The sequence below is a fragment of the Choloepus didactylus genome, chromosome 10 (assembly GCF_015220235.1).
Source record: "Choloepus didactylus isolate mChoDid1 chromosome 10, mChoDid1.pri, whole genome shotgun sequence".
Taxonomy (NCBI): Eukaryota; Metazoa; Chordata; class Mammalia; order Pilosa; family Megalonychidae; genus Choloepus; species Choloepus didactylus.
This window is the reverse complement of record NC_051316.1, coordinates 90047007-90537986: the sequence shown is the minus strand read 5'-3', so window position 1 is coordinate 90537986 and position 490980 is coordinate 90047007. Positions and strand designations below refer to the sequence as shown.

Genomic DNA, 490980 nt, shown 5'->3' with positions numbered 1-490980 from the left:
AGCATGGGCTGGATGTAAGGGTTAACATGGTCCAGTGTAGGCAGACAGGTGTGGACTCCAGTCCCGACCTTGCCACTTACTAACTGACCTTGGGCAAGTGACTTTACCTCTCTGAGCCAGTTTCCTCATCTGTAAATGGGGATGATATTAATAACACAATAGGGCTCATGTCCTTGGGTGGTTGTGAAGATGCAGTGAGATAAACCCCAGAGCACAGGGATTGGCACATAGCCAGGGCTCCTAAAAGTTGGCTGCTGTTGCTATTATTACCAGCACTATCGGAATCACTGCTCCCACCACTCCCACCACTGTCACCACCATCATTACCTCCCCCAGTGCCACCACCACCATTATTAGCTCCACTTCCACCCCATTGCCATTATTACCTCCACCAGCACCAGAACCACTGCCACCACCACCAGCACCACCATTACCTCCAGCAGCACCACCAGCACCACTTTTACACTGAGGCCCTGATTCACCCTCTTGCACCCTGACCCACTCTCCCCTCAGACCAAATCTGGGCCAGATCTGTTCAGGCTCTTAAGCAGTGTTTGAGGAGTTAAAACTCCCTGTCCTGCTCACAGGGCTCAGCTGCTAATTCCTTGATTACCAAGCTCTGAAGCCATCCCAGCTCAGGCCCACCCCACGGGGCCTGATTACAAAGCAGGTGCCTATTTTCTGCCCAGATCCGCTTCTGGCACCCCACATGCCCCTCCACCCCCTCCCCACTGTTTTCCCCCCTCCCGTGCATGATGACGTCAGAGCTGGAGCACTCACAAAGGAGCAAGTCAGAATAAACTGAAGGATTTGACTGCACCCAGCCCGAGGCAGTTCTGTGGAAAGTTCCATCAGATCTAAACTGCCCAGACCAAAGTGGGCTGGGAGGTGGCTCCTCCAGCCCCCCGGGAGCCCACCCAGAATCTCTGTCGGGAAAGGTAGTTCCTACCTGCAGGCCCCAAGAGAGGCAGATCTGCGACCCATGGACGAGCCTCTGCCCTCCTGCCTGGGACTGGCCACCTGGGCTGCCCACCCAGACCTTTATGGGAGTGGGGAGCTCTTGAACCCCAAGAAGGAAGAAAGGAGTGAGCCGTGGTTGTGTGCTCTGGAAGTTCAAAGCACCGGGACTCTGCCCTCAAGCAAAGGACCCACTGGACAGGCTTCCTCTGTGCTCTTGGTGTGGGGAGTGGGTGTGAGGGTCTTGGCTCTCCCCTGGAAGGCAGCAGTTGAGACCTTGCCCAGGCACTTTCTTTTGGCTGATGTGCCTGGCAGGTTGGGCTCGAGCCAGAGAGGAAAGAGCAAGAAGCCTGCGTCCAGGACCAATTCTGCTGCCCACGTGGCTGCATGCCCTGGGACGAGTGGCTGCCTTTTCTGAAATGGGAATCTCCAACTCCCGGAATCTTACAACCACAGAGTTTCAGGGCCAGAGGATCAGAGAATCATGAAATCACAGGCCGTCTAGGATGTTTGAGAGAATTTTAAAGAGAGAGATAACAAATGGCAAAGGAATTTGAAAATGCTTCCCAAATGTGAGGACACTGATTTCCCGGTGCCGTCTTGCATGGTGGGTGTGGGGAGTCTGGTAGGGGGTGGAAACACAAAGGGGGCTGGAGAGACATCAAGAAGCTGACAGCCACCTGTTTCTTCTTGAGTGAGAACCCAGAGACCTGAAATGCCACTTCAGATGTCCCCAAGCTCTTCTCCACCATCCCGTGCTAACTTCTGTCCCCACTGCTGGATCCCCACTAGCCTGGGGTTCTGCTGTGACCCAGAGGACCCCCTACCCTGAGTTACACTTTCCCTGTCAGTGGGGTGTCTGCGTTCCATCAATGGCTTGCAAAATCTTTTTTAACTGCAATGCTGTTTAAGCGAGATCTTTACAGAAGCTCATTGTCTAACATAAGAGTAGTTCTGTTTGGAGAGGGGTTGCTGATGGGCCCAGGGCCCCTTGCTGGCCTCCCAATTTCTTCCCTCAGTGCTTCTTGCCTTCAGTGCCCCCAAAATCACTCTATGGAATCTGAAAGTGCATAGTGCATTTTTAAACCATTGGCTTGGATAGATGCTCTGTGGCTGAGACATTCCAAACTTCTGCATATTGGAAAATCATCGATTCTAAGACAACAGTTTGAGGTCCTCAGATTCCAAGTGAGCCTGGGCTCCCCGCCAGCCTAACCAGAGATTCTGTTCCTGTCATGAACAGCTGAGCCTTGGGCCCCTAGAAGTCAGCTCGGGGGAGATGACTAGGGTACAGGAGGGACCGTTGAGGGAGCTTTTGGCTCAGTTCCTGGGGCAGAGATGAGAGAAGGGGTGGTTTGGGGCTGGCGTGTCTGCTCTGTGGAAGGGCTGTTCTGAGGGTGGACCTTGGGACACTTGGGGCCTGGTAATGCTGCTTTGGGGTCTGGGTGACCAGGGCCTGGCCCAAAGTAGGTGCTCAACAAATAGCGGTCTAGTAAATGGCATCGAGTCGGGGGTGGCCTGTCCCATATGTGGCCTGCACCCCGGTTGCTAGGTGGAGTGGGCAGTCCTGAAAGGACGGGGGCACCCTGGGCACCGGGAGGGTCAGCCAGGCTTACGTCTGGGGTCAGGGGCCCAGACTGGAATCAAGTAGTCACCCAAGAGCTGTCCAGGTGCCTCTGTGCTGAGTGTCCTGAGGTAGAGAGACCCAGTGCTGGGGGAGCTCCCCCGGGGTCTGACCTGGTCATGGAAGGTTCCCCGAGCAAGTGAGGAGGGACTGTGAGATGGGAAGTGCTAACAGGTGCTAACAGTGAGGCGGGCAGGGGAGACTGTGCTGGGGTGGAGGTGGGGTGAAGACAAGGGGATGGGCATGTGGTGTGAGGCTGAAGGGCAGAAGGACGTGAGCCCGGGGGCTGCACACCCTGGCAGGGATTGGGTCTCCATCCCAAAAGAAACCCTGGAGGGCTTACACAGGGGCCTGGTGCCTCGGGAAGCTCACTCTGATTGTGACCAGACAAGGACCAAGGGGCTGGGCAGGGGGCTGCACGGAGCCAGGAGAGGTGGTGGGGGTGGTGGGGAGTTGGCAGAGACAGGATATCCTTGGGAGGGATGGTTGCTGCTGTGCTCAAAACAGGGGATAGAGAGCGGCCATCAAGGATGACCTCTTGGCTGGCGGCTGTGTGGGCGTTTCCACGGATGGGGTGCCAGCCACATCAGCAGGGAACCCCGGGCAAGGCCCAGGCTTGAGAGGTGGAGCTAAAGCTCTGCATTGGCTGAATGGGGTTTGGGGAGGCTTTGAAACACCCCACGGGAAGTCAAGGAGGCAGTTAGACACTGAGGCCCGGGATTTGGCAGCAGCTGCACTACAGGGACATGGTCATGTGTCATCTCTGGGGTTACAAGGGTGATAGAGACCGGGAGGGACAGGGACAGGGATGGGGATGGGCAGTGAGTCCGAGGGACTCGAGGATTCCAGGTCGCTGTGCTGGGCACTGGCCACATGCACTGGGGGCACGTGTGGCATGGTCCAGAGAAAGCTCCACTGTTGAGTGGCCGGTAGACAATAACGGCTTGTGGGGCCCTTGTGAGAAACCCTTGGGGACCCCCAGAAATACCTGGGGCAGGTTTGAGAGTAGCCTGTGCCCCAAAGTAGTGTAAATGGGGGGCCCCTGCTCAGCGCAATGAGTGTCTTCTATCTACTATGACTTCTCCAGAACTCGTGATCCTCCCAAGATGCCTTGATTCTAAGAATTTTTGAGTGCTGATTCTCAAACAATGAAATCAGAGTTAGTGAATTGGGGTGCCTCTTTCCCCAAAGTCTGCTGGGTGACCATCCCTGCATGTCACTCCTCACCAGAGGCCCCTCAAGCCCCTCTGCTGGGGATATCTCCAGCTTGCCTCCACCCCCACTCCCCCGGAGCAGAGACCCCTAATACAGGCCACGGATCAGAGGGATGGAAGGAGAAGGAGGCAGAAGTGGGGAGCCCTAAGCAGGCTTCCACGTTTGTCCCACAGAGGAGGGGCTTCTTGGGATGGGGCCAGGCAGCCGGAGTCTTGGCCCGGCTCACGTGGCTCGTCAGACATCCTCCTAATATTAATAATGAAAGGGCAGCTCCCTCGGAGATGGCAGGCCCCGTGCTTGGCTCTGCCAGGAGCTTGGAATGCCAAGTCATCCCGGGGATGTCACCGCAGACAGACGCGGGAGCCGCTGCTATGGGCTGGGGCGGCTCTGGCAGCAGCCTGCCTACACCCCCAGGGGGCTGTCTGGGATGTCTTTAAAGAAGCTTTGTTAAGTCCCATTAAATATGCATGGGCCCCAGTTAAACTTTAATGTCCCACTTTGAGGTATCACATTTTTCACCTCCTCCTGGGACATGGGAGAGTTGAGCCACAGAGAGCCTAGTTTGACACTGGAGGCCCAGGCAGGCGCTGGGGCTGCAGAGAGCCAGGCTGTGTGCCCCTCAGCCAGTGCCAGTGTGGCCCTGGACAAAGCTGCCCGTGTGACGGGATGATGCCCCAAACCTCCTGCCACTCAGTTGCCCCCAGGCCTGAGATCTCCCCTCGTAGAGTCGCTCCACTGGGCTAAGCAGTGGTTGGCAAGCTTCTTCTGGAAAGGGCCAGACAGTGAATATATTAGGCTTCTCGGGCCACATACCAGTCTCTGTCACATATTCATTTTTGTTTTCTTTTTACAGTCCTTTAAAAATGTGGAATCTCTAATTTGTTCATAGGCTGAACAAAAGCAGACTGCAGGCCCGATTTGGCCTGAGGGCCGCAGTTTGCCAGCCCTTGGGCTCTGACACTGTGCCTGAGAACGGGGAGTAAAGGGGCTTTGGACTCAGGCAGACCTGGGCCAGGAGTGGCAGTATTTCAAGTATATTTAAAGAAACCTGCACACCTCTGCTTCGAGGAGTCAGAACAGGTGCCGGCCGTGAACAACGCACGGCTAAAGCTCACCCTGCCTGGGCCCCTCCTGGCTCTGCTGCCCAAGGCTCGGTCATTTTGGGAACCTCACGTCTCCTGGCTGTGGCTTTCTTTCTGTAAAATGGATACACAAGCAGGGCCTCAAAAGACTATTGTGAAAAAATGCCTGTGTAGAGTGGAGTGAGAAGCTTCAGGGCTCTGTCCTCCCACAGAAGCTTTGCAAAACCAGCAAGAACTGGCAGAAATGTCTTTCTCAAAGCTCCAGAAAAGAGTTAAAGGACTTCAGTAACAGGGCAAGTGCCAAATCAAGGAAGAGGTTGCTTAAAAGAGGTTGGATCTCTTGGCACCATTGGTGCCCCCCCTCCCTCACCCCTCCCCCGCTGGGCGCGGGCCTGGCCCAGGCTCCCGGTGCAGATCCCTGGCCCTGGTTCCAGAGGGAGCAGAGTAACCCTTGTGCACATACTGGGAGCATGTACGTGTGGCCCAATCTGTCTGTGGTGGTCTGAGGGACTCGCCTTCCCAGAACTAGTCCCGTATGTGGAAGGGCACAGAGCTCTTCTACAGAATACTGTGGGAGAGAAGTCAAGGGACTTCCTGACTTGTGGGGCAAGGGGCTGCTGGTTATAGGACATACAGTGCAATGCCCAGGACCATGAGGAAACTGTTTCCTAGGGAAGAGGGGTCATTTGTAACTGGGTCAGTGAGGGAATTCCTAGAGCCACATACACCTGCCCAAGACAATACACATCCACAGAAAGGACCAGGGAGCCCTTATCCTTTGGCCTGGAGCTGTTCTCTAACTTTATTGTGTGGATAAGCCCTGGAGAGCCCTCTCACAGATCAATCTCCAAAGGTTGGGAAAGGTGTTTCCTTTTTTCCTTCCTTTTAAAAATTTGTTAGCTCCTGGTGTTCAAGAAAAGCTCTGTCATAACACTAGCTGGATACAAGCTTAAGGAACAGATGCCTGAAAGTCTAAATTAAAATATCAAAATGGCCAGGTTTCAACAATAGATTACAAAACATAAAAAGAAACAGAAAGTGAGGGCTGAGGCAAAGGAGAAGATTAAAGCGTTAGGAACCACCCGTGAGATGGATCAGACTTGGGACATTCCAGGCAAAGACTTAAGAAAAATGGTCCTAAATATGCTCAGAAAGCTAAAGGGAAACATGGACAAAGAGCTAAAGGAAATCTGGAAAATAATAAGTGAACACAAAGAGAATATCAATAGAGAGGTGGAAATTATGAAAAGGAACCAAACAGAGCCGAAGACCATGATAAAAGAAATTAAAAATTCCCTAGAGGGGTTCAACAGCAGATTAGAGCTGGCAGAAGAAAGAATCAATGAACTGGAAGATAAGACAATTGAAATCATCCAGTGTGAGGAGCAGAAAGAAGAAAGAATGAAGCAAAGTGAACAAAGCCCAAGGAACCTGTGGGAGAGCATCAAGCATGCCAGTATACACATTGTGGGAGTCCCGGAAGGAGAAGAAAGAGAAAGGACCAGAGAGAAGATTCAAAGAAATAGTGACTGAAAACTTCCCAAATTTAATGAAAGACTCGAATATACACATCTGATGCTCAATGAGCTCCAAACAGGATAACCCCAAACAGACCCACATTGTGCCATGTTATAATCAAACTGTCAAATGCCAAAGATAAAGAGAAAATTCTGAAAGCCACAAGAGAAAAACAACCTGTCATTTACAAGGGAGCATCAATAAGATTAAGGGCTGGTTTCTCATCAGAAACCATGGAGGCAAGGAGACATACTTTAAGTGCTGAAAACAAACAAACAAAAAAACACCAACTAAGAATTCTATATCTGGCAAAACTGTCTTTCAAAAATGAAAGATTAAGACATTCCCAGATAAACAGAAGCTGAGAGAGTTCATTACCACTAGACCGACTCTACAAGAAATGCTAAAGGGAGTTCTGCAGGTTGAAAGAAAAGGACATTAGAAAATTGACTGAAGCCACGTGAAGAAATAAGGATTTCTAGTAAGGGAAACAACATGAGTAAATATAAATGCCAGTGCTATTGTATTTGTGGTTTGTAACTCCACTTTTTGTGTGCTACAGGATCTAAAAGGCAAATGCATACAATGTAATGATGAATCAGTGGTTTTGGACTCCATGTATAAACATGCAATTTGAGGCGACAGAGGGGTATAGCAACATAGTGTGTATATACTATTGAAGTAGAGTTGGTATAGATTTAGGACATTAAATTTAAGCCCCATGGTAACCACAAAGAAAATGTCAAAGAATATGCAACCTCAGTGAGGTAGAAATTCGAGTGCATATTACCAGTGGAGGGAGGGAGGTGCAATGCAGAGTTAATGCAAAATAAGTGTAGGGTTTGTTTGGGGTGAAGGGAAAATTCTAGTAATGGATGGTGGTGAAGGTACTGCAAGATTGTGAATGCAATCAACCCCATTGAATGATATGTTTGGGAGGGGTTGGAATGGGATAATTTATGTTGAATATATGTTTCCACAATTGAAAAAAAGAAAACCTAAAGAGATAATGACAATTAAATGCAATACCGATACTGGATGAGATCTAAGGATGGAGGAGAAAGGGCTCAAAAGGACATTATTAGAACATAAGAAAAAATCGGAATAAACAAATATAAACTTTATATCAATGTTAATTTCTTGAACTTAATGCACTGAAGGTAATTATGTAAGTGAATATCCTTGTTTGTAGGAAATGTAAATGGAAGCATTATGCATTCAAGGAGTATGATGTAGTCAACCTGCTCTCAAATGTTCAGGAAATGATAGATAGATAGATACATACATTCATAGATACATAGATGATAGATAGATGCATAGATGATAGAATGATACAGCTAAGGTGGCAAAATGTTAAAATTGGTAGATCTGGGTATCTGGGGGGTGGGGTATGTTGGAATTCTCTGTATAGGATTTGTATTATTTTTGCAACTCTCTGTAATTTTGAAATTATTTCAAAATAAAATGTTAAAAGAAAAAGACTTGTGAGAATTAAGTGAGATGAGGTGGAGAAGCCCCTACCCAGAGCAAGCCAGGACTTCAGACCGGCTGCCCACCAGAACCCCCCCAGGTCCTTAAAGATCCCCTAGAGATGGCTTTGCTGACGGCATCAGAATCCGCTGCGTGAGACCCAGGATTCTGGGCTTTGAAACCATCCCTGGGTGATTCTGTTGTACATCCGGCATTGGACACGGTCCTGCTGGGCGGTAGGAACCTGAAGGAATGGACTCAGGAAGGGTAGATTTTGAAGAGGAAGCTCATGAGGCTGGAGTTAAAGGTAGGACAATGAATGGGACGCTTTATCTAAAACCCTCTGTTCTGTTGAGCCCCAGGGGCAGGCGGGAAAGGCCGGGGCACCAGACACTGTGCACAGCTTGAGAGTGGCTGAGTGGCCCCTGGCAGATTAGATGCTGCCCCCTAAGCCAGGAGGCCAGGAAGCCAGTGTTCTGCAGAGAAGGGGCGAGCAAGTGGAATCCCTACTCTGTCAGAGATACGGTGACAATTCGCAGATGCCAGAGGAGGGCAAGACCTCTGGCCCCATAAGGAAGCAGGACCCTGAGACCAAGCTCTGGAGGAGCCACTGAAGTGGCCCCATCTGGGCATGCCTATGAGAGAGGGCACACGGGCACACGGTGGAAAGTGGGGCTGGGTGTGGTAGCCTGGCCGGACCAGAAGGCAACCAAGAGCCAGGCTCACGTGCCAGGTTCAATCCCACTCTGCTCTTGCTCGCCCAGCCATTGACCTGAGCCATTAAAAGGCTCTCCCTTCTGAGGTGGCAAAGATTAAAGGAGCCAGGGTATGTGCCTGCATGTGGTGAGTGTCCAGTAACTGCCACCGGATTGTGGTTGGAGTAACGGCCACCATGGTGCTGTCTAGGTGTAGTTCTGACCCAGCGGTGCCAGGCAGGCCCCCAGGAGAACGAGAGCCCCCGCCTCCCAGCCCAGCCTCGGTCACTCAGCCTCGAGGCTCGTTGGCCTGCAGGAATGCGAGGAGAGCAGAGGCTGAGTGTGGTTTCCAAGCTTGGAGCAGGAGGCCTGGGGCCGGGAACACTCAGAACAGTCCTGTGGAGAACAGTGTAAGGAATGGGTGACACCTAATTTTTTTGTAATTCAAAATTTATCAATAGTCTTCTTCAGCCAGGCGTTGTACCAGACATGTTCTGGAAGTGCAAGAGTGAGTGAGTGAGTTAGTGAGTGAATGACTCTGACCCCTCCCGAGGGGACATCCGCCCAGCCCTATCAAAGGTCTACCTGCCTTCGGCTTTCAGGAGCACAGACTGGGGTGTCACAAACACGTTTGAAAAGTTGATGAAACAGAAAGCCTGTGTCCAAGTCCCATCTCTGGGAAGGGCAGTTATATGATCCTGGGCAAATCACTTTGTCCGTGTCAGCCTCTAATTTCTCATCTGGAAAATGGGGATTCTCTGTGTCTAATTCGCTGATGGTTATTGGGTCTTCAGGTGAACCTGGTACGCTGGAAGCTTCCAGAAAGGGTAGCTACTGTGGGACTCATGGTCACTGTGGTTTTCACTATTATTGCTCCTCACCTCATTTAACCCTCACAACCACCCTCAGAGAGGGGAATTGGGACCCCGTTTTACAGATGCATGTCCTGAGGCTGGAGAGGTGGAGGGTTTGCCCGTCGGGGGAGGTGGCACAGCTGGAGGTGGCAGCCCTGTTGCTCGGGCCCCTCGCAGCCCCCTGATCTTAGGCACTGCTGTTGGCCAGCCAGGACCCAGGTATTCTGTGTCCTGAGTACCATGACATGGTGTGACTCACACACTCCCCGGCCCCACACTCAGGGGCCTGTGGACTAAGGACAGCGCCTGGTGAGCTGGGAGTGAGGGTGGGTCTGGCACTCACAGCTTTGCCCGCACTCCCTGGGGAGGCCGCTGAGGGTCTCAGACCCCTGTGGCTCTCCCTTCCGGCCCCTTCCATCACTAACCCACGCTCCCTCTGGGTCCCTGGTTTTCTCCCATTCTCAGAGCGTCCCTCGGCATCTCTGCCTCTCCGTGCCTGTGTGCCTCTGTTTCTGTGTGCGTGTGTGGATGGCTCTTTCTTGCTCTCTCTCACATTCTGTCTGTGTTTCGTGTGTGTCTGTTTGTCTCTCCGTGGCCTGTCTCTGTGTCTGACTCTCTCTCTCTTTTTCCCTCCTTCTCTGTGTGTTTCTGCCTGTCTCTCTCTCTGCCTCTGTTGTGTCTGTCTGGATGAGTTTGTTTGTCCATCTGTCTGTCTTTCTCTTTCCCTCTTCCTCTCCTTCCCTGGAATATCGATAGGCCTGGCTTATTAAGCCCCATTATTTCTCAGAACATTTGCCTGTACACAGTCTTGGCAGATGGGCTGGGGCCTCAGCCAGCGCCTCGGGCTACTCAGGCCATGCAGCCCATGGGGGCCCAGCGGAGGGGGATGCCCGGTCCAGCCACACACTCTGCATTTGGGCAGACACCAGCCCTGCCTGCCCTGAGGTCTCAGCTGTGGGGCAGCCGGGGCCTGAGACGGCACTGGGCAGAGCCAGTTCCTGCCCTCTGGTTGGACGGCCTCGCGTAGGAGGGAGGGTGTGGTGGGAGGGTGGCCAGGGTTACACTTACGGATTGCCCGGGTCTGAACCCCCTCATGGCTACGATGTGTGCAAGAGGGATTAATCTGGTTGTGTGGGCACTTGGGGTAAACTGAGGCACCAGAGTGTCAGGTACCTGGAAGCAACCACAGCACAGCGTAGGGACAGCCTTTTGTGCCAGTGCAGCTGCCCACACCTGGCTCAGGCCGTGGAGGGAAGGGTGGGTTCCCTGCCTCCTGCAGCCTTTCAGCAGAGCTTGCACATGTCACCCGAGTATCCCATGGCTGTTTAAAGGATAATCCCTCCATCAGGCCTGGGAGGGTGGGGGAAATACCTGTAAGCATTGCTGTCTTTTGGTGGGGAGGGTTGAACTGAGGGTCTCAGAGTGACTGACTATGTCTTCTAAAGCCAAGGAAGGGGTGGAATAAACGCCGGGCTAGAAGCTGACAGCGCAGGCCCTGCCACCTCCCCAGGCAGCACAGCACGGAAGAGCAGATGGTGTCCCTGCTCTGACTCACCCCCACCAAGACAAAGCCCACACCTGTTCCTGGGGCCCTAGGGGGCTGCCCACGCCCACCTCTCCACCCCCTCGCTCGTCTCCCCCGCCCCAGGTACCAGCTACCCTGTCCTTCTTCAGCTCCCTAAACACAGGCACTCCCCATCTTGCTCAGCACCTTCGCACAAACGTTCCCTGTGCCTGGGACCCTCTCCCCCTGCCCCTCGCCATCCTGCTCAAATTCTTCAAAAAAATTGAAGAGGACAGAAAACTACCCATTCTATGAAGCCAACATCACCCTAATACCAAAATCAGACAAAGATTCTACAAAAATAGATTATAGACCAATCTCTTTAATGAATATAGATGCAAAAATTCTCCACAAAATACTCGCAAATCGAAGCCAGCAGCACATTAAAAGAATTATACACCACGACCAAGTGGGGTTTATTCCAGGTGTGTCAGCCGCTAATCCAACTGGTCCTGCAGGTCTCAGGCCATCTTCCCTGGCACCTTCCACCCCAGCCTGGGCTGGCTCGGACACCTCCTCTCTGTGCTCAGGCCTGGGCTTCCCATAGCACTGTCTGCTTTCCTGTCTGCTCGCCATCACGCATCTGTGTGCTTCCCCATAGCATCCCCCCGCCCCCAGCTCTGTCTGGCCCAGGGTGGGCACTTGTTGAAGAAGCAGTGAAATCGCCCTTACAGCGCCTTGCAGGAGATCTGCCTCCACGGTGCTTCCCCAGGGGGCCAAGCTCTCAGACCCCCCTTCCGCAGGCCATCCAATGCCCCTTGGCCACGCGGCCCACCCCGCCTGGCACCAATGTGCAGCGCTTGCTCCGGGCTCTGCCTTGGGGAGGGGGCAGGGCGCGGGAGACCAGAACTGTGACTTCCACCACCCCGGGGGTGCGGCGGAGCCTGGCATGAGGCGGGCGGCACAGGGGCCCTCCTATGGGGCCCCGGAGCGAGGGCAGCAGGCCACAGACCCCAGCGATTACAGCTGCTCCTGTGCCCCCCGATTGCACTGGCACCTCTCCAACCTCCAGGGATGCCTGGTCATGCATAGTTAATGAAGGCAAAAGGGCCACAGGTTTGGAAACATGGAAAGGATTTTAATATAAAACACTGCACTGAAGGTCTAGATGCCAAGCCCCTCCCTGATTGAACACAGGGGGAAGAGAGAATGTTTTCTAGTGGCCTGGACGCCACCAGTCACCCCACACAGCCAGCTCCAGGTGGCTGCCAGCCTCGGGGAACCCCAGGCCACTTCTCCCAAGGTGAGGACATCCGGGCTCTCAGGTGGGAGAATCTCAAGCACTGCTGCTGAGGCACCTTGGACAGGTGCATCCGCCCTGAGGATCTTCCAGAACACCCCCTTATCAAGGCCCCTTCAGTTCCTCTGACTGCCTCTGTCAGGGAGAAAGTCTCCATTGGGGGCCAACTGTCTTTTTGTGTTTTTTTTTTTAATTGCGGTAACATGCATGCAACATAACATTTCCCATTTTAGCCACCTTCAAGCATGTATCTCAGTGGCATTAATTGCATTCACAATGTTGTGCTACCATCACCACCATCCATTATCAAATTTTTCTATCACCCCAAACAGAAATTCTGGACCCAATAAGCATTGACTTCCCTTTCCCCATCCCACCCCATCACCTGTAATCAACTTTCTGTTTCTGTGAATTTTCTTATTCTAGTTATTCCATATAAGTGAAATCATACACAATAGCTGCCCTTTTGTGTCTGGCTTATTTCACTCACTATGATATCTTCAAAGTTCATCCATGTTGTTGCATGTATCAGAACTTCTCCTTTATAAGGGTGAATAATATTCCACTGCGTGGATATGCCACATTTTGTTTATTCATTTGCTGAGGGACACTTGGATTGTTTCCCCCTTTTTGCCATTGTGAACAGCAGTGCGATGAACACTTTTTCTCTCTTTGAGTCCTGCTTTCAATTCTTTGGGGTATGTACTAGAAGTGGGCTTGCTGAGTCATTTGGTAATAATTCTGTGTTTAACTTTTTGAGAATTGCCAAACTGTTTTTTACAATGGCCGTGGCCCTAACCCGTCTTTAACACCCAGTGAATCTCTTACTCAGCATGTCCTGAGAGCCAGGCTGGGTGGCTGATGCCCTAACAGTAGCAGCTGCAGTTACTTGGAGGTGGGGACTATTACTGTACCCTCTAGAGAGAGGAAAACCGAGCTTTCCTCCAAGACATTCAGTGACTTGTCCAAGATCACACAGCTGGTAAGTGGGGCAGGAACCAAAATGTCTCTGGCTCCAAAGTCCAAAGTCTTTACCACCCATGACACTGCACCAGTGTGGGACACATGCTCAAGGGCTCGAGGCCTGATTCCTGGAAGGGCACAAGGTTTCCTGAGCACAGGGACGCTGGGTGCAGCCAGGCCTGCATGTGGAGGGATGAGTTCACACATCATGGCTTGTCCATGAGGGGCATGGCTTGGGCGTGGGCCACAGGAGAAGGGAGGCAGGTCTGTGCCCTGGCTGGGACAGGCAGAGAAACTCAAATATATCTTCATTGACTAGTGACTACTCATGGTGTCAACCAAGGCAAAGGCTTCATTCACTCATTCACTGACTATCTAGTAAATGCCTCCTTTGTGCCAGGCACTGGGCTAGGTCCTAGGGACACACCGTGGAGCTTACCCTCTAGTGGGAAGCTTAAGCCTGGGGCTGCATGGAGCTCTATGGGGGAGATGGACATGATCAAGCAAATATAGCATAGCTCAATACAGGAGGGCCAGGGGCAAGGGCAGAGACTGGAGCATCTGGTGAGGGTGTGAGGGAAGGTTGAGCTCACACACACACACATGCACACACATGCACACACATATGCATGCACATGCATGCTTGTCTGTTCCTGGGCCCCAACTCTGGGTTCTGGGGCTTCTGAGTACCCTCGCACTTATCGCTCAGCACTGCTGTGGCCTCTTAGGTATCTGAGATGAGGCCTGAAGGAGGTGTAGGAGTGAGCCAGGCTACGATTGCAGGGAAGAGCATTCCAAGCAGAGGGAACAGCATGTGTAAAGACCCTGCAGTTGGACGAGTGTGCTGGCTTTGAGGAAGTAAAAGAAGGCAGTGTGGCCGGAGCATCTGAGTGATGAGAGCAAGGTGGAGGGGCCAGCAGCGGCCAGAGCAGGCAGGGGCTTAGACTCTCCTCGGGGCACTGGGGAGCCATGGGTGGGCTTGGAACCATAGGGGTGGTGCAAGCAGACTCATGTTTTGGAGAATGGATTTGTGAGGAGCAGGAGGTGGGGAGGAGTCCTCAGTAAGGCCGGGACAGCCACTCCAAAGCCCAGAGGACCAGAGCATCTAAGACTGAGCAGATGGAGGTGAGCAGAGAGGTCTGAGAGAAGCCTGTGATGTGGCTCAAAAGGACTTGGTGACAGATAGGCCTTTCGAAAAACCAATTTTCCTCAAGGTTGGAAGAAAGGCAGTGTGGGGTGGCGGTTAAGGGACTGGATCCAAGTCGCAGCTGCCTTACTTCAGGCAGTGTGACCTTGGGCAAGTCTCTTCCACTCTCTGAGCCTCACCGTTTGTTTATCTGTAAAATGCCATATCAGCATGATGGGCTGGGTAACAACCTTGGAACCTCAGTGGTTTAAAACCACAAAGGTTTATTCTTCACTCTCTCCACACTTCCATCCCACATTAGCAACAGGAGCCAGGCGAACCCGAGCTCTGCCATGGGAGAAGCAGCAGAGCCTGGGGGCCCCCCACCAACATTTAAGTGCTCTGGCCCACATCCCACCCACCCACCCCTTATTTCATTGGCCAGAGCAAGTCACATGGCCCTGCCTAACTTCCAGAGGGTGGGAGGTGAGAGCCTCCCCCTGCCTGGTAAGAGAGGGGTGGAGCTGACCACCAAAGTGGGCTCAATGGATCCCACTTCCTAGGGTTATTGTGAGGATCCGAGATGCTGTAGGTGAGGTTGACTAATACATAGTTGATGCTCAAAACAGGGTAGACGTGATTATTACACAGGCACATTGCTGGACCCACCTGCCCTCCCTGGTCCTCCATTTCTCCATCCCTCAAATGAGGAGTTTGATACCTCAATCACCCGGCTAGATTCATGGGCTGACCGTTACATCATTTATAGAATCACTTTGTTTAAATCAACTCACTCTTTTGTTTGTTGGCTTTGCCACCCAAGAAGAAGGGCCCTAATTCAGGAGTGTCTAACTGTTCCTTCATGCTCAAAGAATTCTCCAAGTTTGCAGAGCCACTTGTGTATATGTACATCTACCGCTGCTCTCGCTCTACCCCAGCCGAGCATCCCATTGCGTAAATAATACATGAGAGACTCTGTACTATATTTTCTGTGATGAGACCATGTATTGGAGCATGATGCAATACATGGTATGATAAAAGCATGCAATATGTGATCGTGTCATTTTGGCATCCAGAACATGCCTCTTGGCTTCCAAGCAGAGATCTGCCACCCAGAGGGAGCCAAGGGTCTGAGTGAGGAGCGAGCGCCAGCTCCTGGGAGAGGCGCGTGGGCCAGTGGTTAAGAGTCCAGGCACTGGTGTCAACAGGGCCGGCTTTGAATCCTGGCCCTGCCACCTGCTGGGGTATGACTTAGAGCGAAAGCAAATAAAATGGTGGAGACTTTTGGTGTCTGGCCCAGGTCCCCTTGAGTCCCCTTTCCTGGCACCATTACGCAACTCCAGCTATTTTGCAGCCCTTGGCTGGTGCACAGTTACAAAAGCCCAGCTCCTGGCCTCCTCAGGATGCGACTAACGCCGAGGTTCAGTCCATGCTGCAGAACCCCTCGTGGGCTCAGGCCGAGCCTGAACTCCACCTGAAACGTCACCCTCGATGGGCTTCTTCCGCTCCCTGTCCTGTTTCCCTGACTCCCTCACCCTTGAAATCCTTGACTCAGCTCTGCTTCTGGGAAAAACCCCACCAAAGACAGCAGGTGACTTTGCCTCCCTGAGCCTCACTGCTCACATCTGTGAAATGGATATAACATCCCCTAGGGCATGCAATTAGTGCAGAGGGCCTCAGCATAGGGTCTGCCTACATAGTAAGTGCTCAGTAAATGACATCTTTTTATTCTGTTTTATTTAATTTTTTATTAGAGAAGTTGTGGGTTTACAGAACAATCATGCATGAAATACAGGGTTCCCATATACCACCTTATTATTAGCACCTTGCATTGGTGTGGTACATTTGTTACAAGACACAAAATAGGCTGTTGGAATTCTGATTGGTATTGCCTTGAATCTCTAGATCAATTTGGGTAGAAGTGACATCTTAATGACGTTTAGCTTTCCAATCCATGAACACAGAATGTCCTTCCATTTATTTAGGATGAACTCTTTTAATTTAATGTGGAACTCATGTTAATATTATCAGTAATGATACTGACTGTTCTAGTTTGCTAATGCTGCCGGAATGCAAACACCAGAAATGGATTGGCTTTTAGAAAGGGGGCTTATTTGGTTACAAAGTTACAGTCTTAAGGCCATAAAGTGTCCAAAGTAAGTCATTGACAATCGGGTACCTTCATTGGAGGATGGCCATGGGTGTCCAGAAAACCTCTGTTAGCTGGGAAGGGAAGTGCTGGCGTCTGCTCCAGAGTTCTGGTTTCAAAATGGCTTTCTCCCAGGACGTTCCTCTCTAGGCTGCAGTTCCTCAAAAATGTCACTCAGTTGATCTTGGGGCATTTTTCCTCTCTCAGCTTCTCTGGAGCAAAAGTCTGCTTTCAAATGTCTCTCATCTGCAGCTCCTCTCTCAGCTCCTGTGCATTCTTCAAAGTGTCCCTCTTGGCTGTAGCAAGCTCGCTCCTTTTGCCTGAGCTTCTATAGTGCCCCAGTAAACTAATCAAGGCCCAGGCTGAATGGGCAGGGCCACACCTCCATGGAAATTATCCAGTGAAAGATCTCGCCCACAGTTGAGTGAGCATATCTCCAGGGAAACATCCAATCAAAAGTCTCCAACCCAATCAACACCAATACGTTTCCTGCCCACAGAAGACTGCATCAAAGATAATGGTGTTTTGGGGGACATAATACATCCAAACCAGCACACTGATCGAAGGGCGATGGGGCTGTCCCATGTCTCCCGTACAGTGGTAAGGAAGAGGAAACTTCAGAAAACTTCTGGACCTCCCACCCACCCCATCCTGCCCACCCCTCCCATCAGAGAAGCCCTCTCTTGGTCCGGGGGCTGGTTCTTGGCACAGCTTCCTCAGCACTCAGGTCATGGTTGGTGCCTTGAGGACGGTCAGTTAGGGGACCAGGTTTGGCCTCTGACACTGTCGCCTTCCTGGAGATGTGGCCTAGGTCACGCAGGAGCCTGAGTGAGAGCGTGTGGATGTTTTCTGCAAAGCCATCCCCACTACAGGGAGAATCAGGTTGTCTCTCCACCCAGAAGGCAGAGCTGATGGACTGACTGGCAGAGGAAGGAGCAACAGGCAGAGGCATCCTGGACCCCGCCCCAGGCCCCCCACCTCAGCCAGAGAAGACCCAGCTGGCTGGGCAGCCCAGGGCAAGTCACCTCACCTCGCTGGGCCTCGGTGCCCATGACTATAAAAGAGGAGTAACATGAATGAATAATGGATCAATACAAGAATGTACTCCTGGCTGAGGGCAGGGCATGGCCCAGCTCACCTTCTGTAACTCCTTTGGAGTCTAAGAGAAATAAGTTTACAATTCTGTGAGCTGGCTAAAAATAGAACAACAAAAAAGACAAAGAAGGAAACTACTCTCCCTTTCACCCCGAAGTTCTTTGGGTGGGCATCTCTGTTAGGCTGGGGTTAAGCTGCGTTTAGGTGACCCTGCCCCGTCCATGACAACCACAACTGCTGCCATCCAGGAGACCTAAGGGCCTTTTGTCATCTTGTTTCACCTACCCAGGAGGTCGGTACTGTTTCCCCATTACTGATGAGCAAAAGGAAACGACTTGCCCACGGCCACCACCCTGTAAGTCCAAGGGACTCAGGGCTGACCAGGCCTGAGCTCTACCCTCTTGGAAGCCTCTCTCAGACCCCTCTCCCAGCCACAGACCTACATTCAGTCTGTCCCAGATTTTCACACTCTGCCCCTGGCCCTGGCAGCGTTTTCTGACCTGCATATTTTCCCCATGGGATCCAGGCCATCGGCAAGAGCCCCCCACCAGCCCCCTTGGCCACCTTGCAAACCTGCGGGTGAGGTTTCCTGCAGGAAAGGCTCCTCAAAGCTGCCTTTGGCTTTTAGAAGTCAGCAGCGCGAGGAAGGAGGGCATTGGCTGTAGTCTGTGTCTCCTCTTCTCCTTCCTGCCTCTCCTGCTGCACCTTTCATCACAGGAAAAAAAAATCCATGATAAGATGACTAAACCATCAACTCATCAGAGTTACCAAGACAACCTCCCCTTCCCACTACTGCTGGGAAAGGGAGAGGTGATGCAGGGGTACCCCCCCCCCCCACTCTGCTCCCGCCCTCCCCACAGCCTCCACCCTCCCCTTGGATCACGGGTCACGTAGGAGAGGCCTGGGCTGGGGCCAGCAGAGGGGCTGGTTGCTGGGGGGCAGGGGGTGTCCGCTGTAGGTCTGTCAGCCTGGGTTTGCAAGCTGTGGCTTTCGCATGTGAGATTCTGCCTTCACGGTGGATTTGAGTCTTTCAGGTTCCCAGTGGCGAGATAATTGAGGAGGGGAGTGACGGAGAGATGGAACAGAATCCTCTCCACTGTGGAAAAAGCTCAGTCATGGCTGCCTCCTCCAGCCTCATCTGGCCTAAGCCTGCATTTGGGAGCCCAGGGCCCTGGGGAAGGACAGGAGAAGGGCCAGGACAAGGGGCTGAGGACTCAAACCAACCTGGGAGCAAACCTCGGCTCTGCTGTTTCTAAGCTGCGTGACTTCAGGCAAGTTACTTAACCTCTCTGAGCAGGTACCAATACTGCCTTCGTGGGGCTGCCGTGAAGATCAAACAATACTGTGTATAGGCACCTAGTAAGTGCTCAGTCAATAAAAGCTGCTCTTATGAACGCCAGAAGCCCAGGAGGAAGCTGACCCAGGGAAGGGGACTAACATTTATGCAGAGCTCACTGGGTGCCACGTCTGGGGCAGGGCCCTGCTCATTACTTACACCTGCTCTGCGCAGGAGGCAGCTCTAAGACCTATGATAGTGGTTTGTAACCAGTGGTCTCCAAGAGAGCAAGCAACTTGCCCAGATGCCCACAGCAGGGTGGGCGAGGTGGGAGGGATCTCCTCCGGGCCCCTGGGCCCCTGGGCCACTGTGATCCCTAGCTCATCCCCTGGCCGGTCTCCTTCTTTGAACTGCCCCGACTTGGCCTTGGCATCCACTGGGGAAGCAAAGCCATTCCTGCCCCCTGGTGGCAGCCCAGCTGGAAGCAGCGGCAGCCAGATGCAGGCCCCGCAATGGGCAAAAGCGGGGAGCCTGGGCCTCCCCGTCGCCATGTGGCCCTCGGAGCACCCCGAGCTCCTCACAGCCACCCCTGCTCTGGGCCTCTTCCTGGGTGGTGGCCATGCTGTCCTTCCCTGCACCCCACCCCCCACCTTGTCCTTGATGGGACCTCAGAACTGTGACCACAGCCTCAGACAAAAGCCCTGGGAGATGCACAGAATCCAATCACCAGTCATTAAATGTCCTGCATTGTGTCAGCCCTAACTAAGAGGACGGATATGAAAAGAGTGCAGCGCAGAATGAAGCAGTAAACCGATTAGCTGAATCCAATCAAGCCGAGGAGGACCCGCTTGTGGGGTGCGGGCAGCCATGCGCAGACAGGAGAATGAGGGGTGAGGGCCCTGGCGGGCTGGCAGCTGTCCCTCTTGACGGCACTGATGCCCCAATGGCCACGAGGTTGTTGGTGAGAATGTGGGCGCCCCAGCCAGGGCAAGGCTGGGCATTGAGACATTCTGCTGCTGAGAAGGTAGCCCCCAAATTACTGGATTTGCAACACTGTTTCCATGGTCAGTAAACGTCTTTCCGTCACAAGAAAATTCAGAATTATGGACATGTTTAAGAGAATCAAAACAATAATATTAATATTAATATTCTCGAGTGTGTGCATGTCGAGAGGTTTAAGTACTTGTACTGGTTAGGAGAAGGTTGCTGATTAAAGTACTAGGTCAGCCTTGTGCTTCTCATTTAAAATGTGAAATTGAGCACTTGGTTTAGACTTGGGATTTTAAGTCGAACTCTTAGGAAGTTTGTAAACAGAACTGGAATTCACCACATTTATAAGTCTAGTTTATTCGTGTACAAAAGACGTATTTAAATCTGTAGAGAAGCTGCTTTCTTTGACAATTGAAGTACTTAAAAAGGAAACTGAATATATTCAATTTATTTATGCAGCTTAAAATGTTTAAAGGAGTTTTGATTAACTAGTTTTGTAAGGGGCACCAATAGCTACTTAAAAGGGATGGCTCAAATTTGCTAGATTTATAAATGGAATAGTAAGATATGTAAAGTGAACTTGAAAGCTGAAGAAAGAAAGTCATTTTTGAATGTGTAACATTCATGAATCAAACGTTAATTTTTAAAATCAAAGTCATCATCTGAGTAATCTTTTCTGTGCATAAAACCACCCCAGGGAACATCAAACCATTCACACTGACACATCCCTCTGCCCCTAATGAAAACGTGTCCCTCCTGGGTCCGACCCCGGCGTATCCCCTCCAAGAGGAGAACCTGGGGTGACGGACGCCGGCGGTCGTGGGGTTATGATTAATGGCTAATGACTGGCCTTGGTGGGGAACAGTTGGGTCTTTCATCAGAGCCTCCTGAAGGCAACCCACGGGTCTCTAGGAGAGGGACTCTGCCAGGAGCCTTTAGTTAACTCTCCATTCAAGCAGGGAAATATTCATTGAGCTTTAACAGCATATCCAAGACATTTTAAAGTGCTGAACAAGGCAGCAAAAGCTAACACTGCTATGGTGCTTGTTACGGCTTTTATGTATCAACTCATCTAATCCTCGTAAGTACCCTACGCGTAGAGATGGCGGTACCTCCATTTCACAGGTGAGGAAACCGAGGCACAGAGCTGGAGAGTGGCAGAGCTGACACTTGACCTATGTTCCTGATCCCTTTTCTACCCTCCAGCCTCCCACTTAACCCTGACACCACCTCTGTGAATGGGACACTATTGTCCCCATTCTGTAGATCAGTCGACTGAGGCCCCGGGAGTCTAGAACCTCACCTGAGGCTGCCCAGCCAGTGCTGGTCAGAGGAGGAACAGACACCCAGGAGCTTTGTCCCTGCTGCCACCTGTGGAGCTGAAGCCCAGTGGGGGAGATGGACCTATAGCCGCGGCCGCTGTTTTGCAGGCAAATGACAGGGGCTCGGAGCATCTGTGTAGCGGGTGACCTGGCCTGGTACGGGGTCAGGGGAGGTGTGCCCGAGGAGGCGGTGCTTGATCCAGGACCTGAAGGTTGATCCTGCCGGGCCAAGCGGGTATGGATGCGTCTCCTAGGAAAGGGACCAGGGCAGAGTGTGCCAGCAGAGGAACAGCCTGTGTGAATCCCGAGGCAGGAGGACGCTGGGGGAGACCAGGAGGGTGCAGGGGGAGAGCGGCAGAGGCAGGCTGGACGGAGTGCAGGGCCCAGGCTGGGGAGTACCTCGAAGGTATATCATGGCTTTGGACTTTCTCCTGAGAACAGCTGGAGGTTACTGAAGGGTTTTGAGCATGGAAAAGACATGATCGGATTTGCCTATGTAATTGATCCCTCCCCAGAGGGCAGTAGGACAGATCTGAGTAGGGCTGCCATAGGTGTCCAGGAGAGCGGACAGGCTGGTGGCATGGAGACCGAGAGAGGTGGGTGCCTTGGAGAGTTGTTTAGGAGCAGGGCAGGCAGGGTTTGTGTGAAGGTGGGGCATCAAGGAGAGCCCCCTGGCCTGCCGCCCCAGATCCCCATCTGAGGGCTTTGCTCTGGACAGCAGTGCAGCGTGGCAGGCTCCCTGTGGGACACGGAACCCACGGGCAGCCCGCTGGGGCCAACTGGGTCCCCAGCAGAGGCTGAAGCAACCTGGTGTCAGTCACAGCCCCGAGCCTGGCCCGAGCTGCCCCCGCAGCGACCTGGACTGCGAAACCTGTCCCAGAGGAGCTCAAGTAATTCGGTCTCTGTGTTTACTCCTGCAGTGAGTGCCTCTGAATCTTTCATCTTGACTGCTGACTGTATCAAAATTCCCGTGGTAATTGGATCAGGTGCAGTATTTTCCATGAGGATATTAAATCACGCCTTCTGCCCGCGTCCAGAATGATCCTTTTCAGAATATAAAGATGCAGAAGATGGCATTACCCAAGGTATTTTTCCTTCTTTAACCCCCCGCCCCCACCTCTTAATCATGACAGCTCTTTATTTGTTGCCAAATAAATTGGGTCATCCACCCTCCCCCCACTTATTAGCCAGGGGAAGGGAACAAGGAAGGGGTCAGGGGGTATGTGATGACAGAGCCGAGTTTGCCACTGCCCGCCCAGGCGCAGGACTGTTCCACCTCCGGGGGACCCACGGGTGCCCGCAGAGTCCCCTGTGGAAGACAACAGCCCAGCCAGCCCCTCTCAACCCCCAGCCTCCCCGTGGGGCCCCTCGGCCTGGGTGGGTGCCCCAGGCAGCCAGCCCCATCCCCGTGGCCAGATTCAAGATGGGAGATTTTGAGCGTCTATAAAACACTGCAGGCTGGAGAGAGGCTCGGGGATGGGAGGGAGTGGGAAAGAAACTCAGAGACATCTAGGTGTAAAAAAACAAAATAGAGAATATTAAGGTCACATCAGACAGGGCACGTCAAAAAGGCTCTGTTAAAATGCTGAGTTCCCTGACGCTAATTTACTTTCAATTGTTCAACCAATATCGATTGAGCCTCTCCTATGTACCAGGCCCCGTTCTAGGCCCTGGGAAGGAAGAGTGAGCAAAACAAAGATCTCTGCCCTGGGGAGCTGACATCTGAGAAGGAGGAAGTGGATAAACATTCTGCTGGTATGTCAGGCTGTGGAAGGTTCTGGGGAGCACGAGGCAGGGAAGGCAGGGAGGCGTGGAGTGGGGGCCCAGGCTGCTCACTGAGCAGGTGATGTCTGAGCAGAGCCAGAAAGCAGGGCGGAGCATCCGGCCAATGGGCGGGAGGAAGGCAGGAGGTCCTGGGGACAGCAAGGAAGCAAAGGCGGAGGGAGCAGAGAGAGCGAGCAGGAGAGCTCAGGAAAATGAGGCCAACCCAGCGGAGCCCCTCAGCAGGGTTTGGAGCAGATGAGGCTGTAACCTAACAAGAGGACCCCTCAGACCACTGTGCGGGATGGACTGCAGGGGCGAGGGCCGGCGCAGGGGCTTCCAGTGGGCATCGACACAGTTGTCTAGGTCAGAGTCCATGGAGGGAAACAGATGGAAACCACAGAGAGGTCTCAGTGCTCAGCCACCTGAATGGTTAAAAGTAAAAAGACAGACACCACCAAGTGTTGGCGAGATATGGAGCCCCTGGAACTCTCACGCCTTGCTGTGGGAGTATAAACAGATACGGCCACTTTGAAGGACTATTGGGCACTTTCTTATAAAGCTAAACATATAGCCTATGACCCAACAATTCCACTCCCAGGTGAACACCCAAGAGAAATAAGTATTTGTATTCTCAAGAAGACTCACACAGGAATGTTTATAGCAGTTTTAATCACAAGGGCCAAAAATTAGAAGCAACCCACATGTCCATCAACAGGACAGGGGGTAAACACATTGTGGTATGTTCACGCCATAGCATGCTGCCCAGCAATGAACAAGAGTGAACCCCTCATACACACGAGGACATGGATGAATCTCACACACATTCACATCAAGCAAACAGAAAACAGATATGAAATGATATATTATGTGATTCCATTTATCTGAAACCCTAGAACCTGCAGGGTGACATATGGTGACACAAAACAGAATAGAGGCTTCCTTTGGAATTGTGGTAAAGATGGGGGAGGGTGCATGGGGGAACTTTCTGGGTGATAAATGTTCTTTGCTATATACTCATAATTTCTGCATTTTACTGAACGTGGAGTATACCTTTTTAAAAAGTGATACATAGAGAGACAGGTGGTGGCCTGCTAGGTGGGCAGGTAGGGGACAGAGGGCCTGGAGAGGGGCCTGGGACTGGGGCGAAGGGCTGGGCACCCGGCTCACTGCATCAGAGCCTGAGTGGGGACCCTCCCTGCACTGTGACACCAGCTACCACCTCGCCCTTCCCCTTGGGCCTGGCCCCTCTCTTTGGGTGAAGGCAGCCTGGATGAACAGATGCCTGCTTCTGTGGCGGCAGGTGGCCCGAGGAAGTTGTTATTTATTTTTGGGACCCAGCCTATGTGTCTATTTGGGGAGGGGCTGGCAGCGAGCACCGCGGGACCAGACTCCTGATTATAACTTCACGACAGGCACTGGCTGTCCGAGAGGTGCTGATATTTATGGAATAAATACGGTGCGATTTATGGCGGTACCTCCCTCCGATGTCCCATCTGATATGCAATTCAATTTCTTTTATTGTCTTTGGGCTTTTGCCATGGAAGAGAATGCATAAATAAATAAATACATGGGCAAATGGCAGCCAGCAGGCCAGGCCAGGGCTGCCAGCCCGCCGTCTCCAGTCCCATGTTAGGTCCATCTATCACACATTATGAAGCCCGAGCCTGTCCCCCGGCTGGGATGGGGAGCAGACGTGCCGGTCACTCCCCATTATTTAGGGGTCTCCATTGACAGACTTCCCTGCCTACCCTCTGCCTGTCACTGGGCTGTGGCATCCCTACTTGGGATGGAGTCTGGGCCACTCTGCCGCTTGCTTGTGCAGACCCCTGAGGCCTCCCTCTGCCCGCGCCCCAGGAGGGAGGTGTCTCGGCTCTTCCGTGGGTAGAGAACCCCACAGGCTCCTGACACCTGCCCCTTGCCCAGCTCTCCCATGGGAAGCTCCTGCATGCCTTCCTGCTTCCGTGCCAAGTGGCTGAGCCAATGGTTCTGCTTTGGAGTAAGACCATGTCTTTAAGAGCAAGCATTGACACCTCCAATCTCTGGGATCCTAGGTAAGTCACCCCATCCATGAGCCTCAGTTTTGTGGTTTAGATCATTATGTACCCCAGAAAATCATGTTCTTAAGCTAACCCATTCTGTGCATGTAAACCTATTGTAAGTAGGGCCTTTTTGGGGGGTGGGGGGGTTAGCCTTAATTTTATTTTTTCAAAGAAAATACTTTTGTATGACATCCATTATTTTCCTCGACACTCATTTTTCAGTGAGGAAACCAGCTCCAAGCTAAGATTTCAACTAAAATTTCAACTAAACACTGAAATAGAATCCAATTTAGATGCTGCATTAATTCAGTACACCTAATTAACTCGGTTCTGCTTTTTTTTTCTTTAATTCAGTTTTATTGAGATATATTCACATACCATCCAGTCATCCATGGTGTACAATCATCTGTTCACAGTACCATCATATAGTTGTGCATTCATCACCCCAATCTATTTTTGAATATTATCCTTACACCAGAAAGAAACAGAATAAGAATAAAAAATAAAAATAAAAAAGAACACCCAAATCATCCCCTCCTCATCCCACCCTATTTTTCATTTTGTTTTTGTCCCCATTTATCTACTAATCCATCCATACATTGGATAAAGGGAGTGCGACAGCAGGGTTTTCACAATCACACTGTCACCCCTTGTAAGCTACATTGTTATACAATCGTCTTCAAGAGTCAAGGCTACTGGGTTGGGGTTTGATAGTTTCAGGTGTTTACTTCTAGCTATTCCAGTTAAGTAGAGCCTTTTGATGAGGTCACTTCAGTTAAGCATGACCCACGGTGGGTCTTCATCTTCTTACTGGAGTCCTTTATAAACGGGATGAATGTGGTGGTGGTGGGGCGGGGGAGAAAGCCATGGAAGCAAGAATCTGAAAGCAGCGAAACCCAGAAGAGAAGGGAGAGACCAGCAGACGCTGCTGTGCCTTGATATGGACATTTTCACAGCTTCAAAACTGTAAGCTTGTAAGTTAATACATTCCCATAGTTAAAGCCAACTCACTTCATGGTATCTGCTTAGAGCAGCCTAGCAAACTAAAACGCTCGGCTTCCTCATCTTGAGAATGGGGTTAGCAGCCGTTATCCCAGGGTTGCTGAGAGGGAGAGGGGCGGCCCTGCATGCAATGCGGGGTGCAGGGCAGCACCCCCACCCCACCCCCAGCGAATGTTTACCGAGCACTTTCTGGGCAAGGTGCTGGGTGCAGTGGAGACCAGCTGACAGCGTCCCTGCCTTCAGCCAGCCCCAGCCTGGGGATTACAGAAGGGCACAGTGGCTGGGGCCTGGGGTTTTCCCTGCTGAGGGACAGGACCCCAGCCTGTAGGAAGAGCACAGCTGCGGAGTCCTGGGGCTGGATTCGAGGCTGCTCTCCACACTCTGTGTCCCTGCCCCCATCTCATGCAGACTCCTGCCCTCCATGAGTCCAGTGGCCTGCAGCCTCCCTACTCTGACCTTCTTGGGCACTGTCCCAGAGACATTCCACAAACCACCCTCTGTCCTCGAGTCCTCCACCCCCAGATCCCCGGATGCTCCCACCTGCTGTGTCTCCCCCATCCCAAGAGTGTTCCCTGGACAACTGGTGACTGGCTCCCCCCACCCAGTGGGCTCTCAGCCTGGCATGGCTCCCAGCCTGGGTCAGAATGCAGGGCTCAGTAGGCTTCACTCCTCCCTCACTTCCCACCTGCTGTTCCAGGTCCAACCTTCTGTTCCTCTCTCACTCACACCAAGGCTTCCTCTGGCCGGGTCCCTCTTCACCCCAGAGCTCTTGGGTCCCCACCACCTTCAGGTTAGTGTTGTGGCCACACACAGCCCAGGTTCTTGCTTTCTCCCCGAACTGGTCCAAATTCAAAGGTCTAACAGCTCCCAACACAAAGACACGGCAATGCATGAAAGGTTATTTGCAAAAAATATCCCCCTTGTAAAGAAGAATGACAGAGAAATCATCCCTGCTCAGTGGGGAGTGGGGGGAGCAGGTCCGACAGACAAGAAGGCAAGTCTCAGCTGAGACCTGAACAGGGAGGAGGAGGCAGACAGAAGGCGCGAGAGGGTGCTCCAGGCAGAGGGAACAGCGTGAGGAGGTGCTCCAGGCTCACGCAGGAGGCCTGCTGTGGACCCTGCGAAGTCTGGTTTGTCCTGGAAATTGGGGGGTGGGGGAGAGGCAGGGCAGGGAGGCTGATAAAAGAATCAAAGAAATCTGAGTTCATATCCTGCCTCTAACACTTCCCAGCCACGTAACCTCAGGCAAGTCGCTTGGCTACCCCATGCCTCAGTTTCCCCATCTGTAGCATGGGGCTAATACTCTCTCCCTAATAAATTGTCTTGAGGATAAATCTGGATGATTCTGTACATGAGATGCTCTGTTAGGGCCTGGCCTAATGGGGGTAGGCGGGGCGGTGGTGAGGGATTCCCAGGTTCAGCAGCCACCTCCAACTCCTAACCAGGGCAGCCAACAAGGATGTTCTCCAACCCAGGCCATCCCTCCTTCCCTCCACCACATGCCCCTGGTGGCCCAGCTGCTACCCCCGGTGTGGGGGTTCCACTATATCTGCCACCCCGGTCCTCTGGGTGTTCCCCACAGCAGCCCCCTGCCCTCCTGGGGGAGGCATATATTTGCAGCATTATGATTTTATTTTCTAGGCTCCCTTTGCCTTGGCCTTTGGCATTGGCCCCAGCAGGCAGCATAAATTTCCCACGGCCTATGCAAAGCCCATTAGTGCGTGTGCAAGGAATGCTAATCGGCTCTGCCGGGTCCCAGGCTGAGAATCCCGCCTTTCCCTGACATTTGTAAAGTTCACGTTTTCAAAATAAAGCCACATGAAGGGCGAGGTGCACTCATAGATCACTCTTCCTTTCTTGGGCTTTCCAGCTCCTTTCTTGCCCTTGGCCTTCACCCCCCTTAAGGGCCAGCGGGATCCTGGGGGAGGAACCCAACTAGAGCCCAGCCTCGCTGACAAGTTTCTCTCTCCCTGCCTCCCATCTCCCTCCCTCCCTCCCTCCCTTCCTTCCTTCCTTCCTTCCCTCCCTCCTGCTCTGCCTCCCTCCCTCTCTCCCTTTCTCCCTTCTCTACTTCCTATGAACACTCACTAATTCACTCATTCATTCATTCCACATTATTTTTGACCACCTGGTATATACCATGCTTGGGGGTATGTCAGAGACCCAGCAGGGAACTGCAAGGTTCTTGTCCTCTGGAACTGACCGTCTAGTGGGCAAGAGGAACATGAAACTACTCCCACGAAAGCACTTAATGATGAGCCTTGGAAGCACACTGAAGGGGGAGTCAAGAGAGATGTTGCAGGGGGTGGGGCATCAGGGAGGGCTTCCTTGAGGAAGCGGGGTATGCGGAGGTAGCCCAGTGAGAAGAGGTGGAAAAGCATTTCAGGCATTTCAGGTGAAAAGGTCCTAGATAAGAAGGAACCTGGCAGGCCAGAGCATCTGCAAGAGGCTGGTGAGGCCTGAGCTCTGGGATCTTAGGAGTTGAGGACCAAGAGGTCACTTTTACCCCAGGGCCATGGGGGCTCCTGCAGGGTCATGCCAGGCCCTAGGTGGGCAAATGCATGATTCAGAAAGCTCCGCGGCCTTCCAAGAGGAGGCACATTGCAGGGGCGTGAGCTGAGGTGCAGAGAAGAGATGGGGCTGCCAGGTGACCTGTCAGACAAGTGGCCGTGGGACCAGGCCTGAGGGCAGCCCTGAGGGAGGCTGCAAAGGAGGTGACCCCAGCCTCGGACACTGAGGGGCGGCTAGGGGTACAGACAGGGCTCCGGCTCCGGCTTGGGGCTCCCAACACGGTCCCAGAAGCACACTCGGAGCTGGGATTTAAGAACCCCCGGGGCAGCTGGAGTGAGGTTGTTGCCTTTCTTGTGCCTTCCTCTCCCTCACCCGGGATCCACTGGTGACTTATAATCGCTGTTTCCTTGTGCTCCACAGGTAGAGCTCAGAAGCAAAATGACTGTTTAAGGAGAGCATCTCTGCAGCGAAAAATGCTGTGGAGGGCCAGTGACCACGTTGATCCTGTCACTCTGCTGGGGTCTCTGCACCCGGCTCCACTGCTTTGCACCCCGTGGATCCTGTATCGCCATTCATTGAGTCCACAGGTGCAGAAGGTGTTGGGGGCAGAGAACACAGCTGCAAACGAGGCTGACGGAGCCCCCTCCTCAGGGAGCTCACGGTCTGATGGGGGAGACAGACCACAGGTAAACAAGCAAGTGGAAAAGATGTCATGTCAGGTGTGATGAGGGTCAGGGAGGAAAACAAGGCAAGGTGTGGGTGTAGGAAGGTCAGAGTAGGAGGGCCTGGGAAGGCCTCTCCTAATAAGGACATTGGGGCAGAGAGTGATGCAGAGATCTGTGGAGGGGGCTCCAGGCGAAGAAAATGCGACTGCAAAAGCACTGCTGCACCCCGGGGGTTGGAAAGCAGGCCTGTGGCCAGAGCAGGGTGGGCCGGGCGGAGGGGGTGTCAGTGTGCTCAGAGAAACCCGGAGGGAGTGATCCAGTAGTGCCTCCCAGTGTGGGAGCCAGGACCACAGAGCTGGGGCAGAAGCATCTTGAGGGGAACCCACAAAGGAGAGGCCCTCCCTTTATGCATGCATTCATCCATTCACACTTTCATTCATTCATTCATTCACTTTAATTCTTGCATTCCTGCTTTCATCCATTCATTCCCTCACCATTCATTTACCCATCATCCGTCCATATTCACTCACTCTTCAATTATTATTCATTCATCATCCATATAGACATCATTCACACATTCATCATTCATTCATTCATCCTATTGTTCATTTGCTAGGTATTTTATAGCACTCATTCTGTGGCCTGCCCAGGAGAGGAGTCAGACCCCTCCCCCCCTACCCTCAAGGGATCCCAAGCCTGGGGGGAGAGGAGGTAAAGGCAAGAAAACTCACGGTGGGGAAGCTGAGCTACTGAATCTATTCACAGGGAAGGTTCCTTGCCCCACCTCCCCTCTCCCATTCCAGGGGCCTCCCGGCTGTGCCTGGCTGTAGGCAGCATGTGGGTATGTATCAGCTGAGTGTGGGCAGCGTCTGGGCCCGGCCACCAATCATTTCCTGTTCATTCTTTGGGGGGTGCTGGCCTGAGGGGAGCCGCCCTAGACCCTGGGTGCCTAGAAAGGTGGCAGCCAGAACTAGCAGGGGCCAGAGGCTGGTCTAGAACTGAAGCCCCTCCCTGGGGAACAGCCTGGAGCCCTGGAAGTAGTCTAGGGCTAGAGGGAGGTCACCCTAGACAGGCCTCAGAGGCCATTTGTGCTACTGTTTATAGTACATTGGGAATTCTGAGGCCCAGAGAGGGGAAGGGACTTGCCCAGGGACACATGGCAAAGGAGGAGCCAAGCCAGGAGGAGAGTGGTCTCCTGGTCACCTCCCCCAGATGATCCCTGGAGTTTACAGCTTCAGCATTTAAAATTGACCTTGTCTTCCCCTGACCTGGTTCTTGGCCAGTGACCCCTGTCTCAGGGATGGCACTACTCCCCATCCAGGTGCCCAAGCCAGAGACTGGGGTGCCACTCTCATCTTCCCATGTCCACTGGTGATCTTCCGATGAAGCTTGCTCACTTCTCTCCCTGCCTGGCCCCCATCACTATTTCCTGCTCAAAACCATCTCCCTGCAGCCCATTTTCCCTGAAGCAGCCAGGAAGAGCTTTCCAAAATCAACCCTGCTCGGGGTCACTCCTCTGTTGAAAACCTTCCCTCAGCTCCCCAGGTCCCCAGGGGAAGTCCAGGCTTTTCAGCAGGGCACAAGGGGACTTGGCGTTTGGGCCCTTGCCCACCCCACCAACTTCTCCCCTCTCCTACCCCATGATGCCTCTTCTCAGACTCCACTCTCCAGCTACACTGGGCTTCCTTCAATTCCTCATCCTCTTGCCTCTGAGCCTTTCACATGCTGCTCCCTCTGCCTGGAATGCTCTTCCCCATCCTCTTTCTCTGGCTACCCCCTACCCCTTCAGGTCTCAGCCAAGACCCTACCTCCTCCAGGAAGCCTTCCTTGACCTCTTCAGCCTGGTTTAGGCACCTCCTGTGCTGGCGCTTACCCTGATAACCCCATGTTTTAATTACTGGTTCATTATCTGGGGTCCCCAACTGCAGGGACAATTTTGTCAGCATTCATCACTTTGTCCCCAGTGCCCAGCCCAGGGCCTGGCATGTGGGTTCAGAAAATGTCTGTCCAGTGAATGAATGAATGAATGAATCACACAATGAATGGACAGCCTCTTACCTCATTCCCAGCCTGGCTTATGGCCCCTGAACCACCTAGAAGGGGGCACTCCTTATCCTCCTGGGCCCCCCTCTAGGGCAGAATCATCCCAGGGCCTGAGGTCGCAGTAGAGGGGGGTTGGAATGGTTGCTGGACTGAGTGATAACATGCCCGAGACCATCCATGTCCCTCATCCTGTCTGGACTTGTTAATTGTGGAGAGATGCATCCTCCTTAAGGGTAACAGCTGAAGGTCCCTGTCAGCTCCCATCAGCATGAGCCCTCCCTCTTCACCCTGCCTCCCGTCTCACCTTGCAGTCACCACTGAGCTGTCACCTCCTCAGAGAAGCCCCCCATGATTGCCTGAACTAAACTTGCCCCCTTCCCCAGTTCATCTCTATCCTGACCCCTTGTTTATTTCCTCTGTGGTTCCTACCACAATCAGTCACTATCTAATTCATCGGTTTCTTTTCTGGGTCACTGTCTGTCTCCCTTATTCTCTAGGGAGACCCATGAGGTAACAGACTATTTATCCTCTGCATCACAGCAGCCCTTGTGCCCAGCACAGAGCAGACCCAGAGTAGGTGCTCCTGAAAGGAGTGAATGGTTGAATGAACAAATGAATGAATGAATGAATGAGATGAGATGAGATGAGAATAAAGTGGAAAAGAGCACAGGTGGTGGGGCCAGGTACACCAGAGTCTGACTCTGGCTCTGTCACTGACTAGCAGGGTGGTCTTTGGCAAGGGCTGCTTCTGGCTGAGCCTCAGTTTCTCTGCCTGCAAGATGGGGAGAATAATAATAATACTTACCTGTGCAGGTGGCACACTCAGCCGGGCTCAGCCCCCAGGAAGCCTGCAGGACAGCTACCTTGTCCTTGCTCAAAGGTGCAGGATGGTGTCCCAGAGCGTGACCCCACAGAGCAGAGACAGGCTCACGCCTGGCGGGAAGGACCTGGAGAACTGGGGTTTAGCCAGCCACTGAATGTCTTCTTCCCACGGTTCCTCACTCACCCTCTGCAGACCCCCAGTTCTTACCTCCCACACTCAGAGTCTATCCACCGAGGAGATGGTGCCTCCCCACTTAACAGAAGGGAAGACCAAGGCCCCAGCATGCAGTTAGAGAGCACAGACTTAAGGCCTAGAAACTGGACAGGGCGTCATCAGGGACCCCCCCAGACCAACACTCTTGCTGTCCAGATGGAGAAACCGAGGCACCCCAAAAGGGTAGGGCTCTAGCCTCAGTGAGTCTGAGACTGGGCCCAGCCCAGGGCTCCTTCCAAGGCTCCAGGGAACAGGGCCTCAAGGCTTGGGGGGCTGCTTTCCCCTTGTGCTAATACCCCCCAACTCTGGGTTCCAGGAAGGCTACGGAGCCCTCAGGTGGGATCAGCAGGGCCCTGGCCTGCTCTGCCCAGGTTTAATTAAGGACCTTTCATCTCTGTCCTGAAGGAATCTGCTATCTTCTATCTTCTTAATTAATGCTCATTAAGTAAATCAGAGCAACAGGGTTTTTCTCCCTCTTTTCTTGCCTGGAAGGTTTTAACACTTGGTGGGTGAGCTTCAGAGAGGGGATCCCACCACCTTGACTTGTTGCCCCAAGTGGGAAGGCCAGGCTTCTGAAGGGACTCCCCAGATCCTCAGCGAGGGCACATCCTTGTGAGCCACACAGGCCTGGTTCCCCCTCCTAGCCTCACCACCTCCATGCTGGCCCCCTGGACTCCACCCTCTTCATCTTCCTAAAGGAATCTCTGACTAGGGCACTCTGCTGCTCAAGAACCACACCACAGCTTGGACAACAGGCAGATGCCTCACCTTGACTAAAACCCAAGCCCTGCCTGCTGGGTTTCTGCCCCCTCGCTAGCCTCGTTGCCCTTGCTCCTTCTCACAACCCAGCTTCCCATGTCCCTGTTCTGGACTCACAGTCGTCTCCCCAGCTGTGCCCCTTCTGCTCCCCACCCCCTACAAGGCCCATTTGAATACCACTCCTCTCCTCCTGAGCATTAGCTTTCTCTGCTGGTGCTGGGGCAGATGGGAGCTCCCTGGAGCCCTGTCACAGGGCCTGCCCTGTGAAAGTGCTAAAGGAGGGATCCAGACAGAGGTGTTCCCAGTAGAGGCATGGCTGGCAGGTCCGTGACAAGCTCCATAGATGCGTGGCCACTTACCAACTCCAGAGCCCCTGTGCCAGTGTGGCTGTCATATGGGCATGCAGAGAGAGGACTTGGGTGGGGCTGCCCCTCTTGGGAGAAAGGTGTGGGGACTGCCCCCCAGGTACCCGGAGGTTTGGGGGTGTGGGATCAGGCCTCAAAGCTCCAGGGTGCAGGGAAACCAAGGTTGTGTGGCTTGTGGCTTGGGTGGTATTCTGGTTTGCTAATGCTGCAAAACACCAGAATTGGATTGGCTTTGATAAAGGGGGTTTATTTGGTTACAAAATTACAGTCTTAAGGCCATAAAAATGTCCAAAATTATGGCATCAACAATAGGGTACCTTCACTGAAGGATGGCCGATTGCATCCGGAAAACCTCTGTTAGCTGGAAAGGCACATGGCTGGCATCTGCTTGCTCCCAGGTTGCATTTCAAAATGGCGTTCTGCAAAATGTCAGCATCAGTTTTCAACGGCTGTCTTCAAAATGTCTCTCAGCTGCAACTGCTCCGAGGTCCTTCTGCTTGTGAGCTTTCAAAGGGCTCCAGTAAACTAATCAATACCCATGCTGAATGGGCGGGGCCACAACTCCATGGAAATAATCCAATCAGAGTAATCACCTACAGCTGGGTGGGTCACATCTCCATGGAAACAACCTAATCCAAAGGTTCCAACCTAATCAACACTAATACATCTGCCCCTACAAGACTGCATCAAAGAACATGGCATTTTGGGGGACACAGTACATCCAAACTAGCACAGGTGGTCTACAAAGATACAGTTTCTGGTTGTGTGTGTGCAGAGGGGGCCCATGGTTGAGGATGACAGATGCTTTTGCTAGGTTTATGGTAGCTCCTGCTGGGAGGTGACACTTGGAGTCTTTTCTTGATAGAGGTGGCAACGTTCAGCTTGTTGCCAAGTGTCCCAAATGGTAACTTCCACAAATCTCCTGGCTTGTTCTGAGTTCCTTAGATAATTGATTCCAGCAGTTATGAAAGTGTTTATTGCCCCTTCATCATGCAGAATTTGGAAGTCATCCTGAGAATTTATGGTGCACAGACACCTCCATCTCCAGGGGGTCACATTTTGCTTCTGTGGTTCCGTGGACCCCAGCCCCTCCCTGACCCCTATCCCGGAAGGAGCTGACCCCAGAGATGGGAGAGACCTGATCATGCTCTGCCAAGAACAGGTCCTCAGCACACCACTTCCTCTCACCGGGCCTCAGTTTCCCCATTTGTACAACCAGTGCCCTGGACCCAATGACCTTTATAGGCCCATCTTCTTAGATCCCAGGGCAGACATAAGAAGGGGCTGCTTAGTTGCAAACTACTTACCAGAGAGAAGAACCATAACACACCCATCCCCACTTATCCCCACCCCTGCCCACTGTGTCCTATCCCCTCTGCTTTGGTTGTCAGAACACAGTGGTCAGTGATGAGGCTGAGAGGTCAGTGTCCCCGGCCAGCCCTGGGAAGGCCTTCCCTGTGCTAGGCCTGTGTGGACAAAGGCTGAGGGGTCTTCCAGGGGAAATCCGGGGAACGCCTTGGCAGAAGGAGGCAGATGCACAGGGCCAGGAGCTGGGGGCGGGGGGTCTCTCCCCATCTCCCAGTAGAGGCTGGCATTGTATCTGCTCCTACCAGCGCCCCCCCACCCCTCCACCACTGCCCTCCCTCGTCCCCTGGCCTGCAGCCTTGGAGAAAGCTTAAGCCACTGGGCAAGTGTGGCCTGAGCCCTGGGACCTTGGCTATGGTCTCCACTGTGTGTTCTTGGTGGTCACTCCCTGTCGCTGTGAGGCCTCCTCTGGGATCCCCAGAGACATGGTCGCTCCACACACAGCACTGTGGGGCCGCAGGTGGCTGTAGGAAAGGGCCGGGAGTCCCCAGGCAGAGGCCCTGCATTCTTGGAGCACAAGACGGACCAGTGCTCGACAGGCTTAGGGAAGGCGGCTCCTGGGGAAAGGGTTTGACTCGTCTCTTCCCCACTCCGCGCAGGCACTGCCCAAGGTGACCTTGGCCACCAGGGGGCGAGAGATACAGTCCCCGTATCGTGACCAACATCGCCCCCTGGCGGTTGGTCCCCGGTGGACAGGAAGAGCGGGGCCTTGGCACAGGGAGGGGAGCCAGGAGAAGCAGGAGGAAAGAGCAAGCAGGTGGGGCAGAGACGCTGGGTGAAGTGACAGGCAGGACGGTCCCGCATGGGCATGGCCACAGCTGGGAGAGGTTGGGGTCCTCTCTCTTTTGATTACTTCATCTAGCTAAAGATTTGTCTATTTTATTGATCTTTTCAGAGAACCAACTTTTGGTTTTGTTGATTTTCTCTATTTTAAAAAGCTCTTTATTTATCTCCACTTTAATCTTTGTTATCTACTTTCTTCTGCTCACTTTGGGTTTAGCTTGTTCTTTCTCTCCAATATTGAGCTTAGGTTAGGTGAGATCTTTCTCCTCCTCCTCCTCCTTTTTAAATTAGAGAACTTGCAGGTTTACAGAAAAAACATGCATCAAATACTGGGTTCCCATATCCCACCCTGTTATTAACACCTGGCACTGATGTGATAACTTTGTTGCAATTGATGAAAGCACTTTTCTATAATTGTACTATTAATTATAGTCCATGGTTTAACTTGGGGTTCTCTGTTTGTGTTGTGCAGTCTTTCTTCTTGTTTTTATTTATGTATTCATTTTTATTAGAGAAGTTGTAGCTTTACAGAAAAACCATATAAAAATTACTGCATTCCCATATACCCCTTATTGTTGACACTTTGCATTAGTGTGGTACCTTTGTTACAAGTGACAGAATATTAAAATTGTACTATTAACTATAGTCCATAGTTTACATTAGGTGTATTTTTCCCCATATACCACCCTATCATTAATACCTTGTATTAATGTGGTACATTTGTTACAATTCACAGAAGAATATTTTTTATACTTGTACTGCTAACTGTAATCCATTGTTTACAATAGGATTCACTGTTATACCATCCTGTTTTATCTTTTAATTTTTATTTTAGTGACATACATATAACATAAAATTTCCTGTTTCAACCACATTCACATATATAATCCAGTACTGTTAATTACACTCACAATAATGTGCTACCATCACCACCATCTATATCTGAAACTTTATAATCAATCTAAATAGAAATTCTGTAAAAATTAAGCATTAACTCTCCATTCTCTACCCCCAACCCAGCCCATGATAACCTATATTCTAGTTTCTGACTCTGTGAGTTTGCTTATTCAAATTATTTCATATCAGTGAGATCATACAATATTTGTCCTTTTGTGTCTGGCTTATTTCACTCAGCATAACGTCTTCAAGGTTCATCAATGTTGGCACATGTATTACGACTTCATTCATTTTTACAACTGAATAATATTCCATTGTATGTATATCACATTTTGTTTATTCATTCTTCGGTTGATGGACATTTAGGTTGCTTCCATTTTTTTGGCAATTGTGAATAATGCTGCTATGAACATCAGAGTGCAAATATCTAAGTCCCTGCCTTCACTTCTTTGGAGGTAAATACCTGGTAGAGGAATTGCTGGGTCATATGGTAATTCTATACTTAACTTTCTGAGGAACTGCCAAACTATCTCCCACAGTGGCTAAAGCATTTTACATTCCCACCAGCAATGAATGAGTGTTCCTATTTCTCCACATTCTCTCCAAAACTTGTAACTTTGTTTTTTTCTAGTAGTAGCCATTCTAGTAGGTATGAAATGGTAGCTTAATGTGGTTTTGATTTGCATTTCCCTAATATCTAGTGATATTGAACATCTTTTCACGTGCTTTGTAGCCTTTTGTATATCCTGTTTGGAGAAATATATATTCAAGTCTTTTGCCCATTTTTAAATTGGGCTGTTTGTCTTTTTGTTGTTGAGTTGTAGGATTTCTTCGTATCTTCTGGATATTAGACCCGTTAGATATGTGGTTTCCAAATATCTTCTCTCATTGAGTAGGCTGTCTTTTCACTTTCATAATAAAGTCCTTTGAAGAACAGAAGTACTTGGTTTTGATGAGGTCCCATTTATGTAATTTTTTTTGTTGCTATGCTTTGGGCGTAAAGTCTAAGATACCATTGCCTACCACAAGAAACTGAAGATGCTTCCCACATTTTCTTCTAGGAGTTTTGTAGTCCTGGTTCTTATATTTAGGTCTTTGATCTATTTTGAGTTATTTTTTGTATAGGGTGTGAGACAGGGGGTCCTCTTCATTCTTTTGCATGTGGATATCCAGTTCTCCTAACACCATCTGTTGAAGAGACTATTTCCCAATTCAGTGGAGTTGGCAGCCTTGCCAAAAATCAATTGGCCATAGATGTGAGGGTCTATTTCTGAACTCTCAATTTGTTTCCTTTGGTCAATATATCCATCCTTGTGCCAGTACCATACTGTTTTGACCACTGTAACTTTCTAATAAGCTTTAAAGTCAGGAAGTATGAGTCCTACAACTATATTCTTTTTTCAAGATGTTTTTGGCTATTGGGGGCCCTTACCCTTCCAAATAAATTTGGTAATTGGCTTTTCCATTTCTGCAAGGTAGAGTATTGGAATTTTGATTGAGATTGCATTGAATCTGTAAATCATCTTGCGTAGAATTGACACCTTAACAATAGTTAGTCTTCCAATCCATGAACATGGGATGCCCTTCCATTTATTTAGGTCTTCCTTGATTTCTTTGAGCAATGTTTTGTAGTTTTCTTGTATAGTCCTTTCCATCCTTGGTTAGATTTATACTAGATATTTGATTATTTTATTAGCTATCATAGATGGAACTTTTTTCTTGACTCCTTCCTCAGCTTGCTCATTACTAGCATATATAAACACTACTGATTTTTTGCGTATTGATCTTTTACCCCACTACCTTTCTGAATACGTTTATTAGCTCAAGTAGCTTTGTTGTTGACTCTTTTGAACTTTCTACATATAGGATCATGTCATCTACAAATAGTGAAAGTTTTACTTCTTCCTTTCCAATTTGGATGCTTTTTATTTCTTTTCCTTGCCTAACTGCTCTGGCTAGAACTTCCAGCACAATGTTGAATAACAGCGGTGACAGTGGGCATCCTTGTCTTGTTCCTGATCTTAGACAGAAAGCTTTCAGTCTTTCACCATTGAGTATGATGTTAATTGTGGGCTTTTCATATATGCCGTTTATCATTTGAGGAAATTTCCTTCTATTCCAATTTTTCTAAGTGTTTTTATGAAAATAGAATGCTGGATTTTGTCAAATGCCTTTTCTGTGTCAAGTGAAATGATCTGTGGTTTTTACCCTTCATTTTGTTGATATGATGTATTACATTAATTAATTTTCTTATGTTGAACCATCTTTGCATACCTGGGATAAAACAGACTTGATCATGGTATATTATTCTTTTACTATGCTGTTGGATTTGATTTGCAAGTATTTTGTTGAGAATTTTGCATCTCTATTCACCAAAGAAACTGGTCTAATTTTCTTATCTTTCAGTATCTTTATCTGGCTTTGCTATTAAAGTGATGTTGGCCTCATGGAACGAGTTATGTAGTGTTCCCTATTGTTCAGTTTTTGGGAAGAGTTTGAGCAGGGTTGGTATTAATTTTTCTTGAAATGAGTAGTGCAATTCACCTGTGAAGCCATCTGTCTGGTCCTGGGATTTTCATTGCTAGGTTTTTGATGACTAATTCAATCTCTTTACTTGTAATTGGTCTGTTGAGATCTTCTATTTCTTCTAGAGTCAGTGTAGGTTGTTCATGTGTTTCTAGGAAGTTGTCCTTTTCATCTAGGTTGCTTAATTTGTTGGCATACAGTTGTTCATAGTCTTCTCCTACGATCCTTTTTATTTCTGTGGGGCCAGTAGTACTGTCCCCACTCTCATTTCTGATTTTATTTATTTGCATCTCCTCTCTTTTTTCCTTTGTCAGTTTAGCTAAGGGTTAGCCAATTTGATTGGTCTTTTCAAAGAATCAACTTTTGATTTTGTTAATGCTCTCTATTGTCTTTTTATTCACAATATCATTTCTTTCTGTTCTAATCTTTGTTATTTCTTTCCTTCTGCTTGATTTGGCTTTAGCTTGCTGTTCTTTTTGTAGTTCCTCCAGGTGTGCAGTTAGGTCTTTGATTTTAGGTCTTTCTTCTTTTTTCATGTAAGGGTTTAGGGCTGTACATTTCCCTCTCACCACTGCCTTTGCTGCATCCCATAAGTTTTATATGTTGTGTTCTCATTTTCATTCATCTCAAGATACTAACTGATTTCCCTTGCAATTTCTTCTTTGACTCACTGATTAAGAGTGTGTTACTTAACTTCCATGTATTTGTGGATTTTTCAGTTCTCTGCCTGTTATTGATTTCCAGCTTCATTCCATTATAGTCAGAGAAGATGTTTTGTATAATTTCAATCTTTTTAAATTTATTGAAGCTTGCTTTGTTACCCAACACGTGGTCTATCCTGAAGAATTATCCATGTGAACTTGAGAAGAATGTATATTCTGCTGTTTTGGGGTGCAATGTTCTGTCAGTTACTTCTAGTTCATTTATCATATTATTCAGGCTTTCTGTTTCCTTATTGATCTTCTATCTAGATGTTCTATCCATCATTGATGTGGTATATTGCAATCTTCTACTGTTCATGTAGAACTATCTATTTCTCCCTTCATATGTGTCAATATTTGCTTCATGTATTTTTGGGTTCTGCTGTCATATTTATAATTATTATTTATAATTATTTATAATTATTACATCTTCTTTTTGAATTGACCCCTTTATCAGTATATAACGACCTTCTTTGACCCTAGTAACAGTTTTTCTTAACTTAAAGTCTATTTTATATGATATTAGTATAGCAACCTCAGCTCTCTTTTGGTTACTATTTCTGTGATATATATTTTTTCCATCCCTTCACTTTTAACCTACTTATGTCTTTGAATTTAAGGTGAATCTCTCATAAACAACATATAGTTGGGTTGTGCTTTTTTTAAAATCTACTCTGCCAGTCTCTGCTTTTTGACTGAAGAGTTTAATTCATTTAAGGTTTAAATAACTACTGATAATGCAGTATTTTCTTCTGCCATTTTGCTATTTTGTCTTTTTAAGTCTTAAACCCTTTATGACCTTCAATTCTTCTGTTAATGTCTACTTCCATATTTGTGTATTTATTTTTGTATTGTACCATTTTGAGTCCCTTCTCACTTCTTTCAGAATACAATTTTCATATATTTTCTTTGTGGTTACCTTGGAGTTAAAATTTAACACCCTAAATCTCTAACAATCATACTTGATTTGATACCAACTTATATGCAATAGCATTCACATACACTGTTCCTATACCCCTCGATCTCCCCACCATTTTTTATATTTATTACAAATGATATCTTTGTACATTGTATGTCCAAAACCATCGCTGTGCCATTACTTTTTATGCATTTGCATTTTAGCACTTTTACCAGAGGTCTCTACTTCTTTATGCCACTTTGATCCACTGTCTAGTTTCCTTCCCTTCCAGTCTGAAGAACTCCCTTTAACACTATCGTAGGGCAGGTCTAGTGGTGATGAACTCCCTCAGCTTTTGTTTATCTGGGAATGTCTTGATCTCTCCATTTTTGAAAGAAAGTGTTGCTGGACATAAAATTCTTGGGTGGCAACTGTTTTCTTTCAGTACTTTAAATATTTCATACTACTGCCTTCTTGTCTCTGTGGTTTCTGATGAGAAGTCAGCACTTAATCTTATTCAGAGTCCCTTGTACATAATTTGTTAATTTTCTCTTGCAGCTTTCAGAACAATCTCCTTGTTCTTGGCATTGGAAATTTTGACTACTATGCGTGTAGGCATGGTTCTCTTTGAGTTTATCTTGTTTGGGGTTTGTTGGGCTTGTTCATGTTCATGAACTTTTATTAAATTTGGGAAGTCTTCTGCCATTATTTCTTTGAATATTCCTTCTGCATGCTCATGACTTTTATTAAATTTGGGAAGTCTTCTGCCATTATTTCTTTGAATATTCCTTCTGCCTCATTTTAGTTTCCTTGGCTTTTCAAGCAAATACCATGCGATGGTTTGGCTTAAACAATGGGTCTTTAATGGCTCATGGTTTTGAGCATAGGGAAAAGTCAAAAGCCAGGTATCATCAAGGTGATGTTTTCCTCCCAAAGACTAGCATTCTGAGGCTGGCTGCTGCTGATATTTGGTCCAGGGCTTCTCTGCCAGATAGCAATGCACACGGCAGCCTCTCCTGACCCCTCCCTTCTAGTCTGGGATCCATTGAATTTCAGCTTCTTGCTTCCCATGGCTTTCTCTCCATCTGTCTGAGTTTCATTCAGTTTATAAAGGACTCCAGTAATAGGATTAAGACCCATCTTGGGGCACACGTTAACTGAAATAACCACATCAAAAGTTCCTACGACAATGAGTTCACCCCCCCAGGTATTGATTAAGTTTAAGAACATGTTTTCTGGGATACATACAGCTCCAAGCCACTACATGCCCCTTTCTCTTTCTTCTCCTTCTGGGACTCCCATAATGCATATATTGATATGCTTGATAGTGTCCCACAGGTCTCTTAGGTTCTGTTCACTATATTTTTGTTGTTGTTGTTCTGCTCCTCAGCCTGAATTATTTCAGTTGTCTTGTCTTTGAGATCACTGATTCTTTCTTCTGCTACCTCCAATCTGTTGTTGAAACCATCTAGGGAATTTTTCCTCTCAATCATTGTGTTCCTCAGCTCCAGTATTTCTGTTTGCTTCCTACTGAGAGTCTAAAAGAGATTCCCATGTGGTTCATTCATTATTTCCTCATAACCTTTAGTTCTTTCTTTCTGTTTTCCTTAATCCCTTGAGCACAGTGAGGATCAATTTTTTTGAAAGTCTCTGTTAAGTAAGTCCAAAGTATGGTCCTCTTCACTGATGGTTTCTGGATTTTTTTTACCAATGTTTTTTGTACTTTATCTTGTACCAGCAATCTTATTAAGTTCTTACTAATTATAATAGTCTTTCAGTAGAATTTCTTAGATTTTCTAGATGTAGCTTCAGATAAATATAAGGTATAAATAACTATACCTTTGTGTTTTTCTTGTCTTATTATATTAGCTAGAAGTTCCCAAACAACATTAGATAACAATGGTGATATCATAATCCAATTCTACTTGGATATAGTTTGTAATCTCCATTCTATTCCACAGATCTTTTCTGTAGCTCTTTCCAGAACCATATTGTTAACCCCCTCTCCACCACAATTAATCTTGTTTTCCAAAAATGTCTTGATTACTTTCCCCACATTTTGTTTCTGACTTTAATGGAAGTACTTTTAGAATTTCACTGTTTAATAGGTTGTTTGCTGAGAAACAGTCTTTAGTATGTTTAGAAAGTTCATTTCTATCTTCCTTAGAGTTTTTCTGGGAATGGCTGCTAAATTTTATGAAATGCTTTATTCAGCCACTGTTGATATGAGCATATGGTGTTTCTCCTTTGAGTTATTCATTTTAATGAATGGACAGCAAAAAGGAGCATCTACCTTGAGGAGGAGCAGGGAAGGCCTCTGAGGAGGTGATATTTGGGCTGAGACCAGGTACTCTTGACACAAGTATCAGGTTAGAATCTCTTTGCCTGGAGAGCAGAGAGAAGTGTGCAGCAGGAGCACTTTGCAACGTTAGCAGAGATGTGAAAATGTGAAGAACCACCCCACAAACCTGTCTACTAGCGTGTGCTTTCTTACTAGGAGGAGATGCACAGACAGTAAAAAACTAAGCCCTCCTAAGAATCTTCATGTCCCCTTTTATCTCGGGACTTGAAAGGCACTGATAAGCAGTGTCTTATAATGGCACTCACCACTTAAGGAGCAACCACTGGAGCCTCACAACTACAAACCCCATTTTACAGATGAGGAAACTGAGACCCAACGACACGCAGGTCCCTCAGCAGAGCCGGGTTGAGAAGACCGCTCGGGCCGACGACAAAGCCGGGCACTCCCGGGCACGTCCGCCAGGTGGGGCAAGCGCTCAGGGACTGCGCGGTCGGGGAGGTGGAGGGGTGCTGCCCGCCGTGGGTCCCTCCTAAGCCAGCCGTGGGTCCCGCCCGCCGGGGAGAGGCGGATCCTGACGCCCTGCGCCTCCTCCGCACCCATCCTAGCAGAGCAGGGCAGTTGGAGTCCTGTGCGCACAGCTGTCGGTGTCCTCGGCCATGGTGGCTGCCGCGCTCCTGCTCGGCCTGGCGCTCCTGGCGCCGCGGGGGGCCAGGGCGGGCACGGGTGCATGTTACGACGGCTCCGGGCGCGCTCAGCGATGCGTGCCGGAGTTCGAGAACGCGGCGTTCGGCCGGCGCGCTGAGGCTTCGCACACGTGCGGCAGCCCACCCGAAGACTTCTGTACGCACCTGGGGGCGCCCGGCGCCGCGGCGCAGTGCCAGCGCTGCGACGCCGCGGACCCCAGGCGCCACCACAACGCCTCTTACCTCACCGACTTCCACAACCAAGACGAGAGCACCTGGTGGCAGAGCCCCACCATGGCCTTCGGCGTGCAGTACCCCACTTCGGTCAACATCACTCTCCGCCTGGGTAAGAGCGGGCTCGGGCGCAGCCAGCGCGTCCCGGTCCCCACTCTATCCCGAGCTGGAGGCCGAGGCTGCAGCTGCTGCATGCCCTGGTTGGGAGACAGGACTGAGATGTGGAGTCTCTAGGAACAGCACCTATGGCCCCCCTAGCAGCCAGCAGGATAGACTGAAGGGTACACCTTGGAGCTGGGAGGGTCCTGGCAGGCTTCTGGGAGCCCTCTGCACAGAGATAAATCGGGGTGCAATTACAATGCCCTGTAATGGTTTTTCATTCTAGACCCAGAACTGCTGGGGGAAAAAGGGAGATGAACCGCCAGGGACTGAACTAGTCCGCCCTCTAGGGCAGGATCTCATAATGTTGGGTTTTCCTCGTCACTTCAGGGGCTCATTGAGCCCCCAGACTGTGTTTAGTCCTTGGTTGTTTTCCTGGGGAGAGGCACCCAAGCATTCATCACTGGGAAGACTTTAGGCCCCTGGGCAAGTGGGCCGTGTATCATCCTGCTGTTGGTTAGATGGGCAGGATGACATGTCCTCTCCGTCTGCCCGTGTCTCCCCTCCACCCAACCCTGTGCCAAGGGGCAGGAGCCCTGAGAGCCCCAGGAATCAGAATCCAGAGCTCTTCTCTCTGGTCCCATCCCCCCAGTTCTGGGAACTGGCATGTCCCCTGCCCCCAAGCCCAGCCAGGCCAGCCTCTTCCTGGGGCGCCTCCTGGGGCCCCTGCCTTGTGCTCAGCCCTTTCAGGGAGGGAGGGTTTTCGCACGTCCACACTCAACTGCAGTGGCAAAATCTGCCCCACCCCCCAAAGCACTGAAAATCAAAAGATTATTATAACTCAGTTTGGCTGCTAAACCTGACCTCCAGCTACCCCATGGGGGGTGGGGGTGGTTAATGAACTATATGGTGTAATCACTGCATCATCTTTCTAAAAGCTGAAAAATTCTGAATTCCTAAGCACATCTAGATCCAATGAGTTTGGTTAAGGGGTTATGCTACCGTATCCCTATTTTACAGACGAGAACATTGAGCTGAAAGATATTTAGTGTTTTGCCCAAAGACACATAGCTACTAAATGACCATCTGTTATGAATCCTTGTGCCTCAAGGTCAGAGTACAAACTCCCTGACATGAACCCCACTCCCCATCAACAGAGTCAGCTCTTCCTGGCCCCTGGTGACTGCACCATGGGGAGGGTCGGGAAATGACATTGGGGTCGGGAAGGGGGCATCAACCCCTCATCGAAACAGGCAGGAGGTGGCAGAGCATTGTCCCCCACCCAGCAAAGCTCATTTCCCAGGCTGTCATCACCTTGTCTTGGCCTCTCTGGACCAGTAGGTAGGCTTCTGGATGGGATGGGGTCTCTACCCACCTGGGGGCTACAGGAAGCTGGGGAGGGGAAGTGTTGGGAAAGAGACTGGGGTTGCTGGCTGGATGGGGCTGGCAGGACCCCAAGGCCACAGGGGAAGGAATCTGGAACAAGGTTGGGGGTTGGAGGGAGACACATTGCTCCATGACAGAGGAAGCGGGTTTGACTGATGTCAGTGGGACCCAGGGCCAGGTGGGAAAGGGGCTCAGCCCAGGCACAAAGTGGGGTGGGAGTCCAGTGGTTTGGATTTTTGGACTTTTCTTATTTACTGAGTGCTTATTGTGTGGTTTGTCTGGGTGACCTCACTGAACCTGCCTAGAACCTTTGGAGGCAGGGTGTTTTCATCCCTCCGTAAGCAAGGAAACTGAGGCTCAGAGAGGCCACCCCCTGTAAGTGGTGGAGCCAAGATTTCACCCTCAGCAAGCCTCACCCTGAGCCAGTGTCCTTTCCATTATGTTACACAGCACCAGGCATGTAGGAGGGGCTTCAGAAGCGTTTGTACAGTGAATGAAGAATGAATGAATGAATGAATGAATGATAAGTGACCATGTCACCACCTCTGCCCCATGTTTCTAGGCCCAGCTCAGGGTTCTATTTTGTCTGCTCTGGGGGGCAGAATAGGATAGAAATCATGAAACTGGGACATTGGATTCAGGCCCAGCTCAGCCACTCACTGGGCAAGCAACTTTGCCTGTCTGTGCCTCAGTTTCCTCACCTGAAAAATGGGGCTAAGAGTCGCCACCTCCCAGAGTGGTTGTACAGATTCCTTGAGCTCAGGCCTACCAAGTACTCTCAGGAGCCCTGACGGTTCTCATGCTGATAAACATGGCTCTGCTGAGAATGGCTGGGAGCTGCAGCTCCCCTGCTGGGTGGGCTCCATCTAAGAATCGAGAAATGTTCAGTCCAGCCAGCCCAGCCAACCTGACTCCCAAAAGACACGCCAGCCCTGGGACCCTTTTATGCATGAGGGACGCTGGAATCCCGCAGCAGCCCCAGATTCGGTTCATTTTTGGTTTCTTGTGACCTTGTATTGATCCAAGCTGAGCCATGGATTGCAGAATACTGGGGGAAGGTTGTCAGGGTTACCCCAGAATCCCCTCTGCTATGCCATTGTACCCCGATGATGGGACTCTTGTCCCCAGTGGAGCCCTGACAGTCAGACAAGGGGGGCTGGGAGCCTTTCCTCCCAGTCCTCAAGCCACCTCTGCTGGCTCTGCCCTGCATTACCCCCTACTCCTTGAAGGCTTGTGGGAGGGGACAGTGGCTCTTGGCTCTGGCCCAGGTCCCTTGAAGAGAGTGCAGTGAAGGGCAGGGGAGGGAGAGGCAGCTAGTCAGCCAGGGTGGAGGTTGCTGCTTTCCCAGCCCCCTGTGAGCTCTGGGACATCTGTTCTAAATCCTTGCGTCTCTAAGCTGAGCCTTCCTGTCTGGGATGAAAGGCAGCAGTGGGGTCTGGCAGCTTCTAGCCCTCCACTGAGATCCAAGGAAGCAGGACAGGCTGGGGCCTTGTGGTGATGGGGGTGGGTCGTGGGAAGAGGCGATGGTCATCAGGGGTAACGGGCACTACTCAGGCGTGCTCACCACGTGCTAAGAACTCCGCTGATTCTGACCACAACTGGCACCATTCATTCATTTTTTCTTTCTATGTCAATATGGAAAAATCTTTAAAATATAATGAAATGAAGAAGCAATTGTAAAACTACATATTCAGTAAAACTAATATTAATCATTATCATTATATTAATTATAATTACATCTGAAAGTATAAATGAATTTACAATTAACTATACAATTAATTTATATTGATTTTTAAACCTAAAAACTTTATATTGTTAAGGGAGACTTGCATATGTAGGAAGATAAAATTGCACTCATCAATTTCAGGATAATGGTTTACTGGGGGCAGGGGTGGGCAGTGAGATGGGGAAGGTTCCAATTCGATGCATGATAAATATTTTTTTTGTTAAAGAAGTTGTAGGTTTAGAGAAAATTCATGTATCAAATGCAGAGTTCCATGTACAGTACCGCCCTATTATTAACATCTTACTCAGTGTGATACATTTGTTACAGTTCATAAAAGAACATTTTTATAATTGTACTATTATAGTCCATCATTTACAATAGGGTTCACTGTGTTGTACAGTCCTATGTTTTTTGTTTTTAATTTTTATTCTAGTAACATATATACTAAAGTTTCCTTTTTAACCACATTCAAATATTTAATTCAGTGCTGTTAATATGTTCACAATGTTGTGCTGCCATCACCACCATCCATTTCCAAAACTTTTCTCTCAACCCAAATAGAAACTCTGTACAATTTAAGCATCAACTCCCATTCCCTATCCCTGCTCCTGCCACTGGTTGCAGTTCATTCTTTTATACATAGATGGGGAAACTGAGGCCTGAGGGTCATATGGCCAATAAATGGTGGAAACCCCGGGACTCTCCCCCTAACTATGCTTCACTTGGGAATGAGGAGAAGCCAGTTTAGACTGGTCCATGTGATTCGAGTGTGGTCCTGGAAAGAACCCAGTTGGAGCCTCAGTTTTTTGGTGTTATGGGAGGAATCTCTCCTTCCAGCTTGCACGCTTTCTTGGATTCATGAAAATCTCGAACTGAGAAAGACCCTTGAGACCGCAGGCAGATAAGTTCTGAGCCCCTTAGCAGAGGGCAAAGCTGCAAAGATCCAGGTGCATTGACTCCTGCCTCCCTCTGCTCCCCAACCCCAGGTTCCTGAGCTCTGTGTGCAGAGTTCATTTCTTCATGTATTCATTCATTCACCCCCTCGCTATTTACTGAGCCTCAGCTGCCCCGGCCACAGGGATGTGGCTGTGAGCAAGACCCACGCACGGTCCCTGCTCTCGTGGATCCACAGTCCACCAGGAAGACAGACTGTACCAAGGAATTACCTGAAGGAGGGTTTATGCTCTGGGAACATATACTGGCATCAGCGAGCCTTATGGGGTGGGGGTGGGGGACAGGAAGGGCTTCACTGAGATCTGAAGGATGGTGGGAGTTGACAGCAGGGGCGGGGCGGGGGCGACACTGTGGGCAGCGGGAACAGCACGTGAGGAGGCAGGAGGCAGCACGGGGTGTTCTTGGAGTGAGTGCAGGGAATGAGCTTGACCCTGGCAGAGCCTGGACATCAGGAGGACCCTGCCGGCCCAAGTTGCCGCAGAGCAGCCGGGTCTCCTGTGCTTGGCTCCGTTGCATCTTCCTGTCGAGTGTGTGGCCATGTTTGCCTTGGCCAGGGCCAGCGCTGGGGGCCAAGTGCTCCTTCCTTCTCCCTGGGGTTCCAGCGGGAACGCTGGGCCCAGACAGGCCAGGGGGTCAAGGCTGTGGCCCTGATTAGCCTGCACTCACAGAAGCAGCCCCCACACCCCCTGGGCCCAGCTGGCCTTGGCCACCTCTCCACTCTCTGGGCCTCCCAGGACTGACCCAGGAGTTGCAGGGTTGGGAAGTCCTAAAGCCCGGGAGGGCTGTAGGCAGTAGTCCAGATCTGCAAGGGGGAGCTCGGCCTCTTATCAGCTTCCCCAGGCTCCAGATCATCCCTGTTCCCACCTCCCATGCTGGCTGCAGCCAGCTGCCCTTCAGCAGGGCTATAGTGACCACGTTTGTTCTTTCCTTGTGGCTTCCACCCAGGATACTTTCTCTTCCCACCTGGCTAACCCATAGCTCCTTCCCTAAACAAAATAGTTAAGCTCCTATTAAGTGCCAGTCCCTGTGCCCAACCCTGGGGATGCAGCATGGACAAGTACCTGCTGGCCCACTCAGCTTGGAGGGGCCCACCTCCAGGAAGCTCCCACTCCTCCAAGAGTGGGCATAGGCCCCGCCCATGCACTCTTGCAGCCCCTTGCCCTCTCCCCGTCACATTCTGGATCATGCTGCATGGAGACTTTTGGTTTGCTTATGTCCATCATAAGCTCTGAGCCGCCATAGGGAAAGCCTGTTTTCACAGCTGTACCCCAGCACCCAGCACAGGGCCTGCTGCACTGTGGGTGCTCGGTAAATGTTGGTCCAGTGAATGAATGGAACAACAGCTAAAAATTAGTTGTGTGCATGCTACATGCCTGGAACTGTTCCAAGTGCTTTGCAAGTATGTACTTATGTAGCCCTGTTATTTTTTATGCCCATTCTACAAATGGGGAAACTGAGACACCATGTTCAAATCACTTGCCAAGCTAACACAAGGGAGGTTAGGTCTTTTGCCACAGAGCCAGTAAGTGGTAGAGCTGGGATGTGAACCCAGCACATCATGGCTATACTGTATTTTCTCACTGGGAGCCAGGAAACAAGTAAATGAATGAATGAATGACTCAGCCTACTGAAACTCCCCCAGCCCTCCAGGCACATCTCATACTTTTCAGCTGTGATGTTCACAGCTGCCCTAACCTTTACCCTCTTCCTCTGAGCCTTCTGTTTGTGCCCTAGTCATGCTCGCGCTATGCTCCAGCCACTTCACCCACCTTCTTTCTTCTCTTTATCTCTGGCAATACCTCTGCCAGGCACGCTGGTGCTCCGTCTCATACCCCTGGCCTTTGCCTGTTGGAATCATGGCTGACAGTGGAGACTGCACCTGCTCCCCTTGCCTAGACCATCTCCCACCTGAACCCTTGACCTGGTGTTCAAACAGCCTCCTAAATGTCAACCCTTAGATGTCACATGAGGGCCTCAAACTTATGGTCCAAAAGTACAGCCATGCTTTTCCAAAGAGGATGAACAAATGGCCAAAAAGCATATAGAAAGATGCTCAATATTGTTAGCCATCAGGGAAATGCAAATCAAACCCACAATGAGATACTACTTTATACCCACAAGGATGGCTATTATTTTTAAAAAATGAAAAATAACTGTTGGAGAGGATGCAGAGAAATTGGAACCCTTGTGCATTTTTTGTGGGAATGTAAAATGGTGCAGCTGCTGTGGAAAACAGTTCGGTGGTTCCTCAAAAATTTATACATAGAATTACTGTATGACCTGGCAATTCCACTTCTCAGTATATACCCAAAGAAATTGAAAACAGGGATCAAACAGATACATGTAGAGCAATGTTCATAGCTGTGTGATTCACAATCTCCAAAAGATGGAAACAGTTCAAGTGTCCGTCAACAGATGAATGGGTAAACAAAATGTGGTACATATACAATAGAATATCATTCTGTTGTAAGAAGGAATGAGGTTCTGAAACATGCTGCAGCATGGATAAACCTTGAAAACATGCTGAGTGAAATAAACATGACCTAGAAGGACAAACACGGTATTATTCCATTTCTATGAAATGTCTAGAAATAACAAATTCATGGACAGAGAGTAGATGAGAATTTATTAGGGGATGGGGGAATGGAGGAAAGGGGAGTCACCGGGAGAAAAAAAAAGTAAAGGCATCTTCCTCCTTCTTCTTTCCATGCACTGAAACCAGAAACTGGGTGTCAACCAGATTTTTCCCTCTCTTCAACCCTTCGGCTCCAGCACTCGCCAGATCATTTGCTCGTTCTTTGAAGTATTCTTTGCGTTCTTCCTCCTCTACGTCATTCCCGCTCAATCCCTAATCCGAGCCCTGGTTTACTGCAACGGTCTTGAATGCCTGCCACTTCTCTTTATAAACTTGTGACTTCAGTCACATCGCAGCTTAGACTGGAACTCAGATCCTTCTTAACACAGAGCTCTCGGCAGTAATCAATCTGATGAAACTTATTTGCTTTCCCCAGGTTAAACAATGGTCTTGATGGTCTTGATTTATCTGTGGGGCTCAGACTCTTGGTCTAAAGATGGAAAACCTCTGGCAAGCCTAACTCAGGTTCAGCCAGGCTCTCACTGGGCCCAGAATTGCCAAGAGCTAAGATCGGAAAGGAAGAGTAGGAATGATGGGTGGCTAGACAAGAGGGCTGAGGGCCTGCCAAGACCTTCTCCCGCCCAGGCTGGTTCTGAGGCCTACAGTGGGCAGGGCCACCTCGCCCACACATTCCCCTGCTTCCCTCCCTTCCCTGCCCCCTCCAGCTCCACCCCCTAGGCTCCCCAGATGGCTCCAATTAAAAGACTTTGTTTTATTTCATTTTCCCAAAATAAGCCTCTCCTAGTTCTGTTTGGTCAGTGCCGGATGTGGGCCGGCTTGGTTTTACGACTGGCCCCAGTGTCGTTTCTGATGGGCTTTATGTCCCAGCTGGTTGGAGAGGACATGACTTGGTGCTTGGCTTGGGTGGGAACCAGGTCATGGATGAACGCTGGAGGTGGATGAGACTCTGCAGTCTCCCTTTCCTCAGCAGCCGCTTGTCCCAGGGGATACACAGAGTCCTGAACTGGACAGTGGACTGGTTTGGGGCAGTGACTTTGGGGCAGAAAGCCTGCGGTTGAATAGAGACTTGACTGTTTTCTGCATGACACTGGGCAAGTCCCTTCTCTTCTCTGAGCCTCAGTCTCCTCATTAGTCAGATGCACAATGATGGAACTGTTTGGGGATCTCAACGATGCTGTGCATGTAAACCTCTTAGCAAGGGGCCTGAAACACAGTAGGTGCTCACTAAATGTTAGTTATTGTTAAACAGAAACTCATTTGCAGATCATGACTTGTCGGGCACCTTTGTCATCAGCCATATTGTCAGGCCTTACAAATCATGCTTCCTCTTTACTCGCTCATCTGGCAGGCATTTATTAAGCACCAACTGTGTGTCAGGCACAGTGCTCAGCTCTAAGAATTCACAGCCCCAGCCCCAAGGGAATCACAGTCAGTGGGACGATGGGCAGGTCTTTACAGTACAGGGTCAAGAGACCCAGGGAGACTTCCACAAGCTGAGGCTGCAGGGATGAGTAGCAGTTGAGTGGGGAAAGTGAGAGAAGGCACTTTGGGATGGAATGGCTAACAGCAGAGCTGTGGCCTCTTTGTAGTGGAGCCTGTGGTTCGATCTAGCTGGAGCACAGAGAAGGAGGAGGGGGCAATGGCGAGGAGTGAAGCTGGGCATGTGGCTGGCCCATTAAATCAGGGGATGTGTGTGGGAGCCAGCCAGGTAGGAGTAGGGAAAAGTGTTCTAGGCAAGAGAGAACAGTGTATTGGGTGGCCCAGAGGTGAAGCAGTGGCATGCTCCCAGGCAGTGCCAGCTGCAGTCAACAGTTGCAGATGACGTTTTGACCCAGCTTTCCTGACAGGAGCCCCATTGGCCTCTGGAGCTTGCATGGGTCTGGGTTGGGGCTGCAAATAGAATACTTGTCACTGTTTAGAAGCTCTTGTGGCTGTTTCCTTCTCCAGCCTTCCGTGTGCCTTCCATAGAAACCGTTTCATAACAAAGTGGGGACTGAATTGCCTACTTGGCCCTTCTAATTAACTCTTGTAACCAAAAGTCCCTGCCGTGTCTCTATGATGTTCCTGCGTCTTTTCTCATCTCCTGGCTCAGCAAGGAAGAGGAAAAGCCACTTCCTAGCGTGTGATGTTGCTCGTTTGCATGAAATCGCAGCCACGGCTTTGTTCCCATAGCAGTTCTAGCTGCTAACTACCTTTCAGCGGGCGCCAAGCCTCCCTCCCGCGAGGTGTCTGGCTGCTAGATGTTTATCGACGAGTCTGCACAGGTCCACCTCTGCTGCCTCCCGCTCAGCATCCTTGAATGGACGCACATCTGGGGAGGCCGCTGCCTTGTTTGGAGGCCTGCCCAAAGTGGAGCAGACGCCACGCAGCTCCCCGACACCCGCTCATCTGCTACACATGCTTTCTTTTACACGTGCTTCCTTTTAAAAGGGACTTGGGGTTACAGTGCCAAGTTGGGCTACAACTTAACTTTGAAAAACATCTTAGAATAGGGCAAGGCAGTAGCTTCTTAAAAATAAAAAAGTTTTTTCTCCAGTTTTTAAATTAAAACAAGCTTCATGGGAGAAATTTTGGAAAATGTGGAAGAATTGAAAAGGGGAAAAAAAGTTACTCCAAGTCCTACACCCTCAGGACAACCACACTTGTCAGTTTGCTGTCTTCCTCTTTGGCCTGTTCTTTGGGGATTTGAAAATATAAATGGATGCTTCTGCATGTATCTTTCTTTTCACTCAGCCTTTTGACTTAAGCTTTCCCCACATTTGACAAATTCCTTGTCAGCCTTTTCAGTGGCTGCACACACAAGTGCATTTATAGCCTACAGTTCACTGAGCTATTCCCTCCAATTTTTCACTACTATTAAAAACACCTTGATGAACATCTTCATGCATTTAGGCCTGTTTCCTTGTTTGAATTCCCAAAAGTGGGATTCCTCTGCCAAAGGCCAAGAGTATCTTTATGGCTCTTCATCTACATCATCACACTACCTTTCCAAAGGGCCAAGATTTTTTTTATTGATAACAGTTCGATTGAGATATAATAAATATACCATCCAATTCACCCATTTAAAGTATACAGTTCTGTGGTGTTTAGTATATTCACAGAGTTTTGCAACCATCACCATAATCAATTTTAGAACCTTTACATCACCCCCAAAAGAAACCTCGTATTTGTTAGTAGTCACTCCCCATTCTTCTGCCCCCAGCCACTGGCAACCACTTATCTACTTCCTGTCTCTATGGATTTGCCCTTTCTGGACATTTCATATAAATGGAATAACACAATATGTGGTCTTTTGTGACTGGCTTCTTACACTCAGCATAATGTTCTCTAGGTTCATCCAAGTTGTAGCATGTATCAGTACTTCATTCTTTTTAAGGGTGGATAATATTCCATTGTAGGGAAATACCACTTTTTGTTTATCCGTTCATCAGTTGACGGACGTTAGGGTTGTTTCTGCTTTTTGGCTACCATAAATAATGCTGCTATGAACATTTGTGTACATTTTTGGGAGGACATATACTTTCATTTCTCTTAGGTATATACCTAGGAGTGGAATTGCTGGATCATACGGTAACTATGTTTAGCGATTTGAGGAACTGCCAGACTGTTTCCAAAGTGACTGAGCTAACTTTGTATGAGGGTTCTGATTTCTCCACATCCTCACCAGTGCTGGTATCATCTGTCTTTTTTATTAAAACCACCCTAGTGGGTGCAAAATAATATCTCATTATGGTTTTGATTTGCATTTCCCTGATGACTAATGATGATGAGCAGCTTTTCATGTGTTTATTGGCCGTTTGTATATCTTCTTTGGAGAAATGTCTATTCAGAGCCTTTGCCCATTTTTAATTGAGTTATTTGTCTTTTTGTTATTGTTATTAGAGTTCTTTATATATTCTAGATAAAAGTCCCTTATCAGATATACGATTTGCAATTATTTTCATTTCATTTTCATATCATTTTATTTTCATTTGCAAAAGATGGGTTGTCTTTTCATTTCCTTGACACTATCCTTTGAAGCATAAAATATATTTTTTTCTCTTGATGAAGTCCAGTTTGTCTGTTTATTCTTTTGTTACTTGTGCTTTTGGTGTCACATCTAAGAAGACTTTGCCTAACCCAAGGTAACGAAGATTTATGCCTAAATTTTCTTCTAAGATTTTTATCTATCTTTTTAGATAAGTCCACAATGTTTAAGCAGATTAAAGTGATTTTTCCTCAATGCGTAAGGGAGATTGTTTGCAAAAAGTGGAAGAGGTGGCAGCAGTGTGGGATGCTTCCTGGGGTACCTGGAAGCAGGGAAGGGAGTGCCAAAGGGGAGAAAGCAGATGTCATGAAGGGGGTAGATGTGCTGTTTGGGAACGTGGGTCTGCTTCTTGTGGTAGAACTTACCAGAAGGGCTCCTTCCATCATCATTCATGTGCACATCTATTTTCCGTGAGCACTGTGAGTACCTGCTGGGTGCCAGTCACTTTGCTAGGCACTGGGTTGGCAAAGATTAAAAAAGAAAAACCAGTTGCTGCCTTGAGGAGCTCCGTCCAGCCAGGGATGCAGGCTGAGGAGCAGGTCATTACCGTGTGAGGAGGTGAATGAGGAGAGTGGAGCTACCCCAGGTGTGGTGTTGTATGGAGGGGGTCACCTCACCTGGCTTGGGGAGGACACGGGGTAGGGAGTTGGCCAAAGGAAAGCTACCGCAGGGAGGGGACCTAAGGTGGAGGCGAGCCAGGGGCCTGGGTGGTGGTATTTCAGGCAATTGCCTTTTAACATTAACCCTTTATTCTTATTATCAAGATCATACATGCACTTAGTTGAAAAGTCAAACCCTTCTGCAGAGCGTTCTGGAAGGCAGCAGTCCCCTCCCCACCCCACCCCCAGTCTTCCTCCCCCATGCCTGCTTCCCAGAAACAGCCGCTTTTGACTCTGAGCTGTCCCTGTTCGCCGTTCCTTCACATGTCCCGGGGGACGCTGTACTGCCATGTCTTGGTGTTTCTGTTCCTAGCTGTTGCTTGTTGACATCCCATGAGGGAAGATGAGGACTCAGGGATGTCCCACATCGCCCCCTCCCTCCACAGGTACCCTTCCCACCCCACCCCCAACCGCCCGGTATGGTTCCGAGGAATTGTACCAGCTCTGGATTCACTGTTGACTGCAGTGGGCGCCCTGGGGCACGAGCTGGGAGGTGAGGAGAGCAGGGAGAGGAGGCTGGAGTGTTCCCAAGGGCAGTGAGAGGAGATGTTAGAGACCAAGAAACGACAGGCAGCAGGGAGCCAAGGCCAGGTTCTAAGAAGGGGAGTAACAGCTTCAGAGTTGTGTTCTAGAAGGGTCCCTCTGGCTGCTGTGGGCAGGGGGCAAGGCTGGAGGCCGGAGGAGTCGGGTGCAGATGGGGGATGGCGGCAGCCTGGGTAGAGTGAGGCAGGGCAGGTGCTGAGAGCATGGAGTGTGAGGTGCCTGTGGGTCTCCGGAAGCCCAATGGGCTCGAGCTCTGCAGAGATACTGGGGCTCAAGATCCTCAATGGGTGTCATCAGCATCTGTGGAGGGGTACAGGGAAGAGGTCGGGCCTAAAGCCAAGGGGGAGGGGAGACCGTCACTAGGGGATGGGGAGGGAGAGGAGGGGACCCAGGGAGGGCAGGGAAGAGGCACCAGGAGCCAGACAGGGTAGGGGGCTGCATTGGTGGTGGAAATGGTCAGAAGCTCAGGAATGAGGCCAGGTTGGGTCCCCTGGCTGTGGCTGTGAGGGGCTATTAGTGAGGTGGCTTTGCATAGGCAATTTCCATAGAACTGCAGTGTGTTGGGGGTTGAATTGGGATAGGAGGCTGTGGGGACAGCAGATAGACACCTCTCTTGAGAAATTTCGATCAGAAGCAGAGGAGAGAAGTTAGAGGGAAACTGGAGGAAGCATGGGGTCCAGAAAGGATTTTCTTAGGATTAGGGGGACTTGAAAAGGGGCTGTCTAACAGAGCAGGGGTCTGGAGTCACTGGGATGGAAAGAGGCCAAAGGTCCAGGTGGAAGGGTTAGCTTTGTTGGGGTATAGCAAAAGAAATAACCTTCTAAGGATAGACTGGAATTCTTTAGGATGTGGCGGTCTCCCCGTTTCAGGAGCAATTTGAGCAAAAAGAGCTGGCTACCTGTCAGAGGTGTTATACCGCAGATACCTGTGCAGGGAGGGAAAGGGAGACTGGCCTAGATAAGGGATGGCAAATACCTGGGAAGCATGCACAATTGTCCTCTCCTATGCTGTGACAAGCATCACACATTGATCACGACACTCCCAGAACAATGCTCCAGACAGCCTCTAGTAACCCATCCGTATTAGCTTGTGCAATGCAATCTTTCTGCTCTTCCTGAACCAGGATTCTGACTCTCCTTTCTCTTCTGTAAAATGGGTCCCTTTCTTCCTGGCTGTAGGGAAGGCTTATGAGATCACCTACGTGCGGCTGAAGTTCCACACCAGTCGTCCTGAGAGCTTCGCCATCTACAAGCGCAGCCACGCGGGTGGCCCGTGGGAGCCCTACCAGTACTACAGCGCGTCCTGCAAGAAGACCTACGGGCAGCCCGAGGGCCACTACCTGCGCCCCGGCGAGGACGAGCGCGTGGCCTTCTGCACCTCCGAGTTCAGTGACATCTCCCCGCTGAGCGGGGGCAACGTGGCCTTCTCCACCCTGGAGGGCCGGCCCAGCGCCTACAACTTCGAGGAGAGCGCTGTGCTGCAGGTCAGAGAGCAGCGGGTTTTGCAAGGGCTGGGACCAGGCTGCGGGAGGGATGCCCGGGTCAGGGTGACTGCAGGAAAGTCTAAGTGGCAGGGCAACAAGGGGCCCTTTTCCAACTTCAAGCAATAGAAGCCTCTGTCACGTGGATGCCCGATGATGAAATAGATGGGAGTCGAGCAGCATTGTCCCTTCCCTTGTTCCCTGAGTAGCACCTTGCGGCTCCCAGGAGCCCCATGACAACTGCCAACTAAGCTGACCCCTTCCTGATACGGATGGGGAGACCGAGGCCTGGAGAGGGAAGGGGTTTGCCAGGAGAACACATGATCTGGAGGAAGGGGCAGCCGGTGTCCTTTCTGGAGCTCCTTACCTTTAGGGCTCGCTTCCTCTCTCTGTGAAATGATAGCAGTGCCTGCCTTGTGTGTCTCTGAGGGCTTTTATGAGGAGAACATGGAAAATGTGAAAAGAACAAGAGCTTTGGAGTCATAGAGTCCTGGGCTCGGTGCTGGAAGGCAGAGCTGTCCAACACAACTTTCTGTGATGATGGAAATGGTCCATAGCTACATCATCCAATACAGTAGCCACTGGTCATGTGTGGCTCTTGAGCACCGTGATTGAGGAAATGAATGTTTCATTTTATTTCATTTTAATTAACTTTGATTTAAATAGCCATGTGTGTCTGGCGGTTGCCACGCTGGACTGTGCAGCTGAGGGATAGCAGCAGGGTACACCCGAGGGGTTGCTCACTCCAGGCTTTGAAGATAAGAGTTGACAGCAGCTCCCTGGTCTCCTCCTTAGGGCAAAGAGGGCAGTGGGCCTGCATCTGTGTCCTTTGATGCAGGGTCCCCAGTCCCACCACGTGTCAGCATAGCCTCCCTGCACGTCCACATTTGTCAAGAACCATCATCTACAGCCATGGTGGCCTGTTTGATGTGACTGGGTGTGCTTGGGGAGCGGGGGCCCTCTGGTTCATTTCCCTGCAGTCACGTAGGCTGCTGCCCAATAAAATGGTCATCCTCCCACACAACATTCAAAGCGCCGCCTCTGTCTATCTGAGGGGGCTGGGGTTAGAAACTGTCTGTTTCCAGAGGGGACCTGAGGCCTCAGAAAGAAGTTGTGTCCTGGACAGCTGCACATCATAAGTCACAGCATCCCATCTCCAGACCCCCAGGCCCTGCTTGTCCCATTAAAAAATGCTCACGTCATCTCCACGATTTTGTTTAAAATTACAGTTTCTTCTCCATAGGATCTAAGCTCCACAGATTAGGAGATCTAAAAGCCATAGATTAGGAGATCTAAGTGCCATAGATTAGGAGATCTAAGAACCATAGATTAGGAGATCTAAGAGCTATAGATTAGGAGATCTAAATGCTATAGATGAGGAAACGTCAGCTGAAGGCAGATGAAGAGTGGTCAAGCCGAGGTCAAGCACAAAGGGCCTGGCCCCCAGTCTGGCCTTTGTGCGGCTAAAACCTCTCAGAGAGGCTTATGCTGAGGCCCTTGGTAGCGAGACCCTTCTGACTTGGTGCCTCCTATGACCTGGACATTGTCCCTGATAGAGAAGAAACCTTTGCAGAAATGTTCCTAGGCAGAAGCCAAGGTCAGAGAAGGACAAAGAAAGGCAAGGCCAGCCTTCCACCTCTCTCTCCTCATCCTTCCTCCAGATGCATTGGGGTGGCTCTTCCTCAGAGGACATAGAGCATTTCTAGGGGGGAGGCTTGAGGGAAACAAGAGATGTGTCCATGCAGCTGCGGGGTCTCAGGTTCCTCTGTCCTCCACGGATGGGCCGAGCACCTTGGGGAGAAGGCCCACTTGGCCAACCCAGGATCAGGCCTCCAGAGCTGAGTGCCAGCCTCAGTGGCTCAGACCTGCCTCTCCATGGTGCTGGGTGGGACAGAATCACTGCTCCTTGGAACTGGAGCTCTCTGCCTCCTGCTTCTCCATCACACATGTTCTGGATCCAGGGATCTGTTCAAAATAAACTCCAAAACCCACTTGTAGTTTAGCTGAGGCCCTTGCAAGTGGCAAAAGCCAGTTTTTTTTTTTTTTTTTTTGCTTGTGTGCAGCAGGGCTTTGGTTTGCCCTAAAATGACCTCTTTAAGGCATCAGGGAGTGCATCCTACAATTTGGGCTAAGGGAACAAATTCCTCTTCTTTCTCCCGGCTCCCATCCTAGTGTCTCAGGAAGATTTTGATCCTGTGCCTTCACTACCATTGTCCTTGTGGACTGATGGAGCAGGCCATAGGCCAGAAAGTGGATGCAGGAACCTAGAGGAGGGGTTCCTGCCCAGCTCTGCCACTAATGCGCTAGGAGGCCTTTGGCAGGTCCCTGTCCTCTGGTATGATGAGGGCGCTGGGGTAGACATTGGAAGGCAGGTTAGCCTAGTGGTTAAAGCCTGGGCCTGGAGTCAGAGAGAGTCACATCCCAGCCCTGCCATGTACCAGCTGTGCAACTTGGAGCAGACTACTTAGTCTCCTCACCTGTAAAATGGGGATAATAATAGTACCTGCCTCATAGGGTTGTTATGAGGAGTCAATGAGGTAGTGACAACATGTCTGAGCTGTGTGTGATCACACGATCTGTGCCAGCTGCTCCTGCTGCTGTTGAGCCTTCCAGCTCTGACATCCAATTGTTGGAGTTCTCTAGGGGGCACTTTTCCTGGAGAAAGAACAGAAGATCAGGGCCTTCAGCTGTGGACTGCTGGATTTCCCCACTCTGGGCCTTAGAGCTTTGCTCCTCAGCTGGCCCAGGGACCAGCAGCTTCAGCATTACCTGGGCCCTTGTTAGAAATGCAGGTTCTCAGGCCCTGCGCCAGACCTCTGCATCAGACTAAATGCACACTAACATTTGGGAAGCACAGCCTTTGGTGATTCGGGTCATGATGGGGACCTGAAAACTCAAGCACAAACTCAGCTCAGTGCTGAGATTCCCAATTAAGTTTTCTGGGCCTGGACCCCTCCTCCTCCCTAAAGGATCCTCAGACAGAGGCCCCGGGTCCCAGGCAGTGGGCTCGAGAGTTTCTGAATTCCAGGGGAGCTAGAGAGGCCCTGCTGGCCTGAGTCATGCTGGGGAGAGAAGGCAGACTTTTCTGTAATGATGGGCCTGATTGCTAAACCAGAGGCTCCTGGGCTGAATTAAAATGATTAAAATTCTGCTGGAGCTACCTCTCATTATAACAGCAGGCAGATGAAAATGTCAGCCTTCACGTGGGCTCTCCTTCACTTCCCCACCAAACACTTCCATGGGGAAACTGTTCACTCGGTGATGAGCAAGTATTTATCGAGTGCCTGCTACGTGCCAGGCTGAGGCTAAGAGCTGGGGATGCGAGAGAACGAGGAGCCCCAGTGCCAGTTTTCCTGGGGCTTACATCCCGGTGGGAGAGACGGCAGCTGGGGCAGCTGGCTTGTCTGTGGGGCCTGATCCTCAGCACACGAGCAGCCTAGAAACCTGGGGCCTGCCCCAAGGGAGGCCCAGCTGAGCAGGGGAGAGGGGTGCTGGGACACATCCTCCCTCGGCTGACCCCTAGAATGGGGTTCAGGAGCTGCTGAAGTCAAGTGACCTGCATGAACAGGTTGTAGGTGGGCTGCTCTGCCTCTGTCCCCCCCAGCAACACCTCCATTCCTTCCTGATTCTGTGCCAGACCCTGTTCCTGGCTGCTTACCTTCACCACCGTGCTCCTCCAGACACCCTCGTGGGGCCAGCACTGTTCCTAGACCCATTTCACGGATGGGGAAATGGAGGCTCTGAGACATTCAGCAACTTCCCCAAAGTCGCACAGCCTAAGTGGCCCAGAACCCAGGTTGGCATGACCCCAAAGCACAGGCTCCTTATTTCTGCAGTGTTCTTGGGCTCTCTCAGGGCTGGGCCTGTCCCTGTGTCCCAGGAGCCCCCGAAGGGCAGCCAGGCAGACCTGCCAGCAGAGTGGGCCGGGAGCAGATACTCAGAAACCTGCTGGTGGTATCCTTTTCCCCCTCCCCTGCACCTCCAGGAGTGGGTCACCAGCACAGAGCTCCTCATTTCCCTGGACCGGCTCAACACATTTGGGGACGACATCTTCAAGGACCCCAAGGTGCTCCAGTCCTACTACTATGCTGTGTCCGACTTCACTGTGGGCGGCAGGTAGGCGGAAGGCTGGGAGCTGGGGCCCAGAGGGGAGTGGGGGGAAAGCAGGACTCCAGAACCCTGGAGTCCCCTGGTGGTTACGTTGAGGGGCCAAGGAGCCAGTCCCGGTGCCCCGGGGAGAGGAACGGAGCCAGGACTCTGGGCCACTGGCCTGGACTTCGCAGCCTTCACGGCCTCGCTCTGTCCCCCTTCCTGCTGCCTCTCCCCAGGATCAGTTGTGTTTCCACCGCAGTGACTGCTCGCCTGTGGCTGGATTCCCAGGCCTTTGCACCTGCTGTTCCCTCTGGCTGGAGGTTTCTTCCCCCTCTTTCTCATGTGGGAAATGTCACCTCCCTGCCCCAGAGACAGCTGCTCCCCTACCTGGACTCCGGTCCGACATTCTCTTACATCCAGTCACTGCACATTGTAGTTTGTCTGTTTAAGCATCTTCCTCTCCAAAAAGCAGAGGCCACCCAGAAGACAGAGGCCTTGTCTTTCTCATCCCTACTCCCTGGGGCCTCTCTCGCACGTGGCTGCCCTGCCCTGGGTGCTCGAGAAGAGTTGTGGAATGGGTGAAGGCCCAAACTATGGTCTTCACCATAAAGTCTGTTGGGCTCCTTCTTTAAAAGGAAGGATAAGTGCATGGGGGAGCAGGCAGGAGAGACGGAGGAGGCCCTACCCTGGCCAGGCACGGGGCTGGGAGCCGGAAAGACAGTGGTTGGGTGGGGGGGAGGGGGGAGGTCCTTCAAGGAGCAGGCAAGTCCGTGACACCAGTGAGGGGCTGTGAGTGGCCTGGGAGCCCAGCAGAGGGGCACCTGGTCAGATCCTGCGGGTATCAGGGAAGGCTTCGGGACTTCCTCCCATGACTTTGGGAAACTGGGTGACGTTGGGGCGGGAGGGAGCCAGCTGGCCCTGTTGGTCCGTGTGGACAGCTCAGGGTGGGAGGGGGCAGTGGGCCACGGTCATGAGGCTGCTGCAGGTCGTGAGGCAGCACCCCAGCCTGGGAGGGTGGTGGTGACATGGGGAGGGCAAGACAGAGTCGAGAGCTGCTGGGGGCTCGGTCTTCCTCCCGAATGCCCTCCCTCCTTCCCCCAGCCCACCATCTCCATCTCTCCTCTGAGGCTTGCGTCCCACCCCTTCCAAAGAGCCTCCCCTGCCACTACACCTGGGCAGAATTCTTCATCCTTGGCACCTCAAGGCGTTTCTCTCGGCCATGCCTCCTTGCCTGTCTTCCATTCTTGTTCCGTCTGTCCCCACTTTGTCCGAAAGACAGTCCCGTTCGAGCAAACCCTGGTGCTGTCCATCTTTGCACCCTCCCTGGGTGGCAGGGTGGGGCTGGAAGCGTCTTCTTTACCAAAAAGGGCAGTTGGGAACCCCCTTGCCAACGGCGGCTTCCCCAGGTCTGCAGGGCCCTGGTGTCCCACCTTCCTTGTCCTCTTCTTGTCCCCTGGGGATGTGGATTGAATCTATCCCCTCAGCATTTTTTTAAAAATATCTTTATTAGAGTAGCTGTAGGTTTACAGAAAAATCATGGAAAGTATGGAGTTCCCAAATACCTCCCCCCCACACATGCAATTTTCCCTGTTATTAATACTTTGCATTAGTGTGGTCTCTGTTAGGATTGATGAAACATTATTATTATAATTATATTATGAACTATAGTCCACAGTGGACAGTAGGGTTGAAATCTGTGTTGTACTGTTCTATTCCAGTAACATATACAACCTAAAATTAATCATTCAAGCCACTTTCAAGTATACAGTTCAGAGGTGTTAAACGCCTTCACAGGGCCGGGCCCTCTGGGGTTTGGAGAGCTCACTGGCCCTCAGGAACCTCTTCTTGGAACTAAAGGAAAAGCTTTTCCTCCTTCTCAGTTGCTTCTCAGCTGCTTCTCAGCAGGGCTCTGCTGTCAGGGCCTGACGTGTCTCCTGGGGTGCAGGAGGCCAGGGAGCATCCCAAGGGGAGACCGAGGATGGTGTCCCAGTGCCAGATGCTTCCCCTTGAGAGCTGCCAGCCACGGGTCATCTGTCTCTGGTGGACAACCTCCTGATGCACCCAAGTGGCTCCAAACCAGCTTGGTGGGCAAGGATTCAGCCTGGGCAGGGAGTGTGGGTCTGGGATGGGGAAGAGGAAGAAGGAGGAGGTGGGCTGGAGTGTGACCTTTGACCTGAGGAGCCTCGTGTCCACTCTCCCACCCTACCCCCCAGCCCAGTGCTGCCAGAGCCTCTGACTGGGCTTGACTGCTTGTCTGACTTCTGAGCCAACCCTCCCACCCCCAGCATCTCTCCAGGCTGTCACAGGCTGACCAGCCACGGGTCAGGGAGTGGGGGCTCTGCCTGGTGACCGCCCCTCAGCCACACTTGGCAGCAGTCGGGAAATTCACTTTGCTCAGAGTCGTTGCCCGCACAGGGGATGCTCATGTCACTCTCCCCTGAGACCCTGGTCCCAGCCAGCCCTGCCCTGACCTCCCTCTGTGACCTCAAGCAAGCCACTCACTTGCGCGCTGTCCCTGGCAGGCCCCAGCTCAGGGTAGCAGCCCATGTGAATTTTATTCCAGAAATGCCTATGCACAAGGAGGGCTGAGTTATTCTTCTGAGTGAGTCTCACCCCAGACTCGCCCATGCCTCAGGTAGCACCAAGGCCCTCGCCTCCCTGGGTCTGACCCAGAGCAGATCACCCCAAAGCTCCCTGAGCCCCCGGCTGCCAGGGGTCCAGCCTCCCAGGGCCCCAGGCAGCCACTCCCACCGGGTCCTAAAGCCTGCCAGGCACCACGAGGATCCAGGGACTCCTGTGGAACTCTGCCCCGGCACCCCTCCCAAGGCCCTTCCTCCCTCCCTGCACCTCTGGGAATGAGAGCCCCACGGTGGCTGCCACCGGAACTTCTCCTTTCCCAGTCAGGGAAAGGCCTGCCTGTCTTCTTGGAGTTGTGACAGAGAACAAGCCTGCCCCTCGCTGCTGCCCCCCGTCATGTTCTTCCTCCAAATCGCCAGTGTTTATAGGGTCGTTGTGCCTGCCACTCCCCATGCTAAGCCATGAGTTCTTTGAACCTTCACAGCCACCCTTTGTTCTTATCCCCATTTTACAGCTAAGAGAATGGAGGCTCAGAGAGCCACAGCCAGGAGGGGCATCACCAGTCCCCTTTGCCCAGGTCACACGCCGCTTGTGCTCCCGGTGCCTGCAGGCCCTGGGGTCCCGAGACAGGGAGACAGATGTGTTCCTGCCCTGGTCTCGTGAGGGTGGCAGATGCTAATTGGCACATCTCCCTGCAAAAATGTAGGCACGCCCCAGGACGACCAGGACAGGGAGGCAAAGGACAGGGGCGTGTGCTGCCGATGTCGGGGAGACTGCTCCAAGACTGCCTCCTGCAGGAGGCGAGAGGTGGGAGGATTAGCTTATGCAAAGGTCTGGGGCTCGAGGGGCCAGGAGAAGGCCGGTGTGGCTGCAGTGGGGGTTATGGGGCCGGAGGGGGGAGGACGAGGCTGGGAGAGTGTCAGGGCCGTGGGGGCCACAGACCAAGTCTGTGCTTTACCCACAATCAGTGGGAAGCTGTTGAAGGATTTGACCAGGGCAGCAACAGGGTCAGATTTTTAGAACACCCCAAGCCTCATCTGTGTGGGAAGGGATACGAGACGTGAGAGAATGAGCCAAATGTCAGTAGGCTATTGCGGGCATCAAGATGAGAGATGAGGGCAAGATGGGACCAGGCAGCAGCGGCAGGGTGAGGCAAAGTGCATGATCTGCAAGCTAGTTAGGACAGAAAATCAACTTGACTGGTAAGTGATGGGCCATAGGGGTAAGAAGCACTGGCTTCCATAATTGAGGGACACTTGGGTGATGTTCAGTGAGATGGGGAAGGCTGGGAAGGGAAGCCCCGGGCCCAACTGCCTGCACTTTGGGGTGTTTGCACCCTCCAGGATCTTGGGAATGAAGCGGGTGGGGTAGGGGAGCGATGGAGAGGATCTCACTGTCCAGGTCAAACTTCCTGGGGGGGCTTGCCAAGGAGGGTGGATGGTGGTGAGCTCCAGAGCCTGCTGTTGGGGGGCTTCAGGCCAGGGAACATCTGGGTCCCAACTGCTGGAGTCGGACCACCCTCAGACCAGCAGCTGGCTGGGAAGGCTGCTCACGGGTGGGGCACAGGTGGCCTCAGCAGCCTAATGATGGCCCCACAATGGCCCCAGGATGGGCTACAGGAATTTTGTTCTGCTTCCCCTGGACCCAAGAGCTTAACAGGCGAGGGAGGAGGTGTTTGGAGGTGTTTGCAGCAGCCCCTTGGGACATGGGTGGTCCTCGGTCACTGCCCTGGTGGACACCGTCTCCTGCCTGTCCCATCTCACCCCTGCCAGAAATGCCCTCTCTGGGCTCCCACTGGAGGCCTGGTGAGGAAGTGAGGCCTGCACCCTTTCCAAGTTGAGTCCCTAAATTATAGAAAACACTGTGGGTCCTGGCATGGTCCCCAATTCTCCAGCACCCGCCGAGGACAGCGTGGAACGTGGCTCATGGGGAGCTACCAAGTGGCCACAGAGAAGTATCCTGGAGCTCAGGCTCTGCGTGGAGTCGGAGAGAATAGGCTTCAGATTCTGTGGGCCTGAGCCTCAGTTTCCTCACCTGTGAAGTGGGGATAGTGCCATCCCTTCTGCCTCGGTTGTGTGGTCCAGTGAGGAGATGTGAGCTGACTGCTCAGCCCAGGACCGGGCACAGAGGAAGGCTGAGGGCCGGGAGCCATGGCCGTCACCAGGTGGCTCGGCTGGCCTCTCAGGATGGGCAGTGCTGCGTGGGGTCAGGCTGAGCCAAGCACCCTGAGTGCCCCCGGATCCACCTGTCTCCTGTGGGGGGCTGGGTGAGGTGGGCCCACGGGCCCGGGGACTGCCCGCAGAGGCTCCGTCTGTCAGGGTTTTGGGCTGAGTTGGGGGCGGTCTCCCATAGAGGCAACCTCTTTCTCCTTTTCCCTGTGGCTGCCGGGCCCCTCCCTCCACTCTGGAGGCTGATATGCTCTCTTCTGGGGTCCCTCTCAGTCCCTAGGTGGGGCTCCTCACAGGCAGAAACCTTCCGTGGCAGCCTCGCCAACCCCACCCCCCTTAGCAGCTGGTGGTTTGGGGGCAATCTCTTGGTGCCTCAGTTTCCTCACAGGATAAGTGGGGATAATAAGGAGCTTGTGAATAGGAAGTGGGTTCATACCTGTGCAGTTTAAGGACAGTCTCTCGTGTGGTCACTTCCCCAGTGCACCTAGTAGGAGTTCAGTAAAGTGCACAATTGAAGTGTGAAGTCAGGCTCACACCTGCAGGGGCCACTGGGCTATTAGTCCCTTGTGCACCCAGTGCCCGCCTCACAGTCTCTGGTTCCCCCTCCCTGATGTCCTTCCCCAGGTGCAAATGCAATGGCCATGCCAGCGAGTGTGGCCCCAGCGAGGAGGGCCAGCTGGTCTGCCGGTGCCAGCACAACACCACGGGCACGGACTGTGAGCGCTGCCTGCCCTTCTTCCAGGACCGCCCGTGGGCTCGCAGCACGGCCGAGGCCGCCAACGAGTGTGTGCGTGAGTGTCCCCGGCCTCGGAGCCTGGAGGCTGCGGTACAGGCCGGAAACCAGCTCCCCGGAGACCTCGCCATGGGGGCTGCTCCTGGGTGGGCCTGGCTGCCAGCTGGGGTCTCTGAGCCCCTTTGCCATCGCAGGGATGAGAGGGAGCTGAGGGAGAGCCAGAGGGACCCTTCTGTCTCCGTCCTCCCCGCTTCCCACCGCAGACCAAGTCCACCCAGTGGAGACGCCAGAGTGGGAGGGCTGGGAAGGCCTCCATGACTTGTTCCTTTGGTTTAACTGTCCAACCCCAGCTGCTAATCAAAGCCATGTGGCCCCAGGTCCAAGGGGGGTGCTGAACTGCCCACCCTGGCCTTTCCAGGGCCCCCAGGTTGTCTTTTGGCATCCCAGCTCCTGTGTGATGTGGTTTTGACCCTCTAACCTCAGAGACACGCTGGGAAAAGGTGCCGGTGTATCTTCTCCAAAGATGGGGGGCCACAGGGGTAGCCACCGCCTTCTCTCCCCAGCCTGGCATGCCTGCCTCCTCAGCTTCCTGCTTCCCGCCCGAGCCCTGCCCTGTCAGCTGAAGCAGTCATCTGGTTTACTTTAGGTTCTCCCGTGTCACAAGCCCTGGGTCCTGGCTGTCACTGCTGCTGGAGAGGGGGAGCAGCTTCATGGGGAGGTGCCCCGACAGCTGGGCCCTGGGCTGTGCTGGCCTCACAGGCGGGAGGGGACAGCCTGTTCCTCGGGACGGGGCCCTGTCTACTGGAGCTGCCTCAGGGCTGCCTTGGCCCTAATGGGTTCCTGCTGCCCTCACTGGCCTGCCTCCACCGGGGAGCCCTCCCAGGGCCGAGGGAGCCGTGTGGGCTGGTTCGCCCGGGCCGAGCCTGTGGCTGTCTCTGGGCCAAAGATAAAAGGCCAGACTGCTTTTCCTGCCACATCCTCCTCCCTGTGGTCACATCGCTGTCCTCCTTCGCCCAGCCTGGAAGCTGAGGCCTCTTGTTTGACCTCTTGCCCCCATCACTCCTCCTGGCCTCCCAGCCCCTGAGCCACTGGATCCTGCCTCATGAACATGCTTCCACTCCATCTGCTTTGTCTCCTTCTGGGCAGCCAGTGCCTCAGTCCAGACCCCATCACCTACCTCTCCTCTGGGGTCCTGGAGCTCCCTGTTCCCTGCTCTCCCCACCTCCAGGCCTCCTCTGCTCATGGCTCCAAAGTGCAAAATTGATTATGTCCATCCCCTGCTTAAACCCTCCTGTAGAGATCCCCCTTGCTCAACGTGAAGCCCTCTCGCCCCAGCTGCCCAGCCTCCCTGGACCTCTCTGAGCTCACAACTCATCTGCTCTCCCCACTGCCCTGTCAGCTGCCTGCTGGCCCTGCACCACCTACCCACCCACACGGCACGATGCCCCACCCTCTCCCCGCCCCACCACATGACCCGCTGGCACAGCACGGCTTGCTGCCGACCTCATGATATGCCACCCCCATACTGGTCACTGCACCCACGTGGTCAAGTCCTGTTTCTTGGATGGTGCCACACTTTATCCTCTGGGCTTTCACCTCCTGTCCAGGACACACTTCCTTCTCCACACCTCCTTTGCTTAGCCAACTCCTTCTGCACATCCTTCAGATTCAGCTTAGCTGTGACTTCCTCCCAGAAGGCTTATCACGTTACCCAGGACAGCCATAGGGACCCCTTTGGGGCTTTCAGCTCACAAGGCTCCTGTACTTCTCCTATCATAGTGCTTCATCCATGGGTTTTTTACTTCCTTGCTCTGTCTGGTCTCCATCAAACTGTAGTCCATGTGGGTGCAGGACCTGGTCTGTATCGTTCACTGGGACGTCCCCCTGGGCTCACCCTGGGACCTAGTACAGAGTTGATCCATAGAATATAGTTTTTAAAATGAACTAATGAAGGAGCATGAGTGACCTGGGGCTTTTGAAGCACTGCAGACCAGATTCACGCAGTTGCTGTGGTGTGGAGGGCCGGCAGGAGATTTTGCAGCGAGCACATGGCAGCGCTAGAAAGTGGCCAGATGGTGACCCACGATCAGATGACCCGCATCCTGGGATGGTCCTGTTTGGTCGGTAGGATCCATCAGTGGCACACTTTTGCTCTTATGAGTGTCCTGTTTTGGATGATCAATTGGCTGGTCTCCACACCTTTGATCAAGCTGGGCCTGAACCCCATCCAGGACAGTGCTCTCACCTCTTCCTCAAGCTGCCTGCCCGTTCCATACAGAGGAGGCAGCTGACATGCACTCCCCTCCTACCACGTGCCAGGGGCTATTTTAAGCATCCCCCACCCAAGGCACCACTCACACACACCCTCCCCTGCCTCCCCAACAGCCTGCAACTGCAGCGGCCACTCCGAAGAGTGCACGTTTGACCGGGAGCTCTACCGCAGCACGGGTCACGGCGGACACTGCCGCAACTGCCGCAGCCACACAGGCGGGCCGCACTGCGAGCGCTGCCAGGAGCTCTTCTTCCGCTGGGACCGACGGACACCGTGCCAGCCCTGTGACTGCCACCCAGCAGGTCGATGGTCTGCCCCCCACAGCCCCCCAGCCCCATGCTCACCCCACCCCAGCCCATGCTACCCTGTGTCCTTCCTCCACCAGGCTCCCTGCACCTCCAGTGTGACGACTCGGGCATCTGTGCCTGCAAACCCACGGTGACAGGCTGGAAGTGTGACCGCTGCCTGCCTGGGTTCCACTCGCTCAGCGAGGGTGGTTGCAGGTGAGGTGGGGAGGATGAGCAGGGTGCGGGCAGCCCAGCTTGGGCATGCAGGAGCCGGGCAAGTAGCCCTTGGCCTTGGAATTGAACAGAATGATGAGAAGCAGGAAGAAAGTGACACCTGGCCCCTCCCTTCCTCCCTTCCTTTCTCTATTCAACATTTTCCTATTCAGCAGCTACTATGCCCCAATCCCAGGTAAAGATTGGAGACACCCAGCTCCTACTTTCAGGGAGCTCAGAGTCTGGGGAGGCAAAGAGACACACACAGATGATTACAGGATTAGAGGTGCTGAGTCCTGTGGGAGCCCAGCCTGGTCTTGGGGCTTGAAGGCAGGCTTCCTGTAAGAGGTGTTGAGTTCTAGGGAGAGAAGGGAGGGGCAGGTGTTCCAGGCAGGGGGCAGCCCACATGCAAAGGCTCAGAAGTGAGTGCAAGGTAAAGCACAGTATGGCTGAGCATGGAGCGCCGGGCAGGAGAGTGTGCAGAGGAAACTGGGTCCCCTGCGGCCTCGAGGCCTCAGAAAGAACTGTAGGCTGATGTGAAGCAGGAGGGCAGCAAGGTCAAAGGTGGAACAGAGGATGCAGGGGTAACACCTGGCAGCCTGGACTAGGGTTTGCCCGTGGAGAGGGAGAGAACTGTACAGATTCCAGAGAACCTCGGAAGGCAGAATTGGTAGGTCGTGGTCCCCACAGGGCCAAAGAGGAAGAAGGGATCGAGGCTGACCCCAGGGCTCTGCTTTGGGCACCTGGGGGTGGGCATTCACAGCGAGTGGAGCATGCTGAGAGTAGCCGGGGCAGGGAGAGGCTGAGTGCAGTCTGGGAGGTGCTGAGTCTGCAGTGCCCATGGGACAACCAAGGGGAGAGAGGTAGGCAGGGGCTACTGAGGTCTGGACCTGAGAAGAGGACTCTAATGGGAATACTTTTACCATCACTTGGTGGAGAAATGCACAGTGGCAAAAAGAAACACAAAGGCTATTATAAATTCAAAAGCGCTTTCAAATGAATTTGGCTTTGATTAATTGCAACAGTCTCATGTATTTGAAAGGCAGTGGGGAGTCTCAGATCTCTTGCAAAATATTTGTTGGTTCTGGGCACAAATTAGCCATTGGACAGGGACCTGACTGCTTCCTCTGGGCCTCTCTGCCTCTGGGCCTTTGCATGCACCACTCCTCCTATCCCAGAGGTTTCTCCCCCTTCCCATCCAAGCCTCTCCCAGCCTGTATCTAACAGACTCCTCCTGATTCTTCATTTCTGAGCGGAGGCACCACTCCCCCAGGAAGTCATCCCTCCATTTGCCCCTTGCCCCCACCTCCAAGCTAGGTCAAAATGCCCCTCCTTGGTGCTGCCACAGCCTTCTTTACATTCCCTCCCATTGCACCTATCACAGTGCAGTGTGTGCTTGTTTACCTCTGTGTTTCCTGTGGACTGTGGGCTTCGTGAGGGAAAGAACCCATATCTTGTCAGATGTGGGAGTGGGGGTGGGTGGAAGCTTGGATAAATGGCTTGGTGGGTGGGTGGATAGATGGATGGATGGATGAATGGATGGATGGATGAGTGGGTTGGTGGATGAATGAAAGGATGCATCATTGGGTATGTAAGTCTGTAGATGGATGGATTGATGAATAGAAAAATGGAAGGATGAATAGACGGGTGGGCGGAAGGATGCACAGATGGATGAGTGGATGGATGATGGATGGACAGAAGGAAGGATGCATAGGATGGATGAGTGGGTGGGTGGGATGATGGACAGCTGTGTGTTGGGGGGTAGGCCACTTCCTTGGCAAGATGGGAACCGCATAGCCAGCTAGAGGGCAGACTCTTGGGCAGGGAACAGGGAAGGGGAGACAGATTTCTTCAAAGAGGATGGACTGTTCCTATTCTTGAGCTGCTCGTTGGACACTGTCTCCCTTGTCCTATGTCTGGCAGACCCTGCACCTGCAATCCTGCTGGCAGCCTGGGTACCTGTGACCCCCGCAGTGGGCGCTGCCCCTGCAAAGAGAATGTGGAAGGCAACCTGTGTGACAGGTGGGTGAGCTGTTCTGATAACAAGCCTGCTGGACGTGGCCTCAGGGGTCACTGACAAGGCATGAAGGCCAAGGGGTGGGCGGGGGTGGGGTGGGGAGAGGGGGCATGGTCCTCATGGACGTAGGCTTCCCCATCACCCTGCACCCATCCCGGAGTACCGTGGAGCTGCCATTCAGGAAGTTATTACGAGGTTTTATGACACTGCTTATACTCTGACCTAGCAGCACTAAAGGTACGTAAGCCATGAAAATACATTTTTTTTTCCAGCTCTGAATCCTGAAAAGAAAACTGGAAAGGACAGGAGAAATCTAATCTAATTCAGGGATAGCCAATGCAGGGACCTCATACCACACCCTCCCATTTCACGCCCATGGCAGACATCACCAATGGAACACAGCAGGCTTCACGCTGAGCCCTACTGCAGCCGCAGAATCCTTCTCAGTGCCCTGCTCCAGGAAGTCCCTACAGGTTGAGCTGGGATTCAAGCCTGTTAGCCACCCTGGCAGCCCTATCATGTTACAAATGGTGCATCTGAAACTCAGCGAGGCAAGGGACTTTTCCAAGGTTACACAGCCCTTAAATCTCCTCTTTCAAGCATTCAGAAGCCAGCCTCCTCGCTCCAGCAGGGAGACTGGTGAACAAACTTGGCTTTACCTCTGTGGGCACACACCTCCCCTTCCTGGCTTTGTCTCCGATGGCTGAAGTCCTGACACACCCAGAGCAGGGATGGCTGGCCCCCTTGGGTGAAGCACCTGACGTTAGTCCATGTGGTCACACCTGTTCAGCCAGAGCCGAGTGACTGCTCCCTGGCCTTGACTCACCTTGGCCAGCACCGGGCTGCCCTCTCGTTTTGTCCAGGTGTGGCCTGTAGGCCCCTGGGGAGGGAGGCCCCAGAGACACCTCAAGTGAGGAGGCAAAGTGGAGTTGGGGAACCAGGTCCGACCTGAGAGTCTGGAGACCCGAGTGCTCCCAGCGGTTCCATCCCGACTGCCTTGTGACCTTGAACAGGTGCCCCCTCAGAGCCTGAGTTTGCACATTTGTGAAATGAGAGGGCGTGAGATGCTGATCTGTGCTGGCTGGTCATTGGGTCATCGGGCAGCTTCTTATGAATCAGGTTCCTCCACAAGGGCCTGCTCAACCCGAGCCTTGCAGGGTGGAAACCAGGAATCTATATTTGTAAAACATTTCCCCAGGGCTCCTTGGAAAAAATGGCTGATTCTAGGGCTGGGACAGGGAAAATACAAGGTGACCCTGGATTATCTGGTAGTGCCAGAAAGTAAGGAAGTGCTGAAAAACAAAACCCACCCAAACAAATAAACCAAAAAAACCAAGCCAGTATGGGCATGTCAGAAGGATACAGCCCGAAAGAGCTCCCAGCCCTGCAACAACTTGAACAATGAAATAAATAACAAGAGTAGTGGATTATAACCCAGAGAATAAAATAAATGTCTGTGAGTCTATAGCGATATAAATAGATGATTGAATAAATGAATAAACAGGGACGAAGGGACAAATGCTCCTTACAGAAGAATTCCAAATAATAAATGTAGGAGGAATGAGGGAAATAGAAAACCACTGTCAGAAGCCTGCAGTAATAATTGCTGCAGGCAAGACCCCCTGATAGATGCTGAAATTAGTGGGTGAAACTTAAAGGAGAAACAGAATATTTGCATAGCCTCAGTAGCACCCTCAAAGTATTTATTAATTACTGTTGTGGCTTCAACATATACCCATGAATTCTTTGATACTCCCCCCTCCAGAGATGGAGTCTAGTCCCCCACCTCTTGAGTGAGGGCTGGTTTTCGTGACTTGCTTCTAACACTAGAATACGGAAGTTTTATGGTGCAGAAACCTGGTAGACACCATCTGTGATGGTTTAAAGCTGTATGGACCCCAGAAAAGTATGTTCTTAAAGTCCATTCCTGTGGGTGTGGACCCATTGTAAGTAGGATCTTTTGGTGAGTAGGTTCTTAAGAGGTGACCCACCTCCTTCAGGATGGCTCTTAGTCCTCTCACTGGGGTACTTTCAAGAAAATGAAATTCAGACACAGAGAAAGCCACAGAAGCAAGAAGCTGAAAGCAATGAAAACCCGAGGAGAAGGGAGAGACCTGCAGACACCACCCTGTGCCTTGTCATGTGGCAGAGGAGTCTAGGATCGCCGGCAGCCAGTCTTCAGGAAGAAGGTGTCAACTTGATGACGCCTGGATTTGGACATTTTCACGGCCCCAGAAATGTGATCTTGTAAGCTAATAAATTCCCATTACTAAAAGCCAACCCATTTTATGGTACCTGCTTTCAGCAGCCTAGCAAACTTGAACACCACCTTAACCAAGCAACCAAGATAAACATCAGGTGGGTGTCGTGGACCCCGCAGAGCTGATGAGGAGGGCACTTCACCTCCATGTATTGCTCCCCAAACCCACAACCCCCTAACCATGAGAAGAACATCAGCAAGCCCACATGGAGGAGCATTCTACAAAATCCCTGACCAGTTCTCTTCAAAAGTGTCAGGGTCATGAAAGGAAAAGACAGAAACTGTCAGAGATTGGAGGAGACAATGGAGACACGAGGCCTGGATACAATGCCGCATCCTGCAACAGAAGAAGGATGGAATGGGAAACAGAGGAGAAATCCAAATCAAGTCTGGAATTTAGTTATTAGCATTGTGCCAATGTTAGTTTCTTAGTTTTGATGAATGCACCACAGTAATAATGTCAGATGTTAACATTAGGGGAAGCTAGGTAGAGAGCTTAAGTGGGGGCTCAGCGTTGTCTTTGCAATGCTTCTGGAAATCTCAAATTATTCAAAACAAAACAAAAAGCATCCCTGGTGATTCTGGACTTGCGTTAGAGTAGCTGAGACCACCTAAACCTACCAGTCGGACCCCCACACCAGCCAGCCCAATTCATCTGGCCCCATGGCCACGCCCTGCCTCCCTTCCAGGTGCCGCCCAGGGACGTTTAACCTGCAGCCCCACAATCCGGCCGGCTGCAGCAGCTGCTTCTGCTACGGCCACTCCAAGGTGTGTGCAGCCGCTGCCCAATTCCGGGAGTACCACATCCTCTCCAACTTCTGCCAGGGTAAGACGCGCCCCCTCCAGCCACCTCAGAGGGGTCTACTCCCCACCCTGGTGGCATGGGTGGGTGTGGAAAGGAGGGGCAGCCTTGGGCCACATCTGAGCCCCAGGTGTCTCCCACACCGCCACAGAGCTGCAAAGACTCAGAAGTGAGAAGTAGCTCCTCTGCCCTTCAGCTGGCCCCAGCACCAGCTGCCCCTTGGCTCCTACTTGGTCCTTGCCTTTTTCTCAGCTCCAGCAGCGTTTGTATTTGTGGGTCGGGTTGGGGGGCTGGGTACTTGGCATTCTTTGGATCCTGTAGGGAAATTTCCAATCACCCTGTCAAGATTAGCCTCCCTTGGTATATCCATTTATTATGCGCCTGCTGTATGCCAGGCATTGTGCTCTGTTCTTTACTTGGATGGAGCTTTTTCATGGAGACCTGGTAGGTGGGTATTGTTATTCCCATTTTACAGATGAGACAACTGAGGCCTAGAAAAGGGAAGTAACTTGCCTGAGGTTACATAACTCAGTCATTGACTCCTGGGTCCATTGGCTCCTGGGTTTTGGTGTTAATCACCTTCACCCTAAGGTCCAGACATGTTGTAATGTCCTGGGTCCCAGACTCTAGGGTGGCTCAGCCACAACTTTGGAGACTTGGCAGTGAGACTGTGGTGCAGGAAAGTGGCCAAGCTCTGAGCTCTGTGTTGAATCATAGCCTGCCGTGGACTTCACAAGGGGCCCTGGAAGTGACATGCCCCAGATGTCCCCAAAGAAGCCGTTTCCTGGCCTCTCCCTCAGGGGTGGAACAGAATGTCATCCCTGGCTAGAAACTGAGGACACTGGCTCTGGGACTCCTCAGATGCTGGGTCAGTGCGCCCTCTGCTGGACGTTGTGCAGAAAACAGGACTGATTGGGGCTGGGATTCTGGCGGCATGGTCCTGAGAGCGTGGAGTCTAGGATGCAGCACCAGACGGGACTCATTTTATGAACCACTAGAGTATTATTATCTGTTCTCACTTTGAGCCAGGCCCTGAGTTTGGTGCTTCACTCACATCATCTCATTTTTATCTTATAATCCCTCTCAGCCAGGAATTCTCAGACTTTTTGATCTCAAGATCCCTTTACACCCTTGAAATGGTTTATTTCTGTGGATTACTTACATGGGTATTTGGTGTATTAGAAATTAAAACAGTAATTTAAAAAATATTTTATTAATGCATTTAAAAATATGAATAGTAAACCTATTTCTTTATGACATAACCTGCTTCTATGAAAAATATGTTTTTCAAAACAACTTCAAAAGAAGAGTGGCATTTGTTTTACATTTTTTACAATATCTTTAAGAGGGCTTAATAGACATCAGCTGATTCTCATTTGACTTCTGCATGGTCTGTGTGGTATCGCACGCCTTGCAGCTTCTGGAAAATGCCACTGTACACTTGTGAGACACAATGAAAAATTCAAGTAACATCTTAGTGTAATAAGAAAATGATTTTGACCTCATGGACCCCCCTGTAAAGTTCTCTGGGATCTTCCAGGATGCCTGGACCACGTTTTGAGAACTGCTTACCCTGGGCCATACCAGAGAGGTTAAGTAACTTGCGGAAGGCCACACAGCTAGCAAGTGGCAGCACCTGGCCTAGCACCCAGGAGCCCCAGGCCTCCCTTTCTGACCTCTTTCCTCTTTTCTTACCCTCACTCCTCACCCCTCGGTGCCCCAGGTGTTTGGCGATCACTACATTCTGCTGCTGCCACTGGGGAGTGTCCACCTGAGGTCATTTGCTCTGTGCCAGCCTATGCTGGGTGTACTGCCGTGGCCAGAGGGAAGTGGACTGAACTGGGACGGGGGACAGAAGGCCTGGGTTCTGATCTTGTTTCGGCCATTTCTTAACCAGGTGGCCTCCCTGGGTACAGTGGGGCAAATGACACATGCCCCTCAAATGATGGGTGTGGGGAGGCCACAGGAAATTGCTCTCGGAAGATGAGGTCTAGTCCAGTTTGTTGGAGATGGCCATGAAATCCCAACAGCCCACATTGGGGTCTTCGGCTGTGCCACCCGTGTGGTGCTCAAAAGCAAGTCTAGAGGCCTTGCTTCGCCCCAGGCAGAGTCAGATCTCTGAGATTCCTAGAGCCTCCTGGGGTCCCCTCCCATTCTAAGACCCCTGTCCTGGCTCTGAGAGGGGGAATCCAAGCTGCCTGGTCATGGGTCGTGCATTTGCTACCACCAGCTGTTCCCTGTGCCCACAGGCCCCGTCTCTGAACGCAGTCACACCCTGCCCCCCCCCACCCCCCACCCCACCCTGGGCCCCATTGTTCCAGGCTGGGCCTCTGGGAGCCATCGTTGGGACCCGTGAAAGGGTGGGAGGGGAGGTGGGGGGCCCTGTCAGCCCTGTCCAGTCACCCTCTGCTGCCTTACACAAGACGGGGCGTGTGTGTCTGTTTGCTGCCCAGGATCTGGGGGCTGGCGAGCCAGAAGCGTGGGGGGCCCAGAGCACCCAGCACGGTGGACCGTGAGTGGCATCCTCCTGAACCTGAAAGACGAGGAGGAGTTTTCAGCACCAGGTACTGCCAGCCGCGGGCCAGGCAGAACTGCCCTGGGATAGTCTCCTGCTGTCACCACAGATCACCCCAAACGTGATGGCGTAAGACAACACAAAGGCATGATCTCACAGCCCTAGGGTCAGCAGACCCCGGTCTCACTGGGCCAAAATCAAGGTGTGGGCAGGGCAGCTTTCCTTCCAGAAGGGAAGTGAGATAGGGAATGGGGCAGAGCTAGTGAGGGGGCTGTTAATTAGCCGGTTGCTACTGAAGGCAGCTGGGGCACAGTCCCACCGCGGTCCCTCAGACTGTGGAGAACTCCCCTGAGAATCTTCTCCCTGTGGAGGGAGGATGCTGGGGCATTTGTCCCCCAGCTCACAGGGCTGGCTGGTGACCGTGCACAGGTGAGCAGCTCCTTTGGCCCAAGAACACACCTGAGCAGGGGGAAACCTTTGGCCCGCTCAGCAGCAGCCCACCAAAACTGTGGTGGGGCCGGCTACAGAATTCCTGAGGCTCAGTGCAGAATTAAAATGTGGAGCCCCCTTGTTCAAAACATAGGGGGAAAATGCTGTTGAAGTCATTAAAATATAAAAATTTTTTCCTTTCTTCAGCAGTCTCACTCTCGATTTGCCATGGTTGGTTTTTTTTTTTTTGCTGTTGGATGTCATTCTAAGTAAAGAAAAATGCAAAATTCAAATTAGCATGAATTTTACTGTTCATCTTTATATTGTGCAATGCTGATGCAAATTTAAGAACATTCATTCACAGGCAGAATCACCAAAATAATACAGTGTGGGTTTTTTTGCAGCTCATACATGGTTATGTATTTTGTTCTTACCAGAAGGGTGGCAATGCTGCACAAAACTTACTCAGTGGTCCCTTTTTCACTTCTTGATACACATCCATTCTACCAACTCCCTCTGCCTTTGGCTTATTCATGAGTAAGGAAGGACTGAAAGGAGAAGGAACACTGGGTTGCCGTATCATTTCCTTCTATGCCATTATGTTCAGCATGGGTGATTGGCTAATGCGGGAAACTAACAGGAGTAAGAAAGGATATGATCACATTCCTTGGTTACTCCTATTTCTTAGCATATTTCTGTGTTCAGAGCAAGTTTCCATTCAAATAGAAAGCGTGACCTCTTGGGGCTGTTGGCACCCCACTTAACAGTCATGGTTGTCATCTGCTTACCTTGCACCCCCCTTCAAGTCTCACTAAACTCTCATGCATCGTGGGACCCCGGAATTCTGAGCTCATGGGGCATCACGAGCTCTACAAGGGAATGGGGAGGCAAGGAAGCAAAGGAACAGTGGGCCTGTAGATTGCATGTAAATTCTCTGCTCACCTACATGCTCCATTGTGCCATCAGACTTTACTTACAAAGCAGAGGTTCAAAGGTAAAATGACTAGGAATGTCAAGATGGTGACATCAGAGCATTAAACCAAGTGGGGGCGAGTCACGAGTCCATGGAGCCGGGGTGGGCTGAAGGGTGGGTGGGACACCCACAGCCTCCGCTGTGCAGGGAGCGTGTTGTTTTCTGTTTTACCTTGCTTGGATGTTTAATTGCCAGCAAAATCAATATAGATTTTTAAAATAATTAAATCAAGAATGTTAAAAAGCCCTCTTCTCCTGTCTCCAGAGAAGTTCCTGGGAGACCAGCGGTTCAGCTATGGGCAGCCCCTCATGCTGACCTTCCGAGTGCCCCCCGGGGTGTCCTCTCTCCCCGTGCAGCTTAGACTGGAAGGGGCAGGCTTGGCCTTGACTCTGCAGCACTCCAACCTGTCCAGCCCTCTGGATGCCGGGCAGCAGGGGAAGCTGCACCTCTGGTTCCGGTAAGTGTCTCCCCCTGTCCCGAGAGGTGGGGGTGATGGTGGTCAGAGTGGTCTCTGAGGGCCACAAACTTCAGCTTCCCCTTGTGCTCTGGGGGGGCTGCTGCTCATTCCCCAGGCCCCCGCCCTCCCTGCCCCTGCTCTCAGGTTCTTGTTTGACTCTGTCTCCCTGGCAGGTTGCAGGAGGCCTCTGAGGACTCGAAACCCCCGCTGTCCCCCTTCCACTTCCAGCGGCTCCTTGCCAATGTGACTGCTCTGCACATCCGGACCGGCCGCCGCAGCCCCAGCCCTTCGGGTCAGTAGTGGCAACGACACCTCCCAAGAACCAAGCGCTCATCAGCCGACCCGGGCGGGGCTCCTTCGGGGTGATCTTGTGGAAGCCTCAAGCAGGGTGGTTGGTTATTGCCCCCATTTTATCAAGGAGGAATCTGGGGCTCAGAGAGGACGGGTTGTTTGTGCAAAGTCGTGTAACCACTAAGGGCACAGGTGAGGACAGGTGAGGGTCCTGAGGATGGATGGTTCTGAGGAGCAGGACTTTGGCCAGCGAGGCAGCCAGGAACCGCTGGATACAGTCACTGCACCATCGCAGAATCCCCATTGCCAGGGGGATGGATCCTTGAGGTGTCCCTCTGTCCACGCTGATTGCAGGGAATGGACCCGAGTTCCCCACGAGGATCGGGCCCCCTGCTGGTGATCTGGCGGTAGCACACCTAAGCCGCTTGGAGAGCAGGTCCCATTTCCTAAGCCTTCCTAGAGAGAGGGCTAAGGCATCGCACGTCTTTGACGGTTATTTGTCACCACCTCTACCCTGGTCGTGTAGTGATTCTGTTTCCCTTATTGACATGTTTGTCCTCTGACCTGTTCCTGGTACCTGTCTCCTTCCACAGTGCACTTTCTCCTCTCCATGGGCTCTCCCTATCCTTCTCCTTCCCACCCCACACCAGTACGTGCCTGGACCACGGATTCTCAGCCTTGCCAGACCCAGCACCCCCTTTTTAGAACAGATATTTTATTTATAATGCCCATGTTACTCTCTCGAAACAAAGTTCACGGGTAGTATAACTTGCCTACACACAACTTTTTAAAAATCAATGTAAGATCCTAACTGTAAGACACACAATAAATAAAAGGGAAGTGAATTATTTTTTAAAAATGAATTCCAGAAGCCAGTTCTCAGGCAACGCCACACTGGAAGACATAGAAAGTGGTCATAGCTCCCCACACTGTAATGAGTAAGTTTAGATTCAGGAGAAGTTTAGAAGCCAGTTACAGGCTGAGAGCAGATTTATGCAGACACGGAGGAGTGGATGGGTTATGCTAGACTAAGAACCAAGATTAGGATCGGCAATACACAGGCAGGCTTGTTAAAGGAGGGCACCAGGACCAGCTACAGACAGACAGGGGGACAGTGAGGGGGGGCGGGATAGCATTGCCACCTGATCAGCATGGCGCTTTGAAAAGCTTTACTTAATCTCGAGTTTCACTGCTCTGTGAGATGGAAAACGCTCGGCAGATAACCGTTCTTTTGTGGATGAAGCTGTAAAACCAAGTTTCCAGCATTCAGTTGAATAGGGTTGACCCTTACTCTTTATATTTATCATTTTGAAATCTAACTGGGAGTATTTGCGGGATCCCTACAAAAGCAGATGAGACGAGGCACAATGATGGTGACGGAAACCCCACCAGCCTCACCACAGGGATGTACTTTTCCAAGTGGTGGACGACTGTTGAGAAATTTCTGATCAAAATCAAGTATAGTGTTTTCTGGTGGCACATGGTATGTGTATTCCTGGGCAATTCTGTATACATTTAAAGCATTCAAACATACCTTGTAGTTTTGTGTAAAATGGAGTTAGATTCTAGGCTCAGATATTTACAAAAGGGTATCTCCTCCCGCATCAGCATTGGCAGGACTGAGAAAGTCACATGGGCCTGTTTCTGCATAGATCAGGATGTTTAGCATCCCTGGCCCCCACCTCCCAATCATCGCAACAGCCAAAACACCCAATATTTTCTTCCTAGGGGGGTGATTTACTTTCTTTTGAGAACCACTGGCTTAGATACTTGAGCTTTCCCTGGGGCCTAAGTCCAACCCAAGGCCACTGCAGTCCCAGTTCCTTCTTCCTTTGCTGTGACCCTGTGTGCTCCTTCTTTGCAGCTGAGATTTAGTTGCTTTTAACCCCCTCATCCTTGTTGTGCTTATGTCACATAATTTTGAATTGTTTCCTGGTCATTGTGAATGATACATTGTGGAAGCTCTGGCTAAACTCTACAGTAAACTCTGTTGCCACTGCAGTAGGCAGCAGGAAAAATCTCTGTTCAATTCTTTTAGCCTTAGCCGGGCTGCCTGGAGTCTGCTTCACGTGTGTGGTTCAGGAATCAGCCAGAGATTTGGGCAGAGTTTAGATACACAGGGTTTGGGGCGCCCCTTCTCTTGCTCCCTCCTTTCTGCTATCTCTCCCCTAACTTTCTAGCTGCTGTGGTCACCCAATCTCTGTTCTCTGGTTTTTGAAGCTAGGAAGACTGTGGGTGTCTATGGAAGTTTCACCCACCCAGCATGATGCAGACTGGAGCCTTCCCTCGGGGTAAAAGTCATTCAGCTGGGCAGCTCACCCAGCGCTGTTTCTTTCTTCTGTGGGCCAGCCCTCCTCCGCCATCTGCCTGCTTCTGGTTACTCTCCAGGGTTTACAGACAGTTGTTTTTCTATTTTGTCTAGAGGTTAAAGTTGTTGTCTGTGGGAAAGGGGGTCTGATGGGAGCGCCTCCTCTATTACTGGAAACAGAACCTTCCAGTTTATATTCCTACATCCACAAGTGTGAGCTCCCCACGCCCTCATCCTTCACTGAAATTGATCTTTAAAATGTTCACCAGTGCGAGGATTGTGTTTGGTATCACGTTCGTTTTAATTTACATATCATTGATTACCGGCAAGAGAGAACATATTTCCATAAGATTCTCAGCCGCGTCTGTTTCTTTGTTTCTTGTTCTCAAAATTGCCGATTTGTCTCTTTGCCCTTTATTTGGCTGGGTTTTTTTTTCCCATCATAATCGACTCATTGGCTGCCTTTATATATGTGGGCCAATGACCCTTTGCTGGATACATGTGTGAACAGGAAGGTCTTGGGGGAAAGCTTGTGCATGTAACCCTCCTGCTCTCTGTCTCCTCTCTGCAGGCCAAGTGTTCCTGACCGAGGTCCGGCTCACGTCGGCCCGGCGGGGGCTTTCCCCACCAGCCTCCTGGGTGGAGACTTGCTCTTGTCCCCAGGGGTACACAGGCCAGTTCTGTGAATCCTGCGCTCCAGGGTACAAGAGGGAGACAGCACTGGGGGGTCCCTACGCCAACTGCGTCCCGTGCACCTGCAATCAGCATGGCACCTGCGACCCCAACACAGGTGAGCCTCCCCGGCACCCCCCGCCCGAGGCCACCTGAGCAAGGTGAGTACTGACCTGAACCAGGAGGTGTTTGCGAAGCCATGGGGAGGCATCTTGTATTTTAATAAAGGTAGTAGCTAGAATGCATTTAAGTATCAGGCTCCGTTCCAAGGACTTTGTATGCAGGATCTCAAATTCTCACGCAACCATATGGTGTAACCTCATTATTATTATAATTATGAAGCTCTCAAAGGTCAAGAAACTTGCCTAAATTGAGCCAGCTAAGAGTATAAAAGCCAAGCTTGATGGGTCCTTGCTGTGTGCATACTAATTGCTCGTCCCGCAGCTTCCCACTGAATCTTCACTCTGGCTCTCCCTGTTTCACGGATGCTGCCCAGGAGCATCAGGTTAGAGCCTTAGTCCGGCTGCTCTGCAGGCTGTGCGTCCACCTGCCCACACTCTCTCTGAGCTGGCCCTCCCAGAAAGGACAGGAAAAGACCTTGTGGGATCCTGCCATGCAGAGAAGTTGTAAGAAAGGGCAAAGGCATTAGCATGATGGGTGATGGCCGGCAGGAGGGCACTCGTGGGGTCCACACAGGTGACAGCAGCGCATAATAGAGTCTGCACAGAGCCAGAGATGGGTTGTCCCTCCACTTAGTGGCTTGTAGTCTTGGAAAGGCTCTTTCTTCCCTGAGCCTGCTTCCCCTTGCGTAAAAGAGAAATATATATATATAGCGAGTGAGAGAGAGACAGTCTAGTATACTATAATAATAGTATATATACTGTTTATGCTGTCAAGATGAGGCCACATAGAGGTTGGGAGCCTGGGCTCTGGACACAGACAGACCTTGTTTGCACCAAAGCTCAGCCATAGCTCACTGGGCCAGCCTTAGGGTCTTTACCTGGAAAATGCAGACCATGAAATACACTGTTTTATGGGACCATTGGGAAGTCCACATTGACTGAAGCATGGGGCAGTGCCTGGTGCATGTGTGAGTGATCCCTAAAAACATTACTAATAAAACAATGTTCCTGAGTTCCTCCTTTGAACCCTGCAAAGAACCCTGGGGTTCCAGGACCATAACTGTCCCATTTTACACATGCGAGAGGTTAGACTCAGGGAGCCCCCCGGCCCCGGCCAGTAGGTGGTAGAGCTGCCCCTCTCGCAAGTCTGTGGGCTCGGAGACCAGCTGTTCGCTACCAGCTGTTACTGTCACCCCCGTCTGTGGCTGAGGAAACCCAGGTTTCTGCAGGTGTGGGATTCTCCGCTTTCCCGCTCTGCCCGCCATGTCTGGGGTGTCCTGGGCTCGGGCGATTGGTGACCTGGTGTTTGCCTTGCTCCTCAGGGATCTGCTTGTGCAACCACCACACCGAGGGCCCATCCTGTGAGCGCTGCTCGCCGGGTTTCTATGGCAACCCCTTTGCCGGCCACGCCAACGACTGCCAGCCCTGCCCGTGCCCCGGACAATCGGCCTGCACCACCATCCCAGAGAGCACGGAGGTGGTGTGTACCCACTGCCCGCCGGGTCAGAGAGGTGAGTGGCTTGTACCTGGAGCCTGCCCCAGGGGAAGGCCAAGCCCCGTTGCCCAGACTCTGGGGGTGGGGTCCTGTGTTTAGTGAGTGGCACGTGGGGAGGGCCCAGCTTAGGGGTTGCGGGCCTGACCTCCGTGGTCACTTGAGTCCCATAGCCTGATAGCCAGGGCCCCCAGGCCACTGTGGGTTCTAGGCAGAACTTGGGCCATTGAGCGCATCCAACTGTGAGCTTTTGTTCTCGGGGACACCGATGGGGCCTGAACAACAAACCATGACCTGGTGGTCCTCCTCCCTGGCCGTGCATCAGAACCAAGTCATTAAAATAACCATGACAGGTCCCCAGCCCCATAGAGCCTGATTTAGTAGCTTGAGATGGAGCCCAGGAATCTGTATTCCTAGCAAGTATTCTGGGTGATTCGGATACAGTTTGGTTGAAAACCTTTGATTAAATTTTCAGCTTTTAAAAAAAATGTCATCAGGTCATGTGTAAAACAGAATTTCCTACCCGTTCCCCAGGCCTCTCCCTAGTCGTCATGCCTGCTCCAGGACACGGGACATCATAGACCTCTGATTTTACACTTTGTGCCTTTGGTTGCATCAGAACAACCCATTAAATTGGTCCTATCCATGCCCTGCTTCCCTCAGGACTGCTCTGGAAGCAGCTCCCTGGGCCTGGGCAACTGGCCCCAGAGCAGGGAGCCCAAGAACTGAGGGAGCCAGGTCCCACACCGGGTTCCTGCACCTCACCCTGCCATCACGCTGCCCCTCCATTTTCCGTAGTCGTCCCCACATTTTCTGGCTCCCCAACTGTGGCTTGTCCTGGTCTGCTGGCCTGAGGGGAGCCTGCTTGATGAGAGGTGCATGGTTAGGGAAGTTCAGCTAGACCTAGGTGAGGCTGGCTTTGGGGGGAGCAGGGTGCAACTGCACACAGAGGGAACTATCCCTGAGAGGGTTGCCTGGGGCAAGCTTTAGATCTGGAGCCCTCTGCCAGTCCCTGTCTCCATCCACACTGGTGGGCTTTGGGACTCATAGGAGACTAGCACACCCGGAGCTCACCTGGACAATGACTCAGGACAACTCCTGATCTCCACCTGTCCCAGTAGAACACCTGCCCCCCATCTTGAGCCTCCAGCAGCTCTTCCCAGTGACCTCCAGGACTGCCTCCTGCGTGCAAGGTGTTTCCTGATTCCAAGTGAATGGCCATTTCACTGTGAGGCCCCCACTCCCAACCCTTCACCACCAGCTTCAATCTCTCCCTGCCCTAACTTCATTTCAACTTGAAAATCTGAAGGTTAAGGACAAGCCTCTACCTGGAACCCTATTCAGACTTCTCTTTTCTGTTTTCTTTTCTCTTCTTAATATTCCCTCTGTCCCTTTTCAAGTTTGCGCTTGGTAACATGAACTTGATTTCAGCTGGACTGATGAGTTGTGAGGACACAGGAGCCCACAATTTTTTTTTCACAATGACAGTAGCTATTGTTTAAAATATAAAATTAGTATGTACTCATTGTAACAATTGGAAAAACCTGTAGAAGTGTAACGAGGAATGTGAAAATGTGTGTGAGCAAGAAGACAACTTAAGTAGCCCATCCTCCTCGCCCACCCTGCCGCCAGGGACCGCTGCTACTGTTCGATGCCTCCAGACGTGTTTCACACAGGTGTACACAGAGAGACGTGTGTGTTTACAGAGAGTGGGTTCCCGGTGCACGAAGCACATGGTACGAGTGTGCTCTTTTATGCCCAGCTGTGTCCAGAGTGGACCTCCCAGGCTACAACCCCCCCAGATGCTTCCTCACACACCTTCCAGGCTGGAAGGTGAGGCAGCAAACCTTGTTTGAACCCAGGCAGCAGGGCAGGAGTCTGAAATGAACAGCCCAAAGGAAGGTGAGAAACCCTGAGAAGAAGAAAAGGGGAAGTGCCAAGAACTGCAAACCAAAAAGCAACCCCAGCTATGAGGGGGAGATGAGGGAGGTGAGGGAGAGGATGATGAGAAGGAGGGTGATGATGACAGTGAAGACGGTGACAATAAAGATGATGAAGACGAAGAACATGATGATAACACTCGAGATACTGAATGAAGAGGATGGTGATGAAAATAATAGTGATGAGGATGGTGATGACAATGATGATGAATAGGTGACAGCCATCACTACTGAGCGCTCTGGATATATCAGGCACTAGGCTAAATGCATTGCACAAATTACATCACCAAATCCTCTCAACTCACTGTGAGGCAGCTGCCGTTACTGTCCTTGCTTTGCAGATGAAGAGCCTGAGTTCAGAGGGGTGCCATGGCTTGTCCAAGATCACACAGCTGACTAATGGCCAAGCTGGGAGCTGGCCCAGGTCAGCCAGAGTCTGCACCTCCACGAGGAGACCTGGGGTTCACGCCCACACTCCCCTCTTGTGGGCACAGCAGCCCAGAGTTCCTCACGCCTCCTCCCTCCACTCCTTCCTTCTCCTTTCCCCAGGACGGCACTGTGAGCTCTGCGATGATGGCTTTTTTGGAGACCCTCTGGGGCTCTCTGGGAGCCCCCAGCCCTGCCGCCCATGCCAATGCAGTGGGAACGTGGACCCCAACGCCATGGGCAATTGTGACCCCATATCTGGCCACTGCCTGCAGTGCCTCTACAACACGACGGGAGCCCACTGCGAGCGCTGTCAGGAAGGTTTCTACGGGAGTGCACTGGCCCCTCGGCCCGCAGACAAGTGCAAGCGTGAGTACCCACCTCCCGGGGGCTCGGGGTGGGGTGCAGCAGGCACCTTCTCCTCTGCCCTGGCCCGGGACCCAGCCAGGGTGAGTGAGGTATCCGCCAGAACCAGCTTGCCCCCTCCGGGTTCCTTACCTTCTCTGTCTCCTCGTCTAGAAGGTGTAAGGGGGCGCTGTCCTCCCAGGTTGCTTGCCACCTTGAAATCTTATAAACTGTGGTCTTGTGATTTTTTTTTTTCCTGCCTGATAATTTAGCACTTGTCTTATGCTCCTCAGTCAATGCATAAAGACTGTCCAAGACAGCAGCACTCTTCATATTTGGTCGTGTCCTTAGGCTTCTCATCAGGCTGAGATGCCCTCCCTCGCCCAGCCCATCCCTTCCGCCTGGCTTAACACCACCCCTGGGCCTGCCTCTCAGAGAGCCACAGAAACTGTCAGCCCTCCGGAGGCTCCCACAAGTCCTGCAGGAGAGCAACTCCGCATCTGCCCCAAAAGTATCAGCCTCTTGAACCCTTTTCCACGTAGCACCCCACTGGCACCTTGTTTTATAGAAGCCCCCTCAGGGAACACTGCTCTGCCCTAGAGCTAGGTGCTGCCCTTGTGATTTGTGGGAGAGCAGGATCCTATGGCCCAAAGCCATGGCTACAGAGGGTGACACCCCTGGCCGAGTTGGGGCTGCAGACAAGAAGGGTATCTGGAGCCTCTGACCTTCTCTCCTGCCTGTGAGAGCTCAGGGCAGGTTGAGAAGGGCCATGCACTGCCATGACTGTTACCTGTTATGGGCCATCTCTGCAAGGACTTAGCACGTGGGCTGAGATTTGAGTTCTGCCCTATAGCCTTTATTCCAGAAAGGACTTGGGAGATGGGTAGGGGAGTCTGGGCTGAATGGGACTCATCTCTGTCAGCTCCCTCATCTTCTCGGCCTCAAATGCACCCCCAAAGGTTGAGCTGATGGTCTGCATTGTTCCCCAATACCCTCTTCTGCTCCCACCCCAGCCTGCAGCTGCCATCCAGGGGGTTCAGTCAGTGAGCAGAGACCCTGTGACCCAGTGACCGGCCAGTGCTCCTGCCTGTCCCACGTGACCGGGCGGGACTGCAGCCGCTGCAGCCCCGGCTTCTACAACCTCCAGCCCAGGAAGGGTTGCCAGAGGTAGGTGGGGTGAGGCCGTGGGTGTCCCTGCAGCTGGGTCTCTAAGCAGGACAAGAAGAAGGTGCCACGTAGCCTCTAGGGAGGGGCCTGGCTTGGTATGTATTGACCCAGGCCCCCCAGGTCCACTGTGACCTTCATCATAGGTGGACAAAGACACAGTCCCTTGAGGTCAGACTCACAGCTCTGCCAGCCTGGGATGCAGGCCAAGAGCAGCCCTGTGGGATGCCCAGGTGGGCAGGTGGCTTCTCACCTTCTCTGATTCCCTTCTCAGCAACACCCATCACTGGGATGACCTTTTCTGACCACAGCAGCACCTTAAACAAGTGTCTTTAGGGAGATTGAAGGTCTCCAGGGAAAGCTGAGTGAAGCAAACAGGTTTGTCCCCATGGAACATCTTAGAGCCTTTAATATGCTAATTGGCATAGTAACTTTCTACAAGAGGAGTATAGTCTCCAAGACGTATTTGTTCATAGACCCCTGTTCTCCCCCACAAAGCATCTTTGTGAGGCTTGTGTTCCCCAGAACATGGCTTGAGGAAAGCTGCTTCACATGCATAGCCCTGAAAATGGGGCCTTGTCAGTGGAGGGTTGTCATCTGGAAGCCACTGGCCAGCTGCAGTTCTCCAGGCTGGCCGCAGACTCGGTTCCTTTACTTCTTGCAGCTGCAAGTGCCACCCGCTGGGTGCCCGGAAGAACCAGTGCCACCCCAAGACCGGGCAGTGCCCCTGCCACCCAGGCGTCGAGGGCCAGGCCTGTGATCGATGCCAGCTGGGTTTCTTCGGCTTCTCCGCCAAGGGCTGCCGTGGTAAGGGAGCTGGGTCCTTCCTGGGCTGCCCTTGCCCCAGAGGGCAGGAGTGACAGTTGCCTGGAGGGTGGGGCTTGAAGGTTTCTGAGCCAAGAGGACCACAGTGGAGGTGGCTGTGCAGCAGGAGAGAGAAAGGTTAGACTCAGGGCAGGTTTCCTGAGAGCAGCCAAGAACACGTGGAGCGAGTGAGCAAAGGAAGTCGTAGAGATCCAAGGCCTTGGAAGAATGGTCATCATCTTCATGCTGGCCTGGGAATCAAATCCCAGACTCCACTGCTAAGTTCCTATGTGCCTGGGACCATCACATCACCCCTTTGGGCCTCAGTTTCCTCGTTTGTACAGTTGAACTAGTTCAGTGTTTCTTAAACCTGGCTGGTCCTCAGATTTCCACCACCCATCCCACGGGGTACATTTAAATAAGTTAGGTTCTCAGTCATCACCTCTGACCTTCTGAATTTGAATTTCCCAGGAGGGGCCCATGAATCTATTTGAGGCTACCCAGGGATTTAGAGGAGCAATGTGGAGGCTCAGAGAGTCTGTGGGGATGCCGGCTGGGCCTCTGCAAACCCCAGGGGTTCTGGCGTGGGGAAAGGTCTAGGACAGCCCAGCACCCTCCCGACCCCTCCAGCCTGCAGGTGCTCCCCACTGGGCGCCGCCTCGGTCCAGTGCCACGAGAACAGCACGTGTGTGTGTAAGCCAGGCTTTGTGGGCTACAAGTGTGACCGCTGCCAAAACAACTTCTTCCTCACGGCTGGTGGCACACACTGCCAGGAGTGCCCGGTCTGTTACGCCCTGGTGAAGGAAGAGGTGAGCTTGCATGGCCCAGACCCCTTCCAGGCCCCCTCCAGGTCTGGCTCCTTTGCCCATTCATTCCACACACAGTGACAGAGCTGCCCGAGAGCACCAGCTCTGTGCCAGCTCATCCAAAGCCCTGTTCTGTCCAGTTCCACAACCCTTTCCCCAAAATCAGTGGGGACAGGTGTGTTTGAGTATTCAGAATGCATGGTATTGTAGAAGGTACGCTAAATGTTAGGTAACACTCCAAGGGTGTCTGAGCCAGCCTCCACACCCCCAGCAAATCCATTGATATTTCTGCAGGAAAACAGATGAATGTTCACACCAAAGTGGTAAATAAAGACCTCAGGTATCCTGTTTCTGAACAGTTTTCCAAATATGTTCAGGTCAGATTTTTACCATCAAATAAAGAATGGAAAGCCCTGCGGATTTCAGAACATTTTAAACTGTGTAATCAAGGAGAAGGCTCGGAAACCTGTGGCCCCTGCCTCTTAGGGTTGTTAAGAGTTGTACATGAGCTGGTGCTTGGCAGACGTTCACTCTGTGGGGCTCTTGGCAAGTGCTCTATGATTAGAACAGTGCTAGGAGGCGTTTCATAGCACACTCAGTCTGCAAATATCCACGGAGCACCTGCTATGTGTCAAATCCTGGAAACACAGGGAATAGGACAGAAATCCTCGGAGAATTCTGTTCCCATCACTCAGTCGCTCACTCGGTAGGACAGATGGGTCCTGCTGAATGTCAGCAGGTGCTGTGAGCGTGAGAAGGGAAGGGACAGCTGTGACAGGATGGGCAGGGGTGGTTCTCAGAGGCCTGATGTGTCCTTAGATTTGAATCCCAGGATAGGATTTGGAGGAGGGAACCCACGGGGAAAGCAGGCCAGGCAGAGGTCAGGGAAGGTGTCTGGCAGGATTTCCAGGCCACCAGCCTCACATGCCCTTCCTTCTCTGTCCCCTCCAGGCTGCCAAGCTGAAGGCCAGGCTGACGCTGATGGAGGGGTGGCTGCAGGGGTCCGACTGTGGCTGGCCCTGGGGACCCCTGTATGTGCTCCAGGGAGAGGCCCCACGGGGGGACGTCCACCAAGGCCCCCATCTGCTGCAAGGTATGGAGGGAAAGTGAGATGGATGACTGGGAGGCAGGGGAGGGCTGGCTGGTCAGACAACCCTGGGAAGCCCTTCAGTCTCTTCTTGTCTGGATGCTTTGAGGGCCCTGGGCCTGATGGGCCCAGCAGGAGATCCCGCTCGCTCGGGAAGCCCACCTGACCTCCCTGACCAGGGGGGCCCCTCCAGTGGTCCAGCCCTGTCGTCCCACGGGCCTCTCCTGAAATGACCTTAACCCACTTGTACCTGTAGCCTTATTAACGTGAGTTTTTGACTATCGCATCCATCCCCACGCCCCTCTGCCCTACCCAGACTGTAAGCTCAGTGAGGACAGGGGCTGGGTTCATTCGTTTATTCACCCAGTCAGCAAATAATTGTCAAAGCTCTGTTCAGGTGACCAGGATGAGTCCACGCTGTCTGATTGTTGGTTGTTTTGCTCACTGCCATATCCCCAGCACAGTCCTGGCACATAGAGAATAAATGCGTAAATAAGAAAAAAAGAACAGGAATTTTGCCCCAGGGCACTGAACTTTAGAGTATACAAAAGTGAACTGATTATTTTGTGAAACTTTACATTTATAAGCACCGGCACTCCTTTAGCAACCAGTCACAGGTGAGCTGAGCACCTGTTGGCAAGAACAGTTATCGAAAGAGGAGCAGATTCCAGTCAAAACGCTGTATGTGAACCATATTGCAAATGACAAAGCATACTCGAGGTGGCATTTTACTGCTGTCCCAGGTTCTGGAATTGTTTGTGGTGGCCCTGGAAGGCCTGGATTCCTTCCAGGCCCTTGTCTGTGGCTGATTTACAGCAGGACCTTGGGTTGTGATTTGCCTTCTCTGGGCCTTGGCTTCTGCACCTATAAAGTGGGAGGGGTTCTTCTTTGGTGCTCAGTGCTGGCGATGGAGTCCGGCTGTGCCCCATGAAGAGTGGTGGGCACATGTGGGGGCTCCCAGGGATGGGGGTTTTAGTGTGAAACCTTGACCCTTCTGTGATCCATGGGCTGGGGCTTTCTGCAGCAGCCCGGGCAGCTTTCCTGCAGCAGATGATGGACCTGGAGGGTGCTGTGAAGGCTGCCAGGGAGCAGCTGTGGGTGCTGAGCAGGAATGCCCGCTGTGACCAGGCTGGAGCCGAGAAGACCTGCATCCAGCTGGCAGACCTTGCAGTGGTGCTGGAGTCCTCCGAAGAGGAGATTCTGCATGCAGCCACTGTTCTCTCCTCTCTGGTACCTCAGGGCTGGGCTCCCTCTACCACGGAGCTGGGGCAGCGGAGGGGCCTCTGGACCGGGTGGTGGGAGACGAGGTCCTTTCTCCGGCCCTGCCGATGACCTTGTGACCTTGAGCATGCCTCTCCCCTTTCCTGGGGCTCCGGTTTTCTCATCTGCAAAATGGGTGTCATCAGCGCCTCTCCCCATGTTGAGGCATTGAGATAATGTTTGCAAAGAACAAGGTGCATTCCAAGTTGTCAACAATTGCTCAGTAAGTGGCAGGTGTCATATCCGTCTGCCTTCCAGGACTCCGCTCTCTGGATGCCGACTTTGTGGCTGGCTTCATGCATTTATAAAACTATTATTCTTCTGCCCAGAGCAGTGTGGCCTTCAGGGAGGGGCCATCAATTTCCTCCTCTTTTCCCTTTTTCTCTAAAGGTAATTCCTCAGGAAGCACCCAGCCAGCCCGCCAACTGGAGCCATCTGGCCACGGAGGCCCGTGTGCTGGCCAGGAGGTGAGGCCCAAGCCCCGGGGGAGTGATGAGGTTAGGTCCACACAGTGTCCCAGGGAGCGGGAGTCCTTCTCCTGGAGGGTGCTGGGGTCGGGGTCCCCATCCTGGGAGTTGAGATCAGATGAGTACAAGAGCTGCCAGGTAGGAGGGGAAATGTCACCAGCCATGGGAAGGAGAGGTGTGCCTGGGGGAACGATGCCAAGGCGCAAGCCTTGGGTCGACTCAAGGGATCTGACAGTATCCACTGCCTTTTATTTTCCTCCCATAACTGTTTTATCGAGATATAATTCACATGCCCTACAATGCACCCATTTAAAGTGTACAAATCGTGGTTTTTAGTATATTCACCAAGTTGTGCAACCATCCCCACTATCAGTTTTGGAACATTTTCATCACCACCAAAAAAAACCCCATACCCGTTAGCAGCCACCCCCCATTTTCCCCCAATACCTTCAGCCCAGTCCCTGGCAATCATTTTCTGTTCCCCATAGATTTACCTATTCTGTACCTTTCATATAAATGGAATCAGACAATATGTGGTCTTTTGTGACTGGCTGCTTTCACTTAGCATACTGTTTTCAAGCTTCGTCTATGCTGAAGCATGAATCACTGCTTCATTCCTTGTTATAGCCAGATAATATTCCATTGTATGAATATACCACATTTTGTTTATCCATTCATCAGTTGATGGGCATTTGGGTTGCTTCAACCACTGCCTTTTAAGAAGTGGCTCAAGACCCTAAAAACACAGGTCTGCAGTGATTGTCCCCTTTCGCTCTACTCTAGGGACCCTAGACTTGTATATATGAGGAAACAGGCTCAGAGAAGTTAAGTGACTTGTTTAAGGACACACAGCTTGGAAATGATAGAGCCAGGATTCAAACCTAAGCTGTCTTAACCACTCTTCTGTGATGTCTTTATTAGGGTGACCATATAACTTATTGTCCAAAGTGGGATGCTTTTACCTGTGGAAAAGGCCCTATTAATCATTCTGTGAGGACAACAGGCATAACTATTTGAGGAGGGGTGTGTGGCCCACTTCCTATCAAGCCTTCCCTGTGTGTCAGGCAGACAAGGGAGTCCCTTGCCCTCGTGGCCACATTCTGGTTGGGCCCGCAGGAGGCCCATGTGGTAGGGGGTGCAGGTTTGGGCCCAGGGCCCCCCGTTGTGTGAGTTCCTGGCAATGGTCCGGTGGATATTCCCATACAGCCACAGAGACACTGCCACCAAGATTGAGGCCACTGTGCGGAGGGCCCTGCTTGCCTCCAACACCAGTTACACGCTCCTCTGGAGTCTGGCTGAGGGCAGAGTGGCTATGGAGACCCAGCAGGAACTGGAGGACAGGTGAGCCCTCCCCGGGTGGGGGCAGGAGCTTGGGGATGGCCTCTGGGAGCTGACAGGGCCTGGCTGGGGGCTGCTGCCTCCAGAACTGGCTTCCTCCCCCTTAGTCCAGCTGCTCTTTGTGGTTGACTGGGATATTTGGGGTCTGCGTCTCACTCAGGGTGGGACGCTGGGGCCTTGAGCCTACTTGGTGAGTCATGGGAAGCCCCATCATGCCTGGGGGATGCAGCTCAGTCTCTGGAGAGGTGGGACGAGAACCAGAACCCAAGCAGGACCCAGAGCAGTGACTCGCTCTCCCCCTGCAGCACAGGTCCACAGAGCAACCCTTCTCAGCTTTTCCCTGGCACCAGCTTCCTTCTTTGCTTCTGTAGACCTGCTTGCTCTGCTTCTCTGCTCTGGTGTCCCCTCATATTCCTCTCAGATTAAAGTTCAGCAGAAACCCACCGATGTTTCTGAGTTGACATTCCTAGTTGAGCAAATCTGATTGGCCCATCTTGGACCAGGTGTCCAGCCCTGAGCCAATCAGCATGGTGGGTGAGGTCACATGACCCAGCCTCAGTCGTGGCTCTCTGGGAAGGGCTGAGGGTAGGAAGGAAGCCAGGGTGGCTCCCGTGATGGGGCAGGGAGGAGGGCTGGGCAGGGCAGGGTGTGGAGAGCTGGCAGGACAGAGAACCCATTGTAGTTGGTCGAGTACAGAACTGTAGGTCATCAGGGCTGAAGGGGCCCAGTCCACGTGTCTCCACTTACCCGGCGAGCGTGACCTGCCCAAGGTCACACAGCAAGGGCGTGGCTGAGCCAAGACCAGGGCCTTTCCACAACCCCATGCAACCCCCCCCCCCCCATTTCCCTACTCGTGTTTCAGCCAGTGGTGCCAAACATTTGCAAAACTTGGCATTCCTGAGTGGAAATGAACCGTGGACCCTTTCATAGAAGTGTGATTGATTGCCTTGAGTGAAGAAACAAGCACTTGGTTCCTTCACTGCCTCTCCCATTCACTTGAAAACTGAACAGTGGTGGTCAGTTTCCAAGGTCAGCTGCTGGCTACCAACCTGTGGAGCATGAACAATTGGGAGATGCCTTTGCAAAGCAGGGACTCAAGGCAGGGGCTGGAACAGCGATGGAGAGGGACTGTCCTATGCCCTGCTCTGTGGGCCATCCTGGCCTCTGTCTCCTTCCAGGTACCAGGAGGCCCAGAAAGCCCAGAAGGCACTGGACATGGCTGTGGCAGAGGTGGTGCCCAAAGCTGAGAGGGTGCTGGCCGCCGTGCAGCAAGTCAGCACAGATGGAGCCCCACGCCTGGCCCTGCTGCCTGCCCCTGGAATGCTGGTCAGCTCGGCCTCCTCGGAGCTCTGCGTGGGGGGTGGAGGGGTTCAGAATCCATCACCTGGAGAAACCAGTGAGGTCCAGCCAGAAGCAGAGGATGTGGTTTATTTTTAACTATATAGCAGTTGATTAAAATGAGATAATCTACCCACAGGGCTCAGCGGAGTACCTGGCTCAGAGTCGGAGCCAGGGACTTTGTCGTTGATAATAATTATTGAGACAGGGTTCTCGTCTCCATTGTAGTGACATTAGCAATGCCACCAGCACTATGTGGCAGAGTCTGACAGACCTGGGATCAGATCCCAGCTCTGCCCACCCCAGCTCTGTGCCCTTGTTCAAGTGCCTTTCCTTCCCTGAGCCTTGGCTGCTCCGCCTGTCAGGTGGAGTGTACCCCTTCAATTATTTTAGGGCTGCATCTGCATGGTGGGTAGGGGTGAGGGGTTTGTGAGTAATGCACCCAGCTGGGCTCTGGCCCAGGGTGGCTCTGTCCCTCTATGTCCGTCACTCTATACTCAGCCCCTCTGGCCATGAGACCCCTCCAGGATAACTCAGGCCCATCAGCCCTTCTCAGTAATCCTGAAATCCCAGAACTTTGGAATCCCAAAAAGAATAAGTTTGATGCAAATGCATTTGGGGCAAAATCAGATCCTGACTGACTGGCATGAGGCTAATTTATTCATGGTCTTTGCTTACTCTACTGCATGTGAAGAGTAATATGCAAATGTTAACCTGTGTGATCCCAGGTGCTGCCCCAGATCCCACTGTGGGTGTTAGAGAATGTGCAGCACCTGCACTGTTCTGCTTTCAAAAATCCAGAAAGTTCTAGACTCTGGCCCCAAGGTTTCAGATAAGGGATGGTGGACCTGGATAAGGAGCCTCACTTTGCTAATGAGGGAAACGGCAGGTTGGGGAGGTTAGCCAAATTTCCCAAGGTGACAGAGCTGGAAATTGGTGGGGCTGGAATCTGAGCCTAAGTAACAGGCTCCACAGCCTGGCTCCCTGCCCCTGGCCCCTCTGCCCCTGCCATCCCTGCCCCTGAGGCTTCCAACATGTCTGGGGCCCACTGGGTTTTCAGGGGGGATGAGGTGTGGATTCTGGGCTGGCAGCCCAGCAGGGCCTCTTGCCTTATGGACCTTCCCACAAAGCCCTGCCTAAGCCGAGTTTCCCTGCTGTCTTAGGAGCCCCTGGCCAGGGACCTGCGCCTAAAAGTGCAGACCCTGGAGAGGACGGTTTCATCCAGAGAGCGCGTGGCCACCGAGGCTGCCCGAGCCCTCCAGGCCACCGCCCAGGTGGTGCTGCAGAAGACGGAGCCCCTCACACAGGTGAGTCCTTCCAAGCAGGTGATCTAGGGTTGGTGTTTACAGAGAGGGGAGAAGGCAGGAAGTAGCTCTTTTCATCCCTCCAGGGCCTCCCCAAAACTTCAGACAATCTCAGGGGCAGCGGGATCCAAGGCAGAAGTCAAGGTGTGAGAGGAGAGGGATGGGCAGGTAGATGGATGACAGACAGCACCAGGAGCGCCCAGGGCCACGCCCTACTCTTATTCAGTAGCAGTTGCAACCGAATGGTTCTTGTTTGTTCATTCATTCGTTCATTCATCGCAAGTATAGGCAGTGCCTGCTTTAAGCTGTCATTGGGGCTCATGGGGCTAAAACACCAGTCTGTATCCTTAACGATATTTACCATCCAGGAGGGGAGGCAGATATTAAATATGCAGGGAATCCAAGGAGAATTATGCCTAGCCCAATGGTTTCCAACCCATTAGTTATACAGACCCCTTTTAAAACATTCGTTATTTTTAAACTTCTCATTTGGAACTAGTTTCAGATTTAAAAAAAAAAAAAGCTGCAAAAAGAGCATCAAGAATTCCCATAGACCCTTCACACAGATTCTGCTTCTGTTAACATTTTGCCTAACCACAGCACAAGGATCAGAATCAGGAAATTAGCATGATATAATTAGTGTATAGACCATATTCAGATCACACAAGTTGCCTCAGGAATGTCCTTTTTTTTCTGGTCCAGGACCACACACTGCATTTAGGCTTTAGACTTTTTTTTTTTTTTTTTTTTTTAATCATCATTTTATTGAGATATATTCACATACCACGCAGTCATACAAAACAAATTGTACTTTTGATTGTTTACAGTACCATTACATAGTTGTACATTCATCACCTAAATCAATCCCTGACACCTTCATTAGCACACACACAAAAATAACAAGAATAATAATTAGAGTGAAAAAGAGCAATTGAAGTAAAAAAGAACACTGGGTACCTTTATCTGTTTGTTTGCTTCCCCTACTTTTCTACACATCCATCCATAAACTAGACAAAGTGGAGTTTGGTCCTTATGGCATTCCCAATCCCACTGTCACCCCTCATAAGCTACATTTTTATACAACTGTCTTCGAGATTCATGGGTTCTGGGTTGTAGTTTAATAGTTTCAGGTATCCACCACCAGCTACCCCAATTCTTTAGAACCTAAAAAAGGTTGTCTAAAGTGTGCGTAAGAGTGCCCACCAGAGTAATCTCTCGGCTCGTTTTGGAATCTCTCTGCCACTGAAGCTTATTTCATTTCCTTTCACATCCCCCTTCTGGTCAAGAAGATGTTCTCCATCCCACGATGCCGGGTCTACATTCCTCCCCGGGAGTCATATTCCACGCCGCCAGGGAGATTCACTCCCCTGGGTGTCTGATCCCACGTAGCGGGGAGGGCAGTGATTTCACCTTTCAAGTTGGCTTAGCCAGAGAGAGAGGGCCACATCTGAGCAACAAAGAGGCATCCAGGAGGAGACTCCCAGGCACAAATACAGGGAGGCCTAGCCTCTCCTTTGCAGCAACCGTCTTCCCAAGGGTAAAACTTATGGTAGAGGGCTCAACCCATCAAACCACCAGTCCCCTATGTCTGTGGTCATGTTAGCAACCATGGAGGTGGGGTAGGCCAATACCCCTGCATTCTCCACAGGCTCCTCAAGGGGGCACTACATCTTTTTTTTTTTTTTCCTTGTTTGTCTTTTTTCTTTTCTTTTTTTTTTTTTTAACTTTCCCTTCTTTTTTCAAATCAACTGTATGAAAAAAAAAGTTAAAAAGAAAACAAACATACAATAAAAGAACATTTCAAAGAGACCATAGCAAGGGAGTAAGAAAAAGACAACTAACCTAAGATAACTGCTTAACTTCCAACATGTTCCTACTTTACCCCAAGAAAGTTACATAATATAGCAACATTTCAGTGAACTTGTTCCTACTACATCCATCAGAAATTAACAGACCATAGTCATTTCTGGGCATCCCCAGAACGTTAAATAGCTTATCTGTTCTTCTTGGATTATTGTTCCCCCTTCCTTAATTGCTCTCTACTGCTAGTTCCCCTACATTCTACATTATAAACCATTTGTTTTACATTTTTCAAAGTTCACATTAGTGGTAGCATATAATATCTCTCTTTTTGTGCCTGGCTTATTTCGCTCAGCATTATGTCTTCAAGGTTCATCCATGTTGTCATATGTTTCACCAGATCGTTCCTTCTTACTGCCGCGTAGTATTCCATCGTGTGTATATACCACATTTTATTTATCCACTCATCTGTTGAAGGACACCTGGGTCGCCTCCATCTCTTGGCAATTGTGAATAATGCTGCTATGAACATTGGTGTGCAGATATCTGTTCGTGTCACTGCTTTCCGATCTTCCGGGTATATACCGAGAAGTGCAATCGCTGGATCGAATGGTAGCTCTATATCTAGTTTTCTAAGGAACTGCCAGACTGACTTCCAGAGTGGCTGAACCATTATACAGTCCCACCAACAATGAATAAGAGTTCCAATTTCTCCACATCCCCTCCAGCATTTGTAGTTTCCTGTTTGTTTAATGGCAGCCATTCTAACCGGTGTTAGATGGTATCTCATTGTGGTCTTAATTTGCATCTCTCTAATAGCTAGTGAAGCTGAACATTTTTTCATGTGTTTCTTGGCCATTTGTATTTCCTCTTCAGAGAACTGTCTTTTCATATCTTTTGCCCATTTTATAATTGGGCTGTCTGTACTATTGTCATTGAGTTGTAGGATTTCTTTGTATATGCAAGATATCAGTCTTTTGTCAGATACATGGTTTCCAAAAATTTTTTCCCATTGAGTTGGCTGCCTCTTTACCTTTTTGAGAAATTCCCCTGAGGTGCAGAAACTTCTAAGCTTGAGGAGTTCCCATTTATCCATTTTCTCTTTTGTTGCTTGTGCTTTGGGTGTAAAGTCTAGGAAGTGGCCTCCTAATACAAGGTCTTGAAGATGTTTTCCTACATTATCTTCTAGGAGTTTTATGGTACTTTCTTTTATATTGAGATCTTTGGTCCATTTTGAGTTAATTTTTGTGTAGGGGGTGAGGTAGGGGTCCTCTTTCATTCTTTTGGATATGGATATCCAACTCTCCCAGCCCCATTTGTTGAAAAGACCATTATGGCTCAGTTCGGTGACTTTGGGGGCCTTATCAAAGATCAGTCGGCCATAGATCTGAGGGTCTATCTCTGAATTCTCAATTCGATTCCATTGATCTATATGTCTATCTTTGTGCCAGTACCATGCTGTTTTGGCAACTGTGGCTTTATAATAAGCTTCAAAGTCAGGGAGTGTAAGTCCTCCCACTTCGTTTTTCTTTTTTAGAGTGTCTTTAGCAATTCGAGGCATCTTCCCTTTCCAAATAAATTTGATAACTAGCTTTTCCAAGTCTGCAAAGTAGGTTGTTGGAATTTTGATTGGGATTGCATTGAATCTGTAGATGAGTTTGGGTAGAATTGACATCTTAATGACATTTAGCCTTCCTATCCATGAACATGGAATATTTTTCCATCTTTTAAGGTCCCCTTCTATTTCTTTTAGTAGAGTTATGTAGTTTTCTTTGTATAGGTCTTTTACATCTTTGGTTAAGTTTATTCCTAGGTACTTGATTTTTTTAGTTGCTATTGAAAATGGTATCTTTTTCTTGAGTGTCTCTTCAGTTTGTTCATTTCTAGCATATAGAAACATTACTGACTTATGTGCATTAATCTTGTATCCCGCTACTTTGCTAAATTTGTTTATTAGCTCTAGTAGGTGTATCGTTGATTTTTCAGGGTTTTCTAGATATAAGATCATATCATCTGCAAACAATGACAGTTTTACTTCTTCTTTCCAATTTGGATGCCTTTTATTTCTTTGTCTTGCCGGATTGCCCTGGCTAGCACTTCCAGCACAATGTTGAATAACAGTGGTGACAGCGGGCATCCTTGTCTTGTTCCTGATCTTAGAGGGAAGGCTTTCAGTCTCTCACCATTGAGTACTATGCTGGCTGTGGGTTTTTCATATATGCTCTTTATCATGATGAGGAAGTTTCCTTCAATTCCTACCTTTTGAAGTGTTTTTATCAAAAAGGGATGTTGGATTTTGTCAAATGCTTTTTCAGCATCTATTGAGATGATCAATTGATTTTTCCCTTTCGAGTTTTTAATGTGTTGTAATACATTGATTGTTTTTCTTATGTTGAACCATCCTTGCATGCCTGGAATGAACCCCACTTGGTCATGGTGTATGATTTTTTTAATGTGTCTTTGGATTCGATTTGCAAGTATTTTGTTGAGGATTTTTGCATCTATATTCATTAGGGAGATTGGCCGGTAGTTTTCCTTTTTTGTAGCATCTTTGCCTGGTTTTGGTATTAGATTGATGTTAGCTTCATAAAATGAGTTAGGTAGTGTTCCATTTTTTTCAATGTTTTGAAAGAGTTTGAGTAAGATTGGTGTCAGTTCTTTCTGGAAAGTTTGGTAGAATTCCCCTGTGAAGCCATCTGGCCCTGGGCATTTATTTGTGGGAAGATTTTTGATGACTGATTGGATCTCTTTGCTTGTGATGGGTTGGTTGAGGTCTTCTATTTCTTCTCTGGTCAGTCTAGGTTGTTCATATGTTTCCAGGAAATTGTCCATTTCTTCTACATTATTCAGTTTGTTGCCATACAGTTGTTCATAATATCCTCTTATAATTTTTTTAATTTCTTCAGGATCTGCAGTTATGTCACCTTTTTCATTCATTATTTTGTTTATATGGGTCTTCTCTCTTTTTGATTTTGTCAGTCTAGCTAGGGGCTTGTCAATCTTGTTGATCTTCTCAAAGAACCAACTTTTGGTGATATTTATCCTTTCTATTGTTTTTTTGTTCTCTATGTCATTTATTTCTGCTTTAATCCTTGTTATTTCTTTTCTTGTACTTGGTTTAGGATTGGTTTGCTGTTCATTTTCTAGCTTCTTCAGTTGATCCATTAGTTCTTTGATTTTGGCTCTTTCTTCCTTTTTAATATATGCGTTTAGTGCTATAAATTTCCCCCTTAGCACTGCTTTTGCTGCATCCCATAGGTTTTGGTATGTTGTGTTCTCATTTTCATTCGTCTCTATATATTTAGCAATTTCTCTTGCTATTTCTTCTTTAACCCACTGATTGTTTAGGAGTGTGTTGTTTAACCTCCAGGTATTTGTGAATTTTCTAAGTCTCTGATGGTTATTGACTTCTAATTGTATTCCATTGTGGTCAGAGAATGTGCTTTGAATAATTTCAATCTTTTTAAATTTATTGAGGCTTGTTTTATGTCCCAGCATATGATCTATTCTGGAGAAAGTTCCGTGAGCACTAGAAAAGTATGTGTATCCTGGTGATTTGGGATGTAATGTCCTGTAGATGTCTGTTAAATCTAATTCATTTATCAGATTGTTTAGGTTTTCAGTTTCCTTATTGGTCTTCTGTCTGGTTGATCTATCTATAGGAGAGAGTGATGTGTTGAAGTCTCCCACAATTATTGTGGAAACATCAATTGCTTCCTTTAGTTTTGCCAATGTTTCTCTCATGTATTTTGTGGCACCTTGATTGGGTGCATAGACATTTACGATTGTTATTTCTTCTTGCTGAATTGCCCCTTTTATTAGTATGTAGTGGCCTTCTTTGTCTCTCAAAACATCCCTGCATTTGAAGTCTATTTTATCTGAGATTAATATTGCTACACCTGCTTTCTTTTGGCTGTAGCTTGCATGAAATATTTTTTTCCATCCTTTCACTTTCAGTTTCTTTGTGTCCCTGTGTCTAAGATGAGTCTCTTGTATGCATCATATTGATGGTTCATTTTTTTTGATCCATTCTGCGAATCTATATCTTTTAATTGGGGAGTTTAATCCATTTACATTCAACGTTAAAACCGTGAAGGCATTTCTTGAATCGGCCATCTTATCCTTTGGATTATGTTTGCCATATTTTTCCCTCTCTCTATTAATATCCTTTATTGTACCCATACCGAATCTCTTTAGTACTGAACCTTTCTCCAAGTCTCTCTGTCCTGTCTTTGTTTCTCTGTCTGTAGGGCTCCCTTTAGTATCTCCAGTAGGGCAGGTCTCTTGTTAGCAAATTCTCTCAGCATTTGTTTGTCTGTGAAAAATTTAAGCTCTCCCTCAAATTTGAAGGAGAGCTTTGCTGGATAAAGTATTCTTGGCTGGAAATTCCTCTCACTCAGAATTTTAAATATATCGTGCCACTGCCTTCTCGCCTCCATGGTGGCTGCTGAGTAGTCACTACTTAGTCTTATGCTGTTTCCTTTGTATGTGGTGAATTGCTTTTCTCTTGCTGCTTTCAGAACTTGCTCCTTCTCTTCTGTGTTTGACAGTGTGATCAGTATATGTCTCGGAGTGGGTTTTTTTGGATTTATTCTATTTGGAGTTCGCTGAGCATTTATGATTTGTGTATTTATGTTGTTTAGAAGATTTGGGAAGTTTTCCCCAACAATTTCTTTGAATACTCTTCCTAGACCTTTACCCTTTTCTTCCCCTTCTGGGACACCAATGAGTCTTATATTCGGACGTTTCATATTATCTATCATATCCCTGAGGTCCATTTCGAGTTTTTCAATTTTTTTCCCCATTCTTTCTTTTATGCTTTCATTTTCCATTCTGTCATCTTCCAGGTCACTGATTCGTTGTTCAACTTCCTCTAGTCTTGTACTATGAGTGTCCAGAATCTTTTTAATTTGGTCAACAGTTTCTTTAATTTCCATAAGATCATCCATTTTTTTATTTAGTCTTGCAATGTCTTCTTTATGCTCTTCTAGGGTCTTCTTGATTTCCTTCATATCCCGTACTAGGGTCTCATTGTTCATCTTTAGTTCTTTGAGTAGCTGCTCTAGGTGTGTCTCTTCTGGTCTTTTGATTTGGGTGCTTGGGCTTGGGTTATCCATATCGTCTGGTTTTTTCATATGCTTTATAATTTTCTGTTGTTTTTGGCCTCGTGGCATTTGCTGACCTTGATAGGGTTCTTTTAGGGTTTGTAGACCAGTTGAAGTCCTTATCTCTAATTTATCAGATCTACAGCTTCGTGGAGTACACTTTCTCTAACTAACCAGCAGGTGGCGTCCACAAGCCACCTGTTCTCCACAAGCCAGATCTCCCCTGCTTAGCCTTTTTGGTGAGTGGGGGAGTGAGTCTTGTGGGGCCCAATTGGTGTCCCAAGCTTGCGTGTGTAGTTGGTGTTGCCTGCCCTGTTGTGGGGCGTGTTTCTGGGCAGTCGGGGAGGGGGGGTGGCCCTAACAATCAAATCTCCCTGATGATCCTAGAGTTTTAAAGCTACTGCAATAGTCTAATCCTTCAGTTCAGTCCTGCCACAGTTTGTCTCTGCCACTGACCCACAAGTCTTTGGTATTGGCGTATGGCTCCTGAGACTTGCAAGTGGGCCCCTCTTCCAGGCTGTGCACCCCGGGTCCTCTGTTGAGGGATGACTGTGCTATGTCACAGGTGAGTGCCGTCCCCCCAGGGCGGTTCTGGGCTGCTGGGCTGTGTTGGGAGGCTCCCAGTCTGCTCAAATGACGGCTGAATGGGGCTCTGTTAATTCACACTGCTCCCCCTTCCCAGCTCTGGGACATTCAGCTGAGGTTGCAGGGAAGGCTAATGTCCACGCCCAGTTTTGTGGTGTGTGCCTGTTATTTGAAGCACTTCCGTCACACTGGGTTGTCTGGGGCAGCTCTGGGCTATGGGGCTGGCGATGGGCAGGAGTGTTTCCTGTCCACCAGGATGGTGGCTGTGAGTGGACACCCCCCTTTTCTTGGGAAGTTGTGTTGTTTAGTGAATTTTCTCAGCCACTGGATTATTGCCTTTTGTCTCAGAGCTCTCTTAGTTCTGCTCTTGACTTGATGTGCCCAAATTGCAATTCTTTGAAGCTTTCTGTATTGAGCTTCTTAGAGTAATTGTTTTAGAAAAAGAAAAAAGGATTTAAAAAAAAAAAAAAAACGGCCCTCCTCAGAGATCTAATGGGTTATTGAAATGCTAATAGACAAAGCAACCAGGGCCATTAAGGAAAGGTGCACAGGGCAGAGAGATCAGCCTTGCTTCGGGATTTGCATATGCGCCTCAAGGCCTGATCTCCGCCCTTCCCCTTTCTGTGTTCACCAGAACTCCAAAAATCCTCTGCTTTTATTTTGGAGTTTTTCGTGTTGTTTTTTTTCTATGCCTGTCTCCTCTCTGCTGGGCTGGCTGCTCTCAGAGTCTCTGGTGTCTGGTCTCAGTCTATCTATGGTTGGAGTTTGAATCAGTAGAATGAGTTTCCGATAAGAGCAGCCACTGCAATTCTCCCTTCTCCTTCCTGGAGCTGACAGCCCCTCCTCCCCCGGGACTGAGCCTGGCAGGGAGGGGCGCGGGTCCCCTGGCCACAAAAACTTACAGATTTCGCTGATCTCAGCAGTTCCACGTTTTCATGAGTGTTGTATGAAGTATGCCCAAAGACAGATTGCTCTGTGGTGTCCAGTCCACGCAGTTCCTGGCTTTTTACCTACTTTCCTGGAGGAGTAACTAAAACATACAGCTCACCAGTCTGCCATCTTGCCCCGCCTCCTCAGGCTTTAGACTTTTTTAATCTGGGACAGTTCTTCGGTCTTTCTTTGTCTTTTGTGACCTTAACACTTTTGAAGAGTGCTGGTTGGTTCTTTGGTAGAATGCCCCTCAATTTGGGTCTGTCTGATGTTCCTTCATAATTAAGTTCAGATTATACATTTTTTGCCAACTCCCCCCACCCCACACACACACACACAAACACACACAGAAGTGATGCTGTGCCCCTCTCAGCATTCTGTTGGGAGGCTCATGATGCTGACACATCTTAGTACTGGTGATGCCAACTCGGATCACCTGGTGGAGGTGGGGACAGCCAGGGCTCCCCACTGTCAAGTTACTGTTTTCCCTTTTGTAAGTAAGAAGTATCTTGTGGGAAGGTACTTTGGGACTATGTGAAGCATAGTGTTCCTCATTATACTTTTACACACTAATTGTAGCATTCGTTGATTTTTGCCTGTAACCAGTATGCTGGTGCTTGCCAAATGGGTAATTTCTACTATCATTCTCTCTACACTTATTGGTTGGAATTCTACTATAAGGAAGAACTTTCTCTTCTCCCCCACTTATATGTATATCTAACTCATTATATCAGTAAAGACTCATTATTATTATTATTATTATTCTATGGGTTATAATCTATTACTGTCATTATTTATTTTCTTGCTCAAATTATTCCGTGTTTGGCCATTGGGAGTCCCTTCAAGTTAGCCCTTGTGTATTTTTGACGTATCCGCATACTTTTTTGAGTACTTCCTTACTTTCTGGTACCATGAGATGTTCCAGGCTTAGTGTGTACTTTCCCTGTACCATCCTTGGAATCAGCCATTTCTCCAAGGGGTGATAGTTTCTTTTATTGCAGAATTTTATTTAGAAACCAAGATCTGGGCATTTAGTGTCCTTGCTAGCACTAGTGAGTCACTGCATCCAGGTCCTCTCAGTGGACAGAGGTAGAATGTGTATGTGTGTGTGCATGTGCGTGTGCGCGTACGTATACACATAAGCATCTATATCTATTTTTGTCTCTCTCCATCTGTGTATATATTAAAAACTACAAGTGCACACAGATACCTCCAATTCCAGTCCAACATTCTAGCTCTTCCCCCTTCCTCATTTGTAATTCCTTTCTCCACAGTATATTTATTTATTTGCTCAATCCTAGAATACTCTTAATGGCAGCATTGCTAATCCATACCCCTGTAAAAAGTAAACCTTCTACCTATACAATTCCAGTGTACTTAGGGTAGTCCCCCCCACCCCCACTTTAGGAGGGTGGATCTGTTTGTTATTCATTTGTAATGCAGTCAGATTCACTTATTTCTGTTTGTGTTGTATTTTGGTTCCCCCCTCGTCAATTTTAATTTGTTTTAATAAGTGAAGTATTACCTGATTCTAAAAATCAGAGCCATACAAATAGGCCTATTCTGAGGGATCAAAGACCCCTTTTTAATGAGAGCCCCAAGGTCCTTTCTCCAACAGTTGCTACTCCCTTGGTATTTAGTGGTTCAAATCATTCCCAATGGAATTAAGCTACTCTGAGTTCAATTTCGTTTTTAAACAAAATTGTATTTATTCATGATAAATAGTACCTACGTATATTTGAAAACAGTAATAGCCATATATGGAAGTCATATAATTTATTTGAAATTTTTGGTGCAATGTGGATTTGAGGACCCTGTGTAATAATTTGAAGACCCTGTAAAATACCAATAGCGTGGGCTTCGGAGTCTGGCAGACCTAGGTTGACACCTCCACGCTGTCATTTATTAGCTGCTTGACCTGGACAGGTCACTTCCTCGCTCTGAGCCTCCGTCGTCTGTCTTTAAAGAGGAAATGAAAATGGCTCCCAGATAAGTCATCGGGTGAGGAGTGAGACCGTGTCTGAAGAGCTGGGCCCAGTGCCTGACACACGCTGGGGGTCCTGTGCTGTGTCAGGCCCCCAGGCAGTCACCCCCCTCATCTGGTGCCATACCTGGGGTCCTTCAGGTGCTCTCAGCCCCCCACCCTGCCCCCACCTTCCTCCTGTCCTCCTTCTCCGCCTGCTGAGTATTCAGATGAGGCAGACACAAGGGCTCCCCTTGCAGGCTCATCATTTGATTCTTTAAATATTTGCTCCACCGTGTTTATGGGTAGTGGGGGAGAAAGTCATCTAATAGACAGACTCACTATTTCCCGTCCACTGCCTTAGTCATAGGCAGCGTTCTGAAAATAAATTTGTAGTATACAGTTTTCCTTTGGTTCTTATGCTCCAGTTTTCCTCTGAGCTTTTCTGGAACAGGTAACTTATTCGGAGACCTGGTCAAGGGTTTAGCATTTGTATACCAGAATAAATCCAGTGTTCCTGGGAAATGGTATAATTTCAGCATCAGGGTTTTGGGGATGCCTTGGGACCCTGTAGGTGTTGGTTCGGGGCCCCCCTGACCTGCCTCCCGCAGCGCACCTGCAGTGCCGCCTGCCCACCTCCTTTCTTCTCCTCCCCACAGCTGCACGAGAAGGCCAGAGTTGCCCTCACCCGGGCTTCCTCATCCGTCCAAGCTGCCTCAGTGACCGTTGCAGGAGCCAGGACCCTGCTGGCCGACCTGAAAGGTGGGAGTGTCCTGTTGAGCCACAGGTGCCCATGACAGCCACCCAGACTCTCACCTTAGCCAGGGCAGGCTGGTTGTGGGGGACAGAAGTCCAGTCATGGGGGCTTCAGTCAAGCCAACCATTCTCTCCACCCCTCAGGCCTTCTGCTGTGGCTGCTCCTCTCTCCCTGTCTCCCACTCACTTAGTACTGACCCACACGGCCACTCCATCCCCCTCCAATGTCAGCAGAGCACAGTGCAGAGCCTCATGGGATCACACGGGAAGGGAATCTCTGATGCTGTCAGCTGTCCACCCTGGCTCAGCCCACTGTGGCCAGTCAGGTCACCTAGTACACATATGGCTGTTGGTCCAGTGTTTGTCTGGGGCTGCAGGGAGAGAGAGGACGTTTCTCTTTAGAATGGGGTATGGGTTGATGCCTGTCAAGTTCTCCTGTGAGCTTTGGGAAAATGAGGCCAAGTGTCCCCCATTTTACAGATGAGTAGACTGAGGAAAGGAATTGATGTATATCCCCAGGTCAGAGCTGAGCCCCTGGAGTAGAAATCAGCTGGTATTACAGTTCTCTGCCTTGGCGAACCCCTGTGTTATGGGCTTCTGAGTCCTCTTTGCTCCTGAGAGAAGCCCCTCCCCCCTTCTTTGTGGCCTTGTTTCAAAGGGCTGGGTAAGGCAGGAAAACACCCTGAGCTCCAGACGCCTCTTGGGATCTGAAACTGGAAGTCAGGCCTCTGCTGTCACCTTGGCTCTGCAGTCCCCCTCCCCCTGACTCCCCACCCCTGCCCCACCTGCCAGTGACGTAGCTCCAGCAGAGGACCCAGGCCCCTGGGGCAGAGGGTGGGCTGCTCGGTGCCTCCTATTTGCCAGTTTTCTTGGTGGTCTGAAGTCCTGGTCACCCAATGGGTAAGGGGCTTCTGAAGAGAAACCTGGGACCATGGGCAGTCGTGTCTCTAGAGTACTGTTTAGGAAAATATGAATTCAATGACATAGAGTGATGGGATATTGGGATTTTAGAACCTTAGAATTATAAGGGGTCTGAAAGTTATCTTCTGCAATCCCCACACCAGCCAGGGCCTCATCCACCCTGGCTCGTCTACATCCAGTGATAGGGTGTTTGCTGTCTCACAAGGTGTCATCTTCCCATTGTTGGGTGGCTCTGAGAATGAGAAAGTTCTTGTGTTGTACTGAACAGAAATTTGCCTCCCTGGTGCTGCCCGCAAATCCACATGAGGTCTATCTAACTTCAGCCCTCTAACCTCAAGCTCTTTTTCTCATTCCCACCTCATTTCAGAGATACCCCTCTTACCACCAGTTGGCCTGTGCTCAGTTGGTGTTCAGGATAAAAGGAAAATTCATTGAATGAAAAGAAGAGCAGCCTTTTCTAGAGTGTGGCCTGGGCCCCCCCAGCCTGTGATATGTTCTGCCAAGAGAAGCTTGTGTTCAAATGAATTTGGGAAATGCCACATGATATAGTGTCCTCTTGCAGCCTCACAGTGCATATCTTAGCATGTTAAAAACTGAAAAGTTCTGCAATAAGGAAACCTGTTTCCCTTTATTTAAACTTAATTGACATGTCCCGCTAACATTTATTTACACAGTGTAGAATTAGGGTTCCGCAGAATGCGCTTTAAGAAACACCAATTTTGTGTACAAAAAAGCAAAGTAGATCTAATTTTGGATTATCTTCATAGAATAATTATGTAATTTTGATCTGAATATTAGAAGGCTTGATTCTTTTTAAAATTTGACTTTGTCAAATGTACCTATAGCATTTCCCTTTTCTTCTTGGCTGCTAGGAAGCTCAGAAGTAAATAGCATTTTTGGTCCCCATAATGTCATTGTCCTAATTCTCTGGCATTTCTCATTCCTCCTTTTTCCTTCTTCATCCTTCAGTTATAAAAGGCTCTTGGTTTTTCAGTTTAATGTCCAATTGTTGATTTACCTATCATGATAAGCTGCCTCAAATATGTTTTAGAAATAGGTGGTACATAAAAATAAAGAGCTGAATGGAGCTGGCTGTGGACTGTACTGTGGCTCCCCACCTCCAGCATTGACCCAAGCATTGACCACCATGTAATTTTGTGGTGTTAGAAAGTATTATACTCTGCACAAATCTTTAAATTCACTGAGCAGGATGTCCTACTTATTTGTATCCCTGGAGAAACCTGAAAAGGTCATAAACAGATCTCATGCCTCTCGAACCCCCACTCACATGGTCTGAGGGTCTGGAGCTGGTCAGGCAGCTGCTGGTGACTGCTTGGCAGGCTCTTTAAGGCATGAGCCTGGGTCCCCTAACACGGCTTTCACCGGCTTTACAGGAATGAAGCCCCAGCTTCCTCGGCCTGAGGACCAGGCTGCACTGAGGAGGAAGGCAGCCATCATCCAGGACAGGCTCTTTGCAGACACAAAGAAGAAGACCACAAAGGCAGAGAGGATGCTGGGAAACACAGCATCTGTCTCCTCCAGGGCCAAGGAGGAGGGCAGAGATGCAGAGCTGTTGGCCACAGACAGTGCCAAGGTCAGAGCTGCAGACACGGTGGCAGCAGCTTCCCTGCCTTCTGGGACTATGGGAGGGTGTCCTTTGGGGCTGGCTCTGCAGATCTGCCCTTGGTATACCTATGTCCGATGCTGAATAGTCCGCCATTGCTCAGTGTCCAGTGGGTCCCAGGCTCTGAACACAGGAGTTTCACATGGGGGCTCTTGTTGATTCTCTGTGAAATATATGTTGTTGCTGTCTCATGTTACAGATGAAGATACCAAGGCCAGTAACTTAAGTTTCTGAACTTAAATCTCATCACTGGGACTTGCACCTAGTTCTATTTGGCTTGACTGCCTAGACCTCTAAGCTTTTCCTTTTTAAATTGAAGCCAAATTCTAACCGCTGTGTGTCTCCTCGGTGCTGTTGCTGGCTTTGTGGTTCAGGCCTCCATAAACTACTTTCACGGCTGTCTAGAGAAAGTTCTGGATTTGAAGTGGGTGTCCCCAGCTTTGATACCTGGTCCTGCCTCTTGGATCTTGACCAGCCCCTCCTTCTTCTGCACCTCTGTTTCCCCATATGTATTTTAGTTAGGGTTTCTGATCTGCAGACCAATGGGTAGTATCTGGCAACACGCTTAGTACTCAGCACCTAGCTGGCACCTGGTACGTACGTGTTGGTTAAATGAATGAATGAACAATGAATGAATAGTGAAAAAGTAATGAAGGAAACAGATGGCTGCACTGGCATTATTGCCTAAGAGCGTATTTACCTCCAAAAGGACTTATTCTTCTCACCCTCCCCTCCCTGCCAATGCTGCCCACCCTGTAGCTCGCCAAGGCTTTGCTGCGGGAGGGGCAGCAGGAACACCGCCTTGCCCGCCGGCTCGCCAGCCAGACACAGGTGATGCTCCGACAGGCCTCCCAGCAGGTGCTCATCTCCAAAACACGCAGACGGGAGCTGGAGGAAGCCGAGCAGGTATGTTTCCCAAAGCCTCCACCCTAGTTCCTCCTGCCCACTGGCACCCAGAGGGAGCCACTCAAGCTCTCTTCCTTCTCCCTGGAAGCTCCGTGCTGGGCTGAGTGAGTTGGAATGGCAGATCCGGGAGTCACGCCTCTCCCTGGAGACGGACATCAAGGCATTGTCGGGACTACTTGCCAAGCTGGGTAAGGAGACTCTGAGGCCGGGCCCTGGGCCCTGGGGGCCCCTCCACGATATTCTGCGAGGATCTTCCCTGGTTCTGGGGAAGATTCCATCTTGTCCTCATCTCCACGATTTCCTCCCGTCCACCCTTGTGGTTCGTCACAAACATTTGTAACTGCCTCAGGTCCTCTGGGGGAGGCAGGGTTGGTGTTCCGGTTTGCTAATGTTGCTGTTTTGCAAAAGACCAGAAATGGATAGGCTTTTATAAAGGGGGTTTATTTGGTTACAAAGTTACAGTCTTAAGGCCATCAAGGGTCCAAGGTAAGGCATCAACAATCGGGTACCTTCACTGGAGGATGGCCAATGGTGTCTGGGAAACCTCTGTTAGCTGGGAAGGCACGAGGCTGGCATCCACTTGCTTCCAGGTTGTGTTTCAAAATGGTGTTCTCCAAAATGTTACTCTTAGGGCGTTTTGTCCTCTCTTAGCTGCAGCTCCTCTTTATAGCCCCATCTGTAAAATGGAAGTAATGATGGGATGATTTAGAAAGTGCTCATCACTGTGCTTGGTATGTGGTGAGAGACTCAGTAAGCAGCTGCTCTAATGAAGCAGGAAGAACTTGGTACGGACCTTGACAAGGAGACATTTTGGATGAAGGGGATGGCACTGCCCAGGCGTGGAGGCCCCGGAGGTCCTGTGTGTTGTAGGAGCAGCAGGTGTGGTGGGTGGGTGGAACTGTACAGCATGCACATTTGTCTTGGTTTTCTAGGGTTGTGGTAACAAAGTAACACAAATGGATGGCTTAAAACATCAGAAATTTATCATCTCATAGTTCTGAAGGCTAGAAGGGCCCTGCTCCCTCTGAAACCTGTAGGGGAGAACCTTTCCTTGCGTCTCATAGTTTCTGGTGTTTGCAATAATCCTTGATGTCCTTGGCCTGCATCTGCCTCCATCTTCGCATGGCCTTCTCCCCTTTGTCTGTCTACATCTCTTTTCCCCTTCTTAAGGGCCCATCCTACTCCAGTATGACCTCATCTTAACCAATTCCATGTGAAACGACCCTATTTCTAATCGCCATCACATTCTTGGGAATGGGGTTTAGGACTTGAACATATTTTTTGGGGGGTGGACACAATTCAACCCATAATGTTCAAGTTTCATTAGTAATAAGAAGAGGAAGAATCACCATGTTCTGCACTGTGTCTGGACACCAGGCACACGCTAAGGTATTCACATACACGATCTCACAGAATTCTCACAATAGACTTTTGTGGTGAGGACAGTTCTCTTGTTCAAATGTTGCAGGAAGAAACCGAGGCCCAGAGAGTGTAAATTCTGTGCCCAGGGGCACCCAGCCAGTAAGTGGTGAAGCTGTGGTTCACACGCAGGGCTGCCTGGCTCAAGGTGCACGCTCGTAGCCACAAGGCCCTTGGCACGGTGCCCAGCGTGGAGCAATAATAGTAATAAAACAGAAAAAGTTAGCAGTGGCCCAGTGCCACCCAGCTGGAAATTTGGAGTCTGCACATGAGTCCAGTGGGATCCAAGACCTGGCCCTCCTCTACCTCCGCATACTGCCTTCTTGGTAACCCACCAGCTGTTGTTTTGCCATTGTCATCATTCAGCATTCATCTGTTCGTTCAGCATGCTCCTGTGTCTGACCTGGGGATGTGGGAGTGGCCCCTGCCCTGGCAGCCCCGACCCATGGCAGGTAGTGCAGTGGCTGTAACCCGATTCTGACAGTCCTCAAAGGCCAGGCCGTTTGGGTTTCCCTGTGGACAGTAGGGCCTCTCGAGGTCTTTGTTGAGAGCAGGACTTGCCCAGGAGCAGCAGAGCCTCAGCTTCCCTCTGCCTCTTCTTGTCCCCTGGCTTGGCTCCTGCAGCTGCCTCCTCAGACCCAGCTTTCATTGCCCAAGAAATTCAGGACCTTCGGGAGCCCTGGGGCCTGGCAGGATCAAGTGGGGTTAGAAGCCGCTTGGAGTTTCCCCAGCCCAGCACTCTCCCCCTCGCTGAGCTCTGTCCTTCTGTTGACTGTGGTACTTCATGACAAGATGATGAGGGCCAGGGTGGGAGGCCTGGATTCCATGCCTCTGCTCTCACCCACCGACACCCAGCCCCTGTGGAGCAGAGAACCTGACCCCACCCCCTTGTTTTTCACTTGGAGGGGCACATGGAAAACTTTAACCCCAGGAGAGAAAGCTAATAGCTACAGGGCCAAGACTAGAACCCAGCTGCCTGGTTCCAGGCCTGCAGTCCTGTCCCCATCTGCCTCTCCAGTTCTCCTTCTGAAGCCAACTGTGGGAGCAGAGACCCTTCTGCTCTCCTCGGCGACCTCCCATGTCCCAGCACACAGGTGGTGTCTGTAGTGTGCACCATTGGTGAACTGACACAGCATGTTCAAGCCAGCAGAAATCATAGAGACCTCTCATACACACACCGCTTTGCAGATGAGGAAATGGGTGCTCAGAGAGGACTCATCCAAGGTCTTCTTTAACAATAATAATAATAAAAACAGAAAAAGTTAGCAGTGGCCCAGTGCCACCCAGCTGGAAAGTTGCAGAGTCTGCACATGAGCCCAGTGGGATACCAAGACCAGACCCTCCTCTACCTCCGCACACTGCCTACTTGGTTCTGGGCTCTCTCTGGTAGATCTTGGTCAGTTAGAATTCCAGAAGGTTCAAGCTGGGAAGTCTTGGCTGGGGGGGGGGGGGCGTGAATGGATTCCTGGGCCTGTAGGGAAGACAGACCATGCTGAAACCGTTTGTGCCCCTCTGCAGGGTCACTGGAGACCCATCAAGCTCCATCCCAGGCTCTGAATGAAACCCAGAGAGCATTGGAACACATCAGGCTTCGACTCGGCCCGCCGGGGGCCCTGCAGGGGAAACTGAGAATGTTAGAGCAGGAGTCTGAGCAGCAGGAGCTGCAGATCCAGGACTTTGAGAATGACCTTGCCGAGATCCGCGCTGACAAGCAGAACTTGGAGACCATTCTGCACAGCCTGCCCAAGAGCTGTGCCAGCTGGCGGTGAGGGGCTCCTAGACCCCCAGCGCATATGCCCCCAACTTCCCCTAGCTGTGCACTCTGCCCAGGGCATGTACACACACCCCATGGAGGCACCCACACAGGCACACCCACCAGAAGCCTGCTGCTGTGTACCCTCCTCTGTGTGAATACTCATATACCTTCCTGAGTCTGTGTCTGGATCCACCTCCTTGCCAGCAGGGTGTGCCCATACAAACAAGTGTATGAAAACACAGTTTACCCAGGCAGCTGTTGCATGCACATCCCCATCAGTGAGCACTCCCACCCCTATACATGCATAAGCTGGACACCCCCAGGGTCAATAACATGTACATACCTGCACATGTGCATGTTGTGGGTACATGTCTATGTGTATGATACACACGTGTACAAATCCATCCATGCATACATACACATTACCACCAGACCACAAGTATTTATTGAGAGCCAACTGTGTGGTACACACCCTCTGGATGAGTTACACTGTTGTTCTGTTAAATACCTATGATGCTAATTTATACACTCTTGCTCCAGAAAGAAGGAGGGACCCAAGCAGGGTTGGCACTGGGAAGCTGAGAGGGACCATCCGCAGACATCTGACATGGGTGGAGGCCCTCATGGTGAGGCTGCTCTAGGCCCTGGGTTCAGCAAGTAGCAGAGTCCCTAGCTCAGAGCTGCCTTCTGTCATCCTGTAGCTCCCCCCTCCACAACACACACACTCATCACCCACCACACATACCCACTAGCTCTGCCCACCTGAAGGACCGGACAGGTCAAGAAATGCAAGATCCTAGGCGATTTCTCAGCAGTGGAACCTGATGCCCAGGGACTCCTACTGGGCTGACCAGGGGCATGGCCCACCCCTGGCAGGATTATCGTTTGTTTCATTGGATGCTTCATTCTCAGGATCTGGGTCTGGACCAGACTCACTGAAGGAATTGCCCTGCCCTGGGCCTGGGTGCCCCTTTCCGCTTTGGCTTGCTCAAAGAGCCAGGGCTTCAGGAGTCCAAGGGGGCCTGGGTCAGAAGGGCTTACACAGGCTGCCAGGACATCTCCTCTGTGACCCTGCCGACCCCAGTTGGCCTTTGACTGATTAACACTTTCCTAACGGGACCTGCCCCCAACCTGCCACGAGGGAGGCTGCCAGGGGGCTGGTCAGTCCTGGCTGTCCTTCCCCAGGGATGCCCGGGTCGTCAGCCCCCTTGCAGCCTCTGCCTGAGATTCCCCCACATTTCCTCTTGGCACTTCCTCCTCCCCTTTCCAGGGAGACACCAGGCTGTGTGGGCTTTGGGGGAGGATGGGTGCCTCAGCAGGCCCAGCCCACTCCCACAGCTCTTTCTGCCCTCAAGCTGTGCCCCATCCCCCAAAGCATGTCTGGGACTAGAGGGGGCAGCGCAGAGCTCTTTTTCTTTCTTTTTTTTTTTTTTATGTGAAATAAAAGAACCCTTTACAGAACTAGGTGATGTGTCTTTGATCTTCCCAGGCTGGTTGGCAGAAGGGCCCTAGTGTGGGTGCTGACACGTGGCCCTGGCTGTGCACTCACGCTTGCACCCATGCAGAGCCCGAGAGGTGAGTGCTCACGACCACACCTGGAGTGGCCCAGTGAGCAGCTGGGGGAGATGTGCCATGATCCCTCTTGGTCTCAGCAGTAGTTGGAAGTTGGCAAAGCTGAGCTCACCAGCTTTGCCAGTGAATTACCTGGTGGACCTTGCTTGGTCCACCCGCCCTCTCCTCTCTGCACCCGGGGGTTTAGTCGAAGTCTGGAGGCTGGGTGAGTCTGGAGGGTGGGGAATAGTAGGGCCTCAGCTGACCTGTGGTTCAGGCTGGAGATGTTGATGCAGGAAACAGTGAACTCAAACCAAGTGTCAACTTTGAGAGCTGTCCTCCTAAAAGGGACCCTCTAGGAAATCAAAGTCAATAAGGCCCTCCTCTGCTGAGTCAGAGGCATCCTTAAAAACGGTGTCAGAAAGATATTTTTAATTTATACTCTGGCTCTTTGGAGGAAATCAATATGTAGTTTTCTGGGACTTTTTTTTTTTTTAATTCGAACCTCTTCATTTAGCTTTTCTGTATTTTTTCTCCCTAGTCTTCTAGAGAGCAAAGAAAAAATATTTTGTTTGTATTTTTATTGATTCAATCACTCTGAGCAAAAAATAAACAACTAAATACAGTAGAGTAGCTTTAATGACAAAAACAAAAAATAAAACAAACAAAAAAAAAACAAACCAAGTGTCAGACATGGATGAACCTTGAAGACATCACATTGGGTGAAATAAGCCAGACCAAAAAAGACAAATAGTGTATGATCTCATGTATATGAAGTAATTAGAATATGCAAACTCATACAGTCAGAAATTACAATACAGGTTACCAGGGGCAAGGGTGGGGGTAAGGAAGGGGAAGTTAATGCTTCATTGGTACAGATTTTCTGTTTGGGATGATGGAGCAAATGTTTTGGTAATAGATGGTACTGATGGTTGTGCAACACTGTGAATGTAACTAACAGCACTAAATTGTGTACTTGAAGTGGTTAAAATGAGAAATTTTAGATTGCATATGTTATCACAGTAAAAGTTATTTCTCCTCTCCTCTGCAAGAAAGGGCCTCCAGCAAGTCCCTGGTGGCACAGCGAGGGGCTGGTAAGGACACTAGTGAGGAGGGAAGGAGGGCTTCATGGAGGAGGAGGAGGAGGGGAGCTAGGGTGGATCTGGAGGCTGGGAAGACAGAGGGCTGCAGGGTGGGGGCCTGGCCTGCCGGCAGCACAGAATCACACTGGGACCCCAGGGCAGGAACTGAGCCCCAAGGACCAGAGCTGGTTTAAGCAGGAAAAGGGAGTCTGTTGAGAAGACACGGGAGGGTCTCCTGGAACCTGGGGCAGGAAAGGCTTCTGGGTCTCCTTGGAGAGTTTCTGGGGGCTGGAGCCCTGCCGGAACAGGGTAGCTTCTCTCTCCCCTCCTAACACCTCTCTCCTTGGTCTCTGCTCCTGTTTCTCTCTCCATGTTCACTTCATTTTTTTTTTCTCTCTGAGAGCAGCCTTTTTTGCTTTTCTGTGCATTAGATTGAAGAGGAGACCCCACAACCCTAACCCCCAACCCACAATGACCCTTAGTTCCCCATTTTTCTTACTCATTTGTCCATGCACTGGATAAAGGGAATGTGAGCCACAAGGTTTTCACAATCACAGTGTCACAGCATATAAGCTACATAGTTATGCAATCAACTTCAAGACTCAAGATTACTGGGTTACAGTTCAACAGTTTCAGGTATTTCCTTCTAGCTATTCCAATACACTAAATACTAAAAAGGGTTATCTATATGGCTCATAAGAATGCCCTCCCGAGTGACCTCTCAACTCTATTTGAAATGTCTCAGCCACTGAAACTTTATTTTGTTTCATTTTGCTTCCCCCTTTTGGTCCAGAAGATTTTCTCTATCCCACGATGCCGGATCCAGGCTCTTCCCCGGGAGTCATGTCCCATGTTGCCAGAGAGATTTACATCCCTGGGAGTCATGTCCCCCATAGTGGGGAGAAAGTGAGTCCACCTGCCGTGTGGGCTTAGAGAGAGAGGTCACATCTGAGCAACAAAGAGGGTCTCTGGGGGAGACTCTAAGGCACAATTATAAGCAGGCTTAGCCTCTCCTTTGCAATTATAAGCTTCATAAGGGCAAGCCCCAAGATTGAGGGCTCATCCTACTAAATTGTTAGTCCTCAATGTTTGTGAGAATATCAGTAATAACCCAGGTGGGAAAGTCCAACATTTCTGCCTTTTTCCCCAGTTCCTCAAGGGGGCCCCGCAAATATACTTTTATTCTCTGCCCAAATTACTTTGGGATGTATTGGGATTTCACTCTAACCTGTACAAACCTACCAAATCTCACCTCCTATTCAAAGTTCCATGTAATTATGGTGTTTGAATAAACTGATCGTACAAGTTAAATTATTTAGTGTGCTGCAAGAAATATAGATCCTGCACCAAATAAACATCTTTTCCCCCGGTCTCATACAGAAGTTGAAGTTTTAAACCACAGTCAGTATCGACCTTTACCCTTTGACCTGATTTGCTTTAGTCCTAACCAGATCTGCTTCATTCCTATCTCTAATTGAAGTCTGAACTCTTTTTCAGTTTAAGAGTTGGTGTAAGAGGTAATTCTGACATTCATAGCTGTCGAGCTCTAGTTCTGAGTTTCAGGTGTCACACAAATACCGAAAATTCCAGAGACTGACCAGGTTATAGACAAAGAGCTCAGCATCTCAGAATTTAGAGATAACCATCACAACTCAGGAATAGATGTGACTACTGTAAGAGCCTACAATCTGGGGACCATTACAATAAGCATTCCCCTGATAGGCTATGCTCTAAGATTCAATTCTCAGAGTTTACACATTATAGTTAGTCCATCTTAGTGAGGCATTATAATGTTTGTCTTTTCGTTTCTGGTGTACTTCACTCAAAATGCTGTCCTCAAGATCCATTCACCTAGTTGCATGTCTCGTAGCTTCATTCTTTCTTGCAGCTGCTCAATATTGTATGCATACCCCACAGTTCACCATTCTGCTCATCAGTCGATGTACCTTTAGGCCACCTCCATCCATTGCAAATCGTGAATACTGCCACCATAAACACCAGTGTGCAAATGTCCATTTGTGTCCCTGCTCTCAGATCCTCCAAGTATATACCCAATAATGAAGTTGCAGGACTTTATGGCACCCACATACTTAGCTTCTTGTAGAACCACCACACTGTCCTCCAGATAAGTTACACCATTCTACTTTGAGATGGGGATTCTTAAGACCTTTTATCCCCACCACCCCAACTCTAGTTTCTTGGCCATCAAGGGCACACAGCAGTTCTAGTGCCTGTCCTTGGCGTAAAACCTTTATCTGCTCAAGCTGTAGGGCTCAGCCAAGCCCAGTCCCAGCATCCCTGATGGGTGGAGCACAGGCTTCCTCTCCGGTCTATAGTGACATATCTCAGGCCTGACATGTCTTGACTCTTGCGGTCTGATCATGCCTGGTCTATGCAGTCACTCTCGGGCCCCAGGGGTGAGGCCACTGCTGGGTGCAATATGGCAGCTGTTGAACATCTGGTTAGCAATGCAGCCCAGCAGCTGAGCGGTGGAAGGTGGGGCAACCCCTGTCCTGCAGAATGGCTGACTTGGGGCTGACCAGGTCACTGCCTTACGAGGGACCTGTTCTAAGTTGGCCCCCTGTTTGGTCTCCAGCTGGAACATCTCTTATCAATCAGGGGCTGTAACTCTAAGCCCTTTCCCCTCCAACCTTCAACATTTTACCATCTGCTTAAACCACCCTGAAATAACAAAAGTTGTCACAGCTCCTGCTTGGATTCCAGGCACTGGTGGAGGGCTTCATCTGTGGGAATTCACTGAGCCTCACGCTAAGTCCAGAGGGCAGGAGCTCTTGTTTCCTCAGTTTTGTAGATGAGGAAACTGAAGCTCAGACAGGTCAAGTGCCTTGCCCAAGGTCATATAGCTTGGGTGAATCCAAACCCTAGGGATGAATGGGCATTGGAGAGTAAACTAGCAAGAGGACCCTCACTGTGCTGGAGAAGAGGGGTCAGCCCCTCTGAAATGCCGCCCTGGTGTTACCCACCTAGGCCATCCCATTCTGTCCTCTCCCATGGCAATTCCCTCCCTTGGGGCCGCCTGGCAACTCCCTCCCCAGGAGCACCCACAGTAAAAAAAAAAAAAAAAAAAAAAAAACTAACTGGTCCCGGGACCCAGGGGTCAAAACAGAGACAAGTCTGTGGGAAAGGATCCTGGATTTAAATCCCCAAAGAGGAGGAAGCTCTGTGTGTGTGGTGGGACCATTACTAGAGAGCAGGTGTCCTGTTTGCCCAGGATGGTCCTTGTCTTTGCCTGTGGCCCCAGCATAATTATTAAGAGTGCCGCCTTTCACAGATGTCCTGATTTGGACAATAGAATACATAATGGACCCTTAGGAGTCCCCAGTTCCTGCACCCAGATCCCCACTCTTCCTGGATGTTAGAGGCTTGGTTCATATCCTTGGTGGTACCCCAGGCTTCAACTTTCTGACTTCTCTGTAGAATGGGGATGATGTGTCCTATTTCAGAGAGTTTTCAGTATTAAATGATGTACCAAATGTGTCCTATACTGTTTGGCAAAGTGCCTGGCACAAAGGAGTGTTCAATGAATTGTTTTTAACAGAACATTAATTCATTCTAATTGACTGAAAGTGTCACTGATGTCATGGTTGCAGTTTGCATTTTCTCAAAGAAAACTAAAAGTGTACACATTTTTATTTCAAGAGGAAAAAATAAAGATTGAGAACCGCATGTTTCCCTTCTAAAAGTTCACATTGTGCAAAACGCTATCATCACCACCGTCCTCGTTGTCTTAAATAATGTTTGTTGAGCCCTTACTCCCTCCCGGGCATGGCGAGTTCCCCGATTTGATCGTCAAAACGCCCCCAGGAAGTGGGTACTAAGATAGTCCCCGTTTCATTTAAGAGAAAATCGTGGCTCGGAGGGGGGAAGTGACTTGTCCCAGGTCCCTGGGATTCCGTCCCGAGGTGCGGAGAGGGAGGGGTGGAGGCCGGGTCCCCGCGGGCCGGCTGGAGCGCTGTGCATTTTCCGGGTCCTCCAGCAGAGGGGCTTGCGGGCGGCCTCGGCGTCCCGCATAATAGGCGCTTTGATGCCTGCGGCCCCGGAGGCAGCACAGAGGGGAGGGGAGGGGAGGGGAGGGAGGAGGTGTGTCCGGCTCCGGCCGCCCCGCGCGGTCCCTCCGCCCCTAGGTCCCGCCACCACACACAGCCGGAGCTCGGACCAGGCGCCTGGCCCTCCTCCTCGCCCTTCGTCGCCCCTGTCGCCACCGCGAAGCCGGGAGCCGGCGGGAACCCAGCTCATCATGTCGGTCGCGCTCAGCAACAGGTTCCAAGGTAGACGCCGCTGTCTCTCGCTGTCCCGCGTCCCCGGCACCCGCCGAGCGCGCGGTGGCCCTGCCCCGCGCCCTCGCCCGCTGTTTCCCGCCCCCGGACACCTAGGCGTCCCGGGCGGACCGCGGGGTCCGCAGCGCGCGGGAACCCGGCGAGGGCCGGGGGCGCGCTGTCCCGGGAGGCCCCAGCTTCCCGGCCCGCCTCTTTGTTTCCTCCAGGAGGGAAGGCGTTCGGCTTGCTCAAAGCCCGGCAGGAGAGGAGGCTGGCGGAGATCAACCGGGTAAGCGCGCGGCGCCCGCCTTCACTTTTAAGCCCTGCAGCCGCGGGCAGCTTCGCGAGTGGCTGGAGCCTGCGCGACGCTCCGGGCGTGGAACCTGCCGGCTCGCGTCCTCTGCTCCAGCGCCCTGCGGGTCCCAGCTCCGTCCGCGAGGCTGGGCCTGGAGCAAATACACTGCATCCCTTTCCTCCCGCGGCCCCCCGTTCCCCGCCCCCTCCCCCCACCCCGCGGACTTCCCCCGGTTTCTTCCCCCCACTCCCGCCTCTTCGTCTCCGGCACAGGTAGGTTCCCCCACCCCCCAGCTCAGGTCCGGGCATCTCGGGTTGCAAGTAGTTACTCTCAAAGGAGGGAGGTGGGGCCGGCCGTGGGCTCCCCGGACACCGACTTGGGACGAGCCCACAGAGATTTGACGCTGGAAGGGACCCCCGAGGTCTCTGAACAAAGCCGGGTTTTACAGCCGGGCGAGGGAAAAGAGGCCCAGAGAGGCAAGGTGGTTGCATGGAGATAGCACAGCAAGTCCGTGACAGACGGCTGTTAGAACCCAGGGCTCCGCACCCCCAGGCCAGTGCTCTCTCCACTGTAGCACATAGGCTCCTGGTGGAAACAGCCTCCTGCCAACCCCCATAGCCCACACATCTGTTTTTTCATCCCAGTTTTTAGGAGAGGTTCCCTCAGGAGGTCGATTAGGTCTTGTTAGTGTTGGAAGGGATCGCTGGCCCTGGTGGGTTTGTTTGAAGAAGTCCTTCTGGCTGTTGCCAGGCACACAATGGGTGCTCCACAATCGTTTGCTTAATGACCATGGAGATTCTAGCAGAAAAAGTAAAGTGGTGGGGCCTGCCTGGATTGGCCCAGCCTCAAAGGCAGCCACCAGTTGGTGGCTTTAGAGTTCCACAGACCTGAGCTTGGAGCTGGTCTCCATCATTTACCACTTCTGTGTTCCTCAGCCAGGGGCCTCTCGCTGAGAAGCCCGGTTTCCGCCACTGGGATTGAGGATGACAGTACCTTTCTCTGAGGGTTGCTGAGAATGCTAAACGAGAGAAGGCATGTATCATGCTGGGTACAGTGCCCGGCACGTGGGAAGACCTCTGCTGATGGTGTTAGAACTATTTCCTTGGACAGTGATGTCTCCCAGTTTCCTTCGTACCTGGCTGCTGAGGCAGGCCCACTGAAGTAAGGCTGGCATTCCCCCTGCTGCCTCCCTTGGCCCCTGGGCACCCAGAGCCTGAGCTTGGCTCTGAGCCCCAAAGCGGGAAGCTGGAGCGGTCAGCAGAGCTCTGTGGAGGCTGTGCTGAGGTGGGTCCAGGACATGGGGCAGGGTTGTAGAATTTCCTCTTGCCAGGGGCTTGCAGTCTTGAGTTCCTCCCTGATTTTCTTGGACTGCCTAGAACAAGACAGCTGGTCTGTTTTCCTTCCGCTGGCTGCAGGGGTCCCGTGGAGTGCTCTGGGGACGCCAGGGTTCCTCCAGGTAATCTTTTGCTCCCTCACTGCCATCCTCTTGGTGCCATCTTGAGGACAGCTGTAAGGTGGGCTGGACATCTAAGGCGGTCTAGGCTTGCTGGGCTTCCTCCCGGTTCACTCTGTGGTCTTGGCTGTTCTTGCCCTCTGGACAGGAGCCTGGGACCCTGACCTTATACAGCCCCCTGGGCCACTTGGCTGGGCGGTTTCCGAGCTGGCTGAATGCACCCACAGCCAGTGGGACCTGGAGCCAGAGACAGCTGGAGATGGGGATGAGGTGACCATAGTTGCACAGGCCAGAAGAGCTGAGTGTGTGTAGGACTTTCTGGGCCAATCCTGCCCTTGGGGAGGCAGAGAGGGGGTGGCTGTGGGGGGGGGCTACAGGGTTGTTTTGAGAAGTGGACTGGCTCGGCTCAGTACGGGGAGGAGCTGTGGCTCTCAGAGTCTGATCTGAACAGTACCTTTGGTTTAGGGAAACTGAGGGAACCCGATCAGAGTGGAGGCTGTGGACTAACCGCATCAGGACACCAGGGCCCAGAGAGGGCAAGCAGCTGGCCCAAGGCCACACAGGAGCCAGTGATACAGCTTGCAACTGAATGTCCTTTCCCCTCCCTGTGATACTGCTCTGAGAACAGCCATGGGAGCCCAGGCTGCCCAAGGGCTGGTGGGGCCCAGGGTCTGGGCCCTTGGAAGAAGGAGGCTCTAGGATCGAACCAGACCACTTCCCATCCCAGGTGTGGTCAGTGTGGCCCTACCAGAGTTTAGAGTCATGAATAGAGTCAGGGCAACTCACCAGCTCTGTGACCTTGGACTAGCCACGTCACCTCTCTGAACTCCCTTTCAAAAAAAAAAAAAAAATAATTGTCATTGGGTTGTCGTGATTTTTCAGGGAAATGCCTATATCAAGCACCTAGGAGAGTTGCCTGCTGTTGTGATGATCGTTTATTTATTGGAAGCTTAAAGGTGCGGGGAGTGGAAGCCTGGGGTCTGAGATTTGCCTTGGCTCAGCTTGGGCCAGATCCTTTAATCTGGCAGAGCCTTAGTCTTCCCCCACCTGAAATGGGAGCAGTGACCCCTGCCCTGGCCCCGCTCAGATTTCCTACAACAAGCAGCACTTGGCAGAGTCTGGAGGAGTTGCTCTGTTCGAGGCCCTGAGTCTGCTTCCCCCATGGCCTTGGCCACAGAGTCCCTGGAGTAGGCAGTTTTCAGAAGGGACTATGTTGGCAGCCAGTGACCTGGGTGGAAGCAGGACCATTGCTCTTGGGACAGGACTTCAAGGCTCGCTCCCTGACAGGTGGTCGCATGGGGGGCTGCTGCGCCCGGCAGCTTAGGCACTTGGCTGGCAGCTCTGGGGGCTTCTCTGGGACAGTACCCCAGTTCCCTTTGGGGCCTTTCTCCTCCCTAGCGGCAGGCCATAGGGCAGCAGGGCTTTAGCTATTGTTATTATAAGGGATTCAAGAGTAAAAATAGAAGGAGACTTAGAGGATCTGGTGGAGGAAGGGAAGAGGGTGGAGCTGTATGAAAATGCATGCTTTTTTTGGTTTCTTTGGTGTTTGCTATTATTTTCTGAGCAGCTACATGATGGGCATGATCTCATTCAATCCCCACTCTAGCCCTATCAAATAGGTACTATTTTTCAGCAAACAAGCAAAAAAGATTCAGCAGGTTTGAGGAAATTGCTTGAGCTTGAACAGCTACAATTCAAACCCAGCCCGTTCTCTGTTCCAACCTCTAAGCTTGACTGGGTCTCCTCTGTGAGTGCCCCCCCCCACCCCTGCGCACCGCTTGCATGCCCTGTGTGTGTGTTTGTGTGTGTCTCTGTGTGTGTGTGTTTGTGTGTGTCTCTGTATGTGTGTGTTCGTGCGCATTATCAGCGCTACTGGAGCGGTCAGGCCCGGCACGCGCCTCCCACATCCCCCACATAGCTGACATTCCCCGCGCCCTGATGGCATGGTGGGTGACCCTGGGACAGCCAGGCCTGGCCTTATATGGCAATGGGAGACATTTTCTCCAGCTTCCCACAGAGAAGGAGAGAAGCGATGGGGCTGGGTAGACTGCCCCTCAGAGAGCCCCTGCGTTGGGGACTGAGCAGGAGGGGCCCAGACGATGGTGAGGGTTACAGCTTGAATGGCCAGAGGCCGGGCTCTTGAACAAAATCCTGTGAGCAGTGCCCAGCACTTGACATGCTCATCTCACTGAAGCCTCTCAACATCCTGCTCATCTAGAGAGATCCCCAGTGACCTGCAAACTTCTTCATGGGACAAGGGTTATTATGACTCCCATTCTAGAGGTGAGGAAACTGGGACACGGATAGGTGAAGTCATGCCCAAGGTCACCCAGCCAGGAAATGGCAGAGACGGAATTCAAACCAGATCTTTCTGACTCCACACCCTGCCTGTGGCCTGTCCTGGGCCTTGTAGCCGTGGTCTAGCTGTGACACAGCCCTCGCTTGCTTACGTGAATAAGGATCTCTGGCTACTCTCCCAGCATCCCAGCCTCCTGGGTCAAAGGAAGGACACTCACCATTCCCTGTGGCATTTAGGTGCCAAATGGTTATTTTGGAACCCATGTGCCATCTTTCCTGGGAAGAGAGCTGGGCACAGCAGTCGGGTATGTCCCCTGCTCTTCACCCAGCAATAGGGGACTGCTGAGATCTGACCCAAGCCATTATGCAGGTGTCCCTCTTTTCCTGTGTACCTGCCAGTACCACTCTGTCTGTGCCCAGGTAAATGTGCTCAGTTGGCATCACTGGGCACCCGTTTCTCTTGCTCTTACTTAATATATTATAAGGGAGATGGTGATAAGCAGCCATGTGAGCCTCCGAGGATTCGGTGTCCCCACAGGTCTGGCCAGGGGTGACCTTGGTGTGGCCCTGTCACAGGAAGCAGGAGATGGAATTTCTGCAGAGTCTGCTTCATTTGTGTAGTTGGTGGGGCGTTTTTCTTTAGCTGCCCTGTCTGTTGGCGAGAACACAGTGTCCAGACGAGGCCCCAGAGCTGTGGTGGGGAATGTGAGCCTGCTGTCCTTAACGTGGGTGCATGTTACAGGCTCCTGCTACACACCAGGCACCAGGCTGGGCATTTGTGGCTTGGTCCTGGCCCTTTAAGAGCTTACAGGCTGCGTCAGAGGCCTCACAGCCGGGCATTGAGGTTCTCACCTAGGGCTTGAGCCACCAGCTCCTTGCATGGCCTCCAAGATGGTGATATCTGTCTGCCTCAAAATTCTGCTGCAGCTGATACATAAAGGCAAGCCAGGAGAGCCAGGAGCAAGCCTCCATCAGCAGGTGCTGGAGGTACCAACCCGGAAAGAGAGTCAAGTCGGGGAGCAGCAGCAGGTGGCAGGAACCTGGAGGCCGGGGGCACAGCAGGGGCCACCCATCTCTGATGGACCTCCCCCTTGTCTGGGAACTTTTGGAAGTAGCCCTTCCTGGGCATGAGCACTTGGACAGAGCTTCTGGGGGAATTTGGATGTGCATCAGAGGTTGTAGATGACCAAGAGAGCCACCAGCAAGCAGGTGCATCTGTGGGCGCAGTGCCCTGGGACTGAGATGGGAATGCTCTGTCCTGTGCCCGTGTGGGAGGCCCATCGCTGCGAGGTTAGCCAGGAGTTCAGGAACCACAGTGAAGCTTGCCCTTGATGAGGGATGGCCAGAGGGTCAAGCCTCACCAGGAGGACTTGTGGCACAATGTGGGGCAGAGAGAGTTGTGGGTGGGTCTCTTCCATGTCCTTCACCTGCACATATTTGTCTCTTGGTGTGACTTGGTTTGGGTGATCTGAATAGATAATGATCATTGCTAACATTCAGTAAGTGTGCTAGGAACCAGACTCTTGATATATTAGCCCTTCGAATCCTCACAACAACCCAATGAGGAGGTTCTATCATGATGATCCCATTTTAGAGATGAGAAAACAGGCCCAGAGTGATAATGCAAGTTGCTCAGGGTAATAGGGCTAGTAAGTGGTTGAGCTGGGATGTGAACCAAGGCAGTCTGAGTCAGCCCCTTTCCCCCAATCCTTCCGCCCAGCCCTCCATTCTGCACGTTCTGTGCCCAGGATGTTTACGTGGGGCTTCCAGCCACTGTGGCTTTAGGCAAGAACTTTATTCCCTGGAGCCTTGGTTTCCTCAGCTATTAAACAAGGAGGGCAGGCGGGATGCTCTGAGGACTCCCTTCCAGGTTCTGTGACTGGGCGGATGTCTTAGCAGCTCTGCCACCTTCCCAAGCCTCATCCACAGACACTCTGACCCTCGAGGACTGCCTGCAGGGCTCAAGACTTCTTGTTTTCCACGTGCAGGCTCCTGCATTTCCTGGCTCTTTGCCAGGTACTGACCAGGCCACCGAGACCAGACTTGTCTTTCTGTGATTCAATAGTCGCTCTCTTCTCAGAGCTCAGGGGCACCTCCTACATGGGGGAACCCCAGCAGCAGTTTCTTCAGCTGGAAAAACTTGTCTTTTGGGATGGTGGGTTGGAGGAGGAGAGGGAGGTAGGACATAAGAGTAAACCATCACCTCCCCTTCCCAGGGGGCTATAGAGTGGGTCCCAGACCTCTGGAACACCCTCCTTGCTACATCTGCCCAAAAGGAAAGGTAACTCCCAGTATTGACTTTCTTTGCCCAGAAATCTGTGGCCAGGCTATTAGTCTGGGGCAGGGAGGGAGCTGGGATGGTGAAAAGGGAGCAGACCTTGAATTGTTAAGGCTTTGTGGTCTTCAGCAAGTTGAACAACCTTTCTGGGCCTCAGTTGTCCCACCTGTGAGATGGGGATACCCAGAAAGGGGAAAGAGAAATCATTACTGGCCTAAGTCGGGGATGGGGAGAGTGCTTTTCCTTCCTAATTTATGTAATAGTTGAAGGTCTGATCATACTGATATAAATGTTAAAAAAAAATAATAAATAGGTAACATCTATTTGGTATTTATTAAGTAGCAGGCACTGTATTAAGCACTTTACATATATTTACTTATACACTGTAGTTCTCAGGACAATCCTGTGAAGTTGATAGGATATTTTTGTCCTTTCTCGTTTGCACGTGAGGAAACTGAAGCACAGGCAAATGAAGTAATTTTCACATGGCTACTAAGTGGATTTGAACTCAGGCAGTCTGGCTCCAGTGTGCCCTCTTTTTGCTTCTTTTGTTTTTCTTCCAAGCATCTGGGGTGACTTCTACCTCTGTTTCCTCCTTCAGTGGACCCAGGGCCTGGGCAGCCGGGGTTCCTGGAGTCTGGCTGTGCCCCAAGCTGGGCATGGGTGTGCAGGGAGGATCCCTGCAGGGAGGATGCTGCAGGCTGTGCATGAGCAGGAACCAAGAATCCAAAGCTTGGAGGTGGGGGCTGGCAGCTGAGCCAATGCAACTCTAGTTTCTGCTGCCTGCCAGCCTCCTCCTGCCACCCACACTCCCTGCCAAGGGCAGGGTCAGCACAGCTGCCCTAAACCCAGGGCCTGAGAGGGCTGCTTACCCACGCATGAATGGGTCAGCTGCTTCTCCCTCCCCTGCTTACCAGTGGCTCGAGCATTTGTCATTTTTGGCTTTGAGGAAGAATGTGAGTTCAATCGCCGGGTTCCCTCCAGTGTCTGTGACACTCGTGCTTGCATCTTGGCAAAACTGCCTGACCATTTCAGGGGTGAGTTTGGAGAAAGTAACTCTGGGCTGTATGGGGGGCTGAACAAGCAGGCTTCTTCATTCGTTCAACCAATGTTTATTCAGTACCTACTATATGCTGGACCCTGCCAGGTGCTAGGCAAGCTGTGGGACACTAGATGGTAAATCTAGAACCTGTGCCTGAGAACGTGCCTCCTCCAGCATCTTCCTAGCACTCACTTCCTCGAGTTATTTCTACACCTCGGCTCCGTGCTGGAACGTTCAGGAGCAGCATCTGCTGTGGGATTCAGTCCCAGCTTGGCTACTTTCTAGCTGTGCTTCTTTGGGCAAGCTTTTATCTTCCCTGTCTCAAGTCATTGTCTTATCCCCATTTATTGAGTGGCTGCTATGTGGAGCTACATTCTAGCAGGCGGACGTAGACAATGGACAATCAGCTTTATAAGTAATGACATTGCAAATTACATTAGGAGGGGATTCATCCTATGGGGAAAAAAGGAAAAGCAGAGCACGGTAAGGTGATTGAAGGGGTTTGGGGAGGTGGGATTGGCCTCATTGAGCAAAGGCTTGAAGGAAGCGAGGGAGAGAATCACACAGATATTTGGAGGAAGAGTGCTGTAGGCCCGGAGCACTGATAGAGCCAAGATCCTAAAATAGGAGCCTGCCTGGCATGTGGGAGGCACAGGAAGGAGGCCAGGGTGGCTGGGACACCCACTTTAGGGATGGGGTGGAAAAGGGAGACACAAATAAAATAGTATGTTAGAGGGTGATAATGCAAAGGAGAAAATTGGCTTCATTGGTGAAATGGCAATAATCCTAGACACCCCCTGCTGTGATGACTCATTGGGGAAACCACTGTGAGAGCCTGGCCTATGGGAGCCCTTATTAGCCACTCCTGCAGTTGATCCTGCTGTTGCCGACCCTTGCTCTCAGTCGCTGCCTGGTTGTTTTGTGTTCGTGTGTGATTCATCCCTAAGGCCAGGGACCCTGTCCTTCTCTTTGAACCCCGGCTGCCTGCAGAGTAGATCCATAGGGGTGGGTGGTACAGGCTTCCATACAGCTTCAGGGCTGGTGCAGGATTTCTGGGACACCCGAACGTTGGAGCTGGGAGGGGCTCTCCAAATCCCTTTCCAGAGGTTTCCAGATGCAGGGCCTTGCCTGGGGCTCCGCGCCTCCCCCCAGAGTGTTTCCGGTTTCTTGGTTAAATGAAGGGAGCATAGCGAGTTGAACCTAAGCTAAATGGATTTGATTTTAAATTCTGAGATATGTACTTCCTACTTCTATGAAATGTCCTTTTCTGAACTCATGGCAATAGTCAATGGTAATTGTTTAAAAAGTCTGTACTTGGCAAAATAAAAACTTGGCAGCCCTATATTACCACCCCACTCTTACCTCCACCCCCACTTTTGGGGAAATGTTTCTTGTGTGCAGTACCCCAAAGTCTGGAAACCACTGACCCAATTTGTCCCTTCTTTGGACAGATACGGTATCTGTGGCCCCAGGAGGTGTTTGGTTTGCTCAGGGTCACAGACGAGTTAATTGTCCTACTTTGGGTCAGAGAATGGGGAAGGAGGTGGAGCAGTGGAGAAGGCTACGAGAGGGCCAGGAAGCCCTGGACAAAGCCAGCCTGGAGGAGGGCAGCCTCTGAGGCCGCAGAAGGATCCAGCTCCAGTGGGTAGAAGCAGGGCCATGCCCCCCGTGAGGCAGTGGCTGACCCAGCTGCACCCCTGGGCCCTGGGGCTGCAGCTGCAGGAGGACATGGGCCCTGAAGTCCAAGAGACCCAGGTTCCAAACCAACCCTGCCACTTCCACGGCTGTCTGGGGACCCTACACATGTTATTGAACTGCTCGTTCTCATGTTCTCACCTATAAAATCGGAGTAGTAGCAGTGGTGAGGATTTAATCATTCATTAACACAGTACCTGTCACAGTCGATCTTTTACCAAAAGCAAGGTGGCAGTCAGATTTCCCGCCACCAGTGAGGGAAGCCACATGGGAATGTGAGTTTCTCCTATTCTGTCAAAGGGTGTTGAGTGAATCTGCTTCATATTTATAGCCATACCCATAGCTAATTGATAGCTGATGTGCTGAGCTCACTGCTAAGTGCTCCCAGTGGATCATCCCCATGGGGGGCAGGTATCCAAGGTGGTGGGTACTATTGTGTCCATTTCACAGCTAGTAAGTGTAGGACTGAGATAAGCCTAGATTGTTTAATGGTTATTTAGGTTCTTGTCGTCTCCCTATTCTGCTTGAAGCTTTTTGGGCAATTACAACAAAAGGCTGGGCAGTGCCAAGAAAGGTAGTCAATTCCCTGTCCTAGGAGATATCTAAGTATAGACTTGGTCACCATTTAGTGGGATATGGTAGATGGAGTTTAGAAACAGATAACATTTAACATTCTTTTAAACATGGACTCTGTAATTTTAGGATAGGGACCTTATCTTTTTCACCTTGGTCTCACCCTCTCCCTTGCTGCTTCACACAGTGCAGTGAACACTGTAGTCCCTCAAAAAAATGTCAAATGAATGATGGAGAAGTGATGCCCATGTCCGGTCTGTTCAGTATCAAAGAGAGGAAGGTCCAGAGAAGAGGGAGTTTGCAGGATGGGATGGGAATACAGCCTCTGCTTCCCCCTTTGAATACAGGTTCTAGGGCTGCTTGAAGATGAGCAACAAGGCGTGTGGGATACCTGGTGCTGTGCTGGTGCAGAGCAGGTGCCCATTATGGGTAACTTTTTGTTTTAAGGCTGGACACTTGGATGAATGCCTATGATCTGCCCATCTTTAAGTGTTGGAGTTAAGGGTGCAGACTCTAAATGAGATGGAGCCAAGTTGAAGTTCTGTCTGTGTGAGCCTCTGTTTCCTCATCTGTAAAATGGGTGTAATAATAGTAGCTACCTCTTGGAGCTACTGGGAGATTAGAAAAGAGAATGTGGGCAAGGTGCTGAGCACAATTCTTCATCCTGGAGGCTCCTATTAGTGGCCCCCAGACCCTGCCCATGTGGTTCTCTCCAAGCATCTGAGAAGAAGGAGGGTCAGGGATTGAAGCCCCATTTTACAGGTAAGGAAAGAGGTGAGAGGGTAAGTGACCTCCCAAACATTGCACAGTCATTTTCTGGCTAGTGCAGAGACTAATAATGACAGCTACTGTTACACATACTACATCACCAAGTCTTACATGAACATCTTATTTGAATCTCTTACACACCCAGGAAGGAGCTATAATAATTATCCTCATTTGGCAGATAAGATGACAGAGGTACAGAGGGGTGAGTTGATTGGCTCAGGATCTCATACTAAAAAGCTAATGATGGAACCAGGTGGCTTGTCTTTGGAGCTCACAGCTTCACGGATCCTGGAGCAAGAGTGCTCAGGGAAGAGGCCTAGGTCCCCACACCCTTAATTCAGTTGCTGATTAAAGGGTTCTTAGTCTTCTGGAACAAACCTTGGGTCCCACCCCAAGCTGCTGGGCAGAACTTCCTCCCCACAGGGTGGACTGGGCAGATCTGCCTCCGAGGGTTGACAGGCAGCCAGGACAAACACTGGAGCCTCCTGCCTGGCCCGGCCAAGTCCGGCCACCCGGTAGAGAGGAGGCACCCGGGCTACTGTTGGTGAGTTCTGCCCACTGACCCCTCATTCAGTACTGCCCTCTCGCCTCTCTAGGAGTTTCTTTGTGACCAGAAGTACAGCGATGAAGAGAACCTGCCAGAAAAGCTCGCAGCCTTCAAGGGTAAGCTGGAGCTGGCTGTCCTGCCATCCCAGGAGAGCTGGGTTGGCCTCTCTGCCCCACACAACATGACACTACCCCTTATTCTCACAAGGCTGGGCTGCAGCCCTATGTCATCCAGAACGCCTCTTCCTGGCTGGCTGCAAAACAGGGGTCCCCTGCAAGGTGGAGGCAGGCCCCTTCCCCTGCGGGCCCCAGCCCGCCCCTGCCTCTCTTTCTCCCCTGGTTGCCTGGCAAGGCCCAGGTTGGCTCCTGTCCGCCGCTGCCCAGGCCCGGCTCGCTCCGGAGGCCCCAGCACACAATCAGCCCTTTGTGAGCCGCCCTTGTCTCTCCCCCTCCACGGTGGAGCGTCTCGGGAGCCCCTGTGGAGAATGGACGTTTGTGTCACCACAGTAGGGCAGGGGGGCAGAGTTTCTGCCCATTGAATCCCGGCAGCACGGGATGAAAAGAAAACAGGGTCCGGGAGCCGCATGGGGAGAGGGGCGGCATAAAGGTCTCTCTGTTTGGGGCCCTGGCACTTGGTTCTCAGCCAGTGGCCCAAAAGGAGAGGAGCCATGCACATAAGGAGTGGGGGTGGGGGACAGACCCACCTTTCCTGGCCAGGCAGAGGGAGCCTTGGGCTTGCTAGAGGACCCATGATGGACATCCCTGAGACCAGATCTCTCCTCTAACGTCTTGGCAATGTGGGCATCCTTCCTGCTCCAAGGCAAAGGACCTGCCAGGTGCTCCTCAAATAGCTCACAGCTTAGTTGGGAGGCAAGACATCTATGGCATGTGTTGAGCATCAACCAGGGGTGATTGTTAGTTCCCTGAATTGCCCCAACACACCCAGGAGGTAGATTGTGTGATTGCTAAGTTACAGATGGCTCAGAGAGGTAGGGTCATTTGCCTAAAGTCACACAGCCTCACCCATGGCAGAGTTGGGATTTGAACCCATGTAAGTCTAAATCCAAAGTCCCTGCTTTTAACCCTTCTTTATGCTGTGAAACTTTTTATATTAAAAAAGAAAAGAAATAGAAAAAAAGATACCTCATCCCTGCCCCCATCCCAGCCACCTAGAGGAGAGCTGTGCAAAAGAGGAGCAGGCTATTCCCCTCTCTCTTGATACTGGTGGGGTCACTCTTCAGAGGCGGCTCTCAAAGGAGGGATGGTGGTTCTGGGGTGTCTAATAACCACTCTCTTGTCTTGATAGGGGTATAGGACTGTGTTGGTCCAGATGGACTGGAGCCACAGGAAGGGGCTCTGGAAGGAAAGGGACTGTAGTAGTCTTCAAATCATTCACACATTTGATCTCCAGATGGGCACTTACTAGGTCCCAGGCTCCATTCCAGTCCTGGGGATACAGCAGTGAACACAAGAAGGTCCCTGCCCAAAGGAGCTTGTGTTCTGGTGGAGGAAGCAGATGGTAAACAGAGCAAGGAAATAGAAAGTATATCAGATGGTAGTAAGCACTTTGGTGAGAAGTGAACCAGGTACGGAGGTCAGGAGTGCTCGGAATGGGGAGGGGGTGCCTCTTTAGAAAAGGTGGCGGGGAGTGTTGAAGGGGGTGTCCATCGATGATGGGAATACCTGGGATGTGCATTCCAAGCAGAGGGCCAACAGGTGCAAAGCCCCAAGCAGGAGCAGGTGCGGAGTGTGCCGGGAACTGCAAGGCCCCTGCGTGGACTGGAGGGGATGATGGGAGAGGCGCCCAAGAGGGGGAGGGCAGACGTGCCTGAGGATCACGGGAGGCCTCGCAGGCCACTCTCAGGACTTTGACTTTCTCACCCTGGCTGCATAGTGCAGAATAGACCATGTGGGACCACCTGCTCTTCCGTGGAATGGGTGTCTTGCCCACACAGACACACACTGCCCTTGCTGGAAAATACTGAGCTCATGCCTCTGTGTTGTCCTCCCTTGCTATCAGAGGCTTCCCTGACTCCTTGGCCAGGGATTTTTAACTTTGTAGTAATCTGTAGGTGAGGTTTGCCGGGAGGGTGTGCATACCCTGGAAAATGTATGTACTATTTTGTGGGCAAGGGCAGGTCCAGGAGCATTTCTCCCGACAGAGTCTCAGTGGTGTCCATGATGCCCCAAAAGGTTCATGACCACAGTGGCTCTTAAATCAGTTCCCTCCCCTGGCTGCCCATCAGAATCACCCGGGACACCTTGAAAATTCATTGATACCTGGTCCCACTCTGCCCTTCCCAAGCCTTCTCACTCCGAATCTCCAGGGCCTGGAACCTATGTAGTCACTTCCCAGCCAATTTGGGTGCAGACTACACTGGTGGAGACCCAGATGGAAGCTGCTGGATGACCCTCCTTGTACGAGAGTCAGACTTGCCCCCTTGATGCCTTTACTTCACAGCGCCTGTGTGAGTGTGGGGAGGGGGGTACCAGAGGCCACGGCTGAGCCAACAGCCTTCATGTCATCTGCACCCTTGTGGAGTCAGGGTGACGGTGTGAACTCCCCAAGGACCCTACCGGTCTCCCTCAAGGGAAGTCACTGGGTCCCTGCAGGGAATGACCCTGCTTCATAACTAACACAAGTGTTTGCTCTGTGCTTTCCAGAGAAGTATATGGAGTTTGACCTGAACAATGAAGGCGAGATTGGTGAGTGAGGTCTTGAGGAATGTGTCTAGGGGGTGTCAGGTGTGGGTAGAGTGTGGGAGGGTCTGGAGAGCCCCATTGACTCACCTGTGTGGGTGGGGGGCATGGGGCCATCTGTGAGTGTGACAAACACATGCTGAAGCTCCCTGATGTGCCACAGGCCAGCCAAACCAGACTTGAGCCCTTCTGCCTTCTGCCCTGGTCCCCTGCACATTCCTCTCTAGGCTGTTGCCTCTCAGGTCCCCCCATGTTTCCCTGCCCAGCCTGCAGCCTCCCGCCCCAGGTGCATCAGACACTCAGGTTAGAGGGCGCCGGGCCCTGTCCAGAACTGGAGACACTCAGGCCACCCCAGTGTGGACAGGCAGTTGACCCCTGACCCAGAAGATGTCACTTCCCTTGTCTCCAAGCATGCCCTTCCATTTGTATGGTGCCCTAGAGTTGACAGGGTGCTTTCCCCTCCAACAGACCCATATAACATCCTGCTGTCCAGGCACTGGGGGTGACAGAGGCTGCTATAACAAATAACTACCACAGACTGGCTGGTTTAAACAACAGGAACTTGACATCTCACAGTTTTGGTAGCTAGAGGTGCAACATCACGGTGTTGGCAGGACCATGCATTCTCTGAACTCTGTCGTATCCTGGTGGCAGCTTGCCGGCAGTCCATACTCAAGCTCTGCCTGTCACATGGCTGTATTTCTCTCTGTCTGTCTCCTACTGACTGTGTCCAAATTTCCTCTGCTTACAAGAACACCAGTCATACTGGATTAAGGCCCACCCTAATTGTTTGGCCTCATCGTAACTAATCACATCTTCAAAGACCCTATTTACAAATGGGTTCACATCCGCAGGACTGGGGGTTAGGACTTGAACATTTCTTTGGGGGAGACGTGATTCAATCCTTAACACTTCTGTTCTGATTTTCACCAATATCTCTGTGATGTGGTCAGGGATGGTTTAGTTATCCCCATTTTACAGATAAGGAAACTGAGACTCAGGCGAAATAACTTGTTAAGTGGCAGATTCAGGGCCCAGATCCCAGCCTTTGGTTTCTTGAGTGGATTCTCCATCCTCTGTTTCACCCTGTACTTCCAGTGTCACTTCTGCCACCACTGTTTCTACTTCCCTTTTCCCTCTGCCCTCCCTCTTTTCTTTTCCCTTTTGAGAGTTTTAATCCTTTTTTTTTTTTAAGAAAAAAAAAATTTTCTGATTATCCAATGAATACATTTTCATTATAAAAAGACAAAAACAAATCACCCACAATCCCATATCCCAGAAATAGCAGCTATAAACATTTCAGTTGATATCCTTCCACTCATTTCTAATCACAAATCTTCAAATGCTATTTTATAAATCATTTAAGAACCTCCTTTTTAAAACTTACATTGTAAGTATTGTAACATATTATTACCTTTCTTCTGAAATATAATTAATGGCAACATAATGTTCCACTGTAGGAATGTTCTATAATTTATTTGTCCGCCTTGGTATTCAGCATTTAGATGTTTTCCAGTTTTAACTATTATTGATAATTCTGTGAAGAACATCTTTGTACATGAATCTTTGTCCACATCACTAATTATTTCTTTAGAGTGAATCCCAGGAATTAGATATTCTGGGTCAAAGACTTTTGAAGCTTCTTGCCAATTTGCCTTCTAGAAAGGTCGTGCCAACTTAGAGTCTGGCCAGCAGCAAGTTCTTCCTGAAGAACGCTGCCTGGCTTTCTTGGAAATGTCGTGGACATCCTGGCACCTAGGGGTCTGGCACCAGTCCTGCCTGCCCTGCCTCTCTGGTGGGTGCTGGCTGCACCGCTCTCCACAGCCCTAAGAGCAGCCCCCACCCCCACCCCCAATCCCACCATCCCTTGCTGATCCATTGTTCACTGAAGAACAATCTGAAGGAAATTGCCTCAGATCTTGGCGGGAGCAGGGAGCTGAGAGGCGGCAACTCCTGGGGTGTAGTGAGTTTTAGGTGCCTCCCTTGTTTTTCTTGAATTTTGTTATTTTGTCAGTTTTCCTGCCCTGCAGGATACTTTTGACCCCCTCTCCCTTCCAGCCCAGGTGGAGCCCTAGGACTGTAGTGGGGGAAATGGCAGGTGGGGAGAAGCTGCTGTACCACTGCCCTGGGGAGTGGCTTTCAGCGCCTGGGGTCAGGCTGACTTCCTCAGCCCACCTCGCTGGGCAGTGACTTCTCGGGTAACAGGAGGCAATGGGCACAAGGCTCGCCATAACCACAGAGAGCAGCAGAGATAACAAAGTAAAAAACTAATGGCTCCTGTGACTAAGCCCCTGCTCCCATGCATTGTCTCTCTGAACGACCACGTCAACCCATTTTATAAATGACGGGAGTAGGGATTCAGAGAGGTTAAGTGATTTGCCCCCCATACCACATCCAGGAATGGCAGAGCTAGATTCCAACCCAGGTCTGACTCTAGAAGCCCACGCCTTAAACGCTAGCCAATACTTCTTCCAAAGAGAGCAATGCATATGTGATGGGCTCATTCTCCCTGAAGGAGAAATACAATATGCAGTCACTGGCTGCAGAGGCCAGGGAGGGGATCTCCCAGCCTAGCTTCTCAGGGCAGGGTTGGGGGGCAGTCCCAGAGTGGAGCTTTCCCCAGCTTTCCCACTCAGTCCCAGCAGTCTGGCTGCGCTTAATGCACCTACCTTTCCTCTTCTGGCAGACCTGATGTCTTTAAAGAGGATGATGGAGAAGCTTGGGGTCCCCAAGACCCACCTGGAGATGAAGAAGATGATCTCAGAGGTGACAGGTGGGGTCAGCGACACCATCTCCTACCGAGACTTTGTGAATATGATGCTGGGGAAACGGTCAGCTGTTCTTAAGCTGTGAGTACCTCCCTTGTCTTTCCTGCTAACTTCGAAAGCAAAGTCATTCTGTGTCTAGAGGCCCCAGGCTTGGGGCACCTCCGCCGTTCTTCATTTTGTGACCTGCCAGGCAAGGTACATAGTCTTGCTGGACTTCAGTGTCTTTATCTCTCAGATGAAAGTTAGATGGGATCACACATGAAAGCAGCAACTGAAATCATGATGATGATGATGAGCCTACCATTGAAACTTTCAGAGCCTCAGGTTCCTCATTTATAAAGTGACTCTAATACCCCAGGGAGTTGTCTTGAGCATAATATAGACTTAAGACCTGGCTCTCAAGGGAGGTAGAGTTCAAACCTTGAAGCTGTCACCTGTGACTGATATGATCCTGGGCAAGTTACCTTAGGTCTCCCAGCTTGGTTTCTTCATCTGTAAAATAGGGAGCCTAGTAAATATCCTCCACGAAGTTTTGTCCTGAAGGTTAATGAGGTAACACATATGAAGCTTTCAACCCAGTGCCTGACTAAAGATAAATACCTAAGAAACGGTAGCCAAACTTGCACATGGGAGGTACTTTCCCATGAAGAGGAACAGAGAAATTCCCTGAAGAAGTCTCATAATCATTTGTTAGAGCTGAAAAGGACACTCACTTGGCTTTTATGAAATCAATTGCATTTTTTTTTTTTGAGGCCTGAGGCTTGAGGAGGCAAATGAACCTGCTCATGAGCCCACAGTTCAGTCTGGCCAGAGCTTTTAGTGTGGGGTGGGTTGGGGCAAGGGGCGTGGTGGGAAAAACCACCGGGGTCAGATCACAGCCAGGTAGTAGCAATGACAGTGAAAATGCTCTCAAAATGAAACCTAATGTTTTGTGAAGGTTTACTATATCGGGCGTTAGTCTAAACTTTGACTCTACATTTATCATTTATTAATTCAGCAAATATTTATTGAGCACCAGGAATTGTTCTAGTCCCTGGCCTCATGGGAGTTACATTCTAGTGACAGGAGACAGAGGGCAGTAATAATAATAATAATAATAATAATAAATCGATTGTGATGGTGTACCACAAAGAAAGGGTCTCACTGAACAGGTAACATCTGACCAGGGCCCTGAGCAAGGGAGGTACGAGCTGTGTGAAGATCTGGGAGAAAAGCAATCCAGGCAGAGGACACTGCAAGTGCAAAGGCCCTGAGGCAGGATGGTGCTTATAAGCTCAAGGAACAGCATGGAGGCCAGTGTGGCTGGAGTGCAGTGAGCAAGGGCATGAGGCCACAGAGGTGGGTGGGTGCCAGGTCATGTGGGGCCTTGGAGGCCATGGTCGGACTTAGGATTTTTTAATAGTGAGGGATGCCAGTAGAGGATTCTGAGCTGGGGGTTGGCTTTTGAAGGGCCCTCTCTGGCTGCTGCAGGGGTGAGAGTAGAAGTAGGGAGTCCTGTAGGAGGCTCGTGTGCTCGTCCAGATGAGAGGTGAGGCCACTTGGCCTGGAGAGGCTGCAGTAGACATGGACAGGAACCGTTTGAACTGGGATTGACTTGGGAGGTAGAGCTGGAAGGATTTGCTTTTAAGGCCTGGATTGAGGTGTAAAGGAAAATGCGGGGTCAGATGATTCTAAGGTCTGGGGTCTGAGGAACTGGTGAGTGATGATGCCTCTTGCTGAGAGGGAGGAATAGGTGGGGAAGGGGGGAATTAAGAATTCAGTTTTAGATGTGTTAAATTGAAAATGTCCATTAGACAGTCAAAGGGAGAAGTGGAGGAGGGAGCTGGATATGCAAGTCTGGAATCAGAGATAAGACATTTGCAGACTTTCCGACTTAGGTGCAATTTAAAGCCAAAGGGTTGGAAGAGACCACCCAGGGAGAGCCTACAGATGGTGCAGAGCAGAGGGTAAGGGCACTGACCCTTAGAACAGCTCCAGGAGGTAAGCACTTTTGGCATCCCCACCTATAGGTGGAAAAGCTGAGGATCAGAGAGGTTGAGTGTCTTGCTTGAGTCACCCACTGGGATATAGTGGGGCTGGACTGGAATTCTCTCGGAACCCCTACCCTGTGCTCCCAGACTTTACTCTAAGAGCAGTGGGGAGGTTTGTGAAGATTTGAAGGGTTTTTGAAGAGTTTCACATAGGGCATTGGCAGGGTCAGGTTTGTATTTACAAACTCTCTCTTGAGCAGAGCCACAGCCCAGCCGTGCTCCACCCATGCCAGGCAGTGTGTGCAAGGGAAGGGGCATGGCCTAGAAGTCAGAGAGGTCTGGTGTCTCATCCTGCCTCTGCCTTGGACTACTTGTGTGATTCTGAGAAGTCACAGCAAGACCTTGCACCTCAGTTTTCTCCTCTGCAAAATGGGACTAGTGGCACCTTCCATGTAGCCGCTGCCCTGGGCTTCCTTCCGTGAGGATTCTAGTGGAAAACGACTGCAAATGCATTCTGTTGAGGACCCTGCAGACCTGAGAGCTGGGATGATCTTTTCCTGGATGGGAGGAGTCCTAATCTTCTTTTGTTTTGTTTTTTTCTCATCCTCCAACCAGAGTCATGATGTTTGAAGGAAAAGCCAACGAGAGCAGCCCCAAGCCAGCTGGTCCCCCTCCAGAGAGAGACATTGCCAGTCTGCCCTGAGGACCCCTGCTGGACCTGGACCTGCCCTGCCCTACCCTTTCCAGCTGCCCCACCCCTGTTCCTCCCCCCAGATCTCCCTGGCCTTCTTGACTCATTGTGATTTGTCTTGTTTGTTTGGTCGTTGTGGGTTGGTTGGTTTGTTTTTTATGGGACAGAATCAGCGATCTTTTTGTAAAGCACAAATTATCTGCCTTAAAGGGGCTTTGATGGGGGGGATCCTGAGCCTTCTCTCCCCTCTCCTGTGCAGAAGGGCTGACATCCAACCCAAAATTGTAAGGGATGGGGACAGGGCAGTGATGCTGGGAGCCTTTGTTCCCCATCTTTGGAGCTGGCACTCTCTGTCTTTCCAGGTCTCTGAGCCAACCCCAGGCTTGCTGGCCTGGCATTGGTGAGGATCCCAGTTCACTTTCCGAAGGCCCTGGAGAAGGGACAAAGCTGCAGGCCCTCATTAGGGTTCCTTCAGACAGCCCTGTGGTTACAGTGTTCTTAGGTTAGCCTGACCTCTAGGACACTGGCCTCTCAGTGCCCCATCATCCCAGCCGATCTCCCCTCAGTCTGTGCCTCTTCTCATCCTCAGTGAGGGTCCTCAAAGAGGTGATGGAAGGAGTGAAGGAGAGGGGTTTGGCAGTTTGAGCCCTTTGAAGAAGGTACCAGAAAGAACCCCTCTGGCCTTGCCCCCAAGCAGTAGCCACACTTATATCAACAGCTTTGGGGGAGGGTGCAGCATCACTGGCCCTTGCTGGGGCAGGAAAGGGCTTCAGAAAGAGAAGTGAGGCCAGGGGCTTTGGGGGAGGGGGTCAGCTCAGCCTAATCCCACCTTTGAGGGAGGATGCTATATAGGATAAGAGAATGAACAATAAAATACTCATGGCAAAAAGTCTGCCCCACAACTAAGCCAAGAGCTGAGAAATTGAAGGTTGCTTTTCTGATCTCAAATCTGCTTGAAACTTGACTACTTCCCTGATTTGCCTTCCCACCCTACTCACACCATTCATTTACTCATTCATTCACTCATTCATCCAACAGATATTTATTGACCACCTATTATAAGCTTTAAGTCCTCCCATTTTATCCTGACATGCTGTGTTCACTGTCTCTCTAACTCCTCTCTCTTTCCAAATCACCCAAAACCTTGAGCTTGGAAATTCGATTAGGGGCGTCTGTGTCCTGTTTTATGGACTCACAGGATTTAAGAATCCAACTCATCTTGTAGTTAGCTGAGCCAGTCCTCTTGTTTCACAAGTGAGTAAACTGTGGCGGTCCATAAGGACTAAGTGCCTTGCCCCAAGTCAGGGAGTTAATTTGGAGATGGTCTCCTGATTCCCTGCCTGTGCCTCATGTCTGCCTCAGTTAGGGAAGAAAACAAGGGAAGGGGCAGGTAGGGGTGGTCTCCTAGGTCAATGCTTGGGTAAGGCTTCTCTTCTCTGAAGGCCCTATGTGAGGACTAACACTCCCCAGCACCTCAGAGTCAGCGTCAGAGTTTGCATAAAGACCAGATTGGCCTCTGCAGTTCTGCATTCTGCGGAGCTTCCTGGCCGAGTCTTGGAGAACTGCTTCTCAGAACTCACACAGATAAGTGTCAGACTTGTCCCCTTCTGGGCTGAGCAAGTGCTTCAGCCTTGACCCCTCTTGTGTCCTGGAGTCCTTTACTCCTTCCTGTGCAGGACTTAGACATACTCATTCATTTAACATGTTTATTAAGTACCTGCTATGGGCCAAGAACTGAGAATCCAGCAGTGAAATAGGATGGACTCACAGAAGTTAGAGTTTAGAGTCAGACGCAGATGATGATGAATAAGATGATGTTAGGCAAGGGGTGAGGGTGGGAAATAGAGGGGTGGCTGCCCTGTAATAGTGGGGTGCCTAGCCAGGCCTAAGACTGGGCAAGAGTCTTGGAGAAGCCTTTGCAAAACCTTAAGTGGAAAGATCTGGGGGCTGTTGGAGGTTGGACTCCTTGCAGGCTCCTAAGTGACGATAATCAAGGGTCCAAGGTGCTGCCCCCACACCTTGAGGGGGTAAAGCATGTGGAGGTTTGAGAAATGGCCAGGTTGGATTAGTCTGCTGGTCTCAACCAGTTTAGGAGCAAGACTATTTGGTCATGACTGGCTGATCTTCAGCCTAAGAAACTGCTTCAAATGCATAGGCCTAGTTGAATATTAAACCCCAGCAAAACATTTGTCCCTGTAAATGTAAAATCCTACTCCCCACATACTCCCTGGCTTTTTCTGTTTCCCATGAGATCATTAGATTAGTAACTGCCTGTCCTCACCCTTCCCACTACCTCTCCTCTCTGGGACAGGCTGGGACCTTTGAACAAGGTAAAGCCTCCCTTGACTACCCATTATATTCAGTGTTCCTGTTCCTTACTCAGAGAGGAAGATAGAAACAACCTGACTTATTTCAGTGGGTTCCATAGATTACACGACCATAGGAAGCCTCCTTATGGAAGGAGAGCAAGCAGGTGTGTCCCTGGCTCCTGGAAAGGGTGGGAAAGAGGGTTCTCTTATTGGATGGGGGATATCCTGGGAAACCTCACCAGTTCCTTTACCACTTCTTTGAACCCAATCCTTGAGGGGAGAGGGTCTCAAGAGTGGTCCCTGGGAAAGGGGATCTGTATGTATTCCAGGTTGTGGCTATTAGCTCTAGGACTCTTACTTCTCTTGGTAAGGGCTCAGCTTGAGACCTCAGCTGTCTTATTTCTAAAAGACCAAATCTAACTGTAATGTAACCAGCAACTTGGGGACTGCCAATTATGGTTTAGTCTCTATGACTCAAAAGGAAGGAGTTTGTCGGGCAAATTCAAGCGGATGAAGTATGTGTGCGTGTGTGCATGTGAGTGTGTGTGGTGTGGGAATATCATTTCTACAGATTGGGAATAAACCAGACAAACTTATCAACGTCTTGACTGGTGTGTTTTGGGGACGCTTCCTGAGCTCGGCAAATTCACATCGAATGAATGTGTCCTACATGCCAGGCTATGTTAAGCTCTGAATTTCATTTACTTCTGAGGACAAGGCCATGAGATAAGGTCAATTATTGTTATCCTTGATTTACAAATGAGAAGCAGGCTCACAGTAAAAACAGTTAAGTGGCAGAACATACTCCCTGGGGAGTGTGGGCTCCAAGTTAAGAATAGCTGTCCTAGAGCATTTATAATGTAATTCCACTACAGAAACTTCTATATAGGTCTATGTAATGATTATCAGCATATCCAGATAATCTGAACTCTAATCCTGCCTCCACCATTTTCTGACTGAGGGTCACTGGGGAATTTTCTTATCTTCCTTGTGTTTCAGTTACCTCATCAGTTAAATGGCAATAATAATCCCTAGGGGGCTAGGATGTCTCAAGCATTAGATGAGGTAACTCATCGGAAGTGTTTTGTACAAAACTCGGAACAAATTCTTTTGTGACCAGAAGTGGTTATGGCTCTTGCTCTTGAAATGATTACCTTTAAAGGAGTAAACAAAGCTGGTATTTGGTGCCCTTTAACTGCCGCTTCCAGCCTCTACCCCTAGACACGTAAGGGTCTTCCGTGGGGAGTCGCACCCCACCCACTTCCCGAACCTCTGGCCTCTCCGCCCCGTCCCCGCCTACCAAGTTTCTCAAGCGCCGTCCCTTGAAAATAGTTCCTGGAATAGTTCCCTGGAAGTAAAGTTCCTAACTGATCATTCTGAGTCAGGAACAATAACCACCTACATCCAAGGATTATTGGGAAATTTCAACGGAACAATGAGCGTAAAGCATTTAAACCTAAGTGGTGGAATGAATGAAACCAACACGAAGCTAGGCCGCTCAGCCCGCGAGCGCCGGGGATAGGCTCGGAAGCTCCAGGCCTTCGACACACGGTCCACGAGGCCACGCCCCCTGCTCGAGCCGGCCATTGGGCGGGATCCGCCAGGAAAGCGCGCGCGACTCCTCAGCCTGCCTTGAGCACATCCCTAACTGGGTTGCGTGACATCATCAAAGCGCGCCGGAAACACGAGATCTTCGGCGCGCCGCTACCGCTGAAGGGAGGAAGTTGGCTTCGAGCGTCCGGGGAGGTGGGCTTACGGCCGCAGGAGGCAGCGGTTGCTGCTTGGACAAAGTGAGCACGGCGCGATGGGAGACGAGATGGATGCGATGATCCCCGAGCGGGAGATGAAGGTGAGAGACTGGCTGGGGCTTCCTCCTTTACTTAGTCCTGGTATTGCCTTGGAGTCCCGTTGCTCGGCGGGTTGCCCCGCTTCCTGCTTGAACATTTTACCGCTTTCGGAGTTCTCATCGGCGTGTCCTGGAGTACTCGACCGTGCTGCTTGCGTGGTAGCTCCGTTGAATGCAGTTTGCCGTCCCTTGTTGGTCTTGTTCACTCCTCTTGAGTTATCCTACCTACTTTCATATGGTAGTCACAGTAGTGGTAGAAACTACTGCTTATTAAGCGTTTACTGTGTACCAGGCACTGTGGTAACCATTATCTCCCTGAACCTTGGCAGCATCCCTACGAAGAAATTGTTAATATCCCTGTTTTACAGAGTAGCAGATCGAGTCCCAGTAAGTAACTTTTCCAAAGTCACATTTGACGAGGAGGCTGAAATCCATGTTTATTTTTATTTTTCACTCTCATTGTGCTACTTCTGTAGGGTGGTCCAAACTTGCCTAGTACATAGCTAGGGAAGATCACTTAACCTATGAAACCTTTAGTTAACTGGAATAGGAGGATTATTTTAGCACCAGAAGTCAGCTTACAGTCAGCTGACTATGGGGAGGAGCAAATGGTCCAACTGATGGTAAAGTAGGAGTCGGTATAGCTACCAGGATGGTTGTATTTGATATTTCTTAAAAATGTTCTGACAGAATGAGGGTACAGAGAATGATCTACTTTTTAAATAAGAAACAGCTAAAAAGGAGTAAGTTGCAGGAAGAGTTCAAGCGTTTGTGTGAACAAATCACTGAAATGAATTTAGAGGATAGTAATTCCTTATTTTTAGAGTAGTGACTCCTTTATCTTTTTGAAAATCACTGCTGTAGTGAGCTACTCAAGGGAAATGTTTGTATTCCTCATATGGTGGGACGGAAGAAAAGTTTTAGAACAACTGACTTACAAGATGACAGTCTCCCTTTGAGTTACTGATTACAACAGAAAGGAGATCTCCTGTGCCTCTTAAACCCACTGACGCACTACACCCATGTGACCAACACCCAAATATGGTATTTTGGATTATCACAATGAGAATTACAAAAAAGTCTAATAATTTTATTCTGCTGTATTCTGTGAGTATGGTCTCACTTGGAAGGCTGTGTGAATTTCTGCTCACAATACTTAGTTGAAATTAAAGAAGAGTATTTCAATTGATCTTTCAGCAAGTATGTATTATATATCTAATCCAAGGAGATTAGCATGTGGGGTGTGGTAGGGGTCCTGTATGAAACAAATGGAGAATCTAATGTTAAAAAAATGAAGACTGAGAAAGGCTTTCTTTAGTTTTTACAATTTTGGATTGTAAGCATAAAGTGGATTCACATTGTTTTTTTTGACTTATAGATAAGTTTAGAATTGAAGAGAAAAATAAACCATATGGAGTACAGTTTAACATAGCAACCGGTACACCTTGTTGGTAGTGCACTTGTGTTGTGAGGTGAGGCTGCCGAGGTGGACTGGTCAAGCCACAACTGACCTTATAGATTGTGTTAAGGATTTTAGACTTATGTTTTAGATGTTCTTATAACATCTTGGTTTTGCTTAAAGGTCTTGAACTCTAAGAGATTGTCCATATCCTTTTTTGTATGGAATTTTGTTTAGCATTTTATATAAATAAGGCAATTCTTGGGATTTGGTTGTCCTTCTTGGATGTTATTTTAATATATATTTGTTGAGTACTGCACTAAAAATTAGAGCTTACACTGTAGCTTTCAATATTTAACCAATTATTAAGCACTATTCTGGGTCATGAGGCAATACATACTTAACCCAAAATACGACAAGATTATGAACAACAAAATGTAGTTTGTGCAGTGATTTAGACAGTAAATATCGTAGGAATTAAGAAAAAGAAAAGATCAACATAAACCAGATTAGTCAAGGAAGTCTTCATGAAAGAAGGCTTTTTTGTTTTTTGTTCTCTTTATTTCATTCAATGAATATTAATAAGCACTTACAATGCCAGCCACTCTGATAAGTATAGGAAGTGTAAAGATTGCTAATACACACAGTTCTTGGCCTCAGGGGATTATATATTTTTGTTGTACTGGAATTAGGTCTTTTGGAATATAATGACAGGCATGATGTTATTTCCTTTTTGGCCCTGAATTGGTCTTGTTTTTATACCTCACAATAGGATTTTCAGTTTAGAGCACTGAAGAAAGTGAGAATCTTTGACTCCCCTGAGGAGTTGCCCAAGGGACGCTCTAGTCTGCTTGCTGTGTCCAATAAGTATGGTTTGGTTTTTGCTGGTGGTGCCAGTGGACTGCAGATTTTTCCTACTAAAAATCTTCTTATTCAAAATAAACCTGGAGATGATCCTAATAAAATTGGTAAGTTACCTGATTTATGTTGCATAATAGAGGAGTGTGGTGGAGTGCTAATGTTGTTTCCCTCTCAAGAAGTCATTCTAATATTGAAATTGAACTGCTATTAGTCCTAAAGTTGACCCCAAGGAAGAATAAGTTCCAGGTGGAATGCTGAAAAGCTTTTCTGGATGTTCTCTTTGGTCCTTTGTATTACTCTTCTGATGAGTAGTTCCTTCAAGCTTAGAGGGAGGAAGAACTTTCCATTATGCTGTGCTTGTAGTTTTGCTCAGTTGAACTCATGTTTTCGCTCTCTAGAAGGGTTTTGTTGTGTGGCTTTTTAGTTGGTACAACAGTACCATCCAAACAAATGGGAATGTGTAGTATTTGGAGCATTGTTGCAAAAATATGGGCATAGGACATTATTTTCAACAAGGGTAACAACCAAAGTCAGTTTCCCTAGGTTGTGTGAGGAAGAGTCCCAGGAATACTTAATGCATCATTTTACCTCTCTATGAAAGTTAAGATGTATCTGCGTAACTAGGTATCAGGTAGGGGTGTGGGGGTGTGTATGTGTGTTTATTTAGAGGCAAAAATAATTTCACATGGAGGATAAAAGGAGTTGTGGCTCAGTGCTTAATACATGCTAATTTCTCCTTTGTCTTTTTTTATGTTTTCATAGTTGATAAAGTCCAAAGCTTGCTAGTTCCTATGAAATTCCCTATACATCACCTGGCCCTGAGCTGTGATAACCTCACACTCTCCGTGTGCATGATGTCCAGTGAATATGGTTCCATTATCGCTTTTTTTGATGTTCGCACATTTTCAAATGAGGTAAGCTACTGGAAAACCCTAGTGTCAACATGGGGACCTAAGAAGATTTCCTGGTATTGCCTCATAACTAGGTTGGCCCTTGATGCCTTTTTCAGATTAAAATACAGTCACACTTTGAGATATTGTGGGTTTGGTTCCATACTACCGCAATAAAGCAAATATTGTAATAAAGCGAGTCACATGAATTTTTTGGTTTCCCAGTACATATAAAAGTTATGTTTATACTGTAGTCTAGCAAGTGTGCAGTAGCATTATGTCTAAAAAAATGTACACACCTTAATTAAAATGTGTCACAGAGATGCAGTGTGCACTTGCTGTTGGAAAAAATGGTGCTCCTAGACTTGTTTGATGCAAGGCTGCCACAGACCTTCAATTTGTAGAAACACAATATCTGTAAAGTGCAATAAAATGAGATATGCCTGTATGGGTAAAACTATCCTTAGAATTATGGAATCACAGATCATTGAGAAGGAAGAGCCTTTAAGAGATTATTTCATAACACTATCTGCTCCAAGGTATTACCATTTCTCATTTACACATGAGGCAATCAAAGCCAAGGGAGGCTTAGATGACTTGCAGAAAGTCATAGAATTAATAGATAATGGCAAAAATTCCAACATCCTAGGTCTCTGGCCCCCTAAGGTAGTATTTTTCCATTCCAAGCAGTTTAATGGTAATAGTCAATTATATTGAGAGTTTATACAGTGTTCCAGGCCTTGTACTAAGTGCTTTTACGCCTACTCCTCATTCATGTCTCCCACAGCCTTATGAAGTGAATAGTTATCTTCAGTTTATAGATAGAGAAACAGGCTCAAAGAGTTTAAGTAACTGCCCAAGGTCCCAATACTGTTAAGAATTAGAGCCAAGATTTTAAATCTAGTGTCTGCTATTTATTAGCTGTTTTGAATTTGTGTATTCCCTTGCTGGGAGTCCCTCCTAAGTGTGCTAGAATAATTGATTGCCATTTTCAAAGTAATGTTGAAATTTTCTGTAGCAAATAGATTGTTGTATAGAACTAAATCTTTTTCATGGTTGTGGAGAAAAGCAAACTATGATTTGAGAAAACTTGCATACCTAATAATTTCCTTGAATATTTAGTGTCTCTGTGTATTTAGTAATTCATTTTTGTTTCTGTGCGTTTGTTTTAAAAGGCTAAACAACAGAAACGCCCATTTGCCTATCATAAACTTTTGAAAGATGCAGGAGGCATGGTGATCGATATGAAGTGGAATCCCACTGTTCCCACCATGGTGGCAGTTTGTCTGGCTGATGGCAGTATAGCTGTCTTACATGTCACAGAAACAGTGAAAGTGTGTGCAACTCTTCCTTCCACAGTAGCTGTAACATCTGGTGGGTAATAAAGGCTTTCACTATGTAACATACAGTAATGTAGTCTACTTAAAAATTAATTTCTGGGAATACAAGTGGGCTGGTTTTCTTTTTTTTTTTCTTTTTAGTAGAAATGGAAAGAGTGTTCTTATATTTCCATAGTCAGTGTCCTTGAACCAAACAGAATTACATGATTTAGCCTGTGTGTGCTAAGTTTTTCTGGGGAAAGAAATATTTTGGTACAGCTGGTTTTGAGCTGTATTTTTGAAAATAATTGTTTCTGCATCTAAAAGGGTCATACTCTGAAAGGCATTTGTACCTTTGGCAGAAAAACATAAGAAATATCAACTAGTAGAATGATTTCTTGGTATTTGAAAACCTCTGTTCTCCTTGTCTTATCTAAAGGCTGCAGAGCTTTCTATACTTTCCACCTTTCTGGGCAGTACTTCACTGAAAAAGTCAATTGAATGGCCCAGTGCTAAACCATAATTTTCTTGCATTATTAAGATGATTTTATTTTATTTTTTCACTTTGCCAAATAGGAATGATCCTACAGCCTTTCGTGGACTGACAGAAGGAATGAGAAGTGATAACTGTGTAGCTATTTTATAACAGATCTCATTGGTCTGTTCCATTTTCTTCAGTTTTTAATTGGTAGCATTCTTTTCTTTGTTCAGTGTGCTGGAGCCCCAAAGGAAAGCAGCTGGCAGTGGGAAAACAGAATGGAACTGTGGTCCAGTATCTTCCGGTAAATTCTTGCCTTAGATTTAAGAACTTTTCTTACTAAATTTACCCACTGTTTTGGGGCGTGGAGGCGGTGGTGATTTGGAGGCATCTTTTTTGTTTTTTCCATTAAAAAGTACTTGATAATCGTAACAAATTCATCTTTCTTTCTATCCTCTATTCTTCCTTCTAGAGGCATTCCCCATGTTCTAGTCAGTGGGTAGCCTTTCAGACTTTCTGGATGCTTATACAAATAGTTCATGCGTAGAAGCATGAGTTTTGTTTTTTTTTTTTAATGTAAAAATGTGATCATATTCTGTGCACTGATTCCCAACTTAACATCTCTAATCTATTCCATAAAAATAGGGCCTGAGGGGAAAAGGAGTTAAGTGAAAAGGCTATTACCATAATGCCAAATCACTCTGAGTAAAAGCACGGTGTTATTTGTTTCTCTAATAAACTCCATCCTAAAGGTTCAATTTCTCTAAATATAGGGAACAACAAAAAAGAATTCTCCCATTATTGCATGTGTGCTCTATCATCTTCTCCTTGTGCTTTTCTTGAGATAAGATTTGCAAATATTCTTCAATATGAATTGCCTCACAAAGAGCATATACACGTGCAAGCCTGAGCACGAAGGAGGGGTTCACTAGGCAGCATTGAAGCCTGTGCTGTTGTGCATTCCTCCTTGAGAGACTGTTCTCTGGGTGGTGGGTGGAATGGTGAATGTGGTGGTATAGATTTGCATTTAAGGTTTTGTTTCTTACTTGTTATTGCAAGTTATTACAATTGTTAACGTTATGTGAAATTTGGTATATATTCTTTTAGGGCATTATCCTGTAAAAAGATAATGCAGTTAGTTAGATTATATTGGCTTGCTGTTTACCCTTTTTTTTTAAAAAAAACATACTGGGTCCTTTTTCAACTCAGTACATACAGAGCCACTTCATTCTTTTTTACTGGCTGTGTTGTAATCCATTGAGTGGATTTACCACAATTTACTTATGTATTTCATTATTGATGGCCATCTATATTGGTATCAATGCTTTTGCTTACTATAAACTGTTACATTGAACATCCTCATTCCCTACATTTGAACATGTTCTTGTGACTATTTTTATAGGATGATAGGGTCCTAGAAGTAGACAGCCACTCGTCTCTCTATCTGTTCAGTTTCTGCTGGCTAGAGAGATGAAACATAGGTGGCTGCTAAGGAAATGTGTAGTATTTGACAGTTTCATTTGTATAGGGATTGTTTCATTTGACACTTTTTTCTCAAATCTCTTTCAGACTTTGCAGGAAAAAAAAATCATTCCTTGTCCTCCATTTTATGAGTCAGATCATCCTGTCAGAGGTAACACATCAGCTTTTCTTACTGGACTGAAAAGAGGTGTTGTCTATATAATCTGACTAGTTGTTTGTTACAGAAATTTCAAATCATGTGACGAGTCATTACCTACATACCTGCTCAGGGAAGTGTTGATGCTTCCTTCAGGAATATTCTCATTATCTCATTTAGCAAATTAAATCAGTTTAATGATAATCCTCTGGTAGATACCTGTGTCTCGTGGTAAATTCTGTGAAATGGGTCCCTACATTTATTAGAATTCTTCATAATTTGCCCTGATTATAATCCATCAGAAAAAAAATACCACTTTGGAATGAATTTGGGATTCTCAAGTCTTTGTGAATTATACTTAGTCAATGAAATCTGGACTTCTTTTAAAACTATAGTATTTTGTTATTTTATCTGTAGGATGTTAATTATATAATATACAGTGGCTGTTCCAAACATAAGATGTTTTCTGCTGCATCTGGTTGGTTACCTACTTATTAAAATGGGTGTCTTTCAGTTCTGGATGTGCTATGGATTGGTACATATGTCTTCACCATAGTATATGCCGCTGCAGATGGGACCCTGGAAACTTCTCCTGATGTAGTGATGGCTCTACTACCTGTATGTATATGGAAGAAACGTCTTTGTTCTTTGAGAATTATAGAAGTCTTCTAATAAAGTTTGAGTCTTAGGTTTTGATTTCCTTTACTTATTGGTGTGATGGTGTAGTTTCAGGTAAGGTTTCGGTACTGCACTGTGGGCCTGGGGACCCTGATTGTGGTCCATTTATATTATATTCTATTAAATTATGAGTTGAAAAATTGTAAAATTTGTTTTTGCTTACTCGGTAAACTGTGAGTCTTGGTAGATGTTAACCTGATTTTAAAAAAATTTAGAAAAGCAAGAAAATACCTGATTTTAAAAATTCTTTCACTCATTTATTCATCAAATATTTATACTAGGAACTGTTTTGAAGATGAGAATACAGTGGTGACCAAGACAAAATCCTTGCTTTTTCTGGATCTTACATGCTGATGAATGCAGTAGTCAATAAATAAGTATAGGATCAACGAGTGATAAGTGTGATGGAAAAAAATTAAGCAGTGTAAGGGATAGATGATTGGGATGCCATTTTAGATTGGGTGTTCAAGGATGGCCTCTCTGAGGAAGAAACATTTGAGCAGAGACCTGAATGAAGTGAGGGAATGAATCATTTTGAAGATAGGGAGAAAAATGTTAACAGCAAGTTCTATAAAAAATGTTACTAAATTGAGATCTGTAACTGTAGGATTAAAGAAAAATTGCACATGATATTTTTTTCTCAATCTGTTCTTTGCAGAAAAAAGAAGAAAAGCACCCGGAGGTATTTATGAACTTCATGGAACCCTGCTACAGCAGCTGCATAGAGAGACAGCATCATTACTATCTCAGTTACATTGAGGAATGGTGAGTGTAGAACCCAAGAATTTGAGATTTCTGCTTTCTCTGTCAGATACACAGGAGTCACTTTTTTCCGCTTTGAATTTTTTTCTGTAAGAGGAAAATAGAGGCTTGAGATGCCCTGAACATATTTTCAGCTGATGCTAGATATTGCCTTCTTAACTACTACCTCTACTTCTTCACTCTTAAATTATTTAGATTTAATATGTACTAATCTTAAAAATCCAATTTTCTTAAAAAACTCTGTGATGGGGTTTGATATTTAAGGAACATGATAAAAGTTTCCTGCAGAGAGCAAGTCAATTTGAAAGGTAGATTACTTGAAGCAAAACTTCTGTTTCTATAACTAGATTATTCTGCTTATATGGTGGTGTATTTATTGTGAATTCTGACTTGATTCTGTTGTGTCTTTCCTTTGTCTTCAAGTGGATAGGCAGTTGGCTGATTCTCCAGTGCTTTGTCATATGGACAAAGAAATTAAGCTTTACATCTAAAAATTTCTCATTTTTCTTCAGCCATTTAGAAAACCTTACCTTCTCCTTGACATCTGGAGAATATCCTCCTAGATATTACCACAGACCCAAATCAGGTTGGAACTGTTGCTGTGTTTGAATTTAATGGTCTTCTGATATTATTCTTTGAAGGGATTTGGTGCTGGCAGCATCTGCAGCTTCAACAGAAGTTAGTATCCTTGCTCGACAAAGTGATCAGGTAAAATTTCTCCTTTTTGTCACTTTTATGTGATACTTTTCTTAGGAAGATTTTGGAGGAAATTAACTATGTGGTTAAAAATTTAAATGAGGGTCACATCCCTTTTAATGAGTTTCTGGATGACAGCAAAGCTTGAATGACAGAGTATCTTAGACTAAACAAACACCTTAGATATTGCATTGGACAAACATGGGTATCAGATTTAGCAGTTCCTTCAGTGCTGGCCACAAATACCCTTCTTTTCTTTTAGGATCTATCCATGGTCTAGGGAAGCATGCTGTGTAATCAACCTCCAATAGGAGTATACCTCGATGTATAGTAGGATTTATCTGCCTTGTTCTGTTTTACTGTCTTTATTTTCTTCCTGTTATTTGAAACTGCCCCTTCTATACTATTAACTATAATCAGCCTTTGATTATGGAAGACAGACATGCAGATAGTGGTAAATTGTGACTCAATCAGAAAGAAAAATGCACCTTTGCACGTAAGCACCCACTTGTCTTCTTTCACTTCATCTTCCTTGCAGTGAAGAGGTGGACTGAGGTAGTGGTCATAAGATTATGTGGATTATGCAGAGAGACTGCAGGGGAGACAAGAGGAAAGGGAGAACATTTCTTTTTTTTAAAACCCTGCCTTGAGTTTAAAAATGTTTTATACACCCTTAGAAATAAGAAATAAATACTTCCTCACCCCATACACAAATACCTGATCCTCTTCAACTTTTCTAACCTCTATCCATCGTTCTCAGTGGCAGGGTGTCCCACCATAAGTGGCATGGCTTTCATAGTGTCTGGGGTGGGCCACTTTGGGGACATAGGCCCGAGTTCAGCAGTCTGATGTGCTATTCTCAAAATACCTATCTTGGATTGACTTCAGTAACAATTTTTTAATAGCACAAATATATTTTATGTATTCACACATTAAAAATATACTTTTATTTTGAACTTTTATCAAATTTTTATTTTTATCAAATAATTTCAGTTTATGCTTTAAAAGTCAAAGAATCATTCCAGCCCCACCCCTTCCTGCTCTAGTTCTGTTCTCTAGCAGGGACTGCTTTTAACTTGTAAATGTTTTCTTTTAATGGTACCTCCTTATCCCTAAATAATTATGTTTCTCACTAGTTATTGATGATTAATTTTAGAACTTGTTGCTTGCTATGGTAAAGGAGGATTTAGCCCATATATGGCCCCAAATCCCCCTTCCTCTCTCTCAGAGTTATAGCACTGTTTTAATTTATTCTACTCGCTACCTTTGTAACTTTAATATTTTTGTACTTTTATTTACTGTGGTATCACCATATACTGTATCTCTTGATCTTCTGCTTTGTGAGAGGAATATCTTAGCATCCTCACCCTTTCCTTTAGCATATCTCCCCATTCCCACCTTCCAGCTGTTTTCATCTGGGTCATTTCCAGTATCAAAATTGATACTGTTTGCATTCTGTTCTATAGTGATTATTAAGTTTCTTTGTCTTGTCTAGGGATTGTTTTTAAAAGTTGAAATCAGTTTTATTATATTATTATGAATATGTGAATATTATTCACTCCATAGCTAAATTGTACAATATGATTTGTGTTCCCTTTCTGGACAGCTTTTTTTTCCCCCCCTCTCTGTTACGTATTGAGTACTGTTCCTCTTTGATTCATGCTACCCAGTTTTGGTCAACACAAACTTAGACAAAAATCTTCGTGATTTTTAAAAACTCAGTAATCGCTTGTTGGAAGGAACAGAGCCCACCCAGACAAGCCCAAGCAAAAGTGGAGTTTATTGGAAAGATCTAGAGATTTCTCAAGGAATGCAGGGCCAGGAAGACTGACCAGGCTAAGGAACTGACACCAGGAACTAGAAAAACAGGAACTAAGGTTATCTTCTGTCTCAATCAGTGGATGAGTGAGCACAGGGCATCTGGCCCAGCTTTTTAGACTTTTCTGTTCAAGAATCCAGGAGAGATCAACCAGAGTTCCTAGTTCCAGTCCCAAATTTCTAAGAGCATGTACTGACTAGGCTTAGTACAGCTATTAGATTTGTCCTCCTTGGTCAGGAATATACTCTAGCTATGGTGGGGGGAGGTACCTCAACGAGTGTTCACTGTCATGATTATTCACAAGCAAGGGACTTGGTACATTAGGAACAGATAGAGAGGTTAATTTGGAACATTGACCTCTCGCTTGCTGAAGTACTCTTGGCTTTTAGACCATATTCTCAGATTTTAGAGCCTTACAATCAATGTGTAAATCCAAACCAAGTGAGTCTTCTTTTTACTTATTGCCTATTTCATTGATGCTAGGAAGAACCAATACAAAACTCTAACCAACATAGCATTTTCTTCTTCTTTTCAGGTTAATTGGGAGTGTTGGCTACTGGAAGATTCTAGTCGAGCTGAACTGCCTGTTACGGATAAGAGTGATGACTCCTTGCCCATGGGAGTTGCCATAGATTATACTAACCAAATGGAAATTGCCATCAGTAAGTGTAGCCAGCTGTTTCATGCAGAAATATTCTTTCTAATACTGGTTGATATTTAAAAGCCAGTTACATGCTCATGACAGTTATATGCTCGTGACAGAGTATACTCTTCTGGGCACCTTTAACTTCTGAACACTTCTATTTGTACTTCTACTTGAACAGTAGAGTATGTTGTGATAACACTAAACTTATTTGAATGGATACTCATTGATGAGAACAAGGCCAGACACACTGCTCTGTGTGTGTGTGTTTGTGTGTGTGTGTGTGTGTGAGAGAGAGAGAGAGAGAGAGAGAGAGAGAGAGAGAGAGAGAGAGAGAGACAGAGCTTTAGACTCTGATTGATATATAGAATGTGTTTTAGACAGACAAAAAAGATATACCTGGAACTTGGAGCAGAGACTTTTCAAATCACACGTACCTTTTCATCCTGGAATTGACACTGATCTAGAAACAGAAATCTTTTGAATTCTGAAGACTCCCAGCATTTTATTATGAAATTTTCAAACATGCAGAAAGATTGAAAGAATTGTACACTGAACATCTATATGGTCACTACCTAGATTCTGCCATTAACATTTATATTTACTTTATTGTGTCTGTCTCTGTCCATCAATTGAGGTTTTCTTCCCCATTATCGTGAAGCAGTACATTCTTAGTTAAGTATTTTTGAAAAGCATAGATAAGTATAAAGATGCCAACCCTGAATCTCCAAGCCTGAGTGAGGTATTCTTTCTTTGTGCTTCTATTACACCCTCCAGCTAACCCATTATGCACTCTTTTGTGATGGTAAGTTTTCTTGTCTGTGTCTCCCCATTAGACTCATATCCTGCAGGGCAGGGTCTCTCTCCTTTTCACTACTCTGTCCTCGGCACCTACCATAGTTCCTGTTGCATAACAGGCACTGAAAACGTATTTGTTAACCCAAAGAAGAAACTAAAAGGTTTAATCATACAGTTACAGCAGTGGTTCTCAAACTTTATTATTCAGTAGAATCATATAGAGGTTATTAAGAATGCAGATTCCTGGACACCAGCGATTCAGACTCAGTACTTCTGGGGTTGGGCCCAGGAATCTTCATTTTTAATAAACACGTTGATGCTTCTGATGGTGATTTGCAACCCATACTTTGTGAATCAACAGGTTAGATGGCCACTGTGAATGTTTTAGAGTACTTCACTTCTCAATTGTGTTTGAATACTCTAATCATTTATCTTTACAGTTATAATTAGGAAAATAGTTTACCTTGCAACAAATATATAAAATAAAAGTTTTTTCTGTTGTTGCTACATTAAGGTATTTTTCCATCAAACTGCTTCATTAATTGCATTTCAATATTATGCCCTGGGTTTTTATTAAAGGATACTGAAGAACCAGAACCTATGTATTATATCTGTGCTACTTAAGCTGTAGAAATGCTGTCAATGAAATAAATTCCTCTGTTATTAAAAGTTTCTTATTTATAGCCCCATGTGAGAAATTTCTTTTGAAATTTGGTGCCTGGAAAAGCTTTGCATCACTTGAGACCACTGATATTTTCTAAAGATGAGAATTGTGGAACTTATTTCCCTTTTTACTTTGGTTTCCAGGAAACTTAGAGCCAAATTTAAAGGTCTGTTTTAGCAACTGTATATTCTACATTTCTCAGGTCTTCAGTTTCAGTGATTCATTTTTTTTTTAACTGGTGCTGATTCTGCTATTACCACATTTTTAAAAATGTGTTCTCGCTGTAAGCCATCTGATCATTTTGTGGAATGAGGTATGTTATACATAAAAACGAGGAAAAGTAAAGGGGAAGTAAAAAAAATGCTACCATCGTTCTTTTGTTTTCCTTTTTCTTTCTTTCTTTTTTTTTTTTTTGTATTTTTACTACCATTGTTTTGAAGTCAAATAATACAACTTTTAAATGTTTTACTTTTCTCCCAGAGTGGAAAACACTTGTTCCCATAGCATCATGTATTTCCTAATTTGCTGTATCCTGTGAAACAGAATTACATCACACCACACTACCAACAGAAACATAATAAGTAAAAGTCAAAATTTCCTTGCAGTTCTTTTGTACCCAGAATGTATCCCAACAGCATATTGTGTGCAAAAGTCGTTTTTATTTTCTATGTGGCTTGTTATCAATTCCATGTATAGTTTGGTTCATTTGTTTCTGTTTGTATTTGGTTTCGGTTGGTTTTTTTTTTTTAACTCTGACTTTTGTTTTGGTTCTTGAATGTGTAAAATGTTTACAAATGGTTAAAAATCAAAATTCTATGGAACTGTATACTCAGAGAAGTCCCCATCCTACCCCTGTTCTTTCTACTCCATTTCAACCCTCCTCCTCATATAGGTATTTAATTAATTTAATTAAATATTTTAATTATTTTCTGGTTTATCCTTCCTTTGCTTTTTTTTTCAGAATGTACACACATTTATTCTCCTCTTTCTCCTTTTTCTTGTACAAAAGTTAACATTCTATACATGTACCTTTTTAAAAATTGTGGTATAATATACATAACATAAAAACCATTTTAACCATTTTGACAAGTTTTTTGACATTAAGTATATTGACAATACTATATAACTTTCACCATGAACTATTTCTAGACTATTTTCATCATCCCAAACCAAAACTCATACTCATTTAGCAATCACTCCCCATTCCCTCCTCCCCCTACTCATAGTCTTAAATGAATTTGCTTATTGTAGGTATTTCATAGCAGAGAAATCATACAATATTTATCCTTTTGTGTCGGGCTTATTTTGCTCAATATATCTTCAAGGTTCATCCATGTTGTGGCATGTAGAAATCCTTTGCTTCTTTTTACAGCTGAATGATACTCCACTGTATGTATATATGATATTTTGTTTGTCCGTTCATCTGTTGATGGGCACTAGCGTTGCTTCCATCTTTTGGCTATTGTAGATAATTCTGCTACGAACATAGGTGTGCAAATATCTGTCCGAGTCCCTGCTTTAAATTCTTTTGGGTTTACCTAGGAGTGGAATTGCTGGGTCATGTGGTAATTCCATGTTTGACTTTCTGAGAATCTCCCAAATTGTTTTCCATAGTGGAAACCAATTTTACTTCCCACCAACAATGTATGAGGGTTCCTGTTTCTCCACCAACACTTAATTTTCTGTTTTTTTTTCAGTAATAGTCATTGCAGTTGGAGGGTGGTGGTGGTCGTGGTGGTATCTTGTTTTGATTTTCATTTTTCTAATGGCTAATTATGTTGAGCACCTTATCATATGCTTATTGGCCATTTGTGTATCTTTGGTGAAATGGCTGTTTAGATCCTTTGCTCATTTTTTAGATTGGGTGTTTGTATTTTTGTTGTTGAATTGTAGAAATTCTTTTTATATTCTGGATATTAAACCCTTATGAGATACATGGTTTCTAGTATTACCTCCCATTTTGTAGGTTGTCTTTTCACTTTCCTGTCTTTTCTTAATCTTTTTTCAGGGTTTATCATTTGTCTTTTGCTTTTGCTTTTGGTGTTTCTTGCCATGCAATGGTGTTTGTTTCTAGTCAAATTTATTTGTTAGATTACATCAAAACTCTTAAACATTTGTTGTAACATTTTCTCATTACTTGGAAATCTGTAGAAAAATGGTTTTCTCTCTGTGTCAAGATCAGTGACAAATAGAGGAGAGAAATAATCTTTACTTGAGTTGTATGTTTTTTTATCAAGTGTCATGTTTTTGTGTGATGGTTCTTAAGAAGTTTCATTCCACGTCTCCAACTTACCTTACCTTATGCATAGTCTACCTCTACCTCATAGCTCGTGTTTGGGTCAAAACATTCTTATGATTCAACTGTGAATGAATATAAAGTAGTTTGACTCAGTTTTTTTGTATTCTGCTGTTTGCTTTCTAGAGAGTTTTTCTCATTTCTCTGCTAAACCAACCACTGCCTAGAAATTCCTGTCTTGGTCAGGGGAATTCTGAACCTAGCTCCTGAGCACTGAAACACTCGTAATATCTGAGGGAGCTTTGGAAGAGTCAGATCTACCACAAGATTGAAATAGTTTCCATGTGGGCATAGCAGTACGGTAGCAATCTGATAATGGCAGTCGCTCTCTTTAAATAAGTGTTGCACAAAAGACTATTCAGATCTGAATCAGAACAAACTGATGTAAGCTGCTACTGAGATGAGTCCATCAACCCCTCTTCTTGTTCTTTTCCTCCCAGGACCTGGGTTGGTTCTTGCCCTTTATCATTTTTTTTTTTTTTTTTCTTTTTTAACAGGTGATGAAAAGACTCTTCCTCCTGCTCCAGTTCTTATGTTACTTTCAACAGATGGTGTGCTTTGTCCGTTTTATATGATAAATCAAAATCCTGGGATTAGGTCCCTCATCAGGACCCCAGAGCAGCTCTCATTAGAAGGAGAACGACAACCTAAGTCATCAGGTACATGCCTTTCCCTGCTTTGGAAGAAAGAAAATATTGGCTTGTATAGGAGTGTTGCCAAGGATGAAAACTCTGTAAGAACACATAGTGGTAATCATTAGCTGACCCATCTATCTTAATGAGGCACGGAATAATCTTTTCCTTGAGAACACATGCACAGATTCGCTTTTCCTCAACCACAAAACTTGACTCTCTAGCTGTTACTTTAGAGAAAAAGGAAGAACAACCAAGTGTTTCCATCAGGTTATTTACCAACAGTGTTCTATTTTAAGAACCTACAGTACATGATCTGAATCCTAAAGACATTGTGTTTAATCATGGGGGATTAGTTAAATAAATGATTGCGTCCATTTATACATACATATACATGATTGTATATATTTATATGTACAATACATGATTTATACAGTGAAATGCCATGCAACTATTAAAAATGTTATATTTATTGATAAGGAAAGTTAGTACTCTTCTTTTTCTAGTTCCTTTAGGTATGAAGTTAGGTTGTTGATTGGTGAGTTTTCTTTTTTTTTAATGCTGGCATTTATAGCTATGAATTTCCCTCGAGCACTGCTTTCGCAGCATCCCATAAGTTTTGGTATGTTGTAATTTTTTTTTTTGCCTCTAAAGATTTTCTAATTTCCCATGTGAGTTCTTTCACCCATTGTTTAATTTTCACGTATTTGTAAACTTTCCAGTTCTCCATTTTTTTTATTGATTTAGCTTCATTCCTTTTTGGTTCTAGAAGATACTTAATTTTATAATTTATTAAGATTTAATTTTGGCCTAACATATGGTCTATCTTGGAGAATGATCTGTATGCACATGTGAAAATTATATATTCTGTTTTTGTTGGGTGGAGTGTTCTATATATGTTCATTAGGTCTAATTGGTTTATATTGTTGTTCAAGACCTCTATTTCCTTATTGATCTGTTTAGATGTTCTTTCAGTTATTGAAAGTAGTGAATTGAAGTCTCTGGCTATTGTAAAACTTTCTGTTTCTCCCTTCATTTCTGTGAATTTTTGATTCATATATTTTGGGGCTCTGTTGTTAGGTGTATATATGTTATAATTGTTGTATCTTGTTCGATTGTACCTTTTATCAGTATATAATATTCTACTTTATATACTTTGAAAGGTATATAATAGAATATTATATACCTTTCTTGACTTAAAGTCTATTTTATTTGATAATTCAGCCACTCCGGCTCTCTTTTGATTACTGATTGCTCTGTGAATATCTTTTTCCACCCTTTTTCTTTCAACTTCTTTTTTTGCTGTGTATTTAAAGTGAGTTTCATAGGTAGCTTGTAGATAGATCATGTTTTTTCGTCCCATCTGCCAGTTGCCTTTAAACTCCCCATTAAGGAGAGTTTAATCCATTGATATTTGGTGTGATAACTGAGAAGGAAGGATTTATTTCTTCTATTTAGCTTTTATGCTTTTTATTTGTCTTGTATATGTTCTTTTTTCTCAATTTCTCCATTACTCTCTCTTTTTTTGTATTTCGTTGATTTTTCTCATGTCCCATTTTAATTCTATTCTTTGCTTCTCTCTCTGTGATTTAGTTATTTTCTTAGCGGTTACCTTTGCAATTACCGTTAACATGTTAAACTGTTACTGACCTAGTACAATTAGTACCAACCCGGTTTCAGGAGTATGTAAATAATGTGTGTGTGTGTGTGTATCCCCCTTTATATTCTTATTTTTAGAGATTACTTCTTTATGCATTTTATGCTCATTAACAAAAATTTTAATTATTGTTTTGCATATTTGCCTCCGAGGTCACACAGGGGAGTAAAGCAGTTACAAATCAAAAGTACAGTAGTACAGGATTATATATTTACTTATGTAAATGTATGAGTTACTGTCTAGTGGCATTTTATTTCAGCCTGAAGTACTCCCTTTAGCATTTCTTGTAGGGCAAGTCTTCTGGTAGTAAACTCCCTCAGCTTTTGTTTATCTGTTAAAGTCTAAATTTCTCCTTTGTTTTTGAAGGATAATTTGTTCATAAATAAAATTCTTCATTTACAGTTTTTTTTCTTAAGGGCTTTAAATATGTCATCCCTCTGTCTCCTGACCTCCATGGTTTCTGATGAGAAATCCACTGTTAACCTTATTGGGGATCCCTTATAAGTGACAAGTTGCTTCTCTCTTGCTTCCTTCAAAATTCTCTGTCATGGATTTTGAGAATTTCACTATAATGTGTGTTGGTAAAGACCTCTTTATGTCTATCTTGCTTGGAGTTCATTGAGCTTCTAGATGTGTATATTCATGTCTTTCATCATGACAACGGTCAGTTTTGACCGTTAGTTCTTCAAATACTTTTTTACTGCCCATTTATTTCTTTCTTGTTCTTCTGGGGCTTCAGTGATGTGTAAGTTGATACACTTTATGTTGTCCCGCAAGATCCTCAGGCTCTGTCCGTTTTTCTTCATTCATTTTTCTTTTTCTGTATCGCACTGGATAATTTCAATTTTCTGGTCTTCAAGCTCGCTGATCCTTGTTTCTACCTCAAATATGGTGTTTAATCCTTTTAGTAGTTTTTCATTTTATTTATCATAATTTTCAGCTCCAGAATTTCTAGTTGGTTCCTTTTTATAATTTATATATTTTTGTTTTGTTTAGATAGTGTTTTTTACAAATTTCCTTTAGTTATTTGTCTATGGATTGCTTTAGGTCATGAAGATATTTAAGGCAATTGATTTAGCATCTTCAACTAATAATTCCAATGTATGAGCTTCCTTGGGGATACTTTTTATTCTGTGAGTGGGCCATACTTTCATATTTGTGTGTTTTGTAATTTTTTGATGAGAATGGGACATTCTGATTATTATGTGGTTGCAACTCTGAAAATCTAGTTCTCCTACTTCTGTGGGATTGCTGAGTTTTGCTATAGCCATTAGCAAATCAAAAGTTTTTGCTCCCACAAGGAGAATGGAAAGAGAAGATAGAAATAAAGAAAGAGAAAAAAGAGATACTGCCTCCTTAAGAGCCCTCTTTTAGTTTTGCCTGCCAGGGAGTTTAAACAATGTTCATGTTCAGTGCCAGCCCCTCAGGAATCTCAAGTAGCTGATCACAAGCAGCAATCAGCAGTCAGACCACACCTCCCCGGATTTTAATGGGCTAGGTCCCTATATCCCACCCTAGCAACAGCGAGCTGCACAAAGAACCCAGACTGCACAATTGTCTGTCATGCAGTTGGTGGCTACGACAGGTGAAATTCACTGATACTGACCACACATTACCAGCCTCTTCATCCAGCTCTTTGCAAGTTTTCCACTAGACTGCAAAGTTCCCAAGTAGTTGATTTAATCATTTCCTGCCAGTTCATAGTTGTTTTGGTAGTAGGACAAATTCCTGAAACTTCTGATTCTGCATTCTTTCCACAGTCATCTCCCCAATATTTTTAAGCATCTCTCTACATGGTTTTAATCATAATATGTACACCATTGGTATGCTGGTTTTCAATGTAAATTGTAAGCACTTTTTAGTTTCTGATGTAATCCTCATGATTCATTTAAAAGAATGGCTGCCTAATATTCAGTTGAATAATTTTTACCATTTAGGTTATGTTAAATGCCTGTGTTTATATCTTTTTCATTTTTTTAGGTTATTTTCATAGTTTTTATTCTTAGAAATGAGATTACTGGGTCTGGCTTTTTTGTGTGTGTAAATTAATATTTGTATAAGCTCTTATTTATTTTGTCTGTTTTTTTTTTCTTGGCTAAGATATTTTAAAATAAATTTCAGATATCAGGTTATTTTAACCCATATGCTTTCAGTGTACATCTCTAAAAATTATGGACATTTTCTTACATATTCACAGTGTCATTATCACACCTAACAACATTAGTAAAAATTCCTTAATATCATCTAGGAGTTAGTCCACAATCACATTTCCCTGATTTTCTCAAAAATGCTTTTTACTGTTGAGTTTTTCAAATCAGGAATGTTTTAGTTTTTTTAAACAGTTGTTTAATGGTGTATCTGAAGACTTTATTGTCAGTTAACACATAAGTCAGATCTCTTTGTTCTGATTATTCAGTGAACCATCCCCTTCTTTACTGACATGCTGTCCAAGTAGCAGTCTAGAATACACTGATGGGCATGGCTGAGAAATAATAGGGAGGCCTAGGATTGAAAAAGAGCCAATGATCAGGGCAGGGCTGCTACCCAGCATAGGCAAGAGCCTGGGACCTGAAACATGATAGTAGCTATTCCAGGACAATACCATATTTCACATATATTAGGAATATTTTGGTAAACCTGAGGGAAGGTTAGGATTGTCAGTGAAAGAATAATATTATTTCTCTCTCTAGGACCTTCTTGGAACCTTTTGTTGTAATTTATTATTATTATTATTATTTTCTTTCATTCATTCATCATTTATAAAGCAGATATTATTGGGTTATCCACCTTGTCCCAGGCAGTGCTCTAGGCAAAAAATCCCTGCCCTCAAGGAGTATACATTCTATGTATAGAATTAGATGATAAACAAGATGAAAATAAGTAAAATGTGTAGTATATATTAGATCATTTTCAGTGTTGTGGAGAAAAATACAGTGTAGAAGAGGGTTAGAGAATGTTGATAGAGTGGGTTGTCATTTTTTAAAAAGTGTGGCCAGGGATTGCCTTAATGAGGAGGTCACATATTGAGTTAATACTTGAAGGAGGTGACGGACTGAGCCATGCAGATGTCTAGGGAAGAGCATTCTAGGCAAAGGAACAACAGGGTAAAGGGCTCAGCCAGGAATCTACCTGTCAGTTTGAGAAATCATGAGGAGGCCAGTGTGGCCTTGGAGTAGTTTAGGGAGAAAGGAGTAGCAGGTGAGGACTGGAAGGTGGTGGAGGCCATTGTAAAAGATTTTTGCTTTTTTTTTTTTTTAATTCAGTTTTATTGAGATGTAGTCACATACCATCCAATCGTCCATGGTGTACAATCAGCTGTTCACAGTACCATCATACAGCTGTGCATTCACCACCCCAATCTATTTTTGAACATTTTCCTTACACCAGAAAGAATCAGAATAAAAATAAAAAATAAAAATAAAAAAAGAACACCCAAGTCACCCCCCTTATCCCACCCTATTTTTCATTTAGGTTTTGTCCCCGCTTTTCTATTCTTCCATCCATACACTGGATAAAGGGAGTGCAATCCACAAGGTTTTCACACACTGTCACCCCTTGTAAGCCACATTTTCATACAATCGTCTTCAGGAGTCAAGGCTACTGGGTTGGAGTTTGGTAGTTTCAGGTATTTACCTCTAGCTGTTCCAATATATTAAAACCTAAAAAGTGTTATCTGTATACTGCATAAGAATGTCCACCAGCATGTCCTCTCAACTCCATTTGAAATCTCTCAGCCACTGAAGCTTTATTTTGTTTCATTTTGCATCCCCCTTTTGGTCAAGAAGATGTTCTCAATCCCACAATGCTGGGTCCAGATTCATCCCCAGGAGTCATATCCCTGGGACTCAGGTCCCATGTAGTGGGGAGGGCAGCGAGATCACCCGCCAAGGTAGTTTAGCTAGAGAGACAGGGCCACATCTGAGCAACAAAGAGGCACTCAGGGGGACTCTTACACACAGTTATAAGCAGGTTTAGCCTCTCCTTTGCAGTAACAAGCTTCATAGGGGCCAGCCCCAAAACAGAGGGCTCAACACATCAAGCCGTCAGTCCCCAATGTTTGTGAGAACATCAGCAACAAGACAGATGAGGAAGTCCAACACCTCTGCATTCTCCCCCAGCTCTTCAGGGGGGCCTACTGGGTTCATTTTTCATGACTTGTAAGACACAGTGCCCAGATTTTTTTTAAAAAAAGCTGTGCTGAATTAGATAACCAATAGTAATAAAAAGTACCAAATTCATTATACCTTTCCAGACATTGAGATAATATATATTTAGATTTGATGGTTTATAGAACACAATAAAAATATACCTCATTTAAGTTTCATTTCTTTGGTTAGTGAGATTAAATATATATTGTTTTGTTAATTAGGTTCCTATCTATAATAGTCTTGAAATTTTTTATCTTAATTTGTATGTTTTGTTTTTTAATAAAACATTATCTGTCTTTTATTGCAGACTTTTGGTTCATTCCCTTTTAATTATTTTATACCTAAGGAAACTATTTTTTACACAGTCACATCTTAGTCTTTTGTGATTTTTTTTTTTTTTGGTCACTTTATCAAGTTTTTATAGAGTTAGGGAACTAAATATATCCTCCTTTGTTTTGAAATATATGTATTTGTATACTTTTGTATGTGTACATCTTTAATTCATCTGGAGTTATTTTTAGTAAGTATTATGGGGTGGGAGTCTGAATAAAAACTTTTTCCTGATAATGAAATATTGTTTTGTGATGCCATAGTAACATTGAGAAATGTATTTTTTGCTGTATTATTTAGTTGGGTACCCAGGAAGTCCTGTTTAGTCAGTTTCCCCTTTCCTTTTCCCCTCAAAGTTTTATATATCTTAACAGAATATTTGCTGTGGAAATTCCAAGATCAACTCTGTTCAGTTTTTTCTTTCTATTTTTTGCCTCTTGAACTAGGACCATTTCTGCTTCATTTTACCATAAACCATTTTCCATTTGCTTACTGTTACAGTGTTAACTTTTTCCTTCCTTTTTTTCTCCATTTGTTTCATTGCAGGAAGTACTCCCACTACCCCCACTTCCTCTCAAGCCCCACAAAAACTTGATGCTTCAGCAGCTACAGCTCCTGCCTCTATTCCATCTTCATCTTCATCACCTGCTGTTCCCACCTCCACCTTCTCTTTGCCTTCCACTGTTGGAGCCCCTGCTGTGTTTTCCTTTGGCTCTTCATCCTTGAAATCATCTGGTTCTGTCACTGGGGAGCTCCCTCCATATTCCAGTGCATCAGAGAATTCCAAATCTGCCCTGGGCTCTGGCACATCTACTTTTGCTTTTGCTCCTCCTTCTAAAGCCCCTCTTGCCCCCACCCCTGCAGCATCTCCCATGGTACCATCAACGGTTTCCTTTTCCTTTGGATCATCGGGTTTTAAACCTCCTTTGGAAAGCACACCAATGCCAAGTGTGTCCACTCCAAACATAGGAATGAAGTCCTCCTTCCCACCTTCAGCCTCTGCAGTCAAAGTCAACCTTAGCGAAAAGTAAGTAACTTTTAAGAAAGTGTGGTTCTTCTTTTGGATGGTTAGAAATGTCACATGTTATTCACTGGACATACAGTCACTATGAGTAGAAATACTGCATAGGTTTTTTCTTTTTTCCAAAGTAATACCTGCAAATGGTAAAAATTCAAACATTGTATAGGTTTGCCTTTTGTCAGTTGAGTGTAGAAGGATTTCTTAGAATTTAATTTTTTTTTGTTAGGGATTTATGTTTAAATATTTTTTTCACTTTTTCAGATTACGAATGAAGGAGATACTTCTTACTTTAAAAATGAAGCAGTACAGAATATACATTCTGGAAGGGAAATGAATTCCTTGTAGTCTTTTTTTTTTCCCCCTGTGTCACCCTTGACTCTCTCTAATCTATTTGCACAGACAATAAAGTGATCTTGTGACATCAGGTCACTCTTCTGCTTAACAGTCTCCAAAGGCTTCTGTTTGTTCTTTGAGTGCAATCCTAACTTATTAGCATGGTATTCCTGTTTCCTTCAGATCTGGGTCTAGCCTACTCGTTTCTTATTTATTTACTTCTTTATCCATTTATTAGGTTCTTCCCAGTAGAATGTGAGCTTTGTGAGGGAAGTACTCCCTTATTCCTTGTAACTCTTACCAAGATAATCATTGACTGTAAATATTACTTTTTCCCTCAATGTCTATATTAATATCTGTTGTTGCTGTATTGGTAGTGCTGGTTGCTGCTGCTGTCGTCATTGTTATTGTTAATGTTAAATCAGCACTCAGAGCCACTTTGTTCTAACTATTGTATAGTATTCCGTTTTATGGCTGCACCATAGTTTATTTGACCACTTATTTAAAGCTGGATATTTAGATGGTTTCCAGAATTTTGCTCTTTAGGTGAAATTTTACATTCCCATTAGTCTGTAAGCATCCCAAAGATGGTGACCTACTTTCCTCTGCCTTTTTCACTTCCCGGAGGAAGTGATTTTTATCCCCTAAACAAGTGCTTGGTAATTTCCTTGACTAAAGGGGAAAGCACTAAACTGTCCTAAGCATAATTGGATTCCACTCCCTTTTTTTAGAAACTTAGCTTAATAGTATAGAAAATAAATATTTCGTATCATGGTGAAATTAGTTTAATCTTCATGTTAAGTGTTTATTTGGTATTTTACTTGAATAATTCATTCCTAAATAAGTGGATGATAAAATAAATGTCTCCTTGCAACTTTCACCTTTTGTAAGAAATAGCTAAACATTTATATTTCATAAAGGCAAAATAGTATGGATAATAACTTGGCCTATGATGACATTTTTCATGCCTAGTGTGAAAGAATCTTAAAGCAGGTAGTTCTGATAAATTTGGGCTGCCATTTTCAGGTTTACTGTTGTGACTACTGCTGCTTCTGTTAATAGCTCACAGAGCACACCTTCGATGATGCCATTCTCTTCTACCTCCAAGACAGCTCCTCCATCCCTCTCAGCATCATCCAGTTCCATGTCATTAAAGTCTGCAGTTTCTCCCTTGGTATCAGGTATGATTTTAAGCAACAAAGTTTTAGAGCTCAGTCCCTCATCCTCCTATTAATACAAAGTCAATAAAATCCTAGCTAACATAGTTGGCCAAGATTATTTTTTCTTGCTCCCTGTATCTCACATATTAATGTGTTAAGATTTTTGTGCTCTGAATTGAATATTCCTCATGGAGATAAATATACTTGATTTAAAGAAGGTATCTTGTGGTTGGTTCTTTATCTCCATGTAGAGCCTGTCCTGCATGAAAGGCAGTTATAGAACAATTCGTTAAGGTGTATAAAAGAAAAAGATCGTGCAGTGACTATTATGCTTATTGTTTCTGGTGACTATTCAGATTTTCACACAGTCTCAAATCTACTGTAAGCTATAAGACTATCAAATAAAGATGAATGGAAATAATAATTAATGACAAGTTCAAGTACAATGTAAAACTCCATGTGCAGATGGACCTAGCCTTTTTTTTTTTTAATTTCAAACTTATGGGAAAGTTGCAAAAATTGTGTAGTTAATACCTTTTACCTAATTTCAGCAGTTGCTAACATTTTGCACATTTGCTTTATCTCATCCTTCTTTTAGGTAAATATTTTTCTCAAACCTTGAGTGTTAATTGCAGACATCATGAAACATTTCACCTATTAATACTTGGGTTAATGTCTCCTAAAAACAAGAACACACAATACAATATCACACTCAGGAAATTTAAGAAAAATCTAATATATAGCTCCTATTCAAATTTCTGCAATTGTCCCAACAGTGGCTATTTTTCTCCAATCTTAGATCCAGTCAGAGGTCACAGTTTTTTTAGTTTTTGTCTCTTTACTCTGCTTTAATTTCAAATAGTTCCCTAACTTCTTTTCTCTTTCTTCATACTGACATTTTTGAAGAGGTCCGGCTAGTAGTTTTGTGGACTGCCCCTCAATTTGGATTTGATTGCTTCTACATGATTAGATTCAGGTTAAGCATTTTTGACAGTAATACCACGTAGATGACGTTCTGGTTTGCTAATGCTGCCGGAATGCAAAACACCAGAAATGGATTGGCTTTTATAAAGGGGGTTTATTTGGTTACACAGTTACAGTCTGAAGGCCATAAGTCATCAACAATTGGGTACCTTCACTGGAGGATGGCCAATGGTGTTGTGTCCAGAAAACCTCTGTTAGCCAAGAAGGCACATGGCTGGCGTCTGCTCCAGAGTTCTGGTTTCAAAATGGCTTTCTCTCAGAACATTCCTCTCTAGGCTGTGGTGCCTCAAAAATGTCACTCTTAGTGGCTCTTGGGGTATTTTTCCTCTCTTGGCTTCTCCGGAGTGAAAGTCTGCTTTCAATGGCGATCCTCAAACTGTCTGTCAGCTGCAGCTATTCTCTCAGCTCCTGTGCATTCTTCAAAGTGGCCGTCTTGGCTGTAGCAACCTTGTTCCTGTCTAAGTTTATATAGTCCTCCAGTAAACTAATCAAGGCCCATGTTGAATGGGTGGGACCATACCTCCAAGGAAACTATCCAATCAGAGTTATCACCCACAGTTGGGTGGGTCACATCTCCATGGAAACACTCAAAGAATTACAAGTTAATTAACACTGATACATCTGCCCACACAAGATTACATCAAAGATAATGGCATTTTGGGGGACATAATACATTCTAACTGGCACAGATGATGTGCATCCCATTATGGGATGTTGTCCTAATATAAGTGATCACCTGGTTCAATCACATGGTTAAGGTGGTATCTACCATATCTGTCTCAGAGTTTAAGTTGGTTATTTTCATAAATGCCAGTGATAATACCTAGCAGGCGTTTTTGGATAGCCGTTTGGTGTTTGTGTGTCATGAATAGTTTTATAATTTTATTTTGGTAAATATTGAGCAAGCATTGACCTGTGAAAGTCCTGAAATCTTCTCTCCTCAACAGTTGCTCAGAAGAAAGGGCTTCCCAAGCCAACTCGTTCCAGGGCCCATGGTTTTCATCAGACTCTGAAAGACATCTGTCTATGACACCCACCCACCCCTACCCCCAATTAAGAAGCATTGCCTTAGTCTTTTCACATCTATTTACTATTTGGTTGACAGGTCTTGAACTATAATGCACATATTTTCTCCTTTCACTGCTCCCATCCAAATTTCCCTACCCTGTTGCCATTATTTAATTCTTAAAATTTAGAGGGTCCTGTGATATTGGATCTCAATCACCAGTGCACACTACAGTTGTTGGCAGATGCATTCCCTAATAATTTAATCATACTCTCGGTGGATGAGGCTTGGATGTTGGTTTTTGAAATGTGTGTTTTCTAAAAGCTCCCTAAGTGATTCTAATGTGTAACAGGGCAAGATGTTCTAGAGGCTTCCAAGGAGGGTGAACTCAAAGGGTGAGTTCTTACAAGGTGATGGGGTTATTGTTCTGTTCAAGTTATTTTTATACATTATTCTCTAGTCCCCAGAGGCAACAAGAGCCCCGTGTAGAGAAAAGATGGGTCTAATGGCCGGGTTTCTGGGCCCTTCACACAGATACAAATATCCATTGTCAAAGGCATGCCTGTTTTATCTGCTTTATCAAGGATTTTATATGTAAAAATCTAATCCATGCTTTTCAGTTCTCTTGGAGAAGAGGCTTACACAGAGACAGATATGGTTCTTGGCAACAAAGATCATAAAAGGGAGACCAGGAGCAATCAGTAATTTGTTTTCTTAGATTTAGAGTAAGGACATTTGTGATGGGAGAAGTAATGGGAATAAATACTGTCTGTTTTAACTGACTTCTTACTCTAGCAGGGCGATCTGCTCAGGGCAGTCCAAGTCCAGTGTCCTCAATGGTACAGAAATCGCCCAGGATTACCCCTCCAGCAGCAAAGTCAAGTTCTCCCCAGGTATGTTTAAATTCATCTTACAGTGCTCATGTTTATTAATTTACTACCCCAAGCATAAATGTTTGTAAAATGTGTTTTCACATTTCAAATTCAGATCTTTGAAATAGTTTAGGATTATGTGATAAGAAATACCAGTGTGATGTTTGAATATTTGTAATGTGTACTCTAATTTTTTTTTTAGTTTTTGTTTTAGTAACATATGTATGACCTAAAATTTCCTCTTTTAACTATACATAGTTCAGTCGTGTTAATTACATTCACAATGTTGTGCTGCCGTCATCATTCTCCATTACCAAAACTTTTCCATCACCCCCAGAAATTCTATACCAATTATGCTTTAAGTCCCCATTCTTTACCCCTTACCCGGTCCCTGGTAACCTATATTCTAATTACCGACTCAGTGAATTTGCCTATTCTAATTATTTCATATCGTGAGGTCATACAATATTTGTCCTTTTGTGTCTGGCTTATTTTACTCAACATAAAGTCTTCAAGGTTCATCCACATTGTCATGTTTATCAGAATTTCATTTGTTTTCTGGCTGCGTAATATTCCATTGCATCTATATACCTCATTTTGCTTATCCATCTTTTGATGGATGCTTGGGTTGCTTCTGTCTTTTGGCAGTTGTGAATAATGTCGCTGTGAACATTGGTGTGCAGATATTGTAATGTGTTCCCTTAAATACCATTTATCTCAACCCCAGAGTTTTGGTATAGCTTTCTCTGCTGGTTCCTGAACTTATTTAGTTCAGTTTGTTCTATTCTGTTTGTGTCTGAAAGGGCTATTAGCATCAAACTTTTTTCCCTCGTTTCCTAAATAACCAAGAAATCTGTCCAGTGCCCTCATTTTCTCTGTGTTCCCATGTCATCTCAGTTTTTGTTTTATTTATTTTAATTTTTATTGACATATATGACATATAGAAAAAAGTGCCCCTATGATGAGCATGCAACTTGATGAATTGTCACCACCTAAGCACACCTTGTTAGCCAACACCCAGATCAAGAAACAGAACAGTACCAAGACCCCAGAATTCCTTCTCTTGTTCCTTCTAGCCACTACCCTCACCAAAAGATAACCACTGTGTTGGTTTCTAACTGAATAGACTAGTTTAGCCTGTTTGTACTGTTTGTTTTATGGGGTCATAAAGTATGTATGCTTGTATCTGGCTGTTTTTGCTTGACATTGTTTGTCAGATTTCTATATATCATTGTTGCTGTAGAGAATTCCATTGTGTGACTATACAATAATTATTCATTTTACTCTTGACGGGCGTTTTAAGCCATTATGAATAGTGCTGCTATAAACCTTTTAGTTAAGTCTTTCAGTGAACATGTATGGGTTTCTGTTGAGCCTATACCTAAGAGTGCAATTGCTGGGTATGCATATACCCGTATAGAATATGTGTGTGTGCTCTTTAGTAGACTCACACCTGTAGTATGTGAGAGTTCTAGCTGTTCCACATTCCTACCAATCTTTTGTTGTTGTATTTTATGAATTTAATTAGTATTTTTTGGTGACCTGCAAAATTGAGCATTTTTTTTCATATGATTATTGACTATTTAGACATCATTTATGAAATGTCTCTTTTCAAGTCTTGCCCATTTTCTGTTGGGTTGTCTTTTTTTATTGATTTATAAGAGTTCTTTATATATTCTGGATATTAATCCCTTGTTGGGTGTGTGTGTGTGTGTAAAATACTTTCTTAGTGAAATGTGTTTTCGTTCTCTTTGTGGTTTCTTTTGATAAATACATGTTCTTAATTTTAATACAGTTAAGTGTATCTATGTTTTTCTTTTGTGATTACTTCTTTTTGAGACCTGTTTTACAAATGTTTCTTCCTTCAAGGTCAAAAAGGTTTTCTTTTGTTTTTCTCTAAAAGGTTTATTTTACTTTCATATTTAGATCTGAAATCCATTATCGTTTATTTTTATGGTTTAACTTAAATTTTGTGTCACTTTGCTACCTAATTACTTGAGTGCCTTGAGAATAATAGGCATGTCTTTTCCTTCTGTCTCTTCGCCTAACCAGCAACAACCCTGCCCCCCTGCTCCCCCTCTTCCCCATCATTCTGGGCTCATACATAATAAATTCCCAGTTAACATTTCTAGCTTTTGGCATAATGCATGCCACATGATATTTGTTACATAAGTGTCTGCTGCCTTTTTTTTTTTTTTTAACTTTTTATTTTGAAATACGTTCAAAATTACAGGACAGTTAGAAAAATAATACAAACCTCATACTAAGAACTCCAACCACCTACCACCTACTCTACCATACATGCCAAATCCATTATTTATAACATTTTGAAATTTCCTGTATCGTTCCATCCATCCATACATGCATACATCTATTTATCATTCCATTTTTTGACACTTATGTGCAGTTTGTATACATCATGCTCCCTAAACAAACCCAATACTGCCATGTACATTTCCTGTGAATAAGGATATTCACCCATGTAACCATCCTAAGTACAGTTACCAAGTTAAAGAAATTTAACATTGATACAAAGCTTCCAGTCTATGTTCCAGTTTTTTCGTGTGTTCCAGTAATATCCCTTGGAGCCATGCTAGATCCTGTCCAGGATAATGTTTTGCATTAATTATCATTTTTCTCTTTAGTTGCTCTTTCTTTTTTTTGAATTGTGGGAATATGTATACAATATTTACTCCCATTTCAACTACTCCCAAGACTCCCATTCAGTGGGATTGATCACATTCACAGTATTATAGTATGCCTTCCACCTTCCATTAGTAAAACTTTCCCAACTCCCCAAACAGAAACCCTATACCCATTATGCATTAACTCCTCGTTCCCCTTGCCCTCCACCCCTGGCAACCTGTACTCTGATTTCTGTCTCTGTGAGCTTCCATAGTCTCCAGTATTGACTTCAGTTATCATGGGGCTTAAATTTAATATCTTAAATCTATAACAACCTCATTTGCTTTGATACCAACTTAATTTCAATAGTATAAATAAACTATGTTCCTATACCCCATGTCCTCCTACCTTTATGTAATTCTCTTCACAGATTACATGTTTATGCATTATGAGTCCAAAATCACTGATTTATCATTACACTTTTTACATCTGCCTTTTAGAGCTTGTAGAAAGTAAAAAATGGACTCACAAACCAAAAGTACTATAGTACTGCCATTTATGTCTACTCATGTTGTTACCCGCACCAGAGATCTTTATTGCTTCATGCAGCCTCGACCTATTGTCTGTTGTCATTTCCTTTCAACCTGCAGAACTCTCTTTAGCATCTATTGTAGGGCTGGTCTAATGGTGACAAACTCCCTCAGCTTTTGTTTATCTGGGAATGTCTTAATCTTTCCCTCCTTTTTTTTTTTTTTTTTTCTTAACAACAGATGTGTATTTTTAAAAAATTTTTTATTGTGAAATACATACAGAAAAGTGATAAATTTTAAAATACAGCTTAACAACTAGTTATGGAGCAAATTTCAAAGTATACTATGAGTTACAGTTCTACAATTTCAGGTATTTCCTTCTGGCTGTTCTAAGATACTTGAAACTAAAAAGAAATATCTATATAATGATTCAGTAGTCATAATCATTTGCTAAATCCTAACTTTTCTGTTACAGCTCTTCCCTCTCATTTGATCATTTTCTCAGTCTTCAGGGATATTTGGGCAATAACCATTCTAACCTGAAAAGGGGTCTCAGCATCATATGCGGTAGGGGTTGCAACTGGTTGATACTCTGGGAGAGAGTGGTAACTCTTAAGTTTCAGGGCTTATATGGCATAGGAACAATCTGGACGTTTTAAGTTTCTGGAAAATAAACTTAATAAGTAAAACTTTTATAGAGTCTTAGATAGAGCTCTGGGTTTTCTTGAGGGTTTTTAGGAATGCTGTTGGTTGGGGCTTGACATACCATGGCAATTGGTAGTATCTGGCTGAAGCTTGCATGAGAGTAATCTCCAGAATGACCTCTCAACTCTATTTGAAATCTCTTAGCCACCAAAACCTTATTTTGTTTCATTTCTTTTCCCCCTTTTGGTCCATGATGCCAGGGCAAGGCTCATCCCTGGGAGTCATGTCCCACATTGCCAGGGCAACTTACAGCCCTCAAAGTCATGACCCACATAGCGGGGAAGGTAATGAGTTTATTTGCAGAGTTTGGCTTAGAGCCACATTTGAGCAACAAAACAGGTTCTCTGAGGGTGACTCTTAGGCATGTTTATAAGTAGGCTTAGCATCACCATTACAGAAAAATAACAAATAAAACATAAAATAACACATAAAAGAAAACCCAAAACACCCCATATCTCTCTCTCCCCCGCCAGTTCCCAATTATATAACTCAAGTACTGGTGTGGTACTAGTAAGGTATTACTGTTAAATATAGTTCTTAGATTGCAATAGGTAATTTTTCCCATACACCACTCTCTTATTAACTTTTTATACAAGTATCATACATTTGAAATTGTTAATGAAAGAACTTATTTATATTTATAGTGTTAATCGGTGAGATACATGACTTTAGATAACCCCTTTCAATCATATTCACCTTCAATAAGTACTATTTCTATATTCCCAATAACAAATTACCATCACCTGTATCCATTCCCAAACATTTAAGATCAACCTCATTAACAAATCTGTACACAATAGGTAACTACTTCCCCTTCTCTGCTTCTGTCCATCTCTAGGTCCCCTATATTCTGTATTTTAAGACTGAGTTTACATTTTCTAGGTGGTTCATATTAGTGAAACTGTACATTATCTGTCCTTTTGTTTCTGGCTTATTTCACTCAGCATTATGTCGTGAAGGTTTGTTCATTTTGTCACATATATCAGGACCCCATTCCTTCTTACTGCTGCATAATATTCCACCATATGTATATACCACATTTTGTTTATCCACTCATCTGTTGATGGACACTTGGATTGTTTCCATCTTTTGGCAATTGTGAATAATGCTGCTATGTACATTGGTGTGCAAATGTCTGTTCTTGTCACTGCTTTCAGCTCTTCTGGGTAATACGGAATAGCGGAATTACCAGGTCATGGGGCAACTCGATATTTAGTTTTCTAAGGAATTGCCGAACTGTCTTCCACGAGGCTATATCGGTTTACATTCCCACCAGCAGTGAATAAGTGTTCCATTTTCTTCCCATCCTCTCCAACATTTGTGGTTTCCTGATTAATAGCAGCCATCTTATAGGTGTGAGATGATATCTCATTGTGGTTTTGATTTGCATTTCCCTAGTAGCTAATAAAGAAGAACATCTTTTCATGTACTTTTTAGTCTTTTGTATTTCCTCTTCTTATTCTCATTTTTGAAAAACAGTTTTGCCAGATATAGAATTCTTAGTTGGCCAATTTTTGCTTTTAGCACTTGATGTCATCCCACTGCTTTCTTGCCTCCATGGTTATTGATGAGAAATTGGCATTTAATCTTACCGAATCTTCTTGTATGTGACATGTTGCGTCTCTCTTGAGACTCTTGGAATTCTTTCTTTATCTTTGGCATTCAACAGTTTGATTGTAATATTGTGGGTCTGTTTAGGTTTATCCTATTTGGAATTTGTTAGCATCTTAGATATGTATATTCATGTCTTTTGTTAAATTTAGGATGTTTTTCAGACATTATTTCTTTGAATATTCTGTCTGCCCCTTTCTCTCTTTTCCTTCTGGATTCTTAACAATGTGTATATTGCTGTACTTGATGGTGAACCACAGGTTCATCAGGCCCTGTTCACTTTTCGCCATTCTTTATTCCTTCTGGTCCTCAGAATGGATGATTTTCAGTTATCTCATCTTCACGTTCTCTGATCCTTTTTTCTGCCAGCTCCAATTTGCTGTTGAACTCCTCTAGGGAGTTTTTGATTTCTCTTATCATAATAAGAGAAACCAAACTCTGTTTGGTTCCTTTTCATAATTTCCATCTCTCTATTGATATTCTCTTTGTGTTTAGCTGTTGTTTACCTGATTTCCTTTCTTTCTTTGTCCATGTTTTCCTTTAGCTCTTTGAGCATATTTGGGACCATTTAAAACAATTCTTAAGTCTGGTATGTCCCAGGTCTGGTCCTCCTTACTGATGATTTCTGATGCTTTAATCTTCCCCTTTGCCTGGGCCATTGCTTCCTGTTTCTTTGTATGGTTTGAAACCTTTTTTGAAACCTGGACATTTTGATAGTCTAATGTGTGATCGCTGGAATTTAGACTTTGAGACATCTGTTCCTTAAGCTGTATCCACCTAGTGTTATGACAGAGCCTTCTTTGAATGCCGGGAGCTTACACACAAAAAAGAAGACGACAAAGAAAACACCTTTTGTAGTTTTTGCATATTGACCTGTGTGAGCTCTCCTTCAGGGATTATCCATACAGTAAGTTTAGAGGAGCCCCAGGCCAAAGCGTAGGGGCTTCCCTGATCCTTAACTGAAATTCTTTCATTTACATGGTTTTGAATGTCCTTTCTTCCCTGGGAACAGATTCCTCACAGTCCCAGGCACTGTACTGTATGTCCTACAGTCAGCAACCCCTTGCCCCAGCAGTACAATTTGATTGCTTTCCTACAGTATTCTGTAGGAGAGCTCAGTGAGCTGCCTTCTGTACCCAGAGCAAGTTCTAGCACAAGTCCCTCAGGCCACCACCAGACAGACTGGGCCAGACGTATATCATCCCAGTATGTGCAGTATGGTTATGTTCCCTCCAGAACCAGAACCAGAGATCTTCACTGGGAGCACAGGCTGGCTCTGCAACAAGCTTGTGGCAGATGGCAGAAGGTCCAGCTAGTGTACCACGAGATCTTACTGCTTTTATGTAGCCTTTTTCTTGATTCAGCACTCACCCTGTTACTGTATTCTTTAACTCTTTTCATTGAAAGAGTTCTTGCCAGTTCTAGCTGGTTGTTCTAATGTTTGATGTTTTAGTGACTGCTTATGCAGCCTAAAAACCTCTCAAATGTTAATTATTGTGTATATCAAATGGTCTAAAAGGAATCTCAAGTTGTAACATCTCTAAAACAGATTTTCTCCCAGAACCTATTCCTTTTGTACTGTTCCCATCTCAGTAAGTAGCACTACCAAATCAGGTATTTAGTCAAGCCCAGAAGCCATCCTGGGTTCTTCTCCTTCCTTTAATAGAACCTCCTTCCAATCCAGCCTAGCACAAAGTCTTGTCACTTCTACTCTCTGAAGTATCATGTCATAAATCCACGTCTGTCTGCCCTGTTAATATCATATTTCACGCCATCATCTGTCACATAGGTAGCCCTCTGACTGCTCTCCCTAATTCTGCGACTGTCTCTCACTGTCATCCATGCTACATACAGCAGCAGTGTGTTCTTTTAAAAACAAATCAATTAGTAGTTTAAATTCTTCTAAAACCCAGTAACTTTCCAACACTTAGAATAAAATCCAGACTCAGTGTGGCCTTATACAACCTGCTTCTGCCTACCTCTCTTGACTCCATCCATTTCACACACTGTTCTCTCCAGCTCACACACTGACTTCACCATGGCTACATTTACTTTCTATTTGTCTTGAACATGCCAAGGTCTTTGCTGCCTTGGATTCTTTGCCATTGCTTTTCTTGCTGCCTAGGAGATTGCTTCCCTCACATCTTTTCATAGCTTTCTCCCTTACCTCATCTGGTCTCAGTTCACATGGTACCCCTCAGTGAGGACTTTCTTGGCCATCTCATTTGAAATTGTATTCCCTTTTATTTTTTATGTTTTCTTGTGTATTTCTTTTCATATCACTTATCACCAGCTGAAAATAGCTGACTTGTTATCTGTCTTGCCCCAATAGAAGGTAAGTTCCATGATAGTAGAGACCTTATCTATCTTTTTCACCTCTACCTCCACTGTCTAGAATGTGGATACCAAGTAGGTACTTAATAAATACGTGTTCAAAAGAATGAGTTATAGAACAATGACTATATAATGCGAGCACCCTTGACAGGCACTGATCAAATGCTTCAGGAAACCATAATTTGTAGTGTAGGATGCATTTTTAAACTTTTTGCCTTCTATTACAGGCAAAATCACTTCAACCTACTGTTCCAGAAAAGCAGGGACATCAGTGGAAAGAGTCAGATCCTGTGATGGCTGGAATTGGGGAGGAGGTAAATTTGTATCCCACGGATTTTTTTCTAAAGTAGCTCTGACAATGGACAGATGTCTCTGAGTGCAGACTCTTGATAACCACATTATTCTAGCATTAAAGCTTGGCCTGTCCCAAGAGTTTATGCTCTTATTAAGTAAGCCCAATAGCAGTGACATTACTACTCTACTGTTGAGAATGAGTAGTTTCCTTATTTGTGGATTCTACAGATTGCACACTTTCAAAAGGAGTTGGAAGAGCTGAAAAACCGAACTTCCAAAGCCTGTTTCCAAGTGGGCACTTCTGAGGAGATGAAGATGCTACGAACAGAATCGGATGACTTGCACACCTTTCTTTTGGAGATTAGAGAGACGACAGAGGTTTGTTTTTATTGACATTTATCCTAAGTTGAATTGCATTTCTAAAAAATTTGCTCCTAGAACTCCATGATATTTACAGTTTATCTCTTCAAGGGCCACCCATGTTGTTTTTCATGTGAATAAGTAGTTTACCTGGGAATGCCTGATTTCAAATGCTGCCTTTGGCACTTAATATATTATATGACCTTAGGTAAAATAAACTAGGTATTCCTTGCTTTAGTTTTCTCATCTGTGAAATGAGGTTATAGTTTCTGTCCCTTTGGCACATGCTAGGTGTTCCATAAAAGTTTATTATAGTTGCTAATTTAAAGTTAATTATCTTATACATTCTTAGGTTAAAAAGGCAGAATACTTAAGAGCATATACAGTACAAAAATGTTAAATACTTAGTTAATAATATCATTTACTGTAGTGGTAGTTACCATTGGTGATGTGCCAGGTGCTCTTCCAAACACTTTACCTGTATTATCTAATTGAATCCTCAGCTCCCATGTGTGACAGGTACTATTACTATCTCCATTTTGCAAGTGAGGAAACTGAGGCTTAGAAGTAATGTAATTTGACTGAAGTCACCCATTTAGTGAGTGGTAGTGCCAGCCTCCCAATTCAGACTGTCTGAGTCCAGAACTCTGGTCTTTGTTTTTTAAGCATTTTTTATTGTCAAATATATATACAGAAAAGTGATGACTTTCAAAGTGCAATTTAACAAGCAGTTATAAAGCAAATTTAAAAGAATGTTATAGGTTACAGTTCGACGATTTCAATTATTTCCTTCTAGCTGTTCTAATATGCTAGAGACTAACAAAAATATATGTATATTTTTATAGAGATTCCATATTAGTAATCCTTTCTTAAATTCTATCTTGCATTGACTTTATTTTCAAAAGCAATTATTAATGCAAATATAGACTAGAAAATGAATGGATGACCTTGGAGATGAAAAATAGAAAAAAAAACACCACCTCTTTATAAGAAAGCCAACTACACACTTTTACCTTATGTTTCCCAGAGGAAAATAATTACACCATCTATTCATGTAACATGCTCTGCAACCAGGGTCTTACAGAACCAGAGTCTTAAGAGTCAGAACTGTCTTACAGGAGACTCTTCCTGCTGAGGCAGCAAAATTCTCTACAGTTTACCTAAATTGTACCATTCAGCCTCTTCTTAAATTTGTGCAATGGCAGGAAACTCTTCTTCACAAATCTTTCCATTTTATTTCTGGTCTTTAGAATGCCTTTCCTTACATTTGGAGTTTGCCATCTTGTGAACTTCCTGTAAAGATTGAGACCACATGAAAAATCTTTAAGTATACGAGCCATCTACCATGTCCTCATCCTCAGTATTTCTCTCCAATAAACTAAATATCTTCAGACCTTTCCCTTTTCTATAGTCATGGTTTCCATTCCTTTTCCATCCTGTGATACTTCCTCTACATATTAAAATGTATCAACATTCTTCTAAATGTGTCTCATGCAAATGGGAACAGAATGTGCAGAATTCTGGTCTTAAATAACATACTGGGGAAGAGAAAAGTTCTCCTGGGCATTAGCAGTGATTGTCATCAGGAAGTAAGATTATGGGTACTCTCAATATGATTCTGGTTTCTGTTTCCTATTATTAGAGAATATATATAATAAGGAAGAAAACATTTTTTAAAAAAAGAACATTGGTATTTTTTTTCCCCAAGTAGTGAAATTCTTTTTTTGCTTCACTACTAGGTATATTCAAGTGTTGATAATGAGAAATGCTTGAGAAACACCACATTTCCTTGATCCAGAAAGATTGTTTTTCTTCTTGGAAATGCAACCTTCTATTTCAATAGAGTCTTGTGCCTTTTCCAGTCTCTTCACGGAGATATAAGTACCCTGAAAAACAACTTTACTTGAGGGCTTTGCTGGTGTTGAAGAAGCCAAAGAACAAAATGAAAGAAATCGTGATTCTGGATATCTGCATTTACTTTATAAAAGACCACTGGATCCCAAGAGTGAAGCTCAGCTCCAGGTAGGAGACTATCCATAGAGTGACATTTAAAATCAAACTCATGTAAAACTTAATATGGGTTTGGATAAATACCTTTACAAAGTTGTGCATTTCCTACTATAATTACACAACTTACATGCTTAACTGTAGCAAAAAAACAGGCACATTTTCCCACTTAATGTTATTTTTAAATGTATTTTTATATTGTGGTAAAATATACATAGCATAAAAATCATTTTAACCATTTTTATAGGTACAGTTCAGTGATATTAAGTACATTGACAATGTTGTGTAACATCTACCACTATTTCCAGACCATTTTCATCATCTCAGCTGGAAATTTGTCTCCATTCCCTTGCTTCCCTGCCCCTGGTAACCACTCTTCTGTCTCTATGAATTTGCTTATTCTGACTATTTCATGTAAGACAAAATCATACAATATTTGTCCTTTGGTGTCTGGCTTATTTCACTCAACATGATGTCTGAAAGTTTCATCCATATTGTAAGGTGCTCCAGCACTTCATTTTTTTTATAGCTGAATAATATTCCATTGTCTGGATAGATCATATTTTGTTTCTCCTTTCGTCTGTTGATGGACACTTGGGTTGCTTCCACCTTTTGGCTATTTTGAATAATTCTGCTATGAACATTGATACACATCAAGTTCCTGCTTTCAGTTCTTTTGGATAGATACCTAGAGGTGGCATTGCCAGGTCATAAGGTAATTCTCTGTTCAGCTTTCTAAGTAAATACCAAACTGTTTTCAATAGCTACTGAATCATTTTATATTCCCACTGACAGTGTCTAAGAATTCCTGTTTCCTTTGCATACCTGCCAAAACTTGTTGTTTTCCATTTTAAAATAATAGCCATCCTAGTAGGTGTGAAGTGATATTTCATTGTAGTTTTAATTTGTTTTTCTCTAATGGCTAATGACGTTGAGCATCTTTTCATGTACTTATTGGCCAATGGTTTGTTTTTGAAGAAATATTATTCAAATCCTAGGCCCATTTTTTGAATTAGGTTGTTTGTCTTTTTGTTGTTAGTTCTAGAGGTTCTTTATATATTTTGTATATTAAACCCTTACGAGATATATGGTTTCCATGTATTTTCTCCCATTCCATAGGTTGTCTTTCTTGATAATTCCTTTGATGAACAAAAACTTTCAAATTTGATTAAGTCCAGTTTATCTATTTTTCCTTTAGTTACTCATGCTTTAGATGTAAAATGTAAGAATCAATTGCCTACAAAAGATTCTAAAGCTATTTCCCTGTTTCCTTCTAAGAGTTTTAAAGTATTAGCCTTTATAGTGAGATAGTTGATCCATTTTGAGTTAAGTTTTGTATATGATGAGAGATAGGGGCTCAAATGCATTCTTTTCCTTGTTGTTTTCCAGTTGTCCCAGTACAGTTTATAAATTCTTCTTTAAATGTTTGGTAGAATTCAGTAGTGAAGCCATCTGTTCCTGGATGATTCTTTGTAGAGAGGTTTTTGATTACTGATTAAGTATCTTTATTTGTTATAGCTCTGTTGGGATTTTTTATTTCTTGTTGAGTCAGTTTATGTAAGTCATACATTTCTAGGAATTTGTTCCTAGATTGCTACTTAAGTTATCTAATTGTTGGCATACAATTGTTCTCAGTATTGTCTTATAATCCTTTTTATTTCTGTAAGGTCTGTAGTGCTGTCCCCACTTTTGTCCCTGATGTTAGTTACTTGTGTCTTCCTTTTTATCTTTGTCATCTGGCTAAAGGTTGTGGATTTTATTGGTCTTTTCAAAACCAATTTTGGTTATATTGAATCTTATTTCTTTGCTACTCTCTATTTATATCACTGCTCTTAATGTCATTATTTCCTTCCTTCTGCTATCTTCAGCTTTAGTCCCTGTGAGCACTACCTTTGCTGTATCCCATAACTTTTGGTATGTTGTGTTTTTCTCTAAGTTCATTTGTCTCTAAGTATGTTCTAATTTCTTTTGTGATTTATTCCTTGATCCATTGGTTGTTTAAAAGTATGTTGTTTAATTACCACATATTTGTAACTTTTCCAGTTACTGCTTCTGTTATTGATTTCTAGCTTCATTCCTTTGTGGTCTAAGAAGATATTTTATATGAAATAAATCCTTTAAAATTTATTGAGGGGTTCAGTGTTTTAGGGGTTCTTTTTAACTTTTAATTTTCTTTGTATACTAATTTTTATTCTTATTTGGAGTAATGAAAATGTTTAAAACTTGATTATGGTGATGAATGCGAAACTATGTTGCCTGTGAACAACTGATTGTTAACTTTGGATGACTGTATGGTATACAACTGTATCTCAATAAAATTTCAGGAAAATAAATTAATAAATGTTCATCAGAAGGGAGGTGGGGGTGTGGGAGGGAAGGAATGCTTTTGTCAGATTAATAATATTTAAATCTAATATACTGAATCTTCTTAATATGTACACTGTAAATATCTGGTTCATTTGGCACTACCGTAAGTTTTGTTTTTATACAATGCTCTTATTATAGAAAAAAAAAATTTGATTTCTGAGCTAACATATGGTCTGTCCTCGAGAATGATCAATGTACACTTGAGAAGAATGTATATTCTGTTTTGGGTGACGTATGGTAAATACATCTGCTCATCTGCCAGGTCTAGTAGGTTTGTACAGTTGTTCAAGTCTTCTGTTTCTTATTGATCTCCTGTCTATATAATATATCCATTATTGAAAATGGTGTATTGAAGTCTCATTATTGTAGAACTATTTATTTCCTCCTTAAATTCTGTCAGTTTTTGCCACATATATTTTGGGGCTTTTTTGTTAGGTGCATATATGTTTATAATTACTAGATCTTGATGAATTGGATCTTTTAACAATATACAATGTCCTTTGTCTCATGTAAACTTTTTTTGACTTGAAGTATGTATTTTTTGACAATAATATATTCACTCTGGCTCTTTTGATGACTATTTGCATAGGATATCTTTTTCCATCTTTTTCTTTCTACCTCTGTGTGTTTGTATCTAAAGTTAGTCTCTTGTAGGCAGAATATAGATGGGTCATGTTTTTTCATCCCATCTACTGGTGTTTGCCCTTTTTTTTTTTTTTTTTAAATTAGAGAAGTCACGAGTTTACAGAACAATCATGCATTGAATATTCCATATACCACCCTGTTATTAACATCTTGCATTGTTATGCTACATTATCTTTTTTTTTTTATTAAATTCAGTTTTATTGAAATACATTGACACACCATGCAATCATCCATGATATACAATCCACTGTCCACAGTATGATAACATAGTTATGCGTTCATCACCACAATCTATCTCTGAACATTTTCCTTACATCAGAAAGAACCACAACAAGAATAAAAAATAAAAATGAAAAAAGAACACCCAAATCATCCCCCCATCCCACCCCGTTTGTCCTTTAGTTTTTATCCCCATTCCTCCACTCATCCATACACTAGATAAAGGGGGTGTGATCCACAAGGTCTTCACAATCACATTGTCACCCCTTGTAATCTACATTATTATGTAATTGTCTTCAGGAGTCCAGACTGCTGGGTTGGAGTTTGGTAGTTTCAGGTATTTACTTCTAGCTATTCGAATACATTAAAGCCTAAGAGGTGTTATCTATATAGTGCATAAGAATGTCCACCAGAGTGACCTCTCAACTCCATTTGGAATCTCTCAGCCACTGAAACTATTTCGTCTCATTTTGCATCCCCCTTTTGGTCAAGAAGATACTCTCAGTCCCATGATGCCGGGTCCACATTCATCCCCGGGAGTCATACTCTGTGTTACCAGGGAGATTTACACCCCTGGGAGTCGGGTCCCACGTAGGGGGGAGGGCAGCGAATTCACCTGTTGAGATGGCTCAGTTAAAGAGAGGGCACATCTGAGCAACAAAGAGGTACTCAGGGGAGACTCTTAGGCACCATTACATATAAGTTTAGACTCTCCTTTGTGATAATGAGCTACATAAGGGCAAGTCCCATGCTCTGGGGCTTCTATGCTACATTGTCTTTTAATAGAGTTTAGTCTGTTTGACATTTAAGGTATTAACTGAGAAAGATGGATTTATTCTGCCATGTAGCTATTTTTCTGGATATCTTGTGTGTGTTTTGTTCCTCCATTATTCCATTAGTGTCTTTTTTTATATTTAGTTAATTTTTTGTAGTGTGCCCTTTTTATTCCCTTCCTCCTTTTTCGCTATGATTTTTAGTTATTTTCTGGCTGGTTAATTTTGTGATTAAAATAAATAATTAAAGTAATAATTACCTTGTTTGAATAGTACCAGCTTTGTTTCAAAAGTATGTAAATGTTTTACTCCTATGCATCTCTGTCCCTCTACCTTTGTAATGGTATTAGCTCAGATTATATCTTCATACATTATATGCCCATATCATAGATATAAATTGTTGTTTTACACATTTGCCTCTAAGATTTATAGGGGATAAACAAGCAGTTACAAACCAAAAGTACAATAATACAGAATTTTATATTTACCTGTGTAGATACCTTTACCAGCATTCTTTTTTTTTTTGCAATTTTATTGAGATATATTCACATACCATACAATCATCCCCCTTTTTTCTGCTCGTTATCCATATACTGGATAAAGGGAGTGTGAGCCACAAGGTCTTCACAGTCACGCAATCACACCGTTTAAGCTGTATAGTAATATGATCATCTTCAAGAATCAAGGATACTGGATTGTAATTCCACCGTTTCAGGTATTTCCTTCTAGCTATTCTACTACACTAAAACTAAAAAGGGATACCTATACAATGCATAAGAATAACCTCCAGAATGACCCTCTCAACTCCGTTGAGACACTCAGCCACTGAAACTTTATTTTGTTTCATTTTTCTTCCCCCTTTTGGTCAGGAAGTTTTTTTCAATCCCATGATGCTGGGTCCAGGCTCATTCCCGGATGTCGTGTCCCACATTGCCAGGGAGATTTACACCCCTGGGAGTCATGTCCACGTAGGGGGAAGGAAGGGCTGTGAGTTTACCAGCCACATGGGCTTAGAGAGAGACTACATCTGAGCAAGAAAAGAGGCTCTCTGGTGGTGAATCTTAGGCACCATTATAAGTAGACTTATCCTCTCCTTTGCAGTAACAGGCTTCATAAAGGCAAGCCCCAAGATCAAGGACTTGGTCTATTACAATGGTAGCCCCCCAATGCTTGCAAGAATATCAGTTACATATTTGTTCTACGTGCCCTGTCACCTCTTGCTCTGTAGCCATACTAAGAGAAAGCATACAGCTTTTGGGGACACTTCTTGTTCAAAGGGGATTAATTTTCTTTTCTGATGGTGTTAAGATAATAACTAACATTTATTGAGTACTTTATGTACAAAGGCCTGTTTGTAACAGTTTTTCATGAGTATTTCACTCATTTATTCCCTGCATTATAGAGGAGGAAATTGAAGTACAAAAGATACTGAAATTATCCAAGTTTACCAGTAATAGATGCTGGATCCTTGAACCTGGATAATCTGACATCAGAGCCTGTACTGTTAACTACTATGCTATTATTTATAGCACAATCCCTACGTTTGGATATTTGGCAGTGGGAAAGATGAGCATATAAATGTCATGTGGGATATGTTGCTATGTGACCACAGATGAGGGAGAGCCGCTAAGTCACGTAAAAGAAGTATTTGCAATAGACCTTAAAAGAAGAGGTGATTTTGCTGCAGGACAAAATTTCAAGGGCATTCCATGTAAAAGAAACAGTGTCAGCTAATGCACAGTGATAGTATCACATCTGAAGTGTTCAAAGAAAAGGGCATTCCTTTACTCAATGAATATTTAGTTGAAATTTATATGTGGTGTTCAGGTTACTGCTATTTCCCTTGAATCAGCGTTGCTTCTTTTAAATGACAATTTTCTTTTTCAATTTGGATATATACCCCTATCCAAGAATAATTTTGAAAATATATTTAAACCACAGTACCTTTATTTAAATGTAAAGAACTTTTTTCAGGTGTTTTGTGTATATAGTTAACTGAATGTTTCATCTTTATTCTAATTTTTGAGAGCCGCGTTGCATATCTTCAATGTTAACAGTGGCCCAAAATTTAAAGAAAAGTGTTCTAGACCTAAAATAAGTTAAAATCGTAAGATTTAGGTAATGGTAAATTCACCTTATAGTGCTAATATATTCTTTGCTTTAGGGAAGGAAATGAATGTTTCCTAACTGGTGAGATGACTTTACTATATTCTGTACCTATAAAGAGATAGGCTTAGGATTATTTTCAGCACTGTATTGTAATATACATTTGTCAGTAAGAGTTAATTCATGAATAGGAGAGCAAACACTAAATGGATGTACAGTCTGATTACCAGAGTGCTGTGGAAAATTACCAGACAGGTGTTGAGGTACTTTACAGGAGCTGAAAATGAGAACTAAGCAAGAATATTTACTCCCAAGAGGCCCTAGACAGACACACCCATTCTATTTCCCTTTTCTTTGTACTAACTCTCTGTCACACAATAAAAGTTGATTTTTCTAAAATTGTTTCTCATTTTATGTAAAATTTTAATAATCATATTAGAAACTATTGTTTTTCCTTGTTCTCAATCCAAAATTATTCAAAATTATTTTGACTATTTGATATAGAAGCAACTGGAAAAATGAATGATTTGTCTTTTAATTTTATTCTTATAGGAAATTCGGCGTCTTCATCAGTATGTGAAATTTGCTGTCCAAGATGTGAATGATGTTCTAGACTTGGAGTGGGATCGACATCTGGAACAAAAGAAAAAACAAAAGTGAGCTCATTCTCTTGTACACCAAGGGTTGGAGTAGATTTACTATAGCCTTTTTCTTTTCTTTTGAATGGTATATTTTATGATTTTACTTTTTTTTTTTTTTAACAGATTAGGACAAATTGTTTTTTAAAAAATTTTATTTTTAATTGTGCTAAAATATATATAGCATACAAATCATTTTAACCATTTAAGTGGACAATTCTGTGACATTAACTACATTGACAACACTGTGTAACTTTCACCACTGTCTATTGCCAGACTATTTTCATCATCCAAAACAGAACTCTCGTCTATTTATCAATGTCCCCATTACCCTCTTGCCCAACCCCTGGTAATCACTCTTCTATTTTCTGTCTATGAATTTGCTTGTTTCTAAGTATTTTGTATCAGAGAAATCATACAATATTGTCCTTTGTGTCTGGCCTCTTCCACTTAGCATGATGTTTTCAAGGTTCATCCATGTTGTTGCATATACCAGCACTTCAGTTCTTTCTATGGTTCAATAATATTCCATTGTGGTATGTATGTATACCCACATTATGCTTATCCATTCATTGGTTGATGGACACTTGGGTTGCCTCTACCTTTTAGCTATTGTGAGTAATGCTGTGATGAATGCTGGTTTACAAATATCTGTCTAAATGCTTGCTTTCAATTCCATTTGGTATATTCCTAGGAGTGGAATTGCTGGGTTTTATAGTAATTCTTTTGTTTAAACTCTGAGGATCCACCAAACTGTTTTCGCAGTGGCTGCACCATTTTACATTCCCAGCAACAATATAAAAGTGTTCTTATTCTCCACATCCCTTGCCAACACTTATTCTTTTATTTATTTAATTTTTAAGTAAAAGCCATCCTAGTGGATTATGAAATGTTATCTCTTTGTAGTTTTCATTAGCATTTCTATATTAGTTAATAATGTGTTGAGCATGTTTTCATATGCTTATTGGACATTGGAGTATTTCTTCAGAGATATGTCTGTTTTAAAAACCTTGGCCCATTTTTTTTTTAAATTCGGTTTATTGAAATATATTCACGTACCATACAATCAGCCATGGTATACAATCAACTGTTCACAGTACGATTATATAGTTATGCATTCATCACCACAGTCTAATTTCTGAACATTTTCCTACATCAGAAAGAATCAGAATAAGAATAAAAAAGAAAAGTGAGAAAAGAACACCCAAACCACCCCCCCATCCCACCCTATTGTCATTTAGTTTTTGTCCCCACTTTTCTACCCATCCATCCACACCACTAGACAAAGAGAGTGTGATCCACAAGGCCTTCACAATCACACTGTCACCCCTTGTATCTGCATTATTATACAATCATCTTCAGGAGTCCAACTACTGGGTTGGAGTTTGGTAGTTTCAGGTATTTTACTTTCTAGCTATTCCAATACAATAAACCTAAGAGGTGTTCTCTATATAGTGCATAAGAATGTCCACCAGAGTGACCTCTCAACTCCATTCGAAATCTCTCAGCCACTGAAAGTATTTCGTCTCATTTTGCATCCCCCTTTGGTCAAGAAGATATTCTCATCCCATGACACAAGGTCCAGACTCATCCCCGAGAGTCATATCCTGCGTTTGTCAGGGAGATTCTCACCCCTGGGAGTCGGGTCCCACGTAGGGAGGAGGGCAGTGAGTTCACCTGCCGAGGTGGTTTCAGTTAGAGAGACAGAGGTTGGCCCATTTTTAACTGGGTTTTGTCTTTTTGTTGTTGAGTTGTATGAGTTCTTTGTATTTTCTGAATATTAAATCCTTATCAGATATATAGTTTCCAAATTTTTCTCCCAGTCCATAGGTTGTCTTTCACTTGTGGATAGTGGTCTTTTATGAACAAATGTTTTTGATTTTGGTGAAATCCATTTATCTAGTTTTTGGTGTTGTTGCTGTGTTTTTGATGTAACATCTAAATTCCTGTTTCCTACTCCCGAGTCCCTAAAGATATTCTCTTATTTTTCTTGTAAGGGTTCTATAGGTAATAGCCCTTATATTTCGGTTGTTGATCATTTGAATTAACTTGTGTATATGGTGAGAGGTAGAGTTCCATTCATTCTTATGCATAAGTTCTGAAATCACAAAGTATATCTCTCCGTTTGTAAGATTGTTTTGCTATCAGGGTCCCTGCAATTCCATATGAATTTGAGGATCAGTTTTTCATATCTGTAAAAAAAAAAAGGCTGCTGAAATTTGATAGGAAAGCATTGAATTTGTAGATCATTTTAGTAGCCTGTTGACATCTTAATATTTTGTCTTCCAATCCATGAAAAGTTGTCTTTCTATTTAGGTCTTTAATTTTTTTCTGTAATGTTTTGTAGATTTCAGTGTACAAGTCTTGCACCTTGTTGGTTAAATTTACTACTAGGTATTTTATTCTTTTAGATGGTGGTGTAATTGGAATTGTTTTCTTGATTTCCTTTTCAGATTGTTCATTACTGGTATATAAAAACCCAACTGATTTTTGCATGTTTATCCTATAAACTGCAATTTTGCTGAATTTTTTTATTAGTTCTAGTAGATTTCTTTTGGAGTCTTTGGGATTTTCTATATAGGATCATGTCATCTGTGATTAAGGATAGTTGTACTTCCTTTCCAATTAATATACCTTTTATTCCTAGTTCCAGCCTGATTACCCTGGCTAGATATTGATCTGCAATTTTCTTTGCTTGTGTTTTTATCTGACTTTGATATCAGTATACTGCTGGCCTCATAGAATGAGGAATTGTTCTCCTTTTCCATTTTTAAAAGTGTTTGAGAAGGATTGGGGTTAATTGTTCTTTAAATGTTTTGGAGAATTCAGTACTGATGCTATCCTGTCCTGGATTTTTCTTTGTTTTGAGGTTTTTTTTATTACTGATTTAATCTTTTTACTTGTTGTAGGTCTTTTGAGCTTTTCTATTTCTTCTTACTTAAGATTAGGTAACTTATATGTTTCTAGGAATTTGTCCATTCCATCAAGGTGTTCTGATTTATTGGCATATGGCATATGTTGGCATAATAGGATCCTCTCATTATCCTTTTAATTTCTATGGTGTGTGTAGTGATGTCTCCCCTCTCTTTCCCGATTTTAGTTATTGTGTCCTCTGCCTCTTTTTCTTTGTTGGTCTGGCTAAAGGTTTGTCAGTTTTATTGATCTCTAAAAAAAAAATCAACGTTAGGTTTTGTTGATTCTCTCTTTTGTTTTTCTATTCTCTATTTCACTTTTCTCTGCTCTTGTCTTTACTGTTTCTTTCCTTCTACTAAGTATGGGTTTAGTTTGCTCTTCTTGTTCTAGTTACTTTAGGTGTAAAGTTAGCTTGTTGATTTTTGATCTTTATTTTTTAATCCGTGCATTTATAAATGTAAATTTTCCTCTAATCATTGCCTTCTCTGCATCCCATAAGTTTTGTTGTATTGTTTTCATTGTTGTTCATCTCAACATATTTTCTAATTTCTCTTGTGATTTCTTCTTTGACCCCCTGGACATTTAATGCTGTGTGATTTAATTTCCCAATATTTAAAAATTTTCCAGTTTTCCTTCCATTGATTTCTAGCTTTATTCCATTTTGGTGCAAGCAGAAACTTTGTATGATTTTGGTTTTTTAAAATTTATTGAGATTTAAATTGTGGCCTTACATATGGTCTATCCTCGCAAATGATCCATGCGCAGTTGAGAAGAATGTATATTCTGCTGTTGTTTGTGGAGTGTTCTAGATACATCCATTAGGTCTGTTTGGTGTATAATATTGTTCAGGTACTCTATTTCCTTATTGATCTTTTGTTTAGATATTTTTTCAAATACTGAAAATGGTGTATTGAAGTCTCCAACTATTATTGTAGAACAATCTGTTTTTCCCTTCAAATCTTTCAATTTTTGCTTTTTATATTTTGGAAGTCTGTCATGAGGTGCATATATGTTTGTCATCATTATATCTTGTTTGATTGAACCTTTTTTCAATGTATCTTTCTTTGTCTTTTGTAATCTTTATGACTTAAAGTCTGTTTTGTCTGACAATGATATATGTAGCCATTTTAGCGCCCTCTCTCTCTGTCTCTGTCTCTCTCTCTCTTTCTTTTTAATTCAATTTTATTGACATATATTCACATACCATATAGTCATCCAAAGTGTACAATCACATATTCACAGCACCATCATATAGTTGTGCATTCATCACCACACTCAATTTTTCAATATTTTCATTACTCCAAAAATAAAAAAATAAAATAAGAATAAAAACAGGAGGAAAAAAGAACACTCCAGACACCGTTATTCATTATTCACACACACACACCCCATTATTCATCTAATTTTTGTCCTCATTTTTCTCATGTGTCCATACACTGGATAAAGGGAAGGTTTTCACAGTCACACTGTCCACCGTGTAAGCTATAGTTATACAATTATCTTCAAGAATCAAGGCTACTGCATTGCAGTTCAACTGTTTCAGTTATTTCCTTCTAAGGCTAAGATAGGTCTGAGTGACAAAGCAATGAATCAAGTGGGGGAGATAATTCTCTAATGGGCATATTTCCATATTCCCAAGAAAAGGGGGGGTGCAGCCTAGATCAAGTGTCAGCTCTACTTCAGAGAACTTAGACCCATTGGGCTGGAAAACAGAAACAGGCTGAGTCAACCATGCCCCTGGCAGAGACAGAGGCTGCAGAGAATTAGAGGCACCACATCTTTTTACTTCAGTGGGGAGCTGTGGGCTAAGTGCTACCTGCTGGACGGGATAGTAAAAGCACAGAGTCTAGAGGCCTCACAGGAGAGTTTGACAAACTTCTGGGACTCATTATCAGGGGAACTTGATATGGATTACACCCTCTATCCTAGACCTGGGCCTGGTTGGACTGGGAAAATCTGATTGGGGTCAATTATATCTAGTTCTTTTCTTCTTTTAATCATTTTTATTATGGAATATAACATATATACAAAGAAGCGATAATTTTCCAAGTGCAATTTAACAAGTACTTGAGAGCAACTTTCAAAAAATGTTATAAGTTACAGTTCCACAGTTTCAGTTTTTTCCTTGTTGTAAAATATATACACAAATAGCTGATAACTTTCAAAGTATAATTTAACAAGTAGATAAGTAGGAAATTTCCAAGAATGTTATGGGTAACAGTACCATAGTTTCAGTTATTTCTTTATTGTGAAATATAACATATATACAAAAGTGTGATAACTTTCAAATATCTATAGAGCAAATTTCAAAGAATGCTGTGGGTTACATTTCCATCATTTCAGATCTTTCCTTCTAGCTGTTCTAATATCCTGGCAATTAAGAAAAAGAAAATTATATGGAGATTCAGTGTTCATAATCCTTTGTTAATTTCTATCTTGTCTGTTGCTACCCTTCCTCTAGTTTAATCACTTTCCCGATCTTCAGGGATGCCTAGACAGTGACCACCCTAACTTGTTCATGTTGAAAAATGGTGTCCAAATGGGAAAGGGGACACATCTGGTTGATGTTCTTGAAGAGGTGATTGCCTTTATATGTTGGGACTTAGCTGGCATAGGAGCTTTCTGGAGGATTTAAGTTTCTGAAGAATAAACTCAGTGAGTGAAACTTTTATAGAGTCTCAGATAGAGACCTTGGTATTCTCTAGGGTTTTCAGGACTACTGTTGACTTGGGGTTATCATACTGTGGCCATTTGGCATATCTAGCAGAAGCTTGCATAGGAATAACCTCCAGGACAGCCTCTTGACTCTATTTGAAATCTCTTAGCCACTGAAACCTTATTTTGTTGTCTTTCTTTTCCCCATTTTGATCAAAAGGCATTCTTAGTCCCTCAATGCCAGGGTCAGGCTCATTCCCAGAATCCGTGTCCCATGTCACCAGGGAGACTCATTCATCTGAGGGATCCTGTCCCACATTGTGGGGAGGGTGATGAATTTATTTGCAGAGTTGATATTAGAAAGAGAAAGTTCACATTTGAACAACAAAAGAGGTTCTCTGGAGGTGACTCCTAGGCATAATTACAGGTGTGCTTAGCCTCCCCTTCACAACCATAAGTTTCACAACGGCAAATCTCAAGATCGAGGGCTTGACTTATAAAGTAGGAGTTTCCTAATTTCACATAGCCTATGTTGTGTCCATGATAATCAATCAGTATCTCACATTATCATCACTTAGCTGTATAATCCTCATCACCCTCCATTGTAAACAATTCTCCTGAACACCCCATAGCTCTTTTCAGCCCCAAATTATTTGTCCCTAGTATTTGTGTGGTACTAGTAAGGTATTCCTATTAATTATAGTCCCTAGTATACAGCAGGTAGATTTTTCCCATATACCATTCTGTTGTCAACTCTCTGTACCAGTGTCATACCTTAGAAGTACATTATGCAAGCACCTGTCTATATTTGTAGTGCTGGTCTGTGGGATACATGCCTTTAAACAACCCCTTTCAAACCTGTTTGCCTTCAATGCAACTCTGATACTTATAATCCCATTAATAAAAAATCATTACCCCCATACATTCCCGTACCTTTGAATTCACCCTCATTAACATATCTGAACATATTAGGTTATCATTCCCCCTTCACTAACTTCTATCACTATATCCCCAATACTCTACATTATAAGACATTGATTTTACATTTTTCAGGGAGTTCATAGTAGGGGTAACATACAGTCTCCTTTTGTGTCTGACTTAATTTCTTAGCATTATATCTTCAAGGTTCATCTATGTTGCCATATGTTTCAGAACCTTGTTTCTTCTTGCTACTACATAGTATTCCATCGTATGTATATACCACATTTTCTTTATTCACTGGTCTGTTGAAGGATGTTTGGATTGTTTCAGTCTCTTGGCAATTGTGAACAATGCTGCTGTGAGCATTGGTGTGCAAATGTGTGTTCATGTCACTGTTTTCAGATCTTCTGGGTATATATCAAGAAGTGGAATTGCCGGATCGTTTTCTGAGAAAATACCTAGTTTTCTGAGAAACTGCCAAACAGTCTTCCACAGTGGCTGTTCCATTATACATTCCCACCAGCAATGAGTAAGAGTTCCAGTTTCTTCACATCTTCTCCAGCATTTTTTGTTTCCTTTTTGTTTAATGGCAGCCATTCTTATTAGTTTGAGATGGTATCTAATTGTGGTTTTGATTTGCATTTCCCTAAAAGCTAGTAAAGATGAACTTTTTTTTCATGTGTTTTTAGCCATTTGTATTTCCTCTTCAGAAAAATGCCTTTTCATGTCTTTTGCCCATTTTATAATTAGGCTCTTTGTACTATTGTTGTTGAGTTGTAGGATTTCTTTATATATGCAGGGTATCAGTCCCTTTGCAGATACATGGTTTCCAATATTTCTCTTATTGAGTTGCCTGCCTCTTCACCTTTTTGACAAAGTCTTGAGGCACAGAAGTTTTGATTTTGAGGCGTTCCTATTTATCTATTCTTTCTTTCGTTGCTTGTGCTTTGGGTGTAAGGTCTATGAAGCTGCTTCCTATTATAAGGTCTTGAAGATGTTTCCCTATATTATCTTCCCAGAGTTTTATTGTGCTTTCTCTTATATTGAGGTCTTTGATCCACTTTGAGTTAATTTTTGTATAGGGTGTGAGGTAGGGGTCCTCTTTCATTCTTTTGAATATGTATATCTAGTTCTCCCAGCCCCGTTTGTTGAAGAGACTATTCTGTCCCAGTTCAGTGGATTTGGGGGCCTTCTCAAAAATTAGTCAACCATACATCTGGGGATTTATTTCCAAACTCTCAGTTTGATTCCATTAATCAATATGTCTATCTTTGTGCTGATACCATGCTGTTTTTACCACTATGGCTTTATAGTAGGCTTCAAAGTTTGGAAGTGTAAGTCCTCCCACTTTGTTCTTCTTTTTCAGAATGTTTTTGGCAATTTGAGGCCCCTCTCTCTTCCAAATAAATTTGATAACTAGCTTTTCCAAGTCTGCAAAGTAGGTTGTTGGAATTTTGATTAGAATTGTGTTGAATCTGTATATCAATTTGTGTAGAACTGACATCTTAATGACGTTTAGGCTTCCTATCCATGAACGCGGAATATCTTTCCACCTAGTTAGGTCCCCTTTGATTTCTTTTAGTAACAATTTGTGATTTTCTGTGTAGAGGTCATTTACATCCTTGGTCAAATTTATTCCTAGGTACTTACTTGATTTTTTTAGTTGCTATTGTGAATGGAATTTTTTTTTTTTTTTCCTCTTCAGTTAGGTCATTACTAGTCTATAGGAACATGACTGACTTAAGTACAGTAATCTTGTTATCTCGCCACTGTGCTGAATTTGTTTATTAGCCCAAGTAGCTTTGTCGTTGATTTCTCAGGATTTTCCAAATATAAGATCATATCATCTGCAAATAATGACAGTTTTCCTTCTTCCTTTCTGGTTTGGATACCTTTTATTTCTTTGCCTTGGCAAATTGCTCTGGCTAGAACTTCTAGCACAATGTTGAATAATAGTGGTGACAGTGGGCATCCTTGTCTCATTCCTGATCTTAGGGGGAAGGCTTTCAGTCTCTCACTGTTGAGTACTAAGCTGGCTATGGGTTTTTCATATATGCCCTTTATTATTGAGGAAGTGTCCTTCAATTCCTACCTTTTGAAGAGGTGTTTTTATCAAAAAAGGATGCTGAATTTTGTCAAATGCTTTTTCAACATCTATTGAGATGATAATTTGATTTTTCCCTTTTGATTTGTTAATGTGTTATATTACATTGATGGATTTTCTTATATTGCACCACCCTTCCCTGCCAGGAATGAACCCCACTTGATTGTGGGGTATAATTCTTTTAATGTGCCTTTGGATTCAATTTGAAGGTATTTTCCTGAGAATTTTTGCATCTATATTCATTAGGGAGATTGGCCTATAGTTTTCTTTTCTTTCTTTCTTTTTTTTTTTTTTGTAGTTCTTTATTTGGTTTTGATATCAGAGTGATATTAGCTTCTTAAAATGAGTTAGGTAGTTGTTCCGGTTATGCGAAATATCAGAAATGGATTGGCTTTTATAAAGGGGATTTATTTGGTTATAAATTTAGAGTCTGAAGGCCATGAAAATGTCCACATTAAGGCACCAACATGAGTATACCTTCAACAAAGGAAGGCCGATGGCGTCTGGAAAACCTCTGTTAGCTGGGAAAGCATGTGGCTGTCGTCTGCTGATCCCAGGTTGTGTTCCAGCTCCTCTCTCAGCTCTTGTACATTCTTCAAAATATTGCTCGTGAGGCTTTTTTCCTCTCTTAGCTTCTCCAGAGCAAAGTGTCAGCAAAAGTCTGCTTTCAAAGCGTATCTCCAAAATGTCTGTCTTGAAGCTGCAGCTGCTCTGAGGTCCTTCTGTTTATGAGCTCTTTTATAGGAATCTAGTGATTAAATCAAGACCCACCCTGAATGGGTGGGCCCATTCCTCCATGGAAATAATCCAGTCAAACATTTCGCTCATGGTTGATTTGATTCACATCTCCATGGAATCACTCAGTCAGACGATTCCAACCTAATTAACACTAATACGTCTGCCCCCACAAGATTGCATTAAAGAAAATGGCGTTTTGGGGGACATAATACATTCGAACTGGCACCGTAGTTTTCCTTTGTCTTCAATTTTTTGAAAGAGTTTGAGCAGTAATGGTGTCAATTCTTTTTGGAAGGTTTGGTAAAATTCCCCTGTGAAGCCTTCTGGCCCTGGGCTTTTATTTGTAGGTAGATTTTTAATGAATGATTGTGTATCTTCACTTGTGATTGGTTTGTTGAGGTCTTCTGTGTCTTCTTGGGTCAGTCTAGGTTGTTCATATGTTTCCAGGAAATTGTCCATTTCCTCTAAATTATCTAGTTTGTTGGCATCCAGTTGTTCATAATATCCCCTTCATAATTTTTTTTTTAGTTTCTTCGTGATCCGAGGTAATTATCCTGCTCTCATTTCCGATTATGTCTATTTGGGTATTCTCTCTTTTTGACTTTGTCAGTCAACTAAGGGTCTGTCTATCTTGTTTATCTTCTCAAAGAACCAACTTTTGGCTTTATTTATTCTCTCTAGTGTTTTTTTGATTCTCCAGCTCATTTATTTCTGCTTTAATCTTTGTCAATTCTTTTCTTCTACTTTCTTTAGGGTTAGTTTGCTGGTCATTCTCTAGCCCGTCAGTTGTTTAGGTCTTTGGTTTTAGCTCTTTCTTGCTTTTTGATATATGCATTTAGAGTTATAAATTTCCTTTCAGCACTTCCTTCGCTGCATCCCATAGATTTTGATGTGTTTGTTTCTTTTCATTCGTCTCTAGATATTTACTAGTTCTCTTGCAATTTCTTTGACCCACTGATTGTTTAGGAGTGTGTTGTTTAACCTCCATATATTTGTGAAAGATCTGGTTCTTTGGTGGTTATTGATTTCTAGTTGCATTCTATTATGGTTAGAGAATGTGCTTTGAATAATTTCCATCTGTTTATTTATTAAGACTTGTTTTGTGCCCCAGCATATGATCTATCCTGGAGAATATTTCATGGGTGCTAGAGAAGAATGTATATCCTGGTATTTAACAGATCTGTGTATGTCTGTTAAGTGTAATTCATTTATCGAATTGTTTAGGTTCACAATTTCCGTATTCATCCTCTGTCTAGTTTTCTATCTATAGAAGAGAGTGGTGTATTGAAGTCTCGCACTATATTGTAGACGTGTCGATTGCTTCCTTCAATTTAGCCAGTTTTTGTCTCACGTGTTTTGTAGCTTCTTGATTGTGTGCATATATATTTATGATTGTTATTCTTCTTGGTGAATTGCCCCTTCTGTTAATATAGTGTCCTTCTTGTCTCTTATGACATCTTTGCATTTAAAGTCTATTTGTCCAATATTAGTATAACTACCCCAGCTTTCTTTTTATTGCACTTGGTGTGGAATATTTTTTCCATCCTTTCACTTTCAGTCTCTTTGTGTCTCAGGGTCCAAGATGAGTCTCTTGTAAACAGCATATTGATGTGTCATATTTTTTAATCCATTCTACCAGTCCATATCTTTTAATTGGGGAGTTTAATCCATCCACATTCATAGTTATTGCTGCAAAGGGAGTTCTTGAATCAGCCATCTTATCATTTGGTTTTAGTTGTCAGATCTATTTTCCCCTCTCTCCTTTTTCCTTTGAGGTACCCTACTAATACTCTTAGTTCTGTGCCCTTCTCCAGGCCTCTCTCTCCTTTCTTTCTTTCTCAGCCAGTAGAGCTCCCTTTAGTATTCTTGCAGGGCCAGTCTCTTTTTAACAAATTCTCTCAGGATTTTGTTGTCTGTGAAAATTTTAAACTCTCCCTCAACTTTGAAGGAGAGCGTTGCTGGATAAAGAATTCTTGGCTGACAGATTTTCTGTTTCAGAATCTTAAATATGTCTATACTGCCTTCTCACCTCCATGGTGCCTAGTCTTATGTGGTTTCCCTTGTATGTGTTGAATCGTTTGTCTCTTGTTGCTTTTAGAACTTTCTCCTTCTCTTCAGCATTGGACAATCTGATCAGTATATGTCTTGGAATGCGTTTATTTGGATTTATTCTATTTGGCTTTCATTGGGCATCTTTGATTTGGATATTTCTGTAGTTTATAAGGGTTGGGAAGTTTTCCCCAACTATGTCTTGAAACACTCTTTCTACCCTTTACTCTTCTCTTCACTTTCTGGGACACCAACAATTCTTATGTTTGTGTGCTTCATGTTGTCCATCATTTCCCTGAGATGCATTTCAAATTTTTCAGTTTCTTTTTGGGATTTACTCTGTGTTTGCATTCAATTGTTTGTCCTCTAGTTCACTTATTTTTTTTCTTCTGCCTCTTCAAATCTGCTGTTGTGTCTCTAGAATATTTATAATTTTATAAACAGTATCTTTTATTTACGTAAGATCTGCTATTTTTTAATTTACTCTTTCAGATTCTTCTTTATGCTCTTCTAGAGTCTTCTTCATGTCTTTATGCCTTTAGCCATCTCATTGAAGTTGTTTTGGAGATTTGCATGTACTTCTTTAATTAATTTAATGGCTCAAATTTTGTGTCTCTTCCGGCTTTTTAATTTGTTCATTTGGTTTTTCCATATTTTCTTGTTTCTTCGGGTGCTTTATGATTTTTGGCTTCAGGGCTTTTGCTTGTCTTGGTAAGATTATTTTTGGAATTGCAGGATTATTTGAGCATTTATTTATGATTTGGCAGAGAGCTTCAGCTTCCTGTTGTGCAATTTCTCTGTCCTCCCAGCAGATGGTGCTCTTGAGCCACTTCTTACTCTCAAGCCAGCCTTCCCCCAGCTTCCCCTGTGCACTATGCGGGGTCCAGACTGAATGGGGATCCGATCAGTGCACCAGTTCTCTGTGTGCACTGGGGACTGCCTGCATTGGGAGTACAGTGTGGGCCCTGTGCAGTTAGGCAGGGAATACAATCAAGGGCGCTCTCCAGCTCAAACATGCCATACTCCCTAACTGCTGTGCTCCCTTGAGCCTTTGTGTGTGGGAGAGGCTCCTGGTGCTTCCATGTGGCGCCCTCCCCTATCCCTTCTTCTGTCCCTTGCACACCCTGGACTTCCGTGGAGGAAAATTAAATATGGTCTATATTCGTCAGCTACCTCCTGGGTTCCCTCATAGGAGCTCCCTGCCATGTGACTGTGGAGGATTATATCCCCAGTTAATTGTTAAGTTTTGTGCACAGGAGTGGAGAGCTGTTGCTCACTCTCTTGCTCGGCCAAACAAACTGCATCCCTTTAGGCGCAGTCTCTCCACCTTTCCATCCACATCCATATCTGTCTCTCTTTTGATACTGTGTCCAATGAATATCTTTTTCCACCCTTTTACTTTCAGCCTCTATGTGTATTTTTCTTTAAGATGGGTCATTGTTTTTCATCCCTTCTGCCAATTTCTGCCTTTTAATAGGGGATTTTAATGGATTGGCATTTATCACAATAACTGGGAAAAAAGGATTTAATTCTGCCATTAGACTTTTGTTTTTTGATCCTGTTACTCCATTGCTGCCTTTTTAAAATCATTATTTAGTTGCTTTTTTGAGGTGATCATTTCGATTCCCTTCTTTCTTTTTCTCTGTGTTTTTTAGTTATTTTCTTTGTGGTTAACTTTATAACTACAATTAACTTCTTAAACTAATGATCTAGATCCAGTAGTACCAATCTAGTTTCAGTAGTACAGAAATGCTCTACTCGATATATCTTCAACCCTTCCCTTTATATTGTTATAATCTCAGATTCTATCTTTATATTCTGTATGGCCATTTATACAGAATTTCAATGTTATTTTACAAATTTGCCTGTTAAGCCATATAGGGGGAATAAAAGCAGTTAAAAATCAAAGGTAAAATAATATAGGATTTTATATGTAGTTACTTTTACCAGTGTTCTTTATTTTTTCTTATGGCTTTGGGTTGCTGTCTAGTGGCCTTTTATTTCAGTCTGAAGTACTCCCTTTAGCATTTCTTTTTGTGCTAGTCTTCTGGAAGTGAACTCCCTCAGCTTTTGTGTGTCTCTAAATGTCTTGATTTCTCCCTCGTTTTTATAGGATGATTTTGCCAGATACAGAATTCTTGTTTGACATTTTTTTTTCCTTTAAGGGCTCTTAATCTGTCATCCCTCTGTCTTCTGGCTTCCATGGTTTCTGATGAGAAAGCTGCTGTTAGTGTTATTGGGAATCCCTTGTCTGTGACAAGTTGCTTCTTTCTTATGCTTTCTAAATTCTCTGTCTTTGGATTTTAACAATTTCGCTATAATTTGTGTTGGTGTAGATCTCTTAAAGTCTATCCTGGTTTGAGTTCACTGAGCTTCTTTGATGTGTGTCATCAAGTCCTTCATCAGATTTGGGGAGTTTTAGTCTGTTATTTCCTCAAATACTTTTGTGCCCATTTCTCTCTTCATTCTAAGACTCCATGGATATGTATGTTGGTACACTGGATGGTGTCCCATAGGTCCCTCAATTCTTTTTCTTTTTCTTTTTTTTTTCTTCATTTTTTCCCCTTCTTTTCCTACCAGATAATTTCAATTGTCTTGTCTTTATGTTTGCTGATTCTTTTTTCTGCCTCTCTATTGTTGGAGCCCTTTAGTATGTTTTTTTATTTGAATTACTATACTTTGCAGCTTCAAATTTTCTTTTTATTATTTTTATCTCTCTATGTTTTTCAGACAGCGTTTTCCTAATTTCCTTTAGTTCTTTGTATATGAATTTTTTATGTCGTGGACAAATTTAAGTTGATTTAACACCTTTGACTAATAGTTCCAATATTGAGCTTTCTCAGTGATTGTTTCTCACAAATTCTGTTTTTCCTACGAGTTGACTGTGGTTTCCTTTTTCTTGTGTGTTTCAGAATTTTTTGTTGAGAATTTCACGTTCTGAGTATTATGTTGTTACAAGTCTGGAAAGCTAGTTCTCCCAGTCCTCTGAGATTGCTCTGTTTCTGTCGTCGTCGTTGTTGAGGGTCGAGGGTACCGATTTGTGATTTTCCCAGTTTTTGCTCCCAAACAGTGAATAGGAAGAGAAAAGAGAAAAAGAGAAATAAAAATAGGTCCTTCCTCTTTAAATTTTTCAGCCACTTTTACCTGTGGAGTAGTTTCAATAAAGGCCATCCTAAGAGTCAGGCCCCCAGCAATCTGAAGTAGCTGATCCAAAGCAGTGATCAGCCATCAGACCACACATATTCAGATTTTCACGGAGTAGGTTCTTGCAGCCCACCCTGAATCCCAGGTTGTAGTCCCACTGCTTGCCTGCCTGGCATTTGGGGGATGGAGGATGGCAGCTGCCATTTTGAGGGTGAAATTCACCAATATTTCCTGCATTTTACCAGTGTCTTTCTCCATCTCTTCCCTGAATACTGTGAAGTGTTCTGCTAGACTCCAGAGTTCCAAAATATTTGATGAAGTCAGTTCCTGCCAGTTCAATGGTTGTTTGGTGGAATAACCAAATCCTGGAGCTTCCTACTCTTCCATCTTCCCACAATCTATTAGCACTATTGCCTTTTAAAAAGACAGCTTAGCAGCATGTATAAAAACTCTTCAAATGTTCATTCTTTTTCGCAGTCGTTCTACTTGTAGAAATTTGTTTTATAAAAACACTAATAATTGCTCACAACGATTTTAGAGAAAAGAATGTACATCACACAATAGTTCATGATAGTGAAAAATGGGATTCAAATTAATTATGCAGAAGTAGAGGAGTAGGTAAGTAGATGTGAAGATAAAACAGCATCCTGAGTAGTCTCGAGGTAGAATGTAAATGTAGAAAAGAGACCAGAAGAAAATCTATCAAAATACAAGCAGTTATATTTGGGAGATGAGAGTAAGGAGAATTTTTCTTTTAATAGTTTTCTGAATATTCCAGATTTTCTTTTTGAGTAAACATTTCTAATTAGCATGGATAAGTAAAAGGATGAGAGAAATGATAGCAAAGGTAAGGAAAAATCTTTTAGCTTAGTCTTGTATTGGTAGATATTTGGTTTTAGACCATGTATTTTTTTCTGGAAGGAATAAGTTGTACATAATGATAGCAGTGAGGTTCTCACAGTTAAGTTGGAAAACAAATCAGTTCTCAGAATGTTAAATCTCAGAAACATCTACACTTGATTAATAAAATTAGCCCTCTAAAGAAAGAAACCATGAAGTATCTATTAACTTCTCTGTAGAGCTATGGATGGCATCAAAGAACTTTTAAGTGGGGCAACTGGGTGTGATGTCAGAAGCAGGATTAGAATGCTATTGTAATTTAATAAGCAGAATCTAGTAAATTATACCTTGTGGAGAAAGGCTTCATGCCCAGTCTGGGGAACCTAATCCTGGAATAGAAATAGGAAGATAGAGATATGCATCGACCCTTCACAGACACTGTCCAAGGGGGAGATTTTATAGCTTATTGACTGGAACACTCAGCCCTTTGGGCATTTAGCCCCTGTTAAGAGATTTCACTGTTCACTCTTCTGGTTCTGAGTTCATGTTTGACCATATGTGTTGCCTCTCCACAAGGGAGTGAATGCACTGATCTGCCAGCATGAACATTCTGCTCTGCTTTACAGTTGTATTTCTCTTTATTAATTAACAAATTGGTTTTATTACTTTTTTTTAATGCATGATGCTTTCAGGGAAACCAAGTTTCTTCTCCTTTTTGACAACCATGTGTATCTCCTACTTAACATGCTTTCCTGAGTTCCCTTTCAAATTCTTAAATCTATACAATTTTCTGTTTAGATAGCCCTTCTCTGTTTTTGGCCCTTCTCTAAATATTATTGTGTGCCTTACTGTAATGCCTATTTTTAGAAGTTTATGTTGAACTACCTGTTTATCAGAGGCATTCACTCAGCTGGTTCTAGACACCTCAAGGAGTTAATGGGGGAGAAGAAATAAAGCCAGAACTTTCCCTTTAGCCTAAGCATTTGTATTCCATGATTAGTGTTGAGACAGAATACATATCTTCACATAAAATACCAAGGAGAACTGTTGATTGTGACTGCCTTACGACCACTCATTTTATTTGTATAGTTTTCTCTTTTAATTTTTTCCAAATTAATCTAGTCAGAAAAAAATTTTTAAAAATCAAATAATACTCAGGAATTTATAATGAGAACCCAAAGCCCCTGACCCTGGGTCTGTCTACTCTTAGACCTCTGTCCCAGTGGCAATTGCTGTTATTCCTGTCTTGATTTAGTTCTTTTGGGTGGGGTACACCACCCTCCCCCATGCTCCATCATGTGCTTATTCCACTGTTTCTTGAGAGCAGTCTGAAGAAACAACTGATTCCCATAAATTTCCATTGAACCTCTGCTTTTTTTCTTTTTATTAAACATAATTTATGTACAGAGAAGTAAACAGGATAATATCCTAAATATATAGTTGAATAAATCCCCCCCCTTTTTTGTTTGTTTTTGCAGTTATTTTATAATTTTATTTGTTAATCAGCTGTTAGTTTTCATTTACCTTGATTGTCTAGGATTTTGAAAGTGGTGGCAGGTACGTAGGTAATCAATGTATAGAGATTTTTTCATGACTCTTCATCCTTGTGTTTTTCGGACAACTATACATGGATGCAGTATGGGACATTCCTTATTCCTTTGGCCCAGACATCTTTGTTGAGCCTGGTATCAGTGTGCATATTTGGCGTTCCCATCTCCTTCATGGCGAATTTCCAGATCTCTGAGTGCCTTGGGAGGAAAATTCTTGAAGCCCACTCTATGGATGCTCTTGTAAATGTTGATGGTGTACTCCTTGATCATCACCTCATTGGTGGCAGAATGACCATTCTTCTTCAAGCCACCTTCTTTCTCTGGAGTTTTACCGGGCTGATTTTTGCTTTCTTTTGCTACAGGCCTGTTTTTGTGTATTCTAGGCTTCTCTTTCCTCATTAGGTTTTATTATTAGTCTTTCATCCCCTTATATCTCCTAGTAATTTCTTGAAGCTTCTTTTTCACTAGTGGTTCCCATTTTCATTCTTTTCGTTGTTAAAGAGGTAGTCTTCTTTATATGTGTAAGTGCACATGTGTGTGTGAGATGACTTGAACTGTTCCTGTTAAATTGTTTTCTCATTACTATTAACAGGCGCCTTCTTGTGCCAGAGCGAGAGACACTGTTTAACACTCTAGCCAACAACCGGGAAATCATAAACCAACAGAGGAAAAGGTTGAATCACCTGGTGGACAGTCTCCAGCAACTCCGTCTTTATAACCAAACTTCCCAATGGAGACTTCCCTCAGCTCTTCCTTCCCAGAGCAGCGCTCACAGGTCTGCAAGGAGAATGGGCCCTGTTAACGCCTCTTGCACTCAATAAATATGGTTGAATGAATGAATAAATATTTGGGGAGTAATGAGGGGTATTTTTTAGCAGTTCACATACGGGTTTGAAACCAAGTTTGCCGTCTGCCACGTGTGTAATCCTAGTCACATTCCTTGCTCTCTCTGACGCTTTATTTATTTGCCTAAAAATTGAGAATGACAATTCCTGCCACATGGGATTGGTGGAGTTAAATTAAGTCTGTAACACACCTAAAAATAGTGCTCAATAGATGATAGCAGATACCACAATAGTATTGTTCTTAGAAATTAGCCAGTAGGGTTAGGTTGACTTACTTGTCACAAAGCCCAAATTTGTTGTTTTCCTTGACTGAAAACTTTCAGACCCTGGTAGTTAGGCAGCTTATCCCCGAAGTTGCCAAGGTGGTTATCAGTGTTTCATTTGGTGTGGGGCTGATGTTTAATATTGAGGTTGCTGTCTCTTCCCTTTTGGATTGATAACATTAATTGATGAAGTCATATGTTTCTTTATTGGGGGTGCTCTCAACTCTTGCATTTATATTTAAAAGGATAGCACACTCCCCCCTCCCCTCAGATTTCTCAGATCATTGTTTATATGTAACACTATCCTGTTTCAGTTTTGACAGTGACCTTGAAAGTCTGCGCAATGCTTTGTTGAAAACCACCATAGAATCTCACTCCGAACCCTTGCCCAAAATACCAGGTAAAAACATTCTTCCACATCTTTTGGCTCACTTTGTTCTCTTCCATCTACTAAGTCTTAAGCATTTATGGGTTCATGAATTTCTTGCAGCTAAACTGTCTCCCGTGAAACAGGCACAACTGAGAAACTTCTTGGCAAAGAGGAAGACCCCACCAGTAAGATCCACTGCTCCAGGTAAAGAGAAGTAGTCCTGAAATGTTTAACATGTGTGGGGTAGGGGTATGTGTTTTCCTTTTGGTTCTTAGTAGGGGACAAAGAAAATATCCCCAGAATTTGTAGTCTGGGTATTAGAGTAAGAAGCAGTTTATATGTGTTCAATGAAGCAGGCTTAAGACTGTTGTTTTGGCCTTTTAAACTGTTTTCTGTAGTCGCTAGATTCTATGGCAGTGATTCCTAAGGGTTTTGGGGGCGGGGGCTGGGCCCACTCCTGGTATCTTAACCTCTGCTTTAGCCAGAGAAGCCTTACTTTTCTGCTTTGTAGGGGTTTTTTGATTAAGATTTAATTTTAGAAAAAGCCACCTTAGGAAAAAAGAATAAACACTATTGATTGGATAATGATGGCTCAAAATACTTAATGGGAAAAGGCCATAGAACTGATGAAAAATTCTTTTTTTGCCATATAATTATCTACTTAACTGCCTCAATTTTATTTTATTAAAAATTTGTTATTCAGTATCTAGCAGGTTTCTGCTCAGACTAAAAGATTCATTGACCTCTTACAAATTCAAAGCTGCATGAGCAGAACCATGTCTAAAACCCTTTTTAAGATTCATGCATCTTGTGTGATCTTTGACAAGAATTGCAGGTATTGTACCCACATTTTAAAGATATTGAAGGTTCTGTGGATGCAATGATTGCCCCTGCTAGTTCTGTTATTATTCTTTTGGTGGGTCTTTATGTTGTTCATTTGGAGAGTTAGGGGCAAAAGACACATGATATAGCACTTGTATTTTTAATAAATACAACTTAAACTCTCCAGTAAATATTAGTCCTTAAAAGGGACTTGAAGAAGCTACTCAGAGTTACTGGAAAGTTTCTTTGTATCTAATGAGATATTCTGGTAATTTCCTAGTTTTGTCTCTTTGATTCAATAGAAATATTTCAAAGTGGTATGTGACCACTTGATGCAGCATCTGGATTTCTCTGTAATAAATCCCTTTGCCAAACGCAAGAGTTTCAGATTTTCTACTGGTAAGACTGAAGCAAATGGGTGAATTAAACTATCCTGATATAGGAGGATTTTCCTATAGGAAATGTTGTTCAGTCTTGATGAAAGTGTCAATGCAGGAACTCGACTCCTGGGAGGGTTATGGTGTCCCCGCACAGGACCTGCTGACCACTTCTGGCCAGTACTGTTGGCATTATTTGAGGAGGCAGGAAGGAAGTCTGCCTTCTAATCTATTTGAGCAGGTAGCTGAGCCAAGAGATGTTGGACGATTAAAAGAGACACTAGGAGGGCGGGGCAAGATGGCAGACTGGTGAGCTGTATGTTTTAGTTACTCCTCCAGGAAAGTAGGTAAAAAGCCAGGAACTGCGTGGACTGGACACCACAGAGCAATCTGTCTTTGGGCATACTTCATACAACACTCATGAAAACGTGGAACTGCTGAGATCAGCGAAATCTGTAAGTTTTTGCGGCCAGGGGACCCGCGCCCCTCCCTGCCAGGCTCAGTCCCGGGGGAGGAGGGGCTGTCAGCTCCAGGAAGGAGAAGGGAGAATTGCAGTGGCTGCTCTTATCGGAAACTCATTCTACTGATTCAAACTCCAACCATAGATAGACTGAGACAAGACACCAGAGACTCTGAGAGCAGCCAGCCCAGCAGAGAGGAGACAGGCATAGAAAAAAAACAACACGAAAAACTCCAAAATAAAAGCAGAGGATTTTTGGAGTTCTGGTGAACACAGAAAGGGGAAGGGCGGAGATCAGGCCTTGAGGCGCATATGCAAATCCCGAAGCAAGGCTGATCTCTCTGCCCTGTGCACCTTTCCTTAATGGCCCTGGTTGCTTCGTCTATTAGCATTTCAATAACCCATTAGATCTCTGAGGAGGGCCGTTTTTTTTTTTTTTTTTTTTTTAAATCCTTTTTGCTTTTTCTAAAACAATTACTCTAAGAAGCTCAATACAGAAAGCTTCAAAGAATTGAAATTTGGGCATGTCAAATCAAGAGCAGAACTAAGAGAGCTCTGAGACAAAAGGCAATAATCCAGTGGCTGAGAAAATTCACTAAACAACACAACTTCCCAAGAAAAGGGGGGTGTCCGCTCACAGCCACCATCCTGGTGGACAGGAAACACTCCTGCCCATCGCCAGCCCCATAGCCCAGAGCTGCCCCAGACAACCCAGTGTGACGGAAGTGCTTCAAATAACAGGCACACACCACAAAACTGGGCGTGGACATTAGCCTTCCCTGCAACCTCAGCTGAATGTCCCAGAGCTGGGAAGGGGGAGCAGTGTGAATTAACAGAGCCTCATTCAGCCATCATTTGAGCAGACTGGGAGCCTCCCAACACAGCCCAGCAGCCCAGAACTGCCCTGGGGGGACGGCACTCACCTGTGACATAGCACAGTCATCCCTCAACAGAGGACCCGGGGTGCACAGCCTGGAAGAGGGGCCCACTTGCAAGTCTCAGGAGCCATACGCCAATACCAAAGACTTGTGGGTCAGTGGCAGAGACAAACTGTGGCAGGACTGAACTGAAGGATTAGACTATTGCAGTAGCTTTAAAACTCTAGGATCATCAGGGAGATTTGATTGTTAGGGCCACCCCCCCTCCCGGACTGCCCAGAAACACGCCCCACATACAGGGCAGGCAACACCAACTACACACGCAAGCTTGGTAAACCAATTGGGCCCCCACAAGACTCACTCCCCCACTCACCAAAAAGGCTAAGCAGGGGAGATCTGGCTTGTGGAGAACAGGTGGCTCGTGGACGCCACCTGCTGGTTAGTTAGAGAAAGTGTACTCCACGAAGCTGTAGATCTGATAAATTAGAGATAAGGACTTCAACTGGTCTACAAACCCTAAAAGAACCCTATCAAGTTCAGCAAATGCCACGAGGCCAAAAACAACAGAAAATTATAAAGCATATGAAAAAACCAGACGATATGGATAACCCAAGCCCAAGCACCCAAATCAAAAGACCAGAAGAGACACACCTAGAGCAGCTACTCAAAGAACTAAAGATGAACAATGAGACCATAGTACGGGATATGAAGGAAATCAAGAAGACCCTAGAAGAGCATAAAGAAGACATTGCAAGACTAAATAAAAAAATGGATGATCTTATGGAAATTAAAGAAACTGTTGACCAAATTAAAAAGATTCTGGACACTCATAGTACAAGACTAGAGGAAGTTGAACAACGAATCAGTGACCTGGAAGATGACAGAATGGAAAATGAAAGCATAAAAGAAAGAATGGGGAAAAAAATTGAAAAACTCGAAATGGACCTCAGGGATATGATAGATAATATGAAACGTCCGAATATAAGACTCATTGGTGTCCCCGAAGGGGAAGAAAAGGGTAAAGGTCTAGGAAGAGTATTCAAAGAAATTGTTGGGGAAAACTTCCCAAATCTTCTAAACAACATAAATACACAAATCATAAATGCTCAGCGAACTCCAAATAGAATAAATCCAAAAAAACCCACTCCGAGACATATACTGATCACACTGTCAAACATAGAAGAGAAGGAGCAAGTTCTGAAAGCAGCAAGAGAAAAGCAATTCACCACATACAAAGGAAACAGCATAAGACTAAGTAGTGACTACTCAGCAGCCACCATGGAGGCGAGAAGGCAATGGCACGATATATTTAAAATTCTGAGTGAGAGGAATTTCCAGCCAAGAATACTTTATCCAGCAAAGCTCTCCTTCAAATTTGAGGGAGAGCTTAAATTTTTCACAGACAAACAAATGCTGAGAGAATTTGCTAACAAGAGACCTGCCCTACTGGAGATACTAAAGGGAGCCCTACAGACAGAGAAACAAAGACAGGACAGAGAGACCTGGAGAAAGGTTCAGTACTAAAGAGATTCGGTATGGGTACAATAAAGGATATTAATAGAGAGAGGGAAAAATATGGCAAACATAATCCAAAGGATAAAATGGCCGATTCAAGAAATGCCTTCACGGTTTTAACGTTGAATGTAAATGGATTAAACTCCCCAATTAAAAGATATAGATTCGCAGAATGGATCAAAAAAAATGAACCATCAATATGTTGCATACAAGAGACTCATCTTAGACACAGGGACACAAAGAAACTGAAAGTGAAAGGATGGAAAAAAATATTTCATGCAAGCTACAGCCAAAAGAAAGCAGGTGTAGCAATATTAATCTCAGATAAAATAGACTTCAAATGCAGGGATGTTTTGAGAGACAAAGAAGGCCACTACATACTAATAAAAGGGGCAATTCAGCAAGAAGAAATAACAATCGTAAATGTCTATGCACCCAATCAAGGTGCCACAAAATACATGAGAGAAACATTGGCAAAACTAAAGGAAGCAATTGATGTTTCCACAATAATTGTGGGAGACTTCAACACATCACTCTCTCCTATAGATAGATCAACCAGACAGAAGACCAATAAGGAAATTGAAAACCTAAACAATCTGATAAATGAATTAGATTTAACAGACATCTACAGGACATTACATCCCAAATCACCAGGATACACATACTTTTCTAGTGCTCACGGAACTTTCTCCAGAATAGATCATATGCTGGAACATAAAACAAGCCTCAATAAATTTAAAAAGATTGAAATTATTCAAAGCACATTCTCTGACCACAATGGAATACAATTAGAAGTCAATAACCATCAGAGACTTAGAAAATTCACAAATACCTGGAGGTTAAACAACACACTCCTAAACAATCAGTGGGTTAAAGAAGAAATAGCAAGAGAAATTGCTAAATATATAGAGACGAATGAAAATGAGAACACAACATACCAAAACCTATGGGATGCAGCAAAAGCAGTGCTAAGGGGGAAATTTATAGCACTAAACGCATATATTAAAAAGGAAGAAAGAGCCAAAATCAAAGAACTAATGGATCAACTGAAGAAGCTAGAAAATGAACAGCAAACCAAACCTAAACCAAGTACAAGAAAAGAAATAACAAGGATTAAAGCAGAAATGAATGACATAGAGAACAAAAAAACAATAGACAGGATAAATATCACCAAAAGTTGGTTCTTTGAGAAGATCAACAAGATTGACAAGCCCCTAGCTAGACTGACAAAATCAAAAAGAGAGAAGATCCATATAAACAAAATAATGAATGAAAAAGGTGACATAACTGCAGATCCTGAAGAAATTAAAAAAATTATAAGAGGATACTATGAACAACTGTATGGCAACAAACTGGATAATGTAGAAGAAATGGACAATTTCCTGGAAACATATGAACAACCTAGACTGACCAGAGAAGAAATAGAAGACCTCAACCAACCCATCACAAGCAAAGAGATCCAATCAGTCATCAAAAATCTTCCCACAAATAAATGCCCAGGGCCAGATGGCTTCACAGGGGAATTCTACCAAACTTTCCAGAAAGAACTGACACCAATCTTATTCAAACTCTTTCAAAACATTGAAGAAAATGGAACACTACCTAACTCATTTTATGAAGCTAACATCAATCTAATACCAAAACCAGGCAAAGATGCTACAAAAAAGGAAAACTACCGGCCAATCTCCCTAATGAATATAGATGCAAAAATCCTCAACAAAATACTTGCAAATCGAATCCAAAGACACATTAAAAAAATCATACACCATGACCAAGTGGGGTTCATTCCAGGCATGCAAGGATGGTTCAACATAAGAAAAACAATCAATGTATTACAACACATTAAAAACTCGAAAGGGAAAAATCAATTGATCATCTCAATAGATGCTGAAAAAGCATTTGACAAAATCCAACATCCCTTTTTGATAAAAACACTTCAAAAGGTAGGAATTGAAGGAAACTTCCTCAACATGATAAAGAGCATATATGAAAAACCCACAGCCAGCATAGTACTCAATGGTGAGAGACTGAAAGCCTTCCCTCTAAGATCAGGAACAAGACAAGGATGCCCGCTGTCACCACTGTTATTCAACATTGTGCTGGAAGTGCTAGCCAGGGCAATCCGGCAAGACAAAGAAATAAAAGGCATCCAAATTGGAAAAGAAGAAGTAAAACTGTCATTGTTTGCAGATGATATGATCTTATATCTAGAAAACCCTGAGAAATCGACGATACACCTACTAGAGCTAATAAACAAATTTAGCAAAGTAGCGGGATACAAGATTAATGCACATAAGTCAGTAATGTTTCTATATGCTAGAAATGAACAAACTGAAGAGACACTCAAGAAAAAGATACCATTTTCAATAGCAACTAAAAAAATCAAGTACCTAGGAATAAACTTAACCAAAGATGTAAAAGACCTATACAAAGAAAACTACATAACTCTACTAAAAGAAATAGAGGGGGACCTTAAAAGATGGAAAAATATTCCATGTTCATGGATAGGAAGGCTAAATGTCATTACGATGTCAATTCTACCCAAATTCATCTACAGATTCAATGCAATCCCAATCAAAATTCCAACAACCTACTTTGCAGACTTGGAAAAGCTAGTTATCAAATTTATTTGGAAAGGGAAGATGCCTCAAATTGCTAAAGACACTCTAAAAGAGAAAAACGAAGTGGGAGGACTTACACTCCCTGACTTTGAAGCTTATTATAAAGCCACAGTTGCCAAAACAGCATGGTACTGGCACAAAGATAGACATATAGATCAATGGAATCGAATTGAGAATTCAGAGATAGACCCTCAGATCTATGGCCGACTGATCTTTGATAAGGCCCCCAAAGTCACCGAACTGAGCCATAATGGTCTTTTCAACAAATGGGGCTGGAAGAGTTGGATATCCATATCCAAAAGAATGAAAGAGGACCCCTACCTCACCCCCTACACAAAAATTAACTCAAAATGGACCAAAGATCTCAATATAAAAGAAAGTACCATAAAACTCCTAGAAGATAATGTAGGAAAACATCTTCAAGACCTTGTATTAGGAGGCCACTTCCTAGACTTTACATCCAAAGCACAAGCAACAAAAGAGAAAATAGATAAATGGGAACTCCTCAAGCTTATGAGTTTCTGCACCTCAAAGGAATTTCTCAAAAAGGTAAAGAGGCAGCCAACTCAATGGGAAAAAATTTTTGGAAACCATGTATCTGACAAAAGACTGATATCTTGCATATACAAAGAAATCCTACAACTCAATGACAATAGTACAGACAGCCCAATTATAAAATGGGCAAAAGATATGAAAAGACAGTTCTCTGAAGAGGAAATACAAATGGCCAAGAAACACATGAAAAAATGTTCAGCTTCACTAGCTATTAGAGAGATGCAAATTAAGACCACAATGAGATACCATCTAACACCGGTTAGAATGGCTGCCATTAAACAAACAGGAAACTACAAATGCTGGAGGGGATGTGGAGAAATTGGAACTCTTATTCATTGTTGGTGGGACTGTATAATGGTTCAGCCACTCTGGAAGACAGTCTGGCAGTTCCTTAGAAAACTAGATATAGAGCTACCATTCGATCCAGCGATTGCACTTCTTGGTATATACCCGGAAGATCGGAAAGCAGTGACACGAACAGATATCTGCACGCCAATGTTCATAGCAGCACTATTCACAATTGCCAAGAGATGGAAACAACCCAAATGTCCTTCAACAGATGAGTGGATAAATAAAATGTGGTATATACACACGATGGAATAGTACACGGCAGTAAGAAGGAACGATCTGGTGAAACATATGACAACATGGATGAACCTTGAAGACATAATGCTGAGCGAAATAAGCCAGGCACAAAAAGAGAAATATTATATGCTACCACTAATGTGAACTTTGAAAAATGTAAAACAAATGGTTTATAATGTAGAATGTAGGGGAACTAGCAGTAGAGAGCAATTAAGGAAGGGGGAACAATAATCCAAGAAGAACAGATAAGCTATTTAACGTTCTGGGGATGCCCAGAAATGACTATGATCTGTTAATTTCTGATGGATGTAGTAGGAACAAGTTCACTGAAATGTTGCTATATTATGTAACTTTCTTGGGGTAAAGTAGGAACATGTTGGAAGTTAAGCAGTTATCTTAGGTTAGTTGTCTTTTTCTTACTCCCTTGTTATGGTCTCTTTGAAATGTTCTTTTATTGTATGTTTGTTTTCTTTTTAACTTTTTTTTTCATACAGTTGATTTGAAAAAAGAAGGGAAAGTTAAAAAAAAAAAAAAAAGAAAAAAGACAAACAAGGGAAAAAAAAAAAAAAAGTTGTTGTGCCCCCTTGAGGAGCCTGTGGAGAGTGCAGGGGTGTTCGCCTGCCCCACCTCCATGGTTGCTGGCATGACCACAGACATAGGGGACTGGTGGTTTGATGGGTTGAGCCCTCTACCATAGGTTTTACCCTTGGGAAGACGGTTGCTGCAAAGGAGAGGCTAGGCCTCCCTGTATTTGTGCCTAAGAGTCTCCTCCTGAATGCCTCTTTGTTGCTCAGATGTGGCCCTCTCTCTCTGGCTAAGCCAACTTGAAAGGTGAAATCACTGCCCTCCCCCCTACGTGGGGTCAGACACCCAGGGAAGTGAATCTCCCTGGCAACGTGGAATATGACTCCCGGGGAGGAATGTAGACCCGGCATCGTGGGATGGAGAACATCTTCTTGACCAAAAGGGGGATGTGAAAGGAAATGAAATAAGCTTCAGTGGCAGAGAGATTCCAAAACGAGCCGAGAGATCACTCTGGTGGGCACTCTTACGCACACTTTAGACAACCTTTTTTAGGTTCTAAAGAATTGGGGTAGCTGGTGGTGGATACCTGAAACTATTAAACTACAACCCAGAACCCATGAATCTCGAAGACAGTTGTATAAAAATGTAGCTTATGAGGGGTGACAATGGGATTGGGAATGCCATAAGGACCAAACTCCACTTTGTCTAGTTTATGGATGGATGTGTAGAAAAGTAGGGGAAGCAAACAAACAGACAAAGGTACCTAGTGTTCTTTTTTACTTCAATTGCTCTTTTTCACTCTAATTATTATTCTCGTTATTTTTGTGTGTGTGCTAATGAAGGTGTCAGGGATTGATTTAGGTGATGAATGTACAACTATGTAATGGTACTGTAAACAATCGAAAGTACAATTTGTTTTGTATGACTGCGTAGTATGTGAATATATCTCAATAAAATGATGATTAAAAAAAAAAAAAGAGAGACACTAGGATTCTTGGTTAAAATGAGGACTTCATTTGGGAACCAAAAACCTTAACAAATAATCTCTTGGACATTGAGCCACATATTTTCCCCAAAAAGTATGCATCTTTTCCAGAAAAATCTTGGTGGGTGTTATGTTTCTCAGGAGTGAACTTAGATGAATATGTGGAATGTTGTTTAATGGCCTGTTGTACTAGAAATCTGAAGACCTGCAGCAGATTTAAAATTCCAACTCTTGTTGGAATTTTTTGATTCAGTTTTATTGAGATATATTCACATATCATACAGTCATCCATGGTATACAATTAACTGTTCACAGTACCATCATATAGTTGTGCATTCATCATCCCAATCTATTTTTTTAACATTTTCCTTGTACCAGAAAAAGCAAGAATCAGAATAAAAAATAAAAGTAAAAAAGAGCACCCAAATCATCCCCACCCCCACCCTATTTTTCACCCAGTTTTTGTCCCCATTTTTCTACTCATCCATCCAAACACTGGATAAAGGGAGTGTGGTCCACGAAGCTTTCACAATCACACTGTCACCCCTTGTAAGCTACATTGCCATACAATCGTCTTCAAGAGTCAAGGCTACTGGGTTGCAGTTTGATCGTTTCAGGTATTTACTTCTAGCTATTCCGATGCATTAAAACCTAAAAAGGGTTATCTATATAGTGTGTAAGAATGCTCACCAGAGTGACCTCTCGACTGCATATGGAATCTCTCAGCCACTGAAGCTTTATTTTGTTTCATTTTGCATCCCCCTTTTGGTCAAGAAGATGTTCTCAATCCCACATTGTCGGGTCCAGATTCATCCTTGAGAGTCATATCCTGCGTTGCCAGGAGATTTACACCCCTGGGAGTCAGGTCCCACTTAGGGGGGAGGGCAGTGAGTTCACCTGCTGAGTTGGCTTAGCTAGAGAGAGAGGGCCACATCTGAGCAACAAAGAGGCACTTGGGGAGATTCTCAGGCACAACTACAAGCAGGCTTAGCCTCTCCTTTGCGGTAATGAGCTTCATAAGGGCAAGTCCCAAGATAGAGGGCTTGGCACACCAAATTGCCAGTCCTCAGTGTTTGTGAGAACGTAAGCATCTTGTTAAAGCTCTTTTAAAAAGATTGTAAAATTATCAAAATGCATATGAATCAAGTTTTAATATATTGTATGATGGGTAGATGAAGCTGTCCATGTACCATTTCTTTCTTTGAATTCTTAGGGACGGTTTTGGCAGTGCAGGAACTCTGTAACATTAACAAATTCAATAAAAAGTAAATATATGGGAAAAAAATTTGTTATTAACAATTTCAAGCACAACTCTGCTTTGCTCATATTTGCCTTTGAAATTTTGTTTTTGATTAAAATTGTTTTTTTTTTTTTTAATACCAGTAGCAAATGCCTCTTGGTAATTAAACTAGCTAAAAGAAATTTAATTTTACTGTACCATGATTAATTAATTTTTCTGTAATCATAAAGAGCTAGATTAGGTAAGTAACTGTCAATAGACAAGTAAAGTTTTTAATCAGTTTTTTCCTTATCTAAAGAATACATTCTCTTGGTAGATAATTGAGAAAGTATGGAAAAGTATAAAGAAAAATAAAAATTACTCTTATCACTCAGCGCTGATATAGCATCATCAGTGTTGTTTTGGTTTACTCACTTCCAAACTTTTTTCTTTGCATATGTAAATTTGACTTTTGTGAAAATAATATTGAGCTGATAACATTTAAAGTTTTGTGTCCTGATTTTTTTAAATAAATAATTCATGGTCTTTCTATTTTTTAATATTGTTTGGAAACATGCCTTTTAATGACTGCCCAGTATTTCCTTGTGTTAGAAGACCGTAATTTACTTATACATTCTTTGTTAAGTTTTAATCTTGTTACCAAGATTTTACTCAGAACATCCTTGTTCACAAATGTTTAACTGTGTCTCTGATTATACCTTTATGACAGATTCCTTAGAAGTGAGATTTATGTAATGTATTTATTTATTCATTCAACAAATATGAGTGCCTACTTTGTTCCAAACTGTTAAATAGAGACATGGTCCTGGATCACATGAAACTTAAATTTTAGTTAAGGGAGGAACACAGATACTGAACAGATAGCTACAAATTATACTTATTTAATATTGTGATACATGCTGTGAATAGTAACTCAGTGTAGAAAAATTTTTAACTTTTAAAATCATGAACTATAACACACATACAGTAAAGTGCGCAAAACAAAAATGTACATCTGTGTAACCTCTACCCAGGTTAAGAAATAGAATATTGCCAACTTCCTAAAAGTCTCTCTGTGTATCTGCAGTCTTCCCTCCACCCCAAAGGTACCACTGTATGGACTTATATGATAGTTATGCCTTTGCTTTTTTATTATTAATTTTTTGTTATTTTTTTCAATTTGTTATTTTGAAAAATTTCAAACCTCTAGAAAAGTTGCAAGAATAATAAACACCTACTTCACTTCACCCATATTTACCAGTCATTAATGTTGGCCACAATTACCTTTTCTTTCTCTTTCTCTCTCCCTCCACACACACAGTGTTAACTTCTTTTGCTGAATTATTTGAGAGTAAGTTATAGACAGGACCCTTTACTCTTAAATATTTCAGCATGTATCCTTTAAGAACAAGGATTTTTTCACACAATCATAATGCAGTTATAGTCAGGAAATTTAACATCAACAGAATACTGTTTTATAATACAGTCTATAATTTTGCCAGCTGTCCCAATTATGTCCTATGTGGCAACTTTTTTTTTAAATCTAGGCTCTAATCCAAGATTATACATTGTATCAAGTTGTCATTCTCTTCAGTCTTTATCTTTGCTTTCCTTTACAAGATATATTACTGAAGCATGCAGCCCCCATATGATAATTTAGTTTTGCCTGTTTTTTTGATGTTTGCATATTATGTAAGTCCGTTCATGTAGCTTTCTCTTGTTCCACATTAGATTTGTAAGTTTCATCCATGTTATTTCTTGTTACTGTTTATTCATTTTTTTGTTTTGTTTTGTTTTTTTGTTACTTTTGTTGTTTTTGTTCATTTTTTTTATATTGGTGTAAAGTACTCCATTGTATGACTACTACATTTATTTATCCACTTTCCTATTGGTGGACATTTCCTGTTTCCAGATTTTAACTATTATAAAGAATGTTCTGAGCATCCCTGTGCATGTCTCTTGGGGTATATGTGCATCCCTTTCATTTGGATGTAGCTAGGATTAGAATTGTTGGCTCATACTCTCTCTATATGCCACAGTTTTCCAAACTGGTTGTACCAATTTAGATTTTTACCATTGATATATGAATGTTACAGTTGTTCCACATTCTTAACCATTTTGATATCTTCTTCTCTGAAGTGCCTGATTAAGTGTCTTACTCATTTTTCTGCTGGATGATCTGTATTACTGATTTGTAAACATTTTTATAAATTCTGGATACTAGCCCTTTTTTTGGGTACATGGATTGTAGATATTCATTTTGTTGCTTCTTTACTCTCTGAATGATGTCTTTGGTGAACAGAAGTTCTTAATTTTAATGTGGTCAGATTTATCATCCTTTACTTTTTTTTAAATTCAATTTTATTGAGATTGTTCACATAACATACAGTCATTCAAAGTACACAATTTCCCACGGTACCATCACAGCTGTGCGTCCATCACTACAATTAATTTTTTTTTCAAATTTTTAGAAAATTCTCATTACTCCAGAAAAGAAATAAAAACAAAAAGAAAACTTAAATCCTCCCATATCCCTAACCACCCCCCCCCCACTACTGACTCATAGTATTGGTATAGTACATTTGTTACTGTTGATGAAAGAATGTTAAAATAGTAACTGTAGTACATAGTTTGCAATAGGTATATTTTTCCCTATATACCCCTCTATTATTAACTTCTAGTTACAGTGTAATACATTTGTTCTAGTTCATGAAAGAGATTTCTAATATTTGTATAGTTAATCACAGACATTGTCCACCACAAGATTCACTGTTTTATACATTCCCATATTTTAACCTCCAACTTTCCTTCTGGTGACATACGTGACTCTAAGCTTCCCCTTTCCACCACATTCACACACCATTCCGCACTGTTAGTTATTCTTACAATAATGTGCTACTGTCACCTCTGTCCATTTCCAAACACTTAAGTTCAACTTAGTTAAACATTCTGCTCGTAATAAGCAACTGCCCCCCATTCTTTAGCCTTGTTCTATATCCTGGTAACTTATACTTCATGTGTATAAGTTTACGTATTATAATTAGTTCATATCAGTGAGAACATACAATATTTGACCTTATGTGTCTGACTTATTTCATTCAATATAGTGCCCTCAAGGTTTCTTCATCAACCCATTTTTTTAAGATGGTTTTGTTCACCCACCATGCATTCTGTCCTAAGTAAACAATCAATAGTTCCCTATATAATCACGTATTTATGCATTCACCACCATCACCACTATCTGTATAAGGATATCTTCATTTCTTCTACAAAGAACGAGGAAGAGTCATTGAAGTTAGAGAGACAGAAAGAAAAAGAAAGAAAAAAAACGACAGCTGAAAAGCAACAAAAGGAAAGATAGAATTAAACTAAAATACAATAAAAGAGTCAGACAACATCACCAATGCCTAGAATCCCACACCCCTCCCTTTTATCCCCCTCTTATAGGCATTTGGCTTTGGTATATTGCCTTTGTTACGGTAAAGGGAGTATAAAACAATATTTCTGTTAACTGTAGTCTCCAGTTTGCATTGATTGTATTTTTTACCCCAATACCATCCCATTTTTAACACCTTGCAAGTTGACATTCATTTGTTCTCCCCCATTTAAAAACATATTTGTACATTTTATCACAATTGTTGAGCACTCTAGGTTTCATTAAGTTTTATAGTCCCAGTCTTTATTTTCCTTCTTTCCTTCTGGTGTCCGACATGCCCTTAACCTTCTTCTTTCAACCATACTCACAGTCATCTTTATTCAGTGTACTTACATTGTAGTGCTACCATCACAATCACACTGTCAACCCTTGTAAGCTACACTGTTATACAATCATCTTCAAGAGTCAAGGCTACTGGGTTGCAGTGTGATAGTTTCAGGTATTTACTTCTGGCTACTCCAATACATTAAAACCTAAAATGGGGTTATCTATGTAGTGTGTAAGAGTGCCCACCAGACTGACTTCTCGACTCCATTTGGAATCTCTCAGCCACTGAAACTTTATTTTGTTTTATTTCGCATCCCCCTTTTGGTCAAGAAGATGTTTTCAGTCCCACGATGTTGGGTCCAGATTCATCCTTGGAAGTCATATCCTGCGTGCCAGGGAGATTTACACCCCTGGGAGTCAGGTCCCACGTAGAGGAGAGGTCAGTGAGCTCACCTGCCAAGTTGGCTTAGCTAAAGAGAGAGAGAGAGGGCCACATCTGAGCAACAAAGAGACACTCAGGGGGAGACTTTTAGGCACAATTATAAGCAGTTTTAGCCTCTCTTTTGCAGTAACATAAGCTCATTTATTTTAATGTGTCTGTAGCCATTTCTTGGACTTTCTGTGTAAACGATTATATCACCTATGGATCCTAACAATTTTGTCTGTCTCTTTCTAGTCCTTATCTTTTATTTATTTTTCTTACCTTATTTCACTGGCTTGGTCCTCCAGTGCAGTGCCCAATAAAAATGGTGAAGGGGCATCCTTGCCTTGATCTCAAAGGGAACACTTTCAGTAGTTCACCATGACATGTGAGGTTTGCTTTTGTTTTCTATAGGTAACCTTTATCAGATTGTGAAAGTTACCTTTTATTCCTAGTTTGCTAAGGAATTTTATCTTGAGTGGATATTGGATTTTATCAAATACTTATTTCATCTACTGAAATGATTATATGATTTCTCTCCTTTTTCTTCTCTTAATGTGGTTTGACTTTCCTAATTAATTATTCCCTTAAGCAGAATAAAATTCTTTAAATTTCAGTGGCACCGCTCCCTAATGCCAGGAAGATTGCTGCATTAGTATATGCTTCATTCGTATCGTGAAAAATAAAATCTTGCAAAGAAATGTGTCTATAGGACAAACAGGACAATAAACATTAGCAAATAATTCTAAATATGTTGGGGAGGATAGAGGGCTAGGTTTTTTTTGTTTGTTTTTTGTTTTTCCAGTATACAGGAAGTAACATGCATTCTGAAATTCATGGTAGAAAGTAACATGGGTTAAAGCCTTACTTTGTAATTTTAAAGGAAAAATTTGAGAAAAGAACAAGGAGGGCCATGGTTCAGTGGTTTGCTTGTTTACACCCCTGTCATCTGATTTTAAAGAATCATTAGATTTATCTGGAAATGTTTACGACACTCAGGACTGAGGACATTCTGTTTTCAGTTTGCATTAGGACTACTCTTTGAAGAGTATTGTTGGGGAGTGACAGCAATGGTGTGACTGCTTACCCTACTGTGGAACTTGTCTGTTACTTTTCTGACCTTATTCTACCTGTGAAAACTTCCAGTGAGGGCTCCAAGTTTCCTGATTTTACGTCAGCACTCATTCTGTCTCTCACTTTCTTCAGATTTTTTTATTTGACAGTCAAATGTTCCTGTCCTACACAGCTTGGTTTTTCAAAGCCCCATTGGAGCAAAGACCCAGAACCATATTTGTTCATGCATAACAAGTTACTTCTAACCAAAATAAGGAATAATTAAATTATTTTACAAATCAGATATTTCTCTATGTATAGTGAAAATTACATGATTTTTGGACTTACTTTGAGTTGTCTAAATTGTGTTTTGTTTTGGGCTTTGTAGCCAGTCTCTCTCGGTCAGCCTTCCTGTCTCAGAGATATTATGAAGACTTGGATGAAGTCAGCTCAACATCATCTATTTCTCAGTCTTTGGAGGGTGAAGATGCACGGGTGTCATGTAAAGATGAGGATGCAGTGATCCAAGTCCCTAGGCACGCCCCTGTGGTTCGCACTCCTTCCATCCAACCTAGTCTCTTGCCCCAGGCAACTCCTTTTGCCAAATCTCATCTGATTCATGGTTCTTCACCTAGTGTGACAGGAACTTCAAGTAAGTAAAGAATGCAAAAGGGAACTATCTTTTCTTTCCCCTATTAGGTTTCTAAGTAATGAAGGAACTAAAATGGAGTTTTGTATTGTCACACCAGTAAGGTTGTTGGTTCCAGCCCATTTCTGCTAAGCTTTCAAAAATTAGAAAACTAATTCAAAAGAACTGTATTCCTCTTGAAAGAGGTTGGTAGGATGTGGTAGGAAGAAAAGACTGCATGATAACACTTAACAGCTTTAGTGTTGAGTCCAGCTTGTTTTGTTTGTTTGTTTTTTAATGGATCTTTCAGGAGTAAATGAAGGAGGCTTTTAATTTGTCTAAGTATAAAGCAACATCCACACCCATGCCTTTCAAATCCTAGCTTATTTTGATCTTACTTGTAGCCATATTCTGCCTTAAAACTCATGAGCTTCAATGCTCATTCACTGAAATAGACCTGTATCATGCTCTCAGACCTTCAGTTCAGAGTGTCAGGACTTTTCATTGCAGATAATTTGTAGCAGAGAACAAATATATATGAATGTGAGGTACTGGAATGTGATTAGATTTTATGAGAGGAGAGCAAAGAACCGATCTGTGTTGGCATAAATGCCATGTTTTGATCATTATCAGAGGAAATGATTATGCAAAGTATTTTAGCTAATAGGAGGGCAGGCAAATTGCCTGTGGCATCTTTGAAAGTTATGGATGTCAGCCTGTGAGTTTACTAGTACTTTTCTATTGTAATGCTTAAGAAATTTTTAATTTTAATATTTTCTCTACACCATAACATAGAGAATTTATCATTTTAACTTTTGTATATTCCTCTTCTCACCTACTCTCTCGCTTAATTTTTCTTTTCCCTTTAGTGTCTACATCTGGTAGCAAAATTATTCCTCAAGGAGCTGATAGCACAATGCTTGCAACAAAAACCGTGAAACATGGAGCACCTAATCCTTCCCACACTATCTCAGCTCCCCAGGCAGCTGCTGCTGCTGCAGCACTGAGACGGCAGATGGCCAGTCAGGTACCAGGTAAAAACTGCAGCCCCTCACCTTTGCAGAAATTGATTATGAGCTGAGTTATAGGCCAGGACAGCAGGTAACAAGAAACAACTAGCTTGCTTTGTTACTCTTCAGAAGAGAAGACTGTTACGATAGCCCTTTACCCTTTCTGGGGGGAGTTCTCATAAGACAGGGACTAGGTCTGAAACGTTTTCCTTTTAAGGTGAGATGTTAAATCTGTCATATTCAATTAGATGGGAAAATCACTGGTTTTTTGTTTTGTTTTATTTTTTGTTTGATGAATTGATGATCCCTACTTTTGAATATTGATGATCCCTACTTTTTTTTTTTAATTCAGTTTTTTTGAAATATATGCACATACTATATAATCATCCATGGTGTACAATCAGCTGTTCACAGTACCATCTTATAGCTGTGCACAATTACCCCTATCTATTTTTGAACATTTTCCTTACACCAGAAAGAATCAGAATCAGAATAAATAATAAAAATTTTAAAAAGAGCACCCAAATCACCCCTCCCCGCATCCCACCCTATTTTTCATTTAGGTTTTGTCCCCATTTTTCTACTCATCTATCCATACACTGGGTAAAGGGAGTGCGATCCACAGGGTTTTCACAGTCACACCGTCACCCCTTGTAAGCTACATTGTTATACAATCATCTTCAAAAGTCAAGGCTGCTGGGTTGGAGTTTGGTAGTTTCAGGTATTTACCTCTAGCTATTCCGATATATTAAAACCTAAAAAGTGTTATCTATATAGTGCGTAATAACGTCCACCAGAGTGACCTCTTGACTCCATTTGAAATCTCTCAGCCACTGAAGCTTTATTTTGTTTCATTTTGCATCCCCCTTTTGGTCAAGAAGATGTTCTCAATCCCATGATGCTGGGTCCAGATTCATCCCCAGGAGTCATAGCCTGTGTTACCAGGGAGATTTACACCCCTGGGAGTCATCATGTCCCACGTAGGTGGGGGAGGGCAGCGAGATCACCCGCCAAGGTGGCTTAGTTAGAGAGAGAGGGTCACATCTGAGCAACAAAGAGGTACTCGGGGAGACTCTTAGGCACAATTATAAGCAGGTTTAGCCTCTCCTTGTAGCAACAAGCTTCATAGGGGCCAGCCCCAAGACAGAGGGCTCAGCACATGAAGCCATCAGTCCCCAATGATTGTGAGAAAAGATGATCCCTACTTTTGAATAATATTTGTTTTGAGCCCTGAAACTAATCTTTGCAATTAGATTATATAATAACATTGGAATTATCTCTTATGTAGTATCTTAGGGATTCCAATAGCCCTATGAGGTGGGTATTATTATGCCTGTTCAGCTTTTAGTAACCTAAGGATCGGAGATGTGAAGTACTCTGCACAAGGATACCTGACTAATAGGTAACAGAACCCCAACTCCAACCCTGGGCTCCTTCTACTGTAGTACAGCTTTTTCTTAAGATTGCAAATCTAGTGTTTACAGATGGAAACTCTAATAAGCTGACTAGCACTAGCATTTGTTCAATGGTTTGTGGTTATCCCAAATTTTCTACATTAGGAGTTAACGATCTTGGTAGTTGACCTCAAGGACTTCAGTTATCACTAGTTCCGTTTGTGCAAATTAGTAGTTCTCATCTGGAGATGATTTTGTGTACTCCCCTTCCTCTCTACTCCCTACCCCCTGCCCCTGGGAACATTTGAGCAAGTCTGAAGACATTTTTGGTTGTCACAATTGGGGGGTGCTACTGGCATTTAGTGGATGAAGGCCTGGAATCCCACAAAAAATCTTAGAATGCACAGGACGATGCAGGCTAAAATGTAAATAGTGCCAAGGGTGAAAAACACAGAATTAGCCAAATATTTTAGTTCTAGCTGAATAAAATTTTTACTCTTATTACTGCTTAGAACATATATCAATTTAGACAGTTCTTATTAAAAGACATGTTGGTTTGACTTAAACTAAATGAATGATACCATTATGCAACAAAATAAATCAAAAGATTTCCAAGAAAAGTTAAATATTAAAACTTTTTTTAAGGCATTTAAAATATATATTGATGAGCATAAACAAGATAACTTTTTAAGGTATCTTCGAGCCTTATGAAAATAAATTCTTTTGGGTTCTCTTTAAATATTACTTGGACCAAGCAGAATCCTTGCATTGTGCTGAATAGGCCCAAAATAAAGCTGAATGAGTTGATTTTTGTAAACTTAAATATGCTAGGACTTAGGATTTTTCCACTGTCAGCAAGAGGTGGTATGATCTCTGTTACCATCTTAGAAGCAAAAATTTCAAAGCTGTAGACACCTTTGAATATGGAGGATGAGATATATGCATTTGTAGGCAAGATATCTCTGGTTGCCTCTCTGAAGGAGGGAATAAAAGAGAACTACCATAGATCCACCATTCTAACTGGGGAGACAGGGTTCAACTTTCCAAGGAAAAGTAGAAGGGATCCAAGAGCTTTGCTCAGGCTTTCTTAATTGTTCACTTTAAATTATCATTAAGTCTTTGGGAATACAATTTTAAATTATAGAACGTACACGAAGAGAAGTAAAAGCTGCATAGCCTAAGATAGAGAACTAGATGTCACATCCATCTCTGTTGCCATTCCTTAATTTAGGCTTCTTGGCCTGTTTTCCCATTCTTGTCCAAGTTCCCTTTTCCAGATTTCATCATTCTGTCTCTCTGTCTTACTATGCATGAACTCCTTAAGAGAAGAAACTTTAATATTTTAGACATCTTTTATATTCCCAGCACCTGGTACAGAGCCTGGCCCATAAGCCCATATAAAAGGCAGAATGAATGAATGAATGGCAAAAATCCTGAGTATGAAAGCTCCTAATCCTATAGCTCTTGCTGCCCTTTTCCAGGACAAGCCATCAACATGGTACATATCTTAGTTGTGCTCTAGAAAAGCTGGGCAGGGAATTCTTTCCCCCTACATTAGTACATTTGATTAAATTGAATGAAGCCTCATTCCATGATCCTTGTTAATGGATTAGGCTAGGCATGCCGTTGAACCCAGGACTGGAGAACTACTTAGCGTAGATTTCCATTACGTAATAGGTTGCGATCGTGAGTTCACATCCTTGTTATTCATTTATATTTGGCTTTTACTTGAATTAATATATCTCTCTTCTCTCTATTTAAATAGCTGTAAGTACTTTGACTGAATCAACTTTGAAGAATGTCCCTCAAGTAGTAAATGTACAGGAATTGAAGAATAATCCTACAACCCCCCCCTGCAGTGATGGGGTATGTTACTATTTTTCCTTTTTTTTAAACCCATAAATTATTTTGTAATAGGTTTGAATTGCCTGTAGGGTGCACCATTGCTACTATCACAGGGGGAGTGTTTTTCCTACAGAAGCCTTATGTTATAAAAGGGATGTACAGCCAATCCGGTGTACACAGTTGGGTTTTCAGGAGATTTTCCTCTTCAACCTACCAGTAACAGTTGCTGTATAACTTTTAAAGTCTGCCTTAAGTTTGCTGTTTGCTATGTGTAAGTCTGCATGTGGCACACAGTAGGGTTATTAAGTCAGGTGTATCATTTTATTTTATTTTATTTTATTTATTTATTTTTAAATGCTCTTGAGGTTCTGGAGTTGATGCTTTAGGACTAATGCAGACTATTGATTCTGAAAAGTCTGGTGATCTTGAGGTTGACAGTCCCCTCCCTCACTTCTCTCCAGGCGTTTCTGATCATTCAAATTTCTTTTGCCTTTTGTATGAAAACAGTCTTTTAAAAGACACCACTTCCATTAGGAAACCACCAACGTTTCTTTTTTCCACCATTTTGAGGGCTAGATCATTGAAAAAGGAGCTCATTTTTATTTAATACAAATCTGTATTTGGAATTCAAGGTCCTGCCTCCCTCCCAGTACACTCTGTATAGCGTATAGCACAGTTTACAGAATATGCCTATGCCCTGTTTTGCTCTGCACATTTTGAAACCATGACCCATTTAGTCCAACCAACCTCCCCTGTGGCATAGGAAAGAGTTGAGTGACATTTCCTCAACTTGGATGTGTCTATTCCAGGAACTTTTTATTTCTTTCAGAGCCATAATAGCCAAAACACAAGTCTGCCAACTTTACTGTCTTGATAATGCCTTGGAGCCTTGGTATGCTGTTTTAACCAAGATGGTATTTGTGGTTGCAGTAAACTTTCAAGGGAAAGAACTATGCCTTAGAGAGTTTGGGGGTTGCACCCGGATTCCTAGTGTAGGGAAGGCAAGGAGAAGCCACTGAAAGAGTATTACATAAGATGGGAAAATCTGGCATATGGTAAAAGAAATACAGTCTGGTATTTCTGAGATCTTTAGTCATTAGCCGTGTACGAAAAGTACCTCCTGGTGATTTCACTTTCTTTTCTCAAGCTTTGTTTCCCTCAGATGGTTTACCTGAACTGATGTTTGATAAGGGCTTTATTAGAGCAACCATTCCAAGTTTGTTCTTTTTTCTGACTTAGGAAGAACAGACCAAAAAGTAAAAAAGGAATCTTAAGAAATTTTCTCTTCCTCTCCTCACAGAATTGGACTTGTGTACAAAATTTTAACTTGTGCGCCCAGCATGGTGCCTGGAATATAGTTCCTTTATTTTTTTTTAAACACAGCTTTTCTTTTTTTTACTTTATCAAAAAAATTTAAAAAAAACACAATTAAAACAAAAGAGTAACAAAAATTAACAACTGTTGAATAATAGATAATTCTACTCTAAACACAGTTGATAAATGAAAATTGGTATTTACCACCCCTTCCCATAAAAAAAGATTGGGAGGGGAATAATTCATTGTAAAGTTATTTACTTTCAGATTCTTTTAAGCAACAGTTTTCTAAGTGTTTTTTAAGTATTTAGTTTTACATTTAGCTTTTTCTGAGTGTGGTACGGAAGATTTGTTATAGGATGAGCTTACATATTTCTGCCATTGGGGTATCTTATGTTCATTGGCTTCATCTATTATCTTTATTGACTAACTGTCTGTTTCAAGGTAGAGGATTTATCTGGAGCAAATACATGGCTATTCAGACTCCTCTCCAGTGCTCAATCCCTTGATTCTGCAGATTCTTGTGGAGCACCCATTGTGAGCTTGAGACTGCCCTAGGTATCAAGGATACAGTAGTGTAGAAGACATCTGAGTCCTTGCTTCCAAACACTTTTACTTTAGTAAGAATATGGCCACTAAACTACCAATTAAACAAACAGTTATTTAATTTCAGTGTAGTAAGTTCAAAGAAGGGGAGATGCAGGGTGCTAAGAAAGCATATAACAGGGTAATCGGATTAAGTCTGGGGTTGGGATGGAGGTTAGCAAGGAAAAGATAGACTTGAACAATGACCAGAAGTAGTGGGCAAAGTGGAGAAAAGGGTGTTTTGGACAGAGAGCGCAGAATATGTGAAAGCCTAAACCTGGGAAAGGACAGAACATGTTTGAAGTGATGTTGAAAGAGGCCTTCCTGGTGGGAAGGAAACCAAGTATAAAGAAGTGAAGCCAAATGAATTTATAAGAGGTGGGGACTTTGTCCTGTTTTTCATTTGTTTTTACCCACATACCAGACACATCATTCCTTTCAGGAATTTTGTTGTTCATTTATTTATTCATGCTTTAAATAAATATTTCACAAGCATTTACTGTGTACAACACACTGTTATAGGTACTGCAGATAAAGCAGTGAACAAAACAGATTTTTTAAAAACCCTGCCCCTAGTCATGGAGAGAGAATTAATAAATGTAATAAATTGCCAAATATATAGTATATTAGACAGTCATAGGTGCTATGGAGAAAATGGAAGTAGGAAAGTGTTTTAAGGAATGTTTTCTGAGTGTGAGCTGCAATTTTAAAAGGGTGGCCAGGAAAGGCCTCCGCAGGAATGTGACATCTGAGTAAAGGCTGAAAGGAAGTAAGAGAGCAGGGAAGAAAGCTCCAGGCATAGGGACTGAAGCAGGAGCATGTCTGGCAGTTCCATATTGAGCCAGGAGGCCATTTGTTGCTGAAGCAGAGTGAGCAAGGGGGAGAGATTGGGAGATGAGGCCAGGATGGGGGTTGGGGGGTGGGGGAGGAACCACATTATATCTAATAAGCCATGGTCAGGACATGACTGAACATTGGATGTTTTTGAACAGTTGACTAACGTGATCTGATTTATGTTTGTTCTTAACTTTAACAGTTAAAACTTTTTTTAATTGAGGTATAATTTAATTGAGTAAAATTTACCATTTCAGTGTACAGGCTTTAAAGTTTTGATAAAAGCACACAGTTATATATGATGTGTTATGGTTTTAGCAGGATGATTCTGACTCTTGTATTGAGAATAAATCAAACGGGCTACCATAGAAAAAGGTAGAAGCAGGGAGAACAGTTAGAAAGCTTTTGCAATAATATTATGGGAGATGATGGCATGGACTGGAAAGGTAGCAGTGGATATGGTGGGAAGTGGTTACATTTCAGATTTTTTTCTTAGGAAAATGAGAGTGAACAGACTAGAGAATGTAGTATAATTGCTGTGCTACATTAATGAATCACTTCGGGGGTGAGATTAGACAGTTTGATAGCAAGTTTTTTTCAAGACACGTTCGGCTGGGTTGGCGGGGCGGGTCACGGAGTAGGCAGTTGGATTTAACCAGTGTTGTTGTACAGCCAAGTGTGTTTGAGAAAATGAGGGGCAAGAGCAAGAGAGCTAGAAAATAGAAGGTGGCGATTGGAGAATAGAATGTCTCACTAGTATGAACTAACTATAATGAGCAGACTCTGAGAGTTAAGTTTGAGAACACAGGTTATCAGGAGGTGGAAGGAGGGTGGATATTAGGCAACTGATGCTTAAGGAGTACAGAAAGTTAACTGAGATTGTAAAGGTTCAGAAATGGATAGCTCAGTGCTGTGTGATGATAGCACAATACTGTAAGTATAATGAACAAAGCTGAGTGTGAGTATGGTCAGAAGAGGAAGGCTAGGGGCATGTATGGCACCAGAAGGAAAGATAGACGATAAAAGCTGTGATTGTATAATTTAGAAAAACCTAGAGTGGACAATGATGGTGACTAATTGTACAAATATAAGAAAGTTTTTACATGAGCGAGAACAAATGTATGTCACCATTGCAGAGTGTTAAAAATGAGATGGTATATGGAAAAAATACAATTAATGCAAACTAGGGTCTGTAGTTAACAGTGACACTGTAATATTCTTTCATTAATCATAACAAAAGCAATATACCAAAGCTAAATGTCAATAAAAGGGGGATATAAAGGAGGGGTATGGAATTTTTTTTCCTTCTTTCTTTTCTTCTTTCCTTTTTTTTTTTTTTCTTTTTTTGTGGAAGAAATGGAAATGTTCTCATATAGATTATGATGGTGAATACATAACTATGTGATTATAATAGGAGCCATTGATTCTATACTTAAGATGGATTGTATGGTGTATGAATAAATAAAACTGTTTAAAAAATAAAGAGAAAGATACAAGTGCTGGAGAAGATGTGGAGAGAGAAGTATACCTATTCAATGTTGGTAGGGAAGAAGAATGGTGCAGCCCCTCTGGAGGGTGGTGTGGCAGTTCCACAGGAGTCTTAAGTATAGGGTTGCCATATAATCATGCAATCCTGTACTAGGTATATACTCAGAAGAACTGAAAGCATGCATAAGAATAGACATTTGCACACTGGTGTTTTTGGTGGCATTATTCACGATTGCCAATGGATGGAGGTGGTCCAGTGGTCCATCAGTTGATGAATGGAAGGGTGAACTGTAGTGTATACATACAATAGAATATTGTGTGTGACTGCAGAAAGGAATGAAGTCATGAGACATGCAACAAGGTATATAAACATTGAGGACATTATATTGAGTGAAATAAGCCAGAAATGAAAGAACAAATATTGTATTGGACTCACTAATATAAACTAACTATAATGAGCAAACTCTGAAAATTAAATTCAAGAGCATAGGTTTTCAGAAGATAGAAAGTGGGTAGAGACTGGGCAATCAATGATTAAGGAGTACAGAATGTTGTTCAGTAAGGCTCATTGTAAAGGTTTGGAAATGAATAGTGCAATACTGTAAGTGTAATTAACAAACTGGTATGTGAGTATGGTTGAAAGAGGAAGGCTAGAGTCATGTGTATCACCAGAAGAAAAGCTAGAGGATGAAAACAGGGACTGTATAACTTAGCAAAATCCAGAGTAGACGATAATTGTGGTTAATTGTATAAATATAAGAGAGTATTTACATGAACTAGAACAAACGTATATCACTCACAAGTTGTTAATAATACGATATTATATAGAAAAAATACAATTAATGTAAACTAAGATGTATAGTTAACAGTAATATTGTAATATTCTTTCATTATTGGCAATGAAGGTACTATACCAAAGCTAAATGTCAAAAATAGGGGAATATAAAGGGTATGGGACTTTTTCTTCAGGAGAAATGAGAATGTTCTCATATTGACTGTAGTGGTGAATGCATAACTATGTGATTATACCAAGAGCCATTGATTGTACACTTAGTATGGTGTGTGAAAAAAACTGTTCAAAAAAAAGAGAGAGAAAGAGAAGCAAGGCAAGCATTAAATTATATTCTAATTAACATAACCCTGGTAAATGTGTAAAGGTTAGACAGGATCAAACTTCTGCTATGGTTGGTGACTGATGACCTCAATATAAGTCAATGGTCAAATGTTTTTAATTTTGAAAATAGCTTCATTTAGAAAATGCTTATAAGAAAACTAGGGCCTAAATTTAAGCTCTTAAAACAGTCACATTTATTCCTGAGTTTTAACTGTTTTAAGTTCTGAGTTGCTATACTCTTTGTGTATAACCTGGTATTTCCGTGGAACTTTGGGTATCTGTGTGACACCTGAGATTCGGAGTTAGAGTTCTGCAGCCCTGAAAGTTAGCATTACTGTATAGACAACTGTTAAAGAAGCTGAAAAAGAGATCAGACTTCAACAGAGATATGAATGAAGCTGATCTGGTTAGGACTAAGGTAAATCAGAATACAGGTTAAAAGATGATATTGTCTGTATTTTAAAACTTCAACTTCTGTGTGAAACCAAAGGAAGAGATGTTTATTTTGTCCAAAATTTTAATTTTCTGTAGCACACTATCTAACTTACTCTGTATGGTCAGTTTATTTAAACAGCCTAATTACATGGAACCTAGAATAGGGAATGAGTTCTTCTTATATTGTACAGGTTAGTGTAATACTGTGATATATTCCAGAGTAATTTGGGCAGAAAATAAAAGGTATTTGCAGAGTCCCTTGAGGGACTGGAATAAAAATGTGGAACTATTAAACTTCCCCACTTGAGGAATCCCTGATATTCTCCCAAGCATTAGGGATTCCCAATTTAATAAGCCAAGCCCCGAATCTTGAGACTTGCCCTTATGGAACTTACTTGTGTAATGGCGAAGCTAAGCCTACTTATAAACACACCTAAGAGTCACCCCCAGAGAACCTCTTTTGTTGCTAAGATGTGGCCTGCCCCTCCCTCCCTCCCTCCCTCTTTCTCAGCCAAACTCGGCAAATAAACTCACTACCCTACCCCCTACATGGGACATGACTTCCAGGGGTGTAAGTCTCCCTGACAACGTGGGACATGACTCCCAGGGATGAGCCTAGCCCTGGCATTGTGGGATTGACAACGTCTTCTGGAAAAGAAATAAAACAAAATAAGGTTTCAACAGCTAAGAGATTTCAAGTAGAGTGTGAAAGTACCAGAGGTTACTTTTATGGAAGCTTCAGCCAGATATTGCATATTGGCACACTATGCCCAACCCCAACCAACAGTATTCCTAAAAAACCCTAAAGAATACTCTGGGCTCTGTCTAGGACTCTATAAAAGTTTTCCTTATTAAGTTTATCTTTTCAGAAACTTAAAGCCTCCAGATTGTTCCTATGCCAGATAACGCCTGAAACCCAGAAGTACCAATCTCTCCAAGAACACCAGTTTCATTTCCCTACTCAATAATGTTGACACCCTTTTTCAGCATGAAGAACTTAGAATAGTCATTGCCCAGATATCCCTGAAGATTGACAGAATGATCAAATGAGAGGGAAGAGTTGTAACTGAGAAGTTAGGATTTAACAAATGATTGTGACTACTGAGTCATTGTGTAATTATTTCTTTTTAGTTTCTAGTGTTATTAGAATAACCAAAAGGAAATAACACAGTAGCCTTGATCTTTGATAACAATTGTATAACTGTTTATCTTTTCATCTCATGACCCTGTGATTGTAAAAACCTTGTGACTACTGGAACCTAAGATGATGGCTAGGTGAGACAGGGCAAAAAAACACCTCTGTGAAAAATACTAGATAAAAACCAGAAAGGGACCCAGAACACCACTTCCAAAGTAGCACCAACCAGACAAGATCTGCTAAATCCACAGGGAACGTGCATTTGGTGAAACCAGGAGCCTGCATTCTGAAATGAGTGAGTGAGTCAGCTGAAAGTCCCGGACATGCTGTGGTGTGGGAAAGCAGTGGGTTGGCGTTTGGAGATGGACTAGTTCTTTGAAAAAAAAAAAAAAAAGAAGCCTGGGAGCAGCTGCAGATACAACAGGAGCGGGCTGGGCTAACGCCTCAGTGTCTGGCATGGAGGATACCCCTTCCTACACTTCCACTGCTCATTGTCTCAGGCCCAGGGGAGCAAAGGGGAGCCAAATGGAGAAAAAAAATGCATGACTTGCAGCCATCTCACCAGTGGGCAGAGGCACTCCTGCCCGGGGATGAACGCACAGCACAGAGCCGCACCAAGTCTTTCCCGCAGCACTGCTCACATGCCACAATATCGGCCGTGGACAGTGGCCTTTAATACACCCACAGCTGATTGTCCCGGAGCTGGGAGTGGGGAGCTGTGTGGAAAGGGGGAAGTTAATGAGTCCCGTTCCACCATCTTTGAAGAGGGCTGGGAACGCCCCTGCACAGCCCGGCGTCCCAGGGCTTCCCTGGAGGCCGGCACGCACTTGTGACGTGGCACCGCCCTCCCTCCCTCAGCAGAGGTCCTGGAAGAGCACAGCAGAGGGGGGAACCTCTCGGAAATCCCAGGGAACCTACACCAATACCAAGGACTTTTGGGTCAGCGGCAGAGAACAGCCTTAAATCTCTGGGAACACCTGGGAGGTTTGATTATTAAAGCTGCCCTTCCTTCCTAACCGCTCAGACACATGCCCCTCATTCAGGGTGGGCAGCACCGATGTCACACCCAAATTAAGTGCACCAGTTGGACCCCACAAGAATCAGATCCCCACACACAACAAAGTTGGGGAGAACTGACTTGAGGGGAATAGGTGACTCACGGACGCCATCTGCTGGCTTGTTAGGGAAAGTGTACGCCACCAAGCTGCAGTTCTGACGAATTAAAGATCAAGTAAAGCAAATGCCAAGAGGCCAAAAACAACAGAAAATCTTAAAACATATGATAAAACCAGACAATATGGAGAACCCAAACCCAAACACCCAAATCAAAAGATCAGAAGACACACAGTATTTGGCGCAATTACAAAGAACTACAGACAGGCAATGAGAGCATGGCACGGGATATAAAGGACATGAAGAAGAGCATGGCACAGGATATAAAAGACATAAAGAAGACCCTAGAAGAGCATAAAGAAGATATTGCAAGAGTAAATAAAAAAATAGAAGATCTTATGGAAATTAAAGAAACCGTAGGCCAAATTAAAAAGACTCTGGATACTCATAATACAAGATTAGAGGAAGTTGAACAACAACTCAGCCTCCTCGAGGACCACAGAACAGAAAATGAAGGAACAAAAGAAAGAATGGGGAAAAAAATCCAAAAAATCAAAATGGATCTCAGGGATACGATAAATAAAATAAAACATCCAAATTTAAGACTCATTGGTGTCCCAGAAGGGGAAGAGAAGGATAAAGGTCTAGAAAGAGTATTCAAAGAAATTGTTGGGGAAAACTTACCAAACTCTCTACACAATATAAATACACAAAGCATAAATGCCTGGCGAACTCCAAATAGAATAAATCCAAATAAACCCACTCCGAGACATATTCTCATCAGACTGTCAAATACTGAAGAGAAGGAGCAAGTTCTGAAAGCAGCAAGAGAAAGGCAATTCACCATATACAAAGGAAACAACATAAGACTAAGTTGTGACTACTCAGCGGCCACCATGGAGGCGAGAAGGCAGCGGCATGACATATTTAAAATTCTGAGAGAGAAAAATTTCCAACCAAGAACACTTTATCCAGCAAAACTCTCTGTCAAATTTGAGGGAGAGCTTAAATTTTTCACAAACAAATGCTGAGAGATTTTGCTAATAAAAGACCTACTTCAGATACTAAAGGGAGCCCTACCAACAGAGAAACAAAGAAAGGAGAGAGAGAGAGAATTTTAACAGACATATATAGAATATTATATCCCAGGTCACTGGGACACACATTCTTCTCTAATGATCACGGATCTTTCTCCAGAATGGACTGTATGCTGGGACATAAAAACAAGCCTCAATAAAATTAAAAAAAAAAAAAAAAATGAATGAATGAATTTGTTCAAAGCACATTCTCTGACCACAATGGAATACAAATAGAAGTCAATAACCATCAGAGACTTGGAGAATTCACAAACACTGGGAGAATAAAAATGAGGGGGAGATGAAAACATTCCTGGATAATCAAAATCTGACGGACTTTATCACCAGTAATCAGTCCTATAAGAAATGCTGAAGGGAGTTGAGCAGGCTGAAAGGAAGGGATACTAAACAATTGACTGAAACTACATGAAGAAATAAAGATTTCTAGTAAAGATCACATGGTAAATATAAATACCAATACTACTGTATTGTTGATTTATAACTCCACTATTTACTTCCTACAGGATCTAAAATACATGAACAGTAATGATAAATCAGTGGTCTTGGACTCAAGGTAAAATATGTAACTTTTGACAAGAACTACATAAAGGTGGGGGAATGATGGAGTATAGGAACATAGTTTATGTGTCCTATTGAAGTTAAGTTGGTATCAAAGAAAAACAAGATTGTTATAAATTTAAGATGTTAAATTTAAGCCCCACGGTAAACACAAAGAAAGTATCAGAGAATATGACCATAGAGATGAAAAGTAGAGTAGGGGTTCTGAGAAGTGGGGGAAGGGGCAATGGGGAGTTAAGAAATGAGAGTAGGGTTTTTGTTTGGGGTGAAGGGAAACTTCTAGAAATGAATGGTGGGAAGGTGATAGCATTGCAACATTCTAAATGTGATTAATCCCACTAATGGAATGCTAGGGAGGGGGTGGAATGGGAAGATTTAGGCTATATATATGTTTCCACAATTGAAAAAAAAAGACAGTCTAAATAGATGACAATTAAATGCCAAGGATGATCCTGGATGGGCTCTGAGGATGGAGGAGAGGAGGCTCAAAGGGACACATGAGACACACACACACACACACAAAAAGGAAATCTAGAATGTAAGCTTTGTATCAATGTTGAATTTCTTGAACTTCTTAGCTGTGCTTAATGAGATTGCATAAAAGAATGTTCTTGTCCGTGGGAGAGGTATATGTGAATTATATTGTTTGTTCAAAGATATGTGCAGCTTGCTCTCATATGTTCAGAGGACAGAGCAATAGATGATGGATGATAGATAGGGAGGGAGGGAGGGAGGAAGGGAGAGAGGGAGGGCAAGAAAGAGACTGTGGTGTGACAGGATCTTAAAGGTGATGGATCAGGGTATCGGGGGAGGGGGGTTGGGATATGATGGAGTTCTATGTATGGGGTTTGGACTGTTTTTGCAACTGTTCCTGTAAGATTGAATTTATTTCAAAATAAAATTTATTAAATTAAAAATAAAATAAAATAACCTTGTTACTGACCCCCCCCCTTTATTCAGTGTATGCTTAGATGTTTAATAAAATAAAGACATACATGGGAAAAAAAAGTATGAAATTGAGATTATGAAGGGGGTGCATTTGTTGGTGACCTTGTAGCTGAGGTAAAGTGGAGTACAGTCATTACAGAAGAGCAGGTCTAGGAGTCTGAGCAACTGGGCATTAGAAAGAGTAACTGTGTGAATACTGCAACCCCCAAGAATTAGACAGGAGTTGTGTTGGAAAGAGTGACTATGGTAGTTCACGTTGAGCTTTTACAATCCTTTTCATTTGCAGGTTAATACTGATGAATTTACATAAATTTGTGCTTTTATTATCCAGAATTTAGCAGGTTATGTTAAGTTACATCCCAAAGCTTTTGTTTGGTTCTGTAGCATTCTTTTTATCATGAAGTATCATTCAGCATTGTTTCCTTTGTTTTGGTTTTGTAATTTCTTCCCCCCCCCCAACATTTTATTATGAAAAATTTCAAAAATACAGAAAACTTGAAAGAATTATACAGTGTCCACCCATATACCCATCCCATAGATACCACAATTCAACATTTTGTTATATTTGCTTTGTCACTTTTCTGTCCATTTATGTATTCATTCCTTTATCCATCCACCAGTACGACTTATTTTTTGCTACATTTCAAAATAAGTTACAAGCTTATTTTGCGTGAAGGACACTTTACCCCTAAAACTTAAGCAAGAATATCATTAACAAGAGTAATATTTGCTAGTGTTTTTTTTTAACATAATTTCATTGAGATATATTCACACACCATACAATCCATCCAAAGTATACAATCAGTAGTCCACAGTATCATCACATAGTTGTGCATTCATCACCATGATCAATTTTAAAACATTTGCATTACTCCAGAAAAAGAAATGAAAAGAAAAAAGAAAGCCCAAACATCCCATACTCCTTATCCGCCGTCCCCCCACCCCCTTTATTGACCCCTAGTATTACACTCTACCCAGTAGTAAGACTTACAATTAAGGTAGGTTAACCAACACAGTGTAGTATTGTCAGAGATAGATATATAGGTCAGTGGAACAAAATAAAACATCCAGAAGTAGATCCATACATACATACACGGGCAGCTGCCTTTTTTTCCCCCTCATATAGCTGTACAATCATTCTCATCAAAAATGAGGGCTACTGGATTACAGCTCAGCAATTTCCAGTATTTCCTTCTTTGCTAGTGTTTTGAGGTAAAATTTATAAAGTGAAATGCAGAAATCCTAAATGACCGTTTGCTGAGTTTTCACAAATGCATACACCCATGTAACCCAAACCTCTATTATGACATAGAACAATTCCACCATTGCAGAAAGTTCCTTTCATATCCTTTCTTATTAAATGCAAGCTTCCACACAGAGACAACTGTTTTGATTTTTTCCGCCATAGATGTGTTTTGCCTGTTCTAGAATAATGAATGGAATCATCTCATTTGCATGTGTTCTTTCTTTTAATGTATATATTTAAAAAGCAGTTTTTTTAGATACATTCATATACCATACAATCCATCCAAAGTATACAGTCGATGGCTTTTAGCATATTCACTGAGTTGTGCATTTATCACTATGATCAATTTTAGATCATTTTCTTTACCCCAAAAAGAAAAAAAACATACCCCTTAGCAGTCACCTCTCAATCCCTCTTTTCTTCCCAAGCCCTATGTAACCGCTAATCTTTTTCTATCTCTTTAGATTCATTTATATTTAAATTTTATTTAAATGGAGTCATACAATATGAGTACTTTGTGTCTAGTTTCTTTCACCTAGCATAATGTTTGGTTTTTTTTTGAATTAGAGAAGTTGTAGGTTTACCAAAAAGTCATGTAAAAAGTACAGAGTTCCCACATACTCCCCATTGTTGGATTTTGCATTACTGTGGTACCTTTGTTACAGCTGATGAAAGAATATTAAAATTGTATTTTTAACTGTAATCCATAATTTACATTAGGTGTATTTTTCCCATATAACCCCCTATTTTTAAAACCTTGTATTAGTGTGATAAATTTGTTATAATTCATGAAAGAATATTATTATACTCTAACTGTTAACTCCAGTCTGTTGTCCACAAGAGGGTTCACTGTTGTACAATCCCATGTTTTATCTAACTTTCATTCTAGTAACATGTATGACATTCACATACATAATTCAGCACTGTTAATCACACTCACAATGAGGTGTTACCATCACCACCAACCATTTCTAAATAGAAATTCTGAACAAATTAAGGACCAGTTCCCCATTCTTTATCCCCAGTCTATCCCCTGGTAACCTGTATTCTAGATTCTAACTCTTCAAGTTTGTTTATTATAATTAGTTCATATCAGTGAGATCATACAATATTTTTCCTTTTATGTCTGGCATATTTCACTCAGCATAATGTCTTCGAAGTTCATCCATGTTGATTGCATGCATCAGGGCATCATTCCTTTTTAAAGCTGAATAATATTCCACCGCATGTGTATACCACATTTTTTTTAAACATTCATTGGTTAATGGACACTTGGGTTGCTTCCATCTTTTGACAGTTATGAAAAATGCCACTAGGAACATCGGTGTGCAAATATCTGTTCAAGTTCCTGCTTTCAGTTCTTCTGGGTATATACCTAGTAGCAGGATTGCTGGGTCATATGGTTTAATTCTATATTTAGTTTCCTGAGTAACTGCCAAACTGTCTTCCATAGCGACTGTACCATTTTACATTCCCACCAGCAGTGAATGAGTGTTATTTCTCCACACCCTCTCCAACACTTGTAATTTTCTGTTTTCTTAATAGTAACCGTTCTGGTAGGTATGAAATGATATCTCATTGTGGTTTTGATTTGCATTTCCCCAGTAACTAGTGATGTTGAGCATCTTTTCACGTGCTTTTTAGCCATTTGTATATCCTCTTTGGAGAAATGTCTATTCAAGTCTTTTGCCTATTTTTAAATTAGGCTGTTTATCTTTTTATTGTTGAATTGTAGGATTTCTTTATATATTCTGGATTTTAAACCTTTATCAGATATGTTTCCAAATATTTTCTCCCATTGATTAGGTTATGTTTTCACTTTCATGAGGGGGTCCTATTTATTTTTTCTTTCGTTGCTTACGCTTTGGGTGTAAAGTCTAAAAAACTATTGCCTAAGACAAGATCCTAAAGATGCTTCCCTACATTTTCTTCTTGTTTATAGTTATGGCTCTTACATTTGGTCTTTGATCCATTTTGAATTAATTTTTATATGTGGTTTTTCATGATCAGTCTGCTAGAGGCTTATTAGTTTTATTGATCTCAGAGAACCAGCTTTTGGTTTCATTGATTTATTTTTTCTATTCTTTTTCTACTTGATCTTTATATTTCCTTTTTCTGCTTGCTTTGGTTTTACCTGCTCTTATTTTTCTTGGTAATTTTCTTGGTAATTTCTCTTTATTTTCCACCTTAAGAGGTGGAAACTAAGGTCATTGATTTGAGACCATTCTTTTCTAATATAATGGTTTAGTGCTGTAGACTTCCCTCTTTAAGACTGCTTTGGCTACATCCCACAGATACTGATTTCATTTTCATGCAGTTCAAAATACTCTTAAATTTATCATTTCTTTTTATACCGATGGATTATTTAGAAATGTTATTTAGTTTCTAATATTTTTGGATTTTCCAGATAATCTTTCTGTTATTGACTTTTAATTTAATTCCATTGTGGTCAGAGAACATACTTTGAACAACTGGGATTCTTTAGACTTATTGACTCTTATTTTATGGACCATATCAGGGGTTAGCAAACTTTTTCTTAAAGGACCGTTTGGTAAATATTTTAGGCTTACAAGCAATATTATTTTTATAACAGCTTTTCAGCTCTGCTATTGTAGCCTGAATACAGCAACAGATAATATGTGAACTAATGGCCATGGCTGGGTTCTAATAAAATTTTATTTAAAAAGACAGATGACTGGCCCTTGATCTGAAGTTTGCCCATCTTTGGCCTAGAATATCATCCATCTTGGCAAGTGTTCTTGTCACTTGAAAAGAATATTTATTCTGCTGCAGTTGAGTGGAGTGCTTTATTAATGTCTGTTAGGTGAAGGTGTTTGATAGTGTTGTTCAAATCTTTTATATTCTTAATGATTTTCTGTCTGCTTTTCTATTGATATTAATATAGTGGCATTGACATTTTTATTGTAGTTCCAGGTTTGTTTTCCATGTGGTCCTATCAGTTCTCACTTCATGTATGTTGAAGTTCTGTTATTGGTTGTTCAAATGTTTAGAATTTTTTTTTATGTTTTCTTGATGAAACTCCTGTATCATTATGAAATGATTTTCTTAATCCTTGGTAGTATTCTTTGCTCTGACATCTAATATTTCCAATATTAATATAGCAACTGCAGCTTCCTTTGATTAGTTCTAGTATGTATAACTTTCTCCGTACTTTTACTTTGAATCTATTTTGGCTATTCATTTAAAGTGGGTTTCTTGTAGGTGATATATAGTTATGTTTTGCTTTTTTAATCCAGTCTCACAGTCTAAGACTTTTAATTTGTGTGCATAGATCATTTATATTTAATGTAATTATTAATATGTTTTGGTTAAATCTGCCATATTGTTATTTGTTTTCTACTTTTCCTATCTCTTCTGTGTTTTGTTTTTCTTTTTTTTCTGTCTTCTTTTGGATTATTTTTCATGATTCAGTTTTTATCTTTTGTTGGCTTCTTAGTTATAACTCTTTGTTATTTAAGTGGTCAAGTTAGGGTTTTTAGTATACATCTTTAATGTATCATAATCTCATCAAATAATATTTTATCACTTAAAGTATAGTATAAGAGTCTTATGTGGTATTCTTCCTTCTCATCTTTGTGTTACTTTTTATCATATATTTTACTTCTACCTATGTTATTAATCCCATGATACATTGTTATTATTTTTGCTTTAAACAGTTGGTTATCTTTTAAATAGATTTAAATAAGAAGAAAAACATCTTTACCCTTATAGTTACTATTTCTAGTGTTCTTCATTCCTTTGTTTAGTCTCAGGTCTCCATCTGGTGCAGATCTACTGGTAATGAATTCTTTCAGTGTTTTTATGTCTCCAGAAATCTTTGTCATCTTTGATTTTGAAAGATATTTTCACTAGGTAAAGAATTCTTGGTTGACATTTTTTCCTTTTACTTGTTTAAAGATATTGCTCCACTTTAAAAAAATAACAACAGTAGGGGAGAGTTGTAGAAAGATGGCATAGTAGAAAGCTTTAGGGATTGGTCCCTCCATCAAAACATTGCTATTGAATTGGCATGATCTGAATCAGCTATTTTAGAGCTCTGGAGTCTAGTGGAACACTTGACGTATCCAGGGAACAGTTGGACAAAGAGGCTGGTATATTCTGGTAAATATCAGGGAATTTCAGGTACCATGCATTGGCTGCCATCCCCCATCCTCCGCCTCATTGTACGCACTAGTGGGAGTTGTAGCCTGAGTTCCTGGGACAGTTTGGTGTGTGCCAAGGGGGCGCTATAAGGACCTGGTCCTTCAGTATTTGTGGTGACTGGTCTGACCACTGATCACTGCTTTTGATTAACTACTTCAGATCTCTGGGAAGCTGTCACTGATGGTGGCCATTGTTCCAACCCACTCAGACAAAAGCAACAGAAGAGTCTTAAAGAGGCAGTACCCCATTTTTCCTTTTTTCTCTTTCTGTTCTCCATTTAGAAGCAAAAATTATTTGGAAAGGACAGTTTAGTATCTGCAGCCCTCAGCAACAGAAACAGATTAGCAATCTCAGTGGAGAGAATTAGATTTACAGCATTACAGCAACGTAATACTCAGAATGCCAGTTCTCCACAAAAGATTACAAAATGTACAAAGAAACAGGAAAATTTGACCCATTCAGAAAAAAAAAAGAATTTGACAGAAACCATCCCTGTAAAAGCTCATACATTAGAACTGTTATTCAATGACTTTAAATCAACTGTCTTGAATATATACAGTGAGCTAAAGGAATCATATACAAAGAACTAAAGGAAATTAGGAAAATACCTGAACAAAATAAAGAGATAGGAATTATAAAAAGAAATCAGACAGAAATTTGGGGGCTGAAATGTAAAGTAACTGAAATAAAACTCAGTAGAGGTGTACCGGTTTGTATGTATTATGTGTCCCAGAAAAAGCCATGTTCTTTGATGCAGTCTTGTGGAGGCAGATGTATTAGAGTTGATTAAGTTGGAAACTTCGGATTAGGTTGTTTTCATAGAGATGTGACCCACCCAACTGTAGGTGATAACTCTGATTAGATAATTTCCATGGAGGCTTGGCCCCATCCATTCAGCACGAGCCTTGATTAGTTTACTAGAGCCCTATATAAGAGCTCAGACAGAAGGCACTTGCTGCAGCTGAGACAGACATTTTGAAGACGGCCATTGAAAGCTGATATTTTGAGAACGCCATTTTGAAGTGCAACCTGGGAGCAAGCATACGCCAGCCACATGCCTTCCCAGCTAACAGAGGTCTTCCAGATGCCAATGGCCTTTCTCCCGTGAAGGTACCCTATTGTTAATGCCTTACCTTGGACACTTAACTGCCTTAAGACTGTGACTTTGTACCCAAATAAACCCTCTTTATAAAAGCCAATCCATTTCTGGTGTTTTGCAAAACAGCAGCATTAGCAAACTGGATCAAGAGGACACCACCAGAGAGATTGGGCCAGACATACATGCTCCAAGTACCCTGTTCCTCAGGGAAGTCACTCAGGTGCTAAGCAGAAACCACCCTGGAAAAGCCAGAGGAAAGAGTGAGGTGGATGGATCTGAGAAAATGGAATGAAAACCTCAGGAAAGCAGAAGATTGGTAGAAGAAATTTGCAATGTACAAAACAGACAAGGGATTGATATCCATAGAAGATTAGAAACTCATGCAAAGCAACAAGAAAAAGCAGAAAACCCAACAGAAAAAATATGCAAAGAATATGAAAAGACAGTCACAAGAGGGGAAACCCAAATGGTTAACAAATCTCTGAAAATATACTTCTTATCACTAATATTCGGAGAAATGCAAAATAGAATGAGGTATCAGTTTACGCCCATCAGATTGGCAAAAATTAAGGTGTCATGGTTAATGAGCATGTGGGGAAATAGGAACCTTTATGCACTGCTGGTGGAAATATAAATTGGTATAGTCATATTGGTGAGCAATTTGATAGTACTTAATAAAATTAAATGAGAGTAAAAAAAAAAACTCAGTAAAGGGATTTAGTAGTAGATTTGGCAGGTGGAATAAACGATCAGTGAACTTGAAAACAAGGCAATTGAAGTTATCCAATGTTAAGAAGCAGAAGCTAAAAATAATGAGAAAGGAACAGAGCCTGAGGGACCATGGGACATTATCAAGTTTCTAACATACACATCGATGGCATCCCAGAAGGACAAAAAAGAGAGAGAAAAGGGCAGAAAAAGTATTTGAAAACATAATGGCCTAAAACTTCCCCATTTTGATGAGAGACATGAATATGTACACATCCAGGAAGCTCAATGAACTCCAAGCAGGGTAAAACCAAAGAAATCTACACCAAGACACATTATAACAAAATTGTCAAACTCCAAAAACAAAGAATTTTGGAAGCAGCAAGAGAGAAGTGGCTCGTCACATACAAGGGATTTCCATTAGGAATCCCTTTCTCGTCAGGAAGCATGGAAGCAAGAACACATTGGACTGGCATATTCCATACCCTTAAAGAAATAAAATGCCAACTAAGAATTCTATACCTGACAAAACCATCCTTCAGAAAGGAGTAGTTAAGACATTTACAGAGAAATAGAAACTGAAGGAGCTCATTACCAGAAGACATGCCCTACGAGAAATGCTAAAAGGAATCATTCAGGCTTAAATAAAAGGGTACCTAAGCTACTGTGAGTTGCTACACAGTAACTCAAAGCCATAAGAAGAAATAAAGAACATTGATAATGATAACTGTATAGATTAAATATAAAATCCTGTGTTGTTGTACTTACGGTTTTTAACTGCTTTTACCCCTTCACAAAGGCAAATTTGTAAAACAGTGTTTAAAATATATGTTTACAGGTATTCCGTTTGTAAAGATGTAATCTGAGACTAACAATTTAAAGTAGGGATGGAGATATAGAGGAATAGAATGTTTTTTTATGACTGAAACTAGGTTGGTACTAGTTGAACCAGGTTGTTATTAGTTTAAGATGTTGATGATAATTACAAAAGTAACCACTAAGAAAATAACTAAAATATAATATGGAGAAAAGAAAAAGGAAGGAATGAAAATGGTACACTACAAAAAATCAACTGCATGCAAAAAAGGCAGTAATGTTGTAATTCAGGAAAAAAAATATATACAAGACATACAGAAAACAAATAACTAAAGGCAAAAATAAATCCTTCATTACCTATTATTACCTTAGGTCAATGGTTTAAGCTGTATTGAAAGGCAGATATTGTCATATTGGATTAAAAAATAATTCTTCTGTATGATGTCCACAGGAGACCTATTGTAGATAGAAAGACACAAAAAGTTTGAAATTTAAAGAGTGCTAAAAGGTACTCAGTGCAAACAGTAATCAAAAGAGAGCCAGAGTGGTTGTATTATTGTCATATAAAATAGATTTTAAGACAAAAAGGTTCTGCCACATTTTTTACAGGAGTGAAAAAGAGTGGAAAAGCTGGTACTGAAATTCATCTGGAATTGCAGTGAGCCCCAAATAGCCAAAATAATCTTGAAAAAAAGAACAGAGTTGGAGGACTCACACTTCCTGATTTCAAAATTTACTACAAAGCTGCAGTAATAAAATCACATGGTACCAGCATAAGGATAGACATACAGACCGTTGGTTTAAATTGAGAGTCCAGAAATAAACCCCAACATCTATGGCCACTTGGTTTTTGACAAGGGCATCAAGTCCACTCAGTGGGAAAAGAAAAGTGTCTTCAACAAATGGTTCTGGGACAACTGGAAATCCACATGCAAAATAATTCGTTTAGACCCTTTACCTTTCACCATATACAAAAATTAATTAAAAATGACTCAGTGACCTAAATATAATAGTAAATATCATAAAACCTTTAAAAGAAAACATAGGGAAATATCTTCAGGGACTTATATTCAATGGGTTCTTTCGATTTTGCACCAAAAGCACAAGCAACAAAAGAAAAATATAGGTACAGTGGATTTCACCAAAAATAAAAGCTTTTGTGCATCAAAGGACATTATCAAGAATGAGAAAAACCTACAGAAAGGGAAAAAGTATTTTGAAACCATGTATCTGATCAGAGTTTATATCCAGACTATAAAGGACTCCTACAGCTCAACAACAAAAAGGTGAACAATCCAATTAATTGAACAGACATTTCTCCAAAGAAGATACACAAATGACCAATAGCACATGAAAAGATGCTCAACACTTTTAGTCATTAGAGAAATGCAGATCAAAACTACAATGAAATACTACTTCATACCCACTGGGATGGCTACTATTAAAAAAATAAAGAAAGAAATATTGGTGAGGGTATGGGGAAATAGGTACATTCGTGCATTGTTGGTGGGAATGTGAAACGGTATAGCTGCTGTGGAGGCAGTTTGGAGTTAAACATAAATTACCCATATGACCCAGTAATTCCATTCCTAATTGTGTACCCAAAAGAATTGAAAGTGGGGACTGGAACAGATATTTGCACACCAATGTGCATCACCGCATTATTCACAACAGCCAAAAGGTGGAAGCAACCCAAGTGTCCATCAGCAGATGAATGGAGAAACAAAATGTGTTACATCCATATTATTCAGCTGTAAAAAGGAATGAAGTGCTGGTACATACTAGCTACAACATGAGTGAACCTTGAAAACATTTAGTTGTTTGAAATAAGCCTGACACAGAAGGGCAAGTATTGCATGGTTTCTTTCATATGAAACACTTAGAATAAGCAAATTCATAGCGACAGGAAGCAGAATAGTGGTTTCCAGACATGGCGATAGGGGGAAATGGGAAGTGATTGCTTAATGGGTATAAGTTTTGTTTTGGTATGATGAAAATATTCTGGAAATAGATACTTGTGAAAGTTATGCAATATCATCAATGTACTTATTGTCACAGAATCATTCGTTTAAAAATGGTTAAAATGATTTTTATATTATGTATATTAACCACAATTTTAATAAATAATAAATAAAAACTGTAGTAATGACCATAAACTTTTTTTAAAAAGCTTAACCTTTTTTAAAATCATAAATGTTCATTGTAGATTTTATGAAAAATGCTGATGGTTAAAAAAGAAGAAAATTAAAATCATCTTTAATCATGCTACAAATACATAATATACTATTTACATGTTTTTTGGTTTTGTTTTGTTTTTTACTATGTTGACACCTTGCATTGGTATGGTACATTTGTTTATGTGTTTTTTTAATCCTTTTTTCTGTGGAAATTTAGCTTTTTAAAGTATAATTTGAATTATGCTGCTTTTGCAACCTTCTTTTTTCAGCTTCATCATGAAACTTAATTGTTAGCGTTTTCCAAGTCATTAACAATTTTTCTAACAATTTTATTTTCATATTTAATACATTTCTTTTCAGAGCTCTAAGGCAGTTCCAACTTAAATTACTTATTTGGTACCTAGACATTCATGTGGGAGCTGCAGTTTGATTTAGCAGACTTTTGGTTGATATTTTGGATGATGACTCTTCAAAGACACAAAATTTATCAATGGGAGAAAATAATTGTCAAATCTGATCTTCATTGACAGACCAAAGATTCCAAGACGAACTGATAGATTTTGTTTTCTATATCTTCTACTGTTTTCTTAGTTTTTCCCTCTTTAATTTTTTTTATTTCCTCATTGCTCTTATGTTCTCTTGTCTCCTTACTTGCCTCACCTTTAAATTATTTTTTTAAAAATTCGTTGTTCATTAAATATTTATCTTTAGTAGTTTTCACAATTGTATGCATTATAACTACAATATATAAAGATATGTAAAGATATTGTGGTGGTGATTAGATTTACCACGGTTATACACAAGCAGATCTCTCATTTTTTAAACCCTTTATAATGTTGAAGAAATAGGTGAAAGAACGAGTAGTTCACCCCTTTTACAACAGTAGAGTGAATATTTACATGTCTAAAATTCATTAAAGTTTAAAGGACTGCTATGAAAGGGCCTAGGTGACATTTTAATGCTTCAGAAGCTTAACAATTCAATTTTGTAATTGTGTGTAAAATACAAGTCCTATAAATGTATATGCATTTGTCTGTTTATCCAAGCACATAGTACCAAGGTGTGGCAAAAGACAGAAAAACAGGACTTGCATGTTTTCAAGGCAGTCTTTGAAATAGGTTTGTTGTAGCATTTCTTCTTGTTTGATATTTTCATCTTCCTTTGTGTATTATTTTTTTTCCCAGGTTGGTCTGGGTGATGGAGAATCAGAGAACTTAAATTCCACTGAAATTGTGTTTCTCCAAGAACTTAATTTTACTGCCTTAGTGATCTTATTTTCATTCTGTTCTTCATTTTTAAAGCAGCAGCTCTAGTATCAGCCAGTAATGGAAATGTCTTTTGTAGATTTGTACAGTAAGTATATATCCCTTTGGTACCTGCTGCAGTGCCATTTTCTGCTTGCAATGTCTGATCCTTTGAATTTTTTTTTTTTTTCCAGTTGTAGGACAGAGCATGTCAAGATAAATTTCTGATAGTGTCTTTCAGGTCTGTAGGACTAGAAAGTAGAATAAAGTCATCCATAATATAGTAATTCTCAATTTCCATCTTCTTGTACATTTTTAGCTGTTGATTTCCATTGTTTTGGTTCATGATCATACACAAATCTTTGAACATGTTTATTTGGTAGTGTACTGTTATTTTTTAGTTTTCTCTCTTGGTTCATGGTGGATATTGCTTAGATCAAATTTGGTCAGTTGGTTTCTCAGCTGATTGCATTTAACAGCATTTCTCTGAACAGTTGTTACCTGGCCCGGTGCGTAGGTACTGTGAACGCTAATCTTGTGTGTTTGGAGACTTTGATCACCCATGAGATATATAGCATTATCATAAGTAAATAGAACAGTAATTATACTGGATCTAATTCATGCATGATTTAATTTACTGTGAAGTCATAACTAAATTTGGGGTGTGAAAAAAGTTCTAAAAATTGGATAGTTTAATTGCTGCTTTAATTTTATTTCTAGTTTCTTCTTTGTTTGTCTTTGAGAAAGTATAAAAGATTTTCATGTCCCTTGTGATTCTCATGAGCTCTAAGCAAGTCTGCTGTGTCCGCCCAGGGATTTCTTGGGTTCTAGCAGTCTCACTCACACATTCCTTTTCTCTGTTGGAGATTCAGCAGAGGTGAGTGGGGAGTGCTCTGTCTACCTGTGAACCTGCTTGGTCTTGGGGGAGCAGTGATGTGTTTCCTCAGTAGAAAAATAAAGGGCATTTATTTCATTGCAAATAAATCCATTTTTCTTCTCTCTCAATGTGATAAATTCTGATTGGGGAGGTTCCTACGTTATTCTATAGAGAATCCTGACTTGCTTGTAAGGATTGTTAAGTCAGAAAATTTTCTTCTATGAGGCATGAACATAGCTTTGTCATTCCTCTTCCCATGTTAATTTTTTGATAGAAAAATATTATTCCTTCTTAGAGCCAGGGGAAGTGCTGAAAAACAAGAAATCCTATATCCTCTGCCACTATAAATACCAGTGAAAGCAACTTCCGACTGAGGAACTTCGGATAGATAAACTGACTGAAAAATTGCCCCCAGGAGCCAAGAATAGAGCTTTGTGATTGCAATAATAGGTGATTGATGAGGTTCTGTTCCCATACATTGACACTAAGAAATTATTGAAATGACAGTTTCCTGATACAGTGTTCAGGGTTGCCCATGTGACACTTTATATATTGTTAATAAATGATGCTGAGAGTTCTTTCAGCAAATAGTGGATATGCTTTTCATATTGTAGCAAAGGTGCAGGTAGGATGTCAGAAACAGAACAGTGGTACACTTGAATCTCTTATATACTTTCCTGGCGAGCACAGGGTTCTGTCTCCTACTGGAGCTCTTAGGGTAGCTGCTGTAAGAAGTTGAGGTCTCTTCTTTGGAAACCATCTTTGAGCCATATATGGCAGCAGATCACATACATCTTATAAGTCCTGTTAGACATTTTTTCATGCGTGAAAAAGAGAATCTGGACTTCCCCCCCACATGAACTGAAACTGCAGCATAAAGGGCTTACTCTCTGTGTAAGAAAAAATATCTACTACTGAATGGTAATAATTTTCTTCTTAGTAATTTTTTACTTAGGATTAAAGGAAGGAAATAAGTTTTTAAGATCACTGCTTTACTTTTATGCAAAAGACCCAGATATAATTTAAATAATTTATTCTTCAGTCAGGAAAATGTCATAGGGGTTTGGTTGGGTCCCAGATCTGTATTTTACCCAAAATTGGTATCATTTATTGGACAGGAAGTTGACTCAAGGATGAATGTGGTTTTCACCCAGCCTCGCCTTTCTCTGAGTATATGTTTTGTGTGTTTTTTAGTTCCTCAGTGCCATTCTCTACAGCCAAAACACCTCACCCAGGGTTGACCCCAGTGGCTTCTAACCAAGCCAAGCAGGTAACTTACTGATTTTTACTGTGTCGTGGAGTGTCTGTCTGACTGAAGACGATACTGTTTTAAGTCCTGATAAATGAACTGTAAGTTTGACAAAGATCTGTGATCCTTTCCTCACAATTTATTCTGGTTTTGACATTGTTAACCAGAATAGGTCAGTTAGGACCTGATATTACCTTCATAGGCTGTTTGGCATTCTGCGTTTAGTACTCTGGGTCATTCTGATACCTTACATTTGTATAAGGTATTTTTATTTACTGTTTACTTTCACTTACCAGCATCTTAATTGATTGGTACTACAACCATGTGCAATAGATAGGACCGATGTTCAGAATTGTTTCACTAATAAAGGAACCTAGGTTCAATTGACTAATGCAGGATCACATGATTAATAAGTGGTGAAACAAGAGCTGGACCCTTGGTCTTCTAACTTCCTTTTGTCCACTGCTTTTTTCACTGTACTGTACAGTCTTAGTCTCTGGGAGATAAGTTATCTTGCTTTCTTTTTCAGAGCTCGCATATTTTTTAGTGGTATTTGTTATGTCTAGTTACAGGCTTTTGCCTGACAAATATTGTTTCATACAAAAACAGATTATGTTGTGAACAGTTAAACAACCCAGAAGAAAATAATAGAGGAGATGGCTGAAAGGTATATCAAGCTACCTTTAAAACTTTTACAAGAAAACCTGGCTTTTCTGCCACTATTATATCTATCTCTGAGTGAAGAAACTTTAAATCATGTTTGATATTGAACATGAGAACTTGCCTATTGTCTGTGCTCAAACATGACTGTATCCCTTAGTTTGCCATAATTTGGCAATTAAGCATTTAGTATTCAGGCATTTTGTTCACTGTAGAATGAGAATAAAAGAAGGTTGACTGGAGATGGATCTGTCATACAGTTTTGCTTTTTAACCTTATTGTAAATTCATTTAGAGCCAGAGCCATTTTCAATCATATACTTATTCATTCATCTACCAAATATTCAAGTGCCTTTTATGCACCACTCACTGTGCTAGGCTCTAGGAAAATAGTCATGATGTAAACTGGCATGACTGTCTTCTAGGAACTTGTAGAATTTCATATTCTCATCCTCTAGTACAATCTTACACATGGTATTTTAAAATATTGACTTAAATTGGAAATTTTTTTTGTACTTAAGCTAAAGTTGTTGGTGTTCACTTATTTTAAATTTTATTATCATTTTACATGTTTCTTTATTTCAAAGGATGGTTAGTGGTTTAACATAAATGTTTTCCTGTTTTGTTATAGGGGTCCCTAATAAATTCCCTAAAGCCATCTGGGCCCATACCAGCATCCAGTAACTTGTCATCTGGTGACAAAGCTTCAGGTCAGTTTGCATTTTTTGTTTTTCAGTGAAAATAAAGGTGAAAGAACCGCTGTCTAATAGAGTTTATTGTTCTAAATCACAGAGGCAGTTGACATAGAAAATAAAGAGATCATATTAGATGAAGAATCTCCTGGGAATTCATGAGCCCTTCAACAGCTATATAGACTTCTGAAATTTGAGTTAAGTTTGTAAACTTCAGAGCAGGAGAAAACCTTCCTCTAAATGCTTTTCTTAAAAAGTAGCAATAATACTGTCTTCTCCTAACCTGGTAGACAAACAGTGTTTAGAAAAAAAGTGTGCCAGAATGTTGAAATCTAAATCTCTTATTTCTTCTATTAAAAGGAATAAAAAAATTCTCTTGGTTCACAGTAACAATTGATTCAAAAGCCAGGAAAATAACAGAAAGTTAAATGGATCTCTTACATTGTAAGATTTCAGAATAGATGTAAATAAATCAATATTATAAGATTTTGTCACTTCATATACTTCTCCCCAACACACACTCAAACATACCTATTCTTAATTAACTACAATTAGTTTTTGTAGTCACTCTAGATGTTTAACCAGACATCTGCATTGCCCAAGCCAACTTAAAGCTTAAGAATGCTTTTATTGAAGTCTGGCTCATTTTTTATATTCCACCTTATTTGGCTTATATTACCATCTGCTTCAAGGGTCTTGTGCCATCTGCAATCCTGTGTCTTCTCCATAGTCTCAATTCTGGCTTTTGTTTTGATTCATGCTTTCAAGTGGGTCTTCAAGCAAATTCTGTTAGAGACCCTGAACTTCACACATTAGCAGCTTATTTTCTGTAATCTCTACACAATCACCAATCATACATAAAAGCTTTCTGATTAGATCTTAGGTTTATCTTAAGTAAATATTCCCTGCACTCAGAAGAAAAGCATTCATTGTGTAAGCCAAAGATGTATTCTAGGGTACAGATTAATACAGTACAATAGTTGTTCTTATAGAAACCTGACCTGAAAAGGATATATACAGCACTTTTCCACTGGGGCCTAAAGCTTTGTGGTAAAAGGAAAAGTCTAGTGGAATTCCCGGAGACTTTTGAATCATTTAGGACTCAATTTAAGAAATTTGCTTCCATTTCTGGCTATTTTAGAAAAAGGTTTTGAAGGATCATGTATCCTAACTTCTTTCAAGGATTTCATTGGAGTGGTTTTTTTTTCTCTTTCTCTTGAAGTTCGAAGTATCTTGAAGTAAATCAAGGATATCCAAGGGACTGATTCATGCATGTCCTTTACTTCTGTTTTCACTTGCTGAATAATCAAGATTTAGAAAAGGACTTTGTGTTGGTAGAGAAGTTTCCCTGAATAATATCATTTAAGAATTTTTAAAATCTTTTTTTAAAAAAGCATTTCTGAAACCTCTATAGAATTGTTCTCTATTCAGTGGAAATTATGTAATTTTTTTCTGATTATAAAACTATTTCATGGCCACAAAAACTTTTATGTTATAGAAATATCTAATGTAAGAGGTGACAACTGCCCTATAAATTCTGTATTCCAGAGATAACAACCCTTAACAGTTTGATGTATCTCTCTTGAGGTTACTTCATTTGTTGTTTTTTAAACAAAATAGGCATATCCTATACGTACTGATTTGTAACCTGCCATTTCCCCATGTCCCAAACCCCACTCTGTTCATCTTTTAAGGTCTGATACAGGTCTACCTCTTTCATTTTAAAGGCTGCCTAGGACTTCATTGTATACTTGCACTATGTTAAATATTACCAATCCCCTTCTGTTTCTGTTTTTTCAAGATGATAAGCAATGTAGCAATGTAGTTTTTATTAGTACCCACCCCATACTAATTTAAAGAGAAGGCACTTTTTATTGTTGTTTGATTTATTTGATTTTATTTCATTTGGGGTTTGTGTGTGTTTTTTATGTAGTTCTCCCATTTCCTGTCCCCGCCTTTTTAAAGTAGAACAGTGGGAAAAAGATTGAAGACTACACCCTAACCTATCAATAAATAGTTACAGTGAAATTGTGGAGAGGATGGGTTGCACATTAACATTCTACACTTCGGTTTATTACAGCAGTCATGTGTTAATGCTGTAATTTTAAAAATAAAAAAGAGAACTATTTGTTAAGTACAGAAAATCTATGGAAAGTATATAGAGAAGCATATAGAGAAAGCCTAGTAGCCATGCGGTTGCTACTCAGAGATATTTAGCATATTATTCTATTTATTTTGGAATATTTTCTTATAGAATATATTAATTTTCAATCATTATAAAGCTACTGTATGTAAAGTTTTATATTCTCATATTTTTTTGCTTAGCCTCACATTGGACATTGGAATCATTTTCCCATACCATTAAAACCTAGGAGAATAGGCTTTTAAAACTTTAAATTTAAACTGTACTAGAATTATTTTGATATGTTTTCTGGAAAGGAGAGTATGGCATGCCATAGTTTGAAATTAGCATCAGAGCAGCTTCAGAGACCTAGAGGATGAGTTAGGCAAAGTGCTCGCTCCCCTTGGACCCTGACTTGTCATAAAAGGTGTATGCAGTCTTCAAAGCTGAAGTTACATATCTAAAATTACAGACTATAAGGGTGTTTCTAACTCACTTTTGTAATGTTCTTACTTATTTCCATAATTTCAGGATCAGGAGCACCCAAGATAGAAACAGCTGTGACGTCTACCCCATCTGTTGTTGGACAGTTCAACAAGCCTCTCTCATTTTCTCCTTCAGGGTCAGTAATGAATTTAAGTTTTGTGGCAGATCACCAGCAATCTTATTATAGATAGCTCCCCCAAATCTTATAATCAGGAGGCATATTTATATGCTTTTTAAATTGCATGAATCCAAATTTCTTGTCGCTGCGATAATACATCTGATGATAGTGGCAGTAGCTCAGTGCTCTAATATAAATCTATTTCCCCTTCATTCATACATGACTTATTACATGTTTGTTTTGTTCTTTAACATAAGTCTCATTTTCTTTAGGTGGGGGGCCTTGTTAAATTCTATTGTTGATCTAGTTTGTCACACTATTTTCATTCTGACACCATTTGGGGACTAGATGTGACGTTTGAATTGGTTTTATTGCATTTAAGTTTCAATATACTAAACTTCTTAGGGGAGGTAATGAAAATAGCCATTTGAATTTTGAGGTTTTGTAGAGATGTAGGGGGGGGATCTGTTTCTGTTTCATTTTTTTAAAAATAATGGTGGCTATATATATAATGTTTGTTAAGAGTAATTTTTAAAAATGAAAGAATCTTCTAAAAACCTCATTTCAAGGTGAGCTTTTATTAACTTTGGAGTACCTTTTCTCTGAAGATAAATTTCCCTGGATGCTAAAGCAGGCTGGTACAAGCACCTGCGTTGAAACCTGTGAAATTTCCTGAGTGTTCTCTTCCCTACAGTGATAGAGTTAAACTGTGTAGCTAAAATCAAAACTTGTCAAAAGATTTTTTGCCATCAAAGTATTACGCATTCAGTTCCATTAGAAAAGCTTTTTATGTTCTTTCAGTTTATGCTTTTTTTTTTTATTGTGATCACATTGACCATAATCTCTTTTCCCTGATACTGTTTCTTGAGTGTCCCTTTACCTAACATGTTGGGAGAAATGAGGGTGTTAGCAAAGAACTTGAGGGAGAAAATTATATATTATGTGCATTTTTCATTATTTGTAAAAGTCATTATGCTTTATACTTCCCAAAGGTAGTTTGGAGCAAAATTTAAAGGGTAGGTCAATGCCAAAAATGATTGCATCCTTTACAAATGTTAATAATTAATTTTTACATTTGTGAAATAAAGTATAATAAAATGTTTAAAACCTCTTCTAGGTGGTCTTTATCCAGTCAAGGAAGGCAATGATGGGTAAAAATTATAAATCCTTACAATTCTTAAATTGTATTTAATTTTAAATTACTATTGAGCTTTTATCACAGTGAATAGCTTATTCCAGTTCACAGTTGTGCTGAGTTTTCTTCTTTGGCTCTGGCATCTTTACATAGTGTGAAGAAAAATGTATAGAAGAGAGGAGCTGATAAAGAGAGCTGGAAATGTTTCTGAACCAAATTTTTCCAGCTTAAAATTAAGAGTACTGTCAAAGTGGCAGAGACAGTGGCTTCTATTTCATGTCCATCATCCGTCTCAGGCCTTCTCAACTCCTACCCTCTTCTTACCTCATCCTCAAATTGCCTCTCCCTGCTTAGAGATCTTGGAGCAGGTTTACTGCTTCAGAAATACATGCTTTTACTCTGTTGTTTATCTTCTAGATTTTAAATTTCTCAAGGACAGATTGTATGAGTTACAAAAAAAGAGGACTAAAAAGACAACATTATGCCTTAGGTCTGTTCCTTTTTAATGTCTCTTTTCTCACTTCCCAGGACTGGCTTTAATTTGGGGATAATCATGACAACACCGTCTTCTAATTTTACTGCTGCACAAGGTACAGTCTCTGCATTGCATAGCTTTACTTTTGTGTTTCCCTTACACAAGTACACGTTATATTTGTTGACATTTCACTTGCTGCTGAATCTTAGTTATATTATCTGTAATAAGTTGGGTGTTGAGATTGTGCATTAAAAATATGCTCAGTTTAAGAATCTGATATGAAGGATTTCTGGCTATTTTTATAATTACAAATAAGGAAAGGATTTGCTTCTGGAAAGTCAAAGCTTTGCGTTAACGTCAATGTTAATGTGTGAATTAAAATTTCTTTCTCCATTTTTTTCATCTGTACTTTAAAATTTTATCAATTTATAGGGTGATTCTATAGGGCAGGATAGACCTAGCACAAGACCTAATTCATCTTTTTTCTCGTTTAACATTTCAGTAAACACACTGGTTGTTCCCATGCATGCTTTTATGAATTCATCAACTAGCATGTTTTTAACATTTTAGAAGACTTTCAGGACCTGTAAAGAAACTACATATTTTTCAAGTGCCTTCCAGAAAAACATTATTTTTCTTTTATTTAGAAAGAAAATGCTTTTATCATAAAAGTAATGTGTTCTTCTTGAGGAAAATATTGACATGTAAAAAAGCATGAAGGAATTAAAAGTCGTACTTTGTTACCCTAGTGATAACTATTGCAATTCCGTGATTATCTGCTTCTCAGGTTTTTGTCTTCTACTTTTTTTCATTGAATGATGAAATCTCTTGAGAATTCGCAACAATCCTGATAATTTTCCAGTATTATTGAAAATGTCATTTTTAATGGCTACATGATTTCTGTCTTGTGGATATGGCACAATTTAACAAATCATCTGTTGGACCTTTCAGTTATTTCCAGGTTTTCTCTATAATAAATAACACAGTGGTCATCTTTCATTTATTCACTCAACAGATATTTTTTGAGCACATTCTGTGTACCAAGCAAAGTGGCAGAAGTTTCTTAATAAGTTATTTAAAGGGATATTAGGGAGTTGAAAGCATGGCAGACTTCCTAAAACCTGATCTGAGTCTGTCCCTTAAAGAGTTGTTGATTTTATTTCTTTTTCTCTAGAACAGTAATTCTTAACCTTTTTTTTTTCTTTTTTAAACATCTGCCCACTTCGATGTGGCAGAATATCCTCAGGCAAATCTCCTAACCAGTCTCACTTTATAGAGGACAAACAGCTCGATAAAAAAGATTGAAGAGGAACAAGATAATCATCAAAAATCATAAATAAAATAAAGTAGTAATAAAATAGAATAGTAATTCTGTAAACATTCTAATTAATACAAGAATAGATAACTATCCAAAACCATAAATGACTCAATAAACCAGTGATGCAAAAGGGTCTCTAAAAATTGTACTCAGGCAATAGGAGCTTGGTGATGTCCCCAAAAAGCCATACTTCTTAAAACAATATGGAGTTTTAAATATCAATAAAAACTTAGAATAGGCTAATTTTAGTTCATAAATATCAAAATTTATTCATTTATTGAGCACTTACTATATAGCCAGGCGTTGTCAAGAATTCTGTACCTATTTGTCATTTAATCTTTGTAACAATTCTATGAGGTAATTACTATTATTTCTGTTTTCCAAATGGGAAAACTGAGGTCCAAGAAGTAAAATAACTTTTCCAGAATCACACAGTTCCTGGCAGAACTCCTGGCTCCAGAGCCCATGTTCTTGACTAGGCTATTCTGCCTCTGTAAAATGTCTTACTTAGTAGAGTACCAGTAAGCAACCCTAATTATACATAAAAAATGATTGTGGAATGACACTTTTTTCCCATTTGGAAAAAAAAAAAAACAATGGAAGAAGTTCAATTTTGGATCAATTCCTGGTCTATCAGGAGGACTTCTGGTAGGCCATAGGCTAGCACTGTGCTAATGATGTTGTTGAAGAAGGCACACACACACAGTGAGTGGGAAGTAAGGGAAAGTGCCTCTTTATTTCTGTTTTACAATAATTGTGTTAATTTCATGTATTCTAGACATCCAGTATTTGTTCTGACTTAATGATCATAAAAACAGTATTCGTTCCCTTTGATCTCAGTGAGATGATTAGGCAGAGCGTAATGTTCCTATGAAGAAACATTCCTTATATCCTCTCTCCTCCAAAAAAAATGCTAGTAGAATAAGCTAGTCCTGACTCCATAAAGGGAAGATAGAAACTTTGGTTTAGAAACAGAGTCAGTGGAAATGTGATAGGACATATTTTGGTATATCCTACCCATTTCCTAATTTTTTTTTTTTGCTAGGGGTGACGCCCTCCACTAAAGAGTCAAGCCAGCTTGATGCATTCTCGTTTGGTGGGGGAGGCAAACCTTTTTATGAGACCATTCCTGAAAGCACACCTTCTTCAGGAATCACATCAACATCAAACACCACTGGAGCTGCCGTTGCTTCTTCAGGAGAGTCTGTTCCATCTAATAGCAGAACTGTGGCACCTTCTGGAATCGCTCTTTCCACCACCTCTGGCAAGCTGGAAACTCCTCCTTCAAAGTTGGGAGAGCTTCTGTTTCAAAGTTCTTTGGCTGGAGAGACCCTAGGAAGTTTTTCAGGACTGCGGGTTGGCCAAGCAGATGATTCTACAAAGTCAGCCAATAAAGCTTCATCCACAAGCGTAACTAGTGGACAGCCAACCAGAACTTCAACTGGACCATCAGGGTTTAGTTTTACTGGCCCTCCAGTTTTAGGGAAGCATGTGGAGCCCCCTGTGACCTCCTCTATAACCTCCACCACAGTGGCTCCACTGCCAGCAGCAAGCACAAGCACAAGCAGTTCCTCAACTGGTGCTTTTGGCAGTCTTCCACTCACCAGTGCAGGATCTTCCTCACTAATCAATTTCGGCGGGACTTCTCTTAGTGGTAGCAAAACTAGTTTTTCATTTGGAAGCCAACAGACCAGTAGTGCAGTGCCCCCCTCTGTCCCACCATCAACTACCACTGCTACTCCTCTTTCTACATCATTCCCCACATTGTCATTTGGTAGCCTCCTGAGTTCAGCATCAGCTCCCACTCTGCCTGTGTCCTCTGGGAAAAGCACAGAGGAGGCCACATCATCAACTTTGCCTGAAAAGCCAGGCAACAATGAGGTCTCAGCATCAACATCCTCACTGCTAGGGCAGCAACACTCAGCCCAGATTCCTCAGTCTCCTCTGCAAACTTCTGACTCTGTTAAAAAAGAACCTCCTCTTGCCCAGCCTGCAGTCAGCAATGCTGGCACTGCAGCATCTGGTGCCAGTCTCATAGCACCTTCTGCAGATCCCACTCCAGCAATCACTGGGGTGCCTGGGCAAACTGTGATCACAGCAACTACAATCACAAGTGTAGCTCCCTTGGCTGTGGAAACATCAAGTCCCCTTACAATCCCCAGCACTGTATCCAGTATTGCTCCAAGCCCTGCTACAGAGACAGCAGTGTTTGGGACTGTCACTTCTGGCCCTTCTGTCTTTACTCAGCCACCTGCTGCTAGTTCTAGTTCAGCTTTCAGCCAGCTCACCAACAACACGGCCACTGCTTCCTCTACTACCCCCATGTTCGGGCAAGTGGCAGCCAGCACTGCACCAAGTCTGTTTGGGCAGCAGACAGGCAGCTTAGCCAGCACAACTACTGCCACACCACAAGTCAGCAGCACAGGGTTTGGCAGTCCAGCTTTTGGCACCTCACCAACAGGGGTCTTTGGGCAAACAACCTTTGGACAGACCCCCGCCTTTGGGCAGTCTACAAGCGGCTCTGCAAGCAACTTTTCCTTTAGTCAGCCTGGGTTCAGTTCTGTGCCTGCTTTTGGTCAGTCAGTTTCCTCCACCTCCACATCTACCAGTGGGAATGTCTTTGGCGCCTCCTCAAGTACCAGTAGCTCTAGCTCCTTCTCATTTGGACAGTCTTCTGCCAACACAGGAGGGGGGCTATTTGGCCAAAGCACTTCAGCTTTTGGTCAGAATCCAAGCTTTGGACAGGGAGGCTCTATGTTTGGTAGTACTTCAGCCACCACCACAACAGCAGCATCCTCTGGGTTTAGCTTTTGTCAAGCTTCAGGTAAGAAATTATGGAAGATTGTTTTTACTTTATACCCTCCTGTATTATTTGACACATTTGCAGCAAGCCTGTATTACTGTTACAATTAAAAGAAAAGAAAACAATTAAGAATCTCTGTAGTCTGTAAAATCAAGGAGGAGTTTGGAGCACTTGCAGCCTCATTTCTTTGGCCTAATTGGATGGATCTGCCATAGCTCACTGTAGCGCCAATTTTGCATCTCAGCAAATTCTCCTTTCTGCTAGCCACTAGAATGCCAGTTTCATGGGGGTAAAAACAAGTATCTTTAGTTTAAGGTCCATGGCAAGTAATTTAATGACTCTTATATATGTAAAATTTTAATTTGGAAGGAATGTTGGACAAAATGTCATTATGTCCAAAACTTTCAAGGCTAGAGGAATTAGTGTTATGGTAATGGTGGAGCCAGAACAAGAATCCAGGTCTCCTGATTTTAGTCCATTGCCTGCCAGTATTTGCTTGCTGGAAGGGCAGATAATGACCTTTGTAGAGCTGGACTTTTTCCTTTTTTCAATGTGATAATTTTTTTTTTAAAGCCTTTTAAATTTTACTATTTTTTAAAGTAAAATTTAGTCCTTTGCTATTGTGAAGTCCAGTTTTGGCAGCTTCTTTTATTTCTAAAATCATCAGTAGACAAGACAAATTGAAAATCTTTTTTAAGTTTTGCTTTCTGATAGTTATCTTATGAAAGGCAAATCTTTAGCAATTAAGCTGTGGTGGGAAAAACAAGGATCAATGGTCCTTAGTAGGCAAGATTATAAGTAACTGCTAATTAATTCATTCCTTCCTTCAGTGATAAATTATTTGAAAACGGTTTAAAGTTTATTAGAAAGGAAATGTTTTCCTTCCTTCCTTCAACAGATGTTTGTTAAACTCTTTCTAAGTTCCAATGTTATGTTAATTTATGAGGACAGTGGTAAAAAGACAGACATAGTTTTGAGATCCATCTCATTCCCTGAAGAGGCTAGTGAACCAATTTGAATGATAAGAACTGTTACTTGGCCAAGAGAATGGGTGAGGAGAAGGCCTTTGTGGGTCTTGAAAGAAAGTAGAATATACAATACGATCTCTATAGTACATTCTTTATTCTGCCATCAAGACTTGGAGAGATTCTCCTACATAGACATTATCATACTATTTCAACACAATTCAGAACTCCTGAAGAAATCATTCGTTTAGTAAGTGTGTGGAGTCTACTCCAACCCTGGTTAAGGAATTGAGACTTGCCGAAGCTCACCTACTTAGATCTATTTCCAGAAATGGAAATCGAACTTCTCTCTTCTGACTCCTTGTCCAGGGCTCTTTTGTTATAATCCATAGTTCTTCCTAATTTTCTCAGGTCCTGTTCAGTACACCACTTCATCCATGTTATCTCACCTGGAAGAAAGATAAAACCGTGAATGAATCTGGTGTTTGAAATTCAGAGGAAACCAGGGAGTAGAAATATTCAGGTCTTCAATGGAAAGAATTCTTGATGGCTTAAAGTCTGGGGAGAAGCCATTTGTGCTTTGGTAGGGGAAAAGGATTCAGTCCTTAGGACTTTGACATTTTTACTATTATAGAGTGCTAGCAATGAAAAAAGATCTTCAAATTATTTGCTCAAAAGTTTCTCCATTTCCTGGAAGGGGAGAAAGATTTTATTCATAAGTTTATTTATTATGGGGTTTCTGAGCACTCCTGAATGCCATTAAAAAGAAATAAAAAACTTTGATGTTGTAAAAGACTCATCCAAATTCATACTGTTTCCTTTATATTTTACAGGTTTTGGGTCTAGCAATACTGGTTCTGTTTTTGGTCAAGCAGCCAGTACTGGTGGAACTGTCTTTGGCCAGGTGAATATCTGTTTGTTTGTCTTCATTCATGTATTAAACTAACCCACTTTTCTCCTAAAAAAATATTATCTGTCCACCTGTATGTCCAACACCCAGCAAAGAACCATTTGTGGTTTTTAAGCTCTACCTTCCATAACTCCCTCAAGGATGTAGAAATCTTATCCTCTGATTTGAGAATCACTAGAATTTTGATCCTTTTGAAAGTTCTGGAAGAATGCACTTTAAAGGCACATTGCCTGATTTCTATCAATTTTCTGCCCATTCTGCTAGGTGAGGGGTTGGGAAACTACAGTAGGGTCCTTGAACTAAGAATGTTTTTTACATTTTTAAGTGGTTGTTTCAAAGAAGGAGAATATGCCATAGAGAACATATATGACCTACAAAGCTGAAAATATTTACTATCTGGCCCTCTACAGAAAAAGTTTGCAAACCCCTGTGCTAAGCTGTGTGTAGTCCAGGGACGACTTTGGTGAACTGAGTTATTTCAGTTTATACAGCTAGCAGTAATCTATGTGCCAGGCATAGTTCTAAGTGCTTTATGCAAATTAACTCATGTAATCCTCATAACACCTATATGAAGTTAAGTGCTTTTATTATCCCATTTGACTGATGAGGACACTGGGGGCCCAGAGAGGTTTAAAACTCTTATTTCACATACCAGCTACTATTAGAGCGTAGTAATCTCATAAAGATTCTTTCTAAGAGAAGTACTCTGATGTATCAGAAGTGATTGTGACTTTCTGATGGTGGAATTGGTATTAGTCCAGCAGTTAATAAAGTGGTAGGCATATTATCTCTTATTCATCTTCAGGAGACTTAATTGTCTCCTTTCTCCTTTAAGCTGTGCTATGCCCTAGTCAGTGCTCTCTGTTAAAATGAGAATTGAAACCTGATTCCCAGTTTCTGGTAATAGCAAACAGTCATTCAAGCCAAAAAAGAAAAGAACTACAAATGTCAGATAAAACATAAAAACCATATATTTTTTAAAACACTGATAGGCTAACAAAGTATATTACCAAGTGAGCTTAAAAGAAAAAAAGGAACCTAGAGAGGTATTGGAGTACAGAAGCCAATTTTGCCCTTAGGGCATATCCTAATCTATAAAAAATTGAATTTTCTATTTAGTAACCTTCAAAGGGCAAGAGGACAGAAATCACTAATTAAGATATGCACAAAGTGAGGAGTCTAAAAGTGACCCTCCCCACAATGAGCTGGGACTCCAAATGGTTCTACTTTCAGGCTGGGAATGTGACCTGACTTGGTCCTAGAATGGTGGTGCCTCCAGATACCTGGCAGAAGCAGCACACAACCACTCTGAAGAATACTTTTTCAAATTATTCTCACAAATAATTTTTATAGGGCATTGATTCCCAAAGCTAAGTTAGACACAAAGAACTATGAGCAAGAGCCAGAATAAATATCAGAAACAGATTGTAAAAACATCCTAGACTATAAAACAACTATGTTTTGCATGTTTAAAAGAAATAAAAGACAACTTGAAAATATCAATAAGTAATAGGAAATTACAAAAAGTGTCATAGCAGCTTTGGGAAGAAACCAAGGAGAAATTCTAAAAAAATGCAAACCCAGCAGATGGATTCAACAGCTGATTAGACCCAGTTGAAAAGAGCAGTAATGTACCATAACAGGGAACAGCAATCTTTTTTTGTAAAGGGGCGAGAGACTAAATATTTTAAGCTTTGCGGGCTTCGTGTGGTTTCTGTTACAACTACTTAACTCTGCCTTTTGTAGCACAAAAGCAGCCCTAGAAAATGCATAAATGAATGAGTAGGATTTTGTTTCAATTTACAAAATCTTTATTTACAAAATCAGGCAGTAGGCTGGATTTAGCCCATGGCCATTGTTTGCCTACTCTTAAACTAGAAGGTAAAAAATGCATCATGGAGAGCAAAATGATGAAAAATACATAAGTGAGAGAGAAAATCCTAGAAGAAGAGAAGTTCTAACATACATTTAATCAGAGTCCCAGAAGAAGAGAGAATTATGGCAATATTAGAAGTGAAAAATACAGAAATTTTCAAAACTGTAGAAAACAGTATTCTACTGATTCAAAAAGCCCAGTAAATAAATGCCAGACAGAATCTGTAAAAGGAAAGTAATAGTGAAATTGCTAACAACAGAGATTAAAATGTTAAAAGCAGCCAGAGAAAAAAGACAGGTTACCTTCAAAGGAACAATGGTTGGACTGACAGCTGACTTCTCAGCAATGACAATGAAAGCCAAAAGTCAGTGTCTATCTGCCTAGAATTTCTAAACCCAGCAGAAAATATCTTTACTGAATGAAGTGAAATCAAGACATTTTTCGGATAAACAGATGCTGACAGAATTCATGTCTAGCAGACCTGAAGGAAGGTCTAAAGTGTATTTTTTGGGAAGAAGGAAAATGGCACCATAAGGAAGATTTGAGACACAAGAAGGATTGAAAATTTTTTTAAGTGATAGATACATGGGTAAATTAAAATGAGCAATTGCCATTCAACATTTTTTAATGACCATAATAATAGTAATATATTTGGAGGATTAAAAATAAAAGACATAAAAATAATATAGATTGGAAATTGGGAAAAGTGATGTAAAGTGTTCTAAGATTATGAATTGTTTGGGAAGACGGTATTAATTAATTTTAGACTTTGGAAGTTTAGTGTACATCTTAGAATTTTCTGGGAAACAACTAAAAGAATAGAAACCAAATATATGACATCCAAACTAATAGAGGGAAAAAATGGAATAATAAAAAAATTAAAAAGAAGGTAGCAGAGAGGAACAACATAAGATAGGCAGGACAAATAGCTCAAAATAAGATGACAAATTTAAACTTTAATGTATGAATTATTACATTAAATTTAAATGGACTAAATGTTCCAAAACAGATAAAGATTGTTAGGTTGGGTTAAAGAAATTCAAGTATTTGCTGCTTACAGGAGACACATCTAAAACATAAGGATACAGAAAGGTGAAAGTAAAAAGTTAGAAGATGTGTCTTGCAAGTAATAGCCAAAAGAAAAAATGGTACTTCTGTATTAATATCAGAAAAGTAGACTTTTAAGCAAAAAACAATACTAAAGATAAAAAGGAACACTTCATGCAAAACTTGTCTAGGGTGATAGAAATCAGAATAGCAGTTACTTTTAGGGCAGTAAAAAGAAGGTACAAGGGAGCCTTCTGAAGTACTAAAAATGTTTGCTACCATGAACATTGAACATTCTACACAGTTATATGTCAAAATTCATTGAGTTCCACGCGTAAGATTTATGACCTTTATGGAAGTTTTAAATTAGTTTTATAAAAGGAAAAAGCACAATGAAAAGAAAATAGGCAAAAAACTATTCATAAAAAGGGACATCCAAAGGACCAGTAAACATGTAAAGACATTCAGCTTCATTGGTAACACAGATTAAAACAACAGGGATACATACCTATAAGATTGCAAAAATTAATAATTTTTAATAAGTCCAACAATACTAAGGGTCAGAGATGATGCAGAGCAACAGAAACTTGCATGTTCTTCTAGTGGGGGGTGTAAATTGGTACAACCATCTTGGAATATAGTTTAGCATTATCTAGTAAAGACCAGTAATTCCTCCTAGATTTGTTCTTCAGGGAAACTCATACATACGTGCAACAGGATACAGAAGTGTTCATAGCAGCACTAAATAGCCTAAAGTGGAAGCAACCCAAATGTTCATCAGCATTCACATGGAGAGATGAACTTGTATTATTCTGTAGTAGAATATTATTCAGTTGTGAAAATGAACAAATTACAGCCAAATGGATGACTCTCACAAACATAATGTTAGGCCAAAGAGAAGTGCAGCATTACTGTGATAACTGCTGTATTCTTGATGCTATGTAACAAATTACCCCCAAACTTAATAGCATTAAATGGTTGTAGTAAACTGTTACTATTGTTTTTAAAGAAGTTTACGGGAAAAAAGGGAAAGGAAGGAAGAAAGAGAAAAAGGGAAAGGAAACCTTGCAAAGATCGAGAGAGCATTGTAGGCAGAGGAACAAGCAAGTACATTACCCTGAGGCAAAAAGGCAGAACTGATTGAATAATACTATGTAAGAAGGATGATAAAAGATGATGTCAGAGAGATAGGCAGTGGCCGTATCGTATAGGGTATTTTAGAATTTTTAAACAGAGTGACGTGATATGACTGCCATTTTAAAGTACTAATCTAGCCGCTGTGTGAAAATAGTTTGAAAGGAAGCAGTTGTTTCACGGTTCCGGCAAAAAGTGATGGTGGCTTGGACCAGGGTGGTGAATGTGTACCTAGAGAAGAGTGGATGCGTTAGGGTTATGTTTTGGAGTTAGCCCATTGGAGGTTGTACTTTTGTGAGGATTAAATAATTACTTGTGAAGTGCTTAGAAATGTGCCTAGGACATAGAAAATGCTCAATCACTGAACATTTTGTTTCTATTATTAAAATACTGAAGAGCAACCATTTTTTGAACACATATTTCAAGTGCTCATCTAAAGTGCATTGCATTTCTTAACTCTTAATTCACTCACCCTTTTAAAGTGGGTAGTTTATTATCCCCATTTATAGAAGAAAGACTACTGCACCATTTCTGCCCCCCTTTGGAGAGGACTCATGTGAGGTTCCTGTACACAATGACCCATTTCTATATGTCCATCTTCCACATTAGCAGCCAAGGAGCTCTTACTTACCTATTATTAATGGCCCTCCAAATCTATTACTGGTCTTCCTTCAGACAACCAACTCCCAAACCGAAATAGTGTCTGTGCCTGATACAGCTTTGAGTCAGCATGTGTCCTTAGGCTAACAGCATTCTCTGAGCATAAGATTTGCAATTTGGACAGAATTCAGCTATGGTTGTCGTTTCAACAATGCAGCTAATTTAAGCTGAACTCTGCCTCAGGGAAAGTCATTAAGAAATAAAAGTGCACAAACTGGGAGAAAAGACAGTGTAAATTACTTATCATCAGTTGCTGATTAGTTCAGCTTAATACTACAGGATTCAGAAGAAGTGGTTTCATGATAGCCTATAAATGTTTTCAAACTTTTTCATTTTGAGGGACTCTTGAGGAGTAGTTTTCCTGCCCCTGGCATCATGTCAAGCAGAGAATGAAGGCAGCAGGACAGATAAATACTTCAAGTTCCCATTTACCAAAAACCATCTTTTCAGAGAACTGTGAATGTGGAATAGCTTGAGAACTTGTGATTTGTAGAAAGTCTTTGTCCAGAGTCCATCTTTTGTGGTTGTTCAAGCATCCATACCAGAACTAATCAAAGTTCTCTTGCTTTTTCCACTTGTACCAAATATGAGGCCTCCTGCCCACGGATATGGCCAGCAGTTTTACAATGACCTCTCATCCAATTTTGCTTCCTGTTGCTTTTGTTTTTTAGCAGCCATCCTCTTCCAGTGGTAGTGTGTTTGGGTCTGGAAATACTGGAAGAGGGGGAGGTTTCTTCAGTGGCCTTGGAGGGAAACCCAGCCAGGATGCAGCCAACAAAAACCCATTCGGCTCGGCCAGCGGGGGCTTTGGATCTACAGCCACCCCAAGTAAGTGGAAAAAGAGTTTTCCTAGTCCCTAAATCCCCTGATGGCATTGACTTCCTCATGGGATTATCAAAAGTTTCAGTAACAAATATGGAAGGAAAAGAAAAGATCTAAGAATGCCCACTTGAAGTATTTAACCCAAACCAGTGTGATTTGTTTTTTTTATTTTATTTTTTGTTTTTTAATGAGATGTTCTATATAATCATGAAAAGACATCAGAGCTATAGGGAGAGGATCTGTGTATTGAGCTATGCCCCTCTTCTCTTGGCAAGGCCCAAATCACTTTGTTTCTTAGGCTTGAAATGACATGAAGTGAATGCAAGCAGACAAGCATAAATGAGCAGCAGCAGAACAAGCAGTGTATGCTTGGAGGAGAAGCATCTGGATTTTCATTTGTATAGTACTTCTCTTTGAATTTGCATTAAAATTCAGCTACTGTAAAATGTCACCCAAAAATTGAAGTCTTCATTATTTTTCATCCCTTAAATTTTTTTTAAAATTTTAATCCAAAGTCGCAACTACTGGCAACTTCTCAGCTAATTTTTAAAATTCTTTGTTGATCTGGCTGTTCATGGTTGGAAATGAAAGAATTTTTTTTTTTTTTAATCTTAAAGAAAAATATCCTGCTGCTGATGGAGGCTGGGATGGGAACTTGGGTACCTGACATCTTCATCTTAGCTTCTCTCATCTAATGTGCTATACAAGATCTTAATGAATTAAGAGCTAATGTTCTACAGTCATGACAGATGTTTCCTTAATATTTAAGACCCATATAGTTGAAAGCAGAATTTCTATCCTGATTCTCTTTTCTGAATTCATATATCAAAAACCAGTTATTTTGATGTCAGTGTCCACTCTGGTAATATGTAAAAAAAGATTATTTGTCAAGAGACATATACTCTTAATTTGTGAAATTATATAATCAGAAACTTTTGTTATTCAGCTTTCAGCCTGCCAGGATGGATTTAGAATCCTAGAATGAAGAAATCTTAGAAAATGAGTCTAGTCATTTTCAAAACCTGTTTTTGCTAATGAACACTTAAGCAGAATTTTGATATGTAAAACAGATAAAAGTAGACTCACTCTGAAGCAGGGGTCAGGAACCCAGAGATACACATGGATAGTTTTCCTGTATTTTCCCCAGCTATCACCACAGAACCATAGGGCTCCTTACCACATACTGTAGAAAACATGACCCTCATATGGCTCTTTCCATTTTCCAATGAGGAAACAAGCCCAACATGATTAAGTGCTTTTTTTTTTTTAAGTCACAAAGCCAGAAAGTGACAGGTCTGGAACTCATCTTGATCACGTGTAACATGCCAAACACAGCATTAATGACAGGAAAGACAGGCTGGTTAGAAATTTGGGTTTATCCCATAGGTAGGTTATCATCTGTGAGACTGTGTTACTAGCCAATTTTTTTAAACTTTAAGTGTGTCTATTCTTATAAAATTTCCTTTCCTCCTAGCTGATTCATCTTTAATGCCATGGCTTTTAACTGTTAAAGAATTGCCTTTTCAGTGGTAGGCTGGATCTTGCTTGCACTGATTCACAAGAGGCAACTATACACCTCTCTCTCCTGCTCCATGTTCAGTGGCACCCAGAAATCAGCCACAATGGGAGCATTTACACTTTGAAAATTTGCAAACACTACAAATCAGGGCTCCTTTACCCAGCCTGTTTTTAAACATTTACTGGCACATCATTGGCTTCCGATTCTTTAATGCTAATGTAAAATAAATATATCTTTTCTTGATACCAGACACTGTTGGCTGTTAAATTATAAACCAAAAGTTTACATTTATGTTTGAGGGAGGTTTAAGTGAATTTGCAAAGGGATACAGGAAAGGCTTAACATGAATAAAACAAAATAAAATTTAAAAACAAGTGAAAGATTTGATGAAGAGGCAGAAACCTTTTTAGCCTTGTGGACCAGCTATAGGATAAGAAGAAAGAACACTGGAAAAGGGAGCTGGAAGTCATTGGGGGAAATGCATTGCCCTCACCACAATACTAATGCTTTCTGCAAAGTCGCCTGTGGCAGCCTCTTTCTCCTTGGGACTCATCTTGATCATCTTGATCATCTTGATCTCCTTTCTCCTTAGCAACAATTGATACTTTTGAGCACCTCTTCTTCCCTGGACTATATTAATCAACTGTCTGGGTTTTTTTTCCTCTCCAACAATTCCTTCTCTGCTTCTTTTCTTCTCTTTTCTCTCCCTTACTGTGAGATGTGTTCCCCATAGTCAAATAGGTTATCACAGGATCTCCAAACTCTCCTTTCTGCCTCCATTCTCCTCCGATGTAGCATGAAAATCCATACCAAATTGAGTATCTTAACACTTTACTTTTATTTTGCCACTATCTCTACCCATAATCCTTTGGCAATTTCCCACTGACTATATGAAAGTCCAACCCCAATTCCTTTAGACTGATATTCAGTGTCATCTGTGGGCTGGCCCCAATATGCCTTTCTGACTTTGACACTATCACTCAGCCATACTCCCTCTGCTTCTGCCAGTTCATCTGCTTCCATCCTTCATACTCAAACTCCTCTCTTCTCCCTGTTTCGGTGCCAGAGTTCACACTCTTCCCTCCACTCCACCCATCTGAGCCTGTCCTCCTTTTAAGGCTGAGTTTTAAGTCTGTTCCTCAGTGCAGCTTTCCCTAAGGAACACTTGGGCCCACAGTGACCACTCCCTCTCTGGAAATCCTGCAGCTCTTGTATTCTATTCCTTCATATAACATCAAGTAAAAGGGAACTAAGCTTTATTGATCATCTTCTGAGTGCTAGATGCTCAGTATAACTAGTGTAATCTCTTCTTAAAACAATACTTTTAGATTTCACATTCCCATTTTACAGATAAGGAAGATAGGCTCAGAGAGGAGATGTGAAATTGCTGAGGTTACTCAGGTATTAAGTGGCATAGCCAGGATTTAATCCAGGTATGTTTCCAGAGCTCTGGTCTACCACATTCCCTCCTTTTATCTCCAGTCTTGTAGTGTGCTATAACTCATCCCAGGAGTACCTTCTTTGACACCTCTTTATGTTTGTTCTACACAAACTGAGATGAACCAGCAGTTCCCTTTGGGACATTTGTGCCACAGGCTTCCTAATTCTGAAGCTACCTTCTTTAGCCCTGAGAAGTATTTGCAGCTACAGCAGTGCCTGAGAAAGACTAGCTAGGAACTCCATTGCTTGGGATTAGCATGTTCTATATCCAGAAGTTCAAACTTATAACGGTTTCTTCTCTTTGTCTCCCTCAGAGACTACCAAAGTATTAACCCCTGGGGTCATTTAAAATTCAGCAACACTGTAAATTTTTATCCATTAGGACCTGTTACCCTGAGCACACTATTTAGAATCATTCTCAGTACATTCTTTCTACTCTAGGATCTGAAAGACATTTGAGTCATGGAATGAAGAAGCCATTTGATGAAAATCATTCAGGCCTGTAACTGTCCTTAAAGAAAATGTCTTGGCAAATATCCTAGAGAGGAGCTTCGTGAGAACCCCCTTCTGACTGTGCACTGAATTCTTATTTAGTGACTTTAGGCATGTAAAAGGACATGGGATCTGCTCTCTGTAGTATTAATTTAATTTAATTTGGGTTGTACCTTGATGTTGGATTATGCTAAGAGGATCCATGTTGTGCCAGAAGGTGGAAGCCCAGAGCAAGTGCCAATTTTACTTGTGCTTTTCACCCCCAAAGTATGTCATGAGATGACTCTGCAAAGATAAACTTTGTTTTCTTTATTTTTTTAGAAAAATAATTAAATAATTCATTAGTTTTTAACTGTGGTAAAATATATATAATTAAGAATCATTTTAATCGTCAGTTCTTTGACATTAAGTACATTGATAATACTGGGTAGCTTTCACTGTTATTTCCAGACTATTTTCATCATTCCAAACCAAAATACATACTCATTTAGTAATAACTCACCACCACCACCCTTGGTAACCACTCTTCAGCTGTTTGTATGTATGTGTTTATTCTAAGTATTTCATATAAGAGAAATCATACAATACTTGTCCTTTTGTGTCTGAGTTATTTCATTCAACATGATATCTAAGGCTCATCATGTTGTACCAGCACTTCACTTCTTTTTACATCTGAATAATATTCATAGTATGGATATACCACATTTTATTTTCCATTCATCTGTTGATGGACACATGGGTTGCTTCCACCTTTGACTTGTGAATAATGCTGTGATGAACATTGGCATACAAATATCTGTCTGAGTTCTTGCTTTTAATTCTTTGGTGTATATACCTAAGAGAGGAACTGTCAGGTCATGTGGTTCACTTTCTGAGGAAATGACAAACTGTTTTGCACATAAACTATACCATTTTACATTTTATATTCCCACCAGCAATGTACAGGGTTCCTACTTCTTTGCATCCTTGCCAACACTTTATCTTTTAAAATAGCCATCCTAGTAGGTATGAATTGGTATCTCATTGTACTTTTAATTTGCATTTCTTCAGTAGCTAATGATGTTAAGTATCTTTTCATATATTTATTGGCCATTTGAATATCATCTTTGGAGAAGCATCTATTCAAATAGATGCAAATCTTTGGCTGCTTTTTTAATTGCATCTCTGTTGTTGAGTTATAGGACTTCTCTATATGTTCTGGACTTAAACCTTCATCAGATATATGGTCTCCAAATACTTTCTCCCATTCTGTAGGTTGTGTTTTCACTTTCATCTAATTTTCTTTGACGCACAAGTTTTTAATTTTGATGAAGTCCCATTTATCTGTTTTTTTTTTCTTTTGGTGCTTGTGCTTTTGGTTTAAAATCTAAAATTCCATTGCAATTACTCCCTTACTGCCCTTTTTTATATTTAGTTTCTTTTTTATAGTGTACCATTTTGATTCCCTTCTTTCCTTTTTCTCCATATTTTTAGTTATTTTCTTAGTGATTACCTTATAATTACAATTAATATCTTAGACTAATAACAGCCTAGTTTGACCACTACCAACTTAGTTTCATACAAACGCTCTCCTCATATCTCCTTCCTTCCCCCTTTATATTGTTATTGTCTCATATTACATCTTTATACATTATATACCCATTAAAATAGATTTAAAATACTCTTTTACACATTTGAAGTCATATATAGGACAGGCAGTTATAAACCAAAAGTACTATAATACAGGATTTTATATTTACTTATATTTCTTTTTTTTTTAACTCAATTTTATTGAGATATATTCACATACCATACAATCATCCATGGTGTACAATCAGCTGTTCACAGTACCATCCTATAGTTGTGCATTCATCACCTCAATCTATTTTTGAACATTTCCCTTACACCAGAAAGAATCAGAATCAGAATAAAAAATAAAAATGAAAAAACACCCAAATCACCCCGCCCCCCATCCCACCCTATTTTTCATTTAGGTTTTGTCCCCATTTTTCTACTCATCCATTCATCACTTTTTGAGTCGCATAAGAAACAAAGTTTTTTTGAAATCACATGATGATCACTGGCAAGGAGATGGAGTAAGCTCCCGAATTATTCTTTCCTTCCCATTTCAACCACATAGGAAGGCTAGATAGCATATAAATGTTGGGGTCCAAGGAGGGTGGTTTGAACCAGCACATGCACACTTGGGAACAAGAAGAAATTTCCCAGGTCTGGGAATAGAGGGGAAAGCATGGTGATGAATGGCCGAAACTCTTTGGTCCACGGACTGTAGCCCCCACGACGGACGACGGACTGTTTTTAGGAAATGCAGCCAGCACACCTCCCAAGTAAGCTTCGGGATGCGACCAGATCCAAGCTTCCTGGGAGAAGTGAGATCAGGCTGATGCTAGGCCTAAAATGTAATATTCTGTAGCCAATGAGGAAAGGGCATTAGCTATGTGAGAGAGAGCTCACCCAGCACTGCAAGTGAGCAAAGCATCTAGAATGGATCTCTTTTTGAAAGACAAACTCCACACTTCATAGTGTAAGTTTAACATGAGAATAAATAAATTAAGAACAAATTAAGAAAAAGAATAGACATTCACCTAATCTGAAAAAAAAATTGGTGAACTGGAAGGAGTAGTTGAGGATGACTTCACTGGCAAATTCTACAAAATACTGACAGAATAAATAATTCCAATATCACTAAAACTTCATAGAAAATAGAAAAAATAAAAGCAGATATACTTCCCAATTCATTTTTTAACCTTAATAACAAAACCCAATAAGGCAAGTCTGAGAAAGGAAGTTAACCTCAGTCATAAACATCAATGCAAAAACCCTAAACAAAATACTGACATTCCAAACACAGCAGTAACTAAGTATTAATATATTATGACCAATTTTGGTTTATTGGAATAATGGAAACTTGTTTCAACATTGGAAATAATGAATATAATTTGCCAAATTAATAGGTTAGAGAAGAAAAATCATATAATCATCACAATGGATGCAGGAAAGAGTATTTCATAGGATTTGACACTCACGGATGATAAAATCTTTTAGCAAATAAGAATAGAAGAGAATTGTTTTAAACTGATTGTATCAGTCAGAGTAAGATAGTTGTAGGAACAAACACATCCGAAAATTTCAGTAGCTTAACCTATAAAAGTGTCTTTCTTGCTCGTATGCAGTCAGCTTATAGTCTACAGGCATTTCCGAGTAGCTCTCTTCCAAGAAGAGACTCAGATCTAGGACGGGTCTGTTTTATGGCTCCCATCACTACTTCTATCCAGCACAATCCTGGAAGTCTTAGCTACTGGGTTAAACAAAAAAAAAAAGATGTAAGGGTTGGAAAAGAAACAAAACTCTAAAAGAATGTACAGATCAATTACTAGAATAGAGTTTATCAAGTTTTCTGGGTTTTTTAAATAAAGAACCGAAACAAAATAAATTTTTTAAAGACACCGGTTTTACTTGCATTAATATCTCAAATAACTAGGAATAAATTGAAGAAACGGACTGAAAAGCTCTATAAAGAAAATATAAAGCTTTGAGATACATTAAAGAAGGCCAAAAGAAATAGAGAGGGGATGGTAATTAATTGGAAGATTCGGTATTATAAAGATGTCAGTTCTCAAAGTGACCTGTAGTTTAATGAAATCTTAATTGATTCTTTTAGGATGGAATTTGACACAATGATTTCAAAATTTACATGGAACACCAGAAGGCCAATAATAGACAAGGTGAACTTTTTTTTAAAGTACAAAATACATACAGTAAACTATGTAATTCACATTAATCTGACTGTACAAGACCAATTTCCACATATGTAGAAACCATGTAACCACCACTCAGATAAAGCTGTAAAGCATTTCCAGCACTCCATAAAGTTCCTTTCCCTTTTCCTATATAGTAATTTCCCACTAAGAGACAACCACTATTCTGATTCCTATGACTATCAATTAATTTTATCTATTCTTAATCTCCATATAACTGGAACTATATAGAATGTTCTCATTTTGCCTAGTTTAAGATACTTGAAGAAGAACAAGACAATTTCTCTACCAGATAGCAAGACTTGTCAAAAACTGAATAGTAAATTAAGGCGGGGTGTTATTATTGGAGAGAGGATAAACCAAGGGGAGAGAGAAAGGCCAGAAACAAACCCACTAGATTTATAAGAGTTGGCACTGCAAAGCGATGGAAATAGATGGCCTTAAAAACGACAACAAAAACAAAAAAACAGCAATGGGCATCTGTGTTTTCATAGGGAAAAAAACGAAATAAGTCTACCTAATGCCATCCACAAATACCAGTTGCACATGTTGACTTAAGTGTAAATGGCAAAATGGTATTATCAGAAGACATTACAGAACAATAGCTTTATAATGTCAGGGTAGGAAAGGATTTCTTACACCGGATACAAAAAGTTCACCCATAAAGACAAACACTAATACAACGTTAAAAAGAACTCTGATCACCAAAAAAGAGCGAAAAGGCGATTGATGAAGTGGGAAAACATATTTGCAACTCACATAAAGGTCTAGTATTCATAACATATAAAGACCTCCTAAAAATCAAGACAGACAGCCCAACAGAAAAGTGAACAAAAGAATGAACATGTACCTCTCAAGAGAAGGGATATAAATGGCTTTTTAACCTCACTGGTGATAAGGGAAATGTGTATTAGACACACACATACACACAAACTGTTTCAAAGAATAAATAAAGAAAAACAACAAGCCAACTGTTTTTTATGGGACCAGTACAACATTCATATTAAATCTGGACTAATATGAGAAAACAATGAATGCCAATCTCACTTATAAATACAGATGAAAACTTAAATGAAATATTCACAAATCAAATCCATTAGTACACTGAAAGAAAATGTCATGATCAAGTAAGTTTTATTCCAGGAATGCAAGAATAGGTCAACAACAGAAAAATCTATCTGCATGCCCACTTGCATAAGTTATATTTACTTATATTTCTAATGTTCTTTATTTCTTCTTAAGGCTTTGAGTTACTGTCTCATGTCCCTTTGTTTCCGTGTGAATGACTCCCTTTGGCATTTCTTATAGGGCAAGTGTTCTGGTAATGAACTCCTTCAGGTTTTAGCTGGAAATGTCTTAATTTCTCCTTCATTTTTAAAAGATAATTTTGCTAGGTATAGAATTCTTGGCTGATAGTTTTTTTGTTTAAGGACTTTAAAACTGTCATCCTACTGTTTTTTGGCCTCTGTGGTTTCTGATGAAAAAAACTGTTAATCTTATTGGGGATCCTTTGTACGTAACAAGTCACTTCTCTCTTACTGCTTTCAAAATCCTTTCTTTGGCATTGGATTTTGGCAGTTTCACTATAATGTTTCTTGGTGTAGATCGCTTTGATTTTACCCTGCTTGGAGTTCTTTGAGCTCCATGGATGTGTATATTTCATCATACTGGGGAAGTTTTCAGCCATTATTTCTTCAAATACTTTTTCTGTTCCTTTCCCTTTCTCTTGTCCTTCTGCAATGCCAGTGCTGCCTGTGTTGGCACACTTGATGATGTCTCATAGGTCCCTCAGGCTCAGATTTGTAATTATAACTAAAAATATGGAGAAAAAGGAAAGAAGGGAATCAAAATGGTACATACAGTATAAAAAAGCAGACTCTGTTCATTTTTCATTATTTTTTCTTTCTCCTCTTCACACTGGACGATTTCAGTTGTCTTTTGTTGAAGTTCACCTATTCTTTCTTCCGCTCATTCAAATCTGCGCTGAATCTGTCCAATGAGATTTTTATTTCAATTACTGTATTTTGTAGCTCCAGAGTTTGTTTGGTTTCCTTATATAATTTCTATCTTTATTTTATTCATTTTCCTAATTCCCTTTATTCTTTGATATGAATTCCTTTAGCTCACTGAACATATTTAAGGCAATGGGTTTAAAGGCTTGGCTAGTAGTTCTAATGTATGAACTTCTTCAGGGCTGATTTCTGCCAAATTCTTCTTTTCCTGTGAATCAGCTTTACTTTCCTGTTTCTTCATGTGTTTTTTAATTTTTTGTTGAGAATGGCAGAGTATTATATTATTATAATTCTGGATATCTAGTTCTCCCAGTCCTCTGGGGTTGCTAGGTTTTTGTTGTTGTCACTTTTTTGTTTGTTGTTGTTGCCATCAAATTTTGTCTTTTCCAAACTATTTTTACTCCCAAACAGGGAATGGAAGGAGAAAAGGGGGTGGGGGTGGGGGGGTGGGAATAGGTACTGCCTCTCTAAGACTCCTATGCTGCTTTTGCCTGAAAGGGGTTTAGAACAGTGTCTGCCCTTAAAGCTGGCCTCCCCTAGTGATCTGAAGTAGCTGATCAAAAGCTGTGATCAGCAGTCAGACCACATGGCCCTGGATTTTGGAGGCCTAGGTCCTTACAGCTGGCAAGCTCCACCAGGAGCCCAGGCTACAGTTCCCACTCCTGCCTGCAATGTGTTTGGGGGACGGGAAATGGTGGAAGCTGCTTGGAGGGTGAGATTCACCTATATTTACCGCAGTTTATCAGACTTGTCATCCAGCTCTTCCCTGGGTGCTGCACACTAGACTCCAGACTTTCAAATTGCTGATTCAGTTTCTTCCAGTCCAGTACTTGTTTTGGGGGAGGAATTTATTCCTGGAGCTTCCTAATCTACTGTCTTCCCACATCCTCAAAACTCAGTTTTCTTATTGGCTGGTTTATTCACAAGTAGAGAAGAATCTTCTACAATGAAATATTGTTCCAACAATCAAGGTATTCTCACCTTTACCAGATTTTGGAGAGCTAGAGACTTATTCTGAAGCCCTCAAGAGAACTGAGAAACATTGTTGGCCATAGAAAGGGAGAGAAGCAGGCATTGTTTTATGCTGCTTTGTTTCAGAGCAAATTTAAATAAATGCAGAGCTCCTTTTGAGACTGTAAATGATAACTGTTACATTTTATTCTGTTTATTCTGTTTATTCTGTGGTCTTTGCAATATGAGGATTTAATTGTGATCTGCATTGTTTAGTTTTGCTATATTGAACATGATTGAGATACTTAAGGAGGAAAAGTTAAAGAACAGAGAAGGGAAGTGATGTTTTCTGAGGGTCTACCATATGCCAGACTGTGTGTTCTACAGACATTGTCTCGTTTAATTCTCCCTGTAAAAGTGCAGAGTCAGAATTGCTTTACCCATTTTATGTATGAGAAGACTGGGACCTAGGAAGTTTAAGTCCTTGCCCAGGGTCTCACAGCTATTAGATATTCTAACCCAGGTCTGACTGCAAAACTCATGCTTGTTCCACTATAATATGCTATGAAGATCTTACACAAAGCATTCGTAAAGAGATCATAAGCTCAAAAGACTTCTAAATGTTTTGACTTCTCCAGATATTTAAGTCTCCCAACATTGTCCCAGTGAAATCATTTATCCTCTGGATTTCATGTTTTGCACCATATTTCTTCAGGAGAACATTCAGCATAATCTTGCACTTGGATTTGTTTACTATTTGTAATTTTGCATTGCAAGCACTAACAAAGTCAGAAAATTGCAATCCTCTGTTCTTGAGATGCCGAGTAAAAGGGATAGCACAACGCTGAACATAATTAAAGTACTGAATTATATATATTAAAAAAAAAAAAAAGGAATGGCTGAGAAGCTGGTTTCTCTGTCTCCAGAATCAAATATACTGCCATTGAAGGAATCAAATGTAACCTTCAGGTTAGTTCATGAAGGGATAAATCAGACTGCAAGATGGCATTTTGTAGGCACTAGCAAAGGGTAAATAATCATGTGGTACCGCATATGAGGGTGACAAAAAAAATACGTATTTTTAGCCACTCCAGCCTTGTGTGTATGACATACTCCATATATGAGTCCTTCGCCAAGCTTTTAAATTGTCAACAACAGTTTTACAGAATGGGTGACGGTGTGGTGGCCTTAGTCTCTGATGTTATGTTACTGGTACTTAGAAATTTAGGATGGTAGCTCCCTAAGATAAGGCTAGTCGCTTACTGGGTTGTAGATAAAAAGCATTGTAATTGGAAGTATTTTAAATGTTGGCTCTAATATTGGGGTGAGATTGAAAGTAGAGCAAGATGAGAGACCTTGGGAAGTTACAGGTTAGTGGGCAATCACCTCTTCAAACAGGTAAACTTCGAGAGTGAATTATTCCTTCTCCACCACTCTCCCAGTACACTTTTGCCGTAAGCATCTCATTGACTTGGGGAAAGACTGGTCTTATGCAGATGTTTATACCTCTCTCTTGGTGACACACAGAGTCAACTCCATTGCCTGCCTGGAGCATATCATTTCAGCATCCTATTTTTGTCTGTGTTTTTTGAGCAGCCATCCCATTTCAGAATATTTTCTCTCGCTTTATTGTGGGTGCATACAATAAGCTACAATAACTAACTTTAAATAAAAGCACCATCAAAACATGGTGGAAAATATGAACACCCCCCCCCAAACAAAAGAAAGAAAAACGGTTAAAGAAAATTCCTGATATAAAATGTGCTGTTTGTATTATCTGAGTCATTGCTCCAATTCCACATCTGTGTAGATGACTTTGGCTATGTATATATTCCTGTCAGATTTGCATTTTTTGTAATAGACAAAAAAACTTTTCACCCATCTTGGTTTTGGGTGGTTAATTTTTTTTTCCTGTAATTCTTGGAATGAATTAGCTGAGGTAGTGACCTACTAGATAAGTGTCATAAGGGCTTAATTGAATCTCTTAGAACAAACAAATCAGAAGGGAAATCTTGCTGGCCTCTCTTAACATTCTTCAGAACTTCTCTAGCTTCCATTGGATCGGAGTAGAAGCCGCCTGAATTGTCTTGTTCACCTACTATTCTTTGAACAGATCAGACAACAGCAAGCATGCTGAATTTAACTATAAAAGCAAAAAGCAAATGCTTGGAGCCATTATGCTTGGTTTGGATTTGCTCTAACATTATTTTCCCTAATCTGACAAAATTTGAAGCTGGTCTTGGGAGGAAACCAATAAAAGCAAGCCCTGTTCTTCAGAAGAAAAGTATCATGTGTAAAGCTCAGATACTGGTCCTCTGTTGCTGGATAGGCCTGATAGTTTCTAAAAAGGAGACTCCTTAATGCATATTATGGGGCCTGTTTTTAATAGGTCAGGCTGTCCCTTTATTTTGTGTCTGTGGAATCATGCCAGGAAATCCTGAGCCTTGGTGCCACAATGATTAAAAACTTATAATCAAGATGCATGAAAATCAGAGAAGATACCTGTTTCTCCAAAGCTCAGTTCCCTTGGATCTTAGACTGCTTTGTCATTCCTTTCTTCCCAAATGCCCTACTGAGATTTCTTCCTTCTCTGTCCTAAGAAGTAAATAAGGACATTTCTTGGCCCTCTAATCTCCCTCGTACATGTTCTTCATCTCTCCAGATACCTCCAACCTGTTCGGAAACAGTGGGGCCAAGACGTTTGGTGGATTTTCCAGCTCCTCATTTGGAGAGCAGAAACCTGCTGGCACTTTTAGCTCTGGAGGAGGAAGTGTGGCATCCCAAGGCTTTGGGTTTTCTACTCCAAATAAAACAGGTACTCTTATATAAATTATTTATTTTTATATTTTTATATACACAGATAAAAGGGGATATCTCTAGGGTGGGTATCTCAAGGGAGTAGGATGAGAGTATGGATGAAGTTACCCCCCCCACCCCCCCCCACACACAATTTATTTGTATATTTATTGAGCATCTCCTATGTTCCTAACACTCTTTCAGGCTATCTGAGTCACGTTCAAAAGCTTAGAATGCTTAAGAGAACCTAGAGACTGCTTAGGGAAGAAAGCATTGTGAATATTCAGTAATTACAGAACAACCAAAGGAAACATATAAGAAAATGATAACTGAAATATAAAGAAGAAACATTTATATGCATTGCATATGCATTTCCACATATCATAAGTATACAGCCCAGTTACTTTCCATGTTGGAACACACCCATATAACCAAAAAAAAAAAGAACCAGAAAAACTTTATCCCATCGGTACTGTATGAATTTTTTATAATCATGCATTATATTTATAATTAAAACTTTTTTATAGGGCAATATATGTTTAAATTAGAAAACATTACTTCGTTTCTGTCAACTGCCTCTCTATCCTGTTTCTGTCTCTGAGATCGAGAGAGGGTCTACATTCCTGACTGTGTTGCATGGAAAATTATGTGCAAAGAGTTTTTCAAGGTAGGAGTGAGATAGAGGATGTTTGCTAAGAAAACAACTCTTGAAACCAAACTCCCCATGGATAAGCAGGCAGAATACTTCTCCGTCTTGTATATGGGATACTTCGAAATTATGTTAATTTCAGAGGAAGAATCTAACCTGAGGACCAGATGCGTAGGTGGCTCAGACTTAGGAGTAGGGCCCCCTCAGATTAGTAAATGGAGCATCACATTTTAGAGTCTAAATTGCTATGGTTTTCAGATGCACTGTATACCTTAATTCACACCTGTGACCTGAGGTCAGTCTTTGGTTGCCAGTTTTTTATACTCTTTTTCTAGAATTTAAAATGGACTAGAAATGGGCATCACAGCTTTGTTTATTTTGGCTTCCCCCTCTTGCATACCCTCAACCCTCCCATACCTGTGAAAGAGTTAAAAATTAAAGGGCTACATGCTTTTGACCCTCGTTAACAATATAAATATGAACACTTGACTGAGAAGTTTTAGTTTGTTAATCATCAGCAAACTAAAATTTAGTTTGTGGCTTTGTTTTTAAGGAACCGATAATTGTTTCTTTGACTCTTATGTTTTTCTTATATCTGGTTTCCTTATCCTGGGATAGTGTCCCAGCTGATAGAGAATCTGACCCTTTTTATTTTTTCAGTCTCAGAGAAAATGTATCCTCCTGCCTTTTAGAATTATTTTCCTATTTGATTACTTGCCCCATGAAACCACCTAGATTGAGAACTCTGTTTTAACAGAGAAAGCTGATTTTCAAATACATTTGGTGAATGAACTAGTTTTGAATCAGAAATGCCAAAGTGAGGGTGGAGGAAAGACCACTCCCATTTGTGTTTTAGGAACTATCTCTGCTGCAGAACTTGTGTTGGTGTCCCAGAGAGCTCCTTCTATAAAAGGAGATTTCTCAAAGTACTGAGCATAAGAAAAGACTACTTTATTTTATTATTTTTTTTAATCTTCATTTTATTGAGATATATTCACATACCACGCAGTCATACAAAACAAATTGTACTTTCAATTGTTTACAGTACCATTACATAGTTGTACATTCATCACCTAAATCAATCCCTGACACCTTCATTAGCACACACACAAAAATAACAAGAATAATAATTAGAGTGAAAAAGAGCAATTGAAGTAAAAAAGAACACTGGGTACCTTTGTCTGTTTGTTTCCTTCCCCTATTTTTCTACGCATCCATCCATAAACTAGACAAAGTGGAGTGTGGTCCTTATGGCTTTCCCAATCCCGTTGTCACCCCTCATAAGCTACATTTTTATACAACTGTCTTCGAGATTCATGGGTTCTGGGTTGTAGTTTGATAGTTTCAGGTATCCACCACCAGCTACCCCAATTCTTTGGAACCTAAAAAGGGTTGTCTAAAGTGTGCATAAGAGTGCCCACCAGAGTGACCTCTTGGCTCCTTTTGGAATCTCTCTGCTACTGAAGCTTATTTCATTTCCTTTCACATCCCCCTTTTGGTCAAGAAGATGTTCTCCGTCCCACGATGCCGGGTCTACATTCCTCCCCGGGAGTCATATTCCACATTGCCAGGGAGATTCACTCCCCTGGGTGTCTGATCCCACGTAGGGGGGAGGGCAGTGATTTCACCTTTCAAGTTGGCTTAGCCAGAGAGAGAGGGCCACATCTGAGCAACAAAGAGGCATTCGGGAGGAGGCTCTTAGGCACAACCATAGGGAGGCCTAGCCTCTCCTTTGCAGCAACCGGAAAAGACTACTTTAAATAAAGGAGTAACCTTCCTGCTGAGGCAGTACAGCTGCCTAAGGCATCAGAATTATCACTTCTTGCTTTATGATTGATTTTAGGTTGATTGTTTAGATGGGTGTTTGAAAAATTCCAAAAGTGTCATCTTCCCTTCAATAAAATCGCATTAAAAAATACTGTTGGAGATTGTTTAAAGAGAAGATAGAAGGGGAGATGTACTAAAAATGGCACTGATCCACTGAGTTTACACCTCTGTTGCTGGAGGTATTAGAATGGTATATTTGGTGGTGACACATAATGGTTAGATGATAGATGGGCTCTTGAGTCTTGCAAACTTTATTCCGGTCCCGGCTCTATCATTTACTAGCTGGTTAAACATGGACAAGTGACATTCTCCAACCCTCAGTTTCCTCATCCCAGATTTATTGTGAGGATTGAAGAGAACTGTTGTAAAGCACCTGGCACCATGCCTGACACATAGTAGGCCCTGAGTAAATTAGTAATTTTATTATTGTTGATTATTATAAAATTTCTGTTTCTTCTGGAAAAGAAACTCATAAAATATGGCATCTAATAAGATATAACCTGTCCTAGCATTGGGAATGAATTGCCTGTCTCCAAAAGTAAGACCAGAATGACCATTCTCATCTTACTTCATTTGACTGTGACCCAGATTTGTTGTTGTTTGGGGTCATTTTAGGGGTGCATGTGTTTGTGTGTGTATGTGTGTGTATCTCCTCTCCTCCCCTCCTGTCCAGTTTACTTTCTGTATCATTCTGACTTCTCATTTTTCACTCACCTTCCACCAAGAAGTCTAAACAATATTGAGTACAAGGCACTAGATAAAGCTCTATGTGTCTAGGAAGAAAGTGTAACTAGATCTGTGATCAGTCTTAAATAATTCAACTGCAAGGGTTTTTTAGCACTTTTTTTTCCAGTCTGTTATATTTGTAACCTAACAGTCTTCATTATCTTGGCTTGGAATTTCACTCAGGATTTTAAAATGCAGAATGTTAACCCACACATGAGCCTTAGTAAAAAGTATCTTCTCAGCTGTGCAACTACTGTTAGTGGTAAAATAAGCTAATAATTGAATTGTGAAATAACAGTTAACTAAAGAATTCAGCTGATAACCTTTCTTACCCATATTTGATCTTTCTTGACTCAGATGGCAGAAGCCTGTGGTGTGATTATGTTTATAGTAAGATAGCCTGATTCATCCTGCTAACAACAGGAATCAATTTCTAGAAGGGGAGAGAATAATATCCTTTATCTTCTTAGGCTAACCATCTACTTGGTTGTTACTGGGCCACCATTACTCCCTTTAGCATGTAGCTCGTCAGTCACTAGTTTTAAGAAATACTCTACTCCCTGTGGTGGATGGTCCCTTTAGAGCACAATTTTTGTACCATTTTATTCCGTTCAGTTCAACAGACTTCATTGAGTGTCTATTCTGATTCCTTAGAATAATTTACGAGGTATCTTGGAGGTTTGGGAACACCCATTTGATACAGAAAGAATAGCTAGAGAAGGACTTCCATTTCCTTACCTGATGGGCAGTTTCCACCAATCAAAGGAGACTGCTGCCATGCATGACCTGACCCTTTTCTGTGTGATCACCCTTTGCTGGGGAGCTTGCAAAAGATGTTTTGAACTCTGTCATCCCACAGTTGGTTTCTTATTTTATTAGATTTATGCAGCAACCCTCCTCCAAGGAAGAAATTCCTTTTGCTTTTTGTTGAGGAATGGTTCTTCACTGTAGAAAGCAGGCATTTTTTTTAATGCTCCTAAAGAGAGATTCTGATGAGAGATGAGAGGCATCAGGCTTTAAATAAATAAAAAGTATCTGGCTGAGAGCCAGTGCCATGCATCTCTTTTCATTTCTGCTATAACCCAATTCATGGATTCTCCTGAGAGGTGATTTTTTTTTAAATTTCATTTTACTGGTGATATACTCACATACCATACAGTCATCCACTGTGTACAATCAGTTGTTCACAGTACCATCATATAGTTGTACATTCATCACCAAAATCAATTAATGAAGATTTTCATTACTCCAAAAAAAATAAAAATAAGAATAAAAGTAAAAGTAAAAAAGAACACCTAAAACATCCCATTCCCCCCTATTTTTCATTTAATTTTTGTCCCCATTTTTCTGCTCATCTGTCCATACACTGGATAAAGGGAGTGCGAGCCACAAGATTTTCACAATCACACAGTCATGCCATGTAAGCTACATAGATATACAATCATCTTCAGGAATCAAGGCTACTGGATTACAGTTCAGCAGTTTCAGGAATTTCTTTCCAGCTATTCCAATACACCAAAAATTAAAAAGGGATATATATATATAGCACATAAGAGTACCCTCCAGAATGACCTCTAGACTCCATTTGAAATCTCTCAGCCACTGAAACTTCATTTTGTTTCATTTCGCTTCCCTCTTTTGATCAAGAAGACTTTCTCGGTTCCACAGTCTGAGTCCAGGCTCATCTCCAGCACTGCCAGGGAGATTCACACCCCTGGGAGTCATGTCCCATGTAGGGGGGAGAACAGTGAGTTCATCTGCCGAATGGGCTTAGAGAGAGAGAGGCTACATCTAAGCAACAAAAGAGGTTCTCTAGGGAAGACTCAGGCACAATTATAAGTAGGCTTAGCCTCTCCTTTGCAGTAACAAGCTTCCTAAGGGCAAGCCCTAAGATCGAGGACTCAGCCTACTAAATTGGTAGTTCTCACTGCCTGTGAGAATATCAGTAATTCCCCACGTGGGGAAGTTTAATATTTCTACATTTTTCCCCAGTTCCTGAGAGGTGATTTTAGCCTCTAATTTTATAATTTGGCTTTCCATGGAATTAGATGTCTTGCTTATATGGTGATAAGTAATGAGATCTGTAATCTTTTCATAGTTGAACAGGAATTGGAGTTTTTGAGAATGATTTTTCAATGGGGAGGCTCAAAACTTCTCAGAAGAGCTGGGAAGGGATCTGAAATGCACCAAGTTGGTTCTTGATGGTGGTCTGATTTCACGAGACCATTACAGCCAATGACATCTTGCTTGCCTCTGAAGGGAGTTGAAGATTTCTTAGAATTCCAAGGAATTCTGAGAAATTCTAAGTGGATCCCAGAACATTCTGCTAGAAATGGAGGAGGGTGGTTTGGTTTTTGTTTTCAGTTTTTTAAGTTATTTGCTGATAGAAGGGATATTGTCCTTTGTTATAATTCTTTGTATTAGAATTTCTAATGTCATATTTTCCCTTTTTCCCTTTTTTTAATTTGGTTTCCCATTGCTCATTGTCTTCTCTTCTGCCTCCTTTTTCCTTTTTCCCATTTCTGTTTGCCTCTGTTTTGCTCAGGTGGCTTCGGTGCTGCTCCAGTGTTTGGCAGCCCTCCTACTTTTGGGGGATCCCCTGGGTTTGGAGGGGTGCCAGCATTCGGTTCAGCCCCAGCCTTTACAAGCCCTCTGGGCTCGACGGGAGGCAAAGTGTTCGGAGAGGGTACTGCGGCTGCCAGCGCGGGAGGATTCGGGTAAGCCCCCTGAGGAGGGACCTAGGGGGAGGGACCTAGGGAAAACAGTGAGCTCATGCCTAGCAAAAGAGCTGGGGCTCAGTGCTCCTTTTTTTTTGGGGGGGGGGGGGTTCTTGAACTTTTCTAAATCTTGACCGTGAACTGAAAGCCCCTCCCTCCAAATCAGCAAACAAGTTGCTCCAGGATTCCTGTACCTCTCTAGGATGAGTCTAATTTCTTTCAAGCCATACTCTGTTGAGTATGTGGATGCACATCAGCTGTGTTGCTATGCACTGATATGCAGAGTACTGGTTGTCAGAACCCCTGTTCTCCTGGTAGAGTTGGTTTAAAGAAGAAAAATAGCCTTGCCTCGGCTACTATACAGCCAAGATTGCCCCTGGTGTAGTAGCTTCTGTTATCAAGTTCTGAATGAATAGGTTTTCACCAGATTCTTTGCCCTTAGGATTATTCTCTGTTAGACCCATTATCCTTGAGCAAAAAACTCCTTGCGTCTCCTGCTCTGCTCCAGACCCCCAGAGTGGATATTCACTTTCACAGTTCCATGAGCCAGCTTCTATACTGGGTATTAACTGGTCACCCCAACTTGTTTGAGAGCTTTGACGATTGCTCAGCTTTCAAAGCTGCTCTTAGTGCCTTGTGCACATCCTTACTTGAAAATGCCATATTAGGGATTTGCTTGTAATGCTTCAGAAATTCAGTCTGGTTGCCAAAACCCCAAGGAGAAAATAGCCTTTACAACCCCACAAAGTCCCAATATATGTGATGGTGACTACAAAATCTCTCATTCAAAGGAAGTATTAATGCCTGAAAGTGACTCTTGCCCTCTGCACTGGGCTCAAGAAGTGTCAAGCCATAGATTTGGGAAGTGGGAGATGGTTTTGTTTTGGGAATTGTAAAAATACTTGGGATAAGTCTTGGCAACATGATAACTTCTTTATCTTGAAAATAAACTAAAGTATGTTCTGTAAATATGCTTTGACTTCACGCAGCCGACCTTGGCCATGCACAAGCCCCCAAGGGAGTTTGTAGGTGAGGGATTATAGAAGTGTCCTGAACCCAAAAGTTTACATTAAAAATAAAAAATTTCCTTAGCTCTGAAACTTTACCTCTTCTCTTGCATGTTTAGGAGAAATGACATGCTATAAATTAAAAGGCAAGACAGTGGTTTTAAGACTTATTCCCTCCCCACCACACCACCCGCTGCTGACTGCTACACATTTAGATAGCGTTAAGGCACTTTGACCATAAATCTGCATGTTATTTAATGAACCAATTTCTTTTCATGGCTAGTTGAAAATTGGTTCTTTTGATACAACAAAGATGTGGCAGATTGAGTGGTTGCTGTCTCCTCCCTTACATTCTACTGACTCTTCTATTACTCCACTCTTGGAAAAGAGGTGAAAGCACAGTCATTCCAGTATCAATTTATAACAAAGGTGAAATTTGTCTACCCCAGCCTTTCTAAAACTTTTTTAATTTTTGGTATTTTTAAAAACTGAGATATAATTTGCATACCATAAGATTCACCCTTTTAAAGTGTACAATTCATTGGTTTCTGGTATATTCACTGGGTTGTGCAGTGCAACCATCACCACTATCTAATTCCAGAACATGTACATCACTCTAGAAAGATACCCCATATCCATTAGCAATCTCTCCCCATTCCCATCACACCCAGCCCCTGGCCTCCACTAAGGTAAGTTGTACCCCATCCCTTCCCTGGAAGATGCTGGTACAAAAATGCTTATACGTTTCAAAGAAAGTGAATGAGTCTATATATTGCTTCTTGGGTTTCATATAAAGACTAAAGGGTCTTTTGAAGTTTCCCCTCCGTAAACATCAAGAATTAAAAAGTTAAGAAAAACTTTTAAAGGAGAGTTGGGACCAATTTAAGTTAGTATTCTTGGCAGGTCTTCATAACTGCCTATCTCTACAGTGACTACCTAGCATATTACTGCATAGTTGATGGAAGGTTTTTTGGTTAACTAAGAATGTTGAGGTTTAATTTATTTATTTGAAAACATTTTTTTTTCTTTACTAGTAGAAAAGTATCATACACTGCCTTGGGATGGGTCATCTACATAAATCCTGACTGGCTGGTTAGTTCTGTTTTGTAGAACAGGGCTAACAAGTACTGGTTCAGGTTATTAAATCTCCAGAAGAGCCAGTTCCCTTCTTTTAGGTCCTTGACCATGAGATTATCTCTAACCCTGGAAGGCCATCCTGGAAAGGAATAATTGGGGTGCATTTCTGGAGAGAAAGTATAGTACGTGCAGACCCATGGTGTCTGTGCATGTAGATGACACTTTATTTCATATTAAAAGTAAATAGAATGAATGCACAACTATATGATGATACTGTGAGCCATTGATTTTATACCGTGAATGGATTATATGATGCGTGAACATATTTCAATAAAATTGCATTAAAAAAAACTACCTCAGGGCAAAAATTCAAAGGAATTAAATTAAGTAAAATAATGCAAGCATGAATGTCAAAAAAAAAAATGCCCTTTCATGAATTATAACAAATGTATGACACTAAGGCAAGATGTTAAGAATAGTGTGGTATATGGGGGAAAATACACCAATGTAAACTATGGACTATAGTAAATAGTTCTATTTTAATGTTCTTTCATCAATTGTAATAAAGGTACCACACTAATGCAAAGCGTCAACAATAGGGGGGTTATGGGAATGCTGTATTTTTTGCATCACTTTTATGTAAACCTACAACTTCTCTAATAAAAAAAAAAATAGTAATAATCCTTTTAAAAAGTCAAAAAAAAAAAAAGAAAAAGTAAATAGAATCAAAATCCAGAGAGTAGCTGAAGATAAATAAGGGGAAGGGGGGTGATAGATAAATTAGAAATGCTTAAATGATGGCTGTTGAAGAATTATTAGAGATAGAAAATGCAAGAAATATGGTACTGCTTAATTTCCAACTGAACTGAAATTTCTAAACAGTGGATGCATCCACTGCTGGACAGATTGAATTTCATGTTGTATTCCTGTTATTTTTCTTCCCAAAGTTGAGATAAAAGCTCTTTGCTATAGCCTATTCTTTCTGAGAAGCTGCTAGCTTAAATCAAAGTCACCTCAAATCATGTATGTCATGCAACTTAGGAGTTAGGACAGTAGAGGGAAGCATACTGATGGCAGAGTGACAGCACAGCCACACTAACCACAATGTCATTTCTTATTGGAACCCAGGTTTGGGAGCAGCAGTAATACCACATCTTTTGGCACCCTTGCGAGTCAAAATGCTCCTACTTTTGGATCACTGTCCCAACAGACTTCTGGCTTTGGGACCCAGAGCAGTGTATTCTCTGGTTTCGGATCAGGTGGAGGAGGTAGGTAGCCAGACATTCTTTCTCAACAACTTGGTCCCTCTACCTTTTCCCTCTTGTGTTAAACACCCAAATGAATCCCTTCTCCCCCAGTGAAATGAGTGTTTTGTTTTTTCACCTGGCTATTTAATTTGGTATTTAAATTGAGCGTAGTTGAAAAATAAAATGTTCTTTTTAGGTCTTAATTAGACTTCAAACACTGAGCCATTTCTTACCAAATAGAGAAATAACTGACTTTTCTCTCAAGATTTGAGAAGCCAAAATAATATATTAAGAATAATTATATAATTAATTATATATTAACAATTATGTAATTAATAATGCATCATTATTAGGTTTAAAAATCTAAGCCAGCAGACAAAAAAAAATGAGATGTAGAAATGAAACAAAATATCTTGCATTTGTTGAACACTCAGAGAGCAAATATATATGTTCTGTTTCTATCCTTGCAACAGACTTATGGGGCACATAAGTTAGGTATCATTATTTTATAAATGAAGAAACAAAAACTCCAAGAGGTTAAGTAATTTGCCCAAAGGGTCATACAGTTAGTAGCAGAACCAGGCTTAGAACTCAGTTGGCTTGATTCTCTGTTCCTCTAAAAGAAGAGGAAACAGGTGGATGGAAGAAACAGAAAAAATAAGTTTTCATAATGAAACAGCTCTCCATGGAACAGTGCATGTTAGTGAGAGGGACCAAGCCAGAGATTCTTCCTAAAACCGGGGAGAGGGAAGGAGGGAATAGCCCTAAAATATTGAAAAGATAGCTCTCAGAAATGAAAGGATTTTTCCTGCTTTTTTCCTGATGGATCTAGCCAGATCTGGAGGATGAACTCAGAAAAGAGCAGCTTTTGCATGTACCTTCCTGCCTGTCCTGCAGACAGTTGGGGAGGAAGAAATGAAGAGAGGGAAGGAATTTGGCCTAGAGGCTACAATTGTCTTTGAAGTGTTTTAAATTTATCCTTTTTTGTCTATTTTTCAGGATTCAGCTTTGGATCATCCAACTCGTAAGTATCCCCAGTTTTGAGTCCAACTTTAAAAGCATAAATGTGTGTGATATGTGAAAAGAATACTATTGAAATACTAATCTTGCTGAATGTGTGTGTTTTGTATCTGTTTTTCCTGTTTTAATAGCTTGTCCTGGAAGCATGGGTTTTCAGTAGTAGTATTTGTGTTTTGACCTCTGTAATTGTGGACTTGCTAATCTCCTTAGAAATAAGGCAGGAGATGCCAGTCGTTGCCTTCTCAAGGGCAGTAGATGAAAGAGTGAGAAGAATGTGCCTTCCGACAAGCAAAGAATTAGAAGGCAGGCCTTGAGATGCTTTTCTTTATTTTCTACTTAGTGTTTCAGAAGCTTCATGCTGACCACTAGGCTTTTAGGCCCATTACCAAGCCCTATTTTCACATCCTCACTCTATGCTTCTGTGTAGGAGTGCAACAACAATTAAAAATTTAAAGTCCTGAACTTTGAACACAAATCAGTTGCATAAGCACCCAAAGCCCTTCCACAGTAAGAAGCAGTAGCTGATTTCGCCACTCTCTTCTGGTGTTTCCTTGCAGGTCTGTCCAAGGGTTTGGTGGATGGAGAAGTTGAGTGGGTGTCATTCCTTTCCGTTCCTGTGACTGACTGCATTCTCAGATCCTCTTCACAGAGAAATACTGCAGCAGGCCTTTAAAAGGACATTCTCCATTGACATACACACATCCAGAAAGAAATAACAAAAACCAAAAAACTAAAGACACTTGATTGCTTGTTTTGGTTTGTTATTTTATGTGTGTGGGGTTTTGTGTTTTGCTTTTTTGTTTGTTTGTTTTAACCTACTATTAAACCATTTGGTCTATTTCCATACAGAATATATGTGAGTTTTTCAGGTCACAGCCAAGGAGAAGTTTTCCCATTTCTGTGGCTCTGAGAAATTGGCACAGCCTTCCATTAACCAGCAATACATGTCTTCAAGAATCACATCAGAAGTAACCAACAAAGGGATTAGGCATGAGTTTCTCCCGGAGAATCTCCCCTGATGTCACTTGGATTTCGGGCCCTCCACATATGGAAGAGGTTGAATGCTGGTGGGCTGCCTTTTGAGGTCATAACTTGGTGTCTCCTCAACATCTCCTTTTTATTGTTGTGTATCAGGACCCTCAAAATGCCAGCTCTATGATTGGATTGTAGTCATAGTAAATCACTTATGAACAGGCATCACTTGAATTTCAGAGGCAGTAGTAGCACCTTTAAGTATAGTTAGCTATGAGGCAAGCACGGAAAATAGAACAACACAAAAATTTCCAAGTCCTTTCCTTGGAGAGTCCACAGCTGGGTTCGGATATACAGATATGTTGCCCTTTGAACAGGCTCCTTTACCTCATCTTCTCAGTTTGTCTCTTGGGTGCTGTGTGTCCCAAGCTAATTTCTTCTACCCTGGAGAGGAGATAGGCAGTTGATTGAGAAGGCAGGCTTTATCTCCAGGATATGACAGTGACATTGGTAACCACACCTAGCGTGCTGTCTGTTAACCACAGTGCAGATAACTTTTGGGTAGACACAGGAGTTGTGAAGACACTGCTATCACCAGATACCACTAGCAACACTGCCAGACTTGACAACAGTGTTTGCTAGCATGGCCTATAGATCATAATTTTGGTTTTATTAAAGTGCTTATTTCCCTCGAATGCAGTATCTTTAAGGCCTGGGTATATTTTATTTCTTAGGCCTATGATATCCTAGGGAGTTGGTGACAAATGAGGGATTCCTTGCATCAAAAGTCAAATTAAGAATTTGTTGTTTTTCAGGCCCAGAATATGATAGTACTTCGGATTGGATCAGTAGCAGGAGATGGTTAGAGTATTGCATATTGGAAAACTGTTTTAAAATGTTTTAATAAAAGTTTTACATGTGATATTAATTTGTCACGTTACAACCAGTATAACCTTAATTCTGTTGACTTGTTTGGGCAGAGTGGAACATAGTGAGATTTCCACTGTGGAAAAATCTAGTCTGATGGTCTTCATTCTGACTGTGCTTCAGACTTCCCTGTGGATTTTTATTAAAAAACTTTCACAGGCCTTAATCCTGAAGATTTTGATTCAGGAGGACAGAATTTGGGGCTGGACCCCACAACTGAATTTTTTTTCCAATGTTATCTTAAACTTATAAAAAGTAAGAAGAGGAGTCTCATAGTAGAACACTCTTGGGTTTCAGTAACCCCTCCCTGAAGCAGCTATCAGCAGAGCCAAGAACTGGAATTAGATCCATGGGTGTCCATGATTGACTGTCATCCTGCTATCTTTGCAATTTATGTGAATAGAGTGAGGGTCTTTCTGTACTTTCCATTATATTAGGTGGTCTGCCTCTTTAGAAGAGTTTGGAACTTCAAACATTTAAAGTTATTATGTTCCTTTTTTGGTCCTTGCAGATTTGAAGAGCCTGTGTCACCTCATTCCACCTTGTTCTTCCATGAGGCCCCCTCAACCATTAAACAGGGGGCCAGTCCCCAAGAGTTCTCACAACAGTAAGTCAGGGACTTGTTTCTCCCACGTGCTCACTCATTATTTTGTACACAGGGGCATCTTGAAACAAAGAGACTCAGAATTTTGATGGGAAAAGCTAGCAAGGGCCTAGTTTTAAAGGGAGCAATGTGACTGTGGGTGAAGAGAGCTAAATTCTGACTTTACATCTCATTCTTCGACCAACAACCATGCCAAGACAGTCTGCTACCCTTCCTTTTCCCCCAGAGGTGCCTTTTCATAAATAGAAGCTGATTCAGCCTAAATACTTAACCTCAAATTCTCTGTGTTAATCCTCCATTGAGGTGGCATGTGACATCTCTACAGAAGGCCATATCAGCTGTGCTCTGCCAGATAACTCCTCCAGCCACTCACTGTTGAAGCAGTGGCACCTGAGGAATGTGCTGCTGGCATGTTAGCAACCCCTTCAAGTTCCTTTTTTGGGGTCGATTACAGTGGTAGGTGGCAGGGGTCATCTCTGAGCGCTCAGACAGTGTGCATCCCCTGAAACCCAAGCTCTCAGGATGTCAGACTGGGAATGCATGATGGCTCCAGCCTGCCCAGGGAGAAGATGGCAGAGCTTGAGCCTTCCCAGAATAGAGGTAGGTAAAAGCTACAGAGAACTAGGATGAAAGCATGTGGAGTGTGGGAATAAGGGTCCTACTGAGAAGGAATCACAGGAAATCATCCCAAGAGAATACCCACAATCCCAAAATCTTTGTGGTGGGTAGGTAGTCAGTCACAGTTGGTGGATTTATATCTCTGCTCTGTGTAACTCAGGAAAAGGCAGGAAGGAAAAAGGAAGAAAAGCAGATTTAATGATCTAGGTCATGTTTTCCGTGCCTTTTCTAGACACATATGTTGTATGGGCATAATTGGTGCTTCAGATGGCAACATTGTGATAGAGCTATGAATTGGGTATCATAGGGACAGGTAGAACCAAAATAACAAATGAGACCCATAAACCTGGTTCCTCCTATGGGCAAAAGGACCAGTCCCCTGCCTATTGATTTGGCCGTGTAACCCTCCAGTACCCAGAGCTAGCGTTTCCTTCTGCACTACCCTGCCCCCTCCCTGTTTGAGTGTCCTGGTGCTTGTCTTCAGCTTTGCCCTCTGTTTTTGTCAGTGTGCAGAGAGGTTCTAGATCAGGTCTCTGGCATTATGGAAAGGTCTGTACCAGCAGGCTAACTTGGGTCCCAGGCTCAGTGCAGGTGACCCTAATCCTGTTTAGCTCTGTGACTAGAATAACTCCTTTGGCCTTTTAGGTTCTTGGGCTTTCTTCTCCTTCTGGTAAAATGGAAATTACAATGTCTGTCTTGTAGGGTGGTTGTGAGGATTGAGTGAGATGATACATGTAGAGCACTGGCACAAAATAAGTTCTCAATAAGTGATAACTATTATTCTTACCTTACAGGAGCTTGCCCCACATCTGGGGTATGTGGTCCTAAATGTATTCCCCTTTGGACCTCATTTGATTGGGGCGAGCTTGATGCCACGTCTTCCACCTGTCTATTGAGCACCTTATCAAACATGGAAAGCTCACATTTTCTGACTACCTTGTGCTGTGCTAGGTGAGGAGATCTTCCCTTATTGTAATATAACTCTGATGCAGTGGTTCTCAGTAGAACCACTGAGTTGAGTTGGGTCTTTGAATCTGCATATTTAAAAGTCTCCCAGGTAATTCCAATGCAAATGTTCCATGGACCACATTATTTGAGAAACCCTTTAACCACAATAATCATAAATATCTTCCCCCAGGGAGCATTGAAAAAGCTAGTTGCTAACTCCCGTTGGAAATGTTTATTTTGCAGTAATTCAGCGTAAGAGATCCTTCTGAAATTGTTGATGAAAGGCACCAAGTTCAAATTTAAGTTATTTTCTGAGCTCCCGAGCTGACTCATCTTCCCATTCAAACATTGTGAAACTCCCTCCCTCTAAATTCTCCCTTGTTTAACAGACTAGGAGGAAATATCTTTCCTTGAGTTCCTTCTGTCTCACAGTATAGCTCACTCCCACTTGTTTCTGTTCTTCCCCTTAGTCATTTATTACAAATTAATATATAAAAGGAGGAGAAGGAGTATCCCTGGGCTCATTCTACCTGAGGTTGGCTCTCAACATTTCCCTTTTCTCTCCCATGTCATTAACGCATTGATTCCCATATATAATTTCTAACAAAAATCCTGGCCAGTTACTTCTAAGCATTTGCTAAAATCTGACCCAGATTCATGCTAGAGGCAGGCTCTTACATATGTCCATCCTTCTAGGTTTGTTGTAGCCTTTATTGGGTGGAAAACGGGGGAGAGTGTATCTTTCAACTCAGTGCTGAGATCAGATCTCTCTCCCTTCTGCTCTTGTTCTCCCCTGATTTGTCAGTGTTCTACCCAACAGAAGGGTCAAAAAAGCTTGGGAAAAATATGAACTGAACAAAATTTAACATCTTTCAACTGAAGGACAATTTTTAAGCCTTAAATATGCTCATATGTTTTGTAACAGTAAAGTGAAATAATCTGCCATTTCCCAAACGTTTTTGACCATGGAACCTTTTTGCTTGGAGTCAGTCACATTCCTCGGAACTCAGTCTGGGAACTGCTGTATCGTTTATGTTACTGGACAAAAGTGTAGCTTATTAAAGTTTTGTTTCTAACACACATTCCTCTTTTATTATAATAGTAGGTATAATTTGAGTGCTTATTGTATGTCAAGTACTGTCTGTCCTAAGCACTTCACAGACATTTAACCCCATGCCAGATACTTTTAGCCACATCTTTCAGATGAGAAAATGAGGCCAAGAGAGTCACACAAGCAAATAAGTGGTGGAACCAGAATCAGATCCCAGGACTATGCCTCCCTGTCTTGCACTTCATTCCTCTCCCCCGCCTCTCAGCTAGTGGAGGGAGAGGGGCACTATATTTAATTGTGTGTGAGATTAGATCTCTGAAGTTTCTTCCCCAGGATTTTCATTCATTTTAGAAGAAAAATCTGCTTGTGCAGTGCCAGGGACACCGCTGAGCACCTTGCCCCTATCTACCCTATGAAAATGAACCAACCTTTGACATCAATTATGGTAAATATTCTTCCTCTTATGCAATTACTTGTCCCCCATTCTGCTGTCTCTAACCTTATACATATTTGTGATCATCATCTGTCTAAACTGCAACCTTGCAGAGTGCAGAGGCCACGTCCGCTTAACTCACATTGCTGTGTACCTTGTGCAAATGGGGGCTGTTGATGAAGGTGATCAGACCTTGGTGGAATCACCTGGCTCCAAGCCCTTCCACTGTCTTTTTCCCTCCATCCCCCTTCCTTCGCCATCTCCTCTTGGGATTTGGCTTTTGAAACTTTGCAGAGTTCCACAGGAGGTCAAGTTGCAGACCCACTGAGGCAGCAGTTGTTCCATTGTTCAACCCCCCTCTGCTTATAAATAGAAACCCATCCATACCACAGCCCTGGCCGGAGATTCTCCGCATTGTTTTCAGCTCTAGATTGCCAGCTGCAGAGAAAGACTCTTTGTGCAGGGGAGGACAGGAAGGCAGGAGCCCATACCAGAGCAGTGAGGCGAGCCCCAATCTGTTCTCATAGGGCTCCCTATAGCACTGATCCTGACTGTCCTTACCTTGCTTCTGGATTAGTCTCGGGCTACAAGGATGCAGAAGAGTCTTTGCTTCCTGACCTTAATGTTGACTTCCATAGCCATCCCTGGGCTTGGTGTTTCAGCTTGACATCTAGACAGGAACTTGGATCAGCAAGTTAGTCTTTACCGTGGCCTGCACCTCCTACCTCACCAGGCCCCTCTTGGTGCCTCACTCTCCACCTTGATCTTAAGGCTCAACTCTGAACTTTTTCTCTTCCTCACATGGTGCATTCTCTCTCCTTCACACCTCAGGTCTCTTCCATGCTCAGTCTCTGCTGAAATGCTCCTTTTGCTCCATTCCCACTCATCCTGCAGGTCTCAGTTTAAATACCACTTTGGTAACCCTTCCCTGGCTGCTTTCCTCACTCAGATCCATCTGCTCCCCTTTTGTATTCTTTTATTATATTACACTACAATTTCAAGGCATATGTCACAATTACAACTATTTGGGTAACTGGTTGTTCATTTATCTAGTCTTTCTTTCCCCCTTCCAAATGGTCAGTGCCATATAGAGCAACTTAACTCCCCAAATTGACTTCCCAGAACAAAACAGAACTTGCTCAAAAGTCAGTTGTCCCCCACCCAGCCCCAACAGCAGATGACAAAGGTGGGAGGGTGTGCTGGTTTGAGTGTATTATGTCCCCCAAAACGCCATTTTATTTGAAGTAATCTTGTGTGGGCAGACATATCAGTGTTGATTAGATTGTAATTCTTTGAGTGTTTCTGTGGAGATGTACCCCACCCAATCGTGGGTGATGACTCTGATTGGATAATTTCCATGGAGGTGTTACCCCACCCCTTCAGGGTAGGTCTAAATTAAATCACTGGAGCCATATAAATGAGCTGACAAACAGAAGGAACTCAGTGCAGCTGAGAGTGACATTTTGAAGAGGCGCTACAGCCAAGAGGGACACTTTGAAGAATGCACAGAAGCTGAGAGAGTAGCTGCAGATGAGAGACAGTTTGAAGATGGCCGTTGGAAGCAGACTCTTGCTCCAGAGAAGCTAAGAGAGAACAAACACCCCAAGAGCAACTAAGAGTGACGTTTTTGAGGAACTGCAGCCTAGAGAGGAACATCCTGAGAAAAAGCCATTTTGAAACCAGAACTTTGGAGCAGACAGCAGCCACATGCCTTCCCAGCTAACAAAGGTTTTCTGGACACCATTGGCCATCCTCCAGTGAAGGTACCTGATTGCTGATGTGTTACCTTGGACACTTTATGGCCTTAAGACTGTAACTGTGTAAGCAAATAAACCCCTTTTTATAAAAGCCAATCCATCTCTGGTGTTTTGCATTCCAGCAGCATTAGCAAACTAGAACAGAGGGGGAATTATTACAGACAGTTGAAGGACTTGAGGCCAGCTGATCCTATTGGAGTCGCACAGCAAGGCTAGGGTCAGAGCTAGACCTGGGATCTGGCTCCAGTGGTCCACACTCCTCTCTCAGTTCACCAGAGCTTCCAGCAGGCATCATCACTGCCGCAGCCCCCGTTGTCTCCGGCCTGGCACTTCCCATCCTGCCCAGTGGTCCTCTGGTTCTCATTGTTCCAAGAACGTTCTAAACATGCTATCTCTGGGTCAGAGCAGTTATCCATGCAGTACAGCAAGTGATGAGTAGCGCAGACTGGAGGCAGAGACCCAGGTACAAGCCTCTCAGTGAATTACTGGAGCGAGTCGTTCCACCTGCCTTAAGCTTCAGCGTCCTCACCTGTGAAATGGAGCAAATGACACACACCTCACAGGATTGTGAGGACTAAGTAGGGCAATGTATGGCAAGGCATAGGACAGTGCCTGGCACAGAGTCATCCTCATGGGTGATCTGAATCTCCTCACAGAGAGAGATCCAGGAGCTGCAGAGGCCTTCTTGAGCAGAGTGGCCCCAGTGCCCCTAATGCCCAGGGTACACACCCATGATGTCTTCATCTGACCCTAGAGCTGATCAGCTGCCCTCACTTCAAGAATGGGGCCCAAGGATCCCTGAAGGAGGGACAGGCCCTTGGACTAAAGGACACCTGTCCTTGGTTTCTCTTCTGCTTCATCCTGGCCTGGGAAGTGCAGGGCAAGCTCCAGAAAGGAATCACGTCTATAACCCTGCCCAGTCTTACACATCTGATTTCTGAACCCGAAGACAGAACAGCTAGATTCCCAGCTCACGCTCTACCAAAGCCACTCTCCAGCCCCACCCCTTGCTAATCTTGCCATCTCAGATCTCTCCAGCTAACCACGGAGAGAGGGAAGGTGGGGGGAAGGAGCAGGAAGGGCTAGTATGTCGAATTTTGAGTCACTGGCTGCAGCTGACAGAAGGGCTTGTGTGAGCTGATGTAACAGCTTAATTGTCACCAGCCAACACTTTCAGGAGCATTTGGAATTCACAAGTCTTCAGGTTTTTACCTTTTCACTTTCATTCTCTGTTTTAGTGATCGCTGATCTGCCCCAGTGTGAGTAGGGAAATGAAACTGCTATAATTATGTTAAGGTTCCATGTATGGGTGATTGGAAAGTGCAGCCTGAATTATACTCCACCACCACCACCACCATCCCTCATGCCCAGGGCCCAGGCCAACCCTAGCTGTGGGGAGCCAAGCTCTTCCATATATCCATATATCCAGAGATCAGCAGTTGATCTCTGAGCTGAATTCAGGTCTGGATCCTTTCCCATTGTGCCCAACTCCCGGATTTTGGGCATTCTAACCTTGCTGGCTATTGTCTTCGGTCCTCTTTATTCATTTTGCGCCACTCTAGAAACAGGAATAACCATCATTTCTGAGACATTCAAGCCAAGTGGTGCTCAGATTCTGCTGTTTGGTTGTCAGCTTCCCAGATGGAAGGGTACAAGTGGGTATCATCCGAAAGCATTTACCGACACACCATACTTCCTGTGTGAAGCTGCCCTGTCAGTCCACCATCAGCACAGCATGCACATTGTGCTTTTCCTAGTGGAGGGGTGGGTCTGTGCTGCTCCAGCCTCACATTTATCACTCAGGCCTTCTCTTACTGTGTTGCTGGCTATAAGATAATGTACTCAGGGAGTAGGTGTTCCCTTCTGTGCCTATGGCATAGAGCAAAGCAGACCCATGGGGGCATCAAAGAAGCCTAGCATTTTAGAGCTGAAGATTATCCTGTTCAATTCCCTCCTTGAATACAGAAGGGAATTGAGACCCAAAGAGGGAAAGGGAGGGGAAGGAAGAAAGCCAATACAGCAAGTAGAGTTTAATGATTAAGAACATGGTTATATCTGGGCTTGAATCACATCCTAGCTGTGTGACTTCAGGCAAATCATTTAACCTCTCTGAGCCCCAGTTTCATCATCTATAAAAAGGGGAAAAGATAATAGTTTCATCTAGATTTGTTGAGAATTAAATGGGGTACTGTATATAAAGCTGGCAATAGTCTTATTGTTGTCATTTATTGACAAGGTGGGAGTAGAATGCCAATTTCCTCAATCCCCCCCCATTCCCCTTTTTCTGCATGTAATGACTCTTAGATTCATTAGTGTATGGCTATAATCAAAGAGCTAAAATGACTCTGCTACAAGGAGATCTGTGTTGCTTGCTCTGTTAGCTGTTTATACTCCAAAACAATATGAGATGGCTGCCCAGAGGTAAACTCTTTCAAAGATCATTGCAACTTAAAAAGATCTTACCCTTCAGATTTGCATGATGGGTCAGCTTGTGTAATAAATGTTCATTGAATGAGAAACATACCCATGGTCTAACTTTTTGTAGTAAATATTTTATCTTCATCTGTTCTGCCTCACCATAAAAATCAACTATTGGAAGTAATATCCTAGAGATGCAGCTATAACGTGAATCCCTGCAGTATCTAAAGGACTGAGGGGTGGCAGGAAGACATGGTCCACTTCAGGCCTCTGAGTGTCCACAGGATGATGATGCCTATAGCTTACAGGTTCAAACGAGGCAGGCTCTGCCTCCCACTTTGGGCTGCTTACAAAGATCTGTCTCTAAATGTCTTCTGACATCCCTGATGTCCTCGCAGTACAATTACCTCCAATGGAATGGCACCCATGAAGGTGAGAGTTCACTTTTCAGCAATCAGTTTTGTAGTGACATCTCCCAAAATGCATTTAGCCTAAAATTTGAACCTTTCAATATATAGAAATTGAAACACTGCCTCTTAAGAATCTTCTGATCTGTTTTTTATTGTAGAAATGAGACTTTTCATGATGGTGTCCATTCACTATCTTTTGGATATAAAATCAGAAAGCACCCTTGGGCTTCTCTGAAACTGTATTTTCTTCGCAAGTGATTGGACTGGGAAATCTGGAATGAGAAAGGGCCCAGCTCTACTCAGTTCATCATTCAAAAGGTGATCGGGGCACAAGAGCAACATCCCCGAGTAGACAGAGTCACTCTATTCTAAAAGTCAATTTAGTTTCCAGTTAGTTGCTTGATCAAAGATGTTTATGCTGTCTTACTGCTAAACTTCTGCCAAGAACAAATAGAATAAGCCAAGTACACTTGGCTTGGCTGCCTAGTAACAGGAAACAGGACCTTGGGGACCTGTGTCATGGTGATCCATTACCATTCGTAACTTTATTAATACTGCCAAATAATGACTCCTGTTTTTGTTTTTGTTTTCCTGGTGCTAATATCAGATTTGAGAGGTAAGAGAAGGCAGAGGGCTACAGAAGAAAACAAAATTTGGACTGCTCACCCTTACAACAAAACCCTTTCAGTTTGTATCTTAGCTACTGGTGTCAGAGCTACTTTCCTCTGGACCAAGAGCCTGAGCCTCTGGGCAACGTCCTCTAAGAAGGGTCTATGGATCTAGAAGTGAAAGTCCTTTCTTCACATAATTCCTTAGATTTCTTTCTTCCCTACAAGGAAAGTGACCTATTGAATTAGAAAGGGTTACCCATGTTGGAAATTCATAAATTAAAAGCAGAGGGAAAGTCAGTTGAGGACTCTAAATCCCTGTTGAGATATGTGGCCTTGTTCCAACTCTTGGTGACATGCAGTGCTTCTGCTGCGTGCGTGAAAATCAAGATAGTTGGGATTCTTGCAATTTAGGGAGGGCCACAGTTTTTTCAGTGAGCATCAGCCTTACCTTGAGTTGGTTAGGGCTTTCAGTTGCTGCCTAATGGTGTATTAAAGTATTGTAGAATTACTGTTGGTTTTTCTTTTATCAGATGATTGTGTTCTTGTGAAACTGCTGCAATGTTATTGTTGTTTAATCAATTGTCTCCTCTAATTCTTGGTTATTTCTGAGTTCTTTTTCCTTTAGAAAGTGGAAATGCGTGGTGGTGGCCCACAGACTCTTATTTCATGGTGAGCTGAGATGAGTTTGAGCAAACTTCTGCTTCCAGTAAGATAAATTAATAGGTACCAGATTTACCTGCTTTCTGAAACCACTAAAAATCCAGTCAGTTTTCAAGACATTTGACGTCAGGCAACAAAGGACAGTGATCCTTGAGATTCAAGAAACAAACAAGGTGAACCCTACAATTGCCCCAGTTTAGTGCCTGGAGAAAGTTTCCAGACCACCACACAGGGAAGGAGAACCCAAGTGGAGCTCTGCTCCCTGAGTTCACAAGGCAGAGAATTGGAGAGGACAAAGCTGCACAGAGAGAGAACTCAGGAAATCTGCAGGAGGACCCTCTCAAATAGTCCACCAAGTAATGAACAGCATGTGCACAAGTCTGGAGAAAGAATGACAGGAAAGGATTAGAGGCAACAACCCTTAGAGCTTTCAGGGCAGAGAATATGCCTGTTCCTAACAGCCAGAGTGGGAAACCTCACATTTCACTGAGCATCAGAAGAAAGTACTTAGAAGGGTTTTGCCTTAGCAGTGGGGACATATCAGTCCTAAACAAAATGCCACCCTGATATCACCTAACAAAGCTTAAAGGCAAGACCCAACTGACTCCAAGTAACTTAACTGTCCCAGAACAAAGCATAAGAAATTTATAGGAATTTGTGAAAAAAAAAAAATAGTAATATAAACTATCTAAATTGAAACACATAAAGAGAAAAGTATAAAAAAAATGGAATTTCTGATGTAAGGAAAATGTTCAGAGATAGATTGTGGTGAGGAACGCATAAATATGTTGTCATACTGTGGACAGTGCATTGTATACCATGGATGACTGTATGGTGTGTGAATGTATTTCAATAAAACTGAATTTAATTAAAAAAAAAAAAAAAAGGAACAGAATACCAGTAAACTGTAGTACAACTTCAAGTGGCCTAATATATGTGTATTTGGAATCCCTGAAACAAAAAGGAGAAACAGAAAAACATGAAGAGCATATGAAAAAATGGTAACTACATGAGTAAATTTTAAAAAATTTATATTTTTAAAAATCTCTTTAAAAGGTAACTGTTTAAAGCAAAAACAATGTATTGAGGGTTTTATAAAATGTAGGAAAAAATGCATGACAACAAAAAAGAAAAGCAGCAGCAAGATGTTTGATCTAAACCCAACCATATCAGTAATCACATAAAATTTAAACGGTCTTCCACACACCTATGGTCAATTGATTTTCTACAAGGTGCAAAGTCCACCCAATGGAGAAAGAATAATCTCTTCAACAAATGGGACTAGGACAATGGGAAAACCACATGCAAAAGAATAAATGTGGACCCCTCTCTCTCACCATGTACAAAAATTAATTCAAAATGGATCAAAGACCTAATATAAGAACTAAAACTATAAAACCCTTAGAAGAAAACAGAGAGAAATATCTTTAGGACCTTGTAGTGGTCAATGGCTTTTTAGATTTTATACCCAAAATATGAGCAATGAAAGAAAAAATAGGTGGGACCTCACTAAAATGTAAAACTTTTGTGCATTAAAGGACATTAGCAAGAAAGGGAAAAGTTAACTTACAAATAGGAGGAAATATTTGGAAACCATTGTTATTAAAGGTTTAATATCCAGAATATATAAAGAACTCCTACAATTCAACAACAACAAAAAATAACCCAATTAGGTCAAAGGATTTGAAGAGACATTTCTCCAGAGATGATGTTCAAATGGTCAGTAAGTATATGAAAGGATGCTCAAAATCACTAGCTATTAGAGAAATGTAAATTAAAAGTACAAAGAGATACCACTTCACACCCACTAGAATGGCTATTATTTTTTAAAAAATAGAAAATAATACATCTTGGCAAGGTTGCAGGGAAATAGGAACCCTTGTACACTGTTGATGGCAATGTAAAATGGTGCAGCCACTGTGGAAAATAGTTTGGCAGTTCCTCAGAAAATTAAACATAGAATTATCACCTGAGCCAGGAATTCCACTCCTAGGTATATACCCCAAAGAATTATGGGGACTCGGACAGTTATATGCATACAAATATTGTTCACAATAGCCCAAAATTGAAGCAATCCAAAATGAATGGATAAATAAAAGGTGGTGTATCCATACAATTGAATGTTACTCAGCTGTAAAAAGCGCTGGTATATGCTGTAACATGGATGAATCTTGAAGGCATCATGTTGAGTTAAATAAGCCAGACACAAAAGGACAAATATTGTCTGATTTCTCTTATATAAAATACTTAGAATAAGCAAATTCATGGAGATAGAAAGTAAAATGGTGGCTACTAGGGGTAGCAGGAGAGGGAAATGGGGAGTTATTGCTAAATGAGTATGAGTTTTGATTTAAGATGATGAAAATAGTCTAGAAATAGTAGTGAAAATTATAGTGTTGTCAATGTACTTAATGTCAAAGAATTGACCACTTAAATGGTTAAAATTATTTTTACATTATATACATTTTGCCACAATTAAAATAAATAATCTTTTAAAAATGCAAATGATCTAAACAAACCAATTAACATGGTTGTCAGATTAGATAAAAAAAACAAGACCCATTATACAATTCCCCCAAATCAGTTCTTTTCAAATATACATAGATACCATGATACATTCTGAGTCATAAAACTAGTCTCAGTAAATTTAAACAAATTCAAGTCATACAAAATATGTTCTCTGACCACAACAGAATTAAATTAGAAACTAAAAACAGAAAGATTTTGGAAAACCCACAAATATTTGGAAACTAACACACTTCTAAATAATGTATGGGTCAAGGAAGAAATAAAAAAGGAAAGTAATTATTTTGAACTGAATGAAAATGAAAAACACAACATATAATTTGTGCTGCTAAAGCAGTACTTAGAGGGAAACTTATAGCACTAAATGCCTATATTAGAAAAAGATCTCACATCAATGATCTCTGCTTCCACCTTAAAGAAACTAGAGTGAATGAGACCCGAAACAGGCAGAAAAAAGAAAATAATAAAGATCAGAGCAGAAGTCAATAAAATAGACAACAAAACATGACAATAGGAAAGAAAAATCAATGAAATCAAAGCTTGTTCTTAAAAAAAAAGTTCAATAAATCTCTAGGCTGACTAATTGGGAGGAAAAAGAAAAGACACAAATTACCAATGTTAAGAATGAGAGAGGTGATATCACTACATATTCTTCAGATATTAAAAGGACAATCAGAACATTTTGAACATCTTTATGCCTATAAATTTGATACCTTAGGTGAAATAAATTACTTGAAAGTCACCAAATCGCACTCAAGGAGAAATAGACAACCTGAAGAGCCTTATAGTTATTAATAAATTGAATGTATCATTAAAAAACTTCTCACAAAGAGAATGCCAGACACAGGTGGCTTCTCTGATTAATTTTACCAAGTATTTTAGGAAAAAATAATACCAATTATTCACAAACTTCTAGAAATGAAGAGAAGGGAATATTTCCCAGTTCATTCTATAAAGCTAGCATTTACTCTGATACCAAAACCAGACAAAGACACACAAACAAGAAAACTGCAGACAAATTTCCCTCAACAAGATATATGTGAAAATTATTAAAATTTAGCACTTCACTCTGGTGGGCACTCTTATGCACTATATAGATAACTCTTTTTAGGTTTTAATGTATAGGAATAGCTACAAGTAAATACCTGAAACTATCAAACTCCAACCCAGTAGCCTTGACTCTTGAAGACAGTTGTATAACAATGTAGCTTACAAGGGGTTACCATGATTGTGAAAGCCTTGTGGATCACACTCCCTTTATCCAGTGTATGGATTGGATGAGTAGAAAAATGGGGACAAAAACTAAATGAAAAATAGGGTGGGGGGGGGATGATTTGGGTGCTCTTTTTTACTTTCACTTTTTATTCTTATTTTTACTTTTTCTGGTATAAGGAAAATGTTCAAAAAATAGATTGGGGTGATGAATGCACAACTATATGATGGAACTGTGAATAGTTGATTGTACAGCATGGATGATTGTATGATATGTGAATATATCTCAATAAAACTGAATTTTAAAAAAATTTAGCACTTAAATCCAAAATACATTAAAAGAATAATACAATGGCCAAGTGAGTTTTATCCTAGCAATGCAAGGTTAGTTTAACATTTGAAAATCATTCAATGTAATGCACCATATTACCAAGCTAAAAAAACAAAACAAAACAAACAAAAAAAAACATATGATCATCTCAATAGATGAAGAAAAACCGTTTGATACAACCCAGTGTCCGACTGTGATTGTGCTTGCCGCTGGGCTTGTACAGCTTGGGTAGCCTAGGGTTGGGAACTTAACTGGCTCTATGCTTAGAGGCTCCAAGGTGCATGGGTGGATATAATTCCTGACTTTCTGAGAAAAGGCCAGATCACCAGGGGAGTTGTGTCTCTAGTGTGTATCCTGTGCTGTAGCTGATTGGGAGCTAAGAGTCCAGTTCTTTTGTCTTCAGCTTAATCAGACAGACATTATGGAGGCTCCTCCAGTCTCCATAATGCCCATCACTGGTGGCACCACTAACATGATGGAGTACCTACTGCAAGGTGCTTGGAGGTGTGGATAGCAGGACGTTTGGAGATGCTAAGCTAAGAGATGAGGCCCAGAGTTTGCCCCGGAGATGCTAAGAGAGATCCCCAGAAACTCAGAGAGAAACACCCTGGGAGAAAGAAACAAGGCCACACAGGAGTTGGGAGAGAAGAGCTGAAACACAATCCACGACCAGCAGAAGCCAGCCAGGTGCCTTCCCAGCTGACAGAGGTGTTCTGGACATCATCAGCCTTTCTTCTGAGAAGGTATCCTTTTATTGATTCCTTAATTTGGACACTTTTATGGCCATAGAACTGTAAATTTGTAGCCAAATTAACCCCCTTTATAAAAGCCAATCCATTTCTGGTATTTTGCATAACAGCAGCATTAGCAAACCAGAACAGGTTTTAGTACCAGAGAAGTGGGGTGCTGCTACTGAGTTTGCAAATACCAAACATGCTGGAAAGGCTTTTTAAGTGGATAAGGGGAAATTCTGGAAGAATTGTGAAGAGCTTGATAGAAAAAGCCTAGACTTCTTTGAAGAGACTATTGGTAGAAATATGGACTCTAAAGATACTTCTGATGAGGCCTTGAACAGAAATGATGAATGTGTCATTGCCAACTGGAAGAAAGGTGGAGAATTTGGCAAAGTTGAGTCCTGGTGTCAGATGGAAGACAGAATTTGAAAGCAACAAGCTGGGATGCTTAGATAAACAGATCTCCAAATTAAATGTGGAAAATACAGCCTGGCTTCCCCTTGCATCTTATAGTAAATTGCGAGAGGAAAGAGATAAGCTGAGAACTGAACTCTTGGGTACAAAGAAACCAGAAATTCATGGTCTGGAGAATTCTGGGCTTCCACAAAGTGAGACCCCAGAGGATAGTACCCCATGTGAAGATTTAAACAAAACCTGGAACCATCCAGCCATTTCAGTACAAGCTAGGATTAGAAATGGAGTTATCCAGGAAAGATTTGTGGAAAATCCTATAGTCTGACAGTTTTGACCCCTGAGTGCTGCATGCCAAGCCAACAAAATTTTTGCAAGATCTATATAAATGGAACCGCTTCCAGTCTGGCCTGGAGGAGATGGAGACAGGACAAATTGAGGGAAGGATGACTTCAAGGGCAGAACCATAGAAGCTAAGGTCTAGAGTCAGGAAACCTTGGGCCAGGAAAGCAGATCGACCCTTGCACGTGGATAGGGTGAGTTTGCCCTAGAAGCAGAAGGCTCACCTTCCACCTTGATACTCAGGAAGAGTGCTGCCACCCCAATCCTCACAGAGGGTAGAGCACATTCCCCAGGGATTGGGGAGAGCCTGGCCACCACCCCACTGTTCAGGAGAGGCAGAGTCCGGGTGGTGCCCCAATGATTGAGGAGGGTGGGGCTGAGAAGAAGGTGGTCTCCCCAGTGCATGGATGTGTTGAAGCACTCAACCTAGCATTTGGAAAGAAAAGGGCTGCCACAAAGGCCCTTGGAAAGGGTGGGACTATCACTCTCTCAAGCCCCAAGGATGAAATGTCATACGATAAATGACTCTCAGACTTTGAAATCTAATGGAGTTTGCCCTGCAGGTTTTTGGAATTGTTTTGGTCCTTTGACCCCTGTTTTCCTTCCAGTTTCTTCCTATGGCAATGGAAATGTTTATTCTATGACTGTCCCTCCTTTGTATATTGGCAGGAGATAATTGTTCTGAGTTTCACAGATCCACAGCCAGAGGAGAGTATTGCCTTAGGACAAACCACACCACTAACTGATTTTGATAAGATTTTGTACTTATCTATATAGTGATGGAATGAATGTATTTTTGCATTTGGAAAGAACATGTTTTTTTTTGGGGGGGGGGGGTCCATGAGGTGGAATATGCCAGTTTGGATATGTTATGTCCCCACAAAAGTCATGATCGTTTAACCTAATCTTGTTGAGTGGAAACTCTTAATGGTTTCCATGGAGATGTGACTCACCCATCTGTGGGTGACACCTTTGATTAAATTATTTCCATGGAGGTGTGGGCCCCACCCACTTATGGTAGGTCTTGATTGGTTCACTGAATTACTTAAGAGAACTCAAGAACCAACACACATGCTTGCTGATGCTTAGAGCTGCTTGGAGTTGCAGACAGAAGGACATTTGGAGATGCTAAGCTAAGACATGAAGCCCAGAGTTTGTCCCAGAGAAGCTATGGGAGACCCCCAGAAACTAAGAGAGAATGGGAGAAAGAAGCAAGGATGCATAGGAGCTGAGAGAGAGGAGCTTAAACACAACCCAGGACCAGCAGAAGCCAGCCACGCACCTTCCCAGCTGATGGAGGTGTTCTGGACACCATTGGCCTTTCTTCAGAAAAGGTATCCTCTTGTCTTAGTTTGGACACTTTTATGATCATAGAACTGTAAATTTGTAGCCAAATAAACCTCCTTTATAAAAGCCACAAAAAGAAACAAAACAAAACAAAAACACACAAAAACCCAATGTCCATCCCTGATAAAAATTCTGTTAATGAACAAGTAATAGAGCAGAACTTTCTCCACCTGATAAAAGGCATCTAGGAAAAGTCTACTTCTAACATCATACTTAATGATGAAAGAATGCTTTCACCCTCAGATTGAAAACAGGGCAAGAATGTCTGCTTTCACCATTTCTATTCAGTACGGTACTGGCACTATGGCAAAATAAATTAAATAAATAAATAATAAAATAGGAAAGGAAGAAAATGTATCTAGAATGGAAAAGAAGAAGGAAAACTGGCTTAATTCTCAGATAACATGATCATGTATTTAGAAAATCATATGAATTCTAGAAAAAAAAATTTCTGGAACTAAAGAGTTAGCAAGGTTTCAGGATACAAGCTCAATATATAAAAATCAATTGTATTTTGATATACTAGCAATGAATAATCAGTAATTGAAATTTGAAAACCCAATACCATTTACAATAGCATCAAAATGAATTCATAAGTAATACGAATTACTTAGGTATAAATCTGAAAGATGTGCAAGATCTGTACACTGAAAACTACAAAACATTGGAATTAAACAACATCTAAATAAATGGAGGGATGTGCATTCATGGATCAGAAGTCTCCATATTGTGAAGATGTCAGATCTTTCCAAATTGATCTATAGATTCAATACAATTCCAATCAAAATCCCATCGGGCTTTTTTTGTAGCTGAATCTAAAATTCATATGGAAATGCAAAGGGCCTATACTAGCCAAAATAATTTTGAAAAAGAAGAAAAATGTTGAAAGGCTTACATTACTTGACTTTAAGACTCATAATAAATCTACTGTAATGAGGACCATGTGATATTAGTGTCAAGAAATCAATTATACTGAATAGAAAGTCCAGAAATAGATCCACACATATACAGTTAACATATGATTTGTAACAAAGGTGAAAAGGCAATGGAGAAAGGATAGTCTTTCGACGAATGATGCCAGAACAACTAAATATCCATGTCCAAAAAAAAATTTTTTTAATCCTACCTTGCACTACATACAAACATTAACTCAAAATGGATTATAGCCATAAATGTAAAATCTAAAACTGTAAAAGTCCTAGAAGAAAATGTACAAGAAAATTTTTGTGCTCTTAGGTTAAATAGAAATTCCTTAGATACCAAAAATACAATTCTTCTTGTGATGAGCCATGTCCAAATAAGAAGAATTGGAGAAGCCCATTGTTAAAACTGTAAACACTTACCCTGAGGATTTTGTAAAAGGCCTCAAAGGTCTCCCTAAAATCCAGGTTCAAGATAGCACTTACCAAAAACCTTTCTCATATTCTTACCTTTTTTTATGCATAAAAATACCTCATTTCATGGACTGTAGGGTTTCCAGATAAATGAACTTTAGTTACCTCAAAGCACTTGGAATTTTATTATTTTAACTAGTAGGGAGGGAAATCTTCCAAAGAGGACCATAGTGACTTCTTGACATAGCTCTTGCAACATCATTTACTCACTTTTTGATGACTCACTGTGAGCAGCAGTGACTGGGCTGGGCTGGGCTACTGGTATGCCTTCTGGATGTAGAGGACAATGGCTTCCGACAGAAATGCCTTAAGTGTAATAGGGAATAATACCAAAGGCGGCCATTTAGTGAGCATCTGGGAAGTACCAGCCCTGTGCTAAGCCATTCGTTAAATGAGCTAAATGGACTCGCAGCATCTCGTTTAATCCTCACAGTGCCGCCACAAGGCACGTATCCACATTTTACAGATAAGGCTACCAACAAGGCTCCAGGAGAGAACTAACGCACCAACCTTGTTGGTGGGGGAACTGGGACTCAAACCAAGCCTGTCTGACCCCAGAGCTCATTCACAGCCACCACCAGGTTGTGGTGCCCTCTTTGCCTCAGTCTGGTTTTTGGCCAGCCCCACCTCCCCCTGCCCAGGTGTCATAATGGTTAACATCATTGAGCCTTGTATATGCCAGGCACCTGGTGATACTCACACCGAGACAGGGGTTTGCATGGGCTGCTGGCAGCAGTACAGGGGAACCTGGCTGCCCATCTCTGGGGTGTCTGCGGCATCGGGGGGCAGAGGGCTGGAGTGAAGTAGACAACCCCCCAGGAGCACATAGTATGTGAACATCTCTCTCTAAAGTGGCTTTCTTTCTCCCAGCCTCATTCACCTAGCCTCTTTTATACCCCCAAGTGGAGGCTGGACCAATGCTTGCCACATAGCACCCACAGACCTCAGCATGCCTAGCACAGGTGGCAAGCATGGGGCTGATACCTCTTGAATTATTTTGTACCTTCAAAGTCTCAGCTGAAATTGGAGCAGAAAAAAACCATTGTAACATCCCTTTACAATGTCAATCACAGCTCACACTTGCTGGGTGCCCTGCCTGCAAGCCGTGCTCTGTGCTAAGGCTTGGTTTGATCTCACTGAACCTTCCCCTGTGAGGAGAATGCCACAACTCTATCTGGCCAATGAGGAAACTGAGGCTCTGGGGTTCCGCATAAGAAAGGCTCAAACTGATTGAGCACTGGTTTAAATGCTCTGTATCCATTCACCACTAAATCCCCACAACAATCCTATGAGGTAAGGAATCATTTTGATTTCCTTTCTAAATCTGAGGAAACCAAGACCTAGGAGGACAGGTTACTTGCCCAAGATTGCTCAGCCAGGGAGGGGCAGAGCAGTCATGTGAACCCAGGCAGGCTCACCCCTACCCACTCCTACCTCTACACCCAGTTGCATCTGAAGTTAGAGAAATGCAACCCGAGGGCAGCCCAGAGAGCTCCCTGCTGACTCACAGCAGCTTTGCCACGTAGGCTCTGGCCATCATTCTTCACAGAATCCTCTCTTGATTGTCCACAAGTGATGGGCTGCCTTCAAGAAAGCTACTGCTCCTGGATAATGAACAAGGCCCAGAAAGGCAGAGATAGGGACTCGCTCCCAAAGTAGGAGGTAAGAGCCCCCAGCTGGGGCAGTGGATGTGTCTAACTCCCCTTCCAGGCACCCACAGCACCTGGCACAGCCAGCCAGTCACATCACTTCCCTCGTTGCTCCTAAAATAATCCTAAATCCTTAAGAAGGCCCACAGCCCTGCCTCACCTGGCCTCTGTCTCCTCTCCAGGCTCAAATCTCTCCCGTGTGTGTCCTCTCGGTGGCTGCTTCCCCTCTCTCATGTGGCTGAGACTCGAGTTCAGCCTCCACATCTCTGCTGAGATGCCACCACCTCAGGGAAGCTTTCCTGGACCCTCCAGACCGGGTCAGGCCCCCTGTCACATGTTCTCACAGCACTGCCCCCCTTCACAGCCCTCTGCAGACTCATGGTCATCACATTTGTTCCTTGTGATATTTGTCCTCCCTACTGGACTATAAGCTTCAAGCTGCTACTTTTCCAACACCTGGCAAAGTACCTAGCACTGATCAAAAACACATTTGTCAGAAAGGAATGAAGCACTGATACAAGCTACAACATGGATGAACCTTGAAAACACTATGCTAGGTGTCAAAAGCAAGACACAGAAAGTCACATATTATATGATTCCATTTATATGGAATGTCTGGAATAGGCAAATCCACAGAGGCAGAAAGTAGATTAGCAGTTGCTTAGGGCTAGTGGAAATGGAAGGACAGGGTCGCTGATAGCTAAAGAGTACAGGATTTCTTTTTGAGTTGATGAAAATTTTCCAAAATTGACTATGGCAATGGTTGTACATATCTATGGCTATACCAAAAACCACTGAAATGTACACTTTAAATGGGTGAACGTGTGGTATATGAAGTATATCTCAAAAAAGCTGTTTAAAATTGTTTTAAAAAATACATTTGTCTGTCTTACTGGCACTCAGTATGAATTTGTTGAGGATGCAAGAATCCAAAATAACCAGGACTGGTCCCTGTCCTCTGGATTCTGCACACAAATTTAGCCATGCTTAAAGAGAAAAGAGCCTCAAGTCTCTAATATAAACCCAGATTTCCAGCATTATTATCCTTAAGGTAGCCCCATTTGCATGTCTAATATCGAGCACAAGCAGCTATCCGTTTTTGCTGGGTCCCAAACAATGAGGACGGGAGAACGGAGTCTAGGTATGCACATCTCGAGTTTGCAGATTAGAAAACTCAAGCACGTGAGGTCAAGCAACTTGCCCTGCCTCACTCAGCAAGACAAAGTGGCAGGAACAGGCACAGCACAGAGCTTCTAACTGTGGCCGGTTTGCTGTAAATACCCAGCCACAACCACCTTTTTTCCGTCTGATTAAAAAGGGACCATGAAATATGAGCCAGGGCAGCAGGGCTGAAACCTAAATCAGGCTCAGGCCAATGGAGGAACCTGCAACAGCTGGGTAGTCTGGTGTCTGCGTCTCTCATCCCAGCCTGGAACTTCTAAATTTAACCTGCTATCAGTTTGAGAGCCTGGAGGGCTTCCACAGTGTGACTAAATGCCACTTAGAATCCATTTTATTTGTAACCACCCTCTCTGCAAATTCACAAAATTGTTACCCACAAATGCAGGTGGCCTTCTCTCCAACCTCACTCAACTGCACGCCAGCTTATAGATTTGTATTTTAAGCACCTTTGGCTTTGTCCCATGATCCAGCTCTGCTTTCTTCTGCCATCATGGCCCTGCTGCCTGGACCCCTGTCCTCTGTTTCCAACCATACACACACACACACACACACGTTCTCTCGTGGGCATAGCTCAGATGACGACTCCACAACCAGAAGCCAAACCACTACTGAGAATGCACCACCCATAAGCCATCTGGGTGGAGGGCAGCCAAAGAAGCCTATTACACAATTTCCTGCTTTGGTGTCTCAGACCCAGAAGGCAGGATGTCGGAGCTGAGTGCCTTTGGTTTGCTGCAATGTGAAGAACCCAGAGAAGAAACAAAATCCTTAATGATGCCCAGAGTGAATGGGAGCTCCTTGTTCTCCATGGCAATGCTGAGGGGCCCCTGCCAACCCAAGAGGATGTGCCTCATGGTCTGGAGTTGACTGGGTAGCCCCTCTTCAGAGGGATGAGATGGGGCTCTTTGTGGGTGCCAAGTGGACTAACTGCAAACGACTTCCTGAGGGAGAGAGGAAGGAATTTCCTGCTTTGAGATCTCAGGATGGAGTGAGCCAAAGGCATGGGGCCCCCTTAATAATGGTAACCTTTAATTATTGAGCACTGAATATGTGCTCGACACACCAAGATGAGAGTGCACTGGCAAGAGCTCGGGCTCTGGATGCAGGTTCAAATCCTGGCTCTACCTCTTACTAGTTGGGTGACCTTGGGGAGCCTCTTGACTCCACTCTTCCTCCATGTCCTTATCTGTAAAATGGGGTTGTTGAGAGGATTCAATGAGTTAATACCTGGAAACAGAGCAGAACAGTCCTCACACCACATCCACCATGAAGCAGCAACTTGTAGAATCCCCACTTTCCATACAAGTGGGGCCCAGAGGGGCTAAGTGCCTTCCCCAAGGTCATCCAGATGGCCTTAAACCCATGGTCTGCCTTCAGAGCCTGCACCCACTCCAGTGCCCATCACCTCCCATCCTGACATAAGAAAGGTCCTATAAGGAGAAGGCATTTGCCATCAGTGCTTTGACCCCACACCGCACCTTTTCATGAGCTGCCAGCTGCTCACAAGGTGCAGAGCTGTGTTCCAGGCTGACGTTGCCCTGCAGTCGTCTAACCATAGGAAGACAGGTTTGCAGGTCCATGATCTGAACTGGGTCAGGTCCCAACCTATCATATGGGCTTCTACTATTTGCCAAAAAGCCACGCTGCCGCCCTCCCCACCCAGTCCTAGCTCTACCTTCCGGCCTACCACCCCTTCTCTAAGTAGGGCAGTAGCCAAGGGCCACTTTTTAGCATAGGAATGAGGACCCTGAGCTGGTTCCTGATGGAGACTGGGGCTGCGGAACTGGATGGCCTGTACCCTCCTCCTCCCTGGTCCCCTCATAGGACTCAGCCCCAGAATACCCAGCGACCGCCCCCCAGGTCCATCCACTCCATGTGCAGCCAGCAAACACAGAGCCGTCAACCCCAAGAGGAAATGCCACAGCCCTTCAGAAACATCCAGATTCTAGCCAGGCCTACTTTAAAATTATTTTATTTCTCTTTACGAATTTTTTTTTTTTTTAAAAAAGGTTTCATTTTACATTTTCTTCAAGAGCCATGTGCCTCCTAGTGAGTGCATTGGTTTGTTTTCACAGTACTCTCCACGCCGAGGACAGTTCTTATTGCTGGAGGGAGTGAGTGTCCGCCTCGGGGAGCGGGGCCTGTGGGCGGGCGCCTGCTCTGAGGAGGGAGGCTGAGGAACCAGGCCCGGCAGACCCTTGTGGGACCTGCAGCCTCTCGGGCCTGCGCAGCCCTTTGCAGAGAGGCAAGGAGGGCTGGGGAGGCAGGGGCTTGGGGGGGGCGGTGAGCCAGGGAGCAAGGTGGGTGGGGGGCTGGGCATGCAGGGGGAGCTGGGCGCAGCAGATGCACCCCGAACCGCCACTGCATCCCTCACAACGGGCACAGCGCCGGCCCCCTGCCTCGGCGTGCTCGTTTACACTGCGGAAGGGCAGGACTGGGGGGTACTTTACCCCAACTCGGCTCAGGACCACACCCCACTATTCTTCTCCCCTCCCCCACCTCCACCCCAGCAGGAATTCCTCAGCAGGGAAACCAGAGCCCTGGTTTCCTGACCCCTTGCCCAGGGCCCTTCCTCCTATTGACTGCAAGAAAAATCTGAGTGCAGAGAAGGGCCGTCCCATTGGGAGAGCAAGCCCTGCCCGAGGTAGTCCTGGGGCTGGGACACCATCCTCACTCCAGCCTGCCCCCAGAGGAAGAGCTGGAACCCCGTTTTTCCCCCGTTCAAGGGACAACACCAGTTTCTGGTGGGGAAGGACCCGGTCGGGACACAGGGGTCCCCGAAGCCCCTCGCTGGCCTCCCACACAGTGGCTTCGGTGCTCCCAGCCCAGGCCATTGCAGGGTAGCTGCAAGTCTCCCGTTGCATGCTTGGCTTGGGAGAGCGATTGGATGTGAAGCACCCCTTAAATAAATACAACATCACATGGATAATGAGCATAGCGAGGCTCTAGGTGACCTGCACTCTCCCGAGCTGTCACTGAGATTCCTACAAGTGGCTCATCTATAGCAGAAATGGATTATTTTTCTTACCCAACAGTGTTCTGTGCTTGATTATTATTAGTTGGAATGGGGGACCTGGTGGTGGTGCTCTAGGTTTTGGCAAGCTTGGAGGAACGTGGGGGTCTAGGTTCGGGGCTTCCGTGGTGTGACCCTAATAGATCCTGCAAACAGCCTTCAAGCCTGATATTGCTGAGGAAACTTGGTGCTGCTCAGGACTGTCCTGGGGCTCCAGAGAGCCAAGACCCCAGGGAGGGTGGCCCTCAAGGACTGGCCACCCCAACAGTGTCCTCAGGCAGCAGCCTCCTGAGCAGCTCTGAGTTCTCTCAACGCTGAGGCCATTCAAACACCCCCACCCTGGGCCTGGGTTTCTTTCTTCGGGGATAACAAGCAGGGGTCCCTGCAGACTGTCGTCCCCAGGGCTTCCCAGATCCAGGAACGCCGATGGCTCCAAAGCTTCCCTCCCACCCCCATCAGAGTGCTCCACTGAACCCGCCTGCAGCCTCCCCAGGAGAGCCTGGGAGGTGTGTGTCCCCTGAGAAGCAGCCAGGAGTCAGTCCCGGCTCCTGAAGTACACTGGAGGATGCTGGTGAAGGAAGCCCACCAGGTTAAAGTTGGACAATGCAGTTCCAAGAAGGGAAGTCCACGCCTTTCTGACCTTGGTAACTAAAACCGGGGCTGTGTCCTGTCTGTCAAGGTGGCTGGCCTTCCAGGCATTTGGGAACACTGTGGGGGGGGGGGGGCGGGGGATCCCCACACTTAGGGGAGGGTGCTAGTGGACCTACCCTTGGGTGGCACCAAGGACTGAGAGGGTGAAAATTCTCTGGGCTCATCCTATAGCTCCTGGGACCCTCCCTCTCTCCTCCCAGACCCACCCGAGGCAAATTAAGGCTGCCAAGAAGAGAGAGGAGAGAAGCCGCCACCGGCGGGTCTCACCAGCCAGGGCTCAGAGCGCCTCTCTGTAGGTACTGGGGCGGAGGGACTCCACTGTGTGGGGGACAGTAGGGGCTCCTTGGGCAGCGTCTGTCTCTGGTTTTGTTTTCTGCTGAAACAAATCAACAAGCAGCTGGTTTTAGGCCTGAATCTCTCTCTTTGCCACTCTCCCAAAGCAACCCGGAAGAAGACTCAGGCGACACTCTCCGCCACCCCCAAACCAACTCCCCTCCCTCCACCTCTGGCTGAAGATGACAAGTCCAGGAGAAAAGAGATCCTGCTTTCTTTTCCCTTTCTTTTGTTTTGTTTTCCCTTTAAATTCAGCTTAAGGCAAAAGTTTGGCAAAGCAAGTCTACATAAGGCCGCGTGACAGAGGACCAGGGAGAGCTGTGAGGGGAGCGCTGGCCACACTCGGCCAGGCGACCGGCGAGGATCGAGGATCGCCTAACGATCCAAGGCATCGGCTTCCTTCATCACCAGCTCCTCCTCCTCCCACCCCTGAACCTCATATAAAGAGGAGTCAAAAAAAAAACCTGAAAAAAGCAGTTGTTTCAGGGAGTCTGTTGCAAGTGACTGATGGAAACCGTGAGAAAAGGAGAGGTGAGGGGAGAAGACTGAAGGTGGACACTGGAAGGGCGCATGAGGGGTTTGTCTGTCTGGTCTATGTCTCCACTCCACCCCCATCCCCAGAAGGAAGCAGGTTCCGAGAGAGCCCGGGGGCGGAGGGGTGGGGGGGCATCAGCACAGTGAGCTCCGTCCCACTGGAGAAGGTAGAATGGTTGTATTTTGCTGAATGACTGAAGAGTGTGTCTGGGTTTTGTTTTGAGCAGTATTATTATTTGTGAGTCTAATCTAGCGGGCTGCCCCTGGCTGTTACCGGTGCTTGGGTGGGATCACCACCAGCGGCTGCCCGTACTTGGGCCGCCACATGAGGACCTGAGCGTCGTTGGCATTGGGCTTGACCAGGGCGTTGGGCGGGATTGGCTCGTTCTTGCTCAGGATCTTGGGCTGGTCCTGGGCAATGGGCTCCCGCAGCCTGGCGCGCTGGCCTAGGGGTCGGTTGGGGTTCACCTCGATGCTGAGCTGCATCCGCCAGTGCAGTGTCTGCAGGATGATCATGTCATTGGTGGAGGTGTTGGTGGCCACCAGCCACGTGGTGAAGCTCTGGTCCCGGTAGATGTTGGTCAGCTTGGCCACGTTGCTCTCGCTGACGGGCACGGCCCACGTGACACTGGGATAAAAGTTGTCGTTCATGCTGATGATAAACTTGGAGTCTCTCTTGGTAGGGCCCACGATGGTGCACGTCTCCGTGGTATTGCCATACCAGGGGTAGTTCACCCCGTCCGAGTCACTGATGGCCTCGATCTTGCCCTCCTGGAGGTCCGGGAGCTCCCAGCTGGACCTGAGGACAAGAAGACCGGGTGACTCGGTCACTCGGCAAGGCTGTGCTGCCTAACCCCGGCAGAGGGATGTCCTAGGCCCTATGGCTAGAAAACGAACAGAGCAGACCCAGCTCCCTGTGCCCATGGAGCTTGCCTTCTGTGGGTCAGTGAACAGATATCTAGAATCATATTGGATGAACCAGGGGCTCCCCCAGGAGTGGTCCCTTTCCAAAAGTCATAACCTGTTCTCTCGTGTCAAATCAGCCTCCCCCAGGACCAGCCGCTCCCTCACTAGGCAGTGAAACCATTTAGATGAGGACTGGGTCCCAGCGAGTCTGCGGCATGGGATGCCTCACCTGGAGGGCTCTGGTGGGTATCAACAGCAATGGCAAGCGAGTCCCAACATGGACCCGGTGCCGGACCAAGTGCTGGCTCCACGTGGCCCATGCTGGCCTGGAAAGGCCTCTGCAGTCACCACTGGGCGACTGGATGAAGCCCAGAGTAGCCCTGTGACCTCAGGCTAAGGCAGGGGCCATGGGCTCCAAGAGATTGGGTGACTCTCCGTGGGCTACACAGCATGTCAGGGGTGGGAATGCAGGGCGGCCGGACCCCTGCCCACACCTGCCCCAGGGTAGCACGGAGCATCCTTCATAGCTTCAGGTGCCAACAGGAGGCTTCAGGGCACAGTGGCCATGGGCTCGGCCGCATCTGGGAGAGATTACCCCTGCTGGGTGACCCTGGGCAAACATCTGCCCTCTCTGGGCTTCCATGTCCTCCTTCAGGGGCAATCAGGGCTCTCTTGCTTCTGCAGCCACTGTGGGGCCCTCACCTCGGTGTCTCCTCCACCACGCAGTCTGCCCTCTACAGCGCGGCCCCTCCACCCAGGCCACAGCCAGTGCTACGGGGCGATCCCAAGGACCAGGGTGATCCAAGGCCCCTCCATCCTCCCTCAATGCAGCCTCCAAGGCCAGAATGGCTCCCTCTGGGGAGCACCCACTTGGGGAGCATTAGAACTGGAAAGCCTGCCCAGGGGCCCTCCCAACACTGACCCTAGTCCAGCCCCTGGGGCCAGCTTTGCCAGGACCCCTGGGCTGGGCTGTGAGGGTTTGCCGTTTCTGGGGCGACCAGCTGCAGGGCCCTCCTCCGCGTCTGAGTAGGAAGGCTGCGCCCCTGGCTGACATTTGGTCAGCTTTGACTTGCATCTTCCTGCTGGTAGGTCTGAGAGCAGGCGGCCCAGTTGTCAAGAGCTCTGACCCGGGAACCCCAGAGGTTCTGACCCGGGAACCTCCCTGGTGTGAGGCTCTGGGCAAGGTGCTTCCCCGCTCTGGACCCCATACTCAATCATGCACATCTCTCTCAGGGCCACTGGGATGGCTGAGGGCAGGTGAATGCCAGCCCAGCACAAGACACAGAGCAAATGCAGGTAAACCTGTAGCTGCTAGCATCACTGTTGTCATGTTATAAGAACTCCCCAACAAAAGGGCAGGCGCCCTGAGTTGCTCTGCAGGCACCCAGATCCCTCGGCTCCGCTGTGGTCTCAGCTCAGTGGGGTTTGAGGGCCCCACCTCGGGCTATAGGAGCCCCTGAGAGTCATGGAGAGTCATCTCCCATCTAACTGCACTCTACAGATGAAAGCAAAGCTGGGGGATGGGGGTGGGAAGCAATTTTTCCCAAGGAGATCCAGCTAAGTCATGGGGTCTGGAACCCAGACAGCCTGGCTTTTTGTGATGTTTTCCAGCTTAGCACATGAAAAGCTGATGCTCAGGGTGCTGCACCTCACGGCCCCTTGTGCAGGCCTGCATATGCTAGGGGCTCTTCCAGAACATGCTACTTTTAAAAATGCACTCCTGCACCGAAACATATCATTTTGATGTGAGCAATAGGCAAAATCGGAGCCACTACAGGAGGCATGGTTAGGAAAGGATTTTGCTGATTTTTCTGTTCTTTCCATTGGAAAGCACAAAACTATGGTTGTGCCTGCCTGGCAGGCCACCTCCTGCCAGCCCCTGACCACGTCAAATGCCCAGGGAGCCTGGACAGACTCATCTGAACCCACGTCCCCAAAGTACTACCAGTCTCTAAGATCCCAGGGTCCTAACAGGCCCCCTGCCCCTGCAGTTGCAGGCCACACAGCGATGAACAGCAGTCACCCGTGAGTCAGTGAGTCAGCGTGGGCAGGCAGCGGGGACCTGAGAACAGGGTCAGGGTCCTTGTCAGGAATTCCTCAGCCTTCGGGCCGCAGCCTGGCCTCCTCTTTTGGAAGGCTCTACCTCTGTCCTCTTGCAGTGGTTATGCTTGCTTAGGAAAGTTTTGTTTTGTTTTGTTTTCTAAGGCAGAAAGCAAAATGGCAAAAGCTCTGCTCTTGCCTTACCCCCTTTCACTCCCAAAGAGCTGAAGGGCTGGTTTGGGGGTGTGGGGCTCAGCACCTGAATGGCCCCCTTTTTTGGCCCGGGGTTGGGGGCCAAACCTTGCCCCAGCCCCCAAGTGCCCAAGCCCTGAGTCATTCAGGGACAACGGACACTCCCTGTGAGCTGGCAACGAACAGCATCTCACGTGGGATATCGCTCAGAACAAGTGGCCTCCCACCAGGGCATCCGAGGCCACTGTGGGCCACCCCAGACCCCACAATCTCCCTGCTGGGGGAGGCAGGAGGGTGGGCGGCCCGGGGCTCAGCTGCAGGATGGCACAGCCAGCAGGATCTCGGCACTGCTCAGCAGCTCTGAAAACTCTCCAAGCCTCCACCTTCTGATCAGTAAACTCTGAAAAATCATCCCAGCCTTGTGAGGTTCTTGTGATGATTAAACGGGTTAATGTATATCGCCTGGTAGACAGCAAACAGCCATAAATGGAAACTTCTGGAAACCACTGAGGGAGGCATCAGCAGTTAGAGCTAACACTAATGAATTTGCTATCCCTGAATATACCTGAAGCCCTTGGTGACCTCACTTGTAATTTCAGATTACACATGCTCTTGATGAATTCCATGCTGTTTCTGCCTCCTCTGTAAGGTTTCCTGTTGTTCTGAAATGTCCTTAGGTTTCAAGGCAAACCCTCAGTTCTCTGCTGTGCAGGGCGGAGAGGCGAGTCAGACCCCCGCCCTGCCTTGTCCTTGTCTGCACGGAGTGGGTGGTAAGGGCTCCTTCCCCAGGACACCAATGCGCAGGTGCAACCAAAAGGTGCAAGCGAAGGTCTCAGCACCGTGCCTGGCACAGACGAGTCTGTAAGTGCAAATTCACCTGTCCCTGCCCCATGAGTTCCCAGGCTTTGATCACCTATGCGCAGGTGAGCAGGAGAAGGCTTGGCTCTTCCTTACATGTTTCCCCTGTGAGCCTCCCACTGGCCTCCAAAGGTCTTCAGGGTGGGGCTGGCTACAGAATTTGGGGGACCCAGGTGGAAAATGAAAACACAGGACCCCTTGTTCAAACATTAAGAATTTCAAGATGGTGACAGCAGAGCATTAAACCAGGCGTGCGCCCTTCCGAGCCCGGGGCCCTCGTGGCTGCAGGCTGCATGCCTGTGAAGCCAGCCCTCCTTCCGCAGGCTACCCCCACCCTCGTCCTCCTAGGTGTGTGAACCCAAAGGACAGCAGGCAAATCCAGGGTGGATGCTGAACCTCAGAATGCCTTCTGGGGCCACCTCAAAACATGTCCGAAACAGATGCCGCAGCCTCCCCCGATGCCCCGCTTCCTGCCACGTTCCCCAGCCGTCCATCCATTCAACAAACTTTTAGAGCATCAGCACCGACCCTGGCCACCTGCGATAGGGAGCACCTCTACTCTTCTCCTCCACTTCTGCCCGGGCCAAGGACTCACCCCCTGGGATGACCGGAGCCTCCACTCCTGCCTCTGCAGTCTCACCTTTTAAAACAAATCTAACTGCCTCATTCCTCCTTCCAGCCCTGCTGAACCTGCCTATGACCCCCTTGCCCTCAAAGCCAGATGCCATTAAAGCCCGAAGCCCTCTCACCTTGCTGGCCTTGGCTCCCACCACCCCATTCCCTGCCCTTGCCGGGCTCCAGACCCACCAGCTCTTTTCAAGTTCCTCTAGCAGGCTGTGCCCTCCCAGCTCAGAGCCTCCTGCCAGGAACCGAGTCCTCCGCCCGTCCTGGTGAATGAGTTACTCATCACTCACCACTCACTGCTCACATGAGGCCAGGTACCCTCCGTGGGTGATGCTATTCGATCCCCGTATTGCTTCTTCCTGGCACACGTTCAACTGTGATTAAATAATGATGTGATCGTTTGCTCAAGATCTCTTTCCCCAGATAGGCCAGAAGACCAAGAGGGCAGGGACTGTCCCACTCACCACCGCATCACCAGGATTCAACATGGTGCCAGGCCCAGAATCAGGACTCAATAAGTGTTTGTGGCCTGGCTCAGTGACTGTCAGCAACCTGCAGGTGGTCCCTTCAGGCCCCCAATCTCCACAAAGCGATCTCGTAACGAGTTTAGGGCACCCAAAGATGCTCAACCCTGGGTCCCCACTTCTGTGCTTGGAACTTCTCCCCCTGGAGCAGCTGCAGCCGGACTAACCACTCCGAGGATGCTCATCACCACAGCAGCGCCGGCCACAGCCGGTAAAATTCCTTGAGCACAAGGACGTGCCAGGCCCTGTACAGACGGAGGCCCAGGCTTTCCCTCAGCTGGCCCTGGAGCTGAGATGGTGGGACACGATTTATGCTGGAGACAGAGAAGCTAGAGGCCTGTTCCAGGGTCACGCAACTGGGAGGCAGCCACGCCAGGGCCCACAGCCTGGGCGAGGGTCTGCCCAAGCAGCTGCTACGTAAACTTGCCCACCACATGTCCACACACACATGTGCACACATTCACACACACATGCACACCACCACACGTGCTGACATGTGCACACTCACGCACATGCGCACACACGCATGCACACACACATGTGAATGCCTAAACATGCACACACACGTGCAGCTAGACACGCAATCTGAGGCTCTGAACAGCACAACTGACAGAGTGTGGGAAATGAAAGCCGGGGCGCCTAGAAGCTGGGGCTGCAGGTGTGCTCCGAGAAGCAGGTGCAACTTGCCACGCGGCCTGGGCGCCTGACCCCTCCCCGCCAGCCCCATGACCTTGGACCTGTCATGGCTTCTCCCTGAGGAGTGGCCTAAACGAGGGGTCTGCCCTTTCCTAACGACCACGGCCCAGCAGTGGGCAGCGGGCGGCGAGCCTGGGCCAGGGCTTTCTTCTTCCACCTGCTGCGTCCGTGGGCCCCTTCCTCTCTCCAGTTCAGTCTCAGGGTGCCCGGGGTTCTCTCTGACTACTGATCCCCAGCTGCGGGGACAGAGCTCTGGACACAAGCTGGACGACCCAAGCCCCCTTCCCTCCAGAGCAGTGTTTCCCAAACTCCAGGTCTCTTCATTTTTGTCCTGTCCACCTCCATATCACCTTTATTGTTATTAACTTCATTTTTCCATAATATAAATCACTTTCTTAAAATCATAACTAAATTTAGTCTCTCCTAAGAAACAATGTCTGTGAAATAACAGGTTTGATATGCTAGTTATATATTTTTTCCAATATACATGAAAATTAAAATATTGCTTTAGAATAAAACTTAACCTTAATCCCCCCAAAATTATGTCACCTACCCCAAGTGGCCACATTCCACATTTTAAGAAACTTATAGACAAGGACTTGGCCTGGGGCACACAGCTCTTCTCCCCAGCACTGGTTTCAACCACCCACCCATTTGGGCCAGACAGGAATTTGGGGTTATCTCAATTGGTCCCCAATTTTACAGATGGGGAAACTGAGGCCTGGAAGCCCCCTTCCATAGAAGAACTGGAATCCTGGTTTCCCGACTCCTGCCCTGTGCTGTGCCCCACTGGGCTGGCCCCTCTCCCCCCAACAGGTCACACCAGGACCCTCGTCTCTCAGCCACCCAGGGCCCAGCTCACAAACCCCGAGGGAGGGGCTGGCGGTCTCGCCTCCCACACTGCCTGGGCTGCTGCTGGGTTTCTCCCCAAACAACAAACCCCACCGCTTCCGGGGCCCGGCCACCCTCTTCCTGCCAACCTCACCCGTCTTAACCCAAGCCACAGCCCTGGGCCCCTGGGGTTCAGCACAGGAGAAAGGGTCAACAGGGCTTTTTTTTTTTTCAGTTTTTAGTTATTAAAATAGATGCTTCTTGTTAAAAAAAAGTAATTCAAGCCATAAAATGTATAAAGTAAAAAATGAAAGCTTTCTCTTCCATAACTTCTGTAACCCTCTCTGAGCTATTCACCACATTACAGTTTGCTAAACATTCTTCTAGACTTTTCTGCATATACATACAGTATATGTTCCCATTTTAAGTGTTTTCAGGTCTTTTAAACAAAAATGCATTCCTACCCCACATATTGTTTTGCAAGTTTCTTTTATTATTATTATTATTTAACAATATGATCATTTCCTTATGTGAGAGCACCTAAAAGAGATTCAGCTCATCACCTTTAGCAGCCACGTTATACTCTGCATTGCAGACATGCCACAATTTAATCCCCTACCAGTGGATGCTTGAGCTGTTCATGGTTTGGTTACTATGAGCAGGGTTAGAGTTAATGTCTTGCACATATGTCTTTATGTACTTAGCTTTGGTTCATTTATTAATTCATTTGTTCAGTAGATTATTTTTTGTATGCCTACTTATGCCAGGCACCGGCTAGGGGCACAAGATTTCTGTAGGACGGACTCTGAAAGTAGAATAATAAAGTTGCAAAGGATGAATATTTGAAATTTTAACAGATATTGCCAACCTGACCTCCCAGAAGCTGCTCTAGATTGTACTTGCACAAATAGCATGTGAGGAAGTCCACATGCCACCCCCCTCTCCAACACTGGGTATTACTAATTCTTTTAAGTTACCCAGATATGATCAGAAAAAAAAAAGGACCTCGGGATTTAATTTATCAACCTGATTGCTAAAGCTGGCAAGTGCCTTTACGCACGTCTCCAGGAGCAGCCAGCGTTTGTTTTCCGCACTTGGAAGGTAGACGAGGGTTGGAGCGATCGTCTGGCTGGGGTTGGTCCAGGGGGAGCTCTCTCTGCACGGTGTCCGCCCACTTCCTCTCACCCCAGAGCCTTGAAACAGGGACTTCCCTTCCCCACCCCTGCCCGCCAGCCGCCAGGGCCCTGCAGATGGGGGAGGCCGCCTTCCGGTCACAGACAGGAAGCCCTGTCCTCAATTGTTCTGTGCGGAGCCCTCAGCCTGCGCCCCGGCTCCAGGAAGAGGCCACGTGGTCACCAGGGACATTCCTCCCTGGCTGGTCCCCAAGCCCATCAGAGCTGAGCGAGCCTGCTTGGGCAAGTGACTTCAGGTCTCAGAGCCTGTTTTCTCATCGTAAAATAGGACCTCACAAGGTCTCAGGGAGGACACGGTGAGAAAATAGATTAGAAAGCAGGCCCGGGGCAACCATTCCCATCACTACCAGACCAGGGCCGGGCAGCGCCCCAGCTCCAGCACCCTCCCCTGGCCCGTAGGCCTCAGGCCCCTCTGCCCTGCTCTTTCCCACCTGCCTCTCATAACCTGGTGACAGCAGGAGTCACCACACATTCTGGTTGGAAAGACTCAGAGGTCTCATGGCCAAGGGCTCCCACACTGTAGACGAGTATCTGAAACCCGGGCAAAGGGGCCACACTGACTACCAAGCAATAACAGGGCCATCTGTAGGCTGTTTCGTAACTAAGAATAAATTATTCGGCACTGTGCTAAGCACTTGTCATGCACCATCTCATTTAATCCTCACAATGACCCCAGGAGGAAGGTAATATCGCCCCGTTTTCATAAATGGGAACAGGGAGGCTCAGAAAGGTGAAGAGATGAACCCAGCACTGGTATGTGGTGGAGCTGGGACCCCCACCCTACTGGACATGGCGAGGGGAGGCAGCACTGTCAACCAAAGAGACCCTCTCGACTTGAGCTGCATCCTCCCCTCACCCCCAAGTCTGCCCTTCAGCAACATCCTGGCCTGGGCCCTGGACCAGGTTCCTTGGGGGCTCGAGAAGGGCAAATGAGAGGCAACTTGAAGTGTCTCCCACACAAGCGAGCAATTGCGACTTGTCACTTAGAAGGCTTCTCCGCGGAGGAGGGGGTTGTGGAGGCAGGTGTCTCCAACAGTTTGGGGGTGGGGGGAGGGGATTTTAAAGCAATGTGGGTTGGACCCAAAAGCATATAGAATCCTCTCAAGCAGGCACAGAGAAACTCACCATTTTACAGCTGCTGTCTGTAAAAGTCAGGGGATTGTTGAGGTGGTGTTTTTATTACTGCATTTCAACTATTCAAGCCCAGAATGTCATTCCAAAAAGTTCTTCTCCTGGATTAGAGATTAATTTCAAGCAGGGATAATGTTTGGGGGTATTACAGATTTCAGTTAAGTATCTGGGATTAATATTTTTTAATATAGTCCATTTCTAAAGGACAAAAGCCCTAACCCAGCTTTTGGCCCCTGTCTGTCTCCTCCCTGGGCCACTAAAGCTCAGTGAGTGGGTTTAATTTTAATGATTCAAATTGTCTCAACGAGGAACGATTTTGCACCCAGTCCCCAGGGGACATCTGGCCATGTCTGGAGACATTTTTCACTGTCACAACTAGGGAGGTGGAGGGGAACAATGCTACTGGCCTCTAGTGGGTAGAAACCAGGGGTGCTGCTAAACATCCTACCATGCACAAGACAGCCCCCTACAAGGAAGAAATTATCTGGCCCAGGTCCAGGCAAAGCAGGAGGAAAATTCTGGGTTGGTTGAGGTTTCTAGTCTCACCGACTTGCCACTCTTTACCTTCCTTCATGCCACTGGGGCTTGAAAACCCTGAGAACAGTAGTTATCACAGGAGGTTTGGGGTAGGAAAATGGGAAGGATTTTGTTTTTTTTTTAATCACATCTAAATATGTCTCTTTACATTCAAGGAGGAGGAGGAGGAGGGATGTAAGGCTGAGGCCAGGCTTTCACTAAAGGAGCTCATCTCATTTCCCAAGGATACAGGCTAAATATAGAGTTCTGCTCACAGACTGACCCTTGGTCTCGAGGAACTGTGCTGTCTGATTATTCAGTTTCTTTATATGATTTTGTTGATTAAAAAGAAGTCGAGCAGCTTCCCACCCTGCATTTCCGCCACAGGCTGGCCCCCTACCCCTCTCATTGAATCCTCACAGCAGCCTGGGTTCACTCCTTATTCCCATTTACAGATGACAAAACCAGAGCTCTGAGAAGTGACTTGCCAAGATCCAGAGCTAGTATTGGAAAATCACTGGGACCCCTGAGCTGCACCCATTAGTCTCTGCTCCACACTGCCGCTCCCTTGGAACCTCAAGTGAACCCGGGGAGAGCAAGATGTGCCTTGTGTAGTTGGGAGGGACATAGAGGTGTCTTGAAAAGGGGAAGGGAAAAAAGGGAAACAACTGGGGAGAATGGAGAGCAAGAAAAATGGACTATGATCACCTTAAAACTCAAATCGTTCATGCTTTAAATTATTTTTAAATTTTTAAAAACCAGGGAGTAGGCTCTGTGTGAGAAAGATCTGGGTTGGAGGTTAAATTCATCACAACGAGTAATTTATGTAAGTCCTAATTCTGTAGTTTCCACCATGATCCCCAACTCATTATAAATATCTCCCCTCACTCCCCATCGGGTAGAATAAATCATCACGATAACAAAGTTAAAGACAATAACCACTCACATTAAGTATTTAGCATGGGCTTGGGCAAGCGTTGTCTCGCATTAAGTCTCACAGTCAGCCATGGTGATAAGGATGGTTATTAGCACCAATTTGCAGATGAGAAAACTGAGGTTTAGAGTGGCTAACGAAAGTGATAGGGCCTGGACTCGCGTCCCGGCCTGTTTGGCTACAGAGTCTAAGGACACGGCAAGCTCTTCTAACCAGGAACCAAGGATTGGCACGTCCAAGGCAAGGTGGTCTCAGGTCTCCTGCCTCTCAGGCCTGGATCCAGCAATAGTGTCTGCCTGTACTCAGAGCTACTGAAGGGAGAACAAGGCCCTGAGTGGCTGAAGATACCTGTAAACCCCTCTGTACGAATGGGGAAGCTGAGGCTCCGGGAGGGCCCCAAGGATGCAGAACGAGTCAGGTAGAACCTGATGGGGCTATCTGACTCCACACTGGGCCTTTTCCTTCTCCGCTGCACAGTTGCTTCTATTGCATTAGACCCTAGCCCCTTTAATCTCCACAAGCTTTCTTCCTCCTAGCATTGCGTCTCTCCAAGTTCAAAAGGACCCTCTGGCTTCCCTACTCCTTCTAAGGAAGAAATTAGGTTTAACACAAAACGCCTAGGAAAACCGTGGTTTCTTGACAATTGTCCTGGTTGCCTTGCAAAGCCCAAGAAGGCTTCTGGGCTTAAGGGCTCTTAGGAAAGATCCACACTGAATAACTAAGGATAATATTTTCCTTCTTGAAGTGGAAATGCAGCCTCCAGCCTGCAATGGATGAGTGGCTGCTTTTGAGAATCAAAGGGCTTGGGTGTGGAAATCAGCTGGCATTGAGGGGAACCAATAAGTGTCTAGATACGTCCCACAAGCACCTCTTTGGGGTGACCACGGTTACTCCCTTGTTTTACTTTATACCATTATCCTCCAGTTTCTCTTACAATGTCAAAGTCATTAAGTGGAGAATGCAAAAGATTTGGTGTCCAGCCCTCCCACATCCCCATCCCACCCCCTCTTGTTTATAGGCCTATTGTGTACTAAAATCAGCAAAAAGTTCCAACTCCTGGGAAAAGTCTCCTCTCTCTTCCTCACTTGCAGAACCCGGAAGTGATGTTGCATGGGGTGGAAGTTGAAAGAGAGGCAATGGGAGTGCCCATGGCTAGTCCCCTGGTGGAAGTAGGGTCAAACGGGGGGCTGCCCGTCAGGGCCCGCTAGCTCTTCAGAAGCGTCCTTCTCCTTGGTAATAGATCTTTGCACCACCTCTGCCATCTCTTTCATTTTCTTAGGGTGGTCGTTCATGTCAAACCACTTTCCCTTCCATCTATCACTGCTCTTTCCACATCTGGGCTGGCCATCCATAAGGTCAGGGAAAATTCCAGAAAAGAAGATCCAGGATCCCAGCATCTTGTACCAAGACCTACATCATCCTAGGAACATTTGGGAGACCAGGCTGGAAGAGGAGACCAGTGGTCTCCTCTTAGCTGTTCCTGGTTAGGGGTCCTTTGGACACTGACATTCAATGTCTGCATAAAGTGGCCTTCCGCCTTGGAGAGAAAAAGTTCTACACTGAGAAGCAAACTGAATTCCTAAAACCGACAGTTTTCTCATGCCAAACACCATTTTGAACAGCAAAGCATTTCCCAGGTCCTGATAATGTGCCTTTGAAAACTCTGGAGAGACAAGTTCAGGCCCAACCATAAAGGACTGTAAAAGAAGCTTTGGAGGCTTCCTCAGGTCCCATTCTCCCTCCCTGAGTAGCTGCCACAAGCTCGGAGGCCTAACCTGGAGGACACAGCTATGGCCTCTCTCTGGTGACCCCTGATGGCACTGACACTCTGAGGACAGACAGCATGCTTGCTTTGCCAAAGGAGCATGGGGTGGAATGTCCCTCTGCTTTCTCAGCATCTTGCAGACAAGGATGCAGGAACCCCAGGACCAGGGATAGTGGGAAGGAAGGTCCTAGAGCTATGACCCCACCCTGGATCCACAGGCAACACCTCCAGGGAGTCACTTGGCCCAGGAGGACTCAGAGGCCACTTCCATACCTACCTAGGGCATCCCTCAGACCCTGGCCAGACCCCCCTATAAATGGTCTCTCTAAGCCAACTGTCCCCTCCACACCCAGGCCTCCCCGGCATTCCCCAGAGCTTGCTCCTGAGTGCAGTACTTACATGCCCTGCTCCCCGTACTGGTTGTAGAACTCCATGTGGCTGCAGGCCTGAATCCAGCCAACTATCCAGGTCTCCTTCTTGGGGATGGGTGGCATGACCACCTGGGCCGAGGCACGGAAATGTGGTGTCCGGTAGCGGAGGACCACGCTGGAGGACTCGTCAATGCTGGTGGGGATGGGGTCGATAGAGGCTTTCACATCAATCACCGTGATACCTTCCCGGAAGACTCTGGCTTTGCCCCCAATGCTCTGAATACAGCCCATGGCACACAGGACCGCTCTGATCTCCAGGGAAGCCCAGCAATCCCAGGGAAAACCAGGCATTGAAAGGAAGGAGGCGGCCAGACCCAGTGCAAACGGTACCACTCTCCAACTCAAATCTCAAGACTGATATCCATAGGATAGAATATTCACGGAGTAGAGGGGTTTTGCATATCACTACCTCAGGCCTGCTTATAAATAAGGATTTTGCTGCATTTCAGGAGCCCTGGGCTCTCTCTTCTCCTCCTAGCAGTGGACAAAAATCACCGATATTCTTTGGGTTAAAAAAAGAAAAGTTTGGAGTTTAATGGGTAACCATGATGTTCTGACATCCAGCCCTTCCGTGCCTCACACGCGGGGATCGCAGGTCGGAGACACTCCCTGAAGTCTTCGGATGAAGAAGGCGGCTGCTGGCAGACACATAAATAAGGAAGACTCCGTCCCTTGCGCGGTCCCGCCACCCTCCCTGCAGAAGACCGACTTCCTGCCCTTCTGCCTTCCGCGCACGCTTCGGGCACACACGCTGTCGCTCGCCCAATGGAGCCGAGAATCAATTAAAGAGCAGTTTCTGTTCAATCAGCGAAGATCCAAGCGCCTTCGGGGGCGGGCGCCGACCCGCGGCTTTCAGGAGGCGAGCGCCGGGCTCGGGCCGCTCGCAGGGTCCCTGAGGAGCGCAGCGCACCGCGGGTCCCAGTCGGCGCCCACTCGCAGGCGAGGACGGGGCGCGGACCGGACGCCCCCACGCGGGCGCGCCGCGTCCCACCGGCTGCCGAGCGCCAGCCGCGCTGCTGGTAGCCTGGCCGCTGTCGCTGTCGCTGCCGGCTGCCGCCGCGCGGGCCACCGGGGCTGCTGCGCTCTGACCGCCGCCGCCTCCTTCGCCGCGGCCGCCGAGGACCTGGTAGGAGGTGGAAGGCACAGGGCGTCAAGGCCGGTCTCAAAGTTGAGCCGAACTTTGCTGCGGGGGGCGCGCGGGGGCGCGGCGACGCGTGTGCGCTGGCCGAGGGCTGCGAAGCTGACGGCGCAGCTCTGGGCGGTCTCCCCGGAGGCGGCGGCCCCCCTCCCGCCCCGTCAGTGAAGGCGGCACGACCGCGCGCACCAGCAAATAATCGCCGCCCGTGACATCTCCGCTGACACCCTCCTGGCCCGGGGGTGGGGCGAGGGCCACCGGCGGGCACTGCAGTGGGCAACGTGGACTTACCAGTCCTAGCACTGCCCCCTCGCCAGCGCAGGGCACCTCCTACGCGGCCGAATCCTTCCTGCCCCCTGGGGGAGCAATACGCACCCCCCTCCAGCACGACCTCATCGGGCGCGCGCCCCTTCCCTGGCCTGATCGCCCGGTCCCCTGAGGGCAATGTGTAACAGCCCCTCTCGCTCGGGTGTCTCTGCCGCCCCCTCGCCAGCCCGGAGCGGCCCCGGATCCCCGCGCGTCTGGCGCTCTCGGCGCAGCCGGGGAACTTTGGCGCGCACGCCCCCACCCGGGCTGCGCCGCCGACTCACCTGGCCCTCCGGCCGCTTCGGGGTGCTCGCTCTGCCTCCGCCCTCCGGACGACCCTGACCCCGCCGCGGGCAGCCGGGCGGCTCCGTCCCGCCGAGGGCACGTTCGCGGGGCGCTCCCACCCCTTTTCCCGTGCAGTGTCCTTTGGCTCTAAGGGAGTCTGGAGCCGGCGTGGGCGCCCCCGCCCCCCCGCCCCCACCTCCTCCTAGTACGGGGCTGCTTGGGGGTGGTCGGGGCCGGAGCGGTGAGGCTCGGGGCTCTCTCGCCCCCCACCCGATTCACCTCTTTTATTTTACGATCATTGTGAGGGTGCCGTCGCCCTCAGCCCCGCCGCCGCGCCGCAGCCGCCTGGCGCGCCGGGCAGTGCCTCACTCTGCTGCAGCATCGGAAAGGCAACCAGGTCAAACTTTGCAGAAACTCAGCCCCTGCGCCGGCCTGGCCCCGGCGTTCGCCCGCAGCCGCCCGGGCCCGAGCGGCAGCGCACGCAGCGACGGCCGCCCGCTCGCCGGCCCCACTGGGATGCAGGTCCGCAGGCGGCGGCGGGCGGGCGGGCCTCCGCCTCCTCCTCCCCGCCCGCCCAGCTCTTCCACCCTCGCTTCCCAACACACAGCCCTCCCTCCTCCTGGTAAGCTCTCTTCCCTCTCCCCCCCACCCCCCTCCTCTCTCTGCAGCTGCCTGGGGAGCTTGAACCTCTCCTTGTGAAAACGACATTTCCTTTTTTGCTAGCCCCAGGAATTCTGGGTAGTGTAGTTCTGCCTCTGCCTCGGGTCTAGGTGGACTGCTCTCCACGCCCCTTGAACGCTGGAGACCAGAGGCTTTCTAAGGCTCAGTGCAGGGAGAAGAGCTGCACTGGTGTTCCTGGATAGAAATGGTGTGTGGGATCTTGGAGGCTCTAGAACTGGTGGGAAGATTGGGGGGTGGGGGGAGAGAAGTTTGGGGAAAGGGCTGTTCCTGCTGCTTGTTCCCTGCTGGGCCTCCTCTTGCCCTGGCACGTGGCCAGGACTGTTACCTCCCAACTGCATGGCAAGTGCTGTACCAGCCTTAATCGTTTCATTCACTAGGCGCTCTGGGCAGGGAGACCTATAATTATGTGCATTTTACAGAGGAGGAAATCAAGGCTGGGAGACATGGAGAACTTGCCCAAGGCCCCACACCTGGCAAGTGTCTGAGTTGAGACTAGAACCCTGGTGGTCTGAGTACAAAGGTCCAGAGAGGGCTGTGAGCCTGGCTGCGGGTGGAATAGCTGTGAACCTCTCCAAACAGCCAGTAGCCCCACCCCCCCACACAGCTACTCTCCAGGGAAAGGCCAAGTGGTTTATGACATCAGAGTACATGATAGCCACACTGGAGCCATGTCCCTATCTCAACCCCTTCCAATGACTCTGGCTTCCAAAGGTGTCCATCATGGCCAGGCCAGGTCCAAAGCCAGAGGATCTTCAGAGCATTGTGAAGGGAGGGGGCGTGGAGGAGTCAGTGGGCACTGGCCACTTTGTGGTCTCTCTTTTGAGGGATGGAAGTCCCTGCCGGCCGAGTGATTCATCTCACACCAGCACAAGCTCACCCCTCAGTGCAGGAAGCAGCCAGTTAAGGTTGCTCTCCCACCCAGCTACACCCCTGCCCTCACCCTCACCCAATCCCCAGCCTGTGTTTGGGTCATCCCTTTCCAGTTCAGCTAGTGTGTAGCTCATCCCTAATCCCACTGATGCATACCAAGATGAGCTGGCAGAGCTAAAGCCACAAGGGTGGCCTTCATGGCCAGTTTGCTGCTGCACAGTAGAGCCCCAGACAGCACAGGACTCCTAAGAGAAGTTTCTTCCGGGAAGAAACTTTCTCCAGCCTCTCTACCCACAACGAACTCTCTCCACCCCCCATGAACTCATGAACCCCACAAAACACTCTGTCCACCTACACCTCACTGACAGCCTTCAGTACTTCCTATGCCATCAGATAACTGTTATGCTACTCAGATTTTGGGTTAGTATCATCCTTCAATCCCTGTCCCCCTCAGTGCCTGGAACAGAGCAGACCCCACTGGCTGGGACACTCCTGTGGTCAGGGACAGTGTCCAGTTAACAAGGACCAAGTTCTGGCACTTGGTGGGCACTCCATGACCATGTGCTGATGTCTTTCTTGTTTGATGTGAAGTGGACAGAGGCCAGGGCCTGGAGGTGAAGCCCCTGAGGTGTTTTCCTGGAGATGAATTCCCCTAGAGGCCACTTGTCAGTGCTATTACTCCCCGTAGCCCTGGACTTGGCCTGATTATAAAGCACTTCATGTGTGTCAGGCACTGAATGAAGGAGCACCACCCAAGCATTGCCCCTTTTTTTCTTGAACTTGACCCTGGGGGGTGGACTTTGCAGAAGAGAGACCCAGGGATGGAAGACAGTGACTTCTTGGAGTCTGGATCCAACCCAGATCTGTCCAACTGCGAAGCCCATGCTGCTGACCCCTCCCCCAGGCCGTACTGCCCTTGCTAGCTGGGGCCCCACCCCCTGAGCCAGATGGGACTGACAGCTGGGAAGCACTGTTTCTGTAAGTCCCACCGGAAGAGGGGATTAGGTGCCCAAAGGTGAGGGCTCTTGCAAAATAGAAGACCCCTCTCCTTCGCCTTGGGTCCGGAACTGCCTCCCTCCTTCCTGTCACCCCTCATATGGCACTTTGTCTTGGTCTAGTTGGAAGCCCGGATTCCTCTGTGGGAGGACTCAGGCAGCACCCACGGGCTGATTTGCCAGTCTCTGTGCTGAGGGGCGGCTCCCCCAGGCCCAGCCCTGGGCCGGCCCTGACTGACAGGGGTTCTGGACAGGCTCAGCTCATGCATGTATTCCCTGTCTCAGCTCCCGAAAGGCCCACCACGTTTCTGGCAACTTCTCCAGCTCTCAGGCCCCTCCTGTCCTCCTGCCTCCTCACTGTCCTTCCTCCAGCTCAGCATTTTCTGGAGCTCTGTGGGTGTTGGGCACAGACCCGTGGCTGCCTCAGCATCTGTGAAGAGTTCATGATGCGTCCACACGAGTGTGAAGCACCCAGTGTCTGCCAGACAGAGGAAGTGGACATCTGTTCGAGATGTGCCCAACACCACAGAGGCACTGGCCCCCTCCCTCCCCGAGGCCTCAGTCTCCCCAGACTCCTCTAGCAGTGGCATTGCCAGTGAACAGGAAAGATGAGGGACCAGGAAAGGGGTGCAACCCAACCCCTACCCAGAAATTAGGGAGCTCAAAGTGTTCTCAGAGGAAGGCCAAGGTACCACTGTGCCCCTCAAGTCCAGGCACATTTGGCCCAGAGAAGTCATGAAAATCCAAAGCCACAGGACCAAATCAGAGGTAGAAAGAATGCACAGCCCCAGCCAAGTCCAGAGACCTCTGAGCTCTGTGAAAATAGCCTGATGCAGCTTTTCCTCAACATTGTTGTGAGCCAGGAACCCTGCACACATCATCTTTGTGGCTTTCCACAATTGCCTACGAGCCAGGTCCTGTTATCATCCCATTCTACAGATGGGGACACTGAGGCCCAATGAAGTGAGAGGTGTGGATTGAACCAGGCAGTCTGGCTCTACAGCCAGAGGCTGGATGATTTGGGTGCAGCAGTTACCCTCACCACCATTCCCTGCACTTATAGGGGCTTCATTTTCAGTGGCCTTTTGAGACAGCCTTTCAGCTCTTTTTTCCTAATGGACCAACCTGCATATCACGGCCACAGCTGGTCCTCTGATTGCTCACTGCCCCCAGGGGTGCAGTCATCATGAGGCTGGAAGACCTTTTTGTAGGAGGGAGAGCCCTCATCCTGCAGGGAGAAAAGTTAAGCACTAGAATTGTGTTGCCCCGGGAGACAGGATTCTTTCAGACCCAACTGTTTGGAACTAGTAGGAAAGCCAATGGCAAGGCTTGGAATGTCCCCAAGGAAGGCAGGTGGTGCTGGAGGGCCAGGTGGGTGGCTGGGGTTGGGGTGAGGCATGGGGAAGCAAGGAGGTTGGATCCATCTACAGGACCCATCCCTGCACCCCTGATGCACCTTCCCTCTGCAAGGAGCACACTCAGACCCCAGCGGGATCTTAGAGAGGGCTGGTTCAACTGCCTTCCCTACAGGTGGGGAACAGAGACCCAGCAAAGTCATCAAGGTAGTGTTCCTGGACTTAGAGCTCAGGTCTCCTGGCCTCCAGTTCAGTGGTTGCATTGCTCTCCATTGAGGCACAAAAGCAAAAGTGGTTCTGAGACATGGTATGGGGGAATGGCTGGGAGGCTTGGGGCAGTGCTCAAATCCAGCTGTCTAAGGTGACCACAATTCTGAAGGCTGGGGGCATTCCAGCCAAAGGTTCAGAACCACATTTCTTCTAGGGTGAGGGTTGGGACCTCTCAGCTTGCCTCCGCGTCATTTGTGTGATCATTACTTCCCCAGTGCTGACCGGACACCTCCCCTGGGCTGTGCTCTTGGATGACATTGGGGAACATACCACCAAGGCCAGGACAGAGGACAGGCATGGTCCCCACAGCACTTACATCCCAGTGGGCCAGAGAGATGTCAAAGGAGAAGCTCAAGAATGATTAATGAAGGTACTAATTAACATCAACAATAAATAGGGAAAGATTGATATTCTATATAGTTATGAGTAAGTATTGATTGGTATGTCAGGAAGTATATGAGTAAGTTGTTTCGATGTGTGTGTGTGTCCAGTATTCAGCTGGGGGAGGAGAAGGGGAAAGATGTATGTTCCAGGGGTCTCAGATACGTGTGATGGTGGTAGGAGTGAGTGTGCTTGAGTGCATGAGAGTAGGGGGTGAGTGTATCATGTGTGTAAATAAGTGTGTGTGTGTGTGTGTGTGATGGGGTAAGTTTGCATGATTCTGGATATAAGTTGTATGTATTTGTGTGAGGGTGTATGTAAGTGTCCTTGTGAATGTGTGTGCCCGTGTGTCTGTGAGCATATATGTGAGGGTGTATGTGCATTTGTCCATGTGGGTGTGTGTATGAGGGTGTAATGGTGTGTGGTGTGGGTGTAGTTGAGTGAGTGTGTATGATGGTGTATGTGTATATTGTGTGAGGGTGCATGTGAGACTGTATAAATACGTGAAGATGTGTTTGAATGTGTTGTGGTATGAGCATGTGTCTCTATGAGAGTATGGATGAGTGTGTGTATGAGCATGTAAGACGGCGTGAGTGTGTCCATGTGTGTGAATGTCTATGAAGGCGTCTATGAGCATGCGTCTGTGTGTGAGGAAGTGTGTGTGTGTGTCTGTGGGTGAGGCTGAGCATGTCCATGTGTCTGTGTGTGTGATGATACAAGTGAGTGTGTGTGAACCCTGGCGCCAGCAGCGTCCGGGGCTGAGAATCCCGCGTGCAGGTGCCGGAGTCCCCGAGCGGCAGCTGGGGCCGGGCCCGGGACACCCGCCCCGCAGCCCCCGGCTCCCCCTGCCGCCAAGGGAGGACCGAGCGCAGCGCCAGCGGGTTGGGCGCAGCCCGGGATCCGGTGCGGCACTGGGAGTTCTCCAAGGTGCTAAAATAAACTCGGCAAAGGATCAGGTTTCCCGACCGAAATAACCCAGGAGCGGCCTCGGAGATGTGAACTGAGAAAGCGACCGGGCAGCTGGAGCGCCTGGGATGGGGAGGCGGTGATGAAAAATGCTTTTCACACGGTTCCCTCCCGCTCCTGGCAGCGGAAACGCCCTGACTCCCCTCCCACCAGCCTCCCGCGGCCCCGCAGCTCCCCTCTTCTCCCCTCCCCACCCAGCGGCGGGTCTCTCCTGGCCACCCCAAGTGGAGCTTCTCCCTGATGCTTTTCCCCTTCCCTTCTGGAGTCATTACCCCAAATCATCACCTCCTATTGCCCACAGGTCCCAGATGGCAAGTAGATAAGCTCCCAGGCTGTGTAATCCATCATTCATTCAACAAATATTGAGTGTCCACTGTGTGCCAGGCAGTGCCTGGGCACCTGAGTCCCATCACTGAACAAATAGAAAAGATCCCCTCACCCCCACCCCATGTTCGACTGGGAGGACATAGACCATAGACACGCAGAATAAATAAGTAAAGTGTATGGTATGTTGTGTTAGAAGGTGGTATGGGCTAAGGAAAAAGGAAAAGAGCAGAACAGGGTAGAGGCTTGGGACTGATGTTTGATTCCTGGGATGCCCTGCCGACTCACTTATTGACCTGGAGAAAATCTCTTCACCTCTGAGCTTCTGGTTTCTCCTTTGTATAGTGGGGGAAAACTGCCACAAATTATTGTGATGGTTAAATGCGCTGATACAGGTACACGCACTTAGCTCCAAGTCTGGCACAAAGCAAGTGTTAAGTACAAGTTAATGAATATGCTTAATAGTATTAATGGTAAATCCATCTTGATATTTAAAGACAATCAAATAACTCTCAGGTCCTGTGATGCTGCCAGACAACATCTCCTGCTCTCAAGTCAGTGAAAGGTTAGGGGCAAAGGCTTTAGGCTAATGGCTGGGTGTGACTCCTGGCTCTGCTTACAAGCTATGGGTCCTGGCAAGTCAATTCACACACACACCGCTCTGCCTCTCAGCAGTCGATGGTGTTAGAACAGGAAGTGGAGGAGAAATGAGGTCCAGGTGGGTCAGTGCCTCCAACTCTGAGAGGCCAGTTGGACTTGACAGATGGGGCCACTGCAGAGCTTTCTTTGCATTTCTCGCTGGTCCTTGCATGGGGCTTGGCCGCTCACAGCAGGCGCTGACAAATGTTTGATGAATGAGTGTGTGAGCAGGCAAGGAAGCGAGTGAGAGAAGAAGCCAAGCAGGCGGAACACAGAGAAGGCATGGAAGACATGGCCAGAAAGACAGGTCACACCCCAGGGAGTGAGAGGGGGTGGCCGGCCCAAGCCCCAGCTCTGGCCCCGATCGGCTGTGTGGCCCCGTAGGTGATGTCACCACTCTGAGCCTGTTGTCTAAAATGGGCAGAGGATGGCCGGACTTGCCCTTCAGCTCTAAGTGTCTAGAATGCCATCCTTCTTCCCCACATCTGGGCACTGCAGGAGTGACTCAGGTTAGCCCACTGGACCTCATGGAGAGGCATCCGAACACACAGTCTCATTTGGCACTGGCCACATTAACAACTTGTTCATCTTCTGTTTCATTGCATGGGATGTATGTATAAGGCTGGCCATCCTGGAATAGTTTTGAATAGCCACAAAATAGGAATAACCAAAATGTATAATAATAGGGGATTGGTTACATAAATTATGGCCCATCCACATGATCAAGTGCCAGGCAGCCATTGAAAATGATAGAGTTGCCATGGAAACATGGCCAGACATATATCATTAAATGCAAAGCATAGATTATTTTTCAAAATAGAAGATGATATGATTGTATTTTTAAAATGCATATACGTATGTGTTTATAGGATATGTATAGATAAGTTTTTCTCTTTAATATATATTTTCTATTATTAAAGTAGTACTTGGTGGTTGTAAAATGTTTTGATAATTTGAAATAAGATGAGTGAGGACTCCCTCTATAACATGACTACCTCGTGTTGACAGTGGTGATCTGGGAGTAGGAAGTGGGATTACACTGACATCTCTGTATTTGCTGAATTTATTGTAGTAAGTATGTTACATGTTGATAGTAAGAGAAAAATAAGGCTACTGTTAAAATTATATTGTAACATATACAACAAATAACATTGGCTGTTTATTCCATGGGTGTGTGCCCTATCTCCCCAACTAGACTGCAGGAGGAAATCAATGAAAGCATTGATTGAAGGAATAAATGGATTCTTGAGAACTGAGACTGTGTGGCCCATGGTAGATGTTCAATAAAAGTTTGTGGGTTGAGGGATGACACTTGCTTCTCAGCCACCCTGAGAATGTGCAGTGTTCTGTCACCCCACAGTAAGGGAGGAAAGGAGCGAGTCAGTGGAGGTCTCAGGGTCTCAGGGGAATTTGCCACAGACACCACCCCCTGAGAGCTCACTATGTGTGGCCCTGGGCGGAGTGAGCCCTTCCCTTGACCCTCTTGCCAGCCCTCTAAGGAGGAAAATGAGGCCCAGAAGAGTGGAAGGACTTGCCCGCAGTCACTCAGTTGCAGGCGCTGAGCTGGGTTTGAACCTGGAGCTGTTCCACTCCAAAGCCTGGGTCTCAATCACTCCTGGGCCAGATTCAGATGGGACTGCACAGTGCTCTGTAGTGTGGAGCCCTCTGTGGCCCTCAGAAGCTATCGGCAGCTCCAGCCAGCCTAAGATGCTGACACAGGCTGCTGGATATTAATAGCCCCGGACTGAACTGGGCTCCTCTCCTTACCACCCTCCTCAAGGCCAGCCCAGGTCACACACCCCACTGGGGGAGAGTGGGTTAAGTGCCCCAAAGGAGAGCTGAACAGACACATCCATGACCCCAAGGGCTGAGCAGTCCAGAGCCCGCAGGCCCGTGTGCCTCACCCCAGGGGCTGCTTGGGAATCGGACATTCCTTCTCCTTGGCTTCCTGGCTGGGGGCCTCCATGTCTCTGAACCTCAGCTTCCTCATCTGTTGAATGGTGATGCCACAACTACTTCACAGAAAGGTTGGTTTTGCTAAAACACAACAAGAGCTCAGCACACTGCCTAATATCCATGCATTATGCATGCATCTTATCTGGATCTACATCCAGCTGCCAGTACAGCAGCAACAACTGTCACCATCACTATACCCCAGAGGGCAGGACATGGCACTATCTGAGATGTGCCCCTGTGTGGCCATGTAATCTAATTGGAACAGTCTGTAAGAGGGAGAGGAGGAATGAGGTGGGCCCAGCCTGGTCTGGCCCATCTGGACTAAGCCAGGGCATCTGCAGGGAACTCTGGATGGTGGGCTCCTAATCTCTGGCCTTGACCCAGCCAGGGACTGAGTGGGAGGCTGGACCATGGGGGTGGGTCCTTCTGTAGGGACTGCTCAGAAAAAAAGGACTGTGCATCGTTTGTTGATGAGAACACCAATTTCTAGGCCATAGGGTTGGAACTCACTGTGTGCCAGGGACCCTGCTCGGTATTTTACAAACCTCATCTCATTGAGCCTCATAACAACCCTTAAAGTTGGGCATTATTGTTCCCATGTTACAGGTGGAAAAATTGAGGCCCAGGGAGGTGAAGTAACTTGCTCAAGGTGACACAGCTAGTCTGTGGAGGAGCTACTAACCATCTGTCTGATGCTGGAGCCCGTGGGCTGGTCTGCTGTGGCCAGAGAGCACTCACATCCTCCCCAGGCAGCCTCCTGTCAGGGGGAGGCTCAGGACCTGGTGCCCAGGGAGGCTGTGGGGCAGGCCTGGGGCTGCAGGCTGGGTCCCATGATCAGAAGGGAAATCACAGCCTCCTGCCTCCATCTGGGCTGGGCAGACAGGTCTTGACCATCCCAGATCAGGAGACCAGAGCGTTCACTCCTGATTCATCTGGTTACCCTAAGCCAGTGACTGCCCCTCTTGAGCCCAGGCCCAGTTGGCCCTAAAAAGTTCTGTGGAGACTTCGTGTTCCCTTGGATTGCCATGGTAGGTGCGTGGAGGCTTGCCTCAAATCTGGAATCCTCAACTGGACCCCGTGGTATGCTCTGTCTGGGCTTGCAGCCTCTCCTGCTTCCCCTTCACCCCATGCATCAGCCGCATGGGCCTCTCTGAGTCCTCACTGGGGACAGGCTCTGTCCCATCCAGGGCTTCCCACCTGTTCCTCTTTCCTCTTTGTTCCTAGATGATCTTCCTGGGGAAGCCCCCCCATGAGTCCCAGACCAGACCCAGGGCCCTGGTTATATGATACTAGAACACGTTTGCACATTTGTGTCCATTTATACGCACCATTTGTTTGACCCCAACCATCCATGAGCTTCCCAAGAACAGGGATGGAGTCTGTTTCACCGGGTGCTTGGTAACTATTTATGGGTTGCCTGACGCTTCTATAGTTCGCCTTTCCTTTGCAAAACTCTGGGTGCTGCAGACAACCTCCAAGAGGCTAGATCCATTACCAACTGATTAATTACCCCTCCTTCTAATGGAAATCAAATCTTACAAATTTCCATTTGATTCAGCTGTGATGTGCTGAAACCAAATTTAAGACTGATTAAAATTAAAAAAAAAAAAAAAAATCCAGGCTGCCAGTTTAATGAAATGCTGCCACAGAGGGAGGGGCTGGCCAGGCCCCAAGATGACGCTTCCAGTGACGTCGTTAACTCCATCTGGTGCTGTGAGAGTCTCCTGGCCTGGGCTCCACCAGTCTGTGGCATCAGGTCCAAGCTACCTAGGCCCGTGTGGGCTCAGGCCTGGCTCACAGGGCCTGGACTGCTCCGAGGGAGGCTGGTAAAGGCTGGGGTTATTCCAGGGCCCCACCTCTGCCCCGGGCTGGAGGCAGAAGTCACAGCTGAGGCCAGTGGAGCAGGAGGACTACATTTCCCAGAGTCCCCCAAAGCCCAGGGAATGAGCCATTGGAAGATTTAAATAGCCCAGGCCTGAGGCAGCCAGGCCGCAGCTGTGGACTCGTCCACCTCCCTGGTGCCTCCCCAGTGCTCCATTGGTGCTTGCCCTGCCTTGGTGGGCTCGATTGGCTGCCCAGCCTTGCATTGACGTCCTCTTCGAGCCCGGTGGCAGCCGCAGGTAAACAGCCATGTGCATTCCTCCACTCTATATTTAACAGCTGCAGCGTGTGCTAGAGGAGGGAGGGAGGCAGGGAACGGTGGTGGCTCTCAGGACTGCTCTTGTCTTCAGGGAGAAGGCCCTTGGAGCCGGGCTGGCACCGGACTTCTCGAGGTGAGCAAGTTCGCCATGCCGGCTTCCCAGAGCCGGGCCCGGGCCCGGGACCGCAACAATGTCCTCAACCGGGCCGAGTTCCTGTCCCTGAACCAGCCACCCAAGGGGGCCCCGGAGCCCCGCAGCTCAGGCAGGAAGGCCTCGGGCCCCTCTGCACAGCCCCCACCCCCTGGCGAAGGGGCCCGCGAGCGACGCCAGTCGCAGCAGCTGCCCGAGGAGGACTGCATGCAGCTGAACCCCTCCTTCAAGGGCATCGCCTTCAGCTCCTTGCTGGCCATCGATATCTGCATGTCCAAGCGGCTGGGCGTGTGCGCCGGCCAGGCCGCGTCCTGGGCCAGCGCCCGCTCCATGGTCAAGCTCATTGGCATCACTGGCCACGGCATCCCCTGGATTGGGGGCACCATCCTCTGCCTGGTGAAGAGCAGCACGCTGGCCGGCCAGGAGGTGCTCATGAACCTGCTTCTGGGTGAGTGCACCAGCCATCTGCCACCCACCCTGCCAGGCCCCTGGCAGGGGGGCCCTTCCCTCCCCTTCCCGGCCAGGACCGGCAGGATGGCCATGGGGCCCTCAGAAACCGGTGGAACTGTCTAATGAGGTTAAGCAGGAAGGGTGTCCCAGAAACAGGCGAGCCTCCAACTGCTGGGAAGCGAGAGCTAGGGATGTGCAGACGAGGGCCCCTGCAAATGGGGGCTGTAAGAGTGCAGAGGTCCAGTGGGAACCTTGGAGAAAGGGCCCAGCTCTTGGCAAAGTGAGGCTGTGGCCCAAAGGAAGCTTGAGAGGAAGGCTGGGGCCGGGTGGCTGTGGCCCCGAGAGAGATGGGCAGGGGTCTGGTAGTTGTCCTGGAGCCGGGCGTCTCACCTGTGTGATGCCCACCACACAGGTTGGCTCCTTGAGTGCAGGCAACACTTGTAAACAGCCCCCAGGTCTACTGCCTTTTCTACCCCAGTGCCTGCTTGGTTCTGGGACCCTGAAGTCTGTCCCAGATTCTCCTGCAGGGCCGAGAGGGCCCAGGGGCTTCAGTCTGGGACTCCCACCCACCCATAGTCTCCTGACGTCCTTATCTGCTCCTTCCCCAGGGGAGTCGCTGGAAGCAGCGGCCTGGTGGGCTTGTCGTTGGTTTGTTTTTTCAGAGTCTTTGCCACCAGAGCCTTTCAGTTTAGCACTTGCCCCGTGCCAGACAGCACGTGGGAACCATGTGGAAGGCGAGTCCTCCACTCTACCAGGGTGACGTCCCCCAGTCCCCGTTCAGCCTCACCCTCTGGGCACCTCCAGTCCCCAAGGTGCTCCATGAACCTCTGCCTCAGCCCTCCGTGCCAGGCCCGTGCTGATTCCTGCGTCCTTCCCACTGGGGCCACCATCTTTTAGTCCGGTGGTGAGGAAGTCTCGGTCAAAGCAAAAACTGACAATCCCAGTTCCAAAAGTGGATGTGAGTTAGACCACTGAGAACTGTGGCCGCAGAGGATATTAGGATAAAAACCTGCATCTCCTCACTTGGCGTTTCAGAGAGTGTAGGGGCTCCATGCTCTGTGCGTATAGATGGGGCGCGGGGATGCAGACAGTCAAATACTTGATGCAGGGGCTGGCTGGGGCTGGCACCATCGAAGCCTTTTGTTCTTATTACTAAATTATTTACATTACATTACTTACATTTTATCCCAAATAACCTGCACTACAAGGCTGGTGCCATTATGATTCCCATTTTACAGATTAGGAAACTGAGGTTCCTATGAATAAAGCAACCTGGCCTAGGCCTCAGAGCTTGAGCTTTGCACCCAGTATTTGCATGAGCTGTGCAATGGTTTGGGGAGGGAGGAACAGGGCAAGAAGGCCGAGGCTCTGGGCCAGGGAATTCCCAGGGCAGAAACCGCTCTCGTTATCCAAGATTTCCCTGCAGCCTCCTGTGGCCCAATAGAAAGCTATTGGGGTTAGGTTGTCTGGTGTTAGAGGCCAGACAGGGAAAACAAGCCAGGTGAGGGAACACACATGTGGGCAAATACCCGAGCCTCCCTCTCGACCCGCTCCCTCTGCCCTATATGCCCATCCCTTCCCCATGTGCTGATGGTGGTGGTGAAGCTGTTTTCATAGTTTGTTAACAATTTACTATGGGTTTGGTTTTGCAAAAGGCCACCATCACTTCTCACCTTCACATAACCCCATTTAAAGAGGGCATAACTGAGGCACAGGGTGATGACTTGCCCAAGGGCATGCAGCTAGGCAATGGTGGGTCAGGAATGGAAGTGGGAGCAACTCTAGATCTGCTTGGCACCTTTCAGGGGAGCAGGGAGAGGGAACTAGCTTCAGGCTGCTTGATGCTTCCAGCTCGGTGAGAATCAGAGAAGCAGGGGTATGCCCAGGGAGGTGGATCTCAGCTTTCTCACAGTCATACTTGCCCAACAATGGGACAGACTCCCCAGGATGGGGGGTGAGCTCCCCATGGCAGGAGGTGTGCAAGCAAATTGTCCCTCATCACCAACTAAAACAGCTCCACTTTGATCTGTTTTCTGCCCATGAAAGTTTGCTTTTAAGACAGCTTCCCCTGCCCAAAACATTTAAAAGTTTGCAAACCACTTGTTGAGCTCCTTCCAGCAACCAGCTGCTAGGGCACAAAGGTGTTTGCTCCACAGAGTGACGAACAAGATCTGAGATGCCTCTTTTCTTGAATAAGAATGGCAGAGTACTTTTTGCAAGTCTTTAAAAAATCATTTACTGAGCTTCATTATGTACCAAATATTATGCTATGAACATCCCATATTTTAATTTTTAAAAATCTTGCAAACACCCTTTCAAGGTAAATATTAATATGCCCATTTTAGAGATGAGTAAACCGAGGCTCAGAGAGATTAAGATACATCCTCACTCTATGCAGCTGTATGGTCAGGCTGCAAACCCCTCACCTTCCCCCACATGGCCACTGGCCTGCATCTTTGCAGAGAGAAGGTAAAGGAGGTTCTCCACCTGCCAGCACCTTTGATGGTGCATCTAGTAACCTGGGCATCGAGAGATAATTCCCTGATACAAACCAGCCACCCCAGCCTGACCACTAGAGTAGGCAGTGGATCTGTGGGCCTGCGGCCGCCTCGTGTACATGTGAACCCAGCCCTTTGGTGGTGCAAGGAAACTGTAGCAACCAGTCCTGATGTGATCCATGGCTCTGGCCTGACTGCCCGGAAGGGCTGTCACCACCACGCCCTCCCACTCGGACCACCCGCAAGGTGGACCATCGCACCTGTGAGAGCGGAGCCCGAACTGCTGGGTCTGTGTGCTCATTAGTCTTTGGGGAGACTGGGCTACCTTTCAATCCCCGAGCTCAGGCTTTGTCCAGGTCTCTGCTCAGACCCTGACATGCTTAGGTCAAGTGCAAACCCAAGTATGAACTCGGTCAAGTTGGTGCCAGTTTCCGAGCCTCAGTTTCTTGCTCTGTCCTGTGGGGCTACAGGGTTGTAGTGGGGATTTATGTAGATGGTGCTTGTAAAGCATTTGGTGCCATAGTTGATCCGGGGCATGTGCCACTGAACAGCCAGTGCCCCTGTTGTGGGGGTGACTGCAGGGGATCCCTACCCAGCCCTGCCGTGCCCTCTCCCAGCCCCAGGGCACCCAGAAGACCCATCAGGGGCAGTCTCTGGGCTAGGGACTAAGACTTCCACGTGGTGCAGTTGGGACCTTGGTTCCCATGGGCCCCAAAGGAACAGATTTGGGTGTTTGGGACATGGGAGCTTTGGTTGCCAGGCTTGGGAAGTTCTCTGCACTCCTCCCAGCACGACACGTGGCCGTCCACCCTCCTGGCTGTCCCCTTCTGCAGTGTGTGCTGCCCAGACTCCGGAAACCTGGAAGCCAGAAGGGGTCTTAGCAGCTGGCAGAAGCTTGGACTCCAGAATCAGCCTGACCTGGATGTATGTCCAAGCCCTGCTATGGGAACCCGAGCCAAGTGACTTCTCCATCTAAGCCTCAGTTTCTTTATCTATCAAATGGGTAGTTGGGACACTTCACTGAAGAATTACATGAAAAGCTTAACACATTGCTTGGTACATGGCAATGCTCAGTTACTGCTTGTGTAGCAATGATTACATCATCATCATCATCATTAAAAGAAGTCCCAGGTCCAGACTCCCTCCTGGTCCCCTCCAAGCTGTGAGGGGTCTAGAAGATAACCCAAGCCCCACCCTGCAGCACTCGGCTCTAGGAACCCAAAGGGAGCCAGGTGACAGGTCACCCAGGCCCGTCCCAGTCCACCGATCTCCACTCTCATTTCCTCTTGGGCATGCCCTGTGGTAGAAAATGACCTCCGTTTCTTGTTGAAATCATCTACATCATTTGCAAAACGGTCTTCATTGAGTTTTTCTTGGTTATGAACATAAACATTCTTATTGTTAAAAAAAAAAAAAGATTCCAACGTTACAAAGATAGATAATGAAAAAAGTGAGCATCTCCCATAAACCCCATTCCAGGGATCACCCCTACTTCAGTTTGGGCTACTCACCTCTGGAATTTTCTCCATGCATATACTAGCATTTTTTGCCTGGCTCTGCCTCGTACTTACAGCTGCTCCGTGGGCTGTGAGGGACCTGCACGGCCAAGTATCCTCCCTTCCGAAATCCTGCTCTTAGCCTCCCACGTCCCTTCGTATCAAGTGTGAGGGGTTCAGACGCCTGCACTGACTTTCTCAGCCTTGAAGCACTGCACTCCCACCCCACCCACCCCCAACTTCCCCTTGGCCTCCTCACAGCACCCCCCACCCCGTGCCCGGTCCCTCTGGGTTGATTCGCCGGCTAATCTGTTCCATCAGCATCCCTGGCCCCTGCCCCCCAGCTCCTGCTGTCAGAGAACTGGGAACAGGCCTTGGTGGCAGCCTCTCCCCAGAGGCTTGTTTAACCTGTCCCTAATTGACGGATATTTAGGCTGATGCCAAATCTTCACGGTCAGGAACACTCCTTTCTGCTGGAGCTGACAGTTCAGACTTCTCAAGGCAGAATGTTTTCCACCTCCCTCTCCCCACCTTCACTTCTTATCATCTCAGTGGGGCTCAGCTCAAAGGTCCCTCAGGGAGGCCTTTGGCCACCCCCAGACCTGGTCATGGCACCTGCTCTTGCAGCTAATTTACGTAACAAATTGTGCAGGGAGACAGGTCTGGGTCCACATGGCCCCTGCTCCAGGCTCAGCTCCCAGCAGTGCCTAGCACTCAGCAGAGGAAGTAAATGATGCCTTCAGGCTTCTAGATCCAGGATTTTGATCCCCTCTCACCCCAACAGTCTTCAGAGACAGGTAGAGCCAGCTTTAGTATCTGGATTCTTCAGGTAAGGAAATAGAAACCCCGAGAAGATAGAAAACTTGCTCAGAATGACTCAGGCCAAGAGTTTGAGACAAACCAGGACCCACGTGTCAGCTCCCTGGGCGCCAGGGCAGGGGTAGGGGTCCCTGGCTGGAGGCAGGGGCTATGCTGGTTAGGAGAGATGCCAGGCTCACAAACACGCACTCGTGCACACACAAACACACACACGCACGCCAGTGGAGAGGAGGGTCCAATGTCAAAGGGTTGGGGGATCTAGCCTCCCCTCGTTTTTCTTCAACCCAGCCTCTCTGTTCATTGCACACTCCCTGGTCTGGAGCCTTCTAGAATGGTGCACTGGTTTTTAAAATGACTATTAAAATGTGCACAAGTAATGCATGTTCATGGTAAGAACATTTTTTAAATGCAGAATTATAAAAAAAGACAATAAAAATCACCTTTAATCCTCCCACCCAGTGCAAAGCACTGTTAACATTTAGAGTGGTACCTTCCAGACTTTTTTTGTGCATATCAACACATTTATTTCTTTATCTTATTTTACAAAAATGACATCCTACTGTAAATGCTGTTTTGTAATTGGCCTTTTCCACTCAACACACCCCATAGCTCTCCTTTTGTGGCTATAAATATCCATCTGCTTCATCATTTGCAGTGGCTGCAGAGTGTTCCATTGTCTAGACTTGCCACAATTTGTCCCATCTGTCTCCTACTGAAGGGCATGGGGTTGTTTCACGTATTTCGGTGTTATAAATAATGTCGTCGTGGACATCCTTGACTATGAATCATGGCACACAATCCTGATTATTTCCCAAGGAGATATTCCTACCAAGGGGATAGCAGAGTCAAGGGGAGACAAATTGTAGACTTCTGATTCTGAATGCCAAATGCCCTTCAAAAAGTTGGGCCAGTTTGCATGCCCCATCAGCAGTACAGGGCTGGTTCATGGCCTCCTGAAGAAGCCAGAATGGGGGAGTAGAGGCAGGGTCAACCCCCAGGCCAGAGGAGCTAGAGTACACCCTTTAAGCCTCAGCCAGCCAGAGACATTGACCCACAAACCTGTCCCCTCATCAGCCAACAAGGAGCCTTTGCTCCTTTGTTTGCCATCAGCTGATCCACCAGCCCCTGTTCCCCACCCCAGCCCTGATTCTTCGGGGACCCTACCCAGCCGTTGAGCTGGACCAGAGCACATCTTCGAGCAGCTCAAGCCCAAAAGGGGCTCCACAAGATTATCCCAGGTCCCCTCTGCCTCCAGGCAGCCCCCCAGGCACACAATGGCAGACAAATGATGTTCCGATTTCTAAAGGTCTCAGGAGGAGCTAGTTCCAAATCTTCCATGATAGCAGCTTTTTCCTAAGAAAGCTTTGGTTCCTGCCTCACCTTGGTGATGATCCCAGCACCCTGGTTCCTTTGTCACCACCAGCCCCAGGCATTACTGAGCTGGGGGAGCGGGGTGGTCACCGGGGCAGGTTCTCATGCACTCTGGGGATTGGGAGCCTTCAGGAGGGCAGGGCCTGGGGGATAGCTGTGCTTCCTGCGTGTCACATCCCATCGCGGTGGAAGAGGCAGCAGGGTGGAGATCGTTGAGCTGGAAGGACATGAGGGTGGCCTGGCCAAGCCCTGTCTTCATCTGGTCATAGCCACAGGTGCCATATGGACGGCCTTCAGTGTCTGATCCGTGGTGATTCCCATCTTATCGATGAGGGAAGAGAGGCTCATAGGGGATGCATTCACAGGCATCCACTTTGGAGCTGCCCAGTCTCTCTGATTCTGGATCCCAAGTGCATTACCACCAGAGCCACCTGCAGTGAGCACAGGCCTGGGAGGTTACGTGACCTGCTCCAGTCACACAGCAGGTCAGGGGCATGGCTTTGGCCCACTCTCCTGCCCCCGTCCTTTCCCCCCATGCAGGCCCCTTTCTCCCTGAAGGGGGAATGTCAGCTGGGGAACTCAGAACTACATGAGCAGAATTCATGGAGCCTTGAGTGATGGTGCCATTCGCTTCTGTTCCTGGGCAGCAGATTATACACTGATGGTGTCAGGATCGCAGTCGCACAGAGCACTGGCCGTGCCAGGGGAGGGAAGAGACGCCCTGCAGACGCAGCAGGAGGGGGCTGGGGAGCTGCGGCTCAGCAACTGGGTGGTGGGAGGCCCCGGGGGAGCCATCATCGCTATTGGAAAGTCATTCTGTCTTTTGAGTGTGTCACCCCATCTCCTCTTCTCCTTAGAACCCTCTCCCCCCAGAACTCTGACAGCCACAGGACGGTGAGGTGGAAAGACCAGGGCCCCCGTCACACCCATAATCGACAACCCCTCTGTCAAATGATTTGCTTACTGCACATCCCCCCTTTGACTGGTCCCAAGATCAAGGGACCCTGCCGGCCTGGTTCACAGCCCAGCACCTGTCACACAGTGGTGCCCAAGAACTGGTGGTTGGCAGTCGAGTGGATGAATGAGCTGGGCACAGAGATGGGCCAGCCCATGGTCCCAAGAGGCAGAACCAGCCAAAAATAGCAGCAGCTTCCCAAAGGCCTCCCTGGGGGGCAGGGGAGGACCCCACAACCTGGGCTGCAGATGCCCCCTCACTCCTCCCACCCAGTTTCAGCCAGAGCAATGCCTCTGTCTTCTGTTTCCTAGACCAAGCCTTTGGATATGCTTTCCTGGGGGGAAAAATAATGTCTTACTGCTAAAATGTTTGAAGGGTGTGGGCCTACCTCAATTCTTGGCCTGTATCTCCTAATGGTCCACGTGGAAAAGCTGGGCCATTTGGGGAGGTTGAGGCACAAGCCCTCCCTGCCTTCAGCCACCCCATCAGAGCCGGGGCCCTGAGCCTGGCACAACCACTGGGCGACATAGTGAGGCGCCAACATAGTTCCCTCCCTCCCTCCTCCATCCTTGATCCCAGCAGCCGTCTATGGGGCACCTACACTGGGATCATGGTGTTGGCAGCCCAGGTGGAGGCCTTGCCTGCTTGGGGCTTATGCTGGCCTGACAAGGTAGATTTTAAACCAGTAACTATTTGCCAGTGGCTGAGCTGGTTTTCAGCTGAGAAACCTGGTCACCACTAGGACAGATGACCACGTCTTCCAGTGGTTAGTGTCATGCATGCTTTGACCTAACCTGGGACCTGGTCTGGGTCCACATTAACCCCTAAAAGCCCCAGCAGCTCTCCTGGCACCCAGACCCTGGTGGACCACTGTGCCCCAGTCCCAGGGAGGCCCTACCCCCTGCCCTGGCCCCTGACTCTGACGCACCCTTGGGAAGCTTTTCTTCCGATGGCACAGGTCTCAGACCCTGGGTGAGATTGTCTGACTGTGGTGGGACTTCAGAGAAGCAGCCCTCTCGTTGATGGTCCTCCTCCATGCCACCCACCCTCCAGGGTCTGAGAGGATTTAATTGCTTACCTGGTTCCAGCCAGGCTGGGACTTAAGAGATGAACAAACAGCAGCAGTGCTAATGGCCAGCATTTCTCAAAGCTCGGGGCCTACCACAGTGCTGAATGCTTCACATGCACCAATTAGCTCATTCTGTCCCGACAGCAATTCTGTCTCCAAATGCTTTCACCAGTGAGGAGACCGAGGCTCAGGGGGGTGCAGGGACTTGCTCTTAATCAGTAGAGGAGCTGGGACTTGAGCTCTGCCTGAGACTCTGGAGCCTGCAAGTTTAACCCCCTCCCCAGGTACTGTCCGCCACCACCACCCCCTCCCCAGGTGGAGGAGCCTGTCACTCAAGGCATTTCTTTGGGACTTGCTGATGAGGGAGGGGACTCACTGGGCTGGGGAGGGCTGGCTGACCTCCTGCCTCAGCCCCCCTCCATTAAACTCTGGAGTCCCAAGAGGTCAGACGCAGCAGTGTCCCTCCAGCTCCCGCCTGCCCTGGGGACTTGGCAGCCCCTGGCCCCTCTCTCCTGGGACCTCCCACAGGCCGCTGGCTCTGAGCCTGGGCCCGGCCTCCTCCTGGGTCAGCAGGCTGGGGGCTGACTGGCCACACACACCCCAACTGCCTGCGTGGGCCCCAGCGCGGAGGCCCGGGCTCCTGGGGACAAGCTGCCGTGGAAATGGCAGTGAGTGTAGAGTGAGGTTCCCCGCTTCCTCCAGGCTCCTCCTTCCTCCCTCAGGCCGGCAGCCTCTCCGCCTGCCCTCTCCCTTAGTGGCCAGGCGTGTCCTGGGGCGGGAGGCTGGTGAGAGGGGCAGGGACAGGAGAGGCCAGACTCCAGGCAGCAACCCCTGCCTGCGGGGGCAGGAAACGAGGAAGGCAGAAGCTGTGGCAGTGCTAACCCGGGAGCACGGTGTTACGGGAGGCAATGTGATGTCAGCCGCTGGGCCTGTGCGGTACCCCACAGTGCCCGGTGTCGTTGGGGCAAATGACGTGACAGGGTTCCCAAAAGCAGGGTACGGAACAGTGGATATGGAGCATACTACAGCTTTTCTTAAATCTATGGCCCACAGATGGATAGAAGAGTCTGGAACAGTGGCTAGCTCTGAGCAGCAGATTATAGGCAGTTTAGACTCTTCCTTCTCTTTTCTGTTTTGCAAATTTTCTATGGTGAACATCTGTGTAATTTTTTCAAAAGTTTTTTTTTTTTTTTTTTAACTTCTGAGCAAGTGCAGTTGTGAGTCAACAATCTTGATAGACACTGGGAAGTGTTCTAGGAAAGCTTCCAGCGTCAGGTTCCTTTTAACTGTCATTGAGCAATAACCCCCCCACCCTTATCAGGCTCTATGGTATGCCAGGCACCAGGAGTGACCAACTCATCCCTGTGTGCCTGGGACTTTCCTGATGTTAACACTGAACGACTTGTGTCCTAGGAAAACCCTCGGTCCTAGGCTAGCCTGGGACCCCTGGCCACCCTGTGGGCACTGTGCTGGGCCCCCTCGTCAGACCCTGCGTGGTAGGTTTCAGTGATCTCCGCCTTACAGGTGAGGAAAGTTAGGCGACTTGTCCAGCGTCACACAGCAGGAGGCTCCAGGTCCCTGGCCCTGACGCTGGTTGCCCACTTTCACGTGGCACCTTTGTTGAACATCCCAGCAGTGAGCAAAACGGAGCCCCACCCTCCTGGAGTGCAAGTCTGGTGAGGGAAAGAGAGATAAGAGGCAAATAAGAAAACGTTAAATAGGTGAGGTGGTGAGAGATCTTATAAAGAAAAACAAAGCAGGGGGAGGGGATGGAGAGGGCTGAGGGCTTAGTGAACAGCGTGGTCAGAAAGTGAGGGTGCAAGACGCATGAATATCTGAGGGAAGGGCATCGCAGGTGGTGGGAGCTGCACAGGCACCGGCCCCGAGGTGGGAGTGTGCTCCGAGGTCACCATGGCTGCAGTGAAGTAAATGAGAGGAGAGGAGGTCAGAGAGGGGCTGGGTTGCTTGGCCTGGGGGCCCGTGGAGAGGTTGGTGGCACTGATGGCCCGGTGGGGTCTTGTCTCTCACCGCCCACAGCCCTGCTCCTGGATATCATGACAGTGGCCGGAGTGCAGAAGCTCATCAAGCGGCGCGGGCCATACGAGACAAGCCCCAGCCTCCTGGACTACCTCACCATGGATGTCTACGCCTTCCCAGCCGGGCATGCCAGCCGTGCAGCCATGGTCTCCAAGTTCTTCCTCAGCCACCTGGTGCTGGCCGTGCCCCTGCGCATCCTGCTGGTGCTCTGGGCCTTCTGTGTGGGCCTGTCGCGCGTAATGATCGGGCGCCACCACATTACAGACGTCATCTCAGGCTTCATCATCGGTTACTTACAGTTCCGCCTGGTGGAGCTGGTCTGGATGTCCTCCAACACCTGCCAGATGCTCATCTCAGCCTGGTGAGCCGCCGCCCACCCGCCTGCCCAGGGCGCCACCTTCCCAAGCGGGCCCGGGCTGGAAGTGGCGGGAGAAGGCAGGGGTCGGTGGAGTCAGCCACCCCAACTCAGCTTTCTCATCTTGGTTGGAGGCTGGTGGCTGAGGCCAGGCTGCACCTGATGTGTTCGAAAGTGCCAGGTGTCAAATGCTCCCTTGGCTGGAAGCTGCATCTCCTCTCTAGGCAGGCCGGGGTCCAGCCATGGCGACAACCCTGCTAAGCTTCTGCTCTGGAGATAACAGACAAGAACCAAGATGGTGGAGATGGGCTGAGTCTTGTCTTATCCTTTCATCGTCATAACTGTTAAGTTCTTGGCTATGCCCATCATGCCACAGCACGATGCCTGGCAAAATACCCCAAACCCACCACCCAGCGCAGGTGCCCAATTGCCACTAACAGTCATCGATAGCTTCGGGCAGCACTTTTCAAAGGGTGCTCCACAGGACACCAGCCTGCAAGATGCTTGCAGGATTTTGTGGTCAAATAACTGTGGGAAATGCTGCATACTCTGTCCTCATGTTGGAGATTCACAAGGGCTGTTATTGTCGTACAAGCTCTGTCATGTCCTGTAGAAAACTTTCCTGTTGGACCTGTTTAACCCCTTGTTTCCTAACTTTATTTGACCACAGAACCCTTTACTCATGGAACAGCTATCACCTCCCAAGAAACTACTGTTTCCTCAAATGTGTTTTGGGAGATGCTGCCCCGGGAGCCAAAGGACCTGAGGTACAAGCCGGCCACTTCCCGGGCCTCAGCCTCAGGGCCCGGGAGAGCAGGTGCCCCATGCCAAAGCCCATGGGAGGCTGCTAGCTTCACACAGCGCCGGCTGCAGCCCGGGGGCATCAGTGCCGCTTTGGCCCCCAGGGGCCGGACTCCGTGTGACCTAATAGGTCGTTTCCAAGTCAGCCGTTATGGATGTGCATTTCATGTGACAATACAGATGATATGCAAACAGACCCTCTGTGTGTGTGTGTGTGTGTGTGTGTGTTGTTTTTGCCCTTGTGTAATGCAATCATTCTAGATTCAGAGCTCCCTGGCAAGCGAAGTCTCTGTTAACATGGGGAGGGGGACCCCTGATTTCTTTGGCCCCAGTAGGCAGGGGGCACTGGGCACAGGCCGGCGTGCTCCTACACTTTCCCAGGCGGGTACCTTCTCCCTGAGGTCAGCGCCTCATGCCCAGCACCCAGGCCTTGAACTGTTTGAGAAGACCCCTGTGCTGTTGACGGAGATCTCCAGTGGGGACAAAAGACCCTCTCCCACTCCAGCCTCCAGCCCTCCTGCAGCCCCTCCCTCACTCCCCGAGGAACTGACAGTCGGGGGGGGGGTGGGGTTGTGAGGTGTGGACAAGTGACCAGACACGCGCAGTTGACCCTGGTGCGAGCTGCAGTGAGGGCCAGACAGGGCCAGAGGTCAGGCAGGTTAGGGAAAGGGTCCTGGAGAAGGGCACATCTACGCCGAGGAGGAGGAATGAGCAGAGCGAGCCAGGAAGGAGTGGGAGAGTGTCCTCAGCGGAGGACAGAGAGGGGCAGAGGCCAGGAGGCCACGGAACGCGGGCTGCCACGGGTCAGCAAGGGGGTCAGAGTGCACGGTGGGGCAGCGAGGACTGCTGTGGGTGGGTCAACTTTCCCATTTGATTTTATCTTATTTTATTTGGCAGGTGAGGGGGTCGTTCTCCCATCCCTGATTGCCCGGTTTCCTCCCACTCTTTCCTTATGGATGTTTTAGAAATTCTCTTTCTGAAAGGATACACAAGAAACTGAAAACAGCAGTTACCTCTGGGGAGAACTGGGGAACATTCCTACCTAGAGATGAGAAAGTCGGGGCCCTACAAGGGGAGCTGATTGTCCAGGGTTGCCAAGGCAGGAGGCAGGACGAAGGGGGTGGCCCAAGCCCACGCACTCCCCAGGATCGCCGCTTCCCACGTGGACCTAAGCAGGGTGGCACAAGGGGTGCAGGGTTGAGCTTGGCAGAGCTGCCAGATGATGCAGACACGGGATCCTTTGGGTGGGAGGCACAATCTCCTCCCCCAGTGGGCCCTGCTGCATCCAAGGCAAGGGTGTGGCCCCTCTCCCATCCAAGGGGCAAGCCGCCTCTCCCCCAGTTCCCACAGCAAGGCCCAGCTGCCAATGACGGACCTCCAGACCTGGGGTGGGGCCCAGCCTTCCGGGCTGCCTGTATTCCTCCCTTCCTACAGGATTTCACATCCTCCACGGTCATGGTCCACCCCAGGACTGACGCCCGTCCAGGCAGGACCCCAGCACCCTCCCGTGACCACCTGTCATCCCAAGGCCCCCAGTTTCTCTCTCATATCCTGTGGGCCCAACCTTGCTGGGGGTGCAGGGGATCTGCACCTTGTCATTGCCCCAAAGGAGCTTGGGAACACCACACCTGGCCCAGCCACCACGATTAAATGCCTAACCTCCAATCTTCTACACTGGCTGGTTCCGGAGTCTTTAAAATACAGTGTGCACACTCCTACAGATGCTCACGGGTAGCGTTGTTCATGAGATGCCAAGCAGCGGGATGAGGATGTCTTCCTTCACTCTTTGCTTCCACCCTCCAGAATCTGTCATCCATGGCAAATCCAGCTCCTGGGTTGGGGCTAGCGACAGGCTACTGCCATCCGGAGACCCACATCCCTAGGAGCACAGGCATGGGTGGGGTCTCTGGAGACTTTACGATGAGGAGAGGGTCCCTGAAGAACAGAGGGCTCACAGCCAACACTCCAAGGCTTGGAGGGGGCCGTGGAGTCCTAAGATCGCCTAGCAAACGGCTCAGATGAACGGCTCTCCGGGAAGGCAGTGGGTGGTGCTGCCTGGAGGCAGCGTCCTGTGGGGGTCAGCAGCAGGGTGCTGGGGCCCTGGGCTCAGGCCCAACGCCAGCACTTCCTGGCTGTGGAGACAGCCCCTCTGAGAGCCTCAGTGTCCTAATCTGTCAGGCAGCAAGCAGTCCCTGCGGGGTCATGTGACTCGGATTGCCCCTTATGTGGGCACCTGGCCCAGCACCTGGCACGTGGTCCATGCTCAACGACAGTCCTGGGTTCCTCGTATTGTTGTCACGGGTGGCGTGGAAGGACTGAGGAGCCGTCCGAGTTGGCACAGCTGTGAGCCCGCTGCAGACGAGGGCTCCCTTGACTTCTCCCAGGCACATCCTGCTCTGGACCCGAAAGCTCTTGGATTCCGACCTCTTGAAGTTGGTGAGTCTGCAGCCCCTCTCCATGGAGAGAGAGGGCTAGGGCCTGCTGCCTCCCTGGCATCCCGGGCAGACTCTTCTTGGGAAAGTCTGCAAGAGAGAGAAGGACAGAGGGAGGCCATGACTCCTTCGGGCATCCACTGTCACCAGCACTGTTCCTGGAGAGAGCCTGGGTGGGGAAGTGGGCAGGCAGCGGGCGGTGGGGTGACAGCTGCAAGAGCCCGAGTGATGGAACAAGAGAGAGACAGTGTGTGCGTGTGCACACGTGGGCATATTGAATGCATTTTGGTGATTAAAGTCAATAACTGCTCCAGGTTTTTTGTTTGTTTGTTTGTTTGTTTGTTTTTGTAATGGAGAATAATAATTGGTTTCACATTGTAAACCAATTCTGTCTATCTGGGATCAACCCCATGTGGTCAAGATGCACTGCCCTTTTTAAAAATTGCTGGATTGAACTAGGTAACATTTTTGTGAAGGATTTTTGTGTCTGTATCCATGAGGGGTGCTTCTGCAGTTTCTCCGTTTGTCTGTGTCTGCTTTGGTTATTAGAGTAATGCTGGCCTCAAAAAATAAGCAGAGGTTCCTCTGCTTCTATTTTTCTGAGTTTGTCTAGAATTAGTACTACCCACCCACCCCCAACAGATGTCAGATCTCTTTCATCCCTGACCTCTCAGAAATCAGCCTCTTTGTAGAGTTGACAAGTTGACATTCAATCCCCTACCATGATTTCTTTTTTCTCTTTTGGGGTGGGGGATGAGGGTAGTGGTATGACTTCCTAGGGGCCTGGCTTGTGCTGAGTCTCTCATATGCATCATATCCTTGTATCCTTGTGATGAGATGATCCCTATTTTACAGATGAAGAATCTGTGCTCAGAGAGGGAAAGGCATTTCAGCAAGGTCACCCACCTGGGAGGTGGCGGAGTCAGGTTGCCAGAGCAGAGAGGTCCCCTTGAAAATGGAATGCAGAGCACCCACCAACCTCAGAATGAGTCTGGACTGGAGAAGTGACAGGCAGGGAGTGGGGGTGGGTTTTTGTGTCTGTATCCCATGTAGGAGCTCTTTGCAAATGTCATTCCTCCACTACCCTCCACTTCCACTCACGCCCCTCTCTCACCCTCAGACAGGACCCAGCTCCAGTGTGTTTCGGCCCTTCCCCATCCCAGACTGGGCTCCCTGGAGCCCGCAGCTGGTCCTAAATTTGCCCTGTCCTTCCCACCGCCTCAGTTTCTGCCCTCCCCATCCCTTCCACCCACCATCGCCCCTTCCTCTCTCCCCGGAGTCACAGCCAGTGTGTAGTCACTTCCCAGAGCACGGAGAAACGGGAGCCTGGGAGGCCACTTGCGTGGATCATGACTTTGGGAACGTGCGAAGCAACCTTAAACACGCCATCTCACTCCCTGAGCAGGGCAGTGAGTGTCCAGGGAGCTCTGACAGAAAGCAGGACACTTGTGGCTTGTCCCTGCTCCTGATCTGGCTGAGGGGTCTGAAGGGCGTGGAGACCGGCTGGGCAGGGGTCTCTGAGCAGAGGTGTTTTCTTGTAAGCAGAGGGACTGGCCGCCCCCGGCTCTCGGAGGCTCGTGGTGCCCCAGGGGAAGGCAGAGCAGAGGCCCTGAGGACACGGTGCCCTTGACAGGGATTGCCCAGAGGGTGGGCCATGGAGCCTCCCCACCAGGGTTTCCAGCGGGGAGGTTTGGGGCATGTTTCCTTTGTCTCTCTGATACATGTACCAACAAGCCACTGAAACTTCCAGATCCTAGGTTTCCCCCTCTTTAAAATGGGCATAATACTTGCCTTGCACAGCTGTGAGGATTAGAGAAAGGGCGCCCAGCCCTGTGCCTCGCACACACACAGGCTGTCAAAAAAAAAGAATGAGCTGCTTGCTAAGTAGTTGCTGCTTAGATCACCTCCTCCCCCTCCTGGGGAGGACCACTGGGAGTCTTCTTGGAGCACTCAGGGATGGGGTGGGATGCCTCTGAGCTTGGATGGGCAGATGTTAGTGGGGAGTTGAGGAACCCAGAAACAGCCAGCCTGCCCATCTCATGGCAAAACTAGCATGTGCCTGTCCACTGGTCATAGTTTGCCTGGATCCTTGGGGGAAGTGGGGGTGGCAGGAGTGGTTGTGGGGGGTGGTCCATGCTCCTTCCCCTGTGAGACTCTGCCTTTCTGAGACGTCCTCATTGGAGTGTCCAGGGCAGTGAATAGCTCTCGAGGGTGTTCAGCTGTCTCCTGCTAGAGATGCAAATTCCGCCTAAGCACGTCTGTCTTAGAAACCTGTTTCTGTCTCCATAGCAGCCATAGGGCATCAGGGATCCCATGCTCCTGGTCACCGTGGTTCAGTTCCCACGACAGGGCAGGCCCTGGGGTCCATCCCACCTACAGACCCAGAAAAGGCACACTGGTTCCTGGCACTAGCCTCAAAGTCAAAGAGGACAGGGGCGAGGAGGGAGGATGGGGCTGGGAGCTACAAACAGCTCCTGGGCATAGTGAGGCGGACTCAGGGAAGGGGTAAGGAGGCCCAGGGATGCGGCCCCGGGTGGGAGGGCCTGTGGCTCAGCGCCCTCCATGCAGTGATCAGTTCCCACACTCCCCATCCCCAAGGCCCCATGAGCCAGTGGAGGGCAGGACTCAGAAGATCTTTCTGGCTCTGGGGCTCTGTTTCTTCCTCTGCAAAATGCTGCTTCCACTCTGCTGTGGTGAGATGCCGGGGGCTCTGGGGAAGGGCTGCCACCTTGTAATCTGAATTCACAGGTAAGAGACGCTGCTGGGCTCAACAGACACTGGGGTGGGGTGGGGGACTCTTGGGGAGGGCTGGTTGCATTCGGACATCATCGCAGTCACAATAAGGATCTGGGCAAAGGGGCAGCAAAGGCTCCCATGGAAAGAGGTAGTCCCCAGGCATGTCCCGGTGGCCCCAGCACACACACTCTCTCTCTCCCTGACACTGACCTGGGCTACAGCTCAGCCTGCTGGTCCAAAGTGCTGTGCACACTCACCTGACTCACGGGCTAACGGGAGAAGGCTAAAGACCACACAGGTGGTCAATATTTATGTCCAAGCTCAGGTTCAAGAGGTTGCTTTTGTTCCTATAGGAAGGATATGTGTTCATCCCGGGGAAAAAGTGGAGAAGACAGGAACAAAGAAAACAACATCATCCATATCTGTATTGCCACTTTGCCTGCAGAGAACCCCTATTGACATCTTGATACACACCGTCCATCTAAATTCTTTTTTTTTTAACATTAGCTATTTTTATTTTTATTACACCCTTGAGGATTTTCCAATATATAAAAATATTACAAATGCACATATCCTACAATGCAGCAACTTCATATCTAAAGATTTAACCTTAGAGTTTTATTCCCACTTGCCTAAAATGACTTCTGTATAAGGTTTCTTGGTGAAGTATTGTTTACAATAAGAAAAGATTGAAAAGAACATAAATGTTCAACAACAGAAGACTGGTTAAACAAATTATGTGTTAATCATACAGGGGAACACTATTCACTGTTCAAAAATGAAAGTAGCTTTAGAATTCCTAAAAATAAAGAGGGGGGAGGGAGGGAATCTAAGTTTTAATGTAGGTGAAAAAGCACTGAACAAATCTCCAATTATAACGTAAATTAAAAAGGTAAGAATATAGTGCGTGTTATATACTCTCATAAATATATATAAAAGGACTATGTATTCATATTTGTGCTTTTATATGGAATGTCTCTGTGTTCCAGTTTGCTAATGCTGCTGTTATGCAAAATACCAGTAATGGATTAGATTTTATAAAGGGGGTTTATTTGGTTACAAAGTTACAGTCTTAAGGCCACTAAAGTGTCCAAGCTAAGGCGTCAACAATAGCATACTTTTACAGAAGACTGGCCAATGGCGTCTAGAACAACTCTGTTAGCTGGGAAGGCACGTGGCTGGTGGCTGCTGATCCTGGGTTGCATTCCAGCCCCTCTCTCAGCTCCTGTGCATTTTTCAAATTGTTGCTCTTGGGGCATTTTGTCCTGTCTTAGCTTCTCTGGAGCAAACTCTGGGCTAGCATTTCCAAAGTGTCAGCAAAAGTCTGCTTTCAATGTCCATCTTCAAAATGTCTCTCTAAGCTGCTCTGAGTCCCTTCTGTTTGTCAGCTCTTTTATATGGCTCCAGTGATTTAATTCAGACCCACCCTGAATGGAAATTATCCAATCAAAGGTCTTTCCCACAGCAGATTGAGTCACATCTCCATGGAAACACTCAATCAATAGGTCCCAACCTAATCAACACTAATACATCTGCCCCTACAAGGTTCCATCAAGCAACATGGCGTTTGGGGGGACATAATACATCCAAACCGGCACACTCTGGGCATAGGCCTCTTGTCATCTCTCTTTTCACCATCCAGGGCTCTTTCCGTTGCTCCAATAAGGAAATCACATCTGGTTTAGAAATCAAAGACCCAGTGAGACCAGTTTCCTGTAGTTCTCCAGCATCACCTTCCTGTATAAACTCCTCTGAGCAATGTTCAGCCATTCCCCCTTATCTTGGGAGAAATCTATGGTCACATCCATGAAAGTCACTAAACTCTGAGACATGGTTACAAAAAGTTCAATTCCTGTTACCTCCACTTCTCCCTGGCTCCTCATTTGGAGAAGCGCTCTCCACTCCTTATTGTCCCATGGACTTGTACACGTCTCCTGAGTTTTGCCCACTCCAGGCAGGGCAGGCAAGAAATGCTTGAGCACAGCGACCCTGCCTAGGTGCCCTCCCAGGACTCGGCCTCTGCCGGGCTCTCAGTGGTTGGGAGTGGGGTGTGGGGCTCTCCTCTGGGAGTTTCCAGCTTTTCAGCCACTTATGACCCTCCACTCATTCCAACAGACACCTCTCCCACATGCCTCCAGGCGGAGAGACATGCGCCACAGCCACTCAGATCCCTACCCACCCACCGGGTGAATGTTAAGTCACACCTCACGCAGGTACCCTTACCTCACCCACAGTCATGCATCCACACCGTCACTCACACTGGGCACTGTTAACCAGACAGCCATCGCGTCTTAACATTCATGCTGACTCCCCACACGCGGCAGACCTGAGTGCCAACCCGGGTTTGCCTCCCCGGGACCAGGCACAGCTCTAGCTGCTGAGCCCCTGGGGCTTTCTCCTCAGAACCTCTCAATTCTTATATATATAAATGCATGCAAACATTTTAAACAAAATGAAATTACACAAATTATTTTATAGTCTGGTCTTTTATTTAATAGGGTGTCATAGACATTTCTCTGCATCAGAGGCATTTCTCCATCATGTTTTAATTGCTTTGCCTGTAATATTCCAGGGCATGGAGGCCCCAATCACATTCTGAAGCTGCCACCTCCAGTGGACATTTAGGCTTTTTGCAGATTTTCACAGTGATAAATCACACTGCGGTGAAAACTCTGCCCAGCCATTTTTGCACACATCTTTGATTATTTCCTTAGCATCAATCCCAGAGGTGGGATTGCGGGGTCCAAAGGGGTTGCACATTTTAAAGGTGTTTTATGCCCATTTCAGAACTGCCTTCTAGAAAAGTGGTCCCACTGAGCCACATCAACTGAGCAGGAATGCCCCGGCCTCAGCCTCCTCTCCCAACAGGCCCCTGGGAGGGGAACTCAGTCTGGGACCTGGGGGTGATTTTCTTTCCCCAGCTGCTGCCCTGTCCTGGACCCCTCACATCCCACCCCCTCCATCTGCCTCACCCCAGTGAGGGACGGAGGGTGGCTGGGAAAGGACTGAGGCCCCATCCCACCCACAACCCTGCGTCTCATGCAGTCTCACCTGCCTGTCTCCAGGTCAAGGTTGTGTCATCAACAAAACACCAGGTCAAACTGCCGTGGCCCGCCCTGCTCTGCCATCTGCAGATGATGCAGGGAGGGAGAGCAGGAGCAAACCCCGGGTGGTGTGGGTGTGGGCTGTAACAGGCTTCCGAGTCAGGCAGCTGTGGAGTTGAGACCCTGCTTGGCCACTCCCTGTGGCAATGGGGGTGAGCAACCTTGCCAAGTGCTGGTGAATTCAGGGTGATGATGACCGAGGATGTGACAGTGGGTGGGAGAGGCTGTGGTTGGCAGAATAACAGCCTCCAAAGCTGTTTGAGTGCCAAGCCCCAGAAACTGTGAATATGTTAAATCACCTGGCAAAGGGGAATTAAGGTTACAGGTGGAATTAGCATTGCCAATTAGTCGACCTTAAGCTGGGGAGTGTCCTGGATTATACAGGGGTGCCTAACCTAATCACAAGGACATTTAAAAGTGGAAGAGGGAGGCGGAAGCGGGGGTCAGAGATGTGTGAGGAAGACTCCAGCTGCCTTGGCCAGTTTTGAAGATGGAGGAAGGGGGCCGCAGCCGAGGAAGGTGGGCAGCCTCCAGAAAAGGCAAGGAAATGGAGTCTTCCCTCAATCCTCTAGAAGGAATGCAGCCCTGTGGACACTTTGATCTTAGCCCCATGCCAGGTTTCTGGCCTCCAGAAGGGTAGGATAACGAGTTGTGCTTTAAGACACTAAGCTTGTGACAACTTGTTTCCGCAGCCAAAGGAAACTATCACTGTGCCCAGCTCGGTGCCAGCCCCGCCCACCCCCAGCTGGGGCTGTGGTCATTGGTCTCACTGCCCGGCTCCCAAAACAAATGCCAACCATCAAACCTCAAGCCTTGAAGTTTCTAGAATCACCCAAACCAGTGGCCTCATTTCTCAGATGGAGAGGCTGAGGCCCAGAAAGCTATCACAGCTACACCCAGTGCCCAAGGCCCTCTGGAGCAGGTCCCTGCCCCACCCCCCAGCTACCCCAGGCTCCCTGGTCCCAGGCCGTGGATGGGGGCTAAGGGCAGAGCAGCGTGGGTTAGGGGCTGCTGAACTGAGCCCTCCCTCCCTGACCTGTCACGTCTCCCCTCCCTGCTGCCCAAACCCTCGTTCCTTCAGAGTTGGGGGCTGGGGCTGAGGTGTCACCCCCAACCTGGCTCTAAATCTTTGCAGTGTCTATATTTGGCCCCCCTCTGGGTCTCTGAAGACCCCTGGCCTGGTGATGGTGGGGGTGGGGTGGGAGAAGTCCTCCCCCAAGAACACACCAGCATGGTATGTCACCCGCCACCACAGAAAGACCAAACCTGAGGTGTGGAGAGAAGGGGACACACACCAGTGTGTGTGGTTTGTGGGGCAGTTCTGGAGCATGGAGCACTGCTTCGGGACCCAGCCTGAAGGGGGCTGAGAAGGGGCAAGTGGACTTGCCTCCATGCCCTGAACAAAGCTGCCAGGCCTGCCTCCCTGCTTTGGGCAGTGAAGAAAGAGCACTGTGTAAGGAGTCAGGTCCTGGGAGACTGGTGTCTACGTAGATACTGTCACCAGCTTCCTGTGTTCCCCTGCCAGAAACCCCTGCCCAGGGGAAGCCACTTCCCAGACCCAGGCAATCATTACCAGCATGGAGTCCCGGAGTCCCCTGCCCCTTCCTCATCTGGGGAAAACTCCAGACTGTAAGCAGAGAATAGGGGATGGCAGGAGCTAGAAAACCCCATAAACTCCTGGATCAGCCACCATCTGGCTGCAAGAAGAAATGGAACATCTGGCCACTGCTTTGGCCCACAGGGTTTATGTAGCACACATGTGCACGCATGTGGCATGGGGGTGGAGGGGGTGGGGGTTGGCGGCCTTGCAGGCTGGTGCCTTGGGTGCCCTCCACCTGACTTGCCCTCATGTAGGAAATGGGCTTCATGATGAGAGCTGTTGAAAGGAGGAGATGATGCAGCATCTTGGTGCCCAGCACAAGTGCCCCACACGGGGCTCCTGCACACACACGCACAGGCAATCTCAGCTGGCTGGCTGGCCTTGGTTTTCTCATACATACAATTAAGTAGACAAGCTCTCCCAGCTTCCTTTCAGCTTTAATATTCTGTAATGTGCACAAACCTAGACATTTCTAGGCCTTACACTTCATGCACTTTGGTACACATGCATGTAATTGTGAACATGAAAACCCATCTGTTCATATTTGCACACAGATACATTTTTATATACACCTATGTAAATGGTACACGATATCCATCGTAAAAGCCATACACTCGCATTCTGGTGGTGCACATGTACCCACGTGTATATGCGTACACCTAGCCTTGCTTACATTTATACACATCTATGCTTACACAGATGTGTGCACTTGCACAAATGTACACATATCTACACTTGCATGTTCTCGTGCACACACATGTCTTTGTGTATGAGTATTGCCATGTTTAGCAAATAAAAAGTAAAGGACACAATATCTGGGACATATTTACTTTAAAAAATTATTTATCTGAAATTCAAAATAAGCATGTATCTTATACTTTTATCTGGCAACCCTAACGTACATACATGCACACACACACACAAACACATACATGTGAAAACTTATGAAGCCATCAGGGTCCTTAGGCCCAGCCCGGGATGGGTCATTTCACTGAAAGAATTATGGAGACTTTCTCTTTGGTAATTAGACCCACAGCTGCTCCCCCAGCCACGGCGCAGCTCCAGCCCCCCAATTGCTACGTTTAATAAACTGGCCCCAGGACTAGGCTTGCTAGTGGGAAAGGCACAGCCTTCCAGCTGAAAGGCCGTGGGGCTTGCTGGGGCCCTGAGGAAGCGCCTCTCGCCAACAGCCCAGCTGTGAGGCCTGGCGGCAGCGGCGCAATCCTGGGAACCCCATCCATGACCCAAAGCCTGGGATGGAGCCTTGCAGTGGGGAGCCCAGCTGGGGTCAGGGAAGCAACCTGGGCCCCAGGAGGCCCGGCTTGACTTCCTCTCCATCCGGCTCTGCTGCTGCTGGGAGACAAGTCAGGGCAAGGGCGCCTTGAAATCCTGATTCCCTGGGTTAAAGCCTTCAACCAAAAGGGTCTGTAAAGCAGCCCTGGCAAGCAAGGTCCCAAGTGGACCTTAGCTCAGTGAGAGGGGGTCACAGGCTGGAGAACAAGACCCTGCCCTCCCCCGTGACCGGGGCTGCCTCCTCTCTGTGCCTCTGCTCCTGGCCTTCCTAGAAAAGAGGAATTCTAAGCCAGATCCCTGGACCAGCAGATGTGCAATGAGTCTTTTGAGAGCCTTTCAACAGAGTGAATTTCTTTAAGAAATTATTTATTCCCCTTATTATTATGTTTTTTGGTTGCACATGAATGCATTTTTGTTATTTTAAAAAATTGCAACACACAGGAAAACCAAAAGCAAGAACATTTTGGTTATTCCTTTCGGGTTTCTTTCTGTGCATACATAAAAATATAGATGTATTTTGACCAAAAAAAGCAATTATAATCTATAGTTTTGTAACCTGCTCTTTCTTCATTTACTAACATACTGTGACCATCTTTCTGTATCAATAACTGCACAACTACCTCTTAATTTGTAGCAGCCTCTTGCCGGTCCCTTGTATGGAAAAGCCATCATTTTTTTAGGCTGTCCCCGGGTTGTTTTGTGAATATGAGAAAAGCAGTTATAATCCCCCATGACTGTGCCCCTTTGCTCTGTTGTGTTATTATCTTGTGTTAAATTCCTGCAAGTGGAATTGTTAGATCTTGGCGTGTATATATGCTTAAGGTTTTTGGTGCCTGCTACCAAGTGGATCTCCAGAGAAGTTGCACCGACATATCCTTCCACCACCAGGGTAAGGGTGATCAGAAAAAAAGCAAGAGGTTTTAATCATTGTCAATCTGATTATAAAACTTGATATTCCCACATTTTTTCCCCTTTTTAATTACTACATTTAAGAAGACTAAATGTTTTCTCACAAGCTTGTTAACCATTTGTTAACAATTTTTTCCTTGTGAACCTCTGGGGGTGGGACAGGGGCTTCCCTATTTTTTAAATAGTTTCCTTACACCCTCCTTTCTTAGGTTAAGGAAACTCAGGTGTGTTGAGAGGCCCTCACCTGTGCAGTACAGGCCACCTGCCACGTGGAGAGCAGGATCTTGCTGTTGGACAGAGGCAGAGAGGTCCTTGGAAGCAGGTGACCTCTCTCAGGACATGTAAAACAGGTCAGAGCAGGGTTTTTTTTTCCAATTATTTAAAAAATAGGGAAGCCCCGGTCCCACCCCGAGACGTTCAGAGGTAATTGGTCTGAGGTGCGGTCTTAACATCAGGATTTTTTCTCAGGTCTCCAGGTGATTCTAGTGGCAGCCAAAGTTGAGAACCTCGGACCCCGATCTTCAGGCCCCAGCAGCGGAGAAGCCAGTGGAGTCCGTATGTGGTTTGGCCTGAGCCTGTGAGTCTTTAGCAAGAACCCAGACAGGTTGGGGAAAGGACCGAGTGGTGATTTATTGCTCGGCTCCCATGGGAAACAGCTACCAGACAAGAGTTCTGCGGCCGCTGGCCTGGGAGCCTGAGGATGTGGCTGCTCTGCTGTGAGGGGGGAGGTCAGCAGCCCCTTACACGGGCCACATTACTGCATTCAAAATTTTCTTGGGGGGTTGGATTTGGCATTTGAAAGGGAGAAGAAGGAAGCCTCCACCAGCTGCAGGGATAAGGGGAGACACTCGACTTTCTCTCTTCATCTCCCCTTCCTTGCCTTTAAAAGCTGCTGCTGCTCCTGCTCCCGCCCCACACCCAGGCAGCTGCGACATTCCACTCCATTCCCAGTGGACCCGAGGCCCTGCTATGATTCCATTTCTTTGTAGGGTTTTCTGATTGTTGGGGGGCCCAGGGTACCTAACCTGACCATCCCCCCTGTTGGTGATGAGGGAAGGCTCACCCCCAGAAACTGGTTGGTATTGTGAACTCCCTTGTATTTGCTCTGTTCATACAAGACCTGCTGCAGCCAAAATCAACTGGGCTTTTAATTAACTGCATTTCCTCCAACAGAGAAACCCAAAACATGGACTTGGCAGTCAGCAGGAGTGAGTTGGAGTCCCAGCACTGCCTGTGACTTTGGGCAAGTCTCTCAACTGCTCCGAGCCTCAGTTTCTGCACCTCTAAAATGGGGGTGGGTGGGGTTGTTTTGAAAGTCAGCTGTGCTCAGTTCTCAATCCTTGGACTGAACCCTTGGACATCTCAGGTGGGCAAGCTGATGGCTTCCCTTTTTGATTGCCAGTTGGAGCTGAGTTTTTGTTACTTGCAAACAACAGAGTCCAATGCAGATAGGAGGCTCTCAGCAAATGTTTTTGGAAATGAGGTGTGTAGTTTTAAACAGGCTGGGACTGAGCAGGCTCACAGAGGGCCAGAATAGTGGGCAGGATAGACATGGTTCCAGGTGATGCTTCTCCCGAGCCCCTGCTCCAGGAAGGCGGGGAAAGTCCAGACACCCTGCGGCCCCCTGCCTCCATGTTCCCGGTTTATCATGGACAAGATGATAATAATAGCTTCCATTGATAAGAGTCCACCAAACACATACATCATTGCTGACACTTACAAAACCCTCTAAACTGGCTGTTATCATCCTTACTTGCTAGGACAGGAAGGTCATTTTGCAAGGTCACAGTTAGGAGGTGGCTGAGCTGCCAGTCTTCTTGATGGAATTTAGAGGCCCAGGATTGGATTAATCATAATCCAATGAATGTTTGAGCCATTCTGCTTTTTGTGTTTGCTTTTATTTATTTAAAATGTGTTTAGGTTTAATAAAATAATGAACATCCATGAAACCACCAGTAAAATTAACAAGTGGGACACTGACACATCTATTTATGTGCCCTCCCCAAATCTTGAATTTTGTTTATCATTCCCTTGCTTTAAAAAAAATGTGATCACTTATAAATATTACTACACAAAGTTTTGTTTTGTTTTTTACTCCCTATTCCCTACCCCCACGCATCCCCTGATAACTTATATTCTAGATTCTGACTCTGTGAGTTTCCTTATTCTCATTATTTCATATAAATGAGATCATACAGTATTTGTCTGGCTTATTTCACTCAACAAGAAGTCTTCAAGGTTCATCCATGTTGTAGCCTGCATCAGAATGTCATTCCTTTACACAGCTGAATAATATTCCATCATATGTAACACCACCTTGTGTTTATCCATTCATCTGTTGATGGACATTGGGTTGCTCCCACCTTTTGGCTATTGTGAATAATGCTGCTATGAGCATCAGTGTGCAAATTTCTGCTCAAGTCCTGGCTTTCATTTTTGCATATATACCTAGAAATGGGATTTCCAGGTCATATGGTAATTCTATACTCAACTTTCTGAGGAATCACCAAACTGTTTTCCACAAATACTGCTCCATTTACATTCCTGCCAACAATGTATGAGTGATTCTTGCCCTTTCTTTTTTTTTATTACATTCAGTTTTATTGAAATACATTCGCACACCATACAATCATCCATGGTACACAATCCACTGTCCACAGTATGATAACATAGTTATGCGTTCATCACCACAATCTATCTCTGAACATTTTCCTTACATCAGAAAGAACCACAACAAGAATAAAAAATAAAAGCAAAAAAAGAACACCCAAATCATCCCCCCGTCCCACCCCATTCGTCCTTTAGTTTTTATCCCCATTTTTCTACTCATCCATACACTAGATGAAGGGGGTGTGATCCACAAGGTCTTCACAATCACACTGTCACCCCTTGTAATCTACATTATTATATAATTGTCTTCAGGAGTCCAGACTGCTGGGTTGGAGTTTGGTAGTTTCAGGTATTTACTTCTAGCTATTCCAATACATTAAAACCTAAGAGGTGTTATCTATATAGTGCATAAGAATGTCCACCAGAGTGACCTCTCGACTCCATTTGAAATCTCTCAGCCACTGAAACTATTTCGTCTCATTTTGCATCCCCCTTTTGGTCAAGAAGATACTCTCGGTCCCACGATGCCAGGTCCCCATTCATCCCCGGGAGTCATATTCTGCATTGCCAGGGAGATTAACAACCCTGGGAGTCGGGTCCCACGTAGGGGGGAGGTCTCGCCCTTTTTTGAATTGAACTTTTATTTGTTTTTATTTTTTACTTTTTTCTCTCTACTGATTTGGAATACATACTATTTCTATTCCACTAATTGTCTGTCAAAATTTTACCGTGCGTATTTAACTTACAAAGTCTAGAGTTTACAAATATCAGTGTCCTTCCCAAACAATACAAGGGCTTCAGCTTCAGATTACCCTCATCTGATTTACAGAGTATGGTCAAATAATTCTGGAAATACTATTGTTATTTTATACAGTCAATGTTTGTTTTGATTTACCTACATGTTTGTCATTTTATTTATTTATGCTTCCTTCTCATGTCTTCAATTATCTTGGTTTTATTTCCCTTCTTTTTAAAGTGTATCTTCTAGAAGTTCCTTTGGAGCAGGTGCCTTGGTGGTAAACTTCCATGGTTTTTGTTCATCTACAAGTATAAATGTCTTTATTTCCCAGCTATCTTCACATCTCTTGTATCTTCATATTTTCCTTATTCTTTGTATTTTTTTGCATTCCGGGAAAAAAAATCAGATACATCTTCTGTTTCTCTTGCTCTTTTGTTTCTGTTGTCTTTAATCTCCTATTTAACCTATCTATTGAGTTACACTGTTTTTTAAATCTATTTTTTGCTTTAGAAGTTCCATTTATTTTTGTTTTTCAAATCTGTGTATTCATTACTGATTGTTTTGCATGCTTTATTATGTTGCATCATTGATTTCTTTACAGTTACTACATGAGCTGTTCTTCATTTTGAATCTGATGATTCTAATACCTACGGTCCTTGATTGTTTTTGTTTCTATGAACTCTTACTCATAGTGATTTATCTTCCTCTGTAAATTAATCTTTGTGAGCTCAGAGCTTGATCTTAATCTGTGAGAGTCCTGGGGACCTACCTTGCAGATATTTTGCTTTTCCTTGTAGCCAGGGTGCCCACTCGAGGATGTGGCTCAGAGCTGGAGCCCCAAGCTGGTCCACTGCCACCCACACCCCTCGCAGTTTTTCCTGGTTTAGGGCCTCCCACAGCAGTGTTGCCATGGGAACCTGGCCTCCAGGCCCCCCTGCCCACCTGGATGTCTACCAGGCCAGACCAGTTTCCTGCTCTCTGCCCTGGCCCCAGCTGCACCTCTGTGGCCCCAATGCCTGTCTGTCCATGCCTCACTCTTCAGCCACTCTGGATCCAACACATTTGTTTCTCCATTTGTCTTCTGTGTGTTCGTTTGAAGGGTTCCAGGGGAACTTCTCCTCCTTTCTATGAGACTAGCGATGCTTCAGAGACTATGCTTCACCCAGGGCTCACTTGTTATGGCGCATGTGTGCCCCTTAGACCTTCCACAACCACAATGCAAGAGCCTCAAGGGCTGAAATTTCAGCCCACTCATGTGCAACTGGAATCCTGTGACCTCTGCTGTGCCCCAGGCTTCTCACTGTTGTGCGGTTCTACCATGACCCCCTTGAGGCTGTCGACGTGGAACAAGCTATTTGTCCTTACACTGAATGGCCCCAGCCTGTGTTGCTTTTAGAGTTCTTACACCTCCCTTCAAAAACTTTCCCACACCTCCTTGCTGCCAGACCCACGGAAGCCAGTTGGTGCTGTGGCCACGCTGTAACAGGCTATAGCAAACCTACCTCACCTTTAGGTTTGCTGCTCCGGTCTGCCATGGACTTGTTTGGGTTTATGCAAAAGCAAATGGAGTCTGAGCAGGGTCTGGCCAGCTCACCTGGGAGCAAAGCTCATGCACTGTAGAGTGCAGACCTTCTGCCACCTACTTTGACATTGTTTTGCACGGGCATTTTGTGTGTGTGTGTGTGTGTGTGTGTGTGTGTGTGTGTGTATTTCCTCAGCCATGGTCAGGGTTGGTGAGACCTCTGGAGACATGACATGTCTGTTTACATTGACAAGGCACTAAATGAATTCATTTGAAGGCAACAGAGAGCTTACACTTTGACATCAGACAGACTGGGATCCAACCCCAGTTCTTGGTTCTTCCACTTAGAGCCGTGTAACCCTGGGCAAGTGCTTTAATCCATCTAAGTTTTTTCATCTACACAATGGGAATAAAAATTGTATCTTGCTCCTAGAGTGGCAATAAGGATTGTGTGCTTATCCAGACAATTGGCATACTGCGCCTGTAAGTGTGTGTGTGCATGAGTGTGAACAAATGACACTTAGAAAGAAAGAAATTTTTTAGCAGTGACTATTTACAGGTATTGAGTGCTGTTTGTTTCCTATCTGCTAAACAAATACCATAGAATGGGTTGGCTTAATGATAGGAATTTACTGGCTCACAGTTTCAGAGGCTAGATGGCTTGCTTCCTCCTGGGGTTGGTATGTTCTGGCTGGCTGGCAATCTTTGGGATACCTTGGCTTTTCCATCACAGGTTCTGTTGACTTCCAGCTTCTAGTTGCTCCCTGTGGCTTCCTCTTCTGTGACCAATTTCCTTTGCTTATAAGGACTTCAGTCATATTGGATTAAGGCTCACCCTTCAGTTTGGGCACCTTAACTAATAACAAATAACTATTTACAAATGGGGTCACACCCACAGGACCAGGGGTTGGACCTGGACATGACTTTTGTGGGGGACATGAGTCAGTCCCCAGTAAGTGCCTAGTTGTTGCCAGGCTCTACACTAAGCCCTATTTTGCCATATTTTTGCCTCACAATCCTATGAATAAGTACTTCCATTATCTGTAATCTAAAGATAAGAAAACCAAGGCTCAATGCAATTAACTGACTTTTCCAATATCCAACCTAGTCCATCTGACTCCAGTGCCTCCCAAGCCCTCAGTCACCCACTACCAACTCTAACTTGTCAAGTATGTCATGAAAGAAATGGATATTCCAACTAAACCCAACTAATCAGACCCTTACCTGCACCCTCAAATCTGAAGCATCATGGTCCATTGGTTCTTTTGATAAATATCTTTTGCACCCCTCCCACATGCCAGGTGCTGGATGGGCCTGGGGTGCAGGCGAGAGGTGCTGAGGAGCAAGAACAGGTTGACAGGTGAGGAAAGGGCTTGGAGACCCTCCCCAGAAGACTCCTCCAGCTTCTGGCTAAGACCCTGGCCCTCCTCCCCAGCCACATCCTGCCTCCTGAGAGCAAACACTAGGTTTCTGAGGAAGTAGATGCCCCCACCCCCACCCCTCCAGGGAGGGTGTCACCTCCTGAGTAGAGTCATGTCCTAGGCCGGAGGCCCCACCAGGCCCGCCCACTGGAGTTTCCTCAAGCTGGATGAAGAAACAGCGTAGCATCAGGTCTTCCTGTTGCGATAACCCCCTTCCTGCCCCCGGCGCGCCCCATCCCCACTTGGCAAAACTCGGAAGACAGACAGGAAAGTCACAGGCTTTATCTTTCCCTCCTGATGAGGAGAGGCCCAGTTGGAATGTGTTCCCCTGATAAAGGGGCTTGTGAGGGGCTCAGGACGAGGTGGGCTGTCCTGTTGCCATCTCTCTGAGATGTATGGGGCTGGCTGATAAGGGCTCTTCGAGGGCCTTCCAAGCTGCAGCCCCCCTTGGACAAGCTAAGGAGGGGCCACTGTTCACGGAACCCTTGACCACCAATCAAATGTGCCAGGAGCACGACCTTCTGCAGGCTCTGTGTGGGGCGTGGAGGCATCAGGGCCAGCGGGAAAGACCTGTCACTGCCTGCAGTGGCTTCCAGCGCCCAGGCCCCAGCCAAGCCCAACCAGCTGAGGCTGCTGGCTGGGGCCCCGTGTGAGCAGACAGTGAGCTTTGCTGGGCCCGTAGCAGGCCTCCAAGAATACTTTCCAAAACAACAGCTCTCACATTTTAGCCCCTCCCATGGGTCAGGCCATTTGGGAGCGTTATCTCATGGACTCCTCATTACAGCCCTGAGTGTGAGGGTTTCTTCGTCTCCATTTCACAAGAAGGTGAATGACTTATCCCTGGCCACACTGCAAACCAGACCCAGGGGGCTCCCAGTCTGAGATGGGCAGGCCAGGTGGGAAGGAGAGAACATTAGGGGGTCAAGAATATCCCTGCCGTTCTTGGCCTTGGAGTCTTGTGATGTTGAAACTCAAGAGCCCCCTGACTCAGCAGGATATTAATAAGCCTGGCTGATTCCCAGGGGACCAGCTCTGCCAGGGGCCAGAACAGAAAGAATCCAGCCATGTGGCCTGGGACCTCCCCTCCCCATTTCCACAACTGGTCCCACAGCCCCCGGCTCCCTCCCCAGGCCTCAGTGAGCAGCCCCACCGCCCAGCCTCTGTAATAATTCATGGAGGGAGCCCCATCCCCTCTGCTGAGCAGGCCTGGGCAAATCTCTCTGAGCTTAAAGGAACCATCTAGAAGGGAACCCAGTGGAAAGACAGAGTAAAAAAGAGGGGGTGGGTGGTGGGGGTCATATGGTCAGTAGTTTGGGCTTTGGGGTCAGAATTGAGTTCAAGTGCTAGCTCTTTCATTTCTAACTTAGTGACCTTTGGACAAATCACTTACTGCTGAGCCCTCCGTTCCTTAGTCTGGAAAGGGTACCTGGTACCCAGTTCCTGGTTTTGCTGTGAGGACCTCATGAGGTAGTTGTTGCAAAGGCAAGCCCTGGGGAATGAGAGCTCTTTACCACCTGTCATCACTGCATCCCAGACTTGCCTTCACTGACCTGGCTAGAGCGGCCACCTTGGTCCATTCTCTACTGGGTTTCTGTCCCACAGTGTCCTCTAGTGGACAGTTGTGGTAATTGCAGGGGCTCCCTACCCAAGTTGTGTGGGGTTTTGCTCCTTCTGAACCCCAACAGGTCCAAAATGTGCCCTTTCTGATCAACTTAAATTCACAGCTGCCATTATGTTCCAGTATGGCAGGTCAAGGCAGGACAGAGAGGAAGGAGGCCCACTCCCTTGCCTTTGGAAGCTCAAAGAATAGCAGGGCAGCCTGGTTTGGGCATCAGTGACACCTACATCAAGCCCTGGGCCACCCCCCGACCCCCACTGACCGCTGAACTGTGAGGCCTGGACAAGCCACAGCCTCCCTGAGCTTCAGAGTCCTCCTCTGTAAATGAGGTCAGGAAGCCCTGGAGGCCACACAGCAGGCAAGCTTTTAGGAAACCGTAGTGTCCCCGGTGGCCACACCCAGTGCTGAGGTGCCATTCGATGCTCTCCAGCCAGAGGCCCTGCTAGTGGTGCTGGTGGACTTGGAGGGAACCAGCCCTGGGAGCCCCCAGTGTCCCTTTCCAAGGCCGCCAAAGCAGAACGTTTGCCTACAGCAAGCCCAGTGTCTCTGCTCCCCTCATCCTCGGGTCCTCTGACCCCCAGAGCACCCAGTGTCCTCAAACTCATGCCTATTTGCTAGAGTTTCCTCAAAGGAACCCTCCCAGCCCACCTTACCCAAAAAGTATCCCCATTCTAGGTCTCTTCCACTCCTTCACCCCAGGAAAACCCTTTCTGTCCCCGGAACTATTGAGGACTGAAATAGGACCAGTAAGAGCAGGCAACTGGGACCAGAGATCCGCTGAGCATAGTAGACTTCCGGTGGCCACATCTGTACCTTGGAAGGCAGTGGGCTCCCCATCCCCGGAGGTGTTTTTGCGGAGCGGCCAACTGCGTGGCCGGATGTTGAAGAAGTGCGACCACCGGATGGCAAACTAAATGAGCCGAACTCAAAAGCCAACCTGGAGGGTCTCAGTTTCTTTTAGACTAATTTCCAATAACTTTTACTTTTCCATAGTAATAGAAGTACGTAGTTTAAAAAGAAAAAAAGTACATTAAAGTCTTATAATGGAAAATAGCTGCCCCCGGCCTGACCTCTCCCCGCCTCCCCAGGCCAGCTCCCTAGAGGCCTATCCCTCACTCTTCCAGCTGTTTTCCTGAGCATTTGCTTCCATCTTTCCAAATATTGTGCTCCAGCTATTTCTTGATTTTGTCAATTTTTAACATTGCCCGTTAACTCCCCATCATGGTGTATAAGGACTTAACTTTCTCACCCCACCCCTTGCTGCTGATCTTCCCCACATCCTCCCAGAGTGTGGGGATTATATCCATCTCCCCAACATGGTTACATTGCAAGTTTGGTAAAATTACCAACAAGTTTGTTATAATGATGTAAATATTGCTTCCTGCTGAGCCAAGTATTTCACTAAGATTTTGGTTTCAGTCTATAGGTTTTTACTGAGCATATATTATGTTCTTGGAATTGAGAATGCAGCAGTGAACAAACCCAATACACTGCTTACATGGGGCTTACACTGCTCTGGGAGGGGGAGGCAATAAAAAGATAAACAAATAAATATGTGATATTTCAGGTGATAAATTCTTTGAAGAAAAGTAAAGTAGGTTAAGGGGACTGGAACCCTGACTATCTTACCTAAAATGGCATCGAGTAGACAATGCCATTTTGGGTAAGACGGTCAGAGTGCCATCCTATTTGAGATAGGTATAACTGCTGACTCTTCCTTGAATTTCACAAATATCTTCTCCCTCCCTCCCTCCCTCCCTCCCTCCTTCCCTTCCTTCCTTCCTTCCTTTTCCTTCCTTTTTTCTTTCCTTCTTTTTTGCTTAGTTTTCCAAGTACCTCATCTAAGATCCCCCCAGTGACCCTGCCCCTCGGTTGCACATCTCTCAGGGAGAGGTTCCACACACTCCAATGCATGCGGCCCATTTCTCCCTTGGAGGCCTCCCTCTTCCCCCAGCCACCTCCTGCTCCTCCAGCAGGTCACTCCTAGACCTGCTGCCCAAGGTCTTCCCGGAGCCAGAGCCTTGCTTTCCCAAACCCACACCCTTGATATTCTTAGCTCACTCCTTGGTTTTATCAAAGCACATCTTCCAGGAGCTGCCTGAGAACAGATTACATAAGAAATACACTCCCTTGGGAAGGCTGTTGCTGCAAAGGAGAGGCTAGGCCTGCTTATAATTGTGCCTAAGAGCCTCCTCCCGAATGCTTCTTTGTTGCTCAGATGTGGCCCTCTCTCTCTAGCTAAGACAACTTGGCAAGTGAAATCACTGCCCTCCCTGCTATGTGGGATCAGACACCCAGGGGAGTGAATCTCCCTGGCAACGTGGAATATGACTCCTGGGGAGGAATCTGGACCCAGCATCTTGGGATGGAGAACATCTTCTTGACCAAAAGGAGGATATGAAATGAAAAGAAATGTTTCAGTGGCTGAGATTCCAAAGTTGCCGAGAGGTCACTCTGGTGGGCACTCTTACACACAATATAGACAACCCTTTTTAGGTTCTAATGAATTGGAATAGCTAACAGTAAATACCTGAAACTATTAAACTTCAACCCAGTAGCCTTGAATCTTGAAGATGATTGTATAAAAATGTAGCTTATGAGGGGTGACAATGTGATTGGGAAAGCCATGTGGATCACACTCCACTTTGTTCGGTGTACGGATGGATGAGTAGAAAAACGGGGGCAAAAAAAAAAAAAAGGCACCCAGTGTTCTTTTTCACTTTAATTTTTATTCTTATTACTTTTGTGTGTGTGGTAATGAAAATGTTCAAAAATTAATTTTGGTGATGAATGCACAACTATATAATGGTACTGTGAACAACTGAATGTATGCTTTGTATGACTGCATGGTATGTGAATCTATCTCAATAAAATTGAATTATTAAAAAAAAAAAAGAAAGAAAGAAATACACTCTTGAGTCCTAGCTTGTCTGAAGATGTCTTTGTTCTCCCCTGAAGGTTGACTGTTAGTTTGACTGGGTATAGAATTCTAGGTTGAAAATCATCTCCTCTTGAAGAGCACTGTGCCATTGTCTTCTAGAATCCTTCTAGCTTTGGAGCAGACATCTTCTTTCTCTCTGGATGATTTAGGATCTTCTCATGATCTCTATTATTCTTGGATTTTATGATGATGTACCTGCCATGGCTCTCCTTTTTCCTTCTTTTTTTTTTTTTTTTTTTTTTTTTTTTGGATGAATACTTTAGTCATTTGACAAGTATTTCCTGAGCACCTGCAATGTGCCAGGCACTGCTTCAGGATCTGGGGATACAGCAGTGAACAAAACCTCTTGGAGCTGACATTTGGGGGTAGAGGGGTGAGGGTGAGGGGACATGCTACTCCAGATCCACAAGTAAAATATAGTTCAAGTGCTATGCAGAGGAAGAGCCAGGAGGAGATGTGCACTTTTAGATCGGGTGACCAGGGTAAGTACTTGACCAGGTAAGATAGAGATCCTCGCAGAAATCTGGGAGATGAGCAAAGTCTCTGTGCAGAAGCAGGCCTGAGGGGCTCGAGGAACAGCAAGAGGCTACTGGGGCTGGAGTAGAGTCAAGGTGGGAGGAGATGAGGGCAGAGTGGGATGGTATTAGTTTTCAGCACAACAGGACTCATAATAAGCGGTCAGAGAGGCCTCCTGGAGAAAGGGATGTTTGAGCTGAGGCATGGCAAAAGGTGGGGAGAGCTTAGACCCAGACGTCAGAAGACCTGAGCCTGGCCCCAGCCTTTATCCTATGCCCCCTGTGGTCTGAAATTGGCCACATCCCTCTGAGCCTCTGTTTCCCCATCTGCAGCATGAGGGAGCTGGCCTGGCTACAGCTCGTCTCTCTCTAATCTGACACCTGCAGCCAGGGCCAGGGCCCCAGCCTGCATCTGTGATGTGCAGGGACCACCCCTAGCTACCCCAAGGCGCAGCCTTTTTCATCCACCTTGACCTCAGCTGAGTGTTGAATGGGTGGATGTGGCATCCGGACTTTTGTCCCTGGGAAGGTATGTGGCAAAGACAGAGCACCACAGGGTCTGAGTGCTTGGTGTGCTCCTTGCTGCTGGGTTGTCTTTGCCTATAGGCTTTCCAATGCACCAAGGCTAGGAAGTATACAAAAAACAAAATAAAACAAAATAAAAAAAGGAGTTCATATTGATATTTCTAATTCAAATTTAAAATTGATGAATTTTTTTATGAACTTTTTCTTTTATATGTTTTCCCTTTTTTCTTACATATTTATTTTCTTTAACCTACATTATACATAAAATAGTTAAAAAAAAAAAAAAAAAAGCAAAACCCCAACCTACAGCGTTTGTACTTGTTTTTCCTTAAAATTTTCACAAGGTTTAAACCTTCCTTGACTCGGGTCTCAGCTCAAATGTCGCCCCCTTGGAGAGGCCTGACCCCACCTCTACCACTCTCTACCCCCTTTGCTGCATTCCTTCCTTCACATCCTAATCATTACCCAAAATAACGTATGTATTTCCTTGATTACTGTCTGTCTCTCCCAGAGGAACGTCAGCTCCATGCAGACAGGAATTTCTGTTTTGTTCTCTGCTGTATCCCCAGTGGCTAGAACAGTGCCGGGACATATTTGCCATTCAATATCTACTTGTAGAATAAATGAATGCAAAAATGGATGAGTGAATGAGAAATGACTCCCTGGATGAGCGAATTGGCAGGTTGTCTTTGCTGGGCTGATCTCATACAGGGGACAGCCTCATTTCTGTAACATTCCATAGGCTACGGGCCCCCTTTGGAAATAAAAGCAGCTGTGGATGACCACCTTCACAGCATGCTGGGGCCACAGCATGGAAGTCCCCTCTCTCCAGCCCCTAGGCCACTGTGCCAGTCCGGGCCGAGGATGCCTTTCCACTGACACATACAGGCTGCCTTTTGTGCCAGGGAGGGCCGCGGCCCACAGATACTTTCGTCTCTGGCTTTCCAGGAACTGTGAGGCTCTTGGCAGAGCTCCAGCTCTTAGCCTGCCTGACTCAAAGCCTCCCTCCCATCCCAGCTGAGTTGTCCCTTCCCCGTGACAATCCCCCAGCCCCGGCCAGAGTCTGGTCTCCCTGTGTACTTTATGTGTGTGGTGCCCTGTCCTTCTTCATGACACTCGTTCCTTGTCTGCCTTCTTCAATGCGGCCCCTTCCCAGACAGCTGGAAACTGTGTTTGTTCTCTGAGTTTGTTCACTGTGCCCAGCAAAGTACTCAACACATACAAGTGCTCAATAAATACTGTAATTGATGAGTGAATGAGCGAGGTGGCTTGTCAACTGAAGATGTTCCTTCTATGCCCCCCATCCTCAGCTTGCACCAGTGCAGATACAGGAGTGGTAAACAGCGGCAGGGAGCCTTGGGCACCAAGGGGAAAGAAGGAAAAGAAAATGATGCACTCAAGGCCAGATTCAAATGATGGGGGAGCAGCAGAGGTCTTTAGTAATGGTGTGGAAAATGGGTTCAGCTTGGTGATTTTAGCCCAGGTCATCTCAGAGGGGAGGAGCAGAGAGCCTTGGCCTGCGAGTTCTGGGGACAAAAAGGAAGAGTTGACTCCAAGGGCCCTGAGAAACCAGCCTTTGCCAATCCCGCCCTCCCTCTCTGCCCTGGGGGCAGTGCTGCCTCTGCACCTGGTGCCCTCCTCACCAGGCGACCCCAAGCCCCTCCAGGTCAGGCTGAGGCAGCTTGCATTCAATTTGCTTGACGTATATGTGCTGAGCTTCTATCTGTGCCAGGCTATGTCTGTGCTTGGGGCTGGGAACAGCTAGGGGATGCAGGCACCCATCACTGGAGGATCTTAGGGTCCACTAGGGCCCCAGGCTTCTGAAACCAGAACACAGTCGGGCCTCATGGCTGCCACCTTCAGACCAGCCTCATGTGTTGTAGCCTTCTGGTCAGCAGGCACTGACTCCAAGGGTCATGGAAATAAACACACTTCTCTATCGGGGATGAATTGAGGAGCTGGGGGAGGCAGGCTGCACAACGCATAGCAAGACTCGCTGGAATCCCTCTTTCAACAGTGTCTCCCCTCCCCACCAGGCCCACAACTCTTCCTGCTTGTACTCTCTCCTCAACAACTCTGCCCCCTCTCTTGCCCTCTCTTCCCCCTTCTCATCTTCTTCCTCCAGTAGCCCCTGCTCTTCCAAGTGGAGTGAATTCCCCATCTTTTAGCTCCTACCCTCGACATCTCCACCTGCTGCTTGTCACATCATAACAAAGTTCCAGGAGACTTGCAGGGCAACAAAGGATCCTCTTTAGACAGCTGGAGCGGGGAGAAGGGAAGTTACCAAATACTAGCATGTCATATTATTTAGTGTCCCCAACATAGGGTACTTTGGGAAGTACAAGGGCTCAGGGCACAAATCTTCATGCACCCAGTAGGGAACCTGACTTCCACCAGTGTCCGGTTCCTGGGAGATGTAGCATTTCTTCCAAAGCCTGAGTTTATTAGGAGGCTAGTAGCTGAGGAGGGGGCTGTGAGGAGGTGAGGGAAGGACTTCCTAGGGAGACACCTAGTCCTGCATGTGCTTAGTGGTGTTGTTCCTGGGATAGGGGATGCTGGAGAGGGCCTGGGGAGATGGGTAAGGAGTTACCATGGTACCTGCTGGAAGGCCACCTGGAGACTGCTGTGCAGTGGACAGGTGGACCTGTGTATAGATTCAGAACACAGGAGCAAGATCTGGGCTGGAGGTCTAGATTCAGGAATCATCATCAGCTGCTTAGAATTGGTCTTGGGAGCCAGGAGAGTGGGTGAATAAGACAAGAAGGCACCATGGTCAGAGCCTCAGGGGCAATTACCACCACTGTGGGGCAAGTGCTTGCTATGTGCCAGGCACTGTGCTGGACAGGCCATATAGATCACCTCATTTAATCCTTGCAACTCCCTGTTACAACAATCACCAGATGCCAGTTGGCCACCTCTGCTCATCCAGACTGGCCAGGTGGGTCCCTTCCAGGGGCTGTTACTTTGCTCAGCACATGAGTATGTTTGCTCAAGGGCATAGTGCCCTCCTCCTGTTTTTATTTTTAACACAAGTGGGAACATCCTGGACAGGCTGCTCTGCTCTGGCCCGGGCATTATTCACCTAACAATCTTGGAAAATGTTCTATATCAGCTCGCAGAAATCTAGCATACTTTTTAAAAAGTTCATAAATTTCTCAATATGTATCTCTAAAAGATAAGTACTTCGAAAAGATAGCCACAATAATATTATTACATTTTCAAAAATTCCTTCATGCCATCAAACATCTAGTCATTTAACATTAGGGTTCAAATTTCAATGTCACAATTTTTTTACAGTTTGTTTGAATCAGGATGCAAATAACAGGCATGTAATTGTGATTGGCTGAAATGTCTCTTAACCATCTTCTAATCTATAGGCTCCCCTTCCCTCCCACAACATTCGTTGTTTGTACTGTAGTGTTTCCCGCAGCATGGATTCTGCTGAGTGCATCCCCCTGGTGTCATTTGACATGTGCTTCTATTCAGTGGTATCCTATTGAATTTTCTGCACTGATGGTCATTTTTCTGTATCTGCGCTGTCCAACAGGGCAGCCACTAGCCACAGTGGCTATTAAGCACTTGAAATGTGGCTAGTATGGCAGAGGAATTAAATTCTTAATTTTAATTAATGAAATTTAAATAACTACATGTGGCTTGTGGGTCCCATATTGGATAGTGGAGCACTAGAGGCTTGATCAGATTCAGGTTTAATTTTTTGGTGAGACAACCCCGTGCATGGATTAGGTTGCATTTATTTGTAAAGTTCTGAGCCCAGTGCCCAGCCTCCTCCTGAGGCTGGGTCAGGCTCTGTGTCCCTGGGGCAGTGTGGCTTCTCTGGCATGCCTGTGGCTTATCTCCTCCTTTCCCTTCATGTGCGTCATGAGAACCAGAGCCAGGCAGGCCAACCTCAGAGGTCACATTTTTGGAAGACCAGGTAGGAGCATTAGCCCCATTCCTGAGCCCAAAGCATGAATGAAGCTCGGGCCAAGGTGGAACCTCCCATGGAAATACCCATGAAACAACACACGACTCAGGCTTGGACTGTGGCCAGTCCTCAGCAGCTGCTTTACCACGGTCCTGAAAGAACTTGGGTGAACAGAGCCCGACATCTCCTGTGGCTAGGCAGTTGTGGTTTCTCACCTGCAGCATGTGGTTATCAGGGTTCTAGGGCGATAACAAGGCTTGAATAAAAGAGAAACATGTTCACAAAATATCCCAGCCCTGGGAGAGAAGGGCTCTGCATAATGATAATAAATAACAATAGCTACCACCTGTTGAGCTCTCAGGACCCCGGGAACTGAGTCGGCACCTTATATGCATCTTCTCCTGTAACACTTACATGATGCTAGGAATTGAGTGTTACATTGTCCTGATTTTATAAATGAGGAATCTGGGGTTCAGAGAGGGTAAGTCACTTGCCCAAGTCACACAGCTAGCCAGCATCAGGACCCAGGACTTTCTGACCCCAGAGCCTGAGCTTTTAACCCTGTGCTGGGCTGTCTCTGCTGGGTCCACTTGATTCTGAATTATTTGCAGGATATTAAGGCTTTTGCCACTACACCAAAGACACAGGTGGGAAGGGGGAAGCAGTCAATTCGCCAACCGGCTGGGCTTTGGTACAGTCCCACCAGTTGGTTGTGTATGCCCAAGCCCAACTGCCCAAGTGGAGGGGGTGAGAAGCAGTGCAGCTCTCAGTTATGAAGTGAAGTTTGGGTTAGGAAAAGTGTACAAAGTCTGCACATGCCAAAGGCTTGGGACACTTCTAGTGATGGATGATCAGACTGCCTGACCAGTCTGGAGGGAGCTATTTTGGAGCAGTTGTAGTACCTCTACCAGCCCACCTTTAGGATAGGTGTTGGAGTATATTGGTATAATATATTGTACAACTCGATATTTTTAAAAAAGTCTTATAAGGTGGGATAAAATAAATATTTGTAAATAACTTTCATCCTATTTTCTTTATTAGTGCAAAAACATTTTGCTCTTCTTCTAAAATAGTATTAATAATTACATTTTATTAATATGAATATGATAGTGTGTTACATTTTTTTAAAATATCTTGGTTTAATACTTTGATAGAGCTATTCAAAAAATTTCAGGTTGTCTCTTTATTTAGCCTGAATGTCTGTGATAGCTGGAAAAAACTCTTTACCAAGAAAAATATCCCTTGTGACATCCAGTAAATCATGGTACTATTTTTTCAACCCCATCTACAAATTATACAAAAGTTCTTGGCTACAGTTGGCTTTCTTTTTTCTAACTTTGCATTATGCAGAATTTTGAACTTATTCAAAAGTAGGCAGAGTCGTATAGTGAACCTCTGTGTAACCTATCACCCAGCCCCATCAACCCTCAGCCAAGCCTGCCCCATATACTCCCTCCTTCCTATATTATTTTAAAACAAATCTCAAATATTGTATAATTCTGTCCACAAATAATTATGTATCTCTAAAAGTTAAGGACCCTTTTAAAAAAAGTAACCACAACACCATTATCACACCTAAAAATGATAACCCCTTATTATCACCCAATATCCAGTCTGTTAAAATTCCTCATTGTGTTACAGATGTCATAACTGTACAGGGTAACTGTTGTTATTATAATCAGGATCCAAGTAAGGGCTGCATGTTGTAATTGGTTGATGGGGATTTTTTCGAAATATTTTTTGAGGTGAAATTCACATAATATAAAATTAACCATTTTTAAAGTAAACAGTTCAGTAGCTTTTAGTCCATTCACAATATGGTGCAACCACCACCTCAATCTATTCCAAAACATTTTCATTACCTCAAAATAAAACCTTATACCCATTAAACAGTTACTGCTCTTATGCCTTCCCTCCAGCCTCTGGCAACCACCAATCTTCTTTCTGTTTCTAGTGATATTTCATATAAATGGATATTTCATATAAATGGAATCATTCAATATGTGACCTTTTGAGTCTTGTTTATTTCATTTAGCATAATGTTTTCAAGGTTCAGCGACCTTGTAACATATGTGAGCACTTCATCTCTTTTTATGGCCAAATATTATTCCACTGTATGGATATACCACAATTTGTTTATCCATTCATCCATTGATGGGCATTTCGGTTGTTTCCACCTTTTGGCTATTGTGAAAAACATTGCTATGAACATTCATATTCAAGTATTTGTTTGAGGCTCTGTTTTCAATACTTTGGGGTATATACCTAAGGAGTGGCATTCCTGGGTCATATGATAGCTGTAAGTTTAATGTTTTGAGGAACCACTAAATTGTTTTCCACATCTGCTCAATCATTTTACATTCCTGCCAGCAATGTACAGAGGTTGCAAATTCTCTTCATCAACACTTGTTATTTTTCTTTTTATTTTTTTAAACCTAGCCATCCTCATGGATGTGAAGTGATATCTCATTGTGGTTTTGATTTGCATTTCCTTACTGGCTAATGATGTTGAGCATCTTTTCATGTGCTTATTGGCCATTTGTATGGTAGACATGGTTTTAAGTGTCTTTTAATCTATAGATTCCCCCTTTATCTCTCTTTTCCCCATCTCTTTGCAATTTCTTTTTGAAGAAACCCAATTATTTATCCTGGAGTGTCTCCCTCAGTCTGGATTGTGGCAACTGCATCCCCTTGATATACTTTAACATGTTCCTCTGTCCTCTGTTTTTCCTAGAAACTGAGAGTGGGATCTATAGGCTTTGATGAGATTCAGGTTTAATTTTTTTTCCAAAACTATTTATTAGGAGGTGTTCTTTTATACCATAAAGAGGGCATATCATGTCTGGTAGTCTCTCTCTTTGTAAGGTTAGTAGAGGTTGATATTGACAGGTGAAGGTTCATCTTCCACAATATCAACTACAGTTATCCCTTCCACATCATGACTTACCCCATTGCAGTTTTGATATATCACAGGTCAGCATAAGAAATTAAATGGGAATTTTAGGGGAGTTTTGCAGAAGCTGAAGATAACACCAAAGGACAGCAGATGATACATATAGCCTATGACCAAAGACCTAACCCAAATTTTACAATAAGGTACAGTAAATACCCCAGAAAAGAAAAAGAAAACATTCAGACTTCTTTTCTGGAATGAAGGGAGGGCCAAAAATTTTACATGGATTGTCCAGATTGCAGGGGGACCTCACCCCTAACCCATGCAATGTGGAAGGGATAGCTGTAGTAGTTCTTACAGACTAAAAAGGTGTCATTTTTATGTTATTAACAAATGGATCAAAAATCCATTTAAATTCTTTGTAAGGCTTTTAAACAGGTTAGAAAATTCCATTTCTAAATTATTTAAGCTTGCATATATAAAAGTTATATATGTGAATGTTGCTGGACATCGTCAACATGGTAACATAAACAGCTACTGAAAAATTCTCTCCAGAGATTCAATGAAAAAAAGGACAGTTCTGAATTGTGTGAAACTCTGGAAGAGGATATAGACTAAAGAAGGACCATGCAAATGCCAAATTGAAGAATGAGAAGAAATATCAAGCAGGAATCTTCCATCCCAGATCAGCTGGCCCTCTCCCCTTCCCCTCACTTGGTCTCAGTGTGGAAAAGGCACAGAATCAGCAGACAGGATCCCTCCCACCATGGACACAGACTAGAAAATCTCTCACAGCAGTGAGATGTACCCCCACCATTTGAAGACCCAGGGGACAGGGGAGGACATCTCAAGGCCCAGGTCAGTGAGGGACAAAGAGACTGAGAAAATGTAGACAAAGACTGTGTTTCCATCCCTGGGTCTGAAAGCCCTTACCCAACCTTGAGGGAAACAGCAGCCAGTGGACATTTCCTTGCCTTTGTGATGGCTGGAGTAATGGTTCAACTGAGGGAGTATTTTGCCACAGGTGGAGTCCCACACTGAGCCAGATTTTGGTCAGCAAAGTGAGGGCATAGGAATCCAGCAGTTTCAGCTCACCTGTGTAGATGTAACCTCGTGCTTCTGAGGATGATTAAGTTACTGAACAGCACCATCTGCTGGACAGTCTGGAAGGTGCAAGGGAATTGAAACACTTAAAAAGATGCTCTAGACTCTTTCTTAGGACCACAGAGCTGTATGGAAACCAGCCCTGTTTTGGCTGAGAAATATGGAAGACCCAACTGTTAAAGCTGGACTCTAAAACAAACCCAGGTCTTGCTGGTTGGCAGAAAACAGAGCACCACTGGAAGCCAGCAGGTTTGTATTACCACACACAGTGAACTTGCTGAGATGTCCAGTGCCTACCTCCCATCCCTCTGGCAGGCCATGGTGGGCACTTGATTCTGAGGGAGAAAACTGGGAGGCAGAACCAATCTGAAAACTGGCCAGTGAGAGAAACAAAGAAAAGCAGAGACCAAAGACAAACAACAAGAAAACCCTAGGCAAAAGAGAAAAAAAAACCTCCAGAATAAACTAATCAAGATAATCAGATGCCTAGACAGCAAAAGTCATGAGCCACACCAGGAAACACAAAGATATGGCCCAGTCAAAGGAAGAAACTAACTCCTCAACTGAGATTCAGGAGTTCAAACAACTAATTAAAGATGTTCAGACAAATATTTTAAATTAAATCAACGAGTTGAAAAACAATGTGACGAAAGAGATGAAGGATATAAAGAAGACACTGGGTAACCATAAGGAAGAATTCATAAACTTAAAAAAGCAAATGACAGAACTTTTGTGAATGAAAGGAACAATAGAAGAGATAAAAAACACAATGGAGAGAGACAACAGCAGATTTGGAAAGGCAGAAGAAAGGATCAGTGAACTAGAGGACAGAACATCTGAAATCTTACACACAAAAGAACAGATAGGGAAAAGAATGGAAAAATATGAGCAGGGTCTCAGGGAACTGAATGACAACATGAAGCACATGAATATATGTGTTATAGGTGTCCCAGAAGGAGAAGAGAAGGAAAAGGGGGCAGAAAGAATAATAGAGGAAATAATCAATGAAAATTTCCCAACTCTTATGAAAGACATAAAATTACAGGTTCAAGAAGCACAGCATACCCCAAACAGAACTGATTCAAATACACCTAGTCCAAGACACTTACTAATCAGATTTTCAAATGTCAAAGACAAAGAGAGAATTCTGAAAGCAGCAAGAGTAAAGCAATCCATCACATACAAGGGAAGCTTGATAAGACTAAGTGCAGATCTCTCAGCAGAAACCATGGAGGCTAGAAGGCAATGGAATGAAATATTCAAGATACTGAAAGAGAGAAACTACCTACCAAGACTCTTATATCCAGCAAAACTGTCCTTCAAAAATGAGGGAGAGTTTTAAATATCTACAGATAAACAGACACTGAGAGTGTTTGAAAACACTCTACAAGAAATACTAAAGGAAGTGCTACCAAAGGATAGGAAAAGACTAGGAGAAGAGTGTAGAAATGAAGATATTAGGAAATGAAAAGAGGGGAGAGATTGGGCATTTGATGCTGTTGGAGTACAGAATGTTCAAGAGGATTGATTGTATAGATCCAGAAATAGATAGCACAATACTGTGTGATAGTAGCACAATATTGTAAGTGCACTGAAAAAGGATGACTGTGAGTACGGTTAGGGGTATGTATGACACCAGAAAGAGAGATAGAAGATAACAACGGGAACTGTATAACTTAGTGAAACCTTAATGAAAATGATTAAATGTACAAATAAAAGAATGTTTTCTCACATGAGGAAGAATAAATGAATGCTAACTTTGCAAGGTGTTGCAAATGGTATGGTATTGGAGAAAAATACAATCAATGTAACCTAGAGACTATAGTTAACAGTAACACCATAATATACTTCCATTAATTGTAACAAAGGCAATATACCAAAGCTAAATTTCTTGAAGAGGGGGATATAAGGGAGGAGTATGGGATTCTTGGTGTTGGTATTGTTGTCTGAAATTTTTATCAAATTTTCTTTCCTTTTTCCATTTTTTTGTCTTCATTTTTTTCTTTTCTCTTTTTTCTTCTTTCTCCTCTTCTTTCTTTGCAGAAGATATGTAAATATCCTCATATAGATTGTGGTGGTGAATGCGTAACTATGTGATTATACTGGGAATGGTGTTTTAAAACTTCAACTTCTGTGTGAGACCAATGAAGAGATGCTTATTTGGTGCAAAATCTATACTTTCTGTATCACACTATAAATTTAACTTGTATGGTCAAGACCATAATTACATGGAACATTGAATAGGGAGTGAGATCTGGTTAGTTTGTACAGGTTCATGTGAAGCCCTGAAGCATCCCGGAGTAATTTGGGCAGACAATAGAAATGTATTTGCAAAGTCCCCTTGAGGGACTGGGGAAACATATGGAAATGTTGAACTTCCCCACCTGGGGAACTGCTGATATTCTCACAATCATTGGGGACTACCAATTTAGAAGGCCGAGCCCTTGATCTTGGGGCTTGCCCTTATGAAGCTTGTTACTGCAAAGGAGAGGCTAAGTCTACTGATCATTATACCTAAGAGTCACCCTCAGAGAACCTCTTTTGTTGCTCATATGTGGCCTCTCTCTCTAAGCCAACTCTGCAAGGAAACACTTCCCTCCCCGCTACGTGGGACATGTCTCCCAGGGGTGTAAACCTCCCTCGCAACATGGGACATGACTCCCAGGGATGAACCTGGACCCTTCATCAAGGGATTGAGAAAGCTTTCTTAAACTAAAGGAGGAAGTGAAATGAAACAAAATAAAGTTTCAGTGGCTAAGAGACTTTAAATGGAGTTGAGAGGTCATTTATGGAGATTATTCTTATGTGTTATACAGATATCTCATTTTAGTTTTAAGTGTATTGGAATAGCTAGAAGGAAATACCTGAAACTTGAACTGCAATTCAGTAGCCTTGATTCTTTTTTTTAAAATTAAATTCAGTTTTATTGAGATATATTTACATATCATACAATCATCCGTGGTGTACAATCAGCTGTTCACAGTACCATCATATAGTTATGCATTCATTACCCCAATCTATTTTTGAACATTTTCCTTACACCAGAAACAATCAAAATAAGAATAAAAAATAAAAGTGAAAAAGAACACCCAGATCATCCCCCCATCCCACCCTATTTTTCCTTTAGTTTTTGTCCCCATTCTTCTACTCATCCATCCATACACTAGATAAAGGGAGTGTGATCTACAAGGTTTTCACAATCACACTGTTACCCCTTGTAAGCTACATTGTTATACAATCGTCTTCAGGAGTCCAGACTACTGGGTTGGAGTTTGATAGTTTCAGGTATTTACTTCTAGCTAGTCCAGTACATTAAAACCTAAGAGGTGTTATCTATTTAGTGCATAAGAATGTCCACCAGAGTGACCTCGCGACTCCATTTGAAATCTCTCAGCCACTGAAACTTTATTTCGTTTCATTTTGCATCCCCCTTTGGTCAAGAAGTTATTCTCAATCCCATGATGCCAGGCCAGATTCATCCCCTGGAGTCATATCCTGCATTGCCAGGGAGATTTACACCCCTGGGAGTCAGGTCCCAAGTAGGTGGGAGGGCAGTGAGTTCACCTGCCAAGGTGGCTTAGTTGGAGAGAGAGGGCCACATCTGAGCAACGAAGAGGCACACAGAGGGAGACTTTTATGAACAATTATATGCAAGTTTAGCCTCTCCTCTTCAGTAACGAGTTTCATAAGGGCAGGTCCCATGATAGAGGGCTCAGCACATCAAATCACCATTCCTAATGTTTGTGACAACATCAGCATCAGTCCAGGTAAGGAAGTCCAACACTTCTGCCCTTTCCTCCAGCTCCTCAGGGGAGTCCTGCAAATATATTTTTATCCTCTGCCCCAATTACTTTGGGATGTGCCACTATTTCACTCAAACCTATACTAACCTACCATATCTCACTTCCTATTCAAAGTTCCATGTAATTGTGATGTTTGAACAAACAGTAGAATTATACTGTTTAGAAAATATAGATCCTGCACCAAATAGACAACTCTTCCCTTGGTCTCGCATGGAAGTTGAAATTTTAAAACATAGTCAGTTTCAACCTTTACCCTTGGGCCCGGTTTGCCCTAGTCTTAACCAGATCTGCTTCATTCATATCTCTAATTGAAGTTTGGACAGCTTTTTTTTTTTTTTTTTAACAGTTGCTGTATGTTCTAATACTGACATTCATATCTGCCGAGCTGTAGCTCTGAGTTTCAGGTGTCACAGAGATACCCAATGTTCCAGAGACCAATCAGGTATACACTAAGGGATCAGCATCTCAAAGTTTGGAGACAGCCATTACAATTCAGGAATAGATTTGACTGCTGTAAGAGCTTACAATCTAGGGACCATGATAATAATCGTTCCCCTCTTAGACTGTGTTCTAAGATTCAATTCTGAGTTTACACATTGTAATTAGTCCATATTGGTGAGGCATTATAGTGTTTGCCTTTATTTCTGGTGTACTTCACTCAAGATGCTGTGCACAGGATCCATTCACCTCGTTGCGTGTCTCACAGCTTCACTCCTTCTGGTAGTTGCTCAATATTCCATTGTATGCATACACCACAGTTCTCCATTCTGTTCCTCAGTTGATATACCCTTAGGCCACCTCCACCCATTACAAATCATGAATACTGTCTCCACCAACACCAGTGTGCAAATGTCCATTCCTGTCTCTGCTTTCAGATTTTCCAATGACATACCCCATAATGAGGTTGCAGGACCTTATGGCCCCCACATACTTAGCTTTTTGTGGAACCACCTCACTGACCTCCAGAAAGGCTACACCATTCTGCCTGCAGTAGCCTTGATTCTTGAAGACAATTGTATAATTATGTAGCTTATACTGTGTGACCATGTGAATGTCAAAACCTTGTGGCTCACCCTCCCTTTATCCAGTGTATGGACAGATGAGTAGAAAACATGGGGACAAAAAATAAATGAATAATGGGGAGAGATGGGGGGATGGGATGTTTTAAGTGATCGTTTTTTACTTTATTTACTTTTACCTTATTTTTTCGCAATAATGAAGCTGTTCAAAAATTGATTGTGGTGATGAATGCACAGCCATATAATGTACTATGAACAATTAAATGTCCACTTTGGATGATTGCATGGTATGTGAATATATCTCAATAAAATTGAATTAAACAAAAACAAAATAATATATAATGTGAAGGAACTAATGAGAAAAAAGTTACGTATGTGACCAAATCATATAACTTTGGAAACATTCCCAAATGTCATTTTTCACATTGCTCTCTCCATAACAAGAATTTCTGTCAAAAAGCAGTTTTTGTCTCATTCTTTGGTAAAATGGCCTCTTTACCTTGTACTTCAGATAGTGTATTTGCTTGTTTGTTTACTTTGGTGTTTATTATGAAATATCAATTGGGTAGTACACTACTGATAGCTACTTATTGTAGAAAAAGCCAGTAAATTTAAAACACATGCCTATGTTTACTGGAGAGTCCTTGTGGATTCTTTACCTTGAGATAACCAATGAACTTTTTTGTGGTACAAAAATTTTTGTGGTCATTCTTTTTTTCCTCATTAAAACGTATTGGAAGATTCTACTTAAAGTGCACATTGTGCAATTTTGGCTTCTATTTTTTGGGACAAGAGCTTACTCCCGAATGACAGATTGAATGAATTTCATTTGTGCTGCTATCTCACTAGCCTCGTCTCACAGGATCGTCTTTTACTACAGTTTAAAACAGCAGCTCCATCACCCAAATTCATGCAGGGTTGTTTTTTTTTTTCTCTCTCTTCATGAATCATTATTTTTATTAAATGAGCCACTTACTGCTGAAGCTGTATCTTCTCTCATTCATCTTTGCTTGGGGACTTACAGAAATGGAAAAGTAGTGCTTTCATCTTTCATTATTGAAGGAGAATCTAGCAAATGCCATAAGCAGAGACGTGTTAAAAACATTTGTAACATCCATCCAACTGCGCAGTCTACTATATACTTTGTCCTGATATGTTTTCCTTCAGTCATGCTTTCTGTCTGCCTTCCAATAATGTTTGCTGATAAATACATTTTATTTCCTTGACACATTGTTTTTTAAATGTTTGCTATGGTTTTTAATTCATACTTTCTACAGCAGGAAGAACAAATGATTCCCAGTGGTATGTAAATTTCTGCTTTTGTTATTAAGCAATCTCAAAAAGTCTCTGAAACATTTATCATTAAGTTTAAATAAATTTTATAAAGTACTAGATTGAGTACATGACACAACTTTAAGCAACACTGGAAAACTGTAAAGGTTTGTCCGAACTGTAGAGACTTGATTTTCACATGTTTTGCTACTTCAGATGGTTTCATATTATTTAACCTAATAGCTCAAGGCCAATCTATACTCGGGATGTGTTTCTTCATTTTAAATAGCTTTCTGGATCAATTCAAGTCCTGGGACTGGGAGAAAGTTCAGCTCTGACATTTTCTTACTGTATCTTCGGCTTGTATCATTAGTATTACCCTCACCTATTCTTTTCTTTCTTTTTTTGGAGTAATGAAAATGTAGCCATTTTAGTGTGACGTAGTATCTCATTGTGGTTCTAATTTGCATTCTAATTAGCATCTCCTTGGCGACTTGAACACCTTTTCATGTATTTATTTGCCATCCATATTTCTTCTTCGGTGAAGTGTCTGTTCAAATCTTTTGCCCATTTTTAAAATTGGATGGTTTGTCTTCGTATTACTGAGTTGTAGGTGTTCTTTATACATTCTAAATACAAATTCTTTGCTGGACATGTTTTGCAAATATTTGGTCCCAGCCTGTGGCTTGCCTTTTCAGTTGACAATATGCAACATGCACTCATGAGTCAAACAAACAAACAAAACTCTCCCAACAAACTAGGAACAGAAGAGGACTTCTTCAACCTGCTAAAGGGCATCTGTAAAAATTCTACAGCTAATGATCAAAGAATGAATGTTTTCTCCCTAAGATCAAAAACAAGGCAGGAATATCTACTCGCATCAATGCAGTAAGGTAAGAAAAATATAAATAAAAGTCCTTCAGATTAGAAAGGAAGAAATAAAACTGTCACTTTACAGACCACATGATTGTCTTTACAGAAAATCCCAAAGAACCTACAAAATGAAGTTACCAGAACTAATTAGTGGGCTTAGCAAGGACACACGATACAAGATCAATATACAAAATCAATTACATTTCTGTATACCAATTTTATTAGTTATCTATTGCTGCATAATAAATTACCCCTAAATTTAGCCTCTTGAAACAAAATCAAACTTTTATTATTTCACACAGTTCCTATGGATCAGGAATTTGGAAGCAGCTGAGGTGTGGATCAGGATCTCTCAAGAGTTCCAGTCAAGATGTTGGCGGGGGCTGCCATCATCTGAAAGCGTGACTGGGGCTGGAGGATCTGCTTCCAAGATGGCTCACTCATGAGGATGGTAAGTTGTTCTGGCTGTTGGTAGGGACCTTATTCTCTGTCATTTGACCTCTCCATGAGGCTGCTGGAGTGTCCTCACAGCCAAGAGAGAACAAGGCAGAAGCCACAATGTCTTTTGTGACTTAGCCTCAGAAGTTACAATCTGTCATTTCTGTAATATTTTATCGGTCCCATAGGTCACTCCTATTGGGTGTGAAAGGGAACTACATTAGGGAATGAATACTAGGAAGCAAGAATCATTGAGGGTCATCATAGGGACTTGCTAGCACACCAGCAACTAACATTTAGATCCAAATTTTTTAAAGTATCATTTGCAACAACACCAAAAAACATGAAATACTTACGTATAAATCTAACAGAATAAATATATGGTCCTCAGTGAATTTTGCCACTCATCAGCTATTGTATGAAAAGGGTGCCTTTTTTTTTTTTTTTTTTTTTGTTCCTACTATATCCATCAGAAATTAACAGACCATAGTCATTTCTGGGCATCCCCAGAACGTTAAATAGCTTATCTGTTCTTCTTGGAATATTGTTCCCCCTTCCTTAATTGCTCTCTACTGCTAGTTCCCCTACATTCTACATTATAAACCATTTGTTTTACATTTTTCAAAGTTCACATTAGTGGTAGCATATAATATTTCTCTTTTTGTGCCTGGCTTATTTCACTCAGCATTATGTCTTCAAGGTTCATCCATGTTGTCATATGTTTCACGAGATCGTTCCTTCTTACTGCCGCGTAGTATTCCATCGTGTGTATATCCCACATTTTATTTATCCACTCATCTGTTGAAGGACATTTGGGTTGTTTCCATCTCTTGGCAATTGTGAATAATGCTGCTATGAACACTAGCGTGCAGATATCTGTTTGTGTCACTGCTTTCCGATCTTCCGGGTATATACCGAGAAGTGCAATCGCTGGATCGAATGGTAACTCTATATCTAGTTTTCTAAGGAACTGCCAGACTGACTTCCAGAGTGGCTGAACCATTATACAGTCCCACCAACAATGAATAAGAGTTCCAATTTCTCCACATCCCCTCCAGCATTTATAGTTTCCTGTTTGTTTAATGGCAGCCATTCTAACCGGTGTTAGATGGTATCTCATTGTGGTTTTAATTTGCATCTCTCTAATAGCTAGTGAAGCTGAACATTTTTTCATGTGTTTCTTGGCCATTTGTATTTCCTCTTCAGAGAACTGTCTTTTCATATCTTTTGCCCATTTTATAATTGGGCTGTCTGTACTATTGTCATTGAGTTGTAGGATTTCTTTGTATATGCAAGATATCAGTCTTTTGTCAGATACATGGTTTCCAAAAATTTTTTCCCATTGAGTTGGCTGCCTCTTTACCTTTTTGAGAAATTCCTTTGAGGTGCAGAAACTCATAAGCTTGAGGAGTTCCCATTTATCTATTTTCTCTTTTGTTGCTTGTGCTTTGGGTGTAAAGTCTAGGAAGTGGCCGCCTAATACAAGGTCTTGAAGATGTTTTCCTACATTATCTTCTAGGAGTTTTATGGTACTTTCTTTTATATTGAGATCTTTGGTCCATTTTGAGTTAATTTTTGTGTAGGGGGTGAGGTAGGGGTCCTCTTTCATTCTTTTGGATATGGATATCCAACTCTCCCAGCCCCATTTGTTGAAAAGACCATTATGGCTCAGTTCAGTGACTTTGGGGGCCTTATCAAAGATGAGTCGGCCATAGATCTGAGGGTCTATCTCTGAATTCTCAATTCGATTCCATTGATCTATATGTCTATCTTTGTGCCAGTACCATGCTGTTTTGGCAACTGTGGCTTTATAATAAGCTTCAAAGTCAGGGAGTGTAAGTCCTCCCACTTCGTTTTTCTTTTTTAGAGTGTCTTTAGCAATTCGAGGCATCTTCCCTTTCCAAATAAATTTGATAACTAGCTTTTCCAAGTCTGCAAAGTAGGTTGTTGGAATTTTGATTGGGATTGCATTGAATCTGTAGATGAGTTTGGGTAGAATTGACATCTTAATGACATTTAGCCTTCCTATCCATGAACATGGAATATTTTTCCATCTTTTAAGGTCCCCTTCTATTTCTTTTAGTAGAGTTATGTAGTTTTCTTTGTATAGGTCTTTTACATCTTTGGTTAAGTTTATTCCTAGGTACTTGATTTTTTTAGTTGCTATTGAAAATGGTATCTTTTTCTTGAGTGTCTCTTCAGTTTGTTCATTTCTAGCATATAGAAACATTACTGACTTATGTGCATTAATCTTGTATCCCGCTACTTTGCTAAATTTGTTTATTAGCTCTAGTAGGTGTATCATTGATTTCTCAGGGTTTTCTAGATATAAGATCATATCATCTGCAAACAATGACAGTTTTACTTCTTCTTTTCCAATTTGGATGCCTTTTATTTCTTTGTCTTGCCGGATTGCCCTGGCTAGCACTTCCAGCACAATGTTGAATAACAGTGGTGACAGCGGGCATCCTTGTCTTGTTCCTGATCTTAGAGGGAAGGCTTTCAGTCTCTCACCATTGAGTACTATGCTGGCTGTGGGTTTTTCATATATGCTCTTTATCATGTTGAGGAAGTTTCCTTCAATTCCTACCTTTTGAAGTGTTTTTATCAAAAAGGGATGTTGGATTTTGTCAAATGCTTTTTCAGCATCTATTGAGATGATCAATTGATTTTTCCCTTTCGAGTTTTTAATGTGTTGTAATACATTGATTGTTTTTCTTATGTTGAACCATCCTTGCATGCCTGGAATGAACCCCACTTGGTCATGGTGTATGATTTTTTTAATGTGTCTTTGGATTCGATTTGCAAGTATTTTGTTGAGGATTTTTGCATCTATATTCATTAGGGAGATTGGCCGGTAGTTTTCCTTTTTTGTAGCATCTTTGCCTGGTTTTGGTATTAGATTGATGTTAGCTTCATAAAATGAGTTAGGTAGTGTTCCATTTTCTTCAATGTTTTGAAAGAGTTTGAGTAAGATTGGTGTCAGTTCTTTCTGGAAAGTTTGGTAGAATTCCCCTGTGAAGCCATCTGGCCCTGGGCATTTATTTGTGGGAAGATTTTTGATGACTGATTGGATCTCTTTGCTTGTGATGGGTTGGTTGAGGTCTTCTGTTTCTTCTCTGGTCAGTCTAGGTTGTTCATATGTTTCCAGGAAATTGTCCATTTCTTCTACATTGTCCAGTTTGTTGCCATACAGTTGTTCATAATATCCTCTTATAATTTTTTTAATTTCTTCAGGATCTGCAGTTATGTCACCTTTTTCATTCATTATTTTGTTTATATGGGTCTTCTCTCTTTTTGATTTTGTCAGTCTAGCTAGGGGCTTGTCAATCTTGTTGATCTTCTCAAAGAACCAACTTTTGGTGATATTTATCCTCTCTATTGTTTTTTTGTTCTCTATGTCATTTATTTCTGCTTTAATCCTTGTTATTTCTTTTCTTCTACTTGGTTTAGGATTGGTTTGCTGTTCATTTTCTAGCTTCTTCGGTTGATCCATTAGTTCTTTGATTTTGGCTCTTTCTTCCTTTTTAATATATGCGTTTAGTGCTATAAATTTCCCCCTTAGCACTGCTTTTGCTGCATCCCATAGGTTTTGGTATGTTGTGTTCTCATTTTCATTCATCTCTATATATTTAGCAATTTCTCTTGCTATTTCTTCTTTAACCCACTGATTGTTTAGGAGTGTGTTGTTTAACCTCCAGGTATTTGTGAATTTTCTAAGTCTCTGATGGTTATTGACTTCTAATTGTATTCCATTGTGGTCAGAGAATGTGCTTTGAATAATTTCAATCTTTTTAAATTTATTGAGGCTTGTTTTATGTCCCAGCATATGATCTATTCTGGAGAAAGTTCCGTGAGCACTAGAAAAGTATGTGTATCCTGGTGATTTGGGATGTAATGTCCTGTATATGTCTGTTAAATCTAATTCATTTATCAGATTGTTTAGGTTTTCAATTTCCTTATTGGTCTTCTGTCTGGTTGATATATCTATAGGAGAGAGTGATGTGTTGAAGTCTCCCACAATTATTGTGGAAACATCAATTGCTTCCTTTAGTTTTGTCAGTGTTTCTCTCATGTATTTTGTGGCACCTTGATTGGGTGCATAGACATTTACGATTGTTATTTCTTCTTGCTGAATTGCCCCTTTTATTAGTATGTAGTGGCCTTCTTTGTCTCTCAAAACATCCCTGCATTTGAAGTCTATTTTATCTGAGATTAATATTGCTACACCTGCTTTCTTTTGGCTGTAGCTTGCATGAAATATTTTTTTCCATCCTTTCACTTTCAGTTTCTTAGTGTCCCTGTGTCTAAGATGAGTCTCTTGTATGCAGCATATTGATGGTTCATTTTTTTGATCCATTCTGCGAATCTATATCTTTTAATTGGGGAGTTTAATCCATTTACATTCAACGTTATAACCGTGAAGGCATTTCTTGAATCGGCCATCTTATCCTTTGGTTTATGTTTGCCATATTTTTCCCCTCTTTCTATTAATATCCTTTATTGTACCCATACCGAACCTCTTTAGTACTGAACCTTTCTCCAAGTCTCTCTGTCCTGTCTTTGTTTCTCTGTCTGTAGGGCTACCTTTAGTATCTCCAGTAGGGCAGGTCTCTTGTTAGCAAATTCTCTCAGCATTTGTTTGTCTGTGAAAAATTTAAGCTCTCCCTCAAATTTGAAGGAGAGCTTTGCTGGATAAAGTATTCTTGGCTGGAAATTTTTCTCACTCAGAATTTTAAATATATCGTGCCACTGCCCTCTCGCCTCCATGGTGGCTGCTGAGTAGTCACTACTTAGTCTTATGCTGTTTCCTTTGTATGTGGTGAATTGCTTTTCTCTTGCTGCTTTCAGAACTTGCTCCTTCTCTTCTGTGTTTGACAGTGTGATCAGTATATGTCTCGGAGTGGGTTTATTTGGATTTATTCTATTTGGGGTTCGCTGAGCATTTATGATTTGTGTATTTATGTTGTTTAGAAGATTTGGGAAGTTTTCCCCAACAATTTCTTTGAATACTCTTCCTAGACCTTTACCCTTTTCTTCCCCTTCTGGGACACCAATGAGTCTTATATTTGGACATTTCATATTATCTATCATATCCCTGAGGTCCATTTCGATTTTTTCAATTTTTTCCCCCATTCTTTCTTTTATGCTTTCATTTTCCATTTTGTCATCTTCCAGGTCACTGATTCGTTGTTCAACTTCCTCTAGTCTTGTACTATGAGTGTCCAGAATCTTTTTAATTTGGTCAACAGTTTCTTTAATTTCCATAAGATCATCCATTTTTTTATTTAGTCTTGCAGTGTCTTCTTTATGCTCTTCTAGAGTCTTCTTGATTTCCTTTATATCCCGTACTGTGGTCTCATTGTTCATCTTTAGTTCTTTGAGTAGCTGCTCTAGGTGCTGTGTCTCTTCTGGTCTTTTGATTTGGGTGCTTGGGCTTGGGTTATCCATATCGTCTGGTTTTTTCATATGCTTTATAATTTTCTGTTGTTTTTGGCCTCGTGGCATTTGCTGAACTTGATAGGGTTCTTTTAGGGTTTGTAGACCTATTGAAGTCCTTATCTCTAATTTATCAGATCTACAGCTTCGTGGAGTACACTTTCTCTAACTAACCAGCAGGTGGTGTCCACGAGCCACCTGTTCTCCACAAGCCAGTTCTCCCCTGCTTAGCCTTTTTTTTGAGTGGGGGAGTGAGTCTTGTGGGGCCCAATTGGTGTACCAAGCTTGCGTGTGTAGTTGGTGTTGCCTGCCCTGTATGTGGGGCGTGTTTCTGGGCAGTCGGGGAGGGGGGGTGGCTCTAACAATCAAATTTCCCTGGTGATCCTAGAGTTTTAAAGCTGCTGCAATAGTCTAATCCTTCAGTTCAGTCCTGCCACAGTTTGTCTCTGCCACTGACCCACAAGTCCTTGGTATTGGCATATGGCTCCTGAGACTTGCAAGTGGGCCCCTCTTCCAGGTTGTGCACCCCGGGTCCTCTGTTGAGGGATGACTGTGCTATGTCACAGGTGAGTTCTGGGCTGCTGGGCTGTGTAGGGAGGCTCCCAGTCTGCTCAAATGATGGCTGAATGGGGCTTTGTTAGTTCACACTGCTCCACCTTCCCAACTCTGGGACAATCAGCTGAGGTTGCAGGGAAGGCTAATGTCCACGCCCAGTTTTGTGGTGTGTGCCTGTTATTTGAAGCACTTCCGTCACACTGGGTTGTCTGGGGCAGCTCTGGGCTATGGGGCTGGCGATGGGCAGGAGTGTTTCCTGTCCACCAGGATGGTGGCTGTGAGCGGACACCCCCCTTTTCTTGGGAAGTTGTGGTGTTTAGTGAATTTTCTCAGCCACTGAATTATTGCCTTTTGTCTCAGAGCTCTCTTAGTTCTGCTCTTGACTTGAGGTGCCCAAATTGAAAGTCTCTGAAGCTTTCTGTATTGGGCTTCTTAGAGTAATTGTTTTAGAAAAAGAAAAAAGGATTAAAAAAAAAAAAAAAGGGGCCCTCCTCAGAGATCTAATGGGTTATTGAAATGCTAAGAGACAAAGCAACCAGGGCCATTAAGGAAAGGTCCACAGGGCAGAGAGATCGGCTTTTCTTCGGGATTTTCATATGTGCCTTAGGGCCTGAGCTCCGCCCTTCCCCTTTCTGTGTTCACCAGAACTCCAAAAATCCTCTGCTTTTATTTTGGAGTTTTTCGTGTTGTTTTTTTTTTTCTATGCCTGTCTCCTCTCTGCTGGGCTGGCTGCTCTCAGATTCTCTGGTGTCTGGTCTCAGTCTATCTATGGTTGGAGTCTGGATCAGTAGAATGAGTTTCCGATAAGAGCAGCCACTGCAGTTCTCCCTTCTCCTTCCCGGAGCTGACAGCCCCTCCTCCCACGGGACTGAGCCTGGCAGGGAGGGGCGCGGGTCCCCTGGCCGCAAAAACTTACAGATTTCGCTGATCTCAGCAGTTCGACGTTTTCATGAGTGTTGTATGAAGTATGCCCAAAGTCAGATTGCTCTGTGGTGTCCAGTCCACGCAGTTCCTGGCTTTCTACCTACTTTCCTGGAGGAGTAACTTGAGTTTGCCATTTAATAAGTAGTGATGCTCTCCTCCTCTTCAGGAGTGTTCTCTTGTAGAACAAGCAAAACCCAACCACCACGACAACACCGGAAAGGGACCCAAAGGTTTAAGTTCTTTGCGGCCCGGGGGCTTTGGGAAACGTAGTTCACGGTCGAAAATATCCAGACGTTCCAGCAGAGAGCGGAGCCTACACCAAGGGTGCCTTTTTAACTCATTTTTTTTTTTAAAAAAAGGAAGAATTCCTCAACATGGAAAATGAAACTTTTGAGAACCAACCTCAATGTTTTCACATATTCTATGACAATAGTAGGGACTGAAATACTAAACTTCAACTTTACTTTCTACTGAATTTTTTCACATTATTGGTGGATTTCAGAAATGGTCTTTCACCAAACCCAGGTAAAATAAGACCCTTATTTTCCTTTGATCTGGGACAGAGTTTCTCCTTTCTTATAGCAGCGTATTAAGGTGATTTGCCCGAGTTTGTTGGACCAACCAACCAGAGTTGGACTATTTGAAGCAGTTTATTATAATTCTGATTGCAAAAGTATTCAAATTGTCAAATGCAAATACTTAGTATGCTAGAGCAGGGCTCAGTAAATTACCCTTGGTTTAAATTTGACTCACTGCCTACTTTCGTAAAGTGTTACTGAAGCACAACCATGCTCATTCATTTACGTACTGTCAATAGCTGCTCTTGCGCTACTATGGTAGAGTTGATAGTTACAACAGAGACCCTATGGTCCGCAAAACCTAAAATATTTGCTATCTGGCCTTTCACAAGGAAATTTTGCTAACCTCTGTGCTAGAGTAATTCTGCCTTTTATAAAAAGGAATCTCCTTCTTACATTGTGAGGAATAGTTACCAGGAGACTAAAAGGTAAGTGCATATGTAACTTTCCTATCTGCTGGTCAATTTTCGAGCAACATTGACATTCAAATCATACTCCTAAACAGGAAATAAGGGGAAAAGAGATCTCTGGGTTTGAAAAATTTACCTTTGCTAAATTATAACATCTTTTAAAAACATAATTCATAATAAATTTATTTGGTTTCTTAGCCTTAAGCATTTAATTGGCTGTAAAATGGGGGTAGAGGTGGGGAGAATAAGGTTGGAGAATGGTCTTGTTTGAGGCAGATCATGGCCACAAAGAAAGTTTTCGCTGGAAGCCTGATATTAAGGTAATGGTAATCCAAAGAATAAGACTTAATTCTAACAAAGCACAGGATAATAACAAATATTAATAAAGCACTAACCTATTAAAAAAGGGATAACCATATCCAAGATCCCCTAATTAAGAAGGCAAAGATAGACTTTTTGTCTAGTTTTTTTATTGTGAAATATAACATATATAAAGAAAAGTGATAACTTTCAAAGTACAACTTAAGTAGATACAGAGCAAATTTCCAAAAATTTTATGGGTTACAATTCCACAATTTCAGTTATTTCCTTATTGTGAAATGTAACATATATACAGAGAGATGATAACTTTCAAAATACAATTTTGGAGCTCTACTTTTTGTTCTCTTGGGCTAGTAGTGTATAAAAAGGAAAAGAATTGTGTCTTGCTGTTTCAGGAGAGTTCTGGGATAGTGTTTGTTTTCCACATTTTCCCTTTGGGAACACAGAATCTAAAGGGGGCATTGGCCAGCTTCAACCTTCCCTGTCCCAAGTGGCCATATAGAAAGATCTGAGGGATTGCCTTTGTCTTCAAGAAAGTGTAAATACCTCAGAGGTGAGAAATTCTAAATAAAAAATGAGGCTTACCTTTCAGGATACATATTTCTGACAAAAAATCCAATGGCGTGTATACTCCCAAACTAAATGAACGCTTGTGATTCATGCTGAGATATCGTTTCCCCTCTTCCTTTTTTTCCTTTCCATCCAGTTCTTACCCAGTTAACATGAAGAAACCACTGTCTCTCTAGAAGAAAGGTTGTTTTGCAATATTAGTGAATCACTGAATAGCTTGAGAATGAATATCTAAGTTACAAGATAGTCTTAGTGGGTTTCAAATAATCAGTTTTTCTGACCCTTTTGAAAAATAACTACATAAGTGCTTCTTGTTGCCAGATAAGAAATATGAGTTTATATACTGTTTTGGTTTTCTGTTTGCAGATATAAGTGTATTACACCAAAAAAAAGTATTTTTATGTTTATAAAGTGTAATTTTTAGGTTCACTTAGAATATATTTTATTTAATAAGTTAAAATTCTTTTGGCACACTATTAAATGCAGAAACTCCTCTCAAAAAACAGAAAACAAAAGACCACCTTCTACTAGACAGATACTTTTCTTTGTGTTTTCATGACTACACAATATCCTGAAGACAAATAGTGTCCAAGAGTACCCCGTGTACATAGACATTGCGCATTCCTTCCAGGAGTGGTGACTGATTCCTGACTCCAGGTGCCTATTACTATTTAGGCTTCTGAGCTGGCAATCATATGGAATGTATGAAGAATGAAATAAAATCAAAACCTTATTTTTGAACAGCTTCAAAGTTTATACTTAGAACTGACCACCTCCCCTGCCACGCGGAGAGCTGTATAATGTGTAAATCTGCCTCAACCTTGGAACAATTGGTAGTTTTGCATCTGTGGGACCCACTCTTTTTGTTAAGTATTTTGAAATATATATAAACTGTACAATTTATAAAGTTTTTATAGAATTAAATATTAGGCTGTGAAAACTGGTTAAATAAAACAAAACAAAACAAAAAAACCAATTAACACATGGCTATAGAGCAAATTTCAAAGAATGTTATGGGTTACAACTACACCACATCAGCTATTTCCTTCTAACTATTCTAATACCTTAGAAATTAAAAAAAAAAATAAAAAAAAATTGTATAAAGATTCAGTGTTCTTAATCTTTTGTTAAATCCTATCTTGTCTGTTGCTACGCCTTCCTCTCGTTTGATCGCTTTCTCAATCTTCAGGGATATCTAGGCAATGACCACTCTAACTTGTTCATATTGAAAAGGGGTGTCGACATTATGGGGAATGGGGATGCAGCTGGTTGATACTCTTGAAGAGGCTGTTGCCTCTGGGTTTGGAGACTTATCTGGCATAGCAACACTCTAGAGGACTTAAGTTTCTGAAAAATGAACTTAGCGAGTGAAACTTTTACAGAGTCTCACATTGGGACCTAGGCATTCTTTAGTATTTTCATGACTACTGTTGATTAGGAATTGGCTAACTGTAACCATTTGGAATATCTAGCTGGGTTTTCATAACAATAACCTCCAGGATAGTCTCTTGACTCTACGAAAGACTTTAAATGCAATTTTACTGAGATATCACACACCATACAATCCATCCAAATTATACAATCAGTGGCTCACAGTATCATCACATAGTTGTACATTCATCACCACAATCAATTTCAGAACACTGTCATTACTCCAAAAAAAAAAAAAAAACCCCAAACATTCCATACCCCAGATCCCCCCACCCCCCGATACTGACCCCTAGATTGATGTAGTACATTTGTTACTGTTAATGAAAGGATATTAACATGGACTTTAAGCTTGCCACTAAAAAAAAAAAAAACTTTAAAATTGAAGAGGTCTGCAAAGGAAAGGCTAAGCCTACTTATAATTTTGCCTAAGGGTCTCCCCCAGAGAACCTCTTTTGTTGCTCAGATGTGGCTTTTCTCTCTAAGCCAACTTGGCACGTAAACTCACTGCCCTTCCCACTATGTGGGACCTGACTCCCAGGGGTGTAAATCTCCCTGGCAACATGGGACATGACTCCTGGTGTTGAGTCTAGACCCAGCATCATGGGATTGAGAATGCCTTCTTGACCAAAAGAGGGAAGAAAAAGGAAACAAACTAAAGTTTCCATGGTTGAGAGATTTCAGATGGAGTCAAGAAGTCATTCTGGAGGTTTGTCTCATGCGTTACATAGATATCCATTTTTAGTTTTCAGTGTATTGGAATAATTAGAAGGAAATACCTGAAACTGTCGAACTGCAACCCAGTAGCCTTGATTCTTGAAGAAGATTGTGTAAGTATGTAGCTTAAATGGTGTGACAATGTGATTGTGAAAACCATGTGGCTCATCCTCCCTTTATTCAGTGTGTGGGCAGTAAGTAGAAAACTGGGAACAAAAAATAATAATAGAGTGAGAAGGGGGATGGGATGATATGTGTGTTCTTTACTTGTATTTTTATTCTTATTTTTATTTTTTGGAATAATGAAAATGTTCAAAAATTGATTTTGGTGATGAAGGCACAACTATAATATGGTACTGTGAACAACTGATTGTACACTGTGGATGATTGTAGGCTATGTGACTATATCTCAATAAAACTGAATTGGAAAAAAATTGAAGGAGTTTGCTTTGGTTATCTGGAAAATTAACTTATGTGGAATAATCAATGTTATTCTTGATATTGTTTTGAAAAGGCCTATAACATTCACAAATTGTATTGCAACTTATTACCAATTGAATGATCAGGATGGATAGAGTTCATATTAAAAACCATTACATTTTATAATGTTACTGACTCATTATTAACAGCCTACTTATTGGATCCATTTTGAGAAGAGAAATATTGGTATCTTAACTCTTCCTAATGAAATTATACAAAATCCCACCATGAGTGTAATAGCATAATGATGGAAAGCAAAGTATCTGTGGTCAGCTGCCTAGGTTCAAACCCTGGCTCTGTCACTTACTAGCTGGGCAAGTTACTTAGCTTCTCTAGCACTCCCTTTCCTCCTTTCCAAAGTGGGGATAACAACAGTACCGGACTTATGAGGTTGTTGTACGGATTTAATGAAATAATGCATGTGAAGAACCTGCACAGTACCTGGACACAAACTGAGACAGCATTGTCTATTTGTATAATACTAGCTATTATTATTATTTCAGCATGCCCTCTGCTGGTTCTGAAGAACAATGCACTTCTTATCAGCTTGGTTACTTGACAAATAAAAATCTGGGGTCATTTTTGGGTAGTCATTTACTGAAAGAATAACCCCATGTGTTTTTTTCTCCCTAGATAATTTTAATGACCTGGAATGCTCTTAGGGACCTGATTTTGGGCTATTTTCAAGACACCTCTAACATGGAATGCTATTCAAGTTGTCATATTTCTGTCTTGTACTGTGACCCTTAATAGCCATTAATACTACAGTTTCCATGGGTTCCTTGGAAATACAATTATGAAGGTGACGGGCTTACTGGACTTCACCTTTTGGTATCATGTCCTTTTGACAGTACGTTACTTTTGTTCAACAAGCCTGGTATGCATGTCTGCAGAGACCTTCACTAGACAGGAAAGTCAGCTTCAATTTATTAAGTATAATCAAGTGGCATCGCTGGCAGGATCTACCAGTATCTTTTTCTGCGTCCTCATCTCTGATAACATGGAAATTCTGCCCAATTTTACAGCTATTGCAGTTGTAATTCTTGTCACTGCATGCTTTTATCACACCAGTAAGTGTGAGTCACTGAGAACTTAAGAGTAAGCTGGAGGAAAACCTCCTTTCAGAAAGCGAATCCGATCTCCCCTGGGCCTCAGGCATCTCACAAATCAAAGCTCAATGCAGAAAAGCCTTTGGCTTTTTTTTGTAGTGATGGATTCCTTCCACGTCTTCCACTTAACTTCAACAACGTCATGAAGACCTTTGCAGATAATGGCATTCCCAGAGACGTTCTTTCTTTTTCTACAGGGAAAACTGTAGACCCGGCAGGGTTAATTTGCCCACGGGTCACAGAGCTCGTTTCAGACGAGTTCTACTGGTCCTATTTCTTCTGGTTCCTTTTCCCGTTGCCTAATGTCTTCACTTAGCTCTAAGGATGGGTTTGTAGCCTGAGAGGACTTGCTGTCTGCTTTCTGGTTTGTGTCTTTGGATCCCCTGCTCATAAACCTCCACGTGCGGGTTACTCCTCTGCCGCAGACGATCCACCTGGTTGTGTGACTCCTGTAACTAATCCTGACAGGCTGTGTTCATCTGCTGAAGAAAAGCCTCCATCCCCGGGTTCTGTACTAGTAATGTCTTCCCAAGCTCGGCAGCAAGCTGGGGACCACGACTTGGTGATCAGCCTCGGCGCCCTCCTTCAACGCAGTCTCCTCCACCAGGGCTCCGCCTGTCCTTCAGACTCAGCGGCCGCCATTCCACCTCGCCCACGGCCCCGCGCTCTCCTGGCCCGCCGCCGTCCCCGCTCGCCCTCACTGCCTGACGGCGCCCAGGGTTCCCTCGCGCCGCCCAACGGCTAGCTTCCCCCCGCCGACGTCAGTCCTCCGCGGCGCAGCCTGGCCGAGGTGGCGGCTTGGCAAACCCCCAGCACCTCGGCCAATCGGAGCTGGCCACCGGACTAGAGGCGGCCGCTTCGCCCAATCGCTTCTCTCTGACAACCCACGGCTGGCCAGTCGCAAGGGGATCCAGCCAATGATGTTCCCGGAAGAAACAAAGAAGGCGGGGAAAAAGGAAAGAGGTGTGGCAAAAAGGCTCCGCCTGCCATGTTACTATGTAGAGGTTGTGGGCATACGTGAGGGACCTGTGGCGGTATCTGCGGTGGAGGTCATGTCATTCATTCTTTGCAGGAATCTTTTTACGCCCCCTGTCCACACTGTGAAAGTTAGTTTAGTTAAAACTAAACATACCACACTAATCCACTTATCCAAGCACTGCAGGTGATACCACATCGTCTGATACACTGACTAAGCCAGGATGCCAGGGTTAATTTGTATAATATGCACTAGTAAAGTTTAATATATCTCTTTTTTTTTATCATAAAGGTAAACACAAATAGAGGAATCATATTTTCCTCTCCCATCCCTGTGGACCAGCTTGCACCCTCCCCAGGGTACCAACGCCTTGCCTGGGAGACTTTGCCCTACAACACTTCCCTTTGTTCTCTGGAGAGACGCAGAAGAGAAACGTGCCAGCAGACTAGAGAGACAGGCTGCCCAGGTTTGAGTCCTGTCCCTGCCCATACTTACTGAGTGATCTTCGGAAGTCACTTACCCTTTCTGTGCAATTCTGTCATCTTTAAAATAAGAGTATTAACAGTAGCTATCTTAGAAGGTTTTTGTGAGGACCCAATGAATTAACATAAAAGTACTGAGAACAATGCCTAATCCACAATAAGCAAGTAATAAATGATGATGATGGGTGGATGTAGTCTCAGAGCAGATGGGGCTCACTAGAGTTATCTGTCTTTATTTCATTATCAATTACAGTCTTTGGAGTCAGGCAAATCCAGTTCCAAATTAGTTTTCCAAGACTGAGTCTTTCATAAAATTTACTTAAACTGACTAAGCCTTGGTTTCCTCCTCTGTAAAGGAGAGCTGATGTAAAGAGAAAATGACAAAAATGCATGTAACTTGCTTAACACATGGTAGATTCTCAGTAATTGAGACCTGTGAAAGAGGCTAGTATGTGTTCACCAATCCTCGTTTCCTTTTCCTACAGAGCACATGACTAGGCTACCTCTCCCAGCCTCCCAGGCAGGTAGGTGGGGCCACGCTGGCTGGAGTTCTAATCAATGGAAGAAGTGATGTGCACACCTCTGGCCTGCCTTCCTCCCAGATCTCTGTTTCCCTGTCTGCACAGCTGGGATTATTAATGGAACTAGAAGATGGAAGGTTCCTGAATCCTTGCAGTACCACCAGGAGCAGAGTGGCTTAGTCAGGAAAACCCACTTGGGACTGCTTTGTGGGAGACAGTAAACTTATTGTAATGCACCACTGAAATGCTGGGGGGTTGTTTGTCACAGCCATCGGCCAACCTGACTGATAGATAGCCATTTCTATTATTACCGTTATTAGTATTTTTATCCCTCAACACTTCTAGCCTCAGTTGGCACAAGATTAATTGTGCTTTTGAGGGCATGTTGTTTTGTGATGGCATTTAAATGTGTGCTCAATGTTCCTCTACAGGACTGAAAACCCCACTTTGAGTTCTGTTTCTTTTATGCATCCTCACTCCATGCCCTGTGCCCCACCTCTACAGGGCCCGGTTCTCAAACAATGCTTGTGGAATGACAAGAGGGTTAAGTATCCATAGCTGGAGTGCAAAGGTTGTTTCCTATTCTTTGCATTCCTATCCCACCATTGTTTTTTCTCCTCTCTTCTCCCTTTTATGGATTCATTTTTTCATTCACTCACTCGCTAAATTTAGCAAATGTTTATTAAGCTTCTCCTCTGTGCTGGGCACTGTGTAAGACTTGGGGAGATAGTGGTGCATACACGCAGTCCCTGTCCAGAAAGTGTGACAATCTAATGGGCAAGTAAGACAAATAAACTGTATTTTCTATATAAAACACTGGCCCATAAGCCATGTGAGCATTGTGCCTGTTTTATAAGCCATGGCCCCTCTGCACCTGGTGTTGAACAAGTGGTGGAGGTAAGATGACTGTGCTGTGGCAATTGGAGGTGAACACCAGCAGAAAAGCGTTCTTAAAGGAGTGATGTCCAAGCTGAGTCCTGAGGGTTGGTTAGGATTCACCTCAATAAAGGAAGTTGTGTGGGGACGGGGGTAGAGGCAACAGCAAGGTCTGGAGTGAGAAAAAGCAGGCCACAGTCTGGGAATTCAAGTCAACCCACTGGTGGATGACTCTAGAGGGAAGAGGAGGGGAGAAATGAGACTGGAGAGGTAAGTAGAGGGCAGATCTCATGCTAGAATGCCTAGGAGGTTGGCCTGAGGGACGAATGAAGACCTGGCAAGACTAGGGGCTGGTACTTCACTGGTTAATTTTCCTCCACTGAAAAGAACTAGAGAAAACTCAGAACCTCCTCAGCTCAGTCTCTCAGGGCTGGGGCGGGGGTTGAGAGCCTGGGAGAAGCTGCTGTTCACCACTCTGGGAGAACTTTTGCAGGTGTGGTCCCTGACCTGTGGGGACACAGTCCAGGGAAGCCCAATTGTCTCATTATTCTTGCTGCATTTTAAATTCCACACCTGGGCCTCACTGGCCCGTCCCTCCCCCTCCATTTCTTGTTTGTGCCTGGTCCTCCAGTGGGATGATGTCATCTGTAGCCCAGCAGCTTCCAGATCTTGTGAGAACATGCTCTCTCTGACCATTTTTAATGTTGCTCCTTTACACCAGTCTTGCAATGAGCTGCTAACCCACTGGCACAGCTAAATGGGGCAGAGTATGTCTTCATTCAGTTTGCTGTCTGGAAAGTAAACAATAGCTTCACGTAGGCTGCTTAGTTATATGAACTTATTTACAAAGTTTCCTTAAATTTTCCTTTAATTATTTTCCTCTTTTTGTCTTCATCTAACCCTGGACCAAAGATTTTGCCACCAAACACATTTGGTATTGCACAGGGGTTTAAAGTCAGGCGAAACTGGGTTCGACTCCTGGATCTGGTCTTTACTAGCTGTCTGGTCACTGACTTACCCTCTCGGAGCCTCACTTTTGTCATCTGTAAAATGGGAATGCTTGTTCAATGAGTCAGTGTATGTACAATGTTTAACACAGCGCTTGGCATGTAGTTAAGTAGAAGCCATATTCAAGGTTCAGAAATGTTTATTGAGCACCTACTATGTGTCATGTGCTCAATAAGTAGCTCTAAGTGAGCCTGCTTCTTCTGTGTGGGTTTATACCTTCTGCTTTTAAATTACCAAGAAGGAATTAAGATTAGGCCTGTAGTTTTTAAGGTGTAGTCTGCAGATCCTTGGGATTCTCTAAGACCCTCTTGGGAGCCTGTGAGGTTGAAGCTATTTTCATAATGATACCCAATTTATTTACCTTTTTCATGGTGTTGTGAGAAAAAATAAAAGTGAGTTTTACTTCTGAATGTCCTTGATGAAGCATCCAAAATTATTTTATTAAATCTCAACCCTTGAGGACACACCTTTTTAATAATTTGTGTGACAAAATAGGAAGTACACAAAAAGCATTTCCACTGCATATTGAAGTACAATGGTTGTCTCCAAGAAAAGCATTTGTATGATTGAGTTGCCAGCTCGACTACCTGCTTTTTTTATGTACCACCAGTTTTACCTGACAGACAAACTATGGTTATCCAGACGTGGTATAAGGCAGACATTTTTTATTTCAAAAATGAATAAAGACTGCCTGTCACTTCAAGGAAAGCAACAGACAGTATTTGCTCACAATTATAAAATTCAAAATTTCAAGTGAAAATTTGAATTTCAGAAAACTTGTATCAGCTACTATGAGCCTGACAATTTCCCAACAGTAAAAAACTTTTCTGAGAGTAGTGGTGAAATTAACAAATGTAATTTTTGGATATTGTAAAATTAAATGTGTTAACATTTAGAAGGTCTGAATCATTCAGTGAATCAATATTTTCCAAATGACCAATGCATTATGTTACAAAATCATGTATGAGTAAGGGATCCATTGAAAGTGAAAGATAGACCAATGAATTTTAACATAACAGAGGAAGAAAAGTTCACTGCCATGGTATTTGATGCAACATTACAACTAAGATACTAACACTTGTCAAGTTTGGGTGCGACATCAAAAATAATACCCACAGTGATCTGAAAAGACTGTTGAAATACTCTTCCCTTTCCAACAATATATTTGTGTGAGGCTGCATTTACTTCATATACTTCAAGGAAGACTACATCACAGCAGACTGGATTCTGAAGCAGTGATGAGAATTCTGCTGTTTTCAATTAAGCCAGACATTAAAGAGACTTACAGAAATTTAAAACAGTTAATTTTCTCAGTTTAAAAAAAAATAATGTTTTGGAAAATATAATTATTTTTCATAAAATCATAGTATTTCTGTCAACACATAATGAGTTTGTTCTTTTAAAATAAATGAAATATTTAAATTTGCCTGTTTTAATTTCTAACATAGCAAATAACCCCATCGACAGAAATTTCTTTGGGGTTCTCTTGAGAGTGAAAAGTGGCTCTAATACCAAAAAGTCTGAGAATTGCTGATTTGGAGTGTTGTCTTTGTGCCAGAAACTGCTCTGTTTCATGAGTAATAACTCTTCTAATCCTCACCTCAAGCCCATGAGAGAGCTTGTAGGAACCGCCATTCCACAGCTGTTGCAGCTATCAAGAAGTGTTCAAAGCCACTTTTCAGATCCACAATCTCTATTTTATCAAAATGGACTCTTCCTTCCTAGGACAAATTCTCTCCCAGGGGCTCCTGTCCACTTCCATGATTTGCCTTCCACCAGGCTGCTCCTCAGCCTACCAGACCCATCAGTAGGTAACTGTGTATATTTATGTTTTTTCCCAGGGATTCCACAGATGCCATGTGGAGAGGAGTCCCTGGCCTCATATACCTCATAGTCTACTCTTATATTCAGATTGATGAGCCTTTTAGAAACAGACAGACAGATGGGAAATCTTGTCTTTTACACGTCTTAATTTAAGACACTTAAGTGTCTCATCATTAAAATTTAACTGTCACCTGGAAGGTTGGAAATCTAAATGATACATATATGAGCATTGTTATAGCAATGTAACTGACCAAGATCCCCACAAAAGTGCCATTTCAATTAGATTTTGAAATCCATTATTTCTCCAGGGAGGGCCTGCACTTCTGAGATACTGACCACAAAGGGCAACAACTGATTACTAACTTCTCCTTTGTCCTACCATCTCCACCTCATGTCTGCTTGATCTATTGGTATGGCTTCCTGGGGCTTTGTGTTGAGAAGGATTCTGAAGTAGCTTGGCAGGAAGGAGGACCAGGATTTGTGAAGTCTGCCATGGGCACGGAAAGGGGGCATTTGCCACCCTTGTCCTGGATTTGGGAGCCTCCTTATAGAGTTCCCTTCCCTTCCCTTCCCTTTCCTCAAGCCTAATACCTGAATATTTTTTTTCTCAGCTTAACTTCCCAAATTTTAAATCTTATCCTCACTTTTCCTTTATTTCCCAGTCTCGGCTCTTTTCCTTCTTCCCTCCTCTCTTCCAGTGTCTTTCCCCTTGGTGAAAAATGGAGTTATGTTTTGAAGAGAAGTGGCCAGAGCTCCCTGTCCCAGACCCTCTGTATCATTAAGACCCTTTTAGTTGGTGTGTGATGGTTACTGATACTCAGATGCCACCCTCCCTGGTGTGAGCTCTGAGATCTGTGCAGAGCCTCCCCGCTGCCGGTTCAGATGCCAGAAAGTAGTATTTTTAGCTCAAGGCTCCCATTCCGGCCAGAGGGCGCATTCCCTTGGATGGTGCCACATTTCCAACCACCACTCACCAGCCCATGGTCCTCTTACAGCGCCCAGACATTCCCATGTCCATGCCTTTGTTCAAACTTTCCCTCCCCAGTGTCTTCTGATTAAAACCTACTCTTTTTCAAGGCCTGGCTTCAAAAGCACCTGCACCAAGAAGACTCTTTGTCTCCCCAACTGGTATTAGTTTCTGCCTATTGAGGTTCTCATGGAATATTATTGGTTTTTCCCCTCAGGATGATCACATTTTCTGAACTGAAAATCAGGACTCACTCTCTCGCTCATTAGTACAAGTTCACTTTGGAGAACAGGTGCAGAGAATATGAAATCAGATCCATCCCCAAATCCTGGAACATATGGTCACTACTCAAGTTATAGACCTCACGTTCTGGATCACATTGCAAGCTAGTTGTGTGCATATCGCCCACCGTCCTCCCATCCTTCTAGGGCAGGAGCAGCACTAGGCCAGGTGAGAACCGGACTCGAGATTCAGACCCATGTCAGACCATGCCTGGCAGGTAGTGAGAGCTTGATAAACCATGGTTTTTATTGTTGTTGTTTGGTTTGGTTTTTAATGCCCCTGAAATTGAGTTTAGGGATCATTTATTTCTCATCTTGCCATCTCTCAGCACTCCAATGGATCTCACCATAACAGTTTGTGTTAACAGCCAATGCACATAATCTCATTCAATTCTAACAACAAGCGTCTTTCACAATTTTTGGAGGCTCAGAGAATTGAGGTCACTTGCCTAAAGACACACGACAAATGAGGATAGAGACAGACTTCAACTCGGGTCTGCCTGACTCCAAATCCTGCATTCTTAACCACAGCTCCATGCCCAGGGACTAGCACAGGGGGTAGGGCACAGACTCAGTGCTGCTTCTGGATTTAGCTTGGACAGGTCCTGCTGAGAAGCCAGAAGCGAGCTGGCTGGACCTCTGCTCATCATGGAGTTAACAGATGTCATGCTTGGCCACATCGTGGGCAATGCTCAGGCTCACAGTGGCTAGAGGAAGGCTGGGCCTTGAAGCCAGACAGGGTCCACATGACAGGCCTCCTGGTCTGCCCCCTGTGCTGTGTGCCTGGGCCAGTGCTTTAAAGGCTGGCTCCATGTTTACATTCACAGCATCATGTGACCCGCCATTTCCTTCCCCTGCAATGGGATGTTGGTGTCTGGATGATGGGAAGGACTTTCCCAATCACAGTAGTAGGAAACAACATCTGGCAACTAGGCAGTGGTGAGTGAAGGTCCTTGGACCTCAGTTTAATGAACTGTAAAATGGGTTAATGATAGACTCTAATTCGTAAAAGCATTAAAGAGGCCCTGATTTACAGAAAGTGGATAGCACCACAGCAAAGTCCTCAAGAAGAGGGAATTCTCTCTTCAAGCCTTTCTTTCCTTTCTGACTCTATTGCCAGATCACTGTGTGAACCTGGGCAGGTCACTAAACCTGTCTGTTTTAATATCCTTAGTGAAAGTGCCCAATAAGTGGTAACTACTAATTATGGAGGGAAGAAAGAAACCCAGTAAAGTCCAACTATCCAGGCAAAGGAGTGATTTACAGAAGGTTTTCTGGCTTTCCTTTTAAAGCCAAGATTGATCATGACACCAGCAAAGGAGGTCAAGTTCCTTTTCTGAGACTCAACTTCCTCCCTCCCTTCATTCCTTTCTGTTTTCATTCAATATCCTCTTATGAAGTACCTATTATACACCACAGATTATGTGCTAGATCCTGAGAATTAGCCCTAGGATGCTGAGATACTTCAGTGACTCTGCCCAGAGGAGCTACTAGTCTTGCGGGGTAGAAAGACACATAAAGAAATGATGACCACCAGCAAGACTGGGACTACGATGAGGGGAGAGTCGGAGTATGTGGTGGGAACAATCCCAGGAATGCACAGTCCTCCCTGGGCAGTCAGGGAGGCTTCACAGAGGAGGTGTCCTCAAGCTGAGCCAGTAGGGTGAGTGGAAGAGAATTTGTAGGGTGAGGAGGAGAATCTGTCCCTTGGAAAGATACAGAGGACAGAGAAGGGAGGGTTACCTTGTGAATAGCAGGGATTTGAGAGGAAGAAACCAGAGTAAATGGAAGAGAAAGAAGAGAGAGCATAAAAGAAGACAACTTTCCAGATGAATTTTTTAAAACTTGACTCTAACAAATGACATGCCTCTACATACTCCATGCTAAAGGAGTGCAAAGGAGATCCATATGTAGCCATATGTAGTTTAAAAAATGAAGGATAAATACATTTATAAGCATTATACAAAAATGATAAATTTCAATGTAACAAAAACCAGCGATCACATCTTGGAAAAAATACAAGTATATAGCATAAAATCTCCATTAGGCCATGAAGGGTAAATAGAATGTCCCTTCTGGACCCTTCTATCTATACTGGGTCAGTTTACAGGGTTGCAGTTTTCCTAATATTCAATAAGAAAAACAAAACAAAACAACCTTGCTAATTGGTTCCTGCCAACTCTTTCCAGCTTTGCACTACTTTATCCACTCATTTCTTGCTTTCTTTCAATATTCTGCCCCTGATCAGATGTTGTTTCCCTTATAGTAACTTTGATGATTTGAAAATGTCTCCCTGAATATCCCCTCTACCTGGCAGGCAATCTCTTGGGGCTAAGTGTCCCCAGGAGTATTGGGCAAGCCAACATGCTCTGCTCTCTCCTTCCTCCTTTCTACCTCTGTCCTCTCTGGGAGAATTCATGGGAGAGCTGGGATGGGTAACTTCCCAGACCTAGAGGCAGGAGAAATCCCAGACTCTTGCCCTCACTGACAGCCACAGAACACAGACACAGCCCCCTTTGCAAACATGCTCAAGCTTTGCAAAGGCTGGCACTGCTGGGTTTAAATCCTGACTGTGTGATGAGGATGGGGGGCAGTTTTGTTGGGTCTTCTGGAAGATAATTTTAAGGTCAAGTAACAAGATAGAAAATGGAGATTAGGATCCTATCCTCCCTGTTTTGTGGAAATGGTTAAGGAATGAAGACACTAGTGGGGAGGCAATGCAAATTTGATTATTTTAAAGCAACGTTAACATTGGCGATGGACAAAATATAGGAAAATTCAGAAAAGTACAGGGAAGACTATAAAATCACCCACAATCCTATCCATGTACGTTTCCTTCCTGTGTATGTGGAAGGAATTAACAACACAATTGGGATGGACCTGTATTTCAGGATATTATGATCCTGACTTTTGGAGTTAGTTAGGCTGAGGTGGGTTAACCGTCCTCCTGGGTCACTGTCTAGCTCTGTGCCAGGCCTTGGGTAAGTTACTTAACTTCTCAGAGACTCCTTTTTCTCACCTGTAAATTGGGACAATACTACATGTCCCAGAGTTGGGATTAAATGAGACCATGTATGCCAAGGGGTTAATATAGGGCATGGCCTGGTGGGTGCTTACCTTATATTAGGACAAGTGTCCAAAGAAGGGGAGTGGGATGATTTGTATTCCAGACGCCAGGTGCTTCTCTTTTTTTTCTTTGCTTTTTCAAATTGTTTTTTTTCCCCTAATTGCTAAGGTGCCTAGAGTAAAAAGCAAAAATCCACCTTAGCTCTCCCCAATCTCAGAAGAATCTGAGTGCATTGTCCCACACCCTTTTGTTTTGCATTTACACATACAGGCACATTCAAGACGATGAGCTTATTATTTTTCATTTTACAAAAGTGGGATACAGTATCTATATTTTGCAACAACCTTGTCTTTTACTTTAACAATGTATTATTTCTGCTTCTTTTCTGTGCATAGATCATCTACACATTTTAACAAAATCCGGGTTTACAGTTCGTTAGGAGACTCCGCAGTTCTGAAAGGGGTGGCGGCAGAGATCCGGGCCTCACCCGCCCCCGCTCCCTCCATCCCAGCTGCCCTTCTTCCGGGCCACTTCTCCCTTCCCTTCCCAGGCCTTCTCCCCGGACCTCCCTCTCTTCTCTCCTCGGCCACCTACCCTGCCCCGGGTCTCCTGCACTTCCCAGTGCCTTTTTTCCAGAATCCCTCCCCCCACCCTCCCAGCCTCCTTCCCCGGACTCTTTCCCCTTCCCCGTCTCTCTTTTTCTGGGCCCCCTCCCCTTCTTCAGCTCCGCGGGGGCGGGGCAGGGCGGGCGGCGCGCGGCCGCCGATCCTTCCCTGGAGGCCCGGCAGGGGGCGCTGCGCTCGGGCCGAGGCGCGGCTGCGGGCGGCGGCGGGAGGAGGCCGGAGGAGGCGGGGGCGGCGGCAGGCGGGGGGCGGGGAGCCGAGCGTGAGAGGGAGGCGAGCGGCGAGACACAGGCTCCGAAGCTCCAGCCAGCGAGCGACGAGCGAGCCCGGGAGGGAAGGAGGGAGGGAGCGAGCGAGCGAGCGAGCAGCCCGCGTCGCCGCCTCGCAATCCGCCGCCATCCCGCCGCCTCCAAGCCCGACCGCCGCCCGACCGCCGTCGCCTGGCCCAGCTGCGCCCGCGGAACCAGACCAGGTGGGCCCGGGGGGCGCGGGGCGGCGCGGGGCCGGGCCGTGGGCGGTGGCGGCGCTAAGATGGAGGCGCGGAGGCGCGGAGGCGCGGAGGCGGCGGGCCGGGCCGGGGCTTTGTCTCCCGCGCGCGCGGACTGACAGCGGCGAGCCCCGCGGCCCGGCCCGACCTTTGTCCGCGAGCGTGGCCGGGCTCGCCCCCCGCCGCCGCCGCCGTTTCCCAGCCGGGTTCGGGCTGCAGGGCCGCGGTCTCGTCGGGCGGGCCTGGGGGGCGGCGGCGGCGGCGGCGCGGGCCGACTCGGGGCCCGCTCGCCATTGTTGTGATGTCGCCGCGCGGCCTCCGGGCTCGGACTGGCGAGCGCGGGTGCAGTGGGGCTCGGCCGGCCGGCGCTGGGGCGTGCGGCCGCGCTGCTCACTCCGGGCCCGGTCGGCTGCCCCGCGCTCCTGGAGGCCTGGCCGGGCCTGGGCGCAGCGCGAAGCCCGAGGGTGAGCGCCCGGGCCCGTCTCCGGCTTGGGGCCCAGACCGGGGCTGGGTCGCCCCCTTCCCCCTTTTTTAAGAGACTGATTGTGGCGGAGGGGTCCCTCCGAGTCCCAGAAGTCGGCTTTCCGCCCCCAGATTCCGGGGACCGAGAATGCTTCTGTGGTCTGGAAATATCAGGGAAGGTTTTCATTCCAACCCCCCCCCCTTTACTTTTGAAAACACCACCCCGAGGTGGAATTCTGTGGTGGGGGTCGACCCGAGGCTGGGAGTGGCAATCGGAGAGCCGTTTTGGGCGCGGGGCCGGCCACGCTCTCCCTGAGTGTCACCTAAGTTGGCGTTCAGGGATTGTTGGCCTGTGTGCAAGGCTTTAGAGAGATTAATAGCCACGAAGACAGTTTCGGATTGAGTGCGGGAAAAGAGGGTTATTTTCAAAATACTTAATGCTCTCTTGCAAAAAAGGTTTAATAACAAACAGGATGTCGCTACTCAGGGCCTGCCAGATGGTTTGGGTCCCCCCCCCCTTCTGCTCCTCCCCCTCCTTTCTAAGTAAGAAACACAGCACTGTTCAAATTGTGGACCTCTGAAGTGTGGATTTGCCTACATAAAATTAGATGGTGCTTATTTTTTCCCCCTTTTTTTCCCTTTCTTTTTAATATCGTGGGAGGGCTGAGCCCACCTTTAAGGCAAGAAGAGGAGGTGTTTTTTTCAGGGACCAGCAGCTTGAAGGAAGCTGGTGAAGGGGGGCCTGAGGAGGATCTTCTGAGTGTGTCATTTGCTAAATGGCTGCCTGGGAGAAGCTTTTAAAACCCTTTGGCTTACGGGATTGTTAAACTTTCCTTGAGAAATTTTTTTTTCAAGGTTTGTGTGCATTTTTGGTGGTCTTATACATTACTGTCCATTTGGTTTCTGTAACTGTCCATCTGAAGTCTTAACAAGCCTTTTCCAGATCCAGAGGCAGTGTTTTAGCCCTGTCTGTGCTGTGCTGTGGTGTGATGGGGGGTTGGGGAGGCTCAGGCTTTGGAGTGCAAATTCTGCTTATCACTTCTAAACCTCCTGACTTTATGACTCTTGAGTCTTTGTTGGCATAAGTAGGAACATTTTACCCCCCCACCTCATAGGGTTGGGATGGTAGTGAAGGGTCTAGCAGAGTGACTGGCATGGAGTTGGGGCTCAATAGTTGTTCCTCCTACAGCTGTTTATGTACATGTCTTCAAGTCCTAAGACAGAAGTTAGCCACTTGTGGTCCCACCTGTAGAGCTGAGCTATGGTGGATGTCACAAGCTGGCTCAGAAAAGGGAGAAGAAATTCAAGGCACAAAACATTATTGGGCATCTATTAGATGATGGACTCCTATGGGGAGACAAAGGTGGGAAAGAGTAGTATTTGGGGCCCTCAAGAACTTAATAGTCCTCGATATTGTGGTAATGGGTCACTGTCCCAGCCCCAGTTACGTGTCCCTTTGGAGACCGTTTCTACATCTCAGTTTAAGGCAGAGCTAGAAATGTGCAGGATACTCAGGACAAGGAACAGAGGCCCAGGGAGCCCTACCTTTTGAGGATAACTGGTTTCCTTTGGGATTGGCAAATAATCATTTGAGAAACCTCTGCTTATTCAGGCAAGTGTCTGTCTTGGAGCCTGCCAACCTGGGTTCTAGTCCTCATGGGGTTACCTTATGCAAGCCTCAGAGCCTCAGTTCCTGCATCTGTAAAATGGGAATAATTATGCCTGTCTCTTGGGAGCCTCACGTATGATTTGTAGGAAAGTGCTTAATCCATAGGAGGATGATGAAAATGTGTGTTGTTTTTGTTGGTTACCTATTTTTCTTTGCCTTCCTTCTAATTCCTGACCGTTTTCACCTCTTCTCCTGATTGATGGAACTGTGACCAGTCCACTCAAAATTATGTCCCTAGCTAATGTTTTGATGTACGAATACCACCCAACTGTGTGGAAGCACCAGAATGGCTTGGAAGAGCTTTGGAGCTTAGCCAAAGCTGGGTGCCTCTGCTTTTTATCAGAGACCACTGGGAAGGATTGAGGCTAGTAAAAGGGGAGACTGACCCAAGTCCTGATTACAGGAAGAGCTTTGGAGCTTAGCCAAAGCTGGGTGTCTCTGCTTTTTATCAGAGACCACTGGGAAGGAGTGAGGCTAGTAAAAGGGGAGACTGACCCAAGTCCTGATTACAGGTGATGCCTGAGACCCAGATTGCCTCTTGGTTAAACCTCATAATTTGTTGGTAAACGGCTCCCAATGGCACTCTGCTTGGACATGCAGTGATTTCTGCAGCCTGGTGGGGAATTGGTTTCACATCACTTTTTGGCATTCCCACAACCATCTTTCCTGTGTTTTTTTTTTTGTTTTTAAACTTCTGTGGAATCTTCTCCTGATCTTCTGGCGATGGGACCGGCACAGCTTAGCAGGGTCATGTTACTTTTGATTTTTTTCCTCCCTTCCTGCTACTAGGCCAACCTTGCCATCTGACTGCCCAGTGGGCCCAGACTCTGTCTGGGTCAATAGTTTGTTAACTGGTTGATGGGGGAAGACACCAAATCAGCTGCTTCTCCCATTAAGCTTTTTGTGAATTTTAGTTATCCACGGACTCCCTGATGCTGATTGCCAGGGTAGCACTGAAAGGGTCAAGTCTCAACCCATTGCAAGGTGAGAGATGGTGGAGGAGATAGGTGGGGTCATCTAGCTCCTTCAGCCTCAAATGGGGAAAGAGCCTGAGGAAGGAAGAGCCAGAAAATCTAGGGGAGAGTGGAATTTTAGGAAGGACAAGTCAGAACTAGTTTCAGTATGGGGATTGGCAGGGGGTTTTTGTTATGCCTTTCAGTTGGCCTGCTCACCATCCCCCCCTTACATTTCAGTTTTCTTATTTCCTGAAGGATTTTTCTATTGTACTTTTAAGTGTTTGTTTTTGCCTTGCAGAAAGTACTGTCTCACGTTGTTAATGGCTGTATGCTGGTTATATGTCTCATTTTCTACCTTTTAAGATTGATCTTTTCTGTGTTCCTTTCTATTTCAGACTAAAATAGGCTAAGTGGGCCACTATACATATTTCTAAATTCGATAATAAAGTTTCTCTACTGTGAAATGTATACTTGTATGGATGGGTAGGTATGAAATAGAACCTATCTAGACAATATTTTAAAGCGGTGCATTTTCCCCTAAAAAATAAAATTTCCAGCAGAGATCTGTTGGGCTTTGTGCTCTGAATCTCATCTTCTTATGATTTTAAATAAGTTTCCTGTAGAAAGTTGAGACTAAGTTGACTGCCTTTTGAAATCATAACTCGATTTTTTTATTAAAGATTCTTTCTAGGATTTGTAAAGCCTTCAAGAACCTTGAGTCTGCCATTGTCATTTGGACAAAGAAATAAAGGCACTGCCTGTGGTGCTGGAGATAGGAGAGTGAGAAATGGAAGATTGTAAACTGTTCTTATGAAATAAGATTGTTTATGATGAGCTTTTAGGTTAAAAAGGTGCAATTTAAACTGGGCCTCCTCACCTCTGGGAGCTCGCAGACCTGGGCCTGAGCTGTTGGTGATATCACTGTTTATATCTGTGGGTGGCACGTGGGAAATCTCTCTGTACCAGGAGGGAGGCTTGCCTTGGTGACTTGAACCAGAAGTCTTGATTGGCTTTGTTCTTAGCTATACTTGTTGATTTTCCATGTGACCTGAGAAACCTTTCTTGCCTGAGATGAGGGCTTGCCTGTGCCTGTAAAATGCTGGCAGAGATGTTGGTTAGTAAAGCTCTGTATGCAGCAGGGGGTATCATTGGGCAAAATGAAGTCTTATCTCAAGTCGCTGTTGTTCTTTCACATTCTCTCTTAACATTGTTTTCTTCTGTTCCAATCTCTGCAGCCAGTTTCTTTTTACCATCTTCATAGCTCCGGTCTATATCCTTTCTCCTTCCTTTCCAAGAAGTAGCTTCAGCCTTTTCCTCTTCATGGTGTTGTAGAAGCAACACCATTGTTAAATTCACTTAACAGTCAACAGACACTCCTTGAACTCCTTGCTGGGCATTGTGCAAGTCCCTTTAAGTACAATTTTCCCCCTTCATAGAAGTAATATTTTCGCTGAAAAGGGGGAAAAAAAAAAAGGGAAAACACTGAAAAGAATGCAGATGGAAATAAAACTACAAATCATGTAATCTCATGGTTCCTGAGATGATTACAGTAAAGATTCCAGTATCTTTCTTTCCTCTGATTTTGTATGTATTTTAACTGAGACAATACTATATTTACAATTTATAGTTTGCTTTTATCTCTTAACCCAAGTACATATTTACCAAAGTTATTGAAAACATGATTTTAAAAACTGCATAATAATTTTTTATGGATATGCTGTGATTTATTTAAATCTCTATTAGAAATTTAGATTGTTACCCATGTTTTGCTGTTATAAACAAAACTTGAGGGAATATCCTTGCAATGCAAATCTTGGTCCATGCTGCTGATTATTTCCCGTAAGTGGAATTTCCTGGTCAGAGGGTATGTACAGTATCTTCTGCACAGTATTGGTTTTCTCCTTTAGTCTCTGTCACCTTCCTTCCATCCTTGAGCCCAAAGTGGCTTTCTTCATGAGTCAGTAAGTTCTAGGCATCTGAATCCTGGTTAAGCTCTTTGTTGGTTGGGGCTTGAGGTCTTTCTGTATTTACAGGTTTGACTTTGGACAGGTCGTTTATTGTTCTGGGACATGGAATTGTGGGCAGCCCAGGTGTATTTTTCAAGAGCATGGGGTCCATTGGGAAGATGGCATACACTTCCTTAAAGAGGCCTTCATGAACCGTTTAACCTAGTTTTGTCATTTCCTTTCATGATTCTTTTGTAGCCCTGTACGAATTGTTTTTCTTTAAAGCACTTTTTACAACTTGGTAATACAGTTTTATTTTTATTTATTCAATTGTTGTTTCCCCCCATGTTGTTGTGTGCACCCTGAAGTGGAATTCCGTCACTTCCGTTCATCACTGTGCGCTCTGTGTCTAGCATGAAGAGGGTGTGCCATCACCATGGGTAGGATGACCAGTAGAGCTACATAAGAGGGCTTCATTGGAGCTCACCAAAGAGTCAAGCCTAACTCAGCAGGGCAGTCAGGTAATGAGTTCTGGAAAATATGGCAGACTTGGATTAGCATCTCTCGAAAATAATATGCCAAGCTCTAGAATATTAAAAATGTGTTTTTAAATGAAATTGAAAATGTATGGACCCCAGAAGAGAGCTTGTGGTTAGCTTGCTTTCCATAGCACTGAAGCCCTTCAAATGTGCATATCCTGCAAGTGCTGGAGGGTGGCCAGTGGCTAGCTGAGAGGAGGGCATATAGTGACTTTGGCTCCCAACATGCTTCGGGATTATCTCTTTGTATAGTATAGAATGATTGGATGGATTGCTGCAGGCCCAACTGGAAAAAGGAGGTCATCTTCAGCACACTTTCCATGGTTCCTTTGTATCTTCCAGAGCTTTTTTGGGCAGGAGTTTACATACAGTTCAGAGCTTAAAGAACTGTTCTGTTCCAGGCTGGTACAGAAAACACAGGTCTGTCTGCCCTGGAGGGGCACCGTCACTCCTGCCTGGCTGACCTGTCGGGGTCCTGAATGGACTGGGTGTTCAGAAATAGTTTGGGAGAGCGGGATTTTGTCCTGAAACATAATGTAGACTTTCTGGGTTTTTTTTCCCCTCTGATAAAAAATGAGTTGCACGTGTATTGCACGCCATTGTAAAAAAAAAAAAAATCCGAGTGTCCAAAAAAAAGAACCCTCCCACCCCCAGCTTCCCAGGCAGTAATCACTGTTTACAGTTTGGTGTGTTTATCGTTCTAGACTTTCTGTGCACATATAAATATGGTCCTGTGTATGTAAAATTTTTAAACAAAAATGGAATCATACTCTTCTTTCTTGTCCTGCAACTTACATTTTTCAAGTAAATATATCAGGAGCATTTTCCCATATTAGTATATCCAGAACTAGCAAATTCTTATAATAGTTTTTTTTTTGTTTTTTTTTTTTTAATATATAAGTATATAAAGAAGAAAACAAAACTAAAAAAAGCTCCTACTCCTATGGCCCAGATATACCCACTGGACTTAAAAACAAACCAACAAACAAACAAAAACAACACATTATTTGTGTTAGGTAGAAAATTCAAGCTGAATACAGAGGTACAAAGGTTCTTCCCCAATCCCTTTGTGAAAGAAAACCGCCCAGAGAAGTTTTTTGTGAGTTCCTTCCAGAAAATAAATTATGTACATTATCCACGTATGTGTATTTGTATTCGTAAAGCTTGCTGCCCTTTTCACTTAATAAAAAATCCTGGCATACTTCGTGACAGTGCAGACGTGGATTGTGTCATTTTAACAATTTCAGAGACTATTTTGTGGATATACTTGGTTTAACCCATCTCCTGTTGGGCTGTTTCTAATTTTTGGACATAATACATATTTTGGTAAAATTCTGCCAAGTTGCGCTTCAAAAACATCATACAATTTATAATAGGATAGGAGAGTGTTTTTGCAGTGTGGACTCTTCCAGTTGAATAGCATTTTGGTAAAAAGTCTGCCAAGTTCTTTTGCAAAAACATTGTTTTATTAATTTATATAAAATAGTGTGTGTGAGTGTTTCCGCAGTGTGTATTTTCTAAATGAACAGCATTTTGGGGCTGCACATTTCCCAAGTCAAAAGCAATCACTGTTTTCAGGATTTCTGTTGTCAGTGAATGACTTTCTTGTGGTTTGATCAGTTTGGACAAGCATATGCTGGAAACACCAACTCTGTTCACTGTGGTTTTCCAGAGCAGAAATGGCTGTGAAAGGAATTGCTCCGGCATCTCACCAGGTGAAGGCCTGTGTGGGGACTAGAAGGGGATCGTAAAGAGTGCCGTGGGTAGTCAGGTCTAAATTTGAATTTCACTGTCAACCAAAATCATGGTTCCTGGGATATTTTCTTCCAGCCTTTATACACTAGAGCCTGGCAGAGAAAATTCAGGTATCTCCTCCATTTTGAGTTTTCACATAGTCCCTCTGGAGATTTCTGAGGCTCACATTTTGCATCCCTTGGTTGTTTTGTTGCTGTTAATATTTCTTATTGTTGGCATGGAATTTATTTGGAGGCTGATCCTCTGTTGCATCTCTTGATAGTGGTTGTTTACAGATTGGCTCAGTTCCCTGCTCAACGCCTTGGCCTCTTGTCTCCTGTTTTTCTATTTATTCCAGATCACGCCTAATGGATGTCTTTGAAGCAACTGCATAAATAAAGCACCTGGAAATGCCTGGGTGATATTTCATCAGGTCGGGTCAGAAAAGATTTGTGCTCTGGCAAGATGAGTGCCCAGAGGAGGTACAATTTGGAATTAGTTGCTGTGGCTCTCGTGGGTTGTCATTTGTTAGTTTGAATCTAGAGAAAATTCATTAGAGAGTTGGAAATGCCTTGCCTACTCCTCTGCTGCTCCTCCTGATGGTGAATGGTCTCTTTAGTAGGCATGAAATACATAATGCAGTGCTCTGGATTTGGGTCAGCTGTCCCCAAATCCAGGTTCCAACTCTTGTGAGCTAGGTGACTTGGGGCCAGCTAGTTAACCTTTTGAGTCTCTATTTTCTTCATTTGCAAAATATGGATAGTAACACCTCTTAGATTGGTGGTAGGATTCAGTGGTTTATGTATGTAAAGTACCTGGCACAAGGCAAGCAAGCTCTCAATAAACAGTAGCTATTAATGGTTGCTGGATTCAACCCTAGGGAAGAGCCTGGGAGTTTGGAGCAGGCAGGCTTATACACTTGGGGCTTGTTTGTTTACTAAATGTTGGGGTTTCTAATTGTGTCCTGAGCCCTGTGCTATGTACTTCAGATTTAGATCCAAATCAAATAGACCTTGTCCCCACTTCCAGGATCCCAGACACCTTAACCAACAAGGCCCTCCCGTGGGGCAAACAAGCTCTTTTTTGCCATCCGTTAGCTCTTTTTGCCATCCGTTTCTCTCTCCAAGGTAAATACCATTGCGGAGGTCTTCTCCAGCTAACAAAGGCATCTGATTACTGGCTGATACCCTGGGTTGAGTCTATTCGGTTTTTGGAGTTTTAGGTAAAGGTCTTGGAAGGAATGAAGGTAGATATGTTAAGGTCATTCTTGGGTACCAGCTGCAAGAGAGGTGCTGCAGCTTAGTGGACTATAGCCCTGATTTGGAGTCAGGCAGGCATGAATTTTCCATTCTGCCACCTGTCTGCTACAGGATCTCGGAAAAGTCTCTTACCTCTTTGAGCCTCAGTAGTTTTTGCCGAGTAGTGCTGGTACCTATCTGACAACATTGCTATGAAGATAGTTATAATTCTGTGATGCTTTTAGCACAGTGCAGAGCACCTGTTCAATTCAGGAATGGTATAAGGTATTTTTTACTGGTATAGGTATAAGTATTGGTATGTAAGGTATACGGATAAGTATAAGGTATATGCTCAGTTTACTGAGAGCTTAAAAAAACATATTAACAGAACAGACTCATTACAACAATGTCTGACACTCCAGAAGTGCACAAAGTAGAAAATGAAAATCATTCCTTCGTCCCTGAAATCCCTTTTCAAGATCCATTCTCAAGAGGTGAGTGCTGTTTTGAAAAAATTTTGTTTTTCAACCAGTGGAAATATTTTAACTATTGTACGTGAAGTCTGAAATGAAAGCGGCCGTTTGAAAACAGAAGGTATGAATGTTTTTAGGTTTACATTAATGTAAATAAAGATAAGTAAAAGTTAGACATTTTACACTTGGTTCCCAACATTATCACTTCAGCTCTTTCTTGTCCTCTTAAGAAAAAAAAAAAAACCTTTGTAATTCTTTGCACATCCTGGACAAATTGTAACATTGTATTGGTAGAACTCAGCACTGGCATAGCATGAATTTAATTGAGTGCTGCTCTCCAGAGATACCAGAGCACATTGGGTACAGATATGCAGTTTGATGTTGACATTATAGAGGGGTTGGGGGGAGTGGGGGCAAGGTGGACCAGTGTACCCTATGATGTGAACTGGTTAGGTAAAGGGATAATTTATGATATTTTAGGAATTTGGGAGAGTTGCTGTTGATGGAGCATGGAAGGTTCAGGAAGTTGTGAAAATGGAGTTCTATTAGTATGGGTTAAGGGGTCTGCAGGTAAGGTCTTTGTAATATTAGTTTGTTATAAATAATAGGTGATTAACATTATGTATTTGCAGTGAGGACATATGTTCCTCTTTTCCCCCTTGCTGAAATCACAGCTTGGCATGCTTGTGAAAGCCCCTGGGGAACACTTGGCTCTTACTTTTGGGTTCTCCCTCTTTGTTACTCCAGGTTTCGTCTTGTGCCTTTAATTGTCCTAGGACTCCCCTAGCGTTTGAGGCTTGGGAAAGAAGTAGCATATGGGTTCTGGGGTACAATACTTTGGGTTTTGTTGCAGATCATTTAAACCCACTCAGCCCTTTAACCATCCGCACCTACCCTCAATATTGGATTTATCTCTTTTCATCAAAGAGAAGGTGGATTTGCAGGAGCTGAGTTGTTGATGAACCAACGCTATATAAACAAACACCCTGGCCCCTCCCCACCCCCATTTTGGCATAAGATGATATGGCCGTATGATAAAGAGCACAAGTGTGACCTTGGCCTGTTACTTCACCTCTGAACCTCAGTTTTCTCATCTGTAAAAAGGGGGTGATGATAAGGACATCCTTCTCAGCAGACTGTTAGGAAGAGCCTGTGCAGGGCTATAATTATTCAGGGAGCCTGATGGAGTATTTCCTCAAAGGGAGAAATTAAATCCAGGTTGGAATGGCTTGTTGCTAAGGAGTCTCCTTTGGAGCTTCTGAAGACAAGCCACTGTTGCCTCTTTTCTGCCTCATGGCTGAACTGTGGGAGTGTGGACTGTTAGAGGAAAGTTGTAAGAAGAATGTTTTAAGTGGGCTGGGTTGTGTCCCTCCAGGCATTCACTGCTAAAGCATCTGACTCCCTGTGTAATTTACCTAATTAAAGGTCTGAGGTCACCCAGCATTGCTGGTTTGTCTGGTCTGGATTACCTTTCTCCTCATCTCCTTTCTAGCTTTTTGTCTGGGATCAGTTTATAAAGGACTCCTTTTGCTTGCTTTTCAGTTCTCTGGGCATAAACTAAAAATGTGCTTCACGGAAATGTCAGGTGGTACAGAAATATTGGTCCATGTATAAAGATACATGTACTAGGATGTTGGTTGTAGCATTATTTCTCATACTACACAGCTGGAAATAATTTAAATGTCTAACTGTAGTCCATGGGCAAATAAAATATGGTATAACTACACAGTGGAGTATTATGAAGGCATTACAAAGAATAAGGTAGATCAATATGTGTTTTCTTAGAAAGATGACCACAATAAATTAAGATAAGAAAGCAAGTTGTAGCATGTGTAAACTTCCACATTTGTAGAAGAAAATTTGAAGACCGCAGTTCTGTGTGGATAGGTTTATATAAGCAGAGAAAGATTTGGAGGATAGCCACCAAATTATTAACAGTGGTTACCTTTTGGGTGGAATTGACTTGTTCTGCACACTTTAGTATCATTTGAATTTATTATACGGAGTGTGTATTAGTAGCATGTAGTAGTTCTGAAATTACAAAGGTAGGTCATATGAATTTTAAAACATATGTTCTGTGGGGAGTGGTCTGCCTGTGACTGGTGCATCTTTGGCTTTCTGCTAGCATGACCTCAAACTATGGTGACACAATAATTTTGCCTAGGCTTCCTAATTCCCTCCTGATTAGACCTGTCCCAAGTGCCCTGGCTTCTGGTGCAGGGGCCCTGATGGTTCACATGATTCTAATCAATTCAGTCATCTATGTCTGTTTATGTGTCAGCGGCTCTCTGAAACCTTGCTGCTAATCTGTTTGGGAGGAACAATCCATACAAAAGCCATCTCCAATTTCTGTTCTATTAAATCAGATTTACAGTGAAGAACATAGATTTAGGTGGCATTTGCAAAGTACTTCGCACTTGCTAATTCATCATTATTTGGGGGGGGAAGAAGGAAAACTGAAATGGAGCTATGTATGTTTCTATTATTTGCCAGGTGCTTGTTTAACTGGAAAGGAAAGCTTATGTGTGGTACATCTGTCTTTCCTCAACTGTATATTGAAATGATCTTTTTGTTTTTCAATTGCTGAATGTAACTGCTTATTTAAAAATTGAGGTAAGCCAGTAACTCTTTGCAGACTGCAGAGATTCCTAGCCAGAGTCCTGTGGAATTTAGCCCAAGACTGTCTGCCTGTGTGCTAGGTGGATGGGGACTGATCCTAAGGTCCCTGGAGAAAGGAGCCGTAACAGAGTTTAAGTTGGTCAGGAGTGGGACCATCCAGCAAGTGCTGTGGCCAGTTTGGGGAGGATCAAGACAGACCTTTGTGAGTGAGGAGCTTGGAGTGGGCACAGTATGCTGTGTTAAAGTAAAGAGAGTTCCACACTTGATGCAGTGTGAGCTCAGACCCCACTCTCAGGCCAGACTTGTACTTCACATTCACCACATTCACCTCATTGACCTCAGGTTCAAGGAATACTGCCAGAACTGGGAGTGCAGGGACATTTGTGCTGGGCCTCGGGGCCTCTTGGTGGCCATGTGGTCATTCCTGGAACCCACAGTATGGACTGCATAGTAACTGTAGCAGGTGTTAGTTCTCAAGTGCCCATTGCATCTGAGTGCTGTGCAGAGTGCTTTCCTTGCACTATTCTGTTTAATGTGGGTAAGAACAGACCCAGGAGTCTGTGTTCAAGTTGAAGCTTTGAGATTCACTGACCTTGGACCAGTCATTTAACCTTGTTGAGCGAGCCTTGATTTCTTGTCTTTTAGAATGGCAATGCTAATGTTTTCCTCTTGGTGCCTTTTGTATTTTATTTCTTGTTTCAAAGAATTCTTTTTAAAAAATTCAGTTTTGTTTAAATGTGTTCCATCTTAGAATTCACAGAATTACTTTTGGCTTTTTCTTCCTTGTTTCTGCTTTCCTTCACATTTATTTGTTCTCTTTCTGGCTTCCTAAATAGAATGTTTAATTTAATTTCATTTTTTTTCCTGTTAGGAATTTAAAGTTTTTAGGTTAAGTTTCCTTTGGTACAAATTTATCTTTGTTTTATAAGTTTTGGCATGTAGTGTTCTTCATTTGTTATTTTCTAGATATTTTGTGACTATGGTTATGAATGCCTCTTTGATTCAAAAGTTTTTTAATAGAGTTTTAGAATTTCCAACTGTAAGGGTTAATTTTATTTCTCCTTCTTTTATGCCATGTTTTATTGCTCTGTGGTACGAGATTTTGTGATTTTCCTTAAAGTCTAATATATAGGCACTCTTGTAATATGTTTGCTGATCTATGTTAATCAGGTAATCTATCATCTTCTATTTTTAGTGTTCTTGATCAACCAAGGTGAAGAGAATTATGTTTTTTTCTAATGTTTTGTATTTGTAAGTTTTTTTTATTTTATTTTAATATTGCTCTGCATATATACGCTCATGCCAGTTATATTTTCATTGTGTATTGTCCCCCTGACTCTTATGAAATGATTCTTTTTGTTCTGCTTCATATATTTTTTGTGTTTGGCTTCTTTCACTTAATATTGTATTTGTGATCGTTCAGTTTGCTGAAGCTGCCGGAATGCAAATATGCACAAAAAATGCACAATATGTCTGCCTCCACAAGACTGGATTAAAAGAACATGGCCTTTCCTGGGGTACATAACAGTTTCAAACTGGCACAGTGAGTTTCACCCATGTAGTTGGGTGAGTTTGTTCTTATTGTATAGTAATATCCTGTAGTATAAACATAACGCAATTTATCCGTTTCACTGGTGACAAACATTTAGCTTGTTTGCCTTTGGGGCTATTATGAATAATGCTGCTATTAACATACACATCCTTTGATATGTGTATATGTATGTGTTATGTTGGGCATATCTCGAGGAACGTATAGGGTCATAGGTAGGCGTATGTTCAGTTTTAGTAGATGGCCGATGGTTTTCTAAAGTGATTGTACCAGTTGGCACTCTCACTAGCGGTGCATGGAGAGTTGTCCTTGCTCCACATCCTCACCGGGACTTGGTATTGTAAAAACATCATTTCTTGCCAGATTGATCTCTAGATTGTGTGTGATTCCAATCAAAATCCCACATTTTTCTTTTGTCATTGGTTTTTTTGTTTGTTTTATTTTTGGTTTGGAAATTGACAAACATCCTGAAATTTATATGAAAATGCAAAGGGCTTAGAATAATCAAAGCATTCTTGAGGAAGAGCAAAACTGAATACACCAGATAGACCCGATATCAAATTTGACTTTTAATATACCAGATATCAAAACCTTATAAAAGCCGAGGTAATTAAAGCAGTATGATGTTGGCGAAAGGACAGACAAATGGGTGGATGGAATAGAACATAGACCTTGAAACAGATAATACGTAGTCACTTGATTTATGACAAAGGGAAAAAGCCTTTTCCAAAAAAAAAAACGCAAAAAAAAAATGTTGGGAAAATTGGATTCTCCATATGGAAAAAAATAAATCTTCTACTTCAAATCATATATAAAAGTCAGTTTTAGGTGGATAGTAGATCTAATTATGAAAGATAAAGCCTCAAGAAGAAAACATAGGAGAGTATCTTTGTGATCTTGGAGAAGGCAAAGATTCCTTAGATAGGGCACAAAAAACACTAACCAAAATAGAAAAGATTGATACATTGAACTACATTAAAATTTGTATCCTTTACTTTTCTCAGATCTTTGGTAATGTGCAATAAATACTATTTTCAGTTGCCCAGATACATCAGATAATCTGTCAGATCCACCTTTCCCTCTGGACCCCTCTGTCCTGCTCTTGTCAGGACCGATTGCCCCCTTGCCTGTGGCACCGCTGCCATCACAGGCTTCCGTTGGTCGTCATTCTAGAACTTGTCTTTCCCCCTTTACTGTGTTGGGTCCCTTATTTCCTGGATCCCATGTGTTATCAATTGGGTGATTTTGGCATCGCATACCAGCAACTATGTTAAATTTTCTATTAAGGACATTTATTGGCTCAAGTAAATGGAAGTCTAGAAGTAGAATTAGAATTGATTGGTCCAGTATTGTTATTAAGGATCCAAGTATCTTGCTTGCATGGGTTTTGTGTCCATTCTGAACCAATCACTAGTAAGGGAGTGGGTTTCTCTTAGAACAGGCAGGCCCACCCCTGGAGCTCATGGGCTTCTTGGGGAAGGACAAAATTGCTTCTGTTAAGAAAGAGGGAAGGGAAAATTAACTGCTGGGTAAGCAGCTAGGAATGACAGTTATGTCATATTTTTCTCTCTTAGTTTGCTCCTTTGTTTCTTTATTAGAGCACATGTCAGCTGGCAACTTTCTGGGAAGGAAGTATTTTGAGTCCTTGATATGTCTGAAAAAGTCATTTTCTACCCCCACATTGATTGATGATGGGTCAGCTGAGTATTGCATTCTGGACTGAAAATCATTTCCCAGGGTGGGGAATGATGCTGCTGAGGAACTCATCACTGCTGCTCATGATAGCTCATTTCTACTCTGTTCCTCCATGGGACCTTTTCCTTTCAGAAGCTTTTAGGTTCTTGTATTTATTCCTAACATTGTGAAATTTCACATTGGACCTTGTGTTCTTTTTATATCATTATTCTGAGTATTTGTTGGTCCTTCAATCTTGGCTATTTCAACTCTGGGGATTTTTCTTGTATCTTTTATTTGTTAATTTCTCATCCCCCCATCCCCCCATCCCCACCCCCTTTTGTGTTTCTGGAACTCCTGGTTAAATTTGGACTCCAGATTAATCCTTTAAATTGGGGAGGGGATGCTAGCGTTCATCTTCTTAACTTTTTCTGAGATTTCCTTGACTTAATCTTCTGCCTCTTCTATTAAAATGTTTTAAATAAGCTTTTTTATTTTAAAATAGTTTTTGGTTTATAGGAAAGTTGGCATCCCTGTATACCCTGCTCTCTGTTTACCCTATTATAAACATCTTACTTTAATATGATACATTTGTTATAGCTAATGAGCCAATTAAGAAAAAAATCCTGTTTTTATTTCATGGTTACAGTATCTTAATTTTCTGAAGATGTTAATTTTGTATTGCATATTTTTTTTTTACCTTTGGTTCCTGGCATTGTCCATTTCCTCCAGGTTCTTTTGTATGTCTATTTGGCCTTTATCTCTTGGACGTTTATTTGGCCTTTGTCCCTGTGATCTTGGTGGTTATGTTTAAGAGCGGGCACCCAAGCTGATTGGAAACTGAATGGGCATGCCAGTGTAGTCTTCATTGTAGGTTGGTTGGATGGTAGGCTGGCCTCCTTTCTTGAATCCTAAGTGTCGGTGTCTACAGGTTTTCTTTCTCTAGGGTCAGTTGTTAAAGAGAAGAATCCCCCAGTCTTGTCTGCCATCTTCCTGTGAGGCAAGCAGCAGAGGGCCCTGAGGCTTCCGTGATTTGCTCCTCAGGTTTTCACTTTTCACTTAGCTTCCTCTCTTAGCTCCTTTCTTCACCTATAACAGCTTTGACCCTGGTCTTTTCAAGTCTAAAACTTCTCTTTTTTTATTTATCCAGAGTGGAAGAGAGGGAGGAGATCTGGGAGTCTAGCTGTTGCACACATAATTTTTCAACCCATCCTCCAGCATTTATGCCTGCACCTCTCCCTTTTGTATGAGGAGTCTGCTACTTTCAGCCACCTCCTGGGCTGCTTGGCATTCTGTGGGAGAATGGCGCCCCCCCCCTCTGTAAGTCCTCAGTTTGTAGTATCTTTTGGTCTGTTAGCTCTTTGTCTGCCAAAATTGTCAAAATCTCTTACCTGCTGTCCCAGTCTTTTGAGTTCCCTTTGTCATTTATTTTCATTTTAGTGTATTTCAGGAAGGTGAGCTGTATGCCTGTGGTCCTTTAGCCACATTTAACCAGAACCCCCCTGTATTCTAACCAGTGTTTTTATGAATTGAATGGAATTGAATTAAGGGCTGTTTCTGGGATGTGGGTACATGTAGATAGAGACCCAGTCATTTATGTACATATACATTTGGGTCTTTATGTGTATGTAGATAGGTAAAACTCACCATTCTGCTGCTTTTTTCACCTGATCATTTAGTTCACCTTCTGAATCAGAGCATCTCGATCTACATCTGTTGGAGTGGCTGTAGAATAAAGGGACGCTTGGGATATATGGTCATTTGTCACACCCTACCTTACATATATGGAGAGTAAACCTCTCTCTCCTTTCCCTTCAGAACTCTTGAGAATGGTAGCCTGAAGCCCAGCCCAGAGGTGAACACAGTTCAGCTGCAGCCACAGAGAGGGCGTGCTGATGATGCAAATAACTGCACCTTTGTTGAGTACCTCCTCTGTGCAGCTGGGGTGTTGGTGTATTCTTTGTGACCATTATCTCCAGTCCTTCCAACAGCCTTCTAAAGGAGATATTCTGTCTCTCTTTAGTAGATGAAGGAACAATAACAAAGTAAGTGGAGGAGGTGGAATGTGGACTCACTGGCTCCTTTCCATTCTGGCAGTCTGTAGAAAAAGCTACTACTTATAAGAGGGACTTCATCTCTAGAGAGGGTTTGCCCTAGAGAGGCAGGTGAGTAGTCCTTGGGCTAGGTCTGAGTTTGTATAGTCAATGGTGGCTGTTATATAGTAGATGATGGATACCTTTTGTTTCTTTTTATCCTTCTGTGTTTTTTTAAATGCATTTTTATTGAGATACATTCACACACCATATAATCCATCCAAAGTATACTATCAGTGGCTCACAGTATCATCATATAGTTGTGCATTCATCGCCGCAATCAATTTTAGAACATTTTCATTACTCCAAAATAAAGGAAAATGAATGACCTCTCAACTCTATTTGAAATCTCTTAGCCACTGAAACTTTATTTTGTTTCATTTCTTTCCCCTTTTTCATCAAGAAGGCATTCTCAATCGCATGATGCCAGGACCAGGTTCATCCCTGGGAGTCATGTCCCACGTTGCCGGGGTGACTTACACCCCTGGGAGTCAAGTCCCATGTGCCTCTTGTGTTTTTTCATCAGAGAATCTGTGAGGACATAGGATTTGGGAATGTGGTAAGGAATGCTTTCTCCTGGGCTAAAGAAAGTCACTTCCTGCCAAAGACAGGCCAGCTTGGTTTGCCCTCTCCTTTTGTGCCCAGATTCCAGCTTGCTGCAGGTGACGTCATTTCTACAGGAAAGGCTTTTGGATGTAAACAGAGTTGCTACTGGGTTGGCCAGCAATGGCTGCGGCCTGCTGGGACGTCTTCCCTCTGTGTGTGTGTGCTCAGCCTGTCTCCATTCCTCTCTAAGCTTTTTTAAAATCATTTTCATGTATATATTTTTAACAAATAGAAAGTCTGTTTAGATTTATGTAAAATGTTTTATGACCTTTGTTGCTGAACTCTTGAAATAAGAAATGAAAACATAGTAGAATCGAGTAGCACAAGGCAGGTAATTAAGTATTGCTGTATGGTAGCACTTGAATTAAGTGACTTGCTGTGTGAAAAGAAATCAAGAAATGAATCTGGGAGCTGGTTTATGGGTGATAATTTTTCTGTACTCCTTTTGTTACTAAAAAATGTCATGGATCAATAGGCGAACCGGACTGGGATTATACACCACCCTAAGGTGGCAGACTTCTGTAATATCTAGGTGTGATTGCATTGAATATCTTGTTTGTTGCCTGAAGTGGGAAACCTTGAAACCGGGACACTTTAGTGTTGTTTAGTAGAGTGTTTATCTCAAGAGGCTTTCTTTCTGAGAATGAAAGTATATCCTCTGTCTCCTGAGAATTCATTAAATGGGTCCAGCAACAGATCCTAAACAGCTGTAATTTATCCTTGTGGTGTTTGAAGATCTGCTGTCTGCATCAGTGCCCTTGCACTGTTTTATAATGTTACAGGGGACAGGTCCCTGGTGCATGGGAGGTTGAAGCACAGGTGCTCTGGGAGCCCTGAGGTGGGCGAGAGCCTTCAGTCATTGCCTAGTAGTCTGGAAAGATGAGTCATAGTAGTGTTTGTAAGGCAGACACTGGCAGAAGGTCAGCAGAGAGGTAAACAAGAGCAGAGCGTGACAGTAGTAGCTGCCATTGGTTAAGGACCTTTTAAGGGCCAGCCCTGAGTTAAGTGCTTTGTATTCATTCTCTTACAACATTCCTTACAGCAGATCTGTGAGGTGGATAAAAGTATGTTTGTCCCTATTTAATTCACTGGAAAATGGGCCCCAAATCATTAACAAGCACATGGTAGAGGTGAGATGCTGACTCTCCATGTGGTTCTGGCAGGCAGGGTTGAGGCTGAGTGTGCATGAGAATTGGGGGGTGGGGGAGTACCTTGGCCCTGCCTTTTTTCTTAAGTTTAATGTCTGTTGCTTTCTCCTCAGGGGTGGTATGTGGTCCTCTTCTAGTGGTTACTAATGGCTGCCATAACAAACCACTGGCCTACTGGAAATCCCACTTCCACCACTTTGTTTTTTTCTCAGACCTTATTTTCAAGCAGTGTTTTTCTAGGAGAGGTTTGGACTGTTCCTGCTTGGATTTCTGCTGGTAGAATAATACGATTATGCAACTGAGCCCAGTCTTTACAGATGAGCTAGCTGCTTATTATGAGGGAACCAAGAAATGGGGTGCTCTGTGGCTTTCTTGAAACCACCCTGTGTTGCTGATAGGTGCCATGTAGGGAGCCTCTGAAAACTAGAGTGAGACAGCAGGTTTCCCTTCAAAACCCATCTAAGGTCTCCCCACCCCAGCCAGTCCTACTGCCTACATGAAAAACCCATTTTGTTGATTTAATTGTATTATAATATTTCATTTCCACATCTGCTTTACCTTTTAGACCCAGGTCAGCAAACTGCAGCCTCAAATCTGGCCCTCCTTCAGTTTTGTAAATAATGTTTTATCAGCACACAGCTGTGTGGGTGTATTTACATATTGTCTGTGCAACAGCTGCATTGAGCCCCTGTTTTAGTTTGCTAATGCTGCTGGAATGCAAAACACCAGAAATGGATTGGTTTTTATAAAAGTGGGTTTATTTGGCTATACAGTTACAGTCTTAAGGCCGTAAAGTGTCCAAGGTGACGCATCAGCAATTGGGTACCTTCACTGGAGGATGGCCAGTGGTGTCCGGAAAACCTCTGTTAGCTGGGAAGGCATGTGGCTGGTGTCTGCTCCCAAGTTCTGGGTTCATAATGGCTTTCTCCCAGGACGTTCCTCTCTAGTCTGCAGTTCTTCAAAAATGTCACTCACTTGCTCTTGGGGCATTTGTCGTTTCTTAACTTCTCCAGAGCAAAAATCTGCTTTTAACAGCCATCTTCAAACTCTCATCTGCAGCTACTCTCTCAGCTTCTGTGCTTTCTTCAAATTATCCCTCTTGGCTGTAGCTCCTCTTCAAAATGTCACTCTCAGCTCCACTGAGTTCCTTCTGTTTGTCAGCTCATTTATATGGCTCCAGTGATTTAATTAAGACTCATCCTGAATGGGTAGGGTAAGTAATACCTCCATGGAAATTATCCAATCAGAATCATCACACACAGTTTGGTGGGGCACATCTCCACGGAAACACTTAAAGAATTACAATCTAATCAACACTGATACGTCTGCCCACACAAGATTACATCAAAGAATATGGCCTTTTCTGGGGGACATAATACATTCAGTCCAGCACAACCCCCAAAGTTTACTATCTGGCCTTTACAGAAAAAGCTTGCAGAGCCCTGCTCCTGGAGGGCAGGGATGGAGTCTCCTTTGTCTTCATATCCCCAGTACCTAGCAGCACAATGTCAGGCACACATAATGATCAGTAAACATTTGAGGATTGAAGTAGGTGATATGAAGCCTTCCCTATGTTAAAACTGTTTTGCCAGGTTTATCCCAGACATTGGCATATTGGAGAAGGATAGTTTTATTCATTAATCTTGTACCCAGATTTCATGGTGATAGTTCTTTACTTTTTGATTGCGACTTAGCAAAGTATGGGATGACATACACTGCAAGTAAACTGTTTAATGACCAAGCCCCTTCCTGACCTGTGCAGTTGCTTTCTGAAGTGTTTATCCCGCCTGTTACCGGTTTCCGTTCTTGTTGGATCATGATTTTTGGTGTTTTGTCCAGCTGTGGGATCTTTCCATTCTGTCCATAGACAGTTCATCTTCCTTTTTCCACCTCCCCATCCTCCTTGGTTGGGGACTTTGGCTTGTGCCTCACAACTGTGGCGCTTATCATGCTGTACTTTTATTTTTTTGTTTTTGTCTGGCAGATATCTTCCCCAAGCATCTGTCTGGGTTCTGGAGCACAGAGTACTGATGACTGAAGGAGAGTTGTGTCCCCTGGTGAATGTCTCCAGGTATCTTGAGGGCTGAGGACTACTTAAGAAAGCAGATGATTTTGACTGTATGTTATTAGGATCTGAGAGACCCATAAAAAGTAAAAAGCCTGGATTTGCCTTGGATGAAAATCTAGCTGTTGGAGGCATTGTAATAAATAAAATGCTCATTTTTGAAGTCTTTTTCTGTTACCATCATCTGTGCAGTCAGCCAGAAAATGGCCATTGAGTCTGGATGACTCATAGTAGCACCTTATTCATTGTCTTTTCTATGTTGCATCCTCCCACAGGTAAGCCAAAAGCAGTAGCAGCAGCAAGGGCCTGGAGGAGGGATGCTCAGGCAGATAGTCCATAGCCTGGAGTTGTCCAGACTGGGCTCTAGGACTCCAGTGCTCTGTAGCTCTGTGACCTTGGACAAATTACTTCTCTATCCTGAGCTTTAGTGTCCTTCTCTGTAAAACAGGCTGATGACAATAGTGTCTTCCAGATAGAGTTGTTGTGAGAAGTCAAAGAGCTAGGGCTTAGTAGGTGCCTGGCTCTCAGGAATACTAGTGGCCACTGTGATTGACACTGAATTTGTAGCTCTAGTGGTTCCCCAGTAGGTTGCAGACCATCCCCAAATCATCTGGTCAGGCATCTGATGCTGACTGGTCTCCAAGCATGGAGTGAAATCAGTCCTGTTACCAGGAAATGGTTTTTGCTGAAATGGAGCACAGGAAGATTTTTCCTCTGGTGGACAGATAGTAGGTGAGACTTAATAACCTGTTTGACAGGTGGGACTGCTGTCTGGGGAGGCGGGGCTTGGATATTAAATTGCCTTTGTGGGTGAGTCTTTCTGGTTGTTTTTGTTGCAGCAAAGCTGGGCCTCTCAGAAAGCACTTCTTTGGTAACTTCTGAAAAATATGCAGGCCAGTATTCCCTTTTAAATGTCCTTTTCTTCATTTTCCAAAGCTATCTTCATGTGGATTTATAGATCTTTTTTCTTTTTTCCTCCACCTGCTTAATAAAGGTTTTCCTTTAGGCCAGCTATTTACAAAATGTTCTAGGCCCCATGGAAATGTGAGGGGTGGGGGTGAGGTTACTGTGGGAAAGGAGGGGGTGACGAGGGGCAGGGGCCCAGGTGCTGGCAGGACTCCTTTCCAGCCAGGGCACCGTTGCCTTGTATCTGTATGGTATATCATACTGAAAAAAAAACAAACAGAAAGAATACTGTTGCTTACAGAAGGGAGAGAAAGCAGCGTGAAAGCCATTGCTGTGAACCAGGATAGGTCTCTGCTCACTCACAGGGACCAGTGTCTCCTAGCCGGTTCTTGTCCTTCAGATCTAAGCATGAGTCAGACTTGAATGAACATACCTCTAACCTTCTGAGAGGCATGTTCTCGCTTCGACTGGCTTCTTGATTTATACCCAGATGTTTGGCTGTGCTTTCCTCCTGCCGTTGGATGAGGATGGTATAGCTTGGAAGTGTGTTTGTGTTTTGATGGATTAAAAAAATCAGTGGATATTTGGAAACTGGTTAAACCCCTGATGTTTATGAAAACCAGCTGGCAAGCAGAATAGCCAGGTGGATATGGGGCTGGGCTAGGCCCCAAATATGCCTCTGACTCAGTGGAGACACATACAGTCGGGGGAAATCTGAATGATTTTCTTTTGTTGTTTTGGATCTGTGTCCAATAAACTTTGACTTAACAGATGAACCTTCAGTGTCCTAAGGCAGACATCGGTAAACTCACTCTGTAAAGGGCCAGATAGTAAATATTGTAGGCATTGTGGACCATATTTGGTCTCTGTCACATATTCTTCCTAGGCTGATTAACATGCCAACCCCTGCTCTAAAGGAAAATTGGGACTCCATCTATGCGGTCTTATGATGAAGAATTTAAATGAACCAATTTCAGACTCCCTTCCCCAAAGGTGCTGTTTCCTTAGCAGTAATGACTCAGTTACATTGCCTATTAGCGTCCCAAGTTTATTTGGGAATATAGAATCCCAGGTGTGTGGGAAGAGATGGCTAATTTGACCATAAATCATTAGTTATTCTGTGGTTGTTTGTTACTAACACTGATACATTTGATTTAAGGGACAGATGATAGTTGAGAGAGCTTGTCCAGGCCCTGCATTCAATAGATGGTGAAACTGAGATCTAGAGGGGCTGATAGTGTTCACAGTAGTGCGGAAGTTGGTTAAGGGTGAAGGGGAGCACACAAAAGAAAATGTGCAGGTAGGCTTTAATCCAGTGAGTACAGCATGCTCCCTGTACTGACTTCCCTGAGGCTCTGTGGTGGCAGTGACTCCTAGAACATGGTAGATGCCCAGTTAGTGTTTGTTGAATGGTTGAATTTACTGGGAGGACATAGTTCAAGCAACAGTTGTAGACCTACTGATATCTCTTGGACACAGTTCTAGCTAAATTCCCTGGAGAGTAGCTTATGTTTGCCCATAATTTTCTTTTATTTCTTTCTTTTTTTTTTTTTTTTTTTTTTTTTTTCCTCAGGGGTATGAGGGGCGGGAGAGACCGTTCGACCTCCGGTTTCTTAATGCAGCTCTGGATGCAAGGACTCTTGGGGGCAGGGCTGGGAGGATAGTTCTCAGAGAAGAATGCCCTGCACCAGGTAGATGCTTCAAGAACTCTGTGTCCACTCTAACCTTTCTCCACAGTTCCAGACAGTACAGAGTCAAAGAAAGATCTCTGTATCCAGTGAACTTAGAGAAGATGGAGGTCTAACAGATTTTAGGAAGACTTTCTAGCAGTATCTATAGAAATAAAGTATCTTCTGGTCTCAGAATTAAATGACATGTAATAAAAAAATCAGGTGTATTAAGATTTAATGTGGAAATTTGATGGCCTAGAATGGTAAATAATTTTTCCTTCTCTTGCCTTTGCAAAGAACTAGTTATCTGAATTTATAGTAATGATGTTCAATCTGTAGTCGTGCAAAATGTGTGATTGAGAAGAAGGCACTCGGAATAGAGCAGAGGGCCCCACTGATTTTATTCAGAAATGTTTCTGGATTTAGTGGTCAGGTGAAAGCTGTAGTTGGGGCAGCAGAGATCTAGCTGCAGTTTGGCATTTTTCATCACTGTGCCAAAGTAAAAGATTCTAGAACATACTTTGTTAATTAGCACCATAATCACGGGCAGGTCCCATCATCCCTTTATGCTTAGGTCGTGTCTAGCTTGGCCTTTCTGCTGTATTACAGGCTGAGCTTAGTGCTGGGCACATGGTAATGCCTAATAAAAATGTGTTGAATAAGTGCACCCAAGATAGTGACTGGCAGATTGTAGGTTATCAGGCAGTTGGTCCGTATTTGTTAAATGAATGAAGGATAAACATTCCCAGGTTTGTGTAAGAGCAGACTTCTTTCATGTTTGGCATTGGCGCTGGGCTCAGTCTGTGTGGAGACATGTGATGTCAGCTTCTCCTATCTCCCCCTTTTTTGACCCTATTTGTAACTGATCTTTCCTCCCTGTGTTTTGATAATCATATATTGTCTTGGATCATAATGTAGTATTTATCTTTAAAATCATCTTTTTGGATACAAAAAAGACATCCCCAACACTCGAGATGTGTTCCTGCTAGTCTGCAAAGCTTTAGAACAAGATGATGACATGGCAAACACCACTGCTGCAGTTACTGACAGGTGCCCAGTGGATATTTTTATTTTATCAGTGTACTTAAATTGATGATTTACCTTTATTTTCCATACATTAATTAGAGTGGGAAATAATGTTCACTTACACAAATTTTCTTTTCATAATCAAGAAGTATAGAACCAATAGCAAAGCTTGGGTATAGAATAAAAGGCACTGAAGCTCTTGTGTCAGGAGCTAGCTCTTGTTCTTCTCAGTGAGTTCTTGGTGCCTGGCACAGAGCACTCACTGACACATGGTGGGAACTCAGTAAGTATTTGAATGAATGAGTGACTAAACAAATGAACTGATGAACAAAGTGCTAATGGACTCTTGTGGACACCTGTAGAAAATTGGAAGGTGGCAGAGAGAGGAGGTTTCTTGGTTGCCTTTCAAGTTTGTCTCTAAGTGGAGAGGCTAAGCGTTAGATGGTACAAGCCTCTGCGTGGTCTCACTTGTCAGCTCGGCAGGGAGGGGTTAGTAGTTTGTTTTCCTTGTGTGCGCCTTAGACAGCCATGCTTTTGTTGCCTAAATAGATGTTTTTTTTCCTCTGGGTGCTGGTTCTTTATTTTGAAAAGTGCATATACCTGACTGTTCCTGAATGATTTACTTATGTTGGTTGCTTCTCTTTGATTTAATTTTGCTCATCCTTGAGATGGACAGCCTTGAAATAAGGTATTGTGTACTTTCCCTATTCTGCCAGCCTTATTTTTGATGTTACGTTGATGTGCCACACATAACGAGCATTTATTTTTCTCTCTTGAAGAGCTATCCTTGAGTTGGAGAGAACTCAGTGTGTTAAAGTCTACATTTCAATGTGGTTAATGCCAGCTGGCCATGTGCAGTAAACTCCAGCAGTTCAGAGCCCAGTGAGAATTCTTAACAGTGGATCCACAAAACAAAATGCCCCTTAAATGTGAATAAAACTGCCTGTGAGCGATAAGAGCATTTTTCTAGGGACAGATCTTTACATATTCAAGGAGATGCATGATCCCTAAAAGAGAAAATTCACTGGATCAGAAAGTTATGGTAAATTGAAACTCTTCTTTGTTTCCATTTTTAAGGCAGATTGGGAGCGGTGCCGAGAAAAATTTCCTTACTAGATGACATTTCATCGCAATGTCCGATCGTTTGGGGCAAATAACCAAGGGCAAGGATGGGAAAAGCAAGTATTCGACTCTCAGCCTGTTTGATAAGTATAAAGGAAAATCAGTAGACGCAGTCAGATCCTCAGGTAAGGACTGGAATTGAAGACCAGTTCTTTATGCTTTTTCTTAAATGAAAAACTCCAGGTCAAGGACCATAAAAACCCAAAAAGTGTCCTGTCTGGTGAGACAGTGGTAATCCATGTGAACTGGTATTCAGGGCCTGTAGTGGTTACCAGTTATTCAAGGCTCTGAAATTACCAGGTCTAATTTCAGAGACTTGACTCTCCTGACTCTTCTGTAGTTGGAGTGTATCTCCAGCTATCTTTTCTTATTGAAGCCATGGGTATTTTCTGCCTGCTGGGTAGAATGGAACTTAATTTGCATCAGTTACCCTTTTTAGGTTCGATGGTTCTGATACTCTGGAACTTGGTGGAAAAAGTTCATGTTCATCCTGTCCCCCATCCCATGAGTATTTTATGGTTGTTGAGGGGAACCTTGCTTAGGTTCGTTTTGGGTTTAGATAGAAGCTCTCCCTTCAGTCCTTCTGTAATGAGGCCAGAGCAGTCTCACCTTGCAGAAAGATAGCTGTGGTGTGGGATGGAGGAGTCTGGGCCTGGCTGCTCATCTGTATCATAACCCACTTCACTTTCTGAGCTGTCTCCTGCCCACTAGTAAAATGGGAACCTCTACAAATTTTCAGCACTTCCTTTGTCTCTGAAGTCCTCGTGGAAGAGCTGGTAAAGTGACTACCAAACGCTTCTTGTTTCCACTGATGATATGCCCATTGTTTTTTGTTTGGTTGGCTTTATCATTGTCACTTAGGACTGGAAAGAGGAGCTGAATGAATCAGGTTCCTTTCCTTCTGTAAGTTTTCTTTGTTAGTCTGTATTCATCCTTCTCCCTTCCTGCAGTCATTCCTCGACATGGCTTACAGAGTCTTGGGAAAGTTGCCACAGCCCGGCGTATGCCACCACCTGCAAACCTGCCAAGCTTGAAGTCTGAAAACAAAGGAAACGACCCCAACATCGTTATAGTACCCAAAGACGGAACAGGATGGGCAAACAAGCAGGATCCGCAAGACCCAAAGAGGTAAGAAGCAAGGAGGGCAGATGGTGAATAGGAGGCTGGTTTCATAAATTGCTCCTAGCATCCTTTCCTTTGGCAGAAGGCAGATGGTCTTGTAGCAGCAGAACTAGATAAATGGGGAAATATCAAATGGAGCTTCCTGCACTCTGATTTCTATTATTTAGGGTGTTTCTTGCTCCTTGCCTTCAATTCTTTCAGCTTTTAGAGTTGATTCAGCAGCGTTTCTGTGGACAGCCTTATCCCCAGTGGCCAGTTTGTCTCCCTGTGCCTCATTAAGAAAGGCCTCATCACTCCTGAGAAGCTTATGCAATGATTCAGACCCAGTTCCTGTAAGAGCCATGTAGACAGAGCTAGTGCTTGAACATTTCATTCCTAGTGGTAGTCCCTGTTTTCTGAGCTCAAGATTGAGGAAAAATGTAGCCTTGGTAACTGTGGAGCCAGTAGCTTCCCAGATAGAGGAGACTGCTTTGTAGTTTCTCCAAACAGACCCAGTTGTTAATGAGACAAAAACAGAATCATCATTATCCAGGGTCACTGTATAGCAGTCTCCCTGGAGGCTTACCCCACTGCCAATGTAACATTTACAAAAGCCTTTGGGGGCCCAGGGTCTGGCATAAGTATTGTCATTAGAGAAACAGAACAACAGTTGTGGCTGCTGTGTGGTGGAGCTGAAAAGACACCCCCCCATTCTAGTTCCATCTCTGTCTGGGATACATGACTGGGCAAGTGAGTCCCATAGACCCCTGGGCTCTTAGTCTAGTTCCACGACGAGTTTTCTCTGATTTTGTATTCCAGCCAGTGGCAAGGTGTACAGGAAAGAGTTTTTGTGTTGGGAGGGGAGCTGGAAGGGAAATCTGGCAGGCAAAAGCCTGCTGCTAAGATTTGTCTACTGGAAAATAAAAACAAAGATAGTTCAGTGTCATGTACTCTGTTGTCCTGTACCCGTTGTGGTGTGGCTGCTCATGTTAGAGAACTAGAAAGTAAAAGTGACCCAGAAAATAGCCTGCAAAGCAGTATCCTTTCCTCTCAAGCTTACATTGGAAATGACCAAGGCAGCTTTTGTAAAACTGTTCCTTGTGGTTAGTTTAGCATACGGAAGTAGGAAGTAAGCAGACAATTTAGTCAGATGATTATAAAATAATAATAACTGAAGTAGGGTCTTAGAAGTTACTGTAAAATTTTTTTCTAAGCAGTTTGCTTAGGAATCACACTGATTGGCAGCATAGCATGACTACTGGAATCAGATCTGAGTGTGATTTCCAGCCCAACTATTTATTAGCTATATGGAACCTGGACAGTTATTTGACTTCTGAGCGTCAGTGTCCTCTGTGAAGCAGGAATAATACCTGGGTACTAGGGGTGGTTACAAGTAATAGATGAGATAATGCATGTCAAGTACTTAAGCACAGAGCCTGGCGTAGAGGAAGTGTGATGGATGTTGGCTGTTACTACCACCATTGTATTCAAATGGAACACACTATGAACACTAGTGAAATGGATATACATATTTCAGTGTAAACATTGAAATGCCTCTGCTACCAGAAGTTCTAGAGAGAAGAGGACAAAGTGTTCCTTCCTTCTTTTTATCCAGTATTTCCCAGCATTGAAATAGACAGTTATTAGGCGGCTTTCATGAGGGTCAGTTGTGCTGAAGCACATCTGCCAGGAATGAGGTAAAAGAGAGTGTTGGAGAAGACAGCCGGTCATCTGTCTCTGGTCCATGTCTGTCTTTGGGATATTAGGGAGATGGTAGAAGTGGGGAGCCCAACAACTGTGGGGCATAGTCCTTAGGTTTGGAGTACACAAAAGTGACAGTACCTGGAAGCTTCTATTTTAGGTAGAAGGTGATGTGAGAGGAGGATCAATGGCCTTCAGTTTGTAATAACCATGAATGGTGAGTTCCTTGAGTTAAGTAAACCTTGGAAGAGCTTGTATGTGTAGAATTTGGCTTCAGCTTGCAGATAAGCCACTGGCATTGGGTGGATTCCGGCCAGGTGGACTGCTGCCCTCCTTGAATCTGGTTTGATGGAAAGTTGAACAGAGAGAGTGACTGGAAAGCTGCTGAGTCAGGGCAGAAATTTTCATTCAGAGCCCTTTCTTGTTGCTCTTTCACAAGATCACTTGTGGAGTGGAAATGGATTGACAGGACCTTTTTGGAGGGCTGTTTGGAAATAACCTTTTCACTTCAAAACATTAATATCTTTTGATCTAGCTATTCCAGTTCTAAGAACTTATACTACTGAATTACTTACCAAAAAATGACCCAGATATGTATACAAAAATACTCATTGAAGTTTTATCTGTATTAGGAAAACAAAACCAAATTGGAGACTGGTTAAATTTGGTCCATCCAGTTGTGCCTATTATCATGAAAAGAAAGGTAGATTTATGTTTTTATTATGAAAAATGTTCAAGCTACGTTAAGTAAAAAAGCAAGTTACGGAATTGTTATCTGTGGTATTATGCCATTGTGTTAAAAAAATACTGTATTAACATGTATAGAAAAATCTGCTTTGAGTTTTTCTCTAAGGATGAGATTGTGAGGAATTTTGTGTTATATATATATATATTTGTAAATTTATTTTTACTGTGAGCATTCGTTTGCTTTATGAGCAAAAAGAAGGTTAAAAATCTGCTTGTGTTTTAAGGCAGTCGGCCCTCTAAGTAGTTGTAAGCTCTTGGTCAGGAGTAAGGGACTCAGAACCCCTACCTTCCAGTGACTCCATTTCCCCATTTGTAAATCCTCCATCACTTTCATTGTTTACAATCAGCTTTCAGATTTTGTAGACAAAAAAAGGCAGAGGACTCTCCTGTCCTGTAAAATGTCAGAGCGTGACTAGACCTCAAACATGGTCTGGTTTCTCATTAGTCTTTGCCAGCATAAGAATCTACTGGGGAAGGTATTATTTTTATCAGCCAGAGGAGGCCTTGTTTCCTGTGAGCAACTGAGCAACTGTGGCTTTCTGAAATGCAGCGAGACCTTGTCGTCATGCCCTGTGCTGTATCTAATCCAACCGTTTGTCCTACCTTTGTCTAGTTCCAGTGCAACGGCCTCTCAGCCGCCGGAGTCGCTGCCGCAGCCGGGTTTGCAGAAATCTGTCTCCAATTTACAGAAACCGACACAGTCGATCAGTCAGGAGGTAAGTGCTGGGAACCACATCCTGATTGTTTCTCAGGCGTTGTAGCCCCTAACTGTCCCTGTTGTTGGTATCTGGTAGGAGCTGTCACTGAGAAGTGTGGTTGGGAAATTGCCACAGTCATTGAAAAAGTAATTTAATCTGCAGTTTTGGGAGAAAGACCCCAGATAGTGAATTGAAGAAATTTACCTAATTTGGTTCCTGTTTACTTACCTCAGGATGAGGTCACTCAAATTAGCCTACAGGTTTCCCCAAATGTGTTCCATGGAAGCTAGTGCCACAGGAAGATAAAAAAATGTTAGATCACAGAAAGGCTCATTGGTCAGATGAGTTTGGAAAACAAAATAGGACAAGCGCTTTTACTGCAGTACTTCTCCGTGCCTTTGATATGCTAATGCATATTATGACTTAAGAAGAGGATCTGATAGACAGCATTTCCCAAACTTATTTGTCCTAGGAACACTTTTTTGATTGAATGTCCATAGAACTGTTGTCTCAGAATGCACTTGGGAAATAACCAAGCTATAATCCTTTGTTGATACATTAAAATTTCTTTTCCTGAAACAGAAGTTTGTGATTTAACCAAGCAAGAGGTCATAATGTGCTCAGTCCCTCAGAGTCTGTCTATAGGGTTTACAGAGATCGGCAGGGGGATAAACTCAGCTGGTAATTAGAAATCTAGAGATGAGAAATCTTTGAATGTTTTGAACAACAAAAAGAAATTTAGACTTAGGTGCCTAGCACTTACCAGGTCTCTTAAAAACAGTCTAAACTGCAATATTTTATTTATGTTGTGCCCCGATCTGCATTAAATTATATGTGGGATGAGTTTATGGCTTTGCCAGAACACCCTGCCCATATCTCAACTGAACTGTGCTTTTGAAATTAAAGAAAAAGATAAAAAAGGAAATGTGAATTCATGTGAGACTCAATATTCATTGGCCTAAAAATTCTCTGGTGACTGCTGATCAGTCAGAGTACGTAAAATAGAGTTCATATTTTTTTCCCCCAATTTGAAGCTGATAGAGATGATGGAACATGGTTTTTTAGTCCTGGCAATATCAGAATCACCTTTGCAATTTGTTAAAAATATATGTGCTTGAACATCACAACTGGAGATTCTGGATTGGGGTTTGAGCAGGTTCTGGTCATCTGTTTTAAAAAAAAAAAAAATTGCTGAAGAGACTGTGGGTTACTTTGTCCAGTGTTCAGATCCCCTTAGCTGTCTCCTGGTTTTCTCTAATTTGCAGGGACAGGTAAGAAGAACTTCCAATTATAGCCATTTCTGCTCTTGGGATGAAATTCACCAGCAATATTAGGAACCCCCTCTTGGCCCTGTAAGCATGCCCTTTCAGTTCAGTGGGATGGGATGAGATTGCAGCCTCTAGGGCCCCTCTGCGTCCTGGTGAATTTTCAGCTCACTTTAGGGACTGTTTCCAACTCCAGCTGTGCTGACCTAGTTATGCCGCTGGCACATCCCCTTATGTGGTTTGTATGGGGAAGAAATGTAGGAGTTACAGGCCATCTATATAAGCCATTCAGGGCAACTCTGTGAGAAATAAATGGATTGTTGTTCCTGGTCAACGACACTGAAGGCGAGAGAGACAGTTGTCTGCCTTGTGTGTGGTTGTGGTGGATTAAAAATGGAGTGGGGTGGATGGGAAAGAGTAATGATTTAACCTGTTATCTAATCCAATTATTGATGAAACTCCATGCTCATTAACTTGGTTTTGTGGGTCTTTACCTTCAGTTGGAAGAGGAAGGCTATTAAGTTGAATATTGGGAAAGGTATTAGCTCAGCAGTTGGGGACCTAAAAGGGCTTTGGGAACAGGCAGGCTCAGGATAGACCCTGGTCCTGCCACTCTAGCTTGGTATCTAAGAGTCAAGTCACTCATTTCTGAGTCTCAATCAGGATACTACTAGAACCTCCTTCCTGTGGTGTGGTTTGGGTTCAGTAAGGCAGGATGTGCTCAGCATAATGCCTGGCCCATAGTGAGCTTTCAACAGAGGCTGGCTGATAGGGCTGAGTCTGAGACAGGGCAATCCAGATTAGTAGAGGAGGGAGACCTCTCATTTGGGGAGTTGTGCCTGGTAGAAGAACAATAATTATAGAAAGGTGTTTCAACCAGTCCATCCAGTAAAAGATCAGGCATGTTGAATTTCTAGAGTTTGCATTCCTCTGTTGGCAAAGGTGCACGTTCTTTGAGATGTGCTGGAATTAGGGTTTGGTCTTTGTCTCTGGAGCAAGACAAAGTAGCTCTGTGGGCATGAGAAGCAACCTGACAGAATGTCCCAGAGCACAGCACGAAGGCAGATGTGGTGGGTTTAAATTTTGGCTTTTCTGTATAACCAGCTATATCACCCTGAATTGGTCACTTCCCTTCTGTCCTGTCCTCATCTCTAAAGGGGGTCAGCAGTATCTGATTTCTGGGACTGCTGCACTGAGTGAGATGATGCATGTAAAGCTCATGAGTTAGATACTGCTTGGCAATTGATGCTGTTACATCAGTATCGAGCTCGAATATAAGGTTCAGACCCTTTAGCACCTTATTCTAATATGCTCAGGTAATGGACAATAGACTTACTGGGTTGTTTGTCTTCTAAATTTCTTCCTTCTTTCAGAATACAAATTCAGTGCCAGGTGGACCAAAGTCATGGGCACAGCTGAATGGAAAGCCAGTAGGACCCGAAGGTGGTAAGTATGTGTGGTCCATAGGAATCAGTGGATAGGAGGAATGTGTACATTTATAGAACTGCTCTGGTTAGATTTAGGCAGTTTTTGCTCCAGTTGCTTTATGAAATCTTTTACTGGGAGGGATAATGCTCTCTGGAGCCCTTGCCTTTGCCACAGTGGTGAAGTGCTGATTTTGCATAGGATTCCTGCTCTTTGATTTCATTGACTATTATTGCTAAAGACTTTCTACTTGAGATGTACAAAGGAGACCTGGGCGGTTGGCCCAGCTGTTCTTTAATTTGGCTGTGCTGCCGATGGAATTAATACCTGCTCAGTAGTGCTGCCAAGATGCATCTACTTCCTCTCTTCTGGGACTGCGAGGAGGTGTTGTGTTGCATGGCATTAGCTTCAGACATACGTTTATAAATAAGCCAGCCTTGGGAATTGAGCTGCTTGGTTTTGGACATTTACACAAAAGGAGTCAAGGTTATGTGGTATTTGCTATCCATTAGCGTTGTGCCTGACACATAGGAAGCACTCAGAAAATATAATCTGCTGCACCTTCTACAGAATATTTCAGTAGAATGATGGGAGAGATGGGGTAAAGGAAAATGTGCTCAGAGTTTCAAAAAATGAATGCTGGAGAGCTGTTTAGAACAGGGATTACAAAATCAAATGACTTCCAAGGCCAGCCCTAGAACAGAGAAGTAAAGCAGTTTGGGCGGAGGCAAGAGTGGTGGGGCCTCTAGGACCAGAGCATGCATGTCCTGTGTAGATGGTTAACCACGCCTTCCCTCCAGCAACTGGTGCCATTTGAGAATTTGGGCCCAGAGCAGCAGGTTTTGAGAGAAGCCCAAAGTCCAGATTTTTTACGTGAACTCTCCTAATTTCAAATATTAGCTCAAATATTTCTAGCATACTGTAAGGACCAAATTAGGTGATGCCTCCGAGCTAGAGGAGGGTCATAATGGTGTGAGCAGTTGTTTCAAAGTAATAAGTTGATGAAAATTCACAATTGCTGTTTCTTCTATAAAGCAACATGGTAGCCTTTTTAAAACTTGTCTCCTATTGTGGTATTGCTCTCTGTCTTCTGCATAGCCCTACCAACTAAGGCTGCCTTTACCTTTTGTACCTTGTGTTAGAAAAGCAGCTACCTACAAGTCCCTCCTTCATCCCCAGACTCCACTGCTTAGGAGAATGTGCCCCTTCTGGATTGAAATCCCTGTAGGACTTGAAGACTTCTTCCTCAATCGCAAATGGAAAACGACAAATCAGTAAATAACTGTGCCACCTGGACTCTGAATTTCCAGCTTCCCCATACTTGTTAAGGGCACATTTCAGGTGCTCATGATAACAGACCAGGCAGGAGAACTCAGCCCCACATTTAAAAAGCTTTACTAATTTTCCAGACCGGTGGATGAGGTGGAGAGAGTCAGAAGTAAGATAAGCAGAAAGGAGTGGGGTGAGAGAGTGGGCGAGCATTTCAGTTCCCTAAAAGGTCTTTAAAGATACTTTGTAAAGAGCATTCACTAGACCAAGCCAAATATTATTTGGCTCTAAAGTAAAAAAGCAGTTCTCTACTGATATGGCAAGATCTCTAACACGTATTCTTAAGTGAAAAAAAGTGTGGAATAATACATATATTATCATTTGTGCAAAAAACTGGGGTGAGGGAAAATACACTTTAAGAAAATATATGCATTAATAATTTTTTTGAGGGAGTTTGAAGTAGGCAGATGGGGTGAGCACAATGGTGGGAGGGATGCAGTTTATGCCTTTTTTTATGTGTTTTTTGAACAATGTGAATATATTATCTATAAAAAATAAGCTTGATTTAGAAAATCATTATAAAACACAGTAAAAACTTTGCTAATAACCTAAACTCATCTGTGAGACAAGTGGTCCCAGTAGCCAGGGAAGAAAGAACAGACACATCTGGGCCCATGTGGGCTGGGGTAAGAATCAGGCTTCTGGTTCCCCTCTTTTGCTCTGGACACAAGTCAGTGTTGCCATCAGGAGTGTGGGGATTTGGGGGTGTCACCTGCACACGTCTTCATGACTCTCTGGAATTCAAAAAGACTTTTCATGAATCAAAAGACTCTCCCCATATAGAAGATTGTTTGGCCTGTTTCACCTAAAACAGATCCGGGAGGCATTAATAAAGCATTGAAGTCTTAAGAATACTACTACTTTAGCTTGAGATTTTGAGTTCTACCATTTATCCTATTTATCTGTGGGGGGTGAGTTTAATTCATGCTTATAATGATACCTTCATGTCTTTTGAGGCAGAAAAAAAGTACGGCACAGCAGTACAGCAAAAGTACAACTTTTGCTGTTGTCATCTTCTTTTTTTCTAATTTCAAATCTACCGAATTTTTAAAACATGACTTTTCCTATTCTTGCCAAAGGCCTTTTAACATAATGTGACTATGTGAGTCAAAGTCTCCCTTCAGTGTAGCAGTAGTGCTCCTTTGTGACACTTGGAAATTGTCTTGCAGGCTAATTGTTGGTGAATGATGTGTCCAGTTGTCACCCTGGCAGGTTTATTTGACCCTGGACCTTTTACTAGATAGAATGGTGAATGAATTACTGCCTTGTGCATCTGCAGTAATTCCAGCTGCATCTTTCTGGCAAAGTCTGCCTTAGTTAAAAGGTCCATGAATCAGTGGTGCTAAGAGTAATGCCTAAGGGGAAATTTGTATTTAACTGTATAGAAAGCAAGGCATACCACAGTCAGACACTGTGGTGTGTGATATTGCCATTGTTATTAAATATATATAGTGCTAGACATGTGCTGCATATTCCAGATAAAAGGACCAAATCCCACTCTGGATCCTAAAATGTGTCATTTACTATCCATTCATCCAAAAAATGATTGTAGGGGTTCTGTGCAAAGTGCTGTGAGTGATAGGAAGAAAAATAAAAACCGATTACTTCTCTAAATGAGTTTATAATGTTGGGGAATGAATGAAAGAACAGAGAAAGAAATTGATCTCTGGGTTAAAGAGTAAGATGTTTAGCCTTGAAAGGCTTGAGGAACATTATAGAAAATGGCAAATTAAAAAGGGCAGGGGAAGGACAGGTGAACTAGGAGGTACTCTTGCAGGTAAATCTAGGGTGGGGATCTTTGGAGAGGCATCAGGGAGGGGCACACCAGAAGTTGGCATTACTTCCACATGCAAGCAGTTGACTTCCTTGGGCTGGTTTTCTGAAGACTGTGCTTGTGTGCCACCTAAGGCAGTGAGAGGGACCTTATTGACTTCTTCCAGGATCAGAGAAGGATCTGGGCTGGAGCAGCTGTGATATCTTACCCCATGCCCTTTGTAACTAACTGTTCCTGCAGGTTAGCTGGGAGGGGGTGTGGTGTAGTTTGTGGCCAGTATGGTCCTTTCCTTGTCACCTCTGGGGAACCTCTAGTGCTACTTTGCCAGGATAGAATGCCAGCGTAGCACAGCTCACTTAAAAAGAGCCCACTTTTGGGGCAGTGTGGCTTTAAGTATGTTGCGAAATTTGTAAAGCAGAGAACAGTTGATGCCAATATCACTTGCTCAATTAAGATTTTGGTTCTCTTGACAGGTTTAAGGGGCTCAAGCCGACTATTATCCTTCTCTCCCGAGGAATTTCCGATGCTGAAAGCAGCTGGAGGGCAGGACAAGGCTGGCAAAGAAAAGGGCGTCTTAGATCTGTCGTATGGGCCAGGACCAAGCCTCCGCCCTCAGAGTAAGTGAACTGACAACCTCTGTCTTGGCACACATTGGAAGCAGAATTTCTCCTTCTTGTCTTTCTGCCCTTTGGAAGTATACCAGTTCTCAAGTAGCTAAAGCTCCTGGAGTCTCAGGATACTTAGCTGGAAAGTATGGTTATTGATCCTTTGTCTGATCTTTGCATCTGTTGGACTTATTTCCTAAAAGCCATTCTAGGGGCTACCCTTGCCTTTCTTGTTCTTTGTGCTGGGCCAGGCCTGTTCTCTTGCCTGTCAGTCATCCAGATGTTGTATTATGCTTAGGTGGTTATGGCAGTGATGGACCAAAGGCCAATTAACTTTAGTCCCTGATTCACGAGCTTGTTTTCTAAACTGGTGGTTCCTAAACCTAGCTGAATCCTATCAGATCACTTGGGGAGTTTGTTAAAAAGACTGATTTCCATCCTGCCCCCTCCTCCCCAAGCCAAATTAGAATCTATATTTTTAACTCATTTCCTTGTGGATTGTTATGTAGGCAGCATAGCACTAGTATCTGCTGCCCCTTTTGCCAGTTTCTGGCCAAGCAGTCAGCAAGATTGTATAGGAATACGTGCTGGTAATATTTTTTCTTAGAGGAGGAAATTAAGGTTAAGGTGCTGTTTAGAAATAAGACTTTCTATTTATTCTACATGGAGACTCTGAAATGCCCCACCCCCCACTTGGTTGGGTCTTGAAATGTGGGGAGCTTTTGTTTGCTTATCTTGATTAATCTTCAAGCCTTTTTCTGTTCATAGTACAGTATTCCAGAGACAGAAATGATAATTAAATGGTCACTATGTGATCTTTACTTAAACAATACTGTCTTTTCAGTGGCCTACACATAGTCATTTTGCCTGCTCCAAATATATAATCAAAATCTTGAGGCCAAGATTTGTATCTTTCTGGGATTAATTAAGATGAGCTGCTTCATAGGACAGTAGAAATTTAGTACTAGAAGAAAGTTCAGGAATCAGTTCCATATCCTCATTTGAGAATACTAGAAACAGATGCCCAGAGGGGTGACCAAGTGTTTTCCCAAAATCACACTGCAAGGTGGTTGAGTGCTGGGTGCAGACTCCAATTTTGTGACTCCTGTCTGGTTCTTTCTCTTAGGAGTCCCATAACTTGGGGACCTTTCATCTTTCAACTTCTAACCAAAAGTTGACTGAAAGGAGGGGTCTTTTGTCTCATCTAATTTCCTGTTGGCCTATAATAGTTTCCATCAGGTTTGGAATGGAAAGCGTCATCTTGAAAAGATGGTTAGATCCTCAGGTTTCAACTTGTGACTTGTACGAGTGCCTCATGGACTGCTGCAGGAGGAGGGGGGCAAAGACCTGGTAGATAGGGCCCAGATCCTCCCACACCCATGCTAGAATGAGAGCAGCTCAACTTTAGCTAACTTATGTATGGGAGACTGTCTTTGTAAAAAGCTTCCACTGGTAACCAAAGTTTGGAAACACTCTTTCAGGAACTCACTGGTTTTAATGTAAAGTCTAGTGCTGAGCACTGTGCTGACCCTAACGGGGCTATGTCAGTATTTATTAAAGGAATGATCCAAGGCTGTTTTTATCAGGGTTTCTTAATGGGGGGGTGGTGGTGGTGGTGGTGGTGGTGTTGATATTGATGGTGTGATGTATTAGATCTGTGGGTGTGGGTGTGATTTCCGTAAATTGATGAAGTCCGTGTCTTATTTACCTTGTCTTGCCTTCTCTCTGTGTAGACCTTATTTTATATTTCTCTTACAATCAGACCCTTCCCCAGCAAGTTGATACTCATTGGCTAGGTGTTTACCCCCAGTCTTCCCTGACTGACCTGACCATTTGACTTGATTCTTCACTTTTGGGTTTTTTGTGTTTTTCTTTTTTTTCTTTTTTTTTTTTCCGGTGAATGAGGGGGTCCCTTGACCTTCAGAACCTCATACAATCACTCCTTCCCCCCTCCTCTTTCCTTTCCCCTTTTGCCCCCTTTCAATTTCCAGATGTGACAAGCTGGAGGGAGGGCGGTGGGCGAAACATAATTTCTGCCACGTCTCTGAGCGCCTCCCCAACTGAGCTGGGCAGCAGGAACTCGAGTACGGGAGACGGAGCCCCCTCCTCGGCATGTACCAGCGATTCTAAGGACCCCTCTCTCCGCCCGGCTCAGCCTGTCCGAAAAGGGGCTTCACAGTTCATGGGAAATGTATACCACCCACCTACATACCATGACATGCTTCCTGCTTTTGTAAGTCTTCAGAGTGTACATTTTTTTTCCCATGAAGTTGGATTGTTCATGTCCAGCAGAACCTAGTTCAAATGGTTAAATGTCCATCTTTAGTTTTTATTCTTTGCCCTACTTTGGAGGTTTCGATTAGGTTTGCATTCTCTCCCCCTTTCAAATCCTAAGGGCCTCAGGCTTCTCTCCCTGGTGGTATGGATTTTATTTTAACCTTGGTTCTTCAGAAAAAAGGAGAGGCAGGTATTCCCCAAGACACAAGTCTCTAAATATACTTACTGACAGCAGGAAAGAAATGGGGGAGATGGTGATAGGATTAATTAGGAAGACCCAAGACTTTCCTGTTTCTTTTTCCCATTTTCCATGTTTCAAAACAAGTTCTAATTCAAGTGAAACTTAGAATTTGAACCATTACCAGAAAATCCTGTTCATTGATGTTATGTTTCAGATGTGTTCGCCACAGTCATCAGAGAACCAGGGTACAGTGGAACGAGGATCTTATCCCCTTCCTCAGCTCCGCCTTGAACCCCGTGTTCCTTTTAGACAGTTCCAGATGAATGACCAAGATGGGTAAGGCTATTACATTGTAGTCATGTATGTAGGGATTGCTTCTGGTGGTGATATTGGATAAGATAGTAGGCTAATGTCTGAAAGTGTTTTGTCTTCTGGAGACCACAATGAACCCAAAAACCAACCTAAAACCCCAGAGCATGTGGAGTGGCTGGGATTTGGGACTGCACAAGAGATTGAGTTAATGATGTCAGGTTCCTAGGAGAGGTGAACTTTTGGCACACACGTTTCACTTATTGTTACTACCCTGAGCCATTAGCATTAAAAATACAAAACTGAAAAATGAGGCATAACTTCTCTCTGGGATCTATTTGTTAATTATGTATTTATTTTTAAGGGAAATGATTTAAACATTGCATGTGAACATGAACCTTTGCAATAATAACTTATTTTTGGAAAGGTATTTGGTTTTGCTTACATCTGTATGCTTAATGTAAGTCCAGCATCTTTACTCTTCTCTATCACAGAAAAGAAAGACTGGGAATGACTCGCCCCATCCGTCCACTAAGGCAGCTGGTGGAACGGGCACCACGTCCTACCATCATCAATGCAGAAAATCTGAAAGGCCTCGATGATTTGGACACCGATGCTGATGATGGCTGGGCAGGTGGGTTGTGGTATTTCCCGGTAGGCTTAAAACCGACAGTTTAGAAAGGCAAGACTGAAGTCCATCTCTGCTTACCAGTGACACAAATCCTTTGACATCGTCATATATTTTCCCTTGGCAAGACAGAAATGATGACATGGGAGCACAGGGAGCAGTGACTTCAGTGCCCTATTTGGATCTTCTTTTGGTCTTTGTCTTTGGTCTTGATCTTAGAGCTATGGGAGATTTTGCTATTAATAATACTTAAGACAAAGCAACTTTTTAAAATGGAAAATTTAAACAAAGCAAAATAGTATAATGAACCCCCATGTACTCCTCACCCAGTTTTTTTTTTTAATATTCATTTTACTGAGATATATTCACATACCACGCAGTCATACAAAACAAATCGTACATTCGATTGTTCACAGTACCATTACATACTTGTACATTCATCACCAAAATCAATCCCTGACACCTTCATTACCACACACACAAAAATAACAAGAATAATAATTAAAGTGAAAAAGGGCAATTAAAGTAAAAAAGAACACTGGGTACCTTTGTATGTTTGTTTGTTTGTTTCCTTCACCTGTTTTTCTACTCATCCATCCATAAACTAGACAAAGGGGAGTGTGGTCCTTAAGGCTTTCCCAATCCCATTCACCCAGTTTTAATAATTACCAACATTCTGTTGTTCTTGAATCTTTATCTCCACTCACCCTATCCCCTACCTAAATACTTATTTAAAATTCTTTTGGTTTGTTTCTTTTCAGGTAGATTTTACATGTATTGAAAGGCATACATCTTAATTGTACACTTTTGACATATGAAAGCACCTATGTGACCCATACTCCTAACAAGCCCTAGAACATTTCCGTCACCCCAGAAAGTTCCCTCCGTCCCTTCCCAGTCAGTCTTCTTCCCCCTCACCCTGCAAAAGAGTCAACCACTCTTCTGATTATTTTCTCCATAGATTAGTTGTGGGTGTTATATGACTTTATATGGTTGGAATCATAGTTTTTTACTCTTTTGTGTCCAGTTTCTGTTGCTCAGCATAATGCTTACTTTTTTAATGTTCATTTATAGTATTGGTATATGGTGCTGAAGTATTAATGTGTTTGACAAGTCCAGTATGATTTCCTTTATTCATCTTTCTACTTTTTCTGCTTTTTCCTCTCATGCCTGGAGGGATCTCAGATTGGTGAGCTGAGATCCATTCTGGCAACTGTTGTCCTCACATTTACAGTGAGATATCAGTTTGGGGAAGTGACAAGTCTGGGGGCTTGAGAGAACATTCTGGCTAGATGGAAAGCAGGACATTCTACCCTCTCTGTAAACGGTCTGCACCTACTGTTTCATCTGCCTGTCCTGTCAGAGACTTTTAAGTGTCCTTTCCTTGTTGTGATTTTTTTTTTTTTTTTTTTTTTATCATTGAGCGTTTCTGTAAATATTGGTGTAGATTTGAATTCGCCCATCATTTTTTTTGCACCAAATGAGGTGGTGGATGATAAGGGGTGGCTCCTGTTCCACCGAATCAAATAAAGTAAATCCTGACTCAAAAGATGACAATCCACTCCTGAATGCTAGAAATCACTGAAGGCAGAGGAAGGACATGCTGCCCTTTGCTTCTGCTTCAGCCTGGAGTCCCCTTCCATTTCTAAAAAGCCTAGTTACAGTGGTATATGAACTCTGTATTCCTATATATCTTCTTCCCTCACCCCTTCTATTGTTGTGTCATATTACAGCTTTATACGTTATATGTCCATTAACATAGATTATAAGTATTTGTCTAAGTCATATGTGTGTGGGAGGGTGCAGTAACAAACCAAAAGTAGAACAATACAGGATTTTATCTACCTACCTAGTTAATTTTGTCATTGTTCTTTATTTCTTCTTATGGCTTCAAGTTGTCATCTAGTGTCCTTTTATTTTAACCTGAAAGACTCCCGTTAGCATTTTTTGTAGGTCAGGTATTCTGGTAATGAACTCTTTAAGCTTTTATCTGTCTGTAAATGTCTTAATTTCTCCTTCATTTTTTAAATGTAATTTTATTGAAATATATTCGTATATACCATATAGTCATCCACAGTGTACAACAGTTGTTCACAGTTTCATCATATAGTTGTGTATTCAACACCACAATTTTTGAACATTTTCATTTTTCCAAAAAATAAAAATGAAAATGAGAATAAAAATAAAAGGAAAAGAGAATACTCAAAGCATCCTTAGCCCTCCTCCCCTGCTTATTTACTTTTCTTTTAAATTTTTTTGATTGAAATATATTCACATACCATACAATCATCCAAAGTGTAAAACAGTTGTTTGCAGTATCATCATATAGTTGTGCATTCATCACCACAGTCAATTATTGAACATTTTCATTACTCTGAAAAATAAAAATAAGAATAAAAATGAGAGTAAAAAGAACTCCCAAAATGTCCCATACCTCTCTCCTCCATATTATTCATTTACTTTTTGTCCCCATTTTTCTATTCATTTGTCCATACACTGGGACACTTTTTCTCTTGAGTATGGTCACATTTGTCTATTTCTATGCATGTGAACTGATTTTTTTTTATTGTGTAGTGGACATTACACATAAGATGTAATAGATTCTGGATTCTGTTATGTTTCTCTGAAGAAGACTGATTTTTATTTTCTAGCAGGCGGTTTTCTTGGCCAGATTCAACTGTAAGCTCTGTCTCCCCTGGGGTAGGCAGCAGCTAAAATTTCTACTTTTTTGTGTGTGTCTATTTGCTGTTTTTTTGTTAGGCTCTCTGGGTATTTACCCCCTCTGTGTTACTTTTCTTCTAAGATTTCCCCTTTTAACTTTCCAGCTCTTCTGTCAGCCCCTAATTCTGACACCTCAAACAAATAGGGCTGTGGGTTTTTGCCACTGAGTAGTCAGGGATTGGGAAATGCCCTGGGGAAAACAGTAATTTCCAAATCTCTCTGGTAAAATTTCTACATTATGATGACAGATGCTTGTCTGTTTTTCGCCTGCTTTTGCTCAGTTTTCTATGCCTTTATATATAGTCTAAAAATATTTTGTCATTTTATTTTTTATATCTTTTTAATGCAATTTTATTGATATTTTCACACACCATACAATCATCCAGTGTACAATCAGTTGTTCACAGTATCATCATATAGTTGTGTGTTTATCACCACAATGAATTTTTTTAACATTTTCATTCCTCTGAAAAATAAAACTAAAACTAAGAATAAAATTAAAAGTAAAAAAGAACACCCAAAACATTTTCTACTCCTTCCCCTCCTGCCCCATTATTCATTTACTTTTTGTCTCCCTTTTTTTTCTACTCATCCGTCCATATACTGGATAAAGAGAGTGTGAGCCACAAGGTTTTCATAATTACATAGTCACTGTATAAGCTATATAGTTATACGATCATCATGAAAAATCAGGGATACTGAATAGCAGTTCAACAGTTTCAAGTATTTCCTTCTGGCTATTCTAATACACTAAAAACTAAAAAGGGATATCTATATAATGCATAAAAATAACCTTCAGAATGACCTCCTGACTCCATTTGAGGTCTCTCAGCCACTGAAACTTTATTTTATTTCATTTCTCTTACCCCTTTTGGTCAGGAAGGCTTTCTCAATCCCATGATTCCAGGTCCAGGCTCATCCACAGGAGTCGTCCCTGGCAGTGAAGTTCATCTGCTGAGTTGGCTTAGAGAGAGTGTCCGCATCTGAGCAACAAAAGAGGTTCTCTGGGGATGACTCTTAGGCACAATTTTAAGTAGGCTTAGCCTCTTCTTTGCAGTAAAAAGCTTCATAAGGGCAAGCCCCAAGATCTAGGACTTGGCCTACTACAATGGTAGTCCCCAATGCTTGCAAGAATACCAAGAAATCCCCAGATGGGGAAGTTTAATGTTTACACATTTTTCCCGAGACCTTCAAGGGGGCTTTGCAAATACTTTTTATTCTCTGCCCAGATTACTCTGGAATGTATTGGGGTTTCACGCCAGCCTGTACAAACCAACCGGATCTCACTCCCTATTCAAGGTTCCATGTGTTTGTGGTGTTTGAATAAACTGACCATTCAAGTTAACTTATATAGTGTGCTACAGAAAATAGATTTTGCACCAAATAAACATCTCTTCCTTTGGTCTTACATGGAAGCTGAGGTTTTAAAACAGTTATTATCATCCCTTTCCCTTTAAATGTAGTTTACCTTAGTTCTAATCAAGTCCATTTCTTTAATATCTTGAATTGAAGTTTGATTTCTTTTTCAGATTCTTTAACATTTTCTGTATGGGGTAATGCTGACATTCATAGCTGCCGAACTCTGGCTCTGAGTCTTAGGCGTCACACAGATACCCGAAGTTCTTGTCTACCATAAGCCTTCCTCTGATAACTATGCTCTCAGATTCAGTTCTCAGAGTTTGAACATTATAGCTAGTCCATAATTGTGAGGTATTATGATGTTTGTCTTTTCGATTCTGTCTTATTTCACTCGACATACTGTCCTCAAGGTCCATTCATCTAGTTGGATCCTCACAACTTCATTTCTTCTTGCCGCTGCTCTGTATTGCATTGTATGTATACACCACAGTTCACCATTCCGTTTTATCAGTCGATGTATCCTTAGGCCACCACTGTCTGTTGCAAATCGTGAATTCTCCCATAAACACCAGTGTGTAATGTCCACTCATGTCCCTGCTCTCAATTCTTCCAAGTATATACCCAGTAGCAGGGTTGCAGGACCATATTGGCAATCCCATAGTTAGCTTCCTGTGGAACTGCCACACTGCTCTCCAGGTGGACTTGACCATTCTGCCTCCCTACCAGCAGGGAATAGGTACATCCCTCTATCCACATTTTCTCCAACACATGTATCCTTCTGTTTATTTTTTAAACCATTTTATTCACAAACCATACAATCCACCCTAAATAAACAATCAGTGTTTCCCAGTATAATCACATAATTATGCATTTACCACAACAATCCATATAAGGACATCTCCATTTCTTCTCCAAAGAAAGAGGAAAAGGAGAAAAAAAAAAAAAAGGAATAAAACTACAAAAGATAGAAGAAAAATAAAAATAAAATACAGTGAAAGGTCTGACACCACCACCACCACCAAGAATCCCATGTCACTTCCGTATATTCCCTTCTTACAGGCTTTGGTATATTGCCTTTGTTACAATTAGTGGACACATCTTACAATGTTACCGTTAACTATAGATTCTAGTTTGCATTGATTGTTATTTTTCTCCTATGCCATCCAGTTTTCAACAATTGCAATGTTGACATTCATTTGTTCTCCCTCATTAAAAAACATTCTTATATTTGTACATTTAATCATCATCATGTACTGCTCTAAATTATACAATCCCAGTCTTTATCTTCTGTCTTTCCTTCTAGTGTCATACATGCCCTTAGCCTTCCTCTTTCAACCATACTCACACTTATCTTTGTTCAGAGTACTTACAGTATTGTGTTACCATCGCACACACTGTTATGCTATCCATTCCATTTCTGGATCCATCCAATCAATCTTGTTGAATGTTCTCTACTCCTTCAGCATCAAATTCCTGATCTCTAACCTCTTTCTATCTCCTGATAAGCTGTGTTCTCAACTCAAATTTTGCTCATCGATGTTAGTTCATATTAGTGAGACCATACAGTACACTTACTGATAGTCATTTCTACACTCTTATTCACACCTCTCTCTCTTTTCCTGTCTGCTTGTAGTGCTCCCTTTAGTATTTCCTGTAGAGCAGTTATCTTGTTCACAACTCTGTGTCTGTCTGAAAATATTTTGAACTCTTCCTCAGTTTTGAAGGACAGTTTTGCTGGATATAGAATCCTTGGTTGGCAGGTTTTCTCTTTCATTATCTTAAATATATCATACCACTTCCTTCTGACCTCCATGGTTTCTACTAAGAAATCCACATATAGTCTTATTGAGCTTCCTTTGTATATGATGGATCACTTTCTCTTGCCACTTTCAGAATTCTTTCTTGGTTTTTGACATTTTATAATCTGGTTATTAAGTTTCTTGTAGTCAGTCTACTCAGATCTGTTTTGGTTGGGGTACATTGTACTTCTTGGATCTGTTATTTGTCTTTCATAACACATGGGAAATTTGCAGTAATTACTTCCTCCATTATTCTTCTGCACCTTTTCCCTTCTCTTCTTCTTCTGGGACACCCATGATACATATATTTGTGTGCTTCATGTTGTCTTTCAGTTCCCTGAGATGTTGCTCATATTTTTCCATTCTTTTCCTTATCTGTTCTTTTGTTTGTAGGATTTCAGATGTCCTATCTGCTAGTTCCTGAATCCTTCTGCCTCTTCAAATCTGCTGTTGTATGACTCCTTTGTGTTTTTTAAATCTCTTCTTTTGTGGCTTTCATTCCCATAAGTTCTGCCAATTGTTTTTTCAAACTTTCGAGTTCTTCCTTATGTTTGCCCCATATCTTCTTTATGTCCTTCATCTGTTTTAAATATCTTCCCTCAACTCATTGATTTCATTTTTGAATTGATTTTGCATATTTGTTTTAAGATCTTTAATTAGTTGTTTCAACTTCTCTGTCTCATTTGAAGTGTAAAATTTTTCCTTTGGGCCATATCTTTGTTTTTCCTAGTTTGATTTATACTATTTTGTTGTCCAGACATCTGGTTTCCTTGAGTACCCCAATCAGATTTTCCCAGACTAGATGGACCTAGGTCTCAGGATACTGTATTCAGTATCAGGTTTCCCTTATGGTGAGACCCAGAAGATTGTCAGACTTTCCTGTGAGGCCTCTAGACTCTGTGCTCTTCCTAGCCTGCCCAGCAGGTGGTGCTTGTCAGCCCACAGCTCCCCACTAGCATAAAGAGGTGTGGTGCATTTAATTCTCAGTGGAACCTGCCCATCCAGGGACTGAAGGTGTCAGAAGGCAAGCTTAAGCTGTTTCTGTTTATTTTCTTTTTTTGCCACCTGTCAGGCCCTGGGGTCTGAGTTCTTGAGGGAGGGCTGCCACTTGAGCTGCCCCCCCCTTTTTTTTTTCAGAAAGATAAGCCCTTTAGGGAATTATCTTCTACATTTGAGTTTACTTTGACTCTTAACTCTATCCTTAAGACTATCTTAAGTTGACCCTTGCCTGGGATACTGCTGACAATTGAAAATGCCTGAGGCTTTCTCTAATGAGCTACTTAGAATGAGAGCAAAAAAAAAAAAAACGGAAAAAAGAAGTCCCCTTTTCAGAGCCAGTCCTCAGCTCTTCTGTTAACTAGGCACCCATTTCTGTGTGCCCCTTATCTTGGGACATAGCCCTTTTCTGAGCTCAGCAGACGCCAGAAGCCTCTGTTTTAATTAATTAATTAATCTGTTTTCCTGTCAGCTCTGTATCCTCTCTGCCTGGAGAAAGCTCTGGGTTCCTTTCCTGCTTGCTCTGGGTTTTTCTGTGCTTGTAGCATGTATTCAGTAGTCCAAATTTGTTAATTAAAACTGCAAGCCGCAATTGCAGCTTGGTTGAGCTACATTTCCTTGCTCCTGGCAGGGAGTGCTTCTTTTTCCCTCAGTGAAGTTTTCCAACTCAGCCTACCTTGCTTGTGGGGGAGGGGCACCAGCTCCACAGTTCGGGGGGCTTTTTACTAACAGTTCTATGCTTCAATCTCAGCTGTTCCACCTATTCCAGACTGGTGTACGATGTTGTCCTGTCACGGATGTCCCCCATCAGTTGTTCCAGACTATTTTCTAGTTATTCCTGGCTATTTAAAGTACTAGTTGCTCTAGGGGACTAACCAAATTCCACACCTCCCTGTGCTGCCATCTTACCATGCCTGCTGTCATTTTCTTTTATCTGCAGTGTTTTGTTATGGGGGTTTTGGCTGGGTGTGTTGACTTACTCCCCTGTTGGGCTGGCATAATTCCTGACTCAAGGACACTATCAGGGTGCTCTGAGCACCAACAAGATTCTTGTTTTTTTCTCATTGTTCTTGGATTTTACCACTCTTGTAGGCCTTCATGAAGAAGTTGACTATTCTGAGAAATTGAAGTTCAGTGATGATGAAGAGGAGGATGAAGTTGTGAAGGATGGCAGACCAAAATGGTAAGGAACCCTATCTCTGCTTATAGCGTCGTTCCAGTGTAACTTGACATTAGCAGTATGTAAATGCATTAATGCTTATTGGTGCTGTCACGTGATGGTCACTGTGCCACGTGAATTTCATAGTTGCCCCTGCAACCTCACATGGTACACCTATTTTTTTCCATTTTGCAGGTCAAAGAATGATAGCTGTTGAGGATAGCAGAATGGAGCCAGGATTGCATGCAGGAAGATGTATTTCAATCCAAAACTAGTGATCTTAACCTCAGTGCCAGTATTTCCCAGAGTATATTATGTAGACTGCTTGTTCTACATAATATAGTGTATGGATGCTGTGCACAAAAAGGGTGCTGTGGGCAGATGAGTTTGGGAAGCCACTCTAGGTTCACCTTACTTGTTACTTCAAGATATTTCAGAACCTTGAATGTACATTGGGAATCTTTGAGGAGTGGGGAGAGGGAGTAAGATTTCCAAAACTTATATGAGAACTTCAGTCTTGCTTTCTTCCCTCCAGATCATTTCCTTTGACTTGTTTTACTTACACCACTCTTTGGCTTTTAGTATAGTCCCTCTAGTTTTCATCATAATGTCAGTAGTATTGTTGGCTACCATTTTAAAAACTATGTCTCTGGTTGCTCTAATTTCACTTATTTTTTAAATACTAGCAGACATGAATGCTTTCCTTTGTGTGGAATTGCCTGTTTCCTTTGTTGAATTCTCTATTCTTTCCTTTAAATATTTACTGCAAATACTTTTTCTTTCTGTATCTTACTGTCAATAATAGAATGCTTATATAGTCAAAACTTCAAGTCATTTTCTTTGTGACTTCAGCTTTTATTCAAAGCTCCTATAGTAAGTGCTCCTCTTCTGGAGAGAGCCAGTAATGCTCTTCTAACACTGTTATTCTGATGTTAAACAAGAAATTAACAAATCAAGTATTCCAGAATTTATTTTTGTGCTCTGTTTTTGACCACAGCTTGGATGCACTTGGGAAATCTCTGTGGGTCAGTTTTTGGAAGTCTTATTTCAGAAAGGTATATCATCAAAAATTTAAATCAAATCAAAGACATTGAATTTTACGAACTTATTGCAGCCGTAGTACACTTTGTTTCTTGTCTGTTTCACTGGCTGTGAATTGAGTATTCAATGAATGAGTTATATATGGGCTTTGCACCCAGCTTTGCCACTGGCAAAGGACACCTCAAATTCAGCGTGCTGAAACCACTTCCTACCTAAATCTGCTCTTTTTTTTTTTTTTTTTTTAAACATTTCCTGTGCTAGTGGTTGATATCCAACTCCCAGAGAGTCTGCAAGTTTCCAAGTCGTCTTTGACATCTTTGTTTCCTCATACATGATTGGTTCCTGAAATTTCACCTTACTCCATCCTGTCTTGTTTGTTACCTCTAGGGCTGTTTGGACAGTCATCCCTTCTTTTCTGAACCATTCGGTGGTTAGCCAGCTCATCTCCTTCCTTTCATTCTATCCTCTTATGGGCCATCCTTTCACATTTGGCCTTAGTCATCTTCTAAAAACATGGATTTTCTTCCAGATGAATCAGAAACCTTAGTTTGTATGGTCTCATTTCTCACAAAATAAAGCCAGAAATTGCTAGCAGCCATTACCCTTTCTTTTTAAGGTCCTAATCTATGTCATCTGCCTCATCTTCCCTCCACCTCCACATATATATGTGTGTATGGACACATGCGTGTATGCACTCACATAAGCTGTACCTAACTTCCTACTTCTCTCTTAATTCCTACTTTTCAGTGATTCCTACTATATTTACTGGACACGTCTTTTGCATGAGAGGTACTCTATGAATGTACTATATATAGATTTGTCTCAGTGCCTTTGTTTACACTGTAACATAAAAAAGATAAAGCATGGCACAGATTTTCCTTTCTTTGTGAGCCTTCCCTAAATCTCCATCTGGAATCTTTCCCTTTAACAAGTTTTGTGCACTTTGTTTTTCTTTTTATTGTTTTTGTTATAGTATCAGTTGGCTGACATCTTTGGTTCTTTTAACAAGAATACGTTTATTTATTGAGTACCTCCTTTTTGCAAAGCACAGGGAAGGAGATAGTATAAGGAAATTGCATCCATCTGCAAGTCCTGGGTTCAAGTATGTTAGCCTTTTCCTTTGAGAATAGCTCAGCTAACCTCTCACATTCAATTGCCAACTCTTTAAAAGGGAGTGGTAAGGACTTTTTGCAGTAAGTAAAATATTGTAGGTGAAATATCCTGCTTGGACCTTTGTGTGTAGGGGTCACTTGGTAAATGTTGCTGAATTTTGATGTTCTGAGTGCTGTCTCGCCCTTAAGGAGGTCTAGACTGTTGGAAGAAATGAATGTATAGACAGCTGACTTTGGGATTCCCAAGGACCTCTGACCAGAAAGCTCAGACTAGGTGACTGGGAAAACTAACATTGAATGTGGTTTGTCCTAGGAACAGTTGGGACCCTAGAAGGCAGCGGCAGTTGTCATTGAGCTCTGCCGACAGTACTGATGCCAAGCGTACCCAGGAGGAAGGAAAGGACTGGGGCGAAACAGTGGGTATGCCCCGTGTTGTCCGAAAGGTGCCAGAATCTCAGCCACCTTCCAGGAAACTTCACGGCTGGACATCAGGCCCTGACTATCAGGTACCATGGGCACTCAAGGGTGTCTGTGCCATGTTGATTAGGTGGGATACACATATACAGGTTCTTTCAAAATCCATTTATCCAGGGTTTCAAGACAAAATAGGTGATCCACCTGGCTGTCCTGTGCTTCTGTGCTTCACTGAGTTCCTCAGAACTCCTGGGTAGACTTTTTTTTTTTTTTTTTTTTTAATTAAAAAAGAAAAAATGCTTTTTAAATTTTGAAACAATCACAAACTTTAAAAATTTTGGAAGTACAATACAAAGAACTTTTTTCTTTCTCAACTGCTTAAAGAGTATGTTGCTAACCTATCACCTCAGAACATTTTGGTATATAGTTCCTGCCAAATAAAGGGCATTTCTTCTAGTAACAGCCATTAAAATCAGGTAACTAGCATTGATACATCACTTCTATTTAAACCTCATACCCCATTCAACTTCTACCATTTGTCCTGACAGTGTCCTTTATAGCAAAAGTATCTAGTTAAGAATCAGCAGTTGCCTTTAGTTGTTATGTCTCTTTAGTCTCCCTTCAGTCTGGAATAGTTCCTCAGTCTCTCTAACTTTTACGACTTTGACACTTTCAAGATTATGAGCCAAGTATTTTGTGAACTGCCCCTCAAATTGGGTTTGACTAGCATTTCCTCATGAATTTCAAGTTATTCATCTTTGTAGGGAATCTCACAGAGGTAACATTGGCTCTTCTTGTTGCATCCTTCCAGGTTCCCAGATTTTTACTCTGTCCCTCTCATGATGTTCACTTTAACTACTTGATTATGTTTGTGTCTGCCAGTCTTCATACTGTGAAGTTAGTTTTTGCCCTCTTGCAGTTAGTGAGAATTTTGTGGGGAGATGCTTTGAGACTAAAAATAACCTGTTTTTCATTAAACTTTCAATTTGTGTGTTTATTTGTATCAGTGGATTATTATTATTTATTTTGAAGGTTAAATTGTCTTTGATATGGCCATTTGGGATCTCTTAAAGCTAACTTCTGTGTCCTTTTTATATGACTTTGTCATTTTTTAGCATGTCCTTGCTTTCTCATGGAGTAAGATTTTACATGCTTATTTTTCTTTAACTTGCCTCAGCCCTGGAATCATCCATTTCGCCAAAAAGCCCTGGTTCCTTTCAGTAAGGAATGGTAATTAGAAACCAATATCTGAGCACTAGGAGTGCTCACTGCTGCGGGGTGTCACTGCTCTTAGGCTGTCAGTGGTCAGTTAGGAAATGTGTGTTTGTCTATGCATTCATGTGCGTGTGTATGCACACATATACACATACACATTCACATCTATATTTGTATGTGTCTTTATCTGTTTTGAAAACCTTATGTTCACACCGATAACCTCCAATTCCTCAGGATTCATTCTAGTTTCCTCTCTTTCCATATTTGCTATTCTTTTCTCCAACAGTGGGTAGTCTGTTTCCCATTATCCCTAATATTTATACTTATTTGGTCAATCCCCTTATATGTGACCAATCTCCCATTTCTGCCACCACCCTCTTTTCCCTTGCCCAAGTGATTTCTTCACCCATTTGGCCTTTAACACCCCTGCTCCAGGCAGCACTCTCCCCTCCACCGTGTGCTCTTAATTCCTTTGCTTGACCATCTGTCCTTATGAATGTACTCCTTATCCTGCTTGGGCTCTGACCACCCACTCTGAGCCACCATGGCTCTGTGGCACTAGATGCCTACCTTGCTTTGCTACATCTAATCACTTGGGGACTGAACTGTTCAGGTGGGAAGAGGAAGATATTTTAAATACATTTGGTAAAGCTTCCCATTTTTGATGCACTTTACCATTTAAGGAGCTCCTGTTCCTCTTCTTATGAGATAAGTAATGGTCTTAAAATTGAGTCTTCTTAAATAATTCAGTATCTATTATATGCCTGTCCCTATGCTAGGTGTACTAGAGACACAAAAGAGGAACTTAGAGAGACAGTACCACTTCTCTTGGAAATTACCCTGCCCTCAATCCAGATTTTCATAGAGTTGGTAATGATAAAATCCATATAATACATATATGCATCCAAAGAGTCTTCTGGCCAAATTTCTGAAAGGATTATCTTAGTTCACATATTTTGAAGAATCTATAGTCTATAAAATGATAGCTAATCATAGGACAGTTTAGAAAGGCACATTCCGAAGTCTTCATGTACATATACCCTTTGATTTTGCTATTTCATTTCTAGGAAATTATTCAAAGGAAATAATAAAGAATATGTATTAAGTTTTACATGCAATTGTGTGCTGAACCCCAGAGGTTTAAGATAAATTATGGTATAAGCCATGTAGTGAGACAGTGCACAGCCTTGTGTAACTACTGTTCAAAAAAGGTAGTTATATTTTTTTGATACCCAGATCTCATTGGAATTTCAGAGTGACTGAGGGTCAGTTAAACTTAACCATCATTTGTACTGTAGTAAGTTCTGCATGTATCTTCACTCCCTGCGAATCAGAGAGAAACCTTCCCAATTTTTAGGTGTTTTTTTTCCCCCACACTGCATCTTTGGCACCACTGTTTGTTGTCCCCTAACTGGCAACCAGGAAGAGACTTAGATGTGGGTACAATGACCAAAAGAAATAGTTTTAGCAAGGTTTTTGTTTTTACATGAGGAATCACTTTCAAACTGTGTGTCTGACAGTGAACTGCAATTTCTTTATGGCTCTTTATGGCAAGGGGTTACATATTTCCATGGGAGGATGGAGTAGAACACTTTAGTGAGTAGTAATGTGAATGTGTGGTTTCCTGCTCCTGTTCATTAGCCACAGAGGCCCTAAATCTTGTATTCCCATTGCCAGTGGTGACAGCATCTCTTTATTGAGTGTTTCTTATGTGTCAATCACACTGTTGAGTACTTTGCAAACATTTTATTGCACCTTCACAATCCCAAGAGCTTCCGTGAAATAAGGTATAGGAAGTTGGCACTTGCTGAAACCTTGTTCCAAGAATTGTAAAGGGCAGAACAGGATTAAAACTCCGGTCCATCTATTGGAGTATTTGTGTGGCCTCTCAGAGGTGCTTGAGGATCTTGGGAAGGAAAACCAGTTCCAAAATGGGAGTGGTCCCTATTTCCTGGGGTTGTGACCTGCTTTTTCATCTGGGAATTTCTTCTCTCTGCAGAAGTCCTCAATGGGCAGCATGTTCCGGCAACAGTCGATAGAAGACAAAGAGGACAAGCCACCTCCGCGGCAGAAATTCATACAGTCTGAGATGTCTGAGGCTGTGGAACGAGCCCGAAAGCGCCGAGAGGAAGAGGAGCGCCGAGCCCGGGAAGAGAGGTTGGCTGCCTGTGCTGCCAAACTCAAACAGCTGGATCAAAAGTGTAAGCAGGCCCAGAAGGCAAGCGAGGCCCATAAACAGGTGGAAAAGGAAGCTCCCTGCTCTCCAGGCACTGAGAAGGCTCCCCTGCAGGAGAACGGCCCTGCTGTCTGCAAAGGTAAGAGATGGGCCCTCATCCCACAAACTGGAATCCCTGGGTTTCATTTTCATTGACTTGTTTGCCTCTCACCTACTGCTCAGCAGAATGATGCTTTCAACTTGATTCTATGGGGAGGCATAAGTAGTTTGTGCTGTGGAGTCAGATGCCGGGGTTCAGAGTCTTTAAACTAGCTAGTTAAGCTCCTCATCTCTCTAGAGCCTGGTTCCTCATCTAGGCGAAGGGATGAAGACAGTATGTATCTCCTTGCATGCAGCGGGGTCATGTGGAATAATGTACAGTTTCTGCCATATAGAAAGCCTGCAAATGCTTTTATTGTCATCATTGCTATCACTATTACCATTAATACCTTTTCCCAACCAAAGATCCAACTACTGGAGGACTCGAGTAAAGTACCAGCTCTTCATAAATGAAAATTTTAAAAGCCCACCTGCTTGTTTGAATAATTTTTCGTGGCATTCTAAAAGGAATGGATCATATGAATCTTAAATGTAAGGGACATTGAATAGTGCTGTATGATGGAGTGTGTCTCTAGTGGCAGTTTTAACACAATCAGCTATATAGTTTTTGATTTTCTTAAATCAGGTCACGTTAAGAGATTAGGGCATGATATTAGTTTCAGTCCCTGAAATCTTAGGTGGGAATCTTATTGGTGATTTAACAGTCATCAGTACCATTCTGGACAAGGAAGTCAGAAATTTACAACTTCCAACCTCATTTCACTAAAATTTGAGTGAATTCTGTGCAGTTTTATAATATTCATTTAGAGGGTGTGATAGAGAGACCAGGAAGTGGAATTGTTTTGGTGTGAGTGTGGTTAGCTGGCATTAGTCCTTGGAATGGGCTCAGTGTGTTGGTCTTGTGATCCAGAGTGGGTTTAGATATTGGGTGTGCATTGGAGCTGAGTGTAACTTGCTCCCTGCCACCTTCCCTCCTATCTGTAATCCTCCAGGATGCAAAGCTGGGCTGGCAGCAAGATGAAAGGGAATTTCAGAGAGGATATGATGGGAAATTGTGTTGAGTATTTACTACCTGTCAGGTACTCTTTTAAATTATGGGTTATCTCATCTGATTCTCACCAAAAGTCTGTGGGCTAGGCACGATGAGTATCCTTATTTGGGACAGATAATTTGCCCAGGTCACAAAGCCTTTGGATGTTGATTTCACACTGTTGGGATGCTAGTTATGTGGGTATGATTGAGTTCCTGGCTATTCTCTGATTTACTGGGGCCCTTTGTTATAAAACCTCATCTACCTGGGATCGTATCCCAGCTCTGCCTGGGACTTTGTGGCCTTAGACGATTCACCTAAACTGTCTTCTCGTCTCTAAAATGATGATGGGGTGAAGCTTACCTTAGAGGAATTGCAGGCTCAGTTTCAGCCCACCGCAATAAAGTGAGTCACCAAGTTTTTGGTTTCCCAGTGTATATAAAAGTCGTGTTTATACTGTACTGTAGTCTGTTAAGTGTGCACTAGCATTATGTCTAAAAAAAACAACGTATATACCTTAATTAAAACATGGTACAGAGACACGAAGTGAGCACATGCCATTTGAAAAATGGCACCAATAGACTTCCTTGACCAGGGTTGCCACAAACCTTCAATTTGTTAAAAAATAAAAAATAAAAAAAATTGAGAAGCGCAATAAAACGAAGTGCAATAAAGTAATGTGTGCCTGTAGTCTAAGGGGGAAATGTTAGTGCCAACAAAGAAAAAGCGTTTGCTCTTAACATTTGGCTGGCAGAGCATTTGTGAGCTCACCACAGCAATTTCTCTGGTTATTTGTTCTCTAGGCTCCCCAGAGTTCCCTGCCCAGGAAGCCCCCACTACATTTTCAGAAGAAGGACCAGTAGCTCCTCCAGCTGTGGCTCAGAGCAGCAGCAGTGAGGAAGAAGCCAGGGAAGCTGGGTCTCCTGCACAGGAGTTCAGCAAGTATCAGAAATCACTTCCTCCCAGATTTCAGCGTCAGCAGCAGCAGCAGCAACAACAACAACAACAGGTAAACAGAGAAGACAGAGAAAGTTGTTGTAGACTGGCGTGACTACTGAACTGATGTTACCTCCCCCACCTACGTCCCTGGCCCCAAACCAGACACCAACAGGGATGTTGGTAGATCGTGACCTTGGTAGATCATCCCCTGGCCATTATTTATTTCTCTAAATGATAGAGGGCCCTGTGAATGAATAAAACTCTTATTGATCTTTTATTTTTTAATACTGATGTTTAGGAAAATAGTGCTATATGCATTAAACTCAATTTAGTATAGCTCAAAGAATTTCTTTTTAGTTCAGAGCATTACACTTTGAACACTCCTGAGGCCAATAGTGGCCTCCAACCTGTGACCTTCCAAAGGAGTAAGGGAGGCCTGTGAGCTATTTTGAGAGCTGTCAGAGACAGACATGTTAGCATAGGGTTAAGGATGGAGGTTTGTAGGTTTTTAGTTGGATAGTTGTGGGTTCTGGTCCATGTGGTGCTGCTTAACTAGTTGTTTGACCTTGGACACACTCATCAGTTATGCACCTCGAACCTGTTTCTTTGTGTGTAAACTGGATAGAATGAATACCGATGGCTGTGAGGGTTTTTGAGGTGATGCCTATAAACTGGTTCATTAGTATTATTATAATTTTCATCATTGTTGGCATTTTATAAGCCTTAATAGGGACCTTCCTTTTACCCTGACCTACCTTTTATGTATGTGGACAATGGTTGTGATCATACCAATCTCTTATAGTCCTGGTAGTCTAGCCAGGTTGGAAGGATTCATTGGCAGTTATGTGCCTTAGAGAAGTAACAGATGAAGGAACAATTCACAATGTATTTTGTTGGGATATGAGATGATATGTGGTGCATGTTGGCAGCTAGGTGTGTAATAATTATTAATAACTTAAAATGTTTCAGATTTGTACATCCTGGGGCCTTTTACTAACATCCCTTTTAGTTCTCTTGAGAATTTTCACCCCAGATCTTTTTCTTTAGGCTGCTAGGAAGCATTCCAGGGGTTCATAGCAGGTCCTGTGTTCTAAACTAAAAGAATAACTTTAATTGTGCTTTTATAATGTTGTAGTATAAGTGAGTGCTGTGCAATTACTTGTGGACTTGGTGTAGAATTACGAATTGGGGAGATCTCTGGAGTAACTTGAGCTATACACAGTAGTAACTATTGCTCTAGGTAACCCTTCTGACTTGAAGGAGGGCAGTGATGGGTAAATCCTTCCTTAAGAATAGAAAGAAATCTGACAGCACTAGGGCAGCCTGAAAGAGTCTGGTGACCAGGCTGGTCAGATTCCCTGGGGATGCTGGGGTGTAGCCCAGAAGAGCTGTGGGGTAGAGGCCAGCAGCCTGTGGGCATCTCCCCTCCCCCACCTCCTCTGTGGGCTGGGAGAGTTAATAACTCAAGTTTCTTGATTGATGAGCTATGTTTGTTGAGTGCTCCTAGAAGGTTCTATGAATCCCAGCAGGAACCATCTACACAGGGATTCCTGCCCAGCACTGGGTTTGCAGCCTGCCAGGCTACTTATGCTGCCTTCTTCTCTTTGCAGATTCTAAGGGTGTGTGCTGAAGGCACGTGAATAGGTTATACTCTTGGTCTGATTCAGTACTTGAGTCCTACTGGAATACTGACTCAGGATTCACCTATGAGGTTGTACTCAGAGGTCACTCATGGGGTGGAGCAGGATCTGAAATGAACGTTCTATGAGTGAAGGCTCCTGATTTTGAGTATTCTTTTGTTTCATTTTTATGTTCATTCATTCATGCCAAAAGTAGTTTTATACTGTTCATGTGCCAAGTATAGTGCTGGAGGACAAGGATACCACAGTGAACTAGGCATGCAGAGTTTTCTCATGATTTAATAAGGGAAAACGGCAGCAAAAAACACACTGTTGTTAGAGCTACAAAGGACAAGTATCAGCTGTAAGACCAGAGGACAGGAGTCCTGACCTATCTAAGATGTTATGACAGGATTCTCAAAGGATGTGTTTTTTAAAGCTGAAACTTGAAAGAAAGAGTAGGAATGAGCCAGGTTTGGGGATGAATGGAAGGGGAGCTTGCCAGACGTAAGAGACTAGTATGTACCAAGGCCTGAAGTGGGCAGAGAGGCAGGCGTACAGCCCATATGGAGCAGAATGATGGGCAGAATCAGGTCAGTTGAAGGTAAAGACTTAGGGGCAAGATCCCATAGAACCCTGGGGGTCACTTGCAGACTTGCAGGATTTGAACTTCTATGTGGAGAGCATTGGGGAACCACTGAAGGCTCTTAAGCACAGGACCAACTTAATCAGGTGTGTGTGTGTGTGTGTGTGTGTGTTAAAAAGATAACCTAGTTAACTGTGGAAAGTAGATTGAAGATGAACAGGAGGGAGAAGGCTTTTATAATTGTTTAGGTAAAGGATGATGATCATCTTCAGGTGGTGGTATAGAAATCGAGAGAAGTGTCCAGTGTCTAGAGATTCTCTGCTGAGTGTGCTGGTTAATTGCTCAGTTCCAGTTCACTCTAAATGAAAACCTGGTCTACCTTGTGTAGTAGAGGTGTATGTTGACCCCTGTTTTGACAACAGCATAACTCTCCTTCAGTCTTGGAGAGGACCCCAGCTTTAAAAGCCGTAATACACTGAAGTCTCCCTTTTGAGTAGCTGCCTGTACCCTCCCTCAGGCTTCCTATGCCACCTGTCTGAAAGCTTGAAGAGTGTGTGTGTGTGTGTGTGTGTGTGTGTGTGTGTGTGTGTAAGAGGGGTGTCTCTGCACCAAGCAGCATGTGTCTAACCAGGTCCTCTCTTCCCTGGTCAGGAGCAGCTGTATAAGATGCAGCACTGGCAGCCAGTGTACCCTCCGCCTTCCCATCCACAGCGCACCTTTTACCCGCACCATCCCCACATGCTGGGCTTTGATCCCAGATGGATGATGATGCCTTCCTATATGGACCCACGAATCACACCAACTCGAACTCCAGTTGATTTCTACCCCTCAGCTCTACATCCTTCAGGTAATGCACAGTGGTCTAATGTGATCTACCTATAGAGTCCTGTATAGTGCAGAGGTTAAGAGTGTCGCGAGTTTGACAGATGGACCGAGATTCCAGTTCTGGCTTCTTTGGCAAGTCACACAACCAGCCTGAGAGCTTCCTTATTGGCAAAATGACGAAACAATAATAGTATCTTGTTGGGAAGAATCGTTAAGATCATGCATTATAAATCACTTTAATTTTTAGATCTCTGCTATGTCGTTTTGTAAGTATCACCTGACCTGGATCCTACATTTTATGAATCCCACATTTTCATTACTGTTCACTTCTAAATGTTGGTATGTTTTAAAATTTCCAAATACGGAGTTTTAAAGTTATCTTTATGGTAGTAATTTCTAATGTAGCTGCTTTGTGGTCTAGAGCTGTATGATCTAGACCAGAGACCAACAAACTTCTGAAACAGCTAGGTAGTAATATTTTAGGCTTTGAGCAATGACTTGCCTCTTTGTAGAATAAACAGGTATAGACAATATGTAAAAGATGTGTGTGCTGTGTTCTAGTATTTACAAAATCAGATGGCAGGCCGGATTTAGGTTGAGGTCTGTAGTTTGTTGACCCCTAATTGTTTGAAATTTGTTGTGGTTCTTTCATCTTTGTGGGCTATTATGTGGTCTTTCTTTTTTTTTTTTTTTTTTCATTTTTATTGAGATTGTTCAGATACCGTACAATTATCCAAAGATCCAAAGTGTACAGTCACTTGCCCCTGGGTACCCTCATACAGCTGTGCATCCATCACCTTATGTGGTCATTTTTTGAAGCACATTCAATGTTTACTTTAAAAGAGTATTATTCTCCAGGTGGTGATTGGAGTTCGATTCAATCTGAGTCCAAATGGAGTCCAAACAGAGTTCTTTAAATTCAGCTTGCTAATTGCGTCATGTAAATATCTGTGTCATTACAATTTTTTACCCCTTGAATCAGATACTTAGAGGAGGTATATTAAAATCTGCCACTATGATTGTGGATTTGTCAAATTTTCCTTCAAAGCTGTCGATTTTTTTTAACTTTTATTTTTGAAGTACTTTCAAATTTACAAGACAGTTATGAAAATAATACAAACCCCACAGAGGTACCACCAACATACCTCTACCTCCCAGATAACCACATCCAACAGTTTTAACGTTTTTGTTGCATTTGTTTTGTCATTTTCTCTCTGTGTTCATCTGTCTATCCATCAGCCCACATTCTGAACACTTGAGAGAGTAGATTGTATACACCATGCTCCCTGAACACTTCATACTACTATGTACATTTCCTAAGAACAAGAACATTCACTTACATAACCACCTTAAATGCACTTGTCAAGTTCAAGAACTTTAACATTGATTTAAAGTTTATAGTTTATATTCCAGTTTTTTCATGTCTCAGTAATGTCCCTTTGAGCCTTTTTCCTTCCCTTGCTAGATCCCATCCAAGATCATGTATTGCATTTGATTGTCATTGTCTTTTTAGTTGCTTCTTTTTTTTTTAAATTGTGATATAAACTTTCCCAACCCAAGCCTACCATTCAGTGGGATTAATCACATTCACAATATTGCAGTACCTGTATCACCTTCCATTACTAAAACTTTCCCATCACCCCAAACAGAAACCCTAAACCCATTATACATTTAACTCCCTATTCCCCCGACCCCCATCCCTGGCAACCTGTACTCTTAATTTCTGTCTCCGTGAGCTTGCATATTCTCTGATACTTTCTTTGTAGTTACCATGAGGCTTAAATTTAATATTCTAAATCTGTAACAATCTCATTTGCTTTGATACCAACTTAACTTCAATAGTATACACAGACTATATTCCTATACCCCTCCATCTCCCCCCACCTTTATGTAGTTCTTATCACAAATTATGTTTATGCATTATGAGTCCAAAACCACTGATTTCTTATTACATTTTATACATTTGCTTTTTAGATTCTGTAGGAAGTAAAAAGTGGAGTTAGAAACCAAAAATACAATAGTACTGGCATCTGAATTATCCATTTCTTTACCCTTACCAGAGACCTTTATTTCTTATGCTGCTTCAATCTATTCTCTATTGTCCTTTCCTTTCAACTTGTAGAACTGTGTTTAGCTTCTCGTGTAGGGGTGATCTAGTGATGAACTCCTTAGCTTTTGTTTATCTGGGAATGTCTTAATCCCACCCTCATTTTTAGAAGATAGTTTTGCTGGATGTTGAATTCTTGATTGATATATATTTTTTCACTTTCTTCCCACTATCTTCTTGCTTCCATGGTTTCTGATAAGAAATCGGCACTTAATCTTATTGAGGCTCCCTTGTATGTGACATGTTGCTACTCTCTTGCAGCTTTCAGAGTTCTCTATCTTTGGCAGTTGATGGTTTGATTAAAATATGCATTGGCATGGGTTGTCTCAGTTTATCCTGTTTGGAGTTTGTAGAGCATTTTCTATGTGTATATTCTTGTCTTTCATTAAATTTGGGAGGTTTTCAGCCACTATTTCTTTGAAAATTTTCTCTGCTCCTTTCTCTCTCTTTTCTCCTTCTAGGACTCCCAAATGCACATATTCCTCAGGTTCTGTTTAGTTTTTTTTTCATTCTCTCTTCTTTCTGCTTCTCAGATTGATTTCATTTGTCTTATCTTCAGGTTCTCTGATTCTTCTGCCAGCTCCAATTGCTTTTGAAACCCTTAGGGAATTTTAAATTTCTGTTACTGTGTCTCTCTGTTGATATTTGCTTTGTATTTACTTATTGTTTCCTGATTTCCTGTAGTTCTTTTCCATTATTTCCATTATTTCTTTTAGCTTTTTGAACATATTTAGGAACATTTAAAAAAAAGTCTTTTCTGATTTGTCCCAGGTCTGGTTCTCCTCATTGATGGTTTCTGATGCTTTCATTGTTTCCTTTGCCCGGGAAGACTGTAAATTTTTGTATTCATACAGGTTTGGAATTAGTACATCTTACTTGAGAATTGTTCCTTTTATCATTATGTAATAATCACACTTTTATTAAATAATGCTTTCTGCCTTTAATGCCTACTTTGATGAGTATAATTATTCCAGTATTCATCTGGCTAGTATTTGTCTGGTATCTTTTTTCCAAGCTTTTATTTTCAGCCTCTCTGAGCCCTTGTTTTTGAGGAGTGTGTTTTCTAGCTAAAAATTTGGTTTTATCCACTCTCAAAATCTGTGACTTCTAGTTGCCAAAATTGGTCTGTTTAGGTCTTATTTTATGCTTTCTGTTTATGCTTTCTCTTTTTCTATGCCTTCCTTTTCCTTCCCTGCCTTTTCTTGGATCAGGTTTTCCCTATTCCTCTTCTTGTTTAGCTTCTACATTCTATTTCTATTATTTTGGTGGTTACATTAAAGTACTAACATATGCCTTGACTTAATAAAGGCTAAAGTTAATATCTTTACCTTCTTATTTGAACTCTGATTATCTCCTCCAGTCTTAAGTGTTATTTTTGCCTGGAATTTTAGTTCTTTCTTTTTATTCCTTCCAAATTAATCATTATTATTTATTTTGCCCGGTCTGAACTTGTTCAGATTTGCTTGTATGTTTACCAGTTTCTTTGCTGCTTTTTCCAAAAGTCTTGGATCTTCTTCCCCCCACCTGGGTTCAATTTACTTCTTCAGGAAGTACATTCTTTAACTGTTCTTCAGGAAAGCTTTTTGGTGGTAGATTATCTTTGTCTGAAAAAGTATTTATTTTTGGGTAATCTACTCTGTTTACTTGCTGGTTGATTTTCGGATCTCTTGGTCTTTGGTGTTCTGCAGGACGTTTGAATATATTGTGTCGGTGTTATCTATAGCTTTCTGTATTTTATTCTGCTTAGAACTTGTGTTTAAATGCATGAATTTATATAATTCATCAGTTCAAGGAAATTCTCTCCTAATCATCACTTCAGATAGTGCTTCCTCCTTATTCTTTTTATTCTTTCTTTTGGGGACTTTCACTACATTTATTTTGTAACTTATTCTGTTTTCCATGTCTCTTAAATAGACAACATATTAAAGAGAGGTTGTCACTGTGCTGTCTTAAGTTTTTGATTCCTTCTATTATGCTTTTAATAATTTTAAACTTAATTTTCTAGTCTTTAACAGATTGTTCTGCTTTCTGAAGCTCTTGGGATCTAATCCTATTGGTTTTCTAGTCCTGTGGACTCACAGTGGAAACGTTGGATAATTTTCCACAGATGTTCTGGTAATTTTTGGTTGTGAATTTATTTTCTACAGAGCTTTATCCGTGAGGATCCAGTATGGCCGGGTTGAAGATATATCCCTCCAGAGTGGTTTTATGTTTGCTTAATATAAATATAAAACAAACATAAAACCACTGGTTGGGTATTACTAGCCCAGAACCATTTTTTATGTTAACTTGGGAGGTTTATGGACTAGCTTGAAGGTATCAATGTGAACAACTCCTGCAGAGCCACATGAAAACACTCTTGTAATTATTAATTCCTGAGGACAGCAAGACAAATAAACTTCCTAGTCATTGCCCTGTACTAAAGACAGCTATTTTTCTAACCCACCTTTCAATTGAGGGGGTGACCCTTTGCAGGTCTTTGTTTTAAGTGCTTTCTCAGTTGTAACTCTCTACCTTATGCAGAAAGACCTCATCCCCTGTGTCTGTGAGGGTGTTAAAGCCCAAGCCTGTTAGTTACTAATACTGGCAAATTCTCCTCATGTCCCTCATTCCCTGCCAAGGAAGCCTCAGCTCTTATGCCTATATGGCTGTGGTTTTTCAGCTCCTGCAGACCTCCCATTTTCTTGGGAACACAGCTTTGCAAATAAAATGTTTGCTCTCTTTGGTCCAGCATTTTCATAGCAGAAAGTATTTGTGACAGGAGAGCTTTTCAGGTTTCAAGGCCTTGCATGTTGCCCAGTACAAGTCCACATACAGTGGTTAGCAGAGTTTATAGCCCGTCTCATAAACATTTCATAAATGGTACTTAATTTTAGGGTTCCAGAGAAGGTTCTCACAATCAGACTACCTTTGGATTGGGGTTATGTATCAATAGCATTCAAATAGAACATTCTGCTGCTAAAACAAGACTTAATCCATGAGACTAATCCATAACCATTATCTCAGCTTAAAAGATGACACAACAAAATTTGGGGCTACTTATAAACTTTGTAGAGACTGTGTTTGAAAACTGATCCTTTCTCCTCACATAGATTGAGGCCCATAGAGACCTTTAATACTATCTGTGCCAACCGAACCCCCTCATGTGATAGACATGGACAGAGAGGCCAGAGAAGGGAGGTGTGGTATGTCCCAATTCCTCAGCTAGTTGTTTCTGGTGGTACTGAGATGTCATCTTTTTCCTAATTCAGTCAAGCCAGTTAACAATTTATTGTCATTTTTGCAACATTCTCCCCTTACCCGCATTCCCTCTCTCCCATAAAAAAGTGTGAAGGGTTGCTGTCAAGCTTAGGGTTAGAAATAAAAGAAAGTAAATCTAAAATCCTTTTCTAAATCTTGCACAGATTTTGAACCAGATGGATACTAACTCCTCATTCCATGCAAGCTCTCTGGTGTGTAGTTCATCTTCCTTACGTATCTCTCTGATTGCAAAGAAATTTTCATTGACTGGCCCCCTCTAACCTTTTGACTGACACTAATAAACTTTCTCTGGTTTGATATTTACAGTTTCCATTTGCCAGTTTCATAAACCATTCAACACAGGGGTTCTTAGTCTGGGAATTTAGATTTGGACTTCACAGGTCTTTTTACGCCTCAAATTGCATGCATGTGTATGTGTGCACATGCGTGCAAATTTCTGGAGAAAGGGTTGCTGACTCGAGTCTCTGGTCAGAAAAGATTAAGAACCTAGTTATGTCTAAACAGGTTTGGCACTAGTTGTGGGTGACGGTTGTTGACCCATGAGATTGGGTTGACCTTGAGATTGGGGTAGGGATTTTTAAATGAGATGATATAGATTAGTTCTTTGCCTTCTTTAGGATTGATGAAACCCATGATGCCCCAGGATTCCCTCAATGGGACTGGCTGTCGCTCTGAGGATCAGAGCTGTGTGCCCCCACTCCAAGAAAGAAAAGTGACCACCATTGATCCAGCCCCTGTGTGGAGTCCAGAGGGCTACATGGCATTACAGAGCAAGGGGTACTCTCTCTCCCACCCAAAATCGAGTGATACTTTGGCTATGGACATGCATATCAGGTGAGGCAAAACTTGTTACTATTGACATGCAACTGAAGGAAGAATCTGCAGGTCCTAAATTGTGAGGGTGCTCTGGGAAGAGTCACTATCCCGTGAGACATTACTTAAGGGAAAGGTGGTAAAAGGGACTGCCAGTGTGCCCTTTGGGGAAGAATGGTGTGATAAAGATTGCCTTTGTGAGAGAGGCTCTTATCTGCTGGTGGGACTGAAGGCCAAGGAGAGATCCTGGGGTCAAAGGCAAACTTCATGGAGTGGAACCTTGAGCATGGGGTGAGAGGGTAGGCAGGTGGGGTTGTGAGTGTAGGTCATGGCTTATTCCTGTCAAAGTAAAGAAAGGCTAGCCCTGCCGGCCCAGCAGCTTTGCAATTCTAGTGCCCCAGTTTCTTCATGGACACTCAGGCTTCAGCTTGTTCTTTGAACCAGAGGATTTCCCCAGCTCTTCTCTGTCTCCAAGGTGGCACGCTGAGTCCACCCAGCAGCCACTGCATTCTTCACTGTTACGGACTCCAGGGGGCACCGACCAGTCTGTGGCCCAGCAGCTCTGAGACCTGTTAAAGATAGAACAAATGTTGGTGCTTATGTTTTTTCTTTTTAAAAAATTTTTTTTTCTTTTTAAAACTAAGCTCTATGTTCAGCATGGAAACCAGGAACCAGGCTCCAATCACATTGACTGATTTTTCTGGTTCCTTTTCAGGAATGAAAGCTCTTACTCTGCCTCACCTGGAAGGTCAGGGGGTGTAAGTGCCCAGCGCAATCTCTTTGAGGAGAGAGGGGAGGAATACTTGAGTGCTTTTGACAAGAAGGCCCAAACAGACTTTGACAGCTGTATCTCTTCTCAAAGAATAGGCCAGGAGCTTTTGTTTCCACCCCAAGGAAATGTTCAGGAAGCAGGTGCTCCTGGAGGTCACTCCCCAAACCTCAGATGTTCCCCATTGGAGCCCGACTTTGTCACAGCTGAGAAAAAGCCAGAGTATAGCAATTGGGACATTAGCCACCAGCCAAAGGACACTGACACAACCAATGGTGTGGAAAAGGAGACATCCCAAGAGGGGCCCTCCTTTAATGTCTCCTCTTGGGAGAAGGAAGGGAGCACCAACAAACAGCCAGCCTCAGAGCCTGAGTGGACTGCTGAAATCCAGAGCTCTGGGAACCAGCATCAGGAGCAGACGAGCCGGACCCGGAGGTCTGGGCCCATCAAGAAACCCGTTCTAAAAGCCCTCAAGGTAGAAGATAAGGAAAAAGAACTAGAGAAGATTAAGCAGGAGCTAGGAGAGGAGAATGCCCGTCTGGCCAAGGAGAAGGTGCCACTTGGCAAGGCAGAAAAGGATGAGGACGAAGAGAATGACTCTACCCTGGCCAACTCCACCCCTGTCTTGGAGAACAAGGGCTCCTCCCATGCTAGTTTTGGCCACGAGGCCAACAAGTTTGAAGGGGATGAGAAGCCTGACAGGACCTGGGAGCCTAGAACATCACGAGAGTCCAGCGATATTCCTCCAACAAAGAGAAATAACTGGATTTTTATTGATGAGGAACAGGCCTTTGGGGGCAGAGGGCAGAACAGGAGCCGGGGACGTAGCTTCAGAGAATTTACTTTCCGTGGTCGGCCTACTGGTGGAAATGGAAGCAGCATCTGTGGTGGGGAGATCCTTGGGGCTCGGGGCATCTATAACAGCCAAAGAAGTAGCCGAGGCCGAGGAATGAGAGAGTTTAATCAGCCTGAAGATTTCCCCAGAGCCAAACCCCGGCGAAGAATTGCCAGCGAAACCCACAGCGAGGGCTCAGAGTATGAAGAACTTCCCAAGCGGCGTCGGCAAAGAGGCTCCGAAAATGGGAATGAAGGCTCACTCCTGGAGAGAGAGGAGAGCACTTTGAAGAAAGGTGACTTTAAAGATTCCTGGCGGTCTAACAAGATGTATTCTGATGACCATAATGGTCTGGATGCTAAGAATAGAGGCCCTCGGGCCTTTGGGCGAGCCCTCCCACCCAGGCTGAGCAATTGTGGATATGGGCGGAGAACCTTTGTGTCCAAAGAGTCACCGCACTGGCAGAGCAAAAGTCCTGGCAACTCCTGGCAGGAATACGGCTCTTCAGACACATGTGGATCCCGGCGATCTACAGATAGAGACTATATCCCAGATTCCTACAGACATTCTGATTCATTTGGTGGCAGGGGCTTCGAGGACAGCCGCTTGGAGGACAAAAGGTCCTTCTTCCAAGACGAACATGTGGCAGATTCTGAAAATGCAGAGAACCGGCCTTTCCGGAGAAGGCGCCCTCCCCGCCAAGACAAGCCCCCTCGCTTCAGACGCCTCAGGCAAGAACGTGAATCATTGGGCCTTTGGGGGCCTGAGGAGGAGCCCCAGCTGGTGGCAGGTCAGTGGCCAGGCAGGTCCAAACTATGTTCTGGGGACAAGAACAATGCTGTTGGTCACCGGTCCCCTGAGCTCTCATACCAGAACTCCTCTGATCATGCCAATGAGGAGTGGGAAACAGCCTCTGAGAGCAGTGACTTCAGTGAGAGGCGGGAGCGGCGAGAAGGCCACATGGCTGAGCTGGACTCCCAGGTGGACAGTGGCCTATCTGGGGCCAGTATGGGTGAAAAGAAGGAGTTGGCCAAGAGGAGCTTCTCTAGTCAGAGACCCCTGGTTGACAGACAGAGCCGAAAGCTGGAGCCCGGAGGGTTTGGGGAGAAGTCCATTAGGCCAGGTGGTGGTGAAACTTCTCCCCGTTATGAGAGCCAACAGAATGGGACGCCTTTGAAAGCCAAAAGGTAAAACAAAAACAAACTCCCAGGTCCTTTTTGTTTTGTTTTGTTTATTAAACCAATTTTTTTAAGCAGCACTTCATGCATGCATGTCCCACCATGTGTCAGGTGCCCCCCAACTCTTTGCCTCTTGTGCTCCAGAAGGGGGGTGGGGGTGGGGAGGATCTGCCAGCAAGGCCATTGTGTGTGAGCATCTCCATTACTTGTTCTCACATTGCTTGTCTGCTTCTCTCATGGTGTTTTGTTATTGTTCTTGTGACTTGACAAAGAAAACCAAAACAGTGGTCCCCACCCTGGTAATCCTCTTGTGACTGCTTTCTTAGCACCTGTCCCAAGAGTTCAACCTCCATGTTTGTCCTTGGAGTCACACTGGGGGCCACTGCAGAAAGGGGGGCACTGCCTGTGAATGGAGCCTGGTGAGCACTGGTCGCTCGTCAACCCCTAGAACTTCTGCCAGGCAGCAGTCTGCTGGGCCATTGCTGGCCTTCTGGTCATGCTGAGCTGGCTCTTCCCCAGGCAGCTCTGCTTCTTGGCAGGAGGAGACCCAGCACCGCTTCTGGGACTGCCACCGTGGTGTGGTAAGAGCCAGGCAACAGCAAAGAGGAGTGGGCTGCCTGAAGACTCAATAAACATCTCTTCTTTGGAATTAGATGCTCTGGTGCAGGTAGTCTGTGCTCTGTGTCAACCTCATTGCCTGTAGGCTGCCCTGCTATTAGAATAAGAGAAACGTGATGTTGCTGCCAGCTGGGCCTTAGACAGTGGGAATGAAGAGTGTGCTGAGGCTGTCTCTGCCCTCAAAGATACTGGAGAAGGTTACTTCTATTTCCCATCCTCTTTTTAGGATGCAAAGCACAGAAACTTGGGGTGTAGTTAATGTATACCCCCAAAAAAAGGAACCAGGAAAGAATGCTAAGTTCAAATGTTGATGTAGCCTAGCTGTCCATGCCCTCAATGCTGAAGCTTGGCTTTGTTGGTGATTTCTGCCCCAATAGTCTTGATGACTACAGGGCAATGCCTGGGCTCCTTGCTTTTTGGGAGTTTCGTGACAGGACAGAAAGTTCTGTGCTCTATTCTAAGCAATTCTCCTTCTTTTTTTCCCTTCTACAGTCCTGCTGAATTTGTCATGAAGTGGGAAAGAACAGAAGTGCTAAGCCCTAAGAAAGGAGTTGGGGAAAGGGCAGCTTTTCCCATAAGCAGGTAGAACTCTGCCAAGGCAGTGTCAGGGTAGCCATGTGTGTTTGCACCTGGTGCGCTGCTGCCGGTGAGCAGCTTCCACCATGTAACCAGATGGTAAAAAGAAATTATGGACATAGCTCCAAGTTGCTGTCCTGTTGAGAAAACCCAGATCAGGGCTCTTTGTGTTCGTGCCATATGCATATGTGGTTTTCTTTTTTCTCCATCCCCAGCCTTTGGCCATTTTTGAGCTAACAAGATCTTCTTTCCTTTATAGGTCCCCAGAGGAGGCCTTGTCTGGGGGTCTTGGTGGCTGCAACAGTGGGAGTGGCCACTCGCCTTACACCCTGGAGCGAGCAGCCCATGCCAACTCAGATATTCCTGAAGTCTCCAATAAGAAGGCAGAGAAGGAGTCCAAATTGGCTGCTCAGAGAGCAGGCGATCAGGGAGAGACCATGAAACAGTTTGACCTGAACTATGGAAGTGAGTCTGGTAACTCTGACATCATCATTGGGAAGAAGAACCCAAGCAAAACCAAGGGCCACAACAGGCTCCTTGGATTAATGAGTTTGCCCTTTCACTGAATTTGGTAGTTTCTGAGGAACTATTCTGGCCAGGCATTGGGCTAAGTTCTGGGGCTATAGTAGGGAGCAAAACAAATGAGATTCCTGACCTTCCTTTGCTTACAGTCTCATTGAATCCCTGTAACTGCCCTGCCCTGGGAAAGCCTGAGGCTCAGAGAGGTCAAATGGTTTGCCCAGATACGTACTTTTCCTGGGGTGAATTTATAATTCTTCATGCCTAACAGCTGGTTAGTAGCAGAACTGGGGTAGTAAGTATGTCTGTCTCCACAGTCTGTTTTCTTAAGCTTCGTGCTACCCAGGCCTGTTCTCTAGTTTGTGATAATGATGTATTAGATCAGAGAGGGGTGAGGAGGGTGTGGTAATCATGGCCAGATTTCTGTAGATCCCAGTGAGTACACTGCAGGTCCTTGGCAAGGTCAAGCCAGGTGCTGCCCGGACTTCTGAGCTGAGCCTGTGCAGATGCCTGTTGGGTTGGGTAATTTTTGGCTGCTGATGAATGGAAACACTATCCCTTCTTGTGAAATCTTGGTTCAGATGCCATCATTGAAAATTGCGGGTCCAGCCCTGGGGAGGAGAGTGAGGTGGGCTCTATGGTGGGTGAAGGCTTCATCGAAGTCCTGACCAAAAAGCAGCGCCGCCTACTAGAGGAAGAGAGAAGAAAGAAGGAACAAGCCGTGCAGGTAAGGGGGTGCGAAGTGAGGAAGGAATAGGGGTAGGTGGATGGGTTAATGTCAGAGAAAACTGCAGCCAGAAGGATAAGAGAGTTCTGATAAAGCGTAAGGTAGAAGAGTGGAAGAAAGGAATATTATTAAGCACATGCTATCTCCCACTGCCTACTGTCACTGTAGCGTTGTGGGGATAGGCAGTGTTGTCCCTGTTCTCAAGAAGAAGAACCTGAGTCTCAAAGAGAGTGACTTGTCCAGGGTGTTTCAGCTAAAATGTAACTGAGCTGGCATACCTCTATCAGCCTCCCAAGTCTGAACTCCTTCCACTCTTCGATTTGAGTGGAATGCGATTCAGCTCCCTGAAGTCACAAGGGTCAGGAAACCTGTAATCAAAATGGACTCAGAGTTGGGCACTGCACACTTGGTCTCTGTTAGGGTTCAGATCACAGTCCTTTGGCCTCCCAGGCTTTTCCAGGGAATGGTTTGGTTGGCATTGTAGTTCAAACTGGTTGAGGTCTGGAGAAGACAGTAGAAAATAGAATTGAGAGACCAGTGTTTCTCAAGCTTCCAAGCATCTCTGGATCAATTTTCACGTGGGAGTTAGGTGCCCAGGATACCTTTTCTGGGGAGAGTATCTAATTCTTGATGCCTAATGTCTAGGCGGGACTACATCACATTTTTTTCCCCCCTTAGGTGCCTGTCAAAGGTCGAGGCCTTTCCTCCCGTATTCCTCCTCGGTTTGCTAAAAAGCAAAACAACTTGTGCCTGGAGCAAGGTGATGTGACTGTGCCTGGCAATAGTTTGGGCACCGAGATCTGGGAAAGTAGCAGCCAAGGTGAGAGTTAGGGTGTTGGGCTCAGCAGTTTGGCTTGAGGTTGCTTCAGACCCAGGGTCTCCTGGGGGAACATCTTGCTTTCTGAGCTTTTAATGTACATAGAGTATAACCTGTTTCCTGGGTTCCTCTGTGAGTCATAGTGTTAGACGCCATCTTAGCACTCTTTGCTGCTGCGGCCCCTAAACAGATCTAATATTTTCCCTGCCTAAAACTGGGTAAAAGAACAGAGCATTTAGTATGTCCAGTGTTCCAGAAAAGGATAGCCAATAGCCCCTTGTTCTAAGGATCGTTTGATAAGTTGAATTGACTTTTTTGCCCATGTCAGTCATCCTTTTTTCTTGCCTTGTTGAAGTGTAACAAATGACTGATGAGTTCAGAAACTTTCTTAACTGTACTGCGTGCCCTTCCCTAATACTGAAGGAAAGTTCTGTTAGGTTCCCTAGATGCTGTCGTGGGAAGGCAAACTACCTTGCTTTTTGGAAAACAGGTTTCCCTGAATATATTTTAAAATTTTATATTTAGTGAGATATTTTTTTCACCAGTGTCAGATGGTTTATTTTTATTGTGGCTTTAAAATTTTTACTTTTTATTTTGAAATAATTTCAAATGAACAGAAAAGTTGGAGAAATAATATAAACCCTATACAGAGACCTCTGATATACCTCCCAGATACCAGATTCCACTTTTTAACATTTTGCCATCTTTGCCTACCCGTCCGTCACCCTCTCTCCCTCCCTCCTTCCCCTCCTCCATCCATCCATTCATCTATCTATATCTTCTGTTTTCTGAACATCTGAGAGCAGGTTGTGTACTCACTTCCATTTATATTGTGTGCACACTTATGTACATATTCTTCACTTATATAATCACTTTAAGTGCAGTTTTCAAGTTCAAGAAATTTAATGTTGTTAGAAAGCTTACGGTCGATATTCCAATTTATATTCCAATTTTTTTCTTGTATCCCAATAATGTCTTATTAAGCCTTTTCTCTTCCATTCTTAGATCCCATCCAGTGTCATGTATTGCATGTGATTGACGTTATCTCTTTAGTTTCTCTTTCGTTGTAATTGTGGAAATGTGTGTTCCTGTTTGCTAATGCTGCCGTTACGCAAAACACCAGAAATGAATTGGCTTTTATAAAAGGGATTTATTTGGTTACAAAATTACAGTCTTAAGTCCATGAAGTGTCCAAATTAAGGCATCA

General features: G+C 44.4%; 6 protein-coding genes across 24 annotated transcripts in view; 5 read left to right on the top strand and 1 right to left on the bottom strand.

The window, feature by feature from the left end:
* Nucleotides 1–43330: 43330 nt before the first annotated feature.
* LAMC3 (laminin subunit gamma 3) lies at nucleotides 43331–115313 on the top strand. Of its 2 annotated transcripts, none has more exons than XM_037798307.1 (28): nucleotides 43331–43825; nucleotides 56882–57186; nucleotides 61169–61299; nucleotides 66645–66811; nucleotides 69139–69327; nucleotides 69411–69528; nucleotides 71449–71547; nucleotides 74492–74628; nucleotides 77058–77168; nucleotides 78786–78978; nucleotides 79152–79270; nucleotides 82149–82367; nucleotides 83694–83882; nucleotides 86353–86598; nucleotides 87588–87741; nucleotides 88403–88545; nucleotides 89173–89351; nucleotides 90300–90441; nucleotides 91463–91665; nucleotides 92086–92162; nucleotides 93369–93503; nucleotides 94679–94826; nucleotides 96002–96145; nucleotides 107185–107287; nucleotides 109597–109796; nucleotides 110586–110732; nucleotides 110821–110920; nucleotides 113670–115313. In XM_037798307.1, exons 1-28 carry the CDS (start codon nucleotides 43453–43455, stop codon nucleotides 113918–113920), a joined length of 4722 nt encoding a protein of 1573 aa, XP_037654235.1. In that variant the 5' UTR covers nucleotides 43331–43452; the 3' UTR covers nucleotides 113921–115313. The 2 variants fall into 2 exon arrangements, with proteins under 2 accessions (XP_037654235.1, XP_037654234.1); XM_037798306.1 differs by having other exon boundaries at nucleotides 43332–43825; nucleotides 91460–91665.
* Nucleotides 115314–120667: 5354 nt separating this feature from the next.
* AIF1L (allograft inflammatory factor 1 like) lies at nucleotides 120668–142799 on the top strand. Its single transcript, XM_037797831.1, has 6 exons — nucleotides 120668–120829; nucleotides 121045–121106; nucleotides 131816–131882; nucleotides 134430–134471; nucleotides 137152–137314; nucleotides 139819–142799. The coding sequence occupies exons 1-6, from the start codon at nucleotides 120799–120801 to the stop codon at nucleotides 139904–139906; spliced, it is 453 nt and encodes a 150-aa protein (XP_037653759.1). The 5' UTR covers nucleotides 120668–120798; the 3' UTR covers nucleotides 139907–142799.
* Nucleotides 142800–143926: 1127 nt separating this feature from the next.
* NUP214 (nucleoporin 214) lies at nucleotides 143927–292821 on the top strand. The gene is given in 38 exon segments (XM_037798478.1): nucleotides 143927–144052; nucleotides 146221–146416; nucleotides 147072–147223; nucleotides 148375–148573; nucleotides 149230–149300; nucleotides 150566–150629; nucleotides 151129–151232; nucleotides 151951–152057; nucleotides 152696–152762; nucleotides 155105–155231; nucleotides 159468–159629; nucleotides 166284–166764; nucleotides 168118–168272; nucleotides 171037–171134; nucleotides 179146–179232; nucleotides 179441–179590; nucleotides 181435–181461; nucleotides 181463–181594; nucleotides 188242–188345; nucleotides 205834–206016; nucleotides 206664–206749; nucleotides 206840–206923; nucleotides 222827–223090; nucleotides 223936–224100; nucleotides 227236–227315; nucleotides 227317–227336; nucleotides 251465–251540; nucleotides 252810–252888; nucleotides 255524–255614; nucleotides 257260–257321; nucleotides 259570–261348; nucleotides 263126–263196; nucleotides 268591–268747; nucleotides 281576–281728; nucleotides 287457–287628; nucleotides 290841–290980; nucleotides 291959–291983; nucleotides 292537–292821. Coding segments are annotated over 38 exon segments (6249 nt in total). The 5' UTR covers nucleotides 143927–144007; the 3' UTR covers nucleotides 292571–292821.
* FAM78A (family with sequence similarity 78 member A) lies at nucleotides 262414–332415 on the bottom strand. Of its 3 annotated transcripts, XM_037798483.1 has the most exons (4): nucleotides 331657–332413; nucleotides 319322–319846; nucleotides 311896–311991; nucleotides 299347–299818 (listed from the first exon to the last, which is right to left on the bottom strand). In XM_037798483.1, exons 1-3 carry the CDS (start codon nucleotides 331977–331979, stop codon nucleotides 311907–311909), a joined length of 933 nt encoding a protein of 310 aa, XP_037654411.1. In that variant the 5' UTR covers nucleotides 331980–332413; the 3' UTR covers nucleotides 299347–299818; nucleotides 311896–311906. The 3 variants fall into 3 exon arrangements, with proteins under 3 accessions (XP_037654412.1, XP_037654411.1, XP_037654410.1); XM_037798484.1 differs by lacking the exons at nucleotides 299347–299818; nucleotides 311896–311991 and adding an exon at nucleotides 262414–262741 and having other exon boundaries at nucleotides 331657–332405; XM_037798482.1 differs by lacking the exons at nucleotides 299347–299818; nucleotides 311896–311991 and adding an exon at nucleotides 316497–318553 and having other exon boundaries at nucleotides 331657–332415.
* Nucleotides 332416–333337: 922 nt separating this feature from the next.
* Nucleotides 333338–357230, top strand: PLPP7 (phospholipid phosphatase 7 (inactive)). Of its 3 annotated transcripts, XM_037798479.1 has the most exons (4): nucleotides 333338–334036; nucleotides 337801–337955; nucleotides 344083–344590; nucleotides 354838–357230. In XM_037798479.1, exons 2-4 carry the CDS (start codon nucleotides 337943–337945, stop codon nucleotides 355451–355453), a joined length of 1137 nt encoding a protein of 378 aa, XP_037654407.1. In that variant the 5' UTR covers nucleotides 333338–334036; nucleotides 337801–337942; the 3' UTR covers nucleotides 355454–357230. The 3 variants fall into 3 exon arrangements, with proteins under 3 accessions (XP_037654407.1, XP_037654408.1, XP_037654409.1); XM_037798480.1 differs by lacking the exon at nucleotides 333338–334036 and having other exon boundaries at nucleotides 335899–337955; nucleotides 354838–355348; XM_037798481.1 differs by lacking the exons at nucleotides 333338–334036; nucleotides 337801–337955 and adding an exon at nucleotides 343525–343971 and having other exon boundaries at nucleotides 354838–355348.
* A 61473-nt stretch (nucleotides 357231–418703) lies between these two features.
* PRRC2B (proline rich coiled-coil 2B) overlaps nucleotides 418704–490980 on the top strand; it is a 97061-nt gene continuing 24784 nt past the window's right edge. For 4 of the 14 annotated variants that reach the window (XM_037798619.1, XM_037798614.1, XM_037798618.1 and 1 more), the window contains exons 1-19: nucleotides 418705–418913; nucleotides 444379–444548; nucleotides 445374–445551; nucleotides 448586–448688; nucleotides 451309–451381; nucleotides 454937–455080; nucleotides 457060–457301; nucleotides 457741–457862; nucleotides 458330–458469; nucleotides 466431–466521; nucleotides 468964–469156; nucleotides 472279–472594; nucleotides 474388–474593; nucleotides 477380–477575; nucleotides 483539–483755; nucleotides 484450–486525; nucleotides 487970–488175; nucleotides 488811–488956; nucleotides 489635–489776. In XM_037798619.1, coding sequence (XP_037654547.1) covers nucleotides 444434–444548; nucleotides 445374–445551; nucleotides 448586–448688; nucleotides 451309–451381; nucleotides 454937–455080; nucleotides 457060–457301; nucleotides 457741–457862; nucleotides 458330–458469; nucleotides 466431–466521; nucleotides 468964–469156; nucleotides 472279–472594; nucleotides 474388–474593; nucleotides 477380–477575; nucleotides 483539–483755; nucleotides 484450–486525; nucleotides 487970–488175; nucleotides 488811–488956; nucleotides 489635–489776 — 4906 coding nt within the window. In that variant the 5' untranslated portion in view covers nucleotides 418705–418913; nucleotides 444379–444433. Of the gene's footprint in view, nucleotides 418914–438942; nucleotides 439706–444378; nucleotides 444549–445373; nucleotides 445552–448585; nucleotides 448689–451308; nucleotides 451382–454936; nucleotides 455081–457059; nucleotides 457302–457740; nucleotides 457863–458329; nucleotides 458470–466430; nucleotides 466522–468963; nucleotides 469157–472278; nucleotides 472595–474387; nucleotides 474594–477379; nucleotides 477576–483538; nucleotides 483756–484449; nucleotides 486526–487969; nucleotides 488176–488810; nucleotides 488957–489634; nucleotides 489777–490980 lie in introns of those variants that run through there. The other 10 variants (XM_037798625.1, XM_037798624.1, XM_037798622.1 and 7 more) reach the window with 7 other exon arrangements.

Excerpts from the sequence above, each read along its gene's own strand:
- AIF1L (XM_037797831.1), top strand. The coding sequence starts at position 120,799 with ATGTCGGTCGCGCTCAGCAACAGGTTCCAAG. Across the intron at positions 120,830-121,044 it reads GCTCAGCAACAGGTTCCAAG|GAGGGAAGGCGTTCGGCTTG; the intron begins GTAGACGCCGCT and ends TGTTTCCTCCAG. Across the intron at positions 137,315-139,818 it reads CGGTCAGCTGTTCTTAAGCT|AGTCATGATGTTTGAAGGAA; the intron begins GTGAGTACCTCC and ends TCCTCCAACCAG.
- LAMC3 (XM_037798306.1), top strand. The coding sequence starts at position 43,453 with ATGGTGGCTGCCGCGCTCCTGCTCGGCCTGGCGCTCCTGGCGCCGCGG. Across the intron at positions 93,504-94,678 it reads CAGCAGGAACTGGAGGACAG|GTACCAGGAGGCCCAGAAAG; the intron begins GTGAGCCCTCCC and ends GTCTCCTTCCAG. Across the intron at positions 94,827-96,001 it reads TGCCTGCCCCTGGAATGCTG|GAGCCCCTGGCCAGGGACCT; the intron begins GTCAGCTCGGCC and ends CTGCTGTCTTAG.
- FAM78A (XM_037798482.1), bottom strand. The coding sequence starts at position 331,979 with ATGCCTGGTTTTCCCTGGGATTGCTGGGCTTCCCTGGAGATCAGAGCG. Across the intron at positions 319,847-331,656 it reads CAGTACGGGGAGCAGGGCAT|GTCCAGCTGGGAGCTCCCGG; the intron begins GTAAGTACTGCA and ends TCTTGTCCTCAG. Across the intron at positions 318,554-319,321 it reads GTGATCCCACCCAAGCACCG|AAAACAAAACCAGAGACAGA; the intron begins GTAACAGCCAGG and ends TTGTTTCAGCAG.
- PLPP7 (XM_037798479.1), top strand. Across the intron at positions 344,591-354,837 it reads GCTCATGAACCTGCTTCTGG|CCCTGCTCCTGGATATCATG; the intron begins GTGAGTGCACCA and ends CACCGCCCACAG.